Raw genomic sequence first — 502500 nt, 5'->3', positions numbered from 1 at the left:
TTTCACAGAGTTTCATCAAATATTATAGGGAATTATTTAACGTGCCTCGTCCTCTGGGGCTATGAATTTATCCACACCATGACATTAATTAGAAATGCCATTGCATTTTACTCTGCAGTCCTGTGTTTGCGCGTGGGCTTCAAAAAGGAGGACCAGATGGCGTGTTTGTGCGCGCCCCTTGGAAGGCTTCGTGCACTAATTCTTCCTCATCCTCATCCTCTCTCTGGATTGGCCCACATGTACAGAAGCGCTAAGCCGATCTAACAGCCATTTCAGCCTCATCTTAATGCCAGACAGCGGGCTTGACTGTCGAAACCTCGCTCGTACGCCTGCGAGTGCGTTAACCAGTGATGGGGGAGCCACTGGTTGCCCGTGGTAACAGGCGGGGGCGGTAGTGGAAAATCATCTGGTAGCAATAAAAGTCTCGACTCAATGACTCACATCGCGCGTGCAGTACACGCACGCGCGCGCGCACCGCACAGACACAACTTGTAGTATGTAGGTAATTGTTTTTACGTTTCTCCTTCAATCGCACGCACGCACACAAACGACTACGACACTTTTCCTACACTGATTAGCTCATGTCAAAGCAGCACAAATCCAACGCTGCAAATCCCTTCATATAAACGGGACGACTAACAAGAGTGGCAAAGTAAAACTGTCTGGCATCTTTTTGCGACGGTAAAACCATCTATGTCTGAGAAGTGACTTTTGCGAGCTGAAGTGGTTTTGAAAACCTGTCGTGTAATATTATGTGCAAATATTTTTGTCTTCAAAATAACAGGCTTTACCCTGATATCTAATGACTATAACCCCCATAATGTAGATATATTATAAAGATATAATACTGCATAAAATAGCAATGCTCACAATGCTGGAACCAGTATGCATAACATACATTTATAATACTCTTAACGATCAACATGAAACAAAATATTATTCATCAGTGTTATAGCAAAGCAATGCATCCAATACGCTCTCTAAAAGAGCTTCCCTTTTTAAACAGTGGCATTATCTTCACAGCCGATTCTGAGCATAAATAGTCAAATAAAAGGGTGCTCTGATTATGCGTTTTGCAGAATGGCGAGCATCATCAACTTTCAATTAATAATTCTTCTTGTGTTTCGCAAAATGGCGCCCTCACACTCATATCTCTCCGGTCTCTCTCGCACACCTTGCGCACCTGCGGCTTCACTGGCCCCGTTTACCGTCGGTGGGCCACCGTTCCGTGTCCCTTACCATTTTACCGGCGGTGTTTCCCTACACCGTTGAGTAATTCACGTTTTTTTTTTTTGCATAATATGAACACCGAGGACTGTGTCTCTCTATATGTAGCTATAGATGGTAATCGAACTGAAATAGTTAAAAAAACACATTTTAGATTAAGTGCTGAGCAAAAGGAAACGAATTAAATGCGTTGAAGGTTCGGCCTATCGGAGGGGATGTGCAAAAATAAACCCTTCGTGTAACGGCCATTCGCATCGTTCTTGGTGATGCTCGGTGGGTTGTGTTTTAGTTAGGTTTTATTTCTCTCCGCGTGCAAGACGTTTCGTATGGTCATTACTGTTACACACTGACCAGGCTCGTGGACCCCCGGGTTGTCGCTCATCTCCAGCACGAGCAGCTCGCGGCCCTCGAAGCTCTCGCCGATGGTGTAGATGCGCGTGATGGAAGGACACTGCAGCCACACCGACACCAGAGCTTTCCGCATCTCCTCGTAGCGGTGGTACTCGAAGGAGATGCCCCCGTCCGCTGCCGCATCCCCCACCGAGGCCATCACGAGCATCGCTGCCGCCCCGCACAACATCGCCACCGCGCGCGCCCTCATAGTTGCCGTTTGCGACTCTTTTCCGTGTTTGTGTGTCAAAAACGTTTCCTCCCGGATGATCTTCTCGCTCCTGCACGTCTCCTCTCCGTCCTCTATTGTCGCGTCGTGGCCCGTATGAAAACCAGCGGCTCTGTCATTGGATGAGCGGTGATGCGTGAGCGCGAGCTCGGGATACCTGTTATGACCGACGCGCGCGCACAGCCTCCCACAAGAAGCGGCAGCCAAAGGGTGCACGCGCACGGTGCTACCCCCGCAAGGGGCGTGGCTTGATTTTCGGTCAGCGCAAGGGATGGACAGATGGGAGAAACGGAAAAACAGGATACAGAATGCACGGATACTTGACGAATTTCGGAGGTGAGAACGTGATGCGGTTACGGTAGCGCATCCTGGAAGAACCGACTAACAGCACATTATAAACATTCGCTAGACGGCTTGAACCTGAACTCTGAAGTGTACATCTGGGTTATACCGTAAGGGACATTAACACTGACGCAAACCATCAAAATAACTTGAATTTGTAGTTATAAAAAATATTCCTTCGATTAAACCCTCGTGAGAATAAAGAGACACAAAATTATTTTCAGCCTAAAGGATCATAGAAATGCTGTCAGAGTTTTTTTAACACAATTTTTTTAATTAAAATTACTTTTCAAAATGGATTTCTTTAAGTTTTGAATATACAGACTTTTTTTCCAAAAGTGTATTTCATCTTCTGTTATATTTACTTCCAGCACAACAAACATTAAAAAGATAAAGCTTTTCATACAATATAAAGTGCTTTGTGGAATAATGTAATAATTTATCAGTGATGAATGTGTGCAGATGAATGATATCGAAAGAAAACAAACCTAACAGTTTTCTCAGATCACGAGAGGTCTATTGTACTCTGTACAACTGAGGCATAGGCACAGCATAGCTCCCAAAGTGTGTGTGTGTGTGTGTGTGTATGTGTGTGTGAGTGTGTGTGTGTGTGTGTTGGGGGGTTGATAATCTTGGCTTTTTCCTTTAAAGATTCAGCGGATGAAATTCAGGATGCTGGTATCGATTCACTATTCAGTCCACTCTGAAATGTTATAAGTGCTGTGTGTGTGTGTGCTGGTGCACACTACTGCTCCTTCTTCTGGCCTCGTTTGTGCATGTAGCTGTGGAACTGGGCGTCCGTGCGGAAGAGTCTGTCCCACCACGTGAAGGTGGAGCCATAGTTGCCCACAAAGTTCATGTGATGGAAGTCATGAAATCGAGCCCCAGCGTAGCATGGGATCAGGTGCAGGGGGTTCAGAGGGATGTCGTAGCCACTGCACAGAAAAGGCACATATTAAAAACACACACAAACATTATGGAAATGTACACAGCACATGGAAACACTGCCCTCTGGTGTTCAAGCTTCTTCACAACATTTAGAGTAGCATAGTGTTTCACTGAATAATTTATCTGAGGGTAATTGATAATGTATGTGTGTTCCTGTAATCTGGTTATAAGTACGTTAGACACGTGAGTGTATGAGTGTGGGTTTTGGGTGCAAGTGATACAATGACCCACTGGAAACACCTTAAGAAGTAAAACAGTATACAATGTTGTTTGTTTTTGTGTATATTTGTTTACCTGTGCACATCGATGGTCTCTAGCAGCCGAAGAGTGACCCAGGCCCACAGAAGCGCCATATGATTACAGAACACCATGATGCCGATGAAGAAGCCAGCCCCAAGAATCACCGTTTCCAAGGGGTGGGCATATTCAGCTTGCATCCCAAACGGAGACTACACACGGACACACACAAGTCCCTTTGTTATATGTGTATTTGTTAAAAAATGTTCTCTCATTTTGCAGTCACAAAGGTTGAATATGCAACGAAAAGGAACCAAACCCCTCTGTGTGCAAAAACAAAGACAAGTATACTATGCTGTGTGTGTGTGTGTGTGTGTGTGTGTGTGTGTGTGTGTGAGAGAGAGAGAGAGAGACTCACTGTGAAGTCATGGTGTACTTTGTGTATGTGTTTGTAGATGCTGCAGTGGTGGAGGTGTGTGTGTGTGTGTGTGTGTGTGTGTGTGTGTGTGTGAGACTCACTGTGAAGTCATGGTGTACTTTGTGTATGTGTTTGTAGATGCTGCAGTGGTGGAGGTGTGTGTGTGTGTGTGTGTGTGTGTGTGTGTGTGTGTGTGTGTGTGTGAGACTCACTGTGAAGTCATGGTGTACTTTGTGTATGTGTTTGTAGATGCTGCGGTGGTGGAGGTGTGTGTGTGTGTGTGTGTGTGTGTGTGTGTGTGTGTGTGTGTGTGAGAGACTCACTGTGAAGTCATGGTGTACTTTGTGTATGTGTTTGTAGATGCTGCGGTGGTGGAGGGCTCGGTGGAGGAAGTAGTGCCATGTGTCCTCAATCACGGCGCAGCCAAAACACTGGGCCAGCAGGTACGACCTGCCAGAGGCACACGTCACACATCACATCACATGTTCCACCCGTGGGTTGTTCACACCAGTGCCACGCTGCATCTGTACTCCAGGTACCTACCGGTGCAATCTGGGCTATTGATAAATAATTGTACTTTTAAAAAATAGTCCTTTTTAAAACACGAACAACAAAGAGTAACCAGGCAAAAACACAATAAGCCAATGCTCAGAACACAGAAAAACACATGAAATATGGGGTCAAACACCAGCAACCTCAGGAACACACACACGGCTTTACATACACACACGGCTTTACACACACGTGGCTTTATACACACACACACACACACACACACACACACACACACACACACACAACTTTACACACACACACACGTTTACATATACATGATAATGAGCAGTGAACAACAGTGAGGTGCAACAGACAAAGGGGGTGTGGCGAACACACACACACGCACGCACGCACACACGCACACACGCACACACACTCGCACACACACTCGCACACACACTCGCACACACACTCGCACACCCACCCACCCACAACGACAAACGCCATCTAGATGCTACACAGAGGAGTCAACGGTGGGGGGCTCTTATACTTCAAAAGCATCCAAGAATCTACACTGTTTTAATCTCTGCACACAGGCTGGCCAGTGCAAACCCACATGGACACAATGGAACATGACCCTCACAACCAGCTTCATCCCAACAGACACAAACCCATTAACACCAGACCTCTGCCTGCCTCTGGTGCAGCACTGCATATCTGACACAACCCCTAACATCCCAGAGTTTTAATACTTTGTGAAAAAACATTGAAGCTCAAGGGAGAGATCTGAGGAGTTCTACATCATCTGTCTTTAGTGCGTATGAACAGATTCCAACACGTTCAAACAAACAGTTCATGGCAATTGATGATTTGAAATATAACTAATGCATAATGAATGCCCTATAACAGGGGTCCTCACCAGCGGGGCATGGAGTCCCAGTCGTAAGGGATGTGGAAGTATTCAGTGAAGTAGAACGTGCCACAGATGAGAGGCAACTGGATGCAGAAGTGATTGAAGACGATGACCTTAAAACATTTCCACTGCTTCTCCCAAGTTTCTGGTTTATCCTAAAAACACACAAGACACAAATGCACATGCAAACACAAAGAGTTAATTAATGTTAATAATTATATAACAGTCCAAACCAAAGCAAGGGAAACAGAACGTTGGTAAAAACGCAAGTCAGCGTACTAAGATTCACAGGGTGAGCATGAGGTCAAACATCAGATGGAACTGTGGAACATCAAATGGAACAATAGAACATCAAATGGAACTGTGGAACATCAAATGGAACAATAGAACATCAAATGGAACTGTGGAACATCAAATGGAACAATAGAACATCAAATGGAACTGGGCCATTCCAGGTGGTTCAAGCTGTGCAAAGCAAACTTCTGCTGAATCTTGCACTACTGAAATCAGACTTCTGCTTCAGGATTGTTGAGCCTAATGGTCGGCCTAAAATCAGACTACTGAAATCAGTCTTCTGCTACAGGATTGGTCAATCAAAGGCTCCACCCACCTGCTGAATCTTGTACTTCTGCATGAACGGTAAGAACTGGAACAGGAAGCCCGGCAGACAGAACAGGAAGTAGATCGCTTCGTGGACAATAAGCGAGCCCCACGTGGCGATCTGAAACTTGCTGTAGTTCTCCAGCATGTGACCCCACGCCTGTCTCAGCGGCTCCTGCAGGGGGTTGGCGGGGAGAAGAGAGTCCACATACTCCACAGCCAGGAAGGCCGAGGTCAGGATGGTAGCGGTTCCGTTTGGCTCCATGAGGGGGCCTCCTCTGAGAACAACAGCAGATATGTTAACCCACAGAGGAATCTGACAAGGTCCGCGCAGCAGAGCTGCAGAACCAACCCAAATGCTCAACTTGGACTGGATCAAGGCTGGGTTGGTCCCCAGAGGGAGCTGTTACATCACCACAGTGCGTAAGAGCCGTGGTCATTTACAGGCTTTGGCAGACTTATGCAGAGTGACTTCATATTTGTCAGCATGGCAGTACATTGTGAATTGAAGCCGTTTATTTGGATTGCCTTCTCATTCAGGTGATTCATAGCAGTTCAATAACAAAGCAGTTCAATAGCATAGCAGTTCAATTTTTTGCCAACATCTTGTTTCATTTGAGGATGAATACAAAAAGCACAAGAAAAGTTCCACCATGAAAAGCTCTGGAATGTCTAACCGCCATTAATTCTCGAACTGAACTCGAATTGTTGCTATATGGATGTTGATTAGAATTTACATTTTATTTCAATCTTTTAATAAGTAAAATTGCAGAGAACTATATCAAATCAAACTCATAAAACCCATAAAGTCAGCAGACTCTGCGTTTTGTGCATGACATGTCTAAAGATGATCTTTTCAAACTTTTGAAAACAATTTACCGTTACAAACCAGCACAAACGTATCAGAGCTACTATGGGTGTGCGAATTCACTCTAATTTCTGGAGATAAACCCAGAAGCAAACAGCAAGTCCCATTTAAAGTGTAGAAAATAGCACAACATCTGCACATTTTTGTAAAATATAAGAAAACCTTGAGGTTTTTTAATGGTAACTTTTATAGGACTTTGTAAATAGGACTATATAGGACTTTTATCTCCTTTTAATGTTTCTTTTATTTATACTGCAAAGCACTTTGAGTTACATGTATGTATGAAAGGTGCTGTACAAATAAAGATTATTATTATTATTATTATTAAATGATCTAGTTTTCCTAGATAATATGCTCGAAGATGCTTTTGAGGGCGTTCGGTTATACAATGTTTACGGTGACAGCCGCGTCGTTGTTTTCCAGAAAATTCTCGGCAGCAGATCCTGTCAGCAAAAGTGCAGTGAGGTATTATTTGAAATATTTAGAAACTGAACTTTGTAAAAACTGGACGATGAAGTTTCTGGAGCTACACTGCAATGTACGTCAACGGTATTTCAAGCGAACAAGTCAGCAATCGAGCGCTTGAACGTTGTTCTGCTTTGCTTCTTAATATCAGCGAAAATACAAAAACCCCACGATGTTGACCCAAGGCCCGTAAATAAGGAGGAAACTGACTCTGAACACGCTCTCTACTCACTTACCTTGAAGAAGCGCTCCTGCAGCCTGCGCGAGGAGAGCAGACGTAATAAACGGTGGATAACTGGAGATATGGCCATTGGCTGACGGGGGAGAGCGACAGAGAGCAGCGCGCTGATTGGCCAGGTGCATGGAGTGATGATAGTGAGACGGGATCGACCGCGGCTCAGCCAATCAGGAGCGCGCTCGTCTTTACACGCCGCACAGGTATTCGGAGAGTGGAAGGACGGTAGGTGAGGTGGTCCAACAGAGGGACAAACGGCGTATGAGAGGTGTGTCTACACAAAACAAACATTAACAAAAGCGTCCTCTATTCTAATTTTTACACGCACGCAACAGAGTATGTGAGCGGTGCTGAGTGTGGTTTTAATCCGGCGTGAGAAACGGGTTTTTCTTAAAGTTACGTCGGTGTTTTCTCTCGTTCCTTGATCGCTCCACTGTATATTTTTACAAGCGTGGATTTCTCTATAATAATAATAATAATAATAATAATAATAATAATAATAATAATAATAATATTATTATTTATTTGTATAGCACCTTTCTTACATGTAACTCGGTGCTTGACAGAATAAACAAAAGTAAAACAAGGCAATAAAATAATAATTAAATATTATTTTAAATAATTAAATAATTAAAACTACAATAAATAATGTAATAAAATGGCAAAACAAAATATAATTATTACGTGATAAAGTAATAAAATAATTAACCATCGAAGTTTCTTAAGTAAATGCAGATCTAAACAGGAAGGTTATGAGACTCTTCTTGAAGTTGTGCAGGGATGAATTGCCTCTGAGCTCCTCAGGAAGAGAGTTCCAGTGAGTGGAGTGCAGGTGTAAAATGATCTCTCTTTCATGCAGATCTCACGCGGCAAAAGCTGAGGCTCATTATCAGGGCCAGAGTGGGCACCTTTTTCAGCCTGGGAGTTTCATGTCCAAATCCGGCCCAAAATTATTTTCCCCTCCCAATTGGCCCAAACTAGAGATTGACATGAGCCGGCCCATCGGGAATCTTCTGAATCTCCTGATTAGCCACTCCGGCTCTGCTCATTATCAAAAATGATGTTCTTAACATGTTGTTTGGCCTGCAGATTCATTTGATTGAAATAAATCTGAACATCATTCCTGTGAATCACCAAGAACAAAAACCTCCGTCTTCTCTTTATTTAACTGCAAAAAACTGTTAGACATCCATGTCTGTATATCACCTATGCCTTCAATCAGTGAGCTAATTGATAGCTACTCTAGGTACTTGTTAGAGACCACAACAATAATTGTCAATATAACTACAATATAATAACAAAATAGTGTTCAGCTCTACTTTGTATTTAAACCTATTGAGGTACATGTTATCTAGGACGCATGCCATCAGGAACCAGTAATAATTTCTTGCAGCTTAATGCTGATCATGTTTTGATTGTTGATCCAGATAAGATACCCCTTTATTAAACAAGCCTTGGGCTTCCCCTCTTCTGTATAATCCACCTTGCATAATCTAGGTGTTTAAATTTATTATTATACTCCATCCATATCGACAGATCCATTGTCTCAAATACAGACCTAGAAATGCTTATACATGCTTTTATTTAATCCAGTATTGGATCTCTAATCCCAGTGGCTCTCATCTGATTGCTTTATGAAGAACTCTCCAGTGGCTTCTTGGTGAATGTAGGATCTAGTTAAAAATTCGTACCATTACTTACAGAGTCTCGTATGGTCAGCCCGCTGTGTATATGGCTGATCCAATCCATCCTCATCGGCCGTTACGTCTTCCGCATGTTCCACATGCTCTCCTAAAGACGTGCGGAGATCAAGCATTTGAGGTTGAAGCAAGTAAATTATGAAAGGCTTTGCCCACTCTTTTGAGGTTTGCTGTTTTGTGGATTCTTTTAAAGAGCAGCTAGACATAAATATCGGTAAAGAGGTGTTTTGAGTAAATCTATTGCAATTGCATGTTTTGAAGTGTCTTGTAAAGTACTTTGTGATTTATGTCTGGGAGTCACTTATTTTCCTTCAGTTCAATAAAACATGTCACCAAGTTTTGTTTTTCGTTAAGCTAAGAGTTCCCATCTTTAATACAAATGAAGCCAGAAGCTTTTCGCTGGCTCAAGCAAGTCGCGTGGGGGGAGGAGCTGCCAGAGGAGGAGGGGCGCCATCAGTGAGGGGCGGAGCTATCTACCACTACACTCCACCCACACACTCCAGCGAGCTCATTCTCACTCACCGACAAGCAAAAACAGACTGTGCCTTAAGTACAAGAAGCATGTTTATTATTTATAATATAAAACAAGTTATGAAACAATTCAAGTACACTGCATTCCTCTTGACCAACACTTGGTTATGATATTTATTGTTGTTAAGTTAATAATAATAATAATAATAATAATAATAGAAAGATTAGAGCAGATACATACAGATTAGGAAAGTAAAAGGTAGAAATAGAAAGAAAGAATGAGAGAGAATGGAAGAAAGAAAGAAAGAACACTTGCACAAAAGAGCTTCTACACATATTTGGTCAGTGTTCCGAACAAGTGGTAGAAGGTGGGGAACGCGTCACATTCTTAACTGAACGGACCACGTCGGTAGTTAAAAAAAATATATATTTATATATATTTAACACAACAGTACTCACAAAAGCCTTGATCCATGCAAAGCACCTCCATATCCAAGCAGCCTGCAACCCCGTGCACGCCCAGACATACGCAGCATAGATTGACGCGTCACTATTACATCAATAACCGCAATTCACACGCAACCGGATCACAATTAAAAGACGAGTTCCGTAGAGAGAAACAAAATGCGTTCGGGGGTGAGGGGGCCGTTAAGACTTCACCAACGACGTTTGGCAAACAAAATCTCGCTGAATGTGCAAGGCAGCGTTCCGCCCGACGTCGCCATCGTCCACAGGCAAGCGACGCCCATTTCCAACCTTCAAGTGGGACGGCGAGACGTCGCAATTGTCCCCCATTCTGCGCAACAATGTCCGTCCTTCTGTGTAAAATCTTCTCTTCACTCCTGTCAGGCCGTGAACTTCAGAAAGGCAACAAAGTGCTGGTCCGTTTCAACACGTCCAAACTCAAAAACATCCACTAACTGGCGAAAGAGGTTCATCAAGAAGTCCTTCCTGGCCTGCAAGTTCCCACCATCGTACTTTCGATCAGACTCAAGAGCGTTAGTGTTGCAAGATGCGTTTTTGCACAAGTCGGATCTCGCGACCCAAAACAGAAGCGTTAGGGATCGGACCGCTCCGCTTGGTTAGTACTTCACTGCAAAAGTGCAATAATCTTCATCATACTGTAACTACTCTCAAATAAAAGGGGTGGAGGGAGAGGGGGGGAGAGAGAGAGAGAGTGAGAGAGAGAGAGAAAGAAATGATAAAGAACAAAAGAAAAATCGTATTACTTTTACTGGTAAATGATTGTGAGTGAGCTGGTGAAAGAGTGACAAAAGAGATGTAGGGGGAGAGGGGGAGAGAGAGAGTGAGAGACAGAGAGAGAGAGAGAATGAGAAATAGATGGAAAATAATATAAAGAGCAAAATAAACATTACATTAACTGGTAACTGATTGTGAGTGAGCTGGTGGAAGAGAGAGATAGAGATAGAGAGGGGGCAGGGAGAGAGAGAGAGAGAGAGAGAGAAAGAGAGAGAGCAGTGTTCTCCAGGCGTTCTCCGTGGTGAAGCAGCTCCATGGGTGGCTTACGCCTCGTCCAGGGATTCAGTGTGAGCTACTCGTCAGCATCACATCAGCAAGCATGTCAGCTTCCACTAGAGCAGGTTCAGCTCCTCAGACGCTCAGAGAGGTTTATCAATGACAGTCACACCTACACAAACACGGTCAAAAGGACATCACCAAGATTAGTGACAGCCAAGTAACAGATCTCAATGTTTTAAAATGGCCATTAGGTGGTGCTGTTACTCAAGCTAAGTATTTCAATGATAACTGCACTGATATCAGGTTGTCCTTGTGTGTGTGTGTGTGTGTGTGAGACCTGCGTAGCTACGTCCGGTACTCATGCAGGTAGGAAGCATGGTCCACTTATCCATGCTGGGGTTATAGAACTCCACTGATGCCAGATTGCATGAGCCATCGTCACCACCGATCACGTACAGCAGGTTACTGATTGCACACACACCTGGACATGGACACACACACACACACACACACACACACACACACACACACACACACACAAGAAATGTAAACATGGCTAAAAGCCTTGGACAAACAGATGAGCAATCTGAAGTATTATTGTGGCAGTGTCATTACTGCGGTGGTGCACTGTTACATAACAGCTTTTTCTTTTGGAGGAAGATTAATCTTGTTACACTTTTTTTTTTTTAGGTTGCTAATTGGTCAAAATTGGTCATCATAGAAATGGATGCTGTTAGCTGAGACAGAATGAACGCAGTACTATTGATGTCCAGTAGTATTTTTGTTTGGCTCGTGCATTTTTTTTTTTTAAAGACTGAAGATGTTTGGACTGCTGCTGACGTCCTTTGGGGTCTCTTTTTTATTATCGTGTGGTTTTTTTTTTTATTAGACCCCCTCACCCCTCCTATTTTAGCCATAGCTAATTCTTACCCATCAGCTTAGTGTTCCCCATTATTTTACACATGCCTGGGGAGTGCAAGGGTTCCTCTGACGCACAGGCAGCCAATCAAATGTTTGGCCAGTGTCCCTGTGATTGACAGGACAGAGAGTATGCCACGCCTCCCTCCCAAGAGCACGGCCTGCTTCAGTCTCGGACGGCTGTTTACCGACATTTCTGCAAATCTCAGACAAACGTGTTATTGAAACATCACCTGCGTTCCGGCGACACATGTTCATGTCAGCCACCTGCTTCCATGTGTTGGAGGCGGGGTCATACACCTCACAACTCTTCCTGACCAATGGGCCGTCGTGCCCGCCCACGGCGTACAGCAGGCCCTTCAGAACACCCACGCCTGGATACAGACAGACAGTCAGCCCGTACAAGGGTGTGTGTGTGTGTGTGTGTGTGTGTGTGGGGTGTGTGTGTGTGTGTGTATGGGGTGTGTGTGTGTGTAGGGTGTGTGTGTGTGTATGGGGGTGTGCGTGTGCGTGTGTATGACTTTAATGGGGACAGTGAGGGAGTAATATGTATGTGTGTGTGTGTGTGTGTGTGTGTGTGTGTGAGACCTGCTCCACTGCGACGGGTGCCCATCTCCGCCGTGTACGACCACTCGTTGGTGTTGGGGTTATATGCCTCCACTGTGCTCAAACACTGACGGGTGGCACCATCATACCCTCCCACAGCATAAAGAATACCTACACAAACACCCACACAAAATAATCCAACCGCATCTTAAAAAAAAAACAATGAGGTAATATAGATTTTGTGCATCCCAACAGTATGCAGAACGATCTCCGATTGGCCCTGCTCACCTGCGACCACGCCCACTCCCACGCTGCTACGTCGTGTGTTCATGGGGGCTACGTGGAACCACTCGTTGGTCTTAGAGTTGTACGCCTCCACAGTTGCCAGGCCTGTGGATGTAACGTCGACAAAACACCACCGTTCACACCTGCTCATTCATACCTCGTTTCAGTCGAAATAGTGCGGGCAAAATGTACAACTGAGGGAGATACCTGTGCTACCATCGAAACCTCCCACAGCATAGAGCAGCCCGTTAAGAACAGCGGCCCCTAGTGTTGACCTGCGGTCCTGCATGCTGCTCACACAGCACCACTCATCCTTCCCAGGGTCGTACGCGTCTACAGTCCTCACTCGCAGAGAGCCGTTAAAACCTCCAACCGCGTAGACCATGCCGCTCATATATACCACACCTACACACACACACACACACACACACACACACACACACACACACACACACACACACACGGAAATGAAAGTGGCATAACAGCTGCAGGAACCAAATAGTCATGTCTGCAGAACTCATGGGGAAGCATTAAAATCAGAATCTGATGACAGCCTCCTGTAATGGTGTCCATCTGGTAATGTGTTGTCTGTGAAGTTCAGTCAAAGGTGCTCTAGACAAACGTGTGTGTGTACACATGTGTGTGTATGTGTATATATGTGTGTGTGTACCTGCTCGGCATCGTCTGGATGGCAGTTCAGCCACTTGGAACCATTTCTCCTCTTCAAAGTCATAACACTCCACACTGCGAATGGCTTTGGGGGCCTGACCCCCTACAACCACCATAACCTGTATCTCGCACACACACACACACACACACACACACACACACACACACACACACACACACACACACACACACACACACACACACACACATCTATTTTTCCTAGGGAACAGCTTAATTATACTGGAATCTTCTCAGTTAGGTGCTGCATTATTGAATTCTTTCACCTGCCGTGACACACACACACACACACACACACACACACACACACACCTTGGGGTAGCTGACAGGTGTGCGCACCCTGGTGCGGATGGTCTTCATCATGGAGCGCTGGTCAGCTGGCAGCAGGTGGTACTTCATGGCTTCAATCAGGTAGTCTTTGCAGGCACTGCTGTTCTTCACCAGTGATTCCTCCTCAACCCTCTGTTGAGTAACACACATACACACACACACCTGTTACGCTACTACCATTGTTGCAATGTGGCATACACACACACACACACACACACACACACACACACCTGTACAAGGTACTCTCTGGAGAGGAGCGGTAGACGCACGTGTTCCATTAGATGAGCCATATGTTCTTGTCGCACATCTTTATCATGGTTGACCCATGCGATGACTGCCTCAAACACCTATAAACACACACACACACACACACACACACGTACGACAGCAGACTGTTAGGTCATGCAAATTTCAACTTCACAACACAGCTACTGTTTCCATGGAAATCAAAACGGCCCAGAAACCTTCAATGATTTCCTGTGCCAAGACTACGAGCCTTTGCCTGCCAACCACAGTGCCCCCCCTGCACGCCACCAGCATTCGCTAAAGAAGCTGAACTTAGTTTGTCCCAGTCAGGCTACAGTAGGAGAGGTGGATACCAGCTCAAATTTATACCGTGATATTTTCTAGTGTCCAGACAATAACGATACGATATGATACACAAAAAAGTAATAGAATGGATATTATATATGAATATTAATTTACATATGCCATTAAAAACATGTAAGGCCAAATTGAAAGTGAGAAATTAGCACTAGAATAAATTAATCTGATGGTTTAAAGAACCCAAATAACATGGAAAATTAAAATAATAGAATTTTTCCATCTGAATAAAGCATTACTCGGAAGGGATTAGCTTTCTGTACATACATTTGTAATTTATCAGAAGACGTCAGTAATGTTTATGACCAATTCACATGTGATACGAGATCCCGTACAAATATTTTCTTCTCAAGTATGGAAAGAATGTATTGCTGCCAAGGAGAATATAAACAATAATGTCATTACGAAGGGTTTATTATGTTATGTCATAATTATAAAATTAGCATAATTCTAAGAAAATTACTGCTAAATGTATCATTACGAGACAGCATTTTTGAGAAAAAAAAAAATTCATGATAAGAAAATCTCTCCTTAATACAATAGACTATGATGAAAATGTCATAGACTATATTAAGAATTCATTCTGAGTCACATGGCAAACACTTAACGTAAATGCTACATAAGTGATGGGGGAAGTCCGGTATCATGCATTGTGACCAGCAGGGAGGTTGGGGGCACATTAACCTGCCTGTGCCATCATTAGAAGTAGTTCAATATAAGGCTTCATGCAGTTTTGTTTTTGGTTATAATGTAATATAATTATAATGTGTGGTCGTGTGTGTATATGTGTGTGTATATGTGTGTGTGCGTGCGTGTGTACATGTGTGCACGCGTGCATGTGTGTGTGTATGTGTGCGCGCGTGTGTGTATATGTGTGTACGTGCATGAGTGTGTGTGAGTGTGTGTGTGTGTGTGCAGTATTCGTTACCTTCTCCTCAGATGGTATTGTTAGCTTGTCACTGGCGATTAGACTGCAAACCTGTTCCATCCCCAAGTTGAGGAACTCCTCACACTGGACCACCTCCGAAAAATGCTGCTCTGTGTGTGTGTGTGTGTGTGTGTGTGTGTGTCCAGCCAGAAAGTGAGGCAGAGGAGGATGGTGTAGTGAAAGATGAAGTCAAGAGATACAATTGAAGAAAAAACAAAAATAAAGAAAAAAACAGTCAAACAGGGTCCTACATACACCAAATGACCACAAGTAAACGGACACACCTGCTAATTACAGAGTCTTAACCCTGACAACCAACACCAGAGCATCATCTAAACACAAGACTTTACAGTCGGCCTGCGGGAAGAAGGATTCTCCCATCTGCCAGACCCACAGTCAAACAGCAGATCTAGCTAAAGACAAATCCCCAAACTCACTAGTACTCCCCAAACTCACTAGTACTCCCCAAACTCACTAGTACTCTCCTTCACCAGACCGTCATCGTTCAGTCCCACAGTGTTAGTTTTTTAAAGCATGGCCGAAACATTTAAACCCAACACAGAGGGTGAAGGAGGGTCCATATTCTTGTGGCCACATAACCCATGTTTCATTTGATAGTGTATGTCTTTACACCACACAGAGCACAGACCAGCGTAGGAGTTGGCCAGGTTGAGAAGGTCCGAGCAGGCGTGGAGGTCGGCGAAAGCCCGGATGCCGAGGCAGTTGGTCGGGTGGAGTTGGGTGGAGAGGAACTCGCAACATGCCCTCTTGACCTCCTGGAGCTGGAGAAGACCCGCGGCCGGCAACAGCACCTACACACACAGCAAAGCACACTCAGTGCCTCATCACATTATCAGTACCTCATCATATTAATCAGTACCTCATCATATTATCAGTACCGCATATACATACATGCACACACACGCTTGTTAAGAATTATGCACGTGCACACACGCATTTAACTCCTACCTTGCACCTGCACACATTAAGCACACGCTACTCTAGAAAGGTCTTGCCTTGCATTTACCCACACTGGCCACTAGGGGAATCTTATGGCTGTACCCTTCCTGTTGGCATGTAATATTACTCAGCCGCTGTTTTCCCTGTTTATTACTGCCGCAGAATACAGTGCGTTAGCATCGGACGAGACATCGTTTAGTCGCTCCTTGCCACGATATTGGCCTTTGGTGCACTGATAATGCAGAAGGCTTCAGTATGCAAATGAGCTCCCTAACAAATGACAGTTTGTTCTTTGTGCGTGCTGTGAGTGTCCTAACCAATCACAGATGTTCAAAATAAGAACTCGTTCTGCGGGTGTTTTGATGAATCACGGCACAATCCTGTGATTCAGCGAACATAAATGATTTTGGACAAATCTTTCACCATGACATATTAAAGGCTCGCTTATATGTTTTATATTGCAATAAGGTGTATAAGTCACATCACAACAGCTGTAAAATTGCAATATAGTATTTGTCAGTAATATGTGGAGTGTATATACATCATTTTGTGTGGGTGGGGGAGTTGCTTCATAAAGCAGTATTCGGTAACCTTAGCCAAAAGGGGGAATGGGCATTAGGTTTTAGGACTTCTGCTGTTGGACAGACTTAAGAACTTAAGTTCTCTGCTTGTGAGAAATCCCGCAGGGAGAAACAGCCTCCGGAGGCCCTAGAGCGAAGTGGCAAAACAGCTCCAGCATCACAAACAGTTCCAGTGTCACACGCGTCACCGGACACCATGAAGACCAGCGAGCTGCTCCTGACTGCTAGCTAGCACCCGGCCGTTGGGAACAGAGCAGATGGGAGTACTCTCGCACGCACGCACGCGCGCGCGCGCGCACACACACACACACACACACACACACACACACACACACACACACACACACACACACACACACACACAGCTTTGAGGACCCCTTCTAAGTCCCCCCCCCCCTCCCCCACACACACAGAAGATCTAAGATACACGAGCAGCACGGGTGTTCAGCTCTGAAGTTCACCACCAGCGAACACAGGCAACCGACTGTCCGGAGCGTCCAATGCCAGCTTCAAAGTCATGTCCAAATGGCAGAGGTGCCTCTGGATTTTCACAACTCGTTCCTCCTCGAGACAGAAACGTCCCACTACGAGTGTGAGAGGGCCAGCTGTCCCGCTCTGGACGTGTGAACGCACCGGTCGCCCCAGCAGGGCCGCTAGGATCTGATTTACTGTGCAGCCTCATCAACACGCACATGCTGGTTTTGGTTGATGGGGGAGGGGGGGTCACGATATATAGTGTGTTCAACGTCATCACCACACTGGCCTTTGCAATACTGATATCAGACAGCATAAGAGTTTATATTGCAGGCTGTGAGCACCTGTGAGCCAAACTTTGACAGATTATTGGTAAATTTCATCAAAATAATCCAAGTCCATCACATTAAGCATCCACCTGTGTTGCCAATAGTTACTAATTTCACAATGGCAAAATGTTGCTTCGTGTACAAAGTACATCATGATCACAGCAACAATAAAACAATGTAAAGCGGTGAAAGGAGAACACTGATCACGTCCAGTGTTGAGGAACGTCTGGGTTAACTGGTGTGTAGGTTCCTTCCTCCCTCTCTTTCTTAAACCAGTCCTTACCAGTTTAAGTACGACAAAGTTCAGTATGACGCAAAATAACAAGGGAGAAGAAAAGAAAGAACAGCAAGAAGAGTAGATGGAGAGAGAGAAGTGAGTGTGTGTGTGGACACTACCTGCACGTTCTCTTCTGTGACTTGTATTTCAGCAGTATAAACATAGTCAATCAACATGCCCAGAGTCCAGCCATCAATCTCCTTTATTCGAACCTTCTTCTGTCGGCTCTCACTCATCTCACCTACACACACACACACACACACACACACACACACACACACACACACACAGACATAATGAGGCGCACACCACCACAAACACCCACAATCATCAGCACTATGATGCACACACACCCATGCAATCATCAGCATGATAATGTATGCGTGCGCACGCACAAATGTGCACACACACACACACACAAAATGTGATGTGCACACCTCCCCATACAAACACACCTACAGTCATCAGCAGGATATGTGCTCACACATGCAAATTACACATCTCATTCATGCCCCATATACATGAGATGCCTATATATGCCTCTTTCCATCTCTCTCTCTCTCTCACACACACACACACACACACACACACACACACACACACACACACACACACGTGTTGTTACCTGTAAACATGGCGTGGAAGTAGGGGCTACCGGCAGCTAACACCACCCTGTGGGCTGCAATCTCTACGTCCTCGGCTACGATAGTCACATCACACAGCACACTTTGACTGGCGCAGAAGGAAACAAAGAACATTTAATCTCTCTCTCTCTCACACACAAGATCTCAAATTCTCTCACTTTGCACAGCTCAATTGCAAAAAAAAAAGAAAATCCCTAGACTGTCATTTATAAAACTGCAAATCAAATGGCACTGGGTTCATGAGCTAACAAAATGGGCAGTAAAGTTCGGAGCACAAGACACAGCACTTCTGACTAACACACACTTCTACTGTAGGGCTCGTTGTGTGTGTCTGTATATTACACATAAATAAAACACAATGATTCAGCTCTGTTACAAAACGTCACACACATACAAGCACGCACACACCTGCGTGCACACACACACACACACACACATACCTCCGCAGCTCGTTCATAATCCGGAAGGCTTTCTTCATGTGCCGTGGGTTAACTGTCACTGCGCTCTGTTTCTCACAGACGTCATCCTTCAGATCCACAGTTTTATGATGGCAAAGCTTAGTGCATCTGGAACACACACACACACACACACACAAGACAGGCATCAGGATTACAAATTGCACATCTACCTACAATAAAGCAAAGAGACACGAACATCCAAACAGATGCAAGAGACACACAAGTCACTGATAGAGGCCCCAGCCCTCTACACTAGTCAACCCAGACCACCAGACTCTGTGAACGGCGTGTGTTCATTGCAGACATAACCAGTCCAGACCTTCTCTCCTACTGACCAGCCTCTGATCTAAGGCTAAGGTGTGGGACCAGCACGTCGAGGCCTGCAGTCAAAATGTCTTTAGTTCCCAGTGACGCTAGACGTGAGGCCAGCCAAGACACTGACGTTCTGTCAACACTTCACCATGTGTGCCAGATTACAATACCCAATTAAACTGGACCTTTCACCCATTAAAACATTATTTGTAACCTTTTCAACCATTAAAAATGTATTCTTTTTATTAGTGAGAAGAAATCAAGGAAGAGATTGTGGATGATCACAAAAGAAACTTTAAATGTCTTGAGGTTTGGGAATAGAGCCGTTTCCTTAGCTCCTGTGAGAAAGCACCAGATTTATGTATTATCCAGTCTGTAAAGAACTGCAGCCATTAACCCATAACACTTAAGATAAGGGGCCTTCTACCTCAAACACACACACTAAATATATATATGCACACACAGTGTACAGAATTAATTGCATGCTTTGTGTCAAACATTGTGAATACAGATGGGGCAGGGCTGAGCAATATATTGTTCATCGTATATCGGTATTTGTCCTTTTGCGATGTTTATGTGCTTGGAAGCTGCAATATGCAAATGAACCTTCACAGGAAGCACAAACATGCAGCCAGCGCTCCGGCCAAGCCCAGACGGTCCGGACGACTGCTCCGTGCGCGTGACCATTAATGACCCGGTGGAAGGATTCAACAACAGTAAATAACGTCTGATGTGGAAGGACGCGAAGCAATCTTTATTCATGTCACGTCAAAACGTCCGCCTGTGTGGTTAATAATGTATGAAATAACGCACATCGCCGATTTAACACCACAATCGCAATACAACATTCTGTCCATATCGTGTAGCCCTCCAAAAAACCCATACAGAAACTGCTAAGCTGCATAGCTGGACATCGGATTGTGTGTGCAAGCCCAAATGTTCCGAGGCTGCACACTTGGCCAGTCGCGCACACCCGAGTCCCAGACTGCAAAGATGTGCGTGTTTACACTGCCATGTGCGGTGCTGAATATAAAACACACACACATCTGCGCGGTTCCGATCCGAATAACGCAGCTTTGCACAAACCCGTCCAACTGTACAGCATCCGCAAATAACCCGTGACTACCGCAAAACGCCGAGCTCAGCAAGCGAGTAGTTACCGAGAGAGAGAGAGAGAGAGAGAGAGAGAGAGAGAGAGAGAGAGAGAGAGAGAGAGAGAGAAATGCGATTACAGTGGATGTATCTCCATGTCGTTGGATCTTCTCAGGCCGTGATAGGTGTCTCCATTAACTTGCACCACTCCATCTCAACGCATCCCGGCCCGAAACGGAGGAAGACACCGCTGTGTGTGAGCCAAGAAGATCTCCGGTCCATAACCACCCACGTCGCCAACTAGGTATCAGTCAACCTCAGCTCACGGCAGGCATGTAGGCATCTAGCAAGCTTCTGTCATACAGGAACACGCCAAGGTCACGGTCACTGGAGCTTTGGTTCAGCTGCCCAGATCAGCGCGCATGTGAGAGGGCGACCATGTCCCAGGTGTTTGGAGACGACCGGCCACACCGACTCTCTGTTATTTTTCCTCAGTGGGGAAACAAGAACATCGAGCAAAGACGAGATCCTTTTGCGGGAGAGGAAATGAAACCAGGAACACGCAGCGCCATCTACCCGTGGAAGACCTCAAATGTCGTGTGGTTTTTAGCAAGCATGCGGGGCTGGTGTCCCAGTGACTGCGGCTGGGAGAGTTGTGCAGAATAAAGGATAAAGAATTTGCACAGGGGTGTGTTTTACCGGTTTGTGGCACTTGTATCTCAAATCATATCTTGTACAATTTCAAATCTTAAATGAAAAAAAATTGAGGGAGCAAACCAACAGGTAGGCTAAGACACTCTAATTAATTTAATTAATCTGATTAACTCCTATTTAATTCACCTTAAACAATGAGCAAAGGCATTGTCTGTCTTAAGAAAAGCCACAGCTATTAAAATAGATTTAGAATAGTTTGCAGTATTTAAAGCAGAACTGAAACACCCAAAAATATTACTCTCATGCCAAAATGTTCTGTACTCCATATACGCTCTTAAAAAGGGAACACAATCATCACAGTAAAACTGTTTTTTAATATTTCCAGACCGGTTATCCTCTACAGTAGAGTGTAAGACCAAGACCAAGATCAGCACAATACCCTGATCCAGGACACCATCTGCTGTCTCACGTAGCCAAAACTGTTATTGTACGTCGGATATGGAAATGTCGTATGTTTGTATCTCAAATGGAGAGTTCATCAAGTGATCAAAACACCACCTTCAGATAACATACACCTATATAATATTATTAAAACGTAATGTACATATTTTCATTTATTACTCTTTACCACCTGTATGTGTTTTTTTGTTTCAGATGTACATTTCAATTTCTAATTCATTCCAGTCTCCTGCCTGCACATTATGATGCTAATTCACAAACATTTAACCCCACCTTCATCTCTCATGCGCTGCTCCTCTTCCTCATCCTCTTCCTCCATGTTTGAGTGTAGCAGCTCCCCTCTCCCCATTCTGGGGCACTCAGCACTCAGTTACAGGTAAACCAACATCACAACAGCTGTGGCCAGCACCAATGAACCCTGCCTTCCTCCACTGTGATGAACTCATGAGCTGATATTACTCAAGTTACTTGAGTATTAAGGAGTACTACCACACACTGCAGTGTATGTGTGTGTGTGTGTTACTTCTTTGACCACTGAATTCCATCCCTTCAAACCACAGCCAGCATTACTTGTATCTAATTCACATGACATTTCTAATCACCATCACCTGTTCCCAGTCCCTCCTCTGTATATGTCTACATAGAGATCGCCCTCTGTACAGTCTTGTATGTATGTGTTCAGTCAGATTACAAGTCTGTGTTCAAAATAGCCTGTGACTTCCTACTCACACACTGACTGGGCCCCAAATGAGTTTTCTGTAGGCAGTATATGACCATTTTCAGCAAAATATAAAGGATGTTGTGCTACTCTTTGCCGAACATGGAGCTATCTTAATGTTATACTGCATCCCATCATGCCACAGTGAGGCAAAATCTTTGTCAAATGGGCGGAGCCTTCATACGTTAGTGTGAACCTATAGTATGCTTTGTGTTTGCTGCATGACGCACACCATACTGCATACTATGGGGACCAGTACGCAGTGTTACAGTATATACTGAGAGCAATATGCAGTGTGTGTAATGATTATATTAAATATTTATTGATTTTACACTTGAAAGCTGCTCTCTTCTAACACTAACAGTGGTCCCCATTTGAAATCCATCTTTATACCAGTAAAGCACTTGTGGTTATTTAATGAGATGTTTTTCTATCAGTATTGATAGAAATGTTGGTCAGTGGTCAGTGGATGCATATTATATTTCCCAGTGAGATAGGACAGGTATTGCACAACTGTCATAGTATTACAAAGAGTGATTGTGATACTACGCTAGTAGAGAAAAACACTACACACATAAAACCACGATGACAGATCCACTAATTTTGGCTTGTACTGCCCCCACCACTACCGCACAGTCCTCCTCACCAGCGTTACCTGCTTCTCCCTGAATCCAGAACCTGAAACCCACAGAACCAAAGTCAGACTCTCGGTCTTGGCGATACTTCCTGCTGTCACTCCAAGTCTTCTCTCCATCAGAGAAATAATAAACGTTGGTGTTGAATGTCTTCCATCCCAGACTGACATACACATCTGTTCATAAAATAAAACAATAATACTCCATACGTGTATTTCCATAAGCCATGTTTTGTTATAATTTGATGTTTTTACTTGACTTTAAGCTGAATGTAATATTTTATATTAGAAATAAAAATGGCTACAACAGAGTGTAATGACTCCTCTGCTCAATCCAGTCCTTATTGATTTGGCCAGAAGAGGGCGCACATGTAACGGCAGAAGGGGGTCACTAATGACTTTCAGGCCCGGTTCTACACTGCATTGGTGGGATGGTTCTCAAAGCCAGAACAATATTCAGGGCTTGATTAAATAATCATGGGGATAACTCCCCCTTCTGTAACACTCATCTCCCTTTCAGTCCCCTTTGGACTAATGTGACGTTGTTTATGTGTTGTTGACTGTAACCATGGGTATAATTTATACACTCAGTTCCCTTATTATATCAGGCATATTAGGAATTCATGGCAAACAATCATAAGCGCAGTACAGACAAGGTGGTCTGTAGCACCTCTTGTGCTCAGTCATGGTCTGGTGGTTTGGGAACCAGTCTTGTGACTGAAGGGTCGTGGGTTCCCTTTCCAGGCCTGAGGCCATGACTGAGATACCCTTGATCAAGAAACTTCTCCCCAACAGCTACTTACAGTGTTCTCCAGCAGACAGTGAAAGCGATCCTCTTGCATGGTGGATGCTGCATGAAATTAACTTTCCTCGGGTTAGTCGTTTAGCAAGAAAATACCAGCTACCAGTGCAGCGTCTGAAAGGCTTTTTAGCACAGGAGGCAATATTGTAACATGCCAGCGGTCAGCACTGAAGGCTGCTATAGTGAACATGCTGGTCTTTTTAACAAAGAACTGAATTATTTCAGAAATTAGGGTGAACATTTGCATATGTTTGTGGAAGAACGCTGGAGTGAGCAGGTAATTCTTCATCTTCCACCTTTCTCTGATCCTTGGTCTTCAGTGGTGTCTGTATCAGTTACTGGGACACAATGTCCTGCTCTTCTTTTATCTGTTGTTCTGTCTTGGTCAGTGTGTCCACCGTAAAGAAGACATGAGGATATAACGAGGATCCAGCAGTGTCACTAGTACCAAACATTTTCTCTCCTCCATCCCTGCAAACCTTTTCTGCAGCAGGTTTCCCTGAGTGTTTCCATCCTCCTTGTGTTATGACCCTCTGCCTGAAGCTCCATCTTCAGCACAGCAATGCTTGGGATGACACTGGAGATGGAGCCTCTGAACTGTTGATCTCAAGAGGAACTTCCTCAACAGGTTCCAGCATGTCAATCAAACTGGAAATTATGTCCCATTGATCAGCAGTTGGTGTAGCAAATGTTCCCTAATCTCCAGCATAGATGTTCAGTGTTTCTGCTCCAGCATCTCTGCATCATGTGGTGTGTGGAGCTCCAGCGAGTGGGTTCAGACTGAATGATGCTGTGCTGGAGGAGGCCAAGTTCTTTTACAACTGTTTTCAGATTCTGCTTTGCAAGCACAAAGTGGCTGAAATGTTTATCAATGTTATTTAGCTTGGCATTAATGTCCAAATGATGTTAAAATTCAAATAAAATGTCTGTGTGGTAGTTTTAGAAGTGAGCAAAAAACTGAAAAGTGCATTGAAAACAGAGAATTGAGCAAAAAACAAACGCGTGCTGAAGACAGTGAAGCAAACACACTTAACTGTGTGATTCTTGTTTCTCTGCTCTCACTGTCACTGGTTTTGCTCGGTTGTTTTGCTCAGTGTGTCTTACTTGCTCAATTGAACCTCATCTTTGCTCTCTTGTATTAAAGACAGTAATCTCACTCCATAGGACTGGAGTAAATTTCAGTGTTTCTCTTTAATTGACAGAATTAAGCAAATGTACATCACACCAAAACATAAAACACTAAGTTGCAATTTACATAAGTTGCAATTTAACCAGCAAAATCACACACAAAATCTGATACTTTGCCCAGTTATGATACTGTATATCAATATGTGGTTGTCTGCTACCATCTACTGGACACATACCGGAACTGCAGGAAAATTTCTGCATAAATGTAAAATACTGGATAAAACAGTAAAATGTAGAAGCAGGTTCTACACTGCACGGTTAACTACTCTGCATGTAATCACAGGACTTTATTTACCCCTAAACCTAGTGTGAAGGAAATATTGATTATATTCATGTGTGATTCATGTTAATCATGTCCATGCAGACACTATAGCATGGTCTGTGTGAAAAGTACTGCTTAGTAATTAACTGTAACCATATTGAAGATGTTTTTCTGTAAGACTGAAGTTTTCTGTGCAGCAGCAGAGTTGGTGATAATATTGCTTATCCGTTTCTAAGCACCCAAGGTTGAATCACAGGGAAACTGCTCCTGGGAAGCAGGCATCCTTAGTTTTTTCTACACACACACTTTGACTATAAGAATCTGGACTGAGAGAGACAGTTCAGAGTTACTGCATGAAGCGTAAGCTTCACATCATACTTTTATACTTTTATATTTTGTAACTCTCTTGCTATCAAATAAATACTGCTTAATATATTATAAGACCTTGAATTCTGTGCCATCAATTCCACCACACTAGAAATGCAGAGAAGACAGAAACTGTTGAGGCAAGAAAAAGAAGTGTGTGTGTGAGAGAGAGAGAGAGAGAGAGAGAGAGAGAGGTGTGAGAGAGTCTTGTTATCTAAGGGTGTGTGTGTGTGAGAGAGAGAGAGAGAGAGAGAGGGGTTTTGTTCTCCAGTTGTGTGTGTAGAGGAGTGAGTGTTTCCATGGAGACTCAGGTGTTGTTCCAGTACACAGGAGGTTATTCTAGCTCACACACACACACACACTGAGGAGTCAGAATAATAAACCCAAAACCCTGCATAGAGGGGCTCAGTGAATGTGGTGTGGAATGTGTGTAAGTGTGTGAGTGTGTGTGTGTGAGAGGAGACGCTGTAGAAGGACAGAGTGCCGGCCGGCCAGTCCAGATACACTTCTACTCTGTTGGAGCTGGAGGGGGCAGAGATGGCAGTGTAGTTATTATTGTGCAAGACAGAGTAACTGTTATTAATGCAGAGCAGCATCCAGGACTTTATATTATGTCCAAACCAACAGTCACCACTGTCTCCTTTCCTGCTGATTCCTTTATATGTCACTGCTATACCAGCATCTCCACTCCACTCAACCTCCCAGTAACAGCGTCCAGTCAGACTCTCTCTACACATCACCTGAGGCCAGTCAGCAAATCTCTCTGGATGATCAGGATACGTCTGCTGCTCCTCCACAAACATCACCTTTCTGTTCCCCTCAGACAGAGAGAGAAGTGTGTGTGCTGTGTTTGGGTCCAGTGTGAGCTCACACGCATCTGCACACAGGAAGAGACATTAGAGGAGACCACACAAATACTGTGTGTGTGTGTATCTGTATCTCTGTGCATGTGTGTGTATTAACTACATAACTGCTGCTTACATTTTCTTAGTCCTGGTTTGAGTCTGATCTTCCCTGCATGATCCACCCTAAAGAACACACACACACACACACACACACACACACACACACACACACACACACACACACACACACACACACACACACACACACACACACACACACACACACACACACACCTTGTAGTAGTATGCAGTACAGTTTCCAGTATGCGACAGTATGCATACTACAGGATCATACTACAGGATCACGTGAACGTAGCGTTGCATGATGGGATGCAGTACACCATGAAGATAGCTCTGTTTACGTACTGGAGTATTTTGAGGAAGTAGTATGTCATCCAGGGATGTTTGGCATACTGGAAAAATTTGTTTTATTTGCATACTGCATACTGGATACTGATTTGGGGCCCAAGCAGTACGCCAGTAGTATGTAGTAGGCTATTTCGAACACAGCCTGTCTGTCTCACCCACACATTCGCGTCTAGATAAAAGGACTGTCTGTCTCTCTCGCTCATACACACATGCACCTAGATAACAGGCCTGTCTGTCTTGCTCACCCACACATGCAGATAGATAACAGACCTGTCTATCTCACTAAGACACACATGCACATAGGTAGCAGGACTGTGTCTCACACACACGCGCCTAGATAACTGGACTGTCTGTCCACACACACACACACACACACACACACACACACACACACACACACACACACACACACACACACACACACACACACACACACACACAGAGACCTCTCTATGGTCTAGACTTCACCAATTACATTCACTGTCTTGTGTGTGGAATCAAAACCTTTAAAGAATATTCCAGGATCAATAATTAACAATGCTGATAGGCTACTGATAAAAGTAGGTGTGTCCGGGGTGCAGCTCTTTGTCCCACAGCAAACTTTAAGGCAATCAATTAAAGAGCTTCTCCAGATCACATGCTTGCCAAAAGTTTAAGGACCTACATAGACACCCATTAGTCCGGCGCCCCACACACAGGAAGTATACGGTACACATATAATGTCAGACATTCAGTGGATAGAATTCTTGATCTTTTTTTAAATGTACAGTAATTGTCAGTATTACTAGATTCATAATACTTTTGCAATATATAATTTACATAAGTTAATATGTCTAAGTAATATTTTTTCTCTGGATAATTTGATGAGGGCGGCACCCCAGCACCCCTACTGACGAGCTGCCACTGGTGTCATGTATGATACTGTATGTATTTTAGGAATAAGACCATGTGTGTGTCATGTGTGCTGTTTCTATGTATGACACTGTTCTTCTCACATTTGGAGTGTGTGCTCACACACAGGGTGTTTAAGGGGATTCCTACATACCTGAGTGTGTCCAGTCTGCAGTGGGGATCCTCCAGTCTAGCAGAGAGCAGCTTCACTCCTGAGTCTCCTGGGTGGTTGTAAGTCAGATCCAGTTCTTTCAGGTGGGAGGGGTTTGAACTCAGAGCTGAAGCCAGAGAAGAACAGCCTTTCTCTGTGACCAAACAACCAGACAATCTGTAGAAAGGAGGGAAAAAGAGGGAGAGAGACAGTGAGGGAGATACATTTGCAGAGCAGCCAGTATGGGGTTTATTACAAAAAATATAGGAAGGGGGGTCGGTGGTTTAAACGCGTACCATGTCTTTAGCAACACAAAGGGCACTAATCTCTTCACAGCGGGGAAGTGGGCTACTTGGTGGCTGATTTTCCTCGCAAATTTTTTCGTGGCGTTTGCCTTCCCAGTGTTAATAAGACACTTGGGGCAGAGCTGTTTTACAAGCTGTGTGTTTCAGTCAGGTCTGTGTAGGAGTGTGTCTGTTCAGCGGTGTGTAGGAGTGTGTGTTACCATAAATACCCACATACATTTGGACAAGGACTCAGCCAATTAAATGTAGTTCATGTATTTAATTTTAACAGGAAATATTTGGAATTAATAAAGAAAGAAAACCTCATAAAATAATAAAGTGTGAAATTGTCTTGCATTTCATTGTGGTAGGATTTTTTTATAGTGTAGTCAAAGGAAGTTTATTATTCTTAAAAGGAAATTGAAGTTTTAAAAGTACATACACTACCGTTCAAAAGTTTGGGGTCACTTAGAAATTTTCTTATTTTTGAAAGAAAAGCAGTTTTTTTTCAATTTAGCTAACATTAAATGCATCAAAAATACACTCTATACATTATTAATGTGGTAAATGACTATTCTAGCTGTAAACGTCTGGTTTTTAATGCAATATCTACATAGAGATATGGAGACCCATTTCCAACAACCATCACTCCAGTGTTCTAATGGTACATTGTGTTTGCTAACTGTGTAAGGAGGCTATTGGATATTTAGAAAACCCTTGTGCAAGTAGGTTAGCACAGCTGAAAACAGTTTTGCTGATTAGAGAAGCTATAAAACTGACATTCCTTTAAGCTAGTTGAGAATCTGGAGCATTACAATTGTTGGTTCGATTAAACTCATAAAATTGCCAGAAAAAGACAACTTTCAATTGAAACTCGACAGTCTATTCTTGTTCTGAGAAATGAAGGCTATTCCATGCGAGACATTTCAAAGAAACTGAAGATTTCCTACAATGGTGTGTACTACTCCCTTCAGAGCGCAGACAGGCTCTAACCAGAGAAGAAGGAGAAGTGGAAGGCCCCGCTGCACAACTGAGCAAGAAGACAAGTACATTAGAGTCTCAAGTTTGAGAAATCGACACCTCACAGGTCCTCAACTGGCAGCTTCATTAAATAGTACCCGCAAAACGCCAGTGTCGTCTACAGTGAAGAGGCGACTCCGGGATGCTGGCCTTCAGGGCAGAGTGGCAAAGAAAAAGCCATATCTGAGACTGGCTAATAAAAGAAAAAGATTAATATGGGCAAAAGAACACAGACATTGGACAGAGGAAGATTGGAAAAAAGTGTTATGGACAGACGAATCAAAGTTTGAGGTGTTTGGATCACACAGACGAACATTTGTGAGACGCAGAACAACTGAAAAGATGCTGGATGAGTGCCTGACACCATCTGTCAAACATGGTGGAGGTAATGTGATGGTCTGGGGTTGCTTTGGTGCTGGTAAAGTGGGAGATTTGTACAAGGTAAAAGGGATTTTGAATAAGGAAGGCTATCACTCCATGTTGCAACACCATGCCATACCCTGTGGACAGCGCTTGATTGGAGCGAATTTCATCCTGCAACAGGACAATGACCCAAAGCACACCTTCAAATTATGCACAAACTATTTAGAGAAGAAGCAGGCAGCTGGTGTTTTATCAGTAATGGAGTGGCCAGCGCAGTCACCAGATCTCAACCCTATTGAGCTGTTGTGGGAGCAGCTTGACCGTATGGTACGAAAAAAGTGCCCATCAACCATCAAACTTGTGGGAGCGGCTTCTGGAAGCATGGGGTGAAATTTCTCCAGATTACCTCAGTAAATTAACAGCTAGAATGCCAAAGGTCTGCAATGCTGTAATTGCTGCTAAGGGAGCATTCTTTGACGAAAGCAAAGTTTAAAGTAGAAGATTATTTCAAATAAAAAAAAAAACAATTATTTCTACCTTGTCAATACCTGGACTATATTTCTATTCATTTTGCAACTCATTTGATAAATAAAAGTATGAGATTTCAGGGAAAACACAAAATTGTCTAGGTGACCCCAAACTTTTGAACGGTAGTGTAAATATTTATCTTAAAATTTATTAAAAACCTGTAGTTTCACCACACTTTACTGTTTCCATTCCAGATTAAATTGACTCACCTGAGAATCTCCAGTTTACAGTTTGAACTCTTCAGTCCAGCACAGAGCTGCTCTACTCCTGAATCTTTTAGGTCATTATTATTAATCTCCAGCTCTTTCAGTGAATTTTCTCTTTGTAGAACTGATGTGAGAGATTTGCAAGACTCCTCAGTGAGACCACAGAGAGACAGTCTGTAAAGGAGGAGTAAATACAGTACAAAATGCAGATCAATCAGATGATGCTGGATTACAGAATCTGAACTGCTGATTAAATTATCCTCTGTATCTGTCATGCAGCTCAACCCTGGAGACTGCAACTCCCAGAATGCCCCACGTCATCTGACCAGTTCCTCCCCCCTTAGTACTAGTTCACACCTGGTTCTCATCATAGGCTATTATATATTTCAGGACACTTCTTCCTTTTTGTACATCTGACTGTTTTTTCTTGTTTTTGTGTGTATCTGACCTGGACTGCTTTTTTGACATTGACTTTGGATTACGTCTGTATTCCTCTGCCCAGTTGTTTCCTCCATTTACTTCAATAAACAAAGTGTATTTAAGTCTGTGTGTGTTTGTGACTAATATGTACCCTGCATCACAGTATCTTGTAAAATAGGATGAAATTAATTACATTAACAAATTAAAAAGTATCAAAGCAGAGGCCAGTAACTGTAGTGGAGGCTTCACCCTGTGCTTTATAATAAACTACTGACATGGTGAGGTCTCATATCCATTCCTCAACTATGATCCTACACCACCAAACACCCTCCATAATATTAAACCTAATAATCCTAACCTGCTTAGCTCTGAACGTTGATATAATGTTGTCAAATGTGTGTGCACAAGCACTGAAAAGGTGGATTTTCATCACATGTCATTTTAATAATGGGGTATTTGTCATATTTGTATATAAAATTAAAAGATATTGCCACATTTTTTTCCACAGTACTGTGGATGTGGACGTCTGAATTTGGAACATTAATAAGACACTTGGGGCAGAGCTGTTTTACAGGATGTGTGTTTCTGCAGGGTCTATGTAGGAGTGTGTGTGTGTGTGTGTGTGTTCAGCTCTGTGTAGAAGAGTGTGTGTTCAGCTCTGTGTACGAGTGTGTGTTTTTCCATTAATACCCACATTCATTTGAACAAGGACTCATCTGTGTCTATTTAGAGTGTTACATTTCTCTTCTAGGAGATTCTGGAAATCTGATAATGCATCACAAATGTTTCTTTCTCTCCACAATATGGTCATTTAATTAAATGTAGTTCATTAACAGAAAATATTTAGAATGAATAAAGAAAGAAAATCTCATAAAATAATAAAGTGTGAAATTGTCTTGCATTGTGTAACGTTCTGCGCGATGCAGAGCAGGGAGGCGGACACAAACGCTGAGGAGAGCGAGATTTATTGAACGGAATTCCAAAGACGTGGTCATTACAAAAGGCACGGGTCATATCGGGTGAGCAGGCAGAACAAAGAAATGTAGACAGGCATGACTTACGACAACACGGAGAACACACAAACCAGGCAGTAACACACGGGGGACAAAGAACACCAAAACACAGAATGAGCAACTTGAATATAACACAGACTGAATAAACAAAGCACGAACCAACTGAATGAACAAAACAACCGATACAGACATGGGAGACACAGGGACTAATATACATGGAACTAAACTAGGATCAGGTGATAACACTGACGACACGGGCGTGGCAGACAAGGGGAAACCATAGAAACAGACAAGCAGGGTGGGATCCAGGAGCAGAGAACAACACAGACACGAGGGAACATGGAAACCGGAGTGACAGCTAGGAGAGGGGGCGTAGCCCTACGTGACAGATTGCCTTGTGGTAGGATTTTTTATGGTGTACTCAAAGGAAGTTTATTATTTTTAAAAGGAAATTGAGTTTTTAAAAGGACATGAATATTTATCTTATCTTAATATTTATTAAAACTCTATAGTGTAATCACACTTTACTGTTTCCATTCAAGATTAAACTAACTCACCTGAGAATCTCCAGTTTACAGTTTGAACTCTTCAGTCCAGCACAGAGCTGCTCCACTCCTGAATCTTGTAAATCATTATTATTAATCTCCAGCTCTTTCAGTGTGTTTTCTGTTTGTAGAACTGATGTGAGAGATTTGCAAGACTCCTTAGTGAGACTACAGCCAGACAGTCTGTAAAGGAGGAGTAAATACAGTACAAAATACAGATCAATCAGATGATGCTGGATTCCAGAATCTGAACTGCTGATTAAATTATCCTCTGTATCCGTCATGCAGCTCAACCCTGGAGACTGCAACTCCCAGAATGCCCCACGTCGTCTGACCCGTTCCTCCTCCCCTCAGTAATAGTTCACACCTGGTTCTCATCATAAGCTACAATATATATCAGGACACTCATTAAACTCTTTGTGAAGTATTGCTGACATTTTGAAAGCATACCAAGAGTTTTTCCTGTATTCTATTCTCTTTGTGGTTCGACCCAGTTTGTCTGGTTCACTGCTCTCCTGGATTCTCCCTTTTTGTACCTCTGCCTGGTTTTTCTTCTTTTTGTGTATACCTGACCTGGACTGTTTTTTTGACATTGACTTTGGATTACGTCTGGATCCCTCTGCCCAGTTGTTTCCTCCATTTACTTCAATAAACAAAGTGTGTTTAAGTCTGTGTGTGTTTGTGACTAATATGAACCCTGCATCACAGTATCTTGTAAAATAGGATGAAATTAATTGCATTAACAGATAAAAAATTATCAAAGCAGAGGCCAGTAACTGTAGTGGAGGCTTCACCCTGTGCTTTATAATAAACTACTGACATGGTGAGGTCTCATATCCATTCCTCACATATGATCCTACACCACCAAACACCCTCCACAATATTAAACATAATTATCCTAACCTTATCCTAAGGTGGATTTTTCATCACATGTCATTTTAATATTGGGGTATTTGTCATATGTGTAAATGAAATTTAAAGATGTTGCCACATTTTCTTTCACAGTATTGTTGATGTGGATGTCTGGATTTGGAACATTAATAAGATACTTGGGGCAGAGCTGTTTTACAGGCTGTGTTTCTGCAAGGTACATGCAGGAGTGTGTGTGTGTGTGTGTGTGTGTGTGTGTGTGTGTGTGTGTTCATGTAGTTAATTTTAACAGAAAATATTTGGAAATAATTGAGGAAGAAACTTTATTTGTATTTTATGAAGTTACGAAATTGTCTTGCATTGCATTCTGTGGTCATATAATTGAATACATTACTCAAAGGAAGTTTATTATTTTTTAGAAGGAAATGGACTTTTTAAAAGGACATAAATCTTTGTCTTATCTTAATATTTGTCACGGCTGGCCCAGATCGATGTTCATTTTTTATATTTGGGTATTTGTCATATGTGTATATGAAATTAAAAGATATTACCACGAGAAAAGTGTCCTGATAAATAACCTTATCAAGTCGTGTCAGTATCTTGTGAAATTGTTCTTGGGTCTCTCTATGTTGGGTCTCTCTTAGGGCTGTCATGATTAGTCGACTAGTCACGATTATGTCGACTACTAAAATAGTCGACGACTAATTTATTAGTCGATGTGTCGTTTTTTTTCCTCTCCAAACTGCTGCGACAGTTTCCACTTCTGCGTCTGCGTTTCTGTCCTTGACGCACATGTGCAGCAGTGGAAACCGGGGTAGACGGTTGACGACATCCCAGTACGTTATACAGGTTGGTATCATGGCTACCCGAACTCAAAAGTGCGGGATCATTTTCCGTAGTCGGGTTCCGAAACGCGTGCAATATCTGCAAGGCAGAACTTGCCTTCCATGGCAGCACAACCACGATGTACGAGCATGTACCTGAAGCATGTTGTGGCTAATTGTGACAACGATGAATAGGGACCGTCATCTCTGTAATCTAAATTGCTAGTTAGTGCGTGAGAGTTGGCAACCCTGCTTATCGTGGTAGCTGTAAAAGTTAACATTAGTGATGGCGATTTGTTTCATTAGCCTTAGCACACATTTGTGTATTTTCTGTAACGTCAGTGAGACCAAAACTTTATTTTTGTGAATAACTCCTTAGTTTCAGGTCCCTACCTAATTTGATTTAAATGTAGCGAAGTTTGATGCCAGAGACTAATGAAAGAAAGAAAAACCTAAAAAAATTCTTTATTAATGTAGGCCTATTTATTTTTGTGTTTTTTAAGGCAGTGCCTTATCCTTATTTTAATAATTGTTTGTTGCAACAAGCTGCATATTTCATTAAAGGTTTAATGAACTATGATCTTAATTGTTTTTATTTTTAGTTATAGCTGAAATCTAATGATGGATATATAATAGCAGTTGCATTCTAGTGTGATAAGCTGTATGTTGTATATTCAATTAACGTACAATCCGACTAGTCGACTAATCGTAAAAATTAATCGGTGATTAGTTGACTATAAAAATAATCGTTTGTGGCAGCCCTAGTCTCTCTCAAATTTTCTCTTTCTCCTTAATGTAGGTTCTAAACTCTTCTCTATCAAATCTTCTTTCTCTTTTTAATGTGAGGTCTCTCTACCCTTCTCTCTCTAATGTTCTCTCACTCTCTTTCAGTTTCATAGACCTTCTGAGTCAGAACACCCAGTGCTACATCCACTGTTAATCTCTAAATGAAAATACTCACATGGCTTTTCTGGATGCTTTGACCACTGGCAGCAGTCTCAGTAGACATTCATTTAATGGAACATTCCTCAGGTCAAAGTCATCCCGCTCCTCTTCTGAGTTCAGCAACACAAACACCAGAGCTGACCACTGAGCAGGAGAGAGCCTGGCTCCACGCAGACAAGTGTCACCTCCTTTGCTCAGGTATCTTTGGACTTCCTGTACTAGAGAATGATCATTCAGTTCATTCAGACAGTGGAACAGATTGATTCTCAGATTGGGATTCTCCCTGATCTTCTTCTTGATGTACTGGACTGTTTCCTCTTTGCTGTGAGAACTGCTTCCTGTCTGTGTCAGTAGTCCTCGTAAGAGAGTCTGATTGGACTCCAGTGAGAGACCCAGAAGGAAGCGGAGGAAAAGGTCCAGGTGTCCATTATGACTCTCTAAGGCCTTGTCCACTGCACTGTTGAGGAAGTAAGACAATGTGTTTTGTCTGTCTCTGTGTTCCAGCACATTGGTGTTAGTGGAGATGAAGGTAATAAATACATATAAAGCAGCCAGAAACTCCTGAACACTCAGATGTACAAAGCTGAACACCTTCCCCAGCTGTAGACCAAACTCCTCTCTGAAGATCTGAGTGCACATTCCTGAATACACTGACATTTCTCTGACATCAATGCCACTGTTTCTCAGTTCGTCTTCATAGAAGATCAGGTTGCCTTTATCCAGCTGTTGGAAAGCCAGTTTTCCCAGTGCCAAAACATGTTTCCTAGTTTGTTGAGGGTCAGTGTCACTTTTCTGATCATACTTTTGGACCTTGTGTTTGATGTGAAAGATCAGGAAGTGTGTGAACATCTGAGTCAGAGTCTTGGGGATCTCTCCACTCTCTGCTTCACCCAACATCCTCTCTAGAACAGTGGCTGCAATCCAACAGAAGACTGGAATGTGGCACATGATGTAGAGACTTCTTGATGACTTCATGTGTGAGATGATTCTATAGGCCAGACTCTGGTCACTGATTCTCTTCCTGAAGTACTCCTCTTTCTGAGGGCCACTGAACCCTCGCACCTCTGTTACCTGGTCAACACACTCAGGAGGGATCTGATTGGCTGCTGCTGGTCGAGACGTTATCCAGAGGAGAGCAGAGGGAAGCAGATTCCCCTTGATGAGGTTTGTCAGCAGCACATCCACTGAGGTCGACTCTGTTACATCCCACACGCTGTCATTGTTCTGGAAATCTAGAGGAAGACGACACTCATCCAGACCATCAAAGATGAACAGAATTTTGTAGTATGTATAGTGAGTTGGTTTTAATTCACGTGTTTCTGGAAAAAAGCAATGAAGAAGCTGCACCAGACTGAACTTTTTCTCCTTCATCAAATTCAGCTCCCTAAAAGGAAGTGGAAATATGAAGAGAACATCCTGATTTACATTTCCTTCAGACCAGTCCAGTATTAACTTCTGCACTGAGACTGTTTTACCAATTCCAGCCACTCCTTTAGTCAGCACAGTTCTGATGGCTTTGTCTTGTCCTGGTAAGGGTCTAAAGATGTCACTGCATTTGATGGGTGTCTCCTGTGTTGCTGGTCTCCTGGATGCTGTCTCAATCTGTCTCACCTCATGTTCATTATTCACCTCTCCACTCCCTCCCTCTGTGATGTAGAGCTCTGTGTAGATCTCATTCAGAAGTGCTGTGGTTCCATGCTGTGAGATTCCTTCATTAATTTTCTGACATTTTTCCCTCAGTTTGGATTTGAGTTTTCTGTAGCAAGCAGGGGCCAGTTCTGATAAAGAGGAAGACAACAGCACAGATGTTAATGTCTTTATGATCAATCATAACAGACTCATCACAGGAAATACAAGAAAAGACACCATTATTACAGTCCCCCAGGGGGCTGTGGATTCCTGTGGAGAGTACACTTCTCGCTGGTGTGTGATTGGTTGTGTAAGACTTGTGTTAAAATTCTAAAGCGACCTTGAGTATCTTGAAAGGCGCTATATAAATTGAACATTAATTCATCACTATGAATAGATTTTTAGTCCCCATAGATTGGTCATGATACATTCAGGAAATTGAAGTACTGTAAGAGTTAAATTAGAGATAGGTTAGAGTGTCTGGGTATCAATAACACTGAATGATCAGCAGTTTGACATGGAGAACACATGGGTTGATGGAGGAAGCCATTACACCAGCTGAAGTTCCACCACACACACTGGTAACTGTCACCTGACTGAGGAGACCTACAACTAGCAGACTGGACATCTGAGAGACAATGGAGGGAAATAGAAAACACACCTGTGTATGACATCACAAGACAGTGACCTGTGGTCAAATCTGATTGGTCAAATCTCAGTTCTAAAGAATAACAATGTATCCTCAAAACTCCAACATTCTACAGTCACATGACAACAGTGATAAATGTAGGAGAGTCTTGAGTCTGCACCTGAGCAGACTACACTGAAGGGAGGTCAACTGAGGACAGACCAGTGCTGATTTAAGATCCTCATTGTGAGCTGAGATTCACCAACAGTGTCCTCCCTCTGAAGTAATAAAGTGATGTTATGATGTCATGACCCAGAGCTCTTACTGGTCTCTAGTGTGTTAGCGAGGTCTGTCTGGTTCATGTTCCTCAGGACGTGCAGTGTGATCTTCATCACCCCCTCTCTGACACTGCTCTGATCCTCCTCATCCTCCACCTGTCTCTCAGTGCATACTGGGTAATCTGGACTCAGTAGATTCTTGAATCTCTTCAGCTCATTTTTCACCAGAGAGATGATTTTGTGCTCCAGCTCCTGAATAAACAGTATCAGTAAAACTACAGTGTTACACACAGATGAGTATAACACAGGATAATCCATTAAACATAAGAGAGGACTGAACTGAGAGGGAGTGGGTGGTCCTGTGAACATTATGGTTTATTACAAAAGTTTAAGTACAAAAGTCTAATATATATAATATATTATAATTAGGGGTGGGACGCGATTAAAAAAATTAATCGAATTAATTACAAGCGTTGTAATTAATTAATCGAAATTAATTGCATTTTAATCGCATTTCAATATTTAACATGAGAAATATTCATTTAAGTTTGAATGATGAATGAATCAATGAACATAAGCATAAACTTCAACATCTTGTATATTTTTCCACCAGTCTACTACACAGACCAATAGATGAGTGCAGAAAACAAAGCAAACAGTTTTCAGAACACTGGAAATTTTGACCAAAAATGTTTAATTTTGAGAGCTTTGCTCATGATATTGGAAGAATAAGAAGAAGTGAAGTAAATCAGATGTTCTTTAATACCATTTTAGATGGTAGACTTTTTCTTTAATTTCCCAGGCCTCTGCCACAGGCATAAAGTCCTCTGCACAGGCATCTCCATAGTGCCTAGTGATCTTCTGCATGCTCAAAGCAAATGACTGGATCTTTCATTCATCATCTATAATATGAGTTGTCACACCAAGATAATTCTTGTTGCTAACAGAGGTCCAGTGATCCCCAGTCAGAGCCACATTTAGGGCACTCTTCACAATAACCAAATAATGTGATGCGTAAAGTATTGTAATGATCCTTAAGGGATTATTGGGTTACTGTTTCTTTAAGTTAAGTTGTGTGTGCGAGTGGAAAAGTGCGCGAGGAGCGAGAGTGAGAGATAGAGGATTCGGTTATTTTTCTTGAGTGAGTTTGCTTGTATTAATGTTGAAATAAAAGAGACGAGTTGTCAACAGTAAACTGTCCTGGTATTTAACCAACGTTATAGTATAAACGCCTCCGCCGCTCGTGCGAGGTGTGCGGAGTCGCGCGCGTCACTAGCGAAAGTTTAATCCAGTCTTGATTAAGTTTAATCAGTCTTAATGGTCCAATGAAGGTAATTTAAAAACCAGGACATTTCTTCACTTAAAAAAACCCGCGACGGCCGGGACAGGATGTGAAATACGGACATTTGTTCACCCTATCGTACTAGGAATACATTTATCAGCTAAGTGATCATTACTGACCTGCGCGTTAGCGCCAACATGTTTTGCGTTGAGGCGGTAACGAAGGGTGGAAGTGCTCGTGTGATAAGCGAACTCCTTCCTACATAAAATGCAAATAACACTATTTTTGTTTTTACTTCCATCTGGAAGTTTCTTATATTTAAATTTCCCATCCACCAGCGTAGCCTCTTCAGTCATCTCCATCATGTTCATCTTATTGTGCGTCCATATAATCTGTATGTCTGGAACTTATGCACTGAGAAACATTCCACGGTGCAAAAGTGTCTCATGCGTTAAAATGCGTTAATTTTTTTAGTGCGTTAATTTTCCTGTAATTAATTAATCGAAATTAACGCGTTAAAGTCCCACCACTAATTATAATACAATAAATATAAAATTTCAATTGTAGGTAGTTTTATAAATGATCTGTGATGTAAACACTAATGATAAGACCCTTCTCCCACACACACAATAAACACAATCCACATACACAGAATACAACCACAGAGCTCAAGCAAGACAGACCATAATACAATATCTCCCAATACAAGAACCACCACAGAACAAGAGAATCAACAGAGCTTAAATAGGACAGACTAACAAGAGAAGGGACAGAACTTAAATAGGACAGACTAACAAGAGAAGGGACAGAGATTAAATAGGACAGACTAACAAGAGAAGGGACAGAGATTAAATATGACAGACTAACAAGAGAAGTCAACTGTGAAGAGGTGGGACTGATAATCACAGGGTGGAGTTACTGAATGGAAGGAGGGACAGACAGACATGAAAAACACATGGGAAGTATAAACAGGGAAAGGCTGGGCGGGGCTAGAGGGACCAAACAGACAGATTGACAGGAGAGGGTGGAGCTCAGCATGACACCCTAAACACACACACACACACACACACACACACACACACACACACACACACACACACACACACACACACACACACACACACACACACACACACACACACACACACACACACACACACACCTTGAATACTGACTCCAGTTTGTCTTTAGAAATATTTACAGGTTTTTTTTGGGCACTGTGGACAAACAGAACAACAGCTTTAATGGAAAATCTACATTTTATAGACATGAATACATGTTACATTCGTGAGCACGTTACATTCATAAATACATGTTACATTAATGCTACTTATATTGTAGTTTACTCTTTTGACACTAGAGGGCACAATTCATCATCCTCCTTCTACCCCGTTCATCGCTGGTCAGTTTATGATCACAGCACCACTTATATATTTTCATATATATCAGAACACAAGACATTTAATAGAAAAGTGTTTTTTCTGTGTAATAAATAATTTACAGAAGGAGTTTGGGAGTTAGTTGGGAAACATTTTGGAACTCAGCCAAGAATATTAAAAATGAATGAAACTATTAATAATGAAAACTTGAGGAGCTCCACAAAGCTCTGTTGATAATGTACAGACTGGTGGAAAGACCTGGGGCCTCATGTACAAAGACTTGCATGGATTTCTTACAAAAAATTGGCGTACGTACAAATCCAGAAAATGTGCGTACGCCGGAATCTATGCACATTTCTTTTGTACATCCCAATCAACGTGGAATTGAGCGCACATGGTGACACGCCCCCCCCTATAAATATGCAAATTCATTTAAATTTGCCCTGCACCGGAGAAGTTTCCTCTCTGATCTATCACAAACCATGTCTAAACGGGGAAAGAAGAGGAACTTCACCGAATGTGAAAGTGGAGACGCTCCTGAATGAGGTAGAGGTGCGGACACAATGTTTGTTTGGCACGTTGTGGCATTACGGCAAAGCGCAAAAGGTCTGAGTGGGACAGTGTGTGTGAAGCTTTAAATGTTGTGGGGTCAGAACAATGCACACTGGCAGAATAATATAATGCACCTAAAAATATCAGTGATGCGCTCACTAGCATCAGCGACTCAATAAAAGAATTGGTTAAAATTTGCGCTGCGCATAAATTTGTCCTGGCTCTGGATTCGCTGGGTGCTCCACCACCTCTAACAATGGCACGGCATACCTGTGCGCAACATTGTGCAGGACCCCACATGCCCTCACAACCTCACACACCTTCTCTGGCCAATACACGAGCATCCCCCGGTCCTGTCCAGCCAGCGCCACCGGCTTTTCAGCTGCCCAATCGCCCTCTCCACAGACTGACCGGGAACGGAGATACAATTCTCTTCATTCTCGCACCCGGTCAGTCTGTGGATTACATCAGCCACGTTTTGAGTGCATAGCCGCTGTTTCATAAGTAATGTAACAATTACCCATGTTTAAAATTAATTATTCTAAGCTGGAAATGTCAAACGCTTTTATTTAAATGCTTAAAATTTGTTGCTTACCAAGAAGCCAACCGTCACACACTCTGCTAGCTTGTCATCTTATCCCAATCATGCTGTTTGTAAGGATGTACTAATCATTGGGTTGATCCAGGCCAACGTGCCACTACATTAGTAAGGCACATTTTTGCATCACAGATTATTTGCACGTTTATGGAATTATAGTGCTTTCTATTCACATAAACAAATTCCTCCTCAGATGGTGCCTTTATAGAAATGTGTGTGCAGTTGATCGCTCCCATTATATTATGGAAACCGGCTATCGCTGCAAATTGCGCTTTAATGTTTGCCTGGTCAACCGCTTCATATGGGAACTTTATATACCTAGCTGACATGCAGATGATCCCATCCAAACAGCTGGCATGGCCCGGCTCAAAGATGACTGGGACATCCCCGACCAGGCTGCCAGTTCTCTTTGTAACAAGCCAGTTGCCAGGAAGCCGAACGTTGTCGCTGGCAATGTGCGACTCCTCGCCTTTCTCTCTCCAAAACTGGACCCAACTCAACACAAGAGGACAGGAGGAAACGGCTTATAAGCCAGTCATCATCATGGGCCAAAAAATCATAATGGTCACGGAAAACGCGCTCTCGGCGAATTCAGCCATTAGCAATATCTTTCAGTAATGCCAACGCTGCCATCTCCCAAGAACACCAGCGCAACATTTCATGTATGTTTATATAATCTAGGCTAAGTGGAAACACGTTGAATGATTATTTCAGTAAGGCAATGACATTGTCTGATTAACTTACTGTTTAATTTTCTCATTAATTTACTTTATTTTACCCAATAAGGGCTTACTACAATGTGTGCGTGAAGGATATCTTAATAGTTGTAATTTCAATGCATCACCACTAAGTGTCGCTAATTGACGAAAACACATTAGAAACATGCGTACGCCTGAGGTGGGTGTACGCACTTTCTCACATTCAAATCACATTTCGTACATCTGACCGTTTGCGTGAAACATAGCGTACGCAATGTTTTTGTGCGTACGCACTGTTCGTACATGAGGCCACTGGAGAATTTAGACATAACATGAACACAGACAGATAATGCAAGGGCCTCTACATGCTGCTGGATGAACTGTGGATGTAGGATGACACTGTAAAAGGCCTCATTTGATAAAGGTCCAGATCAGGGGATCTTTAAACAGATAGAACTTTTACATTTGGACCTAATACATATATAATGAATGTGTATATGAATATGAATGACTGGGGTGTGAAGTCATGATGATTGGACATAATGGTGGAATCTAAAGTAGATATGTAAATAGAGTAGGAGGAGCAATGTGTATCTGATTAGAATATGTCACGGTAGGCCGGTCCGGCTCCTCAGGTGATCCGCCCACTTCACAACACTCCACCTCCCGTTTACACCATAGATCACAAGCCCCGCCTACTGATCAGTTCTCTTCATTCCGTGCACCTGTCACTCATTTCCAGTCGCCCTCTTTATCCGTTAAAGGCCAAGATTGAGTGACTCTCTTCAGAGTTCAGAGCGCTATCCGCTCCTCTGATACCTTGCATTTAAACTGCATTTAACAGCTTTGAGTTGTGCTGTGTCTATGATGGAAATGGACATTAAAGTCGACCCAGCACCACCTCCTGTGTCTGCTGCATCTGTCACCTCGTTACAGAATATACCGTATGAATAAACATTAGTGCTCCTCTGAGCCCTGGAGACTTTCATGTTGGGGAGAGACTTAACTGTACACCAACGTTGATCTACAATAAAGTGGGACCTGTTATTCTCATCAAGTGATCTTGGAGACTGTCTTCTTTATTTTATTACTCTGTTCCTTATTTGTTTAAGGATAATTCAGTGGTACTGGCTTTAATGTGGGACTAAGGAACCACAAATATTTACTCCCTCCACACATATGCAAGAACTGAGGAGTGAGAGAGAGAGGGAAATATGGATAATGAAGACTTAAAATACTTTCAGTCTGATTAAAGAATCTCTGTAATGTAATGTGTCACTCACTGTGGGTCAGAGGTCACAGGTCCACTACTGAAGTGAGGAGGATCACCCATGGACCTGTCACTCTTCATAGACACACAGCTGGGTACTGGAGATGATTCACTCTTCATTAACACACAGCTGGGTACTGAATATGATTCACTCTTCATAGACACACAGCTGGGTACTGGAGATGATTCACTCTTCATTAACACACAGCTGGGTACTGGAGATGCTGCTCTCTTCACCCTGATGAAGATGAGGAAAGTGTTGAGTAATTATGTTCTTCACTACATCTCATTTATCCTGAATATTCCCTCTTCCTGTTTCCTCAGATTAAGTGCTGATGTAAAGCTCCTCACTTTGGGTCAGAGGTTCCTCCTCCACTGCTGGAGTTATGAGGCTCCATCATGGAGTTGTTCCTCTTCACACACACACAGCTGGACACTGGAGATGCTGCTCTCTGCTCCCTGTCAACAGTTCATCATAAAGAGGAGGAGCGTGATACTGAAACACTGATTATAATGAACCTGATGTCACTGCAGTATGAGTCAGTACCTCATAAACATATACGACTGATACAACGGTGTGTGACATTTTCTGTCATAATATTAAACATCGTGTTTAAATGATCAATATTGTCCAATCAAAACAGAACGAAAGAGCATTTAAAAACGGTCCCTTCAGCCGCGCATGCGCGTATGTGAAATGTAACGTTGTCGAAACATTTAGACTAAATGTAGCATATCGACGAGACGTTTTACCGACGATGTACTTAGAAATGACCGTCCAGATGACCGTGAAAACAGAATAACGTTGTATTTCAGACCCAGACATTTATGTAGTTGGACCAGACACTTCCGTGATGAAACAGGGCGACCCGTAGTCCATCTACACCTGTACACTTTCGCTTTTATGTAACGAGAATAAAACTTTACACCAAACACGGTTTAAAAAGTAGCATACTCGGGAAAAGTAGTTAAGCCCAAGGTAAATGACTGTCCTTTAATGCGCACGCCAGTAAGTTATACTGAAGGATAATTAACTTACCACGAAACACTCCGTCTGCTCTTCTGTAGCGGCGGGGACTGACTTTTGGAACACATTTCACGTGTGGGAGGGTCTTAGATGAAGGCGTTCCTCTGCAATCTCCATTGGTCACTGATTCCGGACTGACACAGAGCTCTGCGACCGCCTCTGGGACCAAGCCACGCCCACCCCACCAGCTTCCCAGCGTTTTCAAACGTGGCAGAACGCGGTGGTTCTGTTTCACAGTAGCATGTAAACTAAGTTTTACCATAAAAGTTTATACAAAGGTTATAATTAATTGCTAAATTGTCTGTAGATATTGCAAATGTATATTGTATAATAACTACATTAAGCATGCTCACCAGCACGAGCTTTTAAAAATTTTAGTGAACTGGATGGAGAGAACATTGATGTGTGGAAGAAATAAGAGTATTTGCAATATCTGGTATGGCGACGGACGGGGGGTGGGGGGCAGCTGGTGTACGAGAGGTGATGCCAAATATTGTAAAATCCATAATAGTAAAACATACCAAAATTAAAGCCAAATACCAAAATTAAAGCAATACTGAAAAGTGGCCACCCTATATACAACCAGCTTTGTTCACTCACAGTTTTTCAGTGTTCTGCAGGTACCACACACAAACACACATCACATGCATCTTGTGCTGTCCATATTTTATTAAGAAGTGAACAATATTCATTGAACCATTGAACATAGAGATACTAAACATAATACCCAGCTAACAAAAAAACGTCCCGAGGACGTCCCGCGAACCAACACTGCGAACGTCCTCTGGACGTTTTTTTGTAGGGTCGCCAAAATGTTTCAGGGGACGTTCAGTGGACGTTACAAAGGACGTTTGTAGGACCACCTGGAAACATCCAGAGGACAATGAGCGGACGTTTAAGGAACGTCCTTTAAACGTCTCTTATGTGTTAAATTGTTTAGGTCTACTTCTTATGTTACTTCTAAAACAACTTAGATTTTATTGATTTAGTAAATCCGGGTATTGCATATGGAATAAAAATGAACACACAAGAAGTGATAGGCTGTAAACAAGTTATTATTTTTTATTTGAAATGCGAAAAAAGTGTCTGATGTGCGCATTTTGAACGCCGTTTCAAGCCTCCTTTTCACACGTTTCTTGGGGTGAAGCCTAAAATAGACAAAGATACACGTTTGTTAACATTTAATTTTGTGACCTCTAGTTATAATAAAGCGTTCGATAAATGAAGTAATTTGAACGTTTTGCTTGAAGAACATCAGCTACTCAAATCAATGCTAACCCAGCTAGGTAGCTATAGTTGGCATTAACTTGTTAATGTGGCTAGCTACTTATAGCGAATGCTATCGTCGGCTGTTATCTGTGGCTGAGACAATCAACATCAGTTAACGTTACTTACTATTGAAGTCTTAATGCGGTGATTCATATAACTTAGCGTAGCGTAGTGATAATTTAGCTCTAGCCATAGGCCCTTTTCACAACAAAACGGAAATACGTCACCGCCGGGTAAAACAAGTTCCGGTACTCGCAGAAGATAGTTGTTGTCAATTCACCTCAGCATGGAGCGTGTGTTTACTTCATCCCTGTCGTCGCTGCCGAGACTGAATTTTAAATACGTTTCCAGTATCGTTGGAGAACATTCAACAACGAACGGTTCCAAGTTAAATAGAGGCTACAAATTGTTTGTAGAATAATTTATTCACTTATACCAGGGTAAGCTAACACCAGCTAGGTAACTATTATTTAAGGTATAGCTGGTTCCATTAGTCATCCTACGGAGTGGTAAAACAGTCTATATTATTATGATATATATTATAATATTACAAATGATACTGACAGCTTTAGTTAACAATATCTAGCTAGGTTAAGCTGGGCGTACACTGTGCGATTTTTGGCCCATTTTTAGCCGATTTTTCACTCGTGCGACTATTTTTGCGATCGGGCTGAGTTTCGGCTCAATCGCGTGTCGTGCATCGTATAGTTTACACAGGTAAACGAGGAGCGATTCACACCTCACGACCAACTCCCGATCAGAAATCGCAGCGTCGCAAGAATATCAAACATGTTTGAAATTCAAATCGCTCCTCGTGAGAGTATCGCACTGTTGAAGCAGCTCCACGAGCGGACTCTCCCTGCGATTTAGTCGTAGTTTGAGCTGGAGCTGAGTACACGATTTAAAATATCGTACAGTGTACGCCCAGCTTTAGCAAGCCAAGGGACGTCAGCTATTGATTGTTTGGTTTACATCAGTATCAATAAAGTTCATGACACACACCAAGTTATTACGTGTTATTGTTTATTCAGTGTCCAATATAGTCGACAGCAAAGTGATGGTCAGAGCTGGATGCTACCGAGCAGAGCTGGATGCTAGCGGATCACAACTAGTTTCAGAGCCGTTTCAGTGGAACAGTTGCTGTCCGCATTTGAAAGAGCAAACTCTCGACTAGTAGATGTTCGTGGTGTACTGCCAGCCGAGAGCTTGCTCTTTTCTAGCTAGATGCTATCGGATCACGGCTAGAAGCTATCGGATCGGGGCTAGAAGCTATCGGATCACGGCTAGAAGCTATCGGATCACGGCTAGAAGCTATCGGATCACGGCTAGAAGCTATCGGATCACGGCTAGAAGCTATCGGATCACGGCTAGAAGCTATCGGATCGGGGCTAGAAGCTATCGGATCACGGCTAGAAGCTATCGGATCGGGGCTAGAAGCTATCGGATCACGGCTAGAAGCTATCGGATCGGGGCTAGAAGCTATCGGATCACGGCTAGAAGCTATCGGATCGGGGCTAGAAGCTATCGGATCACGGCTAGAAGCTAGCGAACCGGGGCTAGAAGCTAGCGAACTGGGGCTAGATGCTATCGGATCACGGCTAGAAGCTACCAAACCGGGGCTAGAAGCTAGCGAACCGGGGCTAGAAGCTATCGGATGACGGCTAGAAGCTAGCGAACCGGAGCTAAAAGCTAGCGAACCGGAGCTAAAAGCTAGCGGACCGGGGCTAGATGCTATCGGACCGGGGCTAGAAGCTAGCGAACCGGAGCTAGAAGCTAGCGAACCGGAGCTAGAAGCTAGCGGGTAACAGCTAGATGCTAGCGGACGTACGTGTACTCCCAGCCGAGAGCTTGATCTTTCAAACGCGGACAGCAACTGTTCCACTGAAACCGGCTGGGAACAGTAACAGTACTGGGGACAGTAACAGAACTGGGAACAGTAACAGTACCGGGGACAGTAACAGTACTGGGAACAGTAACAGTACTGGGAACAGTAACGGAACAGCACCAACTTTTAGCCGCGAGCTTCCTGCTATGTAGTCTGCAGCAGTGAAATGCTGGCTACACACAAAGATGCTCCGTATCACAAAGTTTTCCCCTTCATCCCTCCTAATTGCACAAACCCATTTTCTTTTCCGCTCGTCGTCAGCCGGAAAACCATAGAAACTGAGATACGACTGTTTTTGCTTCGAGATCGAGCACCCTGGTGCACTGCAAAAGCTCTTGTTATTGGACTCTGCCATTGTTTAATGTGTAACGGAAGTAACTTTACCCTGCAACGAGAGCTTCCGGAAGAAAAAATGCGGAAGTGTGAAAAGGGCCTATGACCATATAGAAATAATGTCCAGCCACAGATGGGCATCCGTTTTTGGTACAACTGTTTGATTTTGCTGATCGGGTTTTATGATTATCCAGAGGGGTTAGCTGAGGGTTTATTAAAATCACCTCATACATTAGCCGCAACTCAGAAGATAAATTTACTAAGATATGTATTTACTAGCTAACCATATTTTAATCAAATGTAGGTGACTCACCTTGAATTTAAAATAACGGCTTCTGTCAGAATATTCATGTTAGCTAACGTTCCTACGTCGCGAGAAGACGGCTCGTGCGTTTATCAGGGTTCCCACACCTCGGTTAACATCAAATTCAAGGACCTTTCAATGACTTTCCAGGACCAACTTCCTCAAATTTAAGGACTGCACCTGGCAGCATTTACCTACTGTAACCCCTGAATATGTTGTCAAAAAACAATGTTAATTCAATGCAAATTCAAAAGACCGAATGCCATTTCAAGCCATGCATCCTGAAATGTTCTGTGCATGACGTTAAGCACTGATTAAACGAAAACTTAATTCACACACAACATGTCTGGCAATTAAGTAGTGTACCTGTGAGAAGGTGACAGTAAAGTGGCTACACATACGTTAACTACATACAGGAAACACTAGCTTTCGGTGCTGAACAAAAACAAATTTCTCTACAGGAGAATTACCAAACTTTTGCAAAATAAGTCAGCATAGGCCCTGTAGAATCAATATCATTTTAAATGAACTTGTGCTGACACGTTGACAGTAGACAAATAATAATAACAATAATACACATATGCATATACACATACAGTACAGACATAAAACAGAGGAGCAAAGCCATGTAATGAGATTAGAACTATAGATTTCTAGAGAAATCTGGTGTGAGATGATTCTTGCATTCTCCAAGTTTTTTAATCTACTTAATGATTCTTAATTAATTCAATCATAAAGAGAAAAGAAGGCTTTTAACCACTCCACTTACTGTAGTGAATGTGGTATTTTGCTAAAAGTACGACTACATTTATGGCATCAGAGAAATCCGAACTTAAGTTTTCCGCATAAAGTAAAATGGTATCAAAAGAAAGAATGTTAAGTTTGAGATTAATTGAGTTTCTAGTGTCCATGCAAAAACTTTGTGAATATTGACATGAAAAAACTAATGCTCCTGGAATTCATCTTCTGACTTACAAAAGGCACATGAATCCACATCAAGTTTAAATCTTCTTTCAAGAAACATGGCTACAGGATATATCTTATTTATTATTTTGAAATGAGTCTTTTACTTTAGAATGTATGGGCCATTTGACAAACCATTGTGGTTTTATAATTTGTATTAGGATGTTTCTTGAAAGAATATCTATTATATCTTTTGTCTCATACCATCAGTGATAATCTTATTACACTTGAAGTCAAGTAAGTTACAGTCATTCACTTTTAATACGGGCATCAAAACAGTCAACTCGGAATATAAAATGACATTTTTGATTAATTTAATCAATGCTAAAGGAATCATTTTGCAGACTTTCTTAAAATCTTTATAACAACTATCATATCAGATCATATTTTTCAACAAAAGGATGAGAAATTTAAAACATCATGACAATCTTTTTCATAGCAATATTTTCTAAATATTGACTTCCTTACCAACTGTGGCCTATTATTCATTGATTGCGGTCTTCATCCATGTGAAATTTCAAACCCCCTAAAATATTCAAGGACCTTCAAGGACGGCTGTCTTTTATGCCTGTTTTCAAAAACTTTCCAGGGCCTTGAACTTATTTTTTTAGATTCACAAACTTTCAAGGATTTCAAGGACCCGTGGGAACCCTGGTTTATGTTCCCGCTTGCTCAGCTGACTGCCTTTCACGCACGCACCACGACAACGGTCGCGGGACCACGTCCGGACGTTCTCAAACGTTCTCTAAATGTAACAAAAATAACGTTATTTCAACGACTATACGGGGACGTCACCGAACGTCCTGTGAATGTATCTTTGGGAACGTTCCGCCAGGACTTCGAGGGGACCTGCTGGGAACGTCCGTTATGGCCTAGGAACGTCCTATCGCGAACGTTATAAAAAACCTCTAAAGCCTGCTTTATACCTCCGGACACGGACGAATTTCATCCGTCCGTATCAAACGTAGCCTCCGTAGGGTAGCCACTATACCTCTTTCCGGTTCCAACGTTGTTATGATTTTTTTAAATACATCCTCTAGAGGGCAGTATAGTCAAATTTCCGGCACCGGCGCACCAGCAATCTCCTCCCAGCTGTTTTTGCATCGCTGTTTATCGCAATGACCTGGCACCGTAGCAGAATGTAGCCTCTAACCAACTCGCAAAGTTTCTCTTCTAACTCGAGCGTCATTTTTTAAAGTCCAGTACTCTTCTTCATTGATTTTCCCGAATTGGTGTACGTCCGATGCTTCTGACTCTCTACTGCCCCCTGATTTCCGGTTTATATTGCTCCGTTGCTACGGATTCGTAAGCGCTCTGGCAACGGACCCACTGACGGATGAAACGACCTCCGGAACCGGACGAAAGGGTCCGTATCCGTAATTACCGTAGGGTGTGAATGGGCCTTAATAAGAACGTCCGCGAACGTCCCCGGGACGTTCACTGTTTGCTGGGTACGTGTCAGACATGACATTCAGACACTGTCCGACTCAGAGATAAAAACAAAAAGATTTTAACTTGGAGGGGTGGGAGTAAGAAGAGTAGTCCATTGAAACGCAGAGTGCGGATTAGTTTCCTTCTCACTTTAGACCCGCGGGGACGCTAGCGAATGATCCAGGAGGAGCGAGTAACTAGTCGCTACTATTGTGAATGTAGCAAAACGGTGACAGAAGCTACAGCAGCGAAAAATAAAAATAATTTAAAGGCTAGCTTTAAACACGCTCTTCCCTGTTGACTTCTCTCACGGTAATGTCGCGCTGAAAAATATTGACCTGTCTTGTCAATATATGGAGCCAGATCCGTAAACGCGAGCCGCTTTCGCCATTCCAGATGGCTCAGTCAAAACCATTACATCTTAATGAACCAATAAATAACATCAGCGGCAAAAATTAGTGTAAAAAATACCAGGGTTCATCATTTAGAACTACAAAAAAATCTTGTTTCTTATTTTACTATCTACCTATTTTTCATAAGAGTTTGTTTTACCGCAAAATATGAAAACTTCAAAACGGCGAATTTCGCCGCAAGGTGACAGATTTTCATGCCTGCATCCAGTTCACTAAAATTTTAAAAAGCTCGCGCTGGTGAAGTGTGCTAAATATTAACTGCCATGCTTAATGTAGTTATTATACAGTGTACATTTGCAATATCTACAGACCATTTACCAATTAATTATAACCTTTGTATAAACTTTTATGGTAAAACTTAGTTTACATGCTACTGTGAAACAGAACCACCGCGTTCCGCCATGTTTGAAAACGCTGGGAAGCTGGTGGGGTGGGCGTGGCTTGGTCCCAGAGGCGGTCTCAGAGCTCTGTGTCAGTCCGGAATCAGTGACCAATGGAGATTGCAGAGGAACGCCTTCATCTAAGACCCTCCCACACGTGAAATGTGTTCCAAAAGTCAGAAGCAAAAAACGAAGCAGAAGCAAAGAGAGATTCCAGAAGCAAAAGACCTTACTGGGAAAATCCAAAAAAACAAAAACAATGGAACCAAAAACTTGTCAAAATGCAAACGAAAATAAGTTTCAAATAACCAATTATATTAAAAATATATACTTTTGATATATTTTTTTCTGTTTTGCATTCATAACATATACTTTCTGCTCTTGGATTTACTTTTGCTTTTGTGGAACTATTGAAACAAAAATCACTCCATAGAGGGGCCCCCTTGAGGGGGATTCTGAGAACAGTGTCATTGCTCATGACTTTGAGAATGTAAAGGGGGGCTCACACAGTTTGTCGCTGCATTTAATTCTTAACCTGTTGTTGTCTGGGGGCCCCAGGCCAGCTTGGGGCCCCAAGCAATTGCCTGGTTTGCCTGCCCCATCGCGACGGGCCTGTCTGCGTGTCGTTATGTTGTTACGGCCTGTCTAGGCGTGAGGACCGTAACAGTGGTGTATGTGAACAGCAGTGCGAATGTTAGTGATGATGGGACAACAGGAGTGGGTGGTTAAAGGTGTATTATACAGAAACTGTAATTTACAAGATATATACATACACGTAACTGGTCTCAGCTTCAGGAGTGGCCCAGGCCAACATAAACAGAACTGAACTATAAAATAAACCAAACACTAATTACTCTAACAGAAAACAAACATACAGTACTACCCTAACTCCCTAACAAAAAAACCATACAAACAAACCCAAATCCCAAAACAAAATGGCAGCCACTCCCTACTTACCAGAACACCAACAACACGTAGAATATTTACAAAATGTACAACCGGCAGACAATCCAACAGGGGCAAAGGCAAAAAGCATAAACAAGTTCAAAGCAGTCAAAAACCAGAGTTCTAAGATGAGGTACAAAAGCAGAATACTAATTACAAACAACCAACACCACCAAGGAGCAAAAATGTCTCGCTGGGAGGCACCGGGAAGGGCCTTATATAGTGCAGGGTGAAATGGAGTCTGGAGCGGAGTCTGGAGCGGAGTCTGGAGCGGAACAGACAGCAAACACAATACACAACACTATCATAGGACATAACACCCCCCCCCCCCCATAAGTGTGAGACCTCCCACCAAATCACAGGTAACCCAACACATTCCAATTAACACCTAGAGAGGGTATCTGCCACAACATTCTCAGAGCCCCGTTTGTGTTTAATACAAATGTTAAAACCTTGGATAATAAGGGACCAGCGCATAAGGCGTTGGTTCAGATTGGACATTCGATGCAAGAAAGTCAAAGGATTGTGATCCGTGAACACAAAAATAGGTTCAGAACTACTACCCACGTAAACCTCAAAATGTTGTAAGGCCAAAAGGAGAGCTAATGCTTCCTTCTCTATGGTGCTATAGGCCAATTGGTGTCTAGCAAACTTCTTTGAGAAGTAACACACTGGGTGGTCTATTCCACATGAGTCCTCCTGTAGGAGCTCTGCGCCGGCCCCGGTACAGCTGGCATCAACCTCTAGCTTAAATGGCTTAGCAAAATCTGGTGCAGCAAGCACAGGTGAACTACACAGTAGACTCTTTACAGACACAAAAGCAGACTGACAAGCAGAAGACCACAAAAACGGAACATTGTTACGCAAGAGAGAGGTAAGCGGCAGAACAACATCTGAAAAGTTTCTACAAAAACAACGGTAATAACCAGCCAGTCCGAGGAAACGCCTAAGCTCACGTTTAGACCGGGGAGGAGGGAAGGCGTTTATCGCTTGGACTTTGGCATCAAGGGGACGCACCTGACCACGTCCTACTAACTTGCCAAGGTAAGAAATTGTGCTTTTCCCAAAGTCGCACTTTTCCAGATTAAGCACCAATGATGCACCATGCAGTCTAGAAAACACAGTTTCTAAGGACTTCATGTGTTCCTCCCAAGTGTCAGAGTACACAACCAAATCATCCAGATAGGCCTCACAGTTCGACACACCTTTTAGCACAATGTTCATGAGCCGTTGGAATGTAGCAGGAGCATTTCGCAACCCAAAAGCCATCACTGTATATTGTAGGAAGTTGTCTGGAGTAGCGAAGGCAGAAATCTCAGCAGCACGAGCAGTCAGGGGAACTTGCCAATAACCTTTTAGAAGGTCTAGTTTGCTAACAAACTTTGCAGACCCCACACGGTCTACACAATCTTCCATTCGGGGAAGAGGAAACGAGTCTGGTATGGTGACTGCATTCACTTTTCTGTTGTCAGTACAGAAGCGATAAGTACCATCAGGCTTTGGTACTAAAAGACAGGGTGAGCACCATGAACTACTGCTAGGGATTGCAAGATTGTTATTAAGCATGTAATCCGTCTCTTTCATCAGAAGGGAGCGTTTGTGAGGGTTTACACGATAAGGATGTTGTTTAATAGGCGGGTGACCTTGGACATCAATGTCGTGTTCTAGTACGGAGGTACACGTAGGGACATCAACATAAAGAGAAGGAACCCTAGCAATCAAAGATCTAAGATCAGACTGAGCAGCCAAAGGTAAATAAGTCAGCTTCTCAGACAGGTGCTTTAATGCCTCAGAGCACGGACGTAGTTTTGGGGGGGGACGGGGGGGACATGTCCCCCCCACTTTTTCAAAAGCCGGTTTTGGTCCCCCCCAGTTTTTACAGTTAAAACCAAATATTTAAGTAGCGACGAAGTCATGTCCCCCCCACTTTTTAACGGTTAAAAAACCAATATCCAAATAGCGACAAATCTAGCACTAGGATCATGCAGCACCCCCCCCCCCCCCCGCTCAACAGTTCGCCACGCCACCCCAGGTTGTGTCCCCCCCACTTATGAAATCAAAACTACGTCCATGCCTCAGAGTTAGCAAGTCTAGCACTTGGAACACAGCTCCTACCCAAGTGAAGGTCATCCTGTTCAGGGGCATACTCAAGTGATGCAGATGCTACTGGCACAGGGACTGACAACTGAGCAACAGCTGTAGCACTTACAGTTGTGGGGCGATCAATATATGGCTTGAGCATGTTAATATGACAAAGACGTGACTTACGCCGACGATCAGGGGTTGTCAACACATAGTTTGTTGAGGACAGTTTCTGCTGGACCACATAGGGTCCCGAAAAGCGAGTCTGTAGGGTAGAACCTGACATGGGTAACAGAACCAGGACCTTGTCACCAACATTAAATGAACGAGCAACAGCGTTTCTGTCAAATTTCTTCTTCATAGCTTGCTGAGCTACACACAAATTCTGCTTAGCTGTTTCACGAGCTACCTTAAGGTGTTCACGTAACTTACTGACATAGAGGTCTACAGTTTCAAAGGAACGAGTTGTAGGGGAAGCTAACCACTGCTCATAAAGCAATTTGAGTGGGCCACGGACTGAGCGTCCGAATACCAAGGCATTGGGACTGAAACCAGTGGACTCTTGCACTGTATCACGGATGGCAAACAACAGTAATGGGACACCTTCATCCCAATCGTTTCCTACTTCCAAGCAATATGATCGCAACATAGTCTTAAACGTCTGATGGAAGCGTTCGAGAGCTCCCTGGGACTCAGGATAAGCACTCGACACTTGGTGCTGTATATGCAGATCTGACATAACTTGAGCAAAGAGTTTTGACATGAAATTGGACCCTTGGTCCGATTGTACACATTTTGGCAAACCGAAGGTAGTACAAAATTTTACAAGGGCTTTTATTACAGATCTTGACTTCAACGAGCGTAATGGAATGGCCTCAGGAAACCTTGTAGCAGCACACATTATGGTCAGAAGGTAAGTATTTCCTGAACGAGACTTCGGTAAAGGTCCAACACAGTCTATCAACAACCGTTCAAATGGATCTCCTACCACAGGTATGGGACAGAGAGGAGCAGAAGGAATGGCCTGATTTGGCTTCCCAACAAGTTGACAGGTATGGCAAGACCGACAATGACTAACATCAGATTTCATTGCTGGCCAAAAGAAATGCTGCAATAGACGCTGAACTGTTTTTCGAATGCCTAAATGACCCGACAAGGGGTGGTCATGGGCTAAGGACAAAACATGCGTTCTAAATGGTTGGGGAACTACTATTTGGTGCACATCATCCCACACACCACTGGCATTTGCTGGAGACCATTTTCTCATCAGGACGCCATCCGTATAAAAATATGTCACACGAGTGTCTAGTGAGAGATGGTTTTCCGTAACTGCATTAAAGAAAGGGACCAGGCTTGGATCAGCCCTTTGTGCTCTGATTAATGTTGTTCTAGTAACAGGAGGAGGAACACTGGACTCCTCTACTTGTGATCCCAACTCACGTTTGCTAATATCCCTTGTCACATCAGGAACAGGGCTAGGGGGCACAACAGGGTTAGGATTCATAAATGTCTCTGCCAAATCTATGTCACCGAATTTACGTGCCTGTGCACGAGTCAACACACATGTAGGAAACACTGCATCAAGGTCTTTATCGAGTGAAACATCCACAGGTTCATCTACCACTTCTGGTAGAGTGAACAGTGTACCACCAGCAAGATCATTGCCCAGAATAAACGACACACCTGTGACAGGCAGTTTAGAACTGACCGCAACTTTAACATAGCCAGTAAGTGCCTCAGTACATAGATATACACGATGCAGAGGAACCCCAAGTACTCCAAGTTCTATTCCTTGGACAAGTACATCACTACCACAATAAGACTCTACAGAGAATGGCAACACACTCTCCAAAATAAATGACTGAGCAGCCCCAGTGTCCCGTAGGATGGATATGGGCTGTTTATGTGTACAATCCTCAGTTAGTGAGGTAGTCCCAGAAAACACAAATGGTTTAAACACAGGGTCTACTGTGGCTGAAACAGTGGCTCGACATCCTAGTGTCTCCTCTGTAGTGCTGGAACTAAAAGCATTGACTTTCTTCACAGTAGGGTTTTGACGATCATTTTTACGCTTCAAAGTAGGACATGCAGCAATGAGATGGCCTTGCATATGACAATAAAAACATTCCCGTTTGTCTGTGGCTGAAGTGTTTTCCCGAGACTCTGAAGAAGCAACAGGTCTGGACATAACAGGTCGACTAGGGTTTACACTTCGGGGAGTCAAATGGAATACAGTTTTGTGTGTCAGCACAAATTCGTCTGCCAATGTAGCAGCAGAAGACAAATTAACTACCTTCTGTTCATTAAGGTAGACCACCATTTTCTCAGGAAGGCAATTCTTAAACTCTTCTAGCAACACAAGCTCTCTGAGTTGATCAAGAGTTGTTACACTGCAGGCTGCACACCACTTATCAAATAGGAGAGATTTCTCTCTAGCAAACTCAACAAAGGTCTGGCTCTGGGTTTTAGCCAGACGCCTGAAGTTCTGTTGATAGGCTTCAGGTACTAACTCGTATGCTTTCAATATAGTGGATTTTACAATGTCATAATCTAAGCTCTGTTCAAGAGACAGAGAGGAACACACTTCCTGCGCTTTTCCTACAAGTTTACACTGTAGCAGCAGCGACCAAAGACTCTGTGGCCAACTAAGTGTGGTGGCTATGCGCTCAAAAATGGGGAAATAGGCATCTACCTCATTTTCCCTGAACACAGGAACTAGGCCAATATGTCTACTGACATCAAAAGCAGTACTCACAGTTGGGCTTGCTGGACTTGTAGATGTACGTGAGGAACGAGGCATAGGGACTGGTGAACTCACGTGAGAAAGGGGAACTGGTGCTGGTGAGGATACCTTCCGAGGATGAGGTATAGGTTTCTCCAAGCCCATACTCAACCTCTTCAGGGTAATCTCTTTGTCAGCCTCCACTTGCAACCCCCTGACTCTGAGTAGCTCTGCCTCGCGTTCCTGTATCTTAATTTCCAGCTCTAGCTCCTTCAGTTTCACTGCTAGCACAGGATCCACCTCATGAGAACGGTAAACACCAGGTTCCATGCTGGGCCTAGCCATGAAGTCGGTTACAGCCTCCGCTGCTTCCAGCCCCTGGGCCAAACTCGGTGCAACACCAGGCGATTTGTCTCGGTCTGGCAAGATCCCGTCCTTAACCAACTGTGCCTCCAAAATCCTCTTAATCTCTCTCTTGGGAGCCAAACGAGGCACATCCACACTAAAGAAATCAGCCACCAACAATAAGTCAACCTTGCGGCAATCATCAAACTGTTCAAGAGTCGGATAAACAGTGAACTGGGTAAGGTCAAAGTCCGGCATTTTACATACACACACACACCACCAAGGAGCAAAAATGTCTCGCTGGGAGGCACCGGGAAGGGCCTTATATAGTGCAGGGTGAAATGGAGTCTGGAGCGGAGTCTGGAGCGGAGTCTGGAGCGGAACAGACAGCAAACACAATACACAACACTATCATAGGACATAACAATGTCCATGTTTGTACTTCCTTGGGTGTGGGTTGTTTGTGAGCGTGTTCGTTAGTTTCACCTGTGCCTTGTCTCGAGGTCACGTGGGTCTGTGTAATTCACCTATTTAATGTGTGTTCGCGCAGTGTCTTGTGCTCGTCTTTGTCTAAAGTTTCGTGCCTGTGCGAGAGTGGTTACTTGCTCTTGTTCTCCGCACGGAGCTGATCGTGTTTTTGTATAATAAACATTGTGTGTTGCACCTTGAGACGCTCGTCGTGCTTCCTTCCTGCGAGCGTCACAAACATATTGTTCAGCATGTGAAGTTTAGATAAGGTATTGATCTTTCAGTACTTTTTAAAAATATTCATCCCCTTTTGGTGTTTTTTTTTATATTGTAGAATGTCATAAGTGGACAAGTGGCATCCAAGTGGATAGACAATTTCAGGAGTCCTAGAGGACAACGAGTCATGACCTATATTGATTGACTAGATTGACTCCTGACTACCTGAATGACCTACTAACTAGATGCACTGTCTTGTCTTCGCTGGATAGGATCAAATTTATCCTGGATGTACTCATGCCTGAGGTGAATTTTTAAGAATATGGTATTAGTGAAAGTCAGCAAGTATTTGTTTCTTATGCTATCTATCTTCTTTTTCTATGATAGGCCATTACTCTTGCCTTGTCAGTTTTGCACAACATTTCTTTGGATGAGGCAGAAAACAAGTTCATCTTTGGACCAGTGTATACTCAAAGGTATGGTAATGCTTAATGCTAGTTGTAAAGTCATTCCTGACTTATGCTGAAACAGTTTTTTCAGTCATTCAGTTATTTTTAACAGTGATTTCTTTAAATAGTGAGAGAGAAGAGTTTGACATGTGTATATACTGAAGAATAAAGACAAATAAAGACAAACACGGTCTCCTCCAGCTCCAGAAAGTGCGGCAAATAGTGTGAGTGAGTGAGAGAGTGAGTGAGAGAGTGAGAGTTTGAGAGATTTTGTTTGTTTAAATTTTATTTTTTTTAATTTTGGAAAACATTGAGTTTAAATAAATGTTTTTGCATTGAATAATCGTGTCTGGATATTTTGGGTACACCACACATTGCATACTGGATAAGCTTCCATTTTATTAGATATAAGAGATTAGTGTGACGATGGGGTCGTGGTGAAGGATGAGACACGGAATCCCGATTCACGACTGACGTCACGTTTAATGTTGACACAAATATTGCGCAATAGCGCACGTTGAACATTGGACATACACAGCAACGTGTAGACTGAGACAACGACGAGCACAGGACACTGCGCGAACGCACATTAAGTAGACAAACCACACAAGCCCCATGTGACGATGATACAAGCCACAGGTGCGACGACTAATCACGAGACATAACCGCAACCACGGAGATCCACAGACGTAGACTATGAGATGTAGACGACGTAAACACACGCCCAAAAGGGAGGGGCCGGGGTCCTCAACGTGACAATTAGATTTTAATAATAATATTTAGTTATATCATCAAGCATTATTATTAATAATATTAGATTTTATTTGACTTATTTATAAACTGTAAGCGATGATTTAAGCTTTACTAGACACATGTTAACTAATACTTTCAGTGATTAAATTGTGAGATGTTAAAGACAGACAGATTTAAAGTTTGATTTTCATGGGAGATGTGCACGAAGGAAACGCTCATGCTTATAATAGGGTAACATGCATACAAACCATAAACCATAAAGAATGTAACGCTATCTATTTTATTCCTGTTTGTCAGCGATGTCCATCTCACAATCTTACCCAGATGTCTAATCTTATGATTCCAAAGCAGCAGCAGCCTCTATATTATAAAGTTAATGTTAATGCCACTCTTTATCTATATTTTACTCTCAATTTTATATTTCCATAGTATGTGTTATATATATATATATATATATATATATATATATATATATATATATATATATATATATATATATATATATATGGTCTGGTGGTAGGGAACTTGTGACTGGAGGGTCGTGGGTTCGATTCCCAGGCCTGAGGCCATGACTGAGGTGCCCTTGAGCAAGGCCCCTAACGCCAAGTGCACCCTGGACGCTGGGCTAGGGCTGCTCTGGGCACGTGTGCACCACAGCCCCCTAGTAATCATTAGTGTATATGTGTGTTCTAACTGCACAGATGGGTAAAAAGCAGAGGACAAATTTTGATTGCGGTGAAAGAAAATTGACAAGCATGGCACATGGTACCAGGCAGAAACACGCTTCTTGGGGCAGTCATGGCCTAGTGGTAGGGAACTGGTCTTGTGACCGGAGGGTCGTGGGTTCAATTCCCAGACCTGAGGCCATGACTGAGGTGCCCTTGAGCAAGGCCCCTAATGCCAACTGCACCCCGAACGCTGGGCCAGGGCTGCCCACTGCTCTGGGCACGTGTGCACCACAGCCCCCTAGTAATCACTAGTGTATATGTGTGTGTTCTAACTGCACAGATGGGTAAAAAGCAGAGGACAAATTTTGATTGCGGTGAAAGAAAATTGACAAGCATGGCACATTTATTTCACTTTTACATGTGTCAGTTTGAACAGGCAAGTTGGAAGATTCACAGGGTTTTACGGGAAGAAACTCTCTCTCTCAAACACACACACATCAGTACATAACTCCTCACATTTGCTAATGGAAGATAATACAGTGTGCCTACCTTCACCCTGTAATGAAAAGTAAAATAAAGGAAAAAGGGCAAAGTAAAAAATGCGGTGATTGAATGAATGACTGAATCTAAACACATTATGAACATGGTGTTTAAAGCTTATATCATAGTCAAATGTGACACTAAGGTTTTTGATATGGTGTCAGGTTTTAACTGAAAGGGACTTCAGATAAGTTATTGCAACATTGTGCTCACAACCAACTCCAGTGATGATTACGACGTAATGGCCCATCCACATTGTGACGGGGGTAGAGAGGCAGCCAGAGGCACTGGTTGTATTTCATGTTCTTTATTTCATGAGAATGAACACAAGAGCACGAAGCAGCAACTTAGAAAAGAGCTCACACTCAAATGAGCAACAAAAATAAATGAAAGATAAGCGGTCTCTAATGTCACAACAGAAGTGGCCGGCTTCCGACGGAGACGCGTAGTCCTCAAGGAATGTCCAGCACTGAACTGCATGACCTGTGGGGTAATAAAGGGGTGCACACTGGTGTGGGACAGGTGTTAGTAATCAGGTGATTGAGACTGGGGTAGTGGCTTGGGGCTAGGAGGCGTGTGCATTGTGTGTGTGCAAGTGGGTACACGGACCCTCTGGTGGTCCACCATGACAGAGCCCCCCCCCAAGGCCGATGTATCCTTGGTCTTCCAGGACCCCGAGACGCAGGTCGGTCGGGATGAGCCTGGTGGAAGGAGGCGATAAGGGAGGGGTCCAGCACCTGGGAGACCAGAACCCAACTACGCTCCTCAGGCCCGTAGCCTACCCAGTCCACTAGATACTGGAGCCCCTTACCCCTGCGTCTGGAGTCCATCAGTTGGTACGCTGGACCGTCCAGAAGATGCAGAGGCAATAGCGGCCTAGCAGTCTCGCTGTCGCTCAGCAGCCCCTCGCGGAAGGGTTTGAGGGCCGATACATGGAAGGCCCAGGATACGCAGCGGTCTTCTGGCAGACTGATCTTGTATGCCACTGGGTTAACACGTTTAGTAATGACATAAGGGCCTGCGTATCGATCTCCCAGCTTACCTCGAAGCCCCAGACCCCCATCGCCCGTGGAGACCCAGACCCTACCACAGCCTAAAATTGTTTGCAAAATCCCTGTAGGCTACAATGAAAAGAAACTATGTCCGATTTGTTTCCTGTACACAATCTTTTAGAATGATAAAAAAAGTTGGAATATTAATATATATATATATATATATATATATATATATATATATATATATATATATATATATGAAAAAGTAAATAGAATATATATATATATATATATATATATATATATATATATATATATATATATATATATATATAGAGAGAGAGAGAGAGAGAGAGAGAGAGAGAGACGCATTTGACTGTCTTCACACGCTCACACGCCATACATCCAATTTCTCACGCTGAAAAAAAATGTAGTTTATTTATCTCTGATCTACATCTATGATTCGAAGAGTTACTAGTTGCCAACCACTGGTGATTGATCGCGATATAATACTTAATTTGTGTTAAGTATTATTAAGTTCAAACCAAGATCAAATCTCACTCCAAGTGATCTTGAAAACTTGGCAACCCTGTGGCTCTTCTAATGTTTTTATTCAGCTACTTTTGTGTAAGAGCGGCATATACTTCTGTTTAAAGAGCTTCTCCGTGCAGTTTCCGCCTTCTTTTGGCAGATCTGTTAAAATGATTGGCTGCATAAAAAAATGATTGACAGCTAACTCTGGCTGATAATTGGCTTAATAAAAATTGATTGACAACGAACGTGTTCAAACCAAGATCAAATCTCACTCCAAGTGATCTTGAAAACTTGGCAACCCTGTGGCTCTTCTAATGTTTTTATTCAGCTACTTGTGTAAGAGCGGCATATACTTCTGTTTAAAGAGCTTCTCCGTGCAGTTTCCGCCTTCTTTTGGCAGATCTGTTAAAATGATTGGCTGCATTAAAAAATGATTGACAGCTAACTCTGCCTGATAATTGGCTTAATAGAAATTGATTGACAACGAAAATCTAGTATCTGATTGGCTGCATTCGAAAATGATTGACACATGTTACGCCCTTTACTCACGCCGGCCTGCAGCATTACATATATGGTTACTTTCGATATCGACTCGTCACAGGAAGTGATGTCGTTTAGGTGATGAACTACAGACTCTTCCTGTGTGTTTATTACTGTAGTACCAAGATTTATTCCAAATTGATTTCTTTTTTGGGTGGCGATTCTCATGGATTCAACAAATAATATGATCTTATTTAGTTTTTTACAACTGCTGACATGCGTTTGTCCAATAGTCACATTTTAAAAACTCTAAACACAGTGAACACAACATCAGTCTTCAGTGGCTGTACAATTAGTACAATCCATCTTGTTTTTGCACAAAATCAGTCATTTAACATGTTTCTATAATGCTTACATTTTCTATACACACAAGGTTATCCAATAACAAAATTCTGGATCATTTTTGTCTTATTTACAAATGCTTGCACACAGCATGTCAAAAATGAAAACCTAAGGTTCAAAACCTTAAAAATTATATAAAATTTGTCGGGATTTGTCGAACGAAAGTTGTTACCGTTACCGGGGCGGTGTAAAATGGACACAATTAAGTATTATATCGCGATCAATCGATCGCCGGTAGTTGATAGATATAGATCAGAGGTAAATAGACTAGATTTTTTTTCGGCGTGAGATATCGGAAGTGTGGTGTGAGAGTGTGTGAAAACGGTCAAATGCGTGTGAACTCTACCAACAACTGGTTCCAGAAGCAGAAAGGGAACAGGTGTGAGGAAACACGAGGACATTTGTGATGGGACAATGTAGCATTTTGTCATTCTCATGTCATCACAAACTGGTTTATAGACCATCCAAGAGTGATGTCCCTTTTCCTCCCGCCCTACTCGCCTTTCCTCAACCCCACTGAGGAACTTTTTTCAGTCTGGAGGTGGAAGGTGTATGATCATCGGCCCCATGACCAAATGTCCCTCCTGGATGCAATGGATCCCGGCTGCAGAGACATTTTAGCTGAAGACTGCCAGGGGTGAATAAGGCATACCAAGCTTTTCTATCCCAGGTGCATGGCAAGGACCAACATCAGATGTGATGTGGATGAAAACATGTGGCCAACTGCTGAAGACCACTTACATTACACGTAACAATATCCTGTTTGTATCCTGTTTTTTCCCCTTTGTGTGGCTTTTTTTGTATATGTGTATTTTTACACATATGGGACCATGGCTAATTATGTTTACAATTACGGTAATAATTTTTTGGGTTAGGCTACAATTTACAGTAATGTCCCTAATACAGTAAAATATAACCTTTACTGCAAAACTGTTACTGACTCCTTTTTTGTCTAATCTACATTCCATATAGTACCTAACAGTAAATATCACTCATTGTGTAGACAGTATATTGCCAAAAATCCACACATTTGCAAAAAATGTCCAAATGAAGCGGATTACAGTAAAAATGAACTGACTAAGAAAACAACAGATTTTACATTTACTGTAAAATGTCTGTTGTTTGCTGGGAGAGAGAAAACTATTACATGTAATACTGTTTCTGTATTACCATCAGTAATTTTACAGTGGTATTTTACAGTGGTTGTGCAGTGATTGTGTGACGCGGGGACAGAGGCGGCCGAAGACGAGGGTTGCAACACATGATCTTTATTCTCCATAAATAAATAAACAAAAGAGAGACTGCAAAGCAGTCAGCTTAGCAACTTCCAAATAACAGTAAGTATATGCAGCAGAGGTGAAGAGAGGTCCAGCGACAAGCTTCCAGCGAGGCAATGTGCAGCACTGGACAGAACGACCTGTGGGAAATAAAAAGGTGCACAACCTAATGGGGAACAGGTGTTAGTACTCTGGTGAGCGGGATGGTAGGAGTGGTTTGGTGCTCGGGGGTGTGTGTTGTGAAGTAGTGCGAGAGGCTACACGTGCCCTCTGGCGGCGACCCGGCCTCCCCACCGTGACAGAGCCCCCCCGCCAAGGACCCCTCCCATCGACTACCACGTGGTCTTCCAGGTCTCCTCGCAACCGGACGATCCGGATGCTTCCTGTGGAAGTCGGCGATAAGGGAGGGGCCCAGCACCTGAGAGGCTATAACCCATGACCGCTCCTCGGGACCGTATCTGACCCAGTCCACCAGGTACTGGATCATGCCACCTCTGTGCCGGGAGTCCAACAGCTGTTCCACGAGGTAAGGCCGGTCCGTCTGACAGCTGTAGCGGGGAAGGCGGAGCCGTAGCCACCGTGTGCTCCAGGGGGCCCTCCTGGTATGGCTTCAAGGTGGACACGTGATGTTAGGGCTCTCGATGCTTGTGGACTGCGCAAACACACATACTGAGTCGTCTCCTCAACCCACATACAATACTGAGTAAAGACTCCTCAACCCACATACAATACTGAGTAAAGACTCCTCAACCCACATACAATACTGAGTCAAGTCTCCTCAACCCACTTACAATACTGAGTCAAGTCTCCTCAACCCATACAATACTGAGTCAAATCTCCTCAACACACATACAATACTGAGTCAAGACTCCTCAACCCACATACAATACTGAGTCAAGACTCCTCAACCCACATACAATACTGAGTCAAGACTCCTCAACACACATACAATACTGAGTCAAGGCTCCTCAACACACATACAATACTGAGTCAAGACTCCTCAACCTACATACAATACTGAGTCAAGACTCTTCAACCTACATACAATACTGAGTCAAGTCTCCTCAGACGCCAAATGGTTTTCTGTCATTGATTTATCAAATGCTTTTTTCAGCATTCCTGTTCATCCTGATAGTTGGTACTGGTTTAATTTAATGTTCAACAGACAGCCCTACACATTCACCAGACTGTGTCAAGGCTACTGTGAGTCACCCACTATATACAATCAAGCCATAAAACAGAGTCTTGATCACCTGGAATTGTCCCAATTTAATTTAATACAATATGTGCAGGATCTTCTTTTGTCTTCGCCAACACAGCAGCAGTGCATTGATGACAGCATCAGACTGTTGAAACACCTGGCTGACGAAGGTCACAAGGTGAAGCCTCATCAAGCTTCAGTTTGTACAACCCACATTTGGGTTCCTAGGACATGACATCTCTGCAGAAGGCAAAACTCCTGCAGCATCGAGAATGGAAGCAACTGCGAAAATCTCCAAACCACAAACTGTTAAACAGCTCATGTGTTTTTAGGAATGTGTTCTTACTGCTGCTCATTCATCTCTTGTGTTGAATCTTCTTTGCAGGTTCTGACCAGACACATCAGCTGTCCAATGGACTCCAGAGGCTCAGGACACCTCCGTGGCTTTGAGGCTTGACAGACACCCTGATCCTGTTTCCTGACCCAACACGACCTCACACACAGACCGTGGATGAGAAGAACTTCTGTTCTCTTACAGAAACACAGAGACTGACAGAGACCCTGTTGTTTATTTTTCATGTAAGCTGGACCCCGTTGTGGTGGGACTTCCAGTTTGTCTGTGCACTGTGGCCACAGCAGAGAAAGTGACGGCAGCATCCAGAGACAATGTGGGCTATTCTACACTGACCTTATTAGTCCCATTCCACTTCACTTCTACTTCTTGAGAAGAAAACATCACACTTATCTGCACAGAGATGGCTGAAATATCACACTGTGTTGCTTGACATGCCCAACATCCTCATTCAACAATGCAGAGTTCTTAATCCAGCCACACTTTACCCACAGAGGATGATGGTGAGTCACATGACTGTGTTGCTGTAACTAACATGCTGTGTTCCCCCAGGTTGGACCTCAATGAAGAACCTCTGAATCACCACGACTGCATTTTCTTTGTTGATGTGTCAGTATCCAGGGATCCAGCACAGATCAGAACAGAGTAGGTTGGGCTGTAGTCGCCCCGTGGGAGTTGTGCGCTGGGAGTTGTGCTCTCTTCCTACTTAGTAGTTTCAGTCCCTCTACCACGTCACCTCTCAGCACAGACCGCTGGACTATATGATTTAACCCAGACATGCAGATTGGCAGAAGGAACATCAGTTACTATTTACAATGACAGCAGGTGTGATTTTTGTGTAGTTAATGATTTTGGGCCCATTTGGAAACACTAGTTCAGTGATTCTGATTTCACATCTCAAGCTTGTGTTGGATCTCCTGGATGTTCTCCAACTGCTGTCCACTATTGCTGTGTGTAAATGTGCTGCCCACACTAACGGTGCTGATTCTGTTTCTAGAGGGAACCAAGCTGCAGATGCAGCTGTCATGAGACCTGCTCTGTACCCCCCCACAAGTTCCTCTGTTGACCTTGCAGTTCAGCCCCTCCCTTCCCCTCACAGATCTACAGCACACACACAGGAGGAGAGGCCGTCTGGAAGAAAGCAGGCTGTGCTTTTCAGGATGGTGTGTGGCGCTGTCCTCTGGGCCGCCATGTTTGACTATATTCATGTTTCTTTACTATGTTAAACTGACCCATGGGAAGACCTGTGTGTCCAAAGGGGAGATGATTGATCAATTAAAGACCCATTGGTTCACACACAGGTTTACTAATTATGCACAGAAATGATGTGCAGAAATTCTGTCAGGAATGCGTGATATAAGATAAGATATCTTTGTCACAAACAATGAAATTTTGTTGGAGCAATCCTCCTCCAAATGCCAACATAATTAAATAACAAATATCAAAAATATGAAGAATAAATATAAAAATATAAATATGTAAAGTGACGTAGTGCATATGGACCTGAGTACAGTGTGTTAAAGTGATGTAGTGAATGTGGGTTAAAATCTGTTGGGTTTATTGTGCTCAGTGTTCATTAGTGTAACAGCTATGTGATAGAAGCTGTTTTTTAGTCTTGTAGTCAGTGCATATAGTGTCCTGTAGCGTCTTCCAGAAGACAGTGGAGTGAAGAGACAGTGTCCAGGGTGTGTGCTGTCCTTTATTATAGCAGTGACTCACCTGATGCAGCGGGTCCTGTATATGTCCTCTAGTCTGGGGAGCTGGTGCCCGTGATCCTCTCAGCAGTCTTGATAATACGCTGGAGATCTTTCCTATTGTCTATAGTGCAGCCAGAGAACCAAACAAATACAGTATGTGAGGACGGACTCAATGGCTGACCTGTAGAATCTCACCAGCAGTTGTTGTGGGAGTTGTGCTCTCTTTAAGCACCTCAGGAAGTGTATCTTTGGAGACCTTTCTTGGCCGTCGCTGTGGTGTTGGTGGTCCAGGTCATGTCATGGGTGATGTTAACACCGAGATACTTGATACTCTTCACAGTTTCCACTCTCTCACCACTGATTGTGATTGGGTGATGGACGAGGGGTCTCAGTCTCCTGAAATCCAGGATCAATTCCTTCATCTTTGCTGCATTGAGGATCAAGTTGTTTTCTTGACTCCAGTCCTCCAGGTTCTCGACCTCTGACCTGTAGGCAGTTTCATCTGTAAATGTTATGATGGAATTAGTCTTGTGGATGGATTTGCAGTCCTGTGTATTGAGGGAGAAGAGGAAGGGACTCAAAACACAGTCCTGTGGTGCTCCAGTGTTTTGGATGATACTAGAGGACCCCCGATCTCCCATGTGCTCGTTCTGTGGTCTATTTGTAAGGAAGTCAAGGATCCATTTACTCAGGTGAGTATTGAAGCCCAGGAGGTCCAGTTTGGTGATGAGTTTGTAGGGAGAGATAATATTAAATGCGGAGCTGTAATAGCATCCACACATAGCTATCACGTTGGTCTAGATGCTCAGCACCAGTGGTGAGGGTACCTGTAGTTCTGCTGAAGTGCTCCTCAATGCGCTTCTTATGCAGTGCTTTGCATCCTTGATAACTCTCCTGAGTTTAGACCTAACTGTTCTGTAGTCCTCACCATCCCGAGCGGAAAGCAGCGTCTCGGGCCTCAATAGTCTGATAACAGTCCCGTTCATCCAAGTCTGATGGTTGGAAGTGTTCGTACTGTCTTCTGTGTGGTCACGCTGTCCAGGCAGAAGGTGATGTAATCCAGTACGGATTAAGTGTAGGTGTTGAGGTCTGTGTGGTTGTTGTGAGTGTAGGTGTTGAGGAATGTGTGGTTGTTGTGAGTGTAGGTGTTGAGGTCTGTGTGGTTGTTGTGAGTGTAGGTGTGGAGGTCTGTGTGGTTGTTGTGAGTGTAGGTGTGGAGGTCTGTGTGGTTGTTGTGAGTGTAGGTGTGGAGGTCTGTGTGGTTGTTGTGAGTGTGAGTGTAGGTGTTGAGGTCTGTGTGGTTGTTGTGAGTGTGAGTGTAGGTGTTGAGGTCTGTGTGGTTGTTGTGAGTGTTGAGGTCTGTGTGGTTGTTGTGAGTGTGAGTGTAGGTGTTGAGGTCTGTGTGGTTGTTGTGAGTGTGAGTGTAGGTGTTGAGGTCTGTGTGGTTGTTGTGAGTGTAGGTGTTGAGGTCTGTGTGGTTGTTGTGAGTGTAGGTGTTGAGGTCTGTGTGGTTGTTGTGAGTGTAGGTGTTGAGGTCTGTGTGGTTGTTGTGAGTGTGAGTGTAGGTGTTGAGGTCTGTGTGGTTGTTCTGAGTGTGAGTGTAGGTGTTGAGGTCTGTGTGGTTGTTGTGAGTGTAGGTGTTGAGGTCTGTGTGGTTGTTGTGAGTGTGAGTGTAGGTGTTGAGGTCTGTGTGGTTGTTGTGAGTGTGAGTGTAGGTGTTGAGGTCTGTGTGGTTGTTGTGAGTGTGAGTGTAGGTGTTGAGGTCTGTGTGGTTGTTGTGAGTGTGAGTGTAGGTGTTGAGGTCTGTGTGGTTGTTGTGAGTGTGAGTGTAGGTGTTGAGGTCTGTGTGGTTGTTGAGTGTGAGTGTAGGTGTTGAGGTCTGTGTGGTTGTTGAGTGTGAGTGTAGGTGTTGAGGTCTGTGTGGTTGTTGTGAGTGTGAGTGTAGGTGTTGAGGTCTGTGTGGTTGTTGTGAGTGTGAGTGTAGGTGTTGAGGTCTGTGTGGTTGTTGTGAGTGTGAGTGTAGGTGTTGAGGTCTGTGTGGTTGTTGTGAGTGTGAGTGTAGGTGTTGAGGTTTGTGTGGTTGTTGTGAGTGTGAGTGTACGTGTTGAGGTCTGTGTGGTTGGTGTGAGTGTTGAGGTCTATGTGGTTGTTGTGAGTGTGAGTGTAGGTGTTGAGGTCCGTGTGGTTGTTGAGTGGTAGTCCCTTTAAAAATCTCCCAGTCTGTGGCCTCAAAGCAGTCTTGTAATCTTTTTTTTTGCGGACTGTGGGCTTCGCTCTTGCAATGAGTGGTGTGTATGCAGTTAGAACATGGGTTAAAGCAAGAAATTTTCATTTGACTGAAAATTTTTCCTGGCAAAGGACAATGCCAGCAATTACTGAAAATGTGGTGTAGTTGGGACACGGCCTCTTTTGCCTAATTCTACACATTAAACACATTTATAAAGTATATTTATCTAAACAGCCTGTGTAAGGAGAGAAGAGAGAATCTATGAAGCGACAAAATGCAACACCTGAGCAATAAATATACATAAATGTTTATATAATGGAGTTATCTGGGGGTCCTCTTCCAGAAAATTATTATAAGTCAAATATAGTGAATCCTGGTGAGTTTTAAAAGGTATGACGGAGATAAAAAACTATGAGAAACTATGTTCACAACTGTTCACACTGTCTTCTAACTGCTTCCAAGTAAACTCACTTGACTTCTATACTGTTTTGGTGATCTCATGCTCAATAAGGTACTTCATTAGACTAAAAGATAACACTTCTGTATCAGTAACAATTTACTGTCTCATTTGGGCATGTTGCTCATTCTTTTTATAAAGACTTCAGAACTGGGGAGTTTTCAGGATTACGTGAATAACGTACTGTACGCAGGTATCCTATCCTGATGCCATCCTCCTCGGTCCCGAGCTGCATAACCGTGTATTCTTCCGCCGCACACACCAAACACCAAGTTCCGATTACGACGAACGGATCAACGTTAAACTTAATTAAGTTAAATATTTATACATATACTCGAAATAATTCGCTTTTTATCACATTATTTAATGGTTGTTTATTTTCAAAACGCCCAATCTTAACGTCTTCACATTCTCTCATGTTTCGTCCTGGAATTACAAGATGCTCGTATTTGTTAACGTAAAGAGAACTGTTCAGTCAGACAGATATTTGTTGTGAAACTAAGTAGTTACAATTTCAAGCATTTTCATGTAGGCTACTTCGCCTAAATTCCAGCACTTTTCAAACCTGGAACACAAAGCAACATTAAAATTCATCAGGTAAATGTTCATTCCCCTGTTTTGAGGGGTGTTTCTTTATACTACCAAAGAATGACGCGCCAAGTAGCCTCCGGCGTTCACGCAAGTTTGCACGAGGTGTACGGAGTCGCGCGCTACGGTCAGGCAGGAGGTATATGGAGTCAAATTAGGGTCTTTAATGGTGACGAAAAAAAAATAATATCGCAAATATAAGATTAGCATTTTACGTTCCTAATTTGTTTCTGCAATACTTTCCCTCTTTTGCGTTTCTTTCTTTTCTTTGCGTTTCACATTTTATGTTGCTGCTTTTTTTTGCAATACTTTCTCCCTTTTGCGTTTCTTTCTTTTGTTTGCGCGTCACTGCTTTTCTTTGCGTCTCGCATTTTACGTTCATAATTTTTTTTTGCGCTTCTCTCTTTTCTTTGCTCCGGTTTTACCCTCTGTGTGGGGGCCGGGAAAGAGGCGTGGTCAAGAGCGAAAGGCGTGGTGTGAAACGCAAAGAAAAGAAAGAAACGCAAAAGAGGGAAAGTATTGCAGAAACAAATTAGGAACGTAAAATGCAAAATGCTAATCTTATATTTGCGATATTTTTTTTTTTTCGTCACCATTAAAGACCCTAATTTGACTCCATAGAGGGAGGGAACTTTTCTAGTAATGTCCGAAAATCTGAAGGCGGAATGACCCGCAAGTCAATCAAACGACACTGCCGACATCCATCCAGCGCTGATGAGCGCCAGTAAGAATCATATTTCGACCACAAAACAGATAGCACACGCGTGTGTGGTTTATTATGATTTGACGGATTTTTTCCCCCAAAAAATCAAATGACGGAAATCCGTCGTAGTGACAGAGAACTTTAACCCATGAGTTAGAAGCAGGCTGATATGGTCAGACCAGCCAAGGTGGGGAGAGGGCGTCCCTTTGTAACACTTATATATTGTATACAAACTTGATCCAAAATGTAAATTGTAACACTTATATATTGTAACAAACTTGATCCAAAATGTTGCTTCCTCTGGTCTCAAAGTCAATGAACTGATGGAGTTTTGGCATCACAGTTTTCAGATTGGCGTGATTAAAGTCCCCTGCTATTATAAACACGCCATCTGGATGTTCATTTTGCAGCCCGTGAAGAGCATCATGCAGACTCGTTAACGCTAATTCCACGTCAGCATGTGGTGGTATGTAAATAGCAGTGAGGAACACTACGGTAAACTCTCGTGGCAGATAAATCAGTCTGCATTTCAATATAAAATCCAGACGTGGGGAGCAATATGTCTGTAGCCTACAATATTAGTAGAAGTGCACCATGCATTACACACACAGATACACACTCCGCCTCCTTTGTCCTTACCCAGGGTTGCCAACTCACACGCATTGAGCGTGAGACACACACATTTGACCGTCTTCACACGCTCTCACGTCACACTTCCGATTTCTCACGCCGAAAAAAAAATCTAGTTTATTTACCTTTGATCCATATCTATGATTCATTGAGTTACTAGTTCACACTGGCGCCAACCACTGGCGATCGATCGCGATATAATTAATTAAATTAAATTAAAATTTAAACTTAATTTCTGTCCATTTTACACCCCCCCCCCACTCAACAACTTACATTCGCCCCCGCTTTTGCTTCCTGTCTCGTCTCCACTTATCTGTGTGAATCTTGTCCAGCTCTTAAACGAACGAAGCTGCTGATGCCATATAACTCTCCCTTCACGTTTCTGACGGATCCATAAAAACGTCATAAAAGCTGATTCATTTCATTTTTGTTGATAATACTAAAATCGACTGCAATGTCGTTGCTCTTTAACCAGGATGTAAATACATTAAGAGCCCAGGACGTTTGTTTTACGGTATTAACTTCGTTTCTCTGCATTTCCAGCTCATCCAAATCATTGTTTGTAAGCGTGACAAACCTTGGCTCATTGGAGGAATCAGTCTGGTCATTTATAGCTTCATCCTCCAGTTTCAGATCGAAACAAATGCTTTCGAAGCCAATAGATTTAACGAACTCCCTGTAATTCATTTTGATAATGTTACTGCTTGTTTGTAGTTGCGCTGTTTGGCCTGTAAACGCTGCTGCGTTGCTAGGTTACCTGTATGTGGCGGAGTAATACATGGAAAGCTTCGGTTACAGTGCTATAACATGTAATATTGGCACTCCTAGATCGCCTCTCAGCCAATCACATTGTAGGGTCAGAACTAACTGTGGTATACTTACACATATACTCGAAATGATTCGAAATAATTAGCTTTTTATCACATTATTTAATGGTTGTTTATTTTCAAAACGTCCAATCTTAACGTCTTCACGTTCTCTCATGTTTCGTCCAGGAATTACAAGAGGCTCGTATTTGTTAATGTAATACAAGAGATCTGTTCAGTCAGACAGCTATTTGTTGTGAAACTAAGTAGTTACAATTTCAAGCATTTTCAAGTACTTTAGCCTAAATTCCAGCACTTTTCAAACCTGAAACACAAAGCAACATTAAAATTCGTCAGGTAAATGTTCATTCCCCTGTTTTGAGGGGTGTTTCTTTATACTACCAAAGAATGTGACGCGCCAAGTAGCCTCCGGCGTTCGTGCAGGTGTGCGGAGTCGCGTGCTACGGTCACTTGCGAAAGTATCATCCAGCCAGGCAGGAGGGAGGTAACTTTTCTACGTAATGTCCGAAAATCTGAAGGCGGGATGACCCACAAGTCAAACAAATGCATGGACGTAATTTTGATTTCATAGGTGGGGGGGACACGGTCGTTTTCTGCATGGTCCTAGCGCTAGATTCGTCGCTATTTAAATATTTGTTTTTTAATCGTTAAAAAGTGGTGGGGACATGGCTTCGTCGCTATTTAAATATTTGGTTTTAACTGTAAAAACTGGGGGGGACCAAAACCGGCTTTTGAAAAAGTGGGGGGGACATGTCCCCCCTGTCCCCCCCCTCCAAATTATGTCCATGATCAATGACACCGCCGTCATCCATCCAGCGCTAATGAGCGCCAGTGAGAGGATCGACCACAAAACAGATAGCACACGCGTGTGGTTTATTATGATTTGATTTGAAGGATTTTTTCCCCAAAAAAATCAAATGATGGAAATCCGTCGTAGTGACGGAGAACTTTAACCCATGCTTTAATGGGGACAGTGAGGGAGTGATGTGTGTGTGTGTGTGTGTGTGTGTGTGAGAGAGAGAGAGAGAGAGAGACCTGCTCCACTGCGACGGGTGCCCATCTCCGCCGTGTACGACCACTCGTTGGTGTTGGGGTTATACGCCTCCACTGTGCTTAAACACCGACGGGTGGCACCATCATACCCTCCCACAGCGTAAAGAATACCTACACAAACACCCACACAAAACACAAGAAATACAACAGCATCTTAAAAAAAAAACAATGAGGTAATATAGATTTTGTGCATCCCAACAGCACGCAGAACGATCTCTGATTGGCCCTGCTCACCCGCGACCACGCCCACTCCCACGCTGCTACGTCGTGTGTTCATGGGGGCTACGTGGAACCACTCATTGGTCTTAGAGTTGTACGCCTCCACGGTTGCCAGGCCTGTGGATGTAACGTTGACAAAATACGACAGTTCACACCTGCTCATTCATACCTCGTTTCGTTTCTAATGCTAAATGTACAACTGTGGGAGATACCTGTGCTGCCGTCGAACCCTCCCACAGCATAGAGCAGCCCATTGAGAACAGCGGCCCCTAGTGTTGACCTGCGGTCCTGCATGCTGCTCACACAACACCACTCATCCTTCCCAGGGTCGTACGCGTCTACGGTCCTCACGCGCAGGGAGCCGTTAAAACCTCCCACCGCGTAGACCATGCCGCTCATATACACCACACCTACACACACGCGCGCACACACACGCACACGCACACACACACACACACACACACGGAAATGAAAGTGGCATAACAACTGCAGGAACCAAACAGTCATGTCTGCAGAACTCATGGGGAAGCATTAAAATCAGAATCTGATGACAACCTCCTGTAATGGTGTCCATCTGGTAATGTGTTGTCTCTGAAGTTCAGTCACAGGTGTTCTAGCCAAACGTGTGTGTGTGTGTGTGTGTGTGTGTGTGTGTGTGTGTGTGTGTGTGTGTGTGTGTGTGTGTGTGTGTACCTGCTCGGCATCGTCTGGATGGCAGTTCAGCCACTTGGATCCATTTCTCCTCTTCAAAGTCATAACACTCCACACTGCGAATGGCTTTGGGGGCCTGACCCCCTACAACCACCATAACCTGTATCTCACACACACACACACACACACACACACACAAGGATGCCAGTCAATCTATTTTTCCTAGGGAACAGCTTAATTATACTGGAATCTTCTCATGCTGTGACACACACACACACACACACACACACACACACACACACACACACACACACACACACACACACACACACACACCTTGGGGTAGCTGACGGGCGTGCGCACCCTAGTGCGGATGGTCTTCATCATGGAGCGCTGGTCAGTTGGCAGCAGGTGGTACTTCATGGCTTCAATCAGGTAGTCTTTGCAGGCACTGCTGTTCTTCACCAGTGATTCCTCCTCAACCCTCTGTTGAGCAACACACACACACACACACACACACACACACACACACACACACACACACACACACACACACACACACACCTCCGTTACGCTACTACCATTGTTGCAATGTGGCACACACACACACACACACACACACACACACACACACACACACACACACACACACACACACACACACACACCTGTACAAGGTACTCTCTGGAGAGCAGCGGTAGACACACGTGTTCCATCAGATGAGCCATATGTTCTTGTCGCACATCTTTATCATGGTTGACCCATGCGATGACTGCCTCAAACACCTATAAACACAAACACAAACACACACACGACACCAGACTGTTAAGTCATGAAAATTTCAACTTCAAAACACAGCTACTGTTTCCATGGAAATCAAAACGTCCCAGAAACCTCCAATGCGTTCCAGTGCCAAGACAACGAGCCTTTGCCTGCCAACCATAGTGGCCCCCCTGCACGCCACCAGCATTCGCTAACGAAGCTGAACCAACTTAGTTTGTCCCAGTCAGGCTACGGTAGGAGAGGGGGATACCAGCTCAAATTTATACCGTGATATTTTCTAGTGTCCAGACAATAACGATACGATATGATATACAAAAAAGTAATAGAATGGATATTATCCATGTTATGAGAAATTTACATATGCCATTAAAACATGTAAGGCCAAATTGAGAGTGGGAAATTAGCACTAGAATATTGTGCCAATAGATTTTTGTTTTAAATTTGAGGTAGAACTGCACAAGCATGAAATACAAAGTTAAATTAATCTGATGGTTTAAAGAACCCAAATAACATGGAAAATTAAAATAATAGAATTTTTCCATCTGAATAAAGTATTACTCGGGAAGGGATTAGCTTTCTGTACATATATTTGTAATTTATCAGAAGACGTCCGTAATGTTTATAACCAATTCACATGAGATACGAGATCCCGTATAAATATTTTCTTCTCAAGTATAGAAAGGATGTATTGCTGCCAAGGAGAATATAAACAATAATGTCATTACGAAGGGTTTATTATGTTATGTCATAATTATAAAATTAGCATAATTCTAAGAAAATTACTGCTAAATGTATCATTATTAGACAGCATTTTTGAAAAAAAAAATTAATGATAAGAAAATTTCTCCTTAATACAATTGTAACGATCTAGAGTCGATTGTAACTGGAGATGGACACACATGCAAAGAGTCAGGGGTTTTATTCGTACACTCAACATCAATGGGGTTAGAATCCAGAGATATGCATCCAACAGACAAACTTGGAGACTCACGACTGACAGACAATCTGGAAGCACGACAACGAGATCGACAGGGCATCTTGTTTGCACAGCGGTTACAAAAATCACAAACGTACAATAATAAAGAAACCCATTCTGAACAAAGCAGACTAAAGATTAACGAACAATACACGCTATAACTTAAAGAAAGGATATAAGGAAAACATACTAATGGGTTAAGAAGAATCAAATAACCAAACACAGGGAACCAACCGGGGGCGGTACACTCAACCTGACACATTCACGACGAATAAAACCAAAACGCAAAAAGACAATCAATACAATAAATGCAGTCTCGCAACATACAACTACCACGCAGAGAATCAACCAAACGAACTAACCCGCTGTATATCTCAACACACACCTAATGACTCAAACTGAACTACTCACAACTAAAGGACAAAACATCACAGACAAAAACACAAGAAACAACTAAGACAACGATCGGCTACGGATGAGGGGCTGGACTTTCTAAGAAACCTTGTATCACACCAAACACAACCAACGACCAGCAAAGACGGTATCCAAACTAAGGATTTAAATAGAAGATCTAAATGAGGAAAACGAGACACAGGTGATGCACTTACAACAGGGGGCGGATCTAGACGGAGAAAGGAAAACCCACTAAAACAGAAAAACGAAAATCATTGGGGGGGGGGGGGGGGCAGGACGATGTGTTACAACAATACACTATGATGAAAATGTCATAGACTATATTAAGTATTAATTCTGAGTCACATAGCAAACGTTTAATGTAAATGCTACATAAGTGATGGGGGAAGTCCTGTATCATGCATTTTGACCAGCACGGAGGTTGCTGGAACATTAACCTGCCTGTGCCATCATTAGAAGTAGTTCAATATAAGGCTTCATGCGGTTTTGTTTTTGGTTATGATAACTACCCACAGCAAGGGGCTTTTCTATGCGTTTGCCAGTCACACTTACTAGTACACCAGTGACCAGCCTCACCAAAGACAAAAGATTTAAACAACCCATACAGGATCACTCCTCATGCCCAATACAGTAACCTTCGGTCTGTGTGTGTATATATATATATATATATATATATATATGTGTGTGTGTGTGTGTGTGTATGCGTGTGTGAGTGTGTGTGTGTATGCGTGCGTGAGTGTGTGTGAGTGTACATTTGTGCGTGTGTGTACATGTGTGTGCGCGCGTGCGTGAGTGTGCGTGTGTGTGAGTGTGTGTGTGTGTGTGTGTGTGTGTGCAGTATTCGTTACCTTCTCCTCAGATGGTATTGTTAGCTTGTCGCTGGCGATTAGACTGCAAACCTGTTCCATCCCCAAGTTGAGGAACTCCTCACACTGGACCACCTCCGAAAAATGCTGCTCTGTGTGTGTGTGTGTGTGTGTGTGTGTGTGTGTCCAGCCAGAAAGTGAGGCAGAGGAGGATGGTGTAGTGAAAGATGAGGTGAAGAGATACCATTGAAGAAAAAACAAAAAGAAAGAAAAAAAACAAGTCAAACAGGGTCCTACATACACTAAATGACCACAAGTAAGCGGACACCCATGCTAAACACCGAGTCTTAACCCTGACAACCAACACCAGAGCATCATCTAAACACAAGACTTTACAGTCGGCCTGCGGGAAGAAGGATTCTCCCATCTGCCAGACCCAGACTGCATCACAAGGCAGTGAAACGGCAGATCTAGCTAAAGACAAATCCCCAAACTCACTAGTACTCAACCTTCACCAGACCGTCATTGTTCAGTCCCACTGTGTTAGTTTTTTAAAGCATGGCTGAGACATTTAAACCCAACACTGGGGGGGGGGGGGGTCCTTATTCATTTGATAGTGTATGTCTATTAATTTGATAGTGTATGTCTTTAGACCGCACAGAGCACAGACCAGCGTAGGAGTTGGCCAGGTTGAGAAGGTCCGAGCAGGCGTGGAGGTCTGCAAAAGCCCGGATGCCGAGACAGTTGGTCGGGTGGAGTTGGATGGAGAGGAACTCGCAACACGCCCTCTTCACCTCCTGGAGCTGCAGCAGACCCGCCGCCGGCAACAGCACCTACACACACGCCAAAGTGCACTCAGTACCTCATCATATTATCAGTACCGCATATACATACATGCACACACACGCTTGTTAAGAATTATGCACGTGCACACACGCATTTAACTCCTACCTTGCACCTGCACACATTAAGCACACGCTACTCTAGAAAGGTCTTGCCTTGCATTTACCCACACTGGCCACTAGGGGAATCTTATGGCTGTACCCTTCCTGTTGGCATGTAATATTACTCAGCCGCTGTTTTCCCTGTTTATTACTGCCGCAGAATACAGTGCGTTAGCATCGGACGAGACATCGTTTAGTCGCTCCTTGCCACGATATTGGCCTTTGGTGCACTGATAACGCAGAAGGCTTCAGTATGCAAATGAGCTCCCTAACAAATGACAGTTTGTTCTTTGTGCGTGCTGTGAGCGTCCTAACCAATCACAGATGTTCAAAATAAGAACTCGTTCTGCGGGTGTTTTGATGAATCACGGCACAATCCTGTGATTCAGCGAACATAAATGATTTTGGACAAATCTTTCACCATGACACATTAAAGGCTCGCTTATATGTTTTATATTGCAATAAGGTGTATAAGTCACATCACAACAGCTGTAAAATTGCAATATAGTATTTGTCAGTAATATGTGGAGTGTATATACATCATTTTGTGTGGGGGGTGGAGTTGCTTCATAAAGCAGTATTCGGTAACCTTAGCCAAAAGGGGGAATGGGCATTAGGTTTTAGGACTTCTGCTGTTGGACAGACTTAAGAACTTAAGTTCTCTGCTTGTGAGAAATCCCGCAGGGAAAAACAGCCTCCGGAGGCCCTAGAGCGAAGTGGCAAAACAGCTCCAGCATCACAAACAGTTCCAGTGTCACACGCGTCACCGGACACCATGAAGACCAGCGAGCTGCTCCTGACTGCTAGCTAGCACCCGGCCGTTGGGAACAGAGCAGATGGGAGTACTCTCGCACGCACGCACGCACGCACACACACACACACACACACACACACACACACACACACACACACACACACACACACACACACACACACAGCTTTGACGACCCCTTCTAAGTGCCCCCCCCCTCCCCCACACACACAGAAGATCTAAGATACACGAGCAGCACGGGTGTTCAGCTCTGAAGTTCACCACCAGCGAACACAGGCAACCGACTGTCCGGAGCGTCCAACGCCAGCTTCAAAGTCATGTCCAAATGGCAGAGGTGCCTCTGGATTTTCACAACTCGTTCCTCCTCGAGACAGAAACGTCCCACTACGAGTGTGAGAGGGCCAGCTGTCCCGCTCTGGACGTGTGAACGCACCGGTCGCCCCAGCAGGGCCGCTAGGATCTGATTTACTGTGCAGCCTCATCAACACGCACATGCTGGTTTTGGTTGATGGGGGAGGGGGGGTCACGATATATAGTGTGTTCAACGTCATCACCACACTGGCCTTTGCAATACTGATATCAGACAGCATAAGAGTTTATATTGCAGGCTGTGAGCACCTGTGAGCCAAACTTTGACAGATTATTGGTAAATTTCATCAAAATAATCCAAGTCCATCACATTAAGCATCCACCTGTGTTGCCAATAGTTACTAATTTCACAATGGCAAAATGTTGCTTCGTGTACCAAGTACATCATGATCACAGCAACAATAAAACAATGTAAAGCGGTGAAAGGAGAACACTGATCACGTCCAGTGTTGAGGAACGTCTGGGTTAACTGGTGTGTAGGTTCCTTCCTCCCTTTCTTTCTTAAACCAGTCCTTACCAGTTTAAGTACGACAAAGTTCAGTATGACGCAAAATAACAAGGGAGAAGAAAAGAAAGAACAGCAAGAAGAGTAGATGGAGAGAGAGAAGTGAGTGTGTGTGTGGACACTACCTGCACGTTCTCTTCTGTGACTTGTATTTCAGCAGTATAAACATAGTCAATCAACATGCCCAGAGTCCAGCCATCAATCTCCTTTATTCGAACCTTCTTCTGTCGGCTCTCACTCATCTCACCTACACACACACACACACACACACATACACACACACACACACACACACACACACACACACACAGACATAATGAGGCGCACACCACCACAAACACCCACAATCATCAGCACTATGATGCACACACACCCATGCAATCATCAGCATGATAATGTATGCGTGCGCACGCACAAATGTGCACACACACACACACACACACACACACACACACACACACAATGTGATGTGCACACCTCCCCATACAAACACACCTACAGTCATCAGCAGGATATGTGCTCACACATGCAAATTACACATCTCATTCATGCCCCATATACATGAGATGCCTATATATGCCTCTTTCCATCTCTCTCGCTCTCTCTCTCTCTCACACACACACACACACACACACACACGTGTGTTGTTACCTGTAAACATGGCGTGGAAGTAGGGGCTACCGGCAGCTAACACCACCCTGTGGGCTGCAATCTCTACGTCCTCGGCTACGATAGTCACATCACACAGCACACTTTGACTGGCGCAGAAGGAAACAAAGAACATTTAATCTCTCTCTCTCTCTCACACACAAGATCTCAAATTCTCTCACTTTGCACAGCTCAATTGCAAAAAAAAAAGAAAATCCCTAGACTGTCATTTATAAAACTGCAAATCAAATGGCACTGGGTTCATGAGCTAACAAAATGGGCAGTAAAGTTCGGAGCACAAGACACAGCACTTCTGACTAACACACACTTCTACTGTAGGGCTCGTTGTGTGTGTCTGTATATTACACATAAATAAAACACAATGATTCAGCTCTGTTACAAAACGTCACACACGTACAAGCACGCACACACCTGCGTGCACACACACACACACACACACACACACACACACACACACACCTCCGCAGCTCGTTCATAATCCGGAAGGCTTTCTTCATGTGCCGTGGGTTAACTGTCACTGCGCTCTGTTTCTCACAGACGTCATCCTTCAGATCCACAGTTTTATGATGGCAAAGCTTAGTGCATCTGGAACACACACACAAGACAGGCATCAGGATTACAAATTGCACATCTACCTACAATAAAGCAAAGAGACGTGAACATCCAAACAGATGCAAGAGACACACAAGTCACTGATAGAGGCCCCAGCCCTCTACACTAGTCAACCCAGACCACCACTCTGTGAACGGCGTGTGTTCATTGCAGACATAACCAGTCCAGACCTTCTCTCCTACTGACCAGCCTCTGATCTAAGGCTAAGGTGTGGGACCAGCACGTCGAGGCCTGCAGTCAAAATGTCTTTAGTTCCCAGAGTGACGCTAGACGTGAGGCCAGCCAAGACACTGACGTTCTGTCAACACTTCACCATGTGTGCCAGATTACAATACCCAATTAAACTGGACCTTTCACCCATTAAAACATTATTTGTAACCTTTTCAACCATTAAAAATGTATTCTTTTTATTAGTGAGAAGAAATCAAGGAAGAGATTGTGGATGATCACAAAATAAACTTTAAATGTCTTGAGGTTTGGGAATAGAGCCGTTTCCTTAGCTCCTGTGAGAAAGCACCAGATTTATGTATTATCCAGTCTGTAAAGAACTGCAGCCATTAACCCATAACACTTAAGATAAGGGGCCTTCTACCTCAAACACACACACTAAATATATATATATATGCACACACAGTGTACAGAATTAATTGCATGCTTTGTGTCAAACATTGTGAATACAGATGGGGCAGGGCTGAGCAATATATTGTTCATCGTATATCGGTATTTGTCCTTTTGCGATGTTTATGTGCTTGGAAGCTGCAATATGCAAATGAACCTTCACAGGAAGCACAAACATGCAGCCAGCGCTCCGGCCAAGCCCAGACGGTCCGGACGAATGCTCCGTGCGCGTGACCATTAATGACCCGGTGGAAGGATTCAACAACAGTAAATAACGTCTGATGTGGAAGGACGCGAAGCAATCTTTATTCATGTCACGTCAAAACGTCCGCCTGTGTGGTTAATAATGTATGAAATAACGCACATCGCCGATTTAACACCACAATCGCAATACAACATTCTGTCCATATCGTGTAGCCCTCCAAAAAACCTGGACATCGGATTGTGTGTGCAAGCCCAAATATTCCGAGGCTGCACACTTGGCCAGTCGCGCACACCCGAGTCCCAGACTGCAAAGATGTGCGTGTTTGAATGCGTGTTTACACTGCCATGTGCGGTGCTGAATATAAAACACACACATCTGCGCGGTTCCGATCCGAATAACGCAGCTTTGCACAAACCCGTCCAACTGTACAGCATCCGCAAATAACCCGTGACTACCGCAAAACGCCGAGCTCAGCAAGCGAGTAGTTACCGAGAGAGAGAGAGAGAGAGAGAGAGAGAGAGAGAGAGAGAGAGAAATGCGATTACAGTGGATGTATCTCCATGTCTTTGGATCTTCTCAGGCCGTGATAGGTGTCTCCATTAACTTGCACCACTCCATCTCAACGCATCCCGGCCCGAAACGGAGGAAGACACCGCTGTGTGTGAGCCAAGAAGATCTCCGGTCCATAACCACCCACGTCGCCAACTAGGTATCAGTCAACCTCAGCTCACGGCAGGCATGTAGGCATCTAGCAAGCTTATGTCATACAGGAACACGCCAAGGTCACGGTCACTGGAGCTTTGGTTCAGCTGCCCAGATCAGCGCGCATGTGAGAGGGCGACCATGTCCCAGGTGTTCGGAGACGACCGGCCACACCGACTCTCTGTTATTTTTCCTCAGTGGGGAAACAAGAACATCGAGCAAAGACGAGATCCTTTTGCGGGAGAGGAAATGAAACCAGGAACACGCAGCGCCATCTACCCGTGGAAGACCTCAAATGTCGTGTGGTTTTTAGCAAGCATGCGGGGCTGGTGTCCCAGTGACTGCGGCTGGGAGAGTTGTGCAGAATAAAGGATAAAGAATTTGCACAGGGGTGTGTTTTACCGGTTTGTGGCACTTGTATCTCAAATCATATCTTTGAAATCACAATTTCAAATCTTAAATGAAAAAAAATTGAGGGAGCAAACCAACAGGTAGGCTAAGACACTCTAATTAATTTAATTAATCTGATTAACTCCTATTTAATTCACCTTAAACAATGAGCAAAGGCATCGTCTGTCTTAAGAAAAGCCACAGCTATTAAAATAGATTTAGAATAGTTTGCAGTATTTAAAGCAGTACTGAAACACCCAAAAATATTACTCTCATGCCAAAATGTTGTGTACTCCATGTACGCTCTTAAAAAGGGAACACAATCATCACAGTAAAACTGTTTTTTAATATTTCCAGACCGGTAATCCTCCACAGTAGAGTGTAAGACCAAGACCAAGATCAGCACAATACCCTGATCCAGGACACCATCTGCTGTCTCACGTAGCCAAAACTGTTATTGTACGTCGGATATGGAAATGTCGTATGTTTGTATCTCAAATGGAGAGTTCATCAAGTGATCAAAACACCACCTTCAGATAACATACACCTATATAATATTATTAAAACGTAATGTACATATTTTCATTTATTACTCTTTACCACCTGTATGTGTTTTTTTGTTTCAGATGTACATTTCAATTTCTAATTCATTCCAGTCTCCTGCCTGCACATTATGATGCTAATTCACAAACATTTAACCCCACCTTCATCTCTCATGCGCTGCTCCTCTTCCTCATCCTCTTCCTCCATGTCTGAGTGTAGCAGCTCCCCTCTCCCCATTCTGGGGCACTCAGCACTCAGTTACAGGTAAACCAACATCACAACAGCTGTGGCCAGCACCAAGGAACCCTGCCTTCCTCCACTGTGATGAACTCATGAGCTGATATTACTCAAGTTACTTAAGGAGTACTACCACACGCTGCAGTGTGTGTGTGTGTGTGTGTGTGTGTGTGTGTGTTACTTCTTTGACCACTGAATTCAATCTCTGCAAACCACGGCCAGCATTACTTGCATCTGAGCTAATTCACATGCCATTTCTAATCACCATCACCTGTTCCCAGTCCCTCCTCTGTATATGTCTACATAAAGATCCCCCTCTGTACAGTCTCGTATGTATGTGTTCAGATTCTAAGTCTGTGTTCAGAATAGACTGCGACTTCCTACTCACATACTGACTGGGCCCCAAATGAGTTTTCTGTAGGCAGTATATGACCAAAATAAAATTTTCCTTTCAGCAAAATATAAAGGATGATGTGCTACTCTGGCCGAACATGGAGCTATCTTAATGTTATACTACATCCCATCATGCCACAGTGAGGCAAAATCTTTGTCAAGTGGGCGGAGACTTCACACATTAGTGTGAACCTATAGTATGCTTTGTGTTTGCTGCATGACAGACACCATACTGCATACTACTATGGGGACCAGTACGCAGTGTTACAGTATATACTGAAAGCAGTATGCAGTGTGTAGTATGTAATGTCTATATTAAATATTTATTGATTTTACACTTGAAAACTGCTCTCTTCTAACATTAACAGTGGTCACCATTTGAAATCCATCTTTATACCAGTAAAGCACTTGCGGTTATTTAATGAGATGTTTAATTGATAGAAATGTTGGTCAGTGGTCAGTGGATGCATATTATATTTCCCAGTGAGATAGGACAGGTATTGCACAACTGTCATAGTATTACAAAGAGTGGTTGTGATACTATGCTAGTAGTGAAAAACACTACACACATAAAAACACGATGACAGATCCACTAATTTTGGCTTGTGCATGGCAGGTCATTCCAGCCCTCCTTCCTCACTGCCCCCACCACTACCGCACAGTCCTCACCAGCGTTACCTGCTTCTCTACCTGAATCCAGAACCTGAAATCCAGAGAACCAAAGTTAGACTCTCTGTCTTGGCGATACTTCCTGCTGTCACTCCAAGTCTTCTCTCCATCAGAGAAATAATAAATGTTGGCGTCGGGTGTCTTCCATCCCAGTCTAAGATACACATCTGTTCATAAAATAAAACAATAATACTCCATAAGTGTATTTACATAAGCCAAATGTTTTGTTATAATTTGATGTTTTTACTTGACTTCTTTTTTTTTGTTTATTACATTTAAATTTAAGCTGAATGTAATATGTTATATTAGAAATAAAAACGGCTACAACAAAGTGTATTGACTCCTCTGCTCAATCCAGTTCTTATTGATTTGGCCAGAAGAGGGCGCACATGTAACGGCAGAAGGGGGTCAGTAATGACTTTCAGACCCGGTTCTACACTGCTTTGGTGGGGTGGTTCTCAAAGCCAGAACAATATTCAGCGCTTGATTAAATAAGCATGGGGTTAACTCCCTATTCTGTAACACTAATCTCCCTTTCAGTCCCCTTTGGACTAATGTGATGTTGTTTATGTGTTGTTGATATTTTCACTGTAAGCATGGGTACAATTTATACACTCAGTTCCCTTATTATATCAGGCATATTAGGAATTCATGGCAGACAACCATAAGCGCAGTACAGACAAGGTGGTCTGTAGAACCTCCTGCGCTCAGTCATGGTCTGGTTTGGGAACAGTACCTGTACAGAATTAAAGGTAAAAGAAGCAGCTCTGTGCCTTGGAGCCTGTAAATGCTCACTAGCCCAGTTCACAAAACTTTCTGGCCACTCACTTTCTTTAGCTGGTCTCTCTCTGCAGTCAGGATATACTTACTGGTCTGTAACCGGTCTCTCTCTACAGTCAGGTGATTGTTGCTGAATTGTAACTGGCTCCTTTCATTGGTAAGGCTGCTCATTCTGATTCTGGTCTGTAACAGGTCTCTCTGCAGAGAGTTCGACCCACAGTACTGTGAACTTCTTCATTTACATGTAAGTTCGCACCCACCTTCATTCTTCTCTCTTCAGTAACCTAGTCAAGCTGTGAAGTGTGAATCAGTCCAGATGGACGAAGCTGTTTTAACTTTACCTCCACTCTACACTCAGAGAAGAACGTCTGGCTAAAATAAAGTCCACTATATATGTTACAGATATTCGGACTCTCACTTCCTCCTTTAGTGAAGTCAATTATATTTATATAGTGCATTTTACAACACATGTTTTCACTGCATTGCCGTGCCTGCTGACATCATCAGCACATCCACTGGTGGTACCAGCACATCCACTGGTGGTACCAGGACATCCACTGGTGGTACCAGGACATCCACTGGTGGTACCAGCACATCCACTGGTGGTACCAGGACATCCACTGGTGGTATCAGCACATCCACTGGTGGTACCAGCACATCCACTGGTGGTATCAGGACATCCACTGGTGGTACCAGGACATCCACTGGTGGTATCAGGACATCCACTGGTGGTACCAGGACATCCACTGGTGGTATCAGGACATCCACTGGTGGTACCAGCACATCCACTGGCAAACTGGATTGGAGCCGGAAGAATGTTCCATAACCAACAGCCAGTGCAATTCAGAGACAGTAGGACTAATGTGATCGAAGTCTTTTTAGAGCATCCAATTAAAAGACCATAACAGTTGTCCATACTTGGTGAGACAATAGTGTGGACCAGTTTCTCTGCATCTGCTAATGAAAGTAAATGTCTCACCTTGGCAGTATTACATAAATCACGCCCTTCCCAGTGCATGGAAACAACCTTCTCATCTACCACGGCCGCTCACAGCGTGTTGATACGAGTCTACGTGGGTCTCGTGTATTATTGTGTGTCAGTTTGCATCAGCAGGTGCAGCTCCAGCCCTTTGGGATCCAGATGTCTTCCTGGTGCATCTTCAAGCCCGTTCCTGATTTGCCACACTACATTTAAAAACCTCAAGTTGGAAACATGAAACGGGAACGCTATCTCCTGGCTTTGGTGGGTTTTGTGTGGTGGATGTTTGGCTTGTGGTGAACACTGACATGTATGTTTGGTTATTTGGATTTCGACTGTATTTCTGTCACCTAGTATTTCGATTGCGGTTAGCCTCCGCATGGTTTTGGCCACTACCCGGTCCACATTGCACCAGATCCCTACTGTTGCTCCCCGCACGGGTGGTGGACCCATGAGAGAAATGAAATGAACATCAAATGCAATGGAAAACAATAAGAAAAAAAACAGTAAGAGAGGAATCAGCTAGAGAAATTCTTTAATGCACCTTTTACAAATGTTCAGGAGAAACGATAAAGAACACACATGGCCACTCACTTTAAGAACAACTTGGTAATTATGTTATATTGTATCATCATGGTCTGCACAATAAGAAGATATGTGAAATATAATGGAAAATGACTCCAACTCCACAATTATCTCATATAGCAACTTAACACCAGAAGACAGATGCTCAATTCAACGATAATTAGCCAAGTTCCTTACAACATCAGACCTATCCAAAGTAATTTTCTTTACAGCCCTCTTTGATACAGTCCTTTGTCAGGGTTTCCACACATATTTTTCTTCCCTACCTCACTTTATTTTTTTTTCACAGATCGAAACAAAATTGAAATTACAGGGATAATCTGCCCAGTTAAACACAGGATCCACACCAAGATATCCAGTCATGGCACAGTCCTCATGACCATTACTGTTGGGCTCCCCAGTGTTCCAGAATCTGAAAGAGAGAATTAGAGCGTCACCTGTGTTTCATAAAGTAATGAACAAGAGTCATTAACTCCATCATGAGTTTAGTTCAGTGGTCTCTTACGCAGAGGTCAGTGCTGATCCATCCACCCATTTCCAAGTTCCCTCTCTCTCAACATCAGTCAAGCCAATCCAAACAGGAATATAAGTTCGACTGATGAAATCCTGTTATTGTAACACAGTATGATAGAAAGTCAAAATAGATTTTTTGTCTGGCTCCCACCCTCTCTCTCTCTCTCTTCTCTCTCTCTCTCTCTCTCTCTCTCTCTCTCTCTCTCTCTCTCTCTCTCTCTCTCACACACACACACACACACACACACACACACACACACACACACACCTGTTCCTCTCTGCTGTTTATGATCACCAGGTCTGCTCCTCTCTCTCTGCAGTCCTGTCTGCTCTCACTCCAGGTCTTCGTCCCAGTAGAGACGTAGTAGATACTGGAGCTGAACTGTCTCCATTCACCTGGTCATGGAAATATTAACAACCCAAAATCCAAAAATCTTTACACTTTGTAAACACAGAAATGTGATTTTTTTGGGTTTTTTTTTTTTCATTCACTCACCAAAGTTGTCTGGCACATGATCTTTCACTGTTAGTAAATGGTCTCTCTCTGTAATCAAGTTGTTGTAACTGGCCTCTAACTGGTCCCATTCATTGGTAAGGCTGCTGAGTCTGGTCTGTAACTGGTCTCTCTCTGCAGTGAACTTGACCCACATCACTTTGATGACAGTCAGCAGGAGAACACACAGCAGCACCAGACACACTGCAGTCATTCTGGAACATCTGCTCCCTGAAGCTAGAATTCAAAATTTTAAGACTTTTATGTAATATATACACACAAAGAACCTTATATAGTTAATTAAGAGAACGCTTATTAGTAAATTCACCTGAGTTCCTGTTTCTGGTCCTGTGAGTATTCAACCCGGCCATGTTTTCAGCTCCATTGTCATTGTCTATCAAATCAGATCTGTTAACTCTATTAACTTCTTCATTTATATGTAAGTTCTCTTTGATCTTCATTCTTCTCTCTTCGGAATCCTGGTCGAACTGTGAAGTGTGAATTTCTGGCTGACAGAAAACACCTTATATGTCTTGCAGATATTCGGACTCTCACTTCTTATATTTGATCGTGAGAACTCAAACGAAAGTCTCCAATTATGTATATGACCTCTGCATGCAACATATACACACACACACACACACACACACACACACACACACACACACACACACACACACACACACACACACTCCCAATCACATATTTGTTCATGGCTTTCACCCGTTACCACTCTCCCAAATTTTGTTTTCTACTCTAAGCATGTAAAGATAATTAAACATCATCCACTTGTTTCCTACTTTGGTTCTCACTGTAAGTATAAGTCTAATATTCCTCTTACCCTAGATAGTTTTTCAGTAACACCTAAATCTACCGCAAAAAGCTTAGGTGTCACTATTGATTCTGATCTTCCATTTCCATTTCTTTTCTTTTAAAGCTCCACAATTGTGGAATAATCTTCCTGCCTCTATTCGGGACTCAGACACAGTCTCAATGTTTAAAACTCGATTAAAGACTCATCTGTTTAGTTTGGCCTTTGATTAATCTGTTACATATTTACTACATCTCGTATCTTTTCTCCGAGGTTCACCTGGAGAGTAACATTGCAGTCGGAGCCTACAATACCAGCATCGCTGCTCCGACACGGAATGAAAGCCTGGCGTTCATCAACAGACATTTACAGTGACAATATCATAACCCAGAACTTTCATTTTTACCTTTACTTAGTCTGATTGTGTGATTTGTGTGTGACTTGTGTATTTGTCTGTATTTTGTGTAATCTGTGTGTTAACGGGCCGCCCAATGGAGGATGGGTTCCCTTTTGAGTCTTGGTTCTCCCGAGGTTTCTTCCTATTCCCCACTATCTTAGGGAGTTTTTCCTCGCCACTGTCGCCCTTGGCTTGCTCATTAGGGTTCTGGACCCGTAGTATTGTTAACCTTTTAAATCCTGTAAGGCGCTTTGTGACAACATGTGTTGTGAAAAGCGCTATACAAATAAACTTTGATTGATTGATTGATTGATTTCACACACACGTATGCAATGTCACTGTGGCCGCCTTTTTCCATTTATGTAATAGTGTTACTGTAAGCTGAAACATTTACTTTCATTATCAGATGTAGAGAAACTGGTCGATGTTGTTGTCTCATCAAGATAGAGCTACTGTAACAGTCTTTTAATTGGATGCTCTAAAAAGTTTTTGCTCTAAAAAGGATTTCTTTTAGTTCTGAAAATTAGCAAGACAGCCAAAGGCAGCGCCTTCTCCATTAAAGGCAGAAGAAGAAGAAGAAGAAGAAACCATACAGCCACAATCCTCTCCCTTAATACCCTATACCCACAACCCTCTCCCTTTATGCCCTACAGCCACAACCCTCTTCCTTAATACCCTACACTCACAACCCTCTCCCTTTATACCCTACACCCACAACCCTCTCCCTTAATACCCTACACTCACAACCCTCTCCCTTTATACCCTACACCTATAACCCTCTCCCTTTATACCCTACACCCACATTCTTCTCTCTTAATACCCTACACTCACAATCCTCTCCCTTTATACCCTACACCAGGAATGGGCAACTGGCGGCCCGCGGGCCGCACACGGCCCTCGTCCTTACTCAGTGCAGCCCGCAAATAGATCAATAATAATTTAATAATTAAAAGAAAAAAACCAGATAGAGCAGGACTTTTTTGTTGTTGTCACGTAGGGCTACGCCCCCCTCTCCCGTGTCGGTGTTGTTCCTTGCCCGGTTATCCCACCCTGCGTGTCTGTTGCGCTGGTTTCCCTCTGTCTGCCACGCCCGTGTCGTCATTGTGTTTAGTTGTGTCTAGTTTAGTCCTGTGTACTTGTATCTCTGTGTTTCGCCCGTTGTCGGTTATTTGTGGTTTGTTCGGTTTTGTGGATTATCTGTCATCGCTGTTCTGGTATTTTCCGTCTCCGTTGTGTTTCTCCGTTGTGAATGGCTCTCCTGTTACGATTCCTGCCTGTCCTGTTGACCACTTGGACGGCTCTCCCGTTGTGACCAGTGCCTGTACAAACGACTTCGCTTATGGAATACCCCTTATTAAATCTCGCTCTTCTCAGCGTTTGTGTTCACCTCCTCGCTCCGCAGCACGCTACGCATTACACTTCTTTGATATGAAGAAGTTCAAATTCCTTTTTGCACTTTTTAATTAAGCAAATGTTTTATCTTTGTTGCTTATTAAGGACATGTTAATGCATTTATATGCAGAAAATAGATGCATGTTGGTGCAATAAACATACAGATCTGAATTCATTTCAAATGTGTTCTTACTGAGAATAATTTGTAGTGTTTTTCATATCCAATTATTTGAAGTGCGTGGTCATGTGGCTCTCCAATAATAGTGCTGAAAATTTTTTGGACCTCTTTATTATGGAAGTTGCCCATCCCTGCCCTACACCCACATTCCTCTCTCTTTATACCCTACACTCACAACCCTCTCCCTTTATACCCTACACCCACAACCCTCTCCCTTTATACCCTACACCCACATTCCTCTCTCTTAATACCCTACACTCACAACCCTCTCCCTTTATACCCTACACTCACAATCCTCTCCCTTTATACCCTATAGCCACAACCCTCTCCCTTTATACCCTACACTTATAACCCTTTCCCTTTATACCCTACACCCTCATCCTTCTCCCTTTATACCCTACATCCACAATCCTCTCCCTTTATACTCTTTACACCCACAACCCTCTCCCTTTAAACCCTACACTCACAATCCTCTCCCTTTATACCCTATAGCCACAACCCTCTCCCTTTATACCCTACACTTATAACCCTCTCCCTTTATACCCTACACCCTCATCCTTCTCCCTTTATACCCTGCATCCACAATCCTCTCCCTTTATATCCTTTACACCCACAATCCTCTCCCTTTATACCCTACACCCACAACCCTCTCCCTTAATACCATACACCCACATCCCTCTCCCTTTATACCCTACACTCACAATCCTCTCCCTTAATACCCTACACCCACAATCCTCTCCTTTTATACCCTACATCCACAGTCCTCTCCCTTTATACCCTACACCCACAACCCTCTCCCTTAATACCATACACTCACAATCCTCTCCCTTTATACCCTACAACCATAACCCTCTCCGTTAATACCCTACACCCACAATACTCTCCCTTTATACCCTATAGCCCCTAGACCACTCACTCTCACTGAACCACTTCAGAGACACTAAACCACCTCATAGACATCTACACTAGCCCACTAATAGCAAAAGGTGTTCCTAAGGACCCTAGGCATCCGTTGTGTGTCTGTGTATGTGTGTGTGTGTGTGTGTGTGTGTGTGTGTGTGTGTGTGTGTGTGTGTGTGTGTGTGTGTGGTGTGTGTGTGTGTATTTGTGTGTGTGTGTGTGTGTGTGTGTGACATGCACAGGTCACATGCACAAGTAGAAACTTTTGTTGAGTTCTCAGTTAAATATCACCTTATTAGGTTAACAGTCTAATTACACACTCTCACAGGAAGTGAGAGTCCGAATATCTCCAAGACATATAAGGTGTTTTCTGTCAGCCAACCACTCTTTGAGTGTAGTGTGGAGGTAAATACAGTCAAAACAGTTTGGTCCATCTGGACTTATTCACACTTCACAGTTCGACCAGAATTCCAAAGAGAGAAGAATGAAGATGAGTGACAACTTACATATAAATGAAGACGTTAATAAAGTTAACAGATTTGATTTAATAGACAATGACGATGGAGATGAAAACATGGCTGAGCTGAATACTCACAGGACCAGAAACAGGAACTCAGGTGAATTTATTAATAAGCTTTCTCTTAATGAATTACATAAATTATATTTATGTATACCGGTATATATAAATTTTATTTTATCTCTAGCTGCAGTGAGCAGATGTTCCAGACTGACTGCAGTGTGTCTGGGGCTGCTGTGTGTTCTCCTGCTGACTGCCATCATGGTGATATGGATATGGTTCACTGCAGACACACTTCAGTTACAGACCAGAATAATCAGCATTACCAATGAAAGCGACCAGTTACAGGCCAGTTACAACACCTTGATTTCAGAGAGAGACCAGTTACTAACAGAGAGAGCTCAGCTGCTAAACAAGCATGGTGAGTGAATGAAAAAAAAAAAATCACATTTCTGTGTTTACAAAGTGTACAGATTTTGAAATGCTATTTTTTCCATGACCAGATACATGGAGACAGTTCGGCTCCAGCATTTACTACATCTCTACTGGGAGGAAGAGTTGGAGTGAGAGCAGACAGGACTGCAGAGAGAGAGGAGCAGACCTGGTGATCATAAACAGCAGAGGAGAACAGGTGAGAGAAAGAGAGAGAGAGAGGGGGGTGGGAGACAGATACAGACTCTGTTTTGACTTTCTATCATACTGTGTTACAACAGGAGTTCATCAGTCAAACTTATATTCCTGTTTGGATTGGCTTGACTGATGTTGAGAGAGAGAGAACTTGGAAATGGGTGGATGGATCAGCACTGACCTCTGGGTAAGAGACCACTGAACTAAACTCATGATGGAGTTAATGACCCTTGTTTATTACTTTATGAAACACAGGTGACGCTCTGATTCTCTCTTTCAGATTCTGGGTCACAGGGGAACCCGATAGTCAAGTATTGGATGAGGACTGTGTAATAACTGGTAATCCTGGGTTGGATCATGTGTCTACCTGGAAAGATTATCCTTGTAATTTAAATTTTTTTTGGATCTGCGAGAAAATTTTAAAGTGAGATAGGGAAGGAAATGAAATTAAAATATGTGTGGAAACCCAATAATGTTACAGGCAAAGAGGACTATAACAAAGAGGACTGGAGATCTGTTGTATTTAAACACAGTATTTTCATCATTTCGTTGCTGGTCTTATGAATCACATTTCTCTCTCTGAATTACCCGGTTTTCAACCCTGGAATGTCTTCATGATTCCAACTCTGGATTTGCCCATAAGAGATCTCACTCTTCTGTGTGTGTGTGCCTCCTCATCACATACGTGCTGTTACACTGCTACTCACATACTATAAATTCCCATAATAACAAAATCGTTTGTGTTATATTTCTTCTTATTGTGCAGACCATGATGGTGCAATATAAAATAATTACCAAGTTGTTCTTAGAGTGAGTGACCAAGAGTTTTCTTTATCATTTCGCCTGTGTGTGTGTGTGTGGCCATGTCCCTTCTGCAGCGTAGTTGGTGCAGCGTGATATACATTTTGTACATGCAGTAGCCCAGGAAACAATATTAATAAATGAGGAAGTGAGAGTCAGAATAACTGTGTGATAATATCTGCAACACATATAAGGTTTTCTTTCAGCCAGAGACTATACTATAGAGAGAGACCAGTTACATACCATTAAAAACAACCTGACTACAGAGAGAGATCAGTGAACACTGTGTCATTGCAGGATATGGCTCTGATAGTCTACAGAATTGTGTTTAAGTGACCAGTTAAGTATTTGTGAGAAAAAAAGAAATGACTAATCTATTTTACTGAATTTACTGTATTAATAGCAAACTGGAATATGCCACATATTTTCACTTTTTGAAATATGTTTAACTGGGAGTGGGGCCAGTAGGATGAGAACAGTTGTCAATAATTTTTTTAATGTCTGTATTTAGGCATTGTACTTACAACTTTGCGTTGTGTTGTGGCCCACTTCCGTTGTGTTGTGACCCACTTCTATTGTATTGTCACTGCATTTGCAGTGTTTCTGAATTTGCAGCACGTTTCCGAAATGTAGGGTATAGCCACGTTGCCATTTGGATTAATTTGCTCTGTGTATTTGCTGATCATTTTTCTTTCTTTCTTTCTGCTCATGGGTTTTCTCGGCCACCATACTATACAAATAAAAATGCCATGTAAGTCCACATAAATGTGAATTTGAACAGTGTAGTGAATCGGATTTGTTTATATCCATTCACTACTTAACCATCCATGATTCCTCTGCTGGTACTATCAGCACCATTGCTTGGAGGTTAGCATGTTTACCTCTCAGTATTAGAGATCTTTGGTTCCTGTTCTCATCTGGGTGGAGTTTCTGTTTTGTCTCAGTGTCTATGTGCATTTCCTCAAGGGTCTCTGGTTTCCTCCCACAGTGCAACACCATGGAGGTTAAATTGGCTGTTCTAATAAACTGTCCTGGTGTGTGTCAGTGATGGCTACTCTAATAAAGTTGTGTTGGATTGAATGTGTATGTTTATGATGGTGTGTTTGATTGCCATGTGTTGGATGGTGTTCTGGGTTTTTATACTCCCTCCCTGTGCTGTACTCAGTCCCCCAGGGGACTGTGGTTTCTGGTAGAGAGCACGCGGTTCACTGGCTGCTGCTTCTCACTGGTGTGTGACGATATAAAAGATGTGTGTTAATCTCAGTGTCCTTTCATTCCTTGAAAGGTGTTGTATTATTTCATTCACATGAATCTTGTTGAGGTCTAATATCTGGGTCCGTTTTCCTCATTTAAAAGGAGTTCTTGTTTTGTTCTTGCTACAATTTTGTATCCAAGAGGTCATGTGTCTGCAGTCTTGTCCACGGCACAGTTGAAATTAAAGTTAAGCCCATGACTTCAGAGTTCATACTGGCTGACACTGACACTGCAAGTTACAACATAACTCCTTTTTATATACAACATATTTGTCTTAATGCAAGCATCAATCAATATTCTTTTAAGTTGTGTGACACATGCTGGGCTATTTCAAAACCCATCATCTTTTCTCAATGTTGACTCATTGGTCTCACTTCCTGGTTCTCTGCAAAGAAACTCTAGTGGTTATTGTTGAGGAACTAGCAACTAACTTCAACTAATGCTGTGGACCCAAGTGTCATCTGGTAAACATCATTTAGTTGTCAGATAGTGGACAAAAATGAGCATTAGAATGTCTCATTCTAGAACTTTTATACATTCCATAGTGGTTTCCACAGTGACTACGGCTGTACTCAGCCCCTCTGGCATTGTTCATACATATTCAGTACAACTAGTTCTATATAGATTTTACCCACTATACCACCTAGCGTTCCCACACAGCACACCCACGCTGGCATCTCCAGTGACTAAGGCCATAAAAGTAGTTCAGTGACAGACTGCTCATCCTCAAGTGCAGAACCAACAGACTTAAAAACTTCTTTTTGTCATCAGAGTTTAAATACATGAACATGTCTCCATGCATATCATTCCTGACACAAAGTAACCTTAGATGCCAAAAAAATGTTTCAGACCTTTGGTGTCTTAGAAGGACATGATTTAGAAGGACATAGGAAGCAAATATGTAATGTGACTCACATCCATTGCCCACACCTGACACCAGGAGATTCTCTGCTTCTCTAGATTCTAACACTAGTAATCGTTCACCTTCTCAAGATTCTAACACTAGTAGTCGTTCACCTTCTCAAGATTCTAACACTAGTAGTCGTTCACCTTCTCAAGATTCTAACACTAGTAATCGTTCACCTTCTCAAGATTCTAACACTAGTAATCGTTCACCTTCTCAAGATTCTAACACTAGTAGTCGTTCACCTTCTCAAGATTCTAACACTAGTAATCGTTCACCTTCTCAAGATTCTAACACTAGTAATCGTTCACCTTCTCAAGATTCTAACACTAGTAATCGTTCACCTTCTCAAGATTCTAACACTAGTAATCGTTCACCTTCTCAAGATTCTAACACTAGTAGTCGTTCACCTTCTCAAGATTCTAACACTAGTAATCGTTCACCTTCTCAAGATTCTAACACTAGTAATCGTTCACCTTCTCAAGATTCTAACACTAGTAGTCGTTCACCTTCTCTAGATTCTAACACTAGTAATCGTTCACCTTCTCAAGATTCTAACACTAGTAATCATTCACTTCTCAAGATTCTAACACTAGTAGTCGTTCACCTTCTCAAGATTCTAACACTAGTAATTATTCACTTCTCTCTGGTGACGTGGCTTTTACTAAACACATTGTGAGAAATCATCTGACCCAAGTCCAGCTCTTCTGCTTTATCCAACCACATCTATTAATGTAATAATGTATTTTTAGCTACGTACACTGCCACTCACAAATCTCTCTCCAATTCTCCCTGATTTTCTGTCTGCACAGCCACTTTTATCACCACATCCTTAGACCCTAATACAATCGTCTTGACTTCCCCTAATTAGGGAGTCTGTGGTGACTCCAATACTCCTCTCTCACATCATGTCACAGGTCTTTCACATCACAGCACCTTGCTATGATAAGCCATCGCTGACCATCTAATATGAGGTAGTAAGCCTAACTGGAATTTCAATTTGTCAATACTGCAATTACTTCATGCAATTCTGTCTTCAGCCCCTCAGCTTCCTCTTTGGTGGTTAATGCTTAACTGACTTCTACAGTATAGAAGATATCGGTTCTCCTTTCATCCAAAAAAAATAAAATAAATAAATACTTCGCAAGGTTTATTTTACAACAGACAAACTTTCTAGGTTTAACGGTCATACCTGCCCACCAAAAATGATCATTTATCTTCTTTAAAAACCACCAGGTTCACCACACAATAGTGTTCAGCTGGTATACCCATAAATGCCCAAACTGGAGGCAGCAGACAAAACACAAAAAAGAGACAAAATTAAATACCAAACTGAGTTTGGTATGCAAATGCAGTTTCAAAATTTTACTTAACACAAACACACAAAGGAGACTCTTGAGTCCTCTTCCCACAACAGCTGTCCTCCCTGGTGACTGGCTAGTCAGGCTGATTGTATTGGTTCTCTCTTGGTGTGCAGTGATGGTAGTAGAAGTGAGATCAGGTGGCTGTATAGCAGGTGAGGTCTGTAGAAATGTGCAGTCCGGTGGGTAGAGTACTGTTAGGGGGGCTACCCCAACCCCATGACTACCCCAATCATGCACAAACGAATACTGCACAGTTCAGTGAAGATTTATTTTCCTGCTGCTTTATATTGTGAACATGGTTGAAAAACAGAAATACAGGTTTAGGGCAAGATGGTGCCAAGAGAGAAATGTTATACAAGAGCAACATTGAAACCCAGAGATGGACCAAGAACTGAAAGGGGAACATATATCTCCAGCATCAGCAAAAATGATTCATACATAGTTGTAAGGAACACAATACATATTTCAGAGCTGCCCCAGATCACAGAAGAGAACAGAATGGAGCTGAATGATTTTATGGGATCAAAATCTGGAAGTACATATGACAGACTTGAGACGCCGAAGACCAGGAATGCCAAGAACCCAGGTGTAGTACACACACACACACACACACACACACACACACACACACACACACACACACACACACACACACACACACACACACACACACACACACACACACACACACACACAATGTCTCCTCTGATTAGCATATCAGTTCACAGGGCATTAAAACATTTGTATTACTACAAGTAAAAAAAAAAAACCTCAATGTAATGGGTTCCCCCTTAATTCTGTTAGCCTTTATTATTTAAATTACATGTGTCTTTGTAACGTTGGTCAGCTAAGGGATGGACAGAAGTGCTGGGGACAGCAGGGTTTATTAACTGGGGTGCTGACATGGAGGGTATGAGAACGGTGAGACATAACTAATTCAAATAAAGATACAACAAAACAAGAAACCAATAACCAGACAGGATAACACAGATAAAAAAAGACATGGAATATTACAAATATATGAACTAGGAACTGACTGAGGAACAGATCTAGACGTGGATAAACAGAAGACATGGACAGGACAAGCTCTTACACTTTTTACTTCAAATCTCTCAAAAGATTTTTGAACTGGTGTGATCCCGTCTAGTATATTGAATAGCACATCATTTCTTTTTCCACTGTATGTAAATATTCATTATTACACTTTACAAAATGGACAGATTATTTGTTGAATTGTTGTAATGGCGAGGGTTCGACAGGATGCAGACACAAGCAAAAATTCAGAAAGTCCTTTTCTTGGCTTAGAAAAGCTGTGCAGTTAGCGGTTTATAACATTAAACACACACACAGAGTAGGACTCAACAAAGAATGGGCTCACAAAGAAGAGCACAGGAAAAGACTAACAACAAGCACAGTGAGTAACACATTAGACTAACAAGATGAGTGAACACATACACAAACAACCACACATACAGGAAGTACATATATAGCAACACATAGACACAGACTACACAAACACACGCGTGAAGGGAGGGGTCCAGGTACTGTAACGACTGTTTGTTTCTTTTTTGTGAAAAATTGTTGACTTCTTTTAAACTGTTTGGCTTCTTGACATACAAAAGTCACTGTGTCATCAGGATTTGGTAATATTTCACTGGGATGCCTGGCACAAACGAAGAAGGCAGAATATTTTCAGCTCCTCAAATGCGTGCAGCCTGTGCTCTGGCTCCGCCCATCATTCTGTGGCTCCGCCCCATGTGTGTATTTATCAATGTTTAGATGTTGGCCTATATGTCATCTCACCTGTTTCTAGTCTTGTTGCACTTGTTGTGTGTTATCACTGGGTTACTTAAGTATGTGTCTTGCCTGCATGCAACATGACATTATGGTTCCTGTACTACATACCAAACATTTCAAGGCAAAGGTTCAGGAGTTTACTGACACCCCCATAATATTGCTCCATAATCCCTCAAATTGCATCTGCTCAGGTCACGAGTGCACACACTGTTTGACAAAATGTTTTTCATTTGAAAGCAAGGTGTTGTCACGTTACAGTCCCTGACCCCTCCCCTTTGGGCGTGTGTTTATGTTGTCTACGTCTAGTCGTCTGCGTCTGTGGATCTCCGTGGGTGTGGTTGTGTCTGAGTGTGTTCATCCGTCTCACCTGTGGCTCGTCTCGTCATCACTCGGGGCTTATGTGGTTCATCTATTTAATGTGCGTTCACGCAGTGTCCCGTGCTCGTCTTTGTCAGAGTCATTTGTGTGACTTCTTGTCGATGTTTAACGTGCGCTATATGTGACTGTATGTAAACAAAAGTGTGAGCGTGTGTAAGGAAGACTGGACTCGTGCCCTGTCCTTCTTCCAGCACACAGCGTCACAGGTGTTGAAAGCAAAATACTGAGAATTTCTGTTGCAACATAATGTCTAGATGCAAATCCCAACTACTGGATATGAATGTACACATGAGACTAAAGGGAGTGTTTGTTAATTTCCCTTATAGGAGGAGACACAGCAGGGGGCAGATGTTCCAGACTGACTGCAGTGTGTCTGGGGCTGCTGTGTGTTCTCCTGCTGACTGCCATCATAGTGCTGTGGGTCAAGTTCAACCACTTGGCTACTCAGAGCGACTACCTACAGAGGAGCGTCCATAACCTTACAGTAGAGAAAGAAGGTTTAGAGGCTAGTCACAAGAACTCAGTTGGAGAGATACGGGCCAATAAGAACAAAGTGACTGCAGAGAAAGACAAACTACAGACAAGTTACAACAACCTGATTAAAGAGAAAGACCAATTACAAACCAGATATAACATATTAGCTGAAGAGAGAGACCAATTACAAGCCAATAAGAGCACTGTGACTACAGAGAAAGACCAACTACAGACAAGTTACAACAACCTGATTAAAGAGAAAGACCAATTACAAACCAGATATAACATATTAGCTGAAGAGAGAGACCAATTACAAGCCAATATGAGCACTGTGACTACAGAGAAAGACCAACTACAGACCATTTACCACAATCTTGTTAAAGAGAAAGACCAGTTACAAACCAGATATAACATATTAGCTATAGAGAGAGACCAATTACAAGCCAATAAGAGCACTGTGACTACAGAGAAAGACCAACTACAGACCGTTTACAACAATCTCAGTAAAGAGAAAGACCAGTTACAAACCAGATATAACATATTAGCTGAGGAGAGAAACCAGTTGCAGACAAGTAATATCAACCTTACGAGAGAAGTAGACTGGCTAAGGAACAATAATAAGAACCTAACTAGAGAGAAAGACCAGTTACAGACCAATAATAACAACCTGATTATAGAAAAAGAGAAATTACAGACCAGATACAACAACATGACTCTAGAGAGAGACACATTAAGGTCCAATTTCAACAACCTGAACAATTTGAACAAACAGCTCCAGACTACCTGCAAGTCAAAAGTTGTAGGTAAGAAAACCCTTTAGTTTTCAAGCTTCTGTTTTGCCAGTAGGCTACCAAAATGAATTTACAGTATGTTTAAACAGTTTGGTAACAACCCCAACTAGGCTTAAATTATGCAAATTTGACATTTAATATGCATTCGACATGAATTTGATATTGACATTTGAATGATCTGTTTAAGTTTCATTTTATGTTTTTACTGCCAGAATTAAAACCTGCTATTTAACCTCAAACCTTCCATTCTTTGCAATACCAAATGTGAACGTACACTGTATTCTTTTGAATAACAAGTGTTTGGACCTAGTTCAAAGTGATGCTACAGAATCATAAAAAAAATCAATGGTTTGATATTATGGATCTGAATCTCTAATGAAGCTTCTCAACATGTATGTAGCTCAGGTTCTCCCTGTGCATTAAGCACAACTCCTGTCCTTAATGACTTCTTACACAAAGTCCATCTGCCATCGCATGCTCGCCCCCTTGTGGCTAAATCAACCAGGACAGGATTCACTAGACACTGTTTTGCAGCTGGTGATGGTTCCTAGCAAACCTTTTCAGAATGGTCTCAGGTTTCCATTGGTTTGATTATGTACGTGGATGAGTGCATTCCATTATTGGAATTGTAAACTTCCTGTAAACTACATGGCCATATTGAAAGTAATGTGTTTGTTTCCTCTGCAAACTACTGATAATTCATTACTGTTGTACTTGCTGCAATACTTGTGCTTTTAGCTGTAAACGGCGGTATGAGGAGTAAACAACTTTAGGAGGTGATGCTAGGACAATTGACACAGATAGCTATGACATGCACACACTATAGAGCACACGGAAGTACATATATGGACATGGACGAACGGAACCACACATGGCCACGCCCAAGGGGAGGAGTCAGGGGCAGTACCGAACACTATTACATATTACATAAACCTAAAATTAAATACATTTCCAAAGGAGAGCCCAGTAAAAAAAAATATTACAGTACAACAAAACATTTGTCTTATGGAAACTGAGTATGATTGTGTTATTTCATGAACAGATATCCATGTACAGTTGGGATGGAGGTCATTTGGATCCAGCATTTATTATTTATCTGATGAAGAGAAGACTTGGAGTGACAGCAGGCACTATTGCCAAGACCGAGGTGCAGACCTGATTATCATAAACAGCAAAGAGAAACAGGTGAGTGTGTGTATTTGTGAGAGAGAGAGAGGAGAGAGAGAGAGAGAGAGAGAGAGAGAGAGAGAGAGAGAGAGAGAGAGAGAGAGAGAGAGATCAACTGTTTTTTCTGCAACCATATTTGCAGGATTTTGCAGTTAAAACAGTGGGTGGCAAACGTGCTTGGATTGGTCTGACTGACAGACACACAGAGAACGTCTGGAAATGGGTGGATGGGTCAGCATTAACCACTGGGTAAGAGAGTGTAGAGAAAACCACAGTATATTGAGGGAGCTTGCTAATATATTATAGTTTTGATGCTGTATATTGTACTTTGTTAGACAAAATTTGTTGTTTTGTGTGGTTAGAAATTGTACTGTAAACAGACCTGAGTCTGACTTTGGTTCTCTGGGTTTCAGGTACTGGCTTCCGGGCGAACCAAATAATGCTGGTGAGGAGGACTGTGCAGAAGTGATGGGGGTAGTAATGAAGGAGGGCTGGAATGACATTCCATGCACAAACAAAAATAGATGGATCTGTGAGAAAAGTATCACTGATAATTGATAATTTGTTGGACCCTACGAGTAAAATAAGCAAGCCCTCTCTCGTAACATCCACAGTGAGTCTCCATTCCTCTGAGACTGATGACAACGTAATGATCATTAATGACACCTTAATGATCCAGGCCAGTTTTATATTGCCTTTGCCTGAAACTAAACTGTTGAAGCATATTAAAAAGATTCATTTAGAGATTATTCAAGTTCTAATATTTTTTGGAAATGTATTTCATTTTACATTCATTTTACATTCTTTCCATGGAAACATGTTATTGTAACTTTTCTTTTATTGCCATCCCTTTTTTGATTACTGAAATTAAAGTGAAAAGCTCCTTTTCTCCAAGGACATTAATTAATTAAATACATATGTTTGTAAGTTACTTATTTGCTTCTTTTGATAGTAAAGTCTCATTTTAACAAAATCTACTATACTGGTATGTTTTTTTGTTTCCTGAAAGTACGAAAGTTATGGACTCATCAGCTCCCCCCCGATGAAATGTGTTTTTCACTGCTAGAATAGAACCACGGTGTGTGATTTTAAAATTTTGAGGGTTGCAAAATTCCTGTCCCATCTCACTGTGATGATGTCACTCATTATCACTCACACCTGTTCCCTGTTCCCTCTGCAACCATATTTAAACCCACAGGTCCAGACGTGCTGTGCATTGCTCTCATCCAGTGAGACTGTCAGAGAGGAGACACCCTGAGTGAGGCTGACTATGGCCGCCTCCCTCAGTGCTATGTAGACTGTCTACACTATCAGCGCTTACTTGTACCTTTCTAATATTGTACTGTGCTCCCATGCTTTTTTTGTTTGATTATTGCTATGTGGCATTATGGCCAGTAAAGAACAGTTTACAGCTAAATACAACGCTGTTGCTTCAATTAACATGTGAATGTTGAAGGGAAACCGAAAGGTAAGACTCTCCTGCAGAGCCGGAGTGGCTAATTGGGAGATTCGGGAGGATTCCCGATGGGCCAGCTCATGTCAATCTCTAGTTTGGGCCGATTGGGAGGGAAAAATAATTTTGGGCCGGATTTGGGCATGAAACTCTTGGGCTGAAAAAGGAACCCACTCTGGCCCTGCTCTCCTGCCTAAAAGAGGAAAAAATTGGATCACTGATTACTGGTCAGATGAATCTAGATGCAAACAACAACAGAACACAGTTTTCTGTTCCAGTGCTTGTCTGGGGTTGATCCAATTCAATAATAAGCACGATTCATCATCATGCTTGTTATTGTAAAACTAGGTTGGCCATGTTATGCTCAAACATGAAACTCGTGATACATGTCATCAGAACAAGGCTCAACTCACATATTTTGTGATTGACTCAAACTCACACACTACTGGCTGACTTTATTTAGAACTCTATCTGAGGCACTTGAGCCGAACCTCCTGCCTGGATATGAGCCCCATTATTGGGGTCCCGGGGACGTTGTCTCTATAACCAGTAAAACAATGGATGCCCTTGCCTTAGCACTATTACTAGCCTGAAGAAGAATTCTGTTACAATGGAAATCAAACAACCTGCCAAAAGCATCACGTTGGATGAAATGCTTGTTAAATATTCTCTCAGAGGATCAGTTAATTTTGCTGAAACCTGGAACCAGATGTTATTTTTTGAAACATCATCTGTTCTTCCCCAAAACTGAACCTGGCCCGACACCACAAAGCCTGAATTTTAACAGACAAGGTTACAACTGACAAGATTAGGGCTGTACTGTTGACATATGCATCTGTTCATTTGCTTAATCAGCTAAACGTTTTTTACACCACCATTTTATTTACGAGGAGGCAGTGCTGTTACAGTTAGTGGGTTATGGGTGTTATATAATTGAAAAATGGCTCAACTCTCTGCTTATAAAATATAAACATAATAAAATAAAATATAAAAATAAAATTAAAACAGAAAAACAGTTCTCTCCTCACGTGTTCTTCCATGCTGTTTAAGCATGGCAGGGAAGTATAAGTTCACTCAGGACTCATCTGTTCATTTCTCCTTTTTTATTTTTATGTTAAAGCTTTTTTATATTAAAGTTTCATTTCTGCCCTTTATGTCGTTTCTCCTTCCTACCTTTCCCTGTAGAACTAACCTTTCCTATGACAAATAACTTCAATGGTCTAGTGGTAGTGTTGGTTAATGGTGTGATTTTTGTGTCAGAAGTTCTACAGAAGCAAAAGTAAATATGCAGGCAAATTTCTTAGCATCAAGAGCAGAAAGTATATGTTGTGAATGCAAAACAGAAAAAAAATATATCAAAAGTACATTTTTAAAATATAATTGGTTACTTGAAACTTATTTTCGTTTGCATTTTGACAGTTTTTGGTTCCATTGTTTTTTTTTTTTTTTTTTCCCAGTAAGGTATTTTGCTTTTGGAATCTGTCTTTGCTTCTGCTTCTGAATTTTGGAACACATTTCACGTGTGGGAGGGTCTTAGATGAAGGCGTTCCTCTGCAATCTCCATTGGTCACTGATTCCGGACTGACACAGAGCTCTGAAACTGCCTCTGGGACCAAGCCACGCCCACCCCACCAGCTTCCCAGCGTTTTCAAACATGGCGGAACGCGGGGGTTCTCTTTCAAACTGAGTGCATGGTTTTATTCCCCAAACTCTGCGATTATTCTTAAGCTCCAGCATTTGGGTTCTACCCTTCCTGAAGTACTTGTGGAGGTTCACCCAGCTGACCCCCGCTGAGCCCTGTTGACCCCTGCTGCACCAGCCAAGATGGTCAGAGTTCAATCCAACTTCTGGCAAGCTGCCATGTAACATATTGTCTTTCATGTAAAGTCCATTAATATTAAAATGTCTTGCCAATGAAAATGATACATTCTTAATCCTGCACTAGGCTGAGTGTGTTTTTGTCTCTGTATTGAGCATCATCGGTAAATGTGGGAGAGGTTTTGTCCAGTCTCTGTCTGTTCTGGTACTTAAGTGGTCCAATTTGAATGTCCATATACTCCTCTACCAGAATACTGTGTAACTGCAACCCTATGAACATTCAAGCAGACTTACTGACACTGCTGTGTGCATGTCTGTGGTCTGCCTGAATGCTGCTCTGCTATTGGTCAGAGATTGTGTGAGATATACTAATGTAAAAAAAGGCATATATATTACTTTTGCAAGATTTTTGTAGAATTGTGTATGTTATGCAGATATGAAACCAGTTTTATGATGGTATGCAATAATTACAAGTGAGGGAAACTGGTTTTAAGTCAGTGTTAAACGGTAATATTTGTGTGGCACAGCGAGTATGCGCCCACAAGGAAGAAAAAAGCATGTGGGTGCTAGACAGTAGTGAAAAAGAAATTACACGACTACACACCTAGGGGAATAGGAATCTTGACATTGGTTACACTGCAGTTTAAACTAAAATCAAAAGCTGCCAGCTGAGCAGAATTAACTTTAATTTGACAGAGTGAAATGAAAATAGAATAACTTTAAAAGACTAGATGAAAAACAGCAATTTAACTAAGACAACAAGAAACAAAATGTAATTCTAAATACTTAGAAATACTAAAGAAACAAAATGTAATTCTGTTTTTTTCTGTAATTCTATGGAGGCTAGAGGTTCGAACCGGTAGCGACGTTCTGGCTTTGGTCCAACTCTGCAATTTCTTCACATGAACCACTATTTAACTCCCTCTCAAGTGAGTGATCAGAGGTGGACATTCCAGGTTCAGAAAGTAAAACTCCTTCCCATGATTTTACTCAAGCTTGCTGGATTTTCTAATTAGTGCCAGCAAGGTAAAATTAGTGGAACCAACACAATCCAGGAAGCCTGAGCAAAATCTTGGTGAGGACTTTTACTTTCTGAACCTGGAATGTCCACCTCTGGGTGTGATCGTAGTAAACTATTGATCAGTTACACTGCTGACCACTGGAATTCACTTAATGAATATTCATTACTTCTGTCTCACAAAGGTTTTTTTTCTTAACAGAAACAGAGAGAGAGAGATGAGAGAGAGAGAGAGAGGGAGAGAGAGAGAGATAAGGGGAGATTTTTGGAATTACGGGATTTCCAGTTAACGGATGATGAAAAGTTGACTAGGCAGAAAACAATAACACGGATATTTTCCCCTGACAAACAAAACCCTGTACTCTTGAAAAGATTAATGTCTATCAGTTTGTGTAACAAACCAACCAGGCAGACAAGGATCCAAATGCGGAATATAACTGCATTTATTTGATAAGTGAATACAGAGCACTCGAATGAGCGAATGACTCTGCTGAGCGTGTGTTGTGTATGGGTGTTGTAGTCGAGGTCAGTGCGGTCCAGGGTCACGCCGGGTAGACAGAGGGCTGAAAGTACATGGGGACTAGGCACTGACTGTATATATAATGGACGGTACGTCACCGTTGACTCCCATTGTGAGTTTTGGAAGCCACCAAGATGGTCGCATGGACGCTGCCATCTTAAAAATTGGAGCCAGAGCATGCGCATTAGAACCAGTAGGCAGGACAGTATCTCCGCCAGAGACCGTATCTCCGCCCCAACATTCTTTAGGATACGCCCACCAGTATAGACACTTTTGACGTTTTACAAAATAAACAAACGTAAAAGGTTTTAATACTGCTGTCGAGAGCTTTGATGTTGAGCGCGTTCACATTTGAGCGTCTGGTATTAGATGTCAACCAACGCAGCTATTAACTGTCAATCATCTTATCGCCACACCCCGTTAAATAACACTTAATAACTTCTATAAAATCTGTTTATCATAGAGAAAAACACTGGGAGAGATACTAACGCAATGGGGTGTTATAGAATTGACAACATATAATTGCTCAAAAAACTTATTTTACGTGTAATAAAAATTCAAAGTTTCTCGCCCGGCCCGTTCACTTACATGGGAATGGGCGGGGTTAAAAGTTGTACTGCAGCCAGCCACTAGACGGCAGCTGACTAACAGAGGCTTCACTTTTCACTCGCGTCGTCCAGTCCACCTATATATACAGTCAATGGGACTAAGCTGGAAACGAGGTCTGGAACGAGAGCAGAGGTCAGTACACAGGAGATCAATCACGGAGATAGAACGCTTGGTACGTGGCATGGCAACAATACTTCGCAACCCGGAAGTGAGAGGGGAAGCTTAAGTAATGGTGGAATTTGTGAGGTAAGCAGGTGTACGGAATATTCTGGGTGGTCACGTGCTGTTCCTAACAGTTTGATTTTTTTGTTATTCGAAATCCTGAGCCAACTGTACCTATACATTTAGACGATAAATGGTACATAATGCATAGACAAGCACATAAATCTGAAGTGACACACAGGAATACATGGATATGCATATGTCTGAAATAACAAAGATGAAAACATTTCCACTGATATGATATGCTAGTAGTCCTCTCTGATTACCAATTAAATCTTAGCAGTGTTTGTGCTGCAAGATGAATGTTGATGTTTTCTTTTGTTAATCGTGCTGTTGATATCCTAATAGAGTGGGGTGGGCTGATTAGTATATCTCGCACAATCTCTGACCAATAGCAGAGCAGCATTCAGGCAGACCACAGACATTCACACAGCAGTGTCAGTAAGTTTGCTTGAATGTTCATAGGAGAATGTTCATTGCAGTTACACAGTGTTCTGGAAGAGGAGGATATGGACATTCAAACTGGACCACTTAAGTACCAGAACAGACAGAGACTGGACAAAACCTCTCCCACATTTACCGATAATGCTCAATCCAGAGGTAAAGACACACTCACCTAGTGTAGGATCACTCTATCTCAACTCCTCCCACAACACACCCTTCATTAGTTTGACATCTTTACATGTAAATTAATTAACCAGCCACTGAAATAACTCACTAAAAAGGATCAATTGTTGTCACCAAATTCCTCCTCATGCATTAACACATCTAGACCATCAGAAATAGGATGTGTAATGTTCATTGGCAAGGCATTAATGATAGAATTAATTACAGTACATAATGACCATATCTGTTTGCATTTGCATTGACATTCGGAAACAAAAAGAACTGGGGTGGGTTTCCCGAAACGTTCGTAGCGCTAAGTACTTCGTAACCTCGTATGAAACGTATGAGGTTAAGAAGTACTTAGCGCTAAGAACGTTTCGGGAAACTCACCCCTGATCTACAATTTAGAAATCCATGGAATGAATATTTTGATTGAAACATTTCAATGTGTGTGTGTGTGTGTGTGTATGTGTACATATGTATATGTATATATGCATGTATATGTGTGAGTATGTGCAAATACTATAAAACAATAATTATCATTCTATTTGTATTATTTTGACAGATATTTTGCATTTCACAATTTCTTAAAAAGTACATACTTTACCTACACTGATTTTCTAAAATGAGTTCTTGATGTTCTGTTTTTTAGGAGTACTTAGACTGGCTGCAGTGTGTCTTGGTCTGATGTGTATACTTCAGGCAACCTTTAACATTGTTCTGAGACTTCAATGTAAGTTTAAAAGCTTTTATGAGTAAACTAGTAGTTTTACTCATAAAAGTTTTTTGTCTGGATTTTTGTCATGAATGAACATATACATCCCTGTGACTTTCAGTTAACCCTCAAGTTAAGACTGATCAAATAAAGGCTTGTTACAACAACTTCACTATAAACTATTCACAAAGCCTGGAACAAGCTCTTAAAGGTGAGCAAATATTGCAAAACTCTAAAAATTAAATCAGCTTGCATTTATAGTTCTGACAAAGAGACAAACTGAAGTTATGCAGTACATTTAAGTGAATGTTACATATTACTGTTAACGTAATATGGATGTGTGAATATACCAGCAAGGAACCTCACACGTCATTCATCCATTTGCTATATTATCCGCATTGACCTAATTAATTGAAGTTAAATATGTATGCTTCATACCCATATTACTTCAAAATAGTTGTTACACTTTATGGAAATATACTTGGTGTCATTGTCCTGCTGTGTAAACAGATACTCATATTATGTTGGGATGGAGGAGCTTTAGTTCAAAGCTCTATTACATGAGTTTTACGGAGAAGACCTGGATAGATGGCAGACAAGTTTGCAGACAGAGACGAGCAGACCTGGTCATCATAAACAGCAGAGAAGAACAGGTAATTGAGAGAGAGAGAGAGAGAGAGAGAGAGAGAGAGAGAGAGAGAGAGAGAGAGAGAGAGAGAGAGAGAGAGAGAGAGAGAGAGAGAGAGAAATTTTCTTTAATTATTATTATTATTATTATTATTATTTTATTAGAAAGTGCAAAACCTACTTTACATCAGAATAGAATAGTGGAGAACCTAATTATTGTAAAAACGCTGCCTCCTGGGAGTGTATAAAAATGTGACAAAGTTTAGCTGATTAAGCAAATGAACAGATGCATATGTCAACAGTACAGCCCCTTATGATCTTGTCATTTATAACCTTGTCTGTTACATTTTGTTGCTCTTAAAATTCAGGCGATTATGATGTCAGGCCAGGTTCAGTTGAGGGAGAACAGATAATGACAGATAATGGTAATAAAAATATAACAATGTCAGTTTCCAGGTTTCATCATTTTTTTTACTGATCCTCACACTGATCCTGATTTTCTTTTAATTTTCTCCATCTTAAGGAAAAGCATTAGTCCTCCCATTCAAAATCCTGCTTTTTGCAGGTTGTTTGAACAGATATCTCCTTCAGGCTAGCAATAGTGCTAAGGCAAGGGCATGCTTCGTTTTACTGGTTATGGAGACAACGTTCCCAGGACCCCAATAATGGCCAGCTAGTATCCAGGCAGGTGTTTCAGTGTCTCAGATAAAGTTTTAAATAAAGTCAGTAGTATGTGAGTTACAGTCAATCACAAAATGTGAGATATTTATCACACGTTTAATTCAAGTTAATTTCATGGCCAACCTAGATGAAATAATAGTTTTCTGTTGAGGTTTTTTCATATTTTGCACCCACATTTGTAGGAATTTCTACATAATTCTTTGGGTAGCAAATTTGCTTGGATTGGTCTGAATAACACAGAAGGAGTCTGGAAATGGGTGGACGGCACAGCACTGACCACTGGGTAAGAGAATGAGAGCAATATCACAACACTGACCACTGGGTAAGAGAATGAGAGCAGAATAACGGCACTGACCACTGGGTAAGAGAATGAGAGCAGAATCACAGCACTGACCACTGGGTAAGAGAATGAGATCAGAATCACAGCACTGACCACTGGGTAAGAGAATGAGATCAGAATCACAGCACTGACCACTGGGTAAGAGAATGAGAGCAGAAATCACAGCACTGACCACTGGGTAAGAGAATGAGAGCAGAATCACAGCACTGACCACTGGGTAAGAGAATGAGAGCAGAATCACAGCACTGACCACTAGTTGAGAGAACACGTAAAATATGACAGCTGCTATATGTGGTTTTTTCCAATACCTCAAACAAACTCAACTTAAAATGATACAATCATCAAAATTGTTAAAACTAACTCATTTGAGCATTTGTCTACTAATATATTAATTAGAAGACAACTGGTTATCATTGATAATAAATGAACACTGATCAGAGTCCAATTCTGATTCTCAGGTCCTGGAATAATGACTTAATTTCAGATCTTACGCAAAAAAATTCAACACGTGCAGATGAAGACTGTGCTGTGTTTAAGGGAGCTGCCCATACAAATGGCTGGTATGCCAAACCATGTTATAGCAAAATGAGGTACATATGTGAGAAGAGTGATTTTCAGTTATTGCCATGATGTGATAAAAATGATAAAATCGCATTAGTGAGAATCCAGACCTTTATTTACTGTTGTTTGGTGATCACCATTTAATATATTTCTTTCTGCATATTATATTCCATGTAAATTGATGTGATTTTTTTCTTTTTCTTTCTAATTCACTGTATACTTCCTCAAATGCAGATATAACATTTTAATATATTATTATACTTATTTGTATAACTTGGATCAAACAGCTGCCTTCTTTTTCTTTGTTTTATGATCTTTAAGTAACTTTCTATCTTTATTGTGATTTTAGTTTAAGTTTACTGTGTTTATTTGCATGATTTAAGTGTTGCTGAAAAATGTATGAAATTTGCTGACACATGATGACTAAAAGAAAAAAGTGATATTAATGAATATTAAATTAATACGGGTGTCATGTTTCATGTGGATTGTGTGGAGTGTCTTTCTAACCATCTTTTTCAGAACCTGTTAAAATTGATTGCAGCGTCACGTTTTCCTGGGTGGCGTCGTGACGGGATTGGAATGTAGTTAACATCTATCAAAGGCTTCCTGGTATATGGTGGTCAGGAGAGAGTGACAGGTTCTCCTCATGGTTGTTGTCTTGTGTGGGACTTTGTTAGAAAGCAATGCTATATCGCCCTTGCTCCCGGGTGTGATTTGATTTTTTCTGATTTATTTGTTGGTTTGTTCCACAGAATTGTTGATTCATAGTTTTTTTTTGTCTGGTTACCACTGGCTCTTCATAGGGTAGGCTGCTATTTAATTTGTGTTTTTTTGTGGTTAGTTTTTGTTTTCTTTTTCAGCGTGGGCCTACACGAAGACAATGTGTTGTATGTTAAATATCCCATATTTTTATTTATTCAAACATACATACTTTGTAAAAGCACAGTTATTGTTGGTTTCATTTATTTATTTGCTCTGTTTATTTCCTTATTTATTTATTTTTGTTATCTGCCTAACCCAGACCCGGTGGAAACAGGATTCTACGGTTTATTACAATTTGATAACAACATTGAATACATTGTTGTTTCTTTTTGTTTATATTTATTTTGTATATTGCTGGTGGTGATGTTCTTAACTTTAAGAATTTCAGATGTTTGTTTTTGGGAGCATGGATGCACTTGGATGGATGAATATCTAATCCAGTTATGAATTGTTTTGATATCCTGTGAACATTCTAATACTAAGAATGTAAACTGACAGGGTCCAAAGCACAGAAATGTTTTACGTATTCATTACGTTCCATGGTATCTGCCCTACAAATTTTGAGATAAAGCGTACACCAAAACTGTCCTCATTACATGTAACAATGGCTTCCATGGAACCAAGTGTTGACTATACAAATAAATGCACACAGCCATTCCTGACAAACGGCAATAACTGTGTATATACTGTGAACAACACCTGCAAGACAACATCAGGTATTAATATAATCACCTTATGTTATCAACTTATATTTTGGAAGATTTTGAAATGCAAGTTCACGCAAAACAACTTGATGTAAGGACTTACTTTTATTATGTATACTCACTGATGAACACTAATGAATTTTTATTTTTGTTATTGTTGTATTCTATCTTCAACAATAAAAGGACAAGGGCACAAACCCTCTACCTTCAATATAACATAAACTATCATCATAAAAAAAAAAAAAAACAATTGAGTATCGGAACCTAGAAAGCATATTGGGAGAATCTGAGAGAGTTGGGACACAGCTGGGAGATTCATCATTCAGACGTGACACCAGGTCAGGAGCTCATCTTCCATTTAGCATGGTTTACCTCTTTGCCTGCTTGTACATTCGTTTCTAAAAGAAAATAAAAACATACACAAAACTTGTTAATTTAGCTGTTCATACTCCTTTTCCAAGGTCAAATTCAAGCAGTTTTAAAGCACTTTCAAGGTCTATTTTCTATATTTCCCAGCATCTTACAGCTGTAGTAAATTGCATATTTATACAAATACACATACTCAAAATGATTTGTTCACTTTTCATCATATTAAAAGAGATGATATTGTGTTTGGTAATAGCAGAAAAATAAGTGTAGTACATAAACTTGTTGGCGTATTCAGCTAACTATGCTTAAAATATATGCTAGTTGGGTTGGGTTTGCTCTGGTAGCTAACCAAGCTAGCATATAGTTTAACTAAATTTGCATTTCCTGAAGGAAATACATAGTGCTTGAAAAGAGATGCAAGCATGGAAAACATGGAAAATGCAACATTAAAATTAAAGCATGTTCAATGATTTCAAGCACTCGTATGACTGTGTTCGTGCTAAAATGACAAAATGCTAGCTTTGCACCACTATGAGCCTCAACTTACACAATGAAACAAACGACAAAAGAATTTTGCCTCCATTTGTTCCTCGAGCACTCGAAAAACACTACAGTACATTGTAGATTTATTCCTGTGACTCACCAGAATCCACTGGAAAGCACTTCACACTGCCTCTGGGTAGCTTTCTAACGTTTCTAACACACAAAATGCTTCTGCTTTATATAATTTTTATTTATGCTATGATGCAAAATGTACCTTCCGTCAGATGTTGTTTGTCCTTGCATGAGGTCCTCCGTTTCCACAAGTGTCTCTGGCCTACCGAGCCCGGGAGGGGACATGGGTAAAAAATAAAAATTAAACGAGGGAATGTTTTACCATTCGAGTTAGGTCCTTGGTCACTATGGATTCTTTCTGGAAATCCAAAGACACAGAAGTACTTATTCCACAAAACATTGGCGACTTGCTTTGCTGTTTGGTCTTTACAGGGAAAGGCCTGCGCCATTCTTGTAAAATGGTTTGTGATAACAAGCACGTCGATTGACTTATTACGGGAGTCCTCAGCAGACCAAAAATCAATGCAGACCAGCTCAAGCGGTTTAGATGTTACAATATTCTCTAGAGGTGCTCTCCCCTCAGGTTCAGCTGTCTTGCTCACAACACATCGCTGGCACTGCCGGACATAGTCCCTCACGTCTCTGTCAAGTGTCAGCCAGAAGAACCTTTGTCTAGTTAAGCCCAAACTCCGTGACTGGGCTTGATGACCTGCCTCGTCATGCACACCACACAGGACCTTAGCTATAAGTGTGTCAGGAACCACAAATTGGTGACGCTTGGCTCTTGTTCTTTGATCTCTCGAGACTGTACAGAACACCATTGATTACAGAGAGCTTCTCCCAGTGTTTCAAATATTTCATCACTAGCATTGGCTCTTTAGCTCTATCTCTCCTTGTAGGCCTTTGACGCCTCTCAACATAAAATAGGACATGGGAAAGGGTACTATCTCCCAACTGGCTGTCACTCAGATCCTTTTCAGTGTAAGCTGGCAAAGGATCTGACCCTTGACTGACCAGTTGTGGAAAAGCTGCCATGGCACGAACAGAAGGACCAGTATCCCAGCGTACATGTGACTGCAGGACTGCGGACACCACCTCCCGTTCCATAATTTGGGAGTGAGCTTGGAGAGGGCCATGTATGCCTGGTGACAATTGTGTTGTACTTGGTCTGGATCACATGATGTGCGAAAGGCCTGCTGGATATAGGTAGTCGACATACTCACTGAGAAGACTCTGATAGGGCTCTGTGAAAAATCTTCGGCCCACTGGGTCCTTGATGATAGGGACACAGCTCAAAGCATCTGCCACAATGTTCTGGCGGCCAGGAACATATTTAATGTCGAAGTCATAGCTGGCAAGTTTGGCTACCCAACGTTGTTCACAGCAATCGAGCTTTGGTTTGGTCAGAATGTGAGTCAGCGGGTTATTGTCCGTCCAGACTGAAAACTTGAGGCCCTTCAGCCAATGACACATACGGCCCATTTCAATGCCAAAAACTCGAGTCTGTGGGCTGGATAGTTCTTTTGCGACTGAGTGAGCGACTTGCTAGCAAAAGCTATGGGTCTGGCATGGAGCTCACCGTCCTTGACCTGAGACAACACTGCACCTATCCCATCCAGAGATGCATCTGTGGAAAGCACAAAGGGATGAGAAAAGTCAGGGTGGACTAAGACTACCGCTTGCATTAAACTCTCCTTTAGGCTCTCAAAGGCTTGAACATGCGCAGCTGTCCAGTCAGCAGCAGACAACTTTCTGTACTGGAGCTTTGACTTATTGTTTTTCCCTTTTCTCTTCTCACCCTTCAGGAGCTCGAACAAGGGCTTCGCTATGGCAGAAAACTTCGGTACAAAGTGCTGATAGTAATTTATCATCCCTAGGAATGATCTGAGCCGTTTTTGGGAAGGTGTTACACCATCGGGCTCCATAAGGTTGGCACAGCACATGTTGGTGATAGCCTCAACTTTGCTGGGGTCTGTAGAAACACCACACTCATCAATGACATGGCCTAAGAATTTCACAGACCTGCGCAGGAAAATGCACTTCTTAGGTGCTAGTTTCAGGTTGTGGCCACACAATCTCTCAAACACTATCTCAAGGCCCTAAAGCCAGTGTCCTCATCAGGCGCATAGACCAAGAGGTCATCTAAGTAGCACAGCAAGCTCAGATAGTTTTGATCTCCGACAATGCTGGTCATCATCCTCATAAAACTTCCCAGACTGTTACAGAGGCCCTGTGGCAGACGATTGTACTCATAGAGGCCCATGGGAGTAGTGAAGGCTGTGTACTTCTTATCCTCTTCATGGAGCAGCATGTTGTAAAAGCCGGATGTCAAATCCATGGTGCTGAAGAGACAGTTGCCTCCAAGGGCTGCCAAGCAGTCTGCTTGATGGGGAAGTGGATGAGCGTCTTTCAGGGTTCTTTTGTTTAGCCAGTGGAAATCAGTACAAATACGGAGATCGCCGTTTTTCTTCTATACTAGCACTAGTGGCGACGCATACTTACTAGTCGATATTTCTTTTTCTTCCATCTCGTTCAACACTTGGCGCAACTTATGATACTGGCTAGGCGGAACACGCCGGTAAGGAAGCCTGAAAGGTCTGTTGTCAGAAAGGTGTATTCGGTGCACAAAGCCCTTCGCTTCACCGCTGTCCAGATGGTGGCGTGAGAAGACATCTTGGTGCAATACAAGGTTCACCAATCTCTGCTTGTAAACATCTGAAACCTCACATGAGTCAACATCGACATTAGAGAGTCCCAAGGAGCCAAGTTGTTCCTTCACACACTCAAGGTCGACTGTAGATGGCATTGCAGACATGGCATGATTGGATAGTAATGTGTTAGGCTGCTCAGCCCCGTCAATGTCCTCAAGAGCAACACATGTATACACGTCTGCCAGCTTTGCATTATGTCTAACATTCACCGGTTTATTAGAGGTATTGATGAGCTTCAGGGGAACCCACCTATCGCCCCACAGATGAGTCACAAGCTTGGCGACAATGACACCTCTAGGTGCTGAGCGGGATGAAGCGGGCTCGGTCAGCACTGTGCTACAAGCAGCCGAGTTTGACCTTACTGTGCCGACTCTGTCTGGGACGGAAACACCTTGCCAGGGGTTTAGGCCAGAAAGCATGGACAGAAACCGCACTGAATCATGGTCTTGTGAAGAGCAAGGACTGGACAGTGTTTGCCAATACAACTCACACTTTTTAGATTTTTTCAATATGTGCTTAATAACATTTGCACCGAGGATGATGTCATCATGTTGGCCCTGGACAACAAGTGTAGGAACTAAAACGTTGCAGCCATAAACCTCCATCTCTAGCTCATAAGCACAGGCTTAGGCTTAACATGGAGTCCGCCACAACCAACCAGAACCACATCCACTTTCAACAGTCTCATATTCGTTAGCATGCCGGCTTGACTCAGCTTTTCCTCCTCATCCTCACTCATGCTACAGACCATGGATCCACTGTCCAGCATCCCACCCATCTTGACTGAGCCACCAATTGTCACATGCGTGTAGAAAAGGCTGTCACTGCTACCGACTTTGTGAATATTTTGATACACTACAACTTCATGACTTGGACAAGAGACCACAGCAGAATAATATACGGATTCAACATTAGACAGCACACCACATTGGGAGTTAGTCTCCAGACCCATACTGCCTCCCTCCAAATACGGGTCACTCAGTTTCCCTGAGGTGGGGAAGGAGAAGGCTTAGAAGTGTTGGCAGGACACTGTAATCTGGTGTGGCCGGGGCAAGACACTCAAAATAGAGTCTCTCTGACATGCAGTGTGAGACAGTAGTGTGGCTCAAGTCACCACAAACTTTGCAAGCAGACTCTTAAGGGCGCCTCTGATGAGTGCGAGATGGGCCACTGCCTCCAGCAGGACGGGAACCATGAAGCTGAACTCTATTCATCACCTCCTGGAACATTTCAACCATACGACTGAGAATCCTCTCCTCCGATTGCTGCGTGTTCTGAGCCACCACCAGAACTGAAGCGCAACCAGGGGTGTTTGGAGTGTGACTGGGCGAAACTGAACTGCAGAAGGAGGAGACCTGGGGAAGTGCATAGAGTGGAGCAGAACATCAGGATAGTAAGGGTGACCACAGACTTGGGGGCACTGCACTGGAGGCGGCGGGGTCGTTGACAGAAGACAGGCCTGATCTTGAACAACTGTAGCAGCATGAACTTTAAATTGTGATGCACTGGTAGTTGTCCGACTCGCTCGCGATTCCCTTTGATAGTCATCAATTCTTAGCTGAACGTCGCTCAATGACCACTCATGTATAGGCTTCCACTTAAAGGTGGACGACAGATCTGGGTCCGGACAGTGCTTCACAAACATTAGAGCGACCTCACTATTCAAATTACTCAACTCAGTCCCATGTCTCTGCAGACCCTCCCTTGCACGATCGGCGGCCTTGTTCAGTCTTATCCAGTAGTCTACTGGGTTCTCTCTGGCCATGGGCAGGGTGGTGTAAAAGTCTGCAAGGGGAAGGCATGAGGAGGCATCACTGTAATAACTGAGAAGAACATCATATATTAGGGCAGGCTTTTTGGAAGCAACAACATCAGGGTCCCCACGTAGTGCAATCTTCACAACGTCCCTGGCTTTGCCCATCAAGTGACTAGTGATTTCTTCTGCTTGCTCATGTACTGGAGTACCTCTTTTCCTGAGGAAAGTCTTAGTCATGTCAATCCAGTCCTGAACTGAGAATTTCTCAGTACCATCACCTTTAAATGAAGGGAGGTCTCTGTCAGGGGCAACATGTACAGTCACGTGAGAGGAATCACAATTGGCAGAATTAAACTGAGTAGACTGGGTGGCAGGGGATGTCCGCGTATCACTGGACACATTGACAACACCAGCAGACATTAGCTTAGCAACAATAGATTCACCAATCTGGGCACCTAATTGTCCCATCATGTCTGTGAGCTGGTGAATAGCATTAACATCACTCATGGGAGTAGAGGTTAGCATGTTTTCTCCTTGAAGTCCACCAACACGAGAAAATCCATGACCCACACCTAGTCCAGTAACGTCATTGTCAGTTGTGACATTCGGTTGTCCGACATTACCATCATTAGCATCCCGTCTTAGCCACCAACCTCTACCCTTAGACAAAACAGGAGTTGTAAACTCATCCATTGTACTCAATAATTATACTTATAATAAATAATAATACTTGCGTTGTGAGAGAAAAAAAAAATATATATATATATAAAACAGTATGAGATGTCCAAAACAGAGAAAGCAGAAAACAACTGTACACCAGCACCTCCCTAAATGTCCTTACTACAACATCAGCCACTGAGGTGAACCAACTGAAGCACGGACGAGACGAAGGGAGTACAGGAGAGCAACCACGGTGATCATCGTAGAGCTGATTAGAAGATCCGACAGGTCACGGCACCAGTGTAACGGATGTGAATTCTTCAACAATCCGTGTACAAATAACAGGACGCAGGAGTTCACCACGTTTACTGTGACAGACAGAAAATTCACAATTTTTGTCTTCACACGTCGCGCACACTCTGGCTCCCCTCATCAGTGTAAAACACCACTGTCAGAGGGAGGAAGCCTTAACATTGCATAAATACATGCTGGCCATGATATTACATGTTAAGCAGTGAGGAACCGTCAGGGCCCTCTACGCCCTCTCAGAGGGCCTAAAATATTCTTAAAACATAAATACATATAATTTTATTTATCCAATTTTATTTTATCTACTTACAGTTTGACCATCGACATCTAAACAATTACAAAAATATAAGCAAATAAATTATTCACCCGTGTCTGTTCAATCTGTGTTGGAAGGTGAGGGGTTAAGTGGAAACCTGTGAGCCTGTGTCTCCCCCTATCAGAACTGTGATGCCCGCTGTTCGTTTACAGAGGGCCAGGCAGTTATAATTCAGCGCAATACCAGTTTCAAATGACAGTAAAATTGACCAATCATATCTTCCCTCTTAGTGAGTGGGCTTAACTGTATGATAATTTCCGCCCGCTGTGGCGACGCTAGCTGTCATTAGCGTAGCACCGCTAGCTAGTTTCGATTCATTCCTTTGATGCCCTCATGCGCGTTGTTTACATATTCCGCTTCCAGTTACATAATCCGCTTGCAGTTAATTAGGAGAGGAAACAATTTTTTTTCCGGGGGGGGGGGGGGGGGGGGGGGTTCGCTACTGATATTAAGACATGGTATGAATTATGCTAACTCGTTCTATGTAATCAATGAAGCATGTATGAACTTGTAATAATAAATATTTCCATACAAAATTCCCTTGTTTGGAGGTGTCATTTCTCAGAAGAAAATACAATACACAAATAAATTTTCACCTTCAAAATCAAATGAACATACCTGAGACAGACAGAAAATACACAATTATTGTCTTCACACGTCGCGCACACTCTGGCTCCCTATGAAATAAAACTTTCATAAGATGGCTGCCCTATTAGCTTGCAGTTAGCTAGCTAAAACAAAAATGAGGCTGATTAAAAACGTCTTTCCTTTTTTTAAACTCTCATCAACCGAACAGAATTAGTATGTTAACTGAATAAAATAAATGTAACATTACGAAGGCGACCTTACCCTCATCAGTGTAAAACGCCACTGTGAGGGGGGAAGGGGAGACAGCCCAATATAACTTTTGCGGGTGCGCAGAGTGTTTCTGGTCTTTAAAAATAAAAGATCAAAATAATGATAAAATTCACATTAAATTATAAAATAAAACACAGACATTGAGCAGGAATTCAAGTAGTATATTATTGTATTTTTAACTCCGTTACATAGACCAAAGCAGTTCTAGTGTTAACGTGCGTTCGCACAGTGTCCTGTGCTCGTTGTTGTTTGAGTCGTTCATGTTTATTGTGAACACGTTGTATGTGCGCTGTCTGCACTGTTATTTGTATTAAAAGTAACGTCTGCAAAACAGAGAGAGAGGACTTCTGTCTTGTTCTTCCTTGTGCCGCCGGACGTCACAGTACCTACAAATATCTGAAAAATGGATGTCAAGTATATGAACCTCTTCCTATAAAACTATATTTACTTTAGAAATAAAAATAGTGCAAATAAATCATTGTCAACCTTTTATTTGTATTCAGCCTTCATATATGAACACGATGCATGACATCACCATCAAATAAACAAACTCGTTGGCTTTGTCAATATTAATATCTTTGATAGCCAAACCACTTCCATACCACAGAATTAGTCTTTCCCCTTTTATCAACTATTTCATCTGCTTTATTATGGTTTGTCGAAGCTCATTCATTCACATTTGTATTACGGTCAGCGGTACTCATTTTGCAGCTAGTATGTGTCATGTTGGAGCAAAATCAAAACTAGCATAGGCTGCTGTTGTTGAGCACTGGCTGTGTGCACGTGGTGTACGTCATCAATCACTGAATGCAATGAACTGCAGTGCCATGTTATGAACATTGTAGTGTTCTAAATAGCATTTATCAAAATATTGAAAATGTGTTTAAAAACAGAAGGAGATACAGGACGAGCAGTGCCAGAGCCCTGCAAGATGACCTCCAGCAGGCCACTAATATCCATGTTTCTGCTCAAACTGTCAGAAACAGACTACATGAGGGTGGAATGAGGGCTTGACATCCACAAGTGGGGCTTGCGGATCTGAGTCCTTTTGATCCCACTACCTCCCGCATGCTAAGCGAGCACTCTACCACTTGAGCTAATCCCCCTCAGAGGGGTGTGTCCCTTTGATTGGAGTTTGAAGAAAAGCTCATGGATCAGCTCTACCTAACGATTCTGGGTTTTGGCTTAAAGTTGACCTTGCTAGGTGGAAAGCCTCTGATTTTGGGTAACCTCTGCATTCTGTTGAAAAGTTATAAACAGACGTAACCTATTTTATGTTTTCTTGTGAGATTTCACAGTGGGATTGTCGCATGCAAAGCGAGCGCTCTACCACTTGAGCTAATCCCCCTCTCAAGAGTTTATTCTTTTGATTGGAGTTTTAAGGAAAGCTTACGGATCAGCTCAGCCCGACTAGGAAATAATACCGAATCCAGCATTGACCCACAAGGTTTTCTCATGTTGGCATCATGATAAACATTGCCAAATTAGGTCTTGCTGTACCTGTCCGTGAATTTCACTGTGCCGAAACCGTTACGCTGTGAAAGCATGTTGCAAGAACCTAAGGAAAGGTAACAGTCATTGATAAAGTTTCGTTTGCATCTCGACGTGGTTCATCTGCAGCTTGCCGCAATAGCTCTACCTGCAAGCCACCCGTCTGTAAAAAACATCCAATGCCTGAGCCCCATTCCATTTTTCCTCGGCCAATGGCGCGCGAACCATTCCATTTTCTTCGTTTTTCTCGGCCAATGCTTGGCCACCATTCCATTTTTCCTCGGCCAATGCCTGCCCACCATTCCATTTTTCCTCGGCCAATGCCTGCCCACCATTCCATTTTTCCTCGGCCAATGCCTGGCCACCATTCCATTTTTCCTCGGCCAATGCCTGCCCACCATTCCATTTTTCCTCGGCCAATGTCTGCCCACCATTCCATTTTTCCTCGGCCAATGACACGACGAAGGCGATCTTGCCCCGGTCACTTCAAAGTATATAAACTTTACACCGCGTAGAAGAAAGAAACACCGTCTCGGATTTGGGATTTCTCAACAAGACACAGGTATGCCTTATTTTTGCTAGCATATTTATTTATACGCAGGGTTGTTTTATGCCTGTTTGTATAAGGAACCAATAAATAAATGCTGTAGATATATTTTGCGATCATCGGAAAGGTAGTCAGCTAAGAAATACTGTATATACATTATCTCCTGTGGTGACGCTCATGGACGTAGTTCGTTAGCAAGCTATCGGATAACTTCTAACTAGCCTAAATTGGAGGAATAATTTATGTAATTCTAATCATGACGAATAATCTAATTAATGTTTCTCTGTGTTAGCCATCTATCCTGTTTTTCGATTTTCAACGGACAATCGCCGAAATTGTGAGGTAATTTAACGGTATATAAACGCTTTATTTAACTGTTTTTAAACGTCTTAGAAAATACGTGCCCCTGCCTAACACGTTATTATTTTGTTATTACTAAGTATCTACGTAGAAACGAACATTATAAAGTATATGGTTAAGTGAGTAATACGAATCCTTGTAGTATTAAAAAGGTTAAAAACACATTAGTAACTAGTGAGTTGGTACCAACTGCTCACATTCATTCTTAGTTGCCATGGATTTACTTATTTGTTAATTTATGTTTGTTTTAATTATAAAGTATATCATACACTTTCGTTATTTACAATGTCTTGTTTCAGATCATGTCAGCATCAAAAAAATCTCACAAGGCCATGGCTGACACAGACTGGCTTGCCCGGCTGCAAGCATTTGCCAACACAGGGGTTTGGCCATCGAGCGAGGGCAACAGGCCTGCTCCAAGACAGAAAAAGTGGCACGAACTCTATAATAAGGTAAAATAATATGATTTCTCTCATTTTCAAATAACTTAAGCCTTATTATTCCATATTTATTTATTGTTGCTTGACTCTTTAAATAGTTCTAATTGGAGTTGTGAAGGACAGGTGAGAATTGCAGAAAATTACAATTACAAAAGAGAAGACATCTTGCCTGAATGTGGATTTTTTTTTGCAGATTGAAAAATGCCCCCAGCATCTGAAGGGACAGTCAACCCTTGTGGGAGGATTGCCCAAGTGTGTTTGTAGCTTTCATAAGGTAACTTAAATTAATTAAACCTGCAATCTGCAAATACAGAATAATGTATTACTAAGGTTGACTGTTTATGATGAGTTTTAGTAACTATATATATTTTCTCCCTATATATAAATGTATTTCTGCTACATTTTCAGGAACATTCCAAGAATCCACTGGCTCCTCAACCATCAACAAGTACTGCCAGCCTGAGCACTTCTCCCTCCACCAGTCCTGCAAAGAGGCCTAAATTGACTTTATCCATGGTAACATACATTGTACTATAAAGATATGAACATTATGTGATGTTGCTGTGCTGAATATTCTTCATGGTTTCCAACAAATATTGTGATCTTCTTTTTGTACTAGTTTGAACGATCAAGGTATGGTGGAACCCATGTGGCTACAGCAAAACCAAACCTGAATGTCACAAGGAAGCATGTACAGGTAAAAAAAATACTATATATTAATGTTTTTTCTTCTATTTGTTCTATTCTAACTGAATAACAAACTATTAATTCCACAGCCACAGGAGATCCTAGGAGCAGGTTCAACGTCTTGCCAGTCTCCTGATCCTCAGCCTTCAACATCCTTCCATCCTCACAGGCCTCTCCAACAGTCCCCATGTTTTCTTGCTCCACCACCACCACCAAAACCACAACCTGCAGAACAAGGGCAACATTCTGCAGAGTCTTCTGTTGTGATGAGCATGGTACGGTAATGTGTCATTAATAAATCACAAGTACATTCATGATTCATTCACAAGTCATTCATGATTACACATAACATCTGTGTATACTTGTGCTATTTTTTCATCATAGCCAATCCATCAGCCAGAAAATACAGCAGAGCTCCCACTATTGTGGCCGCAGACATTGCCACGGCAGGACCAGAAATGGGTGTCTGAAGCTCTCTTCAGACTTGGGCCGAAGGGAAAGCTGGAGCTACGCGACAACCTGCAACTATGGTATCATGCACCACCTCCAGCTCTTTTGTATCACCAGTCTCCCACTCCTGATCGTTTCTTCTCGCAGTCTCTGTTGTTGTGGATGCCTTACAGGTTGTGGAAGGTGCGGCTTTACTGTACGAATCCTGACTGTAAACATTGGCTGAGTGGAGGTGGTCTGCACAGGAGGGTTCGGCAGGTCCTCGACATCGATAGGTACTACAACCTGGTGACGGAGACACTGATCTGCAGCAGATGTAGATCCAGCTACGTATCGTGGAGCCAGACAATCCTTCACCAACTGGACCTAGCACATCGCTCTGAGTTTAGAGTGATCCTTACTCGCAGGTGAATGAAACACTAAATTACTTTGCCATCATGGACATATCTTTTTGCAAATCTGACACTTATTTCCCTAAATAACAGAATAATAAAGATTTTTTTTCCCCCCAAGATATGCCTGTGACATTCGGGTGATCCACCTGCTGCGTGAGCGAGGACTGGGAAACGGCCCTGTCCGGATCATCGGCCAGCTGAAGGAGAACCACAGCGAGCAGTGGCTCCAGAGGGCCGCACGATATGTATCGGAGTGTGCTGCCTTCATGGAAAATGCAAGTGTGCTTCCACCACAGTTTCAGGAGCCCCCAGAACCTGCCACAGTGCCCAACTACAAGTGGCTCCTCACTGTGTACAGCCAAGACATCCTCAACAGACTGGAGGAAATCAAGGCTGGAATCACTTCAACTTATGGAGCCATTTTAAAAATGGATTCTACCAAAAAGGTTAGATGTTATTTATTATATTAGTTATCATTTGGCTAACTTTTTTCTCAGGTTATTTCTTAATTATATACACACTAAATAGAAATTTTAAAACACCACCACCCAGCTATTCTCTCAGGAAGGATCTGATCTGTTGTGTGTGATTATGGTTATTGCAGTTAACACTCAGTTTGAATGTACTTTAATGAAGGAATGAATGTCTAGGCCACTTATTTTGTTTTGTTGATAGAAGGCCATTGATCACTTACTTTCAAAATCCCCTTTAAATCACCTCTCTTTGTCTGGCAAGAAGAACCATTATGGCCCATGATGGTTTGTTTTTGTATATGCTAAATAAGTCATATAGTCTGTTTGTCCTGAAGGAGACATCCTCGTTTGGATCCTTTGTTATGATAAGCTAGGTATGATGGGTAAGCCATTGGGTTTGTTTCTTAAATTGTTCCTCTCTTATTGACAGATCACCAAGAAGTTGACTGGACCTGCCAAGGGCACTGCACAATGGCTCACATCTGTGGGGAATGAAAAGGGCCAGGTGTTGATGAGTGTACTTACCACAAATGAAGGTGCTGGGTTGGACCTCATGATAGCAGGTCTAGTAGACCGGTACTGCAAGGCTGGTGTTGATCCCCCTGTTGCCCTTTATGTGGACTGTGGCTGTTGTAAGGAAGTGGGAGAGACAAAGCTGAAGACCAGATTCAGTGGGTGGCCAGATGTGATTGTGCGTCTAGACATCTGGCATTTTATGCGACGACTGGCAACAGGGTGCACCACCGATGCCCATCAGCTTTATCCGACTTTCATGTCACGCTTGTCGGCCTGTATATTTGAGTGGGATGCAGGTGACGTTAGTCTGCTGAGGAGGGCCAAAAGGGAGCAGCTGAGGAAGCAAGACTGGCCAGTGTTGACCGACAAAGATGTTGATCGACACATCACAAAAGATGAGCTGGCACTGCACTGCAGGAGGAGAACACGTGGACAAGAGACAACCATCCACCTGCTCGATCAGCTACTCACAGAGCTAATGAGTGGCAAGGGGAACGATGCCCTTGGTGTTCCTCTTCTTGACACTGTGCGAATGCAGCACATCTGGCGTGTACAGAAGCGGCATGTGGCATGCATTCAAGACCCTCCTGGTGTGGCATTGTACACGGAGACCGGAGACATCACCAAGGGAGGAGTAGTTTTAAAAACATACCGGTGTGCAAGAGGCTCCACATCCCTGGAATCGTTTCACTGCCATTTGAATCGCTTCATTCCAGGTATGTGATAACTGTTAACTTTAGTAAATATTTTCTGCAATATATCATGTTTGATTATATTAAAAATCACATAACTATCAATGAATTTAGCTTGCTTTGCTTTGTTTGTAACAGATGGTTCTTGTATTAATTGTGGTACACATTCTTTCAGGAAACAGTGCCAATAGTCTGAACTTTCAGATATATCTACTGGAAGGGCTGAATCGCTGGAACAAAGACCGTGCTGCTTCTGCTCTTGCAAAGGAACCTACAACCCTGCGCAGTTACACTGGGGAGTTGGTTCACTTTGTCAACGACAACTACCAGAAGGTTTTTAAAAGGAAATTGATGCCGGCATTTACACCACCTGCAAAATACACTGGTAAGCATATTGTGATACGGCATTTAATATTTTAGAATACTTTATACGTCACAAAAATGTTTATTTTTCTTTTTTTATTTAATGCATTTTCAGGGGAGCTCATTGGTGTGCAGTACCTGCTAAGGCAGAATAATGAGCCACTTGAGGATATGCACCCAAATTCTGACAGAACCACCCAGCTGCTGGAGGACTTAGAAGTGCATGACCAAGATGAAGATGATGAGGGGTTCAACGAATCCAGTCTGCAGGATGAAGCAATGGTGGCAGACCTGGTGGTTGCTGATGAGACATTAGAATTTGTGTTCCCTCACCCACCTCTCCACCCTTCACCAATGCCCTCGGTCCAGCCTTCATCGTCATTACCTTCAGTTCAACAAATGGTAAATGATAGAGTCTTACTTTGTCTTTTTATAGTAAAATTTATCTGTTAAAACCACTAATCCAAACTACACCTATACTCCTTCAGCAGCCTCCACCAGTGCCCTCGGCCCAGCCTCCACCAGTGCCCTCGGCCCAGCCTCCACCAGTGACCTCGGCCCAGCCTCCACCAGTGCCCTCGGCCCAGCCTCCACCAGTGCCCTCGGCCCAGCCTCCACCAGTGACCTCGGCCCAGCCTCCACCAGTGACCTCGGCCCAGCCTCCACCAGTGCCCTCGGCCCAGCCTCCACCAGTGACCTCGGCCCAGCCTCCACCAGTGCCCTCGGCCCAGCCTCCACCAGTGCCCTCGGCCCAGCCTCCACCAGTGACCTCGGCCCAGCCTCCACCAGTGCCTAGTCAGTCTCCATCAGAGCCTTCAGCTCAACAAATGGTAAGTGATAGTACCTTACTTTCATTGTTAAACATCTTCATTGTTAAATTCTCTAATAAACAGCACACAAATAAGAACGCGACACACAAATGCTTTATTTTCTCATGCTTTATTGTAATTAAACCTTTATTGTAAATAGAAAATGCACATTTCTACAGACATTATAACGTTTCATATTATTTATTTATTTTTTTCTAGGCTGTGGATGTCCATAACATTCCTGGAATGGAAAGGGTGGATGAATTATCAGAGTATCTGGTTGAGCTTCGCACTCAAACACGCCTCACCCTGACAAACCAGCAGACCACCACGATTGTTAGTTTGTGGCAAAACCTAAACCAGTTTGATAAAAACAGACTGGTGTATGCAGCTCGGCATCAGGATAGGCTGCTGACTGGCCGCTTTCGATCCCCCAAAAAGAAGGCAGTTTTCACCCCTGGTGTTGAGAGCACAAAAAGGTGTGTTCTGGGATCAAGTGGCTCCCCTGCTCAGTGGCCTGACTGCTGTCGGCTGATTGAATCCATCTTTATAAGACTGGCCAACATCCACAGAAGCCCCAAAACTCTGGGCAAAGTAAGTGTGTCAAGGTGGGCACTGATGTTGGAGGACTACAGGAAAATCAGGCAGCTTGTTTTGAACAATGGGACAGTGATGGAGCAGACCACCCTTCAGCTGGTAGAGGTGAACCAGAAAACTCTTATGCAGTGGTACAAAGAGCGCCTCAAATCTCAGGAGGTCTCTGTGCTACTTCAAGGGGTGCGCCTCCCTGATGCACGGCCAGTGGCAGCTCAACCTCTACTGCCAGCAAATGTACAACCTGATGAGCCTCCACAGTACCCTCATCAGGTTCATATTTACCACATGCCGCCAAACACAGCAGGTCAGGCTAAAACTAAGTTTAGAAAAATTCTGCCCAGTGCCACACCACCATTAGCCCCTAGTCAACGACATCAGGACACTTCCATTCAGCCTCCCGTTGCTTCCATGGAGTCTGGTTCACAGGAGGCCTCTTTGAGGATGATACAGCCAAGACCTTCACCTGTACTGATGATGTTACCCGAAGGACCAGCTGTGTCTGTCATGCCTCAGGTGTTGTTGCCCAGTTCTGTCCCTCAGCCTGCTACCCCCACTGAGCGACATTACAAGCGGACAGTCCCATATAATACCTGTAGGAAGTGTGGACAGTCACGCAAAACAGCAACTGGCCATAGCCAGTACAAGGGGAAGATCTTCTGTCCTATGACAGAGACTCTTACCAAGGAACAGTGGCTGGAAAAGATGAGAAAACTGTGATTAATGTGTATACTTTATTTTCATACATTACTATTGTATTTTTATATTACTAAAATATAATTATTATTATCTTTAATGGTTTAAAATGTTGTAAATGTTTTGCTGTAGTTTATTGGAATTTTTTATAGTTCAGCTGCTGTGGCATTAATATGTGTATATATGTATTAGTGTAGATTTAATATTTTATTTTTATGTAAATTGTAGTATAATTTTGTTAATTGTATTAGAATATCATTTTGTTAATTTTATTCATGTTTATTATATATATATACATAAAGTGTATAAAGTATATAAAGTGTGAATAAATATATAAAGTGTGAATACAAATACAGAGTGTGAATTTATTAAATCAAGCAATAAGCCTAATATGATGAAACAACTCATATGTATGTGTATGAAATGCACATATATATTACAATATATAAATTGTGACACGGGTGCCCCGTAATTGTAGGCACTGCTGACAGCCATAAAATAAAATTTTGCAATATATTTCTTAGAATATTATCACACAAAATATCCACGGCAAGATTCTCAGTTACAAATATTTATATCCAGGCTGGATTCGAACCTGCGACCTCCCGATCTTTTCTCAATTTTTTTTTCCTTTTTCTTCCTTTTTCTTCCCCTTCTTCCCCCCCTCATACAGATGATTGTTCCCCAGCTTTGGCTCAGTTGGGAGAGTGTTAGACTGAAGATCTAAAGGTCCCTGGTTCGATCCCGGGTTTCGGCATGAACTCGACCTAGCTAGGCGGAAAGCCTCAGCTTTTGAATGACCTGTGCATTCTGTTGAAAAATTATAAACAGACATAAACTGTTTGATGTTTTGTTGTGAGATTTCACAGTGGGATTGTCAGAACTCGAGACTCTAGATGTTCAATTCATCTGCTGATAAAGCATTTGGAGAAGGAAATGTGTAGGTGTCAACTTGCATGTACGCGTTGTCCAAAAGCATAGGTGTACCACTTCACGACATGCTTAAGTTTTGACTGAATTGGACTTTCCTCTGCTTCCTTCGGCTTATGGACAGCCTTTGTCCAAAAGTAAAAAAAGATGTGGCAAAGATGTCAACTGTTTGCTGGAGGAATCCAAAGTGACCATGTTCTAAGAGACCTTTGAAGGTCATGAAATGATTCCCTTAAGACTAAAGCTGGCTGCTTCATGCTTATCGTAAGCAAGCAAGGAGTCAGTAAGAGAGCTTTGGAGAATGTGGGCATCGATCCCACTACCTCTCGCATGCAAAGCGAGCGCTCTACCACTTGAGCTAATCCCCCTCTCAAGAGTTTATTCTTTTGATTGGAGTTTTAAGGAAAGCTTACGGCTCAGCTCAGCCCGACTAGGAAATAATACCGAATCCAGCATTGACCCACAAGGTTTTCTCATGTTGGCATCATGATAAACATTGCCAAATTAGGTCTTGCTGTACCTGTCCATGAATTTCACTGTGCCGAAACCGTTACGCTGTGAAAGCATGTTGCAAGAACCTAAGGAAAGGTAACAGTCGTTGATAAAGTTTCGTTTGCATCTCAACGTGGTTTATCTGCAGCTTGCCGGAATAGCTCAGTTGGGAGAGCGTTAGACTGAAGATCTAAAGGTCCCTGGTTCGATCCCGGGTTTCGGCATGAACTCGACCTATCTAGGCGGAAAGCCTCAGCTTTTGAATGACCTGTGCATTCTGTTGAAAAATTATAAACAGACATAAACTGTTTGATGTTTTGTTGTGAGATTTCACAGTGGGATTGTCAGAACTCGAGACTCTAGATGTTCAATTCATCTGCTGATAAAGCATTTGGAGAAGGAAATGTGTAGGTGTCAACTTGCATGTACGCGTTGTCCAAAAGCATAGGTGTACCACTTCACGACATGCTTAAGTTTTGACTGAATTGGACTTTCCTCTGCTTCCTTCGGCTTATGGACAGCCTTTGTCCAAAAGTAAAAAGAGATGTGGCAAAGATGTCAACTGTTTGCTGGAGGAATCCAAAGTGACCATGTTCTAAGAGACCTTTGAAGGTCATGAAATGATTCCCTTAAGACTAAAGCTGACTGCTTCATGCTTATCGTAAGCAAGCAAGGAGTCAGTAAGAGAGCTTTGGAGAATGTGGGCATCGATCCCACTACCTCTCGCATGCAAAGCGAGCGCTCTACCACTTGAGCAAATCCCCCTCTCAAGAGTTTATTCTTTTGATTGGAGTTTTAAGGAAAACTTACGGATCAGCTCAGCCCGACTAGGAAATAAAACCGAATCCAGCATTGACCCACAAGGTTTTCTCATGTTGGCATCATGATAAACATTGCCAAATTAGGTCTTGCTGTACCTGTCCGTGAATTTCACTGTGCCGAAACCGTTACGCTGTGAAAGCATGTTGCAAGAACCTAAGGAAAGGTAACAGTCGTTGATAAAGTTTCGTTTGCATCTCGACGTGGTTTATCTGCAGCTTGCCGAAATAGCTCAGTTGGGAGAGCGTTAGACTGAAGATCTAAAGGTCCCTGGTTCGATCCCGGGTTTCGGCATGAACTCGACCTAGCTAGGCGGAAAGCCTCAGCTTTTGAATGACCTGTGCATTCTGTTGAAAAATTATAAACAGACATAAACTGTTTGATGTTTTGTTGTGAGATTTCACAGTGGGATTGTCAGAACTCGAGACTCTAGATGTTCAATTCATCTGCTGATAAAGCATTTGGAGAAGGAAATGTGTAGGTGTCAACTTGCATGTACGCGTTGTCCAAAAGCATAGGTGTACCACTTCACGACATGCTTAAGTTTTGACTGAATTGGACTTTCCTCTGCTTCCTTCGGCTTATGGACAGCCTTTGTCCAAAAGTAAAAAGAGATGTGGCAAAGATGTCAACTGTTTGCTGGAGGAATCCAAAGTGACCATGTTCTAAGAGACCTTTGAAGGTCATGAAATTATTCCCTTAAGACTAAAGCTGGCTGCTTCATGCTTATCGTAAGCAAGCAAGGAGTCAGTAAGAGAGCTTTGGAGAATGTGGGCATCGATCCCACTACCTCTCGCATGCAAAGCGAGCGCTCTACCACTTGAGCTAATCCCCCTCTCAAGAGTTTATTCTTTTGATTGGAGTTTTAAGGAAAGCTTACGGATCAGCTCAGCCCGACTAGGAAATAATACCGAATCCAGCATTGACCCACAAGGTTTTCTCATGTTGGCATCATGATAAACATTGCCAAATTAGGTCTTGCTGTACCTGTCCATGAATTTCACTGTGCCGAAACCGTTACGCTGTGAAAGCATGTTGCAAGAACCTAAGGAAAGGTAACAGTCGTTGATAAAGTTTCGTTTGCATCTCAACATGGTTTATCTGCAGCTTGCCGGAATAGCTCAGTTGGGAGAGCGTTAGACTGAAGATCTAAAGGTCCCTGGTTCGATCCCGGGTTTCGGCATGAACTCGGCCTAGCTAGGCGGAAAGCCTCAGCTTTTGAATGACCTGTGCATTCTGTTGAAAAATTATAAACAGACATAAACTGTTTGATGTTTTGTTGTGAGATTTCACAGTGGGATTGTCAGAACTCGAGACTCTAGATGTTCAATTCATCTGCTGATAAAGCATTTGGAGAAGGAAATGTGTAGGTGTCAACTTGCATGTACGCGTTGTCCAATAGCATAGGTGTACCACTTCACGACATGCTTAAGTTTTGACTGAATTGGACTTTCCTCTGCTTCCTTCGGCTTATGGACAGTCTTTGTCCAAAAGTAAAAAGAGATGTGGCAAAGATGTCAACTGTTTGCTGGAGGAATCCAAAGTGACCATGTTCTAAGAGACCTTTGAAGGTCATGAAATGATTCCCTTAAGACTAAAGCTGGCTGCTTCATGCTTATCGTAAGCAAGCAAGGAGTCAGTAAGAGAGCTTTGGAGAATGTGGGCATCGACCCCACTACCTCTCGCATGCAAAGCTAGCGCTCTACCACTTGAGCTAATCCCCCTCTCAAGAGTTTATCCTTTTGATTGGAGTTTTAAGGAAAGCTTACGGATCAGCTCAGCCCGACTAGGAAATAATACCGAATCCAGCATTGACCCACAAGGTTTTCTCATGTTGGCATCATGATAAACATTGCCAAATTAGGTCTTGCCATACCTGTCCGTGAATTTCACTGTGCCGAAACCGTTACGCTGTGAAAGCATGTTGCAAGAACCTAAGGAAAGGTAACAGTCGTTGATAAATTTTCGTTTGCATCTCGACGTGGTTTATCTGCAGCTTGCCGAAATAGCTCAGTTGGGAGAGCGTTAGACTGAAGATCTAAAGGTCCCTGGTTCGATCCCGGGTTTCGGCATGAATTCGACCTAGCTAGGTGGAAAGCCTCAGCGTTTGAATGACCTGTGCATTCTGTTGAAAAATTATAAACAGACATAAACTGTTTGATGTTTTGTTGTGAGAGTTCACAGTGGGATTGTCAGAACTCGAGACTCTAGATGTTCAATTCATCTGCTGATAAAGCATTTGGAGAAGGAAATGTGTAGGTGTCAACTTGCATGTACGCGTTGTCCAAAAGCATAGGTGTACCACTTCACGACATGCTTAAGTTTTGACTGAATTGGACTTTCCTCTGCTTCCTTCGGCTTATGGACAGCCTTTGTCCAAAAGTAAAAAGAGATGTGGCAAAGATGTCAACTGTTTGCTGGAGGAATCCAAAGTGACCATGTTCTAAGAGACCTTTGAAGGTCATGAAATGATTCCCTTAAGACTAAAGCTGACTGCTTCATGCTTATCGTAAGCAAGCAAGGAGTCAGTAAGAGAGCTTTGGAGAATGTGGGCATCGATCCCACTACCTCTCGCATGCAAAGCGAGCGCTCTACCACTTGAGCAAATCCCCCTCTCAAGAGTTTATTCTTTTGATTGGAGTTTTAAGGAAAACTTACGGATCAGCTCAGCCCGACTAGGAAATAAAACCGAATCCAGCATTGACCCACAAGGTTTTCTCATGTTGGCATCATGATAAACATTGCCAAATTAGGTCTTGCTGTACCTGTCCGTGAATTTCACTGTGCCGAAACCGTTACGCTGTGAAAGCATGTTGCAAGAACCTAAGGAAAGGTAACAGTCGTTGATAAAGTTTCGTTTGCATCTCGACGTGGTTTATCTGCAGCTTGCCGAAATAGCTCAGTTGGGAGAGCGTTAGACTGAAGATCTAAAGGTCCCTGGTTCGATCCCGGGTTTCGGCATGAACTCGACCTAGCTAGGCGGAAAGCCTCAGCTTTTGAATGACCTGTGCATTCTGTTGAAAAATTATAAACAGACATAAACTGTTTGATGTTTTGTTGTGAGATTTCACAGTGGGATTGTCAGAACTCGAGACTCTAGATGTTCAATTCATCTGCTGATAAAGCATTTGGAGAAGGAAATGTGTAGGTGTCAACTTGCATGTACGCGTTGTCCAAAAGCATAGGTGTACCACTTCACGACATGCTTAAGTTTTGACTGAATTGGACTTTCCTCTGCTTCCTTCGGCTTATGGACAGCCTTTGTCCAAAAGTAAAAAGAGATGTGGCAAAGATGTCAACTGTTTGCTGGAGGAATCCAAAGTGACCATGTTCTAAGAGACCTTTGAAGGTCATGAAATTATTCCCTTAAGACTAAAGCTGGCTGCTTCATGCTTATCGTAAGCAAGCAAGGAGTCAGTAAGAGAGCTTTGGAGAATGTGGGCATCGATCCCACTACCTCTCGCATGCAAAGCGAGCGCTCTACCACTTGAGCTAATCCCCCTCTCAAGAGTTTATTCTTTTGATTGGAGTTTTAAGGAAAGCTTACGGATCAGCTCAGCCCGACTAGGAAATAATACCGAATCCAGCATTGACCCACAAGGTTTTCTCATGTTGGCATCATGATAAACATTGCCAAATTAGGTCTTGCTGTACCTGTCCATGAATTTCACTGTGCCGAAACCGTTACGCTGTGAAAGCATGTTGCAAGAACCTAAGGAAAGGTAACAGTCGTTGATAAAGTTTCGTTTGCATCTCAACATGGTTTATCTGCAGCTTGCCGGAATAGCTCAGTTGGGAGAGCGTTAGACTGAAGATCTAAAGGTCCCTGGTTCGATCCCGGGTTTCGGCATGAACTCGGCCTAGCTAGGCGGAAAGCCTCAGCTTTTGAATGACCTGTGCATTCTGTTGAAAAATTATAAACAGACATAAACTGTTTGATGTTTTGTTGTGAGATTTCACAGTGGGATTGTCAGAACTCGAGACTCTAGATGTTCAATTCATCTGCTGATAAAGCATTTGGAGAAGGAAATGTGTAGGTGTCAACTTGCATGTACGCGTTGTCCAATAGCATAGGTGTACCACTTCACGACATGCTTAAGTTTTGACTGAATTGGACTTTCCTCTGCTTCCTTCGGCTTATGGACAGTCTTTGTCCAAAAGTAAAAAGAGATGTGGCAAAGATGTCAACTGTTTGCTGGAGGAATCCAAAGTGACCATGTTCTAAGAGACCTTTGAAGGTCATGAAATGATTCCCTTAAGACTAAAGCTGGCTGCTTCATGCTTATCGTAAGCAAGCAAGGAGTCAGTAAGAGAGCTTTGGAGAATGTGGGCATCGACCCCACTACCTCTCGCATGCAAAGCTAGCGCTCTACCACTTGAGCTAATCCCCCTCTCAAGAGTTTATCCTTTTGATTGGAGTTTTAAGGAAAGCTTACGGATCAGCTCAGCCCGACTAGGAAATAATACCGAATCCAGCATTGACCCACAAGGTTTTCTCATGTTGGCATCATGATAAACATTGCCAAATTAGGTCTTGCCATACCTGTCCGTGAATTTCACTGTGCCGAAACCGTTACGCTGTGAAAGCATGTTGCAAGAACCTAAGGAAAGGTAACAGTCGTTGATAAATTTTCGTTTGCATCTCGACGTGGTTTATCTGCAGCTTGCCGAAATAGCTCAGTTGGGAGAGCGTTAGACTGAAGATCTAAAGGTCCCTGGTTCGATCCCGGGTTTCGGCATGAATTCGACCTAGCTAGGTGGAAAGCCTCAGCGTTTGAATGACCTGTGCATTCTGTTGAAAAATTATAAACAGACATAAACTGTTTGATGTTTTGTTGTGAGAGTTCACAGTGGGATTGTCAGAACTCGAGACTCTAGATGTTCAATTCATCTGCTGATAAAGCATTTGGAGAAGGAAATGTGTAGGTGTCAACTTGCATGTACGCGTTGTCCAAAAGCATAGGTGTACCACTTCACGACATGCTTAAGTTTTGACTGAATTGGACTTTCCTCTGCTTCCTTCGGCTTATGGACAGCCTTTGTCCAAAAGTAAAAAGAGATGTGGCAAAGATGTCAACTGTTTGCTGGAGGAATCCAAAGTGACCATGTTCTAAGAGACCTTTGAAGGTCATGAAATTATTCCCTTAAGACTAAAGCTGGCTGCTTCATGCTTATCGTAAGCAAGCAAGGAGTCAGTAAGAGAGCTTTGGAGAATGTGGGCATCGATCCCACTACCTCTCGCATGCAAAGCGAGCGCTCTACCACTTGAGCTAATCCCCCTCTCAAGAGTTTATTCTTTTGATTGGAGTTTTAAGGAAAGCTTACGGATCAGCTCAGCCCGACTAGGAAATAATACCGAATCCAGCATTGACCCACAAGGTTTTCTCATGTTGGCATCATGATAAACATTGCCAAATTAGGTCTTGCTGTACCTGTCCGTGAATTTCACTGTGCCGAAACCGTTACGCTGTGAAAGCATGTTGCAAGAACCTAAGGAAAGGTAACAGTCGTTGATAAAGTTTCGTTTGCATCTCGACGTGGTTTATCTGCAGCTTGCCGAAATAGCTCAGTTGGGAGAGCGTTAGACTGAAGATCTAAAGGTCCCTGGTTCGATCCCGGGTTTCGGCATGAACTCGACCTAGCTAGGCGGAAAGCCTCAGCTTTTGAATGACCTGTGCATTCTGTTGAAAAATTATAAACAGACATAAACTGTTTGATGTTTTGTTGTGAGATTTCACAGTGGGATTGTCAGAACTCGAGACTCTAGATGTTCAATTCATCTGCTGATAAAGCATTTGGAGAAGGAAATGTGTAGGTGTCAACTTGCATGTACGCGTTGTCCAAAAGCATAGGTGTACCACTTCACGACATGCTTAAGTTTTGACTGAATTGGACTTTCCTCTGCTTCCTTCGGCTTATGGACAGTCTTTGTCCAAAAGTAAAAAGAGATGTGGCAAAGATGTCAACTGTTTGCTGGAGGAATCCAAAGTGACCATGTTCTAAGAGACCTTTGAAGGTCATGAAATGATTCCCTTAAGACTAGAGCTGGCTGCTTCATGCTTATCGTAAGCAAGCAAGGAGTCAGTAAGAGAGCTTTGGAGAATGTGGGCATCGATCCCACTACCTCTCGCATGCAAAGCTAGCGCTCTACCACTTGAGCCAATCCCCCTCTCAAGAGTTTATCCTTTTGATTGGAGTTTTAAGGAAAGCTTACGGATCAGCTCAGCCCGACTAGGAAATAATACCAAATCCAGCATTGACCCACAAGGTTTTCTCATGTTGGCATCATGATAAACATTGCTAAATTAGGTCTTGCCATACCTGTCCGTGAATTTCACTGTGCCGAAACCGTTACGCTGTGAAAGCATGTTGCAAGAACCTAAGGAAAGGTAACAGTCGTTGATAAATTTTCGTTTGCATCTCGACGTGGTTTATCTGCAGCTTGCCGAAATAGCTCAGTTGGGAGAGCGTTAGACTGAAGATCTAAAGGTCCCTGGTTCGATCCCGGGTTTCGGCATGAATTCGACCTAGCTAGGTGGAAAGCCTCAGCTTTTGAATGACCTGTGCATTCTGTTGAAAAATTATAAACAGACATAAACTGTTTGATGTTTTGTTGTGAGATTTCACAGTGGGATTGTCAGAACTCGAGACTCTAGATGTTCAATTCATCTGCTGATAAAGCATTTGGAGAAGGAAATGTGTAGGTGTCAACTTGCATGTACGCGTTGTCCAAAAGCATAGGTGTACCACTTCACGACATGCTTAAGTTTTGACTGAATTGGACTTTCCTCTGCTTCCTTCGGCTTATGGACAGTCTTTGTCCAAAAGTAAAAAGAGATGTGGCAAAGATGTCAACTGTTTGCTGGAGGAATCCAAAGTGACCATGTTCTAAGAGATCTTTGAAGGTCATGAAATGATTCCCTTAAGACTAGAGCTGGCTGCTTCATGCTTATCGTAAGCAAGCAAGGAGTCAGTAAGAGAGCTTTGGAGAATGTGGGCATCGATCCCACTACCTCTCGCATGCAAAGCTAGCGCTCTACCACTTGAGCTAATCCCCCTCTCAAGAGTTTATCCTTTTGATTGGAGTTTTAAGGAAAGCTTACGGATCAGCTCAGCCCGACTAGGAAATAATACCGAATCCAGCATTGACCCACAAGGTTTTCTCATGTTGGCATCATGATAAACATTGCCAAATTAGGTCTTGCCATACCTGTCCGTGAATTTCACTGTGCCGAAACCGTTACGCTGTGAAAGCATGTTGCAAGAACCTAAGGAAAGGTAACAGTCGTTGATAAATTTTCGTTTGCATCTCGACGTGGTTTATCTGCAGCTTGCCGAAATAGCTCAGTTGGGAGAGCGTTAGACTGAAGATCTAAAGGTCCCTGGTTCGATCCCGGGTTTCGGCATGAATTCGACCTAGCTAGGTGGAAAGCCTCAGCTTTTGAATGACCTGTGCATTCTGTTGAAAAATTATAAACAGACATAAACTGTTTGATGTTTTGTTGTGAGATTTCACAGTGGGATTGTCAGAACTCGAGACTCTAGATGTTCAATTCATCTGCTGATAAAGCATTTGGAGAAGGAAATGTGTAGGTGTCAACTTGCATGTACGCGTTGTCCAAAAGCATAGGTGTACCACTTCACGACATGCTTAAGTTTTGACTGAATTGGACTTTCCTCTGCTTCCTTCGGCTTATGGACAGTCTTTGTCCAAAAGTAAAAAGAGATGTGGCAAAGATGTCAACTGTTTGCTGGAGGAATCCAAAGTGACCATGTTCTAAGAGACCTTTGAAGGTCATGAAATGATTCCCTTAAGACTAGAGCTGGCTGCTTCATGCTTATCGTAAGCAAGCAAGGAGTCAGTAAGAGAGCTTTGGAGAATGTGGGCATCAATCCCACTACCTCTCGCATGCAAAGCTAGCGCTCTACCACTTGAGCTAATCCCCCTCTCAAGAGTTTATCCTTTTGATTGGAGTTTTAAGGAAAGCTTACGGATCAGCTCAGCCCGACTAGGAAATAATACCGAATCCAGCATTGACCCACAAGGTTTTCTCATGTTGGCATCATGATAAACATTGCCAAATTAGGTCTTGCTGTACCTGTCCGTGAATTTCACTGTGCCGAAACCGTTACGCTGTGAAAGCATGTTGCAAGAACCTAAGGAAAGGTAACAGTCGTTGATAAAGTTTCGTTTGCATCTCGACGTGGTTTATCTGCAGTTTGCCGAAATAGCTCAGTTGGGAGAGCGTTAGACTGAAGATCTAAAGGTCCCTGGTTTGATCCTGGGTTTCGGCATGAATTCGACCTAGCTAGGTGGAAAGCCTCAGCTTTTGAATGACCTGTGCATTCTGTTGAAAAATTATAAACAGACATAAACTGTTTGATGTTTTGTTGTGAGATTTCACAGTGGGATTGTCAGAACTCGAGACTCTAGATGTTCAATTCATCTGCTGATAAAGCATTTGGAGAAGGAAATGTGTAGGTGTCAACTTGCATGTACGCGTTGTCCAAAAGCATAGGTGTACCACTTCACGACATGCTTAAGTTTTGACTGAATTGGACTTTCCTCTGCTTCCTTCGGCTTATGGACAGTCTTTGTCCAAAAGTAAAAAGAGATGTGGCAAAGATGTCAACTGTTTGCTGGAGGAATCCAAAGTGACCATGTTCTAAGAGACCTTTGAAGGTCATGAAATGATTCCCTTAAGACTAGAGCTGGCTGCTTCATGCTTATCGTAAGCAAGCAAGGAGTCAGTAAGAGAGCTTTGGAGAATGTGGGCATCGATCCCACTACCTCTCGCATGCAAAGCTAGCGCTCTACCACTTGAGCTAATCCCCCTCTCAAGAGTTTATCCTTTTGATTGGAGTTTTAAGGAAAGCTTACGGATCAGCTCAGCCCGACTAGGAAATAATACCGAATCCAGCATTGACCCACAAGGTTTTCTCATGTTGGCATCATGATAAACATTGCCAAATTAGGTCTTGCCATACCTGTCCGTGAATTTCACTGTGCCGAAACCGTTACGCTGTGAAAGCATGTTGCAAGAACCTAAGGATAGGTAACAGTCGCTGATAAATTTTCGTTTGCATCTCGACGTGGTTTATCTGCAGCTTGCCGAAATAGCTCAGTTGGGAGAGCGTTAGACTGAAGATCTAAAGGTCCCTGGTTCGATCCCGGGTTTTGGCATGAATTCGACCTAGCTAGGTGGAAAGCCTCAGCGTTTGAATGACCTGTGCATTCTGTTGAAAAATTATAAACAGACATAAACTGTTTGATGTTTTGTTGTGAGATTTCACAGTGGGATTGTCAGAACTCGAGACTCTAGATGTTCAATTCATCTGCTGATAAAGCATTTGGAGAAGGAAATGTGTAGGTGTCAACTTGCATGTACGCGTTGTCCAAAAGCATAGGTGTACCACTTCACGACATGCTTAAGTTTTGACTGAATTGGACTTTCCTCTGCTTCCTTCGGCTTATGGACAGCCTTTGTCCAAAAGTAAAAAGAGATGTGGCAAAGATGTCAACTGTTTGCTGGAGGAATCCAAAGTGACCATGTTCTAAGAGACCTTTGAAGGTCATGAAATTATTCCCTTAAGACTAAAGCTGGCTGCTTCATGCTTATCGTAAGCAAGCAAGGAGTCAGTAAGAGAGCTTTGGAGAATGTGGGCATCGATCCCACTACCTCTCGCATGCAAAGCGAGCGCTCTACCACTTGAGCTAATCCCCCTCTCAAGAGTTTATTCTTTTGATTGGAGTTTTAAGGAAAGCTTACGGATCAGCTCAGCCCGACTAGGAAATAATACCGAATCCAGCATTGACCCACAAGGTTTTCTCATGTTGGCATCATGATAAACATTGCCAAATTAGGTCTTGCTGTACCTGTCCGTGAATTTCACTGTGCCGAAACCGTTACGCTGTGAAAGCATGTTGCAAGAACCTAAGGAAAGGTAACAGTCGTTGATAAAGTTTCGTTTGCATCTCGACGTGGTTTATCTGCAGCTTGCAGGAATAGCTCAGTTGGGAGAGCGTTAGACTGAAGATCTAAAGGTCCCTGGTTCTATCCCGGGTTTCGGCATGAACTCGACCTAGCTAGGCTGAAAGCCTCAGCTTTTGAATGACCTGTGCATTCTGTTGAAAAATTATAAACAGACATAAACTGTTTGATGTTTTGTTGTGAGATTTCACAGTGGGATTGTCAGAACTCGAGACTCTAGATGTTCAATTCATCTGCTGATAAAGCATTTGGAGAAGGAAATGTGTAGGTGTCAACTTGCATGTACGCGTTGTCCAAAAGCATAGGTGTACCACTTCACGACATGCTTAAGTTTTGACTGAATTGGACTTTCCTCTGCTACCTTCGGCTTATGGACAGTCTTTGTCCAAAAGTAAAAAGAGATGTGGCAAAGATGTCAACTGTTTGCTGGAGGAATCCAAAGTGACCATGTTCTAAGAGACCTTTGAAGGTCATGAAATGATTCCCTTAAGACTAGAGCTGGCTGCTTCATGCTTATCGTAAGCAAGCAAGGAGTCAGTAAGAGAGCTTTGGAGAATGTGGGCATCGATCCCACTACCTCTCGCATGCAAAGCTAGCGCTCTACCACTTGAGCTAATCCCCCTCTCAAGAGTTTATCCTTTTGATTGGAGTTTTAAGGAAAGCTTACGGATCAGCTCAGCCCGACTAGGAAATAATACCGAATCCAGCATTGACCCACAAGGTTTTCTCATGTTGGCATCATGATAAACATTGCCAAATTAGGTCTTGCCGTACCTGTCCGTGAATTTCACTGTGCCGAAACCGTTACGCTGTGAAAGCATGTTGCAAGAACCTAAGGAAAGGTAACAGTCGTTGATAAAGTTTCGTTTGCATCTCGACGTGGTTTATCTGCAGCTTGCCGAAATAGCTCAGTTGGGAGAGCGTTAGACTGAAGATCTAAAGGTCCCTGGTTCGATCCCGGGTTTCGGCATGAACTCGACCTAGCTAGGCGGAAAGCCTCAGCTTTTGAATGACCTGTGCATTCTGTTGAAAAATTATAAACAGACATAAACTGTTTGATGTTTTGTTGTGAGATTTCACAGTGGGATTGTCAGAACTCGAGACTCTAGATGTTCAATTCATCTGCTGATAAAGCATTTGGAGAAGGAAATGTGTAGGTGTCAACTTGCATGTACGCGTTGTCTAAAAGCATAGGTGTACCACTTCACGACATGCTTAAGTTTTGACTGAATTGGACTTTCCTCTGCTTCCTTCGGCTTATGGACAGTCTTTGTCCAAAAGTAAAAAGAGATGTGGCAAAGATGTCAACTGTTTGCTGGAGGAATCCAAAGTGACCATGTTCTAAGAGACCTTTGAAGGTCATGAAATGATTCCCTTAAGACTAGAGCTGGCTGCTTCATGCTTATCGTAAGCAAGCAAGGAGTCAGTAAGAGAGCTTTGGAGAATGTGGGCATCGATCCCACTACCTCTCGCATGCAAAGCTAGCACTCTACCACTTGAGCTAATCCCCCTCTCAAGAGTTTATTCTTTTGATTGGAGTTTTAAGGAAAGCTTACGGATCAGCTCAGCCCGACTAGGAAATAATACCGAATCCAGCATTGACCCACAAGGTTTTCTCATGTTGGCATCATGATAAACATTGCCAAATTAGGTCTTGCTGTACCTGTCCGTGAATTTCACTGTGCCGAAACCGTTACGCTGTGAAAGCATGTTGCAAGAACCTAAGGAAAGGTAACAGTCGTTGATAAAGTTTCGTTTGCATCTCGACGTGGTTTATCTGCAGCTTGCAGGAATAGCTCAGTTGGGAGAGCGTTAGACTGAAGATCTAAAGGTCCCTGGTTCTATCCCGGGTTTCGGCATGAACTCGACCTAGCTAGGCTGAAAGCCTCAGCTTTTGAATGACCTGTGCATTCTGTTGAAAAATTATAAACAGACATAAACTGTTTGATGTTTTGTTGTGAGATTTCACAGTGGGATTGTCAGAACTCGAGACTCTAGATGTTCAATTCATCTGCTGATAAAGCATTTGGAGAAGGAAATGTGTAGGTGTCAACTTGCATGTACGCGTTGTCCAAAAGCATAGGTGTACCACTTCACGACATGCTTAAGTTTTGACTGAATTGGACTTTCCTCTGCTACCTTCGGCTTATGGACAGTCTTTGTCCAAAAGTAAAAAGAGATGTGGCAAAGATGTCAACTGTTTGCTGGAGGAATCCAAAGTGACCATGTTCTAAGAGACCTTTGAAGGTCATGAAATGATTCCCTTAAGACTAGAGCTGGCTGCTTCATGCTTATCGTAAGCAAGCAAGGAGTCAGTAAGAGAGCTTTGGAGAATGTGGGCATCGATCCCACTACCTCTCGCATGCAAAGCTAGCGCTCTACCACTTGAGCTAATCCCCCTCTCAAGAGTTTATCCTTTTGATTGGAGTTTTAAGGAAAGCTTACGGATCAGCTCAGCCCGACTAGGAAATAATACCGAATCCAGCATTGACCCACAAGGTTTTCTCATGTTGGCATCATGATAAACATTGCCAAATTAGGTCTTGCCATACCTGTCCGTGAATTTCACTGTGCCGAAACCGTTACGCTGTGAAAGCATGTTGCAAGAACCTAAGGAAAGGTAACAGTCGTTGATAAATTTTCGTTTGCATCTCGACGTGGTTTATCTGCAGCTTGCCGAAATAGCTCAGTTGGGAGAGCGTTAGACTGAAGATCTAAAGGTCCCTGGTGCGATCCCGGGTTTCGGCATGAATTCGACCTAGCTAGGTGGAAAGCCTCAGCTTTTGAATGACCTGTGCATTCTGTTGAAAAATTATAAACAGACATAAACTGTTTGATGTTTTGTTGTGAGATTTCACAGTGGGATTGTCAGAACTCGAGACTCTAGATGTTCAATTCATCTGCTGATAAAGCATTTGGAGAAGGAAATGTGTAGGTGTCAACTTGCATGTACGCGTTGTCCAAAAGCATAGGTGTACCACTTCACGACATGCTTAAGTTTTGACTGAATTGGACTTTCCTCTGCTACCTTCGGCTTATGGACAGTCTTTGTCCAAAAGTAAAAAGAGATGTGGCAAAGATGTCAACTGTTTGCTGGAGGAATCCAAAGTAACCATGTTCTAAGAGACCTTTGAAGGTCATGAAATGATTCCCTTAAGACTAGAGCTGGCTGCTTCATGCTTATCGTAAGCAAGCAAGGAGTCAGTAAGAGAGCTTTGGAGAATGTGGGCATCGATCCCACTAACTCTCGCATGCAAAGCTAGCGCTCTACCACTTGAGCTAATCCCCCTCTCAAGAGTTTATCCTTTTGATTGGAGTTTTAAGGAAAGCTTACGGATCAGCTCAGCCCGCATAGGAAATAATACCGAATCCAGCATTGACCCACAAGGTTTTCTCATGTTGGCATCATGATAAACATTGCCAAATTAGGTCTTGCCGTACCTGTCCGTGAATTTCACTGTGCCGAAACCGTTACGCTGTGAAAGCATGTTGCAAGAACCTAAGGAAAGGTAACAGTCGTTGATAAAGTTTCGTTTGCATCTCGACGTGGTTTATCTGCAGCTTGCCGAAATAGCTCAGTTGGGAGAGCGTTAGACTGAAGATCTAAAGGTCCCTGGTTCGATCCCGGGTTTCGGCATGAACTCGACCTAGCTAGGCGGAAAGCCTCAGCTTTTGAATGACCTGTGCATTCTGTTGAAAAATTATAAACAGACATAAACTGTTTGATGTTTTGTTGTGAGATTTCACAGTGGGATTGTCAGAACTCGAGACTCTAGATGTTCAATTCATCTGCTGATAAAGCATTTGGAGAAGGAAATGTGTAGGTGTCAACTTGCATGTACGCGTTGTCCAAAAGCATAGGTGTACCACTTCACGACATGCTTAAGTTTTGACTGAATTGGACTTTCCTCTGCTTCCTTCGGCTTATGGACAGTCTTTGTCCAAAAGTAAAAAGAGATGTGGCAAAGATGTCAACTGTTTGCTGGAGGAATCCAAAGTGACCATGTTCTAAGAGACCTTTGAAGGTCATGAAATGATTCCCTTAAGACTAGAGCTGGCTGATTCATGCTTATCGTAAGCAAGCAAGGAGTCAGTAAGAGAGCTTTGGAGAATGTGGGCATCGATCCCACTACCTCTCGCATGCAAAGCTAGCGCTCTACCACTTGAGCCAATCCCCCTCTCAAGAGTTTATCCTTTTGATTGGAGTTTTAAGGAAAGCTTACGGATCAGCTCAGCCCGACTAGGAAATAATACCAAATCCAGCATTGACCCACAAGGTTTTCTCATGTTGGCATCATGATAAACATTGCTAAATTAGGTCTTGCCATACCTGTCCGTGAATTTCACTGTGCCGAAACCGTTACGCTGTGAAAGCATGTTGCAAGAACCTAAGGAAAGGTAACAGTCGTTGATAAATTTTCGTTTGCATCTCGACGTGGTTTATCTGCAGCTTGCCGAAATAGCTCAGTTGGGAGAGCGTTAGACTGAAGATCTAAAGGTCCCTGGTTCGATCCCGGGTTTCGGCATGAATTCGACCTAGCTAGGTGGAAAGCCTCAGCTTTTGAATGACCTGTGCATTCTGTTGAAAAATTATAAACAGACATAAACTGTTTGATGTTTTGTTGTGAGATTTCACAGTGGGATTGTCAGAACTCGAGACTCTAGATGTTCAATTCATCTGCTGATAAAGCATTTGGAGAAGGAAATGTGTAGGTGTCAACTTGCATGTACGCGTTGTCCAAAAGCATAGGTGTACCACTTCACGACATGCTTAAGTTTTGACTGAATTGGACTTTCCTCTGCTTCCTTCGGCTTATGGACAGTCTTTGTCCAAAAGTAAAAAGAGATGTGGCAAAGATGTCAACTGTTTGCTGGAGGAATCCAAAGTGACCATGTTCTAAGAGACCTTTGAAGGTCATGAAATGATTCCCTTAAGACTAGAGCTGGCTGCTTCATGCTTATCGTAAGCAAGCAAGGAGTCAGTAAGAGAGCTTTGGAGAATGTGGGCATCGATCCCACTACCTCTCGCATGCAAAGCTAGCGCTCTACCACTTGAGCTAATCCCCCTCTCAAGAGTTTATCCTTTTGATTGGAGTTTTAAGGAAAGCTTACGGATCAGCTCAGCCCGACTAGGAAATAATACCGAATCCAGCATTGACCCACAAGGTTTTCTCATGTTGGCATCATGATAAACATTGCCAAATTAGGTCCTGCCATACCTGTCCGTGAATTTCACTGTGCCGAAACCGTTACGCTGTGAAAGCATGTTGCAAGAACCTAAGGAAAGGTAACAGTCGTTGATAAATTTTCGTTTGCATCTCGACGTGGTTTATCTGCAGCTTGCCGAAATAGCTCAGTTGGGAGAGCGTTAGACTGAAGATCTAAAGGTCCCTGGTTCGATCCTGGGTTTCGGCATGAATTCGACCTAGCTAGGTGGAAAGCCTCAGCGTTTGAATGACCTGGGCATTCTGTTGAAAAATTATAAACAGACATAAACTGTTTGATGTTTTGTTGTGAGATTTCACAGTGGGATTGTCAGAACTCGAGACTCTAGATGTTCATTTCATCTGCTGATAAAGCATTTGGAGAAGGAAATGTGTAGGTGTCAACTTGCATGTACGCGTTGTCCAAAAGCATAGGTGTACCACTTCACGACATGCTTAAGTTTTGACTGAATTGGACTTTCCTCTGCTTCCTTCGGCTTATGGACAGCCTTTGTCCAAAAGTAAAAAGAGATGTGGCAAAGATGTCAACTGTTTGCTGGAGGAATCCAAAGTGACCATGTTCTAAGAGACCTTTGAAGGTCATGAAATGATTCCCTTAAGACTAGAGCTGGCTGCTTCATGCTTATCGTAAGCAAGCAAGGAGTCAGTAAGAGAGCTTTGGAGAATGTGGGCATCGATCCCACTACCTCTCGCATGCAAAGCTAGCGCTCTACCACTTGAGCTAATCCCCCTCTCAAGAGTTTATCCTTTTGATTGGAGTTTTAAGGAAAGCTTACGGATCAGCTCAGCCCGACTAGGAAATAATACCGAATCCAGCATTGACCCACAAGGTTTTCTCATGTTGGCATCATGATAAACATTGCCAAATTAGGTCTTGCCATACCTGTCCGTGAATTTCACTGTGCCGAAACCGTTACGCTGTGAAAGCATGTTGCAAGAACCTAAGGAAAGGTAACAGTCGTTGATAAATTTTCGTTTGCATCTCGACGTGGTTTATCTGCAGCTTGCCGAAATAGCTCAGTTGGGAGAGCGTTAGACTGAAGATCTAAAGGTCCCTGGTTCGATCCCGGGTTTCGGCATGAATTCGACCTAGCTAGGTGGAAAGCCTCAGCTTTTGAATGACCTGTGCATTCTGTTGAAAAATTATAAACAGACATAAACTGTTTGATGTTTTGTTGTGAGATTTCACAGTGGGATTGTCAGAACTCGAGACTCTAGATGTTCAATTCATCTGCTGATAAAGCATTTGGAGAAGGAAATGTGTAGGTGTCAACTTGCATGTACGCGTTGTCCAAAAGCATAGGTGTACCACTTCACGACATGCTTAAGTTTTGACTGAATTGGACTTTCCTCTGCTTCCTTCGGCTTATGGACAGTCTTTGTCCAAAAGTAAAAAGAGATGTGGCAAAGATGTCAACTGTTTGCTGGAGGAATCCAAAGTGACCATGTTCTAAGAGACCTTTGAAGGTCATGAAATGATTCCCTTAAGACTAGAGCTGGCTGCTTCATGCTTATCGTAAGCAAGCAAGGAGTCAGTAAGAGAGCTTTGGAGAATGTGGGCATCGATCCCACTACCTCTCGCATGCAAAGCTAGCGCTCTACCACTTGAGCTAATCCCCCTCTCAAGAGTTTATCCTTTTGATTGGAGTTTTAAGGAAAGCTTACGGATCAGCTCAGCCCGAATAGGAAATAATACCGAATCCAGCATTGACCCACAAGGTTTTCTCATGTTGGCATCATGATAAACATTGCCAAATTAGGTCCTGCCATACCTGTCCGTGAATTTCACTGTGCCGAAACCGTTACGCTGTGAAAGCATGTTGCAAGAACCTAAGGAAAGGTAACAGTCGTTGATAAATTTTCGTTTGCATCTCGACGTGGTTTATCTGCAGCTTGCCGAAATAGCTCAGTTGGGAGAGCGTTAGACTGAAGATCTAAAGGTCCCTGGTTCGATCCCGGGTTTCGGCATGAATTCGACCTAGCTAGGTGGAAAGCCTCAGCGTTTGAATGACCTGTGCATTCTGTTGAAAAATTATAAACAGACATAAACTGTTTGATGTTTTGTTGTGAGATTTCACAGTGGGATTGTCAGAACTCGAGACTCTAGATGTTCATTTCATCTGCTGATAAAGCATTTGGAGAAGGAAATGTGTAGGTGTCAACTTGCATGTACGCGTTGTCCAAAAGCATAGGTGTACCACTTCACGACATGCTTAAGTTTTGACTGAATTGGACTTTCCTCTGCTTCCTTCGGCTTATGGACAGCCTTTGTCCAAAAGTAAAAAGAGATGTGGCAAAGATGTCAACTGTTTGCTGGAGGAATCCAAAGTGACCATGTTCTAAGAGACCTTTGAAGGTCATGAAATTATTCCCTTAAGACTAAAGCTGGCTGCTTCATGCTTATCGTAAGCAAGCAAGGAGTCAGTAAGAGAGCTTTGGAGAATGTGGGCATCGATCCCACTACCTCTCGCATGCAAAGCGAGCGCTCTACCACTTGAGCTAATCCCCCTCTCAAGAGTTTATTCTTTTGATTGGAGTTTTAAGGAAAGCTTACGGATCAGCTCAGCCCGACTAGGAAATAATACCGAATCCAGCATTGACCCACAAGGTTTTCTCATGTTGGCATCATGATAAACATTGCCAAATTAGGTCTTGCCGTACCTGTCCGTGAATTTCACTGTGCCGAAACCGTTACGCTGTGAAAGCATGTTGCAAGAACCTAAGGAAAGGTAACAGTCGTTGATAAAGTTTCGTTTGCATCTCGACGTGGTTTATCTGCAGCTTGCCGAAATAGCTCAGTTGGGAGAGCGTTAGACTGAAGATCTAAAGGTCCCTGGTTCGATCCCGGGTTTCGGCATGAACTCGACCTAGCTAGGCGGAAAGCCTCAGCTTTTGAATGACCTGTGCATTCTGTTGAAAAATTATAAACAGACATAAACTGTTTGATGTTTTGTTGTGAGATTTCACAGTGGGATTGTCAGAACTCGAGACTCTAGATGTTCAATTCATCTGCTGATAAAGCATTTGGAGAAGGAAATGTGTAGGTGTCAACTTGCATGTACGCGTTGTCCAAAAGCATAGGTGTACCACTTCACGACATGCTTAAGTTTTGACTGAATTGGACTTTCCTCTGCTTCCTTCGGCTTATGGACAGTCTTTGTCCAAAAGTAAAAAGAGATGTGGCAAAGATGTCAACTGTTTGCTGGAGGAATCCAAAGTGACCATGTTCTAAGAGACCTTTGAAGGTCATGAAATGATTCCCTTAAGACTAGAGCTGGCTGCTTCATGCTTATCGTAAGCAAGCAAGGAGTCAGTAAGAGAGCTTTGGAGAATGTGGGCATCGATCCCACTACCTCTCGCATGCAAAGCTAGCGCTCTACCACTTGAGCTAATCCCCCTCTCAAGAGTTTATCCTTTTGATTGGAGTTTTAAGGAAAGCTTACGGATCAGCTCAGCCCGACTAGGAAATAATACCGAATCCAGCATTGACCCACAAGGTTTTCTCATGTTGGCATCATGATAAACATTGCCAAATTAGGTCTTGCCATACCTGTCCGTGAATTTCACTGTGCCGAAACCGTTACGCTGTGAAAGCATGTTGCAAGAACCTAAGGAAAGGTAACAGTCGTTGATAAATTTTCGTTTGCATCTCGACGTGGTTTATCTGCAGCTTGCCGAAATAGCTCAGTTGGGAGAGCGTTAGACTGAAGATCTAAAGGTCCCTGGTTCAATCCCGGGTTTCGGCATGAATTCGACCTAGCTAGGTGGAAAGCCTCAGCTTTTGAATGACCTGTGCATTCTGTTGAAAAATTATAAACAGACATAAACTGTTTGATGTTTTGTTGTGAGATTTCACAGTGGGATTGTCAGAACTCGAGACTCTAGATGTTCAATTCATCTGCTGATAAAGCATTTGGAGAAGGAAATGTGTAGGTGTCAACTTGCATGTACGCGTTGTCCAAAAGCATAGGTGTACCACTTCACGACATGCTTAAGTTTTGACTGAATTGGACTTTCCTCTGCTTCCTTCGGCTTATGGACAGCCTTTGTCCAAAAGTAAAAAGAGATGTGGCAAAGATGTCAACTGTTTGCTGGAGGAATCCAAAGTGACCATGTTCTAAGAGACCTTTGAAGGTCATGAAATTATTCCCTTAAGACTAAAGCTGGCTGCTTCATGCTTATCGTAAGCAAGCAAGGAGTCAGTAAGAGAGCTTTGGAGAATGTGGGCATCGATCCCACTACCTCTCGCATGCAAAGCGAGCGCTCTACCACTTGAGCTAATCCCCCTCTCAAGAGTTTATTCTTTTGATTGGAGTTTTAAGGAAAGCTTACGGATCAGCTCAGCCCGACTAGGAAATAATACCGAATCCAGCATTGACCCACAAGGTTTTCTCATGTTGGCATCATGATAAACATTGCCAAATTAGGTCTTGCCGTACCTGTCCGTGAATTTCACTGTGCCGAAACCGTTACGCTGTGAAAGCATGTTGCAAGAACCTAAGGAAAGGTAACAGTCGTTGATAAATTTTCGTTTGCATCTCGACGTGGTTTATCTGCAGCTTGCCGAAATAGCTCAGTTGGGAGAGCGTTAGACTGAAGATCTAAAGGTCCCTGGTTCGATCCCGGGTTTCGGCATGAACTCGACCTAGCTAGGCGGAAAGCCTCAGCTTTTGAATGACCTGTGCATTCTGTTGAAAAATTATAAACAGACATAAACTGTTTGATGTTTTGTTGTGAGATTTCACAGTGGGATTGTCAGAACTCGAGACTCTAGATGTTCAATTCATCTGCTGATAAAGCATTTGGAGAAGGAAATGTGTAGGTGTCAACTTGCATGTACGCGTTGTCCAAAAGCATAGGTGTACCACTTCACGACATGCTTAAGTTTTGACTGAATTGGACTTTCCTCTGCTTCCTTCGGCTTATGGACAGTCTTTGTCCAAAAGTAAAAAGAGATGTGGCAAAGATGTCAACTGTTTGCTGGAGGAATCCAAAGTGACCATGTTCTAAGAGACCTTTGAAGGTCATGAAATGATTCCCTTAAGACTAGAGCTGGCTGCTTCATGCTTATCGTAAGCAAGCAAGGAGTCAGTAAGAGAGCTTTGGAGAATGTGGGCATCGATCCCACTACCTCTCGCATGCAAAGCTAGCGCTCTACCACTTGAGCTAATCCCCCTCTCAAGAGTTTATCCTTTTGATTGGAGTTTTAAGGAAAGCTTACGGATCAGCTCAGCCCGACTAGGAAATAATACCGAATCCAGCATTGACCCACAAGGTTTTCCCATGTTGGCATCATGATAAACATTGCCAAATTAGGTCCTGCCATACCTGTCCGTGAATTTCACTGTGCCGAAACCGTTACGCTGTGAAAGCATGTTGCAAGAACCTAAGGAAAGGTAACAGTCGTTGATAAATTTTCGTTTGCATCTCGACGTGGTTTATCTGCAGCTTGCCGAAATAGCTCAGTTGGGAGAGCGTTAGACTGAAGATCTAAAGGTCCCTGGTTCGATCCCGGGTTTCGGCATGAATTCGACCTAGCTAGGTGGAAAGCCTCAGCGTTTGAATGACCTGTGCATTCTGTTGAAAAATTATAAACAGACATAAACTGTTTGATGTTTTGTTGTGAGATTTCACAGTGGGATTGTCAGAACTCGAGACTCTAGATGTTCATTTCATCTGCTGATAAAGCATTTGGAGAAGGAAATGTGTAGGTGTCAACTTGCATGTACGCGTTGTCCAAAAGCATAGGTGTACCACTTCACGACATGCTTAAGTTTTGACTGAATTGGACTTTCCTCTGCTTCCTTCGGCTTATGGACAGCCTTTGTCCAAAAGTAAAAAGAGATGTGGCAAAGATGTCAACTGTTTGCTGGAGGAATCCAAAGTGACCATGTTCTAAGAGACCTTTGAAGGTCATGAAATTATTCCCTTAAGACTAAAGCTGGCTGCTTCATGCTTATCGTAAGCAAGCAAGGAGTCAGTAAGAGAGCTTTGGAGAATGTGGGCATCGATCCCACTACCTCTCGCATGCAAAGCGAGCGCTCTACCACTTGAGCTAATCCCCCTCTCAAGAGTTTATTCTTTTGATTGGAGTTTTAAGGAAAGCTTACGGATCAGCTCAGCCCGACTAGGAAATAATACCGAATCCAGCATTGACCCACAAGGTTTTCTCATGTTGGCATCATGATAAACATTGCCAAATTAGGTCTTGCCGTACCTGTCCGTGAATTTCACTGTGCCGAAACCGTTACGCTGTGAAAGCATGTTGCAAGAACCTAAGGAAAGGTAACAGTCGTTGATAAAGTTTCGTTTGCATCTCGACGTGGTTTATCTGCAGCTTGCCGAAATAGCTCAGTTGGGAGAGCGTTAGACTGAAGATCTAAAGGTCCCTGGTTCGATCCCGGGTTTCGGCATGAACTCGACCTAGCTAGGCGGAAAGCCTCAGCTTTTGAATGACCTGTGCATTCTGTTGAAAAATTATAAACAGACATAAACTGTTTGATGTTTTGTTGTGAGATTTCACAGTGGGATTGTCAGAACTCGAGACTCTAGATGTTCAATTCATCTGCTGATAAAGCATTTGGAGAAGGAAATGTGTAGGTGTCAACTTGCATGTACGCGTTGTCCAAAAGCATAGGTGTACCACTTCACGACATGCTTAAGTTTTGACTGAATTGGACTTTCCTCTGCTTCCTTCGGCTTATGGACAGTCTTTGTCCAAAAGTAAAAAGAGATGTGGCAAAGATGTCAACTGTTTGCTGGAGGAATCCAAAGTGACCATGTTCTAAGAGACCTTTGAAGGTCATGAAATGATTCCCTTAAGACTAGAGCTGGCTGCTTCATGCTTATCGTAAGCAAGCAAGGAGTCAGTAAGAGAGCTTTGGAGAATGTGGGCATCGATCCCACTACCTCTCGCATGCAAAGCTAGCGCTCTACCACTTGAGCTAATCCCCCTCTCAAGAGTTTATCCTTTTGATTGGAGTTTTAAGGAAAGCTTACGGATCAGCTCAGCCCGACTAGGAAATAATACCGAATCCAGCATTGACCCACAAGGTTTTCTCATGTTGGCATCATGATAAACATTGCCAAATTAGGTCTTGCCATACCTGTCCGTGAATTTCACTGTGCCGAAACCGTTACGCTGTGAAAGCATGTTGCAAGAACCTAAGGAAAGGTAACAGTCGTTGATAAATTTTCGTTTGCATCTCGACGTGGTTTATCTGCAGCTTGCCGAAATAGCTCAGTTGGGAGAGCGTTAGACTGAAGATCTAAAGGTCCCTGGTTCAATCCCGGGTTTCGGCATGAATTCGACCTAGCTAGGTGGAAAGCCTCAGCTTTTGAATGACCTGTGCATTCTGTTGAAAAATTATAAACAGACATAAACTGTTTGATGTTTTGTTGTGAGATTTCACAGTGGGATTGTCAGAACTCGAGACTCTAGATGTTCAATTCATCTGCTGATAAAGCATTTGGAGAAGGAAATGTGTAGGTGTCAACTTGCATGTACGCGTTGTCCAAAAGCATAGGTGTACCACTTCACGACATGCTTAAGTTTTGACTGAATTGGACTTTCCTCTGCTTCCTTCGGCTTATGGACAGTCTTTGTCCAAAAGTAAAAAGAGATGTGGCAAAGATGTCAACTGTTTGCTGGAGGAATCCAAAGTGACCATGTTCTAAGAGACCTTTGAAGGTCATGAAATGATTCCCTTAAGACTAGAGCTGGCTGCTTCATGCTTATCGTAAGCAAGCAAGGAGTCAGTAAGAGAGCTTTGGAGAATGTGGGCATCGATCCCACTACCTCTCGCATGCAAAGCAAGCGCTCTACCACTTGAGCTAATCCCCCTCTCTAGAGTTTATACTTTTGATTGGAGTTTTAAGGAAAGCTTACGGATCAGCTCAGCCCGACTAGGAAATAATACCGAATCCAGCATTGACCCACAAGGTTTTCTCATGTTGGCATCATGATAAACATTGCCAAATTAGGTCTTGCCGTACCTGTCCGTGAATTTCACTGTGCCGAAACCGTTACGCTGTGAAAGCATGTTGCAAGAACCTAAGGAAAGGTAACAGTCGTTGATAAAGTTTCGTTTGCATCTCGACGTGGTTTATCTGCAGCTTGCCGAAATAGCTCAGTTGGGAGAGCGTTAGACTGAAGATCTAAAGGTCCCTGGTTCGATCCCGGGTTTCGGCATGAACTCGACCTAGCTAGGCGGAAAGCCTCAGCTTTTGAATGACCTGTGCATTCTGTTGAAAAATTATAAACAGACATAAACTGTTTGATGTTTTGTTGTGAGATTTCACAGTGGGATTGTCAGAACTCGAGACTCTAGATGTTCAATTCATCTGCTGATAAAGCATTTGGAGAAGGAAATGTGTAGGTGTCAACTTGCATGTACGCGTTGTCCAAAAGCATAGGTGTACCACTTCACGACATGCTTAAGTTTTGACTGAATTGGACTTTCCTCTGCTTCCTTCGGCTTATGGACAGCCTTTGTCCAAAAGTAAAAAGAGATGTGGCAAAGATGTCAACTGTTTGCTGGAGGAATCCAAAGTGACCATGTTCTAAGAGACCTTTGAAGGTCATGAAATTATTCCCTTAAGACTAAAGCTGGCTGCTTCATGCTTATCATAAGCAAGCAAGGAATCAGTATGAGAGCTTTGGAGAATGTGGGCATCGATCCCACTACCTCTCGCATGCAAAGCGAGCGCTCTACCACTTGAGCTAATCCCCCTCTCAAGAGTTTATTCTTTTGATTGGAGTTTTAAGGAAAGCTTACGGATCAGCTCAGCCCGACTAGGAAATAATACCGAATCCAGCATTGACCCACAAGGTTTTCTCATGTTGGCATCATGATAAACATTGCCAAATTAGGTCTTGCCGTACCTGTCCGTGAATTTCACTGTGCCGAAACCGTTACGCTGTGAAAGCATGTTGCAAGAACCTAAGGAAAGGTAACAGTCGTTGATAAAGTTTCGTTTGCATCTCGACGTGGTTTATCTGCAGCTTGCCGAAATAGCTCAGTTGGGAGAGCGTTAGACTGAAGATCTAAAGGTCCCTGGTTCGATCCTGGGTTTCGGCATGAACTCGACCTAGCTAGGCGGAAAGCCTCAGCTTTTGAATGACCTGTGCATTCTGTTGAAAAAATATAAACAGACATAAACTGTTTGATGTTTTGTTGTGAGATTTCACAGTGGGATTGTCAGAACTCGAGACTCTAGATGTTCAATTCATCTGCTGATAAAGCATTTGGAGAAGGAAATGTGTAGGTGTCAACTTGCATGTACGCGTTGTCCAAAAGCATAGGTGTACCACTTCACGACATGCTTAAGTTTTGACTGAATTGGACTTTCCTCTGCTTCCTTCGGCTTATGGACAGTCTTTGTCCAAAAGTAAAAAGAGATGTGGCAAAGATGTCAACTGTTTGCTGGAGGAATCCAAAGTGACCATGTTCTAAGAGACCTTTGAAGGTCATGAAATGATTCCCTTAAGACTAGAGCTGGCTGCTTCATGCTTATCGTAAGCAAGCAAGGAGTCAGTAAGAGAGCTTTGGAGAATGTGGGCATCGATCCCACTACCTCTCGCATGCAAAGCTAGCGCTCTACCACTTGAGCTAATCCCCCTCTCAAGAGTTTATCCTTTTGATTGGAGTTTTAAGGAAAGCTTACGGATCAGCTCAGCCCGACTAGGAAATAATACCAAATCCAGCATTGACCCACAAGGTTTTCTCATGTTGGCATCATGATAAACATTGCTAAATTAGGTCTTGCCATACCTGTCCGTGAATTTCACTGTGCCGAAACCGTTACGCTGTGAAAGCATGTTGCAAGAACCTAAGGAAAGGTAACAGTCGTTGATAAATTTTCGTTTGCATCTCGAAGTGGTTTATCTGCAGCTTGCCGAAATAGCTCAGTTGGGAGAGCGTTAGACTGAAGATCTAAAGGTCCCTGGTTCGATCCCGGGTTTCGGCATGAATTCGACCTAGCTAGGTGGAAAGCCTCAGCTTTTGAATGACCTGTGCATTCTGTTGAAAAATTATAAACAGACATAAACTGTTTGATGTTTTGTTGTGAGATTTCACAGTGGGATTGTCAGAACTCGAGACTCTAGATGTTCAATTCATCTGCTGATAAAGCATTTGGAGAAGGAAATGTGTAGGTGTCAACTTGCATGTACGCGTTGTCCAAAAGCATAGGTGTACCACTTCACGACATGCTTAAGTTTTGACTGAATTGGACTTTCCTCTGCTTCCTTCGGCTTATGGACAGTCTTTGTCCAAAAGTAAAAAGAGATGTGGCAAAGATGTCAACTGTTTGCTGGAGGAATCCAAAGTGACCATGTTCTAAGAGACCTTTGAAGGTCATGAAATGATTCCCTTAAGACTAGAGCTGGCTGCTTCATGCTTATCGTAAGCAAGCAAGGAGTCAGTAAGAGAGCTTTGGAGAATGTGGGCATCGATCCCACTACCTCTCGCATGCAAAGCAAGCGCTCTACCACTTGAGCTAATCCCCCTCTCAAGAGTTTATACTTTTGATTGGAGTTTTAAGGAAAGCTTACGGATCAGCTCAGCCCGACTAGGAAATAATACCGAATCCAGCATTGACCCACAAGGTTTTCTCATGTTGGCATCATGATAAACATTGCCAAATTAGGTCTTGCCGTACCTGTCCGTGAATTTCACTGTGCCGAAACCGTTACGCTGTGAAAGCATGTTGCAAGAACCTAAGGAAAGGTAACAGTCGTTGATAAAGTTTCGTTTGCATCTCGACGTGGTTTATCTGCAGCTTGCCGAAATAGCTCAGTTGGGAGAGCGTTAGACTGAAGATCTAAAGGTCCCTGGTTCGATCCCGGGTTTCGGCATGAACTCGACCTAGCTAGGCGGAAAGCCTCAGCTTTTGAATGACCTGTGCATTCTGTTGAAAAATTATAAACAGACATAAACTGTTTGATGTTTTGTTGTGAGATTTCACAGTGGGATTGTCAGAACTCGAGACTCTAGATGTTCAATTCATCTGCTGATAAAGCATTTGGAGAAGGAAATGTGTAGGTGTCAACTTGCATGTACGCGTTGTCCAAAAGCATAGGTGTACCACTTCACGACATGCTTAAGTTTTGACTGAATTGGACTTTCCTCTGCTTCCTTCGGCTTATGGACAGTCTTTGTCCAAAAGTAAAAAGAGATGTGGCAAAGATGTCAACTGTTTGCTGGAGGAATCCAAAGTGACCATGTTCTAAGAGACCTTTGAAGGTCATGAAATGATTCCCTTAAGACTAGAGCTGGCTGCTTCATGCTTATCGTAAGCAAGCAAGGAGTCAGTAAGAGAGCTTTGGAGAATGTGGGCATCGATCCCACTACCTCTCGCATGCAAAGCAAGCGCTCTACCACTTGAGCTAATCCCCCTCTCAAGAGTTTATACTTTTGATTGGAGTTTTAAGGAAAGCTTACGGATCAGCTCAGCCCGACTAGGAAATAATACCGAATCCAGCATTGACCCACAAGGTTTTCTCATGTTGGCATCATGATAAACATTGCCAAATTAGGTCTTGCCGTACCTGTCCGTGAATTTCACTGTGCCGAAACCGTTACGCTGTGAAAGCATGTTGCAAGAACCTAAGGAAAGGTAACAGTCGTTGATAAAGTTTCGTTTGCATCTCGACGTGGTTTATCTGCAGCTTGCCGAAATAGCTCAGTTGGGAGAGCGTTAGACTGAAGATCTAAAGGTCCCTGGTTCGATCCCGGGTTTCGGCATGAACTCGACCTAGCTAGGCGGAAAGCCTCAGCTTTTGAATGACCTGTGCATTCTGTTGAAAAATTATAAACAGACATAAACTGTTTGATGTTTTGTTGTGAGATTTCACAGTGGGATTGTCAGAACTCGAGACTCTAGATGTTCAATTCATCTGCTGATAAAGCATTTGGAGAAGGAAATGTGTAGGTGTCAACTTGCATGTACGCGTTGTCCAAAAGCATAGGTGTACCACTTCACGACATGCTTAAGTTTTGACTGAATTGGACTTTCCTCTGCTTCCTTCGGCTTATGGACAGTCTTTGTCCAAAAGTAAAAAGAGATGTGGCAAAGATGTCAACTGTTTGCTGGAGGAATCCAAAGTGACCATGTTCTAAGAGACCTTTGAAGGTCATGAAATGATTCCCTTAAGACTAGAGCTGGCTGCTTCATGCTTATCGTAAGCAAGCAAGGAGTCAGTAAGAGAGCTTTGGAGAATGTGGGCATCGATCCCACTACCTCTCGCATGCAAAGCAAGCGCTCTACCACTTGAGCTAATCCCCCTCTCAAGAGTTTATACTTTTGATTGGAGTTTTAAGGAAAGCTTACGGATCAGCTCAGCCCGACTAGGAAATAATACCGAATCCAGCATTGACCCACAAGGTTTTCTCATGTTGGCATCATGATAAACATTGCCAAATTAGGTCTTGCCGTACCTGTCCGTGAATTTCACTGTGCCGAAACCGTTACGCTGTGAAAGCATGTTGCAAGAACCTAAGGAAAGGTAACAGTCGTTGATAAAGTTTCGTTTGCATCTCGACGTGGTTTATCTGCAGCTTGCCGAAATAGCTCAGTTGGGAGAGCGTTAGACTGAAGATCTAAAGGTCCCTGGTTCGATCCCGGGTTTCGGCATGAACTCGACCTAGCTAGGCGGAAAGCCTCAGCTTTTGAATGACCTGTGCATTCTGTTGAAAAATTATAAACAGACATAAACTGTTTGATGTTTTGTTGTGAGATTTCACAGTGGGATTGTCAGAACTCGAGACTCTAGATGTTCAATTCATCTGCTGATAAAGCATTTGGAGAAGGAAATGTGTAGGTGTCAACTTGCATGTACGCGTTGTCCAAAAGCATAGGTGTACCACTTCACGACATGCTTAAGTTTTGACTGAATTGGACTTTCCTCTGCTTCCTTCGGCTTATGGACAGCCTTTGTCCAAAAGTAAAAAGAGATGTGGCAAAGATGTCAACTGTTTGCTGGAGGAATCCAAAGTGACCATGTTCTAAGAGACCTTTGAAGGTCATGAAATTATTCCCTTAAGACTAAAGCTGGCTGCTTCATGCTTATCATAAGCAAGCAAGGAATCAGTAAGAGAGCTTTGGAGAATGTGGGCATCGATCCCACTACCTCTCGCATGCAAAGCGAGCGCTCTACCACTTGAGCTAATCCCCCTCTCAAGAGTTTATTCTTTTGATTGGAGTTTTAAGGAAAGCTTACGGATCAGCTCAGCCCGACTAGGAAATAATACCGAATCCAGCATTGACCCACAAGGTTTTCTCATGTTGGCATCATGATAAACATTGCCAAATTAGGTCTTGCCGTACCTGTCCGTGAATTTCACTGTGCCGAAACCGTTACGCTGTGAAAGCATGTTGCAAGAACCTAAGGAAAGGTAACAGTCGTTGATAAAGTTTCGTTTGCATCTCGACGTGGTTTATCTGCAGCTTGCCGAAATAGCTCAGTTGGGAGAGCGTTAGACTGAAGATCTAAAGGTCCCTGGTTTGATCCCGGGTTTCGGCATGAACTCGACCTAGCTAGGCGGAAAGCCTCAGCTTTTGAATGACCTGTGCATTCTGTTGAAAAATTATAAACAGACATAAACTGTTTGATGTTTTGTTGTGAGATTTCACAGTGGGATTGTCAGAACTCGAGACTCTAGATGTTCAATTCATCTGCTGATAAAGCATTTGGAGAAGGAAATGTGTAGGTGTCAACTTGCATGTACGCGTTGTCCAAAAGCATAGGTGTACCACTTCACGACATGCTTAAGTTTTGACTGAATTGGACTTTCCTCTGCTTCCTTCGGCTTATGGACAGTCTTTGTCCAAAAGTAAAAAGAGATGTGGCAAAGATGTCAACTGTTTGCTGGAGGAATCCAAAGTGACCATGTTCTAAGAGACCTTTGAAGGTCATGAAATGATTCCCTTAAGACTAGAGCTGGCTGCTTCATGCTTATCGTAAGCAAGCAAGGAGTCAGTAAGAGAGCTTTGGAGAATGTGGGCATCGATCCCACTACCTCTCGCATGCAAAGCTAGCGCTCTACCACTTGAGCTAATCCCCCTCTCAAGAGTTTATCCTTTTGATTGGAGTTTTAAGGAAAGCTTATGGATCAGCTCAGCCCGACTAGGAAATAATACCGAATCCAGCATTGACCCACAAGGTTTTCTCATGTTGGCATCATGATAAACATTGCCAAATTAGGTCTTGCCATACCTGTCCGTGAATTTCACTGTGCCGAAACCGTTACGCTGTGAAAGCATGTTGCAAGAACCTAAGGAAAGGTAACAGTCGTTGATAAATTTTCGTTTGCATCTCGACGTGGTTTATCTGCAGCTTGCCGAAATAGCTCAGTTGGGAGAGCGTTAGACTGAAGATCTAAAGGTCCCTGGTTCGATCCCGGGTTTCGGCATGAATTCGACCTAGCTAGGTGGAAAGCCTCAGCTTTTGAATGACCTGTGCATTCTGTTGAAAAATTATAAACAGACATAAACTGTTTGATGTTTTGTTGTGAGATTTCACAGTGGGATTGTCAGAACTCGAGACTCTAGATGTTCAATTCATCTGCTGATAAAGCATTTGGAGAAGGAAATGTGTAGGTGTCAACTTGCATGTACGCGTTGTCCAAAAGCATAGGTGTACCACTTCACGACATGCTTAAGTTTTGACTGAATTGGACTTTCCTCTGCTTCCTTCGGCTTATGGACAGCCTTTGTCCAAAAGTAAAAAGAGATGTGGCAAAGATGTCAACTGTTTGCTGGAGGAATCCAAAGTGACCATTTTCTAAGAGACCTTTGAAGGTCATGAAATTATTCCCTTAAGACTAGAGCTGGCTGCTTCATGCTTATCGTAAGCAAGCAAGGAGTCAGTAAGAGAGCTTTGGAGAATGTGGGCATCGATCCCACTACCTCTCGCATGCAAAGCTAGCGCTCTACCACTTGAGCTAATCTCCCTCTCAAGAGTTTATCCTTTTGATTGGAGTTTTAAGGAAAGCTTACGGATCAGCTCAGCCCGACTAGGAAATAATACCGAATCCAGCATTGACCCACAAGGTTTTCTCATGTTGGCATCATGATAAACATTGCCAAATTAGGTCTTGCCATACCTGTCCGTGAATTTCACTGTGCCGAAACCGTTACGCTGTGAAAGCATGTTGCAAGAACCTAAGGAAAGGTAACAGTCGTTGATAAAGTTTCGTTTGCATCTCGACGTGGTTTATCTGCAGCTTGCCGAAATAGCTCAGTTGGGAGAGCGTTAGACTGAAGATCTAAAGGTCCCTGGTTCGATCCCGGGTTTCGGCATGAATTCGACCTAGCTAGGTGGAAAGCCTCAGCTTTTGAATGACCTGTGCATTCTGTTGAAAAATTATAAACAGACATAAACTGTTTGATGTTTTGTTGTGAGATTTCACAGTGGGATTGTCAGAACTCGAGACTCTAGATGTTCAATTCATCTGCTGATAAAGCATTTGGAGAAGGAAATGTGTAGGTGTCAACTTGCATGTACGCGTTGTCCAAAAGCATAGGTGTACCACTTCACGACATGCTTAAGTTTTGACTGAATTGGACTTTCCTCTGCTTCCTTCGGCTTATGGACAGCCTTTGTCCAAAAGTAAAAAGAGATGTGGCAAAGATGTCAACTGTTTGCTGGAGGAATCCAAAGTGACCATGTTCTAAGAGACCTTTGAAGGTCATGAAATTATTCCCTTAAGACTAAAGCTGGCTGCTTCATGCTTATCGTAAGCAAGCAAGGAGTCAGTAAGAGAGCTTTGGAGAATGTGGGCATCGATCCCACTACCTCTCGCATGCAAAGCGAGCGCTCTACCACTTGAGCTAATCCCCCTCTCAAGAGTTTATTCTTTTGATTGGAGTTTTAAGGAAAGCTTACGGATCAGCTCAGCCCGACTAGGAAATAATACCGAATCCAGCATTGACCCACAAGGTTTTCTCATGTTGGCATCATGATAAACATTGCCAAATTAGGTCTTGCCATACCTGTCCGTGAATTTCACTGTGCCGAAACCGTTACGCTGTGAAAGCATGTTGCAAGAACCTAAGGAAAGGTAACAGTCGTTGATAAATTTTCGTTTGCATCTCGACGTGGTTTATCTGCAGCTTGCCGAAATAGCTCAGTTGGGAGAGCGTTAGACTGAAGATCTAAAGGTCCCTGGTTCGATCCCGGGTTTCGGCATGAATTCGACCTAGCTAGGTGGAAAGCCTCAGCTTTTGAATGACCTGTGCATTCTGTTGAAAAATTATAAACAGACATAAACTGTTTGATGTTTTGTTGTGAGATTTCACAGTGGGATTGTCAGAACTCGAGACTCTAGATGTTCAATTCATCTGCTGATAAAGCATTTGGAGAAGGAAATGTGTAGGTGTCAACTTGCATGTACGCGTTGTCCAAAAGCATAGGTGTACCACTTCACGACATGCTTAAGTTTTGACTGAATTGGACTTTCCTCTGCTTCCTTCGGCTTATGGACAGCCTTTGTCCAAAAGTAAAAAGAGATGTGGCAAAGATGTCAACTGTTTGCTGGAGGAATCCAAAGTGACCATTTTCTAAGAGACCTTTGAAGGTCATGAAATTATTCCCTTAAGACTAGAGCTGGCTGCTTCATGCTTATCGTAAGCAAGCAAGGAGTCAGTAAGAGAGCTTTGGAGAATGTGGGCATCGATCCCACTACCTCTCGCATGCAAAGCTAGCGCTCTACCACTTGAGCTAATCTCCCACTCAAGAGTTTATCCTTTTGATTGGAGTTTAAAGGAAAGCTTACGGATCAGCTCAGCCCGACTAGGAAGTAATACCGAATCAAGCATTGACCCACAAGGTTTTCTCATGTTGGCATCATGATAAACATTGCCAAATTAGGTCTTGCCATACCTGTCCGTGAATTTCACTGTGCCGAAACCGTTACGCTGTGAAAGCATGTTGCAAGAACCTAAGGAAAGGTAACAGTCGTTGATAAAGTTTCGTTTGCATCTCGACGTGGTTTATCTGCAGCTTGCCGAAATAGCTCAGTTGGGAGAGCGTTACACTGAAGATCTAAAGGTCCCTGGTTCGATCCCGGGTTTCGGCATGAATTCGACCTAGCTAGGTGGAAAGCCTCAGCTTTTGAATGACCTGTGCATTCTGTTGAAAAATTATAAACAGACATAAACTGTTTGATGTTTTGTTGTGAGATTTCACAGTGGGATTGTCAGAACTCGAGACTCTAGATGTTCAATTCATCTGCTGATAAAGCATTTGGAGAAGGAAATGTGTAGGTGTCAACTTGCATGTACGCGTTGTCCAAAAGCATAGGTGTACCACTTCACGACATGCTTAAGTTTTGACTGAATTGGACTTTCCTCTGCTTCCTTCGGCTTATGGACAGCCTTTGTCCAAAAGTAAAAAGAGATGTGGCAAAGATGTCAACTGTTTGCTGGAGGAATCCAAAGTGACCATGTTCTAAGAGACCTTTGAAGGTCATGAAATTATTCCCTTAAGACTAAAGCTGGCTGCTTCATGCTTATCGTAAGCAAGCAGTCAGTAAGAGAGCTTTGGAGAATGTGGGCATCGATCCCACTACCTCTCGCATGCAAAGCGAGCGCTCTACCACTTGAGCTAATCCCCCTCTCAAGAGTTTATTCTTTTGATTGGAGTTTTAAGGAAAGCTTACGGATCAGCTCAGCCCGACTAGGAAATAATACCGAATCCAGCATTGACCCACAAGGTTTTCTCATGTTGGCATCATGATAAACATTGCCAAATTAGGTCTTGCCATACCTGTCCGTGAATTTCACTGTGCCGAAACCGTTACGCTGTGAAAGCATGTTGCAAGAACCTAAGGAAAGGTAACAGTCGTTGATAAATTTTCGTTTGCATCTCGACGTGGTTTATCTGCAGCTTGCCGAAATAGCTCAGTTGGGAGAGCGTTAGACTGAAGATCTAAAGGTCCCTGGTTCGATCCCGGGTTTCGGCATGAATTCGACCTAGCTAGGTGGAAAGCCTCAGCTTTTGAATGACCTGTGCATTCTGTTGAAAAATTATAAACAGACATAAACTGTTTGATGTTTTGTTGTGAGATTTCACAGTGGGATTGTCAGAACTCGAGACTCTAGATGTTCAATTCATCTGCTGATAAAGCATTTGGAGAAGGAAATGTGTAGGTGTCAACTTGCATGTACGCGTTGTCCAAAAGCATAGGTGTACCACTTCACGACATGCTTAAGTTTTGACTGAATTGGACTTTCCTCTGCTTCCTTCGGCTTATGGACAGTCTTTGTCCAAAAGTAAAAAGAGATGTGGCAAAGATGTCAACTGTTTGCTGGAGGAATCCAAAGTGACCATGTTCTAAGAGACCTTTGAAGGTCATGAAATGATTCCCTTAAGACTAGAGCTGGCTGCTTCATGCTTATCGTAAGCAAGCAAGGAGTCAGTAAGAGAGCTTTGGAGAATGTGGGCATCGATCCCACTACCTCTCGCATGCAAAGCTAGCGCTCTACCACTTGAGCTAATCCCCCTCTCAAGAGTTTATCCTTTTGATTGGAGTTTTAAGGAAAGCTTACGGATCAGCTCAGCCCGACTAGGAAATAATACCGAATCCAGCATTGACCCACAAGGTTTTCTCATGTTGGCATCATGATAAACATTGCCAAATTAGGTCTTGCCATACCTGTCCGTGAATTTCACTGTGCCGAAACCGTTACGCTGTGAAAGCATGTTGCAAGAACCTAAGGAAAGGTAACAGTCGTTGATAAATTTTCGTTTGCATCTCGACGTGGTTTATCTGCAGCTTGCCGAAATGGCGGTACCTGCAAGCCACCCGTCTGTAAAAAACATCCAATGCCTGAGCCCCATTCCATTTTTCCTCGGCCAATGGCGCGCGAACCATTCCATTTTCTTCGTTTTTCTCGGCCAATGCCTGGCCACCATTCCATTTTTCCTCGGCCAATGCCTGCCCACCATTCCATTTTTCCTCGGCCAATGCCTGCCCACCATTCCATTTTTCCTCGGCCAATGTCTGCCCACCATTCCATTTTTCCTCGGCCAATGCCTGGCCACCATTCCATTTTTCCTCGGCCAATGACACGACGAAGGCGATCTTGCCCCGGTCACTTCAAAGTATATAAACTTTACACCGCGTAGAAGAAAGAAACACCGTCTCGGATTTGGGATTTCTCAACAAGACACAGGTATGCCTTATTTTTGCTAGCATATTTATTTATACGCAGGGCTGTTTTATGCCTGTTTGTATAAGGAACCAATAAATAAATGCTGTAGATATATTTTGCGATCATTGGAAAGGTAGTCAGCTAAGAAATACTGTATATACATTATCTCCTGTGGTGACGCTCATGGACGTAGTTCGTTAGCAAGCTATCGGATAACTTCTAACTAGCCTAAATTGGAGGAATCATTTATGTAATTCTAATCATGACGAATAATCTAATTAATGTTTCTCTGTGTTAGCCATCTATCCTGTTTTTCGATTTTCAACGGACAATCGCCGAAATTGTGAGGTAATTTAACGGTATATAAACGCTTTATTTAACTGTTTTTAAACGTCTTAGAAAATACGTGCCCCTGCCTAACACGTTATTATTTTGTTATTACTAAGTATCTACGTAGAAACGAACATTATAAAGTATATGGTTAAGTGAGTAATACGAATCCTTGTAGTATTAAAAAGGTTAAAAACACATTAGTAACTAGTGAGTTGGTACCAACTGCTCACATTCATTCTTAGTTGCCATGGATTTACTTATTTGTTAATTTATGTTTGTTTTAATTATAAAGTATATCATACACTTTCGTTATTTACAATGTCTTGTTTCAGATCATGTCAGCATCAAAAAAATCTCACAAGGCCATGGCTGACACAGACTGGCTTGCCCGGCTGCAAGCATTTGCCAACACAGGGGTTTGGCCATCGAGCGAGGGCAACAGGCCTGCTCCAAGACAGAAAAAGTGGCACGAACTCTATAATAAGGTAAAATAATATGATTTCTCTCATTTAAAAATAACTTAAGCCTTATTATTCCATATTTATTTATTGTTGCTTGACTCTTTAAATGGTTCTAATTGGAGTTGTGAAGGACAGGTGAGAATTGCAGAAAATTACAATTACAAAAGAGAAGACATCTTGCCTGAATGTGGATTTTTTTTGCAGATTGAAAAATGCCCCCAGCATCTGAAGGGACAGTCAACCCTTGTGGGAGGATTGCCCAAGTGTGTTTGTAGCTTTCATAAGGTAACTTAAATTAATTAAACCTGCAATCTGCAAATACAGAATAATGTATTACTAAGGTTGACTGTTTATGATGAGTTTTAGTAACTATATATATTTTCTCCCTATATATAAATGTATTTCTGTTACTTTTTCAGGAACGTTCCAAGAATCCACTGGCTCCTCAACCATCAACAAGTACTGCCAGCCTGAGCACTTCTCCCTCCACCAGTCCTGCAAAGAGGCCTAAATTGACTTTATCCATGGTAACATACATTGTACTATAAAGATATGAACATTATGTGATGTTGCTGTGCTGAATATTCTTCATGGTTTCCAACAAATATTGTGATCTTCTTTTTGTACTAGTTTGAACGATCAAGGTATGGTGGAACCCATGTGGCTACAGCAAAACCAAACCTGAATGTCACAAGGAAGCATGTACAGGTAAAAAAAATACTATATATTAATGTTTTTTCTTCTATTTGTTCTATTCTAACTGAATAACAAACTATTAATTCCACAGCCACAGGAGATCCTAGGAGCAGGTTCAACGTCTTGCCAGTCTCCTGGTCCTCAGCCTTCAACATCCTTCCATCCTCACAGGCCTCTCCTACAGTCCCCATGTTTTCTTGCTCCACCACCACCACCAAAACCACAACCTGCAGAACAAGGGCAACATTCTGCAGAGTCTTCTGTTGTGATGAGCATGGTACGGTAATGTGTCATTAATAAATCACAAGTACATTCATGATTCATTCACAAGTCATTCATGATTACACATAACATCTGTGTATACTTGTGCTATTTTTTCATCATAGCCAATCCATCAGCCAGAAAATACAGTAGAGCTCCCACTATTGTGGCCGCAGACATTGCCACGGCAGGACCAGAAATGGGTGTCTGAAGCTCTCTTCAGACTTGGGCCGAAGGGAAAGCTGGAGCTACGCGACAACCTGCAACTATGGTATCATGCACCACCTCCAGCTCTTTTGTATCACCAGTCTCCCACTCCTGATCGTTTCTTCTCGCAGTCTCTGTTGTTGTGGATGCCTTACAGGTTGTGGAAGGTGCGGCTTTACTGTACGAATCCTGACTGTAAACATCGGCTGAGTGGAGGTGGTCTGCACAGGAGGGTTCGGCAGGTCCTCGACATCGATAGGTACTACAACCTGGTGACGGAGACACTGATTTGCAGCAGATGTAGATCCAGCTACGTATCGTGGAGCCAGACAATCCTTCACCAACTGGACCTAGCACATCGCTCTGAGTTTAGAGTGATCCTTACTCGCAGGTGAATGAAACACTAAATTACTTTGCCATCATGGACATATCTTTTTGCAAATCTGACACTTATTTCCCTAAATAACAGAATAATAAAGATTTTTTCCCCCCCCAAGATATGCCTGTGACATTCGGGTGATCCGCCTGCTGCGTGAGCGAGGACTGGGAAACGGCCCTGTCCGGATCATCGGCCAGCTGAAGGAGAACCACAGCGAGCAGTGGCTCCAGAGGGCCGCACGATATGTATCGGAGTGTGCTGCCTTCATGGAAAATGCAAGTGTGCTTCCACCACAGTTTCAGGAGCCCCCAGAACCTGCCACAGTGCCCAACTACAAGTGGCTCCTCACTGTGTACAGCCAAGACATCCTCAACAGACTGGAGGAAATCAAGGCTGGAATCACTTCAACCTATGGAGCCATTTTAAAAATGGATTCTACCAAAAAGGTTAGATGTTATTTATTATATTAGTTATCATTTGGCAAACTTTTTTCTCAGGTTATTTCTCAACTATATACACACTATATATAAATTTTAAAACACCACCACCCAGCTATTCTCTCAGGAAGGATCTGATCTGTTGTGTGTGATTATGGTTATTGCAGTTAACACTCAGTTTGAATGTACTTTAATGAAGGAATGAATGTCTAGGCCACTTATTTTGTTTTGTTGATAGAAGGCCATTGATCACTTACTTTCAAAATCCCCTTTAAGTCACCTCTCTTTGTCTGGCAAGAAGAACCATTATGGCCCATGATGGTTTGTTTTTGTATATGCTAAATAAGTCATATAGTCTGTTTGTCCTGAAGGAGACATCCTCGTTTGGATCCTTTGTTATGATAAGCTAGGTATGATGGGTAAGCCATTGGGTTTGTTTCTTACATTGTTCCTCTCTTATTGCCAGATCACCAAGAAGTTGACTGGACCTGCCAAGGGTACTGCACAATGGCTCACATCTGTGGGGAATGAAAAGGGCCAGGTGTTGATGAGTGTACTTACAACAAATGAAGGTGCTGGGTTGGACCTCATGATAGCAGGTCTAGTAGACCGGTACTGCAAGGCTGGTGTTGATCCCCCTGTTGCCCTTTATGTGGACTGTGGCTGTTGTAAGGAAGTGGGAGAGACAAAGCTGAAGACCAGATTCAGTGGGTGGCCAGATGTGATTGTGCGTCTAGACATCTGGCATTTTATGCGACGACTGGCAACAGGGTGCACCACTGATGCCCATCAGCTTTATCCGACTTTCATGTCACGCTTGTCGGCCTGTATATTTGAGTGGGATGCAGGTGACGTTAGTCTGCTGAGGAGGGCCAAAAGGGAGCAGCTGAGGAAGCAAGACTGGCCAGTGTTGACCGACAAAGATGTTGATCGACACATCACAAAAGATGAGCTGGCACTGCACTGCAGGAGGAGAACACGTGGACAAGAGACAACCATCCACCTGCTCGATCAGCTACTCACAGAGCTAATGAGTGGCAAGGGGAACGATGCCCTTGGTGTTCCTCTTCTTGACACTGTGCGAATGCAGCACATCTGGCGTGTACAGAAGCGGCATGTGGCATGCATTCAAGACCCTCCTGGTGTGGCATTGTACACGGAGACCGGAGACATCACCAAGGGAGGAGTAGTTTTAAAAACATACCGGTGTGCAAGAGGCTCCACATCCCTGGAATCGTTTCACTGCCATTTGAATCGCTTCATTCCAGGTATGTGATAACTGTTAACTTTAGTAAATATTTTCTGCAATATATCATGTTTGATTATATTAAAAATCACATAACTATCAATGAATTTAGCTTGCTTTGCTTTGTTTGTAACAGATGGTTCTTGTATTAATTGTGGTACACATTCTTTCAGGAAACAGTGCCAATAGTCTGAACTTTCAGATATATCTACTGGAAGGGCTGAATCGCTGGAACAAAGACCGTGCTGCTTCTGCTCTTGCAAAGGAACCTACAACCCTGCGCAGTTACACTGGGGAGTTGGTTCACTTTGTCAACGACAACTACCAGAAGGTTTTTAAAAGGAAATTGATGCCGGCATTTACACCACCTGCAAAATACACTGGTAAGCATATTGTGATACGGCATTTAATATTTTAGAATACTTTATACGTCACAAAAATGTTTATTTTTCTTTTTTTATTTAATGCATTTTCAGGGGAGCTCATTGGTGTGCAGTACCTGCTAAGGCAGAATAATGAGCCACTGGAGGATATGCACCCAAATTCTGACAGAACCACCCAGCTGCTGGAGGACTTAGAAGTGCATGACCAAGATGAAGATGATGAGGGGTTCAACGAATCCAGTCTGCAGGATGAAGCAATGGTGGCAGACCTGGTGGTTGCTGATGAGACATTAGAATTTGTGTTCCCTCACCCACCTCTCCACCCTTCACCAATGCCCTTGGTCCAGCCTTCATCGTCATTACCTTCAGTTCAACAAATGGTAAATGATACAGTCTTACTTTGTCTTTTTATAGTAAAATTTATCTGTTAAAACCACTAATCCAAACTACACCTATACTCCTTCAGCAGCCTCCACCAGTGCCCTCGGCCCAGCCTCCACCAGTGACCTCGGCCCAGCCTCCACCAGTGCCCTCGGCCCAGCCTCCACCAGTGACCTCGGCCCAGCCTCCACCAGTGCCCTCGGCCCAGCCTCCACCAGTGCCCTCGGCCCAGCCTCCACCAGTGCCCTCGGCCCAGCCTCCACCAGTGACCTCGGCCCAGCCTCCACCAGTGACCTCGGCCCAGCCTCCACCAGTGACCTCGGCCCAGCCTCCACCAGTGACCTCGGCCCAGCCTCCACCAGTGCCTAGTCAGTCTCCATCAGAGCCTTCAGCTCAACAAATGGTAAGTGATAGTACCTTACTTTCATTGTTAAACATCTTCATTGTTAAATTCTCTAATAAACAGCACACAAATAAGAACGCGACACACAAATGCTTTATTTTCTCATGCTTTATTGTAATTAAACCTTTATTGTAAATAGAAAATGCACATTTCTACAGACATTATAACGTTTCATATTATTATTATTTTTATTTCTAGGCTGTGGATGTCCATAACATTCCTGGAATGGAAAGGGTGGATGAATTAGCAGAGTATCTGGTTGAGCTTCGCACTCAAACAAGCCTGACCCTGACAAACCAGCAGACCACCACGATTGTTAGTTTGTGGCAAAACCTAAACCAGTTTGATAAAAACAGACTGGTGTATGCAGCTCGGCATCAGGATAGGCTGCTGACTGGCCGCTTTCGATCCCCCAAAAAGAAGGCAGTTTTCACCCCTGGTGTTGAGAGCACAAAAAGGTGTGTTCTGGGATCAAGTGGCTCCCCTGCTCAGTGGCCTGACTGCTGTCGGCTGATTGAATCCATCTTTATAAGACTGGCCAACATCCACAGAAGCCCCAAAACTCTGGGCAAAGTAAGTGTGTCAAGGTGGGCACTGATGTTGGAGGACTACAGGAAAATCAGGCAGCTTGTTTTGAACAATGGGACAGTGATGGAGCAGACCACCCTTCAGCTGGTAGAGGTGAACCAGAAAACTCTTATGCAGTGGTACAAAGAGCGCCTCAAATCTCAGGAGGTCTCTGTGCTACTTCAAGGGGTGCGCCTCCCTGATGCACGGCCAGTGGCAGCTCAACCTCTACTGCCAGCAAATGTACAACCTGATGAGCCTCCACAGTACCCTCATCAGGTTCATATTTACCACATGCCGCCAAACACAGCAGGTCAGGCTAAAACAAAGTTTCGAAAAATTCTGCCCAGTGCCACACCACCATTAGCCCCTAGTCAACGACATCAGGACACTTCCATTCAGCCTCCCGTTGCTTCTATGGAGTCTGGTTCACAGGAGGCCTCTTTGAGGATGATACAGCCAAGACCTTCACCTGTACTGATGATGTTACCCGAAGGACCAGCTGTGTCTGTCATGCCTCAGGTGTTGTTGCCCAGTTCTGTCCCTCAGCCTGCTACCCCCACTGAGCGACATTACAAGCGGACAGTCCCATATAATACCTGTAGGAAGTGTGGACAGTCACGCAAAACAGCAACTGGCCATAGCCAGTACAAGGGGAAGATCTTCTGTCCTATGACAGAGACTCTTACCAAGGAACAGTGGCTGGAAAAGATGAGAAAACTGTGATTAATGTGTATACTTTATTTTCATACATTACTATTGTATTTTTATATTACTAAAATATAATTATTATTATCTTTAATGGTTTAAAATGTTGTAAATGTTTTGCTGTAGTTTATTGGAATTTTTTATAGTTCAGCTGCTGTGGCATTAATATGTGTATATATGTATTAGTGTAGATTTAATATTTTATTTTTATGTAAATTGTAGTATAATTTTGTTAATTGTATTAGAATATCATTTTGTTAATTTTATTCATGTTTATTATATATATATATACATAAAGTGTATAAAGTATATAAAGTGTGAATAAATATATAAAGTGTGAATACAAATACAGAGTGTGAATTTATTAAATCAAGCAATAAGCCTAATATGATGAAACAACTCATATGTATGTGTATGAAATGCACATATATATTACAATATATAAATTACAATATATAAATTGTGACACGGGTGCCCCGTAATTGTAGGCACTGCTGACAGCCATAAAATAAAATTTTGCAATATATTTCTTAGAATATTATCACACAAAATATCCACGGCAAGATTCTCAGTTACAAATATTTATATCCAGGCTGGATTCGAACCTGCGACCTCCCGATCTTTTCTCAATTTTTTTTTCCTTTTTCTTCCTTTTTCTTCCCCTTCTTCCCCCCCTCATACAGACGATTGTTCCCCAGCTTTGGCGGAGTTGGGAGAGCGTTAGACTGAAGATCTAAAGGTCCCTGGTTCGATCCCGGGTTTCGGCATGAATTCGACCTAGCTAGGTGGAAAGCCTCAGCTTTTGAATGACCTGTGCATTCTGTTGAAAAATTATAAACAGACATAAACTGTTTGATGTTTTGTTGTGAGATTTCACAGTGGGATTGTCAGAACTCGAGACTCTAGATGTTCAATTCATCTGCTGATAAAGCATTTGGAGAAGGAAATGTGTAGGTGTCAACTTGCATGTACGCGTTGTCCAAAAGCATAGGTGTACCACTTCACGACATGCTTAAGTTTTGACTGAATTGGACTTTCCTCTGCTTCCTTCGGCTTATGGACAGCCTTTGTCCAAAAGTAAAAAGAGATGTGGCAAAGATGTCAACTGTTTGCTGGAGGAATCCAAAGTGACCATGTTCTAAGAGACCTTTGAAGGTCATGAAATGATTCCCTTAAGACTAGAGCTGGCTGCTTCATGCTTATCGTAAGCAAGCAAGGAGTCAGTAAGAGAGCTTTGGAGAATGTGGGCATCGATCCCACTACCTCTCGCATGCAAAGCTAGCGCTCTACCACTTGAGCTAATCCCCCTCTCAAGAGTTTATCCTTTTGATTGGAGTTTTAAGGAAAGCTTACGGATCAGCTCAGCCCGACTAGGAAATAATACCGAATCCAGCATTGACCCACAAGGTTTTCTCATGTTGGCATCATGATAAACATTGCCAAATTAGGTCCTGCCATACCTGTCCATGAATTTCACTGTGCCGAAACCGTTACGCTGTGAAAGCATGTTGCAAGAACCTAAGGAAAGGTAACAGTCGTTGATAAATTTTCGTTTGCATCTCGACGTGGTTTATCTGCAGCTTGCCGAAATAGCTCAGTTGGGAGAGCGTTAGACTGAAGATCTAAAGGTCCCTGGTTCGATCCCGGGTTTCGGCATGAATTCGACCTAGCTAGGTGGAAAGCCTCAGCGTTTGAATGACCTGTGCATTCTGTTGAAAAATTATAAACAGACATAAACTGTTTGATGTTTTGTTGTGAGATTTCACAGTGGGATTGTCAGAACTCGAGACTCTAGATGTTCATTTCATCTGCTGATAAAGCATTTGGAGAAGGAAATGTGTAGGTGTCAACTTGCATGTACGCGTTGTCCAAAAGCATAGGTGTACCACTTCACGACATGCTTAAGTTTTGACTGAATTGGACTTTCCTCTGCTTCCTTCGGCTTATGGACAGCCTTTGTCCAAAAGTAAAAAGAGATGTGGCAAAGATGTCAACTGTTTGCTGGAGGAATCCAAAGTGACCATGTTCTAAGAGACCTTTGAAGGTCATGAAATTATTCCCTTAAGACTAAAGCTGGCTGCTTCATGCTTATCGTAAGCAAGCAAGGAGTCAGTAAGAGAGCTTTGGAGAATGTGGGCATCGATCCCACTACCTCTCGCATGCAAAGCGAGCGCTCTACCACTTGAGCTAATCCCCCTCTCAAGAGTTTATTCTTTTGATTGGAGTTTTAAGGAAAGCTTACGGATCAGCTCAGCCCGACTAGGAAATAATACCGAATCCAGCATTGACCCACAAGGTTTTCTCATGTTGGCATCATGATAAACATTGCCAAATTAGGTCTTGCCGTACCTGTCCGTGAATTTCACTGTGCCGAAACCGTTACGCTGTGAAAGCATGTTGCAAGAACCTAAGGAAAGGTAACAGTCGTTGATAAAGTTTCGTTTGCATCTCGACGTGGTTTATCTGCAGCTTGCCGAAATAGCTCAGTTGGGAGAGCGTTAGACTGAAGATCTAAAGGTCCCTGGTTCGATCCCGGGTTTCGGCATGAACTCGACCTAGCTAGGCGGAAAGCCTCAGCTTTTGAATGACCTGTGCATTCTGTTGAAAAATTATAAACAGACATAAACTGTTTGATGTTTTGTTGTGAGATTTCACAGTGGGATTGTCAGAACTCGAGACTCTAGATGTTCAATTCATCTGCTGATAAAGCATTTGGAGAAGGAAATGTGTAGGTGTCAACTTGCATGTACGCGTTGTCCAAAAGCATAGGTGTACCACTTCACGACATGCTTAAGTTTTGACTGAATTGGACTTTCCTCTGCTTCCTTCGGCTTATGGACAGTCTTTGTCCAAAAGTAAAAAGAGATGTGGCAAAGATGTCAACTGTTTGCTGGAGGAATCCAAAGTGACCATGTTCTAAGAGACCTTTGAAGGTCATGAAATGATTCCCTTAAGACTAGAGCTGGCTGCTTCATGCTTATCGTAAGCAAGCAAGGAGTCAGTAAGAGAGCTTTGGAGAATGTGGGCATCGATCCCACTACCTCTCGCATGCAAAGCTAGCGCTCTACCACTTGAGCTAATCCCCCTCTCAAGAGTTTATCCTTTTGATTGGAGTTTTAAGGAAAGCTTACGGATCAGCTCAGCCCGACTAGGAAATAATACCGAATCCAGCATTGACCCACAAGGTTTTCTCATGTTGGCATCATGATAAACATTGCCAAATTAGGTCTTGCCATACCTGTCCGTGAATTTCACTGTGCCGAAACCGTTACGCTGTGAAAGCATGTTGCAAGAACCTAAGGAAAGGTAACAGTCGTTGATAAATTTTCGTTTGCATCTCGACGTGGTTTATCTGCAGCTTGCCGAAATAGCTCAGTTGGGAGAGCGTTAGACTGAAGATCTAAAGGTCCCTGGTTCGATCCCGGGTTTCGGCATGAATTCGACCTAGCTAGGTGGAAAGCCTCAGCTTTTGAATGACCTGTGCATTCTGTTGAAAAATTATAAACAGACATAAACTGTTTGATGTTTTGTTGTGAGATTTCACAGTGGGATTGTCAGAACTCGAGACTCTAGATGTTCAATTCATCTGCTGATAAAGCATTTGGAGAAGGAAATGTGTAGGTGTCAACTTGCATGTACGCGTTGTCCAAAAGCATAGGTGTACCACTTCACGACATGCTTAAGTTTTGACTGAATTGGACTTTCCTCTGCTACCTTCGGCTTATGGACAGTCTTTGTCCAAAAGTAAAAAGAGATGTGGCAAAGACGTCAACTGTTTGCTGGAGGAATCCAAAGTAACCATGTTCTAAGAGACCTTTGAAGGTCATGAAATGATTCCCTTAAGACTAGAGCTGGCTGCTTCATGCTTATCGTAAGCAAGCAAGGAGTCAGTAAGAGAGCTTTGGAGAATGTGGGCATCGATCCCACTACCTCTCGCATGCAAAGCTAGCACTCTACCACTTGAGCTAATCCCCCTCTCAAGAGTTTATCCTTTTGATTGGAGTTTTAAGGAAAGCTTACGGATCAGCTCAGCCCGACTAGGAAATAATACCGAATCCAGCATTGACCCACAAGGTTTTCTCATGTTGGCATCATGATAAACATTGCCAAATTAGGTCTTGCCATACCTGTCCGTGAATTTCACTGTGCCGAAACCGTTACGCTGTGAAAGCATGTTGCAAGAACCTAAGGAAAGGTAACAGTCGTTGATAAAGTTTCGTTTGCATCTCGACGTGGTTTATCTGCAGCTTGCCGAAATAGCTCAGTTGGGAGAGCGTTAGACTGAAGATCTAAAGGTCCCTGGTTCGATCCCGGGTTTCGGCATGAATTCGACCTAGCTAGGTGGAAAGCCTCAGCTTTTGAATGACCTGTGCATTCTGTTGAAAAATTATAAACAGACATAAACTGTTTGATGTTTTGTTGTGAGATTTCACAGTGGGATTGTCAGAACTCGAGACTCTAGATGTTCAATTCATCTGCTGATAAAGCATTTGGAGAAGGAAATGTGTAGGTGTCAACTTGCATGTACGCGTTGTCCAAAAGCATAGGTGTACCACTTCACGACATGCTTAAGTTTTGACTGAATTGGACTTTCCTCTGCTTCCTTCGGCTTATGGACAGCCTTTGTCCAAAAGTAAAAAGAGATGTGGCAAAGATGTCAACTGTTTGCTGGAGGAATCCAAAGTGACCATGTTCTAAGAGACCTTTGAAGGTCATGAAATTATTCCCTTAAGACTAAAGCTGGCTGCTTCATGCTTATCGTAAGCAAGCAAGGAGTCAGTAAGAGAGCTTTGGAGAATGTGGGCATCGATCCCACTACCTCTCGCATGCAAAGCGAGCGCTCTACCACTTGAGCTAATCCCCCTCTCAAGAGTTTATTCTTTTGATTGGAGTTTTAAGGAAAGCTTACGGATCAGCTCAGCCCGACTAGGAAATAATACCAAATCCAGCATTGACCCACAAGGTTTTCTCATGTTGGCATCATGATAAACATTGCCAAATTAGGTCTTGCCATACCTGTCCGTGAATTTCACTGTGCCGAAACCGTTACGCTGTGAAAGCATGTTGCAAGAACCTAAGGAAAGGTAACAGTCGTTGATAAATTTTCGTTTGCATCTCGACGTGGTTTATCTGCAGCTTGCCGAAATAGCTCAGTTGGGAGAGCGTTAGACTGAAGATCTAAAGGTCCCTGGTTCGATCCCGGGTTTCGGCATGAATTCGACCTAGCTAGGTGGAAAGCCTCAGCGTTTGAATGACCTGTGCATTCTGTTGAAAAATTATAAACAGACATAAACTGTTTGATGTTTTGTTGTGAGATTTCACAGTGGGATTGTCAGAACTCGAGACTCTAGATGTTCATTTCATCTGCTGATAAAGCATTTGGAGAAGGAAATGTGTAGGTGTCAACTTGCATGTACGCGTTGTCCAAAAGCATAGGTGTACCACTTCACGACATGCTTAAGTTTTGACTGAATTGGACTTTCCTCTGCTTCCTTCGGCTTATGGACAGCCTTTGTCCAAAAGTAAAAAGAGATGTGGCAAAGATGTCAACTGTTTGCTGGAGGAATCCAAAGTGACCATGTTCTAAGAGACCTTTGAAGGTCATGAAATTATTCCCTTAAGACTAAAGCTGGCTGCTTCATGCTTATCGTAAGCAAGCAAGGAGTCAGTAAGAGAGCTTTGGAGAATGTGGGCATCGATCCCACTACCTCTCGCATGCAAAGCGAGCGCTCTACCACTTGAGCTAATCCCCCTCTCAAGAGTTTATTCTTTTGATTGGAGTTTTAAAGAAAGCTTACGGATCAGCTCAGCCCGACTAGGAAATAATACCGAATCCAGCATTGACCCACAAGGTTTTCTCATGTTGGCATCATGATAAACATTGCCAAATTAGGTCTTGCCGTACCTGTCCGTGAATTTCACTGTGCCGAAACCGTTACGCTGTGAAAGCATGTTGCAAGAACCTAAGGAAAGGTAACAGTCGTTGATAAAGTTTCGTTTGCATCTCGACGTGGTTTATCTGCAGCTTGCCGAAATAGCTCAGTTGGGAGAGCGTTAGACTGAAGATCTAAAGGTCCCTGGTTCGATCCCGGGTTTCGGCATGAACTCGACCTAGCTAGGCGGAAAGCCTCAGCTTTTGAATGACCTGTGCATTCTGTTGAAAAATTATAAACAGACATAAACTGTTTGATGTTTTGTTGTGAGATTTCACAGTGGGATTGTCAGAACTCGAGACTCTAGATGTTCAATTCATCTGCTGATAAAGCATTTGGAGAAGGAAATGTGTAGGTGTCAACTTGCATGTACGCGTTGTCCAAAAGCATAGGTGTACCACTTCACGACATGCTTAAGTTTTGACTGAATTGGACTTTCCTCTGCTTCCTTCGGCTTATGGACAGTCTTTGTCCAAAAGTAAAAAGAGATGTGGCAAAGATGTCAACTGTTTGCTGGAGGAATCCAAAGTGACCATGTTCTAAGAGACCTTTGAAGGTCATGAAATGATTCCCTTAAGACTAGAGCTGGCTGCTTCATGCTTATCGTAAGCAAGCAAGGAGTCAGTAAGAGAGCTTTGGAGAATGTGGGCATCGATCCCACTACCTCTCGCATGCAAAGCTAGCGCTCTACCACATGAGCTAATCCCCCTCTCAAGAGTTTATCCTTTTGATTGGAGTTTTAAGGAAAGCTTACGGATCAGCTCAGCCCGACTAGGAAATAATACCGAATCCAGCATTGACCCACAAGGTTTTCTCATGTTGGCATCATGATAAACATTGCCAAATTAGGTCTTGCCATACCTGTCCGTGAATTTCACTGTGCCGAAACCGTTACGCTGTGAAAGCATGTTGCAAGAACCTAAGGAAAGGTAACAGTCGTTGATAAATTTTCGTTTGCATCTCGACGTGGTTTATCTGCAGCTTGCCGAAATAGCTCAGTTGGGAGAGCGTTAGACTGAAGATCTAAAGGTCCCTGGTTCGATCCCGGGTTTCGGCATGAATTCGACCTAGCTAGGTGGAAAGCCTCAGCTTTTGAATGACCTGTGCATTCTGTTGAAAAATTATAAACAGACATAAACTGTTTGATGTTTTGTTGTGAGATTTCACAGTGGGATTGTCAGAACTCGAGACTCTAGATGTTCAATTCATCTGCTGATAAAGCATTTGGAGAAGGAAATGTGTAGGTGTCAACTTGCATGTACGCGTTGTCCAAAAGCATAGGTGTACCACTTCACGACATGCTTAAGTTTTGACTGAATTGGACTTTCCTCTGCTACCTTCGGCTTATGGACAGTCTTTGTCCAAAAGTAAAAAGAGATGTGGCAAAGACGTCAACTGTTTGCTGGAGGAATCCAAAGTAACCATGTTCTAAGAGACCTTTGAAGGTCATGAAATGATTCCCTTAAGACTAGAGCTGGCTGCTTCATGCTTATCGTAAGCAAGCAAGGAGTCAGTAAGAGAGCTTTGGAGAATGTGGGCATCGATCCCACTACCTCTCGCATGCAAAGCTAGCACTCTACCACTTGAGCTAATCCCCCTCTCAAGAGTTTATCCTTTTGATTGGAGTTTTAAGGAAAGCTTACGGATCAGCTCAGCCCGACTAGGAAATAATACCGAATCCAGCATTGACCCACAAGGTTTTCTCATGTTGGCATCATGATAAACATTGCCAAATTAGGTCTTGCCATACCTGTCCGTGAATTTCACTGTGCCGAAACCGTTACGCTGTGAAAGCATGTTGCAAGAACCTAAGGAAAGGTAACAGTCGTTGATAAAGTTTCGTTTGCATCTCGACGTGGTTTATCTGCAGCTTGCCGAAATAGCTCAGTTGGGAGAGCGTTAGACTGAAGATCTAAAGGTCCCTGGTTCGATCCCGGGTTTCGGCATGAATTCGACCTAGCTAGGTGGAAAGCCTCAGCTTTTGAATGACCTGTGCATTCTGTTGAAAAATTATAAACAGACATAAACTGTTTGATGTTTTGTTGTGAGATTTCACAGTGGGATTGTCAGAACTCGAGACTCTAGATGTTCAATTCATCTGCTGATAAAGCATTTGGAGAAGGAAATGTGTAGGTGTCAACTTGCATGTACGCGTTGTCCAAAAGCATAGGTGTACCACTTCACGACATGCTTAAGTTTTGACTGAATTGGACTTTCCTCTGCTTCCTTCGGCTTATGGACAGCCTTTGTCCAAAAGTAAAAAGAGATGTGGCAAAGATGTCAACTGTTTGCTGGAGGAATCCAAAGTGACCATGTTCTAAGAGACCTTTGAAGGTCATGAAATTATTCCCTTAAGACTAAAGCTGGCTGCTTCATGCTTATCGTAAGCAAGCAAGGAGTCAGTAAGAGAGCTTTGGAGAATGTGGGCATCGATCCCACTACCTCTCGCATGCAAAGCGAGCGCTCTACCACTTGAGCTAATCCCCCTCTCAAGAGTTTATTCTTTTGATTGGAGTTTTAAGGAAAGCTTACGGATCAGCTCAGCCCGACTAGGAAATAATACCGAATCCAGCATTGACCCACAAGGTTTTCTCATGTTGGCATCATGATAAACATTGCCAAATTAGGTCTTGCCATACCTGTCCGTGAATTTCACTGTGCCGAAACCGTTACGCTGTGAAAGCATGTTGCAAGAACCTAAGGAAAGGTAACAGTCGTTGATAAAGTTTCGTTTGCATCTCGACGTGGTTTATCTGCAGCTTGCCGAAATAGCTCAGTTGGGAGAGCGTTAGACTGAAGATCTAAAGGTCCCTGGTTCGATCCCGGGTTTCGGCATGAACTCGACCTAGCTAGGCGGAAAGCCTCAGCTTTTGAATGACCTGTGCATTCTGTTGAAAAATTATAAACAGACATAAACTGTTTGATGTTTTGTTGTGAGATTTCACAGTGGGATTGTCAGAACTCGAGACTCTAGATGTTCAATTCATCTGCTGATAAAGCATTTGGAGAAGGAAATGTGTAGGTGTCAACTTGCATGTACGCGTTGTCCAAAAGCATAGGTGTACCACTTCACGACATGCTTAAGTTTTGACTGAATTGGACTTTCCTCTGCTTCCTTCGGCTTATGGACAGTCTTTGTCCAAAAGTAAAAAGAGATGTGGCAAAGATGTCAACTGTTTGCTGGAGGAATCTAAAGTGAGCATGTTCTAAGAGACCTTTGAAGGTCATGAAATGATTCCCTTAAGACTAGAGCTGGCTGCTTCATGCTTATCGTAAGCAAGCAAGGAGTCAGTAAGAGAGCTTTGGAGAATGTGGGCATCGATCCCACTACCTCTCGCATGCAAAGCTAGCGCTCTACCACTTGAGCTAATCCCCCTCGCAAGAGTTTATCCTTTTGATTGGAGTTTTAAGGAAAGCTTACGGATCAGCTCAGCCCGACTAGGAAATAATACCGAATCCAGCATTGACCCACAAGGTTTTCTCATGTTGGCATCATGATAAACATTGCCAAATTAGGTCTTGCCATACCTGTCCGTGAATTTCACTGTGCCGAAACCGTTACGCTGTGAAAGCATGTTGCAAGAACCTAAGGAAAGGTAACAGTCGTTGATAAATTTTCGTTTGCATCTCGACGTGGTTTATCTGCAGCTTGCCGAAATAGCTCAGTTGGGAGAGCGTTAGACTGAAGATCTAAAGGTCCCTGGTTCAATCCCGGGTTTCGGCATGAATTCGACCTAGCTAGGTGGAAAGCCTCAGCTTTTGAATGACCTGTGCATTCTGTTGAAAAATTATAAACAGACATAAACTGTTTGATGTTTTGTTGTGAGATTTCACAGTGGGATTGTCAGAACTCGAGACTCTAGATGTTCAATTCATCTGCTGATAAAGCATTTGGAGAAGGAAATGTGTAGGTGTCAACTTGCATGTACGCGTTGTCCAAAAGCATAGGTGTACCACTTCACGACATGCTTAAGTTTTGACTGAATTGGACTTTCCTCTGCTTCCTTCGGCTTATGGACAGCCTTTGTCCAAAAGTAAAAAGAGATGTGGCAAAGATGTCAACTGTTTGCTGGAGGAATCCAAAGTGACCATGTTCTAAGAGACCTTTGAAGGTCATGAAATTATTCCCTTAAGACTAAAGCTGGCTGCTTCATGCTTATCATAAGCAAGCAAGGAATCAGTAAGAGAGCTTTGGAGAATGTGGGCATCGATCCCACTACCTCTCGCATGCAAAGCGAGCGCTCTACCACTTGAGCTAATCCCCCTCTCAAGAGTTTATTCTTTTGATTGGAGTTTTAAGGAAAGCTTACGGATCAGCTCAGCCCGACTAGGAAATAATACCGAATCCAGCATTGACCCACAAGGTTTTCTCATGTTGGCATCATGATAAACATTGCCAAATTAGGTCTTGCCGTACCTGTCCGTGAATTTCACTGTGCCGAAACCGTTACGCTGTGAAAGCATGTTGCAAGAACCTAAGGAAAGGTAACAGTCGTTGATAAAGTTTCGTTTGCATCTCGACGTGGTTTATCTGCAGCTTGCCGAAATAGCTCAGTTGGGAGAGCGTTAGACTGAAGATCTAAAGGTCCCTGGTTCGATCCCGGGTTTCGGCATGAATTCGACCTAGCTAGGTGGAAAGCCTCAGCTTTTGAATGACCTGTGCATTCTGTTGAAAAATTATAAACAGACATAAACTGTTTGATGTTTTGTTGTGAGATTTCACAGTGGGATTGTCAGAACTCGAGACTCTAGATGTTCAATTCATCTGCTGATAAAGCATTTGGAGAAGGAAATGTGTAGGTGTCAACTTGCATGTACGCGTTGTCCAAAAGCATAGGTGTACCACTTCACGACATGCTTAAGTTTTGACTGAATTGGACTTTCCTCTGCTTCCTTCGGCTTATGGACAGCCTTTGTCCAAAAGTAAAAAGAGATGTGGCAAAGATGTCAACTGTTTGCTGGAGGAATCCAAAGTGACCATGTTCTAAGAGACCTTTGAAGGTCATGAAATTATTCCCTTAAGACTAAAGCTGGCTGCTTCATGCTTATCATAAGCAAGCAAGGAATCAGTAAGAGAGCTTTGGAGAATGTGGGCATCGATCCCACTACCTCTCGCATGCAAAGCGAGCGCTCTACCACTTGAGCTAATCCCCCTCTCAAGAGTTTATTCTTTTGATTGGAGTTTTAAGGAAAGCTTACGGATCAGCTCAGCCCGACTAGGAAATAATACCGAATCCAGCATTGACCCACAAGGTTTTCTCATGTTGGCATCATGATAAACATTGCCAAATTAGGTCTTGCCGTACCTGTCCGTGAATTTCACTGTGCCGAAACCGTTACGCTGTGAAAGCATGTTGCAAGAACCTAAGGAAAGGTAACAGTCGTTGATAAAGTTTCGTTTGCATCTCGACGTGGTTTATCTGCAGCTTGCCGAAATAGCTCAGTTGGGAGAGCGTTAGACTGAAGATCTAAAGGTCCCTGGTTCGATCCCGGGTTTCGGCATGAACTCGACCTAGCTAGGCGGAAAGCCTCAGCTTTTGAATGACCTGTGCATTCTGTTGAAAAATTATAAACAGACATAAACTGTTTGATGTTTTGTTGTGAGATTTCACAGTGGGATTGTCAGAACTCGAGACTCTAGATGTTCAATTCATCTGCTGATAAAGCATTTGGAGAAGGAAATGTGTAGGTGTCAACTTGCATGTACGCGTTGTCCAAAAGCATAGGTGTACCACTTCACGACATGCTTAAGTTTTGACTGAATTGGACTTTCCTCTGCTTCCTTCGGCTTATGGACAGTCTTTGTCCAAAAGTAAAAAGAGATGTGGCAAAGATGTCAACTGTTTGCTGGAGGAATCCAAAGTGACCATGTTCTAAGAGACCTTTGAAGGTCATGAAATGATTCCCTTAAGACTAGAGCTGGCTGCTTCATGCTTATCGTAAGCAAGCAAGGAGTCAGTAAGAGAGCTTTGGAGAATGTGGGCATCGATCCCACTACCTCTCGCATGCAAAGCTAGCGCTCTACCACTTGAGCTAATCCCCCTCTCAAGAGTTTATCCTTTTGATTGGAGTTTTAAGGAAAGCTTACGGATCAGCTCAGCCCGACTAGGAAATAATACCGAATCCAGCATTGACCCACAAGGTTTTCTCATGTTGGCATCATGATAAACATTGCCAAATTAGGTCTTGCCATACCTGTCCGTGAATTTCACTGTGCCGAAACCGTTACGCTGTGAAAGCATGTTGCAAGAACCTAAGGAAAGGTAACAGTCGTTGATAAATTTTCGTTTGCATCTCGACGTGGTTTATCTGCAGCTTGCCGAAATAGCTCAGTTGGGAGAGCGTTAGACTGAAGATCTAAAGGTCCCTGGTTCGATCCCGGGTTTCGGCATGAATTCGACCTAGCTAGGTGGAAAGCCTCAGCTTTTGAATGACCTGTGCATTCTGTTGAAAAATTATAAACAGACATAAACTGTTTGATGTTTTGTTGTGAGATTTCACAGTGGGATTGTCAGAACTCGAGACTCTAGATGTTCAATTCATCTGCTGATAAAGCATTTGGAGAAGGAAATGTGTAGGTGTCAACTTGCATGTACGCGTTGTCCAAAAGCATAGGTGTACCACTTCACGACATGCTTAAGTTTTGACTGAATTGGACTTTCCTCTGCTACCTTCGGCTTATGGACAGTCTTTGTCCAAAAGTAAAAAGAGATGTGGCAAAGACGTCAACTGTTTGCTGGAGGAATCCAAAGTAACCATGTTCTAAGAGACCTTTGAAGGTCATGAAATGATTCCCTTAAGACTAGAGCTGGCTGCTTCATGCTTATCGTAAGCAAGCAAGGAGTCAGTAAGAGAGCTTTGGAGAATGTGGGCATCGATCCCACTACCTCTCGCATGCAAAGCTAGCACTCTACCACTTGAGCTAATCCCCCTCTCAAGAGTTTATCCTTTTGATTGGAGTTTTAAGGAAAGCTTACGGATCAGCTCAGCCCGACTAGGAAATAATACCGAATCCAGCATTGACCCACAAGGTTTTCTCATGTTGGCATCATGATAAACATTGCCAAATTAGGTCTTGCCATACCTGTCCGTGAATTTCACTGTGCCGAAACCGTTACGCTGTGAAAGCATGTTGCAAGAACCTAAGGAAAGGTAACAGTCGTTGATAAAGTTTCGTTTGCATCTCGACGTGGTTTATCTGCAGCTTGCCGAAATAGCTCAGTTGGGAGAGCGTTAGACTGAAGATCTAAAGGTCCCTGGTTCGATCCCGGGTTTCGGCATGAATTCGACCTAGCTAGGTGGAAAGCCTCAGCTTTTGAATGACCTGTGCATTCTGTTGAAAAATTATAAACAGACATAAACTGTTTGATGTTTTGTTGTGAGATTTCACAGTGGGATTGTCAGAACTCGAGACTCTAGATGTTCAATTCATCTGCTGATAAAGCATTTGGAGAAGGAAATGTGTAGGTGTCAACTTGCATGTACGCGTTGTCCAAAAGCATAGGTGTACCACTTCACGACATGCTTAAGTTTTGACTGAATTGGACTTTCCTCTGCTTCCTTCGGCTTATGGACAGCCTTTGTCCAAAAGTAAAAAGAGATGTGGCAAAGATGTCAACTGTTTGCTGGAGGAATCCAAAGTGACCATGTTCTAAGAGACCTTTGAAGGTCATGAAATTATTCCCTTAAGACTAAAGCTGGCTGCTTCATGCTTATCGTAAGCAAGCAAGGAGTCAGTAAGAGAGCTTTGGAGAATGTGGGCATCGATCCCACTACCTCTCGCATGCAAAGCGAGCCCTCTACCACTTGAGCTAATCCCCCTCTCAAGAGTTTATTCTTTTGATTGGAGTTTTAAGGAAAGCTTACGGATCAGCTCAGCCCGACTAGGAAATAATACCGAATCCAGCATTGACCCACAAGGTTTTCTCATGTTGGCATCATGATAAACATTGCCAAATTAGGTCTTGCCATACCTGTCCGTGAATTTCACTGTGCCGAAACCGTTACGCTGTGAAAGCATGTTGCAAGAACCTAAGGAAAGGTAACAGTCGTTGATAAAGTTTCGTTTGCATCTCGACGTGGTTTATCTGCAGCTTGCCGAAATAGCTCAGTTGGGAGAGCGTTAGACTGAAGATCTAAAGGTCCCTGGTTCGATCCCGGGTTTCGGCATGAACTCGACCTAGCTAGGCGGAAAGCCTCAGCTTTTGAATGACCTGTGCATTCTGTTGAAAAATTATAAACAGACATAAACTGTTTGATGTTTTGTTGTGAGATTTCACAGTGGGATTGTCAGAACTCGAGACTCTAGATGTTCAATTCATCTGCTGATAAAGCATTTGGAGAAGGAAATGTGTAGGTGTCAACTTGCATGTACGCGTTGTCCAAAAGCATAGGTGTACCACTTCACGACATGCTTAAGTTTTGACTGAATTGGACTTTCCTCTGCTTCCTTCGGCTTATGGACAGTCTTTGTCCAAAAGTAAAAAGAGATGTGGCAAAGATGTCAACTGTTTGCTGGAGGAATCTAAAGTGACCATGTTCTAAGAGACCTTTGAAGGTCATGAAATGATTCCCTTAAGACTAGAGCTGGCTGCTTCATGCTTATCGTAAGCAAGCAAGGAGTCAGTAAGAGAGCTTTGGAGAATGTGGGCATCGATCCCACTACCTCTCGCATGCAAAGCTAGCGCTCTACCACTTGAGCTAATCCCCCTCGCAAGAGTTTATCCTTTTGATTGGAGTTTTAAGGAAAGCTTACGGATCAGCTCAGCCCGACTAGGAAATAATACCGAATCCAGCATTGACCCACAAGGTTTTCTCATGTTGGCATCATGATAAACATTGCCAAATTAGGTCTTGCCATACCTGTCCGTGAATTTCACTGTGCCGAAACCGTTACGCTGTGAAAGCATGTTGCAAGAACCTAAGGAAAGGTAACAGTCGTTGATAAATTTTCGTTTGCATCTCGACGTGGTTTATCTGCAGCTTGCCGAAATAGCTCAGTTGGGAGAGCGTTAGACTGAAGATCTAAAGGTCCCTGGTTCAATCCCGGGTTTCGGCATGAATTCGACCTAGCTAGGTGGAAAGCCTCAGCTTTTGAATGACCTGTGCATTCTGTTGAAAAATTATAAACAGACATAAACTGTTTGATGTTTTGTTGTGAGATTTCACAGTGGGATTGTCAGAACTCGAGACTCTAGATGTTCAATTCATCTGCTGATAAAGCATTTGGAGAAGGAAATGTGTAGGTGTCAACTTGCATGTACGCGTTGTCCAAAAGCATAGGTGTACCACTTCACGACATGCTTAAGTTTTGACTGAATTGGACTTTCCTCTGCTTCCTTCGGCTTATGGACAGCCTTTGTCCAAAAGTAAAAAGAGATGTGGCAAAGATGTCAACTGTTTGCTGGAGGAATCCAAAGTGACCATGTTCTAAGAGACCTTTGAAGGTCATGAAATTATTCCCTTAAGACTAAAGCTGGCTGCTTCATGCTTATCATAAGCAAGCAAGGAATCAGTAAGAGAGCTTTGGAGAATGTGGGCATCGATCCCACTACCTCTCGCATGCAAAGCGAGCGCTCTACCACTTGAGCTAATCCCCCTCTCAAGAGTTTATTCTTTTGATTGGAGTTTTAAGGAAAGCTTACGGATCAGCTCAGCCCGACTAGGAAATAATACCGAATCCAGCATTGACCCACAAGGTTTTCTCATGTTGGCATCATGATAAACATTGCCAAATTAGGTCTTGCCGTACCTGTCCGTGAATTTCACTGTGCCGAAACCGTTACGCTGTGAAAGCATGTTGCAAGAACCTAAGGAAAGGTAACAGTCGTTGATAAAGTTTCGTTTGCATCTCGACGTGGTTTATCTGCAGCTTGCCGAAATAGCTCAGTTGGGAGAGCGTTAGACTGAAGATCTAAAGGTCCCTGGTTCGATCCCGGGTTTCGGCATGAATTCGACCTAGCTAGGTGGAAAGCCTCAGCTTTTGAATGACCTGTGCATTCTGTTGAAAAATTATAAACAGACATAAACTGTTTGATGTTTTGTTGTGAGATTTCACAGTGGGATTGTCAGAACTCGAGACTCTAGATGTTCAATTCATCTGCTGATAAAGCATTTGGAGAAGGAAATGTGTAGGTGTCAACTTGCATGTACGCGTTGTCCAAAAGCATAGGTGTACCACTTCACGACATGCTTAAGTTTTGACTGAATTGGACTTTCCTCTGCTTCCTTCGGCTTATGGACAGCCTTTGTCCAAAAGTAAAAAGAGATGTGGCAAAGATGTCAACTGTTTGCTGGAGGAATCCAAAGTGACCATGTTCTAAGAGACCTTTGAAGGTCATGAAATTATTCCCTTAAGACTAAAGCTGGCTGCTTCATGCTTATCATAAGCAAGCAAGGAATCAGTAAGAGAGCTTTGGAGAATGTGGGCATCGATCCCACTACCTCTCGCATGCAAAGCGAGCGCTCTACCACTTGAGCTAATCCCCCTCTCAAGAGTTTATTCTTTTGATTGGAGTTTTAAGGAAAGCTTACGGATCAGCTCAGCCCGACTAGGAAATAATACCGAATCCAGCATTGACCCACAAGGTTTTCTCATGTTGGCATCATGATAAACATTGCCAAATTAGGTCTTGCCGTACCTGTCCGTGAATTTCACTGTGCCGAAACCGTTACGCTGTGAAAGCATGTTGCAAGAACCTAAGGAAAGGTAACAGTCGTTGATAAAGTTTCGTTTGCATCTCGACGTGGTTTATCTGCAGCTTGCCGAAATAGCTCAGTTGGGAGAGCGTTAGACTGAAGATCTAAAGGTCCCTGGTTCGATCCCGGGTTTCGGCATGAACTCGACCTAGCTAGGCGGAAAGCCTCAGCTTTTGAATGACCTGTGCATTCTGTTGAAAAATTATAAACAGACATAAACTGTTTGATGTTTTGTTGTGAGATTTCACAGTGGGATTGTCAGAACTCGAGACTCTAGATGTTCAATTCATCTGCTGATAAAGCATTTGGAGAAGGAAATGTGTAGGTGTCAACTTGCATGTACGCGTTGTCCAAAAGCATAGGTGTACCACTTCACGACATGCTTAAGTTTTGACTGAATTGGACTTTCCTCTGCTTCCTTCGGCTTATGGACAGTCTTTGTCCAAAAGTAAAAAGAGATGTGGCAAAGATGTCAACTGTTTGCTGGAGGAATCCAAAGTGACCATGTTCTAAGAGACCTTTGAAGGTCATGAAATGATTCCCTTAAGACTAGAGCTGGCTGCTTCATGCTTATCGTAAGCAAGCAAGGAGTCAGTAAGAGAGCTTTGGAGAATGTGGGCATCGATCCCACTACCTCTCGCATGCAAAGCTAGCGCTCTACCACTTGAGCTAATCCCCCTCTCAAGAGTTTATCCTTTTGATTGGAGTTTTAAGGAAAGCTTACGGATCAGCTCAGCCCGACTAGGAAATAATACCGAATCCAGCATTGACCCACAAGGTTTTCTCATGTTGGCATCATGATAAACATTGCCAAATTAGGTCTTGCCATACCTGTCCGTGAATTTCACTGTGCCGAAACCGTTACGCTGTGAAAGCATGTTGCAAGAACCTAAGGAAAGGTAACAGTCGTTGATAAATTTTCGTTTGCATCTCGACGTGGTTTATCTGCAGCTTGCCGAAATAGCTCAGTTGGGAGAGCGTTAGACTGAAGATCTAAAGGTCCCTGGTTCGATCCCGGGTTTCGGCATGAATTCGACCTAGCTAGGTGGAAAGCCTCAGCTTTTGAATGACCTGTGCATTCTGTTGAAAAATTATAAACAGACATAAACTGTTTGATGTTTTGTTGTGAGATTTCACAGTGGGATTGTCAGAACTCGAGACTCTAGATGTTCAATTCATCTGCTGATAAAGCATTTGGAGAAGGAAATGTGTAGGTGTCAACTTGCATGTACGCGTTGTCCAAAAGCATAGGTGTACCACTTCACGACATGCTTAAGTTTTGACTGAATTGGACTTTCCTCTGCTTCCTTCGGCTTATGGACAGCCTTTGTCCAAAAGTAAAAAGAGATGTGGCAAAGATGTCAACTGTTTGCTGGAGGAATCCAAAGTGACCATGTTCTAAGAGACCTTTGAAGGTCATGAAATTATTCCCTTAAGACTAAAGCTGGCTGCTTCATGCTTATCATAAGCAAGCAAGGAATCAGTAAGAGAGCTTTGGAGAATGTGGGCATCGATCCCACTACCTCTCGCATGCAAAGCGAGCGCTCTACCACTTGAGCTAATCCCCCTCTCAAGAGTTTATTCTTTTGATTGGAGTTTTAAGGAAAGCTTACGGATCAGCTCAGCCCGACTAGGAAATAATACCGAATCCAGCATTGACCCACAAGGTTTTCTCATGTTGGCATCATGATAAACATTGCCAAATTAGGTCTTGCCGTACCTGTCCGTGAATTTCACTGTGCCGAAACCGTTACGCTGTGAAAGCATGTTGCAAGAACCTAAGGAAAGGTAACAGTCGTTGATAAAGTTTCGTTTGCATCTCGACGTGGTTTATCTGCAGCTTGCCGAAATAGCTCAGTTGGGAGAGCGTTAGACTGAAGATCTAAAGGTCCCTGGTTCGATCCCGGGTTTCGGCATGAACTCGACCTAGCTAGGCGGAAAGCCTCAGCTTTTGAATGACCTGTGCATTCTGTTGAAAAATTATAAACAGACATAAACTGTTTGATGTTTTGTTGTGAGATTTCACAGTGGGATTGTCAGAACTCGAGACTCTAGATGTTCAATTCATCTGCTGATAAAGCATTTGGAGAAGGAAATGTGTAGGTGTCAACTTGCATGTACGCGTTGTCCAAAAGCATAGGTGTACCACTTCACGACATGCTTAAGTTTTGACTGAATTGGACTTTCCTCTGCTTCCTTCGGCTTATGGACAGTCTTTGTCCAAAAGTAAAAAGAGATGTGGCAAAGATGTCAACTGTTTGCTGGAGGAATCTAAAGTGACCATGTTCTAAGAGACCTTTGAAGGTCATGAAATGATTCCCTTAAGACTAGAGCTGGCTGCTTCATGCTTATCGTAAGCAAGCAAGGAGTCAGTAAGAGAGCTTTGGAGAATGTGGGCATCGATCCCACTACCTCTCGCATGCAAAGCTAGCGCTCTACCACTTGAGCTAATCCCCCTCGCAAGAGTTTATCCTTTTGATTGGAGTTTTAAGGAAAGCTTACGGATCAGCTCAGCCCGACTAGGAAATAATACCGAATCCAGCATTGACCCACAAGGTTTTCTCATGTTGGCATCATGATAAACATTGCCAAATTAGGTCTTGCCATACCTGTCCGTGAATTTCACTGTGCCGAAACCGTTACGCTGTGAAAGCATGTTGCAAGAACCTAAGGAAAGGTAACAGTCGTTGATAAATTTTCGTTTGCATCTCGACGTGGTTTATCTGCAGCTTGCCGAAATAGCTCAGTTGGGAGAGCGTTAGACTGAAGATCTAAAGGTCCCTGGTTCAATCCCGGGTTTCGGCATGAATTCGACCTAGCTAGGTGGAAAGCCTCAGCTTTTGAATGACCTGTGCATTCTGTTGAAAAATTATAAACAGACATAAACTGTTTGATGTTTTGTTGTGAGATTTCACAGTGGGATTGTCAGAACTCGAGACTCTAGATGTTCAATTCATCTGCTGATAAAGCATTTGGAGAAGGAAATGTGTAGGTGTCAACTTGCATGTACGCGTTGTCCAAAAGCATAGGTGTACCACTTCACGACATGCTTAAGTTTTGACTGAATTGGACTTTCCTCTGCTTCCTTCGGCTTATGGACAGCCTTTGTCCAAAAGTAAAAAGAGATGTGGCAAAGATGTCAACTGTTTGCTGGAGGAATCCAAAGTGACCATGTTCTAAGAGACCTTTGAAGGTCATGAAATTATTCCCTTAAGACTAAAGCTGGCTGCTTCATGCTTATCATAAGCAAGCAAGGAATCAGTAAGAGAGCTTTGGAGAATGTGGGCATCGATCCCACTACCTCTCGCATGCAAAGCGAGCGCTCTACCACTTGAGCTAATCCCCCTCTCAAGAGTTTATTCTTTTGATTGGAGTTTTAAGGAAAGCTTACGGATCAGCTCAGCCCGACTAGGAAATAATACCGAATCCAGCATTGACCCACAAGGTTTTCTCATGTTGGCATCATGATAAACATTGCCAAATTAGGTCTTGCCGTACCTGTCCGTGAATTTCACTGTGCCGAAACCGTTACGCTGTGAAAGCATGTTGCAAGAACCTAAGGAAAGGTAACAGTCGTTGATAAAGTTTCGTTTGCATCTCGACGTGGTTTATCTGCAGCTTGCCGAAATAGCTCAGTTGGGAGAGCGTTAGACTGAAGATCTAAAGGTCCCTGGTTCGATCCCGGGTTTCGGCATGAATTCGACCTAGCTAGGTGGAAAGCCTCAGCTTTTGAATGACCTGTGCATTCTGTTGAAAAATTATAAACAGACATAAACTGTTTGATGTTTTGTTGTGAGATTTCACAGTGGGATTGTCAGAACTCGAGACTCTAGATGTTCAATTCATCTGCTGATAAAGCATTTGGAGAAGGAAATGTGTAGGTGTCAACTTGCATGTACGCGTTGTCCAAAAGCATAGGTGTACCACTTCACGACATGCTTAAGTTTTGACTGAATTGGACTTTCCTCTGCTTCCTTCGGCTTATGGACAGCCTTTGTCCAAAAGTAAAAAGAGATGTGGCAAAGATGTCAACTGTTTGCTGGAGGAATCCAAAGTGACCATGTTCTAAGAGACCTTTGAAGGTCATGAAATTATTCCCTTAAGACTAAAGCTGGCTGCTTCATGCTTATCATAAGCAAGCAAGGAATCAGTAAGAGAGCTTTGGAGAATGTGGGCATCGATCCCACTACCTCTCGCATGCAAAGCGAGCGCTCTACCACTTGAGCTAATCCCCCTCTCAAGAGTTTATTCTTTTGATTGGAGTTTTAAGGAAAGCTTACGGATCAGCTCAGCCCGACTAGGAAATAATACCGAATCCAGCATTGACCCACAAGGTTTTCTCATGTTGGCATCATGATAAACATTGCCAAATTAGGTCTTGCCGTACCTGTCCGTGAATTTCACTGTGCCGAAACCGTTACGCTGTGAAAGCATGTTGCAAGAACCTAAGGAAAGGTAACAGTCGTTGATAAAGTTTCGTTTGCATCTCGACGTGGTTTATCTGCAGCTTGCCGAAATAGCTCAGTTGGGAGAGCGTTAGACTGAAGATCTAAAGGTCCCTGGTTCGATCCCGGGTTTCGGCATGAACTCGACCTAGCTAGGCGGAAAGCCTCAGCTTTTGAATGACCTGTGCATTCTGTTGAAAAATTATAAACAGACATAAACTGTTTGATGTTTTGTTGTGAGATTTCACAGTGGGATTGTCAGAACTCGAGACTCTAGATGTTCAATTCATCTGCTGATAAAGCATTTGGAGAAGGAAATGTGTAGGTGTCAACTTGCATGTACGCGTTGTCCAAAAGCATAGGTGTACCACTTCACGACATGCTTAAGTTTTGACTGAATTGGACTTTCCTCTGCTTCCTTCGGCTTATGGACAGTCTTTGTCCAAAAGTAAAAAGAGATGTGGCAAAGATGTCAACTGTTTGCTGGAGGAATCCAAAGTGACCATGTTCTAAGAGACCTTTGAAGGTCATGAAATGATTCCCTTAAGACTAGAGCTGGCTGCTTCATGCTTATCGTAAGCAAGCAAGGAGTCAGTAAGAGAGCTTTGGAGAATGTGGGCATCGATCCCACTACCTCTCGCATGCAAAGCTAGCGCTCTACCACTTGAGCTAATCCCCCTCGCAAGAGTTTATCCTTTTGATTGGAGTTTTAAGGAAAGCTTACGGATCAGCTCAGCCCGACTAGGAAATAATACCGAATCCAGCATTGACCCACAAGGTTTTCTCATGTTGGCATCATGATAAACATTGCCAAATTAGGTCTTGCCATACCTGTCCGTGAATTTCACTGTGCCGAAACCGTTACGCTGTGAAAGCATGTTGCAAGAACCTAAGGAAAGGTAACAGTCGTTGATAAATTTTCGTTTGCATCTCGACGTGGTTTATCTGCAGCTTGCCGAAATAGCTCAGTTGGGAGAGCGTTAGACTGAAGATCTAAAGGTCCCTGGTTCAATCCCGGGTTTCGGCATGAATTCGACCTAGCTAGGTGGAAAGCCTCAGCTTTTGAATGACCTGTGCATTCTGTTGAAAAATTATAAACAGACATAAACTGTTTGATGTTTTGTTGTGAGATTTCACAGTGGGATTGTCAGAACTCGAGACTCTAGATGTTCAATTCATCTGCTGATAAAGCATTTGGAGAAGGAAATGTGTAGGTGTCAACTTGCATGTACGCGTTGTCCAAAAGCATAGGTGTACCACTTCACGACATGCTTAAGTTTTGACTGAATTGGACTTTCCTCTGCTTCCTTCGGCTTATGGACAGCCTTTGTCCAAAAGTAAAAAGAGATGTGGCAAAGATGTCAACTGTTTGCTGGAGGAATCCAAAGTGACCATGTTCTAAGAGACCTTTGAAGGTCATGAAATTATTCCCTTAAGACTAAAGCTGGCTGCTTCATGCTTATCATAAGCAAGCAAGGAATCAGTAAGAGAGCTTTGGAGAATGTGGGCATCGATCCCACTACCTCTCGCATGCAAAGCGAGCGCTCTACCACTTGAGCTAATCCCCCTCTCAAGAGTTTATTCTTTTGATTGGAGTTTTAAGGAAAGCTTACGGATCAGCTCAGCCCGACTAGGAAATAATACCGAATCCAGCATTGACCCACAAGGTTTTCTCATGTTGGCATCATGATAAACATTGCCAAATTAGGTCTTGCCGTACCTGTCCGTGAATTTCACTGTGCCGAAACCGTTACGCTGTGAAAGCATGTTGCAAGAACCTAAGGAAAGGTAACAGTCGTTGATAAAGTTTCGTTTGCATCTCGACGTGGTTTATCTGCAGCTTGCCGAAATAGCTCAGTTGGGAGAGCGTTAGACTGAAGATCTAAAGGTCCCTGGTTCGATCCCGGGTTTCGGCATGAATTCGACCTAGCTAGGTGGAAAGCCTCAGCTTTTGAATGACCTGTGCATTCTGTTGAAAAATTATAAACAGACATAAACTGTTTGATGTTTTGTTGTGAGATTTCACAGTGGGATTGTCAGAACTCGAGACTCTAGATGTTCAATTCATCTGCTGATAAAGCATTTGGAGAAGGAAATGTGTAGGTGTCAACTTGCATGTACGCGTTGTCCAAAAGCATAGGTGTACCACTTCACGACATGCTTAAGTTTTGACTGAATTGGACTTTCCTCTGCTTCGTTCGGCTTATGGACAGCCTTTGTCCAAAAGTAAAAAGAGATGTGGCAAAGATGTCAACTGTTTGCTGGAGGAATCCAAAGTGACCATGTTCTAAGAGACCTTTGAAGGTCATGAAATTATTCCCTTAAGACTAAAGCTGGCTGCTTCATGCTTATCATAAGCAAGCAAGGAATCAGTAAGAGAGCTTTGGAGAATGTGGGCATCGATCCCACTACCTCTCGCATGCAAAGCGAGCGCTCTACCACTTGAGCTAATCCCCCTCTCAAGAGTTTATTCTTTTGATTGGAGTTTTAAGGAAAGCTTACGGATCAGCTCAGCCCGACTAGGAAATAATACCGAATCCAGCATTGACCCACAAGGTTTTCTCATGTTGGCATCATGATAAACATTGCCAAATTAGGTCTTGCCGTACCTGTCCGTGAATTTCACTGTGCCGAAACCGTTACGCTGTGAAAGCATGTTGCAAGAACCTAAGGAAAGGTAACAGTCGTTGATAAAGTTTCGTTTGCATCTCGACGTGGTTTATCTGCAGCTTGCCGAAATAGCTCAGTTGGGAGAGCGTTAGACTGAAGATCTAAAGGTCCCTGGTTCGATCCCGGGTTTCGGCATGAACTCGACCTAGCTAGGCGGAAAGCCTCAGCTTTTGAATGACCTGTGCATTCTGTTGAAAAATTATAAACAGACATAAACTGTTTGATGTTTTGTTGTGAGATTTCACAGTGGGATTGTCAGAACTCGAGACTCTAGATGTTCAATTCATCTGCTGATAAAGCATTTGGAGAAGGAAATGTGTAGGTGTCAACTTGCATGTACGCGTTGTCCAAAAGCATAGGTGTACCACTTCACGACATGCTTAAGTTTTGACTGAATTGGACTTTCCTCTGCTTCCTTCGGCTTATGGACAGTCTTTGTCCAAAAGTAAAAAGAGATGTGGCAAAGATGTCAACTGTTTGCTGGAGGAATCCAAAGTGACCATGTTCTAAGAGACCTTTGAAGGTCATGAAATGATTCCCTTAAGACTAGAGCTGGCTGCTTCATGCTTATCGTAAGCAAGCAAGGAGTCAGTAAGAGAGCTTTGGAGAATGTGGGCATCGATCCCACTACCTCTCGCATGCAAAGCTAGCGCTCTACCACTTGAGCTAATCCCCCTCTCAAGAGTTTATCCTTTTGATTGGAGTTTTAAGGAAAGCTTACGGATCAGCTCAGCCCGACTAGGAAATAATACCGAATCCAGCATTGACCCACAAGGTTTTCTCATGTTGGCATCATGATAAACATTGCCAAATTAGGTCTTGCCATACCTGTCCGTGAATTTCACTGTGCCGAAACCGTTACGCTGTGAAAGCATGTTGCAAGAACCTAAGGAAAGGTAACAGTCGTTGATAAATTTTCGTTTGCATCTCGACGTGGTTTATCTGCAGCTTGCCGAAATAGCTCAGTTGGGAGAGCGTTAGACTGAAGATCTAAAGGTCCCTGGTTCGATCCCGGGTTTCGGCATGAATTCGACCTAGCTAGGTGGAAAGCCTCAGCTTTTGAATGACCTGTGCATTCTGTTGAAAAATTATAAACAGACATAAACTGTTTGATGTTTTGTTGTGAGATTTCACAGTGGGATTGTCAGAACTCGAGACTCTAGATGTTCAATTCATCTGCTGATAAAGCATTTGGAGAAGGAAATGTGTAGGTGTCAACTTGCATGTACGCGTTGTCCAAAAGCATAGGTGTACCACTTCACGACATGCTTAAGTTTTGACTGAATTGGACTTTCCTCTGCTTCCTTCGGCTTATGGACAGCCTTTGTCCAAAAGTAAAAAGAGATGTGGCAAAGATGTCAACTGTTTGCTGGAGGAATCCAAAGTGACCATGTTCTAAGAGACCTTTGAAGGTCATGAAATTATTCCCTTAAGACTAAAGCTGGCTGCTTCATGCTTATCATAAGCAAGCAAGGAATCAGTAAGAGAGCTTTGGAGAATGTGGGCATCGATCCCACTACCTCTCGCATGCAAAGCGAGCGCTCTACCACTTGAGCTAATCCCCCTCTCAAGAGTTTATTCTTTTGATTGGAGTTTTAAGGAAAGCTTACGGATCAGCTCAGCCCGACTAGGAAATAATACCGAATCCAGCATTGACCCACAAGGTTTTCTCATGTTGGCATCATGATAAACATTGCCAAATTAGGTCTTGCCGTACCTGTCCGTGAATTTCACTGTGCCGAAACCGTTACGCTGTGAAAGCATGTTGCAAGAACCTAAGGAAAGGTAACAGTCGTTGATAAAGTTTCGTTTGCATCTCGACGTGGTTTATCTGCAGCTTGCCGAAATAGCTCAGTTGGGAGAGCGTTAGACTGAAGATCTAAAGGTCCCTGGTTCGATCCCGGGTTTCGGCATGAACTCGACCTAGCTAGGCGGAAAGCCTCAGCTTTTGAATGACCTGTGCATTCTGTTGAAAAATTATAAACAGACATAAACTGTTTGATGTTTTGTTGTGAGATTTCACAGTGGGATTGTCAGAACTCGAGACTCTAGATGTTCAATTCATCTGCTGATAAAGCATTTGGAGAAGGAAATGTGTAGGTGTCAACTTGCATGTACGCGTTGTCCAAAAGCATAGGTGTACCACTTCACGACATGCTTAAGTTTTGACTGAATTGGACTTTCCTCTGCTTCCTTCGGCTTATGGACAGTCTTTGTCCAAAAGTAAAAAGAGATGTGGCAAAGATGTCAACTGTTTGCTGGAGGAATCTAAAGTGACCATGTTCTAAGAGACCTTTGAAGGTCATGAAATGATTCCCTTAAGACTAGAGCTGGCTGCTTCATGCTTATCGTAAGCAAGCAAGGAGTCAGTAAGAGAGCTTTGGAGAATGTGGGCATCGATCCCACTACCTCTCGCATGCAAAGCTAGCGCTCTACCACTTGAGCTAATCCCCCTCGCAAGAGTTTATCCTTTTGATTGGAGTTTTAAGGAAAGCTTACGGATCAGCTCAGCCCGACTAGGAAATAATACCGAATCCAGCATTGACCCACAAGGTTTTCTCATGTTGGCATCATGATAAACATTGCCAAATTAGGTCTTGCCATACCTGTCCGTGAATTTCACTGTGCCGAAACCGTTACGCTGTGAAAGCATGTTGCAAGAACCTAAGGAAAGGTAACAGTCGTTGATAAATTTTCGTTTGCATCTCGACGTGGTTTATCTGCAGCTTGCCGAAATAGCTCAGTTGGGAGAGCGTTAGACTGAAGATCTAAAGGTCCCTGGTTCAATCCCGGGTTTCGGCATGAATTCGACCTAGCTAGGTGGAAAGCCTCAGCTTTTGAATGACCTGTGCATTCTGTTGAAAAATTATAAACAGACATAAACTGTTTGATGTTTTGTTGTGAGATTTCACAGTGGGATTGTCAGAACTCGAGACTCTAGATGTTCAATTCATCTGCTGATAAAGCATTTGGAGAAGGAAATGTGTAGGTGTCAACTTGCATGTACGCGTTGTCCAAAAGCATAGGTGTACCACTTCACGACATGCTTAAGTTTTGACTGAATTGGACTTTCCTCTGCTTCCTTCGGCTTATGGACAGCCTTTGTCCAAAAGTAAAAAGAGATGTGGCAAAGATGTCAACTGTTTGCTGGAGGAATCCAAAATGACCATGTTCTAAGAGACCTTTGAAGGTCATGAAATTATTCCCTTAAGACTAAAGCTGGCTGCTTCATGCTTATCATAAGCAAGCAAGGAATCAGTAAGAGAGCTTTGGAGAATGTGGGCATCGATCCCACTACCTCTCGCATGCAAAGCGAGCGCTCTACCACTTGAGCTAATCCCCCTCTCAAGAGTTTATTCTTTTGATTGGAGTTTTAAGGAAAGCTTACGGATCAGCTCAGCCCGACTAGGAAATAATACCGAATCCAGCATTGACCCACAAGGTTTTCTCATGTTGGCATCATGATAAACATTGCCAAATTAGGTCTTGCCGTACCTGTCCGTGAATTTCACTGTGCCGAAACCGTTACGCTGTGAAAGCATGTTGCAAGAACCTAAGGAAAGGTAACAGTCGTTGATAAAGTTTCGTTTGCATCTCGACGTGGTTTATCTGCAGCTTGCCGAAATAGCTCAGTTGGGAGAGCGTTAGACTGAAGATCTAAAGGTCCCTGGTTCGATCCCGGGTTTCGGCATGAATTCGACCTAGCTAGGTGGAAAGCCTCAGCTTTTGAATGACCTGTGCATTCTGTTGAAAAATTATAAACAGACATAAACTGTTTGATGTTTTGTTGTGAGATTTCACAGTGGGATTGTCAGAACTCGAGACTCTAGATGTTCAATTCATCTGCTGATAAAGCATTTGGAGAAGGAAATGTGTAGGTGTCAACTTGCATGTACGCGTTGTCCAAAAGCATAGGTGTACCACTTCACGACATGCTTAAGTTTTGACTGAATTGGACTTTCCTCTGCTTCCTTCGGCTTATGGACAGCCTTTGTCCAAAAGTAAAAAGAGATGTGGCAAAGATGTCAACTGTTTGCTGGAGGAATCCAAAGTGACCATGTTCTAAGAGACCTTTGAAGGTCATGAAATTATTCCCTTAAGACTAAAGCTGGCTGCTTCATGCTTATCATAAGCAAGCAAGGAATCAGTAAGAGAGCTTTGGAGAATGTGGGCATCGATCCCACTACCTCTCGCATGCAAAGCGAGCGCTCTACCACTTGAGCTAATCCCCCTCTCAAGAGTTTATTCTTTTGATTGGAGTTTTAAGGAAAGCTTACGGATCAGCTCAGCCCGACTAGGAAATAATACCGAATCCAGCATTGACCCACAAGGTTTTCTCATGTTGGCATCATGATAAACATTGCCAAATTAGGTCTTGCCGTACCTGTCCGTGAATTTCACTGTGCCGAAACCGTTACGCTGTGAAAGCATGTTGCAAGAACCTAAGGAAAGGTAACAGTCGTTGATAAAGTTTCGTTTGCATCTCGACGTGGTTTATCTGCAGCTTGCCGAAATAGCTCAGTTGGGAGAGCGTTAGACTGAAGATCTAAAGGTCCCTGGTTCGATCCCGGGTTTCGGCATGAACTCGACCTAGCTAGGCGGAAAGCCTCAGCTTTTGAATGACCTGTGCATTCTGTTGAAAAATTATAAACAGACATAAACTGTTTGATGTTTTGTTGTGAGATTTCACAGTGGGATTGTCAGAACTCGAGACTCTAGATGTTCAATTCATCTGCTGATAAAGCATTTGGAGAAGGAAATGTGTAGGTGTCAACTTGCATGTACGCGTTGTCCAAAAGCATAGGTGTACCACTTCACGACATGCTTAAGTTTTGACTGAATTGGACTTTCCTCTGCTTCCTTCGGCTTATGGACAGTCTTTGTCCAAAAGTAAAAAGAGATGTGGCAAAGATGTCAACTGTTTGCTGGAGGAATCCAAAGTGACCATGTTCTAAGAGACCTTTGAAGGTCATGAAATGATTCCCTTAAGACTAGAGCTGGCTGCTTCATGCTTATCGTAAGCAAGCAAGGAGTCAGTAAGAGAGCTTTGGAGAATGTGGGCATCGATCCCACTACCTCTCGCATGCAAAGCTAGCGCTCTACCACTTGAGCTAATCCCCCTCTCAAGAGTTTATCCTTTTGATTGGAGTTTTAAGGAAAGCTTACGGATCAGCTCAGCCCGACTAGGAAATAATACCGAATCCAGCATTGACCCACAAGGTTTTCTCATGTTGGCATCATGATAAACATTGCCAAATTAGGTCTTGCCATACCTGTCCGTGAATTTCACTGTGCCGAAACCGTTACGCTGTGAAAGCATGTTGCAAGAACCTAAGGAAAGGTAACAGTCGTTGATAAATTTTCGTTTGCATCTCGACGTGGTTTATCTGCAGCTTGCCGAAATAGCTCAGTTGGGAGAGCGTTAGACTGAAGATCTAAAGGTCCCTGGTTCGATCCCGGGTTTCGGCATGAATTCGACCTAGCTAGGTGGAAAGCCTCAGCTTTTGAATGACCTGTGCATTCTGTTGAAAAATTATAAACAGACATAAACTGTTTGATGTTTTGTTGTGAGATTTCACAGTGGGATTGTCAGAACTCGAGACTCTAGATGTTCAATTCATCTGCTGATAAAGCATTTGGAGAAGGAAATGTGTAGGTGTCAACTTGCATGTACGCGTTGTCCAAAAGCATAGGTGTACCACTTCACGACATGCTTAAGTTTTGACTGAATTGGACTTTCCTCTGCTTCCTTCGGCTTATGGACAGTCTTTGTCCAAAAGTAAAAAGAGATGTGGCAAAGATGTCAACTGTTTGCTGGAGGAATCCAAAGTGACCATGTTCTAAGAGACCTTTGAAGGTCATGAAATGATTCCCTTAAGACTAGAGCTGGCTGCTTCATGCTTATCGTAAGCAAGCAAGGAGTCAGTAAGAGAGCTTTGGAGAATGTGGGCATCGATCCCACTACCTCTCGCATGCAAAGCAAGCGCTCTACCACTTGAGCTAATCCCCCTCTCAAGAGTTTATACTTTTGATTGGAGTTTTAAGGAAAGCTTACGGATCAGCTCAGCCCGACTAGGAAATAATACCGAATCCAGCATTGACCCACAAGGTTTTCTCATGTTGGCATCATGATAAACATTGCCAAATTAGGTCTTGCCGTACCTGTCCGTGAATTTCACTGTGCCGAAACCGTTACGCTGTGAAAGCATGTTGCAAGAACCTAAGGAAAGGTAACAGTCGTTGATAAAGTTTCGTTTGCATCTCGACGTGGTTCATCTGCAGCTTGCCGAAATAGCTCAGTTGGGAGAGCGTTAGACTGAAGATCTAAAGGTCCCTGGTTCGATCCCGGGTTTCGGCATGAACTCGACCTAGCTAGGCGGAAAGCCTCAGCTTTTGAATGACCTGTGCATTCTGTTGAAAAATTATAAACAGACATAAACTGTTTGATGTTTTGTTGTGAGATTTCACAGTGGGATTGTCAGAACTCGAGACTCTAGATGTTCAATTCATCTGCTGATAAAGCATTTGGAGAAGGAAATGTGTAGGTGTCAACTTGCATGTACGCGTTGTCCAAAAGCATAGGTGTACCACTTCACGACATGCTTAAGTTTTGACTGAATTGGACTTTCCTCTGCTTCCTTCGGCTTATGGACAGTCTTTGTCCAAAAGTAAAAAGAGATGTGGCAAAGATGTCAACTGTTTGCTGGAGGAATCCAAAGTGACCATGTTCTAAGAGACCTTTGAAGGTCATGAAATGATTCCCTTAAGACTAGAGCTGGCTGCTTCATGCTTATCGTAAGCAAGCAAGGAGTCAGTAAGAGAGCTTTGGAGAATGTGGGCATCGATCCCACTACCTCTCGCATGCAAAGCAAGCGCTCTACCACTTGAGCTAATCCCCCTCTCAAGAGTTTATACTTTTGATTGGAGTTTTAAGGAAAGCTTACGGATCAGCTCAGCCCGACTAGGAAATAATACCGAATCCAGCATTGACCCACAAGGTTTTCTCATGTTGGCATCATGATAAACATTGCCAAATTAGGTCTTGCCGTACCTGTCCGTGAATTTCACTGTGCCGAAACCGTTACGCTGTGAAAGCATGTTGCAAGAACCTAAGGAAAGGTAACAGTCGTTGATAAAGTTTCGTTTGCATCTCGACGTGGTTCATCTGCAGCTTGCCGAAATAGCTCAGTTGGGAGAGCGTTAGACTGAAGATCTAAAGGTCCCTGGTTCGATCCCGGGTTTCGGCATGAACTCGACCTAGCTAGGCGGAAAGCCTCAGCTTTTGAATGACCTGTGCATTCTGTTGAAAAATTATAAACAGACATAAACTGTTTGATGTTTTGTTGTGAGATTTCACAGTGGGATTGTCAGAACTCGAGACTCTAGATGTTCAATTCATCTGCTGATAAAGCATTTGGAGAAGGAAATGTGTAGGTGTCAACTTGCATGTACGCGTTGTCCAAAAGCATAGGTGTACCACTTCACGACATGCTTAAGTTTTGACTGAATTGGACTTTCCTCTGCTTCCTTCGGCTTATGGACAGCCTTTGTCCAAAAGTAAAAAGAGATGTGGCAAAGATGTCAACTGTTTGCTGGAGGAATCCAAAGTGACCATGTTCTAAGAGACCTTTGAAGGTCATGAAATTATTCCCTTAAGACTAAAGCTGGCTGCTTCATGCTTATCATAAGCAAGCAAGGAATCAGTAAGAGAGCTTTGGAGAATGTGGGCATCGATCCCACTACCTCTCGCATGCAAAGCGAGCGCTCTACCACTTGAGCTAATCCCCCTCTCAAGAGTTTATTCTTTTGATTGGAGTTTTAAGGAAAGCTTACGGATCAGCTCAGCCCGACTAGGAAATAATACCGAATCCAGCATTGACCCACAAGGTTTTCTCATGTTGGCATCATGATAAACATTGCCAAATTAGGTCTTGCCGTACCTGTCCGTGAATTTCACTGTGCCGAAACCGTTACGCTGTGAAAGCATGTTGCAAGAACCTAAGGAAAGGTAACAGTCGTTGATAAAGTTTCGTTTGCATCTCGACGTGGTTTATCTGCAGCTTGCCGAAATAGCTCAGTTGGGAGAGCGTTAGACTGAAGATCTAAAGGTCCCTGGTTCGATCCCGGGTTTCGGCATGAACTCGACCTAGCTAGGCGGAAAGCCTCAGCTTTTGAATGACCTGTGCATTCTGTTGAAAAATTATAAACAGACATAAACTGTTTGATGTTTTGTTGTGAGATTTCACAGTGGGATTGTCAGAACTCGAGACTCTAGATGTTCAATTCATCTGCTGATAAAGCATTTGGAGAAGGAAATGTGTAGGTGTCAACTTGCATGTACGCGTTGTCCAAAAGCATAGGTGTACCACTTCACGACATGCTTAAGTTTTGACTGAATTGGACTTTCCTCTGCTTCCTTCGGCTTATGGACAGTCTTTGTCCAAAAGTAAAAAGAGATGTGGCAAAGATGTCAACTGTTTGCTGGAGGAATCCAAAGTGACCATGTTCTAAGAGACCTTTGAAGGTCATGAAATGATTCCCTTAAGACTAGAGCTGGCTGCTTCATGCTTATCGTAAGCAAGCAAGGAGTCAGTAAGAGAGCTTTGGAGAATGTGGGCATCGATCCCACTACCTCTCGCATGCAAAGCTAGCGCTCTACCACTTGAGCTAATCCCCCTCTCAAGAGTTTATCCTTTTGATTGGAGTTTTAAGGAAAGCTTACGGATCAGCTCAGCCCGACTAGGAAATAATACCGAATCCAGCATTGACCCACAAGGTTTTCTCATGTTGGCATCATGATAAACATTGCCAAATTAGGTCTTGCCATACCTGTCCGTGAATTTCACTGTGCCGAAACCGTTACGCTGTGAAAGCATGTTGCAAGAACCTAAGGAAAGGTAACAGTCGTTGATAAATTTTCGTTTGCATCTCGACGTGGTTTATCTGCAGCTTGCCGAAATAGCTCAGTTGGGAGAGCGTTAGACTGAAGATCTAAAGGTCCCTGGTTCGATCCCGGGTTTCGGCATGAATTCGACCTAGCTAGGTGGAAAGCCTCAGCTTTTGAATGACCTGTGCATTCTGTTGAAAAATTATAAACAGACATAAACTGTTTGATGTTTTGTTGTGAGATTTCACAGTGGGATTGTCAGAACTCGAGACTCTAGATGTTCAATTCATCTGCTGATAAAGCATTTGGAGAAGGAAATGTGTAGGTGTCAACTTGCATGTACGCGTTGTCCAAAAGCATAGGTGTACCACTTCACGACATGCTTAAGTTTTGACTGAATTGGACTTTCCTCTGCTTCCTTCGGCTTATGGACAGCCTTTGTCCAAAAGTAAAAAGAGATGTGGCAAAGATGTCAACTGTTTGCTGGAGGAATCCAAAGTGACCATGTTCTAAGAGACCTTTGAAGGTCATGAAATTATTCCCTTAAGACTAAAGCTGGCTGCTTCATGCTTATCATAAGCAAGCAAGGAATCAGTAAGAGAGCTTTGGAGAATGTGGGCATCGATCCCACTACCTCTCGCATGCAAAGCGAGCGCTCTACCACTTGAGCTAATCCCCCTCCCAAGAGTTTATTCTTTTGATTGGAGTTTTAAGGAAAGCTTACGGATCAGCTCAGCCCGACTAGGAAATAATACCGAATCCAGCATTGACCCACAAGGTTTTCTCATGTTGGCATCATGATAAACATTGCCAAATTAGGTCTTGCCGTACCTGTCCGTGAATTTCACTGTGCCGAAACCGTTACGCTGTGAAAGCATGTTGCAAGAACCTAAGGAAAGGTAACAGTCGTTGATAAAGTTTCGTTTGCATCTCGACGTGGTTTATCTGCAGCTTGCCGAAATAGCTCAGTTGGGAGAGCGTTAGACTGAAGATCTAAAGGTCCCTGGTTCGATCCCGGGTTTCGGCATGAACTCGACCTAGCTAGGCGGAAAGCCTCAGCTTTTGAATGACCTGTGCATTCTGTTGAAAAATTATAAACAGACATAAACTGTTTGATGTTTTGTTGTGAGATTTCACAGTGGGATTGTCAGAACTCGAGACTCTAGATGTTCAATTCATCTGCTGATAAAGCATTTGGAGAAGGAAATGTGTAGGTGTCAACTTGCATGTACGCGTTGTCCAAAAGCATAGGTGTACCACTTCACGACATGCTTAAGTTTTGACTGAATTGGACTTTCCTCTGCTTCCTTCGGCTTATGGACAGTCTTTGTCCAAAAGTAAAAAGAGATGTGGCAAAGATGTCAACTGTTTGCTGGAGGAATCTAAAGTGACCATGTTCTAAGAGACCTTTGAAGGTCATGAAATGATTCCCTTAAGACTAGAGCTGGCTGCTTCATGCTTATCGTAAGCAAGCAAGGAGTCAGTAAGAGAGCTTTGGAGAATGTGGGCATCGATCCCACTACCTCTCGCATGCAAAGCTAGCGCTCTACCACTTGAGCTAATCCCCCTCGCAAGAGTTTATCCTTTTGATTGGAGTTTTAAGGAAAGCTTACGGATCAGCTCAGCCCGACTAGGAAATAATACCGAATCCAGCATTGACCCACAAGGTTTTCTCATGTTGGCATCATGATAAACATTGCCAAATTAGGTCTTGCCATACCTGTCCGTGAATTTCACTGTGCCGAAACCGTTACGCTGTGAAAGCATGTTGCAAGAACCTAAGGAAAGGTAACAGTCGTTGATAAATTTTCGTTTGCATCTCGACGTGGTTTATCTGCAGCTTGCCGAAATAGCTCAGTTGGGAGAGCGTTAGACTGAAGATCTAAAGGTCCCTGGTTCAATCCCGGGTTTCGGCATGAATTCGACCTAGCTAGGTGGAAAGCCTCAGCTTTTGAATGACCTGTGCATTCTGTTGAAAAATTATAAACAGACATAAACTGTTTGATGTTTTGTTGTGAGATTTCACAGTGGGATTGTCAGAACTCGAGACTCTAGATGTTCAATTCATCTGCTGATAAAGCATTTGGAGAAGGAAATGTGTAGGTGTCAACTTGCATGTACGCGTTGTCCAAAAGCATAGGTGTACCACTTCACGACATGCTTAAGTTTTGACTGAATTGGACTTTCCTCTGCTTCCTTCGGCTTATGGACAGTCTTTGTCCAAAAGTAAAAAGAGATGTGGCAAAGATGTCAACTGTTTGCTGGAGGAATCCAAAGTGACCATGTTCTAAGAGACCTTTGAAGGTCATGAAATGATTCCCTTAAGACTAGAGCTGGCTGCTTCATGCTTATCGTAAGCAAGCAAGGAGTCAGTAAGAGAGCTTTGGAGAATGTGGGCATCGATCCCACTACCTCTCGCATGCAAAGCTAGCGCTCTACCACTTGAGCTAATCCCCCTCTCAAGAGTTTATCCTTTTGATTGGAGTTTTAAGGAAAGCTTACGGATCAGCTCAGCCCGACTAGGAAATAATACCGAATCCAGCATTGACCCACAAGGTTTTCTCATGTTGGCATCATGATAAACATTGCCAAATTAGGTCTTGCCATACCTGTCCGTGAATTTCACTGTGCCGAAACCGTTACGCTGTGAAAGCATGTTGCAAGAACCTAAGGAAAGGTAACAGTCGTTGATAAATTTTCGTTTGCATCTCGACGTGGTTTATCTGCAGCTTGCCGAAATAGCTCAGTTGGGAGAGCGTTAGACTGAAGATCTAAAGGTCCCTGGTTCGATCCCGGGTTTCGGCATGAATTCGACCTAGCTAGGTGGAAAGCCTCAGCTTTTGAATGACCTGTGCATTCTGTTGAAAAATTATAAACAGACATAAACTGTTTGATGTTTTGTTGTGAGATTTCACAGTGGGATTGTCAGAACTCGAGACTCTAGATGTTCAATTCATCTGCTGATAAAGCATTTGGAGAAGGAAATGTGTAGGTGTCAACTTGCATGTACGCGTTGTCCAAAAGCATAGGTGTACCACTTCACGACATGCTTAAGTTTTGACTGAATTGGACTTTCCTCTGCTTCCTTCGGCTTATGGACAGCCTTTGTCCAAAAGTAAAAAGAGATGTGGCAAAGATGTCAACTGTTTGCTGGAGGAATCCAAAGTGACCATGTTCTAAGAGACCTTTGAAGGTCATGAAATTATTCCCTTAAGACTAAAGCTGGCTGCTTCATGCTTATCATAAGCAAGCAAGGAATCAGTAAGAGAGCTTTGGAGAATGTGGGCATCGATCCCACTACCTCTCGCATGCAAAGCGAGCGCTCTACCACTTGAGCTAATCCCCCTCCCAAGAGTTTATTCTTTTGATTGGAGTTTTAAGGAAAGCTTACGGATCAGCTCAGCCCGACTAGGAAATAATACCGAATCCAGCATTGACCCACAAGGTTTTCTCATGTTGGCATCATGATAAACATTGCCAAATTAGGTCTTGCCGTACCTGTCCGTGAATTTCACTGTGCCGAAACCGTTACGCTGTGAAAGCATGTTGCAAGAACCTAAGGAAAGGTAACAGTCGTTGATAAAGTTTCGTTTGCATCTCGACGTGGTTTATCTGCAGCTTGCCGAAATAGCTCAGTTGGGAGAGCGTTAGACTGAAGATCTAAAGGTCCCTGGTTCGATCCCGGGTTTCGGCATGAACTCGACCTAGCTAGGCGGAAAGCCTCAGCTTTTGAATGACCTGTGCATTCTGTTGAAAAATTATAAACAGACATAAACTGTTTGATGTTTTGTTGTGAGATTTCACAGTGGGATTGTCAGAACTCGAGACTCTAGATGTTCAATTCATCTGCTGATAAAGCATTTGGAGAAGGAAATGTGTAGGTGTCAACTTGCATGTACGCGTTGTCCAAAAGCATAGGTGTACCACTTCACGACATGCTTAAGTTTTGACTGAATTGGACTTTCCTCTGCTTCCTTCGGCTTATGGACAGTCTTTGTCCAAAAGTAAAAAGAGATGTGGCAAAGATGTCAACTGTTTGCTGGAGGAATCTAAAGTGACCATGTTCTAAGAGACCTTTGAAGGTCATGAAATGATTCCCTTAAGACTAGAGCTGGCTGCTTCATGCTTATCGTAAGCAAGCAAGGAGTCAGTAAGAGAGCTTTGGAGAATGTGGGCATCGATCCCACTACCTCTCGCATGCAAAGCTAGCGCTCTACCACTTGAGCTAATCCCCCTCGCAAGAGTTTATCCTTTTGATTGGAGTTTTAAGGAAAGCTTACGGATCAGCTCAGCCCGACTAGGAAATAATACCGAATCCAGCATTGACCCACAAGGTTTTCTCATGTTGGCATCATGATAAACATTGCCAAATTAGGTCTTGCCATACCTGTCCGTGAATTTCACTGTGCCGAAACCGTTACGCTGTGAAAGCATGTTGCAAGAACCTAAGGAAAGGTAACAGTCGTTGATAAATTTTCGTTTGCATCTCGACGTGGTTTATCTGCAGCTTGCCGAAATAGCTCAGTTGGGAGAGCGTTAGACTGAAGATCTAAAGGTCCCTGGTTCAATCCCGGGTTTCGGCATGAATTCGACCTAGCTAGGTGGAAAGCCTCAGCTTTTGAATGACCTGTGCATTCTGTTGAAAAATTATAAACAGACATAAACTGTTTGATGTTTTGTTGTGAGATTTCACAGTGGGATTGTCAGAACTCGAGACTCTAGATGTTCAATTCATCTGCTGATAAAGCATTTGGAGAAGGAAATGTGTAGGTGTCAACTTGCATGTACGCGTTGTCCAAAAGCATAGGTGTACCACTTCACGACATGCTTAAGTTTTGACTGAATTGGACTTTCCTCTGCTTCCTTCGGCTTATGGACAGCCTTTGTCCAAAAGTAAAAAGAGATGTGGCAAAGATGTCAACTGTTTGCTGGAGGAATCCAAAGTGACCATGTTCTAAGAGACCTTTGAAGGTCATGAAATTATTCCCTTAAGACTAAAGCTGGCTGCTTCATGCTTATCATAAGCAAGCAAGGAATCAGTAAGAGAGCTTTGGAGAATGTGGGCATCGATCCCACTACCTCTCGCATGCAAAGCGAGCGCTCTACCACTTGAGCTAATCCCCCTCTCAAGAGTTTATTCTTTTGATTGGAGTTTTAAGGAAAGCTTACGGATCAGCTCAGCCCGACTAGGAAATAATACCGAATCCAGCATTGACCCACAAGGTTTTCTCATGTTGGCATCATGATAAACATTGCCAAATTAGGTCTTGCCGTACCTGTCCGTGAATTTCACTGTGCCGAAACCGTTACGCTGTGAAAGCATGTTGCAAGAACCTAAGGAAAGGTAACAGTCGTTGATAAAGTTTCGTTTGCATCTCGACGTGGTTTATCTGCAGCTTGCCGAAATAGCTCAGTTGGGAGAGCGTTAGACTGAAGATCTAAAGGTCCCTGGTTCGATCCCGGGTTTCGGCATGAATTCGACCTAGCTAGGTGGAAAGCCTCAGCTTTTGAATGACCTGTGCATTCTGTTGAAAAATTATAAACAGACATAAACTGTTTGATGTTTTGTTGTGAGATTTCACAGTGGGATTGTCAGAACTCGAGACTCTAGATGTTCAATTCATCTGCTGATAAAGCATTTGGAGAAGGAAATGTGTAGGTGTCAACTTGCATGTACGCGTTGTCCAAAAGCATAGGTGTACCACTTCACGACATGCTTAAGTTTTGACTGAATTGGACTTTCCTCTGCTTCCTTCGGCTTATGGACAGCCTTTGTCCAAAAGTAAAAAGAGATGTGGCAAAGATGTCAACTGTTTGCTGGAGGAATCCAAAGTGACCATGTTCTAAGAGACCTTTGAAGGTCATGAAATTATTCCCTTAAGACTAAAGCTGGCTGCTTCATGCTTATCATAAGCAAGCAAGGAATCAGTAAGAGAGCTTTGGAGAATGTGGGCATCGATCCCACTACCTCTCGCATGCAAAGCGAGCGCTCTACCACTTGAGCTAATCCCCCTCTCAAGAGTTTATTCTTTTGATTGGAGTTTTAAGGAAAGCTTACGGATCAGCTCAGCCCGACTAGGAAATAATACCGAATCCAGCATTGACCCACAAGGTTTTCTCATGTTGGCATCATGATAAACATTGCCAAATTAGGTCTTGCCGTACCTGTCCGTGAATTTCACTGTGCCGAAACCGTTACGCTGTGAAAGCATGTTGCAAGAACCTAAGGAAAGGTAACAGTCGTTGATAAAGTTTCGTTTGCATCTCGACGTGGTTTATCTGCAGCTTGCCGAAATAGCTCAGTTGGGAGAGCGTTAGACTGAAGATCTAAAGGTCCCTGGTTCGATCCCGGGTTTCGGCATGAACTCGACCTAGCTAGGCGGAAAGCCTCAGCTTTTGAATGACCTGTGCATTCTGTTGAAAAATTATAAACAGACATAAACTGTTTGATGTTTTGTTGTGAGATTTCACAGTGGGATTGTCAGAACTCGAGACTCTAGATGTTCAATTCATCTGCTGATAAAGCATTTGGAGAAGGAAATGTGTAGGTGTCAACTTGCATGTACGCGTTGTCCAAAAGCATAGGTGTACCACTTCACGACATGCTTAAGTTTTGACTGAATTGGACTTTCCTCTGCTTCCTTCGGCTTATGGACAGTCTTTGTCCAAAAGTAAAAAGAGATGTGGCAAAGATGTCAACTGTTTGCTGGAGGAATCCAAAGTGACCATGTTCTAAGAGACCTTTGAAGGTCATGAAATGATTCCCTTAAGACTAGAGCTGGCTGCTTCATGCTTATCGTAAGCAAGCAAGGAGTCAGTAAGAGAGCTTTGGAGAATGTGGGCATCGATCCCACTACCTCTCGCATGCAAAGCTAGCGCTCTACCACTTGAGCTAATCCCCCTCTCAAGAGTTTATCCTTTTGATTGGAGTTTTAAGGAAAGCTTACGGATCAGCTCAGCCCGACTAGGAAATAATACCGAATCCAGCATTGACCCACAAGGTTTTCTCATGTTGGCATCATGATAAACATTGCCAAATTAGGTCTTGCCATACCTGTCCGTGAATTTCACTGTGCCGAAACCGTTACGCTGTGAAAGCATGTTGCAAGAACCTAAGGAAAGGTAACAGTCGTTGATAAATTTTCGTTTGCATCTCGACGTGGTTTATCTGCAGCTTGCCGAAATAGCTCAGTTGGGAGAGCGTTAGACTGAAGATCTAAAGGTCCCTGGTTCGATCCCGGGTTTCGGCATGAATTCGACCTAGCTAGGTGGAAAGCCTCAGCTTTTGAATGACCTGTGCATTCTGTTGAAAAATTATAAACAGACATAAACTGTTTGATGTTTTGTTGTGAGATTTCACAGTGGGATTGTCAGAACTCGAGACTCTAGATGTTCAATTCATCTGCTGATAAAGCATTTGGAGAAGGAAATGTGTAGGTGTCAACTTGCATGTACGCGTTGTCCAAAAGCATAGGTGTACCACTTCACGACATGCTTAAGTTTTGACTGAATTGGACTTTCCTCTGCTTCCTTCGGCTTATGGACAGTCTTTGTCCAAAAGTAAAAAGAGATGTGGCAAAGATGTCAACTGTTTGCTGGAGGAATCCAAAGTGACCATGTTCTAAGAGACCTTTGAAGGTCATGAAATGATTCCCTTAAGACTAGAGCTGGCTGCTTCATGCTTATCGTAAGCAAGCAAGGAGTCAGTAAGAGAGCTTTGGAGAATGTGGGCATCGATCCCACTACCTCTCGCATGCAAAGCAAGCGCTCTACCACTTGAGCTAATCCCCCTCTCAAGAGTTTATACTTTTGATTGGAGTTTTAAGGAAAGCTTACGGATCAGCTCAGCCCGACTAGGAAATAATACCGAATCCAGCATTGACCCACAAGGTTTTCTCATGTTGGCATCATGATAAACATTGCCAAATTAGGTCTTGCCGTACCTGTCCGTGAATTTCACTGTGCCGAAACCGTTACGCTGTGAAAGCATGTTGCAAGAACCTAAGGAAAGGTAACAGTCGTTGATAAAGTTTCGTTTGCATCTCGACGTGGTTCATCTGCAGCTTGCCGAAATAGCTCAGTTGGGAGAGCGTTAGACTGAAGATCTAAAGGTCCCTGGTTCGATCCCGGGTTTCGGCATGAACTCGACCTAGCTAGGCGGAAAGCCTCAGCTTTTGAATGACCTGTGCATTCTGTTGAAAAATTATAAACAGACATAAACTGTTTGATGTTTTGTTGTGAGATTTCACAGTGGGATTGTCAGAACTCGAGACTCTAGATGTTCAATTCATCTGCTGATAAAGCATTTGGAGAAGGAAATGTGTAGGTGTCAACTTGCATGTACGCGTTGTCCAAAAGCATAGGTGTACCACTTCACGACATGCTTAAGTTTTGACTGAATTGGACTTTCCTCTGCTTCCTTCGGCTTATGGACAGCCTTTGTCCAAAAGTAAAAAGAGATGTGGCAAAGATGTCAACTGTTTGCTGGAGGAATCCAAAGTGACCATGTTCTAAGAGACCTTTGAAGGTCATGAAATTATTCCCTTAAGACTAAAGCTGGCTGCTTCATGCTTATCATAAGCAAGCAAGGAATCAGTAAGAGAGCTTTGGAGAATGTGGGCATCGATCCCACTACCTCTCGCATGCAAAGCGAGCGCTCTACCACTTGAGCTAATCCCCCTCTCAAGAGTTTATTCTTTTGATTGGAGTTTTAAGGAAAGCTTACGGATCAGCTCAGCCCGACTAGGAAATAATACCGAATCCAGCATTGACCCACAAGGTTTTCTCATGTTGGCATCATGATAAACATTGCCAAATTAGGTCTTGCCGTACCTGTCCGTGAATTTCACTGTGCCGAAACCGTTACGCTGTGAAAGCATGTTGCAAGAACCTAAGGAAAGGTAACAGTCGTTGATAAAGTTTCGTTTGCATCTCGACGTGGTTTATCTGCAGCTTGCCGAAATAGCTCAGTTGGGAGAGCGTTAGACTGAAGATCTAAAGGTCCCTGGTTTGATCCCGGGTTTCGGCATGAACTCGACCTAGCTAGGCGGAAAGCCTCAGCTTTTGAATGACCTGTGCATTCTGTTGAAAAATTATAAACAGACATAAACTGTTTGATGTTTTGTTGTGAGATTTCACAGTGGGATTGTCAGAACTCGAGACTCTAGATGTTCAATTCATCTGCTGATAAAGCATTTGGAGAAGGAAATGTGTAGGTGTCAACTTGCATGTACGCGTTGTCCAAAAGCATAGGTGTACCACTTCACGACATGCTTAAGTTTTGACTGAATTGGACTTTCCTCTGCTTCCTTCGGCTCATGGACAGTCTTTGTCCAAAAGTAAAAAGAGATGTGGCAAAGATGTCAACTGTTTGCTGGAGGAATCCAAAGTGACCATGTTCTAAGAGACCTTTGAAGGTCATGAAATGATTCCCTTAAGACTAGAGCTGGCTGCTTCATGCTTATCGTAAGCAAGCAAGGAGTCAGTAAGAGAGCTTTGGAGAATGTGGGCATCGATCCCACTACCTCTCGCATGCAAAGCTAGCGCTCTACCACTTGAGCTAATCCCCCTCTCAAGAGTTTATTCTTTTGATTGGAGTTTTAAGGAAAGCTTACGGATCAGCTCAGCCCGACTAGGAAATAATACCGAATCCAGCATGGACCCACAAGGTTTTCTCATGTTGGCATCATGATAAACATTGCCAAATTAGGTCTTGCCATACCTGTCCGTGAATTTCACTGTGCCGAAACCATTACGCTGTGAAAGCATGTTGCAAGAACCTAAGGAAAGGTAACAGTCGTTGATAAAGTTTCGTTTGCATCTCGACGTGGTTTATCTGCAGCTTGCCGAAATAGCTCATTTGGGAGAGCGTTAGACTGAAGATCTAAAGGTCCCTGGTTCGATCCTGGGTTTCGGCATGAATTTGACCTAGCTAGGCGGAAAGCCTCAGCTTTTGAATGACCTGTGCATTCTGTTGAAAAATTATAAACAGACATAAACTGTTTGATGTTTTGTTGTGAGATTTCACAGTGGGATTGTCAGAACTCGAGACTCTAGATGTTCAATTCATCTGCTGATAAAGCATTTGGAGAAGGAAATGTGTAGGTGTCAACTTGCATGTACGCGTTGTCCAAAAGCATAGGTGTACCACTTCACGACATGCTTAAGTTTTGACTGAATTGGACTTTCCTCTGCTTCCTTCGGCTCATGGACAGTCTTTGTCCAAAAGTAAAAAGAGATGTGGCAAAGATGTCAACTGTTTGCTGGAGGAATCCAAAGTGACCATGTTCTAAGAGACCTTTGAAGGTCATGAAATGATTCCCTTAAGACTAGAGCTGGCTGCTTCATGCTTATCGTAAGCAAGCAAGGAGTCAGTAAGAGAGCTTTGGAGAATGTGGGCATCGATCCCACTACCTCTCGCATGCAAAGCTAGCGCTCTACCACTTGAGCTAATCCCCCTCTCAAGAGTTTATTCTTTTGATTGGAGTTTTAAGGAAAGCTTACGGATCAGCTCAGCCCGACTAGGAAATAATACCGAATCCAGCATGGACCCACAAGGTTTTCTCATGTTGGCATCATGATAAACATTGCCAAATTAGGTCTTGCCATACCTGTCCGTGAATTTCACTGTGCCGAAACCATTACGCTGTGAAAGCATGTTGCAAGAACCTAAGGAAAGGTAACAGTCGTTGATAAAGTTTCGTTTGCATCTCGACGTGGTTTATCTGCAGCTTGCCGAAATAGCTCATTTGGGAGAGCGTTAGACTGAAGATCTAAAGGTCCCTGGTTCGATCCCGGGTTTCGGCATGAATTTGACCTAGCTAGGCGGAAAGCCTCAGCTTTTGAATGACCTGTGCATTCTGTTGAAAAATTATAAACAGACATAAACTGTTTGATGTTTTGTTGTGAGATTTCACAGTGGGATTGTCAGAACTCGAGACTCTAGATGTTCAATTCATCTGCTGATAAAGCATTTGGAGAAGGAAATGTGTAGGTGTCAACTTGCATGTACGCGTTGTCCAAAAGCATAGGTGTACCACTTCACGACATGCTTAAGTTTTGACTGAATTGGACTTTCCTCTGCTTCCTTCGGCTTATGGACAGCCTTTGTCCAAAAGTAAAAAGAGATGTGGCAAAGATGTCAACTGTTTGCTGGAGGAATCCAAAGTGACCATGTTCTAAGAGACCTTTGAAGGTCATGAAATTATTCCCTTAAGACTAAAGCTGGCTGCTTCATGCTTATCGTAAGCAAGCAAGGAGTCAGTAAGAGAGCTTTGGAGAATGTGGGCATCGATCCCACTACCTCTCGCATGCAAAGCTAGCGCTCTACCACTTGAGCTAATCCCCCTCTCAAGAGTTTATCCTTTTGATTGGAGTTTTAGGGAAAGCTTACGGATCAGCTCAGCCCGACTAGGAAATAATACCGAATCCAGCATGGACCCACAAGGTTTTCTCATGTTGGCATCATGATAAACATTGCCAAATTAGGTCTTGCCATACCTGTCCGTGAATTTCACTGTGCCGAAACCGTTACGCTGTGAAAGCATGTTGCAAGAACCTAAGGAAAGGTAACAGTCGTTGATAAAGTTTCGTTTGCATCTCGACGTGGTTTATCTGCAGCTTGCCGAAATAGCTCATTTGGGAGAGCGTTAGACTGAAGATCTAAAGGTCCCTGGTTCGATCCCGGGTTTCGGCATGAATTCGACCTAGCTAGGTGGAAAGCCTCAGCTTTTGAATGACCTGTGCATTCTGTTGAAAAATTATAAACAGACATAAACTGTTTGATGTTTTGTTGTGAGATTTCACAGTGGGATTGTCAGAACTCGAGACTCTAGATGTTCAATTCATCTGCTGATAAAGCATTTGGAGAAGGAAATGTGTAGGTGTCAACTTGCATGTACGCGTTGTCCAAAAGCATAGGTGTACCACTTCACGACATGCTTAAGTTTTGACTGAATTGGACTTTCCTCTGCTTCCTTCGGCTTATGGACAGCCTTTGTCCAAAAGTAAAAAGAGATGTGGCAAAGATGTCAACTGTTTGCTGGAGGAATCCAAAGTGACCATGTTCTAAGAGACCTTTGAAGGTCATGAAATTATTCCCTTAAGACTAAAGCTGGCTGCTTCATGCTTATCGTAAGCAAGCAAGGAGTCAGTAAGAGAGCTTTGGAGAATGTGGGCATCGATCCCACTACCTCTCGCATGCAAAGCGAGCGCTCTACCACTTGAGCTAATCCCCCTCTCAAGAGTTTATTCTTTTGATTGGAGTTTTAAGGAAAGCTTACGGATCAGCTCAGCCCGACTAGGAAATAATACCGAATCCAGCATTGACCCACAAGGTTTTCTCATGTTGGCATCATGATAAACATTGCCAAATTAGGTCTTGCCGTACCTGTCCGTGAATTTCACTGTGCCGAAACCGTTACGCTGTGAAAGCATGTTGCAAGAACCTAAGGAAAGGTAACAGTCGTTGATAAAGTTTTGTTTGCATCTCGACGTGGTTTATCTGCAGCTTGCCGAAATAGCTCAGTTGGGAGAGCGTTAGACTGAAGATCTAAAGGTCCCTGGTTCGATCCCGGGTTTCGCCATAAACTCGACCTAGCTAGGCGGAAAGCCTCAGCTTTTGAATGACCTGTGCATTCTGTTGAAAAATTATAAACAGACATAAACTGTTTGATGTTTTGTTGTGAGATTTCACAGTGGGATTGTCAGAACTCGAGACTCTAGATGTTCAATTCATCTGCTGATAAAGCATTTGGAGAAGGAAATGTGTAGGTGTCAACTTGCATGTACGCGTTGTCCAAAAGCATAGGTGTACCACTTCACGACATGCTTAAGTTTTGACTGAATTGGACTTTCCTCTGCTTCCTTCGGCTTATGGACAGTCTTTGTCCAAAAGTAAAAAGAGATGTGGCAAAGATGTCAACTGTTTGCTGGAGGAATCCAAAGTGACCATGTTCTAAGAGACCTTTGAAGGTCATGAAATGATTCCCTTAAGACTAGAGCTGGCTGCTTCATGCTTATCGTAAGCAAGCAAGGAGTCAGTAAGAGAGCTTTGGAGAATGTGGGCATCGATCCCACTACCTCTCGCATGCAAAGCTAGCGCTCTACCACTTGAGCTAATCCCCCTCTCAAGAGTTTATCCTTTTGATTGGAGTTTTAAGGAAAGCTTACGGATCAGCTCAGCCCGACTAGGAAATATTACCGAATCCAGCATGGACCCACAAGGTTTTCTCATGTTGGCATCATGATAAACATTGCCAAATTAGGTCTTGCCATACCTGTCCGTGAATTTCACTGTGCCGAAACCGTTACGCTGTGAAAGCATGTTGCAAGAACCTAAGGAAAGGTAACAGTCGTTGATAAAGTTTCGTTTGCATCTCGACGTGGTTTATCTGCAGCTTGCCGAAATAGCTCAGTTGGGAGAGCGTTAGACTGAAGATCTAAAGGTCCCTGGTTCGATCCCGGGTTTCGGCATGAATTCGACCTAGCTAGGTGGAAAGCCTCAGCTTTTGAATGACCTGTGCATTCTGTTGAAAAATTATAAACAGACATAAACTGTTTGATGTTTTGTTGTGAGATTTCACAGTGGGATTGTCAGAACTCGAGACTCTAGATGTTCAATTCATCTGCTGATAAAGCATTTGGAGAAGGAAATGTGTAGGTGTCAACTTGCATGTACGCGTTGTCCAAAAGCATAGGTGTACCACTTCACGACATGCTTAAGTTTTGACTGAATTGGACTTTCCTCTGCTTCCTTCGGCTTATGGACAGCCTTTGTCCAAAAGTAAAAAGAGATGTGGCAAAGATGTCAACTGTTTGCTGGAGGAATCCAAAGTGACCATGTTCTAAGAGACCTTTGAAGGTCATGAAATTATTCCCTTAAGACTAAAGCTGGCTGCTTCATGCTTATCGTAAGTAAGCAAGGAGTCAGTAAGAGAGCTTTGGAGAATGTGGGCATCGATCCCACTACCTCTCGCATGCAAAGCGAGCGCTCTACCACTTGAGCTAATCCCCCTCTCAAGAGTTTATTCTTTTGATTGGAGTTTTAAGGAAAGCTTACGGATCAGCTCAGCCCGACTAGGAAATAATACCGAATCCAGCATTGACCCACAAGGTTTTCTCATGTTGGCATCATGATAAACATTGCCAAATTAGGTCTTGCCATACCTGTCCGTGAATTTCACTGTGCCGAAACCGTTACGCTGTGAAAGCATGTTGCAAGAACCTAAGGAAAGGTAACAGTCGTTGATAAATTTTCGTTTGCATCTCGACGTGGTTTATCTGCAGCTTGCCGAAATAGCTCAGTTGGGAGAGCGTTAGACTGAAGATCTAAAGGTCCCTTGTTCGATCCCGGGTTTCGGCATGAACTCGACCTAGCTAGGCGGAAAGCCTCAGCTTTTGAATGACCTGTGCATTCTGTTGAAAAATTATAAACAGACATAAACTGTTTGATGTTTTGTTGTGAGATTTCACAGTGGGATTGTCAGAACTCGAGACTCTAGATGTTCAATTCATCTGCTGATAAAGCATTTGGAGAAGGAAATGTGTAGGTGTCAACTTGCATGTACGCGTTGTCCAAAAGCATAGGTGTACCACTTCACGACATGCTTAAGTTTTGACTGAATTGGACTTTCCTCTGCTTCCTTCGGCTTATGGACAGTCTTTGTCCAAAAGTAAAAAGAGATGTGGCAAAGATGTCAACTGTTTGCTGGAGGAATCCAAAGTGACCATGTTCTAAGAGACCTTTGAAGGTCATGAAATGATTCCCTTAAGACTAGAGCTGGCTGCTTCATGCTTATCGTAAGCAAGCAAGGAGTCAGTAAGAGAGCTTTGGAGAATGTGGGCATCGATCCCACTACCTCTCGCATGCAAAGCTAGCGCTCTACCACTTGAGCTAATCCCCCTCTCAAGAGTTTATCCTTTTGATTGGAGTTTTAAGGAAAGCTTACGGATCAGCTCAGCCCGACTAGGAAATATTACCGAATCCAGCATGGACCCACAAGGTTTTCTCATGTTGGCATCATGATAAACATTGCCAAATTAGGTCTTGCCATACCTGTCCGTGAATTTCACTGTGCCGAAACCGTTACGCTGTGAAAGCATGTTGCAAGAACCTAAGGAAAGGTAACAGTCGTTGATAAAGTTTCGTTTGCATCTCGACGTGGTTTATCTGCAGCTTGCCGAAATAGCTCAGTTGGGAGAGCGTTAGACTGAAGATCTAAAGGTCCCTGGTTCGATCCCGGGTTTCGGCATGAATTCGACCTAGCTAGGTGGAAAGCCTCAGCTTTTGAATGACCTGTGCATTCTGTTGAAAAATTATAAACAGACATAAACTGTTTGATGTTTTGTTGTGAGATTTCACAGTGGGATTGTCAGAACTCGAGACTCTAGATGTTCAATTCATCTGCTGATAAAGCATTTGGAGAAGGAAATGTGTAGGTGTCAACTTGCATGTACGCGTTGTCCAAAAGCATAGGTGTACCACTTCACGACATGCTTAAGTTTTGACTGAATTGGACTTTCCTCTGCTTCCTTCGGCTTATGGACAGCCTTTGTCCAAAAGTAAAAAGAGATGTGGCAAAGATGTCAACTGTTTGCTGGAGGAATCCAAAGTGACCATGTTCTAAGAGACCTTTGAAGGTCATGAAATTATTCCCTTAAGACTAAAGCTGGCTGCTTCATGCTTATCGTAAGTAAGCAAGGAGTCAGTAAGAGAGCTTTGGAGAATGTGGGCATCGATCCCACTACCTCTCGCATGCAAAGCGAGCGCTCTACCACTTGAGCTAATCCCCCTCTCAAGAGTTTATTCTTTTGATTGGAGTTTTAAGGAAAGCTTACGGATCAGCTCAGCCCGACTAGGAAATAATACCGAATCCAGCATTGACCCACAAGGTTTTCTCATGTTGGCATCATGATAAACATTGCCAAATTAGGTCTTGCCATACCTGTCCGTGAATTTCACTGTGCCGAAACCGTTACGCTGTGAAAGCATGTTGCAAGAACCTAAGGAAAGGTAACAGTCGTTGATAAATTTTCGTTTGCATCTCGACGTGGTTTATCTGCAGCTTGCCGAAATAGCTCAGTTGGGAGAGCGTTAGACTGAAGATCTAAAGGTCCCTTGTTCGATCCCGGGTTTCGGCATGAACTCGACCTAGCTAGGCGGAAAGCCTCAGCTTTTGAATGACCTGTGCATTCTGTTGAAAAATTATAAACAGACATAAACTGTTTGATGTTTTGTTGTGAGATTTCACAGTGGGATTGTCAGAACTCGAGACTCTAGATGTTCAATTCATCTGCTGATAAAGCATTTGGAGAAGGAAATGTGTAGGTGTCAACTTGCATGTACGCGTTGTCCAAAAGCATAGGTGTACCACTTCACGACATGCTTAAGTTTTGACTGAATTGGACTTTCCTCTGCTTCCTTCGGCTTATGGACAGCCTTTGTCCAAAAGTAAAAAGAGATGTGGCAAAGATGTCAACTGTTTGCTGGAGGAATCCAAAGTGACCATGTTCTAAGAGACCTTTGAAGGTCATGAAATTATTCCCTTAAGACTAAAGCTGGCTGCTTCATGCTTATCGTAAGCAAGCAAGGAGTCAGTAAGAGAGCTTTGGAGAATGTGGGCATCGATCCCACTACCTCTCGCATGCAAAGCGAGCGCTCTACCACTTGAGCTAATCCCCCTCTCAAGAGTTTATTCTTTTGATTGGAGTTTTAAGGAAAGCTTACGGATCAGCTCAGCCCGACTAGGAAATAATACCGAATCCAGCATTGACCCACAAGGTTTTCTCATGTTGGCATCATGATAAACATTGCCAAATTAGGTCTTGCCGTACCTGTCCGTGAATTTCACTGTGCCGAAACCGTTACGCTGTGAAAGCATGTTGCAAGAACCTAAGGAAAGGTAACAGTCGTTGATAAAGTTTCGTTTGCATCTCGACGTGGTTTATCTGCAGCTTGCCGAAATAGCTCAGTTGGGAGAGCGTTAGACTGAAGATCTAAAGGTCCCTGGTTCGATCCCGGGTTTCGGCATGAACTCGACCTAGCTAGGCGGAAAGCCTCAGCTTTTGAATGACCTGTGCATTCTGTTGAAAAATTATAAACAGACATAAACTGTTTGATGTTTTGTTGTGAGATTTCACAGTGGGATTGTCAGAACTCGAGACTCTAGATGTTCAATTCATCTGCTGATAAAGCATTTGGAGAAGGAAATGTGTAGGTGTCAACTTGCATGTACGCGTTGTCCAAAAGCATAGGTGTACCACTTCACGACATGCTTAAGTTTTGACTGAATTGGACTTTCCTCTGCTTCCTTCGGCTTATGGACAGCCTTTGTCCAAAAGTAAAAAGAGATGTGGCAAAGATGTCAACTGTTTGCTGGAGGAATCCAAAGTGACCATGTTCTAAGAGACCTTTGAAGGTCATGAAATTATTCCCTTAAGACTAAAGCTGGCTGCTTCATGCTTATCGTAAGCAAGCAAGGAGTCAGTAAGAGAGCTTTGGAGAATGTGGGCATCGATCCCACTACCTCTCGCATGCAAAGCGAGCGCTCTACCACTTGAGCTAATCCCCCTCTCAAGAGTTTATTCTTTTGATTGGAGTTTTAAGGAAAGCTTACGGATCAGCTCAGCCCGACTAGGAAATAATACCGAATCCAGCATTGACCCACAAGGTTTTCTCATGTTGGCATCATGATAAACATTGCCAAATTAGGTCTTGCCGTACCTGTCCGTGAATTTCACTGTGCCGAAACCGTTACGCTGTGAAAGCATGTTGCAAGAACCTAAGGAAAGGTAACAGTCGTTGATAAAGTTTCGTTTGCATCTCGACGTGGTTTATCTGCAGCTTGCCGAAATAGCTCAGTTGGGCGAGCGTTAGACTGAAGATCTAAAGGTCCCTGGTTCGATCCCGGGTTTCGGCATGAACTCGACCTAGCTAGGCGGAAAGCCTCAGCTTTTGAATGACCTGTGCATTCTGTTGAAAAATTATAAACAGACATAAACTGTTTGATGTTTTGTTGTGAGATTTCACAGTGGGATTGTCAGAACTCGAGACTCTAGATGTTCAATTCATCTGCTGATAAAGCATTTGGAGAAGGAAATGTGTAGGTGTCAACTTGCATGTACGCGTTGTCCAAAAGCATAGGTGTACCACTTCACGACATGCTTAAGTTTTGACTGAATTGGACTTTCCTCTGCTTCCTTCGGCTTATGGACAGTCTTTGTCCAAAAGTAAAAAGAGATGTGGCAAAGATGTCAACTGTTTGCTGGAGGAATCCAAAGTGACCATGTTCTAAGAGACCTTTGAAGGTCATGAAATGATTCCCTTAAGACTAGAGCTGGCTGCTTCATGCTTATCGTAAGCAAGCAAGGAGTCAGTAAGAGAGCTTTGGAGAATGTGGGCATCGATCCCACTACCTGTCGCATGCAAAGCTAGCGCTCTACCACTTGAGCTGATCCCCCTCTCAAGAGTTTATCCTTTTGATTGGAGTTTTAAGGAAAGCTTACGGATCAGCTCAGCCCGACTAGGAAATATTACCGAATCCAGCATGGACCCACAAGGTTTTCTCATGTTGGCATCATGATAAACATTGCCAAATTAGGTCTTGCCATACCTGTCCGTGAATTTCACTGTGCCGAAACCGTTACGCTGTGAAAGCATGTTGCAAGAACCTAAGGAAAGGTAACAGTCGTTGATAAAGTTTCGTTTGCATCTCGACGTGGTTTATCTGCAGCTTGCCGAAATAGCTCAGTTGGGAGAGCGTTAGACTGAAGATCTAAAGGTCCCTGGTTCGATCCCGGGTTTCGGCATGAATTCGACCTAGCTAGGTGGAAAGCCTCAGCTTTTGAATGACCTGTGCATTCTGTTGAAAAATTATAAACAGACATAAACTGTTTGATGTTTTGTTGTGAGATTTCACAGTGGGATTGTCAGAACTCGAGACTCTAGATGTTCAATTCATCTGCTGATAAAGCATTTGGAGAAGGAAATGTGTAGGTGTCAACTTGCATGTACGCGTTGTCCAAAAGCATAGGTGTACCACTTCACGACATGCTTAAGTTTTGACTGAATTGGACTTTCCTCTGCTTCCTTCGGCTTATGGACAGCCTTTGTCCAAAAGTAAAAAGAGATGTGGCAAAGATGTCAACTGTTTGCTGGAGGAATCCAAAGTGACCATGTTCTAAGAGACCTTTGAAGGTCATGAAATTATTCCCTTAAGACTAAAGCTGGCTGCTTCATGCTTATCGTAAGCAAGCAAGGAGTCAGTAAGAGAGCTTTGGAGAATGTGGGCATCGATCCCACTACCTCTCGCATGCAAAGCGAGCGCTCTACCACTTGAGCTAATCCCCCTCTCGAGAGTTTATTCTTTTGATTGGAGTTTTAAGGAAAGCTTACGGATCAGCTCAGCCCGACTAGGAAATAATACCGAATCCAGCATTGACCCACAAGGTTTTCTCATGTTGGCATCATGATAAACATTGCCAAATTAGGTCTTGCCATACCTGTCCGTGAATTTCACTGTGCCGAAACCGTTACGCTGTGAAAGCATGTTGCAAGAACCTAAGGAAAGGTAACAGTCGTTGATAAAGTTTCGTTTGCATCTCGACATGGTTTATCTGCAGCTTGCCGGAATAGCTCAGTTGGGAGAGCGTTAGACTGAAGATCTAAAGGTCCCTGGTTCGATCCCGGGTTTCGGCATGAACTCGACCTAGCTAGGCGGAAAGCCTCAGCTTTTGAATGACCTGTGCATTCTGTTGAAAAATTATAAACAGACATAAACTGTTTGATGTTTTGTTGTGAGATTTCACAGTGGGATTGTCAGAACTCGAGACTCTAGATGTTCAATTCATCTGCTGATAAAGCATTTGGAGAAGGAAATGTGTAGGTGTCAACTTGCATGTACGCGTTGTCCAAAAGCATAGGTGTACCACTTCACGACATGCTTAAGTTTTGACTGAATTGGACTTTCCTCTGCTTCCTTCGGCTTATGGACAGTCTTTGTCCAAAAGTAAAAAGAGATGTGGCAAAGATGTCAACTGTTTGCTGGAGGAATCCAAAGTGACCATGTTCTAAGAGACCTTTGAAGGTCATGAAATTATTCCCTTAAGACTAGAGCTGGCTGCTTCATGCTTATCGTAAGCAAGCAAGGAGTCAGTAAGAGAGCTTTGGAGAATGTGGGCATCGATCCCACTACCTCTCGCATGCAAAGCTAGCGCTCTACCACTTGAGCTAATCCCCCTCTCAAGAGTTTATCCTTTTGATTGGAGTTTTAAGGAAAGCTTACGGATCAGCTCAGCCCGACTAGGAAATATTACCGAATCCAGCATGGACCCACAAGGTTTTCTCATGTTGGCATCATGATAAACATTGCCAAATTAGGTCTTGCCATACCTGTCCGTGAATTTCACTGTGCCGAAACCGTTACGCTGTGAAAGCATGTTGCAAGAACCTAAGGAAAGGTAACAGTCGTTGATAAAGTTTCGTTTGCATCTCGACGTGGTTTATCTGCAGCTTGCCGAAATAGCTCAGTTGGGAGAGCGTTAGACTGAAGATCTAAAGGTCCCTGGTTCGATCCCGGGTTTCGGCATGAATTCGACCTAGCTAGGTGGAAAGCCTCAGCTTTTGAATGACCTGTGCATTCTGTTGAAAAATTATAAACAGACATAAACTGTTTGATGTTTTGTTGTGAGATTTCACAGTGGGATTGTCAGAACTCGAGACTCTAGATGTTCAATTCATCTGCTGATAAAGCATTTGGAGAAGGAAATGTGTAGGTGTCAACTTGCATGTACGCGTTGTCCAAAAGCATAGGTGTACCACTTCACGACATGCTTAAGTTTTGACTGAATTGGACTTTCCTCTGCTTCCTTCGGCTTATGGACAGCCTTTGTCCAAAAGTAAAAAGAGATGTGGCAAAGATGTCAACTGTTTGCTGGAGGAATCCAAAGTGACCATGTTCTAAGAGACCTTTGAAGGTCATGAAATTATTCCCTTAAGACTAGAGCTGGCTGCTTCATGCTTATCGTAAGCAAGCAAGGAGTCAGTAAGAGAGCTTTGGAGAATGTGGGCATCGATCCCACTACCTCTCGCATGCAAAGCGAGCGCTCTACCACTTGAGCTAATCCCCCTCTCAAGAGTTTATTCTTTTGATTGGAGTTTTAAGGAAAGCTTACGGATCAGCTCAGCCCGACTAGGAAATAATACCGAATCCAGCATTGACCCACAAGGTTTTCTCATGTTGGCATCATGATAAACATTGCCAAATTAGGTCTTGCCGTACCTGTCCGTGAATTTCACTGTGCCGAAACCGTTACGCTGTGAAAGCATGTTGCAAGAACCTAAGGAAAGGTAACAGTCGTTGATAAAGTTTCGTTTGCATCTCGACGTGGTTTATCTGCAGCTTGCCGAAATAGCTCAGTTGGGCGAGCGTTAGACTGAAGATCTAAAGGTCCCTGGTTCGATCCCGGGTTTCGGCATGAACTCGACCTAGCTAGGCGGAAAGCCTCAGCTTTTGAATGACCTGTGCATTCTGTTGAAAAATTATAAACAGACATAAACTGTTTGATGTTTTGTTGTGAGATTTCACAGTGGGATTGTCAGAACTCGAGACTCTAGATGTTCAATTCATCTGCTGATAAAGCATTTGGAGAAGGAAATGTGTAGGTGTCAACTTGCATGTACGCGTTGTCCAAAAGCATAGGTGTACCACTTCACGACATGCTTAAGTTTTGACTGAATTGGACTTTCCTCTGCTTCCTTCGGCTTATGGACAGTCTTTGTCCAAAAGTAAAAAGAGATGTGGCAAAGATCTCAACTGTTTGCTGGAGGAATCCAAAGTGACCATGTTCTAAGAGACCTTTGAAGGTCATGAAATGATTCCCTTAAGACTAGAGCTGGCTGCTTCATGCTTATCGTAAGCAAGCAAGGAGTCAGTAAGAGAGCTTTGGAGAATGTGGGCATCGATCCCACTACCTGTCGCATGCAAAGCTAGCGCTCTACCACTTGAGCTGATCCCCCTCTCAAGAGTTTATCCTTTTGATTGGAGTTTTAAGGAAAGCTTACGGATCAGCTCAGCCCGACTAGGAAATATTACCGAATCCAGCATGGACCCACAAGGTTTTCTCATGTTGGCATCATGATAAACATTGCCAAATTAGGTCTTGCCATACCTGTCCGTGAATTTCACTGTGCCGAAACCGTTACGCTGTGAAAGCATGTTGCAAGAACCTAAGGAAAGGTAACAGTCGTTGATAAAGTTTCGTTTGCATCTCGACGTGGTTTATCTGCAGCTTGCCGAAATAGCTCAGTTGGGAGAGCGTTAGACTGAAGATCTAAAGGTCCCTGGTTCGATCCCGGGTTTCGGCATGAATTCGACCTAGCTAGGTGGAAAGCCTCAGCTTTTGAATGACCTGTGCATTCTGTTGAAAAATTATAAACAGACATAAACTGTTTGATGTTTTGTTGTGAGATTTCACAGTGGGATTGTCAGAACTCGAGACTCTAGATGTTCAATTCATCTGCTGATAAAGCATTTGGAGAAGGAAATGTGTAGGTGTCAACTTGCATGTACGCGTTGTCCAAAAGCATAGGTGTACCACTTCACGACATGCTTAAGTTTTGACTGAATTGGACTTTCCTCTGCTTCCTTCGGCTTATGGACAGCCTTTGTCCAAAAGTAAAAAGAGATGTGGCAAAGATGTCAACTGTTTGCTGGAGGAATCCAAAGTGACCATGTTCTAAGAGACCTTTGAAGGTCATGAAATTATTCCCTTAAGACTAAAGCTGGCTGCTTCATGCTTATCGTAAGCAAGCAAGGAGTCAGTAAGAGAGCTTTGGAGAATGTGGGCATCGATCCCACTACCTCTCGCATGCAAAGCGAGCGCTCTACCACTTGAGCTAATCCCCCTCTCAAGAGTTTATTCTTTTGATTGGAGTTTTAAGGAAAGCTTACGGATCAGCTCAGCCCGACTAGGAAATAATACCGAATCCAGCATTGACCCACAAGGTTTTCTCATGTTGGCATCATGATAAACATTGCCAAATTAGGTCTTGCCATACCTGTCCGTGAATTTCACTGTGCCGAAACCGTTACGCTGTGAAAGCATGTTGCAAGAACCTAAGGAAAGGTAACAGTCGTTGATAAAGTTTCGTTTGCATCTCGACATGGTTTATCTGCAGCTTGCCGGAATAGCTCAGTTGGGAGAGCGTTAGACTGAAGATCTAAAGGTCCCTGGTTCGATCCCGGGTTTCGGCATGAACTCGACCTAGCTAGGCGGAAAGCCTCAGCTTTTGAATGACCTGTGCATTCTGTTGAAAAATTATAAACAGACATAAACTGTTTGATGTTTTGTTGTGAGATTTCACAGTGGGATTGTCAGAACTCGAGACTCTAGATGTTCAATTCATCTGCTGATAAAGCATTTGGAGAAGGAAATGTGTAGGTGTCAACTTGCATGTACGCGTTGTCCAAAAGCATAGGTGTACCACTTCACGACATGCTTAAGTTTTGACTGAATTGGACTTTCCTCTGCTTCCTTCGGCTTATGGACAGTCTTTGTCCAAAAGTAAAAAGAGATGTGGCAAAGATGTCAACTGTTTGCTGGAGGAATCCAAAGTGACCATGTTCTAAGAGACCTTTGAAGGTCATGAAATTATTCCCTTAAGACTAGAGCTGGCTGCTTCATGCTTATCGTAAGCAAGCAAGGAGTCAGTAAGAGAGCTTTGGAGAATGTGGGCATCGATCCCACTACCTCTCGCATGCAAAGCTAGCGCTCTACCACTTGAGCTAATCCCCCTCTCAAGAGTTTATCCTTTTGATTGGAGTTTTAAGGAAAGCTTACGGATCAGCTCAGCCCGACTAGGAAATATTACCGAATCCAGCATGGACCCACAAGGTTTTCTCATGTTGGCATCATGATAAACATTGCCAAATTAGGTCTTGCCATACCTGTCCGTGAATTTCACTGTGCCGAAACCGTTACGCTGTGAAAGCATGTTGCAAGAACCTAAGGAAAGGTAACAGTCGTTGATAAAGTTTCGTTTGCATCTCGACGTGGTTTATCTGCAGCTTGCCGAAATAGCTCAGTTGGGAGAGCGTTAGACTGAAGATCTAAAGGTCCCTGGTTCGATCCCGGGTTTCGGCATGAATTCGACCTAGCTAGGTGGAAAGCCTCAGCTTTTGAATGACCTGTGCATTCTGTTGAAAAATTATAAACAGACATAAACTGTTTGATGTTTTGTTGTGAGATTTCACAGTGGGATTGTCAGAACTCGAGACTCTAGATGTTCAATTCATCTGCTGATAAAGCATTTGGAGAAGGAAATGTGTAGGTGTCAACTTGCATGTACGCGTTGTCCAAAAGCATAGGTGTACCACTTCACGACATGCTTAAGTTTTGACTGAATTGGACTTTCCTCTGCTTCCTTCGGCTTATGGACAGCCTTTGTCCAAAAGTAAAAAGAGATGTGGCAAAGATGTCAACTGTTTGCTGGAGGAATCCAAAGTGACCATGTTCTAAGAGACCTTTGAAGGTCATGAAATTATTCCCTTAAGACTAGAGCTGGCTGCTTCATGCTTATCGTAAGCAAGCAAGGAGTCAGTAAGAGAGCTTTGGAGAATGTGGGCATCGATCCCACTACCTCTCGCATGCAAAGCTAGCGCTCTACCACTTGAGCTAATCCCCCTCTCAAGAGTTTATCCTTTTGATTGGAGTTTTAAGGAAAGCTTACGGATCAGCTCAGCCCGACTAGGAAATAATACCGAATCCAGCATTGACCCACAAGGTTTTCTCATGTTGGCATCATGATAAACATTGCCAAATTAGGTCTTGCCATACCTGTCCGTGAATTTCACTGTGCCGAAACCGTTACGCTGTGAAAGCATGTTGCAAGAACCTAAGGAAAGGTAACAGTCGTTGATAAAGTTTCGTTTGCATCTCGACGTGGTTTATCTGCAGCTTGCCGAAATAGCTCAGTTGGGAGAGCGTTAGACTGAAGATCTAAAAGTCCCTGGTTCGATCCCGGGTTTCGGCATGAACTCGACCTAGCTAGGCGGAAAGCCTCAGCTTTTGAATGACCTGTGCATTCTGTTGAAAAATTATAAACAGACATAAACTGTTTGATGTTTTGTTGTGAGATTTCACAGTGGGATTGTCAGAACTCGAGACTCTAGATGTTCAATTCATCTGCTGATAAAGCATTTGGAGAAGGAAATGTGTAGGTGTCAACTTGCATGTACGCGTTGTCCAAAAGCATAGGTGTACCACTTCACGACATGCTTAAGTTTTGACTGAATTGGACTTTCCTCTGCTTCCTTCGGCTTATGGACAGCCTTTGTCCAAAAGTAAAAAGAGATGTGGCAAAGATGTCAACTGTTTGCTGGAGGAATCCAAAGTGACCATGTTCTAAGAGACCTTTGAAGGTCATGAAATTATTCCCTTAAGACTAAAGCTGGCTGCTTCATGCTTATCGTAAGCAAGCAAGGAGTCAGTAAGAGAGCTTTGGAGAATGTGGGCATCGATCCCACTACCTCTCGCATGCAAAGCGAGCGCTCTACCACTTGAGCTAATCCCCCTCTCAAGAGTTTATTCTTTTGATTGGAGTTTTAAGGAAAGCTTACGGATCAGCTCAGCCCGACTAGGAAATAATACCGAATCCAGCATTGACCCACAAGGTTTTCTCATGTTGGCATCATGATAAACATTGCCAAATTAGGTCTTGCCATACCTGTCCGTGAATTTCACTGTGCCGAAACCGTTACGCTGTGAAAGCATGTTGCAAGAACCTAAGGAAAGGTAACAGTCGTTGATAAATTTTCGTTTGCATCTCGACGTGGTTTATCTGCAGCTTGCCGAAATAGCTCAGTTGGGAGAGCGTTAGACTGAAGATCTAAAGGTCCCTGGTTCGATCCCGGGTTTCGGCATGAACTCGACCTAGCTAGGCGGAAAGCCTCAGCTTTTGAATGACCTGTGCATTCTGTTGAAAAATTATAAACAGACATAAACTGTTTGATGTTTTGTTGTGAGATTTCACAGTGGGATTGTCAGAACTCGAGACTCTAGATGTTCAATTCATCTGCTGATAAAGCATTTGGAGAAGGAAATGTGTAGGTGTCAACTTGCATGTACGCGTTGTCCAAAAGCATAGGTGTACCACTTCACGACATGCTTAAGTTTTGACTGAATTGGACTTTCCTCTGCTTCCTTCGGCTTATGGACAGTCTTTGTCCAAAAGTAAAAAGAGATGTGGCAAAGATGTCAACTGTTTGCTGGAGGAATCCAAAGTGACCATGTTCTAAGAGACCTTTGAAGGTCATGAAATGATTCCCTTAAGACTAGAGCTGGCTGCTTCATGCTTATCGTAAGCAAGCAAGGAGTCAGTAAGAGAGCTTTGGAGAATGTGGGCATCGATCCCACTACCTCTCGCATGCAAAGCTAGCGCTCTACCACTTGAGCTAATCCCCCTCTCAAGAGTTTATCCTTTTGATTGGAGTTTTAAGGAAAGCTTACGGATCAGCTCAGCCCGACTAGGAAATATTACCGAATCCAGCATGGACCCACAAGGTTTTCTCATGTTGGCATCATGATAAACATTGCCAAATTAGGTCTTGCCATACCTGTCCGTGAATTTCACTGTGCCGAAACCGTTACGCTGTGAAAGCATGTTGCAAGAACCTAAGGAAAGGTAACAGTCGTTGATAAAGTTTCGTTTGCATCTCGACGTGGTTTATCTGCAGCTTGCCGAAATAGCTCAGTTGGGAGAGCGTTAGACTGAAGATCTAAAGGTCCCTGGTTCGATCCCGGGTTTCGGCATGAATTCGACCTAGCTAGGTGGAAAGCCTCAGCTTTTGAATGACCTGTGCATTCTGTTGAAAAATTATAAACAGACATAAACTGTTTGATGTTTTGTTGTGAGATTTCACAGTGGGATTGTCAGAACTCGAGACTCTAGATGTTCAATTCATCTGCTGATAAAGCATTTGGAGAAGGAAATGTGTAGGTGTCAACTTGCATGTACGCGTTGTCCAAAAGCATAGGTGTACCACTTCACGACATGCTTAAGTTTTGACTGAATTGGACTTTCCTCTGCTTCCTTCGGCTTATGGACAGCCTTTGTCCAAAAGTAAAAAGAGATGTGGCAAAGATGTCAACTGTTTGCTGGAGGAATCCAAAGTGACCATGTTCTAAGAGACCTTTGAAGGTCATGAAATTATTCCCTTAAGACTAAAGCTGGCTGCTTCATGCTTATCGTAAGTAAGCAAGGAGTCAGTAAGAGAGCTTTGGAGAATGTGGGCATCGATCCCACTACCTCTCGCATGCAAAGCGAGCGCTCTACCACTTGAGCTAATCCCCCTCTCAAGAGTTTATTCTTTTGATTGGAGTTTTAAGGAAAGCTTACGGATCAGCTCAGCCCGACTAGGAAATAATACCGAATCCAGCATTGGCCCACAAGGTTTTCTCATGTTGGCATCATGATAAACATTGCCAAATTAGGTCTTGCCATACCTGTCCGTGAATTTCACTGTGCCGAAACCGTTACGCTGTGAAAGCATGTTGCAAGAACCTAAGGAAAGGTAACAGTCGTTGATAAATTTTCGTTTGCATCTCGACGTGGTTTATCTGCAGCTTGCCGAAATAGCTCAGTTGGGAGAGCGTTAGACTGAAGATCTAAAGGTCCCTTGTTCGATCCCGGGTTTCGGCATGAACTCGACCTAGCTAGGCGGAAAGCCTCAGCTTTTGAATGACCTGTGCATTCTGTTGAAAAATTATAAACAGACATAAACTGTTTGATGTTTTGTTGTGAGATTTCACAGTGGGATTGTCAGAACTCGAGACTCTAGATGTTCAATTCATCTGCTGATAAAGCATTTGGAGAAGGAAATGTGTAGGTGTCAACTTGCATGTACGCGTTGTCCAAAAGCATAGGTGTACCACTTCACGACATGCTTAAGTTTTGACTGAATTGGACTTTCCTCTGCTTCCTTCGGCTTATGGACAGCCTTTGTCCAAAAGTAAAAAGAGATGTGGCAAAGATGTCAACTGTTTGCTGGAGGAATCCAAAGTGACCATGTTCTAAGAGACCTTTGAAGGTCATGAAATTATTCCCTTAAGACTAAAGCTGGCTGCTTCATGCTTATCGTAAGCAAGCAAGGAGTCAGTAAGAGAGCTTTGGAGAATGTGGGCATCGATCCCACTACCTCTCGCATGCAAAGCGAGCGCTCTACCACTTGAGCTAATCCCCCTCTCAAGAGTTTATTCTTTTGATTGGAGTTTTAAGGAAAGCTTACGGATCAGCTCAGCCCGACTAGGAAATAATACCGAATCCAGCATTGACCCACAAGGTTTTCTCATGTTGGCATCATGATAAACATTGCCAAATTAGGTCTTGCCGTACCTGTCCGTGAATTTCACTGTGCCGAAACCGTTACGCTGTGAAAGCATGTTGCAAGAACCTAAGGAAAGGTAACAGTCGTTGATAAAGTTTCGTTTGCATCTCGACGTGGTTTATCTGCAGCTTGCCGAAATAGCTCAGTTGGGAGAGCGTTAGACTGAAGATCTAAAGGTCCCTGGTTCGATCCCGGGTTTCGGCATGAACTCGACCTAGCTAGGCGGAAAGCCTCAGCTTTTGAATGACCTGTGCATTCTGTTGAAAAATTATAAACAGACATAAACTGTTTGATGTTTTGTTGTGAGATTTCACAGTGGGATTGTCAGAACTCGAGACTCTAGATGTTCAATTCATCTGCTGATAAAGCATTTGGAGAAGGAAATGTGTAGGTGTCAACTTGCATGTACGCGTTGTCCAAAAGCATAGGTGTACCACTTCACGACATGCTTAAGTTTTGACTGAATTGGACTTTCCTCTGCTTCCTTCGGCTTATGGACAGCCTTTGTCCAAAAGTAAAAAGAGATGTGGCAAAGATGTCAACTGTTTGCTGGAGGAATCCAAAGTGACCATGTTCTAAGAGACCTTTGAAGGTCATGAAATTATTCCCTTAAGACTAAAGCTGGCTGCTTCATGCTTATCGTAAGCAAGCAAGGAGTCAGTAAGAGAGCTTTGGAGAATGTGGGCATCGATCCCACTACCTCTCGCATGCAAAGCGAGTGCTCTACCACTTGAGCTAATCCCCCTCTCAAGAGTTTATTCTTTTGATTGGAGTTTTAAGGAAAGCTTACGGATCAGCTCAGCCCGACTAGGAAATAATACCGAATCCAGCATTGACCCACAAGGTTTTCTCATGTTGGCATCATGATAAACATTGCCAAATTAGGTCTTGCCGTACCTGTCCGTGAATTTCACTGTGCCGAAACCGTTACGCTGTGAAAGCATGTTGCAAGAACCTAAGGAAAGGTAACAGTCGTTGATAAAGTTTCGTTTGCATCTCGACGTGGTTTATCTGCAGCTTGCCGAAATAGCTCAGTTGGGAGAGCGTTAGACTGAAGATCTAAAGGTCCCTGGTTCGATCCCGGGTTTCGGCATGAACTCGACCTAGCTAGGCGGAAAGCCTCAGCTTTTGAATGACCTGTGCATTCTGTTGAAAAATTATAAACAGACATAAACTGTTTGATGTTTTGTTGTGAGATTTCACAGTGGGATTGTCAGAACTCGAGACTCTAGATGTTCAATTCATCTGCTGATAAAGCATTTGGAGAAGGAAATGTGTAGGTGTCAACTTGCATGTACGCGTTGTCCAAAAGCATAGGTGTACCACTTCACGACATGCTTAAGTTTTGACTGAATTGGACTTTCCTCTGCTTCCTTCGGCTTATGGACAGTCTTTGTCCAAAAGTAAAAAGAGATGTGGCAAAGATGTCAACTGTTTGCTGGAGGAATCCAAAGTGACCATGTTCTAAGAGACCTTTGAAGGTCATAAAATGATTCCCTTAAGACTAGAGCTGGCTGCTTCATGCTTATCGTAAGCAAGCAAGGAGTCAGTAAGAGAGCTTTGGAGAATGTGGGCATCGATCCCACTACCTCTCGCATGCAAAGCTAGCGCTCTACCACTTGAGCTAATCCCCCTCTCAAGAGTTTATCCTTTTGATTGGAGTTTTAAGGAAAGCTTACGGATCAGCTCAGCCCGACTAGGAAATATTACCGAATCCAGCATGGACCCACAAGGTTTTCTCATGTTGGCATCATGATAAACATTGCCAAATTAGGTCTTGCCATACCTGTCCGTGAATTTCACTGTGCCGAAACCGTTACGCTGTGAAAGCATGTTGCAAGAACCTAAGGAAAGGTAACAGTCGTTGATAAAGTTTCGTTTGCATCTCGACGTGGTTTATCTGCAGCTTGCCGAAATAGCTCAGTTGGGAGAGCGTTAGACTGAAGATCTAAAGGTCCCTGGTTCGATCCCGGGTTTCGGCATGAATTCGACCTAGCTAGGTGGAAAGCCTCAGCTTTTGAATGACCTGTGCATTCTGTTGAAAAATTATAAACAGACATAAACTGTTTGATGTTTTGTTGTGAGATTTCACAGTGGGATTGTCAGAACTCGAGACTCTAGATGTTCAATTCATCTGCTGATAAAGCATTTGGAGAAGGAAATGTGTAGGTGTCAACTTGCATGTACGCGTTGTCCAAAAGCATAGGTGTACCACTTCACGACATGCTTAAGTTTTGACTGAATTGGACTTTCCTCTGCTTCCTTCGGCTTATGGACAGTCTTTGTCCAAAAGTAAAAAGAGATGTGGCAAAGATGTCAACTGTTTGCTGGAGGAATCCAAAGTGACCATGTTCTAAGAGACCTTTGAAGGTCATGAAATGATTCCCTTAAGACTAGAGCTGGCTGCTTCATGCTTATCGTAAGCAAGCAAGGAGTCAGTAAGAGAGCTTTGGAGAATGTGGGCATCGATCCCACTACCTCTCGCATGCAAAGCTAGCGCTCTACCACTTGAGCTAATCCCCCTCTCAAGAGTTTATCCTTTTGATTGGAGTTTTAAGGAAAGCTTACGGATCAGCTCAGCCCGACTAGGAAATATTACCGAATCCAGCATGGACCCACAAGGTTTTCTCATGTTGGCATCATGATAAACATTGCCAAATTAGGTCTTGCCATACCTGTCCGTGAATTTCACTGTGCCGAAACCGTTACGCTGTGAAAGCATGTTGCAAGAACCTAAGGAAAGGTAACAGTCGTTGATAAAGTTTCGTTTGCATCTCGACGTGGTTTATCTGCAGCTTGCCGAAATAGCTCAGTTGGGAGAGCGTTAGACTGAAGATCTAAAGGTCCCTGGTTCGATCCCGGGTTTCGGCATGAATTCGACCTAGCTAGGTGGAAAGCCTCAGCTTTTGAATGACCTGTGCATTCTGTTGAAAAATTATAAACAGACATAAACTGTTTGATGTTTTGTTGTGAGATTTCACAGTGGGATTGTCAGAACTCGAGACTCTAGATGTTCAATTCATCTGCTGATAAAGCATTTGGAGAAGGAAATGTGTAGGTGTCAACTTGCATGTACGCGTTGTCCAAAAGCATAGGTGTACCACTTCACGACATGCTTAAGTTTTGACTGAATTGGACTTTCCTCTGCTTCCTTCGGCTTATGGACAGCCTTTGTCCAAAAGTAAAAAGAGATGTGGCAAAGATGTCAACTGTTTGCTGGAGGAATCCAAAGTGACCATGTTCTAAGAGACCTTTGAAGGTCATGAAATTATTCCCTTAAGACTAAAGCTGGCTGCTTCATGCTTATCGTAAGCAAGCAAGGAGTCAGTAAGAGAGCTTTGGAGAATGTGGGCATCGATCCCACTACCTCTCGCATGCAAAGCAAGCGCTCTACCACTTGAGCTAATCCCCCTCTCAAGAGTTTTTTCTTTTGATTGGAGTTTTAAGGAAAGCTTACGGATCAGCTCAGCCCGACTAGGAAATAATACCGAATCCAGCATTGACCCACAAGGTTTTCTCATGTTGGCATCATGATAAACATTGCCAAATTAGGTCTTGCCATACCTGTCCGTGAATTTCACTGTGCCGAAACCGTTACGCTGTGAAAGCATGTTGCAAGAACCTAAGGAAAGGTAACAGTCGTTGATAAATTTTCGTTTGCATCTCGACGTGGTTTATCTGCAGCTTGCCGAAATAGCTCAGTTGGGAGAGCGTTAGACTGAAGATCTAAAGGTCCCTTGTTCGATCCCGGGTTTCGGCATGAACTCGACCTAGCTAGGCGGAAAGCCTCAGCTTTTGAATGACCTGTGCATTCTGTTGAAAAATTATAAACAGACATAAACTGTTTGATGTTTTGTTGTGAGATTTCACAGTGGGATTGTCAGAACTCGAGACTCTAGATGTTCAATTCATCTGCTGATAAAGCATTTGGAGAAGGAAATGTGTAGGTGTCAACTTGCATGTACGCGTTGTCCAAAAGCATAGGTGTACCACTTCACGACATGCTTAAGTTTTGACTGAATTGGACTTTCCTCTGCTTCCTTCGGCTTATGGACAGCCTTTGTCCAAAAGTAAAAAGAGATGTGGCAAAGATGTCAACTGTTTGCTGGAGGAATCCAAAGTGACCATGTTCTAAGAGACCTTTGAAGGTCATGAAATTATTCCCTTAAGACTAAAGCTGGCTGCTTCATGCTTATCGTAAGCAAGCAAGGAGTCAGTAAGAGAGCTTTGGAGAATGTGGGCATCGATCCCACTACCTCTCGCATGCAAAGCGAGCGCTCTACCACTTGAGCTAATCCCCCTCTCAAGAGTTTATTCTTTTGATTGGAGTTTTAAGGAAAGCTTACGGATCAGCTCAGCCCGACTAGGAAATAATACCGAATCCAGCATTGACCCACAAGGTTTTCTCATGTTGGCATCATGATAAACATTGCCAAATTAGGTCTTGCCGTACCTGTCCGTGAATTTCACTGTGCCGAAACCGTTACGCTGTGAAAGCATGTTGCAAGAACCTAAGGAAAGGTAACAGTCGTTGATAAAGTTTCGTTTGCATCTCGACGTGGTTTATCTGCAGCTTGCCGAAATAGCTCAGTTGGGAGAGCGTTAGACTGAAGATCTAAAGGTCCCTGGTTCGATCCCGGGTTTCGGCATGAACTCGACCTAGCTAGGCGGAAAGCCTCAGCTTTTGAATGACCTGTGCATTCTGTTGAAAAATTATAAACAGACATAAACTGTTTGATGTTTTGTTGTGAGATTTCACAGTGGGATTGTCAGAACTCGAGACTCTAGATGTTCAATTCATCTGCTGATAAAGCATTTGGAGAAGGAAATGTGTAGGTGTCAACTTGCATGTACGCGTTGTCCAAAAGCATAGGTGTACCACTTCACGACATGCTTAAGTTTTGACTGAATTGGACTTTCCTCTGCTTCCTTCGGCTTATGGACAGTCTTTGTCCAAAAGTAAAAAGAGATGTGGCAAAGATGTCAACTGTTTGCTGGAGGAATCCAAAGTGACCATGTTCTAAGAGACCTTTGAAGGTCATGAAATTATTCCCTTAAGACTAGAGCTGGCTGCTTCATGCTTATCGTAAGCAAGCAAGGAGTCAGTAAGAGAGCTTTGGAGAATGTGGGCATCGATCCCACTACCTCTCGCATGCAAAGCTAGCGCTCTACCACTTGAGCTAATCCCCCTCTCAAGAGTTTATCCTTTTGATTGGAGTTTTAAGGAAAGCTTACGGATCAGCTCAGCCCGACTAGGAAATATTACCGAATCCAGCATGGACCCACAAGGTTTTCTCATGTTGGCATCATGATAAACATTGCCAAATTAGGTCTTGCCATACCTGTCCGTGAATTTCACTGTGCCGAAACCGTTACGCTGTGAAAGCATGTTGCAAGAACCTAAGGAAAGGTAACAGTCGTTGATAAAGTTTCGTTTGCATCTCGACGTGGTTTATCTGCAGCTTGCCGAAATAGCTCAGTTGGGAGAGCGTTAGACTGAAGATCTAAAGGTCCCTGGTTCGATCCCGGGTTTCGGCATGAATTCGACCTAGCTAGGTGGAAAGCCTCAGCTTTTGAATGACCTGTGCATTCTGTTGAAAAATTATAAACAGACATAAACTGTTTGATGTTTTGTTGTGAGATTTCACAGTGGGATTGTCAGAACTCGAGACTCTAGATGTTCAATTCATCTGCTGATAAAGCATTTGGAGAAGGAAATGTGTAGGTGTCAACTTGCATGTACGCGTTGTCCAAAAGCATAGGTGTACCACTTCACGACATGCTTAAGTTTTGACTGAATTGGACTTTCCTCTGCTTCCTTCGGCTTATGGACAGCCTTTGTCCAAAAGTAAAAAGAGATGTGGCAAAGATGTCAACTGTTTGCTGGAGGAATCCAAAGTGACCATGTTCTAAGAGACCTTTGAAGGTCATGAAATTATTCCCTTAAGACTAAAGCTGGCTGCTTCATGCTTATCGTAAGCAAGCAAGGAGTCAGTAAGAGAGCTTTGGAGAATGTGGGCATCGATCCCACTACCTCTCGCATGCAAAGCGAGCGCTCTACCACTTGAGCTAATCCCCCTCTCAAGAGTTTATTCTTTTGATTGGAGTTTTAAGGAAAGCTTACGGATCAGCTCAGCCCGACTAGGAAATAATACCGAATCCAGCATTGACCCACAAGGTTTTCTCATGTTGGCATCATGATAAACATTGCCAAATTAGGTCTTGCCATACCTGTCCGTGAATTTCACTGTGCCGAAACCGTTACGCTGTGAAAGCATGTTGCAAGAACCTAAGGAAAGGTAACAGTCGTTGATAAATTTTCGTTTGCATCTCGACGTGGTTTATCTGCAGCTTGCCGAAATAGCTCAGTTGGGAGAGCGTTAGACTGAAGATCTAAAGGTCCCTGGTTCGATCCCGGGTTTCGGCATGAACTCGACCTAGCTAGGCGGAAAGCCTCAGCTTTTGAATGACCTGTGCATTCTGTTGAAAAATTATAAACAGACATAAACTGTTTGATGTTTTGTTGTGAGATTTCACAGTGGGATTGTCAGAACTCGAGACTCTAGATGTTCAATTCATCTGCTGATAAAGCATTTGGAGAAGGAAATGTGTAGGTGTCAACTTGCATGTACGTGTTGTCCAAAAGCATAGGTGTACCACTTCACGACATGCTTAAGTTTTGACTGAATTGGACTTTCCTCTGCTTCCTTCGGCTTATGGACAGTCTTTGTCCAAAAGTAAAAAGAGATGTGGCAAAGATGTCAACTGTTTGCTGGAGGAATCCAAAGTGACCATGTTCTAAGAGACCTTTGAAGGTCATGAAATTATTCCCTTAAGACTAGAGCTGGCTGCTTCATGCTTATCGTAAGCAAGCAAGGAGTCAGTAAGAGAGCTTTGGAGAATGTGGGCATCGATCCCACTACCTCTCGCATGCAAAGCTAGCGCTCTACCACTTGAGCTAATCCCCCTCTCAAGAGTTTATCCTTTTGATTGGAGTTTTAAGGAAAGCTTACGGATCAGCTCAGCCCGACTAGGAAATATTACCGAATCCAGCATGGACCCACAAGGTTTTCTCATGTTGGCATCATGATAAACATTGCCAAATTAGGTCTTGCCATACCTGTCCGTGAATTTCACTGTGCCGAAACCGTTACGCTGTGAAAGCATGTTGCAAGAACCTAAGGAAAGGTAACAGTCGTTGATAAAGTTTCGTTTGCATCTCGACGTGGTTTATCTGCAGCTTGCCGAAATAGCTCAGTTGGGAGAGCGTTAGACTGAAGATCTAAAGGTCCCTGGTTCGATCCCGGGTTTCGGCATGAATTCGACCTAGCTAGGTGGAAAGCCTCAGCTTTTGAATGACCTGTGCATTCTGTTGAAAAATTATAAACAGACATAAACTGTTTGATGTTTTGTTGTGAGATTTCACAGTGGGATTGTCAGAACTCGAGACTCTAGATGTTCAATTCATCTGCTGATAAAGCATTTGGAGAAGGAAATGTGTAGGTGTCAACTTGCATGTACGCGTTGTCCAAAAGCATAGGTGTACCACTTCACGACATGCTTAAGTTTTGACTGAATTGGACTTTCCTCTGCTTCCTTCGGCTTATGGACAGCCTTTGTCCAAAAGTAAAAAGAGATGTGGCAAAGATGTCAACTGTTTGCTGGAGGAATCCAAAGTGACCATGTTCTAAGAGACCTTTGAAGGTCATGAAATTATTCCCTTAAGACTAAAGCTGGCTGCTTCATGCTTATCGTAAGCAAGCAAGGAGTCAGTAAGAGAGCTTTGGAGAATGTGGGCATCGATCCCACTACCTCTCGCATGCAAAGCGAGCGCTCTACCACTTGAGCTAATCCCCCTCTCAAGAGTTTATTCTTTTGATTGGAGTTTTAAGGAAAGCTTACGGATCAGCTCAGCCCGACTAGGAAATAATACAGAATCCAGCATTGACCCACAAGGTTTTCTCATGTTGGCATCATGATAAACATTGCCAAATTAGGTCTTGCCATACCTGTCCGTGAATTTCACTGTGCCGAAACCGTTACGCTGTGAAAGCATGTTGCAAGAACCTAAGGAAAGGTAACAGTCGTTGATAAATTTTCGTTTGCATCTCGACGTGGTTTATCTGCAGCTTGCCGAAATAGCTCAGTTGGGAGAGCGTTAGACTGAAGATCTAAAGGTCCCTTGTTCGATCCCGGGTTTCGGCATGAACTCGACCTAGCTAGGCGGATATCCTCAGCTTTTGAATGACCTGTGCATTCTGTTGAAAAATTATAAACAGACATAAACTGTTTGATGTTTTGTTGTGAGATTTCACAGTGGGATTGTCAGAACTCGAGACTCTAGATGTTCAATTCATCTGCTGATAAAGCATTTGGAGAAGGAAATGTGTAGGTGTCAACTTGCATGTACGCGTTGTCCAAAAGCATAGGTGTACCACTTCACGACATGCTTAAGTTTTGACTGAATTGGACTTTCCTCTGCTTCCTTCGGCTTATGGACAGCCTTTGTCCAAAAGTAAAAAGAGATGTGGCAAAGATGTCAACTGTTTGCTGGAGGAATCCAAAGTGACCATGTTCTAAGAGACCTTTGAAGGTCATGAAATTATTCCCTTAAGACTAAAGCTGGCTGCTTCATGCTTATCGTAAGCAAGCAAGGAGTCAGTAAGAGAGCTTTGGAGAATGTGGGCATCGATCCCACTACCTCTCGCATGCAAAGCGAGCGCTCTACCACTTGAGCTAATCCCCCTCTCAAGAGTTTATTCTTTTGATTGGAGTTTTAAGGAAAGCTTACGGATCAGCTCAGCCCGACTAGGAAATAATACCGAATCCAGCATTGACCCACAAGGTTTTCTCATGTTGGCATCATGATAAACATTGCCAAATTAGGTCTTGCCGTACCTGTCCGTGAATTTCACTGTGCCGAAACCGTTACGCTGTGAAAGCATGTTGCAAGAACCTAAGGAAAGGTAACAGTCGTTGATAAAGTTTCGTTTGCATCTCGACGTGGTTTATCTGCAGCTTGCCGAAATAGCTCAGTTGGGAGAGCGTTAGACTGAAGATCTAAAGGTCCCTGGTTCGATCCCGGGTTTCGGCATGAACTCGACCTAGCTAGGCGGAAAGCCTCAGCTTTTGAATGACCTGTGCATTCTGTTGAAAAATTATAAACAGACATAAACTGTTTGATGTTTTGTTGTGAGATTTCACAGTGGGATTGTCAGAACTCGAGACTCTAGATGTTCAATTCATCTGCTGATAAAGCATTTGGAGAAGGAAATGTGTAGGTGTCAACTTGCATGTACGCGTTGTCCAAAAGCATAGGTGTACCACTTCACGACATGCTTAAGTTTTGACTGAATTGGACTTTCCTCTGCTTCCTTCGGCTTATGGACAGTCTTTGTCCAAAAGTAAAAAGAGATGTGGCAAAGATGTCAACTGTTTGCTGGAGGAATCCAAAGTGACCATGTTCTAAGAGACCTTTGAAGGTCATGAAATTATTCCCTTAAGACTAGAGCTGGCTGCTTCATGCTTATCGTAAGCAAGCAAGGAGTCAGTAAGAGAGCTTTGGAGAATGTGGGCATCGATCCCACTACCTCTCGCATGCAAAGCTAGCGCTCTACCACTTGAGCTAATCCCCCTCTCAAGAGTTTATCCTTTTGATTGGAGTTTTAAGGAAAGCTTACGGATCAGCTCAGCCCGACTAGGAAATATTACCGAATCCAGCATGGACCCACAAGGTTTTCTCATGTTGGCATCATGATAAACATTGCCAAATTAGGTCTTGCCATACCTGTCCGTGAATTTCACTGTGCCGAAACCGTTACGCTGTGAAAGCATGTTGCAAGAACCTAAGGAAAGGTAACAGTCGTTGATAAAGTTTCGTTTGCATCTCGACGTGGTTTATCTGCAGCTTGCCGAAATAGCTCAGTTGGGAGAGCGTTAGACTGAAGATCTAAAGGTCCCTGGTTCGATCCCGGGTTTCGGCATGAATTCGACCTAGCTAGGTGGAAAGCCTCAGCTTTTGAATGACCTGTGCATTCTGTTGAAAAATTATAAACAGACATAAACTGTTTGATGTTTTGTTGTGAGATTTCACAGTGGGATTGTCAGAACTCGAGACTCTAGATGTTCAATTCATCTGCTGATAAAGCATTTGGAGAAGGAAATGTGTAGGTGTCAACTTGCATGTACGCGTTGTCCAAAAGCATAGGTGTACCACTTCACGACATGCTTAAGTTTTGACTGAATTGGACTTTCCTCTGCTTCCTTCGGCTTATGGACAGCCTTTGTCCAAAAGTAAAAAGAGATGTGGCAAAGATGTCAACTGTTTGCTGGAGGAATCCAAAGTGACCATGTTCTAAGAGACCTTTGAAGGTCATGAAATTATTCCCTTAGAACTAGAGCTGGCTGCTTCATGCTTATCGTAAGCAAGCAAGGAGTCAGTAAGAGAGCTTTGGAGAATGTGGGCATCGATCCCACTACCTCTCGCATGCAAAGCTAGCGCTCTACCACTTGAGCTAATCCCCCTCTCAAGGGTTTATCCTTTTGATTGGAGTTTTAAGGAAAGCTTACGGATCAGCTCAGCCCGACTAGGAAATAATACCGAATCCAGCATTGACCCACAAGGTTTTCTCATGTTGGCATCATGATAAACATTGCCAAATTAGGTCTTGCCATACCTGTCCGTGAATTTCACTGTGCCGAAACCGTTACGCTGTGAAAGCATGTTGCAAGAACCTAAGGAAAGGTAACAGTCGTTGATAAAGTTTCGTTTGCATCTCGACGTGGTTTATCTGCAGCTTGCCGAAATAGCTCAGTTGGGAGAGCGTTAGACTGAAGATCTAAAGGTCCCTGGTTCGATCCTGGGTTTCGGCATGAATTCGACCTAGCTAGGTGGAAAGCCTCAGCTTTTGAATGACCTGTGCATTCTGTTGAAAAATTATAAACAGACATAAACTGTTTGATGTTTTGTTGTGAGATTTCACAGTGGGATTGTCAGAACTCGAGACTCTAGATCTTCAATTCATCTGCTGATAAAGCATTTGGAGAAGGAAATGTGTAGGTGTCAACTTGCATGTACGCGTTGTCCAAAAGCATAGGTGTACCACTTCACGACATGCTTAAGTTTTGACTGAATTGGACTTTCCTCTGCTTCCTTCGGCTTATGGACAGCCTTTGTCCAAAAGTAAAAAGAGATGTGGCAAAGATGTCAACTGTTTGCTGGAGGAATCCAAAGTGACCATGTTCTAAGAGACCTTTGAAGGTCATGAAATTATTCCCTTAAGACTAGAGCTGGCTGCTTCATGCTTATCGTAAGCAAGCAAGGAGTCAGTAAGAGAGCTTTGGAGAATGTGGGCATCGATCCCACTACCTCTCGCATGCAAAGCTAGCGCTCTACCACTTGAGCTAATCCCCCTCTCAAGAGTTTATCCTTTTGATTGGAGTTTTAAGGAAAGCTTACGGATCAGCTCAGCCCGACTAGGAAATAATACCGAATCCAGCATTGACCCACAAGGTTTTCTCATGTTGGCATCATGATAAACATTGCCAAATTAGGTCTTGCCATACCTGTCCGTGAATTTCACTGTGCCGAAACCGTTACGCTGTGAAAGCATGTTGCAAGAACCTAAGGAAAGGTAACAGTCGTTGATAAAGTTTCGTTTGCATCTCGACGTGGTTTATCTGCAGCTTGCCGAAATAGCTCAGTTGGGAGAGCGTTAGACTGAAGATCTAAAGGTCCCTGGTTCGATCCCGGGTTTCGGCATGAACTCGACCTAGCTAGGCGGAAAGCCTCAGCTTTTGAATGACCTGTGCATTCTGTTGAAAAATTATAAACAGACATAAACTGTTTGATGTTTTGTTGTGAGATTTCACAGTGGGATTGTCAGAACTCGAGACTCTAGATGTTCAATTCATCTGCTGATAAAGCATTTGGAGAAGGAAATGTGTAGGTGTCAACTTGCATGTACGCGTTGTCCAAAAGCATAGGTGTACCACTTCACGACATGCTTAAGTTTTGACTGAATTGGACTTTCCTCTGCTTCCTTCGGCTTATGGACAGTCTTTGTCCAAAAGTAAAAAGAGATGTGGCAAAGATGTCAACTGTTTGCTGGAGGAATCCAAAGTGACCATGTTCTAAGAGACCTTTGAAGGTCATGAAATGATTCCCTTAAGACTAGAGCTGGCTGCTTCATGCTTATCGTAAGCAAGCAAGGAGTCAGTAAGAGAGCTTTGGAGAATGTGGGCATCGATCCCACTACCTCTCGCATGCAAAGCTAGCGCTCTACCACTTGAGCTAATCCCCCTCTCAAGAGTTTATCCTTTTGATTGGAGTTTTAAGGAAAGCTTACGGATCAGCTCAGCCCGACTAGGAAATATTACCGAATCCAGCATGGACCCACAAGGTTTTCTCATGTTGGCATCATGATAAACATTGCCAAATTAGGTCTTGCCATACCTGTCCGTGAATTTCACTGTGCCGAAACCGTTACGCTGTGAAAGCATGTTGCAAGAACCTAAGGAAAGGTAACAGTCGTTGATAAAGTTTCGTTTGCATCTCGACGTGGTTTATCTGCAGCTTGCCGAAATAGCTCAGTTGGGAGAGCGTTAGACTGAAGATCTAAAGGTCCCTGGTTCGATCCCGGGTTTCGGCATGAATTCGACCTAGCTAGGTGGAAAGCCTCAGCTTTTGAATGACCTGTGCATTCTGTTGAAAAATTATAAACAGACATAAACTGTTTGATGTTTTGTTGTGAGATTTCACAGTGGGATTGTCAGAACTCGAGACTCTAGATCTTCAATTCATCTGCTGATAAAGCATTTGGAGAAGGAAATGTGTAGGTGTCAACTTGCATGTACGCGTTGTCCAAAAGCATAGGTGTACCACTTCACGACATGCTTAAGTTTTGACTGAATTGGACTTTCCTCTGCTTCCTTCGGCTTATGGACAGCCTTTGTCCAAAAGTAAAAAGAGATGTGGCAAAGATGTCAACTGTTTGCTGGAGGAATCCAAAGTGACCATGTTCTAAGAGACCTTTGAAGGTCATGAAATTATTCCCTTAAGACTAAAGCTGGCTGCTTCATGCTTATCGCAAGCAAGCAAGGAGTCAGTAAGAGAGCTTTGGAGAATGTGGGCATCGATCCCACTACCTCTCGCATGCAAAGCGAGCGCTCTACCACTTGAGCTAATCCCCCTCTCAAGAGTTTATTCTTTTGATTGGAGTTTTAAGGAAAGCTTACGGATCAGCTCAGCCCGACTAGGAAATAATACCGAATCCAGCATTGACCCACAAGGTTTTCTCATGTTGGCATCATGATAAACATTGCCAAATTAGGTCTTGCCATACCTGTCCGTGAATTTCACTGTGCCGAAACCGTTACGCTGTGAAAGCATGTTGCAAGAACCTAAGGAAAGGTAACAGTCGTTGATAAATTTTCGTTTGCATCTCGACGTGGTTTATCTGCAGCTTGCCGAAATAGCTCAGTTGGGAGAGCGTTAGACTGAAGATCTAAAGGTCCCTTGTTCGATCCCGGGTTTCGGCATGAACTCGACCTAGCTAGGCGGAAAGCCTCAGCTTTTGAATGACCTGTGCATTCTGTTGAAAAATTATAAACAGACATAAACTGTTTGATGTTTTGTTGTGAGATTTCACAGTGGGATTGTCAGAACTCGAGACTCTAGATGTTCAATTCATCTGCTGATAAAGCATTTGGAGAAGGAAATGTGTAGGTGTCAACTTGCATGTACGCGTTGTCCAAAAGCATAGGTGTACCACTTCACGACATGCTTAAGTTTTGACTGAATTGGACTTTCCTCTGCTTCCTTCGGCTTATGGACAGCCTTTGTCCAAAAGTAAAAAGAGATGTGGCAAAGATGTCAACTGTTTGCTGGAGGAATCCAAAGTGACCATGTTCTAAGAGACCTTTGAAGGTCATGAAATTATTCCCTTAAGACTAGAGCTGGCTGCTTCATGCTTATCGTAAGCAAGCAAGGAGTCAGTAAGAGAGCTTTGGAGAATGTGGGCATCGATCCCACTACCTCTCGCATGCAAAGCTAGCGCTCTACCACTTGAGCTAATCCCCCTCTCAAGAGTTTATCCTTTTGATTGGAGTTTTAAGGAAAGCTTACGGATCAGCTCAGCCCGACTAGGAAATATTACCGAATCCAGCATGGACCCACAAGGTTTTCTCATGTTGGCATCATGATAAACATTGCCAAATTAGGTCTTGCCATACCTGTCCGTGAATTTCACTGTGCCGAAACCGTTACGCTGTGAAAGCATGTTGCAAGAACCTAAGGAAAGGTAACAGTCGTTGATAAAGTTTCGTTTGCATCTCGACGTGGTTTATCTGCAGCTTGCCGAAATAGCTCAGTTGGGAGAGCGTTAGACTGAAGATCTAAAGGTCCCTGGTTCGATCCCGGGTTTCGGCATGAATTCGACCTAGCTAGGTGGAAAGCCTCAGCTTTTGAATGACCTGTGCATTCTGTTGAAAAATTATAAACAGACATAAACTGTTTGATGTTTTGTTGTGAGATTTCACAGTGGGATTGTCAGAACTCGAGACTCTAGATGTTCAATTCATCTGCTGATAAAGCATTTGGAGAAGGAAATGTGTAGGTGTCAACTTGCATGTACGCGTTGTCCAAAAGCATAGGTGTACCACTTCACGACATGCTTAAGTTTTGACTGAATTGGACTTTCCTCTGCTTCCTTCGGCTTATGGACAGCCTTTGTCCAAAAGTAAAAAGAGATGTGGCAAAGATGTCAACTGTTTGCTGGAGGAATCCAAAGTGACCATGTTCTAAGAGACCTTTGAAGGTCATGAAATGATTCCCTTAAGACTAGAGCTGGCTGCTTCATGCTTATCGTAAGCAAGCAAGGAGTCAGTAAGAGAGCTTTGGAGAATGTGGGCATCGATCCCACTACCTCTCGCATGCAAAGCTAGCGCTCTACCACTTGAGCTAATCCCCCTCTCAAGAGTTTATCCTTTTGATTGGAGTTTTAAGGAAAGCTTACGGATCAGCTCAGCCCGACTAGGAAATAATACCGAATCCAGCATTGACCCACAAGGTTTTCTCATGTTGGCATCATGATAAACATTGCCAAATTAGGTCTTGCCATACCTGTCCGTGAATTTCACTGTGCCGAAACCGTTACGCTGTGAAAGCATGTTGCAAGAACCTAAGGAAAGGTAACAGTCGTTGATAAAGTTTCGTTTGCATCTCGACGTGGTTTATCTGCAGCTTGCCGAAATAGCTCAGTTGGGAGAGCGTTAGACTGAAGATCTAAAGGTCCCTGGTTCGATCCCGGGTTTCGGCATGAACTCGACCTAGCTAGGCGGAAAGCCTCAGCTTTTGAATGACCTGTGCATTCTGTTGAAAAATTATAAACAGACATAAACTGTTTGATGTTTTGTTGTGAGATTTCACAGTGGGATTGTCAGAACTCGAGACTCTAGATGTTCAATTCATCTGCTGATAAAGCATTTGGAGAAGGAAATGTGTAGGTGTCAACTTGCATGTACGCGTTGTCCAAAAGCATAGGTGTACCACTTCACGACATGCTTAAGTTTTGACTGAATTGGACTTTCCTCTGCTTCCTTCGGCTTATGGACAGTCTTTGTCCAAAAGTAAAAAGAGATGTGGCAAAGATGTCAACTGTTTGCTGGAGGAATCCAAAGTGACCATGTTCTAAGAGACCTTTGAAGGTCATGAAATGATTCCCTTAAGACTAGAGCTGGCTGCTTCATGCTTATCGTAAGCAAGCAAGGAGTCAGTAAGAGAGCTTTGGAGAATGTGGGCATCGATCCCACTACCTCTCGCATGCAAAGCTAGCGCTCTACCACTTGAGCTAATCCCCCTCTCAAGAGTTTATCCTTTTGATTGGAGTTTTAAGGAAAGCTTACGGATCAGCTCAGCCCGACTAGGAAATATTACCGAATCCAGCATGGACCCACAAGGTTTTCTCATGTTGGCATCATGATAAACATTGCCAAATTAGGTCTTGCCATACCTGTCCGTGAATTTCACTGTGCCGAAACCGTTACGCTGTGAAAGCATGTTGCAAGAACCTAAGGAAAGGTAACAGTCGTTGATAAAGTTTCGTTTGCATCTCGACGTGGTTTATCTGCAGCTTGCCGAAATAGCTCAGTTGGGAGAGCGTTAGACTGAAGATCTAAAGGTCCCTGGTTCGATCCCGGGTTTCGGCATGAATTCGACCTAGCTAGGTGGAAAGCCTCAGCTTTTGAATGACCTGTGCATTCTGTTGAAAAATTATAAACAGACATAAACTGTTTGATGTTTTGTTGTGAGATTTCACAGTGGGATTGTCAGAACTCGAGACTCTAGATCTTCAATTCATCTGCTGATAAAGCATTTGGAGAAGGAAATGTGTAGGTGTCAACTTGCATGTACGCGTTGTCCAAAAGCATAGGTGTACCACTTCACGACATGCTTAAGTTTTGACTGAATTGGACTTTCCTCTGCTTCCTTCGGCTTATGGACAGCCTTTGTCCAAAAGTAAAAAGAGATGTGGCAAAGATGTCAACTGTTTGCTGGAGGAATCCAAAGTGACCATGTTCTAAGAGACCTTTGAAGGTCATGAAATTATTCCCTTAAGACTAAAGCTGGCTGCTTCATGCTTATCGCAAGCAAGCAAGGAATCAGTATGAGAGCTTTGGAGAATGTGGGCATCGATCCCACTACCTCTCGCATGCAAAGCGAGCGCTCTACCACTTGAGCTAATCCCCCTCTCAAGAGTTTATTCTTTTGATTGGAGTTTTAAGGAAAGCTTACGGATCAGCTCAGCCCGACTAGGAAATAATACCGAATCCAGCATTGACCCACAAGGTTTTCTCATGTTGGCATCATGATAAACATTGCCAAATTAGGTCTTGCCATACCTGTCCGTGAATTTCACTGTGCCGAAACCGTTACGCTGTGAAAGCATGTTGCAAGAACCTAAGGAAAGGTAACAGTCGTTGATAAATTTTCGTTTGCATCTCGACGTGGTTTATCTGCAGCTTGCCGAAATAGCTCAGTTGGGAGAGCGTTAGACTGAAGATCTAAAGGTCCCTTGTTCGATCCCGGGTTTCGGCATGAACTCGACCTAGCTAGGCGGAAAGCCTCAGCTTTTGAATGACCTGTGCATTCTGTTGAAAAATTATAAACAGACATAAACTGTTTGATGTTTTGTTGTGAGATTTCACAGTGGGATTGTCAGAACTCGAGACTCTAGATGTTCAATTCATCTGCTGATAAAGCATTTGGAGAAGGAAATGTGTAGGTGTCAACTTGCATGTACGCGTTGTCCAAAAGCATAGGTGTACCACTTCACGACATGCTTAAGTTTTGACTGAATTGGACTTTCCTCTGCTTCCTTCGGCTTATGGACAGCCTTTGTCCAAAAGTAAAAAGAGATGTGGCAAAGATGTCAACTGTTTGCTGGAGGAATCCAAAGTGACCATGTTCTAAGAGACCTTTGAAGGTCATGAAATTATTCCCTTAAGACTAAAGCTGGCTGCTTCATGCTTATCGTAAGCAAGCAAGGAGTCAGTAAGAGAGCTTTGGAGAATGTGGGCATCGATCCCACTACCTCTCGCATGCAAAGCGAGCGCTCTACCACTTGAGCTAATCCCCCTCTCAAGAGTTTATTCTTTTGATTGGAGTTTTAAGGAAAGCTTACGGATCAGCTCAGCCCGACTAGGAAATAATACCGAATCCAGCATTGACCCACAAGGTTTTCTCATGTTGGCATCATGATAAACATTGCCAAATTAGGTCTTGCCATACCTGTCCGTGAATTTCACTGTGCCGAAACCGTTACGCTGTGAAAGCATGTTGCAAGAACCTAAGGAAAGGTAACAGTCGTTGATAAATTTTCGTTTGCATCTCGACGTGGTTTATCTGCAGCTTGCCGAAATAGCTCAGTTGGGAGAGCGTTAGACTGAAGATCTAAAGGTCCCTTGTTCGATCCCGGGTTTCGGCATGAACTCGACCTAGCTAGGCGGAAAGCCTCAGCTTTTGAATGACCTGTGCATTCTGTTGAAAAATTATAAACAGACATAAACTGTTTGATGTTTTGTTGTGAGATTTCACAGTGGGATTGTCAGAACTCGAGACTCTAGATGTTCAATTCATCTGCTGATAAAGCATTTGGAGAAGGAAATGTGTAGGTGTCAACTTGCATGTACGCGTTGTCCAAAAGCATAGGTGTACCACTTCACGACATGCTTAAGTTTTGACTGAATTGGACTTTCCTCTGCTTCCTTCGGCTTATGGACAGCCTTTGTCCAAAAGTAAAAAGAGATGTGGCAAAGATGTCAACTGTTTGCTGGAGGAATCCAAAGTGACCATGTTCTAAGAGACCTTTGAAGGTCATGAAATTATTCCCTTAAGACTAAAGCTGGCTGCTTCATGCTTATCGTAAGCAAGCAAGGAGTCAGTAAGAGAGCTTTGGAGAATGTGGGCATCGATCCCACTACCTCTCGCATGCAAAGCGAGCGCTCTACCACTTGAGCTAATCCCCCTCTCAAGAGTTTATTCTTTTGATTGGAGTTTTAAGGAAAGCTTACGGATCAGCTCAGCCCGACTAGGAAATAATACCGAATCCAGCATTGACCCACAAGGTTTTCTCATGTTGGCATCATGATAAACATTGCCAAATTAGGTCTTGCCGTACCTGTCCGTGAATTTCACTGTGCCGAAACCGTTACGCTGTGAAAGCATGTTGCAAGAACCTAAGGAAAGGTAACAGTCGTTGATAAAGTTTCGTTTGCATCTCGACGTGGTTTATCTGCAGCTTGCCGAAATAGCTCAGTTGGGAGAGCGTTAGACTGAAGATCTAAAGGTCCCTGGTTCTATCCCGGGTTTCGGCATGAACTCGACCTAGCTAGGCGGAAAGCCTCAGCTTTTGAATGACCTGTGCATTCTGTTGAAAAATTATAAACAGACATAAACTGTTTGATGTTTTGTTGTGAGATTTTACAGTGGGATTGTCAGAACTCGAGACTCTAGATGTTCAATTCATCTGCTGATAAAGCATTTGGAGAAGGAAATGTGTAGGTGTCAACTTGCATGTACGCGTTGTCCAAAAGCATAGGTGTACCACTTCACGACATGCTTAAGTTTTGACTGAATTGGACTTTCCTCTGCTTCCTTCGGCTTATGGACAGTCTTTGTCCAAAAGTAAAAAGAGATGTGGCAAAGATGTCAACTGTTTGCTGGAGGAATCCAAAGTGACCATGTTCTAAGAGACCTTTGAAGGTCATGAAATTATTCCCTTAAGACTAGAGCTGGCTGCTTCATGCTTATCGTAAGCAAGCAAGGAGTCAGTAAGAGAGCTTTGGAGAATGTGGGCATCGATCCCACTACCTCTCGCATGCAAAGCTAGCGCTCTACCACTTGAGCTAATCCCCCTCTCAAGAGTTTATCCTTTTGATTGGAGTTTTAAGGAAAGCTTACGGATCAGCTCAGCCCGACTAGGAAATATTACCGAATCCAGCATGGACCCACAAGGTTTTCTCATGTTGGCATCATGATAAACATTGCCAAATTAGGTCTTGCCATACCTGTCCGTGAATTTCACTGTGCCGAAACCGTTACGCTGTGAAAGCATGTTGCAAGAACCTAAGGAAAGGTAACAGTCGTTGATAAAGTTTCGTTTGCATCTCGACGTGGTTTATCTGCAGCTTGCCGAAATAGCTCAGTTGGGAGAGCGTTAGACTGAAGATCTAAAGGTCCCTGGTTCGATCCCGGGTTTCGGCATGAATTCGACCTAGCTAGGTGGAAAGCCTCAGCTTTTGAATGACCTGTGCATTCTGTTGAAAAATTATAAACAGACATAAACTGTTTGATGTTTTGTTGTGAGATTTCACAGTGGGATTGTCAGAACTCGAGACTCTAGATGTTCAATTCATCTGCTGATAAAGCATTTGGAGAAGGAAATGTGTAGGTGTCAACTTGCATGTACGCGTTGTCCAAAAGCATAGGTGTACCACTTCACGACATGCTTAAGTTTTGACTGAATTGGACTTTCCTCTGCTTCCTTCGGCTTATGGACAGCCTTTGTCCAAAAGTAAAAAGAGATGTGGCAAAGATGTCAACTGTTTGCTGGAGGAATCCAAAGTGACCATGTTCTAAGAGACCTTTGAAGGTCATGAAATTATTCCCTTAAGACTAGAGCTGGCTGCTTCATGCTTATCGTAAGCAAGCAAGGAGTCAGTAAGAGAGCTTTGGAGAATGTGGGCATCGATCCCACTACCTCTCGCATGCAAAGCTAGCGCTCTACCACTTGAGCTAATCCCCCTCTCAAGAGTTTATCCTTTTGATTGGAGTTTTAAGGAAAGCTTACGGATCAGCTCAGCCCGACTAGGAAATAATACCGAATCCAGCATTGACCCACAAGGTTTTCTCATGTTGGCATCATGATAAACATTGCCAAATTAGGTCTTGCCATACCTGTCCGTGAATTTCACTGTGCCGAAACCGTTACGCTGTGAAAGCATGTTGCAAGAACCTAAGGAAAGGTAACAGTCGTTGATAAAGTTTCGTTTGCATCTCGACGTGGTTTATCTGCAGCTTGCCGAAATAGCTCAGTTGGGAGAGCGTTAGACTGAAGATCTAAAGGTCCCTGGTTCGATCCCGGGTTTCGGCATGAACTCGACCTAGCTAGGCGGAAAGCCTCAGCTTTTGAATGACCTGTGCATTCTGTTGAAAAATTATAAACAGACATAAACTGTTTGATGTTTTGTTGTGAGATTTCACAGTGGGATTGTCAGAACTCGAGACTCTAGATGTTCAATTCATCTGCTGATAAAGCATTTGGAGAAGGAAATGTGTAGGTGTCAACTTGCATGTACGCGTTGTCCAAAAGCATAGGTGTACCACTTCACGACATGCTTAAGTTTTGACTGAATTGGACTTTCCTCTGCTTCCTTCGGCTTATGGACAGCCTTTGTCCAAAAGTAAAAAGAGATGTGGCAAAGATGTCAACTGTTTGCTGGAGGAATCCAAAGTGACCATGTTCTAAGAGACCTTTGAAGGTCATGAAATTATTCCCTTAAGACTAAAGCTGGCTGCTTCATGCTTATCATAAGCAAGCAAGGAGTCAGTAAGAGAGCTTTGGAGAATGTGGGCATCGATCCCACTACCTCTCGCATGCATAGCGAGCGCTCTACCACTTGAGCTAATCCCCCTCTCAAGAGTTTATTCTTTTGATTGGAGTTTTAAGGAAAGCTTACGGATCAGCTCAGCCCGACTAGGAAATAATACCGAATCCAGCATTGACCCACAAGGTTTTCTCATGTTGGCATCATGATAAACATTGCCAAATTAGGTCTTGCCGTACCTGTCCGTGAATTTCACTGTGCCGAAACCGTTACGCTGTGAAAGCATGTTGCAAGAACCTAAGGAAAGGTAACAGTCGTTGATAAAGTTTCGTTTGCATCTCGACGTGGTTTATCTGCAGCTTGCCGAAATAGCTCAGTTGGGAGAGCGTTAGACTGAAGATCTAAAGGTCCCTGGTTCGATCCCGGGTTTCGGCATGAACTCGACCTAGCTAGGCGGAAAGCCTCAGCTTTTGAATGACCTGTGCATTCTGTTGAAAAATTATAAACAGACATAAACTGTTTGATGTTTTGTTGTGAGATTTCACAGTGGGATTGTCAGAACTCGAGACTCTAGATGTTCAATTCATCTGCTGATAAAGCATTTGGAGAAGGAAATGTGTAGGTGTCAACTTGCATGTACGCGTTGTCCAAAAGCATAGGTGTACCACTTCACGACATGCTTAAGTTTTGACTGAATTGGACTTTCCTCTGCTTCCTTCGGCTTATGGACAGTCTTTGTCCAAAAGTAAAAAGAGATGTGGCAAAGATGTCAACTGTTTGCTGGAGGAATCCAAAGTGACCATGTTCTAAGAGACCTTTGAAGGTCATGAAATGATTCCCTTAAGACTAGAGCTGGCTGCTTCATGCTTATCGTAAGCAAGCAAGGAGTCAGTAAGAGAGCTTTGGAGAATGTGGGCATCGATCCCACTACCTCTCGCATGCAAAGCTAGCGCTCTACCACTTGAGCTAATCCCCCTCTCAAGAGTTTATCCTTTTGATTGGAGTTTTAAGGAAAGCTTACGGATCAGCTCAGCCCGACTAGGAAATAATACCGAATCCAGCATTGACCCACAAGGTTTTCTCATGTTGGCATCATGATAAACATTGCCAAATTAGGTCTTGCCATACCTGTCCGTGAATTTCACTGTGCCGAAACCGTTACGCTGTGAAAGCATGTTGCAAGAACCTAAGGAAAGGTAACAGTCGTTGATAAAGTTTCGTTTGCATCTCGACGTGGTTTATCTGCAGCTTGCTGAAATAGCTCAGTTGGGAGAGCGTTAGACTGAAGATCTAAAGGTCCCTGGTTCGATCCCGGGTTTCGGCATGAACTCGACCTAGCTAGGCGGAAAGCCTCAGCTTTTGAATGACCTGTGCATTCTGTTGAAAAATTATAAACATACATAAACTGTTTGATGTTTTGTTGTGAGATTTCACAGTGGGATTGTCAGAACTCGAGACTCTAGATGTTCAATTCATCTGCTGATAAAGCATTTGGAGAAGGAAATGTGTAGGTGTCAACTTGCATGTACGCGTTGTCCAAAAGCATAGGTGTACCACTTCACGACATGCTTAAGTTTTGACTGAATTGGACTTTCCTCTGCTTCCTTCGGCTTATGGACAGCCTTTGTCCAAAAGTAAAAAGAGATGTGGCAAAGATGTCAACTGTTTGCTGGAGGAATCCAAAGTGACCATGTTCTAAGAGACCTTTGAAGGTCATGAAATTATTCCCTTAAGACTAGAGCTGGCTGCTTCATGCTTATCGTAAGCAAGCAAGGAGTCAGTAAGAGAGCTTTGGAGAATGTGGGCATCGATCCCACTACCTCTCGCATGCAAAGATAGCGCTCTACCACTTGAGCTAATCCCCCTCTCAAGAGTTTATCCTTTTGATTGGAGTTTTAAGGAAAGCTTACGGATCAGCTCAGCCCGACTAGGAAATATTACCGAATCCAGCATGGACCCACAAGGTTTTCTCATGTTGGCATCATGATAAACATTGCCAAATTAGGTCTTGCCATACCTGTCCGTGAATTTCACTGTGCCGAAACCGTTACGCTGTGAAAGCATGTTGCAAGAACCTAAGGAAAGGTAACAGTCGTTGATAAAGTTTCGTTTGCATCTCGACGTGGTTTATCTGCAGCTTGCCGAAATAGCTCAGTTGGGAGAGCGTTAGACTGAAGATCTAAAGGTCCCTGGTTCGATCCCGGGTTTCGGCATGAATTCGACCTAGCTAGGTGGAAAGCCTCAGCTTTTGAATGACCTGTGCATTCTGTTGAAAAATTATAAACAGACATAAACTGTTTGATGTTTTGTTGTGAGATTTCACAGTGGGATTGTCAGAACTCGAGACTCTAGATGTTCAATTCATCTGCTGATAAAGCATTTGGAGAAGGAAATGTGTAGGTGTCAACTTGCATGTACGCGTTGTCCAAAAGCATAGGTGTACCACTTCACGACATGCTTAAGTTTTGACTGAATTGGACTTTCCTCTGCTTCCTTCGGCTTATGGACAGCCTTTGTCCAAAAGTAAAAAGAGATGTGGCAAAGATGTCAACTGTTTGCTGGAGGAATCCAAAGTGACCATGTTCTAAGAGACCTTTGAAGGTCATGAAATGATTCCCTTAAGACTAGAGCTGGCTGCTTCATGCTTATCGTAAGCAAGCAAGGAGTCAGTAAGAGAGCTTTGGAGAATGTGGGCATCGATCCCACTACCTCTCGCATGCAAAGCTAGCGCTCTACCACTTGAGCTAATCCCCCTCTCAAGAGTTTATCCTTTTGATTGGAGTTTTAAGGAAAGCTTACGGATCAGCTCAGCCCGACTAGGAAATAATACCGAATCCAGCATTGACCCACAAGGTTTTCTCATGTTGGCATCATGATAAACATTGCCAAATTAGGTCTTGCCATACCTGTCCGTGAATTTCACTGTGCCGAAACCGTTACGCTGTGAAAGCATGTTGCAAGAACCTAAGGAAAGGTAACAGTCGTTGATAAAGTTTCGTTTGCATCTCGACGTGGTTTATCTGCAGCTTGCCGAAATAGCTCAGTTGGGAGAGCGTTAGACTGAAGATCTAAAGGTCCCTGGTTCGATCCCGGGTTTCGGCATGAACTCGACCTAGCTAGGCGGAAAGCCTCAGCTTTTGAATGACCTGTGCATTCTGTTGAAAAATTATAAACAGACATAAACTGTTTGATGTTTTGTTGTGAGATTTCACAGTGGGATTGTCAGAACTCGAGACTCTAGATGTTCAATTCATCTGCTGATAAAGCATTTGGAGAAGGAAATGTGTAGGTGTCAACTTGCATGTACGCGTTGTCCAAAAGCATAGGTGTACCACTTCACGACATGCTTAAGTTTTGACTGAATTGGACTTTCCTCTGCTTCCTTCGGCTTATGGACAGCCTTTGTCCAAAAGTAAAAAGAGATGTGGCAAAGATGTCAACTGTTTGCTGGAGGAATCCAAAGTGACCATGTTCTAAGAGACCTTTGAAGGTCATGAAATGATTCCCTTAAGACTAGAGCTGGCTGCTTCATGCTTATCGTAAGCAAGCAAGGAGTCAGTAAGAGAGCTTTGGAGAATGTGGGCATCGATCCCACTACCTCTCGCATGCAAAGCTAGCGCTCTACCACTTGAGCTAATCCCCCTCTCAAGAGTTTATCCTTTTGATTGGAGTTTTAAGGAAAGCTTACGGATCAGCTCAGCCCGACTAGGAAATAATACCGAATCCAGCATTGACCCACAAGGTTTTCTCATGTTGGCATCATGATAAACATTGCCAAATTAGGTCTTGCCATACCTGTCCGTGAATTTCACTGTGCCGAAACCGTTACGCTGTGAAAGCATGTTGCAAGAACCTAAGGAAAGGTAACAGTCGTTGATAAATTTTCGTTTGCATCTCGACGTGGTTTATCTGCAGCTTGCCGAAATAGCTCAGTTGGGAGAGCGTTAGACTGAAGATCTAAAGGTCCCTGGTTCGATCCCGGGTTTCGGCATGAATTCGACCTAGCTAGGTGGAAAGCCTCAGCTTTTGAATGACCTGTGCATTCTGTTGAAAAATTATAAACAGACATAAACTGTTTGATGTTTTGTTGTGAGATTTCACAGTGGGATTGTCAGAACTCGAGACTCTAGATGTTCAATTCATCTGCTGATAAAGCATTTGGAGAAGGAAATGTGTAGGTGTCAACTTGCATGTACGCGTTGTCCAAAAGCATAGGTGTACCACTTCACGACATGCTTAAGTTTTGACTGAATTGGACTTTCCTCTGCTTCCTTCGGCTTATGGACAGCCTTTGTCCAAAAGTAAAAAGAGATGTGGCAAAGATGTCAACTGTTTGCTGGAGGAATCCAAAGTGACCATGTTCTAAGAGACCTTTGAAGGTCATGAAATTATTCCCTTAAGGCTAGAGCTGGCTGCTTCATGCTTATCGTAAGCAAGCAAGGAGTCAGTAAGAGAGCTTTGGAGAATGTGGGCATCGATCCCACTACCTCTCGCATGCAAAGCTAGCGCTCTACCACTTGAGCTAATCTCCCTCTCAAGAGTTTATCCTTTTGATTGGAGTTTTAAGGAAAGCTTACGGATCAGCTCAGCCCGACTAGGAAATAATACCGAATCCAGCATTGACCCACAAGGTTTTCTCATGTTGGCATCATGATAAACATTGCCAAATTAGGTCTTGCCATACCTGTCCGTGAATTTCACTGTGCCGAAACCGTTACGCTGTGAAAGCATGTTGCAAGAACCTAAGGAAAGGTAACAGTCGTTGATAAAGTTTCGTTTGCATCTCGACGTGGTTTATCTGCAGCTTGCCGAAATAGCTCAGTTGGGAGAGCGTTAGACTGAAGATCTAAAGGTCCCTGGTTCGATCCCGGGTTTCGGCATGAATTCGACCTAGCTAGGTGGAAAGCCTCAGCTTTTGAATGACCTGTGCATTCTGTTGAAAAATTATAAACAGACATAAACTGTTTGATGTTTTGTTGTGAGATTTCACAGTGGGATTGTCAGAACTCGAGACTCTAGATGTTCAATTCATCTGCTGATAAAGCATTTGGAGAAGGAAATGTGTAGGTGTCAACTTGCATGTACGCGTTGTCCAAAAGCATAGGTGTACCACTTCACGACATGCTTAAGTTTTGACTGAATTGGACTTTCCTCTGCTTCCTTCGGCTTATGGACAGCCTTTGTCCAAAAGTAAAAAGAGATGTGGCAAAGATGTCAACTGTTTGCTGGAGGAATCCAAAGTGACCATGTTCTAAGAGACCTTTGAAGGTCATGAAATTATTCCCTTAAGACTAAAGCTGGCTGCTTCATGCTTATCATAAGCAAGCAAGGAGTCAGTAAGAGAGCTTTGGAGAATGTGGGCATCGATCCCACTACCTCTCGCATGCATAGCGAGCGCTCTACCACTTGAGCTAATCCCCCTCTCAAGAGTTTATTCTTTTGATTGGAGTTTTAAGGAAAGCTTACGGATCAGCTCAGCCCGACTAGGAAATAATACCGATCCCAGCATTGACCCACAAGGTTTTCTCATGTTGGCATCATGATAAACATTGCCAAATTAGGTCTTGCCGTACCTGTCCGTGAATTTCACTGTGCCGAAACCGTTACGCTGTGAAAGCATGTTGCAAGAACCTAAGGAAAGGTAACAGTCGTTGATAAAGTTTCGTTTGCATCTCGACGTGGTTTATCTGCAGCTTGCCGAAATAGCTCAGTTGGGAGAGCATTAGACTGAAGATCTAAAGGTCCCTTGTTCGATCCCGGGTTTCGGCATGAACTCGACCTAGCTAGGCGGAAAGCCTCAGCTTTTGAATGACCTGTGCATTCTGTTGAAAAATTATAAACAGACATAAACTGTTTGATGTTTTGTTGTGAGATTTCACAGTGGGATTGTCAGAACTCGAGACTCTAGATGTTCAATTCATCTGCTGATAAAGCATTTGGAGAAGGAAATGTGTAGGTGTCAACTTGCATGTACGCGTTGTCCAAAAGCATAGGTGTACCACTTCACGACATGCTTAAGTTTTGACTGAATTGGACTTTCCTCTGCTTCCTTCGGCTTATGGACAGTCTTTGTCCAAAAGTAAAAAGAGATGTGGCAAAGATGTCAACTGTTTGCTGGAGGAATCCAAAGTGACCATGTTCTAAGAGACCTTTGAAGGTCATGAAATGATTCCCTTAAGACTAGAGCTGGCTGCTTCATGCTTATCGTAAGCAAGCAAGGAGTCAGTAAGAGAGCTTTGGAGAATGTGGGCATCGATCCCACTACCTCTCGCATGCAAAGCTAGCGCTCTACCACTTGAGCTAATCCCCCTCTCAAGAGTTTATCCTTTTGATTGGAGTTTTAAGGAAAGCTTACGGATCAGCTCAGCCCGACTAGGAAATAATACCGAATCCAGCATTGACCCACAAGGTTTTCTCATGTTGGCATCATGATAAACATTGCCAAATTAGGTCTTGCCATACCTGTCCGTGAATTTCACTGTGCCGAAACCGTTACGCTGTGAAAGCATGTTGCAAGAACCTAAGGAAAGGTAACAGTCGTTGATAAATTTTCGTTTGCATCTCGACGTGGTTTATCTGCAGCTTGCCGAAATAGCTCAGTTGGGAGAGCGTTAGACTGAAGATCTAAAGGTCCCTGGTTCGATCCCGGGTTTCGGCATGAATTCGACCTAGCTAGGTGGAAAGCCTCAGCTTTTGAATGACCTGTGCATTCTGTTGAAAAATTATAAACAGACATAAACTGTTTGATGTTTTGTTGTGAGATTTCACAGTGGGATTGTCAGAACTCGAGACTCTAGATGTTCAATTCATCTGCTGATAAAGCATTTGGAGAAGGAAATGTGTAGGTGTCAACTTGCATGTACGCGTTGTCCAAAAGCATAGGTGTACCACTTCACGACATGCTTAAGTTTTGACTGAATTGGACTTTCCTCTGCTTCCTTCGGCTTATGGACAGCCTTTGTCCAAAAGTAAAAAGAGATGTGGCAAAGATGTCAACTGTTTGCTGGAGGAATCCAAAGTGACCATGTTCTAAGAGACCTTTGAAGGTCATGAAATTATTCCCTTAAGGCTAGAGCTGGCTGCTTCATGCTTATCGTAAGCAAGCAAGGAGTCAGTAAGAGAGCTTTGGAGAATGTGGGCATCGATCCCACTACCTCTCGCATGCAAAGCGAGCGCTCTACCACTTGAGCTAATCCCCCTCTCAAGAGTTTATTCTTTTGATTGGAGTTTTAAGGAAAGCTTACGGATCAGCTCAGCCCGACTAGGAAATAATACCGAATCCAGCATTGACCCACAAGGTTTTCTCATGTTGGCATCATGATAAACATTGCCAAATTAGGTCTTGCCATACCTGTCCGTGAATTTCACTGTGCCGAAACCGTTACGCTGTGAAAGCATGTTGCAAGAACCTAAGGAAAGGTAACAGTCGTTGATAAATTTTCGTTTGCATCTCGACGTGGTTTATCTGCAGCTTGCCGAAATAGCTCAGTTGGGAGAGAGTTAGACTGAAGATCTAAAGGTCCCTGGTTCGATCCCGGGTTTCGGCATGAACTCGACCTAGCTAGGCGGAAAGCCTCAGCTTTTGAATGACCTGTGCATTCTGTTGAAAAATTATAAACAGACATAAACTGTTTGATGTTTTGTTGTGAGATTTCACAGTGGGATTGTCAGAACTCGAGACTCTAGATGTTCAATTCATCTGCTGATAAAGCATTTGGAGAAGGAAATGTGTAGGTGTCAACTTGCATGTACGCGTTGTCCAAAAGCATAGGTGTACCACTTCACGACATGCTTAAGTTTTGACTGAATTGGACTTTCCTCTGCTTCCTTCGGCTTATGGACAGCCTTTGTCCAAAAGTAAAAAGAGATGTGGCAAAGATGTCAACTGTTTGCTGGAGGAATCCAAAGTGACCATGTTCTAAGAGACCTTTGAAGGTCATGAAATTATTCCCTTAAGACTAAAGCTGGCTGCTTCATGCTTATCGTAAGCAAGCAAGGAGTCAGTAAGAGAGCTTTGGAGAATGTGGGCATCGATCCCACTACCTCTCGCATGCAAAGCGAGCGCTCTACCACTTGAGCTAATCCCCCTCTCAAGAGTTTATTCTTTTGATTGGAGTTTTAAGGAAAGCTTACGGATCAGCTCAGCCCGACTAGGAAATAATACCGAATCCAGCATTGACCCACAAGGTTTTCTCATGTTGGCATCATGATAAACATTGCCAAATTAGGTCTTGCCGTACCTGTCCGTGAATTTCACTGTGCCGAAACCGTTACGCTGTGAAAGCATGTTGCAAGAACCTAAGGAAAGGTAACAGTCGTTGATAAAGTTTCGTTTGCATCTCGACGTGGTTTATCTGCAGCTTGCTGAAATAGCTCAGTTGGGAGAGCGTTAGACTGAAGATCTAAAGGTCCCTGGTTCGATCCCGGGTTTCGGCATGAACTCGACCTAGCTAGGCGGAAAGCCTCAGCTTTTGAATGACCTGTGCATTCTGTTGAAAAATTATAAACAGACATAAACTGTTTGATGTTTTGTTGTGAGATTTCACAGTGGGATTGTCAGAACTCGAGACTCTAGATGTTCAATTCATCTGCTGATAAAGCATTTGGAGAAGGAAATGTGTAGGTGTCAACTTGCATGTACGCGTTGTCCAAAAGCATAGGTGTACCACTTCACGACATGCTTAAGTTTTGACTGAATTGGACTTTCCTCTGCTTCCTTCGGCTTATGGACAGCCTTTGTCCAAAAGTAAAAAGAGATGTGGCAAAGATGTCAACTGTTTGCTGGAGGAATCCAAAGTGACCATGTTCTAAGAGACCTTTGAAGGTCATGAAATTATTCCCTTAAGACTAAAGCTGGCTGCTTCATGCTTATCATAAGCAAGCAAGGAGTCAGTAAGAGAGCTTTGGAGAATGTGGGCATCGATCCCACTACCTCTCGCATGCATAGCGAGCGCTCTACCACTTGAGCTAATCCCCCTCTCAAGAGTTTATTCTTTTGATTGGAGTTTTAAGGAAAGCTTACGGATCAGCTCAGCCCGACTAGGAAATAATACCGATCGCAGCATTGACCCACAAGGTTTTCTCATGTTGGCATCATGATAAACATTGCCAAATTAGGTCTTGCCGTACCTGTCCGTGAATTTCACTGTGCCGAAACCGTTACGCTGTGAAAGCATGTTGCAAGAACCTAAGGAAAGGTAACAGTCGTTGATAAAGTTTCGTTTGCATCTCGACGTGGTTTATCTGCAGCTTGCCGAAATGGCGGTACCTGCAAGCCACCCGTCTGTAAAATACATCCAATGCCTGAGCCCCATTCCATTTTTGCTCGGCCAATGGCGCGCGAACCATTCCATTTTCTTCGTTTTCCTCGGCCTATCCCTGGCCACCATTCCATTTTTCCTCGACCAATGCCTGGCCACCATTCCATTTTTCCTCTGGCCAATGCCTGACCATCATTCCATTTTTCCTCGGCCAATGACACGACGAAGGTGAACTTGCCCCGGTCACGTCATAGTTTATAAACTTACACCGCGTAGAAGAAACACCGTCTCGGATTTGGGATTTCTCAACAAGCCACAGGTATGCCTTATTTGTTTGTGTAAGGAACCAATAAATTAATACTGTAGATATATTTTGCGATCATCAGAAAGGTAGTCAGCTAAAAAATACTCTGTAGTAGTCTCCTGCGGTGACTGTCATGAACGTAGCTCGTTAGCAAACTATCATATAACTTCTAACTAGCCTAAATTAATTCTAATCTTGAAGAATAATTTAATTAATGTTTTTCTGTGTTAGCCATCTATCCTCTTTTTCGATTTTCAACGGACAATTGCAGAAATCGTGAGGTAATTTACCGGTATATAAACGCGTTATTTATCGGTTTTTAAACGCCTTAGAAAATACGTGACCCTGCTTAACATGTTATTGTTTTGTTATTACTAAGTATCTACGTAGAAACGAACATTATAAAGTATATGGTTAAGTGAGTAATACGAATCCTTGGACTATTAAAAGGGTTAAAAACACATTAGTAACTAGTGAGTTGGTACCAACTGCTCACATGCATTCTTAGTTGCCATGGATTGACTTATTTGTTAATTTATGTTTGTTTTAATTATAAAGTATATGTGTTTGTGGATTTCATAAGGTAACTTTAATTAAACCTGCAATCTGCAAATACAGAATAATGTATTACTAGGGTTGACTGTTTATGATGAGTTTTAGTAACTATATTTATTTGCTCCCTATATTTAAAAAGTATTTCTGCTACATTTTCAGGCACGTTCCATGACTCGGTCCAGCCTTCACCAGTGACCTCGGCCCAGCCTCCACCAGTGACCTCGGTCCAGCCTTCACCAGTGACCTCGGCCCAGCCTCCACCAGTGACCTCGGCCCAGCCTCCACCAGTGACCTCGGCCCAGCCTCCACCAGTGACCTCGGCCCAGCCTCCACCAGTGACCTCGGTCCAGCCTCCACCAGTGCCTATTCAGTCTCCATCAGAGCCTTCAGCTCAACAAATGGTAAGTGATAGTACCTTACTTTCATTGTTAAACATGCTCATTGTTAAATTCTCCAATAAACAGCACACAAATAAGAATGCTACACACAAATGTTTTATTTTCTCATGCTTTATTGTAATTAAAACTTTATTGTATATAGAAAATGCACATTTATACAGACATTATAACATTTCATATTATTATTATTTTTATTTCTAGGCTGTGGATGTCCATAACATTCCTGGAATGGAAAGGGTGGATGAATTAGCAGAGTATCTGGTTGAGCTTCGCACTCAAACACGCCTCACCCTGACAAACCAGCAGACCACCACGATTGTTAGTTTGTGGCAAAACCTAAACCAGTTTGATAAAAACAGACTGGTGTATGCAGCTCGGCATCAGGATAGGCTGCTGACTGCCCGCTTTAGATCCCCCAAAAAGAAGGCAGTTTTCACCCCTGGTGTTGAGAGCACAAAAAGGTGTGTTCTGGGATCAAGTGGCTCCCCTGCTCAGTGGCCTGACTGCTGTCGGCTCATTAAAACCATCTTTGTAAGACTGGCCAACATCCACAGAAGCCCCACAACTCAGGTCAAGTAAGTCTGTCAAGGTGGGCACTGATGTTGGAGGACTACAGGAACATTAGGCAGCTTGTTTTAAACAATGGGACAGTGATGGAGCAGGCCATCCTTCAGCTGGTAGAGGTGCCACCAAACACAGCAGGTCAGGCAAAAACTAAGTTTAGAAAAATTCTGCCCAGTGCCACACCACCATTAGCCCCTAGTCAACGACATCAGGACACTTCCATTCAGCCTCCTGTTGCTTCCATGGAGTCTGGTTCACAGGCCTCTTTGAGAATGATACAGCCAAGACCTTCACCTGTACTGATGATGTTACCCGCAGGACCAGCTATGTCTGTCATGCCTCAGGTGTTGTTGCCCAGTTCTGTCCCTCAGCCTGCTACCCCCACTGAGCGACATTACAAGCAGACAGTCCCATATAATACCTGTAGGAAGTGTGGACAGTCACGCAAAACAGCAACTGGCCATAGCCAGTACAAGGGGAAGATCTTCTGTCCTATGACAGAGACTAATACCAAGGAACAGTGGCTGGAAAAGATGAGAAAACTGTGATTAATGTGTATACTTTATTTTCATACATTACTATTGTATTTTTATAATACTAAAATATAATTATTATTATCTTTAATGGTTTAAAATGTTTTGCTGTAGTTTATTGGAATTTTTTATAGTTCAGCTGCTGTGGCATTAATATGTGTATATATGTATTAGTGTAGATTTAATATTTTATTTTTATGTAAATTGTAGTATAATTTTGTTAATTGTATTAGAATATCATTTTGTTAATTTTATTCATGTTTATTATATATATATATATATACATAAAGTGTATAAAGTATATAAAGTGTGAATAAATATATAAAGTGTGAATACAAATACAGAGTGTGAATTTATTAAATCAAGCAATAAGCCTAATATGATGAAACAACTCATATGTATGTGTATGAAATGCACATATATATTACAATATATAAATTGTGACACGGGTGCCCCGTAATTGTAGGCACTGCTGACAGCCATAAAATAAAATTTTGCAAAATATTTCTTAGAATATTATCACACAAAATATCCACGGCAAGATTCTCAGTTACAAATATTTATATCCAGGCTGGATTCGAACCTGCGACCTCCCGATCTTTTCTCAATTTTTTTTTCCTTTTTCTTCCTTTTTCTTCCCCTTCTTCCCCCCCTCATACAGACGATTGTTCCCCAGCTTTGGCGGAGTTGGGAGAGCGTTAGACTGAAGATCTAAAGGTCCCTGGTTCGATCCCGGGTTTCGGCATGAACTCGACCTAGCTAGGCGGAAAGCCTCAGCTTTTGAATGACCTGTGCATTCTGTTGAAAAATTATAAACAGACATAAACTGTTTGATGTTTTGTTGTGAGATTTCACAGTGGGATTGTCAGAACTCGAGACTCTAGATGTTCAATTCATCTGCTGATAAAGCATTTGGAGAAGGAAATGTGTAGGTGTCAACTTGCATGTACGCGTTGTCCAAAAGCATAGGTGTACCACTTCACGACATGCTTAAGTTTTGACTGAATTGGACTTTCCTCTGCTTCCTTCGGCTTATGGACAGTCTTTGTCCAAAAGTAAAAAGAGATGTGGCAAAGATGTCAACTGTTTGCTGGAGGAATCCAAAGTGACCATGTTCTAAGAGACCTTTGAAGGTCATGAAATGATTCCCTTAAGACTAGAGCTGGCTGCTTCATGCTTATCGTAAGCAAGCAAGGAGTCAGTAAGAGAGCTTTGGAGAATGTGGGCATCGATCCCACTACCTCTCGCATGCAAAGCTAGCGCTCTACCACTTGAGCTAATCCCCCTCTCAAGAGTTTATCCTTTTGATTGGAGTTTTAAGGAAAGCTTACGGATCAGCTCAGCCCGACTAGGAAATAATACCGAATCCAGCATTGACCCACAAGGTTTTCTCATGTTGGCATCATGATAAACATTGCCAAATTAGGTCTTGCCATACCTGTCCGTGAATTTCACTGTGCCGAAACCGTTACGCTGTGAAAGCATGTTGCAAGAACCTAAGGAAAGGTAACAGTCGTTGATAAATTTTCGTTTGCATCTCGACGTGGTTTATCTGCAGCTTGCCGAAATGGCGGTACCTGCAAGCCACCCGTCTGTAAAATACATCCAATGCCTGAGCCCCATTCCATTTTTCCTCGGCCAATGGCGCGAACCATTCCATTTTCTTCGTTTTCCTCGGCCAATGCCTGGCCACCATTCCATTTTTCCTCGGCCAATGCCTGCCCACCATTCCATTTTTCCTCGGCCAATGCCTGCCCACCATTCCATTTTTCCTCGGCCAATGACACGACGAAGGCGATCTTGCCCCGGTCACTTCAAAGTATATAAACTTCACACCGCGTAGAAGAAAGAAACACCGTCTCGGATTTGGGATTTCTCAACAAGACACAGGTATGCCTTATTTTTGCTAGCATATTGATTTAAACGCAGGGCTGTTTTATGCCTGTTTGTATAAGGAACCAATAAATAAATGCTGTAGATATATTTTGCGATCATCGGAAAGGTAGTCAGCTAAGAAATACTGTATATACATTATTTCCTGCGGTGACGCTCATGGACGTAGTTCGTTAGCAAGCTATCGGATAACTTCTAACTAGCCTAAATTGGAGGAATAATTTATGTAATTCTAATCATGACGAATAATCTAATTAATGTTTCTCTGTGTTAGCCATCTATCCTGTTTTTCGATCTTCAACGGACAATCGCCGAAATTGTGAGGTAATTTAACGGTATATATACGCTTTATTTAACGGTTTTTAAACGTCTTAGAAAATACGTGCCCCTGCCTAACATGTTATTATTTTGTTATTACTAAGTATCTACGTAGAAACGAACATTATAAAGTATATGGTTAAGTGAGTAATACGAATCCTTGTAGTATTAAAAGGGTTAAAAACACATTAGTAACTAGTGAGTTGGTACCAACTGCTCACATTCATTCTTAGTTGCCATGGATTTACTTATTTGTTAATTTATGTTTGTTTTAATTATAAAGTATATCATACACTTTCGTTATTTACAATGTCTTGTTTCAGATCATGTCAGCATCAAAAAAATCTCACAAAGCCATGGCTGACACTGACTGGCTTGCCCGGCTGCAAGCATTTGCCAACACAGGGGTTTGGCCATCGAGCGAGGGCAACAGACCTGCTCCAAGACAAAAAAAGTGGCACGAACTCTATAATAAGGTAAAATAATATGATTTCTCTCATTTTAAAATAACTTAAGCCTTATTATTCCATATTTATTTATTGTTGCCTGACTCTTTAAATAGTTCTAATTGGAGTTGTGAAGGACAGGTGAGAATTGCAGAAAATTACAATTACAAAAGAGAAGATTCTTGCCTGAATGTGGATTTTTTTTGCAGATTCAAAAATGCCCCCAGCACCTGAAGGGACAGTCAACCCTTGTGGGAGGATTGCCCAAGTGTGTTTGTAGCTTTCATAAGGTAACTTAAATTAATTAAACCTGCAATCTGCAAATACAGAATAATGTATTACTAAGGTTGACTGTTTATGATGAGTTTTAGTAACTATATATATTTTCTCCCTATATATAAATGTATTTCTGCTACATTTTCAGGAACGTTCCAAGAATCCACTGGCTCCTCAACCATCAACAAGTACTGCCAGCCTGAGCACTTCTCCCTCCACCAGTCCTGCAAAGAGGCCTAAATTGACTTTATCCATGGTAACATACATTGTACTATAAAGATATGAACATTATGTGATGTTGCTGTGCTGAATATTCTTCATGGTTTCCAACAAATATTGTGATCTTCTTTTTGTACTAGTTTGAACGATCAAGGTATGGTGGAACCCATGTGGCTACAGCAAAACCAAACCTGAATGTCACAAGGAAGCATGTACAGGTAAAAAAAATATTATATATTAATGTTTTTTCTTCTATTTGTTCTATTCTAACTGAATAACAAACTATTAATTCCACAGCCACAGGAGATCCTAGGAGCAGGTTCAACGTCTTGCCAGTCTCCTGATCCTCAGCCTTCAACATCCTTCCATCCTCACAGGCCTCTCCTACAGTCCCCATGTTTTCTTGCTCCACCACCACCACCAAAACCACAACCTGCAGAACAAGGGCAACATTCTGCAGAGTCTTCTGTTGTGATGAGCATGGTACGGTAATGTGTCATTAATAAATCACAAGTACATTCATGATTCATTCACAAGTCATTCATGATTACACATAACATCTGTGTATACTTGTGCTATTTTTTCATCATAGCCAATCCATCAGCCAGAAAATACAGCAGAGCTCCCACTATTGTGGCCGCAGACATTGCCACGGCAGGACCAGAAATGGGTGTCTGAAGCTCTCTTCAGACTTGGGCCGAAGGGAAAGCTGGAGCTACGCGACAACCTGCAACTATGGTATCATGCACCACCTCCAGCTCTTTTGTATCACCAGTCTCCCACTCCTGATCGTTTCTTCTCGCAGTCTCTGTTGTTGTGGATGCCTTACAGGTTGTGGAAGGTGCGGCTTTACTGTACGAATCCTGACTGTAAACATCGGCTGAGTGGAGGTGGTCTGCACAGGAGGGTTCGGCAGGTCCTCGACATCGATAGGTACTACAACCTGGTGACGGAGACACTGATCTGCAGCAGATGTAGATCCAGCTACGTATCGTGGAGCCAGACAATCCTTCACCAACTGGACCTAGCACATCGCTCTGAGTTTAGAGTGATCCTTACTCGCAGGTGAATGAAACACTAAATTACTTTGCCATCATGGACATATCTTTTTGCAAATCTGACACTTATTTTCCTAAATAACAGAATAATAAAGATTTTTTTCCCCCAAAGATATGCCTGTGACATTCGGGTGATCCGCCTGTTGCGTGAGCGAGGACTGGGAAACGGCCCTGTCCGGATCATCGGCCAGCTGAAGGAGAACCACAGCGAGCAGTGGCTCCAGAAGGCCGCACGATATGTATCGGAGTGTGCTGCCTTCATGGAAAATGCAAGTGTGCTTCCACCACAGTTTCAGGAGCCCCCAGAACCTGCCACAGTGCCCAGCTACAAGTGGCTCCTCACTGTGTACAGCCAAGACATCCTCAACAGACTGGAGGAAATCAAGGCTGGAATCACTTCAACCTATGGAGCCATTTTAAAAATGGATTCTACCAAAAAGGTTAGATGTTATTTATTATATTAGTTATCAATTGGCAAACTTTTTTCTCAGGTTATTTCTCAACTATATACACACTATATATAAATTTTAAAACACCACCACCCAGCTATTCTCTCAGGAAGGATCTGATCTGTTGTGTGTGATTATGGTTATTGCAGTTAACACTCAGTTTGAATCTACTTTAATGAAGGAATGAATGTCTAGGCCACTTATTTTGTTTTGTTGATAGAAGGCCATTGATCACTTACTTTCAAAATCCCCTTTAAGTCACCTCTCTTTGTCTGGCAAGAAGAACCATTATGGCCCATGATGGTTTGTTTTTGTATATGCTAAATAAGTCATATAGTCTGTTTGTCCTGAAGGAGACATCCTCGTTTGGATCCTTTGTTATGATAAGCTAGGTATGATGGGTAAGCCATTGGGTTTGTTTCTTACATTGTTCCTCTCTTATTGCCAGATCACCAAGAAGTTGACTGGACCTGCCAAGGGCACTGCACAATGGCTCACATCTGTGGGGAATGAAAAGGGCCAGGTGTTGATGAGTGTACTTACCACAAATGAAGGTGCTGGGTTGGACCTCATGATAGCAGGTCTAGTAGACCGGTACTGCAAGGCTGGTGTTGATCCCCCTGTTGCCCTTTATGTGGACTGTGGCTGTTGTAAGGAAGTGGGAGAGACAAAGCTGAAGACCAGATTCAGTGGGTGGCCAGATGTGATTGTGCGTCTAGACATCTGGCATTTTATGCGACGACTGGCAACAGGGTGCACCACCGATGCCCATCAGCTTTATCCGACTTTCATGTCACGCTTGTCGGCCTGTATATTTGAGTGGGATGCAGGTGACGTTAGTCTGCTGAGGAGGGCCAAAAGGGAGCAGCTGAGGAAGCAAGACTGGCCAGTGTTGACCGACAAAGATGTTGATCGACACATCACAAAAGATGAGCTGGCACTGCACTGCAGGAGGAGAACACGTGGACAAGAGACAACCATCCACCTGCTCGATCAGCTACTCACAGAGCTAATGAGTGGCAAGGGGAACGATGCCCTTGGTGTTCCTCTTCTTGACACTGTGCGAATGCAGCACATCTGGCGTGTACAGAAGCGGCATGTGGCATGCATTCAAGACCCTCCTGGTGTGGCATTGTACACGGAGACCGGAGACATCACCAAGGGAGGAGTAGTTTTAAAAACATACCGGTGTGCAAGAGGCTCCACATCCCTGGAATCGTTTCATTGCCATTTGAATCGCTTCATTCCAGGTATGTAATAACTGTTAACTTTAGTAAATATTTTCTGCAATATATCATGTTTGATTATATTAAAAATCACATAACTATCAATGAATTTAGCTTGCTTTGCTTTGTTTGTAACAGATGGTTCTTGTATTAATTGTGGTACACATTCTTTCAGGAAACAGTGCCAATAGTCTGAACTTTCAGATATATCTACTGGAAGGGCTGAATCGCTGGAACAAAGACCGTGCTGCTTCTGCTCTTGCAAAGGAACCTACAACCCTGCGCAGTTACACTGGGGAGTTGGTTCACTTTGTCAATGACAACTACCAGAAGGTTTTTAAAAGGAAATTGATGCCGGCATTTACACCACCTGCAAAATACACTGGTAAGCATATTGTGATACAGCATTTAATATATTAGAATACTTTATACGTCACAAAAATGTTTATTTTTCTTTTTTTATTTAATGCATTTTCAGGGGAGCTCATTGGTGTGCAGTACCTGCTAAGGCAGAATAATGAGCCACTGGAGGATATGCACCCAAATTCTGACAGAACCACCCAGCTGCTTGAGGACTTAGAAGTGCATGACCAAGATGAAGATGATGAGGGGTTCAACGAATCCAGTCTGCAGGATGAAGCAATGGTGGCAGACCTGGTGGTTGCTGATGAGACATTAGAATTTGTGTTCCCTCACCCACCTCTCCACCCTTCACCAATGCCCTTGGTCCAGCCTTCATCGTCATTACCTTCAGTTCAACAAATGGTAAATGATAGAGTCTTACTTTGTCTTTTTATAGTAAAATTTATCTGTTAAAACCACTAATCCAAACTACACCTATACTCCTTCAGCAGCCTCCACCAGTGCCCTCGGCCCAGCCTCCACCAGTGACCTCGGCCCAGCCTCCACCAGTGCCCTCGGCCCAGCCTCCACCAGTGCCCTCGGCCCAGCCTCCACCAGTGACCTCGACCCAGCCTCCACCAGTGCCCTCGGCCCAGCCTCCACCAGTGCCCTCGGCCCAGCCTCCACCAGTGCCCTCGGCCCAGCCTCCACCAGTGCCCTCGGCCCAGCCTCCACCAGTGACCTCGGCCCAGCCTCCACCAGTGCCCTCGGCCCAGCCTCCACCAGTGCCCTCGGCCCAGCCTCCACCAGTGCCCTCGGCCCAGCCTCCACCAGTGACCTCGGCCCAGCCTCCACCAGTGACCTCGGCCCAGCCTCCACCAGTGACCTCGGCCCAGCCTCCACCAGTGACCTCGGCCCAGCCTCCACCAGTGACCTCGGCCCAGCCTCCACCAGTGCCTAGTCAGTCTCCATCAGAGCCTTCAGCTCAACAAATGGTAAGTGATAGTACCTTACTTTCATTGTTAAACATCTTCATTGTTAAATTCTCTAATAAACAGCACACAAATAAGAACGCGACACACAAATGCTTTATTTTCTCATGCTTTATTGTAATTAAACCTTTATTGTAAATAGAAAATGCACATTTCTACAGACATTATAACGTTTCATATTATTATTTTTTTTTTCTAGGCTGTGGATGTCCATAACATTCCTGGAATGGAAAGGGTGGATGAATTAGCAGAGTATCTGGTTGAGCTTCGCACTCAAACAAGCCTGACCCTGACAAACCAGCAGACCACCACGATTGTTAGTTTGTGGCAAAACCTAAACCAGTTTGATAAAAACAGACTGGTGTATGCAGCTCGGCATCAGGATAGGCTGCTGACTGGCCGCTTTCGATCCCCCAAAAAGAAGGCAGTTTTCACCCCTGGTGTTGAGAGCACAAAAAGGTGTGTTCTGGGATCAAGTGGCTCCCCTGCTCAGTGGCCTGACTGCTGTCGGCTGATTGAATCCATCTTTATAAGACTGGCCAACATCCACAGAAGCCCCAAAACTCTGGGCAAAGTAAGTGTGTCAAGGTGGGCACTGATGTTGGAGGACTACAGGAAAATCAGGCAGCTTGTTTTGAACAATGGGACAGTGATGGAGCAGACCACCCTTCAGCTGGTAGAGGTGAACCAGAAAACTCTTATGCAGTGGTACAAAGAGCGCCTCAAATCTCAGGAGGTCTCTGTGCTACTTCAAGGGGTGCGCCTCCCTGATGCACGGCCAGTGGCAGCTCAACCTCTACTGCCAGCAAATGTACAACCTGATGAGCCTCCACAGTACCCTCATCAGGTTCATATTTACCACATGCCGCCAAACACAGCAGGTCAGGCTAAAACTAAGTTTAGAAAAATTCTGCCCAGTGCCACACCACCATTAGCCCCTAGTCAACGACATCAGGACACTTCCATTCAGCCTCCCGTTGCTTCCATGGAGTCTGGTTCACAGGCCTCTTTGAGGATGATACAGCCAAGACCTTCACCTGTACTGATGATGTTACCCGCAGGACCAGCTGTGTCTGTCATGCCTCAGGTGTTGTTGCCCAGTTCTGTCCCTCAGCCTGCTACCCCCACTGAGCGACATTACAAGCGGACAGTCCCATATAATACCTGTAGGAAGTGTGGACAGTCACGCAAAACAGCAACTGGCCATAGCCAGTACAAGGGGAAGATCTTCTGTCCTATGACAGAGACTCTTACCAAGGAACAGTGGCTAGAAAAGATGAGAAAACTGTGATTAATGTGTATACTTTATTTTCATACATTACTATTGTATTTTTATATTACTAAAATATAATTATTATTATCTTTAATGGTTTAAAATGTTGTAAATGTTTTGCTGTAGTTTATTGGAATTTTTTATAGTTCAGCTGCTGTGGCATTAATATGTGTATATATGTATTAGTGTAGATTTAATATTTTATTTTTATGTAAATTGTAGTATAATTTTGTTAATTGTATTAGAATATCATTTTGTTAATTTTATTCATGTTTATTATATATATATATACATAAAGTGTATAAAGTATATAAAGTGTGAATAAATATATAAAGTGTGAATACAAATACAGAGTGTGAATTTATTAAATCAAGCAATAAGCCTAATATGATGAAACAACTCGTATGTATGTGTATGAAATGCACATATATATTACAATATATAAATTGTGACACGGGTGCCCCGTAATTGTAGGCACTGCTGACAGCCATAAAATAAAATTTTGCAATATATTTCTTAGAATATTATCACACAAAATATCCACGGCAAGATTCTCAGTTACAAATATTTATATCCAGGCTGGATTCGAACCTGCGACCTCCCGATCTTTTCTCAATTTTTTTTTCCTTTTTCTTCCTTTTTCTTCCCCTTCTTCCCCCCCTCATACAGACGATTGTTCCCCAGCTTTGGCGGAGTTGGGAGAGCGTTAGACTGAAGATCTAAAGGTCCCTGGTTCGATCCCGGGTTTCGGCATGAATTCGACCTAGCTAGGTGGAAAGCCTCAGCTTTTGAATGACCTGTGCATTCTGTTGAAAAATTATAAACAGACATAAACTGTTTGATGTTTTGTTGTGAGATTTCACAGTGGGATTGTCAGAACTCGAGACTCTAGATGTTCAATTCATCTGCTGATAAAGCATTTGGAGAAGGAAATGTGTAGGTGTCAACTTGCATGTACGCGTTGTCCAAAAGCATAGGTGTACCACTTCACGACATGCTTAAGTTTTGACTGAATTGGACTTTCCTCTGCTTCCTTCGGCTTATGGACAGCCTTTGTCCAAAAGTAAAAAGAGATGTGGCAAAGATGTCAACTGTTTGCTGGAGGAATCCAAAGTGACCATGTTCTAAGAGACCTTTGAAGGTCATGAAATTATTCCCTTAAGGCTAGAGCTGGCTGCTTCATGCTTATCGTAAGCAAGCAAGGAGTCAGTAAGAGAGCTTTGGAGAATGTGGGCATCGATCCCACTACCTCTCGCATGCAAAGCTAGCGCTCTACCACTTGAGCTAATCTCCCTCTCAAGAGTTTATCCTTTTGATTGGAGTTTTAAGGAAAGCTTACGGATCAGCTCAGCCCGACTAGGAAATAATACCGAATCCAGCATTGACCCACAAGGTTTTCTCATGTTGGCATCATGATAAACATTGCCAAATTAGGTCTTGCCATACCTGTCCGTGAATTTCACTGTGCCGAAACCGTTACGCTGTGAAAGCATGTTGCAAGAACCTAAGGAAAGGTAACAGTCGTTGATAAAGTTTCGTTTGCATCTCGACGTGGTTTATCTGCAGCTTGCCGAAATAGCTCAGTTGGGAGAGCGTTAGACTGAAGATCTAAAGGTCCCTGGTTCGATCCCGGGTTTCGGCATGAATTCGACCTAGCTAGGTGGAAAGCCTCAGCTTTTGAATGACCTGTGCATTCTGTTGAAAAATTATAAACAGACATAAACTGTTTGATGTTTTGTTGTGAGATTTCACAGTGGGATTGTCAGAACTCGAGACTCTAGATGTTCAATTCATCTGCTGATAAAGCATTTGGAGAAGGAAATGTGTAGGTGTCAACTTGCATGTACGCGTTGTCCAAAAGCATAGGTGTACCACTTCACGACATGCTTAAGTTTTGACTGAATTGGACTTTCCTCTGCTTCCTTCGGCTTATGGACAGCCTTTGTCCAAAAGTAAAAAGAGATGTGGCAAAGATGTCAACTGTTTGCTGGAGGAATCCAAAGTGACCATGTTCTAAGAGACCTTTGAAGGTCATGAAATTATTCCCTTAAGACTAAAGCTGGCTGCTTCATGCTTATCGTAAGCAAGCAAGGAGTCAGTAAGAGAGCTTTGGAGAATGTGGGCATCGATCCCACTACCTCTCGCATGCAAAGCGAGCGCTCTACCACTTGAGCTAATCCCCCTCTCAAGAGTTTATTCTTTTGATTGGAGTTTTAAGGAAAGCTTACGGATCAGCTCAGCCCGACTAGGAAATAATACCGAATCCAGCATTGACCCACAAGGTTTTCTCATGTTGGCATCATGATAAACATTGCCAAATTAGGTCTTGCCATACCTGTCCGTGAATTTCACTGTGCCGAAACCGTTACGCTGTGAAAGCATGTTGCAAGAACCTAAGGAAAGGTAACAGTCGTTGATAAATTTTCGTTTGCATCTCGACGTGGTTTATCTGCAGCTTGCCGAAATAGCTCAGTTGGGAGAGAGTTAGACTGAAGATCTAAAGGTCCCTGGTTCGATCCCGGGTTTCGGCATGAACTCGACCTAGCTAGGCGGAAAGCCTCAGCTTTTGAATGACCTGTGCATTCTGTTGAAAAATTATAAACAGACATAAACTGTTTGATGTTTTGTTGTGAGATTTCACAGTGGGATTGTCAGAACTCGAGACTCTAGATGTTCAATTCATCTGCTGATAAAGCATTTGGAGAAGGAAATGTGTAGGTGTCAACTTGCCTGTACGCGTTGTCCAAAAGCATAGGTGTACCACTTCACGACATGCTTAAGTTTTGACTGAATTGGACTTTCCTCTGCTTCCTTCGGCTTATGGACAGCCTTTGTCCAAAAGTAAAAAGAGATGTGGCAAAGATGTCAACTGTTTGCTGGAGGAATCCAAAGTGACCATGTTCTAAGAGACCTTTGAAGGTCATGAAATTATTCCCTTAAGGCTAGAGCTGGCTGCTTCATGCTTATCGTAAGCAAGCAAGGAGTCAGTAAGAGAGCTTTGGAGAATGTGGGCATCGATCCCACTACCTCTCGCATGCAAAGCTAGCGCTCTACCACTTGAGCTAATCTCCCTCTCAAGAGTTTATCCTTTTGATTGGAGTTTTAAGGAAAGCTTACGGATCAGCTCAGCCCGACTAGGAAATAATACCGAATCCAGCATTGACCCACAAGGTTTTCTCATGTTGGCATCATGATAAACATTGCCAAATTAGGTCTTGCCATACCTGTCCGTGAATTTCACTGTGCCGAAACCGTTACGCTGTGAAAGCATGTTGCAAGAACCTAAGGAAAGGTAACAGTCGTTGATAAAGTTTCGTTTGCATCTCGACGTGGTTTATCTGCAGCTTGCCGAAATAGCTCAGTTGGGAGAGCGTTAGACTGAAGATCTAAAGGTCCCTGGTTCGATCCCGGGTTTCGGCATGAATTCGACCTAGCTAGGTGGAAAGCCTCAGCTTTTGAATGACCTGTGCATTCTGTTGAAAAATTATAAACAGACATAAACTGTTTGATGTTTTGTTGTGAGATTTCACAGTGGGATTGTCAGAACTCGAGACTCTAGATGTTCAATTCATCTGCTGATAAAGCATTTGGAGAAGGAAATGTGTAGGTGTCAACTTGCATGTACGCGTTGTCCAAAAGCATAGGTGTACCACTTCACGACATGCTTAAGTTTTGACTGAATTGGACTTTCCTCTGCTTCCTTCGGCTTATGGACAGCCTTTGTCCAAAAGTAAAAAGAGATGTGGCAAAGATGTCAACTGTTTGCTGGAGGAATCCAAAGTGACCATGTTCTAAGAGACCTTTGAAGGTCATGAAATGATTCCCTTAAGACTAAAGCTGGCTGCTTCATGCTTATCGTAAGCAAGCAAGGAGTCAGTAAGAGAGCTTTGGAGAATGTGGGCATCGATCCCACTACCTCTCGCATGCAAAGCGAGCGCTCTACCACTTGAGCTAATCCCCCTCTCAAGAGTTTATTCTTTTGATTGGAGTTTTAAGGAAAGCTTACGGATCAGCTCAGCCCGACTAGGAAATAATACCGAATCCAGCATTGACCCACAAGGTTTTCTCATGTTGGCATCATGATAAACATTGCCAAATTAGGTCTTGCCATACCTGTCCGTGAATTTCACTGTGCCGAAACCGTTACGCTGTGAAAGCATGTTGCAAGAACCTAAGGAAAGGTAACAGTCGTTGATAAATTTTCGTTTGCATCTCGACGTGGTTTATCTGCAGCTTGCCGAAATAGCTCAGTTGGGAGAGCGTTAGACTGAAGATCTAAAGGTCCCTGGTTCGATCCCGGGTTTCGGCATGAACTCGACCTAGCTAGGCGGAAAGCCTCAGCTTTTGAATGACCTGTGCATTCTGTTGAAAAATTATAAACAGACATAAACTGTTTGATGTTTTGTTGTGAGATTTCACAGTGGGATTGTCAGAACTCGAGACTCTAGATGTTCAATTCATCTGCTGATAAAGCATTTGGAGAAGGAAATGTGTAGGTGTCAACTTGCATGTACGCGTTGTCCAAAAGCATAGGTGTACCACTTCACGACATGCTTAAGTTTTGACTGAATTGGACTTTCCTCTGCTTCCTTCGGCTTATGGACAGCCTTTGTCCAAAAGTAAAAAGAGATGTGGCAAAGATGTCAACTGTTTGCTGGAGGAATCCAAAGTGACCATGTTCTAAGAGACCTTTGAAGGTCATGAAATTATTCCCTTAAGACTAAAGCTGGCTGCTTCATGCTTATCGTAAGCAAGCAAGGAGTCAGTAAGAGAGCTTTGGAGAATGTGGGCATCGATCCCACTACCTCTCGCATGCAAAGCGAGCGCTCTACCACTTGAGCTAATCCCCCTCTCAAGAGTTTATTCTTTTGATTGGAGTTTTAAGGAAAGCTTACGGATCAGCTCAGCCCGACTAGGAAATAATACCGAATCCAGCATTGACCCACAAGGTTTTCTCATGTTGGCATCATGATAAACATTGCCAAATTAGGTCTTGCCATACCTGTCCGTGAATTTCACTGTGCCGAAACCGTTACGCTGTGAAAGCATGTTGCAAGAACCTAAGGAAAGGTAACAGTCGTTGATAAAGTTTCGTTTGCATCTCGACGTGGTTTATCTGCAGCTTGCCGAAATAGCTCAGTTGGGAGAGCGTTAGACTGAAGATCTAAAGGTCCCTGGTTCGATCCCGGGTTTCGGCATGAATTCGACCTAGCTAGGTGGAAAGCCTCAGCTTTTGAATGACCTGTGCATTCTGTTGAAAAATTATAAACAGACATAAACTGTTTGATGTTTTGTTGTGAGATTTCACAGTGGGATTGTCAGAACTCAAGACTCTAGATGTTCAATTCATCTGCTGATAAAGCATTTGGAGAAGGAAATGTGTACGTGTCAACTTGCATGTACGCGTTGTCCAAAAGCATAGGTGTACCACTTCACGACATGCTTAAGTTTTGACTGAATTGGACTTTCCTCTGCTTCCTTCGGCTTATGGACAGTCTTTGTCCAAAAGTAAAAAGAGATGTGGCAAAGATGTCAACTGTTTGCTGGAGGAATCCAAAGTGACCATGTTCTAAGAGACCTTTGAAGGTCATGAAATGATTCCCTTAAGACTAGAGCTGGCTGCTTCATGCTTATCGTAAGCAAGCAAGGAGTCAGTAAGAGAGCTTTGGAGAATGTGGGCATCGATCCCACTACCTCTCGCATGCAAAGCGAGCGCTCTACCACTTGAGCTAATCCCCCTCTCAAGAGTTTATACTTTTGATTGGAGTTTTAAGGAAAGCTTACGGATCAGCTCAGCCCGACTAGGAAATAATACCGAATCCAGCATTGACCCACAAGGTTTTCTCATGTTGGCATCATGATAAACATTGCCAAATTAGGTCTTGCCGTACCTGTCCGTGAATTTCACTGTGCCGAAACCGTTACGCTGTGAAAGCATGTTGCAAGAACCTAAGGAAAGGTAACAGTCGTTGATAAAGTTTCGTTTGCATCTCGACGTGGTTTATCTGCAGCTTGCCGAAATAGCTCAGTTGTGAGAGCGTTAGACTGAAGGTCCCTGGTTCGATCCCGGGTTTCGGCATGAACTCGACCTAGCTAGGCGGAAAGCCTCAGCTTTTGAATGACCTGTGCATTCTGTTGAAAAATTATAAACAGACATAAACTGTTTGATGTTTTGTTGTGAGATTTCACAGTGGGATTGTCAGAACTCGAGACTCTAGATGTTCAATTCATCTGCTGATAAAGCATTTGGAGAAGGAAATGTGTAGGTGTCAACTTGCATGTACGCGTTGTCCAAAAGCATAGGTGTACCACTTCACGACATGCTTAAGTTTTGACTGAATTGGACTTTCCTCTGCTTCCTTCGGCTTATGGACAGCCTTTGTCCAAAAGTAAAAAGAGATGTGGCAAAGATGTCAACTGTTTGCTGGAGGAATCCAAAGTGACCATGTTCTAAGAGACCTTTGAAGGTCATGAAATTATTCCCTTAAGACTAGAGCTGGCTGCTTCATGCTTATCGTAAGCAAGCAAGGAGTCAGTAAGAGAGCTTTGGAGAATGTGGGCATCGATCCCACTACCTCTCGCATGCAAAGCTAGCGCTCTACCACTTGAGCTAATCCTCCTCTCAAGAGTTTATGCTTTTGATTGGAGTTTTAAGGAAAGCTTACGGATCAGCTCAGCCCGACTAGGAAATAATACCGAATCCAGCATTGACCCACAAGGTTTTCTCATGTTGGCATCATGATAAACATTGCCAAATTAGGTCTTGCCATACCTGTCCGTGAATTTCACTGTGCCGAAACCGTTACGCTGTGAAAGCATGTTGCAAGAACCTAAGGAAAGGTAACAGTCGTTGATAAAGTTTCGTTTGCATCTCGACGTGGTTTATCTGCAGCTTGCCGAAATAGCTCAGTTGGGAGAGCGTTAGACTGAAGATCTAAAGGTCCCTGGTTCGATCCCGGGTTTCGGCATGAATTCGACCTAGCTAGGTGGAAAGCCTCAGCTTTTGAACGACCTGTGCATTCTGTTGAAAAATTATAAACAGACATAAACTGTTTGATGTTTTGTTGTGAGATTTCACAGTGGGATTGTCAGAACTCGAGACTCTAGATGTTCAATTCATCTGCTGATAAAGCATTTGGAGAAGGAAATGTGTAGGTGTCAACTTGCATGTACGCGTTGTCCAAAAGCATAGGTGTACCACTTCACGACATGCTTAAGTTTTGACTGAATTGGACTTTCCTCTGCTTCCTTCGGCTTATGGACAGCCTTTGTCCAAAAGTAAAAAGAGATGTGGCAAAGATGTCAACTGTTTGCTGGAGGAATCCAAAGTGACCATGTTCTAAGAGACCTTTGAAGGTCATGAAATTATTCCCTTAAGACTAAAGCTGGCTGCTTCATGCTTATCGTAAGCAAGCAAGGAGTCAGTAAGAGAGCTTTGGAGAATGTGGGCATCGATCCCACTACCTCTCGCATGCAAAGCGAGCGCTCTACCACTTGAGCTAATCCCCCTCTCAAGAGTTTATACTTTTGATTGGAGTTTTAAGGAAAGCTTACGGATCAGCTCAGCCCGACTAGGAAATAATACCGAATCCAGCATTGACCCACAAGGTTTTCTCATGTTGGCATCATGATAAACATTGCCAAATTAGGTCTTGCCGTACCTGTCCGTGAATTTCACTGTGCCGAAACCGTTACGCTGTGAAAGCATGTTGCAAGAACCTAAGGAAAGGTAACAGTCGTTGATAAAGTTTCGTTTGCATCTCGACGTGGTTTATCTGCAGCTTGCCGAAATAGCTCAGTTGGGAGAGCGTTAGACTGAAGATCTAAAGGTCCCTGGTTCGATCCCGGGTTTCGGCATGAACTCGACCTAGCTAGGCGGAAAGCCTCAGCTTTTGAATGACCTGTGCATTCTGTTGAAAAATTATAAACAGACATAAACTGTTTGATGTTTTGTTGTGAGATTTCACAGTGGGATTGTCAGAACTCGAGACTCTAGATGTTCAATTCATCTGCTGATAAAGCATTTGGAGAAGGAAATGTGTAGGTGTCAACTTGCATGTACGCGTTGTCCAAAAGCATAGGTGTACCACTTCACGACATGCTTAAGTTTTGACTGAATTGGACTTTCCTCTGCTTCCTTCGGCTTATGGACAGCCTTTGTCCAAAAGTAAAAAGAGATGTGGCAAAGATGTCAACTGTTTGCTGGAGGAATCCAAAGTGACCATGTTCTAAGAGACCTTTGAAGGTCATGAAATTATTCCCTTAAGACTAGAGCTGGCTGCTTCATGCTTATCGTAAGCAAGCAAGGAGTCAGTAAGAGAGCTTTGGAGAATGTGGGCATCGATCCCACTACCTCTCGCATGCAAAGCTAGCACTCTACCACTTGAGCTAATCCCCCTCTCAAGAGTTTATTCTTTTGATTGGAGTTTTAAGGAAAGCTTACGGATCAGCTCAGCCCGACTAGGAAATAATACCGAATCCAGCATTGACCCACAAGGTTTTCTCATGTTGGCATCATGATAAACATTGCCAAATTAGGTCTTGCTGTACCTGTCCGTGAATTTCACTGTGCCGAAACTGTTACGCTGTGAAAGCATGTTGCAAGAACCTAAGGAAAGGTAACAGTCGTTGGTAAAGTTTCGTTTGCATCTCGACGTGGTTTATCTGCAGCTTGCCGAAATAGCTCAGTTGGGAGAGCGTTAGACTGAAGATCTAAAGGTCCCTGGTTCGATCCTGGGTTTCGGCATGAATTCGACCTAGCTAGGCGGAAAGCCTCAGCTTTTGAATGACCTGTGCATTCTGTTGAAAAATTATAAACAGACATAAACTGTTTGATGTTTTGTTGTGAGATTTCACAGTGGGATTGTCAGAATTCAAGACTCTAGATGTTCAATTCATCTGCTGATAAAGCATTTGGAGAAGGAAATGTGTAGGTGTCAACTTGCATGTACGCGTTGTCCAAAAGCATAGGTGTACCACTTCACGACATGCTTAAGTTTTGACTGAATTGGACTTTCCTCTGCTTCCTTCGGCTTATGGACAGTCTTTGTCCAAAAGTAAAAAGAGATGTGGCAAAGATGTCAACTGTTTGCTGGAGGAATCCAAAGTGACCATGTTCTAAGAGACCTTTGAAGGTCATGAAATGATTCCCTTAAGACTAGAGCTGGCTGCTTCATGCTTATCGTAAGCAAGCAAGGAGTCAGTAAGAGAGCTTTGGAGAATGTGGGCATCGATCCCACTACCTCTCGCATGCAAAGCGAGCGCTCTACCACTTGAGCTAATCCCCCTCTCAAGAGTTTATACTTTTGATTGGAGTTTTAAGGAAAGCTTACGGATCAGCTCAGCCCGACTAGGAAATAATACCGAATCCAGCATTGACCCACAAGGTTTTCTCATGTTGGCATCATGATAAACATTGCCAAATTAGGTCTTGCCGTACCTGTCCGTGAATTTCACTGTGCCGAAACCGTTACGCTGTGAAAGCATGTTGCAAGAACCTAAGGAAAGGTAACAGTCGTTGATAAAGTTTCGTTTGCATCTCGACGTGGTTTATCTGCAGCTTGCCGAAATAGCTCAGTTGGGAGAGCGTTAGACTGAAGGTCCCTGGTTCGATCCCGGGTTTCGGCATGAACTCGACCTAGCTAGGCGGAAAGCCTCAGCTTTTGAATGACCTGTGCATTCTGTTGAAAAATTATAAACAGACATAAACTGTTTGACGTTTTGTTGTGAGATTTCACAGTGGGATTGTCAGAACTCGAGACTCTAGATGTTCAATTCATCTGCTGATAAAGCATTTGGAGAAGGAAATGTGTAGGTGTCAACTTGCATGTACGCGTTGTCCAAAAGCATAGGTGTACCACTTCACGACATGCTTAAGTTTTGACTGAATTGGACTTTCCTCTGCTTCCTTCGGCTTATGGACAGCCTTTGTCCAAAAGTAAAAAGAGATGTGGCAAAGATGTCAACTGTTTGCTGGAGGAATCCAAAGTGACCATGTTCTAAGAGACCTTTGAAGGTCATGAAATTATTCCCTTAAGACTAGAGCTGGCTGCTTCATGCTTATCGTAAGCAAGCAAGGAGTCAGTAAGAGAGCTTTGGAGAATGTGGGCATCGATCCCACTACCTCTCGCATGCAAAGCTAGCGCTCTACCACTTGAGATAATCCTCCTCTCAAGAGTTTATCCTTTTGATTGGAGTTTTAAGGAAAGCTTACGGATCAGCTCAGCCCGACTAGGAAATAATACCGAATCCAGCATTGACCCACAAGGTTTTCTCATGTTGGCATCATGATAAACATTGCCAAATTAGGTCTTGCCATACCTGTCCGTGAATTTCACTGTGCCGAAACCGTTACGCTGTGAAAGCATGTTGCAAGAACCTAAGGAAAGGTAACAGTCGTTGATAAAGTTTCGTTTGCATCTCGACGTGGTTTATCTGCAGCTTGCCGAAATAGCTCAGTTGGGAGAGCGTTAGACTGAAGATCTAAAGGTCCCTGGTTCGATCCCGGGTTTCTGCATGAATTCGACCTAGCTAGGTGGAAAGCCTCAGCTTTTGAATGACCTGTGCATTCTGTTGAAAAATTATAAACAGACATAAACTGTTTGATGTTTTGTTGTGAGATTTCACAGTGGGATTGTCAGAACTCGAGACTCTAGATGTTCAATTCATCTGCTGATAAAGCATTTGGAGAAGGAAATGTGTAGGTGTCAACTTGCATGTACGCGTTGTCCAAAAGCATAGGTGTACCACTTCACGACATGCTTAAGTTTTGACTGAATTGGACTTTCCTCTGCTTCCTTCGGCTTATGGACAGCCTTTGTCCAAAAGTAAAAAGAGATGTGGCAAAGATGTCAACTGTTTGCTGGAGGAATCCAAAGTGACCATGTTCTAAGAGACCTTTGAAGGTCATGAAATTATTCCCTTAAGACTAAAGCTGGCTGCTTCATGCTTATCGTAAGCAAGCAAGGAGTCAGTAAGAGAGCTTTGTAGAATGTGGGCATCGATCCCACTACCTCTCGCATGCAAAGCTAGCGCTCTACCACTTGAGCTAATCCTCCTCTCGAGAGTTTATCCTTTTGATTGGAGTTTTAAGGAAAGCTTACGGATCAGCTCAGCCCGACTAGGAAATAATACCGAATCCAGCATTGACCCACAAGGTTTTCTCATGTTGGCATCATGATAAACATTGCCAAATTAGGTCTTGCCATACCTGTCCGTGAATTTCACTGTGCCGAAACCGTTACGCTGTGAAAGCATGTTGCAAGAACCTAAGGAAAGGTAACAGTCGTTGATAAAGTTTAGTTTGCATCTCGACGTGGTTTATCTGCAGCTTGCCGAAATAGCTCAGTTGGGAGAGCGTTAGACTGAAGATCTAAAGGTCCCTGTTTCGATCCCGGGTTTCGGCATGAATTCGACCTAGCTAGGTGGAAAGCCTCAGCTTTTGAATGACCTGTGCATTCTGTTGAAAAATTATAAACAGACATAAACTGTTTGATGTTTTGTTGTGAGATTTCACAGTGGGATTGTCAGAACTCGAGACTCTAGATGTTCAATTCATCTGCTGATAAAGCATTTGGAGAAGGAAATGTGTAGGTGTCAACTTGCATGTACGCGTTGTCCAAAAGCATAGGTGTACCACTTCACGACATGCTTAAGTTTTGACTGAATTGGACTTTCCTCTGCTTCCTTCGGCTTATGGACAGCCTTTGTCCAAAAGTAAAAAGAGATGTGGCAAAGATGTCAACTGTTTGCTGGAGGAATCCAAAGTGACCATGTTCTAAGAGACCTTTGAAGGTCATGAAATTATTCCCTTAAGACTAAAGCTGGCTGCTTCATGCTTATCGTAAGCAAGCAAGGAGTCAGTAAGAGAGCTTTTGAGAACGTGGGCATCGATCCCACTACCTCTCGCATGCAAAGCGAGCGCTCTACCACTTGAGCTAATCCCCCTCTCAAGAGTTTATTCTTTTGATTGGAGTTTTAAGGAAAGCTTACGGATCAGCTCAGCCCGACTAGGAAATAATACCGAATCCAGCATTGACCCACAAGGTTTTCTCATGTTGGCATCATGATAAACATTGCCAAATTAGGTCTTGCCATACCTGTCCGTGAATTTCACTGTGCCGAAACCGTTACGCTGTGAAAGCATGTTGCAAGAACCTAAGGAAAGGTAACAGTCGTTGATAAAGTTTCGTTTGCATCTCGACGTGGTTTATCTGCAGCTTGCCGAAATAGCTCAGTTGGGAGAGCGTTAGACTGAAGATCTAAAGGTCCCTGGTTCGATCCCGGGTTTCGGCATGAATTCGACCTAGCTAGGTGGAAAGCCTCAGCTTTTGAATGACCTGTGCATTCTGTTGAAAAATTATAAACAGACATAAACTGTTTGATGTTTTGTTGTGAGATTTCACAGTGGGATTGTCAGAACTCGAGACTCTAGATGTTCAATTCATCTGCTGATAAAGCATTTGGAGAAGGAAATGTGTAGGTGTCAACTTGCATGTACGCGTTGTCCAAAAGCATAGGTGTACCACTTCACGACATGCTTAAGTTTTGACTGAATTGGACTTTCCTCTGCTTCCTTCGGCTTATGGACAGCCTTTGTCCAAAAGTAAAAAGAGATGTGGCAAAGATGTCAACTGTTTGCTGGAGGAATCCAAAGTGACCATGTTCTAAGAGACCTTTGAAGGTCATGAAATTATTCCCTTAAGACTAGAGCTGGCTGCTTCATGCTTATCGTAAGCAAGCAAGGAGTCAGTAAGAGAGCTTTGGAGAATGTGGGCATCGATCCCACTACCTCTCGCATGCAAAGCGAGCGCTCTACCACTTGAGCTAATCCCCCTCTCAAGAGTTTATTCTTTTGATTGGAGTTTTAAGGAAAGCTTACGGATCAGCTCAGCCCGACTAGGAAATAATACCGAATCCAGCATTGACCCACAAGGTTTTCTCATGTTGGCATCATGATAAACATTGCCAAATTAGGTCTTGCTGTACCTGTCCGTGAATTTCACTGTGCCGAAACCGTTACGCTGTGAAAGCATGTTGCAAGAACCTAAGGAAAGGTAACAGTCGTTGATAAAGTTTCGATTGCATCTCGACGTGGTTTATCTGCAGCTTGCCGAAATAGCTCAGTTGGGAGAGCGTTAGACTGAAGATCTAAAGGTCCCTGGTTCGATCCCGGGTTTTGGCATGAACTCGACCTAGCTAGGTGGAAAGCCTCAGCTTTTGAATGACCTGTGCATTCTGTTGAAAAAATTATAAACAGACATAAACTGTTTGATGTTTTGTTGTGAGATTTCACAGTGGGATTGTCAGAACTCGAGACTCTAGATGTTCAATTCATCTGCTGATAAAGCATTTGGAGAAGGAAATGTGTAGGTGTCAACTTGCATGTACGCGTTGTCCAAAAGCATAGGTGTACCACTTCACGACATGCTTAAGTTTTGACTGAATTGGACTTTCCTCTGCTTCCTTCGGCTTATGGACAGCCTTTGTCCAAAAGTAAAAAGAGATGTGGCAAAGATGTCAACTGTTTGCTGGAGGAATCCAAAGTGACCATGTTCTAAGAGACCTTTGAAGGTCATGAAATTATTCCCTTAAGACTAAAGCTGGCTGCTTCATGCTTATCGTAAGCAAGCAAGGAGTCAGTAAGAGAGCTTTGGAGAATGTGGGCATCGATCCCACTACCTCTCGCATGCAAAGCGAGCGCTCTACCACTTGAGCTAATCCCCCTCTCAAGAGTTTATTCTTTTGATTGGAGTTTTAAGGAAAGCTTACGGATCAGCTCAGCCCGACTAGGAAATAATACCGAATCCAGCATTGACCCACAAGGTTTTCTCATGTTGGCATCATGATAAACATTGCCAAATTAGGTCTTGCCGTACCTGTCCGTGAATTTCACTGTGCCGAAACCGTTACGCTGTGAAAGCATGTTGCAAGAACCTAAGGAAAGGTAACAGTCGTTGATAAAGTTTCGATTGCATCTCGACGTGGTTTATCTGCAGCTTGCCGAAATAGCTCAGTTGGGAGAGCGTTAGACTGAAGATCTAAAGGTCCCTGGTTCGATCCCGGGTTTCGGCATGAACTCGACCTAGCTAGGTGGAAAGCCTCAGCTTTTGAATGACCTGTGCATTCTGTTGAAAAAATTATAAACAGACATAAACTGTTTGATGTTTTGTTGTGAGATTTCACAGTGGGATTGTCAGAACTCGAGACTCTAGATGTTCAATTCATCTGCTGATAAAGCATTTGGAGAAGGAAATGTGTAGGTGTCAACTTGCATGTACGCGTTGTCCAAAAGCATAGGTGTACCACTTCACGACATGCTTAAGTTTTGACTGAATTGGACTTTCCTCTGCTTCCTTCGGCTTATGGACAGCCTTTGTCCAAAAGTAAAAAGAGATGTGGCAAAGATGTCAACTGTTTGCTGGAGGAATCCAAAGTGACCATGTTCTAAGAGACCTTTGAAGGTCATGAAATTATTCCCTTAAGACTAAAGCTGGCTGCTTCATGCTTATCGTAAGCAAGCAAGGAGTCAGTAAGAGAGCTTCGGAGAATGTAGGCATCGATCCCACTACCTCTCGCATGCAAAGCGAGCGCTCTACCACTTGAGCTAATCCCCCTCTCAAGAGTTTATTCTTTTGATTGGAGTTTTAAGGAAAGCTTACGGATCAGCTCAGCCCGACTAGGAAATAATACCGAATCCAGCATTGACCCACAAGGTTTTCTCATGTCGGCATCATGATAAACATTGCCAAATTAGGTCTTGCTGTACCTGTCCGTGAATTTCACTGTGCCGAAACCGTTACGCTGTGAAAGCATGTTGCAAGAACCTAAGGAAAGGTAACAGTCGTTGATAAAGTTTCGTTTGCATCTCGACGTGGTTTATCTGCAGCATGCCGAAATAGCTCAGTTGGGAGAGTGTTAGACTGAAGATCTAAAGGTCCCTGGTTCGATCCCGGGTTTCGGCATGAATTCGACCTAGCTAGGTGGAAAGCCTCAGCTTTTGAATGACCTGTGCATTCTGTTGAAAAATTATAAACAGACATAAACTGTTTGATGTTTTGTTGTGAGATTTCACAGTGGGATTGTCAGAACTCAAGACTCTAGATGTTCAATTCATCTGCTGATAAAGCATTTGGAGAAGGAAATGTGTAGGTGTCAACTTGCATGTACGCGTTGTCCAAAAGCATAGGTGTACCACTTCACGACATGCTTAAGTTTTGACTGAATTGGACTTTCCTCTGCTTCCTTCGGCTTATGGACAGTCTTTGTCCAAAAGTAAAAAGAGATGTGGCAAAGATGTCAACTGTTTGCTGGAGGAATCCAAAGTGACCATGTTCTAAGAGACCTTTGAAGGTCATGAAATGATTCCCTTAAGACTAGAGCTGGCTGCTTCATGCTTATCGTAAGCAAGCAAGGAGTCAGTAAGAGAGCTTTGGAGAATGTGGGCATCGATCTCACTACCTCTCGCATGCAAAGCGAGCGCTCTACCACTTGAGCTAATCCCCCTCTCAAGAGTTTATACTTTTGATTGGAGTTTTAAGGAAAGCTTACGGATCAGCTCAGCCCGACTAGGAAATAATACCGAATCCAGCATTGACCCACAAGGTTTTCTCATGTTGGCATCATGATAAACATTGCCAAATTAGGTCTTGCCGTACCTGTCCGTGAATTTCACTGTGCCGAAACCGTTACGCTGTGAAAGCATGTTGCAAGAACCTAAGGACAGGTAACAGTCGTTGATAAAGTTTCGTTTGCATCTCGACGTGGTTTATCTGCAGCTTGCCGAAATAGCTCAGTTGGGAGAGCGTTAGACTGAAGATCTAAAGGTCCCTGGTTCGATCCCGGGTTTCGGCATGAACTCGACCTAGCTAGGCGGAAAGCCTCAGCTTTTGAATGACCTGTGCATTCTGTTGAAAAATTATAAACAGACATAAACTGTTTGATGTTTTGTTGTGAGATTTCACAGTGGGATTGTCAGAACTCGAGACTCTAGATGTTCAATTCATCTGCTGATAAAGCATTTGGAGAAGGAAATGTGTAGGTGTCAACTTGCATGTACGCGTTGTCCAAAAGCATAGGTGTACCACTTCACGACATGCTTAAGTTTTGACTGAATTGGACTTTCCTCTGCTTCCTTCGGCTTATGGACAGCCTTTGTCCAAAAGTAAAAAGAGATGTGGCAAAGATGTCAACTGTTTGCTGGAGGAATCCAAAGTGACCATGTTCTAAGAGACCTTTGAAGGTCATGAAATTATTCCCTTAAGACTAGAGCTGGCTGCTTCATGCTTATCGTAAGCAAGCAAGGAGTCAGTAAGAGAGCTTTGGAGAATGTGGGCATCGATCCCACTACCTCTCGCATGCAAAGCGAGCGCTCTACCACTTGAGCTAATCCCCCTCTCAAGAGTTTATTCTTTTGATTGGAGTTTTAAGGAAAGCTTACGGATCAGCTCAGCCCGACTAGGAAATAATACCGAATCCAGCATTGACCCACAAGGTTTTCTCATGTTGGCATCATGATAAACATTGCCAAATTAGGTCTTGCCGTACCTGTCCGTGAATTTCACTGTGCCGAAACCGTTACGCTGTGAAAGCATGTTGCAAGAACATAAGGAAAGGTAACAGTCGTTGATAAAGTTTCGATTGCATCTCGACGTGGTTTATCTGCAGCTTGCCGAAATAGCTCAGTTGGGAGAGCGTTAGACTGAAGATCTAAAGGTCCCTGGTTCGATCCCGGGTTTCGGCATGAACTCGACCTAGCTAGGTGGAAAGCCTCAGCTTTTGAATGACCTGTGCATTCTGTTGAAAAAATTATAAACAGACATAAACTGTTTGATGTTTTGTTGTGAGATTTCACAGTGGGATTGTCAGAACTCGAGACTCTAGATGTTCAATTCATCTGCTGATAAAGCATTTGGAGAAGGAAATGTGTAGGTGTCAACTTGCATGTACGCGTTGTCCAAAAGCATAGGTGTACCACTTCACGACATGCTTAAGTTTTGACTGAATTGGACTTTCCTCTGCTTCCTTCGGCTTATGGACAGCCTTTGTCCAAAAGTAAAAAGAGATGTGGCAAAGATGTCAACTGTTTGCTGGAGGAATCCAAAGTGACCATGTTCTAAGAGACCTTTGAAGGTCATGAAATTATTCCCTTAAGACTAAAGCTGGCTGCTTCATGCTTATCGTAAGCAAGCAAGGAGTCAGTAAGAGAGCTTCGGAGAATGTGGGCATCGATCCCACTACCTCTCGCATGCAAAGCGAGCGCTCTACCACTTGAGCTAATCCCCCTCTCAAGAGTTTATTCTTTTGATTGGAGTTTTAAGGAAAGCTTACGGATCAGCTCAGCCCGACTAGGAAATAATACCGAATCCAGCATTGACCCACAAGGTTTTCTCATGTCGGCATCATGATAAACATTGCCAAATTAGGTCTTGCTGTACCTGTCCGTGAATTTCACTGTGCCGAAACCGTTACGCTGTGAAAGCATGTTGCAAGAACCTAAGGAAAGGTAACAGTCGTTGATAAAGTTTCGTTTGCATCTCGACGTGGTTTATCTGCAGCATGCCGAAATAGCTCAGTTGGGAGAGTGTTAGACTGAAGATCTAAAGGTCCCTGGTTCGATCCCGGGTTTCGGCATGAATTCGACCTAGCTAGGTGGAAAGCCTCAGCTTTTGAATGACCTGTGCATTCTGTTGAAAAATTATAAACAGACATAAACTGTTTGATGTTTTGTTGTGAGATTTCACAGTGGGATTGTCAGAACTCAAGACTCTAGATGTTCAATTCATCTGCTGATAAAGCATTTGGAGAAGGAAATGTGTAGGTGTCAACTTGCATGTACGCGTTGTCCAAAAGCATAGGTGTACCACTTCACGACATGCTTAAGTTTTGACTGAATTGGACTTTCCTCTGCTTCCTTCGGCTTATGGACAGTCTTTGTCCAAAAGTAAAAAGAGATGTGGCAAAGATGTCAACTGTTTGCTGGAGGAATCCAAAGTGACCATGTTCTAAGAGACCTTTGAAGGTCATGAAATGATTCCCTTAAGACTAGAGCTGGCTGCTTCATGCTTATCGTAAGCAAGCAAGGAGTCAGTAAGAGAGCTTTGGAGAATGTGGGCATCGATCCCACTACCTCTCGCATGCAAAGCGAGCGCTCTACCACTTGAGCTAATCCCCCTCTCAAGAGTTTATTCTTTTGATTGGAGTTTTAAGGAAAGCTTACGGATCAGCTCAGCCCGACTAGGAAATAATACCGAATCCAGCATTGACCCACAAGGTTTTCTCATGTTGGCATCATGATAAACATTGCCAAATTAGGTCTTGCCGTACCTGTCCGTGAATTTCACTGTGCCGAAACCGTTACGCTGTGAAAGCATGTTGCAAGAACCTAAGGAAAGGTAACAGTCGTTGATAAAGTTTCGATTGCATCTCGACGTGGTTTATCTGCAGCTTGCCGAAATAGCACAGTTGGGAGAGCGTTAGACTGAAGATCTAAAGGTCCCTGGTTCGATCCCGGGTTTCGGCATGAACTCGACCTAGCTAGGTGGAAAGCCTCAGCTTTTGAATGACCTGTGCATTCTGTTGAAAAAATTATAAACAGACATAAACTGTTTGATGTTTTGTTGTGAGATTTCACAGTGGGATTGTCAGAACTCGAGACTCTAGATGTTCAATTCATCTGCTGATAAAGCATTTGGAGAAGGAAATGTGTAGGTGTCAACTTGCATGTACGCGTTGTCCAAAAGCATAGGTGTACCACTTCACGACATGCTTAAGTTTTGACTGAATTGGACTTTCCTCTGCTTCCTTCGGCTTATGGACAGCCTTTGTCCAAAAGTAAAAAGAGATGTGGCAAAGATGTCAACTGTTTGCTGGAGGAATCCAAAGTGACCATGTTCTAAGAGACCTTTGAAGGTCATGAAATTATTCCCTTAAGACTAAAGCTGGCTGCTTCATGCTTATCGTAAGCAAGCAAGGAGTCAGTAAGAGAGCTTCGGAGAATGTGGGCATCGATCCCACTACCTCTCCCATGCAAAGCGAGCGCTCTACCACTTGAGCTAATCCCCCTCTCAAGAGTTTATTCTTTTGATTGGAGTTTTAAGGAAAGCTTACGGATCAGCTCAGCCCGACTAGGAAATAATACCGAATCCAGCATTGACCCACAAGGTTTTCTCATGTCGGCATCATGATAAACATTGCCAAATTAGGTCTTGCTGTACCTGTCCGTGAATTTCACTGTGCCGAAACCGTTACGCTGTGAAAGCATGTTGCAAGAACCTAAGGAAAGGTAACAGTCGTTGATAAAGTTTCGTTTGCATCTCGACGTGGTTTATCTGCAGCATGCCGAAATAGCTCAGTTGGGAGAGTGTTAGACTGAAGATCTAAAGGTCCCTGGTTCGATCCCGGGTTTCGGCATGAATTCGACCTAGCTAGGTGGAAAGCCTCAGCTTTTGAATGACCTGTGCATTCTGTTGAAAAATTATAAACAGACATAAACTGTTTGATGTTTTGTTGTGAGATTTCACAGTGGGATTGTCAGAACTCAAGACTCTAGATGTTCAATTCATCTGCTGATAAAGCATTTGGAGAAGGAAATGTGTAGGTGTCAACTTGCATGTACGCGTTGTCCAAAAGCATAGGTGTACCACTTCACGACATGCTTAAGTTTTGACTGAATTGGACTTTCCTCTGCTTCCTTCGGCTTATGGACAGTCTTTGTCCAAAAGTAAAAAGAGATGTGGCAAAGATGTCAACTGTTTGCTGGAGGAATCCAAAGTGACCATGTTCTAAGAGACCTTTGAAGGTCATGAAATGATTCCCTTAAGACTAGAGCTGGCTGCTTCATGCTTATCGTAAGCAAGCAAGGAGTCAGTAAGAGAGCTTTGGAGAATGTGGGCATCGATCCCACTACCTCTCGCATGCAAAGCGAGCGCTCTACCACTTGAGCTAATCCCCCTCTCAAGAGTTTATACTTTTGATTGGAGTTTTAAGGAAAGCTTACGGATCAGCTCAGCCCGACTAGGAAATAATACCGAATCCAGCATTGACCCACAAGGTTTTCTCATGTTGGCATCATGATAAACATTGCCAAATTAGGTCTTGCCGTACCTGTCCGTGAATTTCACTGTGCCGAAACCGTTACGCTGTGAAAGCATGTTGCAAGAACCTAAGGAAAGGTAACAGTCGTTGATAAAGTTTCGTTTGCATCTCGACGTGGTTTATCTGCAGCTTGCCGAAATAGCTCAGTTGGGAGAGCGTTAGACTGAAGATCTAAAGGTCCCTGGTTCGATCCCGGGTTTCGGCATGAACTCGACCTAGCTAGGCGGAAAGCCTCAGCTTTTGAATGACCTGTGCATTCTGTTGAAAAATTATAAACAGACATAAACTGTTTGATGTTTTGTTGTGAGATTTCACAGTGGGATTGTCAGAACTCGAGACTCTAGATGTTCAATTCATCTGCTGATAAAGCATTTGGAGAAGGAAATGTGTAGGTGTCAACTTGCATGTACGCGTTGTCCAAAAGCATAGGTGTACCACTTCACGACATGCTTAAGTTTTGACTGAATTGGACTTTCCTCTGCTTCCTTCGGCTTATGGACAGCCTTTGTCCAAAAGTAAAAAGAGATGTGGCAAAGATGTCAACTGTTTGCTGGAGGAATCCAAAGTGACCATGTTCTAAGAGACCTTTGAAGGTCATGAAATTATTCCCTTAAGACTAGAGCTGGCTGCTTCATGCTTATCGTAAGCAAGCAAGGAGTCAGTAAGAGAGCTTTGGAGAATGTGGGCATCGATCCCACTACCTCTCGCATGCAAAGCTAGCGCTCTACCACTTGAGCTAATCCCCCTCTCAAGAGTTTATCCTTTTGATTGGAGTTTTAAGGAAAGCTTACGGATCAGCTCAGCCCGACTAGGAAATAATACCGAATCCAGCATTGACCCACAAGGTTTTCTCATGTTGGCATCATGATAAACATTGCCAAATTAGGTCTTGCCATACCTGTCCGTGAATTTCACTGTGCCGAAACCGTTACGCTGTGAAAGCATGTTGCAAGAACCTAAGGAAAGGTAACAGTCGTTGATAAAGTTTCGTTTGCATCTCGACGTGGTTTATCTGCAGCTTGCCGAAATAGCTCAGTTGGGAGAGTGTTAGACTGGAGATCTAAAGGTCCCTGGTTCGATCCCGGGTTTCGGCATGAATTCGACCTAGCTAGGTGGAAAGCCTCAGCTTTTGAATGACCTGTGCATTCTGTTGAAAAATTATAAACAGACATAAACTGTTTGATGTTTTGTTGTGAGATTTCACAGTGGGATTGTCAGAACTCGAGACTCTAGATGTTCAATTCATCTGCTGATAAAGCATTTGGAGAAGGAAATGTGTAGGTGTCAACTTGCATGTACGCGTTGTCCAAAAGCATAGGTGTACCACTTCACGACATGCTTAAGTTTTGACTGAATTGGACTTTCCTCTGCTTCCTTCGGCTTATGGACAGCCTTTGTCCAAAAGTAAAAAGAGATGTGGCAAAGATGTCAACTGTTTGCTGGAGGAATCCAAAGTGACCATGTTCTAAGAGACCTTTGAAGGTCATGAAATTATTCCCTTAAGACTAAAGCTGGCTGCTTCATGCTTATCGTAAGCAAGCAAGGAGTAAGTAAGAGAGCTTTGGAGAATGTGGGCATCGATCCCACTACCTCTCGCATGCAAAGCGAGCGCTCTACCACTTGAGCTAATCCCCCTCTCAAGAGTTTATTCTTTTGATTGGAGTTTTAAGGAAAGCTTACGGATCAGCTCAGCCCGACTAGGAAATAATACCGAATCCAGCATTGACCCACAAGGTTTTCTCATGTTGGCATCATGATAAACATTGCCAAATTAGGTCTTGCTGTACCTGTCCGTGAATTTCACTGTGCCGAAACCGTTACGCTGTGAAAGCATGTTGCAAGAACCTAAGGAAAGGTAACAGTCGTTGATAAAGTTTCGTTTGCATCTCGACGTGGTTTATCCGCAGCTTGCAGGAATAGCTCAGTTGGGAGAGCGTTAGACTGAAGATCTAAAGGTCCCTGGTTCGATCCCGGGTTTCGGCATGAACTCGACCTAGCTAGGCGGAAAGGCTCAGCTTTTGAATGACCTGTGCATTCTGTTGAAAAATTATAAACAGACATAAACTGTTTGATGTTTTGTTGTGAGATTTCACAGTGGGATTGTCAGAACTCGAGACTCTAGATGTTCAATTCATCTGCTGATAAAGCATTTGGAGAAGGAAATGTGTAGGTGTCAACTTGCATGTACGCGTTGTCCAAAAGCATAGGTGTACCACTTCACGACATGCTTAAGTTTTGACTGAATTGGACTTTCCTCTGCTTCCTTCGGCTTATGGACAGCCTTTGTCCAAAAGTAAAAAGAGATGTGGCAAAGATGTCAACTGTTTGCTGGAGGAATCCAAAGTGACCATGTTCTAAGAGACCTTTGAAGGTCATGAAATTATTCCCTTAAGACTAAAGCTGGCTGCTTCATGCTTATCGTAAGCAAGCAAGGAGTAAGTAAGAGAGCTTTGGAGAATGTGGGCATCGATCCCACTACCTCTCGCATGCAAAGTGAGCGCTCTACCACTTGAGCTAATCCCCCTCTCAAGAGTTTATTCTTTTGATTGGAGTTTTAAGGAAAGCTTACGGATCAGCTCAGCCCGACTAGGAAATAATACCGAATCCAGCATTGACCCACAAGGTTTTCTCATGTTGGCATCATGATAAACATTGCCAAATTAGGTCTTGCTGTACCTGTCCGTGAATTTCACTGTGCCGAAACCGTTACGCTGTGAAAGCATGTTGCAAGAACCTAAGGAAAGGTAACAGTCGTTGATAAAGTTTCGTTTGCATCTCGACGTGGTTTATCTGCAGTTTGCAGGAATAGCTCAGTTGGGAGAGCGTTAGACTGAAGATCTAAAGGTCCCTGGTTCGATCCCGGGTTTCGGCATGAACTCGACCTAGCTAGGCGGAAAGGCTCAGCTTTTGAATGACCTGTGCATTCTGTTGAAAAATTATAAACAGACATAAACTGTTTGATGTTTTGTTGTGAGATTTCACAGTGGGATTGTCAGAACTCGAGACTCTAGATGTTCAATTCATCTGCTGATAAAGCATTTGGAGAAGGAAATGTGTAGGTGTCAACTTGCATGTACGCGTTGTCCAAAAGCATAGGTGTACCACTTCACGACATGCTTAAGTTTTGACTGAATTGGACTTTCCTCTGCTTCCTTCGGCTTATGGACAGCCTTTGTCCAAAAGTAAAAAGAGATGTGGCAAAGATGTCAACTGTTTGCTGGAGGAATCCAAAGTGACCATGTTCTAAGAGACCTTTGAAGGTCATGAAATTATTCCCTTAAGACTAAAGCTGGCTGCTTCATGCTTATCGTAAGCAAGCAAGGAGTCAGTAAGAGAGCTTTGGAGAATGTGAACATCGATCCCACTACCTCTCGCATGCAAAGCGAGCGCTCTACCACTTGAGCTAATCCCCCTCTCAAGAGTTTATTCTTTTGATTGGAGTTTTAAGGAAAGCTTACGGATCAGCTCAGCCCGACTAGGAAATAATACCGAATCCAGCATTGACCCACAAGGTTTTCTCATGTCGGCATCATGATAAACATTGCCAAATTAGGTCTTGCTGTACCTGTCCGTGAATTTCACTGTGCCGAAACCGTTACGCTGTGAAAGCATGTTGCAAGAACCTAAGGAAAGGTAAAAGTCGTTGATAAAGTTTCGTTTGCATCTCGACGTGGTTTATCTGCAGCTTGCCGAAATAGCTCAGTTGGGAGAGCGTTAGACTGAAGATCTAAAGGTCCCTGCTTCGATCCCGGGTTTCGGCATGAATTCGACCTAGCTAGGTGGAAAGCCTCAGCTTTTGAATGACCTGTGCATTCTGTTGAAAAATTATAAACAGACATAAACTGTTTGATGTTTTGTTGTGAGATTTCACAGTGGGATTGTCAGAACTCAAGACTCTAGATGTTCAATTCATCTGCTGATAAAGCATTTGGAGAAGGAAATGTGTAGGTGTCAACTTGCATGTACGCGTTGTCCAAAAGCATAGGTGTACCACTTCACGACATGCTTAAGTTTTGACTGAATTGGACTTTCCTCTGCTTCCTTCGGCTTATGGACAGCCTTTGTCCAAAAGTAAAAAGAGATGTGGCAAAGATGTCAACTGTTTGCTGGAGGAATCCAAAGTGACCATGTTCTAAGAGACCTTTGAAGGTCATGAAATGATTCCCTTAAGACTAGAGCTGGCTGCTTCATGCTTATCGTAAGCAAGCAAGGAGTCAGTAAGAGAGCTTTGGAGAATGTGGGCATCGATCCCACTACCTCTCGCATGCAAAGCGAGCGCTCTACCACTTGAGCTAATCCCCCTCTCAAGAGTTTATACTTTTGATTGGAGTTTTAAGGAAAGCTTACGGATCAGCTCAGCCCGACTAGGAAATAATACCGAATCCAGCATTGACCCACAAGGTTTTCTCATGTTGGCATCATGATAAACATTGCCAAATTAGGTCTTGCCGTACCTGTCCGTGAATTTCACTGTGCCGAAACCGTTACGCTGTGAAAGCATGTTGCAAGAACCTAAGGAAAGGTAACAGTCGTTGATAAAGTTTCGTTTGCATCTCGACGTGGTTTATCTGCAGCTTGCCGAAATAGCTCAGTTGGGAGAGCGTTAGACTGAAGATCTAAAGGTCCCTGGTTCGATCCCGGGTTTCGGCATGAACTCGACCTAGCTAGGCGGAAAGCCTCAGCTTTTGAATGACCTGTGCATTCTGTTGAAAAATTATAAACAGACATAAACTGTTTGATGTTTTGTTGTGAGATTTCACAGTGGGATTGTCAGAACTCGAGACTCTAGATGTTCAATTCATCTGCTGATAAAGCATTTGGAGAAGGAAATGTGTAGGTGTCAACTTGCATGTACGCGTTGTCCAAAAGCATAGGTGTACCACTTCACGACATGCTTAAGTTTTGACTGAATTGGACTTTCCTCTGCTTCCTTCGGCTTATGGACAGCCTTTGTCCAAAAGTAAAAAGAGATGTGGCAAAGATGTCAACTGTTTGCTGGAGGAATCCAAAGTGACCATGTTCTAAGAGACCTTTGAAGGTCATGAAATTATTCCCTTAAGACTAGAGCTGGCTGCTTCATGCTTATCGTAAGCAAGCAAGGAGTCAGTAAGAGAGCTTTGGAGAATGTGGGCATCGATCCCACTACCTCTCGCATGCAAAGCGAGCGCTCTACCACTTGAGCTAATCCCCCTCTCAAGAGTTTATTCTTTTGATTGGAGTTTTAAGGAAAGCTTACGGATCAGCTCAGCCCGACTAGGAAATAATACCGAATCCAGCATTGACCCACAAGGTTTTCTCATGTTGGCATCATGATAAACATTGCCAAATTAGGTCTTGCCGTACCTGTCCGTGAATTTCACTGTGCCGAAACCGTTACGCTGTGAAAGCATGTTGCAAGAACCTAAGGAAAGGTAACAGTCGTTGATAAAGTTTCGATTGCATCTCGACGTGGTTTATCTGCAGCTTGCCGAAATAGCTCAGTTGGGAGAGCGTTAGACTGAAGATCTAAAGGTCCCTGGTTCGATCCCGGGTTTCGGCATGAACTCGACCTAGCTAGGTGGAAAGCCTCAGCTTTTGAATGACCTGTGCATTCTGTTGAAAAAATTATAAACAGACATAAACTGTTTGATGTTTTGTTGTGAGATTTCACAGTGGGATTGTCAGAACTCGAGACTCTAGATGTTCAATTCATCTGCTGATAAAGCATTTGGAGAAGGAAATGTGTAGGTGTCAACTTGCATGTACGCGTTGTCCAAAAGCATAGGTGTACCACTTCACGACATGCTTAAGTTTTGACTGAATTGGACTTTCCTCTGCTTCCTTCGGCTTATGGACAGCCTTTGTCCAAAAGTAAAAAGAGATGTGGCAAAGATGTCAACTGTTTGCTGGAGGAATCCAAAGTGACCATGTTCTAAGAGACCTTTGAAGGTCATGAAATTATTCCCTTAAGACTAAAGCTGGCTGCTTCATGCTTATCGTAAGCAAGCAAGGAGTCAGTAAGAGAGCTTTGGAGAATGTGGGCATCGATCCCACTACCTCTCGCATGCAAAGCGAGCGCTCTACCACTTGAGCTAATCCCCCTCTCAAGAGTTTATTCTTTTGATTGGAGTTTTAAGGAAAGCTTACGGATCAGCTCAGCCCGACTAGGAAATAATACCGAATCCAGCATTGACCCACAAGGTTTTCTCATGTTGGCATCATGATAAACATTGCCAAATTAGGTCTTGCTGTACCTGTCCGTGAATTTCACTGTGCCGAAACCGTTACGCTGTGAAAGCATGTTGCAAGAACCTAAGGAAAGGTAACAGTCGTTGATAAAGTTTCGTTTGCATCTCGACGTGGTTTATCTGCAGTTTGCCGGAATAGCTCAGTTGGGAGAGCGTTAGACTGAAGATCTAAAGGTCCCTGGTTCGATCCCGGGTTTCAGCATGAACTCGACCTAGCTAGGCGGAAAGCCTCAGCTTTTGAATGACCTGTGCATTCAGTTGAAAAATTATAAACAGACATAAACTGTTTGATGTTTTGTTGTGAGATTTCACAGTGCGATTGTCAGAACTCGAGACTCTAGATGTTCAATTCATCTGCTGATAAAGCATTTGGAGAAGGAAATGTGTAGGTGTCAACTTGCATGTACGCGTTGTCCAAAAGCATAGGTGTACCACTTCACGACATGCTTAAGTTTTGACTGAATTGGACTTTCCTCTGCTTCCTTCGGCTTATGGACAGCCTTTGTCCAAAAGTAAAAAGAGATGTGGCAAAGATGTCAACTGTTTGCTGGAGGAATCCAAAGTGACCATGTTCTAAGAGACCTTTGAAGGTCATGAAATTATTCCCTTAAGACTAAAGCTGGCTGCTTCATGCTTATCGTAAGCAAGCAAGGAGTCAGTAAGAGAGCTTTGGAGAATGTGGGCATCGATCCCACTACCTCTCGCATGCAAAGCGAGCGCTCTACCACTTGAGCTAATACCCCTCTCAAGAGTTTATTCTTTTGATTGGAGTTTTAAGGAAAGCTTACGGATCAGCTCAGCCCGACTAGGAAATAATACCGAATCCAGCATTGACCCACAAGGTTTTCTCATGTTGGCATCATGATAAACATTGCCAAATTAGGTCTTGCCGTACCTGTCCGTGAATTTCACTGTGCCGAAACCGTTACGCTGTGAAAGCATGTTGCAAGAACCTAAGGAAAGGTAACAGTCGTTGATAAAGTTTCGATTGCATCTCGACGTGGTTTATCTGCAGCTTGCCGAAATAGCTCAGTTGGGAGAGCGTTAGACTGAAGATCTAAAGGTCCCTGGTTCGATCCCGGGTTTCGGCATGAACTCGACCTAGCTAGGTGGAAAGCCTCAGCTTTTGAATGACCTGTGCATTCTGTTGAAAAAATTATAAACAGACATAAACTGTTTGATGTTTTGTTGTGAGATTTCACAGTGGGATTGTCAGAACTCGAGACTCTAGATGTTCAATTCATCTGCTGATAAAGCATTTGGAGAAGGAAATGTGTAGGTGTCAACTTGCATGTACGCGTTGTCCAAAAGCATAGGTGTACCACTTCACGACATGCTTAAGTTTTGACTGAATTGGACTTTCCTCTGCTTCCTTCGGCTTATGGACAGCCTTTGTCCAAAAGTAAAAAGAGATGTGGCAAAGATGTCAACTGTTTGCTGGAGGAATCCAAAGTGACCATGTTCTAAGAGACCTTTGAAGGTCATGAAATTATTCCCTTAAGACTAAAGCTGGCTGCTTCATGCTTATCGTAAGCAAGCAAGGAGTCAGTAAGAGAGCTTTGGAGAATGTGGGCATCGATCCCACTACCTCTCACATGCAAAGCAAGCGCTCTACCACTTGAGCTAATCCCCCTCTCAAGAGTTTATTCTTTTGATTGGAGTTTTAAGGAAAGCTTACGGATCAGCTCAGCCCGACTAGGAAATAATACCGAATCCAGCATTGACCCACAAGGTTTTCTCATGTTGGCATCATGATAAACATTGCCAAATTAGGTCTTGCTGTACCTGTCCGTGAATTTCACTGTGCCGAAACCGTTACGCTGTGAAAGCATGTTGCAAGAACCTAAGGAAAGGTAACAGTCGTTGATAAAGTTTCGTTTGCATCTCGACGTGGTTTATCTGCAGCTTGCCGAAATAGCTCAGTTGGGAGAGCGTTAGACTGAAGATCTAAAGGTCCCTGGTTCGATCCCGGGTTTCGGCATGAATTCGACCTAGCTAGGTGGAAAGCCTCAGCTTTTGAATGACCTGTGCATTCTGTTGAAAAATTATAAACAGACATAAACTGTTTGATGTTTTGTTGTGAGATTTCACAGTGGGATTGTCAGAACTCAAGACTCTAGATGTTCAATTCATCTGCTGATAAAGCATTTGGAGAAGGAAATGTGTAGGTGTCAACTTGCATGTACGCGTTGTCCAAAAGCATAGGTGTACCACTTCACGACATGCTTAAGTTTTGACTGAATTGGACTTTCCTCTGCTTCCTTCGGCTTATGGACAGCCTTTGTCCAAAAGTAAAAAGAGATGTGGCAAAGATGTCAACTGTTTGCTGGAGGAATCCAAAGTGACCATGTTCTAAGAGACCTTTGAAGGTCATGAAATTATTCCCTTAAGACTAAAGCTGGCTGCTTCATGCTTATCGTAAGCAAGCAAGGAGTCAGTAAGAGAGCTTTGGAGAATGTGGGCATCGATCCCACTACCTCTCGCATGCAAAGCGAGCGCTCTACCACTTGAGCTAATCCCCCTCTCAAGAGTTTATTCTTTTGATTGGAGTTTTAAGGAAAGCTTACGGATCAGCTCAGCCCGACTAGGAAATAATACCGAATCCAGCATTGACCCACAAGGTTTTCTCATGTCGGCATCATGATAAACATTGCCAAATTAGGTCTTGCTGTACCTGTCCGTGAATTTCACTGTGCCGAAACCGTTACGCTGTGAAAGCATGTTGCAAGAACCTAAGGAAAGGTAACAGTCGTTGATAAAGTTTCGTTTGCATCTCGACGTGGTTTATCTGCAGTTTGCCGGAATAGCTCAGTTGGGAGAGCGTTAGACTGAAGATCTAAAGGTCCCTGGTTCGATCCCGGGTTTCGGCATGAACTCGACCTAGCTAGGCGGAAAGCCTCAGCTTTTGAATGACCTGTGCATTCAGTTGAAAAATTATAAACAGACATAAACTGTTTGATGTTTTGTTGTGAGATTTCACAGTGGGATTGTCAGAACTCGAGACTCTAGATGTTCAATTCATCTGCTGATAAAGCATTTGGAGAAGGAAATGTGTAGGTGTCAACTTGCATGTACGCGTTGTCCAAAAGCATAGGTGTACCACTTCACGACATGCTTAAGTTTTGACTGAACTGGACTTTCCTCTGCTTCCTTCGGCTTATGGACAGCCTTTGTCCAAAAGTAAAAAGAGATGTGGCAAAGATGTCAACTGTTTGCTGGAGGAATCCAAAGTGACCATGTTCTAAGAGACCTTTGAAGGTCATGAAATTATTCCCTTAAGACTAAAGCTGGCTGCTTCATGCTTATCGAAAGCAAGCAAGGAGTCAGTAAGAGAGCTTTGGAGAATGTGGGCATCGATCCCACTACCTCTCGCATGCAAAGCGAGCGCTCTACCACTTGAGCTAATCCCCCTCTCAAGAGTTTATTCTTTTGATTGGAGTTTTAAGGAAAGCTTACGGATCAGCTCAGCCCGACTAGGAAATAATACCGAATCCAGCATTGACCCACAAGGTTTTCTCATGTTGGCATCATGATAAACATTGCCAAATTAGGTCTTGCCGTACCTGTCCGTGAATTTCACTGTGCCGAAACCGTTACGCTGTGAAAGCATGTTGCAAGAACCTAAGGAAAGGTAACAGTCGTTGATAAAGTTTCGATTGCATCTCGACGTGGTTTATCTGCAGCTTGCCGAAATAGCTCAGTTGGGAGAGCGTTAGACTGAAGATCTAAAGGTCCCTGGTTCGATCCCGGGTTTCGGCATGAACTCGACCTAGCTAGGTGGAAAGCCTCAGCTTTTGAATGACCTGTGCATTCTGTTGAAAAAATTATAAACAGACATAAACTGTTTGATGTTTTGTTGTGAGATTTCACAGTGGGATTGTCAGAACTCGAGACTCTAGATGTTCAATTCATCTGCTGATAAAGCATTTGGAGAAGGAAATGTGTAGGTGTCAACTTGCATGTACGCGTTGTCCAAAAGCATAGGTGTACCACTTCACGACATGCTTAAGTTTTGACTGAATTGGACTTTCCTCTGCTTCCTTCGGCTTATGGACAGCCTTTGTCCAAAAGTAAAAAGAGATGTGGCAAAGATGTCAACTGTTTGCTGGAGGAATCCAAAGTGACCATGTTCTAAGAGACCTTTGAAGGTCATGAAATTATTCCCTTAAGACTAAAGCTGGCTGCTTCATGCTTATCGTAAGCAAGCAAGGAGTCAGTAAGAGAGCTTTGGAGAATGTGGGCATCGATCCCACTACCTCTCGCATGCAAAGCGAGCGCTCTACCACTTGAGCTAATCCCCCTCTCAAGAGTTTATTCTTTTGATTGGAGTTTTAAGGAAAGCTTACGGATCAGCTCAGCCCGACTAGGAAATAATACCGAATCCAGCATTGACCCACAAGGTTTTCTCATGTTGGCATCATGATAAACATTGCCAAATTAGGTCTTGCTGTACCTGTCCGTGAATTTCACTGTGCCGAAACCGTTACGCTGTGAAAGCATGTTGCAAGAACCTAAGGAAAGGTAACAGTCGTTGATAAAGTTTCGTTTGCATCTCGACGTGGTTTATCTGCAGTTTGCCGGAATAGCTCAGTTGGGAGAGCGTTAGACTGAAGATCTAAAGGTCCCTGGTTCGATCCCGGGATTCAGCATGAACTCGACCTAGCTAGGCGGAAAGCCTCAGCTTTTGAATGACCTGTGCATTCAGTTGAAAAATTATAAACAGACATAAACTGTTTGATGTTTTGTTGTGAGATTTCACAGTGCGATTGTCAGAACTCGAGACTCTAGATGTTCAATTCATCTGCTGATAAAGCATTTGGAGAAGGAAATGTGTAGGTGTCAACTTGCATGTACGCGTTGTCCAAAAGCATAGGTGTACCACTTCACGACATGCTTAAGTTTTGACTGAATTGGACTTTCCTCTGCTTCCTTCGGCTTATGGACAGCCTTTGTCCAAAAGTAAAAAGAGATGTGGCAAAGATGTCAACTGTTTGCTGGAGGAATCCAAAGTGACCATGTTCTAAGAGACCTTTGAAGGTCATGAAATTATTCCCTTAAGACTAAAGCTGGCTGCTTCATGCTTATCGTAAGCAAGCAAGGAGTCAGTAAGAGAGCTTTGGAGAATGTGGGCATCGATCCCACTACCTCTCGCATGCAAAGCGAGCGCTCTACCACTTGAGCTAATCCCCCTCTCAAGAGTTTATTCTTTTGATTGGAGTTTTAAGGAAAGCTTACGGATCAGCTCAGCCCGACTAGGAAATAATACCGAATCCAGCATTGACCCACAAGGTTTTCTCATGTTGGCATCATGATAAACATTGCCAAATTAGGTCTTGCCGTACCTGTCCGTGAATTTCACTGTGCCGAAACCGTTACGCTGTGAAAGCATGTTGCAAGAACCTAAGGAAAGGTAACAGTCGTTGATAAAGTTTCGATTGCATCTCGACGTGGTTTATCTGCAGCTTGCCGAAATAGCTCAGTTGGGAGAGCGTTAGACTGAAGATCTAAAGGTCCCTGGTTCGATCCCGGGTTTCGGCATGAACTCGACCTAGCTAGGTGGAAAGCCTCAGCTTTTGAATGACCTGTGCATTCTGTTGAAAAAATTATAAACAGACATAAACTGTTTGATGTTTTGTTGTGAGATTTCACAGTGGGATTGTCAGAACTCGAGACTCTAGATGTTCAATTCATCTGCTGATAAAGCATTTGGAGAAGGAAATGTGTAGGTGTCAACTTGCATGTACGCGTTGTCCAAAAGCATAGGTGTACCACTTCACGACATGCTTAAGTTTTGACTGAATTGGACTTTCCTCTGCTTCCTTCGGCTTATGGACAGCCTTTGTCCAAAAGTAAAAAGAGATGTGGCAAAGATGTCAACTGTTTGCTGGAGGAATCCAAAGTGACCATGTTCTAAGAGACCTTTGAAGGTCATGAAATTATTCCCTTAAGACTAAAGCTGGCTGCTTCATGCTTATCGTAAGCAAGCAAGGAGTCAGTAAGAGAGCTTTGGAGAATGTGGGCATCGATCCCACTACCTCTCGCATGCAAAGCGAGCGCTCTACCACTTGAGCTAATCCCCCTCTCAAGAGTTTATTCTTTTGATTGGAGTTTTAAGGAAAGCTTACGGATCAGCTCAGCCCGACTAGGAAATAATACCGAATCCAGCATTGACCCACAAGGTTTTCTCATGTTGGCATCATGATAAACATTGCCAAATTAGGTCTTGCCGTACCTGTCCGTGAATTTCACTGTGCCGAAACCGTTACGCTGTGAAAGCATGTTGCAAGAACCTAAGGAAAGGTAACAGTCGTTGATAAAGTTTCGATTGCATCTCGACGTGGTTTATCTGCAGCTTGCCGAAATAGCTCAGTTGGGAGAGCGTTAGACTGAAGATCTAAAGGTCCCTGGTTCGATCCCGGGTTTCGGCATGAACTCGACCTAGCTAGGTGGAAAGCCTCAGCTTTTGAATGACCTGTGCATTCTGTTGAAAAAATTATAAACAGACATAAACTGTTTGATGTTTTGTTGTGAGATTTCACAGTGGGATTGTCAGAACTCGAGACTCTAGATGTTCAATTCATCTGCTGATAAAGCATTTGGAGAAGGAAATGTGTAGGTGTCAACTTGCATGTACGCGTTGTCCAAAAGCATAGGTGTACCACTTCACGACATGCTTAAGTTTTGACTGAATTGGACTTTCCTCTGCTTCCTTCGGCTTATGGACAGCCTTTGTCCAAAAGTAAAAAGAGATGTGGCAAAGATGTCAACTGTTTGCTGGAGGAATCCAAAGTGACCATGTTCTAAGAGACCTTTGAAGGTCATGAAATTATTCCCTTAAGACTAAAGCTGGCTGCTTCATGCTTATCGTAAGCAAGCAAGGAGTCAGTAAGAGAGCTTTGGAGAATGTGGGCATCGATCCCACTACCTCTCGCATGCAAAGCGAGCGCTCTACCACTTGAGCTAATCCCCCTCTCAAGAGTTTATTCTTTTGATTGGAGTTTTAAGGAAAGCTTACGGATCAGCTCAGCCCGACTAGGAAATAATACCGAATCCAGCATTGACCCACAAGGTTTTCTCATGTTGGCATCATGATAAACATTGCCAAATTAGGTCTTGCTGTACCTGTCCGTGAATTTCACTGTGCCGAAACCGTTACGCTGTGAAAGCATGTTGCAAGAACCTAAGGAAAGGTAACAGTCGTTGATAAAGTTTCGTTTGCATCTCGACGTGGTTTATCTGCAGTTTGCCGGAATAGCTCAGTTGGGAGAGCGTTAGACTGAAGATCTAAAGGTCCCTGGTTCGATCCCGGGTTTCAGCATGAACTCGACCTAGCTAGGCGGAAAGCCTCAGCTTTTGAATGACCTGTGCATTCAGTTGAAAAATTATAAACAGACATAAACTGTTTGATGTTTTGTTGTGAGATTTCACAGTGGGATTGTCAGAACTCAAGACTCTAGATGTTCAATTCATCTGCTGATAAAGCATTTGGAGAAGGAAATGTGTAGGTGTCAACTTGCATGTACGCGTTGTCCAAAAGCATAGGTGTACCACTTCACGACATGCTTAAGTTTTGACTGAATTGGACTTTCCTCTGCTTCCTTCGGCTTATGGACAGCCTTTGTCCAAAAGTAAAAAGAGATGTGGCAAAGATGTCAACTGTTTGCTGGAGGAATCCAAAGTGACCATGTTCTAAGAGACCTTTGAAGGTCATGAAATTATTCCCTTAAGACTAAAGCTGGCTGCTTCATGCTTATCGTAAGCAAGCAAGGAGTCAGTAAGAGAGCTTTGGAGAATGTGGGCATCGATCCCACTACCTCTCGCATGCAAAGCGAGCGCTCTACCACTTGAGCTAATCCCCCTCTCGAGAGTTTATTCTTTTGATTGGAGTTTTAAGGAAAGCTTACGGATCAGCTCAGCCCGACTAGGAAATAATACCGAATCCAGCATTGACCCACAAGGTTTTCTCATGTCGGCATCATGATAAACATTGCCAAATTAGGTCTTGCTGTACCTGTCCGTGAATTTCACTGTGCCGAAACCGTTACGCTGTGAAAGCATGTTGCAAGAACCTAAGGAAAGGTAACAGTCGTTGATAAAGTTTCGTTTGCATCTCGACGTGGTTTATCTGCAGTTTGCCGGAATAGCTCAGTTGGGAGAGCGTTAGACTGAAGATCTAAAGGTCCCTGGTTCGATCCCGGGTTTCGGCATGAACTCGACCTAGCTAGGCGGAAAGCCTCAGCTTTTGAATGACCTGTGCATTCAGTTGAAAAATTATAAACAGACATAAACTGTTTGATGTTTTGTTGTGAGATTTCACAGTGGGATTGTCAGAACTTGAGACTCTAGATGTTCAATTTATCTGCTGATAAAGCATTTGGAGAAGGAAATGTGTAGGTGTCAACTTGCATGTACGCGTTGTCCAAAAGCATAGGTGTACCACTTCACGACATGCTTAAGTTTTGACTGAACTGGACTTTCCTCTGCTTCCTTCGGCTTATGGACAGCCTTTGTCCAAAAGTAAAAAGAGATGTGGCAAAGATGTCAACTGTTTGCTGGAGGAATCCAAAGTGACCATGTTCTAAGAGACCTTTGAAGGTCATGAAATTATTCCCTTAAGACTAAAGCTGGCTGCTTCATGCTTATCGTAAGCAAGCAAGGAGTCAGTAAGAGAGCTTTGGAGAATGTGGGCATCGATCCCACTACCTCTCGCATGCAAAGCGAGCGCTCTACCACTTGAGCTAATCTCCCTCTCAAGAGTTTATTCTTTTGATTGGAGTTTTAAGGAAAGCTTACGGATCAGCTCAGCCCGACTAGGAAATAATACCGAATCCAGCATTGACCCACAAGGTTTTCTCATGTTGGCATCATGATAAACATTGCCAAATTAGGTCTTGCCGTATCTGTCCGTGAATTTCACTGTGCCGAAACCGTTACGCTGTGAAAGCATGTTGCAAGAACCTAAGGAAAGGTAACAGTCGTTGATAAAGTTTCGATTGCATCTCGACGTGGTTTATCTGCAGCTTGCCGAAATAGCTCAGTTGGGAGAGCGTTAGACTGAAGATCTAAAGGTCCCTGGTTCGATCCCGGGTTTCGGCATGAACTCGACCTAGCTAGGTGGAAAGCCTCAGCTTTTGAATGACCTGTGCATTCTGTTGAAAAAATTATAAACAGACATAAACTGTTTGATGTTTTGTTGTGAGATTTCACAGTGGGATTGTCAGAACTCGAGACTCTAGATGTTCAATTCATCTGCTGATAAAGCATTTGGAGAAGGAAATGTGTAGGTGTCAACTTGCATGTACGCGTTGTCCAAAAGCATAGGTGTACCACTTCACGACATGCTTAAGTTTTGACTGAATTGGACTTTCCTCTGCTTCCTTCGGCTTATGGACAGCCTTTGTCCAAAAGTAAAAAGAGATGTGGCAAAGATGTCAACTGTTTGCTGGAGGAATCCAAAGTGACCATGTTCTAAGAGACCTTTGAAGGTCATGAAATTATTCCCTTAAGACTAAAGCTGGCTGCTTCATGCTTATCGTAAGCAAGCAAGGAGTCAGTAAGAGAGCTTTGGAGAATGTGGGCATCGATCCCACGACCTCTCGCATGCAAAGCAAGCGCTCTACCACTTGAGCTAATCCCCCTCTCAAGAGTTTATTCTTTTGATTGGAGTTTTAAGGAAAGCTTACGGATCAGCTCAGCCCGACTAGGAAATAATACCGAATCCAGCATTGACCCACAAGGTTTTCTCATGTTGGCATCATGATAAACATTGCCAAATTAGGTCTTGCTGTACCTGTCCGTGAATTTCACTGTGCCGAAACCGTTACGCTGTGAAAGCATGTTGCAAGAACCTAAGGAAAGGTAACAGTCGTTGATAAAGTTTCGTTTGCATCTCGACGTGGTTTATCTGCAGCTTGCCGAAATAGCTCAGTTGGGAGAGCGTTAGACTGAAGATCTAAAGGTCCCTGGTTCGATCCCGGGTTTCGGCATGAATTCGACCTAGCTAGGTGGAAAGCCTCAGCTTTTGAATGACCTGTGCATTCTGTTGAAAAATTATAAACAGACATAAACTGTTTGATGTTTTGTTGTGAGATTTCACAGTGGGATTGTCAGAACTCAAGACTCTAGATGTTCAATTCATCTGCTGATAAAGCATTTGGAGAAGGAAATGTGTAGGTGTCAACTTGCATGTACGCGTTGTCCAAAAGCATAGGTGTACCACTTCACGACATGCTTAAGTTTTGACTGAATTGGACTTTCCTCTGCTTCCTTCGGCTTATGGACAGCCTTTGTCCAAAAGTAAAAAGAGATGTGGCAAAGATGTCAACTGTTTGCTGGAGGAATCCAAAGTGACCATGTTCTAAGAGACCTTTGAAGGTCATGAAATTATTCCCTTAAGATTTAAGCTGGCTGCTTCATGCTTATCGTAAGCAAGCAAGGAGTCAGTAAGAGAGCTTTGGAGAATGTGGGCATCGATCCCACTACCTCTCGCATGCAAAGCGAGCGCTCTACCACTTGAGCTAATCCCCCTCTCAAGAGTTTATTCTTTTGATTGGAGTTTTAAGGAAAGCTTACGGATCAGCTCAGCCCGACTAGGAAATAATACCGAATCCAGCATTGACCCACAAGGTTTTCTCATGTTGGCATCATGATAAACATTGCCAAATTAGGTCTTGCTGTACCTGTCCGTGAATTTCACTGTGCCGAAACCGTTACGCTGTGAAAGCATGTTGCAAGAACCTAAGGAAAGGTAACAGTCGTTGATAAAGTTTCGTTTGCATCTCGACGTGGTTTATCTGCAGCTTGCCGAAATAGCTCAGTTGGGAGAGCGTTAGACTGAAGATCTAAAGGTCCCTGGTTCGATCCCGGGTTTCGGCATGAATTCGACCTAGCTAGGTGGAAAGCCTCAGCTTTTGAATGACCTGTGCATTCTGTTGAAAAATTATAAACAGACATAAACTGTTTGATGTTTTGTTGTGAGATTTCACAGTGGGATTGTCAGAACTCAAGACTCTAGATGTTCAATTCATCTGCTGATAAAGCATTTGGAGAAGGAAATGTGTAGGTGTCAACTTGCATGTACGCGTTGTCCAAAAGCATAGGTGTACCACTTCACGACATGCTTAAGTTTTGACTGAATTGGACTTTCCTCTGCTTCCTTCGGCTTATGGACAGCCTTTGTCCAAAAGTAAAAAGAGATGTGGCAAAGATGTCAACTGTTTGCTGGAGGAATCCAAAGTGACCATGTTCTAAGAGACCTTTGAAGGTCATGAAATTATTCCCTTAAGACTAAAGCTGGCTGCTTCATGCTTATCGTAAGCAAGCAAGGAGTCAGTAAGAGAGCTTTGGAGAATGTGGGCATCGATCCCACTACCTCTCGCATGCAAAGCGAGCGCTCTACCACTTGAGCTAATCCCCCTCTCGAGAGTTTATTCTTTTGATTGGAGTTTTAAGGAAAGCTTACGGATCAGCTCAGCCCGACTAGGAAATAATACCGAATCCAGCATTGACCCACAAGGTTTTCTCATGTCGGCATCATGATAAACATTGCCAAATTAGGTCTTGCTGTACCTGTCCGTGAATTTCACTGTGCCGAAACCGTTACGCTGTGAAAGCATGTTGCAAGAACCTAAGGAAAGGTAACAGTCGTTGATAAAGTTTCGTTTGCATCTCGACGTGGTTTATCTGCAGTTTGCCGGAATAGCTCAGTTGGGAGAGCGTTAGACTGAAGATCTAAAGGTCCCTGGTTCGATCCCGGGTTTCGGCATGAACTCGACCTAGCTAGGCGGAAAGCCTCAGCTTTTGAATGACCTGTGCATTCAGTTGAAAAATTATAAACAGACATAAACTGTTTGATGTTTTGTTGTGAGATTTCACAGTGGGATTGTCAGAACTCGAGACTCTAGATGTTCAATTCATCTGCTGATAAAGCATTTGGAGAAGGAAATGTGTAGGTGTCAACTTGCATGTACGCGTTGTCCAAAAGCATAGGTGTACCACTTCACGACATGCTTAAGTTTTGACTGAACTGGACTTTCCTCTGCTTCCTTCGGCTTATGGACAGCCTTTGTCCAAAAGTAAAAAGAGATGTGGCAAAGATGTCAACTGTTTGCTGGAGGAATCCAAAGTGACCATGTTCTAAGAAGACCTTTGAAGGTCATGAAATTATTCCCTTAAGACTAAAGCTGGCTGCTTCATGCTTATCGTAAGCAAGCAAGGAGTCAGTAAGAGAGCTTTGGAGAATGTGGGCATCGATCCCACTACCTCTCGCATGCAAAGCGAGCGCTCTACCACTTGAGCTAATCCCCCTCTCGAGAGTTTATTCTTTTGATTGGAGTTTTAAGGAAAGCTTACGGATCAGCTCAGCCCGACTAGAAAATAATACCGAATCCAGCATTGACCCACAAGGTTTTCTCATGTCAGCATCATGATAAACATTGCCAAATTAGGTCTTGCTGTACCTGTCCGTGAATTTCACTGTGCCGAAACCGTTACGCTGTGAAAGCATGTTGCAAGAACCTAAGGAAAGGTAACAGTCGTTGATAAAGTTTCGTTTGCATCTCGACGTGGTTTATCTGCAGTTTGCCGGAATAGCTCAGTTGGGAGAGCGTTAGACTGAAGATCTAAAGGTCCCTGGTTCGATCCCGGGTTTCGGCATGAACTCGACCTAGCTAGGCGGAAAGCCTCAGCTTTTGAATGACCTGTGCATTCAGTTGAAAAATTATAAACAGACATAAACTGTTTGATGTTTTGTTGTGAGATTTCACAGTGGGATTGTCAGAACTCGAGACTCTAGATGTTCAATTCATCTGCTGATAAAGCATTTGGAGAAGGAAATGTGTAGGTGTCAACTTGCATGTACGCGTTGTCCAAAAGCATAGGTGTACCACTTCACGACATGCTTAAGTTTTGACTGAACTGGACTTTCCTCTGCTTCCTTCGGCTTATGGACAGCCTTTGTCCAAAAGTAAAAAGAGATGTGGCAAAGATGTCAACTGTTTGCTGGAGGAATCCAAAGTGACCATGTTCTAAGAGACCTTTGAAGGTCATGAAATTATTCCCTTAAGACTAAAGCTGGCTGCTTCATGCTTATCGTAAGCAAGCAAGGAGTCAGTAAGAGAGCTTTGGAGAATGTGGGCATCGATCCCACTACCTCTCGCATGCAAAGCGAGCGCTCTACCACTTGAGCTAATCCCCCTCTCGAGAGTTTATTCTTTTGATTGGAGTTTTAAGGAAAGCTTACGGATCAGCTCAGCCCGACTAGAAAATAATACCGAATCCAGCATTGACCCACAAGGTTTTCTCATGTCAGCATCATGATAAACATTGCCAAATTAGGTCTTGCTGTACCTGTCCGTGAATTTCACTGTGCCGAAACCGTTACGCTGTGAAAGCATGTTGCAAGAACCTAAGGAAAGGTAACAGTCGTTGATAAAGTTTCGTTTGCATCTCGACGTGGTTTATCTGCAGTTTGCCGGAATAGCTCAGTTGGGAGAGCGTTAGACTGAAGATCTAAAGGTCCCTGGTTCGATCCCGGGTTTCGGCATGAACTCGACCTAGCTAGGTGGAAAGCCTCAGCTTTTGAATGACCTGTGCATTCTGTTGAAAAATTATAAACAGACATAAACTGTTTGATGTTTTGTTGTGAGATTTCACAGTGGGATTGTCAGAACTCAAGACTCTAGATGTTCAATTCATCTGCTGATAAAGCATTTGGAGAAGGAAATGTGTAGGTGTCAACTTGCATGTACGCGTTGTCCAAAAGCATAGGTGTACCACTTCACGACATGCTTAAGTTTTGACTGAATTGGACTTTCCTCTGCTTCCTTCGGCTTATGGACAGCCTTTGTCCAAAAGTAAAAAGAGATGTGGCAAAGATGTCAACTGTTTGCTGGAGGAATCCAAAGTGACCATGTTCTAAGAGACCTTTGAAGGTCATGAAATTATTCCCTTAAGACTAAAGCTGGCTGCTTCATGCTTATCGTAAGCAAGCAAGGAGTCAGTAAGAGAGCTTTGGAGAATGTGGGCATCGATCCCACTACCTCTCGCATGCAAAGCGAGCGCTCTACCACTTGAGCTAATCCCCCTCTCAAGAGTTTATTCTTTTGATTGGAGTTTTAAGGAAAGCTTACGGATCAGCTCAGCCCGACTAGGAAATAATACCGAATCCAGCATTGACCCACAAGGTTTTCTCATGTTGGCATCATGATAAACATTGCCAAATTAGGTCTTGCTGTACCTGTCCGTGAATTTCACTGTGCCGAAACCGTTACGCTGTGAAAGCATGTTGCAAGAACCTAAGGAAAGGTAACAGTCGTTGATAAAGTTTCGTTTGCATCTCGACGTGGTTTATCTGCAGTTTGCCGGAATAGCTCAGTTGGGAGAGCGTTAGACTGAAGATCTAAAGGTCCCTGGTTCGATCCCGGGTTTCGGCATGAACTCGACCTAGCTAGGCGGAAAGCCTCAGCTTTTGAATGACCTGTGCATTCAGTTGAAAAATTATAAACAGACATAAACTGTTTGATGTTTTGTTGTGAGATTTCACAGTGGGATTGTCAGAACTCGAGACTCTAGATGTTCAATTCATCTGCTGATAAAGCATTTGGAGAAGGAAATGTGTAGGTGTCAACTTGCATGTACGCGTTGTCCAAAAGCATAGGTGTACCACTTCACGACATGCTTAAGTTTTGACTGAACTGGACTTTCCTCTGCTTCCTTCGGCTTATGGACAGCCTTTGTCCAAAAGTAAAAAGAGATGTGGCAAAGATGTCAACTGTTTGCTGGAGGAATCCAAAGTGACCATGTTCTAAGAGACCTTTGAAGGTCATGAAATTATTCCCTTAAGACTAAAGCTGGCTGCTTCATGCTTATCGTAAGCAAGCAAGGAGTCAGTAAGAGAGCTTTGGAGAATGTGGGCATCGATCCCACTACCTCTCGCATGCAAAGCGAGCGCTCTACCACTTGAGCTAATCCCCCTCTCGAGAGTTTATTCTTTTGATTGGAGTTTTAAGGAAAGCTTACGGATCAGCTCAGCCCGACTAGAAAATAATACCGAATCCAGCATTGACCCACAAGGTTTTCTCATGTCAGCATCATGATAAACATTGCCAAATTAGGTCTTGCTGTACCTGTCCGTGAATTTCACTGTGCCGAAACCGTTACGCTGTGAAAGCATGTTGCAAGAACCTAAGGAAAGGTAACAGTCGTTGATAAAGTTTCGTTTGCATCTCGACGTGGTTTATCTGCAGTTTGCCGGAATAGCTCAGTTGGGAGAGCGTTAGACTGAAGATCTAAAGGTCCCTGGTTCGATCCCGGGTTTCGGCATGAACTCGACCTAGCTAGGCGGAAAGCCTCAGCTTTTGAATGACCTGTGCATTCAGTTGAAAAATTATAAACAGACATAAACTGTTTGATGTTTTGTTGTGAGATTTCACAGTGGGATTGTCAGAACTCGAGACTCTAGATGTTCAATTCATCTGCTGATAAAGCATTTGGAGAAGGAAATGTGTAGGTGTCAACTTGCATGTACGCGTTGTCCAAAAGCATAGGTGTACCACTTCACGACATGCTTAAGTTTTGACTGAACTGGACTTTCCTCTGCTTCCTTCGGCTTATGGACAGCCTTTGTCCAAAAGTAAAAAGAGATGTGGCAAAGATGTCAACTGTTTGCTGGAGGAATCCAAAGTGACCATGTTCTAAGAGACCTTTGAAGGTCATGAAATTATTCCCTTAAGACTAAAGCTGGCTGCTTCATGCTTATCGTAAGCAAGCAAGGAGTCAGTAAGAGAGCTTTGGAGAATGTGGGCATCGATCCCACTACCTCTCGCATGCAAAGCGAGCGCTCTACCACTTGAGCTAATCCCCCTCTCGAGAGTTTATTCTTTTGATTGGAGTTTTAAGGAAAGCTTACGGATCAGCTCAGCCCGACTAGAAAATAATACCGAATCCAGCATTGACCCACAAGGTTTTCTCATGTCAGCATCATGATAAACATTGCCAAATTAGGTCTTGCTGTACCTGTCCGTGAATTTCACTGTGCCGAAACCGTTACGCTGTGAAAGCATGTTGCAAGAACCTAAGGAAAGGTAACAGTCGTTGATAAAGTTTCGTTTGCATCTCGACGTGGTTTATCTGCAGTTTGCCGGAATAGCTCAGTTGGGAGAGCGTTAGACTGAAGATCTAAAGGTCCCTGGTTCGATCCCGGGTTTCGGCATGAACTCGACCTAGCTAGGTGGAAAGCCTCAGCTTTTGAATGACCTGTGCATTCTGTTGAAAAATTATAAACAGACATAAACTGTTTGATGTTTTGTTGTGAGATTTCACAGTGGGATTGTCAGAACTCAAGACTCTAGATGTTCAATTCATCTGCTGATAAAGCATTTGGAGAAGGAAATGTGTAGGTGTCAACTTGCATGTACGCGTTGTCCAAAAGCATAGGTGTACCACTTCACGACATGCTTAAGTTTTGACTGAATTGGACTTTCCTCTGCTTCCTTCGGCTTATGGACAGCCTTTGTCCAAAAGTAAAAAGAGATGTGGCAAAGATGTCAACTGTTTGCTGGAGGAATCCAAAGTGACCATGTTCTAAGAGACCTTTGAAGGTCATGAAATTATTCCCTTAAGACTAAAGCTGGCTGCTTCATGCTTATCGTAAGCAAGCAAGGAGTCAGTAAGAGAGCTTTGGAGAATGTGGGCATCGATCCCACTACCTCTCGCATGCAAAGCGATCGCTCTACCACTTGAGCTAATCCCCCTCTCAAGAGTTTATTCTTTTGATTGGAGTTTTAAGGAAAGCTTACGGATCAGCTCAGCCCGACTAGGAAATAATACCGAATCCAGCATTGACCCACAAGGTTTTCTCATGTTGGCATCATGATAAACATTGCCAAATTAGGTCTTGCTGTACCTGTCCGTGAATTTCACTGTGCCGAAACCGTTACGCTGTGAAAGCATGTTGCAAGAACCTAAGGAAAGGTAACAGTCGTTGATAAAGTTTCGTTTGCATCTCGACGTGGTTTATCTGCAGTTTGCCGGAATAGCTCAGTTGGGAGAGCGTTAGACTGAAGGTCTAAAGGTCCCTGGTTCGATCCCGGGTTTCGGCATGAACTCGACCTAGCTAGGCGGAAAGCCTCAGCTTTTGAATGACCTGTGCATTCAGTTGAAAAATTATAAACAGACATAAACTGTTTGATGTTTTGTTGTGAGATTTCACAGTGGGATTGTCAGAACTCGAGACTCTAGATGTTCAATTCATCTGCTGATAAAGCATTTGGAGAAGGAAATGTGTAGGTGTCAACTTGCATGTACGCGTTGTCCAAAAGCATAGGTGTACCACTTCACGACATGCTTAAGTTTTGACTGAACTGGACTTTCCTCTGCTTCCTTCGGCTTATGGACAGCCTTTGTCCAAAAGTAAAAAGAGATGTGGCAAAGATGTCAACTGTTTGCTGGAGGAATCCAAAGTGACCATGTTCTAAGAGACCTTTGAAGGTCATGAAATTATTCCCTTAAGACTAAAGCTGGCTGCTTCATGCTTATCGTAAGCAAGCAAGGAGTCAGTAAGAGAGCTTTGGAGAATGTGGGCATCGATCCCACTACCTCTCGCATGCAAAGCGAGCGCTCTACCACTTGAGCTAATCCCCCTCTCGAGAGTTTATTCTTTTGATTGGAGTTTTAAGGAAAGCTTACGGATCAGCTCAGCCCGACTAGAAAATAATACCGAATCCAGCATTGACCCACAAGGTTTTCTCATGTCAGCATCATGATAAACATTGCCAAATTAGGTCTTGCTGTACCTGTCCGTGAATTTCACTGTGCCGAAACCGTTACGCTGTGAAAGCATGTTGCAAGAACCTAAGGAAAGGTAACAGTCGTTGATAAAGTTTCGTTTGCATCTCGACGTGGTTTATCTGCAGTTTGCCGGAATAGCTCAGTTGGGAGAGCGTTAGACTGAAGATCTAAAGGTCCCTGGTTCGATCCCGGGTTTCGGCATGAACTCGACCTAGCTAGGCGGAAAGCCTCAGCTTTTGAATGACCTGTGCATTCAGTTGAAAAATTATAAACAGACATAAACTGTTTGATGTTTTGTTGTGAGATTTCACAGTGGGATTGTCAGAACTCGAGACTCTAGATGTTCAATTCATCTGCTGATAAAGCATTTGGAGAAGGAAATGTGTAGGTGTCAACTTGCATGTACGCGTTGTCCAAAAGCATAGGTGTACCACTTCACGACATGCTTAAGTTTTGACTGAACTGGACTTTCCTCTGCTTCCTTCGGCTTATGGACAGCCTTTGTCCAAAAGTAAAAAGAGATGTGGCAAAGATGTCAACTGTTTGCTGGAGGAATCCAAAGTGACCATGTTCTAAGAGACCTTTGAAGGTCATGAAATTATTCCCTTAAGACTAAAGCTGGCTGCTTCATGCTTATCGTAAGCAAGCAAGGAGTCAGTAAGAGAGCTTTGGAGAATGTGGGCATCGATCCCACTACCTCTCGCATGCAAAGCGAGCGCTCTACCACTTGAGCTAATCCCCCTCTCGAGAGTTTATTCTTTTGATTGGAGTTTTAAGGAAAGCTTACGGATCAGCTCAGCCCGACTAGAAAATAATACCGAATCCAGCATTGACCCACAAGGTTTTCTCATGTCAGCATCATGATAAACATTGCCAAATTAGGTCTTGCTGTACCTGTCCGTGAATTTCACTGTGCCGAAACCGTTACGCTGTGAAAGCATGTTGCAAGAACCTAAGGAAAGGTAACAGTCGTTGATAAAGTTTCGTTTGCATCTCGACGTGGTTTATCTGCAGTTTGCCGGAATAGCTCAGTTGGGAGAGCGTTAGACTGAAGATCTAAAGGTCCCTGGTTCGATCCCGGGTTTCGGCATGAACTCGACCTAGCTAGGTGGAAAGCCTCAGCTTTTGAATGACCTGTGCATTCTGTTGAAAAATTATAAACAGACATAAACTGTTTGATGTTTTGTTGTGAGATTTCACAGTGGGATTGTCAGAACTCAAGACTCTAGATGTTCAATTCATCTGCTGATAAAGCATTTGGAGAAGGAAATGTGTAGGTGTCAACTTGCATGTACGCGTTGTCCAAAAGCATAGGTGTACCACTTCACGACATGCTTAAGTTTTGACTGAATTGGACTTTCCTCTGCTTCCTTCGGCTTATGGACAGCCTTTGTCCAAAAGTAAAAAGAGATGTGGCAAAGATGTCAACTGTTTGCTGGAGGAATCCAAAGTGACCATGTTCTAAGAGACCTTTGAAGGTCATGAAATTATTCCCTTAAGACTAAAGCTGGCTGCTTCATGCTTATCGTAAGCAAGCAAGGAGTCAGTAAGAGAGCTTTGGAGAATGTGGGCATCGATCCCACTACCTCTCGCATGCAAAGCGAGCGCTCTACCACTTGAGCTAATCCCCCTCTCAAGAGTTTATTCTTTTGATTGGAGTTTTAAGGAAAGCTTACGGATCAGCTCAGCCCGACTAGGAAATAATACCGAATCCAGCATTGACCCACAAGGTTTTCTCATGTTGGCATCATGATAAACATTGCCAAATTAGGTCTTGCTGTACCTGTCCGTGAATTTCACTGTGCCGAAACCGTTACGCTGTGAAAGCATGTTGCAAGAACCTAAGGAAAGGTAACAGTCGTTGATAAAGTTTCGTTTGCATCTCGACGTGGTTTATCTGCAGTTTGCCGGAATAGCTCAGTTGGGAGAGCGTTAGACTGAAGATCTAAAGGTCCCTGGTTCGATCCCGGGTTTCGGCATGAACTCGACCTAGCTAGGCGGAAAGCCTCAGCTTTTGAATGACCTGTGCATTCAGTTGAAAAATTATAAACAGACATAAACTGTTTGATGTTTTGTTGTGAGATTTCACAGTGGGATTGTCAGAACTCGAGACTCTAGATGTTCAATTCATCTGCTGATAAAGCATTTGGAGAAGGAAATGTGTAGGTGTCAACTTGCATGTACGCGTTGTCCAAAAGCATAGGTGTACCACTTCACGACATGCTTAAGTTTTGACTGAACTGGACTTTCCTCTGCTTCCTTCGGCTTATGGACAGCCTTTGTCCAAAAGTAAAAAGAGATGTGGCAAAGATGTCAACTGTTTGCTGGAGGAATCCAAAGTGACCATGTTCTAAGAGACCTTTGAAGGTCATGAAATTATTCCCTTAAGACTAAAGCTGGCTGCTTCATGCTTATCGTAAGCAAGCAAGGAGTCAGTAAGAGAGCTTTGGAGAATGTGGGCATCGATCCCACTACCTCTCGCATGCAAAGCGAGCGCTCTACCACTTGAGCTAATCCCCCTCTCGAGAGTTTATTCTTTTGATTGGAGTTTTAAGGAAAGCTTACGGATCAGCTCAGCCCGACTAGAAAATAATACCGAATCCAGCATTGACCCACAAGGTTTTCTCATGTTGGCATCATGATAAACATTGCCAAATTAGGTCTTGCTGTACCTGTCCGTGAATTTCACTGTGCCGAAACCGTTACGCTGTGAAAGCATGTTGCAAGAACCTAAGGAAAGGTAACAGTCGTTGATAAAGTTTCGTTTGCATCTCGACGTGGTTTATCTGCAGTTTGCCGGAATAGCTCAGTTGGGAGAGCGTTAGACTGAAGATCTAAAGGTCCCTGGTTCGATCCCGGGTTTCGGCATGAACTCGACCTAGCTAGGCGGAAAGCCTCAGCTTTTGAATGACCTGTGCATTCAGTTGAAAAATTATAAACAGACATAAACTGTTTGATGTTTTGTTGTGAGATTTCACAGTGGGATTGTCAGAACTCGAGACTCTAGATGTTCAATTCATCTGCTGATAAAGCATTTGGAGAAGGAAATGTGTAGGTGTCAACTTGCATGTACGCGTTGTCCAAAAGCATAGGTGTACCACTTCACGACATGCTTAAGTTTTGACTGAACTGGACTTTCCTCTGCTTCCTTCGGCTTATGGACAGCCTTTGTCCAAAAGTAAAAAGAGATGTGGCAAAGATGTCAACTGTTTGCTGGAGGAATCCAAAGTGACCATGTTCTAAGAGACCTTTGAAGGTCATGAAATTATTCCCTTAAGACTAAAGCTGGCTGCTTCATGCTTATCGTAAGCAAGCAAGGAGTCAGTAAGAGAGCTTTGGAGAATGTGGGCATCGATCCCACTACCTCTCGCATGCAAAGCGAGCGCTCTACCACTTGAGCTAATCCCCCTCTCGAGAGTTTATTCTTTTGATTGGAGTTTTAAGGAAAGCTTACGGATCAGCTCAGCCCGACTAGAAAATAATACCGAATCCAGCATTGACCCACAAGGTTTTCTCATGTCAGCATCATGATAAACATTGCCAAATTAGGTCTTGCTGTACCTGTCCGTGAATTTCACTGTGCCGAAACCGTTACGCTGTGAAAGCATGTTGCAAGAACCTAAGGAAAGGTAACAGTCGTTGATAAAGTTTCGTTTGCATCTCGACGTGGTTTATCTGCAGTTTGCCGGAATAGCTCAGTTGGGAGAGCGTTAGACTGAAGATCTAAAGGTCCCTGGTTCGATCCCGGGTTTCGGCATGAACTCGACCTAGCTAGGCGGAAAGCCTCAGCTTTTGAATGACCTGTGCATTCAGTTGAAAAATTATAAACAGACATAAACTGTTTGATGTTTTGTTGTGAGATTTCACAGTGGGATTGTCAGAACTCGAGACTCTAGATGTTCAATTCATCTGCTGATAAAGCATTTGGAGAAGGAAATGTGTAGGTGTCAACTTGCATGTACGCGTTGTCCAAAAGCATAGGTGTACCACTTCACGACATGCTTAAGTTTTGACTGAACTGGACTTTCCTCTGCTTCCTTCGGCTTATGGACAGCCTTTGTCCAAAAGTAAAAAGAGATGTGGCAAAGATGTCAACTGTTTGCTGGAGGAATCCAAAGTGACCATGTTCTAAGAGACCTTTGAAGGTCATGAAATTATTCCCTTAAGACTAAAGCTGGCTGCTTCATGCTTATCGTAAGCAAGCAAGGAGTCAGTAAGAGAGCTTTGGAGAATGTGGGCATCGATCCCACTACCTCTCGCATGCAAAGCGAGCGCTCTACCACTTGAGCTAATCCCCCTCTCGAGAGTTTATTCTTTTGATTGGAGTTTTAAGGAAAGCTTACGGATCAGCTCAGCCCGACTAGAAAATAATACCGAATCCAGCATTGACCCACAAGGTTTTCTCATGTCAGCATCATGATAAACATTGCCAAATTAGGTCTTGCTGTACCTGTCCGTGAATTTCACTGTGCCGAAACCGTTACGCTGTGAAAGCATGTTGCAAGAACCTAAGGAAAGGTAACAGTCGTTGATAAAGTTTCGTTTGCATCTCGACGTGGTTTATCTGCAGTTTGCCGGAATAGCTCATTTGGGAGAGCGTTAGACTGAAGATCTAAAGGTCCCTGGTTCGATCCCGGGTTTCGGCATGAACTCGACCTAGCTAGGCGGAAAGCCTCAGCTTTTGAATGACCTGTGCATTCTGTTGAAAAATTATAAACAGACATAAACTGTTTGATGTTTTGTTGTGAGATTTCACAGTGGGATTGTCAGAACTCAAGACTCTAGATGTTCAATTCATCTGCTGATAAAGCATTTGGAGAAGGAAATGTGTAGGTGTCAACTTGCATGTACGCGTTGTCCAAAAGCATAGGTGTACCACTTCACGACATGCTTAAGTTTTGACTGAATTGGACTTTCCTCTGCTTCCTTCGGCTTATGGACAGCCTTTGTCCAAAAGTAAAAAGAGATGTGGCAAAGATGTCAACTGTTTGCTGGAGGAATCCAAAGTGACCATGTTCTAAGAGACCTTTGAAGGTCATGAAATTATTCCCTTAAGACTAAAGCTGGCTGCTTCATGCTTATCGTAAGCAAGCAAGGAGTCAGTAAGAGAGCTTTGGAGAATGTGGGCATCGATCCCACTACCTCTCGCATGCAAAGCGAGCGCTCTACCACTTGAGCTAATCCCCCTCTCAAGAGTTTATTCTTTTGATTGGAGTTTTAAGGAAAGCTTACGGATCAGCTCAGCCCGACTAGGAAATAATACCGAATCCAGCATTGACCCACAAGGTTTTCTCATGTTGGCATCATGATAAACATTGCCAAATTAGGTCTTGCTGTACCTGTCCGTGAATTTCACTGTGCCGAAACCGTTACGCTGTGAAAGCATGTTGCAAGAACCTAAGGAAAGGTAACAGTCGTTGATAAAGTTTCGTTTGCATCTCGACGTGGTTTATCTGCAGTTTGCCGGAATAGCTCAGTTGGGAGAGCGTTAGACTGAAGATCTAAAGGTCCCTGGTTCGATCCCGGGTTTCGGCATGAACTCGACCTAGCTAGGCGGAAAGCCTCAGCTTTTGAATGACCTGTGCATTCAGTTGAAAAATTATAAACAGACATAAACTGTTTGATGTTTTGTTGTGAGATTTCACAGTGGGATTGTCAGAACTCGAGACTCTAGATGTTCAATTCATCTGCTGATAAAGCATTTGGAGAAGGAAATGTGTAGGTGTCAACTTGCATGTACGCGTTGTCCAAAAGCATAGGTGTACCACTTCACGACATGCTTAAGTTTTGACTGAACTGGACTTTCCTCTGCTTCCTTCGGCTTATGGACAGCCTTTGTCCAAAAGTAAAAAGAGATGTGGCAAAGATGTCAACTGTTTGCTGGAGGAATCCAAAGTGACCATGTTCTAAGAGACCTTTGAAGGTCATGAAATTATTCCCTTAAGACTAAAGCTGGCTGCTTCATGCTTATCGTAAGCAAGCAAGGAGTCAGTAAGAGAGCTTTGGAGAATGTGGGCATCGATCCCACTACCTCTCGCATGCAAAGCGAGCGCTCTACCACTTGAGCTAATCCCCCTCTCGAGAGTTTATTCTTTTGATTGGAGTTTTAAGGAAAGCTTACGGATCAGCTCAGCCCGACTAGAAAATAATACCGAATCCAGCATTGACCCACAAGGTTTTCTCATGTTGGCATCATGATAAACATTGCCAAATTAGGTCTTGCTGTACCTGTCCGTGAATTTCACTGTGCCGAAACCGTTACGCTGTGAAAGCATGTTGCAAGAACCTAAGGAAAGGTAACAGTCGTTGATAAAGTTTCGTTTGCATCTCGACGTGGTTTATCTGCAGCTTGCCGAAATAGCTCAGTTGGGAGAGCGTTAGACTGAAGATCTAAAGGTCCCTGGTTCGATCCCGGGTTTCGGCATGAATTCGACCTAGCTAGGTGGAAAGCCTCAGCTTTTGAATGTCCTGTGCATTCTGTTGAAAAATTATAAACAGACATAAACTGTTTGATGTTTTGTTGTGAGATTTCACAGTGGGATTGTCAGAACTCAATACTCTAGATGTTCAATTCATCTGCTGATAAAGCATTTGGAGAAGGAAATGTGTAGGTGTCAACTTGCATGTACGCGTTGTCCAAAAGCATAGGTGTACCACTTCACGACATGCTTAAGTTTTGACTGAATTGGACTTTCCTCTGCTTCCTTCGGCTTATGGACAGCCTTTGTCCAAAAGTAAAAAGAGATGTGGCAAAGATGTCAACTGTTTGCTGGAGGAATCCAAAGTGACCATGTTCTAAGAGACCTTTGAAGGTCATGAAATTATTCCCTTAAGACTAAAGCTGGCTGCTTCATGCTTATCGTAAGCAAGCAAGGAGTCAGTAAGAGAGCTTTGGAGAATGTGGGCATCGATCCCACTACCTCTCGCATGCAAAGCGAGCGCTCTACCACTTGAGCTAATCCCCCTCTCGAGAGTTTATTCTTTTGATTGGAGTTTTAAGGAAAGCTTACGGATCAGCTCAGCCCGACTAGGAAATAATACCGAATCCAGCATTGACCCACAAGGTTTTCTCATGTCGGCATCATGATAAACATTGCCAAATTAGGTCTTGCTGTACCTGTCCGTGAATTTCACTGTGCCGAAACCGTTACGCTGTGAAAGCATGTTGCAAGAACCTAAGGAAAGGTAACAGTCGTTGATAAAGTTTCGTTTGCATCTCGACGTGGTTTATCTGCAGTTTGCCGGAATAGCTCAGTTGGGACAGCGTTAGACTGAAGATCTAAAGGTCCCTGGTTCGATCCCGGGTTTCGGCATGAACTCGACCTAGCTAGGCGGAAAGCCTCAGCTTTTGAATGACCTGTGCATTCAGTTGAAAAATTATAAACAGACATAAACTGTTTGATGTTTTGTTGTGAGATTTCACAGTGGGATTGTCAGAACTCGAGACTCTAGATGTTCAATTCATCTGCTGATAAAGCATTTGGAGAAGGAAATGTGTAGGTGTCAACTTGCATGTACGCGTTGTCCAAAAGCATAGGTGTACCACTTCACGACATGCTTAAGTTTTGACTGAATTGGACTTTCCTCTGCTTCCTTCGGCTTATGGACAGCCTTTGTCCAAAAGTAAAAAGAGATGTGGCAAAGATGTCAACTGTTTGCTGGAGGAATCCAAAGTGACCATGTTCTAAGAGACCTTTGAAGGTCATGAAATTATTCCCTTAAGACTAAAGCTGGCTGCTTCATGCTTATCGTAAGCAAGCAAGGAGTCAGTAAGAGAGCTTTGGAGAATGTGGGCATCGATCCCACTACCTCTCGCATGCAAAGCGAGCGCTCTACCACTTGAGCTAATCCCCCTCTCGAGAGTTTATTCTTTTGATTGGAGTTTTAAGGAAAGCTTACGGATCAGCTCAGCCCGACTAGGAAATAATACCGAATCCAGCATTGACCCACAAGGTTTTCTCATGTCAGCATCATGATAAACATTGCCAAATTAGGTCTTGCTGTACCTGTCCGTGAATTTCACTGTGCCGAAACCGTTACGCTGTGAAAGCATGTTGCAAGAACCTAAGGAAAGGTAACAGTCGTTGATAAAGTTTCGTTTGCATCTCGACGTGGTTTATCTGCAGTTTGCCGGAATAGCTCAGTTGGGAGAGCGTTAGACTGAAGATCTAAAGGTCCCTGGTTCGATCCTGGGTTTCGGCATGAACTCGACCTAGCTAGGCGGAAAGCCTCAGCTTTTGAATGACCTGTGCATTCAGTTGAAAAATTATAAACAGACATAAACTGTTTGATGTTTTGTTGTGAGATTTCACAGTGGGATTGTCAGAACTCGAGACTCTAGATGTTCAATTCATCTGCTGATAAAGCATTTGGAGAAGGAAATGTGTAGGTGTCAACTTGCATGTACGCGTTGTCCAAAAGCATAGGTGTACCACTTCACGACATGCTTAAGTTTTGACTGAATTGGACTTTCCTCTGCTTCCTTCGGCTTATGGACAGCCTTTGTCCAAAAGTAAAAAGAGATGTGGCAAAGATGTCAACTGTTTGCTGGAGGAATCCAAAGTGACCATGTTCTAAGAGACCTTTGAAGGTCATGAAATTATTCCCTTAAGACTAAAGCTGGCTGCTTCATGCTTATCGTAAGCAAGCAAGGAGTCAGTAAGAGAGCTTTGGAGAATGTGGGCATCGATCCCACTACCTCTCGCATGCAAAGCGAGCGCTCTACCACTTGAGCTAATCCCCCTCTCAAGAGTTTATTCTTTTGATTGGAGTTTTAAGGAAAGCTTACGGATCAGCTCAGCCCGACTAGGAAATAATACCGAATCCAGCATTGACCCACAAGGTTTTCTCATGTTGGCATCATGATAAACATTGCCAAATTAGGTCTTGCTGTACCTGTCCGTGAATTTCACTGTGCCGAAACCGTTACGCTGTGAAAGCATGTTGCAAGAACCTAAGGAAAGGTAACAGTCGTTGATAAAGTTTCGTTTGCATCTCGACGTGGTTTATCTGCAGTTTGCTGGCGGTACCTGCAAGCCACCCGTCTGTAAAAAACATCCAATGCCTGAGCCCCATTCCATTTTTGCTCGGCCAATGGCGCGCGAACCATTCCATTTTCTTCGTTTTCCTCGGCCTATCCCTGGCCACCATTCCATTTTTCCTCGACCAATGCCTGGCCACCATTCCATTTTTCCTCTGGCCAATGCCTGACCATCATTCCATTTTTCCTCGGCCAATGACACGACGAAGGTGAACTTGCCCCGGTCACGTCATAGTTTATAAACTTACACCGCGTAGAAGAAACACCGTCTCGGATTTGGGATTTCTCAACAAGACACAGGTATGCCTTATTTGTTTGTGTAAGGAACCAATAAATTAATACTGTAGATATATTTTGCGATCATCAGAAAGGTAGTCAGCTAAAAAATACTCTGTAGTAGTCTCCTGCGGTGACTGTCATGAACGTAGCTCGTTAGCAAACTATCATATAACTTCTAACTAGCCTAAATTAATTCTAATCTTGAAGAATAATTTAATTAATGTTTTTCTGTGTTAGCCATCTATCCTCTTTTTCGATTTTCAACGGACAATTGCAGAAATCGTGAGGTAATTTACCGGTATATAAACGCGTTATTTATCGGTTTTTAAACGCCTTAGAAAATACGTGCCCCTGCTTAACATGTTATTGTTTTGTTATTACTAAGTATCTACGTAGAAACGAACATTATAAAGTATATGGTTAAGTGAGTAATACGAATCCTTGGGCTATTAAAAGGGTTAAAAACACATTAGTAACTAGTGAGTTGGTACCAACTGCTCACATGCATTCTTAGTTGCCATGGATTGACTTATTTGTTAATTTATGTTTGTTTTAATTATAAAGTATATGTGTTTGTGGATTTCATAAGGTAACTTTAATTAAACCTGCAATCTGCAAATACAGAATAATGTATTACTAGGGTTGACTGTTTATGATGAGTTTTAGTAACTATATTTATTTGCTCCCTATATTTAAAAAGTATTTCTGCTACATTTTCAGGCACGTTCCATGACTCGGTCCAGCCTTCACCAGTGACCTCGGCCCAGCCTCCACCAGTGACCTCGGCCCAGCCTCCACCAGTGCCTATTCAGTCTCCATCAGAGCCTTCAGCTCAACAAATGGTAAGTGATAGTACCTTACTTTCATTGTTAAACATGCTCATTGTTAAATTCTCCAATAAACAGCACACAAATAAGAATGCTACACACAAATGTTTTATTTTCTCATGCTTTATTGTAATTAAACCTTTATTGTAAATAGAAAATGCACATTTATACAGACATTATAACGTTTCATATTATTATTATTTTTATTTCTAGGCTGTGGATGTCCATAACATTCCTGGAATGGAAAGGGTGGATGAATTATCAGAGTATCTGGTTGAGCTTCGCACTCAAACACGCCTGACCCTGACAAACCAGCAGACCACCACGATTGTTAGTTTGTGGCAAAACCTAAACCAGTTTGATAAAAACAGACTGGTGTATGCAGCTCGGCATCAGGATAGGCTGCTGACTGCCCGCTTTAGATCCCCCAAAAAGAAGGCAGTTTTCACCCCTGGTGTTGAGAGCACAAAAAGGTGTGTTCTGGGATCAAGTGGCTCCCCTGCTCAGTGGCCTGACTGCTGTCGGCTCATTAAAACCATCTTTGTAAGACTGGCCAACATCCACAGAAGCCCCACAACTCAGGTCAAGTAAGTCTGTCAAGGTGGGCACTGATGTTGGAGGACTACAGGAACATTAGGCAGCTTGTTTTAAACAATGGGACAGTGATGGAGCAGGCCATCCTTCAGCTGGTAGAGGTGCCACCAAACACAGCAGGTCAGGCAAAAACTAAGTTTAGAAAAATTCTGCCCAGTGCCACACCACCATTAGCCCCTACTCAACGACATCAGGACACTTCCATTCAGCCTCCTGTTGCTTCCATGGAGTCTGGTTCACAGGCCTCTTTGAGAATGATACAGATGACCTTCACCTGTACTGATGATGTTACCCGCAGGACCAGCTGTGTCTGTCATGCCTCAGGTGTTGTTGCCCAGTTCTGTCCCTCAGCCTGCTACCCCCACTGAGCGACATTACAAGCAGACAGTCCCATATAATACCTGTAGGAAGTGTGGACAGTCACGCAAAACAGCAACTGGCCATAGCCAGTACAAGGGGAAGATCTTCTGTCCTATGACAGAGACTCTTACCAAGGAACAGTGGCTGGAAAAGATGAGAAAACTGTGATTAATGTGTATACTTTATTTTCATACATTACTATTGTATTTTTATAATACTAAAATATAATTATTATTATCTTTAATGGTTTAAAATGTTTTGCTGTAGTTTATTGGAATTTTTTATAGTTCAGCTGCTGTGGCATTAATATGTGTATATATGTATTAGTGTAGATTTAATATTTTATTTTTATGTAAATTGTAGTATAATTTTGTTAATTGTATTAGAATATCATTTTGTTAATTTTATTCATGTTTATTATATATATATATATATACATAAAGTGTATAAAGTATATAAAGTGTGAATAAATATATAAAGTGTGAATACAAATACAGAGTGTGAATTTATTAAATCAAGCAATAAGCCTAATATGATGAAACAACTCATATGTATGTGTATGAAATGCACATATATATTACAATATATAAATTGTGACACGGGTGCCCCGTAATTGTAGGCACTGCTGACAGCCATAAAATAAAATTTTGCAATATATTTCTTAGAATATTATCACACAAAATATCCACGGCAAGATTCTCAGTTACAAATATTTATATCCAGGCTGGATTCGAACCTGCGACCTCCCGATCTTTTCTCAATTTTTTTTTCCTTTTTCTTCCCCTTCTTCCCCCCCTCATACAGACGATTGTTCCCCAGCTTTGGCGGAGTTGGGAGAGCGTTAGACTGAAGATCTAAAGGTCCCTGGTTCGATCCCGGGTTTCGGCATGAACTCGACCTAGCTAGGCGGAAAGCCTCAGCTTTTGAATGACCTGTGCATTCAGTTGAAAAATTATAAACAGACATAAACTGTTTGATGTTTTGTTGTGAGATTTCACAGTGGGATTGTCAGAACTCGAGACTCTAGATGTTCAATTCATCTGCTGATAAAGCATTTGGAGAAGGAAATGTGTAGGTGTCAACTTGCATGTACGCGTTGTCCAAAAGCATAGGTGTACCACTTCACGACATGCTTAAGTTTTGACTGAATTGGACTTTCCTCTGCTTCCTTCGGCTTATGGACAGCCTTTGTCCAAAAGTAAAAAGAGATGTGGCAAAGATGTCAACTGTTTGCTGGAGGAATCCAAAGTGACCATGTTCTAAGAGACCTTTGAAGGTCATGAAATTATTCCCTTAAGACTAAAGCTGGCTGCTTCATGCTTATCGTAAGCAAGCAAGGAGTCAGTAAGAGAGCTTTGGAGAATGTGGGCATCGATCCCACTACCTCTCGCATGCAAAGCGAGCGCTCTACCACTTGAGCTAATCCCCCTCTCAAGAGTTTATTCTTTTGATTGGAGTTTTAAGGAAAGCTTACGGATCAGCTCAGCCCGACTAGGAAATAATACCGAATCCAGCATTGACCCACAAGGTTTTCTCATGTCAGCGTCATGATAAACATTGCCAAATTAGGTCTTGCTGTACCTGTCCGTGAATTTCACTGTGCCGAAACCGTTACGCTGTGAAAGCATGTTGCAAGAACCTAAGGAAAGGTAAGTCGTTGATAAAGTTTCGTTTGCATCTCGACGTGGTTTATCTGCAGTTTGCCGGAATAGCTCAGTTGGGAGAGCGTTAGACTGAAGATCTAAAGGTCCCTGGTTCGATCCCGGGTTTCGGCATGAACTCGACCTAGCTAGGCGGAAAGCCTCAGCTTTTGAATGACCTGTGCATTCAGTTGAAAAATTATAAACAGACATAAACTGTTTGATGTTTTGTTGTGAGATTTCACAGTGGGATTGTCAGAACTCGAGACTCTAGATGTTCAATTCATCTGCTGATAAAGCATTTGGAGAAGGAAATGTGTAGGTGTCAACTTGCATGTACGCGTTGTCCAAAAGCATAGGTGTACCACTTCACGACATGCTTAAGTTTTGACTGAATTGGACTTTCCTCTGCTTCCTTCGGCTTATGGACAGCCTTTGTCCAAAAGTAAAAAGAGATGTGGCAAAGATGTCAACTGTTTGCTGGAGGAATCCAAAGTGACCATGTTCTAAGAGACCTTTGAAGGTCATGAAATTATTCCCTTAAGACTAAAGCTGGCTGCTTCATGCTTATCGTAAGCAAGCAAGGAGTCAGTAAGAGAGCTTTGGAGAATGTGGGCATCGATCCCACTACCTCTCGCATGCAAAGCGAGCGCTCTACCACTTGAGCTAATCCCCCTCTCAAGAGTTTATTCTTTTGATTGGAGTTTTAAGGAAAGCTTACGGATCAGCTCAGCCCGACTAGGAAATAATACCGAATCCAGCATTGACCCACAAGGTTTTCTCATGTTGGCATCATGATAAACATTGCCAAATTAGGTCTTGCCGTACCTGTCCGTGAATTTCACTGTGCCGAAACCGTTACGCTGTGAAAGCATGTTGCAAGAACCTAAGGAAAGGTAACAGTCGTTGATAAAGTTTCGATTGCATCTCGACGTGGTTTATCTGCAGCTTGCCGAAATAGCTCAGTTGGGAGAGCGTTAGACTGAAGATCTAAAGGTCCCTGGTTCGATCCCGGGTTTCGGCATGAACTCGACCTAGCTAGGTGGAAAGCCTCAGCTTTTGAATGACCTGTGCATTCTGTTGAAAAAATTATAAACAGACATAAACTGTTTGATGTTTTGTTGTGAGATTTCACAGTGGGATTGTCAGAACTCGAGACTCTAGATGTTCAATTCATCTGCTGATAAAGCATTTGGAGAAGGAAATGTGTAGGTGTCAACTTGCATGTACGCGTTGTCCAAAAGCATAGGTGTACCACTTCACGACATGCTTAAGTTTTGACTGAATTGGACTTTCCTCTGCTTCCTTCGGCTTATGGACAGCCTTTGTCCAAAAGTAAAAAGAGATGTGGCAAAGATGTCAACTGTTTGCTGGAGGAATCCAAAGTGACCATGTTCTAAGAGACCTTTGAAGGTCATGAAATTATTCCCTTAAGACTAAAGCTGGCTGCTTCATGCTTATCGTAAGCAAGCAAGGAGTCAGTAAGAGAGCTTTGGAGAATGTGGGCATCGATCCCACTACCTCTCGCATGCAAAGCGAGCGCTCTACCACTTGAGCTAATCCCCCTCTCAAGAGTTTATTCTTTTGATTGGAGTTTTAAGGAAAGCTTACGGATCAGCTCAGCCCGACTAGGAAATAATACCGAATCCAGCATTGACCCACAAGGTTTTCTCATGTCAGCGTCATGATAAACATTGCCAAATTAGGTCTTGCTGTACCTGTCCGTGAATTTCACTGTGCCGAAACCGTTACGCTGTGAAAGCATGTTGCAAGAACCTAAGGAAAGGTAAGTCGTTGATAAAGTTTCGTTTGCATCTCGACGTGGTTTATCTGCAGTTTGCCGGAATAGCTCAGTTGGGAGAGCGTTAGACTGAAGATCTAAAGGTCCCTGGTTCGATCCCGGGTTTCGGCATGAACTCGACCTAGCTAGGCGGAAAGCCTCAGCTTTTGAATGACCTGTGCATTCAGTTGAAAAATTATAAACAGACATAAACTGTTTGATGTTTTGTTGTGAGATTTCACAGTGGGATTGTCAGAACTCGAGACTCTAGATGTTCAATTCATCTGCTGATAAAGCATTTGGAGAAGGAAATGTGTAGGTGTCAACTTGCATGTACGCGTTGTCCAAAAGCATAGGTGTACCACTTCACGACATGCTTAAGTTTTGACTGAATTGGACTTTCCTCTGCTTCCTTCGGCTTATGGACAGCCTTTGTCCAAAAGTAAAAAGAGATGTGGCAAAGATGTCAACTGTTTGCTGGAGGAATCCAAAGTGACCATGTTCTAAGAGACCTTTGAAGGTCATGAAATTATTCCCTTAAGACTAAAGCTGGCTGCTTCATGCTTATCGTAAGCAAGCAAGGAGTCAGTAAGAGAGCTTTGGAGAATGTGGGCATCGATCCCACTACCTCTCGCATGCAAAGCGAGCGCTCTACCACTTGAGCTAATCCCCCTCTCAAGAGTTTATTCTTTTGATTGGAGTTTTAAGGAAAGCTTACGGATCAGCTCAGCCCGACTAGGAAATAATACCGAATCCAGCATTGACCCACAAGGTTTTCTCATGTCAGCGTCATGATAAACATTGCCAAATTAGGTCTTGCTGTACCTGTCCGTGAATTTCACTGTGCCGAAACCGTTACGCTGTGAAAGCATGTTGCAAGAACCTAAGGAAAGGTAAGTCGTTGATAAAGTTTCGTTTGCATCTCGACGTGGTTTATCTGCAGTTTGCCGGAATAGCTCAGTTGGGAGAGCGTTAGACTGAAGATCTAAAGGTCCCTGGTTCGATCCCGGGTTTCGGCATGAACTCGACCTAGCTAGGCGGAAAGCCTCAGCTTTTGAATGACCTGTGCATTCAGTTGAAAAATTATAAACAGACATAAACTGTTTGATGTTTTGTTGTGAGATTTCACAGTGGGATTGTCAGAACTCGAGACTCTAGATGTTCAATTCATCTGCTGATAAAGCATTTGGAGAAGGAAATGTGTAGGTGTCAACTTGCATGTACGCGTTGTCCAAAAGCATAGGTGTACCACTTCACGACATGCTTAAGTTTTGACTGAATTGGACTTTCCTCTGCTTCCTTCGGCTTATGGACAGCCTTTGTCCAAAAGTAAAAAGAGATGTGGCAAAGATGTCAACTGTTTGCTGGAGGAATCCAAAGTGACCATGTTCTAAGAGACCTTTGAAGGTCATGAAATTATTCCCTTAAGACTAAAGCTGGCTGCTTCATGCTTATCGTAAGCAAGCAAGGAGTCAGTAAGAGAGCTTTGGAGAATGTGGGCATCGATCCCACTACCTCTCGCATGCAAAGCGAGCGCTCTACCACTTGAGCTAATCCCCCTCTCAAGAGTTTATTCTTTTGATTGGAGTTTTAAGGAAAGCTTACGGATCAGCTCAGCCCGACTAGGAAATAATACCGAATCCAGCATTGACCCACAAGGTTTTCTCATGTTGGCATCATGATAAACATTGCCAAATTAGGTCTTGCCGTACCTGTCCGTGAATTTCACTGTGCCGAAACCGTTACGCTGTGAAAGCATGTTGCAAGAACCTAAGGAAAGGTAACAGTCGTTGATAAAGTTTCGATTGCATCTCGACGTGGTTTATCTGCAGCTTGCCGAAATAGCTCAGTTGGGAGAGCGTTAGACTGAAGATCTAAAGGTCCCTGGTTCGATCCCGGGTTTCGGCATGAACTCGACCTAGCTAGGTGGAAAGCCTCAGCTTTTGAATGACCTGTGCATTCTGTTGAAAAAATTATAAACAGACATAAACTGTTTGATGTTTTGTTGTGAGATTTCACAGTGGGATTGTCAGAACTCGAGACTCTAGATGTTCAATTCATCTGCTGATAAAGCATTTGGAGAAGGAAATGTGTAGGTGTCAACTTGCATGTACGCGTTGTCCAAAAGCATAGGTGTACCACTTCACGACATGCTTAAGTTTTGACTGAATTGGACTTTCCTCTGCTTCCTTCGGCTTATGGACAGCCTTTGTCCAAAAGTAAAAAGAGATGTGGCAAAGATGTCAACTGTTTGCTGGAGGAATCCAAAGTGACCATGTTCTAAGAGACCTTTGAAGGTCATGAAATTATTCCCTTAAGACTAAAGCTGGCTGCTTCATGCTTATCGTAAGCAAGCAAGGAGTCAGTAAGAGAGCTTTGGAGAATGTGGGCATCGATCCCACTACCTCTCGCATGCAAAGCGAGCGCTCTACCACTTGAGCTAATCCCCCTCTCAAGAGTTTATTCTTTTGATTGGAGTTTTAAGGAAAGCTTACGGATCAGCTCAGCCCGACTAGGAAATAATACCGAATCCAGCATTGACCCACAAGGTTTTCTCATGTTGGCATCATGATAAACATTGCCAAATTAGGTCTTGCTGTACCTGTCCGTGAATTTCACTGTGCCGAAACCGTTACGCTGTGAAAGCATGTTGCAAGAACCTAAGGAAAGGTAACAGTCGTTGATAAAGTTTCGTTTGCATCTCGACGTGGTTTATCTGCAGCTTGCCGAAATAGCTCAGTTGGGAGAGCGTTAGACTGAAGATCTAAAGGTCCCTGGTTCGATCCCGGGTTTCGGCATGAATTCGACCTAGCTAGGTGGAAAGCCTCAGCTTTTGAATGACCTGTGCATTCTGTTGAAAAATTATAAACAGACATAAACTGTTTGATGTTTTGTTGTGAGATTTCACAGTGGGATTGTCAGAACTCAAGACTCTAGATGTTCAATTCATCTGCTGATAAAGCATTTGGAGAAGGAAATGTGTAGGTGTCAACTTGCATGTACGCGTTGTCCAAAAGCATAGGTGTACCACTTCACGACATGCTTAAGTTTTGACTGAATTGGACTTTCCTCTGCTTCCTTCGGCTTATGGACAGCCTTTGTCCAAAAGTAAAAAGAGATGTGGCAAAGATGTCAACTGTTTGCTGGAGGAATCCAAAGTGACCATGTTCTAAGAGACCTTTGAAGGTCATGAAATTATTCCCTTAAGACTAAAGCTGGCTGCTTCATGCTTATCGTAAGCAAGCAAGGAGTCAGTAAGAGAGCTTTGGAGAATGTGGGCATCGATCCCACTACCTCTCGCATGCAAAGCGAGCGCTCTACCACTTGAGCTAATCCCCCTCTCAAGAGTTTATTCTTTTGATTGGAGTTTTAAGGAAAGCTTACGGATCAGCTCAGCCCGACTAGGAAATAATACCGAATCCAGCATTGACCCACAAGGTTTTCTCATGTCAGCGTCATGATAAACATTGCCAAATTAGGTCTTGCTGTACCTGTCCGTGAATTTCACTGTGCCGAAACCGTTACGCTGTGAAAGCATGTTGCAAGAACCTAAGGAAAGGTAAGTCGTTGATAAAGTTTCGTTTGCATCTCGACGTGGTTTATCTGCAGTTTGCCGGAATAGCTCAGTTGGGAGAGCGTTAGACTGAAGATCTAAAGGTCCCTGGTTCGATCCCGGGTTTCGGCATGAACTCGACCTAGCTAGGCGGAAAGCCTCAGCTTTTGAATGACCTGTGCATTCAGTTGAAAAATTATAAACAGACATAAACTGTTTGATGTTTTGTTGTGAGATTTCACAGTGGGATTGTCAGAACTCGAGACTCTAGATGTTCAATTCATCTGCTGATAAAGCATTTGGAGAAGGAAATGTGTAGGTGTCAACTTGCATGTACGCGTTGTCCAAAAGCATAGGTGTACCACTTCACGACATGCTTAAGTTTTGACTGAATTGGACTTTCCTCTGCTTCCTTCGGCTTATGGACAGCCTTTGTCCAAAAGTAAAAAGAGATGTGGCAAAGTTGTCAACTGTTTGCTGGAGGAATCCAAAGTGACCATGTTCTAAGAGACCTTTGAAGGTCATGAAATTATTCCCTTAAGACTAAAGCTGGCTGCTTCATGCTTATCGTAAGCAAGCAAGGAGTCAGTAAGAGAGCTTTGGAGAATGTGGGCATCGATCCCACTACCTCTCGCATGCAAAGCGAGCGCTCTACCACTTGAGCTAATCCCCCTCTCAAGAGTTTATTCTTTTGATTGGAGTTTTAAGGAAAGCTTACGGATCAGCTCAGCCCGACTAGGAAATAATACCGAATCCAGCATTGACCCACAAGGTTTTCTCATGTTGGCATCATGATAAACATTGCCAAATTAGGTCTTGCCGTACCTGTCCGTGAATTTCACTGTGCCGAAACCGTTACGCTGTGAAAGCATGTTGCAAGAACCTAAGGAAAGGTAACAGTCGTTGATAAAGTTTCGATTGCATCTCGACGTGGTTTATCTGCAGCTTGCCGAAATAGCTCAGTTGGGAGAGCGTTAGACTGAAGATCTAAAGGTCCCTGGTTCGATCCCGGGTTTCGGCATGAACTCGACCTAGCTAGGTGGAAAGCCTCAGCTTTTGAATGACCTGTGCATTCTGTTGAAAAAATTATAAACAGACATAAACTGTTTGATGTTTTGTTGTGAGATTTCACAGTGGGATTGTCAGAACTCGAGACTCTAGATGTTCAATTCATCTGCTGATAAAGCATTTGGAGAAGGAAATGTGTAGGTGTCAACTTGCATGTACGCGTTGTCCAAAAGCATAGGTGTACCACTTCACGACATGCTTAAGTTTTGACTGAATTGGACTTTCCTCTGCTTCCTTCGGCTTATGGACAGCCTTTGTCCAAAAGTAAAAAGAGATGTGGCAAAGATGTCAACTGTTTGCTGGAGGAATCCAAAGTGACCATGTTCTAAGAGACCTTTGAAGGTCATGAAATTATTCCCTTAAGACTAAAGCTGGCTGCTTCATGCTTATCGTAAGCAAGCAAGGAGTCAGTAAGAGAGCTTTGGAGAATGTGGGCATCGATCCCAGTACCTCTCGCATGCAAAGCGAGCGCTCTACCACTTGAGCTAATCCCCCTCTCAAGAGTTTATTCTTTTGATTGGAGTTTTAAGGAAAGCTTACGGATCAGCTCAGCCCGACTAGGAAATAATACCGAATCCAGCATTGACCCACAAGGTTTTCTCATGTCAGCGTCATGATAAACATTGCCAAATTAGGTCTTGCTGTACCTGTCCGTGAATTTCACTGTGCCGAAACCGTTACGCTGTGAAAGCATGTTGCAAGAACCTAAGGAAAGGTAAGTCGTTGATAAAGTTTCGTTTGCATCTCGACGTGGTTTATCTGCAGTTTGCCGGAATAGCTCAGTTGGGAGAGCGTTAGACTGAAGATCTAAAGGTCCCTGGTTCGATCCCGGGTTTCGGCATGAACTCGACCTAGCTAGGCGGAAAGCCTCAGCTTTTGAATGACCTGTGCATTCAGTTGAAAAATTATAAACAGACATAAACTGTTTGATGTTTTGTTGTGAGATTTCACAGTGGGATTGTCAGAACTCGAGACTCTAGATGTTCAATTCATCTGCTGATAAAGCATTTGGAGAAGGAAATGTGTAGGTGTCAACTTGCATGTACGCGTTGTCCAAAAGCATAGGTGTACCACTTCACGACATGCTTAAGTTTTGACTGAATTGGACTTTCCTCTGCTTCCTTCGGCTTATGGACAGCCTTTGTCCAAAAGTAAAAAGAGATGTGGCAAAGATGTCAACTGTTTGCTGGAGGAATCCAAAGTGACCATGTTCTAAGAGACCTTTGAAGGTCATGAAATTATTCCCTTAAGACTAAAGCTGGCTGCTTCATGCTTATCGTAAGCAAGCAAGGAGTCAGTAAGAGAGCTTTGGAGAATGTGGGCATCGATCCCACTACCTCTCGCATGCAAAGCGAGCGCTCTACCACTTGAGCTAATCCCCCTCTCAAGAGTTTATTCTTTTGATTGGAGTTTTAAGGAAAGCTTACGGATCAGCTCAGCCCGACTAGGAAATAATACCGAATCCAGCATTGACCCACAAGGTTTTCTCATGTCAGCGTCATGATAAACATTGCCAAATTAGGTCTTGCTGTACCTGTCCGTGAATTTCACTGTGCCGAAACCGTTACGCTGTGAAAGCATGTTGCAAGAACCTAAGGAAAGGTAAGTCGTTGATAAAGTTTCGTTTGCATCTCGACGTGGTTTATCTGCAGTTTGCCGGAATAGCTCAGTTGGGAGAGCGTTAGACTGAAGATCTAAAGGTCCCTGGTTCGTTCCCGGGTTTCGGCATGAACTCGACCTAGCTAGGTGGAAAGCCTCAGCTTTTGAATGACCTGTGCATTCTGTTGAAAAAATTATAAACAGACATAAACTGTTTGATGTTTTGTTGTGAGATTTCACAGTGGGATTGTCAGAACTCGAGACTCTAGATGTTCAATTCATCTGCTGATAAAGCATTTGGAGAAGGAAATGTGTAGGTGTCAACTTGCATGTACGCGTTGTCCAAAAGCATAGGTGTACCACTTCACGACATGCTTAAGTTTTGACTGAATTGGACTTTCCTCTGCTTCCTTCGGCTTATGGACAGCCTTTGTCCAAAAGTAAAAAGAGATGTGGCAAAGATGTCAACTGTTTGCTGGAGGAATCCAAAGTGACCATGTTCTAAGAGACCTTTGAAGGTCATGAAATTATTCCCTTAAGACTAAAGCTGGCTGCTTCATGCTTATCGTAAGCAAGCAAGGAGTCAGTAAGAGAGCTTTGGAGAATGTGGGCATCGATCCCACTACCTCTCGCATGCAAAGCGAGCGCTCTACCACTTGAGCTAATCCCCCTCTCAAGAGTTTATTCTTTTGATTGGAGTTTTAAGGAAAGCTTACGGATCAGCTCAGCCCGACTAGGAAATAATACCGAATCCAGCATTGACCCACAAGGTTTTCTCATGTTGGCATCATGATAAACATTGCCAAATTAGGTCTTGCTGTACCTGTCCGTGAATTTCACTGTGCCGAAACCGTTACGCTGTGAAAGCATGTTGCAAGAACCTAAGGAAAGGTAACAGTCGTTGATAAAGTTTCGTTTGCATCTCGACGTGGTTTATCTGCAGTTTGCCGGAATAGCTCAGTTGGGAGAGCGTTAGACTGAAGATCTAAAGGTCCCTGGTTCGATCCCGGGTTTCGGCATGAACTCGACCTAGCTAGGCGGAAAGCCTCAGCTTTTGAATGACCTGTGCATTCAGTTGAAAAATTATAAACAGACATAAACTGTTTGATGTTTTGTTGTGAGATTTCACAGTGGGATTGTCAGAACTCGAGACTCTAGATGTTCAATTCATCTGCTGATAAAGCATTTGGAGAAGGAAATGTGTAGGTGTCAACTTGCATGTACGCGTTGTCCAAAAGCATAGGTGTACCACTTCACGACATGCTTAAGTTTTGACTGAATTGGACTTTCCTCTGCTTCCTTCGGCTTATGGACAGCCTTTGTCCAAAAGTAAAAAGAGATGTGGCAAAGATGTCAACTGTTTGCTGGAGGAATCCAAAGTGACCATGTTCTAAGAGACCTTTGAAGGTCATGAAATTATTCCCTTAAGACTAAAGCTGGCTGCTTCATGCTTATCGTAAGCAAGCAAGGAGTCAGTAAGAGAGCTTTGGAGAATGTGGGCATCGATCCCACTACCTCTCGCATGCAAAGCGAGCGCTCTACCACTTGAGCTAATCCCCCTCTCAAGAGTTTATTCTTTTGATTGGAGTTTTAAGGAAAGCTTACGGATCAGCTCAGCCCGACTAGGAAATAATACCGAATCCAGCATTGACCCACAAGGTTTTCTCATGTTGGCATCATGATAAACATTGCCAAATTAGGTCTTGCCGTACCTGTCCGTGAATTTCACTGTGCCGAAACCGTTACGCTGTGAAAGCATGTTGCAAGAACCTAAGGAAAGGTAACAGTCGTTGATAAAGTTTCGATTGCATCTCGACGTGGTTTATCTGCAGCTTGCCGAAATAGCTCAGTTGGGAGAGCGTTAGACTGAAGATCTAAAGGTCCCTGGTTCGATCCCGGGTTTCGGCATGAACTCGACCTAGCTAGGTGGAAAGCCTCAGCTTTTGAATGACCTGTGCATTCTGTTGAAAAAATTATAAACAGACATAAACTGTTTGATGTTTTGTTGTGAGATTTCACAGTGGGATTGTCAGAACTCGAGACTCTAGATGTTCAATTCATCTGCTGATAAAGCATTTGGAGAAGGAAATGTGTAGGTGTCAACTTGCATGTACGCGTTGTCCAAAAGCATAGGTGTACCACTTCACGACATGCTTAAGTTTTGACTGAATTGGACTTTCCTCTGCTTCCTTCGGCTTATGGACAGCCTTTGTCCAAAAGTAAAAAGAGATGTGGCAAAGATGTCAACTGTTTGCTGGAGGAATCCAAAGTGACCATGTTCTAAGAGACCTTTGAAGGTCATGAAATTATTCCCTTAAGACTAAAGCTGGCTGCTTCATGCTTATCGTAAGCAAGCAAGGAGTCAGTAAGAGAGCTTTGGAGAATGTGGGCATCGATCCCACTACCTCTCGCATGCAAAGCGAGCGCTCTACCACTTGAGCTAATCCCCCTCTCAAGAGTTTATTCTTTTGATTGGAGTTTTAAGGAAAGCTTACGGATCAGCTCAGCCCGACTAGGAAATAATACCGAATCCAGCATTGACCCACAAGGTTTTCTCATGTTGGCATCATGATAAACATTGCCAAATTAGGTCTTGCTGTACCTGTCCGTGAATTTCACTGTGCCGAAACCGTTACGCTGTGAAAGCATGTTGCAAGAACCTAAGGAAAGGTAACAGTCGTTGATAAAGTTTCGTTTGCATCTCGACGTGGTTTATCTGCAGCTTGCCGAAATAGCTCAGTTGGGAGAGCGTTAGACTGAAGATCTAAAGGTCCCTGGTTCGATCCCGGGTTTCGGCATGAATTCGACCTAGCTAGGTGGAAAGCCTCAGCTTTTGAATGACCTGTGCATTCTGTTGAAAAATTATAAACAGACATAAACTGTTTGATGTTTTGTTGTGAGATTTCACAGTGGGATTGTCAGAACTCAAGACTCTAGATGTTCAATTCATCTGCTGATAAAGCATTTGGAGAAGGAAATGTGTAGGTGTCAACTTGCATGTACGCGTTGTCCAAAAGCATAGGTGTACCACTTCACGACATGCTTAAGTTTTGACTGAATTGGACTTTCCTCTGCTTCCTTCGGCTTATGGACAGCCTTTGTCCAAAAGTAAAAAGAGATGTGGCAAAGATGTCAACTGTTTGCTGGAGGAATCCAAAGTGACCATGTTCTAAGAGACCTTTGAAGGTCATGAAATTATTCCCTTAAGACTAAAGCTGGCTGCTTCATGCTTATCGTAAGCAAGCAAGGAGTCAGTAAGAGAGCTTTGGAGAATGTGGGCATCGATCCCACTACCTCTCGCATGCAAAGCGAGCGCTCTACCACTTGAGCTAATCCCCCTCTCAAGAGTTTATTCTTTTGATTGGAGTTTTAAGGAAAGCTTACGGATCAGCTCAGCCCGACTAGGAAATAATACCGAATCCAGCATTGACCCACAAGGTTTTCTCATGTCAGCGTCATGATAAACATTGCCAAATTAGGTCTTGCTGTACCTGTCCGTGAATTTCACTGTGCCGAAACCGTTACGCTGTGAAAGCATGTTGCAAGAACCTAAGGAAAGGTAAGTCGTTGATAAAGTTTCGTTTGCATCTCGACGTGGTTTATCTGCAGTTTGCCGGAATAGCTCAGTTGGGAGAGCGTTAGACTGAAGATCTAAAGGTCCCTGGTTCGATCCCGGGTTTCGGCATGAACTCGACCTAGCTAGGCGGAAAGCCTCAGCTTTTGAATGACCTGTGCATTCAGTTGAAAAATTATAAACAGACATAAACTGTTTGATGTTTTGTTGTGAGATTTCACAGTGGGATTGTCAGAACTCGAGACTCTAGATGTTCAATTCATCTGCTGATAAAGCATTTGGAGAAGGAAATGTGTAGGTGTCAACTTGCATGTACGCGTTGTCCAAAAGCATAGGTGTACCACTTCACGACATGCTTAAGTTTTGACTGAATTGGACTTTCCTCTGCTTCCTTCGGCTTATGGACAGCCTTTGTCCAAAAGTAAAAAGAGATGTGGCAAAGATGTCAACTGTTTGCTGGAGGAATCCAAAGTGACCATGTTCTAAGAGACCTTTGAAGGTCATGAAATTATTCCCTTAAGACTAAAGCTGGCTGCTTCATGCTTATCGTAAGCAAGCAAGGAGTCAGTAAGAGAGCTTTGGAGAATGTGGGCATCGATCCCACTACCTCTCGCATGCAAAGCGAGCGCTCTACCACTTGAGCTAATCCCCCTCTCAAGAGTTTATTCTTTTGATTGGAGTTTTAAGGAAAGCTTACGGATCAGCTCAGCCCGACTAGGAAATAATACCGAATCCAGCATTGACCCACAAGGTTTTCTCATGTTGGCATCATGATAAACATTGCCAAATTAGGTCTTGCCGTACCTGTCCGTGAATTTCACTGTGCCGAAACCGTTACGCTGTGAAAGCATGTTGCAAGAACCTAAGGAAAGGTAACAGTCGTTGATAAAGTTTCGATTGCATCTCGACGTGGTTTATCTGCAGCTTGCCGAAATAGCTCAGTTGGGAGAGCGTTAGACTGAAGATCTAAAGGTCCCTGGTTCGATCCCGGGTTTCGGCATGAACTCGACCTAGCTAGGTGGAAAGCCTCAGCTTTTGAATGACCTGTGCATTCTGTTGAAAAAATTATAAACAGACATAAACTGTTTGATGTTTTGTTGTGAGATTTCACAGTGGGATTGTCAGAACTCGAGACTCTAGATGTTCAATTCATCTGCTGATAAAGCATTTGGAGAAGGAAATGTGTAGGTGTCAACTTGCATGTACGCGTTGTCCAAAAGCATAGGTGTACCACTTCACGACATGCTTAAGTTTTGACTGAATTGGTCTTTCCTCTGCTTCCTTCGGCTTATGGACAGCCTTTGTCCAAAAGTAAAAAGAGATGTGGCAAAGATGTCAACTGTTTGCTGGAGGAATCCAAAGTGACCATGTTCTAAGAGACCTTTGAAGGTCATGAAATTATTCCCTTAAGACTAAAGCTGGCTGCTTCATGCTTATCGTAAGCAAGCAAGGAGTCAGTAAGAGAGCTTTGGAGAATGTGGGCATCGATCCCACTACCTCTCGCATGCAAAGCGAGCGCTCTACCACTTGAGCTAATCCCCCTCTCAAGAGTTTATTCTTTTGATTGGAGTTTTAAGGAAAGCTTACGGATCAGCTCAGCCCGACTAGGAAATAATACCGAATCCAGCATTGACCCACAAGGTTTTCTCATGTTGGCATCATGATAAACATTGCCAAATTAGGTCTTGCTGTACCTGTCCGTGAATTTCACTGTGCCGAAACCGTTACGCTGTGAAAGCATGTTGCAAGAACCTAAGGAAAGGTAACAGTCGTTGATAAAGTTTCGTTTGCATCTCGACGTGGTTTATCTGCAGCTTGCCGAAATAGCTCAGTTGGGAGAGCGTTAGACTGAAGATCTAAAGGTCCCTGGTTCGATCCTGGGTTTCGGCATGAATTCGACCTAGCTAGGTGGAAAGCCTCAGCTTTTGAATGACCTGTGCATTCTGTTGAAAAATTATAAACAGACATAAACTGTTTGATGTTTTGTTGTGAGATTTCACAGTGGGATTGTCAGAACTCAAGACTCTAGATGTTCAATTCATCTGCAGATAAAGCATTTGGAGAAGGAAATGTGTAGGTGTCAACTTGCATGTACGCGTTGTCCAAAAGCATAGGTGTACCACTTCACGACATGCTTAAGTTTTGACTGAATTGGACTTTCCTCTGCTTCCTTCGGCTTATGGACAGTCTTTGTCCAAAAGTAAAAAGAGATGTGGCAAAGATGTCAACTGTTTGCTGGAGGAATCCAAAGTGACCATGTTCTAAGAGACCTTTGAAGGTCATGAAATGATTCCCTTAAGACTAGAGCTGGCTGCTTCATGCTTATCGTAAGCAAGCAAGGAGTCAGTAAGAGAGCTTTGGAGAATGTGGGCATCGATCCCACTACCTCTCGCATGCAAAGCGAGCGCTCTACCACTTGAGCTAATCCCCCTCTCAAGAGTTTATTCTTTTGATTGGAGTTTTAAGGAAAGCTTACGGATCAGCTCAGCCCGACTAGGAAATAATACCGAATCCAGCATTGACCCACAAGGTTTTCTCATGTTGGCATCATGATAAACATTGCCAAATTAGGTCTTGCCGTACCTGTCCGTGAATTTCACTGTGCCGAAACCGTTACGCTGTGAAAGCATGTTGCAAGAACCTAAGGAAAGGTAACAGTCGTTGATAAAGTTTCGATTGCATCTCGACGTGGTTTATCTGCAGCTTGCCGAAATAGCTCAGTTGGGAGAGCGTTAGACTGAAGATCTAAAGGTCCCTGGTTCGATCCCGGTTTTCGGCATGAACTCGACCTAGCTAGGTGGAAAGCCTCAGCTTTTGAATGACCTGTGCATTCTGTTGAAAAAATTATAAACAGACATAAACTGTTTGATGTTTTGTTGTGAGATTTCACAGTGGGATTGTCAGAACTCGAGACTCTAGATGTTCAATTCATCTGCTGATAAAGCATTTGGAGAAGGAAATGTGTAGGTGTCAACTTGCATGTACGCGTTGTCCAAAAGCATAGGTGTACCACTTCACGACATGCTTAAGTTTTGACTGAATTGGACTTTCCTCTGCTTCCTTCGGCTTATGGACAGCCTTTGTCCAAAAGTAAAAAGAGATGTGGCAAAGATGTCAACTGTTTGCTGGAGGAATCCAAAGTGACCATGTTCTAAGAGACCTTTGAAGGTCATGAAATTATTCCCTTAAGACTAAAGCTGGCTGCTTCATGCTTATCGTAAGCAAGCAAGGAGTCAGTAAGAGAGCTTTGGAGAATGTGGGCATCGATCCCACTACCTCTCGCATGCAAAGCGAGCGCTCTACCACTTGAGCTAATCCCCCTCTCAAGAGTTTATTCTTTTGATTGGAGTTTTAAGGAAAGCTTACGGATCAGCTCAGCCCGACTAGGAAATAATACCGAATCCAGCATTGACCCACAAGGTTTTCTCATGTCAGCGTCATGATAAACATTGCCAAATTAGGTCTTGCTATACCTGTCCGTGAATTTCACTGTGCCGAAACCGTTATGCTGTGAAAGCATGTTGCAAGAACCTAAGGAAAGGTAAGTCGTTGATAAAGTTTCGTTTGCATCTCGACGTGGTTTATCTGCAGTTTGCCGGAATAGCTCAGTTGGGAGAGCGTTAGACTGAAGATCTAAAGGTCCCTGGTTCGATCCCGGGTTTCGGCATGAACTCGACCTAGCTAGGCGGAAAGCCTCAGCTTTTGAATGACCTGTGCATTCAGTTGAAAAATTATAAACAGACATAAACTGTTTGATGTTTTGTTGTGAGATTTCACAGTGGGATTGTCAGAACTCGAGACTCTAGATGTTCAATTCATCTGCTGATAAAGCATTTGGAGAAGGAAATGTGTAGGTGTCAACTTGCATGTACGCGTTGTCCAAAAGCATAGGTGTACCACTTCACGACATGCTTAAGTTTTGACTGAATTGGACTTTCCTCTGCTTCCTTCGGCTTATGGACAGCCTTTGTCCAAAAGTAAAAAGAGATGTGGCAAAGATGTCAACTGTTTGCTGGAGGAATCCAAAGTGACCATGTTCTAAGAGACCTTTGAAGGTCATGAAATTATTCCCTTAAGACTAAAGCTGGCTGCTTCATGCTTATCGTAAGCAAGCAAGGAGTCAGTAAGAGAGCTTTGGAGAATGTGGGCATCGATCCCACTACCTCTCGCATGCAAAGCGAGCGCTCTACCACTTGAGCTAATCCCCCTCTCAAGAGTTTATTCTTTTGATTGGAGTTTTAAGGAAAGCTTACGGATCAGCTCAGCCCGACTAGGAAATAATACCGAATCCAGCATTGACCCACAAGGTTTTCTCATGTTGGCATCATGATAAACATTGCCAAATTAGGTCTTGCCGTACCTGTCCGTGAATTTCACTGTGCCGAAACCGTTACGCTGTGAAAGCATGTTGCAAGAACCTAAGGAAAGGTAACAGTCGTTGATAAAGTTTCGATTGCATCTCGACGTGGTTTATCTGCAGCTTGCCGAAATAGCTCAGTTGGGAGAGCGTTAGACTGAAGATCTAAAGGTCCCTGGTTCGATCCCGGGTTTCGGCATGAACTCGACCTAGCTAGGTGGAAAGCCTCAGCTTTTGAATGACCTGTGCATTCTGTTGAAAAAATTATAAACAGACATAAACTGTTTGATGTTTTGTTGTGAGATTTCACAGTGGGATTGTCAGAACTCGAGACTCTAGATGTTCAATTCATCTGCTGATAAAGCATTTGGAGAAGGAAATGTGTAGGTGTCAACTTGCATGTACGCGTTGTCCAAAAGCATAGGTGTACCACTTCACGACATGCTTAAGTTTTGACTGAATTGGACTTTCCTCTGCTTCCTTCGGCTTATGGACAGCCTTTGTCCAAAAGTAAAAAGAGATGTGGCAAAGATGTCAACTGTTTGCTGGAGGAATCCAAAGTGACCATGTTCTAAGAGACCTTTGAAGGTCATGAAATTATTCCCTTAAGACTAAAGCTGGCTGCTTCATGCTTATCGTAAGCAAGCAAGGAGTCAGTAAGAGAGCTTTGGAGAATGTGGGCATCGATCCCACTACCTCTCGCATGCAAAGCGAGCGCTCTACCACTTGAGCTAATCCCCCTCTCAAGAGTTTATCCTTTTGATTGGAGTTTTAAGGAAAGCTTACGGATCAGCTCAGCCCGACTAGGAAATAATACCGAATCCAGCATTGACCCACAAGGTTTTCTCATGTTGGCATCATGATAAACATTGCCAAATTAGGTCTTGCTGTACCTGTCCGTGAATTTCACTGTGCCGAAACCGTTACGCTGTGAAAGCATGTTGCAAGAACCTAAGGAAAGGTAACAGTCGTTGATAAAGTTTCGTTTGCATCTCAACGTGGTTTATCTGCAGCTTGCCGAAATAGCTCAGTTGGGAGAGCGTTAGACTGAAGATCTAAAGGTCCCTGGTTCGATCCCGGGTTTCGGCATGAATTCGACCTAGCTAGGTGGAAAGCCTCAGCTTTTGAATGACCTGTGCATTCAGTTGAAAAATTATAAACAGACATAAACTGTTTGATGTTTTGTTGTGAGATTTCACAGTGGGATTGTCAGAACTCGAGACTCTAGATGTTCAATTCATCTGCTGATAAAGCATTTGGAGAAGGAAATGTGTAGGTGTCAACTTGCATGTACGCGTTGTCCAAAAGCATAGGTGTACCACTTCACGACATGCTTAAGTTTTGACTGAATTGGACTTTCCTCTGCTTCCTTCGGCTTATGGACAGTCTTTGTCCAAAAGTAAAAAGAGATGTGGCAAAGATGTCAACTGTTTGCTGGAGGAATCCAAAGTGACCATGTTCTAAGAGACCTTTGAAGGTCATGAAATGATTCCCTTAAGATTAGAGCTGGCTGCTTCATGCTTATCGTAAGCAAGCAAGGAGTCAGTAAGAGAGCTTTGGAGAATGTGGGCATCGATCCCACTACCTCTCGCATGCAAAGCGAGCGCTCTACCACTTGAGCTAATCCCCCTCTCAAGAGTTTATACTTTTGATTGGAGTTTTAAGGAAAGCTTACGGATCAGCTCAGCCCGACTAGGAAATAATACCGAATCCAGCATTGACCCACAAGGTTTTCTCATGTTGGCATCATGATAAACATTGCCAAATTAGGTCTTGCCGTACCTGTCCGTGAATTTCACTGTGCCGAAACCGTTACGCTGTGAAAGCATGTTGCAAGAACCTAAGGAAAGGTAACAGTCGTTGATAAAGTTTCGTTTGCATCTCGACGTGGTTTATCTGCAGCTTGCCGAAATAGCTCAGTTGGGAGAGCTTTAGACTGAAGATCTAAAGCTCCCTGGTTCGATCCTGGGTTTCGGCATGAACTCGACCTAGCTAGGTGCAAAGCCTCAGCTTTTGAATGACCTGTGCATTCAGTTGAAAAATTATAAACAGACATAAACTGTTTGATGTTTTGTTGTGAGATTTCACAGTGGGATTGTCAGAACTCGAGACTCTAGATGTTCAATTCATCTGCTGATAAAGCATTTGGAGAAGGAAATGTGTAGGTGTCAACTTGCATGTACGCGTTGTCCAAAAGCATAGGTGTACCACTTCACGACATGCTTAAGTTTTGACTGAATTGGACTTTCCTCTGCTTCCTTCGGCTTATGGACAGCCTTTGTCCAAAAGTAAAAAGAGATGTGGCAAAGATGTCAACTGTTTGCTGGAGGAATCCAAAGTGACCATGTTCTAAGAGACCTTTGAAGGTCATGAAATTATTCCCTTAAGACTAGAGCTGGCTGCTTCATGCTTATCGTAAGCAAGCAAGGAGTCAGTAAGAGAGCTTTGGAGAATGTGGGCATCGATCCCACTACCTCTCGCATGCAAAGCTAGCGCTCTACCACTTGAGCTAATCCCCCTCTCAAGAGTTTATCCTTTTGATTGGAGTTTTAAGGAAAGCTTACGGATCAGCTCAGCCCGACTAGGAAATAATACCGAATCCAGCATTGACCCACAAGGTTTTCTCATGTTGGCATCATGATAAACATTGCCAAATTAGGTCTTGCCATACCTGTCCGTGAATTTCACTGTGCCGAAACCGTTACGCTGTGAAAGCATGTTGCAAGAACCTAAGGAAAGGTAACAGTCGTTGATAAAGTTTCGTTTGCATCTCGACGTGGTTTATCTGCAGCTTGCCGAAATAGCTCAGTTGGGAGAGCGTTAGACTGAAGATCTAAAGGTCCCTGGTTCGATCCCGGGTTTCGGCATGAATTCGACCTAGCTAGGTGGAAAGCCTCAGCTTTTGAATGACCTGTGCATTCAGTTGAAAAATTATAAACAGACATAAACTGTTTGATGTTTTGTTGTGAGATTTCACAGTGGGATTGTCAGAACTCGAGACTCTAGATGTTCAATTCATCTGCTGATAAAGCATTTGGAGAAGGAAATGTGTAGGTGTCAACTTGCATGTACGCGTTGTCCAAAAGCATAGGTGTACCACTTCACGACATGCTTAAGTTTTGACTGAATTGGACTTTCCTCTGCTTCCTTCGGCTTATGGACAGCCTTTGTCCAAAAGTAAAAAGAGATGTGGCAAAGATGTCAACTGTTTGCTGGAGGAATCCAAAGTGACCATGTTCTAAGAGACCTTTGAAGGTCATGAAATTATTCCCTTAAGACTAAAGCTGGCTGCTTCATGCTTATCGTAAGCAAGCAAGGAGTCAGTAAGAGAGCTTTGGAGAATGTGGGCATCGATCCCACTACCTCTCGCATGCAAAGCGAGCGCTCTACCACTTGAGCTAATCCCCCTCTCAAGAGTTTATTCTTTTGATTGGAGTTTTAAGGAAAGCTTACGGATCAGCTCAGCCCGACTAGGAAATAATACCGAATCCAGCATTGACCCACAAGGTTTTCTCATGTTGGCATCATGATAAACATTGCCAAATTAGGTCTTGCTGTACCTGTCCGTGAATTTCACTGTGCCGAAACCGTTACGCTGTGAAAGCATGTTGCAAGAACCTAAGGAAAGGTAACAGTCGTTGATAAAGTTTCGTTTGCATCTCGACGTGGTTTATCTGCAGCTTGCCGAAATAGCTCAGTTGGGAGAGCGTTAGACTGAAGATCTAAAGGTCCCTGGTTCGATCCCGGGTTTCGGCATGAACTCGACCTAGCTAGGCGGAAAGCCTCAGCTTTTGAATGACCTGTGCATTCTGTTGAAAAATTATAAACAGACATAAACTGTTTGATGTTTTGTTGTGAGATTTCACAGTGGGATTGTCAGAACTCGAGACTCTAGATGTTCAATTCATCTGCTGATAAAGCATTTGGAGAAGGAAATGTGTAGGTGTCAACTTGCATGTACGCGTTGTCCAAAAGCATAGGTGTACCACTTCACGACATGCTTAAGTTTTGACTGAATTGGACTTTCCTCTGCTTCCTTCGGCTTATGGACAGCCTTTGTCCAAAAGTAAAAAGAGATGTGGCAAAGATGTCAACTGTTTGCTGGAGGAATCCAAAGTGACCATGTTCTAAGAGACCTTTGAAGGTCATGAAATTATTCCCTTAAGACTAGAGATGGCTGCTTCATGCTTATCGTAAGCAAGCAAGGAGTCAGTAAGAGAGCTTTGGAGAATGTGGGCATCGATCCCACTACCTCTCGCATGCAAAGCTAGCGCTCTACCACTTGAGCTAATCCCCCTCTCAAGAGTTTATCCTTTTGATTGGAGTTTTAAGGAAAGCTTACGGATCAGCTCAGCCCGACTAGGAAATAATACCGAATCCAGCATTGACCCACAAGGTTTTCTCATGTTGGCATCATGATAAACATTGCCAAATTAGGTCTTGCCATACCTGTCCGTGAATTTCACTGTGCCGAAACCGTTACGCTGTGAAAGCATGTTGCAAGAACCTAAGGAAAGGTAACAGTCGTTGATAAAGTTTCGTTTGCATCTCGACGTGGTTTATCTGCAGCTTGCCGAAATAGCTCAGTTGGGAGAGCGTTAGACTGAAGATCTAAAGGTCCCTGGTTCGATCCCGGGTTTCGGCATGAATTCGACCTAGCTAGGTGGAAAGCCTCAGCTTTTGAATGACCTGTGCATTCAGTTGAAAAATTATAAACAGACATAAACTGTTTGATGTTTTGTTGTGAGATTTCACAGTGGGATTGTCAGAACTCGAGACTCTAGATGTTCAATTCATCTGCTGATAAAGCATTTGGAGAAGGAAATGTGTAGGTGTCAACTTGCATGTACGCGTTGTCCAAAAGCATAGGTGTACCACTTCACGACATGCTTAAGTTTTGACTGAATTGGACTTTCCTCTGCTTCCTTCGGCTTATGGACAGCCTTTGTCCAAAAGTAAAAAGAGATGTGGCAAAGATGTCAACTGTTTGCTGGAGGAATCCAAAGTGACCATGTTCTAAGAGACCTTTGAAGGTCATGAAATTATTCCCTTAAGACTAAAGCTGGCTGCTTCATGCTTATCGTAAGCGAGCAAGGAGTCAGTAAGAGAGCTTTGGAGAATGTGGGCATCGATCCCACTACCTCTCGCATGCAAAGCGAGCGCTCTACCACTTGAGCTAATCCCCCTCTCAAGAGTTTATTCTTTTGATTGGAGTTTTAAGGAAAGCTTACGGATCAGCTCAGCCCGACTAGGAAATAATACCGAATCCAGCATTGACCCACAAGGTTTTCTCATGTTGGCATCATGATAAACATTGCCAAATTAGGTCTTGCTGTACCTGTCCGTGAATTTCACTGTGCCGAAACCGTTACGCTGTGAAAGCATGTTGCAAGAACCTAAGGAAAGGTAACAGTCGTTGATAAAGTTTCGTTTGCATCTCGACGTGGTTTATCTGCAGCTTGCCGAAATAGCTCAGTTGGGAGAGCGTTAGACTGAAGATCTAAAGGTCCCTGGTTCGATCCCGGGTTTCGGCATGAACTCGACCTAGCTAGGCGGAAAGCCTCAGCTTTTGAATGACCTGTGCATTCTGTTGAAAAATTATAAACAGACATAAACTGTTTGATGTTTTGTTGTGAGATTTCACAGTGGGATTGTCAGAACTCGAGACTCTAGATGTTCAATTCATCTGCTGATAAAGCATTTGGAGAAGGAAATGTGTAGGTGTCAACTTGCATGTACGCGTTGTCCAAAAGCATAGGTGTACCACTTCACGACATGCTTAAGTTTTGACTGAATTGGACTTTCCTCTGCTTCCTTCGGCTTATGGACAGCCTTTGTCCAAAAGTAAAAAGAGATGTGGCAAAGATGTCAACTGTTTGCTGGAGGAATCCAAAGTGACCATGTTCTAAGAGACCTTTGAAGGTCATGAAATTATTCCCTTAAGACTAGAGCTGGCTGCTTCATGCTTATCGTAAGCAAGCAAGGAGTCAGTAAGAGAGCTTTGGAGAATGTGGGCATCGATCCCACTACCTCTCGCATGCAAAGCTAGCGCTCTACCACTTGAGCTAATCCCCCTCTCAAGAGTTTATCCTTTTGATTGGAGTTTTAAGGAAAGCTTACGGATCAGCTCAGCCCGACTAGGAAATAATACCGAATCCAGCATTGACCCACAAGGTTTTCTCATGTTGGCATCATGATAAACATTGCCAAATTAGGTCTTGCCATACCTGTCCGTGAATTTCACTGTGCCGAAACCGTTACGCTGTGAAAGCATGTTGCAAGAACCTAAGGAAAGGTAACAGTCGTTGATAAAGTTTCGTTTGAATCTCGACGTGGTTTATCTGCAGCTTGCCGAAATAGCTCAGTTGGGAGAGCGTTAGACTGAAGATCTAAAGGTCCCTGGTTCGATCCCGGGTTTTGGCATGAATTCGACCTAGCTAGGTGGAAAGCCTCAGCTTTTGAATGACCTGTGCATTCAGTTGAAAAATTATAAACAGACATAAACTGTTTGATGTTTTGTTGTGAGATTTCACAGTGGGATTGTCAGAACTCGAGACTCTAGATGTTCAATTCATCTGCTGATAAAGCATTTGGAGAAGGAAATGTGTAGGTGTCAACTTGCATGTACGCGTTGTCCAAAAGCATAGGTGTACCACTTCACGACATGCTTAAGTTTTGACTGAATTGGACTTTCCTCTGCTTCCTTCGGCTTATGGACAGCCTTTGTCCAAAAGTAAAAAGAGATGTGGCAAAGATGTCAACTGTTTGCTGGAGGAATCCAAAGTGACCATGTTCTAAGAGACCTTTGAAGGTCATGAAATTATTCCTTTAAGACTAAAGCTGGCTGCTTCATGCTTATCGTAAGCAAGCAAGGAGTCAGTAAGAGAGCTTTGGAGAATGTGGGCATCGATCCCACTACCTCTCGCATGCAAAGCGAGCGCTCTACCACTTGAGCTAATCCCCCTCTCAAGAGTTTATTCTTTTGATTGGAGTTTTAAGGAAAGCTTACGGATCAGCTCAGCCCGACTAGGAAATAATACCGAATCCAGCATTGACCCACAAGGTTTTCTCATGTTGGCATCATGATAAACATTGCCAAATTAGGTCTTGCTGTACCTGTCCGTGAATTTCACTGTGCCGAAACCGTTACGCTGTGAAAGCATGTTGCAAGAACCTAAGGAAAGGTAACAGTCGTTGATAAAGTTTCGTTTGCATCTCGACGTGGTTTATCTGCAGCTTGCCGAAATAGCTCAGTTGGGAGAGCGTTAGACTGAAGATCTAAAGGTCCCTGGTTCGATCCCGGGTTTCGGCATGAACTCGACCTAGCTAGGCGGAAAGCCTCAGCTTTTGAATGACCTGTGCATTCTGTTGAAAAATTATAAACAGACATAAACTGTTTGATGTTTTGTTGTGAGATTTCACAGTGGGATTGTCAGAACTCGAGACTCTAGATGTTCAATTCATCTGCTGATAAAGCATTTGGAGAAGGAAATGTGTAGGTGTCAACTTGCATGTACGCGTTGTCCAAAAGCATAGGTGTACCACTTCACGACATGCTTAAGTTTTGACTGAATTGGACTTTCCTCTGCTTCCTTCGGCTTATGGACAGCCTTTGTCCAAAAGTAAAAAGAGATGTGGCAAAGATGTCAACTGTTTGCTGGAGGAATCCAAAGTGACCATGTTCTAAGAGACCTTTGAAGGTCATGAAATTATTCCCTTAAGACTAGAGCTGGCTGCTTCATGCTTATCGTAAGCAAGCAAGGAGTCAGTAAGAGAGCTTTGGAGAATGTGGGCATCGATCCCACTACCTCTCGCATGCAAAGCTAGCGCTCTACCACTTGAGCTAATCCCCCTCTCAAGAGTTTATCCTTTTGATTGGAGTTTTAAGGAAAGCTTACGGATCAGCTCAGCCCGACTAGGAAATAATACCGAATCCAGCATTGACCCACAAGGTTTTCTCATGTTGGCATCATGATAAACATTGCCAAATTAGGTCTTGCCATACCTGTCCGTGAATTTCACTGTGCCGAAACCGTTACGCTGTGAAAGCATGTTGCAAGAACCTAAGGAAAGGTAACAGTCGTTGATAAAGTTTCGTTTGCATCTCGACGTGGTTTATCTGCAGCTTGCCGAAATAGCTCAGTTGGGAGAGCGTTAGACTGAAGATCTAAAGGTCCCTGGTTCGATCCTGGGTTTCGGCATGAATTCGACCTAGCTAGGTGGAAAGCCTCAGCTTTTGAATGACCTGTGCATTCTGTTGAAAAATTATAAACAGACATAAACTGTTTGATGTTTCGTTGTGAGATTTCACAGTGGGATTGTCAGAACTCGAGACTCTAGATGTTCAATTCATCTGCTGATAAAGCATTTGGAGAAGGAAATGTGTAGGTGTCAACTTGCATGTATGCGTTGTCCAAAAGCATAGGTGTACCACTTCACGACATGCTTAAGTTTTGACTGAATTGGACTTTCCTCTGCTTCCTTCGGCTTATGGACAGCCTTTGTCCAAAAGTAAAAAGAGATGTGGCAAAGATGTCAACTGTTTGCTGGAGGAATCCAAAGTGACCATGTTCTAAGAGACCTTTGAAGGTCATGAAATTATTCCCTTAAGACTAAAGCTGGCTGCTTCATGCTTATCGTAAGCAAGCAAGGAGTAAGTAAGAGAGCTTTGGAGAATGTGGGCATCGATCCCACTACCTCTCGCATGCAAAGCGAGCGCTCTACCACTTGAGCTAATCCCCCTCTCAAGAGTTTATTCTTTTGATTGGAGTTTTAAGGAAAGCTTACGGATCAGCTCAGCCCGACTAGGAAATAATACCGAATCCAGCATTGACCCACAAGGTTTTCTCATGTTGGCATCATGATAAACATTGCCAAATTAGGTCTTGCCGTACCTGTCCGTGAATTTCACTGTGCCGAAACCGTTACGCTGTGAAAGCATGTTGCAAGAACCTAAGGAAAGGTAACAGTCGTTGATAAAGTTTCGTTTGCATCTCGACGTGGTTTACCTGCAGTTTGCCGGAATAGCTCAGTTGGGAGAGCGTTAGACTGAAGATCTAAAGGTCCCTGGTTCGATCCTGGGTTTCGGCATGAATTCGACCTAGCTAGGTGGAAAGCCTCAGCTTTTGAATGACCTGTGCATTCTGTTGAAAAATTATAAACAGACATAAACTGTTTGATGTTTCGTTGTGAGATTTCACAGTGGGATTGTCAGAACTCGAGACTCTAGATGTTCAATTCATCTGCTGATAAAGCATTTGGAGAAGGAAATGTGTAGGTGTCAACTTGCATGTATGCGTTGTCCAAAAGCATAGGTGTACCACTTCACGACATGCTTAAGTTTTGACTGAATTGGACTTTCCTCTGCTTCCTTCGGCTTATGGACAGCCTTTGTCCAAAAGTAAAAAGAGATGTGGCAAAGATGTCAACTGTTTGCTGGAGGAATCCAAAGTGACCATGTTCTAAGAGACCTTTGAAGGTCATGAAATTATTCCCTTAAGACTAAAGCTGGCTGCTTCATGCTTATCGTAAGCAAGCAAGGAGTAAGTAAGAGAGCTTTGGAGAATGTGGGCATCGATCCCACTACCTCTCGCATGCAAAGCGAGCGCTCTACCACTTGAGCTAATCCCCCTCTCAAGAGTTTATTCTTTTGATTGGAGTTTTAAGGAAAGCTTACGGATCAGCTCAGCCCGACTAGGAAATAATACCGAATCCAGCATTGACCCACAAGGTTTTCTCATGTTGGCATCATGATAAACATTGCCAAATTAGGTCTTGCCGTACCTGTCCGTGAATTTCACTGTGCCGAAACCGTTACGCTGTGAAAGCATGTTGCAAGAACCTAAGGAAAGGTAACAGTCGTTGATAAAGTTTCGTTTGCATCTCGACGTGGTTTACCTGCAGTTTGCCGGAATAGCTCAGTTGGGAGAGCGTTAGACTGAAGATCTAAAGGTCCCTGGTTCGATCCTGGGTTTCGGCATGAACTCGACCTAGCTAGGCGGAAAGCCTCAGCTTTTGAATGACCTGTGCATTCAGTTGAAAAATTATAAACAGACATAAACTGTTTGATGTTTTGTTGTGAGATTTCACAGTGGGATTGTCAGAACTCGAGACTCTAGATGTTCAATTCATCTGCTGATAAAGCATTTGGAGAAGGAAATGTGTAGGTGTCAACTTGCATGTACGCGTTGTCCAAAAGCATAGGTGTACCACTTCACGACATGCTTAAGTTTTGACTGAATTGGACTTTCCTCTGCTTCCTTCGGCTTATGGACAGCCTTTGTCCAAAAGTAAAAAGAGATGTGGCAAAGATGTCAACTGTTTGCTGGAGGAATCCAAAGTGACCATGTTCTAAGAGACCTTTGAAGGTCATGAAATTATTCCCTTAAGACTAAAGCTGGCTGCTTCATGCTTATCGTAAGCAAGCAAGGAGTCAGTAAGAGAGCTTTGGAGAATGTGGGCATCGATCCCACTACCTCTCGCATGCAAAGCGAGCGCTCTACCACTTGAGCTAATCCCCCTCTCAAGAGTTTATTCTTTTGATTGGAGTTTTAAGGAAAGCTTACGGATCAGCTCAGCCCGACTAGGAAATAATACCGAATCCAGCATTGACCCACAAGGTTTTCTCATGTTGGCATCATGATAAACATTGCCAAATTAGGTCTTGCCGTACCTGTCCGTGAATTTCACTGTGCCGAAACCGTTACGCTGTGAAAGCATGTTGCAAGAACCTAAGGAAAGGTAACAGTCGTTGATAAAGTTTCGATTGCATCTCGACGTGGTTTATCTGCAGCTTGCCGAAATAGCTCAGTTGGGAAAGCGTTAGACTGAAGATCTAAAGGTCCCTGGTTCGATCCCGGGTTTCGGCATGAACTCGACCTAGCTAGGTGGAAAGCCTCAGCTTTTGAATGACCTGTGCATTCTGTTGAAAAAATTATAAACAGACATAAACTGTTTGATGTTTTGTTGTGAGATTTCACAGTGGGATTGTCAGAACTCGAGACTCTAGATGTTCAATTCATCTGCTGATAAAGCATTTGGAGAAGGAAATGTGTAGGTGTCAACTTGCATGTACGCGTTGTCCAAAAGCATAGGTGTACCACTTCACGACATGCTTAAGTTTTGACTGAAATGGACTTTCCTCTGCTTCCTTCGGCTTATGGACAGCCTTTGTCCAAAAGTAAAAAGAGATGTGGCAAAGATATCAACTGTTTGCTGGAGGAATCCAAAGTGACCATGTTCTAAGAGACCTTTGAAGGTCATGAAATTATTCCCTTAAGACTAAAGCTGGCTGCTTCATGCTTATCGTAAGCAAGCAAGGAGTCAGTAAGAGCTTTGGAGAATGTGGGCATCGATCCCACTACCTCTCGCATGCAAAGCGAGCGCTCTACCACTTGAGCTAATCCCCCTCTCAAGAGTTTATTCTTTTGATTGGAGTTTTAAGGAAAGCTTACGGATCAGCTCAGCCCGACTAGGAAATAATACCGAATCCAGCATTGACCCACAAGGTTTTCTCATGTTGGCATCATGATAAACATTGCCAAATTAGGTCTTGCTGTACCTGTCCGTGAATTTCACTGTGCCGAAACCGTTACGCTGTGAAAGCATGTTGCAAGAACCTAAGGAAAGGTAACAGTCGTTGATAAAGTTTCGTTTGCATCTCGACGTGGTTTATCTGCAGCTTGCCGAAATAGCTCAGTTGGGAGAGCGTTAGACTGAAGATCTAAAGGTCCCTGGTTCGGTCCCGGGTTTCGGCATGAACTCGACCTAGCTAGGTGGAAAGCCTCAGCTTTTGAATGACCTGTGCATTCTGTTGAAAAATTATAAACAGACATAAACTGTTTGATGTTTTGTTGTGAGATTTCACAGTGGGATTGTCAGAACTCGAGACTCTAGATCAGGGGTGTCAAACATACGGCCCGCGGGCCGGAACCGGCCCCCAAGGAGGTTCGATCAGGCCCGCAGGATAATTTGAAAGTGGAACAAATGCATAAAAGACATGGAATTAATATTTTTTATTCGTTGCAATTCATGGATTATCCGCTAAGGGGCGCACTCTTTCCATCAGAGTAGAAGACAAGCCGCATCACTGAGACAGACTGAATACAGCAGACGGTATCAATGCGCCATCCGCTGGTTGTTACGACGTTGTTAATACCTTGGTCTCTACCTCTCCGCTACACCCTCATTAGCCAAAATGTATGTATGAAGTTTACAGATTTACAGGACAGGCGAACACTTTCTTCATTACACATTTAAAATCACTCTCCTTAGTTTGTAAGGTGTACGCAGGGATTACATTTAGATTTTATATGCGTATGTGTAAGTGGTTTAAAAATTCCTTTCTTTAAAAGTCTCATTTAATCTTAAAGTGCATTACTATATTTTTCAGTACCAATTAAAGTTTTGTGCCTTTGTACAATCAGTGGGATCAGTTGCAATGCATATTTGTGAATGATAAAAGTAAATTGCACATTTGTCTAAGCCTAAGGAAATATGAGGTGTTTCATGTAATGTTTTGTAAAAGGATAGTTCATTAAATTTCAATATTTTCCTAATGTTCTTGTGCTTCTTTACACCAAAGCAAAGGAAAGACATGATATTTTGGTTATTTATAGCAGAGTATGGTATAATTTTAATGGTCCGGCCCACTTGACATCTCCCTAGGCCGTATGTGGCCCACAATGCGAAATGAGTTTGACACCCCTGCTCTAGATGTTCAATTCATCTGCTGATAAAGCATTTGGAGAAGGAAATGTGTAGGTGTCAACTTGCATGTACGCGTTGTCCAAAAGCATAGGTGTACCACTTCACGACATGCTTAAGTTTTGACTGAATTGGACTTTCCTCTGCTTCCTTCGGCTTATGGACAGCCTTTGTCCAAAAGTAAAAAGAGATGTGGCAAAGATGTCAACTGTTTGCTGGAGGAATCCAAAGTGACCATGTTCTAAGAGACCTTTGAAGGTCATGAAATTATTCCCTTAAGACTAAAGCTGGCTGCTTCATGCTTATCGTAAGCAAGCAAGGAGTCAGTAAGAGAGCTTTGGAGAATGTGGGCATCGATCCCACTACCTCTCGCATGCAAAGCGAGCGCTCTACCACTTGAGCTAATCCCCCTCTCAAGAGTTTATTCTTTTGATTGGAGTTTTAAGGAAAGCTTACGGATCAGCTCAGCCCGACTAGGAAATAATACCGAATCCAGCATTGACCCACAAGGTTTTCTCATGTTGGCATCATGATAAACATTGCCAAATTAGGTCTTGCTGTACCTGTCCGTGAATTTCACTGTGCCGAAACCGTTACGCTGTGAAAGCATGTTGCAAGAACCTAAGGAAAGGTAACAGTCGTTGATAAAGTTTCGTTTGCATCTCGACGTGGTTTATCTGCAGCTTGCCGAAATAGCTCAGTTGGGAGAGCGTTAGACTGAAGATCTAAAGGTCCCTGGTTCGATCCCGGGTTTCGGCATGAACTCGACCTAGCTAGGCGGAAAGCCTCAGCTTTTGAATGACCTGTGCATTCTGTTGAAAAATTATAAACAGACATAAACTGTTTGATGTTTTGTTGTGAGATTTCACAGTGGGATTGTCAGAACTCGAGACTCTAGATGTTCAATTCATCTGCTGATAAAGCATTTGGAGAAGGAAATGTGTAGGTGTCAACTTGCATGTACGCGTTGTCCAAAAGCATAGGTGTACCACTTCACGACATGCTTAAGTTTTGACTGAATTGGACTTTCCTCTGCTTCCTTCGGCTTATGGACAGCCTTTGTCCAAAAGTAAAAAGAGATGTGGCAAAGATGTCAACTGTTTGCTGGAGGAATCCAAAGTGACCATGTTCTAAGAGACCTTTGAAGGTCATGAAATTATTCCCTTAAGACTAGAGCTGGCTGCTTCATGCTTATCGTAAGCAAGCAAGGAGTCAGTAAGAGAGCTTTGGAGAATGTGGGCATCGATCCCACTACCTCTCGCATGCAAAGCTAGCGCTCTACCACTTGAGCTAATCCCCCTCTCAAGAGTTTATCCTTTTGATTGGAGTTTTAAGGAAAGCTTACGGATCAGCTCAGCCCGACTAGGAAATAATACCGAATCCAGCATTGACCCACAAGGTTTTCTCATGTTGGCATCATGATAAACATTGCCAAATTAGGTCTTGCCATACCTGTCCGTGAATTTCACTGTGCCGAAACCGTTACGCTGTGAAAGCATGTTGCAAGAACCTAAGGAAAGGTAACAGTCGTTGATAAAGTTTCGTTTGAATCTCGACGTGGTTTATCTGCAGCTTGCCGAAATAGCTCAGTTGGGAGAGCGTTAGACTGAAGATCTAAAGGTCCCTGGTTCGATCCCGGGTTTTGGCATGAATTCGACCTAGCTAGGTGGAAAGCCTCAGCTTTTGAATGACCTGTGCATTCAGTTGAAAAATTATAAACAGACATAAACTGTTTGATGTTTTGTTGTGAGATTTCACAGTGGGATTGTCAGAACTCGAGACTCTAGATGTTCAATTCATCTGCTGATAAAGCATTTGGAGAAGGAAATGTGTAGGTGTCAACTTGCATGTACGCGTTGTCCAAAAGCATAGGTGTACCACTTCACGACATGCTTAAGTTTTGACTGAATTGGACTTTCCTCTGCTTCCTTCGGCTTATGGACAGCCTTTGTCCAAAAGTAAAAAGAGATGTGGCAAAGATGTCAACTGTTTGCTGGAGGAATCCAAAGTGACCATGTTCTAAGAGACCTTTGAAGGTCATGAAATTATTCCTTTAAGACTAAAGCTGGCTGCTTCATGCTTATCGTAAGCAAGCAAGGAGTCAGTAAGAGAGCTTTGGAGAATGTGGGCATCGATCCCACTACCTCTCGCATGCAAAGCGAGCGCTCTACCACTTGAGCTAATCCCCCTCTCAAGAGTTTATTCTTTTGATTGGAGTTTTAAGGAAAGCTTACGGATCAGCTCAGCCCGACTAGGAAATAATACCGAATCCAGCATTGACCCACAAGGTTTTCTCATGTTGGCATCATGATAAACATTGCCAAATTAGGTCTTGCTGTACCTGTCCGTGAATTTCACTGTGCCGAAACCGTTACGCTGTGAAAGCATGTTGCAAGAACCTAAGGAAAGGTAACAGTCGTTGATAAAGTTTCGTTTGCATCTCGACGTGGTTTATCTGCAGCTTGCCGAAATGGCGGTACCTGCAAGCCACCCGTCTGTAAAAAACATCCAATGCCTGAGCCCCATTCCATTTTTGCTCGGCCAATGGCGCGCGAACCATTCCATTTTCTTCGTTTTCCTCGGCCTATCCCTGGCCACCATTCCATTTTTCCTCGGCCAATGCCTGGCCACCATTCCATTTTTCCTCTGGCCAATGCCTGACCATCATTCCATTTTTCCTCGGCCAATGACACGACGAAGGTGAACTTGCCCCGGTCACGTCATAGTTTATAAACTTACACCGCGTAGAAGAAACACCGTCTCGGATTTGGGATTTCTCAACAAGACACAGGTATGCCTTATTTGTTTGTGTAAGGAACCAATAAATTAATACTGTAGATATATTTTGCGATCATCAGAAAGGTAGTCAGCTAAAAAATACTCTGTAGTAGTCTCCTGCGGTGACTGTCATGAACGTAGCTCGTTAGCAAACTATCATATAACTTCTAACTAGCCTAAATTAATTCTAATCTTGAAGAATAATTTAATTAATGTTTTTCTGTGTTAGCCATCTATCCTCTTTTTCGATTTTCAACGGACAATTGCAGAAATCGTGAGGTAATTTACCGGTATATAAACGCGTTATTTATCGGTTTTTAAACGCCTTAGAAAATACGTGCCCCTGCTTAACATGTTATTGTTTTGTTATTACTAAGTATCTACGTAGAAACGAACATTATAAAGTATATGGTTAAGTGAGTAATACGAATCCTTGGACTATTAAAAGGGTTAAAAACACATTAGTAACTAGTGAGTTGGTACCAACTGCTCACATGCATTCTTAGTTGCCATGGATTGACTTATTTGTTAATTTATGTTTGTTTTAATTATAAAGTATATGTGTTTGTGGATTTCATAAGGTAACTTTAATTAAACCTGCAATCTGCAAATACAGAATAATGTATTACTAGGGTTGACTGTTTATGATGAGTTTTAGTAACTATATTTATTTGCTCCCTATATTTAAAAAGTATTTCTGCTACATTTTCAGGCACGTTCCATGACTCGGTCCAGCCTTCACCAGTGACCTCGGCCCAGCCTCCACCAGTGACCTCGGTCCAGCCTTCACCAGTGACCTCGGCCCAGCCTCCACCAGTGACCTCGGCCCAGCCTCCACCAGTGACCTCGGCCCAGCCTCCACCAGTGACCTCGGCCCAGCCTCCACCAGTGACCTCGGCCCAGCCTCCACCAGTGCCTATTCAGTCTCCATCAGAGCCTTCAGCTCAACAAATGGTAAGTGATAGTACCTTACTTTCATTGTTAAACATGCTCATTGTTAAATTCTCCAATAAACAGCACACAAATAAGAATGCTACACACAAATGTTTTATTTTCTCATGCTTTATTGTAATTAAAACTTTATTGTATATAGAAAATGCACATTTATACAGACATTATAACATTTCATATTATTATTTTTTTTATTTCTAGGCTGTGGATGTCCATAACATTCCTGGAATGGAAAGGGTGGATGAATTATCAGAGTATCTGGTTGAGCTTCGCACTCAAACACGCCTCACCCTGACAAACCAGCAGACCACCACGATTGTTAGTTTGTGGCAAAACCTAAACCAGTTTGATAAAAACAGACTGGTGTATGCAGCTCGGCATCAGGATAGGCTGCTGACTGCCCGCTTTAGATCCCCCAAAAAGAAGGCAGTTTTCACCCCTGGTGTTGAGAGCACAAAAAGGTGTGTTCTGGGATCAAGTGGCTCCCCTGCTCAGTGGCCTGACTGCTGTCGGCTCATTAAAACCATCTTTGTAAGACTGGCCAACATCCACAGAAGCCCCACAACTCAGGTCAAGTAAGTCTGTCAAGGTGGGCACTGATGTTGGAGGACTACAGGAACATTAGGCAGCTTGTTTTAAACAATGGGACAGTGTTGGAGCAGGCCATCCTTCAGCTGGTAGAGGTGCCACCAAACACAGCAGGTCAGGCAAAAACTAAGTTTAGAAAAATTCTGCCCAGTGCCACACCACCATTAGCCCCTACTCAACGACATCAGGACACTTCCATTCAGCCTCCTGTTGCTTCCATGGAGTCTGGTTCACAGGCCTCTTTGAGAATGATACAGATGACCTTCACCTGTACTGATGATGTTACCCGCAGGACCAGCTATGTCTGTCATGCCTCAGGTGTTGTTGCCCAGTTCTGTCCCTCAGCCTGCTACCCCCACTGAGCGACATTACAAGCAGACAGTCCCATATAATACCTGTAGGAAGTGTGGACAGTCACGCAAAACAGCAACTGGCCATAGCCAGTACAAGGGGAAGATCTTCTGTCCTATGACAGAGACTAATACCAAGGAACAGTGGCTGGAAAAGATGAGAAAACTGTGATTAATGTGTATACTTTATTTTCATACATTACTATTGTATTTTTATAATACTAAAATATAATTATTATTATCTTTAATGGTTTAAAATGTTGTAAATGTTTTGCTGTAGTTTATTGGAATTTTTTATAGTTCAGCTGCTGTGGCATTAATATGTGTATATATGTATTAGTGTAGATTTAATATTTTATTTTTATGTAAATTGTAGTATAATTTTGTTAATTGTATTAGAATATCATTTTGTTAATTTTATTCATGTTTATTATATATATATATATATATATATATACATAAAGTGTATAAAGTATATAAAGTGTGAATAAATATATAAAGTGTGAATACAAATACAGAGTGTGAATTTATTAAATCAAGCAATAAGCCTAATATGATGAAACAACTCATATGTATGTGTATGAAATGCACATATATATTACAATATATAAATTGTGACACGGGTGCCCCGTAATTGTAGGCACTGCTGACAGCCATAAAATAAAATTTTGCAATATATTTCTTAGAATATTATCACACAAAATATCCACGGCAAGATTCTCAGTTACAAATATTTATATCCAGGCTGGATTCGAACCTGCGACCTCCCGATCTTTTCTCAATTTTTTTTTCCTTTTTCTTCCCCTTCTTCCCCCCCTCATACAGACGATTGTTCCCCAGCTTTGGCGGAGTTGGGAGAGCGTTAGACTGAAGATCTAAAGGTCCCTGGTTCGATCCCGGGTTTCGGCATGAACTCGACCTAGCTAGGCGGAAAGCCTCAGCTTTTGAATGACCTGTGCATTCTGTTGAAAAATTATAAACAGACATAAACTGTTTGATGTTTTGTTGTGAGATTTCACAGTGGGATTGTCAGAACTCGAGACTCTAGATGTTCAATTCATCTGCTGATAAAGCATTTGGAGAAGGAAATGTGTAGGTGTCAACTTGCATGTACGCGTTGTCCAAAAGCATAGGTGTACCACTTCACGACATGCTTAAGTTTTGACTGAATTGGACTTTCCTCTGCTTCCTTCGGCTTATGGACAGCCTTTGTCCAAAAGTAAAAAGAGATGTGGCAAAGATGTCAACTGTTTGCTGGAGGAATCCAAAGTGACCATGTTCTAAGAGACCTTTGAAGGTCATGAAATTATTCCCTTAAGACTAGAGCTGGCTGCTTCATGCTTATCGTAAGCAAGCAAGGAGTCAGTAAGAGAGCTTTGGAGAATGTGGGCATCGATCCCACTACCTCTCGCATGCAAAGCTAGCGCTCTACCACTTGAGCTAATCCCCCTCTCAAGAGTTTATCCTTTTGATTGGAGTTTTAAGGAAAGCTTACGGATCAGCTCAGCCCGACTAGGAAATAATACCGAATCCAGCATTGACCCACAAGGTTTTCTCATGTTGGCATCATGATAAACATTGCCAAATTAGGTCTTGCCATACCTGTCCGTGAATTTCACTGTGCCGAAACCGTTACGCTGTGAAAGCATGTTGCAAGAACCTAAGGAAAGGTAACAGTCGTTGATAAAGTTTCGTTTGCATCTCGACGTGGTTTATCTGCAGCTTGCCGAAATAGCTCAGTTGGGAGAGCGTTAGACTGAAGATCTAAAGGTCCCTGGTTCGATCCTGGGTTTCGGCATGAATTCGACCTAGCTAGGTGGAAAGCCTCAGCTTTTGAATGACCTGTGCATTCTGTTGAAAAATTATAAACAGACATAAACTGTTTGATGTTTCGTTGTGAGATTTCACAGTGGGATTGTCAGAACTCGAGACTCTAGATGTTCAATTCATCTGCTGATAAAGCATTTGGAGAAGGAAATGTGTAGGTGTCAACTTGCATGTATGCGTTGTCCAAAAGCATAGGTGTACCACTTCACGACATGCTTAAGTTTTGACTGAATTGGACTTTCCTCTGCTTCCTTCGGCTTATGGACAGCCTTTGTCCAAAAGTAAAAAGAGATGTGGCAAAGATGTCAACTGTTTGCTGGAGGAATCCAAAGTGACCATGTTCTAAGAGACCTTTGAAGGTCATGAAATTATTCCCTTAAGACTAAAGCTGGCTGCTTCATGCTTATCGTAAGCAAGCAAGGAGTAAGTAAGAGAGCTTTGGAGAATGTGGGCATCGATCCCACTACCTCTCGCATGCAAAGCGAGCGCTCTACCACTTGAGCTAATCCCCCTCTCAAGAGTTTATTCTTTTGATTGGAGTTTTAAGGAAAGCTTACGGATCAGCTCAGCCCGACTAGGAAATAATACCGAATCCAGCATTGACCCACAAGGTTTTCTCATGTTGGCATCATGATAAACATTGCCAAATTAGGTCTTGCCGTACCTGTCCGTGAATTTCACTGTGCCGAAACCGTTACGCTGTGAAAGCATGTTGCAAGAACCTAAGGAAAGGTAACAGTCGTTGATAAAGTTTCGTTTGCATCTCGACGTGGTTTACCTGCAGTTTGCCGGAATAGCTCAGTTGGGAGAGCGTTAGACTGAAGATCTAAAGGTCCCTGGTTCGATCCTGGGTTTCGGCATGAATTCGACCTAGCTAGGTGGAAAGCCTCAGCTTTTGAATGACCTGTGCATTCTGTTGAAAAATTATAAACAGACATAAACTGTTTGATGTTTCGTTGTGAGATTTCACAGTGGGATTGTCAGAACTCGAGACTCTAGATGTTCAATTCATCTGCTGATAAAGCATTTGGAGAAGGAAATGTGTAGGTGTCAACTTGCATGTATGCGTTGTCCAAAAGCATAGGTGTACCACTTCACGACATGCTTAAGTTTTGACTGAATTGGACTTTCCTCTGCTTCCTTCGGCTTATGGACAGCCTTTGTCCAAAAGTAAAAAGAGATGTGGCAAAGATGTCAACTGTTTGCTGGAGGAATCCAAAGTGACCATGTTCTAAGAGACCTTTGAAGGTCATGAAATTATTCCCTTAAGACTAAAGCTGGCTGCTTCATGCTTATCGTAAGCAAGCAAGGAGTAAGTAAGAGAGCTTTGGAGAATGTGGGCATCGATCCCACTACCTCTCGCATGCAAAGCGAGCGCTCTACCACTTGAGCTAATCCCCCTCTCAAGAGTTTATTCTTTTGATTGGAGTTTTAAGGAAAGCTTACGGATCAGCTCAGCCCGACTAGGAAATAATACCGAATCCAGCATTGACCCACAAGGTTTTCTCATGTTGGCATCATGATAAACATTGCCAAATTAGGTCTTGCCGTACCTGTCCGTGAATTTCACTGTGCCGAAACCGTTACGCTGTGAAAGCATGTTGCAAGAACCTAAGGAAAGGTAACAGTCGTTGATAAAGTTTCGTTTGCATCTCGACGTGGTTTACCTGCAGTTTGCCGGAATAGCTCAGTTGGGAGAGCGTTAGACTGAAGATCTAAAGGTCCCTGGTTCGATCCTGGGTTTCGGCATGAACTCGACCTAGCTAGGCGGAAAGCCTCAGCTTTTGAATGACCTGTGCATTCAGTTGAAAAATTATAAACAGACATAAACTGTTTGATGTTTTGTTGTGAGATTTCACAGTGGGATTGTCAGAACTCGAGACTCTAGATGTTCAATTCATCTGCTGATAAAGCATTTGGAGAAGGAAATGTGTAGGTGTCAACTTGCATGTACGCGTTGTCCAAAAGCATAGGTGTACCACTTCACGACATGCTTAAGTTTTGACTGAATTGGACTTTCCTCTGCTTCCTTCGGCTTATGGACAGCCTTTGTCCAAAAGTAAAAAGAGATGTGGCAAAGATGTCAACTGTTTGCTGGAGGAATCCAAAGTGACCATGTTCTAAGAGACCTTTGAAGGTCATGAAATTATTCCCTTAAGACTAAAGCTGGCTGCTTCATGCTTATCGTAAGCAAGCAAGGAGTCAGTAAGAGAGCTTTGGAGAATGTGGGCATCGATCCCACTACCTCTCGCATGCAAAGCGAGCGCTCTACCACTTGAGCTAATCCCCCTCTCAAGAGTTTATTCTTTTGATTGGAGTTTTAAGGAAAGCTTACGGATCAGCTCAGCCCGACTAGGAAATAATACCGAATCCAGCATTGACCCACAAGGTTTTCTCATGTTGGCATCATGATAAACATTGCCAAATTAGGTCTTGCCGTACCTGTCCGTGAATTTCACTGTGCCGAAACCGTTACGCTGTGAAAGCATGTTGCAAGAACCTAAGGAAAGGTAACAGTCGTTGATAAAGTTTCGATTGCATCTCGACGTGGTTTATCTGCAGCTTGCCGAAATAGCTCAGTTGGGAAAGCGTTAGACTGAAGATCTAAAGGTCCCTGGTTCGATCCCGGGTTTCGGCATGAACTCGACCTAGCTAGGTGGAAAGCCTCAGCTTTTGAATGACCTGTGCATTCTGTTGAAAAAATTATAAACAGACATAAACTGTTTGATGTTTTGTTGTGAGATTTCACAGTGGGATTGTCAGAACTCGAGACTCTAGATGTTCAATTCATCTGCTGATAAAGCATTTGGAGAAGGAAATGTGTAGGTGTCAACTTGCATGTACGCGTTGTCCAAAAGCATAGGTGTACCACTTCACGACATGCTTAAGTTTTGACTGAAATGGACTTTCCTCTGCTTCCTTCGGCTTATGGACAGCCTTTGTCCAAAAGTAAAAAGAGATGTGGCAAAGATATCAACTGTTTGCTGGAGGAATCCAAAGTGACCATGTTCTAAGAGACCTTTGAAGGTCATGAAATTATTCCCTTAAGACTAAAGCTGGCTGCTTCATGCTTATCGTAAGCAAGCAAGGAGTCAGTAAGAGCTTTGGAGAATGTGGGCATCGATCCCACTACCTCTCGCATGCAAAGCGAGCGCTCTACCACTTGAGCTAATCCCCCTCTCAAGAGTTTATTCTTTTGATTGGAGTTTTAAGGAAAGCTTACGGATCAGCTCAGCCCGACTAGGAAATAATACCGAATCCAGCATTGACCCACAAGGTTTTCTCATGTTGGCATCATGATAAACATTGCCAAATTAGGTCTTGCTGTACCTGTCCGTGAATTTCACTGTGCCGAAACCGTTACGCTGTGAAAGCATGTTGCAAGAACCTAAGGAAAGGTAACAGTCGTTGATAAAGTTTCGTTTGCATCTCGACGTGGTTTATCTGCAGCTTGCCGAAATAGCTCAGTTGGGAGAGCGTTAGACTGAAGATCTAAAGGTCCCTGGTTCGGTCCCGGGTTTCGGCATGAACTCGACCTAGCTAGGTGGAAAGCCTCAGCTTTTGAATGACCTGTGCATTCTGTTGAAAAATTATAAACAGACATAAACTGTTTGATGTTTTGTTGTGAGATTTCACAGTGGGATTGTCAGAACTCGAGACTCTAGATCAGGGGTGTCAAACATACGGCCCGCGGGCCGGAACCGGCCCCCAAGGAGGTTCGATCAGGCCCGCAGGATAATTTGAAAGTGGAACAAATGCATAAAAGACATGGAATTAATATTTTTTATTCGTTGCAATTCATGGATTATCCGCTAAGGGGCGCACTCTTTCCATCAGAGTAGAAGACAAGCCGCATCACTGAGACAGACTGAATACAGCAGACGGTATCAATGCGCCATCCGCTGGTTGTTACGACGTTGTTAATACCTTGGTCTCTACCTCTCCGCTACACCCTCATTAGCCAAAATGTATGTATGAAGTTTACAGATTTACAGGACAGGCGAACACTTTCTTCATTACACATTTAAAATCACTCTCCTTAGTTTGTAAGGTGTACGCAGGGATTACATTTAGATTTTATATGCGTATGTGTAAGTGGTTTAAAAATTCCTTTCTTTAAAAGTCTCATTTAATCTTAAAGTGCATTACTATATTTTTCAGTACCAATTAAAGTTTTGTGCCTTTGTACAATCAGTGGGATCAGTTGCAATGCATATTTGTGAATGATAAAAGTAAATTGCACATTTGTCTAAGCCTAAGGAAATATGAGGTGTTTCATGTAATGTTTTGTAAAAGGATAGTTCATTAAATTTCAATATTTTCCTAATGTTCTTGTGCTTCTTTACACCAAAGCAAAGGAAAGACATGATATTTTGGTTATTTATAGCAGAGTATGGTATAATTTTAATGGTCCGGCCCACTTGACATCTCCCTAGGCCGTATGTGGCCCACAATGCGAAATGAGTTTGACACCCCTGCTCTAGATGTTCAATTCATCTGCTGATAAAGCATTTGGAGAAGGAAATGTGTAGGTGTCAACTTGCATGTACGCGTTGTCCAAAAGCATAGGTGTACCACTTCACGACATGCTTAAGTTTTGACTGAATTGGACTTTCCTCTGCTTCCTTCGGCTTATGGACAGCCTTTGTCCAAAAGTAAAAAGAGATGTGGCAAAGATGTCAACTGTTTGCTGGAGGAATCCAAAGTGACCATGTTCTAAGAGACCTTTGAAGGTCATGAAATTATTCCCTTAAGACTAAAGCTGGCTGCTTCATGCTTATCGTAAGCAAGCAAGGAGTCAGTAAGAGAGCTTTGGAGAATGTGGGCATCGATCCCACTACCTCTCGCATGCAAAGCGAGCGCTCTACCACTTGAGCTAATCCCCCTCTCAAGAGTTTATTCTTTTGATTGGAGTTTTAAGGAAAGCTTACGGATCAGCTCAGCCCGACTAGGAAATAATACCGAATCCAGCATTGACCCACAAGGTTTTCTCATGTTGGCATCATGATAAGCATTGCCAAATTAGGTCTTGCTGTACCTGTCCGTGAATTTCACTGTGCCGAAACCGTTACGCTGTGAAAGCATGTTGCAAGAACCTAAGGAAAGGTAACAGTCGTTGATAAAGTTTCGTTTGCATCTCGACGTGGTTTATCTGCAGCTTGCCGAAATAGCTCAGTTGGGAGAGCGTTAGACTGAAGATCTAAAGGTCCCTGGTTCGATCCCGTGTTTCGGCATGAACTCGACCTAGCTAGGTGGAAAGCCTCAGCTTTTGAATGACCTGTGCATTCTGTTGAAAAATTATAAACAGACATAAACTGTTTGATGTTTTGTTGTGAGATTTCACAGTGGGATTGTCAGAACTCGAGACTCTAGATGTTCAATTCATCTGCTGATAAAGCATTTGGAGAAGGAAATGTGTAGGTGTCAACTTGCATGTACGCGTTGTCCAAAAGCATAGGTGTACCACTTCACGACATGCTTAAGTTTTGACTGAATTGGACTTTCCTCTGCTTCCTTCGGCTTATGGACAGCCTTTGTCCAAAAGTAAAAAGAGATGTGGCAAAGATGTCAACTGTTTGCTGGAGGAATCCAAAGTGACCATGTTCTAAGAGACCTTTGAAGGTCATGAAATTATTCCCTTAAGACAAAAGCTGGCTGCTTCATGCTTATCGTAAGCAAGCAAGGAGTTAGTAAGAGAGCTTTGGAGAATGTGGGCATCGATCCCACTACCTCTCGCATGCAAAGCGAGCGCTCTACCACTTGAGCTAATCCCCCTCTCAAGAGTTTATTCTTTTGATTGGAGTTTTAAGGAAAGCTTACGGATCAGCTCAGCCCGACTAGGAAATAATACCGAATCCAGCATTGACCCACAAGGTTTTCTCATGTTGGCATCATGATAAACATTGCCAAATTAGGTCTTGCCGTACCTGTCCGTGAATTTCACTGTGCCGAAACCGTTACGCTGTGAAAGCATGTTGCAAGAACCTAAGGAAAGGTAACAGTCGTTGATAAAGTTTCGATTGCATCTCGACGTGGTTTATCTGCAGCTTGCCGAAATAGCTCAGTTGGGAGAGCGTTAGACTGAAGATCTAAAGGTCCCTGGTTCGATCCCGGGTTTCGGCATGAACTCGACCTAGCTAGGTGGAAAGCCTCAGCTTTTGAATGACCTGTGCATTCTGTTGAAAAATTATAAACAGACATAAACTGTTTGATGTTTTGTTGTGAGATTTCACAGTGGGATTGTCAGAACTCAAGACTCTAGATGTTCAATTCATCTGCTGATAAAGCATTTGGAGAAGGAAATGTGTAGGTGTCAACTTGCATGTACGCGTTGTCCAAAAGCATAGGTGTACCACTTCACGACATGCTTAAGTTTTGACTGAATTGGACTTTCCTCTGCTTCCTTCGGCTTATGGACAGCCTTTGTCCAAAAGTAAAAAGAGATGTGGCAAAGATGTCAACTGTTTGCTGGAGGAATCCAAAGTGACCATGTTCTAAGAGACCTTTGAAGGTCATGAAATTATTCCCTTAAGACTAAAGCTGGCTGCTTCATGCTTATCGTAAGCAAGCAAGGAGTCAGTAAGAGAGCTTTGGAGAATGTGGGCATCGATCCCACTACCTCTCGCATGCAAAGCGAGCGCTCTACCACTTGAGCTAATCCCCCTCTCAAGAGTTTATAGTTTTGATTGGAGTTTTAAGGAAAGCTTACGGATCAGCTCAGCCCGACTAGGAAATAATACCGAATCCAGCATTGACCCACAAGGTTTTCTCATGTTGGCATCATGATAAACATTGCCAAATTAGGTCTTGCCGTACCTGTCCGTGAATTTCACTGTGCCGAAACCGTTACGCTGTGAAAGCATGTTGCAAGAACCTAAGGAAAGGTAACAGTCGTTGATAAAGTTTCGTTTGCATCTCGACGTGGTTTATCTGCAGCTTGCCGAAATAGCTCAGTTGGGAGAGCGTTAGACTGAAGATCTAAAGGTCCCTGGTTCGATCCCGGGTTTCGGCATGAACTCGACCTAGCTAGGTGGAAAGCCTCAGCTTTTGAATGACCTGTGCATTCTGTTGAAAAATTATAAACAGACATAAACTGTTTGATGTTTTGTTGTGAGATTTCACAGTGGGATTGTCAGAACTCGAGACTCTAGATGTTCAATTCATCTGCTGATAAAGCATTTGGAGAAGGAAATGTGTAGGTGTCAACTTGCATGTACGCGTTGTCCAAAAGCATAGGTGTACCACTTCACGACATGCTTAAGTTTTGACTGAATTGGACTTTCCTCTGCTTCCTTCGGCTTATGGACAGCCTTTGTCCAAAAGTAAAAAGAGATGTGGCAAAGATGTCAACTGTTTGCTGGAGGAATCCAAAGTGACCATGTTCTAAGAGACCTTTGAAGGTCATGAAATTATTCCCTTAAGACTAAAGCTGGCTGCTTCATGCTTATCGTAAGCAAGCAAGGAGTCAGTAAGAGAGCTTTGGAGAATGTGGGCATCGATCCCACTACCTCTCGCATGCAAAGCGAGCGCTCTACCACTTGAGCTAATCCCCCTCTCAAGAGTTTATTCTTTTGATTGGAGTTTTAAGGAAAGCTTACGGATCAGCTCAGCCCGACTAGGAAATAATACCGAATCCAGCATTGACCCACAAGGTTTTCTCATGTTGGCATCATGATAAACATTGCCAAATTAGGTCTTGCTGTACCTGTCCGTGAATTTCACTGTGCCGAAACCGTTACGCTGTGAAAGCATGTTGCAAGAACCTAAGGAAAGGTAACAGTCGTTGATAAAGTTTCGTTTGCATCTCGACGTGGTTTATCTGCAGCTTGCCGAAATAGCTCAGTTGGGAGAGCGTTAGACTGAAGATCTAAAGGTCCCTGGTTCGATCCCGGGTTTCGGCATGAACTCGACCTAGCTAGGTGGAAAGCCTCAGCTTTTGAATGACCTGTGCATTCTGTTGAAAAATTATAAACAGACATAAACTGTTTGATGTTTTGTTGTGAGATTTCACAGTGGGATTGTCAGAACTCGAGACTCTAGATGTTCAATTCATCTGCTGATAAAGCATTTGGAGAAGGAAATGTGTAGGTGTCAACTTGCATGTACGCGTTGTCCAAAAGCATAGGTGTACCACTTCACGACATGCTTAAGTTTTGACTGAATTGGACTTTCCTCTGCTTCCTTCGGCTTATGGACAGCCTTTGTCCAAAAGTAAAAAGAGATGTGGCAAAGATGTCAACTGTTTGCTGGAGGAATCCAAAGTGACCATGTTCTAAGAGACCTTTGAAGGTCATGAAATTATTCCCTTAAGACTAAAGCTGGCTGCTTCATGCTTATCGTAAGCAAGCAAGGAGTCAGTAAGAGAGCTTTGGAGAATGTGGGCATCGATCCCACTACCTCTCGCATGCAAAGCGAGCGCTCTACCACTTGAGCTAATCCCCCTCTCAAGAGTTTATTCTTTTGATTGGAGTTTTAAGGAAAGCTTACGGATCAGCTCAGCCCGACTAGGAAATAATACCGAATCCAGCATTGACCCACAAGGTTTTCTCATGTTGGCATCATGATAAACATTGCCAAATTAGGTCTTGCTGTACCTGTCCGTGAATTTCACTGTGCCGAAACCGTTACGCTGTGAAAGCATGTTGCAAGAACCTAAGGAAAGGTAACAGTCGTTGATAAAGTTTCGTTTGCATCTCGACGTGGTTTATCTGCAGCTTGCCGAAATAGCTCAGTTGGGAGAGCGTTAGACTGAAGATCTAAAGGTCCCTGGTTCGATCCCGGGTTTCGGCATGAACTCGACCTAGCTAGGTGGAAAGCCTCAGCTTTTGAATGACCTGTGCATTCTGTTGAAAAATTATAAACAGACATAAACTGTTTGATGTTTTGTTGTGAGATTTCACAGTGGGATTGTCAGAACTCGAGACTCTAGATGTTCAATTCATCTGCTGATAAAGCATTTGGAGAAGGAAATGTGTAGGTGTCAACTTGCATGTACGCGTTGTCCAAAAGCATAGGTGTACCACTTCACGACATGCTTAAGTTTTGACTGAATTGGACTTTCCTCTGCTTCCTTCGGCTTATGGACAGCCTTTGTCCAAAAGTAAAAAGAGATGTGGCAAAGATGTCAACTGTTTGCTGGAGGAATCCAAAGTGACCATGTTCTAATGGCGCATTTCCACTAGGGCCTGCTTGGCACGGTACGGTTCGATTCGCGACGGTTTGTGAGTGTTTCCATTAGTACCAGGACCCGTTTAGCCGGCCCCTTTGGGTACTTTTTTCGTACCGACTCGCTTGAGGTTCTAACCGTTCCGAAGCGGTACAGTTCTGTGACGTGGAAGAACAGCATGACACTGATTGGCCAGGGAGTGTCGTCACAGGTTGCGTCAGGAGAGCGACTCCTCCGCTATGCGATGGACTCCTCAGCCATTTTTAAAACCCAAGGAGCGAAGTCTGTTCCCTGGTCAAACGCCAAGGTACAAACCTTTCTGTTAATAATCAGCGATCAAAAAATCCAGGGCGAACTGGACGGGGCCACTAGAAATGTAAAGGTTTTTAGCGAGGTTTCCGCGCTAATGGCCACTCATGGCTACCAGCGGTCCGTTCAGCAGTGCCGGTCGGTCCAAGCTAAAAAAGCTTAACGCGATTACCGGGCGGTGAAGGACCATAACGGACGCAGCGGAGCAAAACCGCAAAGACTGGAAATGGTTCCAGCAAATGGATGTCATATACGGTCACCGGCCAGCCAGTAACGGAAGAGAAAACGTGCTGGACACGGCGATGTCGGTGCTGGAGGCCACGGAGAATGGTGAGTGTATTGTGATTTCACAGTTTTACTACTAGGCTCGTAAAAGATGTAATATGAACGTAATATGAACGCATCTATTGTAAACGCAGGAATTTAGAGCTGTGTTTGTAGTTAATGTTACCACCACAGTCACTACTGTACAATAGCTAGCTCTTAGCCTTGCTAGTTGCTAGTTAGCTGTAGCCATAGCAGCGATGACGTGCTACACATTTTGTGCAGTTACACTATATCGTTGTTGCTTTCACGGGAATGCTTGTGTTTAATATTTGTTATTTTTTACGTTCAAGATTCCCCTTCCACTGACGAGGCGAGCGGAGTTGGCGGAAAATGTTTCCTTCAACCGGGCTTTCCTCGGGGTGCTTGGCGAACTTGTGAACACCATGCGAGACAGACGCCAGTAAAAGCACACAAAATGTTGCTTGTAGTACTATAAATATTTATTTCATATAAAGCTATACGTATATATTTGCTTTTTGCACTTTTTAAAACTATAACTATATTATTTACATATGTTGTACTTTAAATATCTATATTTCATAATAAAGTTTGATTTCATTTGATTGTATGACTGATGCTTTTTATGCAGGGTGTGTTCAGCCTGTTTGAGTAATACCAAATTATTATCAATAATTAGAGCAACCACATACAATAATGAAGATAAAGATAAATAAGATACAATAATGCTATTTGTTAAGGGGTGTTGTGCCGGTGTTGTGGTCGCATACAAATGATGTCACGACACTAAAACCCGCGCGCCAACAGCGACTCCACCCACATTGGGGTGGTTCACCATTGTAATGGAAACACAACGCGACCGTACCGTTCCGTTGCGAAGCGACCCGTATCGAACCGTACCGCGCCAAGCAGGCCCTAGTGGAAATGCGCCATAAGAGACCTTTGAAGGTCATGAAATTATTCCCTTAAGACAAAAGCTGGCTGCTTCATGCTTATCGTAAGCAAGCAAGGAGTCAGTAAGAGAGCTTTGGAGAATGTGGGCATCGATCCCACTACCTCTCGCATGCAAAGCGAGCGCTCTACCACTTGAGCTAATCCCCCTCTCAAGAGTTTATTCTTTTGATTGGAGTTTTAAGGAAAGCTTACGGATCAGCTCAGCCCGACTAGGAAATAATACCGAATCCAGCATTGACCCACAAGGTTTTCTCATGTTGGCATCATGATAAACATTGCCAAATTAGGTCTTGCCGTACCTGTCCGTGAATTTCACTGTGCCGAAACCGTTACGCTGTGAAAGCATGTTGCAAGAACCTAAGGAAAGGTAACAGTCGTTGATAAAGTTTCGATTGCATCTCGACGTGGTTTATCTGCAGCTTGCCGAAATAGCTCAGTTGGGAGAGCGTTAGACTGAAGATCTAAAGGTCCCTGGTTCGATCCCGGGTTTCGGCATGAACTCGACCTAGCTAGGTGGAAAGCCTCAGCTTTTGAATGACCTGTGCATTCTGTTGAAAAATTATAAACAGACATAAACTGTTTGATGTTTTGTTGTGAGATTTCACAGTGGGATTGTCAGAACTCGAGACTCTAGATGTTCAATTCATCTGCTGATAAAGCATTTGGAGAAGGAAATGTGTAGGTGTCAACTTGCATGTACGCGTTGTCCAAAAGCATAGGTGTACCACTTCACGACATGCTTAAGTTTTGACTGAATTGGACTTTCCTCTGCTTCCTTCGGCTTATGGACAGCCTTTGTCCAAAAGTAAAAAGAGATGTGGCAAAGATGTCAACTGTTTGCTGGAGGAATCCAAAGTGACCATGTTCTAAGAGACCTTTGAAGGTCATGAAATTATTCCCTTAAGACTAAAGCTGGCTGCTTCATGCTTATCGTAAGCAAGCAAGGAGTCAGTAAGAGAGCTTTGGAGAATGTGGGCATCGATCCCACTACCTCTCGCATGCAAAGCGAGCGCTCTACCACTTGAGCTAATCCCCCTCTCAAGAGTTTATTCTTTTGATTGGAGTTTTAAGGAAAGCTTACGGATCAGCTCAGCCCGACTAGGAAATAATACCGAATCCAGCATTGACCCACAAGGTTTTCTCATGTTGGCATCATGATAAACATTGCCAAATTAGGTCTTGCTGTACCTGTCCGTGAATTTCACTGTGCCGAAACCGTTACGCTGTGAAAGCATGTTGCAAGAACCTAAGGAAAGGTAACAGTCGTTGATAAAGTTTCGTTTGCATCTCGACGTGGTTTATCTGCAGCTTGCCGAAATAGCTCAGTTGGGAGAGCGTTAGACTGAAGATCTAAAGGTCCCTGGTTCAATCCCGGGTTTCGGCATGAACTCGACCTAGCTAGGTGGAAAGCCTCAGCTTTTGAATGACCTGTGCATTCTGTTGAAAAATTATAAACAGACATAAACTGTTTGATGTTTTGTTGTGAGATTTCACAGTGGGATTGTCAGAACTCGAGACTCTAGATGTTCAATTCATCTGCTGATAAAGCATTTGGAGAAGGAAATGTGTAGGTGTCAACTTGCATGTACGCGTTGTCCAAAAGCATAGGTGTACCACTTCACGACATGCTTAAGTTTTGACTGAATTGGACTTTCCTCTGCTTCCTTCGGCTTATGGACAGCCTTTGTCCAAAAGTAAAAAAAGATGTGGCAAAGATGTCAACTGTTTGCTGGAGGAATCCAAAGTGACCATGTTCTAAGAGACCTTTGAAGGTCATGAAATGATTCCCTTAAGACTAAAGCTGGCTGCTTCATGCTTATCGTAAGCAAGCAAGGAGTCAGTAAGAGAGCTTTGGAGAATGTGGGCATCGATCCCACTACCTCTCGCATGCAAAGCGAGCGCTCTACCACTTGAGCTAATCCCCCTCTCAAGAGTTTATTCTTTTGATTGGAGTTTTAAGGAAAGCTTACGGATCAGCTCAGCCCGACTAGGAAATAATACCGAATCCAGCATTGACCCACAAGGTTTTCTCATGTTGGCATCATGATAAACATTGCCATATTAGGTCTTGCTGTACCTGTCCGTGAATTTCACTGTGCCGAAACCGTTACGCTGTGAAAGCATGTTGCAAGAACCTAAGGAAAGGTAACAGTCGTTGATAAAGTTTCGTTTGCATCTCGACGTGGTTTATCTGCAGCTTGCCGAAATAGCTCAGTTGGGAGAGCGTTAGACTGAAGATCTAAAGGTCCCTGGTTCGATCCCGGGTTTCGGCATGAACTCGACCTAGCTAGGTGGAAAGCCTCAGCTTTTGAATGACCTGTGCATTCTGTTGAAAAATTATAAACAGACATAAACTGTTTGATGTTTTGTTGTGAGATTTCACAGTGGGATTGTCAGAACTCGAGACTCTAGATGTTCAATTCATCTGCTGATAAAGCATTTGGAGAAGGAAATGTGTAGGTGTCAACTTGCATGTACGCGTTGTCCAAAAGCATAGGTGTACCACTTCACGACATGCTTAAGTTTTGACTGAATTGGACTTTCCTCTGCTTCCTTCGGCTTATGGACAGCCTTTGTCCAAAAGTAAAAAGAGATGTGGCAAAGATGTCAACTGTTTGCTGGAGGAATCCAAAGTGACCATGTTCTAAGAGACCTTTGAAGGTCATGAAATTATTCCCTTAAGACAAAAGCTGGCTGCTTCATGCTTATCGTAAGCAAGCAAGGAGTCAGTAAGAGAGCTTTGGAGAATGTGGGCATCGATCCCACTACCTCTCGCATGCAAAGCGAGCGCTCTACCACTTGAGCTAATCCCCCTCTCAAGAGTTTATTCTTTTGATTGGAGTTTTAAGGAAAGCTTACGGATCAGCTCAGCCCGACTAGGAAATAATACCGAATCCAGCATTGACCCACAAGGTTTTCTCATGTTGGCATCATGATAAACATTGCCAAATTAGGTCTTGCTGTACCTGTCCGTGAATTTCACTGTGCCGAAACCGTTACGCTGTGAAAGCATGTTGCAAGAACCTAAGGAAAGGTAACAGTCGTTGATAAAGTTTCGTTTGCATCTCGACGTGGTTTATCTGCAGCTTGCCGAAATAGCTCAGTTGGGAGAGCGTTAGACTGAAGATCTAAAGGTCCCTGGTTCGATCCCGGGTTTCGGCATGAACTCGACCTAGCTAGGTGGAAAGCCTCAGCTTTTGAATGACCTGTGCATTCTGTTGAAAAATTATAAACAGACATAAACTGTTTGATGTTTTGTTGTGAGATTTCACAGTGGGATTGTCAGAACTCGAGACTCTAGATGTTCAATTCATCTGCTGATAAAGCATTTGGAGAAGGAAATGTGTAGGTGTCAACTTGCATGTACGCGTTGTCCAAAAGCATAGGTGTACCACTTCACGACATGCTTAAGTTTTGACTGAATTGGACTTTCCTCTGCTTCCTTCGGCTTATGGACAGCCTTTGTCCAAAAGTAAAAAGAGATGTGGCAAAGATGTCAACTGTTTGCTGGAGGAATCCAAAGTGACCATGTTCTAAGAGACCTTTGAAGGTCATGAAATTATTCCCTTAAGACAAAAGCTGGCTGCTTCATGCTTATCGTAAGCAAGCAAGGAGTCAGTAAGAGAGCTTTGGAGAATGTGGGCATCGATCCCACTACCTCTCGCATGCAAAGCGAGCGCTCTACCACTTGAGCTAATCCCCCTCTCAAGAGTTTATTCTTTTGATTGGAGTTTTAAGGAAAGCTTACGGATCAGCTCAGCCCGACTAGGAAATAATACCGAATCCAGCATTGACCCACAAGGTTTTCTCATGTTGGCATCATGATAAACATTGCCAAATTAGGTCTTGCCGTACCTGTCCGTGAATTTCACTGTGCCGAAACCGTTACGCTGTGAAAGCATGTTGCAAGAACCTAAGGAAAGGTAACAGTAGTTGATAAAGTTTCGATTGCATCTCGACGTGGTTTATTTGCAGCTTGCCGAAATAGCTCAGTTGGGAGAGCGTTAGACTGAAGATCTAAAGGTCCCTGGTTCGATCCCGGGTTTCGGCATGAACTCGACCTAGCTAGGTGGAAAGCCTCAGCTTTTGAATGACCTGTGCATTCTGTTGAAAAATTATAAACAGACATAAACTGTTTGATGTTTTGTTGTGAGATTTCACAGTGGGATTGTCAGAACTCGAGACTCTAGATGTTCAATTCATCTGCTGATAAAGCATTTGGAGAAGGAAATGTGTAGGTGTCAACTTGCATGTACGCGTTGTCCAAAAGCATAGGTGTACCACTTCAGGACATGCTTAAGTTTTGACTGAATTGGACTTTCCTCTGCTTCCTTCGGCTTATGGACAGCCTTTGTCCAAAAGTAAAAAGAGATGTGGCAAAGATGTCAACTGTTTGCTGGAGGAATCCAAAGTGACCATGTTCTAAGAGACCTTTGAAGGTCATGAAATTATTCCCTTAAGACAAAAGCTGGCTGCTTCATGCTTATCGTAAGCAAGCAAGGAGTCAGTAAGAGAGCTTTGGAGAATGTGGGCATCGATCCCACTACCTCTCGCATGCAAAGCGAGTGCTCTACCACTTGAGCTAATCCCCCTCTCAAGAGTTTATTCTTTTGATTGGAGTTTTAAGGAAAGCTTACGGATCAGCTCAGCCCGACTAGGAAATAATACCGAATCCAGCATTGACCCACAAGGTTTTCTCATGTTGGCATCATGATAAACATTGCCAAATTAGGTCTTGCCGTACCTGTCCGTGAATTTCACTGTGCCGAAACCGTTACGCTGTGAAAGCATGTTGCAAGAACCTAAGGAAAGGTAACAGTCGTTGATAAAGTTTCGATTGCATCTCGACGTGGTTTATCTGCAGCTTGCCGAAATAGCTCAGTTGGGAGAGCGTTAGACTGAAGATCTAAAGGTCCCTGGTTCGATCCCGGGTTTCGGCATGAACTCGACCTAGCTAGGTGGAAAGCCTCAGCTTTTGAATGACCTGTGCATTCTGTTGAAAAAATTATAAACAGACATAAACTGTTTGGTGTTTTGTTGTGAGATTTCACAGTGGGATTGTCAGAACTCGAGACTCTAGATGTTCAATTCATCTGCTGATAAAGCATTTGGAGAAGGAAATGTGTAGGTGTCAACTTGCATGTACGCGTTGTCCAAAAGCATAGGTGTACCACTTCACGACATGCTTAAGTTTTGACTGAATTGGACTTTCCTCTGCTTCCTTCGGCTTATGGACAGCCTTTGTCCAAAAGTAAAAAGAGATGTGGCAAAGATGTCAACTGTTTGCTGGAGGAATCCAAAGTGACCATGTTCTAAGAGACCTTTGAAGGTCATGAAATTATTCCCTTAAGACAAAAGCTGGCTGCTTCATGCTTATCGTAAGCAAGCAAGGAGTCAGTAAGAGAGCTTTGGAGAATGTGGGCATCGATCCCACTACCTCTCGCATGCAAAGCGAGTGCTCTACCACTTGAGCTAATCCCCCTCTCAAGAGTTTATTCTTTTGATTGGAGTTTTAAGGAAAGCTTACGGATCAGCTCAGCCCGACTAGGAAATAATACCGAATCCAGCATTGACCCACAAGGTTTTCTCATGTTGGCATCATGATAAACATTGCCAAATTAGGTCTTGCCGTACCTGTCCGTGAATTTCACTGTGCCGAAACCGTTACGCTGTGAAAGCATGTTGCAAGAACCTAAGGAAAGGTAACAGTCGTTGATAAAGTTTCGATTGCATCTCGACGTGGTTTATCTGCAGCTTGCCGAAATAGCTCAGTTGGGAGAGCGTTAGACTGAAGATCTAAAGGTCCCTGGTTCGATCCTGGGTTTCGGCATGAACTCGACCTAGCTAGGTGGAAAGCCTCAGCTTTTGAATGACCTGTGCATTCTGTTGAAAAAATTATAAACAGACATAAACTGTTTGGTGTTTTGTTGTGAGATTTCACAGTGGGATTGTCAGAACTCGAGACTCTAGATGTTCAATTCATCTGCTGATAAAGCATTTGGAGAAGGAAATGTGTAGGTGTCAACTTGCATGTACGCGTTGTCCAAAAGCATAGGTGTACCACTTCACGACATGCTTAAGTTTTGACTGAATTGGACTTTCCTCTGCTTCCTTCGGCTTATGGACAGCCTTTGTCCAAAAGTAAAAAGAGATGTGGCAAAGATGTCAACTGTTTGCTGGAGGAATCCAAAGTGACCATGTTCTAAGAGACCTTTGAAGGTCATGAAATTATTCCCTTAAGACTAAAGCTGGCAGCTTCATGCTTATCGTAAGCAAGCAAGGAGTCAGTAAGAGAGCTTTGGAGAATGTGGGCATCGATCCCACTACCTCTCGCATGCAAAGCGAGCGCTCTACCACTTGAGCTAATCCCCCTCTCAAGAGTTTATTCTTTTGATTGGAGTTTTAAGGAAAGCTTACGGATCAGCTCAGCCCGACTAGGAAATAATACCGAATCCAGCATTGACCCACAAGGTTTTCTCATGTTGGCATCATGATAAACATTGCCAAATAAGGTCTTGCTGTACCTGTCCGTGAATTTCACTGTGCCGAAACCGTTACGCTGTGAAAGCATGTTGCAAGAACCTAAGGAAAGGTAACAGTCGTTGATAAAGTTTCATTTGCATCTCGACGTGGTTTATCTGCAGCTTGCAGAAATAGCTCAGTTGGGAGAGCGTTAGACTGAAGATCTAAAGGTCCCTGGTTCGATCCCGGGTTTCGGCATGAACTCGACCTAGCTAGGTGGAAAGCCTCAGCTTTTGAATGACCTGTGCATTCTGTTGAAAAATTATAAACAGACATAAACTGTTTGATGTTTTGTTGTGAGATTTCACAGTGGGATTGTCAGAACTCGAGACTCTAGATGTTCAATTCATCTGCTGATAAAGCATTTGGAGAAGGAAATGTGTAGGTGTCAACTTGCATGTACGCGTTGTCCAAAAGCATAGGTGTACCACTTCACGACATGCTTAAGTTTTGACTGAATTGGACTTTCCTCTGCTTCCTTCGGCTTATGGACAGCCTTTGTCCAAAAGTAAAAAGAGATGTGGCAAAGATGTCAACTGTTTGCTGGAGGAATCCAAAGTGACCATGTTCTAAGAGACCTTTGAAGGTCATGAAATGATTCCCTTAAGACTAGAGCTGGCTGCTTCATGCTTATCGTAAGCAAGCAAGGAGTCAGTAAGAGAGCTTTGGAGAATGTGGGCATCGACCCCACTACCTCTCGCATGCAAAGCGAGCGCTCTACCACTTGAGCTAATCCCCCTCTCAAGAGTTTATAGTTTTGATTGGAGTTTTAAGGAAAGCTTACGGATCAGCTCAGCCCGACTAGGAAATAATACCGAATCCAGCATTGACCCACAAGGTTTTCTCATGTTGGCATCATGATAAACATTGCCAAATTAGGTCTTGCCGTACCTGTCCGTGAATTTCACTGTGCCGAAACCGTTACGCTGTGAAAGCATGTTGCAAGAACCTAAGGAAAGGTAACAGTCGTTGATAAAGTTTCGTTTGCATCTCGACGTGGTTTATCTGCAGCTTGCCGAAATAGCTCAGTTGGGAGAGCGTTAGACTGAAAATCTAAAGGTCCCTGGTTCGATCCCGGGTTTCGGCATGAACTCGACCTAGCTAGGTGGAAAGCCTCAGCTTTTGAATGACCTGTGCATTCTGTTGAAAAAATTATAAACAGACATAAACTGTTTGATGTTTTGTTGTGAGATTTCACAGTGGGATTGTCAGAACTCGAGACTCTAGATGTTCAATTCATCTGCTGATAAAGCATTTGGAGAAGGAAATGTGTAGGTGTCAACTTGCATGTACGCGTTGTCCAAAAGCATAGGTGTACCACTTCACGACATGCTTAAGTTTTGACTGAATTGGACTTTCCTCTGCTTCCTTCGGCTTATGGACAGCCTTTGTCCAAAAGTAAAAAGAGATGTGGCAAAGATGTCAACTGTTTGCTGGAGGAATCCAAAGTGACCATGTTCTAAGAGACCTTTGAAGGTCATGAAATTATTCCCTTAAGACTAAAGCTGGCTGCTTCATGCTTATCGTAAGCAAGCAAGGAGTCAGTAAGAGAGCTTTGGAGAATGTGGGCATCGATCCCACTACCTCTCGCATGCAAAGCGAGCGCTCTACCACTTGAGCTAATCCCCCTCTCAAGAGTTTATTCTTTTGATTGGAGTTTTAAGGAAAGCTTACGGATCAGCTCAGCCCGACTAGGAAATAATACCGAATCCAGCATTGACCCACAAGGTTTTCTCATGTTGGCATCATGATAAACATTGCCAAATTAGGTCTTGCTGTACCTGTCCGTGAATTTCACTGTGCCGAAACCGTTACGCTGTGAAAGCATGTTGCAAGAACCTAAGGAAAGGTAACAGTCGTTGATAAAGTTTCGTTTGCATCTCGACGTGGTTTATCTGCAGCTTGCCGAAATAGCTCAGTTGGGAGAGCGTTAGACTGAAGATCTAAAGGTCCCTGATTCGATCCCGGGTTTTGGCATGAACTCGACCTAGCTAGGTGGAAAGCCTCAGCTTTTGAATGACCTGTGCATTCTGTTGAAAAATTATAAACAGACATAAACTGTTTGATGTTTTGTTGTGAGATTTCACAGTGGGATTGTCAGAACTCGAGACTCTAGATGTTCAATTCATCTGCTGATAAAGCATTTGGAGAAGGAAATGTGTAGGTGTCAACTTGCATGTACGCGTTGTCCAAAAGCATAGGTGTACCACTTCACGACATGCTTAAGTTTTGACTGAATTGGACTTTCCTCTGCTTCCTTCGGCTTATGGACAGCCTTTGTCCAAAAGTAAAAAGAGATGTGGCAAAGATGTCAACTGTTTGCTGGAGGAATCCAAAGTGACCATGTTCTAAGAGACCTTTGAAGGTCATGAAATGATTCCCTTAAGACTAGAGCTGGCTGCTTCATGCTTATCGTAAGCAAGCAAGGAGTCAGTAAGAGAGCTTTGGAGAATGTGGGCATCGACCCCACTACCTCTCGCATGCAAAGCGAGCGCTCTACCACTTGAGCTAATCCCCCTCTCAAGAGTTTATAGTTTTGATTGGAGTTTTAAGGAAAGCTTACGGATCAGCTCAGCCCGACTAGGAAATAATACCGAATCCAGCATTGACCCACAAGGTTTTCTCATGTTGGCATCATGATAAACATTGCCAAATTAGGTCTTGCCGTACCTGTCCGTGAATTTCACTGTGCCGAAACCGTTACGCTGTGAAAGCATGTTGCAAGAACCTAAGGAAAGGTAACAGTCGTTGATAAAGTTTCGTTTGCATCTCGACGTGGTTTATCTGCAGCTTGCCGAAATGGCGGTACCTGCAAGCCACCCGTCTGTAAAAAACATCCAATGCCTGAGCCCCATTCCATTTTTCCTCGGCCAATGGCGCGCGAACCATTCCATTTTCTTCGTTTTTCTCGGCCAATGCCTGGCCACCATTCCATTTTTCCTCGGCCAATGCCTGCCCACCATTCCATTTTTCATCGGCCAATGCCTGCCCACCATTCCATTTTTCCTCGGCCAATGCCTGGCCACCATTCCATTTTTCCTCGGCCAATGTCTGCCCACCATTCCATTTTTCCTCGGCCAATGTCTGCCCACCATTCCATTTTTCCTCGGCCAATGACACGACGAAGGCGATCTTGCCCCGGTCACTTCAAAGTATATAAACTTTACACCGCGTAGAAGAAAGAAACACCGTCTCGGATTTGGGATTTCTCAACAAGACACAGGTATGCCTTATTTTTGCTAGCATATTTATTTATACTCAGGGTTGTTTTATGCCTGTTTGTATAAGGAACCAATAAATAAATGCTGTAGATATATTTTGCGATCATCGGAAAGGTAGTCAGCTAAGAAATACTGTATATACATTATCTCCTGTGGTGACGCTCATGGACGTAGTTCGTTAGCAAGCTATCGGAAACTTCTAACTAGCCTAAATTGGAGGAATAATTTATGTAATTCTAATCATGACGAATAATCTAATTAATGTTTCTCTGTGTTAGCCATCTATCCTGTTTTTCGATTTTCAACGGACAATCGCCGAAATTGTGAGGTAATTTAACGGTATATAAACGCTTTATTTAACTGTTTTTAAACGTCTTAGAAAATACGTGCCCCTGCCTAACACGTTATTATTTTGTTATTACTAAGTATCTACGTAGAAACGAACATTATAAAGTATATGGTTAAGTGAGTAATACGAATCCTTGTAGTATTAAAAAGGTTAAAAACACATTAGTAACTAGTGAGTTGGTACCAACTGCTCACATTCATTCTTAGTTGCCATGGATTTACTTATTTGTTAATTTATGTTTGTTTTAATTATAAAGTATATCATACACTTTCGTTATTTACAATGTCTTGTTTCAGATCATGTCGGCATCAAAAAAATCTCACAAGGCCATGGCTGACACAGACTGGCTTGCCCGGCTGCAAGCATTTGCCAACACAGGGGTTTGGCCATCGAGCGAGGGCAACAGGCCTGCTCCAAGACAGAAAAAGTGGCACGAACTCTATAATAAGGTAAAATAATATGATTTCTCTCATTTTAAAATAACTTAAGCCTTATTATTCCATATTTATTTATTGTTCCTTGACTCTTTAAATAGTTCTAATTGGAGTTGTGAAGGACAGGTGAGAATTGCAGAAAATTACAATTACAAAAGAGAAGACATCTTGCCTGAATGTGGATTTTTTTTTGCAGATTGAAAAATGCCCCCAGCATCTGAAGGGACAGTCAACCCTTGTGGGAGGATTGCCCAAGTGTGTTTGTAGCTTTCATAAGGTAACTTAAATTAATTAAACCTGCAATCTGCAAATACAGAATAATGTATTACTAAGGTTGACTGTTTATGATGAGTTTTAGTAACTATATATATTTTCTCCCTATATATAAATGTATTTCTGCTACATTTTCAGGAACGTTCCAAGAATCCACTGGCTCCTCAACCATCAACAAGTACTGCCAGCCTGAGCACTTCTCCCTCCACCAGTCCTGCAAAGAGGCCTAAATTGACTTTATCCATGGTAACATACATTGTACTATAAAGATATGAACATTATGTGATGTTGCTGTGCTGAATATTCTTCATGGTTTCCAACAAATATTGTGATCTTCTTTTTGTACTAGTTTGAACGATCAAGGTATGGTGGAACCCATGTGGCTACAGCAAAACCAAACCTGAATGTCACAAGGAAGCATGTACAGGTAAAAAAATACTATATATTAATGTTTTTTCTTCTATTTGTTCTATTCTAACTGAATAACAAACTATTAATTCCACAGCCACAGGAGATCCTAGGAGCAGGTTCAACGTCTTGCCAGTCTCCTGATCCTCAGCCTTCAACATCCTTCCATCCTCACAGGCCTCTCCTACAGTCCCCATGTTTTCTTGCTCCACCACCACCACCAAAACCACAACCTGCAGAACAAGGGCAACATTCTGCAGAGTCTTCTGTTGTGATGAGCATGGTACGGTAATGTGTCATTAATAAATCACAAGTACATTCATGATTCATTCACAAGTCATTAATGATTACACATAACATCTGTGTATACTTGTGCTATTTTTTCATCATAGCCAATCCATCAGCCAGAAAATACAGCAGAGCTCCCACTATTGTGGCCGCAGACATTGCCACGGCAGGACCAGAAATGGGTGTCTGAAGCTCTCTTCAGACTTGGGCCGAAGGGAAAGCTGGAGCTACGCGACAACCTGCAACTATGGTATCATGCACCACCTCCAGCTCTTTTGTATCACCAGTCTCCCACTCCTGATCGTTTCTTCTCGCAGTCTCTGTTGTTGTGGATGCCTTACAGGTTGTGGAAGGTGCGGCTTTACTGTACGAATCCTGACTGTAAACATCGGCTGAGTGGAGGTGGTCTGCACAGGAGGGTTCGGCAGGTCCTCGACATCGATAGGTACTACAACCTGGTGACGGAGACACTGATCTGCAGCAGATGTAGATCCAGCTACGTATCGTGGAGCCAGACAATCCTTCACCAACTGGACCTAGCACATCGCTCTGAGTTTAGAGTGATCCTTACTCGCAGGTGAATGAAACACTAAATTACTTTGCCATCATGGACATATCTTTTTGCAAATCTGACACTTATTTCCCTAAATAACAGAATAATAAAGATTTTTTTCCCCCCAAGATATGCCTGTGACATTCGGGTGATCCGCCTGCTGCGTGAGCGAGGACTGGGAAACGGCCCTGTCCGGATCATCGGCCAGCTGAAGGAGAACCACAGCGAGCAGTGGCTCCAGAGGGCCGCACGATATGTATCGGAGTGTGCTGTCTTCATGGAAAATGCAAGTGTGCTTCCACCACAGTTTCAGGAGCCCCCAGAACCTGCCACAGTGCCCAACTACAAGTGGCTCCTCACTGTGTACAGCCAAGACATCCTCAACAGACTGGAGGAAATCAAGGCTGGAATCACTTCAACCTATGGAGCCATTTTAAAAATGGATTCTACCAAAAAGGTTAGATGTTATTTATTATATTAGTTATCATTTGGCAAACTTTTTTCTCAGGTTATTTCTCAACTATATACACACTATATATAAATTTTAAAACACCACCACCCAGCTATTCTCTCAGGAAGGATCTGATCTGTTGTGTGTGATTATGGTTATTGCAGTTAACACTCAGTTTGAATGTACTTTAATGAAGGAATGAATGTCTAGGCCACTTATTTTGTTTTGTTGATAGAAGGCCATTGATCACTTACTTTCAAAATCCCCTTTAAGTCACCTCTCTTTGTCTGGCAAGAAGAACCATTATGGCCCATGATGGTTTGTTTTTGTATATGCTAAATAAGTCATATAGTCTGTTTGTCCTGAAGGAGACATCCTCGTTTGGATCCTTTGTTATGATAAGCTAGGTATGATGGGTAAGCCATTGGGTTTGTTTCTTACATTGTTCCTCTCTTATTGCCAGATCACCAAGAAGTTGACTGGACCTGCCAAGGGCACTGCACAATGGCTCACATCTGTGGGGAATGAAAAGGGCCAGGTGTTGATGAGTGTACTTACAACAAATGAAGGTGCTGGGTTGGACCTCATGATAGCAGGTCTAGTAGACCGGTACTGCAAGGCTGGTGTTGCTCCCCCTGTTGCCCTTTATGTGGACTGTGGCTGTTGTAAGGAAGTGGGAGAGACAAAGCTGAAGACCAGATTCAGTGGGTGGCCAGATGTGATTGTGCGTCTAGACATCTGGCATTTTATGCGACGACTGGCAACAGGGTGCACCACCGATGCCCATCAGCTTTATCCGACTTTCATGTCACGCTTGTCTGCCTGTATATTTGAGTGGGATGCAGGTGACGTTAGTCTGCTGAGGAGGGCCAAAAGGGAGCAGCTGAGGAAGCAAGACTGGCCAGTGTTGACCGACAAAGATGTTGATCGACACATCACAAAAGATGAGCTGGCACTGCACTGCAGGAGGAGAACACGTGGACAAGAGACAACCATCCACCTGCTCGATCAGCTACTCACAGAGCTAATGAGTGGCAAGGGGAACGATGCCCTTGGTGTTCCTCTTCTTGACACTGTGCGAATGCAGCACATCTGGCGTGTACAGAAGCGGCATGTGGCATGCATTCAAGACCCTCCTGGTGTGGCATTGTACACGGAGACCGGAGACATCACCAAGGGAGGAGTAGTTTTAAAAACATACCGGTGTGCAAGAGGCTCCACATCCCTGGAATCGTTTCACTGCCATTTGAATCGCTTCATTCCAGGTATGTGATAACTGTTAACTTTAGTAAATATTTTCTGCAATATATCATGTTTGATTATATTAAAAATCACATAACTATCAATGAATTTAGCTTGCTTTGCTTTGTTTGTAACAGATGGTTCTTGTATTAATTGTGGTACACATTCTTTCAGGAAACAGTGCCAATAGTCTGAACTTTCAGATATATCTACTGGAAGGGCTGAATCGCTGGAACCAAGACCGTGCTGCTTCTGCTCTTGCAAAGGAACCTACAACCCTGCGCAGTTACACTGGGGAGTTGGTTCACTTTGTCAACGACAACTACCAGAAGGTTTTTAAAAGGAAATTGATGCCGGCATTTACACCACCTGCAAAATACACTGGTAAGCATATTGTGATACGGCATTTAATATTTTAGAATACTTTATACGTCACAAAAATGTTTATTTTTCTTTTTTTATTTAATGCATTTTCAGGGGAGCTCATTGGTGTGCAGTACCTGCTAAGGCAGAATAATGAGCCACTGGAGGATATGCACCCAAATTCTGACAGAACCACCCAGCTGCTGGAGGACTTAGAAGTGCATGACCAAGATGAAGATGATGAGGGGTTCAACGAATCCAGTCTGCAGGATGAAGCAATGGTGGCAGACCTGGTGGTTGCTGATGAGACATTAGAATTTGTGTTCCCTCACCCACCTCTCCACCCTTCACCAATGCCCTTGGTCCAGCCTTCATCGTCATTACCTTCAGTTCAACAAATGGTAAATGATAGAGTCTTACTTTGTCTTTTTATAGTAAAATTTATCTGTTAAAACCACTAATCCAAACTACACCTATACTCCTTCAGCAGCCTCCACCAGTGCCCTCGGCCCAGCCTCCACCAGTGCCCTCGGCCCAGCCTCCACCAGTGCCCTCGGCCCAGCCTCCACCAGTGCCCTCGGCCCAGCCTCCACCAGTGCCCTCGGCCCAGCCTCCACCAGTGACCTCGGCCCAGCCTCCACCAGTGACCTCGGCCCAGCCTCCACCAGTGCCCTCGGCCCAGCCTCCACCAGTGACCTCGGCCCAGCCTCCACCAGTGACCTCGGCCCAGCCTCCACCAGTGACCTCGGCCCAGCCTCCACCAGTGACCTCGGCCCAGCCTCCACCAGTGCCTAGTCAGTCTCCATCAGAGCCTTCAGCTCAACAAATTGTAAGTGATAGTACCTTACTTTCATTGTTAAACATCTTCATTGTTAAATTCTCTAATAAACAGCACACAAATAAGAACGCGACACACAAATGCTTTATTTTCTCATGCTTTATTGTAATTAAACCTTTATTGTAAATAGAAAATGCACATTTCTACAGACATTATAACATTTCATATTATTATTATTTTTTTTTTCTAGGCTGTGGATGTCCATAACATTCCTGGAATGGAAAGGGTGGATGAATTAGCAGAGTATCTGGTTGAGCTTCGCACTCAAACACGCCTCACCCTGACAAACCAGCAGACCACCACGATTGTTAGTTTGTGGCAAAACCTAAACCAGTTTGATAAAAACAGACTGGTGTATGCAGCTCGGCATCAGGATAGGCTGCTGACTGGCCGCTTTCGATCCCCCAAAAAGAAGGCAGTTTTCACCCCTGGTGTTGAGAGCACAAAAAGGTGTGTTCTGGGATCAAGTGGCTCCCCTGCTCAGTGGCCTGACTGCTGTCGGCTCATTAAAACCATCTTTGTAAGACTGGCCAACATCCACAGAAGCCCCAAAACTCTGGGCAAAGTAAGTGTGTCAAGGTGGGCACTGATGTTGGAGGACTACAGGAAAATCAGGCAGCTTGTTTTGAACAATGGGACAGTGATGGAGCAGACCACCCTTCAGCTGGTAGAGGTGAACCAGAAAACTCTTATGCAGTGGTACAAAGAGCGCCTCAAATCTCAGGAGGTCTCTGTGCTACTTCAAGGGGTGCGCCTCCCTGATGCACGGCCAGTGGCAGCTCAACCTCTACTGCCAGCAAATGTACAACCTGATGAGCCTCCACAGTACCCTCATCAGGTTCATATTTACCACATGCCGCCAAACACAGCAGGTCAGGCTAAAACTAAGTTTAGAAAAATTCTGCCCAGTGCCACACCACCATTAGCCCCTAGTCAACGACATCAGGACACTTCCATTCAGCCTCCCATTGCTTCCATGGAGTCTGGTTCACAGGAGGCCTCTTTGAGGATGATACAGCCAAGACCTTCACCTGTACTGATGATGTTACCCGAAGGACCAGCTGTGTCTGTCATGCCTCAGGTGTTGTTGCCCAGTTCTGTCCCTCAGCCTGCTACCCCCACTGAGCGACATTACAAGCGGACAGTCCCATATAATACCTGTAGGAAGTGTGGACAGTCACGCAAAACAGCAACTGGCCATAGCCAGTACAAGGGGAAGATCTTCTGTCCTATGACAGAGACTCTTACCAAGGAACAGTGGCTGGAAAAGATGAGAAAACTGTGATTAATGTGTATACTTTATTTTCATACATTACTATTGTATTTTTATATTACAAAAATATAATTATTATTATCTTTAATGGTTTAAAATGTTGTAAATGTTTTGCTGTAGTTTATTGGAATTTTTTTTAGTTCAGCTGCTGTGGCATTAATATGTGTATATATGTATTAGTGTAGATTTAATATTTTATTTTTATGTAAATTGTAGTATAATTTTGTTAATTGTATTAGAATATCATTTTGTTAATTTTATTCATGTTTATTATATATATATATATATACATAAAGTGTATAAAGTATATAAAGTGTGAATAAATATATAAAGTGTGAATACAAATACAGAGTGTCAATTTATTAAATCAAGCAATAAGCCTAATATGATGAAACAACTCATATGTATGTGTATGAAATGCACATATATATTACAATATATAAATTGTGACACGGGTGCCCCGTAATTGTAGGCACTGCTGACAGCCATAAAATAAAATTTTGCAATATATTTCTTAGAATATTATTACACAAAATATCCACGGCAAGATTCTCAGTTACAAATATTTATATCCAGGCTGGATTCGAACCTGCGACCTCCCGATCTTTTCTCAACTTTTTTTTCCTTTTTCTTCCTTTTTCTTCCCCTTCTTCCCCCCCTCATACAGACGATTGTTCCCCAGCTTTAGCTCAGTTGGGAGAGCGTTAGACTGAAGATCTAAAGGTCCCTGGTTCGATCCCGGGTTTCGGCATGAACTCGACCTAGCTAGGTGGAAAGCCTCAGCTTTTGAATGACCTGTGCATTCTGTTGAAAAATTATAAACAGACATAAACTGTTTGATGTTTTGTTGTGAGATTTCACAGTGGGATTGTCAGAACTCGAGACTCTAGATGTTCAATTCATCTGCTGATAAAGCATTTGGAGAAGGAAATGTGTAGGTGTCAACTTGCATGTACGCGTTGTCCAAAAGCATAGGTGTACCACTTCACGACATGCTTAAGTTTTGACTGAATTGGACTTTCCTCTGCTTCCTTCGGCTTATGGACAGCCTTTGTCCAAAAGTAAAAAGAGATGTGGCAAAGATGTCAACTGTTTGCTGGAGGAATCCAAAGTGACCATGTTCTAAGAGACCTTTGAAGGTCATGAAATTATTCCCTTAAGACTAAAACTGGCTGCTTCATGCTTATCGTAAGCAAGCAAGGAGTCAGTAAGAGAGCTTTGGAGAATGTGGGCATCGATCCCACTACCTCTCGCATGCAAAGCGAGCGCTCTACCACTTGAGCTAATCCCCCTCTCAAGAGTTTATTCTTTTGATTGGAGTTTTAAGGAAAGCTTACGGATCAGCTCAGCCCGACTAGGAAATAATACCGAATCCAGCATTGACCCACAAGGTTTTCTCATGTTGGCATCATGATAAACATTGCCAAATTAGGTCTTGCCGTACCTGTCCGTGAATTTCACTGTGCCGAAACCGTTACGCTGTGAAAGCATGTTGCAAGAACCTAAGGAAAGGTAACAGTCGTTGATAAAGTTTCGATTGCATCTCGACGTGGTTTACCTGCAGCTTGCCGAAATAGCTCAGTTGGGAGAGCGTTAGACTGAAGATCTAAAGGTCCCTGGTTCGATCCCGGGTTTCGGCATGAACTCGACCTAGCTAGGTGGAAAGCCTCAGCTTTTGAATGACCTGTGCATTCTGTTGAAAAATTATAAACAGACATAAACTGTTTGATGTTTTGTTGTGAGATTTCACAGTGGGATTGTCAGAACTCGAGACTCTAGATGTTCAATTCATCTGCTGATAAAGCATTTGGAGAAGGAAATGTGTAGGTGTCAACTTGCATGTACGCGTTGTCCAAAAGCATAGGTGTACCACTTCACGACATGCTTAAGTTTTGACTGAATTGGACTTTCCTCTGCTTCCTTCGGCTTATGGACAGCCTTTGTCCAAAAGTAAAAAGAGATGTGGCAAAGATGTCAACTGTTTGCTGGAGGAATCCAAAGTGACCATGTTCTAAGAGACCTTTGAAGGTCATGAAATTATTCCCTTAAGACAAAAGCTGGCTGCTTCATGCTTATCGTAAGCAAGCAAGGAGTCAGTAAGAGAGCTTTGGAGAATGTGGGCATCGATCCCACTACCTCTCGCATGCAAAGCGAGCGCTCTACCACTTGAGCTAATCCCCCTCTCAAGAGTTTATTCTTTTGATTGGAGTTTTAAGGAAAGCTTACGGATCAGCTCAGCCCGACTAGGAAATAATACCGAATCCAGCATTGACCCACAAGGTTTTCTCATGTTGGCATCATGATAAACATTGCCAAATTAGGTCTTGCCGTACCTGTCCGTGAATTTCACTGTGCCGAAACCGTTACGCTGTGAAAGCATGTTGCAAGAACCTAAGGAAAGGTAACAGTCGTTGATAAAGTTTCGATTGCATCTCGACGTGGTTTATCTGCAGCTTGCCGAAATAGCTCAGTTGGGAGAGCGTTAGACTGAAGATCTAAAGGTCCCTGGTTCGATCCCGGGTTTCGGCATGAACTCGACCTAGCTAGGTGGAAAGCCTCAGCTTTTGAATGACCTGTGCATTCTGTTGAAAAATTATACACAGACATAAACTGTTTGATGTTTTGTTGTGAGATTTCACAGTGGGATTGTCAGAACTCAAGACTCTAGATGTTCAATTCATCTGCTGATAAAGCATTTGGAGAAGGAAATGTGTAGGTGTCAACTTGCATGTACGCGTTGTCCAAAAGCATAGGTGTACCACTTCACGACATGCTTAAGTTTTGACTGAATTGGACTTTCCTCTGCTTCCTTCGGCTTATGGACAGCCTTTGTCCAAAAGTAAAAAGAGATGTGGCAAAGATGTCAACTGTTTGCTGGAGGAATCCAAAGTGACCATGTTCTAAGAGACCTTTGAAGGTCATGAAATTATTCCCTTAAGACTAAAGCTGGCTGCTTCATGCTTATCGTAAGCAAGCAAGGAGTCAGTAAGAGAGCTTTGGAGAATGTGGGCATCGATCCCACTACCTCTCGCATGCAAAGCGAGCGCTCTACCACTTGAGCTAATCCCCCTCTCAAGAGTTTATTCTTTTGATTGGAGTTTTAAGGAAAGCTTACGGATCAGCTCAGCCCGACTAGGAAATAATACCGAATCCAGCATTGACCCACAAGGTTTTCTCATGTTGGCATCATGATAAACATTGCCAAATTAGGTCTTGCTGTACCTGTCCGTGAATTTCACTGTGCCGAAACCGTTACGCTGTGAAAGCATGTTGCAAGAACCTAAGGAAAGGTAACAGTCGTTGATAAAGTTTCGTTTGCATCTCGACGTGGTTTATCTGCAGCTTGCCGAAATAGCTCAGTTGGGAGAGCGTTAGACTGAAGATCTAAAGGTCCCTGGTTCGATCCCGGGTTTCGGCATGAACTCGACCTAGCTAGGTGGAAAGCCTCAGCTTTTGAATGACCTGTGCATTCTGTTGAAAAATTATAAACAGACATAAACTGTTTGATGTTTTGTTGTGAGATTTCACAGTGGGATTGTCAGAACTCGAGACTCTAGATGTTCAATTCATCTGCTGATAAAGCATTTGGAGAAGGAAATGTGTAGGTGTCAACTTGCATGTACGCGTTGTCCAAAAGCATAGGTGTACCACTTCACGACATGCTTAAGTTTTGACTGAATTGGACTTTCCTCTGCTTCCTTCGGCTTATGGACAGCCTTTGTCCAAAAGTAAAAAGAGATGTGGCAAAGATGTCAACTGTTTGCTGGAGGAATCCAAAGTGACCATGTTCTAAGAGACCTTTGAAGGTCATGAAATTATTCCCTTAAGACAAAAGCTGGCTGCTTCATGCTTATCGTAAGCAAGCAAGGAGTCAGTAAGAGAGCTTTGGAGAATGTGGGCATCGATCCCACTACGTCTCGCATGCAAAGCGAGCGCTCTACCACTTGAGCTAATCCCCCTCTCAAGAGTTTATTCTTTTGATTGGAGTTTTAAGGAAAGCTTACGGATCAGCTCAGCCCGACTAGGAAATAATACCGAATCCAGCATTGACCCACAAGGTTTTCTCATGTTGGCATCATGATAAACATTGCCAAATTAGGTCTTGCCGTACCTGTCCGTGAATTTCACTGTGCCGAAACCGTTACGCTGTGAAAGCATGTTGCAAGAACCTAAGGAAAGGTAACAGTCGTTGATAAAGTTTCGATTGCATCTCGACGTGGTTTATCTGCAGCTTGCCGAAATAGCTCTACCTGCAAGCCACCCGTCTGTAAAAAACATCCAATGCCTGAGCCCCATTCCATTTTTCCTCGGCCAATGGCGCGCGAACCATTCCATTTTCTTCGTTTTTCTCGGCCAATGCCTGGCCACCATTCCATTTTTCCTCGGCCAATGCCTGCCCACCATTCCATTTTTCCTCGGCCAATGCCTGGCCACCATTCCATTTTTCCTCGGCCAATGTCTGCCCACCATTCCATTTTTCCTCGGCCAATGTCTGCCCACCATTCCATTTTTCCTCGGCCAATGCCTGCCCACCATTCCATTTTTCCTCGGCCAATGACACGACGAAGGCGATCTTGACCCGGTCACTTCAAAGTATATAAACTTTACACCGCGTAGAAGAAAGAAACACCGTCTCGGATTTGGGATTTCTCAACAAGACACAGGTATGCCTTATTTTTGCTAGCATATTTATTTATACGCAGGGTTGTTTTATGCCTGTTTGTATAAGGAACCAATAAATAAATGCTGTAGATATATTTTGCGATCATTGGAAAGGTAGTCAGCTAAGAAATACTGTATATACATTATCTCCTGTGGTGACGCTCATGGACGTAGTTCGTTAGCAAGCTATCGGATAACTTCTAACTAGCCTAAATTGGAGGAATAATTTATGTAATTCTAATCATGACGAATAATCTAATTAATGTTTCTCTGTGTTAGCCATCTATCCTGTTTTTCGATTTTCAACGGACAATCGCCGAAATTGTGAGGTAATTTAACGGTATATAAACGCTTTATTTAACTGTTTTTAAACGTCTTAGAAAATACGTGCCCCTGCCTAACACGTTATTATTTTGTTATTACTAAGTATCTACGTAGAAACGAACATTATAAAGTATATGGTTAAGTGAGTAATACGAATCCTTGTAGTATTAAAAAGGTTAAAAACACATTAGTAACTAGTGAGTTGGTACCAACTGCTCACATTCATTCTTAGTTGCCATGGATTTACTTATTTGTTAATTTATGTTTGTTTTAATTATAAAGTATATCATACACTTTCGTTATTTACAATGTCTTGTTTCAGATCATGTCAGCATCAAAAAAATCTCACAAGGCCATGGCTGACACAGACTGGCTTGCCCGGCTGCAAGCATTTGCCAACACAGGGGTTTGGCCATCGAGCGAGGGCAACAGGCCTGCTCCAAGACAGAAAAAGTGGCACGAACTCTATAATAAGGTAAAATAATATGATTTCTCTCATTTTAAAATAACTTAAGCCTTATTATTCCATATTTATTTATTGTTGCTTGACTCTTTAAATAGTTCTAATTGGAGTTGTGAAGGACAGGTGAGAATTGCAGAAAATTACAATTACAAAAGAGAAGACATCTTGCCTGAATGTGGATTTTTTTTTGCAGATTGAAAAATGCCCCCAGCATCTGAAGGGACAGTCAACCCTTGTGGGAGGATTGCCCAAGTGTGTTTGTAGCTTTCATAAGGTAACTTAAATTAATTAAACCTGCAATCTGCAAATACAGAATAATGTATTACTAAGGTTGACTGTTTATGATGAGTTTTAGTAACTATATATATTTTCTCCCTATATATAAATGTATTTCTGCTACATTTTCAGGAACGTTCCAAGAATCCACTGGCTCCTCAACCATCAACAAGTACTGCCAGCCTGAGCACTTCTCCCTCCACCAGTCCTGCAAAGAGGCCTAAATTGACTTTATCCATGGTAACATACATTGTACTATAAAGATATGAACATTATGTGATGTTGCTGTGCTGAATATTCTTCATGGTTTCCAACAAATATTGTGATCTTCTTTTTGTACTAGTTTGAACGATCAAGGTATGGTGGAACCCATGTGGCTACAGCAAAACCAAACCTGAATGTCACAAGGAAGCATGTACAGGTAAAAAAAATACTATATATTAATGTTTTTTCTTCTATTTGTTCTATTCTAACTGAATAACAAACTATTAATTCCACAGCCACAGGAGATCCTAGGAGCAGGTTCAACGTCTTGCCAGTCTCCTGATCCTCAGCCTTCAACATCCTTCCATCCTTACAGGCCTCTCCTACAGTCCCCATGTTTTCTTGCTCCACCACCAAAACCACAACCTGCAGAACAAGGGCAACATTCTGCAGAGTCTTCTGTTGTGATGAGCATGGTACGGTAATGTGTCATTAATAAATCACATGTACATTCATGATTCATTCACAAGTCATTCATGATTACACATAACATCTGTGTATACTTGTGCTATTTTTTCATCATAGCCAATCCATCAGCCAGAAAATACAGCAGAGCTCCCACTATTGTGGCCGCAGACATTGCCACGGCATGACCAGAAATGGGTGTCTGAAGCTCTCTTCAGACTTGGGCCGAAGGGAAAGCTGGAGCTACGCGACAACCTGCAACTATGGTATCATGCACCACCTCCAGCTCTTTTGTATCACCAGTCTCCCACTCCTGATCGTTTCTTCTCGCAGTCTCTGTTGTTGTGGATGCCTTACAGGTTGTGGAAGGTGCGGCTTTACTGTACGAATCCTGACTGTAAACATCGGCTGAGTGGAGGTGGTCTGCACAGGAGGGTTCGGCAGGTCCTCGACATCGATAGGTACTACAACCTGGTGACGGAGACACTGATCTGCAGCAGATGTAGATCCAGCTACGTATCGTGGAGCCAGACAATCCTTCACCAACTGGACCTAGCACATCGCTCTGAGTTTAGAGTGATCCTTACTCGCAGGTGAATGAAACACTAAATTACTTTGCCATCATGGACATATCTTTTTGCAAATCTGACACTTATTTCCCTAAATAACAGAATAATAAAGATTTTTTTCCCCCAAGATATGCCTGTGACATTCGGGTGATCCGCCTGTTGCGTGAGCGAGGACTGGGAAACGGCCCTGTCCGGATCATCGGCCAGCTGAAGGAGAACCACAGCGAGCAGTGGCTCCAGAGGGCCGCACGATATGTATCGGAGTGTGCTGCCTTCATGGAAAATGCAAGTGTGCTTCCACCACAGTTTCAGGAGCCCCCAGAACCTGCCACAGTGCCCAACTACAAGTGGCTCCTCACTGTGTACAGCCAAGACATCCTCAACAGACTGGAGGAAATCAAGGCTGGAATCACTTCAACCTATGGAGCCATTTTAAAAATGGATTCTACCAAAAAGGTTAGATGTTATTTATTATATTAGTTATCATTTGGCAAACTTTTTTCTCAGGTTATTTCTCAACTATATACACACTATATATAAATTTTAAAACACCACCACCCAGCTATTCTCTCAGGAAGGATCTGATCTGTTGTGTGTGATTATGGTTATTGCAGTTAACACTCAGTTTGAATGTACTTTAATGAAGGAATGAATGTCTAGGCCACTTATTTTGTTTTGTTGATAGAAGGCCATTGATCACTTACTTTCAAAATCCCCTTTAAGTCACCTCTCTTTGTCTGGCAAGAAGAACCATTATGGCCCATGATGGTTTGTTTTTGTATATGCTAAATAAGTCATATAGTCTGTTTGTCCTGAAGGAGACATCCTCGTTTGGATCCTTTGTTATGATAAGCTCGGTATGATGGGTAAGCCATTGGGTTTGTTTCTTACATTGTTCCTCTCTTATTGCCAGATCACCAAGAAGTTGACTGGACCTGCCAAGGGCACTGCACAATGGCTCACTTCTGTGGGGAATGAAAAGGGCCAGGTGTTGATGAGTGTACTTACCACAAATGAAGGTGCTGGGTTGGACCTCATGATAGCAGGTCTAGTAGACCGGTACTGCAAGGCTGGTGTTGCTCCCCCTGTTGCCCTTTATGTGGACTGTGGCTGTTGTAAGGAAGTGGGAGAGACAAAGCTGAAGACCAGATTCAGTGGGTGGCCAGATGTGATTGTGCGTCTAGACATCTGGCATTTTATGCGACGACTGGCAACAGGGTGCACCACCGATGCCCATCAGCTTTATCCAACGTTCATGTCACGTTTGTCGGCCTGTATATTTGAGTGGGATGCAGGTGACGTTAGTCTGCTGAGGAGGGCCAAAAGGGAGCAGCTGAGGAAGCAAGACTGGCCAGTGTTGACCGACAAAGATGTTGATCGACACATCACAAAAGATGAGCTGGCACTGCACTGCAGGAGGAGAACACGAGGACAAGAGACAACCATCCACCTGCTTAATCAGCTACTCACAGAGCTAATGAGTGGCAAGGGGAACGATGCCCTTGGTGTTCCTCTTCTTGACACTGTGCGAATGCAGCACATCTGGCGTGTACAGAAGCGGCATGTGGCATGCATTCAAGACCCTCCTGGTGTGGCATTGTACACGGAGACCGGAGACATCACCAAGGGAGGAGTAGTTTTAAAAACATACCGGTGTGCAAGAGGCTCCACATCCCTGGAATCGTTTCACTGCCATTTGAATCGCTTCATTCCAGGTATGTGATAACTGTTAACTTTAGTAAATATTTTCTGCAATATATCATGTTTGATTATATTAAAAATCACATAACTATCAATGAATTTAGCTTGCTTTGCTTTGTTTGTAACAGATGGTTCTTGTATTAATTGTGGTACACATTCTTTCAGGAAACAGTGCCAATAGTCTGAACTTTCAGATATATCTACTGGAAGGGCTGAATCGCTGGAACAAAGACCGTGCTCTTGCAAAGGAACCTACAACCCTGCGCAGTTACACTGGGGAGTTGGTTCACTTTGTCAACGACAACTACCAGAAGGTTTTTAAAAGGAAATTGATGCCGGCATTTACACCACCTGCAAAATACACTGGTAAGCATATTGTGATACGGCATTTAATATTTTAGAATACTTTATACGTCACAAAAATGTTTATTTTTCTTTTTTTATTTAATGCATTTTCAGGGGAGCTCATTGGTGTGCAGTACCTGCTAAGGCAGAATAATGAGCCACTGGAGGATATGCACCCAAATTCTGACAGAACCACCCAGCTGCTGGAGGACTTAGAAGTGCATGACCAAGATGAAGATGATGAGGGGTTCAACGAATCCAGTCTGCAGGATGAAGCAATGGTGGCAGACCTGGTGGTTGCTGATGAGACATTAGAATTTGTGTTCCCTCACCCACCTCTCCACCCTTCACCAATGCCCTTGGTCCAGCCTTCATCGTCATTACCTTCAGTTCAACAAATGGTAAATGATAGAGTCTTACTTTGTCTTTTTATAGTAAAATTTATCTGTTAAAACCACTAATCCAAACTACACCTATACTCCTTCAGCAGCCTCCACCAGTGACCTCGGCCCAGCCTCCACCAGTGACCTTCCAGTCTCCACCAGTGACCTCGGCCCAGCCTCCACCAGTGCCCTCGGCCCAGCCTCCACCAGTGACCTCGGCCCAGCCTCCACCAGTGACCTCGGCCCAGCCTCCACCAGTGCCCTCGGCCCAGCCTCCACCAGTGCCCTCGGCCCAGCCTCCACCAGTGACCTCGGCCCAGCCTCCACCAGTGACCTCGGCCCAGCCTCCACCAGTGCCCTCGGCCCAGCCTCCACCAGTGCCCTCGGCCCAGCCTCCACCAGTGCCTAGTCAGTCTCCATCAGAGCCTTCAGCTCAACAAATGGTAAGTGATAGTACCTTACTTTCATTGTTAAACATCTTCATTGTTAAATTCTCTAATAAACAGCACACAAATAAGAACGCGACACACAAATGCTTTATTTTCTCATGCTTTATTGTAATTAAACCTTTATTGTAAATAGAAAATGCACATTTCTACAGACATTATAACATTTCATATTATTATTATTTTTATTTCTAGGCTGTGGATGTCCACAACATTCCTGGAATGGAAAGGGTGGATGAATTATCAGAGTATCTGGTTGAGCTTCGCACTCAAACAAGCCTGACCCTGACAAACCAGCAGACCACCTTGATTGTTAGTTTGTGGCAAAACCTAAACCAGTTTGATAAAAACAGACTGGTGTATGCAGCTCGGCATCAGGATAGGCTGCTGACTGGCCGCTTTCGATCCCCCAAAAAGAAGGCAGTTTTCACCCCTGGTGTTGAGAGCACAAAAAGGTGTGTTCTGGGATCAAGTGGCTCCCCTGCTCAGTGGCCTGACTGCTGTCGGCTGATTGAATCCATCTTTATAAGACTGGCCAACATCCACAGAAGCCCCAAAACTCTGGGCAAAGTAAGTGTGTCAAGGTGGGCACTGATGTTGGAGGACTACAGGAAAATCAGGCAGCTTGTTTTGAACAATGGGACAGTGATGGAGCAGACCACCCTTCAGCTGGTAGAGGTGAACCAGAAAACTCTTATGCAGTGGTACAAAGAGCGCCTCAAATCTCAGGAGGTCTCTGTGCTACTTCAAGGGGTGCGCCTCCCTGATGCACGGCCAGTGGCAGCTCAACCTCTACTGCCAGCAAATGTACAACCTGATGAGCCTCCACAGTACCCTCATCAGGTTCATATTTACCACATGCCGCCAAACACAGCAGGTCAGGCTAAAACTAAGTTTAGAAAAATTCTGCCCAGTGCCACACCACCATTAGCCCCTAGTCAACGACATCAGGACACTTCCATTCAGCCTCCCGTTGCTTCCATGGAGTCTGGTTCACAGGAGGCCTCTTTGAGGATGATACAGCCAAGACCTTCACCTGTACTGATGATGTTACCCGAAGGACCAGCTGTGTCTGTCATGCCTCAGGTGTTGTTGCCCAGTTCTGTCCCTCAGCCTGCTACCCCCACTGAGCGACATTACAAGCGGACAGTCCCATATAATACCTGTAGGAAGTGTGGACAGTCACGCAAAACAGCAACTGGCCATAGCCAGTACAAGGGGAAGATCTTCTGTCCTATGACAGAGACTCTTACCAAGGAACAGTGGCTGGAAAAGATGAGAAAACTGTGATTAATGTGTATACTTTATTTTCATACATTACTATTGTATTTTTATATTACAAAAATATAATTATTATTATCTTTAATGGTTTAAAATGTTGTAAATGTTTTGCTGTAGTTTATTGGAATTTTTTATAGTTCAGCTGCTGTGGCATTAATATGTGTATATATGTATTAGTGTAGATTTAATATTTTATTTTTATGTAAATTGTAGTATAATTTTGTTAATTGTATTAGAATATCATTTTGTTAATTTTATTCATGTTTATTATATATATATATACATAAAGTGTATAAAGTATATAAAGTGTGAATAAATATATAAAGTGTGAATACAAATACAGAGTGTCAATTTATTAAATCAAGCAATAAGCCTAATATGATGAAACAACTCATATGTATGTGTATGAAATGCACATATATATTACAATATATAAATTGTGACACGGGTGCCCCGTAATTGTAGGCACTGCTGACAGCCATAAAATAAAATTTTGCAATATATTTCTTAGAATATTATTACACAAAATATCCACGGCAAGATTCTCAGTTACAAATATTTATATCCAGGCTGGATTCGAACCTGCGACCTCCCGATCTTTTCTCAACTTTTTTTTCCTTTTTCTTCCTTTTTCTTCCCCTTCTTCCCCCCCTCATACAGACGATTGTTCCCCAGCTTTGGCTCAGTTGGGAGAGCGTTAGACTGAAGATCTAAAGGTCCCTGGTTCGATCCCGGGTTTCGGCATGAACTCGACCTAGCTAGGTGGAAAGCCTCAGCTTTTGAATGACCTGTGCATTCTGTTGAAAAATTATAAACAGACATAAACTGTTTGATGTTTTGTTGTGAGATTTCACAGTGGGATTGTCAGAACTCAAGACTCTAGATGTTCAATTCATCTGCTGATAAAGCATTTGGAGAAGGAAATGTGTAGGTGTCAACTTGCATGTACGCGTTGTCCAAAAGCATAGGTGTACCACTTCACGACATGCTTAAGTTTTGACTGAATTGGACTTTCCTCTGCTTCCTTCGGCTTATGGACAGCCTTTGTCCAAAAGTAAAAAGAGATGTGGCAAAGATGTCAACTGTTTGCTGGAGGAATCCAAAGTGACCATGTTCTAAGAGACCTTTGAAGGTCATGAAATTATTCCCTTAAGACTAAAGCTGGCTGCTTCATGCTTATCGTAAGCAAGCAAGGAGTCAGTAAGAGAGCTTTGGAGAATGTGGGCATCGATCCCACTACCTCTCGCATGCAAAGCGAGCGCTCTACCACTTGGGCTAATCCCCCTCTCAAGAGTTTATTCTTTTGATTGGAGTTTTAAGGAAAGCTTACGGATCAGCTCAGCCCGACTAGGAAATAATACCGAATCCAGCATTGACCCACAAGGTTTTCTCATGTTGGCATCATGATAAACATTGCCAAATTAGGTCTTGCTGTACCTGTCCGTGAATTTCACTGTGCCGAAACCGTTACGCTGTGAAAGCATGTTGCAAGAACCTAAGGAAAGGTGACAGTCGTTGATAAAATTTCGTTTGCATCTCGACGTGGTTTATCTGCAGCTTGCCGAAATAGCTCAGTTGGGAGAGCGTTAGACTGAAGATCTAAAGGTCCCTGGTTCGATCCCGGGTTTCGGCATGAACTCGACCTAGCTAGGTGGAAAGCCTCAGCTTTTGAATGACCTGTGCATTCTGTTGAAAAATTATAAACAGACATAAACTGTTTGATGTTTTGTTGTGAGATTTCACAGTGGGATTGTCAGAACTCGAGACTCTAGATGTTCAATTCATCTGCTGATAAAGCATTTGGAGAAGGAAATGTGTAGGTGTCAACTTGCATGTACGCGTTGTCCAAAAGCATAGGTGTACCACTTCACGACATGCTTAAGTTTTGACTGAATTGGACTTTCCTCTGCTTCCTTCGGCTTATGGACAGCCTTTGTCCAAAAGTAAAAAGAGATGTGGCAAAGATGTCAACTGTTTGCTGGAGGAATCCAAAGTGACCATGTTCTAAGAGACCTTTGAAGGTCATGAAATTATTCCCTTAAGACTAGAGCTGGCTGCTTCATGCTTATCGTAAGCAAGCAAGGAGTCAGTAAGAGAGCTTTGGAGAATGTGGGCATCGACCCCACTACCTCTCGCATGCAAAGCGAGCGCTCTACCACTTGAGCTAATCCCCCTCTCAAGAGTTTATAGTTTTGATTGGAGTTTTAAGGAAAGCTTACGGATCAGCTCAGCCCGACTAGGAAATAATACCGAATCCAGCATTGACCCACAAGGTTTTCTCATGTTGGCATCATGATAAACATTGCCAAATTAGGTCTTGCCGTACCTGTCCGTGAATTTCACTGTGCCGAAACCGTTACGCTGTGAAAGCATGTTGCAAGAACCTAAGGAAAGGTAACAGTCGTTGATAAAGTTTCGTTTGCATCTCGACGTGGTTTATCTGCAGCTTGCCGAAATAGCTCAGTTGGGAGAGCGTTAGACTGAAGATCTAAAGGTCCCTGGTTCGATCCCGGGTTTCGGCATGAATTCGACCTAGCTAGGTGGAAAGCCTCAGCTTTTGAATGACCTGTGCATTCTGTTGAAAAATTATAAACAGACATAAACTGTTTGATGTTTTGTTGTGAGATTTCACAGTGGGATTGTCAGAACTCGAGACTCTAGATGTTCAATTCATCTGCTGATAAAGCATTTGGAGAAGGAAATGTGTAGGTGTCAACTTGCATGTACGCGTTGTCCAAAAGCATAGGTGTACCACTTCACGACATGCTTAAGTTTTGACTGAATTGGACTTTCCTCTGCTTCCTTCGGCTTATGGACAGCCTTTGTCCAAAAGTAAAAAGAGATGTGGCAAAGATGTCAACTGTTTGCTGGAGGAATCCAAAGTGACCATGTTCTAAGAGACCTTTGAAGGTCATGAAATTATTCCCTTAAGACTAGAGCTGGCTGCTTCATGCTTATCGTAAGCAAGCAAGGAGTCAGTAAGAGAGCTTTGGAGAATGTGGGCATCGACCCCACTACCTCTCGCATGCAAAGCGAGCGCTCTACCACTTGAGCTAATCCCCCTCTCAAGAGTTTATAGTTTTGATTGGAGTTTTAAGGAAAGCTTACGGATCAGCTCAGCCCGACTAGGAAATAATACCGAATCCAGCATTGACCCACAAGGTTTTCTCATGTTGGCATCATGATAAACATTGCCAAATTAGGTCTTGCCGTACCTGTCCGTGAATTTCACTGTGCCGAAACCGTTACGCTGTGAAAGCATGTTGCAAGAACCTAAGGAAAGGTGACAGTCGTTGATAAAGTTTCGTTTGCATCTCGACGTGGTTTATCTGCAGCTTGCCGAAATAGCTCAGTTGGGAGAGCGTTAGACTGAAGATCTAAAGGTCCCTGGTTCGATCCCGGGTTTCGGCATGAATTCGACCTAGCTAGGTGGAAAGCCTCAGCTTTTGAATGACCTGTGCATTCTGTTGAAAAATTATAAACAGACATAAACTGTTTGATGTTTTGTTGTGAGATTTCACAGTGGGATTGTCAGAACTCGAGACTCTAGATGTTCAATTCATCTGCTGATAAAGCATTTGGAGAAGGAAATGTGTAGGTGTCAACTTGCATGTACGCGTTGTCCAAAAGCATAGGTGTACCACTTCACGACATGCTTAAGTTTTGACTGAATTGGACTTTCCTCTGCTTCCTTCGGCTTATGGACAGCCTTTGTCCAAAAGTAAAAAGAGATGTGGCAAAGATGTCAACTGTTTGCTGGAGGAATCCAAAGTGACCATGTTCTAAGAGACCTTTGAAGGTCATGAAATTATTCCCTTAAGACTAGAGCTGGCTGCTTCATGCTTATCGTAAGCAAGCAAGGAGTCAGTAAGAGAGCTTTGGAGAATGTGGGCATCGACCCCACTACCTCTCGCATGCAAAGCGAGCGCTCTACCACTTGAGCTAATCCCCCTCTCAAGAGTTTATAGTTTTGATTGGAGTTTTAAGGAAAGCTTACGGATCAGCTCAGCCCGACTAGGAAATAATACCGAATCCAGCATTGACCCACAAGGTTTTCTCATGTTGGCATCATGATAAACATTGCCAAATTAGGTCTTGCCGTACCTGTCCGTGAATTTCACTGTGCCGAAACCGTTACGCTGTGAAAGCATGTTGCAAGAACCTAAGGAAAGGTGACAGTCGTTGATAAAGTTTCGTTTGCATCTCGACGTGGTTTATCTGCAGCTTGCCGAAATAGCTCAGTTGGGAGAGCGTTAGACTGAAGATCTAAAGGTCCCTGGTTCGATCCCGGGTTTCGGCATGAACTCGACCTAGCTAGGTGGAAAGCCTCAGCTTTTGAATGACCTGTGCATTCTGTTGAAAAATTATAAACAGACATAAACTGTTTGATGTTTTGTTGTGAGATTTCACAGTGGGATTGTCAGAACTCGAGACTCTAGATGTTCAATTCATCTGCTGATAAAGCATTTGGAGAAGGAAATGTGTAGGTGTCAACTTGCATGTACGCGTTGTCCAAAAGCATAGGTGTACCACTTCACGACATGCTTAAGTTTTGACTGAATTGGACTTTCCTCTGCTTCCTTCGGCTTATGGACAGCCTTTGTCCAAAAGTAAAAAGAGATGTGGCAAAGATGTCAACTGTTTGCTGGAGGAATCCAAAGTGACCATGTTCTAAGAGACCTTTGAAGGTCATGAAATTATTCCCTTAAGACTAGAGCTGGCTGCTTCATGCTTATCGTAAGCAAGCAAGGAGTCAGTAAGAGAGCTTTGGAGAATGTGGGCATCGACCCCACTACCTCTCGCATGCAAAGCGAGCGCTCTACCACTTGAGCTAATCCCCCTCTCAAGAGTTTATAGTTTTGATTGGAGTTTTAAGGAAAGCTTACGGATCAGCTCAGCCCGACTAGGAAATAATACCGAATCCAGCATTGACCCACAAGGTTTTCTCATGTTGGCATCATGATAAACATTGCCAAATTAGGTCTTGCCGTACCTGTCCGTGAATTTCACTGTGCCGAAACCGTTACGCTGTGAAAGCATGTTGCAAGAACCTAAGGAAAGGTAACAGTCGTTGATAAAGTTTCGTTTGCATCTCGACGTGGTTTATCTGCAGCTTGCCGAAATAGCTCAGTTGGGAGAGCGTTAGACTGAAGATCTAAAGGTCCCTGGTTCGATCCCGGGTTTCGGCATGAATTCGACCTAGCTAGGTGGAAAGCCTCAGCTTTTGAATGACCTGTGCATTCTGTTGAAAAATTATAAACAGACATAAACTGTTTGATGTTTTGTTGTGAGATTTCACAGTGGGATTGTCAGAACTCGAGACTCTAGATGTTCAATTCATCTGCTGATAAAGCATTTGGAGAAGGAAATGTGTAGGTGTCAACTTGCATGTACGCGTTGTCCAAAAGCATAGGTGTACCACTTCACGACATGCTTAAGTTTTGACTGAATTGGACTTTCCTCTGCTTCCTTCGGCTTATGGACAGCCTTTGTCCAAAAGTAAAAAGAGATGTGGCAAAGATGTCAACTGTTTGCTGGAGGAATCCAAAGTGACCATGTTCTAAGAGACCTTTGAAGGTCATGAAATTATTCCCTTAAGACTAGAGCTGGCTGCTTCATGCTTATCGTAAGCAAGCAAGGAGTCAGTAAGAGAGCTTTGGAGAATGTGGGCATCGACCCCACTACCTCTCGCATGCAAAGCGAGCGCTCTACCACTTGAGCTAATCCCCCTCTCAAGAGTTTATAGTTTTGATTGGAGTTTTAAGGAAAGCTTACGGATCAGCTCAGCCCGACTAGGAAATAATACCGAATCCAGCATTGACCCACAAGGTTTTCTCATGTTGGCATCATGATAAACATTGCCAAATTAGGTCTTGCCGTACCTGTCCGTGAATTTCACTGTGCCGAAACCGTTACGCTGTGAAAGCATGTTGCAAGAACCTAAGGAAAGGTAACAGTCGTTGATAAAGTTTCGTTTGCATCTCGACGTGGTTTATCTGCAGCTTGCCGAAATAGCTCAGTTGGGAGAGCGTTAGACTGAAGATCTAAAGGTCCCTGGTTCGATCCCGGGTTTCGGCATGAATTCGACCTAGCTAGGTGGAAAGCCTCAGCTTTTGAATGACCTGTGCATTCTGTTGAAAAATTATAAACAGACATAAACTGTTTGATGTTTTGTTGTGAGATTTCACAGTGGGATTGTCAGAACTCGAGACTCTAGATGTTCAATTCATCTGCTGATAAAGCATTTGGAGAAGGAAATGTGTAGGTGTCAACTTGCATGTACGCGTTGTCCAAAAGCATAGGTGTACCACTTCACGACATGCTTAAGTTTTGACTGAATTGGACTTTCCTCTGCTTCCTTCGGCTTATGGACAGCCTTTGTCCAAAAGTAAAAAGAGATGTGGCAAAGATGTCAACTGTTTGCTGGAGGAATCCAAAGTGACCATGTTCTAAGAGACCTTTGAAGGTCATGAAATTATTCCCTTAAGACTAGAGCTGGCTGCTTCATGCTTATCGTAAGCAAGCAAGGAGTCAGTAAGAGAGCTTTGGAGAATGTGGGCATCGACCCCACTACCTCTCGCATGCAAAGCGAGCGCTCTACCACTTGAGCTAATCCCCCTCTCAAGAGTTTATAGTTTTGATTGGAGTTTTAAGGAAAGCTTACGGATCAGCTCAGCCCGACTAGGAAATAATACCGAATCCAGCATTGACCCACAAGGTTTTCTCATGTTGGCATCATGATAAACATTGCCAAATTAGGTCTTGCTGTACCTGTCCGTGAATTTCACTGTGCCGAAACCGTTACGCTGTGAAAGCATGTTGCAAGAACCTAAGGAAAGGTAACAGTCGTTGATAAAGTTTCGTTTGCATCTCGACGTGGTTTATCTGCAGCTTGCCGAAATAGCTCAGTTGGGAGAGCGTTAGACTGAAGATCTAAAGGTCCCTGGTTCGATCCCGGGTTTCGGCATGAATTCGACCTAGCTAGGTGGAAAGCCTCAGCTTTTGAATGACCTGTGCATTCTGTTGAAAAATTATAAACAGACATAAACTGTTTGATGTTTTGTTGTGAGATTTCACAGTGGGATTGTCAGAACTCGAGACTCTAGATGTTCAATTCATCTGCTGATAAAGCATTTGGAGAAGGAAATGTGTAGGTGTCAACTTGCATGTACGCGTTGTCCAAAAGCATAGGTGTACCACTTCACGACATGCTTAAGTTTTGACTGAATTGGACTTTCCTCTGCTTCCTTCGGCTTATGGACAGCCTTTGTCCAAAAGTAAAAAGAGATGTGGCAAAGATGTCAACTGTTTGCTGGAGGAATCCAAAGTGACCATGTTCTAAGAGACCTTTGAAGGTCATGAAATTATTCCCTTAAGACTAGAGCTGGCTGCTTCATGCTTATCGTAAGCAAGCAAGGAGTCAGTAAGAGAGCTTTGGAGAATGTGGGCATCGACCCCACTACCTCTCGCATGCAAAGCGAGCGCTCTACCACTTGAGCTAATCCCCCTCTCAAGAGTTTATAGTTTTGATTGGAGTTTTAAGGAAAGCTTACGGATCAGCTCAGCCCGACTAGGAAATAATACCGAATCCAGCATTGACCCACAAGGTTTTCTCATGTTGGCATCATGATAAACATTGCCAAATTAGGTCTTGCCGTACCTGTCCGTGAATTTCACTGTGCCGAAACCGTTACGCTGTGAAAGCATGTTGCAAGAACCTAAGGAAAGGTAACAGTCGTTGATAAAGTTTCGTTTGCATCTCGACGTGGTTTATCTGCAGCTTGCCGAAATAGCTCAGTTGGGAGAGCGTTAGACTGAAGATCTAAAGGTCCCTGGTTCGATCCCGGGTTTTGGCATGAATTCGACCTAGCTAGGTGGAAAGCCTCAGCTTTTGAATGACCTGTGCATTCTGTTGAAAAATTATAAACAGACATAAACTGTTTGATGTTTTGTTGTGAGATTTCACAGTGGGATTGTCAGAACTCGAGACTCTAGATGTTCAATTCATCTGCTGATAAAGCATTTGGAGAAGGAAATGTGTAGGTGTCAACTTGCATGTACGCGTTGTCCAAAAGCATAGGTGTACCACTTCACGACATGCTTAAGTTTTGACTGAATTGGACTTTCCTCTGCTTCCTTCGGCTTATGGACAGCCTTTGTCCAAAAGTAAAAAGAGATGTGGCAAAGATGTCAACTGTTTGCTGGAGGAATCCAAAGTGACCATGTTCTAAGAGACCTTTGAAGGTCATGAAATTATTCCCTTAAGACTAGAGCTGGCTGCTTCATGCTTATCGTAAGCAAGCAAGGAGTCAGTAAGAGAGCTTTGGAGAATGTGGGCATCGACCCCACTACCTCTCGCATGCAAAGCGAGCGCTCTACCACTTGAGCTAATCCCCCTCTCAAGAGTTTATAGTTTTGATTGGAGTTTTAAGGAAAGCTTACGGATCAGCTCAGCCCGACTAGGAAATAATACCGAATCCAGCATTGACCCACAAGGTTTTCTCATGTTGGCATCATGATAAACATTGCCAAATTAGGTCTTGCCGTACCTGTCCGTGAATTTCACTGTGCCGAAACCGTTACGCTGTGAAAGCATGTTGCAAGAACCTAAGGAAAGGTAACAGTCGTTGATAAAGTTTCGTTTGCATCTCGACGTGGTTTATCTGCAGCTTGCCGAAATAGCTCAGTTGGGAGAGCGTTAGACTGAAGATCTAAAGGTCCCTGGTTCGATCCCGGGTTTCGGCATGAATTCGACCTAGCTAGGTGGAAAGCCTCAGCTTTTGAATGACCTGTGCATTCTGTTGAAAAATTATAAACAGACATAAACTGTTTGATGTTTTGTTGTGAGATTTCACAGTGGGATTGTCAGAACTCGAGACTCTAGATGTTCAATTCATCTGCTGATAAAGCATTTGGAGAAGGAAATGTGTAGGTGTCAACTTGCATGTACGCGTTGTCCAAAAGCATAGGTGTACCACTTCACGACATGCTTAAGTTTTGACTGAATTGGACTTTCCTCTGCTTCCTTCGGCTTATGGACAGCCTTTGTCCAAAAGTAAAAAGAGATGTGGCAAAGATGTCAACTGTTTGCTGGAGGAATCCAAAGTGACCATGTTCTAAGAGACCTTTGAAGGTCATGAAATTATTCCCTTAAGACTAGAGCTGGCTGCTTCATGCTTATCGTAAGCAAGCAAGGAGTCAGTAAGAGAGCTTTGGAGAATGTGGGCATCTATCCCACTACCTCTCGCATGCAAAGCGAGCGCTCTACCACTTGAGCTAATCCCCCTCTCAAGAGTTTATTCTTTTGATTGGAGTTTTAAGGAAAGCTTACGGATCAGCTCAGCCCGACTAGGTAATAATACCGAATCCAGCATTGACCCACAAGGTTTTCTCATGTTGGCATCATGATAAACATTGCCAAATTAGGTCTTGCTGTACCTGTCCGTGAATTTCACTGTGCCGAAACCGTTACGCTGTGAAAGCATGTTGCAAGAACCTAAGAAAAGGTAACAGTCGTTGATAAAGTTTCGTTTGCATCTCGACGTGGTTTATCTGCAGCTTGCCGAAATAGCTCAGTTGGGAGAGCGTTAGACTGAAGATCTAAAGGTCCCTGGTTCGATCCCGGGTTTCGGCATGAATTCGACCTAGCTAGGTGGAAAGCCTCAGCTTTTGAATGACCTGTGCATTCTGTTGAAAAATTATAAACAGACATAAACTGTTTGATGTTTTGTTGTGAGATTTCACAGTGGGATTGTCAGAACTCGAGACTCTAGATGTTCAATTCATCTGCTGATAAAGCATTTGGAGAAGGAAATGTGTAGGTGTCAACTTGCATGTACGCGTTGTCCAAAAGCATAGGTGTACCACTTCACGACATGCTTAAGTTTTGACTGAATTGGACTTTCCTCTGCTTCCTTCGGCTTATGGACAGCCTTTGTCCAAAAGTAAAAAGAGATGTGGCAAAGATGTCAACTGTTTGCTGGAGGAATCCAAAGTGACCATGTTCTAAGAGACCTTTGAAGGTCATGAAATTATTCCCTTAAGACTAGAGCTGGCTGCTTCATGCTTATCGTAAGCAAGCAAGGAGTCAGTAAGAGAGCTTTGGAGAATGTGGGCATCTATCCCACTACCTCTCGCATGCAAAGCGAGCGCTCTACCACTTGAGCTAATCCCCCTCTCAAGAGTTTATTCTTTTGATTGGAGTTTTAAGGAAAGCTTACGGATCAGCTCAGCCCGACTAGGTAATAATACCGAATCCAGCATTGACCCACAAGGTTTTCTCATGTTGGCATCATGATAAACATTGCCAAATTAGGTCTTGCTGTACCTGTCCGTGAATTTCACTGTGCCGAAACCGTTACGCTGTGAAAGCATGTTGCAAGAACCTAAGGAAAGGTAACAGTCGTTGATAAAGTTTCGTTTGCATCTCGACGTGGTTTATCTGCAGCTTGCCGAAATAGCTCAGTTGGGAGAGCGTTAGACTGAAGATCTAAAGCTCCCTGGTTCGATCCCGGGTTTCTGCATGAACTCGACCTAGCTAGGCGGAAAGCCTCAGCTTTTGAATGACCTGTGCATTCTGTTGAAAAATTATAAACAGACATAAACTGTTTGATGTTTTGTTGTGAGATTTCACAGTGGGATTGTCAGAACTCGAGACTCTAGATGTTCAATTCATCTGCTGATAAAGCATTTGGAGAAGGAAATGTGTAGGTGTCAACTTGCATGTACGCGTTGTCCAAAAGCATAGGTGTACCACTTCACGACATGCTTAAGTTTTGACTGAATTGGACTTTCCTCTGCTTCCTTCGGCTTATGGACAGCCTTTGTCCAAAAGTAAAAAGAGATGTGGCAAAGATGTCAACTGTTTGCTGGAGGAATCCAAAGTGACCATGTTCTAAGAGACCTTTGAAGGTCATGAAATTATTCCCTTAAGACTAGAGCTGGCTGCTTCATGCTTATCGTAAGCAAGCAAGGAGTCAGTAAGAGAGCTTTGGAGAATGTGGGCATCGACCCCACTACCTCTCGCATGCAAAGCGAGCGCTCTACCACTTGAGCTAATCCCCCTCTCAAGAGTTTATAGTTTTGATTGGAGTTTTAAGGAAAGCTTACGGATCAGCTCAGCCCGACTAGGAAATAATACCGAATCCAGCATTGACCCACAAGGTTTTCTCATGTTGGCATCATGATAAACATTGCCAAATTAGGTCTTGCTGTACCTGTCCGTGAATTTCACTGTGCCGAAACCGTTACGCTGTGAAAGCATGTTGCAAGAACCTAAGGAAAGGTAACAGTCGTTGATAAAGTTTCGTTTGCATCTCGACGTGGTTTATCTGCAGCTTGCCGAAATAGCTCAGTTGGGAGAGCGTTAGACTGAAGATCTAAAGGTCCCTGGTTCGATCCCGGGTTTCGGCATGAATTCGACCTAGCTAGGTGGAAAGCCTCAGCTTTTGAATGACCTGTGCATTCTGTTGAAAAATTATAAACAGACATAAACTGTTTGATGTTTTGTTGTGAGATTTCACAGTGGGATTGTCAGAACTCGAGACTCTAGATGTTCAATTCATCTGCTGATAAAGCATTTGGAGAAGGAAATGTGTAGGTGTCAACTTGCATGTACGCGTTGTCCAAAAGCATAGGTGTACCACTTCACGACATGCTTAAGTTTTGACTGAATTGGACTTTCCTCTGCTTCCTTCGGCTTATGGACAGCCTTTGTCCAAAAGTAAAAAGAGATGTGGCAAAGATGTCAACTGTTTGCTGGAGGAATCCAAAGTGACCATGTTCTAAGAGACCTTTGAAGGTCATGAAATTATTCCCTTAAGACTAGAGCTGGCTGCTTCATGCTTATCGTAAGCAAGCAAGGAGTCAGTAAGAGAGCTTTGGAGAATGTGGGCATCGACCCCACTACCTCTCGCATGCAAAGCGAGCGCTCTACCACTTGAGCTAATCCCCCTCTCAAGAGTTTATAGTTTTGATTGGAGTTTTAAGGAAAGCTTACGGATCAGCTCAGCCCGACTAGGAAATAATACCGAATCCAGCATTGACCCACAAGGTTTTCTCATGTTGGCATCATGATAAACATTGCCAAATTAGGTCTTGCCGTACCTGTCCGTGAATTTCACTGTGCCGAAACCGTTACGCTGTGAAAGCATGTTGCAAGAACCTAAGGAAAGGTAACAGTCGTTGATAAAGTTTCGTTTGCATCTCGACGTGGTTTATCTGCAGCTTGCCGAAATAGCTCAGTTGGGAGAGCGTTAGACTGAAGATCTAAAGGTCCCTGGTTCGATCCCGGGTTTTGGCATGAATTCGACCTAGCTAGGTGGAAAGCCTCAGCTTTTGAATGACCTGTGCATTCTGTTGAAAAATTATAAACAGACATAAACTGTTTGATGTTTTGTTGTGAGATTTCACAGTGGGATTGTCAGAACTCGAGACTCTAGATGTTCAATTCATCTGCTGATAAAGCATTTGGAGAAGGAAATGTGTAGGTGTCAACTTGCATGTACGCGTTGTCCAAAAGCATAGGTGTACCACTTCACGACATGCTTAAGTTTTGACTGAATTGGACTTTCCTCTGCTTCCTTCGGCTTATGGACAGCCTTTGTCCAAAAGTAAAAAGAGATGTGGCAAAGATGTCAACTGTTTGCTGGAGGAATCCAAAGTGACCATGTTCTAAGAGACCTTTGAAGGTCATGAAATTATTCCCTTAAGACTAGAGCTGGCTGCTTCATGCTTATCGTAAGCAAGCAAGGAGTCAGTAAGAGAGCTTTGGAGAATGTGGGCATCGACCCCACTACCTCTCGCATGCAAAGCGAGCGCTCTACCACTTGAGCTAATCCCCCTCTCAAGAGTTTATAGTTTTGATTGGAGTTTTAAGGAAAGCTTACGGATCAGCTCAGCCCGACTAGGAAATAATACCGAATCCAGCATTGACCCACAAGGTTTTCTCATGTTGGCATCATGATAAACATTGCCAAATTAGGTCTTGCCGTACCTGTCCGTGAATTTCACTGTGCCGAAACCGTTACGCTGTGAAAGCATGTTGCAAGAACCTAAGGAAAGGTAACAGTCGTTGATAAAGTTTCGTTTGCATCTCGACGTGGTTTATCTGCAGCTTGCCGAAATAGCTCAGTTGGGAGAGCGTTAGACTGAAGATCTAAAGGTCCCTGGTTCGATCCCGGGTTTCGGCATGAATTCGACCTAGCTAGGTGGAAAGCCTCAGCTTTTGAATGACCTGTGCATTCTGTTGAAAAATTATAAACAGACATAAACTGTTTGATGTTTTGTTGTGAGATTTCACAGTGGGATTGTCAGAACTCGAGACTCTAGATGTTCAATTCATCTGCTGATAAAGCATTTGGAGAAGGAAATGTGTAGGTGTCAACTTGCATGTACGCGTTGTCCAAAAGCATAGGTGTACCACTTCACGACATGCTTAAGTTTTGACTGAATTGGACTTTCCTCTGCTTCCTTCGGCTTATGGACAGCCTTTGTCCAAAAGTAAAAAGAGATGTGGCAAAGATGTCAACTGTTTGCTGGAGGAATCCAAAGTGACCATGTTCTAAGAGACCTTTGAAGGTCATGAAATTATTCCCTTAAGACTAGAGCTGGCTGCTTCATGCTTATCGTAAGCAAGCAAGGAGTCAGTAAGAGAGCTTTGGAGAATGTGGGCATCGACCCCACTACCTCTCGCATGCAAAGCGAGCGCTCTACCACTTGAGCTAATCCCCCTCTCAAGAGTTTATAGTTTTGATTGGAGTTTTAAGGAAAGCTTACGGATCAGCTCAGCCCGACTAGGAAATAATACCGAATCCAGCATTGACCCACAAGGTTTTCTCATGTTGGCATCATGATAAACATTGCCAAATTAGGTCTTGCCGTACCTGTCCGTGAATTTCACTGTGCCGAAACCGTTACGCTGTGAAAGCATGTTGCAAGAACCTAAGGAAAGGTAACAGTCGTTGATAAAGTTTCGTTTGCATCTCGACGTGGTTTATCTGCAGCTTGCCGAAATAGCTCAGTTGGGAGAGCGTTAGACTGAAGATCTAAAGGTCCCTGGTTCGATCCCGGGTTTCGGCATGAATTCGACCTAGCTAGGTGGAAAGCCTCAGCTTTTGAATGACCTGTGCATTCTGTTGAAAAATTATAAACAGACATAAACTGTTTGATGTTTTGTTGTGAGATTTCACAGTGGGATTGTCAGAACTCGAGACTCTAGATGTTCAATTCATCTGCTGATAAAGCATTTGGAGAAGGAAATGTGTAGGTGTCAACTTGCATGTACGCGTTGTCCAAAAGCATAGGTGTACCACTTCACGACATGCTTAAGTTTTGACTGAATTGGACTTTCCTCTGCTTCCTTCGGCTTATGGACAGCCTTTGTCCAAAAGTAAAAAGAGATGTGGCAAAGATGTCAACTGTTTGCTGGAGGAATCCAAAGTGACCATGTTCTAAGAGACCTTTGAAGGTCATGAAATTATTCCCTTAAGACTAGAGCTGGCTGCTTCATGCTTATCGTAAGCAAGCAAGGAGTCAGTAAGAGAGCTTTGGAGAATGTGGGCATCTATCCCACTACCTCTCGCATGCAAAGCGAGCGCTCTACCACTTGAGCTAATCCCCCTCTCAAGAGTTTATTCTTTTGATTGGAGTTTTAAGGAAAGCTTACGGATCAGCTCAGCCCGACTAGGTAATAATACCGAATCCAGCATTGACCCACAAGGTTTTCTCATGTTGGCATCATGATAAACATTGCCAAATTAGGTCTTGCTGTACCTGTCCGTGAATTTCACTGTGCCGAAACCGTTACGCTGTGAAAGCATGTTGCAAGAACCTAAGGAAAGGTAACAGTCGTTGATAAAGTTTCGTTTGCATCTCGACGTGGTTTATCTGCAGCTTGCCGAAATAGCTCAGTTGGGAGAGCGTTAGACTGAAGATCTAAAGGTCCCTGGTTCGATCCCGGGTTTCGGCATGAATTCGACCTAGCTAGGTGGAAAGCCTCAGCTTTTGAATGACCTGTGCATTCTGTTGAAAAATTATAAACAGACATAAACTGTTTGATGTTTTGTTGTGAGATTTCACAGTGGGATTGTCAGAACTCGAGACTCTAGATGTTCAATTCATCTGCTGATAAAGCATTTGGAGAAGGAAATGTGTAGGTGTCAACTTGCATGTACGCGTTGTCCAAAAGCATAGGTGTACCACTTCACGACATGCTTAAGTTTTGACTGAATTGGACTTTCCTCTGCTTCCTTCGGCTTATGGACAGCCTTTGTCCAAAAGTAAAAAGAGATGTGGCAAAGATGTCAACTGTTTGCTGGAGGAATCCAAAGTGACCATGTTCTAAGAGACCTTTGAAGGTCATGAAATTATTCCCTTAAGACTAGAGCTGGCTGCTTCATGCTTATCGTAAGCAAGCAAGGAGTCAGTAAGAGAGCTTTGGAGAATGTGGGCATCTATCCCACTACCTCTCGCATGCAAAGCGAGCGCTCTACCACTTGAGCTAATCCCCCTCTCAAGAGTTTATTCTTTTGATTGGAGTTTTAAGGAAAGCTTACGGATCAGCTCAGCCCGACTAGGTAATAATACCGAATCCAGCATTGACCCACAAGGTTTTCTCATGTTGGCATCATGATAAACATTGCCAAATTAGGTCTTGCTGTACCTGTCCGTGAATTTCACTGTGCCGAAACCGTTACGCTGTGAAAGCATGTTGCAAGAACCTAAGGAAAGGTAACAGTCGTTGATAAAGTTTCGTTTGCATCTCGACGTGGTTTATCTGCAGCTTGCCGAAATAGCTCAGTTGGGAGAGCGTTAGACTGAAGATCTAAAGCTCCCTGGTTCGATCCCGGGTTTCTGCATGAACTCGACCTAGCTAGGCGGAAAGCCTCAGCTTTTGAATGACCTGTGCATTCTGTTGAAAAATTATAAACAGACATAAACTGTTTGATGTTTTGTTGTGAGATTTCACAGTGGGATTGTCAGAACTCAAGACTCTAGATGTTCAATTCATCTGCTGATAAAGCATTTGGAGAAGGAAATGTGTAGGTGTCAACTTGCATGTACGCGTTGTCCAAAAGCATAGGTGTACCACTTCACGACATGCTTAAGTTTTGACTGAATTGGACTTTCCTCTGCTTCTTTCGGCTTATGGACAGTCTTTGTCCAAAAGTAAAAAGAGATGTGGCAAAGATGTCAACTGTTTGCTGGAGGAATCCAAAGTGACCATGTTCTAAGAGACCTTTGAAGGTCATGAAATTATTCCCTTAAGACTAGAGCTGGCTGCTTCATGCTTATCGTAAGCAAGCAAGGAGTCAGTAAGAGAGCTTTGGAGAATGTGGGCATCGACCCCACTACCTCTCGCATGCAAAGCGAGCGCTCTACCACTTGAGCTAATCCCCCTCTCAAGAGTTTATAGTTTTGATTGGAGTTTTAAGGAAAGCTTACGGATCAGCTCAGCCCGACTAGGAAATAATACCGAATCCAGCATTGACCCACAAGGTTTTCTCATGTTGGCATCATGATAAACATTGCCAAATTAGGTCTTGCCGTACCTGTCCGTGAATTTCACTGTGCCGAAACCGTTACGCTGTGAAAGCATGTTGCAAGAACCTAAGGAAAGGTAACAGTCGTTGATAAAGTTTCGTTTGCATCTCGACGTGGTTTATCTGCAGCTTGCCGAAATAGCTCAGTTGGGAGAGCGTTAGACTGAAGATCTAAAGGTCCCTGGTTCGATCCCGGGTTTCGGCATGAATTCGACCTAGCTAGGTGGAAAGCCTCAGCTTTTGAATGACCTGTGCATTCTGTTGAAAAATTATAAACAGACATAAACTGTTTGATGTTTTGTTGTGAGATTTCACAGTGGGATTGTCAGAACTCGAGACTCTAGATGTTCAATTCATCTGCTGATAAAGCATTTGGAGAAGGAAATGTGTAGGTGTCAACTTGCATGTACGCGTTGTCCAAAAGCATAGGTGTACCACTTCACGACATGCTTAAGTTTTGACTGAATTGGACTTTCCTCTGCTTCCTTCGGCTTATGGACAGCCTTTGTCCAAAAGTAAAAAGAGATGTGGCAAAGATGTCAACTGTTTGCTGGAGGAATCCAAAGTGACCATGTTCTAAGAGACCTTTGAAGGTCATGAAATTATTCCCTTAAGACTAGAGCTGGCTGCTTCATGCTTATCGTAAGCAAGCAAGGAGTCAGTAAGGGAGCTTTGGAGAATGTGGGCATCGACCCCACTACCTCTCGCATGCAAAGCGAGCGCTCTACCACTTGAGCTAATCCCCCTCTCAAGAGTTTATAGTTTTGATTGGAGTTTTAAGGAAAGCTTACGGATCAGCTCAGCCCGACTAGGAAATAATACCGAATCCAGCATTGACCCACAAGGTTTTCTCATGTTGGCATCATGATAAACATTGCCAAATTAGGTCTTGCTGTACCTGTCCGTGAATTTCACTGTGCCGAAACCGTTACGCTGTGAAAGCATGTTGCAAGAACCTAAGGAAAGGTAACAGTCGTTGATAAAGTTTCGTTTGCATCTCGACGTGGTTTATCTGCAGCTTGCCGAAATAGCTCAGTTGGGAGAGCGTTAGACTGAAGATCTAAAGGTCCCTGGTTCGATCCCGGGTTTCGGCATGAATTCGACCTAGCTAGGTGGAAAGCCTCAGCTTTTGAATGACCTGTGCATTCTGTTGAAAAATTATAAACAGACATAAACTGTTTGATGTTTTGTTGTGAGATTTCACAGTGGGATTGTCAGAACTCGAGACTCTAGATGTTCAATTCATCTGCTGATAAAGCATTTGGAGAAGGAAATGTGTAGGTGTCAACTTGCATGTACGCGTTGTCCAAAAGCATAGGTGTACCACTTCACGACATGCTTAAGTTTTGACTGAATTGGACTTTCCTCTGCTTCCTTCGGCTTATGGACAGCCTTTGTCCAAAAGTAAAAAGAGATGTGGCAAAGATGTCAACTGTTTGCTGGAGGAATCCAAAGTGACCATGTTCTAAGAGACCTTTGAAGGTCATGAAATTACTCCCTTAAGACTAGAGCTGGCTGCTTCATGCTTATCGTAAGCAAGCAAGGAGTCAGTAAGAGAGCTTTGGAGAATGTGGGCATCGACCCCACTACCTCTCGCATGCAAAGCGAGCGCTCTACCACTTGAGCTAATCCCCCTCTCAAGAGTTTATAGTTTTGATTGGAGTTTTAAGGAAAGCTTACGGATCAGCTCAGCCCGACTAGGAAATAATACCGAATCCAGCATTGACCCACAAGGTTTTCTCATGTTGGCATCATGATAAACATTGCCAAATTAGGTCTTGCCGTACCTGTCCGTGAATTTCACTGTGCCGAAACCGTTACGCTGTGAAAGCATGTTGCAAGAACCTAAGGAAAGGTAACAGTCGTTGATAAAGTTTCGTTTGCATCTCGACGTGGTTTATCTGCAGCTTGCCGAAATAGCTCAGTTGGGAGAGCGTTAGACTGAAGATCTAAAGGTCCCTGGTTCGATCCCGGGTTTTGGCATGAATTCGACCTAGCTAGGTGGAAAGCCTCAGCTTTTGAATGACCTGTGCATTCTGTTGAAAAATTATAAACAGACATAAACTGTTTGATGTTTTGTTGTGAGATTTCACAGTGGGATTGTCAGAACTCGAGACTCTAGATGTTCAATTCATCTGCTGATAAAGCATTTGGAGAAGGAAATGTGTAGGTGTCAACTTGCATGTACGCGTTGTCCAAAAGCATAGGTGTACCACTTCACGACATGCTTAAGTTTTGACTGAATTGGACTTTCCTCTGCTTCCTTCGGCTTATGGACAGCCTTTGTCCAAAAGTAAAAAGAGATGTGGCAAAGATGTCAACTGTTTGCTGGAGGAATCCAAAGTGACCATGTTCTAAGAGACCTTTGAAGGTCATGAAATTATTCCCTTAAGACTAGAGCTGGCTGCTTCATGCTTATCGTAAGCAAGCAAGGAGTCAGTAAGAGAGCTTTGGAGAATGTGGGCATCGACCCCACTACCTCTCGCATGCAAAGCGAGCGCTCTACCACTTGAGCTAATCCCCCTCTCAAGAGTTTATAGTTTTGATTGGAGTTTTAAGGAAAGCTTACGGATCAGCTCAGCCCGACTAGGAAATAATACCGAATCCAGCATTGACCCACAAGGTTTTCTCATGTTGGCATCATGATAAACATTGCCAAATTAGGTCTTGCCGTACCTGTCCGTGAATTTCACTGTGCCGAAACCGTTACGCTGTGAAAGCATGTTGCAAGAACCTAAGGAAAGGTAACAGTCGTTGATAAAGTTTCGTTTGCATCTCGACGTGGTTTATCTGCAGCTTGCCGAAATAGCTCAGTTGGGAGAGCGTTAGACTGAAGATCTAAAGGTCCCTGGTTCGATCCCGGGTTTCGGCATGAATTCGACCTAGCTAGGTGGAAAGCCTCAGCTTTTGAATGACCTGTGCATTCTGTTGAAAAATTATAAACAGACATAAACTGTTTGATGTTTTGTTGTGAGATTTCACAGTGGGATTGTCAGAACTCGAGACTCTAGATGTTCAATTCATCTGCTGATAAAGCATTTGGAGAAGGAAATGTGTAGGTGTCAACTTGCATGTACGCGTTGTCCAAAAGCATAGGTGTACCACTTCACGACATGCTTAAGTTTTGACTGAATTGGACTTTCCTCTGCTTCCTTCGGCTTATGGACAGCCTTTGTCCAAAAGTAAAAAGAGATGTGGCAAAGATGTCAACTGTTTGCTGGAGGAATCCAAAGTGACCATGTTCTAAGAGACCTTTGAAGGTCATGAAATTATTCCCTTAAGACTAGAGCTGGCTGCTTCATGCTTATCGTAAGCAAGCAAGGAGTCAGTAAGAGAGCTTTGGAGAATGTGGGCATCTATCCCACTACCTCTCGCATGCAAAGCGAGCGCTCTACCACTTGAGCTAATCCCCCTCTCAAGAGTTTATTCTTTTGATTGGAGTTTTAAGGAAAGCTTACGGATCAGCTCAGCCCGACTAGGTAATAATACCGAATCCAGCATTGACCCACAAGGTTTTCTCATGTTGGCATCATGATAAACATTGCCAAATTAGGTCTTGCTGTACCTGTCCGTGAATTTCACTGTGCCGAAACCGTTACGCTGTGAAAGCATGTTGCAAGAACCTAAGGAAAGGTAACAGTCGTTGATAAAGTTTCGTTTGCATCTCGACGTGGTTTGTCTGCAGCTTGCCGAAATAGCTCAGTTGGGAGAGCGTTAGACTGAAGATCTAAAGGTCCCTGGTTCGATCCCGGGTTTCGGCATGAATTCGACCTAGCTAGGTGGAAAGCCTCAGCTTTTGAATGACCTGTGCATTCTGTTGAAAAATTATAAACAGACATAAACTGTTTGATGTTTTGTTGTGAGATTTCACAGTGGGATTGTCAGAACTCGAGACTCTAGATGTTCAATTCATCTGCTGATAAAGCATTTGGAGAAGGAAATGTGTAGGTGTCAACTTGCATGTACGCGTTGTCCAAAAGCATAGGTGTACCACTTCACGACATGCTTAAGTTTTGACTGAATTGGACTTTCCTCTGCTTCCTTCGGCTTATGGACAGCCTTTGTCCAAAAGTAAAAAGAGATGTGGCAAAGATGTCAACTGTTTGCTGGAGGAATCCAAAGTGACCATGTTCTAAGAGACCTTTGAAGGTCATGAAATTATTCCCTTAAGACTAGAGCTGGCTGCTTCATGCTTATCGTAAGCAAGCAAGGAGTCAGTAAGAGAGCTTTGGAGAATGTGGGCATCTATCCCACTACCTCTCGCATGCAAAGCGAGCGCTCTACCACTTGAGCTAATCCCCCTCTCAAGAGTTTATTCTTTTGATTGGAGTTTTAAGGAAAGCTTACGGATCAGCTCAGCCCGACTAGGTAATAATACCGAATCCAGCATTGACCCACAAGGTTTTCTCATGTTGGCATCATGATAAACATTGCCAAATTAGGTCTTGCTGTACCTGTCCGTGAATTTCACTGTGCCGAAACCGTTACGCTGTGAAAGCATGTTGCAAGAACCTAAGGAAAGGTAACAGTCGTTGATAAAGTTTCGTTTGCATCTCGACGTGGTTTATCTGCAGCTTGCCGAAATAGCTCAGTTGGGAGAGCGTTAGACTGAAGATCTAAAGCTCCCTGGTTCGATCCCGGGTTTCTGCATGAACTCGACCTAGCTAGGCGGAAAGCCTCAGCTTTTGAATGACCTGTGCATTCTGTTGAAAAATTATAAACAGACATAAACTGTTTGATGTTTTGTTGTGAGATTTCACAGTGGGATTGTCAGAACTCAAGACTCTAGATGTTCAATTCATCTGCTGATAAAGCATTTGGAGAAGGAAATGTGTAGGTGTCAACTTGCATGTACGCGTTGTCCAAAAGCATAGGTGTACCACTTCACGACATGCTTAAGTTTTGACTGAATTGGACTTTCCTCTGCTTCTTTCGGCTTATGGACAGTCTTTGTCCAAAAGTAAAAAGAGATGTGGCAAAGATGTCAACTGTTTGCTGGAGGAATCCAAAGTGACCATGTTCTAAGAGACCTTTGAAGGTCATGAAATTATTCCCTTAAGACTAGAGCTGGCTGCTTCATGCTTATCGTAAGCAAGCAAGGAGTCAGTAAGAGAGCTTTGGAGAATGTGGGCATCGACCCCACTACCTCTCGCATGCAAAGCGAGCGCTCTACCACTTGAGCTAATCCCCCTCTCAAGAGTTTATAGTTTTGATTGGAGTTTTAAGGAAAGCTTACGGATCAGCTCAGCCCGACTAGGAAATAATACCGAATCCAGCATTGACCCACAAGGTTTTCTCATGTTGGCATCATGATAAACATTGCCAAATTAGGTCTTGCCGTACCTGTCCGTGAATTTCACTGTGCCGAAACCGTTACGCTGTGAAAGCATGTTGCAAGAACCTAAGGAAAGGTAACAGTCGTTGATAAAGTTTCGTTTGCATCTCGACGTGGTTTATCTGCAGCTTGCCGAAATAGCTCAGTTGGGAGAGCGTTAGACTGAAGCTCTAAAGGTCCCTGGTTCGATCCCGGGTTTCGGCATGAATTCGACCTAGCTAGGTGGAAAGCCTCAGCTTTTGAATGACCTGTGCATTCTGTTGAAAAATTATAAACAGACATAAACTGTTTGATGTTTTGTTGTGAGATTTCACAGTGGGATTGTCAGAACTCGAGACTCTAGATGTTCAATTCATCTGCTGATAAAGCATTTGGAGAAGGAAATGTGTAGGTGTCAACTTGCATGTACGCGTTGTCCAAAAGCATAGGTGTACCACTTCACGACATGCTTAAGTTTTGACTGAATTGGACTTTCCTCTGCTTCCTTCGGCTTATGGACAGCCTTTGTCCAAAAGTAAAAAGAGATGTGGCAAAGATGTCAACTGTTTGCTGGAGGAATCCAAAGTGACCATGTTCTAAGAGACCTTTGAAGGTCATGAAATTATTCCCTTAAGACTAGAGCTGGCTGCTTCATGCTTATCGTAAGCAAGCAAGGAGTCAGTAAGAGAGCTTTGGAGAATGTGTGCATCTATCCCACTACCTCTCGCATGCAAAGCGAGCGCTCTACCACTTGAGCTAATCCCCCTCTCAAGAGTTTATTCTTTTGATTGGAGTTTTAAGGAAAGCTTACGGATCAGCTCAGCCCGACTAGGAAATAATACCGAATCCAGCATTGACCCACAAGGTTTTCTCATGTTGGCATCATGATAAACATTGCCAAATTAGGTCTTGCTGTACCTGTCCGTGAATTTCACTGTGCCGAAACCGTTACGCTGTGAAAGCATGTTGCAAGAACCTAAGGAAAGGTAACAGTCGTTGATAAAGTTTCGTTTGCATCTCGACGTGGTTTATCTGAAGCTTGCCGAAATAGCTCAGTTGGGAGAGCGTTAGACTGAAGATATAAAGGTCCCTGGTTCGATCCCGGGTTTCGGCATGAACTCGACCTAGCTAGGCGGAAAGCCTCAGCTTTTGAATGACCTGTGCATTCTGTTGAAAAATTATAAACAGACATAAACTGTTTGATGTTTTGTTGTGAGATTTCACAGTGGGATTGTCAGAACTCGAGACTCTAGATGTTCAATTCATCTGCTGATAAAGCATTTGGAGAAGGAAATGTGTAGGTGTCAACTTGCATGTACGCGTTGTCCAAAAGCATAGGTGTACCACTTCACGACATGCTTAAGTTTTGACTGAATTGGACTTTCCTCTGCTTCCTTCGGCTTATGGACAGCCTTTGTCCAAAAGTAAAAAGAGATGTGGCAAAGATGTCAACTGTTTGCTGGAGGAATCCAAAGTGACCATGTTCTAAGAGACCTTTGAAGGACATGAAATTATTCCCTTAAGACTAGAGCTGGCTGCTTCATGCTTATCGTAAGCAAGCAAGGAGTCAGTAAGAGAGCTTTGGAGAATGTGGGCATCTATCCCACTACCTCTCGCATGCAAAGCGAGCGCTCTACCACTTGAGCTAATCCCCCTCTCAAGAGTTTATTCTTTTGATTGGAGTTTTAAGGAAAGCTTACGGATCAGCTCAGCCCGACTAGGAAATAATACCGAATCCAGCATTGACCCACAAGGTTTTCTCATGTTGGCATCATGATAAACATTGCCAAATTAGGTCTTGCTGTACCTGTCCGTGAATTTCACTGTGCCGAAACCGTTACGCTGTGAAAGCATGTTGCAAGAACCTAAGGAAAGGTAACAGTCGTTGATAAAGTTTCGTTTGCATCTCGACGTGGTTTATCTGCAGCTTGCCGAAATAGCTCAGTTGGGAGAGCGTTAGACTGAAGATCTAAAGCTCCCTGGTTCGATCCCGGGTTTCAGCATGAACTCGACCTAGCTAGGCGGAAAGCCTCAGCTTTTGAATGACCTGTGCATTCTGTTGAAAAATTATAAACAGACATAAACTGTTTGATGTTTTGTTGTGAGATTTCACAGTGGGATTGTCAGAACTCAAGACTCTAGATGTTCAATTCATCTGCTGATAAAGCATTTGGAGAAGGAAATGTGTAGGTGTCAACTTGCATGTACGCGTTGTCCAAAAGCATAGGTGTACCACTTCACGACATGCTTAAGTTTTGACTGAATTGGACTTTCCTCTGCTTCTTTCGGCTTATGGACAGTCTTTGTCCAAAAGTAAAAAGAGATGTGGCAAAGATGTCAACTGTTTGCTGGAGGAATCCAAAGTGACCATGTTCTAAGAGACCTTTGAAGGTCATGAAATGATTCCCTTAAGACTAGAGCTGGCTGCTTCATGCTTATCGTAAGCAAGCAAGGAGTCAGTAAGAGAGCTTTGGAGAATGTGGGCATCGACCCCACTACCTCTCGCATGCAAAGCGAGCGCTCTACCACTTGAGCTAATCCCCCTCTCAAGAGTTTATAGTTTTGATTGGAGTTTTAAGGAAAGCTTACGGATCAGCTCAGCCCGACTAGGAAATAATACCGAATCCAGCATTGACCCACAAGGTTTTCTCATGTTGGCATCATGATAAACATTGCCAAATTAGGTCTTGCCGTACCTGTCCGTGAATTTCACTGTGCCGAAACCGTTACGCTGTGAAAGCATGTTGCAAGAACCTAAGGAAAGGTAACAGTCGTTGATAAAGTTTCGTTTGCATCTCGACGTGGTTTATCTGCAGCTTGCCGAAATAGCTCAGTTGGGAGAGCGTTAGACTGAAGATCTAAAGGTCCTTGGTTCGATCCCGGGTTTCGGCATGAATTCGACCTAGCTAGGTGGAAAGCCTCAGCTTTTGAATGACCTGTGCATTCTGTTGAAAAATTATAAACAGACATAAACTGTTTGATGTTTTGTTGTGAGATTTCACAGTGGGATTGTCAGAACTCGAGACTCTAGATGTTCAATTCATCTGCTGATAAAGCATTTGGAGAAGGAAATGTGTAGGTGTCAACTTGCATGTACGCGTTGTCCAAAAGCATAGGTGTACCACTTCACGACATGCTTAAGTTTTGACTGAATTGGACTTTCCTCTGCTTCCTTCGGCTTATGGACAGCCTTTGTCCAAAAGTAAAAAGAGATGTGGCAAAGATGTCAACTGTTTGCTGGAGGAATCCAAAGTGACCATGTTCTAAGAGACCTTTGAAGGTCATGAAATTATTCCCTTAAGACTAGAGCTGGCTGCTTCATGCTTATCGTAAGCAAGCAAGGAGTCAGTAAGAGAGCTTTGGAGAATGTGGGCATCTATCCCACTACCTCTCGCATGCAAAGCGAGCGCTCTACCACTTGAGCTAATCCCCCTCTCAAGAGTTTATTCTTTTGATTGGAGTTTTAAGGAAAGCTTACGGATCAGCTCAGCCCGACTAGGAAATAATACCGAATCCAGCATTGACCCACAAGGTTTTCTCATGTTGGCATCATGATAAACATTGCCAAATTAGGTCTTGCTGTACCTGTCCGTGAATTTCACTGTGCCGAAACCGTTACGCTGTGAAAGCATGTTGCAAGAACCTAAGGAAAGGTAACAGTCGTTGATAAAGTTTCGTTTGCATCTCGACGTGGTTTATCTGCAGCTTGCCGAAATAGCTCAGTTGGGAGAGCGTTAGACTGAAGATCTAAAGGTCCCTGGTTCGATCCCGGGTTTCGGCATGAACTCGACCTAGCTAGGCGGAAAGCCTCAGCTTTTGAATTACCTGTGCATTCTGTTGAAAAATTATAAACTGTTTGATGTTTTGTTGTGAGATTTCACAGTGGGATTGTCAGAACTCGAGACTCTAGATGTTCAATTCATCTGCTGATAAAGCATTTGGAGAAGGAAATGTGTAGGTGTCAACTTGCATGTACGCGTTGTCCAAAAGCATAGGTGTACCACTTCACGACATGCTTAAGTTTTGACTGAATTGGACTTTCCTCTGCTTCCTTCGGCTTATGGACAGCCTTTGTCCAAAAGTAAAAAGAGATGTGGCAAAGATGTCAACTGTTTGCTGGAGGAATCCAAAGTGACCATGTTCTAAGAGACCTTTGAAGGTCATGAAATTATTCCCTTAAGACTAGAGCTGGCTGCTTCATGCTTATCGTAAGCAAGCAAGGAGTCAGTAAGAGAGCTTTGGAGAATGTGGGCATCGACCCCACTACCTCTCGCATGCAAAGCGAGCGCTCTACCACTTGAGCTAATCCCCCTCTCAAGAGTTTATAGTTTTGATTGGAGTTTTAAGGAAAGCTTACGGATCAGCTCAGCCCGACTAGGAAATAATACCGAATCCAGCATTGACCCACAAGGTTTTCTCATGTTGGCATCATGATAAACATTGCCAAATTAGGTCTTGCCGTACCTGTCCGTGAATTTCACTGTGCCGAAACCGTTACGCTGTGAAAGCATGTTGCAAGAACCTAAGGAAAGGTAACAGTCGTTGATAAAGTTTCGTTTGCATCTCGACGTGGTTTATCTGCAGCTTGCCGAAATAGCTCAGTTGGGAGAGCGTTAGACTGAAGATCTAAAGGTCCCTGGTTCGATCCCGGGTTTCGGCATGAATTCGACCTAGCTAGGTGGAAAGCCTCAGCTTTTGAATGACCTGTGCATTCTGTTGAAAAATTATAAACAGACATAAACTGTTTGATGTTTTGTTGTGAGATTTCACAGTGGGATTGTCAGAACTCGAGACTCTAGATGTTCAATTCATCTGCTGATAAAGCATTTGGAGAAGGAAATGTGTAGGTGTCAACTTGCATGTACGCGTTGTCCAAAAGCATAGGTGTACCACTTCACGACATGCTTAAGTTTTGACTGAATTGGACTTTCCTCTGCTTCCTTCGGCTTATGGACAGCCTTTGTCCAAAAGTAAAAAGAGATGTGGCAAAGATGTCAACTGTTTGCTGGAGGAATCCAAAGTGACCATGTTCTAAGAGACCTTTGAAGGTCATGAAATTATTCCCTTAAGACTAGAGCTGGCTGCTTCATGCTTATCGTAAGCAAGCAAGGAGTCAGTAAGAGAGCTTTGGAGAATGTGGGCATCGACCCCACTACCTCTCGCATGCAAAGCGAGCGCTCTACCACTTGAGCTAATCCCCCTCTCAAGAGTTTATAGTTTTGATTGGAGTTTTAAGGAAAGCTTACGGATCAGCTCAGCCCGACTAGGAAATAATACCGAATCCAGCATTGACCCACAAGGTTTTCTCATGTTGGCATCATGATAAACATTGCCAAATTAGGTCTTGCCGTACCTGTCCGTGAATTTCACTGTGCCGAAACCGTTACGCTGTGAAAGCATGTTGCAAGAACCTAAGGAAAGGTAACAGTCGTTGATAAAGTTTCGTTTGCATCTCGACGTGGTTTATCTGCAGCTTGCCGAAATGGCGGTACCTGCAAGCCACCCGTCTGTAAAAAACATCCAATGCCTGAGCCCCATTCCATTTTTGCTCGGCCAATGGCGCGCGAACCATTCCATTTTCTTCGTTTTCCTCGGCCTATCCCTGGCCACCATTCCATTTTTCCTCGGCCAATGCCTGGCCACCATTCCATTTTTCCTCTGGCCAATGCCTGACCATCATTCCATTTTTCCTCGGCCAATGACACGACGAAGGTGAACTTGCCCCGGTCACGTCATAGTTTATAAACTTACACCGCGTAGAAGAAACACCGTCTCGGATTTGGGATTTCTCAACAAGACACAGGTATGCCTTATTTGTTTGTGTAAGGAACCAATAAATTAATACTGTAGATATATTTTGCGATCATCAGAAAGGTAGTCAGCTAAAAAATACTCTGTAGTAGTCTCCTGCGGTGACTGTCATGAACGTAGCTCGTTAGCAAACTATCATATAACTTCTAACTAGCCTAAATTAATTCTAATCTTGAAGAATAATTTAATTAATGTTTTTCTGTGTTAGCCATCTATCCTCTTTTTCGATTTTCAACGGACAATTGCAGAAATCGTGAGGTAATTTACCGGTATATAAACGCGTTATTTATCGGTTTTTAAACGCCTTAGAAAATACGTGCCCCTGCTTAACATGTTATTGTTTTGTTATTACTAAGTATCTACGTAGAAACGAACATTATAAAGTATATGGTTAAGTGAGTAATACGAATCCTTGGACTATTAAAAGGGTTAAAAACACATTAGTAACTAGTGAGTTGGTACCAACTGCTCACATGCATTCTTAGTTGCCATGGATTGACTTATTTGTTAATTTATGTTTGTTTTAATTATAAAGTATATGTGTTTGTGGATTTCATAAGGTAACTTTAATTAAACCTGCAATCTGCAAATACAGAATAATGTATTACTAGGGTTGACTGTTTATGATGAGTTTTAGTAACTATATTTATTTGCTCCCTATATTTAAAAAGTATTTCTGCTACATTTTCAGGCACGTTCCATGACTCGGTCCAGCCTTCACCAGTGACCTCGGCCCAGCCTCCACCAGTGACCTCGGTCCAGCCTTCACCAGTGACCTCGGCCCAGCCTCCACCAGTGACCTCGGCCCAGCCTCCACCAGTGACCTCGGCCCAGCCTCCACCAGTGACCTCGGCCCAGCCTCCACCAGTGACCTCGGCCCAGCCTCCACCAGTGCCTATTCAGTCTCCATCAGAGCCTTCAGCTCAACAAATGGTAAGTGATAGTACCTTACTTTCATTGTTAAACATGCTCATTGTTAAATTCTCCAATAAACAGCACACAAATAAGAATGCTACACACAAATGTTTTATTTTCTCATGCTTTATTGTAATTAAAACTTTATTGTATATAGAAAATGCACATTTATACAGACATTATAACATTTCATATTATTATTTTTTTTATTTCTAGGCTGTGGATGTCCATAACATTCCTGGAATGGAAAGGGTGGATGAATTATCAGAGTATCTGGTTGAGCTTCGCACTCAAACACGCCTCACCCTGACAAACCAGCAGACCACCACGATTGTTAGTTTGTGGCAAAACCTAAACCAGTTTGATAAAAACAGACTGGTGTATGCAGCTCGGCATCAGGATAGGCTGCTGACTGCCCGCTTTAGATCCCCCAAAAAGAAGGCAGTTTTCACCCCTGGTGTTGAGAGCACAAAAAGGTGTGTTCTGGGATCAAGTGGCTCCCCTGCTCAGTGGCCTGACTGCTGTCGGCTCATTAAAACCATCTTTGTAAGACTGGCCAACATCCACAGAAGCCCCACAACTCAGGTCAAGTAAGTCTGTCAAGGTGGGCACTGATGTTGGAGGACTACAGGAACATTAGGCAGCTTGTTTTAAACAATGGGACAGTGTTGGAGCAGGCCATCCTTCAGCTGGTAGAGGTGCCACCAAACACAGCAGGTCAGGCAAAAACTAAGTTTAGAAAAATTCTGCCCAGTGCCACACCACCATTAGCCCCTACTCAACGACATCAGGACACTTCCATTCAGCCTCCTGTTGCTTCCATGGAGTCTGGTTCACAGGCCTCTTTGAGAATGATACAGATGACCTTCACCTGTACTGATGATGTTACCCGCAGGACCAGCTATGTCTGTCATGCCTCAGGTGTTGTTGCCCAGTTCTGTCCCTCAGCCTGCTACCCCCACTGAGCGACATTACAAGCAGACAGTCCCATATAATACCTGTAGGAAGTGTGGACAGTCACGCAAAACAGCAACTGGCCATAGCCAGTACAAGGGGAAGATCTTCTGTCCTATGACAGAGACTAATACCAAGGAACAGTGGCTGGAAAAGATGAGAAAACTGTGATTAATGTGTATACTTTATTTTCATACATTACTATTGTATTTTTATAATACTAAAATATAATTATTATTATCTTTAATGGTTTAAAATGTTGTAAATGTTTTGCTGTAGTTTATTGGAATTTTTTATAGTTCAGCTGCTGTGGCATTAATATGTGTATATATGTATTAGTGTAGATTTAATATTTTATTTTTATGTAAATTGTAGTATAATTTTGTTAATTGTATTAGAATATCATTTTGTTAATTTTATTCATGTTTATTATATATATATATATATATATATATATATATACATAAAGTGTATAAAGTATATAAAGTGTGAATAAATATATAAAGTGTGAATACAAATACAGAGTGTGAATTTATTAAATCAAGCAATAAGCCTAATATGATGAAACAACTCATATGTATGTGTATGAAATGCACATATATATTACAATATATAAATTGTGACACGGGTGCCCCGTAATTGTAGGCACTGCTGACAGCCATAAAATAAAATTTTGCAATATATTTCTTAGAATATTATCACACAAAATATCCACGGCAAGATTCTCAGTTACAAATATTTATATCCAGGCTGGATTCGAACCTGCGACCTCCCGATCTTTTCTCAATTTTTTTTTCCTTTTTCTTCCCCTTCTTCCCCCCCTCATACAGACGATTGTTCCCCAGCTTTGGCGGAGTTGGGAGAGCGTTAGACTGAAGATCTAAAGGTCCCTGGTTCGATCCCGGGTTTCGGCATGAATTCGACCTAGCTAGGTGGAAAGCCTCAGCTTTTGAATGACCTGTGCATTCTGTTGAAAAATTATAAACAGACATAAACTGTTTGATGTTTTGTTGTGAGATTTCACAGTGGGATTGTCAGAACTCGAGACTCTAGATGTTCAATTCATCTGCTGATAAAGCATTTGGAGAAGGAAATGTGTAGGTGTCAACTTGCATGTACGCGTTGTCCAAAAGCATAGGTGTACCACTTCACGACATGCTTAAGTTTTGACTGAATTGGACTTTCCTCTGCTTCCTTCGGCTTATGGACAGCCTTTGTCCAAAAGTAAAAAGAGATGTGGCAAAGATGTCAACTGTTTGCTGGAGGAATCCAAAGTGACCATGTTCTAAGAGACCTTTGAAGGTCATGAAATTATTCCCTTAAGACTAGAGCTGGCTGCTTCATGCTTATCGTAAGCAAGCAAGGAGTCAGTAAGAGAGCTTTGGAGAATGTGGGCATCGACCCCACTACCTCTCGCATGCAAAGCGAGCGCTCTACCACTTGAGCTAATCCCCCTCTCAAGAGTTTATAGTTTTGATTGGAGTTTTAAGGAAAGCTTACGGATCAGCTCAGCCCGACTAGGAAATAATACCGAATCCAGCATTGACCCACAAGGTTTTCTCATGTTGGCATCATGATAAACATTGCCAAATTAGGTCTTGCCGTACCTGTCCGTGAATTTCACTGTGCCGAAACCGTTACGCTGTGAAAGCATGTTGCAAGAACCTAAGGAAAGGTAACAGTCGTTGATAAAGTTTCGTTTGCATCTCGACGTGGTTTATCTGCAGCTTGCCGAAATAGCTCAGTTGGGAGAGCGTTAGACTGAAGATCTAAAGGTCCCTGGTTCGATCCCGGGTTTTGGCATGAATTCGACCTAGCTAGGTGGAAAGCCTCAGCTTTTGAATGACCTGTGCATTCTGTTGAAAAATTATAAACAGACATAAACTGTTTGATGTTTTGTTGTGAGATTTCACAGTGGGATTGTCAGAACTCGAGACTCTAGATGTTCAATTCATCTGCTGATAAAGCATTTGGAGAAGGAAATGTGTAGGTGTCAACTTGCATGTACGCGTTGTCCAAAAGCATAGGTGTACCACTTCACGACATGCTTAAGTTTTGACTGAATTGGACTTTCCTCTGCTTCCTTCGGCTTATGGACAGCCTTTGTCCAAAAGTAAAAAGAGATGTGGCAAAGATGTCAACTGTTTGCTGGAGGAATCCAAAGTGACCATGTTCTAAGAGACCTTTGAAGGTCATGAAATTATTCCCTTAAGACTAGAGCTGGCTGCTTCATGCTTATCGTAAGCAAGCAAGGAGTCAGTAAGAGAGCTTTGGAGAATGTGGGCATCGACCCCACTACCTCTCGCATGCAAAGCGAGCGCTCTACCACTTGAGCTAATCCCCCTCTCAAGAGTTTATAGTTTTGATTGGAGTTTTAAGGAAAGCTTACGGATCAGCTCAGCCCGACTAGGAAATAATACCGAATCCAGCATTGACCCACAAGGTTTTCTCATGTTGGCATCATGATAAACATTGCCAAATTAGGTCTTGCCGTACCTGTCCGTGAATTTCACTGTGCCGAAACCATTACGCTGTGAAAGCATGTTGCAAGAACCTAAGGAAAGGTAACAGTCGTTGATAAAGTTTCGTTTGCATCTCGACGTGGTTTATCTGCAGCTTGCCGAAATAGCTCAGTTGGGAGAGCGTTAGACTGAAGATCTAAAGGTCCCTGGTTCGATCCCGGGTTTCGGCATGAATTCGACCTAGCTAGGTGGAAAGCCTCAGCTTTTGAATGACCTGTGCATTCTGTTGAAAAATTATAAACAGACATAAACTGTTTGATGTTTTGTTGTGAGATTTCACAGTGGGATTGTCAGAACTCGAGACTCTAGATGTTCAATTCATCTGCTGATAAAGCATTTGGAGAAGGAAATGTGTAGGTGTCAACTTGCATGTACGCGTTGTCCAAAAGCATAGGTGTACCACTTCACGACATGCTTAAGTTTTGACTGAATTGGACTTTCCTCTGCTTCCTTCGGCTTATGGACAGCCTTTGTCCAAAAGTAAAAAGAGATGTGGCAAAGATGTCAACTGTTTGCTGGAGGAATCCAAAGTGACCATGTTCTAAGAGACCTTTGAAGGTCATGAAATTATTCCCTTAAGACTAGAGCTGGCTGCTTCATGCTTATCGTAAGCAAGCAAGGAGTCAGTAAGAGAGCTTTGGAGAATGTGGGCATCTATCCCACTACCTCTCGCATGCAAAGCGAGCGCTCTACCACTTGAGCTAATCCCCCTCTCAAGAGTTTATTCTTTTGATTGGAGTTTTAAGGAAAGCTTACGGATCAGCTCAGCCCGACTAGGTAATAATACCGAATCCAGCATTGACCCACAAGGTTTTCTCATGTTGGCATCATGATAAACATTGCCAAATTAGGTCTTGCTGTACCTGTCCGTGAATTTCACTGTGCCGAAACCGTTACGCTGTGAAAGCATGTTGCAAGAACCTAAGGAAAGGTAACAGTCGTTGATAAAGTTTCGTTTGCATCTCGACGTGGTTTATCTGCAGCTTGCCGAAATAGCTCAGTTGGGAGAGCGTTAGACTGAAGATCTAAAGGTCCCTGGTTCGATCCCGGGTTTCGGCATGAATTCGACCTAGCTAGGTGGAAAGCCTCAGCTTTTGAATGACCTGTGCATTCTGTTGAAAAATTATAAACAGACATAAACTGTTTGATGTTTTGTTGTGAGATTTCACAGTGGGATTGTCAGAACTCGAGACTCTAGATGTTCAATTCATCTGCTGATAAAGCATTTGGAGAAGGAAATGTGTAGGTGTCAACTTGCATGTACGCGTTGTCCAAAAGCATAGGTGTACCACTTCACGACATGCTTAAGTTTTGACTGAATTGGACTTTCCTCTGCTTCCTTCGGCTTATGGACAGCCTTTGTCCAAAAGTAAAAAGAGATGTGGCAAAGATGTCAACTGTTTGCTGGAGGAATCCAAAGTGACCATGTTCTAAGAGACCTTTGAAGGTCATGAAATTATTCCCTTAAGACTAGAGCTGGCTGCTTCATGCTTATCGTAAGCAAGCAAGGAGTCAGTAAGAGAGCTTTGGAGAATGTGGGCATCTATCCCACTACCTCTCGCATGCAAAGCGAGCGCTCTACCACTTGAGCTAATCCCCCTCTCAAGAGTTTATTCTTTTGATTGGAGTTTTAAGGAAAGCTTACGGATCAGCTCAGCCCGACTAGGTAATAATACCGAATCCAGCATTGACCCACAAGGTTTTCTCATGTTGGCATCATGATAAACATTGCCAAATTAGGTCTTGCTGTACCTGTCCGTGAATTTCACTGTGCCGAAACCGTTACGCTGTGAAAGCATGTTGCAAGAACCTAAGGAAAGGTAACAGTCGTTGATAAAGTTTCGTTTGCATCTCGACGTGGTTTATCTGCAGCTTGCCGAAATAGCTCAGTTGGGAGAGCGTTAGACTGAAGATCTAAAGCTCCCTGGTTCGATCCCGGGTTTCTGCATGAACTCGACCTAGCTAGGCGGAAAGCCTCAGCTTTTGAATGACCTGTGCATTCTGTTGAAAAATTATAAACAGACATAAACTGTTTGATGTTTTGTTGTGAGATTTCACAGTGGGATTGTCAGAACTCAAGACTCTAGATGTTCAATTCATCTGCTGATAAAGCATTTGGAGAAGGAAATGTGTAGGTGTCAACTTGCATGTACGCGTTGTCCAAAAGCATAGGTGTACCACTTCACGACATGCTTAAGTTTTGACTGAATTGGACTTTCCTCTGCTTCTTTCGGCTTATGGACAGTCTTTGTCCAAAAGTAAAAAGAGATGTGGCAAAGATGTCAACTGTTTGCTGGAGGAATCCAAAGTGACCATGTTCTAAGAGACCTTTGAAGGTCATGAAATTATTCCCTTAAGACTAGAGCTGGCTGCTTCATGCTTATCGTAAGCAAGCAAGGAGTCAGTAAGAGAGCTTTGGAGAATGTGTGCATCGACCCCACTACCTCTCGCATGCAAAGCGAGCGCTCTACCACTTGAGCTAATCCCCCTCTCAAGAGTTTATAGTTTTGATTGGAGTTTTAAGGAAAGCTTACGGATCAGCTCAGCCCGACTAGGAAATAATACCGAATCCAGCATTGACCCACAAGGTTTTCTCATGTTGGCATCATGATAAACATTGCCAAATTAGGTCTTGCCGTACCTGTCCGTGAATTTCACTGTGCCGAAACCGTTACGCTGTGAAAGCATGTTGCAAGAACCTAAGGAAAGGTAACAGTCGTTGATAAAGTTTCGTTTGCATCTCGACGTGGTTTATCTGCAGCTTGCCGAAATAGCTCAGTTGGGAGAGCGTTAGACTGAAGATCTAAAGGTCCCTGGTTCGATCCCGGGTTTTGGCATGAATTCGACCTAGCTAGGTGGAAAGCCTCAGCTTTTGAATGACCTGTGCATTCTGTTGAAAAATTATAAACAGACATAAACTGTTTGATGTTTTGTTGTGAGATTTCACAGTGGGATTGTCAGAACTCGAGACTCTAGATGTTCAATTCATCTGCTGATAAAGCATTTGGAGAAGGAAATGTGTAGGTGTCAACTTGCATGTACGCGTTGTCCAAAAGCATAGGTGTACCACTTCACGACATGCTTAAGTTTTGACTGAATTGGACTTTCCTCTGCTTCCTTCGGCTTATGGACAGCCTTTGTCCAAAAGTAAAAAGAGATGTGGCAAAGATGTCAACTGTTTGCTGGAGGAATCCAAAGTGACCATGTTCTAAGAGACCTTTGAAGGTCATGAAATTATTCCCTTAAGACTAGAGCTGGCTGCTTCATGCTTATCGTAAGCAAGCAAGGAGTCAGTAAGAGAGCTTTGGAGAATGTGGGCATCGACCCCACTACCTCTCGCATGCAAAGCGAGCGCTCTACCACTTGAGCTAATCCCCCTCTCAAGAGTTTATAGTTTTGATTGGAGTTTTAAGGAAAGCTTACGGATCAGCTCAGCCCGACTAGGAAATAATACCGAATCCAGCATTGACCCACAAGGTTTTCTCATGTTGGCATCATGATAAACATTGCCAAATTAGGTCTTGCCGTACCTGTCCGTGAATTTCACTGTGCCGAAACCATTACGCTGTGAAAGCATGTTGCAAGAACCTAAGGAAAGGTAACAGTCGTTGATAAAGTTTCGTTTGCATCTCGACGTGGTTTATCTGCAGCTTGCCGAAATAGCTCAGTTGGGAGAGCGTTAGACTGAAGATCTAAAGGTCCCTGGTTCGATCCCGGGTTTCGGCATGAATTCGACCTAGCTAGGTGGAAAGCCTCAGCTTTTGAATGACCTGTGCATTCTGTTGAAAAATTATAAACAGACATAAACTGTTTGATGTTTTGTTGTGAGATTTCACAGTGGGATTGTCAGAACTCGAGACTCTAGATGTTCAATTCATCTGCTGATAAAGCATTTGGAGAAGGAAATGTGTAGGTGTCAACTTGCATGTACGCGTTGTCCAAAAGCATAGGTGTACCACTTCACGACATGCTTAAGTTTTGACTGAATTGGACTTTCCTCTGCTTCCTTCGGCTTATGGACAGCCTTTGTCCAAAAGTAAAAAGAGATGTGGCAAAGATGTCAACTGTTTGCTGGAGGAATCCAAAGTGACCATGTTCTAAGAGACCTTTGAAGGTCATGAAATTATTCCCTTAAGACTAGAGCTGGCTGCTTCATGCTTATCGTAAGCAAGCAAGGAGTCAGTAAGAGAGCTTTGGAGAATGTGGGCATCTATCCCACTACCTCTCGCATGCAAAGCGAGCGCTCTACCACTTGAGCTAATCCCCCTCTCAAGAGTTTATTCTTTTGATTGGAGTTTTAAGGAAAGCTTACGGATCAGCTCAGCCCGACTAGGTAATAATACCGAATCCAGCATTGACCCACAAGGTTTTCTCATGTTGGCATCATGATAAACATTGCCAAATTAGGTCTTGCTGTACCTGTCCGTGAATTTCACTGTGCCGAAACCGTTACGCTGTGAAAGCATGTTGCAAGAACCTAAGGAAAGGTAACAGTCGTTGATAAAGTTTCGTTTGCATCTCGACGTGGTTTATCTGCAGCTTGCCGAAATAGCTCAGTTGGGAGAGCGTTAGACTGAAGATCTAAAGGTCCCTGGTTCGATCCCGGGTTTCGGCATGAATTCGACCTAGCTAGGTGGAAAGCCTCAGCTTTTGAATGACCTGTGCATTCTGTTGAAAAATTATAAACAGACATAAACTGTTTGATGTTTTGTTGTGAGATTTCACAGTGGGATTGTCAGAACTCGAGACTCTAGATGTTCAATTCATCTGCTGATAAAGCATTTGGAGAAGGAAATGTGTAGGTGTCAACTTGCATGTACGCGTTGTCCAAAAGCATAGGTGTACCACTTCACGACATGCTTAAGTTTTGACTGAATTGGACTTTCCTCTGCTTCCTTCGGCTTATGGACAGCCTTTGTCCAAAAGTAAAAAGAGATGTGGCAAAGATGTCAACTGTTTGCTGGAGGAATCCAAAGTGACCATGTTCTAAGAGACCTTTGAAGGTCATGAAATTATTCCCTTAAGACTAGAGCTGGCTGCTTCATGCTTATCGTAAGCAAGCAAGGAGTCAGTAAGAGAGCTTTGGAGAATGTGGGCATCTATCCCACTACCTCTCGCATGCAAAGCGAGCGCTCTACCACTTGAGCTAATCCCCCTCTCAAGAGTTTATTCTTTTGATTGGAGTTTTAAGGAAAGCTTACGGATCAGCTCAGCCCGACTAGGTAATAATACCGAATCCAGCATTGACCCACAAGGTTTTCTCATGTTGGCATCATGATAAACATTGCCAAATTAGGTCTTGCTGTACCTGTCCGTGAATTTCACTGTGCCGAAACCGTTACGCTGTGAAAGCATGTTGCAAGAACCTAAGGAAAGGTAACAGTCGTTGATAAAGTTTCGTTTGCATCTCGACGTGGTTTATCTGCAGCTTGCCGAAATAGCTCAGTTGGGAGAGCGTTAGACTGAAGATCTAAAGCTCCCTGGTTCGATCCCGGGTTTCTGCATGAACTCGACCTAGCTAGGCGGAAAGCCTCAGCTTTTGAATGACCTGTGCATTCTGTTGAAAAATTATAAACAGACATAAACTGTTTGATGTTTTGTTGTGAGATTTCACAGTGGGATTGTCAGAACTCAAGACTCTAGATGTTCAATTCATCTGCTGATAAAGCATTTGGAGAAGGAAATGTGTAGGTGTCAACTTGCATGTACGCGTTGTCCAAAAGCATAGGTGTACCACTTCACGACATGCTTAAGTTTTGACTGAATTGGACTTTCCTCTGCTTCTTTCGGCTTATGGACAGTCTTTGTCCAAAAGTAAAAAGAGATGTGGCAAAGATGTCAACTGTTTGCTGGAGGAATCCAAAGTGACCATGTTCTAAGAGACCTTTGAAGGTCATGAAATTATTCCCTTAAGACTAGAGCTGGCTGCTTCATGCTTATCGTAAGCAAGCAAGGAGTCAGTAAGAGAGCTTTGGAGAATGTGGGCATCGACCCCACTACCTCTCGCATGCAAAGCGAGCGCTCTACCACTTGAGCTAATCCCCCTCTCAAGAGTTTATAGTTTTGATTGGAGTTTTAAGGAAAGCTTACGGATCAGCTCAGCCCGACTAGGAAATAATACCGAATCCAGCATTGACCCACAAGGTTTTCTCATGTTGGCATCATGATAAACATTGCCAAATTAGGTCTTGCCGTACCTGTCCGTGAATTTCACTGTGCCGAAACCGTTACGCTGTGAAAGCATGTTGCAAGAACCTAAGGAAAGGTAACAGTCGTTGATAAAGTTTCGTTTGCATCTCGACGTGGTTTATCTGCAGCTTGCCGAAATAGCTCAGTTGGGAGAGCGTTAGACTGAAGATCTAAAGGTCCCTGGTTCGATCCCGGGTTTCGGCATGAATTCGACCTAGCTAGGTGGAAAGCCTCAGCTTTTGAATGACCTGTGCATTCTGTTGAAAAATTATAAACAGACATAAACTGTTTGATGTTTTGTTGTGAGATTTCACAGTGGGATTGTCAGAACTCGAGACTCTAGATGTTCAATTCATCTGCTGATAAAGCATTTGGAGAAGGAAATGTGTAGGTGTCAACTTGCATGTACGCGTTGTCCAAAAGCATAGGTGTACCACTTCACGACATGCTTAAGTTTTGACTGAATTGGACTTTCCTCTGCTTCCTTCGGCTTATGGACAGCCTTTGTCCAAAAGTAAAAAGAGATGTGGCAAAGATGTCAACTGTTTGCTGGAGGAATCCAAAGTGACCATGTTCTAAGAGACCTTTGAAGGTCATGAAATTATTCCCTTAAGACTAGAGCTGGCTGCTTCATGCTTATCGTAAGCAAGCAAGGAGTCAGTAAGAGAGCTTTGGAGAATGTGTGCATCTATCCCACTACCTCTCGCATGCAAAGCGAGCGCTCTACCACTTGAGCTAATCCCCCTCTCAAGAGTTTATTCTTTTGATTGGAGTTTTAAGGAAAGCTTACGGATCAGCTCAGCCCGACTAGGAAATAATACCGAATCCAGCATTGACCCACAAGGTTTTCTCATGTTGGCATCATGATAAACATTGCCAAATTAGGTCTTGCTGTACCTGTCCGTGAATTTCACTGTGCCGAAACCGTTACGCTGTGAAAGCATGTTGCAAGAACCTAAGGAAAGGTAACAGTCGTTGATAAAGTTTCGTTTGCATCTCGACGTGGTTTATCTGAAGCTTGCCGAAATAGCTCAGTTGGGAGAGCGTTAGACTGAAGATATAAAGGTCCCTGGTTCGATCCCGGGTTTCGGCATGAACTCGACCTAGCTAGGCGGAAAGCCTCAGCTTTTGAATGACCTGTGCATTCTGTTGAAAAATTATAAACAGACATAAACTGTTTGATGTTTTGTTGTGAGATTTCACAGTGGGATTGTCAGAACTCGAGACTCTAGATGTTCAATTCATCTGCTGATAAAGCATTTGGAGAAGGAAATGTGTAGGTGTCAACTTGCATGTACGCGTTGTCCAAAAGCATAGGTGTACCACTTCACGACATGCTTAAGTTTTGACTGAATTGGACTTTCCTCTGCTTCCTTCGGCTTATGGACAGCCTTTGTCCAAAAGTAAAAAGAGATGTGGCAAAGATGTCAACTGTTTGCTGGAGGAATCCAAAGTGACCATGTTCTAAGAGACCTTTGAAGGACATGAAATTATTCCCTTAAGACTAGAGCTGGCTGCTTCATGCTTATCGTAAGCAAGCAAGGAGTCAGTAAGAGAGCTTTGGAGAATGTGGGCATCTATCCCACTACCTCTCGCATGCAAAGCGAGCGCTCTACCACTTGAGCTAATCCCCCTCTCAAGAGTTTATTCTTTTGATTGGAGTTTTAAGGAAAGCTTACGGATCAGCTCAGCCCGACTAGGAAATAATACCGAATCCAGCATTGACCCACAAGGTTTTCTCATGTTGGCATCATGATAAACATTGCCAAATTAGGTCTTGCCGTACCTGTCCGTGAATTTCACTGTGCCGAAACCGTTACGCTGTGAAAGCATGTTGCAAGAACCTAAGGAAAGGTAACAGTCGTTGATAAAGTTTCGTTTGCATCTCGACGTGGTTTATCTGCAGCTTGCCGAAATAGCTCAGTTGGGAGAGCGTTAGACTGAAGATCTAAAGGTCCTTGGTTCGATCCCGGGTTTCGGCATGAATTCGACCTAGCTAGGTGGAAAGCCTCAGCTTTTGAATGACCTGTGCATTCTGTTGAAAAATTATAAACAGACATAAACTGTTTGATGTTTTGTTGTGAGATTTCACAGTGGGATTGTCAGAACTCGAGACTCTAGATGTTCAATTCATCTGCTGATAAAGCATTTGGAGAAGGAAATGTGTAGGTGTCAACTTGCATGTACGCGTTGTCCAAAAGCATAGGTGTACCACTTCACGACATGCTTAAGTTTTGACTGAATTGGACTTTCCTCTGCTTCCTTCGGCTTATGGACAGCCTTTGTCCAAAAGTAAAAAGAGATGTGGCAAAGATGTCAACTGTTTGCTGGAGGAATCCAAAGTGACCATGTTCTAAGAGACCTTTGAAGGTCATGAAATTATTCCCTTAAGACTAGAGCTGGCTGCTTCATGCTTATCGTAAGCAAGCAAGGAGTCAGTAAGAGAGCTTTGGAGAATGTGGGCATCTATCCCACTACCTCTCGCATGCAAAGCGAGCGCTCTACCACTTGAGCTAATCCCCCTCTCAAGAGTTTATTCTTTTGATTGGAGTTTTAAGGAAAGCTTACGGATCAGCTCAGCCCGACTAGGAAATAATACCGAATCCAGCATTGACCCACAAGGTTTTCTCATGTTGGCATCATGATAAACATTGCCAAATTAGGTCTTGCTGTACCTGTCCGTGAATTTCACTGTGCCGAAACCGTTACGCTGTGAAAGCATGTTGCAAGAACCTAAGGAAAGGTAACAGTCGTTGATAAAGTTTCGTTTGCATCTCGACGTGGTTTATCTGCAGCTTGCCGAAATAGCTCAGTTGGGAGAGCGTTAGACTGAAGATATAAAGGTCCCTGGTTCGATCCCGGGTTTCGGCATGAACTCGACCTAGCTAGGCGGAAAGCCTCAGCTTTTGAATGACCTGTGCATTCTGTTGAAAAATTATAAACTGTTTGATGTTTTGTTGTGAGATTTCACAGTGGGATTGTCAGAACTCGAGACTCTAGATGTTCAATTCATCTGCTGATAAAGCATTTGGAGAAGGAAATGTGTAGGTGTCAACTTGCATGTACGCGTTGTCCAAAAGCATAGGTGTACCACTTCACGACATGCTTAAGTTTTGACTGAATTGGACTTTCCTCTGCTTCCTTCGGCTTATGGACAGTCTTTGTCCAAAAGTAAAAAGAGATGTGGCAAAGATGTCAACTGTTTGCTGGAGGAATCCAAAGTGACCATGTTCTAAGAGACCTTTGAAGGTCATGAAATGATTCCCTTAAGACTAGAGCTGGCTGCTTCATGCTTATCGTAAGCATGCAAGGAGTGAGTAAGAGAGCTTTGGAGAATGTGGGCATCGATCCCACTACCTCTCGCATGCAAAGCGAGCGCTCTACCACTTGAGCTAATCCCCCTCTCAAGAGTTTATTCTTTTGATTGGAGTTTTAAGGAAAGCTTACGGATCAGCTCAGCCCGACTAGGAAATAATACCGAATCCAGCATTGACCCACAAGGTTTTCTCATGTTGGCATCATGATAAACATTGCCAAATTAGGTCTTGCCGTACCTGTCCGTGAATTTCACTGTGCCGAAACCGTTACGCTGTGAAAGCATGTTGCAAGAACCTAAGGAAAGGTAACAGTCGTTGATAAAGTTTCGATTGCATCTCGACGTGGTTTATCTGCAGCTTGCTGAAATAGCTCAGGTGGGCGAGCGTTAGACTGAAGATCTAAAGGTCCCTGGTTCGATCCCGGGTTTCGGCTTGAATTCGACCTAGCTAGGTGGAAAGCCTCAGCTTTTGAATGACCTGTGCATTCTGTTGAAAAATTATAAACAGACATAAACTGTTTGATGTTTTGTTGTGAGATTTCACAGTGGGATTGTCAGAACTCGAGACTCTAGATGTTCAATTCATCTGCTGATAAAGCATTTGGAGAAGGAAATGTGTAGGTGTCAACTTTGCATGTACGCGTTGTCCAAAAGCATAGGTGTACCACTTCACGACATGCTTAAGTTTTGACTGAATTGGACTTTCCTCTGCTTCCTTCGGCTTATGGACAGTCTTTGTCAAAAAGTAAAAAGAGATGTGGCAAAGATGTCAACTGTTTGCTGGAGGAATCCAAAGTGACCATGTTCTAAGAGACCTTTGAAGGTCATGAAATGATTCCCTTAAGACTAGAGCTGGCTGCTTCATGCTTATCGTAAGCAAGCAAGGAGTGAGTAAGAGAGCTTTGGAGAATGTGGGCATCGATCCCACTACCTCTCGCATGCAAAGCGAGCGCTCTACCACTTGAGCTAATCCCCCTCTCAAGAGTTTATTCTTTTGATTGGAGTTTTAAGGAAAGCTTACGGATCAGCTCAGCCCGACTAGGAAATAATACCGAATCCAGCATTGACCCACAAGGTTTTCTCATGTTGGCATCATGATAAACATTGCCAAATTAGGTCTTGCCGTACCTGTCCGTGAATTTCACTGTGCCGAAACCGTTACGCTGTGAAAGCATGTTGCAAGAACCTAAGGAAAGGTAACAGTCGTTGATAAAGTTTCGATTGCATCTCGACGTGGTTTATCTGCAGCTTGCTGAAATAGCTCAGGTGGGCGAGCGTTAGACTGAAGATCTAAAGGTCCCTGGTTCGATCCCGGGTTTCGGCATGAATTCGACCTAGCTAGGTGGAAAGCCTCAGCTTTTGAATGACCTGTGCATTCTGTTGAAAAATTATAAACAGACATAAACTGTTTGATGTTTTGTTGTGAGATTTCACAGTGGGATTGTCAGAACTCGAGACTCTAGATGTTCAATTCATCTGCTGATAAAGCATTTGGAGAAGGAAATGTGTAGGTGTCAACTTTGCATGTACGCGTTGTCCAAAAGCATAGGTGTACCACTTCACGACATGCTTAAGTTTTGATTGAATTGGACTTTCCTCTGCTTCCTTCGGCTTATGGACAGTCTTTGTCAAAAAGTAAAAAGAGATGTGGCAAAGATGTCAACTGTTTGCTGGAGGAATCCAAAGTGACCATGTTCTAAGAGACCTTTGAAGGTCATGAAATGATTCCCTTAAGACTAGAGCTGGCTGCTTCATGCTTATAGTAAGCAAGCAAGGAGTCAGTAAGAGAGCTTTGGAGAATGTGGGCATTGATCCCACTACCTCTCACATGCAAAGCGAGCGCTCTACCACTTGAGCTAATCCTCCTCTCAAGAGTTTATTCTTTTGATTGGAGTTTTAAGGAAAGCTTACGGATCAGCTCAGCCCGACTAGGAAATAATACCGAATCCAGCATTGACCCACAAGGTTTTCTCATGTTGGCATCATGATAAACATTGCCAAAATAGGTCTTGCCGTACCTGTCCGTGAATTTCACTGTGCCGTTACGCTGTGAAAGCATGTTGCAAGAACCTAAGGAAAGGTAACAGTCGTTGATAAAGTTTCGTTTGCATCTCGACGTGGTTTATCTGCAGCTTGCCGAAATAGCTCAGTTGGGAGAGTGTTAGACTGAAGATCTAAAGGTCCCTGGTTCGATCCCGGGTTTCGGCATGAATTCGACCTATCTAGGTGGAAAGCCTCAGCTTTTGAATGACCTGTGCATTCTGTTGAAAAATTATAAACAGACATAAACTGTTTGATGTTTTGTTGTGAGATTTCACAGTGGGATTGTCAGAACTCGAGACTCTAGATGTTCAATTCATCTGCTGATAAAGCATTTGGAGAAGGAAATGTGTAGGTGTCAACTTGCATGTACGCGTTGTCCAAAAGCATAGGTGTACCACTTCACGACATGCTTAAGTTTTGACTGAATTGGACTTTCCTCTGCTTCTTTCGGCTTATGGACAGTCTTTGTCCAGAAGTAAAAAGAGATGTGGCAAAGATGTCAACTGTTTGCTGGAGGAATCCAAAGTGACCATGTTCTAAGAGACCTTTGAAGGTCATGAAATGATTCCCTTAAGACTAGAGCTGGCTGCTTCATGCTTATCGTAAGCAAGCAAGGAGTCAGTAAGAGAGCTTTGGAGAATGTGGGCATCGACCCCACTACCTCTCGCATGCAAAGCGAGCGCTCTACCACTTGAGCTAATCCCCCTCTCAAGAGTTTATAGTTTTGATTGGAGTTTTAAGGAAAGCTTATGGATCAGCTCAGCCCGACTAGGAAATAATACCGAATCCAGCATTGACCCACAAGGTTTTCTCATGTTGGCATCATGATAAACATTGCCAAATTAGGTCTTGCCGTACCTGTCCGTGAATTTCACTGTGCCGAAACCGTTACGCTGTGAAAGCATGTTGCAAGAACCTAAGGAAAGGTAACAGTCGTTGATAAAGTTTCGTTTGCATCTCGACGTGGTTTATCTGCAGCTTGCCGAAATAGCTCAGTTGGGAGAGCGTTAGACTGAAGATCTAAAGGTCCCTTGTTCGATCCCGGGTTTCGGCATGAATTCGACCTAGCTAGGTGGAAAGCCTCAGCTTTTGAATGACCTGTGCATTCTGTTGAAAAATTATAAACAGACATAAACTGTTTGATGTTTTGTTGTGAGATTTCACAGTGGGATTGTGAGAACTCGAGACTCTAGATGTTCAATTCATCTGCTGATAAAGCATTTGGAGAAGGAAATGTGTAGGTGTCAACTTGCATGTACGCGTTGTCCAAAAGCATAGGTGTACCACTTCACGACATGCTTAAGTTTTGACTGAATTGGACTTTCCTCTGCTTCCTTCGGCTTATGGACAGCCTTTGTCCAAAAGTAAAAAGAGATGTGGCAAAGATGTCAACTGTTTGCTGGAGGAATCCAAAGTGACCATGTTCTAAGAGACCTTTGAAGGTCATGAAATGATTCCCTTAAGACTAGAGCTGGCTGCTTCATGCTTATAGTAAGCATGCAAGGAGTCAGTAAGAGAGCTTTGGAGAATGTGGGCATTGATCCCACTACCTCTCGCATGCAAAGTGAGCGCTCTACCACTTGAGCTAATCCTCCTCTCAAGAGTTTATCCTTTTGATTGGAGTTTTAAGGAAAGCTTACGGATCAGCTCAGCCCGACTAGGAAATAATACCGAATCCAGCATTGACCCACAAGGTTTTCTCATGTTGACATCATGTTAAACATTGCCAAAATAGGTCTTGCCGTACCTGTCCGTGAATTTCACTGTGCCGTTACACTGTGAAAGCATGTTGCAAGAACCTAAGGAAAGGTAACAGTCGTTGATAAAGTTTCGTTTGCATCTCGACGTGGTTTATCTGCAGCTTGCCGAAATAGCTCAGTTGGGAGAGCGTTAGACTGAAGATCTGAAGGTCCCTGGTTCGATCCCGGGTTTCGGCATGAATTCAACCTAGCTAGGTGGAAAGCCTCAGCTTTTGAATGACCTGTGCATTCTGTTGAAAAATTATAAACAGACATAAACTGTTTCATGTTTTGTTGTGAGATTTCACAGTGGGATTGTCAGAACTCGAGACTCTAGATGTTCAATTCATCTGCTGATAAAGCATTTGGAGAAGGAAATGTGTAGGTGTCAACTTGCATGTACGCGTTGTCCAAAAGCATAGGTGTACCACTTCACGACATGCTTAAGTTTTGACTGAATTGGACTTTCCTCTGCTTCCTTCGGCTTATGGACAGCCTTTGTCCAAAAGTAAAAAGAGATGTGGCAAAGATGTCAACTGTTTGCTGGAGGAATCCAAAGTGACCATGTTCTAAGAGACCTTTGAAGGTCATGAAATTATTCCCTTAAGACTAAAGCTGGCTGCTTCATGCTTATCGTAAGCAAGCAAGGAGTCAGTAAGAGAGCTTTGGAGAATGTGGGCATCGATCCCACTACCTCTCGCATGCAAAGCGAGCGCTCTACCACTTGAGCTAATCCCCCTCTCAAGAGTTTATTCTTTTGATTGGAGTTTTAAGGAAAGCTTACGGATCAGCTCAGCCCGACTAGGAAATAATACCGAATCCAGCATTGACCCACAAGGTTTTCTCATGTCGGCATCATGATAAACATTGCCAAATTAGGTCTTGCTGTACCTGTCCGTGAATTTCACTGTGCCGAAACCGTTACGCTGTGAAAGCATGTTGCAAGAACCTAAGGAAAGGTAACAGTCGTTGATAAAGTTTCGTTTGCATCTCGACGTGGTTTATCTGCAGCTTGCCGAAATAGCTCAGTTGGGAGAGCTTTAGACTGAAGATCTAAAGGTCCCTGGTTCGATCCCGGGTTTCGGCATGAACTCGACCTAGCTAGGTGGAAAGCCTCAGCTTTTGAATGACCTGTGCATTCTGTTGAAAAATTATAAACAGACATAAACTGTTTGATGTTTTGTTGTGAGATTTCACAGTGGGATTGTCAGAACTCAAGACTCTAGATGTTCAATTCATCTGCTGATAAAGCATTTGGAGAAGGAAATGTGTAGGTGTCAACTTGCATGTACGCGTTGTCCAAAAGCATAGGTGTACCACTTCACGACATGCTTAAGTTTTGACTGAATTGGACTTTCCTCTGCTTCCTTTGGCTTATGGACAGCCTTTGTCCAAAAGTAAAAAGAGATGTGGCAAAGATGTCAACTGTTTGCTGGAGGAATCCAAAGTGACCATGTTCTAAGAGACCTTTGAAGGTCATGAAATGATTCCCTTAAGACTAGAGCTGGCTGCTTCATGCTTATCGTAAGCAAGCAAGGAGTCAGTAAGAGAGCTTTGGAGAATGTGGGCATCGATCCCACTACCTCTCGCATGCAAAGCTAGCGCTCTACCACTTGAGCTAATCCCCCTCTCAAGAGTTTATCCTTTTGATTGGAGTTTTAAGGAAAGCTTACGGATCAGCTCAGCCCGACTAGGAAATAATACCGAATCCAGCATTGACCCACAAGGTTTTCTCATGTTGGCATCATGATAAACATTGCCAAATTAGGTCTTGCCATACCTGTCCGTGAATTTCACTGTGCCGAAACCGTTACGCTGTGAAAGCATGTTGCAAGAACCTAAGGAAAGGTAACAGTCGTTGATAAAGTTTCGTTTGCATCTCGACGTGGTTTATCTGCAGCTTGCCGAAATAGCTCAGTTGGGAGAGTGTTAGACTGAAGATCTAAAGGTCCCTGGTTCGATCCCGGGTTTCGGCATGAATTCGACCTAGCTAGGTGGAAAGCCTCAGCTTTTGAATGACCTGTGCATTCTGTTGAAAAATTATAAACAGACATAAACTGTTTGATGTTTTGTTGTGAGATTTCACAGTGGGATTGTCAGAACTCGAGACTCTAGATATTCAATTCATCTGCTGATAAAGCATTTGGAGAAGGAAATGTGTAGGTGTCAACTTGCATGTACGCGTTGTCCAAAAGCATAGGTGTACCACTTCACGACATGCTTAAGTTTTGACTGAATTGGACTTTCCTCTGCTTCCTTCGGCTTATGGACAGCCTTTGTCCAAAAGTAAAAAGAGATGTGGCAAAGATGTCAACTGTTTGCTGGAGGAATCCAAAGTGACCATGTTCTAAGAGACCTTTGAAGGTCATGAAATTATTCCCTTAAGACTAAAGCTGGCTGCTTCATGCTTATCGTAAGCAAGCAAGGAGTAAGTAAGAGAGCTTTGGAGAATGTGGGCATCGATCCCACTACCTCTCGCATGCAAAGCGAGCGCTCTACCACTTGAGCTAATCCCCCTCTCAAGAGTTTATTCTTTTGATTGGAGTTTTAAGGAAAGCTTACGGATCAGCTCAGCCCGACTAGGAAATAATACCGAATCCAGCATTGACCCACAAGGTTTTCTCATGTTGGCATCATGATAAACATTGCCAAATTAGGTCTTGCTGTACCTGTCCGTGAATTTCACTGTGCCGAAACCGTTACGCTGTGAAAGCATGTTGCAAGAACCTAAGGAAAGGTAACAGTCGTTGATAAAGTTTCGTTTGCATCTCGACGTGGCTTATCTGCAGTTTGCCGGAATAGCTCAGTTGGGAGAGCGTTAGACTGAAGATCTAAAGGTCCCTGGTTCGATCCCGGGTTTCGGCATGAACTCGACCTAGCTAGGCGGAAAGCCTCAGCTTTTGAATGACCTGTGCATTCAGTTGAAAAATTATAAACAGACATAAACTGTTTGATGTTTTGTTGTGAGATTTCACAGTGGGATTGTCAGAACTCGAGACTCTAGATGTTCAATTCATCTGCTGATAAAGCATTTGGAGAAGGAAATGTGTAGGTGTCAACTTGCATGTACGCGTTGTCCAAAAGCATAGGTGTACCACTTCACGACATGCTTAAGTTTTGACTGAATTGGACTTTCCTCTGCTTCCTTCGGCTTATGGACAGCCTTTGTCCAAAAGTAAAAAGAGATGTGGCAAAGATGTCAACTGTTTGCTGGAGGAATCCAAAGTGACCATGTTCTAAGAGACCTTTGAAGGTCATGAAATTATTCCCTTAAGACTAAAGCTGGCTGCTTCATGCTTATCGTAAGCAAGCAAGGAGTAAGTAAGAGAGCTTTGGAGAATGTGGGCATCGATCCCACTACCTCTTGCATGCAAAGCGAGCGCTCTACCACTTGAGCTAATCCCCCTCTCAAGAGTTTATTCTTTTGATTGGAGTTTTAAGGAAAGCTTACGGATCAGCTCAGCCCGACTAGGAAATAATACCGAATCCAGCATTGACCCACAAGGTTTTCTCATGTTGGCATCATGATAAACATTGCCAAATTAGGTCTTGCTGTACCTGTCCGTGAATTTCACTGTGCCGAAACCGTTACGCTGTGAAAGCATGTTGCAAGAACCTAAGGAAAGGTAACAGTCGTTGATAAAGTTTCGTTTGCATCTCGACGTGGTTTATCTGCAGTTTGCCGGAATAGCTCAGTTGGGAGAGCGTTAGACTGAAGATCTAAAGGTCCCTGGTTCGATCCCGGGTTTCGGCATGAACTCGACCTAGCTAGGCGGAAAGCCTCAGCTTTTGAATGACCTGTGCATTCAGTTGAAAAATTATAAACAGACATAAACTGTTTGATGTTTTGTTGTGAGATTTCACAGTGGGATTGTCAGAACTCGAGACTCTAGATGTTCAATTCATCTGCTGATAAAGCATTTGGAGAAGGAAATGTGTAGGTGTCAACTTGCATGTACGCGTTGTCCAAAAGCATAGGTGTACCACTTCACGACATGCTTAAGTTTTGACTGAATTGGACTTTCCTCTGCTTCCTTCGGCTTATGGACAGCCTTTGTCCAAAAGTAAAAAGAGATGTGGCAAAGATGTCAACTGTTTGCTGGAGGAATCCAAAGTGACCATGTTCTAAGAGACCTTTGAAGGTCATGAAATTATTCCCTTAAGACTAAAACTGGCTGCTTCATGCTTATCGTAAGCAAGCAAGGAGTCAGTAAGAGAGCTTTGGAGAATGTGGGCATCGATCCCACTACCTCTCACATGCAAAGCGAGCGCTCTACCACTTGAGCTAATCCCCCTCTCAAGAGTTTATTCTTTTGATTGGAGTTTTAAGGAAAGCTTATGGATCAGCTCAGCCCGACTAGGAAATAATACCGAATCCAGCATTGACCCACAAGGTTTTCTCATGTTGGCATCATGATAAACATTGCCAAATTAGGTCTTGCCGTACCTGTCCGTGAATTTCACTGTGCCGAAACCGTTACGCTGTGAAAGCATGTTGCAAGAACCTAAGGAAAGGTAACAGTCGTTGATAAAGTTTCGATTGCATCTCGACGTGGTTTACCTGCAGCTTGCCGAAATAGCTCAGTTGGGAGAGCGTTAGACTGAAGATCTAAAGGTCCCTGGTTCGATCCCGGGTTTCGGCATGAACTCGACCTAGCTAGGTGGAAAGCCTCAGCTTTTGAATGACCTGTGCATTCTGTTGAAAAAATTATAAACAGACATAAACTGTTTGATGTTTTGTTGTGAGATTTCACAGTGGGATTGTCAGAACTCGAGACTCTAGATGTTCAATTCATCTGCTGATAAAGCATTTGGAGAAGGAAATGTGTAGGTGTCAACTTGCATGTACGCGTTGTCCAAAAGCATAGGTGTACCACTTCACGACATGCTTAAGTTTTGACTGAATTGGACTTTCCTCTGCTTCCTTCGGCTTATGGACAGCCTTTGTCCAAAAGTAAAAAGAGATGTGGCAAAGATGTCAACTGTTTGCTGGAGGAATCCAAAGTGACCATGTTCTAAGAGACCTTTGAAGGTCATGAAATTATTCCCTTAAGACTAAAGCTGGCTGCTTCATGCTTATCGTAAGCAAGCAAGGAGTAAGTAAGAGAGCTTTGGAGAATGTGGGCATCGATCCCACTACCTCTCGCATGCAAAGCGAGCGCTCTACCACTTGAGCTAATCCCCCTCTCAAGAGTTTATTCTTTTGATTGGAGTTTTAAGGAAAGCTTACGGATCAGCTCAGCCCGACTAGGAAATAATACCGAATCCAGCATTGACCCACAAGGTTTTCTCATGTTGGCATCATGATAAACATTGCCAAATTAGGTCTTGCTGTACCTGTCCGTGAATTTCACTGTGCCGAAACCGTTACGCTGTGAAAGCATGTTGCAAGAACCTAAGGAAAGGTAACAGTCGTTGATAAAGTTTCGTTTGCATCTCGACGTGGTTTATCTGAAGCTTGCCGAAATAGCTCAGTTGGGAGAGCGTTAGACTGAAGATATAAAGGTCCCTGGTTCGATCCCGGGTTTCGGCATGAACTCGACCTAGCTAGGCGGAAAGCCTCAGCTTTTGAATGACCTGTGCATTCAGTTGAAAAATTATAAACAGACATAAACTGTTTGATGTTTTGTTGTGAGATTTCACAGTGGGATTGTCAGAACTCGAGACTCTAGATGTTCAATTCATCTGCTGATAAAGCATTTGGAGAAGGAAATGTGTAGGTGTCAACTTGCATGTACGCGTTGTCCAAAAGCATAGGTGTACCACTTCACGACATGCTTAAGTTTTGACTGAATTGGACTTTCCTCTGCTTCCTTCGGCTTATGGACAGCCTTTGTCCAAAAGTAAAAAGAGATGTGGCAAAGATGTCAACTGTTTGCTGGAGGAATCCAAAGTGACCATGTTCTAAGAGACCTTTGAAGGTCATGAAATTATTCCCTTAAGACTAAAGCTGGCTGCTTCATGCTTATCGTAAGCAAGCAAGGAGTAAGTAAGAGAGCTTTGGAGAATGTGGGCATCGATCCCACTACCTCTCGCATGCAAAGCGAGCGCTCTACCACTTGAGCTAATCCCCCTCTCAAGAGTTTATTCTTTTGATTGGAGTTTTAAGGAAAGCTTACGGATCAGCTCAGCCCGACTAGGAAATAATACCGAATCCAGCATTGACCCACAAGGTTTTCTCATGTTGGCATCATGATAAACATTGCCAAATTAGGTCTTGCTGTACCTGTCCGTGAATTTCACTGTGCCGAAACCGTTACGCTGTGAAAGCATGTTGCAAGAACCTAAGGAAAGGTAACAGTCGTTGATAAAGTTTCGTTTGCATCTCGACGTGGTTTATCTGCAGTTTGCCGGAATAGCTCAGTTGGGAGAGCGTTAGACTGAAGATCTAAAGGTCCCTGGTTCGATCCCGGGTTTCGGCATGAACTCGACCTAGCTAGGCGGAAAGCCTCAGCTTTTGAATGACCTGTGCATTCAGTTGAAAAATTATAAACAGACATAAACTGTTTGATGTTTTGTTGTGAGATTTCACAGTGGGATTGTCAGAACTCGAGACTCTAGATGTTCAATTCATCTGCTGATAAAGCATTTGGAGAAGGAAATGTGTAGGTGTCAACTTGCATGTACGCGTTGTCCAAAAGCATAGGTGTACCACTTCACGACATGCTTAAGTTTTGACTGAATTGGACTTTCCTCTGCTTCCTTCGGCTTATGGACAGCCTTTGTCCAAAAGTAAAAAGAGATGTGGCAAAGATGTCAACTGTTTGCTGGAGGAATCCAAAGTGACCATGTTCTAAGAGACCTTTGAAGGTCATGAAATTATTCCCTTAAGACTAAAGCTGGCTGCTTCATGCTTATCGTAAGCAAGCAAGGAGTAAGTAAGAGAGCTTTGGAGAATGTGGGCATCGATCCCACTACCTCTCGCATGCAAAGCGAGCGCTCTACCACTTGAGCTAATCCCCCTCTCAAGAGTTTATTCTTTTGATTGGAGTTTTAAGGAAAGCTTACGGATCAGCTCAGCCCGACTAGGAAATAATACCGAATCCAGCATTGACCCACAAGGTTTTCTCATGTTGGCATCATGATAAACAATGCCAAATTAGGTCTTGCCGTACCTGTCCGTGAATTTCACTGTGCCGAAACCGTTACGCTGTGAAAGCATGTTGCAAGAACCTAAGGAAAGGTAACAGTCGTTGATAAAGTTTCGATTGCATCTCGACGTGGTTTACCTACAGCTTGCCGAAATAGCTCAGTTGGGAGAGCGTTAGACTGAAGATCTAAAGGTCCCTGGTTCGATCCCGGGTTTCGGCATGAACTCGACCTAGCTAGGTGGAAAGCCTCAGCTTTTGAATGACCTGTGCATTCTGTTGAAAAAATTATAAACAGACATAAACTGTTTGATGTTTTGTTGTGAGATTTCACAGTGGGATTGTCAGAACTCGAGACTCTAGATGTTCAATTCATCTGCTGATAAAGCATTTGGAGAAGGAAATGTGTAGGTGTCAACTTGCATGTACGCGTTGTCCAAAAGCATAGGTGTACCACTTCACGACATGCTTAAGTTTTGACTGAATTGGACTTTCCTCTGCTTCCTTCGGCTTATGGACAGCCTTTGTCCAAAAGTAAAAAGAGATGTGGCAAAGATGTCAACTGTTTGCTGGAGGAATCCAAAGTGACCATGTTCTAAGAGACCTTTGAAGGTCATGAAATTATTCCCTTAAGACTAAAGCTGGCTGCTTCATGCTTATCGTAAGCAAGCAAGGAGTCAGTAAGAGAGCTTTGGAGAATGTGGGCATCGATCCCACTACCTCTCGCATGCAAAGCGAGCGCTCTACCACTTGAGCTAATCCCCCTCTCAAGAGTTTATTCTTTTGATTGGAGTTTTAAGGAAAGCTTACGGATCAGCTCAGCCCGACTAGGAAATAATACCGAATCCAGCATTGACCCACAAGGTTTTCTCATGTTGGCATCATGATAAACATTGCCAAATTAGGTCTTGCTGTACCTGTCCGTGAATTTCACTGTGCCGAAACCGTTACGCTGTGAAAGCATGTTGCAAGAACCTAAGGAAAGGTAACAGTCGTTGATAAAGTTTCGTTTGCATCTCGACGTGGTTTATCTGCAGCTTGCCGAAATAGCTCAGTTGGGAGAGCGTTAGACTGAAGATCTAAAGGTCCCTGGTTCGATCCTGGGTTTCGGCATGAACTCGACCTAGCTAGGTGGAAAGCCTCAGCTTTTGAATGACCTGTGCATTCTGTTGAAAAATTATAAACAGACATAAACTGTTTGATGTTTTGTTGTGAGATTTCACAGTGGGATTGTCAGAACTCGAGACTCTAGATGTTCAATTCATCTGCTGATAAAGCATTTGGAGAAGGAAATGTGTAGGTGTCAACTTGCATGTACGCGTTGTCCAAAAGCATAGGTGTACCACTTCACGACATGCTTAAGTTTTGACTGAATTGGACTTTCCTCTGCTTCTTTCGGCTTATGGACAGTCTTTGTCCAGAAGTAAAAAGAGATGTGGCAAAGATGTCAACTGTTTGCTGGAGGAATCCAAAGTGACCATGTTCTAAGAGACCTTTGAAGGTCATGAAATGATTCCCTTAAGACTAGAGCTGGCTGCTTCATGCTTATCGTAAGCAAGCAAGGAGTCAGTAAGAGAGCTTTGGAGAATGTGGGCATCGACCCCACTACCTCTCGCATGCAAAGCGAGCGCTCTACCACTTGAGCTAATCCCCCTCTCAAGAGTTTATAGTTTTGATTGGAGTTTTAAGGAAAGCTTATGGATCAGCTCAGCCCGACTAGGAAATAATACCGAATCCAGCATTGACCCACAAGGTTTTCTCATGTTGGCATCATGATAAACATTGCCAAATTAGGTCTTGCCGTACCTGTCCGTGAATTTCACTGTGCCGAAACCGTTACGCTGTGAAAGCATGTTGCAAGAACCTAAGGAAAGGTAACAGTCGTTGATAAAGTTTCGTTTGCATCTCGACGTGGTTTATCTGCAGCTTGCCGAAATAGCTCAGTTGGGAGAGCGTTAGACTGAAGATCTAAAGGTCCCTGGTTCGATCCCGGGTTTCGGCATGAATTCGACCTAGCTAGGTGGAAAGCCTCAGCTTTTGAATGACCTGTGCATTCTGTTGAAAAATTATAAACAGACATAAACTGTTTGATGTTTTGTTGTGAGATTTCACAGTGGGATTGTGAGAACTCGAGACTCTAGATGTTCAATTCATCTGCTGATAAAGCATTTGGAGAAGGAAATGTGTAGGTGTCAACTTGCATGTACGCGTTGTCCAAAAGCATAGGTGTACCACTTCACGACATGCTTAAGTTTTGACTGAATTGGACTTTCCTCTGCTTCCTTCGGCTTATGGACAGCCTTTGTCCAAAAGTAAAAAGAGATGTGGCAAAGATGTCAACTGTTTGCTGGAGGAATCCAAAGTGACCATGTTCTAAGAGACCTTTGAAGGTCATGAAATTATTCCCTTAAGACTAAAGCTGGCTGCTTCATGCTTATCGTAAGCAAGCAAGGAGTCAGTAAGAGAGCTTTGGAGAATGTGGGCATCGATCCCACTACCTCTCGCATGCAAAGCGAGCGCTCTACCACTTGAGCTAATCCCCCTCTCAAGAGTTTATTCTTTTGATTGGAGTTTTAAGGAAAGCTTACGGATCAGCTCAGCCCGACTAGGAAATAATACCGAATCCAGCATTGACCCACAAGGTTTTCTCATGTTGGCATCATGATAAACATTGCCAAATTAGGTCTTGCTGTACCTGTCCGTGAATTTCACTGTGCCGAAACCGTTACGCTGTGAAAGCATGTTGCAAGAACCTAAGGAAATGTAACAGTCGTTGATAAAGTTTCGTTTGCATCTCGACGTGGTTTATCTGCAGCTTGCCGAAATAGCTCAGTTGGGAGAGCGTTAGACTGAAGATCTAAAGGTCCCTGGTTCGATCCCGGGTTTCGGCATGAACTCGACCTAGCTAGGTGGAAAGCCTCAGCTTTTGAATGACCTGTGCATTCTGTTGAAAAATTATAAACAGACATAAACTGTTTGATGTTTTGTTGTGAGATTTCACAGTGGGATTGTCAGAACTCGAGACTCTAGATGTTCAATTCATCTGCTGATAAAGCATTTGGAGAAGGAAATGTGTAGGTGTCAACTTGCATGTACGCGTTGTCCAAAAGCATAGGTGTACCACTTCACGACATGCTTAAGTTTTGACTGAATTGGACTTTCCTCTGCTTCCTTCGGCTTATGGACAGCCTTTGTCCAAAAGTAAAAAGAGATGTGGCAAAGATGTCAACTGTTTGCTGGAGGAATCCAAAGTGACCATGTTCTAAGAGACCTTTGAAGGTCATGAAATTATTCCCTTAAGACAAAAGCTGGCTGCTTCATGCTTATCGTAAGCAAGCAAGGAGTCAGTAAGAGAGCTTTGGAGAATGTGGGCATCGATCCCACTACCTCTCGCATGCAAAGCGAGCGCTCTACCACTTGAGCTAATCCCCCTCTCAAGAGTTTATTCTTTTGATTGGAGTTTTAAGGAAAGCTTACGGATCAGCTCAGCCCGACTAGGAAATAATACCGAATCCAGCATTGACCCACAAGGTTTTCTCATGTTGGCATCATGATAAACATTGCCAAATTAGGTCTTGCTGTACCTGTCCGTGAATTTCACTGTGCCGAAACCGTTACGCTGTGAAAGCATGTTGCAAGAACCTAAGGAAAGGTAACAGTCGTTGATAAAGTTTCGTTTGCATCTCGACGTGGTTTATCTGCAGCTTGCTGAAATAGCTCAGTTGGGAGAGCGTTAGACTGAAGATCTAAAGGTCCCTGGTTCGATCCCGGGTTTCGGCATGAACTCGACCTAGCTAGGTGGAAAGCCTCAGCTTTTGAATGACCTGTGCATTCTGTTGAAAAATTATAAACAGACATAAACTGTTTGATGTTTTGTTGTGAGATTTCACAGTGGGATTGTCAGAACTCAAGACTCTAGATGTTCAATTCATCTGCTGATAAAGCATTTGGAGAAGGAAATGTGTAGGTGTCAACTTGCATGTACGCGTTGTCCAAAAGCATAGGTGTACCACTTCACGACATGCTTAAGTTTTGACTGAATTGGACTTTCCTCTGCTTCTTTCGGCTTATGGACAGTCTTTGTCCAAAAGTAAAAAGAGATGTGGCAAAGATGTCAACTGTTTGCTGGAGGAATCCAAAGTGACCATGTTCTAAGAGACCTTTGAAGGTCATGAAATGATTCCCTTAAGACTAGAGCTGGCTGCTTCATGCTTATCGTAAGCAAGCAAGGAGTCAGTAAGAGAGCTTTGGAGAATGTGGGCATCGATCCCACTACCTCTCGCATGCAAAGCGAGCGCTCTACCACTTGAGCTAATCCCCCTCTCAAGAGTTTATTCTTTTGATTGGAGTTTTAAGGAAAGCTTACGGATCAGCTCAGCCCGACTAGGAAATAATACCGAATCCAGCATTGACCCACAAGGTTTTCTCATGTTGGCATCATGATAAACATTGCCAAATTAGGTCTTGCTGTACCTGTCCGTGAATTTCACTGTGCCGAAACCGTTACGCTGTGAAAGCATGTTGCAAGAACCTAAGGAAAGGTAACAGTCGTTGATAAAGTTTCGTTTGCATCTCGACGTGGTTTATCTGCAGTTTGCCGGAATAGCTCAGTTGGGAGAGCGTTAGACTGAAGATCTAAAGGTCCCTGGTTCGATCCCGGGTTTCGGCATGAACTCGACCTAGCTAGGCGGAAAGCCTCAGCTTTTGAATGACCTGTGCATTCAGTTGAAAAATTATAAACAGACATAAACTGTTTGATGTTTTGTTGTGAGATTTCACAGTGGGATTGTCAGAACTCGAGACTCTAGATGTTCAATTCATCTGCTGATAAAGCATTTGGAGAAGGAAATGTGTAGGTGTCAACTTGCATGTACGCGTTGTCCAAAAGCATAGGTGTACCACTTCACGACATGCTTAAGTTTTGACTGAATTGGACTTTCCTCTGCTTCCTTCGGCTTATGGACAGCCTTTGTCCAAAAGTAAAAAGAGATGTGGCAAAGATGTCAACTGTTTGCTGGAGGAATCCAAAGTGACCATGTTCTAAGAGACCTTTGAAGGTCATGAAATTATTCCCTTAAGACTAAAACTGGCTGCTTCATGCTTATCGTAAGCAAGCAAGGAGTCAGTAAGAGAGCTTTGGAGAATGTGGGCATCGATCCCACTACCTCTCACATGCAAAGCGAGCGCTCTACCACTTGAGCTAATCCCCCTCTCAAGAGTTTATTCTTTTGATTGGAGTTTTAAGGAAAGCTTACGGATCAGCTCAGCCCGACTAGGAAATAATACCGAATCCAGCATTGACCCACAAGGTTTTCTCATGTTGGCATCATGATAAACATTGCCAAATTAGGTCTTGCTGTACCTGTCCGTGAATTTCACTGTGCCGAAACCGTTACGCTGTGAAAGCATGTTGCAAGAACCTAAGGAAAGGTAACAGTCGTTGATAAAGTTTCGTTTGCATCTCGACGTGGTTTATCTGCAGCTTGCTGAAATAGCTCAGTTGGGAGAGCGTTAGACTGAAGATCTAAAGGTCCCTGGTTCGATCCCGGGTTTCGGCATGAACTCGACCTAGCTAGGTGGAAAGCCTCAGCTTTTGAATGACCTGTGCATTCTGTTGAAAAATTATAAACAGACATAAACTGTTTGATGTTTTGTTGTGAGATTTCACAGTGGGATTGTCAGAACTCAAGACTCTAGATGTTCAATTCATCTGCTGATAAAGCATTTGGAGAAGGAAATGTGTAGGTGTCAACTTGCATGTACGCGTTGTCCAAAAGCATAGGTGTACCACTTCACGACATGCTTAAGTTTTGACTGAATTGGACTTTCCTCTGCTTCTTTCGGCTTATGGACAGTCTTTGTCCAGAAGTAAAAAGAGATGTGGCAAAGATGTCAACTGTTTGCTGGAGGAATCCAAAGTGACCATGTTCTAAGAGACCTTTGAAGGTCATGAAATGATTCCCTTAAGACTAGAGCTGGCTGCTTCATGCTTATCGTAAGCAAGCAAGGAGTCAGTAAGAGAGCTTTGGAGAATGTGGGCATCGACCCCACTACCTCTCGCATGCAAAGCGAGCGCTCTACCACTTGAGCTAATCCCCCTCTCAAGAGTTTATAGTTTTGATTGGAGTTTTAAGGAAAGCTTACGGATCAGCTCAGCCCGACTAGGAAATAATACCGAATCCAGCATTGACCCACAAGGTTTTCTCATGTTGGCATCATGATAAACATTGCCAAATTAGGTCTTGCTGTACCTGTCCGTGAATTTCACTGTGCCGAAACCGTTACGCTGTGAAAGCATGTTGCAAGAACCTAAGGAAAGGTAACAGTCGTTGATAAAGTTTCGTTTGCATCTCGACGTGGTTTATCTGCAGCTTGCCGAAATAGCTCAGTTGGGAGAGCGTTAGACTGAAGATCTAAAGGTCCCTGGTTCGATCCTGGGTTTCGGCATGAACTCGACCTAGCTAGGTGGAAAGCCTCAGCTTTTGAATGACCTGTGCATTCTGTTGAAAAATTATAAACAGACATAAACTGTTTGATGTTTTGTTGTGAGATTTCACAGTGGGATTGTCAGAACTCGAGACTCTAGATGTTCAATTCATCTGCTGATAAAGCATTTGGAGAAGGAAATGTGTAGGTGTCAACTTGCATGTACGCGTTGTCCAAAAGCATAGGTGTACCACTTCACGACATGCTTAAGTTTTGACTGAATTGGACTTTCCTCTGCTTCCTTCGGCTTATGGACAGCCTTTGTCCAAAAGTAAAAAGAGATGTGGCAAAGATGTCAACTGTTTGCTGGAGGAATCCAAAGTGACCATGTTCTAAGAGACCTTTGAAGGTCATGAAATTATTCCCTTAAGACAAAAGCTGGCTGCTTCATGCTTATCGTAAGCAAGCAAGGAGTCAGTAAGAGAGCTTTGGAGAATGTGGGCATCGATCCCACTACCTCTCGCATGCAAAGCGAGCGCTCTACCACTTGAGCTAATCCCCCTCTCAAGAGTTTAATCTTTTGATTGGAGTTTTAAGGAAAGCTTACGGATCAGCTCAGCCCGACTAGGAAATAATACCGAATCCAGCATTGACCCACAAGGTTTTCTCATGTTGGCATCATGATAAACATTGCCAAATTAGGTCTTGCTGTACCTGTCCGTGAATTTCACTGTGCCGAAACCGTTACGCTGTGAAAGCATGTTGCAAGAACCTAAGGAAAGGTAACAGTCGTTGATAAAGTTTCGTTTGCATCTCGACGTGGTTTATCTGCAGCTTGCTGAAATAGCTCAGTTGGGAGAGCGTTAGACTGAAGATCTAAAGGTCCCTGGTTCGATCCCGGGTTTCGGCATGAACTCGACCTAGCTAGGTGGAAAGCCTCAGCTTTTGAATGACCTGTGCATTCTGTTGAAAAATTATAAACAGACATAAACTGTTTGATGTTTTGTTGTGAGATTTCACAGTGGGATTGTCAGAACTCAAGACTCTAGATGTTCAATTCATCTGCTGATAAAGCATTTGGAGAAGGAAATGTGTAGGTGTCAACTTGCATGTACGCGTTGTCCAAAAGCATAGGTGTACCACTTCACGACATGCTTAAGTTTTGACTGAATTGGACTTTCCTCTGCTTCTTTCGGCTTATGGACAGTCTTTGTCCAGAAGTAAAAAGAGATGTGGCAAAGATGTCAACTGTTTGCTGGAGGAATCCAAAGTGACCATGTTCTAAGAGACCTTTGAAGGTCATGAAATGATTCCCTTAAGACTAGAGCTGGCTGCTTCATGCTTATCGTAAGCAAGCAAGGAGTCAGTAAGAGAGCTTTGGAGAATGTGGGCATCGACCCCACTACCTCTCGCATGCAAAGCGAGCGCTCTACCACTTGAGCTAATCCCCCTCTCAAGAGTTTATAGTTTTGATTGGAGTTTTAAGGAAAGCTTATGGATCAGCTCAGCCCGATTAGGAAATAATACCGAATCCAGCATTGACCCACAAGGTTTTCTCATGTTGGCATCATGATAAACATTGCCAAATTAGGTCTTGCCGTACCTGTCCGTGAATTTCACTGTGCCGAAACCGTTACGCTGTGAAAGCATGTTGCAAGAACCTAAGGAAAGGTAACAGTCGTTGATAAAGTTTCGTTTGCATCTCGACGTGGTTTATCTGCAGCTTGCCGAAATAGCTCAGTTGGGAGAGCGTTAGACTGAAGATCTAAAGGTCCCTGGTTCGATCCCGGGTTTCGGCATGAATTCGACCTAGCTAGGTGGAAAGCCTCAGCTTTTGAATGACCTGTGCATTCTGTTGAAAAATTATAAACAGACATAAACTGTTTGATGTTTTGTTGTGAGATTTCACAGTGGGATTGTGAGAACTCGAGACTCTAGATGTTCAATTCATCTGCTGATAAAGCATTTGGAGAAGGAAATGTGTAGGTGTCAACTTGCATGTACGCGTTGTCCAAAAGCATAGGTGTACCACTTCACGACATGCTTAAGTTTTGACTGAATTGGACTTTCCTCTGCTTCCTTCGGCTTATGGACAGCCTTTGTCCAAAAGTAAAAAGAGATGTGGCAAAGATGTCAACTGTTTGCTGGAGGAATCCAAAGTGACCATGTTCTAAGAGACCTTTGAAGGTCATGAAATTATTCCCTTAAGACTAAAGCTGGCTGCTTCATGCTTATCGTAAGCAAGCAAGGAGTCAGTAAGAGAGCTTTGGAGAATGTGGGCATCGATCCCACTACCTCTCGCATGCAAAGCGAGCGCTCTACCACTTGAGCTAATCCCCCTCTCAAGAGTTTATTCTTTTGATTGGAGTTTTAAGGAAAGCTTACGGATCAGCTCAGCCCGACTAGGAAATAATACCGAATCCAGCATTGACCCACAAGGTTTTCTCATGTTGGCATCATGATAAACATTGCCAAATTAGGTCTTGCTGTACCTGTCCGTGAATTTCACTGTGCCGAAACCGTTACGCTGTGAAAGCATGTTGCAAGAACCTAAGGAAATGTAACAGTCGTTGATAAAGTTTCGTTTGCATCTCGACGTGGTTTATCTGCAGCTTGCCGAAATAGCTCAGTTGGGAGAGCGTTAGACTGAAGATCTAAAGGTCCCTGGTTCGATCCCGGGTTTCGGCATGAACTCGACCTAGCTAGGTGGAAAGCCTCAGCTTTTGAATGACCTGTGCATTCTGTTGAAAAATTATAAACAGACATAAACTGTTTGATGTTTTGTTGTGAGATTTCACAGTGGGATTGTCAGAACTCGAGACTCTAGATGTTCAATTCATCTGCTGATAAAGCATTTGGAGAAGGAAATGTGTAGGTGTCAACTTGCATGTACGCGTTGTCCAAAAGCATAGGTGTACCACTTCACGACATGCTTAAGTTTTGACTGAATTGGACTTTCCTCTGCTTCCTTCGGCTTATGGACAGCCTTTGTCCAAAAGTAAAAAGAGATGTGGCAAAGATGTCAACTGTTTGCTGGAGGAATCCAAAGTGACCATGTTCTAAGAGACCTTTGAAGGTCATGAAATTATTCCCTTAAGACAAAAGCTGGCTGCTTCATGCTTATCGTAAGCAAGCAAGGAGTCAGTAAGAGAGCTTTGGAGAATGTGGGCATCGATCCCACTACCTCTCGCATGCAAAGCGAGCGCTCTACCACTTGAGCTAATCCCCCTCTCAAGAGTTTAATCTTTTGATTGGAGTTTTAAGGAAAGCTTACGGATCAGCTCAGCCCGACTAGGAAATAATACCGAATCCAGCATTGACCCACAAGGTTTTCTCATGTTGGCATCATGATAAACATTGCCAAATTAGGTCTTGCTGTACCTGTCCGTGAATTTCACTGTGCCGAAACCGTTACGCTGTGAAAGCATGTTGCAAGAACCTAAGGAAAGGTAACAGTCGTTGATAAAGTTTCGTTTGCATCTCGACGTGGTTTATCTGCAGCTTGCTGAAATAGCTCAGTTGGGAGAGCGTTAGACTGAAGATCTAAAGGTCCCTGGTTCGATCCCGGGTTTCGGCATGAACTCGACCTAGCTAGGTGGAAAGCCTCAGCTTTTGAATGACCTGTGCATTCTGTTGAAAAATTATAAACAGACATAAACTGTTTGATGTTTTGTTGTGAGATTTCACAGTGGGATTGTCAGAACTCAAGACTCTAGATGTTCAATTCATCTGCTGATAAAGCATTTGGAGAAGGAAATGTGTAGGTGTCAACTTGCATGTACGCGTTGTCCAAAAGCATAGGTGTACCACTTCACGACATGCTTAAGTTTTGACTGAATTGGACTTTCCTCTGCTTCTTTCGGCTTATGGACAGTCTTTGTCCAGAAGTAAAAAGAGATGTGGCAAAGATGTCAACTGTTTGCTGGAGGAATCCAAAGTGACCATGTTCTAAGAGACCTTTGAAGGTCATGAAATGATTCCCTTAAGACTAGAGCTGGCTGCTTCATGCTTATCGTAAGCAAGCAAGGAGTCAGTAAGAGAGCTTTGGAGAATGTGGGCATCGACCCCACTACCTCTCGCATGCAAAGCGAGCGCTCTACCACTTGAGCTAATCCCCCTCTCAAGAGTTTATAGTTTTGATTGGAGTTTTAAGGAAAGCTTATGGATCAGCTCAGCCCGACTAGGAAATAATACCGAATCCAGCATTGACCCACAAGGTTTTCTCATGTTGGCATCATGATAAACATTGCCAAATTAGGTCTTGCCGTACCTGTCCGTGAATTTCACTGTGCCGAAACCGTTACGCTGTGAAAGCATGTTGCAAGAACCTAAGGAAAGGTAACAGTCGTTGATAAAGTTTCGTTTGCATCTCGACGTGGTTTATCTGCAGCTTGCCGAAATAGCTCAGTTGGGAGAGCGTTAGACTGAAGATCTAAAGGTCCCTGGTTCGATCCCGGGTTTCGGCATGAATTCGACCTAGCTAGGTGGAAAGCCTCAGCTTTTGAATGACCTGTGCATTCTGTTGAAAAATTATAAACAGACATAAACTGTTTGATGTTTTGTTGTGAGATTTCACAGTGGGATTGTGAGAACTCGAGACTCTAGATGTTCAATTCATCTGCTGATAAAGCATTTGGAGAAGGAAATGTGTAGGTGTCAACTTGCATGTACGCGTTGTCCAAAAGCATAGGTGTACCACTTCACGACATGCTTAAGTTTTGACTGAATTGGACTTTCCTCTGCTTCCTTTGGCTTATGGACAGTCTTTGTCCAAAAGTAAAAAGAGATGTGGCAAAGATGTCAACTGTTTGCTGGAGGAATCCAAAGTGACCATGTTCTAAGAGACCTTTGAAGGTCATGAAATGATTCCCTAAAGACTAGAGCTGGCTGCTTCATGCTTATCGTAAGCAAGCAAGGAGTCAGTAAGAGAGCTTTGGAGAATGTGGGCATCGATCCCACTACCTCTCGCATGCAAAGCGAGCGCTCTACCACTTGAGCTAATCCCCCTCTCAAGAGTTTATCCTTTTGATTGGAGTATTAAGGAAAGCTTACGGATCAGCTCAGCCCGACTAGGAAATAATACCGAATCCAGCATTGACCCACAAGGTTTTCTCATGTTGGCATCATGATAAACATTGCCAAATTAGGTCTTGCCGTACCTGTCCATGAATTTCACTGTGCCGAAACCGTTACGCTGTGAAAGCATGTTGCAAGAACCTAAGGAAAGGTAACAGTCGTTGATAAAGTTTTGTTTGCATCTCGACGTGGTTTATCTGCAGCTTGCCGAAATAGCTCAGTTGGGAGAGCGTTAGACTGAAGATCTGAAGGTCCCTATGGAGGACGAAAGGTGACAAATAAATAAATAAATAAATAAATAAATAAATATACAGCATAAAAGTAAAAAATCAATAAATAAATGCATAAATGTTCGACTTAAAACAGTATTTATTTATTTATGGATTTAAGAATTTATTTATTTCTGGATTTAAGGATTTATTTTTTGTATGGATTTATTGATTTAAGAATTTATTTATTTCTGGATTTAAGGATTTATTTATTTATGGATTTCCTTCTCCAATATGCTAATGAAGTAGACTAAATCAATACGCTATTGGGTAATCTTGGTGAAAGCTGTGTGTTCGATTACTCCTGCCTTGTTTTTGAATCTGGTGAGTAATACTTAACTACCTCAAGAAGTAGTCATGGCAGAAATGAGGAGAAGAGTTGCTGCGGAAATAAGATTAATAGCCGAAGAGTTGGACAGTGGGCACTTTGATGACTGTTCATTTAGGATTGAAGGAATAGTTTTAGAGTTGTCGGAACTCGGGGAAGAGATTGATATTGACCTTTCAATTTTGGACAACCTGCAGCAAGTTGCTCACCAAATTCAACACGAGTCCGTGTCTGCGACAGGTAACGTGGGTGGTCCAGGTCGCCCTGCTTTTTTGCTCCCATTGCAGACAATAGAGGCATATGTCCATATGGGCCTTACAGCGGGTCAAATAGCGTCTGTGTTTGGGGTCTCTGAAAGAACCATTCGTCGCAGGATGGCACAGAATGGATTAAGGTAATTGGCTAACTAGCTTATTACATTGTCTAGATAACTAGGCTACGTGTTCTGCTTTAAACGCACCCATAGTAGAAGCTCTTCGATTCAACTATCGTGTTTAGGGATGCATGCTAGGATAAACGTGCTTATAATTTGTACAGAGTCGGTGATCTGTACTCGTCGGTGGATGACAATGACCTTGATGCCATGGTGAGAGACATTCTTCTTCATCATCCAAATTCAGGATACAAACTCATGGTTGGACATCTTAATGCCCGAGGGATCTACATACAGAGTAAGTAACTACTACTATTTCATTTGTTTTGACAAATATATAAATATAAAATGTTTATAAAATAGAATAGAATAGAATAGAATAAAACTTTATTGTTCTGCTGAAGCAGAAAATATATAATATAATATAATATATAATATATATATAATATATATATAATATAAAATGTTTAAAACATCTGTCGTATTTCAGCTGAAATGAACATCAACTTTAGACCAGTCAGATAATTTTCAACCTCTCAAGTACAATTTGGCCCAGAGTATTAGAAATAGTATTTAACATCAGCTTGTATGGCCTAATCTGATGGCCTAACTCACCTGACTTCACCCTTTTTTATTATTTCAAATGATTTTGATTTTATATGGGTATGACTGCACTTGTTCAAAGTTGTTTTTTATTGTTCTTCCTTTGTAGGACAGCGAGTTCAAGATGCAATGCGGCGTGTAGATGAGCACGGAGTGGCTTTCCGCACCCTCCGCCTTAATCCACGGAGGCGCAGAAGATATAATGTGCCAGGACCTAACAGTCTATGGCATATAGATGGAAATCATAAGTTGATTCGGTAAGTCTGTGTCATAATACATTTCACAATTAACTGCTATGAAAATTCAATAGATAAGTATTACATGAAGGTTTCTCAGTGGAGACTGACGGTACATAAACAGTGTTGTTCAGTGAAAAGCTCAATAAAAAAAGGTACAGTAAAAGTTACGGTTATATTTTGTGTACAACAATAATGGCTTGTACAACTACATTTGGATTAAGACAAAGTATTAACATTCAGTTTTTTTATTTTAGATGGCGTATTGTTGTTCATGGTGGTGTAGATGGCTACAGCAGGCTCATAGTGTACCTGAAGGCAGCTACTAACAACAGAGCCTCCACAGTCTTGACCAGCTTTTTAGAAGCTGTAAGCGTCTATGGTGTGCCATCTCGTGTGAGGTCAGACAAAGGAGGGGAGAATGTTGATGTGGCACATTTCATGATTGCCAACAGAGGACAAAACCGGAATTCATTTATTACTGGTAGAAGTGTCCACAATCAAAGGTGTTAGTATTTGCTCATTCATGAACACTGTACTTGAGCTCTGATACATAACGGAGACCTCTATGCCATAACCATGTCTTAAAAATCACAGGAATTAATGCATTAGTATCTTCACAATCTACACTAGAGCTCAAAAACTTTCTGGAGGAATCTAATATTTCATTGTATCTTTTGCTCTTTTTTTCTTGTTTAAGAATTGAGAGGTTGTGGAGGGACGTTTATTCTGGAGTGTTGGATCTGTTTTACACGATCTTCACAAACCTTGAGAGAGAAGGTCTTCTGAATCCAGATGAGGATGTTCATCTTTTTGCACTGCACTGGTGCTTTCTCCCACTAATTCAGAGACATCTTCAGTTTTTTAAGGACTCCTGGAATCACCATAGACTGCGCACAGAGCAGAACCAATCTCCTTTGCAGCTCTGGGCACTTCATAAGCATGTGGAAGTACAAGACCCTGCACAGGTTAATATTAAAATACGTTTGTCTTCATCATTGTCCTAAATGCACATTTATTACTAAGAATTGTTGAGTTGAATTCAATGTTGTATAATTCACAGCTGTATAAATTACATAGATTAATGCATGATATTGGCTCTACCTACATATTAATTGCTTTATTAATATTTCAGTGGAAACTAATTTGATTAGGTTGTATGGTTCTTTTAACAGCTTGTTCTATAATTACCACATATATTGGTCCTTCAACTTGAACAACTTCATCAATTTTAGGTTAACAGCACGGAGTATGGAGTTGACTGGACAGGGTCTTACAGTCACCATCAACCAGGGCTTGAGATTCCAGAGGTTCAGCTCCAACGGCCACTTACTGAGCAGGAACTTCAAAGACTGCCAACTCCAGAAGGCCCATTGTCATGTGCACTTGACATTTATTTAGAAACAGTCAATTTAATAGAGGAAATACAATCCTAATTTGTTCCCAACATTTTCTGACACGACGTACCTAATGAGCTCCTGCACTCACTTTTAGTTGTTTGGATTCTCATCAGTCTAACATTGTATTTCAGCAGAATTTTTATTGAATGTTACATTTAAGAACAACTTCACTGTAAAAATAATACTGCATGTTTGAGTTTTTCCAGACACGCTGCAATAAACAAATGTACTGCACAATCTGACTTGTCCATAAAGAGTAACAAAAGAATATTATTATTATTAACGTTCTAGCTGGTAAGTGCAATTCTTGTCCAAATGCATAAATGTTAACGAACATGACACTTTATTTGGATTAATCAGATATTAATTAATGATGAATATCTCATAACTCCTATTGATTTTAATTAAAAGTCTCAGATCAAGCCAAATCCACTGTCCGTGCTCCAGACTGCTGCGAGCAAGTCCTTTTCAAAGGCCAGGTATTCTTTATAGTGGCCGGGTAGTTTTAGCAGATGAAAGCATGTGTTGGACTTGGGGAAGGTACATTCCACCACTTCCACATCAAGGTATCTTGGCAGCAGGCTCCAGCCCACCCAGAATCGCAGAAGAACATGCAGGATGTTTGAGGAGCCTGCATATAAAAACTCTTCAAATGAATAACAATGAAAATCATAAAATGTGAATCTATAATCAACTTCCCTAATTCAATAATCAATACACAAAATTCACGTACTATTCTCAATGAATCTGCGAAGAAATTCAGTAAGCCTACACTGGTCCTCCAGGTTAACCTCGCTGTCTTCATTGTGTACTGGCCAATTGACTTTTTCTAGAATCATCTAATAGAACAGGTTAATGAACTTTAAAACATCCATCTATAAACAGGTTTATTCTACAGACCCACATTTACCTCAGGAGTGAACTGCATGTCAGAGGACCGTGGAAAAAGAAAAGGGATTGTATCCTTTCGCTCAGTCAGCAAGGGCCAGATCAGAGTTTCTTTTAAGCCACGCCTTAACTGCTTCACTTGCTTCCATGTCCTCCCAATGACCTGCAAAAATTGAGTATTGATAACAATAAGGAGACTCATGTGTCTTACTTGCCTCTACCACCTAGACACACAATAAGAGGACAGACAACTCACTGCATGATAGAGAAGTTTGTCATGTAGCCACATTCTGTTTTGTGATGTCAACGCCGGTAAGTCCCAGGACACTGCTAGCTCAGTGATTTTTGTTTTGTCTTCTGCTGCAAGTTCCTTTGAACTCTCAAGCTAAAATATAATGTTATAATTTGTTCATACATAAATATGCAAGTGGAATTGTACAATCATCCTTGTAAAACAGTATCTAAAAGGAACATACCATACTGATTAGGTCACGGACATCAGTGTCAGCACAGTCTGCAATCTCAATTGTGGTCGTTTCTGGCGACCCACCAAACAACACATGCATAATTGCTGGGCTTAGTCCAGCAAAGGTTGGCCCTTCATGGAGGAATGAGTGACCCATCATTCGGCCAGCAACAAGAAAGAAATCGCTCTCAAAAAGAAGTTGAGATGTTGATGGAATCAGATGGTCTTTTTCACCTTCAAATAGAAGTGTTCCTCCTGGCACTTCAAAGAAGATTGCTTTGTTAATCAAAAACACATTTTAAAACATTTGACTAACATTCTCTTTCCCTGTTAAATGATCACTGCATTAAGGCAAAAAGCTGATTGATAGCCTGTTATGTATATTAATATATATTAGCATTTACTTTAGGGACATTAAAACAGCAATAACATTTCCTTTAAACAGCACAGTAATTAAAAACTAAGAAGCAAAATATGCTGGCCGAAAAGAACACTGCTTTTTGAGATGCCCTCAGATTGTCAAATCATTTAAAAAGACAGGAGAGAGGTTGCAACAATGTGCACTGATTCGCTCTATACATTTCCCTTTAAAGTGCATACAAAGATACCATGACTTACTAAAGTTTATTTCAAAACCATGTTGAATTTTAGACATAATGGTTTCAAAGAAATGGCGCATCACCCCATCTCCAATAGCTGGATCACCTAAAAAGCATAAAAAAAACATTTCATACATAACCAGATATATAAGAAAGCATTTTTATGTCCATCAAGTACACTTATTCCGAAGTCTTTGTCAACATTACCCTTGAGTGTGCAAGACAATGGGCAAGCCCAATCAATATTAGCCATCTTATAAAAAGACAGGATTGCCCTCTCCCTGTCTGCTGGAGTATCTCTGAGATCCATTTGAAGATGTAGTGGTTTTCCAGTTTCGTGTTTTTGTAACAGGCTGTCTCTGAATTTCTTTGCAGCATATGCTGGATTTGGCTCATTTTTCCAATCTGTAAATAATAAAGATTATTTGTTACAGGCTCCAACTACCGACATAAAAATAAGTATATTATGCAGGTGTACAGACCATCCGGTTCCCTCTCCTCAATGCTGTCCAAATCAATAATGTGTGAATATAGTTCATTGCCCTGAGATGGCACCAAGTTGATACTGTTGTCAGTTTCAGGCTGTCCTGAGCTTCTCAGGGGTCTCCCCTCACTGGTACTGGAGCTGGACTGTCTGGGTCTCCCCTCACTGGTACTGGAGCTGGACTGTCTGGGTCTCCCCTCACTGGTGCTGGAGCAGGGACTTTCTGGGCCTCCCTCACACACTACCTGCTCACTATCCTGTGACTTCCTTACATGCAAATATTTAAATTAAACTGACTGTTAGGCTAAAAAGAAAACCCTCATAAATTATATTCAGCCACTATGAAGGTGCAGAAGTTTCCTCTAAAGGAATAACAAGTAGTGGAGTTCATTTCAAATAACCAGAGCACAAACCAATCACACTAACTACAACCAATATCTAAAACTCAAAAGGTTTCCGTTCTCATTTTCTAAAGATGTAAATGGTGTATCCAGCTTTTCACAATGTATTTTAAATTCCACTGTAAATTACCTTAGGCACTCATCACTGTGAAACTTGATTGTTGCAAAGGGAAATTCAGCACCACATGTCATGCATTCTTGAGGTGGTCCAGCTACCTCTTCACAAATCTCTGCCTCAGGTTCCTAAGGATCAACATACATTGTTTAAAACAATAGAAAAAAGTAAAGACAAATTTCTGTCGAACTGAGTTACTTACATTGTCCATATCAAGATTCCTCTGTAGTGGGCGAATGAATACTGTAGCGTGACCTATTTGAGTCTGTGGATCCTTTAAATAATTCACATCATATCCTTCCCTGGGACAAGGTATGATACTCAGTTGCCTACTTTTAGTTGTACCAGCAATTCTCAAGAGCTCAAATCCACCACCCTGTCTCAGTTTGGGATACGCCTCCAAAAGGAACCTTTTGAATTCATCTGGACTTTTATGGTTGCCTTATAAAAAACAATTATTAATAATTAGAAAGTTTCTCAAAACTGCAATGTTATCAAAAATAATTATTTAAGATTCTTAACACACTAAAGAACGAACTATTTAAATTTTCTGTATCATAAACACAGGTCACTCACCTCGATAGGTAACGCGCTTCTCCCCTAAACCAAATGTGCTCAGTCGCCGTTTCAGCTGACGAGTAGGAACAGATTCTGCATTTTTGTCCGACAGACAGCAGAACGTATGAGTATATGAACAGGGCTGTCTTAATTGTCCAAACGTTTGACGCCTGGACAGCGGTCTTCCTTTATATGGCCGAAACAGTCTGGCAACTTCCGCTATAGTGGCACAACAAATGTATTTGTGAGTTTTTGTCATTCCAATCACGTAAATGTGCTTTCTAGCTAGTGATGTCGTTGCTAACTTAATCTGCAATTAGCTAGGCTAAGAACTAGCGGCTACAGCTGAATACTATTGGGACACGTTTCGCATTAACTTCGGCTCCTGGATGCTTGTGGGTTCTTTGACCCAAATAAGCCACATACCATCTACAGGGTGTATATGTTGAGCTGAACCTGTGCTTGACTGAGCCGCTGCAGACGAGGTTGCTGCAAGGAGAAGGATGAGGCCATTATTTAACTAAACAACAGTACAACTATGGCGTTCCTGGGTAAAACTGCATTTTAATAATCTATAGAAAAGAATGAAAACGCTAAACCTACACTGGTTCAGATCGACTGCGACTGAGGTTGCTGCAGATGTTGACGCTGCAAGGAGAGGGGCAGTTAGAACACGAGGACATTATTTCATTAAAGAGTATAACGGTGGCGTTCTTCGGTATAAATACATTTTGATAATCAGCAAAAATAATTAAAAACACGAAACTTACGCTTATCCAGCTCATCTGCGATTTCTCGCAGGACCTGGGACAACTTTCCACGTGCCATTTTGTAAGGATTAAGGATCACTAGTTATGTCTTGTCCGCCTTGCAGCTCATCCACACCTCCCTCGACCAATAGCTCGTTAGAACTGCAATAGTCCCCGCCCACTTCATTAACATGGACTTGAGGAATAAATCCATAAATAAATAAATCTTTAAATCCATAAATCCACAAATAAATTAATTCTTAAATCCATAAATAAATAAATCCACAAAAAAAACATTTAAATACATAAAAAATAAATAAAAACTATTTTATGTCGAATATTTATGTATTTGTTCATGAATTTCTACTTTTAGGCTGTACATTTATTTATTTATTTATTTATTTATTTGTCACCTTTCGTCCTCCATAGGTCCCTGGTTCGATCCCGGGTTTCGGCATGAACTCGACCTAGCTAGGCGGAAAGCCTCAGCTTTTGAATTACCTGTGCATTCTGTTGAAAAATTATAAACAGACATAAACTGTTTGATGTTTTGTTGTGAGATTTCACAGTGGGATTGTCAGAACTCGAGACTCTAGATGTTCAATTCATCTGCTGATAAAGCATTTGGAGAAGGAAATGTGTAGGTGTCAACTTGCATGTACGCGTTGTCCAAAAGCATAGGTGTACCACTTCACGACATGCTTAAGTTTTGACTGAATTGGACTTTCCTCTGCTTCCTTCGGCTTATGGACAGTCTTTGTCCAAAAGTAAAAAGAGATGTGGCAAAGATGTCAACTGTTTGCTGGAGGAATCCAAAGTGACCATGTTCTAAGAGACCTTTGAAGGTCAAGAAATGATTCCCTTAAGACTAGAGCTGGCTGCTTCATGCTTATCGTAAGCAAGCAAGAAGTCAGTAAGAGAGCTTTGGAGAATGTGGGCATCGATCCCACTACCTCTCGCATGCAAAGCGAGCGCTCTACCACTTGAGCTAATCCCCCTCTCAAGAGTTTATCCTTTTGATTGGAGTATTAAGGAAAGCTTACGGATCAGCTCAGCCCGACTAGGAAATAATACCGAATCCAGCATTGACCCACAAGGTTTTCTCATGTTGGCATCATGATAAACATTGCCAAATTAGGTCTTGCCGTACCTGTCCGTGAATTTCACTGTGCCAAAACCGTTACGCTGTGAAAGCATGTTGCAAGAACCTAAGGAAAGGTAACAGTCGTTGAAAAAGTTTCGTTTGCATCTCGACGTGGTTTATCTGCAGCTTGCCGAAATAGCTCAGTTGGGAGAGCGTTAGACTGAAGATCTAAAGGTCCCTGGTTCGATCCCGGGTTTCGGCTTGAACTCGACCTAGCTAGGCGGTAAGCCTCAGCTTTTGAATGACCTGTGCATTCTGTTGAAAAATTATAAACAGACATAAACTGTTTGATGTTTTGTTGTGAGATTTCACAGTGGGATTGTCAGAACTCGAGACTCTAGATGTTCAATTCATCTGCTGATAAAGCATTTGGAGAAGGAAATGTGTAGGTGTCAACTTGCATGTACGCGTTGTCCAAAAGCATAGGTGTACCACTTCACGACATGCTTAAGTTTTGACTGAATTGGACTTTCCTCTGCTTCCTTTGGCTTATGGACAGTCTTTGTCCAAAAGTAAAAAGAGATGTGGCAAAGATGTCAACTGTTTGCTGGAGGAATCCAAAGTGACCATGTTCTAAGAGACCTTTGAAGGTCATGAAATGATTCCCTAAAGACTAGAGCTGGCTGCTTCATGCTTATCGTAAGCAAGCAAGGAGTCAGTAAGAGAGCTTTGGAGAATGTGGGCATCGATCCCACTACCTCTCGCATGCAAAGCGAGCACTCTACCACTTGAGCTAATCCCCCTCTCAAGAGTTTATCCTTTTGATTGGAGTATTAAGGAAAGCTTACGGATCAGCTCAGCCCGACTAGGAAATAATACCGAATCCAGCATTGACCCACAAGGTTTTCTCATGTTGGCATCATGATAAACATTGCCAAATTAGGTCTTGCCGTACCTGTCCGTGAATTTCACTGTGCCGAAACCGTTACGCTGTGAAAGCATGTTGCAAGAACCTAAGGAAAGGTAACAGTCGTTGATAAAGTTTCGTTTGCATCTCGACGTGGTTTATCTGCAGCTTGCCGAAATAGCTCAGTTGGGAGAGCGTTAGACTGAAGATCTAAAGGTCCCTGGTTCGATCCCGGGTTTCGGCATGAACTCGACCTAGCTAGGCGGAAAGCCTCAGCTTTTGAATTACCTGTGCATTCTGTTGAAAAATTATAAACAGACATAAACTGTTTGATGTTTTGTTGTGAGATTTCACAGTGGGATTGTCAGAACTCGAGACTCTAGATGTTCAATTCATCTGCTGATAAAGCATTTGGAGAAGGAAATGTGTAGGTGTCAACTTGCATGTACGCGTTGTCCAAAAGCATAGGTGTACCACTTCACGACATGCTTAAGTTTTGACTGAATTGGACTTTCCTCTGCTTCCTTCGGCTTATGGACAGTCTTTGTCCAAAAGTAAAAAGAGATGTGGCAAAGATGTCAACTGTTTGCTGGAGGAATCCAAAGTGACCATGTTCTAAGAGACCTTTGAAGGTCATGAAATGATTCCCTTAAGACTATTGCTGGCTGTTTCATGCTTATCGTAAGCAAGCAAGGAGTCAGTAAGAAAGCTTTGGAGAATGTGGGCATCGATCCCATTACCTCTCGCATGCAAAGCGAGCGCTCTACCACTTGAGCTAATCCCCCTCTCAAGAGTTTATTCTTTTGATTGGAGTTTTAAGGAAAGCTTACGGATCAGCTCAGCCCGACTAGGAAATAATACCGAATCCAGCATTGACCCACAAGGTTTTCTCATGTTGGCATCATGATAAACATTGCCAAATTAGGTCTTGCCGTACCTGTCCGTGAATTTCACTGTGCCAAAACCGTTACGCTGTGAAAGCATGTTGCAAGAACCTAAGGAAAGGTAACAGTCGTTGATAAAGTTTCGTTTGCATCTCGACGTGGTTTATCTGCAGCTTGCCGAAATAGCTCAGTTGGGAGAGCGTTAGACTGAAGATCTAAAGGTCCCTGGTTCGATCCCGGGTTTCGGCATGAACTCTACCTAGCTAGGTGGAAAGCCTCAGCTTTTGAATGACCTGTGCATTCTGTTGAAAAATTATAAACAGACATAAACTGTTTGATGTTTTGTTGTGAGATTTCACAGTGGGATTGTCAGAACTCGAGACTCTAGATGTTCAATTCATCTGCTGATAAAGCATTTGGAGAAGGAAATGTGTAGGTGTCAACTTGCATGTACGCGTTGTCCAAAAGCATAGGTGTACCACTTCACGACATGCTTAAGTTTTGACTGAATTGGACTTTCCTCTGCTTCCTTCGGCTTATGGACATTCTTTGTCCAAAAGTAAAAAGAGATGTGGCAAAGATGTCAACTGTTTGCTGGAGGAATCCAAAGTGACCATGTTCTAAGAGACCTTTGAAGGTCATGAAATGATTCCCTTAAGACTAGTGCTGGCTGCTTATCGTAAGCAAGCAAGGAGTCAGTAAGAGAGCTTTGGAGAATGTGGGCATCGATCCCACTACCTCTCGCATGCAAAGCGAGCGCTCTACCACTTGAGCTAATCCCCCTCTCAAGAGTTTATTCTTTTGATTGGAGTTTTAAGGAAAGCTTACGGATCAGCTCAGCCCGACTAGGAAATAATACCGAATCCAGCATTGACCCACAAGGTTTTCTCATGTTGGCATCATGATAAACATTGCCAAATTAGGTCTTGCCGTACCTGTCCGTGAATTTCACTGTGCCAAAACCGTTACGCTGTGAAAGCATGTTGCAAGAACCTAAGGAAAGGTAACAGTCGTTGATAAAGTTTCGTTTGCATCTCGACGTGGTTTATCTGCAGCTTGCCGAAATAGCTCAGTTGGGAGACCGTTAGACTGAAGATCTAAAGGTCCCTGGTTCGATCCCGGGTTTCGGCATGAACTCTACCTAGCTAGGCGGAAAGCCTCAGCTTTTGAATGACCTGTGCATTCTGTTGAAAAATTATAAACAGACATAAACTGTTTGATGTTTTGTTGTGAGATTTCACAGTGGGATTGTCAGAACTCGAGACTCTAGATGTTCAATTCATCTGCTGATAAAGCATTTGGAGAAGGAAATGTGTAGGTGTCAACTTGCATGTACGCGTTGTCCAAAAGCATAGGTGTACCACTTCACGACATGCTTAAGTTTTGACTGAATTGGACTTTCCTCTGCTTCCTTCGGCTTATGGACATTCTTTGTCCAAAAGTAAAAAGAGATGTGGCAAAGATGTCAACTGTTTGCTGGAGGAATCCAAAGTGACCATGTTCTAAGAGACCTTTGAAGGTCATGAAATGATTCCCTTAAGACTAGAGCTGGCTGCTTCATGCTTATCGTAAGCAAGAAAGGAGTCAGTAAGAGAGCTTTGGAGAATGTGGGCATCGATCCTACTACCTCTCGCATGCAAAGCGAGCGCTCTACAACTTGAGCTAATCCCCCTGTCAAGAGTTTATCCTTTTGATTGGAGTTTTAAGGAAAGCTTACGGATCAGCTCAGCCCGACTAGGAAATAATACCGAATCCAGCATTGACCCACAAGGTTTTCTCATGTTGGCATCATGATAAACATTGCCAAATTAGGTCTTGCCGTACCTGTCCGTGAATTTCACTGTGCCGAAACCGTTACGCTGTGAAAGCATGTTGCAAGAACCTAAGGAAAGGTAACAGTCGTTGATAAAGTTTCGTTTGCATCTCGACGTGCTTTATCTGCAGCTTGCCGAAATAGCTCAGTTGGGAGAGCGTTAGACTGAAGATCTAAAGGTCCCTTGTTCGATCCCGGGTTTCTGCATGAACTCGACCTAGCTAGGCGGAAAGCCTCAGCTTTTGAATGACCTGTGCATTCTGTTGAAAAATTATAAACAGACATAAACTGTTTGATGTTTTGTTGTGAGATTTCACAGTGGGATTGTCAGAACTCGAGACTCTAGATGTTCAATTCATCTGCTGATAAAGCATTTGGAGAAGGAAATGTGTAGGTGTCAACTTGCATGTACGCGTTGTCCAAAAGCATAGGTGTACCACTTCACGACATGCTTAAGTTTTGACTGAATTGGACTTTCCTCTGCTTCCTTTGGCTTATGGACAGTCTTTGTCCAAAAGTAAAAAGAGATGTGGCAAAGATGTCAACTGTTTGCTGGAGGAATCCAAAGTGACCATGTTCTAAGAGACCTTTGAAGGTCATGAAATGATTCCCTTAAGACTAGAGCTGGCTGCTTACCGTAAGCAAGCAAGGAGTCAGTAAGAGAGCTTTGGAGAATGTGGGCATCGATCCCACTACCTCTCGCATGCAAAGCGAGCGCTCTACCACTTGAGCTAATCCCCCTCTCAAGAGTTTATTCTTTTGATTGGAGTTTTAAGGAAAGCTTACGGATCAGCTCAGCCCGACTAGGAAATAATACCGAATCCAGCATTGACCCACAAGGTTTTCTCATGTTGGCATCATGATAAACATTGCCAAATTAGGTCTTGCCGTACCTGTCCGTGAATTTCACTGTGCCAAAACCGTTACGCTGTGAAAGCATGTTGCAAGAACCTAAGGAAAGGTAACAGTCGTTGATAAAGTTTCGTTTGCATCTCGACGTGGTTTATCTGCAGCTTGCCGAAATAGCTCAGTTGGGAGAGCGTTAGACTGAAGATCTAAAGGTCCCTGGTTCGATCCCGGGTTTCGGCATGAACTCTACCTAGCTAGGCGGAAAGCCTCAGCTTTTGAATGACCTGTGCATTCTGTTGAAAAATTATAAACAGACATAAACTGTTTGATGTTTTGTTGTGAGATTTCACAGTGGGATTGTCAGAACTCGAGACTCTAGATGTTCAATTCATCTGCTGATAAAGCATTTGGAGAAGGAAATGTGTAGGTGTCAACTTGCATGTACGCGTTGTCCAAAAGCATAGGTGTACCACTTCACGACATGCTTAAGTTTTGACTGAATTGGACTTTCCTCTGCTTCCTTCGGCTTATGGACATTCTTTGTCCAAAAGTAAAAAGAGATGTGGCAAAGATGTCAACTGTTTGCTGGAGGAATCCAAAGTGACCATGTTCTAAGAGACCTTTGAAGGTCATGAAATGATTCCCTTAAGACTAGAGCTGGCTGCTTCATGCTTATCGTAAGCAAGAAAGGAGTCAGTAAGAGAGCTTTGGAGAATGTGGGCATCGATCCTACTACCTCTCGCATGCAAAGCGAGCGCTCTACCACTTGAGCTAATCCCCCTGTCAAGAGTTTATCCTTTTGATTGGAGTTTTAAGGAAAGCTTACGGATCAGCTCAGCCCGACTAGGAAATAATACCGAATCCAGCATTGACCCACAAGGTTTTCTCATGTTGGCATCATGATAAACATTGCCAAATTAGGTCTTGCCGTACCTGTCCGTGAATTTCACTGTGCCGAAACCGTTACGCTGTGAAAGCATGTTGCAAGAACCTAAGGAAAGGTAACAGTCGTTGATAAAGTTTCGTTTGCATCTCGACGTGGTTTATCTGCAGCTTGCCGAAATAGCTCAGTTGGGAGAGCGTTAGACTGAAGATCTAAAGGTCCCTGGTTCGATCCCGGGTTTCGGCATGAACTCGACCTAGCTAGGCGGAAAGCCTCAGCTTTTGAATGACCTGTGCATTCTGTTGAAAAATTATAAACAGACATAAACTGTTTGATGTTTTGTTGTGAGATTTCACAGTGGGATTGTCAGAACTCGAGACTCTAGATGTTCAATTCATCTGCTGATAAAGCATTTGGAGAAGGAAATGTGTAGGTGTCAACTTGCATGTACGCGTTGTCCAAAAGCATAGGTGTACCACTTCACGACATGCTTAAGTTTTGACTGAATTGGACTTTCCTCTGCTTCCTTTGGCTTATGGACAGTCTTTGTCCAAAAGTAAAAAGAGATGTGGCAAAGATGTCAACTGTTTGCTGGAGGAATCCAAAGTGACCATGTTCTAAGAGACCTTTGAAGGTCATGAAATGATTCCCTTAAGACTAGAGCTGGCTGCTTCATGCTTATCGTAAGCAAGCAAGGAGTCAGTAAGAGAGCTTTGGAGAATGTGGGCATCGGTCCCACTACCTCTCGCATGCAAAGCGAGCGCTCTACCACTTGAGCTAATCCCCCTCTCAAGAGTTTATCCTTTTGATTGGAGTATTAAGGAAAGCTTACGGATCAGCTCAGCCCGACTAGGAAATAATACCGAATCCAGCATCGACCCACAAGGTTTTCTCATGTTGGCATCATGATAAACATTGCCAAATTAGGTCTTGCCGTACCTGTCCGTGAATTTCACTGTGCCGAAACCGTTACGCTGTGAAAGCATGTTGCAAGAACCTAAGGAAAGGTAACAGTCGTTGATAAAGTTTCGTTTGCATCTCGACGTGGTTTATCTGCAGCTTGCCGAAATAGCTCAGTTGGGAGAGCGTTAGACTGAAGATCTAAAGGTCCCTGGTTCGATCCCGGGTTTCGGCATGAACTCGACCTAGCTAGGCGGAAAGCCTCAGCTTTTGAATTACCTGTGCATTCTGTTGAAAAATTATAAACAGACATAAACTGTTTGATGTTTTGTTGTGAGATTTCACAGTGGGATTGTCAGAACTCGAGACTCTAGATGTTCAATTCATCTGCTGATAAAGCATTTGGAGAAGGAAATGTGTAGGTGTCAACTTGCATGTACGCGTTGTCCAAAAGCATAGGTGTACCACTTCACGACATGCTTAAGTTTTGACTGAATTGGACTTTCCTCTGCTTCCTTCGGCTTATGGACAGTCTTTGTCCAAAAGTAAAAAGAGATGTGGCAAAGATGTCAACTGTTTGCTGGAGGAATCCAAAGTGACCATGTTCTAAGAGACCTTTGAAGGTCATGAAATGATTCCCTTAAGACTAGAGCTGGCTGCTTCATGCTTATCGTAAGCAAGAAAGGAGTCAGTAAGAGAGCTTTGGAGAATGTGGGCATCGATCCTACTACCTCTCGCATGCAAAGCGAGCGCTCTACCACTTGAGCTAATCCCCCTCTCAAGAGTTTATCCTTTTGATTGGAGTTTTAAGGAAAGCTTACGGGTCAGCTCAGCCCGACTAGGAAATAATACCGAATCCAGCATTGACCCACAAGGTTTTCTCATGTTGGCATCATGATAAACATTGCCAAATTAGGTCTTGCCGTACCTGTCCGTGAATTTCACTGTGCCAAAACCGTTACGCTGTGAAAGCATGTTGCAAGAACCTAAGGAAAGGTAACAGTCGTTGATAAAGTTTCGTTTGCATCTCGACGTGGTTTATCTGCAGCTTGCCGAAATAGCTCAGTTGGGAGAGCGTTAGACTGAAGATTTAAAGGTCCCTGGTTCGATCCCGGGTTTCCGCATGAACTCGACCTAGCTAGGCGGAAAGCCTCAGCTTTTGAATGACCTGTGCATTCTGTTGAAAAATTATAAACAGACATAAACTGTTTGATGTTTTGTTGTGAGATTTCACAGTGGGATTGTCAGAACTCGAGACTCTAGATGTTCAATTCATCTGCTGATAAAGCATTTGGAGAAGGAAATGTGTAGGTGTCAACATGCATGTACGCGTTGTCCAAAAGCATAGGTGTACCACTTCACAACATGCTTAAGTTTTGACTGAATTGGACTTTCCTCTGCTTCCTTCGGCTTATGGACAGTCTTTGTCCAAAAGTAAAAAGAGATGTGGCAAAGATGTCAACTGTTTGCTGGAGGAATCCAAAGTGACCATGTTCTAAGAGACCTTTGAAGGTCATGAAATGATTCCCTTAAGACTAGAGCTGGCTGCTTCATGCTTATCGTAAGCAAGCAAGGAGTCAGTAAGAGAGCTTTGGAGAATGTGGGCATCGATCCCACTACCTCTCGCATGCAAAGCGAGCGCTCTACCACTTGAGCTAATCCCCCTCTCAAGAGTTTATCCTTTTGATTGGAGTATTAAGGAAAGCTTACGGATCAGCTCAGCCCGACTAGGAAATAATACCGAATCCAGCATTGACCCACAAGGTTTTCTCATGTTGGCATCATGATAAACATTGCCAAATTAGGTCTTGCCGTACCTGTCCGTGAATTTCACTGTGCCGAAACCGTTACGCTGTGAAAGCATGTTGCAAGAACCTAAGGAAAGGTAACAGTCGTTGAAAAAGTTTCGTTTGCATCTCGACGTGGTTTATCTGCAGCTTGCCGAAATAGCTCAGTTGGGAGAGCGTTAGACTGAAGATCTAAAGGTCCCTGGTTCGATCCCGGGTTTCGGCATGAACTCGACCTAGCTAGGCGGTAAGCCTCAGCTTTTGAATGACCTGTGCATTCTGTTGAAAAATTATAAACAGACATAAACTGTTTGATGTTTTGTTGTGAGATTTCACAGTGGGATTGTCAGAACTCGAGACTCTAGATGTTCAATTCATCTGCTGATAAAGCATTTGGAGAAGGAAATGTGTAGGTGTCAACTTGCATGTACGCGTTGTCCAAAAGCATAGGTGTACCACTTCACGACATGCTTAAGTTTTGACTGAATTGGACTTTCCTCTGCTTCCTTTGGCTTATGGACAGTCTTTGTCCAAAAGTAAAAAGAGATGTGGCAAAGATGTCAACTGTTTGCTGGAGGAATCCAAAGTGACCATGTTCTAAGAGACCTTTGAAGGTCATGAAATGATTCCCTTAAGACTAGAGCTGGCTGCTTCATGCTTATCGTAAGCAAGAAAGGAGTCAGTAAGAGAGCTTTGGAGAATGTGGGCATCGATCCTACCACCTCTCGCATGCAAAGCGAGCTCTCTACCACTTGAGCTAATCCCCCTCTCAAGAGTTTATCCTTTTGATTGGAGTTTTAAGGAAAGCTTACGGATCAGCTCAGCCCGACTAGGAAATAATACCGAATCCAGCATTGACCCACAAGGTTTTCTCATGTTGGCATCATGATAAACATTGCCAAATTAGGTCTTGCCGTACCTGTCCGTGAATTTCACTGTGCCAAAACCGTTACGCTGTGAAAGCATGTTGCAAGAACCTAAGGAAAGGTAACAGTCGTTGATAAAGTTTCGTTTGCATCTCGACGTGGTTTATCTGCAGCTTGCCGAAATAGCTCAGTTGGGAGAGCGTTAGACTGAAGATTTAAAGGTCCCTGGTTCGATCCCGGGTTTCCGCATGAACTCGACCTAGCTAGGCGGAAAGCCTCAGCTTTTGAATGACCTGTGCATTCTGTTGAAAAATTATAAACAGACATAAACTGTTTGATGTTTTGTTGTGAGATTTCACAGTGGGATTGTCAGAACTCGAGACTCTAGATGTTCAATTCATCTGCTGATAAAGCATTTGGAGAAGGAAATGTGTAGGTGTCAACTTGCATGTACGCGTTGTCCAAAAGCATAGGTGTACCACTTCACAACATGCTTAAGTTTTGACTGAATTGGACTTTCCTCTGCTTCCTTCGGCTTATGGACAGTCTTTGTCCAAAAGTAAAAAGAGATGTGGCAAAGATGTCAACTGTTTGCTGGAGGAATCCAAAGTGACCATGTTCTAAGAGACCTTTGAAGGTCATGAAATGATTCCCTTAAGACTATTGCTGGCTGTTTCATGCTTATCGTAAGCAAGCAAGGAGTCAGTAAGAAAGCTTTGGAGAATGTGGGCATCGATCCCATTACCTCTCGCATGCAAAGCGAGCGCTCTACTACTTGAGCTAATCCCCCTCTCAAGAGTTTATTCTTTTGATTGGAGTTTTAAGGAAAGCTTACGGATCAGCTCAGCCCGACTAGGAAATAATACCGAATCCAGCATTGACCCACAAGGTTTTCTCATGTTGGCATCATGATAAACATTGCCAAATTAGGTCTTGCCGTACCTGTCCGTGAATTTCACTGTGCCAAAACCGTTACGCTGTGAAAGCATGTTGCAAGAACCTAAGGAAAGGTAACAGTCGTTGATAAAGTTTCGTTTGCATCTCGACGTGGTTTATCTGCAGCTTGCCGAAATAGCTCAGTTGGGAGAGCGTTAGACTGAAGATCTAAAGGTCCCTGGTTCGATCCCGGGTTTCGGCATGAACTCGACCTAGCTAGGCGGAAAGCCTCAGCTTTTGAATTACCTGTGCATTCTGTTGAAAAATTATAAACAGACATAAACTGTTTGATGTTTTGTTGTGAGATTTCACAGTGGGATTGTCAGAACTCGAGACTCTAGATGTTCAATTCATCTGCTGATAAAGCATTTGGAGAAGGAAATGTGTAGGTGTCAACTTGCATGTACGCGTTGTCCAAAAGCATAGGTGTACCACTTCACGACATGCTTAAGTTTTGACTGAATTGGACTTTCCTCTGCTTCCTTCGGCTTATGGACAGTCTTTGTCCAAAAGTAAAAAGAGATGTGGCAAAGATGTCAACTGTTTGTTGGAGGAATCCAAAGTGACCATGTTCTAAGAGACCTTTGAAGGTCATGAAATGATTCCCTTAAGACTAGAGCTGGCTGCTTCATGCTTATCGTAAGCAAGCAAGGAGTCAGTAAGAGAGCTATGGAGAATGTGGGCATTGATCCCACTACCTCTCGCATGCAAAGCAAGCGCTCTACCACTTGAGCTAATCCCCCTCTCAAGAGTTTATCCTTTTGATTGGAGTATTAAGGAAAGCTTACGGATCAGCTCAGCCCGACTAGGAAATAATACCGAATCCAGCATTGACCCACAAGGTTTTCTCATGTTGGCATCATGATAAACATTGCCAAATTAGGTCTTGCCGTACCTGTCCGTGAATTTCACTGTGCCGAAACCGTTACGCTGTGAAAGCATGTTGCAAGAACCTAAGGAAAGGTAACAGTCGTTGAAAAAGTTTCGTTTGCATCTCGACGTGGTTTATCTGCAGCTTGCCGAAATAGCTCAGTTGGGAGAGCGTTAGACTGAAGATCTAAAGGTCCCTGGTTCGATCCCGGGTTTTGGCATGAACTCGACCTAGCTAGGCGGTAAGCCTCAGCTTTTGAATGACCTGTGCATTCTGTTGAAAAATTATAAACAGACATAAACTGTTTGATGTTTTGTTGTGAGATTTCACAGTGGGATTGTCAGAACTCGAGACTCTAGATGTTCAATTCATCTGCTGATAAAGCATTTGGAGAAGGAAATGTGTAGGTGTCAACTTGCATGTACGCGTTGTCCAAAAGCATAGGTGTACCACTTCACGACATGCTTAAGTTTTGACTGAATTGGACTTTCCTCTGCTTCCTTTGGCTTATGGACAGTCTTTGTCCAAAAGTAAAAAGAGATGTGGCAAAGATGTCAACTGTTTGCTGGAGGAATCCAAAGTGACCATGTTCTAAGAGACCTTTGAAGGTCATGAAATGATTCCCTTAAGACTAGAGCTGGCTGCTTCATGCTTATCGTAAGCAAGCAAGGAGTCAGTAAGAGAGCTTTGGAGAATGTGGGCATCGATCCCACTACCTCTCGCATGCAAAGCGAGCGCTCTACCACTTGAGCTAATGCCCCTCTCAAGAGTTTATCCTTTTGATTGGAGTATTAAGAAAAGCTTACGGATCAGCTCAGCCCGACTAGGAAATAATACCGAATCCAGCATTGACCCACAAGGTTTTCTCATGTTGGCATCATGATAAACATTGCCAAATTAGGTCTTGCTGTACCTGTCCGTGAATTTCACTGTGCCAAAACCGTTACGCTGTGAAAGCATGTTGCAAGAACCTAAGGAAAGGTAACAGTCGTTGATAAAGTTTCGTTTGCATCTCGACGTGGTTTATCTGCAGCTTGCCGGAATAGCTCAGTTGGGAGAGCGTTAGACTGAAGGTCTAAAGGTCCCTGGTTTGATCCCGGGTTTCCGCATGAATTCGACCTAGCTAGGTGGAAAGCCTCAGCTTTTGAATGACCTTTGCATTCTGTTGAAAAATTATAAACAGACATAAACTGTTTGATGTTTTGTTGTGAGATTTCACAGTGGGATTGTCAGAACTCGAGACTCTAGATGTTCAATTCATCTGCTGATAAAGCATTTGGAGAAGGAAATGTGTAGGTGTCAACTTGCATGTACGCGTTGTCCAAAAGCATAGGTGTACCACTTCACGACATGCTTAAGTTTTGACTGAATTGGACTTTCCTCTGCTTCCTTCGGCTTATGGACAGCCTTTGTCCAAAAGTAAAAAGAGATGTGGCAAAGATGTTAACTGTTTGCTGGAGGAATCCAAAGTGACCATGTTCTAAGAGACCTTTGAAGGTCATGAAATGATTCCCTTAAGACTAGAGCTGGCTGCTTCATGCTTATCGTAAGCAAGCAAGGAGTCAGTAAGAGAGCTTTGGAGAATGTGGGCATCGATCCCACTACCTCTCGCATGCAAAGCGAGCGCTCTACCACTTGAGCTAATCCCCCTCTCAAGAGTTTATTCTTTTGATTGGAGTTTTAAGGAAAGCTTACGGATCAGCTCAGCCCGACTAGGAAATAATACCGAATCCAGCATTGACCCACAAGGTTTTCTCATGTTGGCATCATGATAAACATTGCCAAATTAGGTCTTGCTGTACCTGTCCGTGAATTTCACTGTGCCAAAACCGTTACGCTGTGAAAGCATGTTGCAAGAACCTAAGGAAAGGTAACAGTCGTTGATAAAGTTTCGTTTGCATCTCGACGTGGTTTATCTGCAGCTTGCCGAAATAGCTCAGTTGGGAGAGCGTTAGACTGAAGATCTAAAGGTCCCTGGTTCGATCCCGGGTTTCGGCATGAACTCGACCTAGCTAGGCGGAAAGCCTCAGCTTTTGAATTACCTGTGCATTCTGTTGAAAAATTATAAACAGACATAAACTGTTTGATGTTTTGTTGTGAGATTTCACAGTGGGATTGTCAGAACTCGAGACTCTAGATGTTCAATTCATCTGCTGATAAAGCATTTGGAGAAGGAAATGTGTAGGTGTCAACTTGCATGTACGCGTTGTCCAAAAGCATAGGTGTACCACTTCACGACATGCTTAAGTTTTGACTGAATTGGACTTTCCTCTGCTTCCTTCGGCTTATGGACAGTCTTTGTCCAAAAGTAAAAAGAGATGTGGCAAAGATGTCAACTGTTTGTTGGAGGAATCCAAAGTGACCATGTTCTAAGAGACCTTTGAAGGTCATGAAATGATTCCCTTAAGACTAGAGCTGGCTGCTTCATGCTTATCGTAAGCAAGCAAGGAGTCAGTAAGAGAGCTATGGAGAATGTGGGCATTGATCCCACTACCTCTCGCATGCAAAGCAAGCGCTCTACCACTTGAGCTAATCCCCCTCTCAAGAGTTTATCCTTTTGATTGGAGTATTAAGGAAAGCTTACGGATCAGCTCAGCCCGACTAGGAAATAATACCGAATCCAGCATTGACCCACAAGGTTTTCTCATGTTGGCATCATGATAAACATTGCCAAATTAGGTCTTGCCGTACCTGTCCGTGAATTTCACTGTGCCGAAACCGTTACGCTGTGAAAGCATGTTGCAAGAACCTAAGGAAAGGTAACAGTCGTTGAAAAAGTTTCGTTTGCATCTCGACGTGGTTTATCTGCAGCTTGCCGAAATAGCTCAGTTGGGAGAGCGTTAGACTGAAGATCTAAAGGTCCCTGGTTCGATCCCGGGTTTCGGCATGAACTCGACCTAGCTAGGCGGTAAGCCTCAGCTTTTGAATGACCTGTGCATTCTGTTGAAAAATTATAAACAGACATAAACTGTTTGATGTTTTGTTGTGAGATTTCACAGTGGGATTGTCAGAACTCGAGACTCTAGATGTTCAATTCATCTGCTGATAAAGCATTTGGAGAAGGAAATGTGTAGGTGTCAACTTGCATGTACGCGTTGTCCAAAAGCATAGGTGTACCACTTCACGACATGCTTAAGTTTTGACTGAATTGGACTTTCCTCTGCTTCCTTTGGCTTATGGACAGTCTTTGTCCAAAAGTAAAAAGAGATGTGGCAAAGATGTCAACTGTTTGCTGGAGGAATCCAAAGTGACCATGTTCTAAGAGACCTTTGAAGGTCATGAAATGATTCCCTTAAGACTAGAGCTGGCTGCTTCATGCTTATCGTAAGCAAGCAAGGAGTCAGTAAGAGAGCTTTGGAGAATGTGGGCATCGATCCCACTACCTCTCGCATGCAAAGCGAGCGCTCTACCACTTGAGCTAATGCCCCTCTCAAGAGTTTATCCTTTTGATTGGAGTATTAAGGAAAGCTTACGGATCAGCTCAGCCCGACTAGGAAATAATACCGAATCCAGCATTGACCCACAAGGTTTTCTCATGTTGGCATCATGATAAACATTGCCAAATTAGGTCTTGCTGTACCTGTTCGTGAATTTCACTGTGCCAAAACCGTTACGCTGTGAAAGCATGTTGCAAGAACCTAAGGAAAGGTAACAGTCGTTGATAAAGTTTCGTTTGCATCTCGACGTGGTTTATCTGCAGCTTGCCGGAATAGCTCAGTTGGGAGAGCGTTAGACTGAAGGTCTAAAGGTCCCTGGTTTGATCCCGGGTTTCCGCATGAATTCGACCTAGCTAGGTGGAAAGCCTCAGCTTTTGAATGACCTTTGCATTCTGTTGAAAAATTATAAACAGACATAAACTGTTTGATGTTTTGTTGTGAGATTTCACAGTGGGATTGTCAGAACTCGAGACTCTAGATGTTCAATTCATCTGCTGATAAAGCATTTGGAGAAGGAAATGTGTAGGTGTCAACTTGCATGTACGCGTTGTCCAAAAGCATAGGTGTACCACTTCACGACATGCTTAAGTTTTGACTGAATTGGACTTTCCTCTGCTTCCTTCGGCTTATGGACAGCCTTTGTCCAAAAGTAAAAAGAGATGTGGCAAAGATGTTAACTGTTTGCTGGAGGAATCCAAAGTGACCATGTTCTAAGAGACCTTTGAAGGTCATGAAATGATTCCCTTAAGACTAGAGCTGGCTGCTTCATGCTTATCGTAAGCAAGCAAGGAGTCAGTAAGAGAGCTTTGGAGAATGTGGGCATCGATCCCACTACCTCTCGCATGCAAAGCGAGCGCTCTACCACTTGAGCTAATCCCCCTCTCAAGAGTTTATCCTTTTGATTGGAGTTTTAAGGAAAGCTTACGGATCAGCTCAGCCCGACTAGGAAATAATACCGAATCCAGCATTGACCCACAAGGTTTTCTCATGTTGGCATCATGATAAACATTGCCAAATTAGGTCTTGCTGTACCTGTCCGTGAATTTCACTGTGCCGAAACCGTTACGCTGTGAAAGCATGTTGCAAGAACCTAAGGAAAGGTAACAGTCGTTGATAAAGTTTCGTTTGCATCTCGACGTGGTTTATCTGCAGCTTGCCGAAATAGCTCAGTTGGGAGAGCGTTAGACTGAAGATCTAAAGGTCCCTGGTTCGATCCCGGGTTTCGGCATGAATTCGACCTAGCTAGGTGGAAAGCCTCAGCTTTTGAATGACCTGTGCATTCTGTTGAAAAATTATAAACAGACATAAACTGTTTGATGTTTTGTTGTGAGATTTCACAGTGGGATTGTCAGAACTCGAGACTCTAGATGTTCAATTCATCTGCTGATAAAGCATTTGGAGAAGGAAATGTGTAGGTGTCAACTTGCATGTACGCGTTGTCCAAAAGCATAGGTGTACCACTTCACGACATGCTTAAGTTTTGACTGAATTGGACTTTCCTCTGCTTCCTTCGGCTTATGGACAGCCTTTGTCCAAAAGTAAAAAGAGATGTGGCAAAGATGTCAACTGTTTGCTGGAGGAATCCAAAGTGACCATGTTCTAAGAGACCTTTGAAGGTCATGAAATTATTCCCTTAAGACTAGAGCTGGCTGCTTCATGCTTATCGTAAGCAAGCAAGGAGTCAGTAAGAGAGCTTTGGAGAATGTGGGCATCGATCCCACTACCTCTCGCATGCAAAGCGAGCGCTCTACCACTTGAGCTAATCCCTCTCTCAAGAGTTTATCCTTTTGATTGGAGTTTTAAGGAAAGCTTACGGATCAGCTCAGCCCGACTAGGAAATAATACCGAATCCAGCATTGACCCACAAGGTTTTCTCATGTTGGCATCATGATAAACATTGCCAAATTAGGTCTTGCCGTACCTGTCCGTGAATTTCACTGTGCCGAAACCGTTACGCTGTGAAAGCATGTTGCAAGAACCTAAGGAAAGGTAACAGTCGTTGATAAAGTTTCGTTTGCATCTCGACGTGGTCTATCTGCAGCTTGCCGAAATAGCTCAGTTGGGAGAGCGTTAGACTGAAGATCTAAAGGTCCCTGGTTCGATCCCGGGTTTCGGCATGAACTCGACCTAGCTAGGCGGAAAGCCTCAGCTTTTGAATGACCTGTGCATTCTGTTGAAAAATTATAAACAGACATAAACTGTTTGATGTTTTGTTGTGAGATTTCACAGTGGGATTGTCAGAACTCGAGACTCTAGATGTTCAATTCATCTGCTGATAAAGCATTTGGAGAAGGAAATGTGTAGGTGTCAACTTGCATGTACGCGTTGTCCAAAAGCATAGGTGTACCACTTCACGACATGCTTAAGTTTTGACTGAATTGGACTTTCCTCTGCTTCCTTCGGCTTATGGACAGCCTTTGTCCAAAAGTAAAAAGAGATGTGGCAAAGATGTCAACTGTTTGCTGGAGGAATCCAAAGTGACCATGTTCTAAGAGACCTTTGAAGGTCATGAAATTATTCCCTTAAGACTAGAGCTGGCTGCTTCATGCTTATCGTAAGCAAGCAAGGAGTCAGTAAGAGAGCTTTGGAGAATGTGGGCATCGATCCCACTACCTCTCGCATGCAAAGCGAGCGCTCTACCACTTGAGCTAATGCCCCTCTCAAGAGTTTATCCTTTTGATTGGAGTATTAAGGAAAGCTTACGGATCAGCTCAGCCCGACTAGGAAATAATACCGAATCCAGCATTGACCCACAAGGTTTTCTCATGTTGGCATCATGATAAACATTGCCAAATTAGGTCTTGCCGTACCTGTCCGTGAATTTCACTGTGCCGAAACCGTTACGCTGTGAAAGCATGTTGCAAGAACCTAAGGAAAGGTAACAGTCGTTGAAAAAGTTTCGTTTGCATCTCGACGTGGTTTATCTGCAGCTTGCCGAAATAGCTCAGTTGGGAGAGCGTTAGACTGAAGATCTAAAGGTCCCTGGTTCGATCCCGGGTTTCGGCATGAACTCGACCTAGCTAGGCGGTAAGCCTCAGCTTTTGAATGACCTGTGCATTCTGTTGAAAAATTATAAACAGACATAAACTGTTTGATGTTTTGTTGTGAGATTTCACAGTGGGATTGTCAGAACTCGAGACTCTAGATGTTCAATTCATCTGCTGATAAAGCATTTGGAGAAGGAAATGTGTAGGTGTCAACTTGCATGTACGCGTTGTCCAAAAGCATAGGTGTACCACTTCACGACATGCTTAAGTTTTGACTGAATTGGACTTTCCTCTGCTTCCTTCGGCTTATGGACAGCCTTTGTCCAAAAGTAAAAAGAGATGTGGCAAATATGTCAACTGTTTGCTGGAGGAATCCAAAGTGACCATGTTCTAAGAGACCTTTGAAGGTCATGAAATGATTCCCTTAAGACTAGAGCTGGCTGCTTCATGCTTATCGTAAGCAAGCAAGGAGTCAGTAAGAGAGCTTTGGAGAATGTGGGCATCGATCCCACTACCTCTCGCATGCAAAGCGAGCGCTCTACCACTTGAGCTAATGCCCCTCTCAAGAGTTTATCCTTTTGATTGGAGTATTAAGGAAAGCTTACGGATCAGCTCAGCCCGACTAGGAAATAATACCGAATCCAGCATTGACCCACAAGGTTTTCTCATGTTGGCATCATGATAAACATTGCCAAATTAGGTCTTGCCGTACCTGTCCGTGAATTTCACTGTGCCTAAACCGTTACGCTGTGAAAGCATGTTGCAAGAACCTAAGGAAAGGTAACAGTCGTTGAAAAAGTTTCGTTTGCATCTCGACGTGGTTTATCTGCAGCTTGCCGAAATAGCTCAGTTGGGAGAGCGTTAGACTGAAGATCTAAAGGTCCCTGGTTCGATCCCGGGTTTCGGCATGAACTCGACCTAGCTAGGCGGTAAGCCTCAGCTTTTGAATGACCTGTGCATTCTGTTGAAAAATTATAAACAGACATAAACTGTTTGATGTTTTGTTGTGAGATTTCACAGTGGGATTGTCAGAACTCGAGACTCTAGATGTTCAATTCATCTGCTGATAAAGCATTTGGAGAAGGAAATGTGTAGGTGTCAACTTGCATGTACGCGTTGTCCAAAAGCATAGGTGTACCACTTCACGACATGCTTAAGTTTTGACTGAATTGGACTTTCCTCTGCTTCCTTTGGCTTATGGACAGTCTTTGTCCAAAAGTAAAAAGAGATGTGGCAAAGATGTCAACTGTTTGCTGGAGGAATCCAAAGTGACCATGTTCTAAGAGACCTTTGAAGGTCATGAAATGATTCCCTTAAGACTAGAGCTGGCTGCTTCATGCTTATCGTAAGCAAGCAAGGAGTCAGTAAGAGAGCTTTGGAGAATGTGGGCATCGATCCCACTACCTCTCGCATGCAAAGCGAGCGCTCTACCACTTGAGCTAATGCCCCTCTCAAGAGTTTATCCTTTTGATTGGAGTATTAAGGAAAGCTTACGGATCAGCTCAGCCCGACTAGGAAATAATACCGAATCCAGCATTGACCCACAAGGTTTTCTCATGTTGGCATCATGATAAACATTGCCAAATTAGGTCTTGCTGTACCTGTCCGTGAATTTCACTGTGCCAAAACCGTTACGCTGTGAAAGCATGTTGCAAGAACCTAAGGAAAGGTAACAGTCGTTGATAAAGTTTCGTTTGCATCTCGACGTGGTTTATCTGCAGCTTGCCGGAATAGCTCAGTTGGGAGAGCGTTAGACTGAAGGTCTAAAGGTCCCTGGTTTGATCCCGGGTTTCCGCATGAATTCGACCTAGCTAGGTGGAAAGCCTCAGCTTTTGAATGACCTTTGCATTCTGTTGAAAAATTATAAACAGACATAAACTGTTTGATGTTTTGTTGTGAGATTTCACAGTGGGATTGTCAGAACTCGAGACTCTAGATGTTCAATTCATCTGCTGATAAAGCATTTGGAGAAGGAAATGTGTAGGTGTCAACTTGCATGTACGCGTTGTCCAAAAGCATAGGTGTACCACTTCACGACATGCTTAAGTTTTGACTGAATTGGACTTTCCTCTGCTTCCTTTGGCTTATGGACAGTCTTTGTCCAAAAGTAAAAAGAGATGTGGCAAAGATGTCAACTGTTTGCTGGAGGAATCCAAAGTGACCATGTTCTAAGAGACCTTTGAAGGTCATGAAATGATTCCCTTAAGACTAGAGCTGGCTGCTTCATGCTTATCGTAAGCAAGCAAGGAGTCAGTAAGAGAGCTTTGGAGAATGTGGGCATCGGTCCCACTACCTCTCGCATGCAAAGCGAGCGCTCTACCACTTGAGCTAATCCCCCTCTCAAGAGTTTATCCTTTTGATTGGAGTATTAAGGAAAGCTTACGGATCAGCTCAGCCCGACTAGGAAATAATACCGAATCCAGCATCGACCCACAAGGTTTTCTCATGTTGGCATCATGATAAACATTGCCAAATTAGGTCTTGCCGTACCTGTCCGTGAATTTCACTGTGCCGAAACCGTTACGCTGTGAAAGCATGTTGCAAGAACCTAAGGAAAGGTAACAGTCGTTGATAAAGTTTCGTTTGCATCTCGACGTGGTTTATCTGCAGCTTGCCGAAATAGCTCAGTTGGGAGAGCGTTAGACTGAAGATCTAAAGGTCCCTGGTTCGATCCCGGGTTTCGGCATGAACTCGACCTAGCTAGGCGGAAAGCCTCAGCTTTTGAATTACCTGTGCATTCTGTTGAAAAATTATAAACAGACATAAACTGTTTGATGTTTTGTTGTGAGATTTCACAGTGGGATTGTCAGAACTCGAGACTCTAGATGTTCAATTCATCTGCTGATAAAGCATTTGGAGAAGGAAATGTGTAGGTGTCAACTTGCATGTACGCGTTGTCCAAAAGCATAGGTGTACCACTTCACGACATGCTTAAGTTTTGACTGAATTGGACTTTCCTCTGCTTCCTTCGGCTTATGGACAGTCTTTGTCCAAAAGTAAAAAGAGATGTGGCAAAGATGTCAACTGTTTGCTGGAGGAATCCAAAGTGACCATGTTCTAAGAGACCTTTGAAGGTCATGAAATGATTCCCTTAAGACTAGAGCTGGCTGCTTCATGCTTATCGTAAGCAAGAAAGGAGTCAGTAAGAGAGCTTTGGAGAATGTGGGCATCGATCCTACTACCTCTCGCATGCAAAGCGAGCGCTCTACCACTTGAGCTAATCCCCCTCTCAAGAGTTTATCCTTTTGATTGGAGTTTTAAGGAAAGCTTACGGGTCAGCTCAGCCCGACTAGGAAATAATACCGAATCCAGCATTGACCCACAAGGTTTTCTCATGTTGGCATCATGATAAACATTGCCAAATTAGGTCTTGCCGTACCTGTCCGTGAATTTCACTGTGCCAAAACCGTTACGCTGTGAAAGCATGTTGCAAGAACCTAAGGAAAGGTAACAGTCGTTGATAAAGTTTCGTTTGCATCTCGACGTGGTTTATCTGCAGCTTGCCGAAATAGCTCAGTTGGGAGAGCGTTAGACTGAAGATTTAAAGGTCCCTGGTTCGATCCCGGGTTTCCGCATGAACTCGACCTAGCTAGGCGGAAAGCCTCAGCTTTTGAATGACCTGTGCATTCTGTTGAAAAATTATAAACAGACATAAACTGTTTGATGTTTTGTTGTGAGATTTCACAGTGGGATTGTCAGAACTCGAGACTCTAGATGTTCAATTCATCTGCTGATAAAGCATTTGGAGAAGGAAATGTGTAGGTGTCAACATGCATGTACGCGTTGTCCAAAAGCATAGGTGTACCACTTCACAACATGCTTAAGTTTTGACTGAATTGGACTTTCCTCTGCTTCCTTCGGCTTATGGACAGTCTTTGTCCAAAAGTAAAAAGAGATGTGGCAAAGATGTCAACTGTTTGCTGGAGGAATCCAAAGTGACCATGTTCTAAGAGACCTTTGAAGGTCATGAAATGATTCCCTTAAGACTAGAGCTGGCTGCTTCATGCTTATCGTAAGCAAGCAAGGAGTCAGTAAGAGAGCTTTGGAGAATGTGGGCATCGATCCCACTACCTCTCGCATGCAAAGCGAGCGCTCTACCACTTGAGCTAATCCCCCTCTCAAGAGTTTATCCTTTTGATTGGAGTATTAAGGAAAGCTTACGGATCAGCTCAGCCCGACTAGGAAATAATACCGAATCCAGCATTGACCCACAAGGTTTTCTCATGTTGGCATCATGATAAACATTGCCAAATTAGGTCTTGCCGTACCTGTCCGTGAATTTCACTGTGCCGAAACCGTTACGCTGTGAAAGCATGTTGCAAGAACCTAAGGAAAGGTAACAGTCGTTGAAAAAGTTTCGTTTGCATCTCGACGTGGTTTATCTGCAGCTTGCCGAAATAGCTCAGTTGGGAGAGCGTTAGACTGAAGATCTAAAGGTCCCTGGTTCGATCCCGGGTTTCGGCATGAACTCGACCTAGCTAGGCGGTAAGCCTCAGCTTTTGAATGACCTGTGCATTCTGTTGAAAAATTATAAACAGACATAAACTGTTTGATGTTTTGTTGTGAGATTTCACAGTGGGATTGTCAGAACTCGAGACTCTAGATGTTCAATTCATCTGCTGATAAAGCATTTGGAGAAGGAAATGTGTAGGTGTCAACTTGCATGTACGCGTTGTCCAAAAGCATAGGTGTACCACTTCACGACATGCTTAAGTTTTGACTGAATTGGACTTTCCTCTGCTTCCTTTGGCTTATGGACAGTCTTTGTCCAAAAGTAAAAAGAGATGTGGCAAAGATGTCAACTGTTTGCTGGAGGAATCCAAAGTGACCATGTTCTAAGAGACCTTTGAAGGTCATGAAATGATTCCCTTAAGACTAGAGCTGGCTGCTTCATGCTTATCGTAAGCAAGAAAGGAGTCAGTAAGAGAGCTTTGGAGAATGTGGGCATCGATCCTACCACCTCTCGCATGCAAAGCGAGCTCTCTACCACTTGAGCTAATCCCCCTCTCAAGAGTTTATCCTTTTGATTGGAGTTTTAAGGAAAGCTTACGGATCAGCTCAGCCCGACTAGGAAATAATACCGAATCCAGCATTGACCCACAAGGTTTTCTCATGTTGGCATCATGATAAACATTGCCAAATTAGGTCTTGCCGTACCTGTCCGTGAATTTCACTGTGCCAAAACCGTTACGCTGTGAAAGCATGTTGCAAGAACCTAAGGAAAGGTAACAGTCGTTGATAAAGTTTCGTTTGCATCTCGACGTGGTTTATCTGCAGCTTGCCGAAATAGCTCAGTTGGGAGAGCGTTAGACTGAAGATTTAAAGGTCCCTGGTTCGATCCCGGGTTTCCGCATGAACTCGACCTAGCTAGGCGGAAAGCCTCAGCTTTTGAATGACCTGTGCATTCTGTTGAAAAATTATAAACAGACATAAACTGTTTGATGTTTTGTTGTGAGATTTCACAGTGGGATTGTCAGAACTCGAGACTCTAGATGTTCAATTCATCTGCTGATAAAGCATTTGGAGAAGGAAATGTGTAGGTGTCAACTTGCATGTACGTGTTGTCCAAAAGCATAGGTGTACCACTTCACAACATGCTTAAGTTTTGACTGAATTGGACTTTCCTCTGCTTCCTTCGGCTTATGGACAGTCTTTGTCCAAAAGTAAAAAGAGATGTGGCAAAGATGTCAACTGTTTGCTGGAGGAATCCAAAGTGACCATGTTCTAAGAGACCTTTGAAGGTCATGAAATGATTCCCTTAAGACTATTGCTGGCTGTTTCATGCTTATCGTAAGCAAGCAAGGAGTCAGTAAGAAAGCTTTGGAGAATGTGGGCATCGATCCCATTACCTCTCGCATGCAAAGCGAGCGCTCTACCACTTGAGCTAATCCCCCTCTCAAGAGTTTATTCTTTTGATTGGAGTTTTAAGGAAAGCTTACGGATCAGCTCAGCCCGACTAGGAAATAATACCGAATCCAGCATTGACCCACAAGGTTTTCTCATGTTGGCATCATGATAAACATTGCCAAATTAGGTCTTGCCGTACCTGTCCGTGAATTTCACTGTGCCAAAACCGTTACGCTGTGAAAGCATGTTGCAAGAACCTAAGGAAAGGTAACAGTCGTTGATAAAGTTTCGTTTGCATCTCGACGTGGTTTATCTGCAGCTTGCCGAAATGGCGGTACCTGCAAGCCACCCGTCTGTAAAATACATCCAATGCCTGAGCCCCATTCCATTTTTGCTCGGCCAATGGCGCGCGAACCATTCCATTTTCTTCGTTTTCCTCGGCCTATCCCTGGCCACCATTCCATTTTTCCTCGACCAATGCCTGGCCACCATTCCATTTTTCCTCTGGCCAATGCCTGACCATCATTCCATTTTTCCTCGGCCAATGACACGACGAAGGTGAACTTGCCCCGGTCACGTCATAGTTTATAAACTTACACCGCGTAGAAGAAACACCGTCTCGGATTTGGGATTTCTCAACAAGCCACAGGTATGCCTTATTTGTTTGTGTAAGGAACCAATAAATTAATACTGTAGATATATTTTGCGATCATCAGAAAGGTAGTCAGCTAAAAAATACTCTGTAGTAGTCTCCTGCGGTGACTGTCATGAACGTAGCTCGTTAGCAAACTATCATATAACTTCTAACTAGCCTAAATTAATTCTAATCTTGAAGAATAATTTAATTAATGTTTTTCTGTGTTAGCCATCTATCCTCTTTTTCGATTTTCAACGGACAATTGCAGAAATCGTGAGGTAATTTACCGGTATATAAACGCGTTATTTATCGGTTTTTAAACGCCTTAGAAAATACGTGACCCTGCTTAACATGTTATTGTTTTGTTATTACTAAGTATCTACGTAGAAACGAACATTATAAAGTATATGGTTAAGTGAGTAATACGAATCCTTGGACTATTAAAAGGGTTAAAAACACATTAGTAACTAGTGAGTTGGTACCAACTGCTCACATGCATTCTTAGTTGCCATGGATTGACTTATTTGTTAATTTATGTTTGTTTTAATTATAAAGTATATGTGTTTGTGGATTTCATAAGGTAACTTTAATTAAACCTGCAATCTGCAAATACAGAATAATGTATTACTAGGGTTGACTGTTTATGATGAGTTTTAGTAACTATATTTATTTGCTCCCTATATTTAAAAAGTATTTCTGCTACATTTTCAGGCACGTTCCATGACTCGGTCCAGCCTTCACCAGTGACCTCGGCCCAGCCTCCACCAGTGACCTCGGTCCAGCCTTCACCAGTGACCTCGGCCCAGCCTCCACCAGTGACCTCGGCCCAGCCTCCACCAGTGACCTCGGCCCAGCCTCCACCAGTGACCTCGGCCCAGCCTCCACCAGTGACCTCGGTCCAGCCTCCACCAGTGCCTATTCAGTCTCCATCAGAGCCTTCAGCTCAACAAATGGTAAGTGATAGTACCTTACTTTCATTGTTAAACATGCTCATTGTTAAATTCTCCAATAAACAGCACACAAATAAGAATGCTACACACAAATGTTTTATTTTCTCATGCTTTATTGTAATTAAAACTTTATTGTATATAGAAAATGCACATTTATACAGACATTATAACATTTCATATTATTATTATTTTTATTTCTAGGCTGTGGATGTCCATAACATTCCTGGAATGGAAAGGGTGGATGAATTAGCAGAGTATCTGGTTGAGCTTCGCACTCAAACACGCCTCACCCTGACAAACCAGCAGACCACCACGATTGTTAGTTTGTGGCAAAACCTAAACCAGTTTGATAAAAACAGACTGGTGTATGCAGCTCGGCATCAGGATAGGCTGCTGACTGCCCGCTTTAGATCCCCCAAAAAGAAGGCAGTTTTCACCCCTGGTGTTGAGAGCACAAAAAGGTGTGTTCTGGGATCAAGTGGCTCCCCTGCTCAGTGGCCTGACTGCTGTCGGCTCATTAAAACCATCTTTGTAAGACTGGCCAACATCCACAGAAGCCCCACAACTCAGGTCAAGTAAGTCTGTCAAGGTGGGCACTGATGTTGGAGGACTACAGGAACATTAGGCAGCTTGTTTTAAACAATGGGACAGTGATGGAGCAGGCCATCCTTCAGCTGGTAGAGGTGCCACCAAACACAGCAGGTCAGGCAAAAACTAAGTTTAGAAAAATTCTGCCCAGTGCCACACCACCATTAGCCCCTAGTCAACGACATCAGGACACTTCCATTCAGCCTCCTGTTGCTTCCATGGAGTCTGGTTCACAGGCCTCTTTGAGAATGATACAGCCAAGACCTTCACCTGTACTGATGATGTTACCCGCAGGACCAGCTATGTCTGTCATGCCTCAGGTGTTGTTGCCCAGTTCTGTCCCTCAGCCTGCTACCCCCACTGAGCGACATTACAAGCAGACAGTCCCATATAATACCTGTAGGAAGTGTGGACAGTCACGCAAAACAGCAACTGGCCATAGCCAGTACAAGGGGAAGATCTTCTGTCCTATGACAGAGACTAATACCAAG

At 43.1% G+C, this 502500-nt stretch overlaps 14 protein-coding genes, 6 long non-coding RNA genes and 472 other non-coding genes across 505 annotated transcripts in view; 361 read left to right on the top strand and 131 right to left on the bottom strand.

Moving 5' to 3' along the window:
* cpe (carboxypeptidase E) overlaps positions 1–2047 on the bottom strand; it is a 20912-nt gene extending 18865 nt beyond the window's left edge. The window contains exon 1 of the mRNA XM_076992179.1: positions 1579–2047. Within this exon, the coding sequence (XP_076848294.1) occupies positions 1579–1828 (250 nt within the window). The 5' untranslated portion in view covers positions 1829–2047. The remainder of the gene's footprint in view (positions 1–1578) is intronic.
* A 444-nt stretch (positions 2048–2491) lies between these two features.
* msmo1 (methylsterol monooxygenase 1) lies at positions 2492–6064 on the bottom strand. The gene is made up of 5 exons (XM_076992185.1): positions 5810–6064; positions 5206–5354; positions 4115–4241; positions 3431–3585; positions 2492–3123 (listed from the first exon to the last, which is right to left on the bottom strand). The coding sequence occupies exons 1-5, from the start codon at positions 6062–6064 to the stop codon at positions 2934–2936; spliced, it is 876 nt and encodes a 291-aa protein (XP_076848300.1). The 3' UTR covers positions 2492–2933.
* A 3549-nt stretch (positions 6065–9613) lies between these two features.
* On the bottom strand, positions 9614–20969 carry LOC143493630 (kelch-like protein 2). Its single transcript, XM_076992168.1, has 15 exons — positions 20582–20969; positions 19020–19145; positions 18561–18667; positions 18055–18176; positions 15964–16126; positions 15315–15424; positions 14014–14130; positions 13766–13915; positions 13437–13554; positions 12974–13171; positions 12770–12871; positions 12524–12652; positions 12169–12309; positions 11355–11498; positions 9614–11186 (listed from the first exon to the last, which is right to left on the bottom strand). Exons 1-15 carry the CDS (start codon positions 20596–20598, stop codon positions 11158–11160), a joined length of 1773 nt encoding a protein of 590 aa, XP_076848283.1. The 5' UTR covers positions 20599–20969; the 3' UTR covers positions 9614–11157.
* A 3911-nt stretch (positions 20970–24880) lies between these two features.
* On the bottom strand, positions 24881–44180 carry LOC143493620 (NACHT, LRR and PYD domains-containing protein 3-like). Of its 5 annotated transcripts, XM_076992146.1 has the most exons (12): positions 43524–44180; positions 43186–43410; positions 41523–41699; positions 39838–39892; positions 37441–37645; positions 34875–36636; positions 32232–32402; positions 30245–30415; positions 27844–28017; positions 26506–26552; positions 26265–26401; positions 24881–26046 (listed from the first exon to the last, which is right to left on the bottom strand). In XM_076992146.1, the coding sequence occupies exons 1-12, from the start codon at positions 43571–43573 to the stop codon at positions 25930–25932; spliced, it is 3291 nt and encodes a 1096-aa protein (XP_076848261.1). In that variant the 5' UTR covers positions 43574–44180; the 3' UTR covers positions 24881–25929. The 5 variants fall into 5 exon arrangements, with proteins under 5 accessions (XP_076848261.1, XP_076848259.1, XP_076848260.1 ...); XM_076992144.1 differs by lacking the exon at positions 30245–30415 and having other exon boundaries at positions 24881–26401; XM_076992145.1 differs by lacking the exon at positions 41523–41699 and having other exon boundaries at positions 24881–26401; positions 43524–44179.
* A 13996-nt stretch (positions 44181–58176) lies between these two features.
* On the top strand, positions 58177–58546 carry LOC143493643 (uncharacterized). The gene is made up of 3 exons (XR_013125548.1): positions 58177–58261; positions 58343–58431; positions 58533–58546. It is a non-coding gene; the product is annotated as an uncharacterized LOC143493643 (long non-coding RNA).
* A 1793-nt stretch (positions 58547–60339) lies between these two features.
* On the bottom strand, positions 60340–83259 carry LOC143493631 (kelch-like protein 2). Of its 7 annotated transcripts, XR_013125542.1 has the most exons (15): positions 82877–83259; positions 81356–81481; positions 80879–80985; positions 80353–80474; positions 78308–78470; positions 77680–77789; positions 75327–75443; positions 74995–75144; positions 74701–74818; positions 74220–74417; positions 74023–74124; positions 73771–73899; positions 67536–67805; positions 67326–67424; positions 63062–66850 (listed from the first exon to the last, which is right to left on the bottom strand). XR_013125542.1 is itself a non-coding variant. In XM_076992169.1 (14 exons), exons 1-13 carry the CDS (start codon positions 82891–82893, stop codon positions 67537–67539), a joined length of 1728 nt encoding a protein of 575 aa, XP_076848284.1. In that variant the 5' UTR covers positions 82894–83259; the 3' UTR covers positions 63062–67424; position 67536. The 7 variants fall into 7 exon arrangements, 6 of the variants coding, with proteins under 6 accessions (XP_076848285.1, XP_076848284.1, XP_076848288.1 ...); XM_076992169.1 differs by having other exon boundaries at positions 63062–67424; XM_076992173.1 differs by lacking the exon at positions 67536–67805.
* A 5133-nt stretch (positions 83260–88392) lies between these two features.
* On the bottom strand, positions 88393–89083 carry LOC143493599 (uncharacterized). The gene is made up of 3 exons (XR_013125533.1): positions 88944–89083; positions 88619–88852; positions 88393–88518 (listed from the first exon to the last, which is right to left on the bottom strand). It is a non-coding gene; the product is annotated as an uncharacterized LOC143493599 (long non-coding RNA).
* A 3630-nt stretch (positions 89084–92713) lies between these two features.
* Positions 92714–94207, top strand: LOC143493615 (hepatic lectin-like). The gene is made up of 5 exons (XM_076992137.1): positions 92714–92910; positions 92998–93231; positions 93314–93441; positions 93524–93624; positions 93718–94207. The coding sequence occupies exons 1-5, from the start codon at positions 92778–92780 to the stop codon at positions 93863–93865; spliced, it is 744 nt and encodes a 247-aa protein (XP_076848252.1). The 5' UTR covers positions 92714–92777; the 3' UTR covers positions 93866–94207.
* A 3989-nt stretch (positions 94208–98196) lies between these two features.
* On the top strand, positions 98197–103298 carry LOC143493614 (uncharacterized). The gene is made up of 5 exons (XM_076992136.1): positions 98197–98346; positions 100262–101212; positions 102243–102385; positions 102510–102616; positions 102781–103298. The coding sequence occupies exons 1-5, from the start codon at positions 98259–98261 to the stop codon at positions 102923–102925; spliced, it is 1434 nt and encodes a 477-aa protein (XP_076848251.1). The 5' UTR covers positions 98197–98258; the 3' UTR covers positions 102926–103298.
* A 5176-nt stretch (positions 103299–108474) lies between these two features.
* On the top strand, positions 108475–111699 carry LOC143493601 (uncharacterized). The gene is made up of 6 exons (XR_013125534.1): positions 108475–108607; positions 109266–109346; positions 109450–109539; positions 109839–109981; positions 110819–110919; positions 111435–111699. It is a non-coding gene; the product is annotated as an uncharacterized LOC143493601 (long non-coding RNA).
* A 10754-nt stretch (positions 111700–122453) lies between these two features.
* On the top strand, positions 122454–123650 carry LOC143493603 (uncharacterized). Its single transcript, XR_013125535.1, has 4 exons — positions 122454–122590; positions 122868–122917; positions 123235–123387; positions 123569–123650. It is a non-coding gene; the product is annotated as an uncharacterized LOC143493603 (long non-coding RNA).
* Positions 123651–123797: 147 nt separating this feature from the next.
* Positions 123798–129074, top strand: LOC143493609 (uncharacterized). The gene is made up of 10 exons (XM_076992129.1): positions 123798–123891; positions 123995–124072; positions 124152–124337; positions 124447–124919; positions 125026–125353; positions 125811–126612; positions 126764–126973; positions 127067–127353; positions 127659–127781; positions 127980–129074. Exons 1-10 carry the CDS (start codon positions 123889–123891, stop codon positions 129072–129074), a joined length of 3585 nt encoding a protein of 1194 aa, XP_076848244.1. The 5' UTR covers positions 123798–123888.
* Positions 129075–129737: 663 nt separating this feature from the next.
* trnaf-gaa (transfer RNA phenylalanine (anticodon GAA)) lies at positions 129738–129807 on the top strand. The gene has a single exon. It is a non-coding gene; the product is annotated as a tRNA-Phe (tRNA).
* Positions 129808–130275: 468 nt separating this feature from the next.
* Positions 130276–130348, bottom strand: trnaa-ugc (transfer RNA alanine (anticodon UGC)). The gene has a single exon. It is a non-coding gene; the product is annotated as a tRNA-Ala (tRNA).
* Positions 130349–130623: 275 nt separating this feature from the next.
* Positions 130624–130696, top strand: trnaf-gaa (transfer RNA phenylalanine (anticodon GAA)). The gene has a single exon. It is a non-coding gene; the product is annotated as a tRNA-Phe (tRNA).
* Positions 130697–131512: 816 nt separating this feature from the next.
* Positions 131513–131585, top strand: trnaf-gaa (transfer RNA phenylalanine (anticodon GAA)). The gene has a single exon. It is a non-coding gene; the product is annotated as a tRNA-Phe (tRNA).
* Positions 131586–132053: 468 nt separating this feature from the next.
* Positions 132054–132126, bottom strand: trnaa-ugc (transfer RNA alanine (anticodon UGC)). The gene has a single exon. It is a non-coding gene; the product is annotated as a tRNA-Ala (tRNA).
* A 275-nt stretch (positions 132127–132401) lies between these two features.
* Positions 132402–132474, top strand: trnaf-gaa (transfer RNA phenylalanine (anticodon GAA)). The gene has a single exon. It is a non-coding gene; the product is annotated as a tRNA-Phe (tRNA).
* An 816-nt stretch (positions 132475–133290) lies between these two features.
* Positions 133291–133363, top strand: trnaf-gaa (transfer RNA phenylalanine (anticodon GAA)). Its single transcript has one exon. It is a non-coding gene; the product is annotated as a tRNA-Phe (tRNA).
* Positions 133364–134179: 816 nt separating this feature from the next.
* On the top strand, positions 134180–134252 carry trnaf-gaa (transfer RNA phenylalanine (anticodon GAA)). Its single transcript has one exon. It is a non-coding gene; the product is annotated as a tRNA-Phe (tRNA).
* Positions 134253–134720: 468 nt separating this feature from the next.
* On the bottom strand, positions 134721–134793 carry trnaa-ugc (transfer RNA alanine (anticodon UGC)). The gene has a single exon. It is a non-coding gene; the product is annotated as a tRNA-Ala (tRNA).
* A 275-nt stretch (positions 134794–135068) lies between these two features.
* On the top strand, positions 135069–135141 carry trnaf-gaa (transfer RNA phenylalanine (anticodon GAA)). Its single transcript has one exon. It is a non-coding gene; the product is annotated as a tRNA-Phe (tRNA).
* An 816-nt stretch (positions 135142–135957) lies between these two features.
* trnaf-gaa (transfer RNA phenylalanine (anticodon GAA)) lies at positions 135958–136030 on the top strand. The gene has a single exon. It is a non-coding gene; the product is annotated as a tRNA-Phe (tRNA).
* Positions 136031–136498: 468 nt separating this feature from the next.
* Positions 136499–136571, bottom strand: trnaa-ugc (transfer RNA alanine (anticodon UGC)). Its single transcript has one exon. It is a non-coding gene; the product is annotated as a tRNA-Ala (tRNA).
* Positions 136572–136846: 275 nt separating this feature from the next.
* trnaf-gaa (transfer RNA phenylalanine (anticodon GAA)) lies at positions 136847–136919 on the top strand. The gene has a single exon. It is a non-coding gene; the product is annotated as a tRNA-Phe (tRNA).
* Positions 136920–137735: 816 nt separating this feature from the next.
* Positions 137736–137808, top strand: trnaf-gaa (transfer RNA phenylalanine (anticodon GAA)). Its single transcript has one exon. It is a non-coding gene; the product is annotated as a tRNA-Phe (tRNA).
* An 816-nt stretch (positions 137809–138624) lies between these two features.
* Positions 138625–138697, top strand: trnaf-gaa (transfer RNA phenylalanine (anticodon GAA)). The gene has a single exon. It is a non-coding gene; the product is annotated as a tRNA-Phe (tRNA).
* An 816-nt stretch (positions 138698–139513) lies between these two features.
* Positions 139514–139586, top strand: trnaf-gaa (transfer RNA phenylalanine (anticodon GAA)). Its single transcript has one exon. It is a non-coding gene; the product is annotated as a tRNA-Phe (tRNA).
* An 816-nt stretch (positions 139587–140402) lies between these two features.
* Positions 140403–140475, top strand: trnaf-gaa (transfer RNA phenylalanine (anticodon GAA)). The gene has a single exon. It is a non-coding gene; the product is annotated as a tRNA-Phe (tRNA).
* Positions 140476–140943: 468 nt separating this feature from the next.
* Positions 140944–141016, bottom strand: trnaa-ugc (transfer RNA alanine (anticodon UGC)). Its single transcript has one exon. It is a non-coding gene; the product is annotated as a tRNA-Ala (tRNA).
* Positions 141017–141291: 275 nt separating this feature from the next.
* On the top strand, positions 141292–141364 carry trnaf-gaa (transfer RNA phenylalanine (anticodon GAA)). The gene has a single exon. It is a non-coding gene; the product is annotated as a tRNA-Phe (tRNA).
* Positions 141365–142180: 816 nt separating this feature from the next.
* trnaf-gaa (transfer RNA phenylalanine (anticodon GAA)) lies at positions 142181–142253 on the top strand. Its single transcript has one exon. It is a non-coding gene; the product is annotated as a tRNA-Phe (tRNA).
* Positions 142254–143069: 816 nt separating this feature from the next.
* Positions 143070–143142, top strand: trnaf-gaa (transfer RNA phenylalanine (anticodon GAA)). The gene has a single exon. It is a non-coding gene; the product is annotated as a tRNA-Phe (tRNA).
* Positions 143143–143958: 816 nt separating this feature from the next.
* Positions 143959–144031, top strand: trnaf-gaa (transfer RNA phenylalanine (anticodon GAA)). The gene has a single exon. It is a non-coding gene; the product is annotated as a tRNA-Phe (tRNA).
* Positions 144032–144847: 816 nt separating this feature from the next.
* On the top strand, positions 144848–144920 carry trnaf-gaa (transfer RNA phenylalanine (anticodon GAA)). Its single transcript has one exon. It is a non-coding gene; the product is annotated as a tRNA-Phe (tRNA).
* An 816-nt stretch (positions 144921–145736) lies between these two features.
* Positions 145737–145809, top strand: trnaf-gaa (transfer RNA phenylalanine (anticodon GAA)). The gene has a single exon. It is a non-coding gene; the product is annotated as a tRNA-Phe (tRNA).
* An 816-nt stretch (positions 145810–146625) lies between these two features.
* On the top strand, positions 146626–146698 carry trnaf-gaa (transfer RNA phenylalanine (anticodon GAA)). Its single transcript has one exon. It is a non-coding gene; the product is annotated as a tRNA-Phe (tRNA).
* An 816-nt stretch (positions 146699–147514) lies between these two features.
* trnaf-gaa (transfer RNA phenylalanine (anticodon GAA)) lies at positions 147515–147587 on the top strand. Its single transcript has one exon. It is a non-coding gene; the product is annotated as a tRNA-Phe (tRNA).
* An 816-nt stretch (positions 147588–148403) lies between these two features.
* Positions 148404–148476, top strand: trnaf-gaa (transfer RNA phenylalanine (anticodon GAA)). The gene has a single exon. It is a non-coding gene; the product is annotated as a tRNA-Phe (tRNA).
* A 468-nt stretch (positions 148477–148944) lies between these two features.
* trnaa-ugc (transfer RNA alanine (anticodon UGC)) lies at positions 148945–149017 on the bottom strand. The gene has a single exon. It is a non-coding gene; the product is annotated as a tRNA-Ala (tRNA).
* A 275-nt stretch (positions 149018–149292) lies between these two features.
* Positions 149293–149365, top strand: trnaf-gaa (transfer RNA phenylalanine (anticodon GAA)). Its single transcript has one exon. It is a non-coding gene; the product is annotated as a tRNA-Phe (tRNA).
* An 816-nt stretch (positions 149366–150181) lies between these two features.
* trnaf-gaa (transfer RNA phenylalanine (anticodon GAA)) lies at positions 150182–150254 on the top strand. The gene has a single exon. It is a non-coding gene; the product is annotated as a tRNA-Phe (tRNA).
* Positions 150255–150722: 468 nt separating this feature from the next.
* Positions 150723–150795, bottom strand: trnaa-ugc (transfer RNA alanine (anticodon UGC)). Its single transcript has one exon. It is a non-coding gene; the product is annotated as a tRNA-Ala (tRNA).
* A 275-nt stretch (positions 150796–151070) lies between these two features.
* On the top strand, positions 151071–151143 carry trnaf-gaa (transfer RNA phenylalanine (anticodon GAA)). Its single transcript has one exon. It is a non-coding gene; the product is annotated as a tRNA-Phe (tRNA).
* Positions 151144–151959: 816 nt separating this feature from the next.
* trnaf-gaa (transfer RNA phenylalanine (anticodon GAA)) lies at positions 151960–152032 on the top strand. The gene has a single exon. It is a non-coding gene; the product is annotated as a tRNA-Phe (tRNA).
* Positions 152033–152500: 468 nt separating this feature from the next.
* On the bottom strand, positions 152501–152573 carry trnaa-ugc (transfer RNA alanine (anticodon UGC)). The gene has a single exon. It is a non-coding gene; the product is annotated as a tRNA-Ala (tRNA).
* Positions 152574–152848: 275 nt separating this feature from the next.
* Positions 152849–152921, top strand: trnaf-gaa (transfer RNA phenylalanine (anticodon GAA)). The gene has a single exon. It is a non-coding gene; the product is annotated as a tRNA-Phe (tRNA).
* Positions 152922–153737: 816 nt separating this feature from the next.
* trnaf-gaa (transfer RNA phenylalanine (anticodon GAA)) lies at positions 153738–153810 on the top strand. The gene has a single exon. It is a non-coding gene; the product is annotated as a tRNA-Phe (tRNA).
* Positions 153811–154626: 816 nt separating this feature from the next.
* trnaf-gaa (transfer RNA phenylalanine (anticodon GAA)) lies at positions 154627–154699 on the top strand. Its single transcript has one exon. It is a non-coding gene; the product is annotated as a tRNA-Phe (tRNA).
* A 468-nt stretch (positions 154700–155167) lies between these two features.
* trnaa-ugc (transfer RNA alanine (anticodon UGC)) lies at positions 155168–155240 on the bottom strand. The gene has a single exon. It is a non-coding gene; the product is annotated as a tRNA-Ala (tRNA).
* A 275-nt stretch (positions 155241–155515) lies between these two features.
* trnaf-gaa (transfer RNA phenylalanine (anticodon GAA)) lies at positions 155516–155588 on the top strand. Its single transcript has one exon. It is a non-coding gene; the product is annotated as a tRNA-Phe (tRNA).
* An 816-nt stretch (positions 155589–156404) lies between these two features.
* trnaf-gaa (transfer RNA phenylalanine (anticodon GAA)) lies at positions 156405–156477 on the top strand. The gene has a single exon. It is a non-coding gene; the product is annotated as a tRNA-Phe (tRNA).
* Positions 156478–157293: 816 nt separating this feature from the next.
* Positions 157294–157366, top strand: trnaf-gaa (transfer RNA phenylalanine (anticodon GAA)). Its single transcript has one exon. It is a non-coding gene; the product is annotated as a tRNA-Phe (tRNA).
* Positions 157367–158182: 816 nt separating this feature from the next.
* Positions 158183–158255, top strand: trnaf-gaa (transfer RNA phenylalanine (anticodon GAA)). Its single transcript has one exon. It is a non-coding gene; the product is annotated as a tRNA-Phe (tRNA).
* An 816-nt stretch (positions 158256–159071) lies between these two features.
* On the top strand, positions 159072–159144 carry trnaf-gaa (transfer RNA phenylalanine (anticodon GAA)). The gene has a single exon. It is a non-coding gene; the product is annotated as a tRNA-Phe (tRNA).
* A 468-nt stretch (positions 159145–159612) lies between these two features.
* On the bottom strand, positions 159613–159685 carry trnaa-ugc (transfer RNA alanine (anticodon UGC)). The gene has a single exon. It is a non-coding gene; the product is annotated as a tRNA-Ala (tRNA).
* A 275-nt stretch (positions 159686–159960) lies between these two features.
* Positions 159961–160033, top strand: trnaf-gaa (transfer RNA phenylalanine (anticodon GAA)). The gene has a single exon. It is a non-coding gene; the product is annotated as a tRNA-Phe (tRNA).
* Positions 160034–160849: 816 nt separating this feature from the next.
* On the top strand, positions 160850–160922 carry trnaf-gaa (transfer RNA phenylalanine (anticodon GAA)). The gene has a single exon. It is a non-coding gene; the product is annotated as a tRNA-Phe (tRNA).
* An 816-nt stretch (positions 160923–161738) lies between these two features.
* trnaf-gaa (transfer RNA phenylalanine (anticodon GAA)) lies at positions 161739–161811 on the top strand. The gene has a single exon. It is a non-coding gene; the product is annotated as a tRNA-Phe (tRNA).
* Positions 161812–162279: 468 nt separating this feature from the next.
* Positions 162280–162352, bottom strand: trnaa-ugc (transfer RNA alanine (anticodon UGC)). The gene has a single exon. It is a non-coding gene; the product is annotated as a tRNA-Ala (tRNA).
* Positions 162353–162627: 275 nt separating this feature from the next.
* trnaf-gaa (transfer RNA phenylalanine (anticodon GAA)) lies at positions 162628–162700 on the top strand. Its single transcript has one exon. It is a non-coding gene; the product is annotated as a tRNA-Phe (tRNA).
* An 816-nt stretch (positions 162701–163516) lies between these two features.
* On the top strand, positions 163517–163589 carry trnaf-gaa (transfer RNA phenylalanine (anticodon GAA)). Its single transcript has one exon. It is a non-coding gene; the product is annotated as a tRNA-Phe (tRNA).
* A 464-nt stretch (positions 163590–164053) lies between these two features.
* trnaa-ugc (transfer RNA alanine (anticodon UGC)) lies at positions 164054–164126 on the bottom strand. Its single transcript has one exon. It is a non-coding gene; the product is annotated as a tRNA-Ala (tRNA).
* Positions 164127–164401: 275 nt separating this feature from the next.
* Positions 164402–164474, top strand: trnaf-gaa (transfer RNA phenylalanine (anticodon GAA)). The gene has a single exon. It is a non-coding gene; the product is annotated as a tRNA-Phe (tRNA).
* Positions 164475–165625: 1151 nt separating this feature from the next.
* LOC143493607 (uncharacterized) lies at positions 165626–167570 on the top strand. The gene is made up of 8 exons (XM_076992128.1): positions 165626–165687; positions 165965–166014; positions 166332–166484; positions 166665–166745; positions 166880–166987; positions 167091–167168; positions 167248–167438; positions 167543–167570. The coding sequence occupies exons 3-8, from the start codon at positions 166335–166337 to the stop codon at positions 167568–167570; spliced, it is 636 nt and encodes a 211-aa protein (XP_076848243.1). The 5' UTR covers positions 165626–165687; positions 165965–166014; positions 166332–166334.
* Positions 167571–169248: 1678 nt separating this feature from the next.
* Positions 169249–170500, top strand: LOC143493606 (uncharacterized). Its single transcript, XM_076992127.1, has 3 exons — positions 169249–169708; positions 169860–170069; positions 170163–170500. Exons 1-3 carry the CDS (start codon positions 169249–169251, stop codon positions 170498–170500), a joined length of 1008 nt encoding a protein of 335 aa, XP_076848242.1.
* Positions 170501–173711: 3211 nt separating this feature from the next.
* Positions 173712–173784, top strand: trnaf-gaa (transfer RNA phenylalanine (anticodon GAA)). The gene has a single exon. It is a non-coding gene; the product is annotated as a tRNA-Phe (tRNA).
* Positions 173785–174252: 468 nt separating this feature from the next.
* Positions 174253–174325, bottom strand: trnaa-ugc (transfer RNA alanine (anticodon UGC)). Its single transcript has one exon. It is a non-coding gene; the product is annotated as a tRNA-Ala (tRNA).
* Positions 174326–174600: 275 nt separating this feature from the next.
* trnaf-gaa (transfer RNA phenylalanine (anticodon GAA)) lies at positions 174601–174673 on the top strand. The gene has a single exon. It is a non-coding gene; the product is annotated as a tRNA-Phe (tRNA).
* Positions 174674–175489: 816 nt separating this feature from the next.
* Positions 175490–175562, top strand: trnaf-gaa (transfer RNA phenylalanine (anticodon GAA)). Its single transcript has one exon. It is a non-coding gene; the product is annotated as a tRNA-Phe (tRNA).
* Positions 175563–176378: 816 nt separating this feature from the next.
* trnaf-gaa (transfer RNA phenylalanine (anticodon GAA)) lies at positions 176379–176451 on the top strand. The gene has a single exon. It is a non-coding gene; the product is annotated as a tRNA-Phe (tRNA).
* Positions 176452–176919: 468 nt separating this feature from the next.
* Positions 176920–176992, bottom strand: trnaa-ugc (transfer RNA alanine (anticodon UGC)). The gene has a single exon. It is a non-coding gene; the product is annotated as a tRNA-Ala (tRNA).
* A 275-nt stretch (positions 176993–177267) lies between these two features.
* Positions 177268–177340, top strand: trnaf-gaa (transfer RNA phenylalanine (anticodon GAA)). The gene has a single exon. It is a non-coding gene; the product is annotated as a tRNA-Phe (tRNA).
* Positions 177341–177808: 468 nt separating this feature from the next.
* On the bottom strand, positions 177809–177881 carry trnaa-ugc (transfer RNA alanine (anticodon UGC)). Its single transcript has one exon. It is a non-coding gene; the product is annotated as a tRNA-Ala (tRNA).
* A 275-nt stretch (positions 177882–178156) lies between these two features.
* On the top strand, positions 178157–178229 carry trnaf-gaa (transfer RNA phenylalanine (anticodon GAA)). Its single transcript has one exon. It is a non-coding gene; the product is annotated as a tRNA-Phe (tRNA).
* Positions 178230–179045: 816 nt separating this feature from the next.
* On the top strand, positions 179046–179118 carry trnaf-gaa (transfer RNA phenylalanine (anticodon GAA)). Its single transcript has one exon. It is a non-coding gene; the product is annotated as a tRNA-Phe (tRNA).
* An 816-nt stretch (positions 179119–179934) lies between these two features.
* trnaf-gaa (transfer RNA phenylalanine (anticodon GAA)) lies at positions 179935–180007 on the top strand. Its single transcript has one exon. It is a non-coding gene; the product is annotated as a tRNA-Phe (tRNA).
* Positions 180008–180475: 468 nt separating this feature from the next.
* On the bottom strand, positions 180476–180548 carry trnaa-ugc (transfer RNA alanine (anticodon UGC)). Its single transcript has one exon. It is a non-coding gene; the product is annotated as a tRNA-Ala (tRNA).
* Positions 180549–180823: 275 nt separating this feature from the next.
* Positions 180824–180896, top strand: trnaf-gaa (transfer RNA phenylalanine (anticodon GAA)). Its single transcript has one exon. It is a non-coding gene; the product is annotated as a tRNA-Phe (tRNA).
* An 816-nt stretch (positions 180897–181712) lies between these two features.
* Positions 181713–181785, top strand: trnaf-gaa (transfer RNA phenylalanine (anticodon GAA)). The gene has a single exon. It is a non-coding gene; the product is annotated as a tRNA-Phe (tRNA).
* A 468-nt stretch (positions 181786–182253) lies between these two features.
* On the bottom strand, positions 182254–182326 carry trnaa-ugc (transfer RNA alanine (anticodon UGC)). Its single transcript has one exon. It is a non-coding gene; the product is annotated as a tRNA-Ala (tRNA).
* A 275-nt stretch (positions 182327–182601) lies between these two features.
* trnaf-gaa (transfer RNA phenylalanine (anticodon GAA)) lies at positions 182602–182674 on the top strand. The gene has a single exon. It is a non-coding gene; the product is annotated as a tRNA-Phe (tRNA).
* Positions 182675–183142: 468 nt separating this feature from the next.
* On the bottom strand, positions 183143–183215 carry trnaa-ugc (transfer RNA alanine (anticodon UGC)). The gene has a single exon. It is a non-coding gene; the product is annotated as a tRNA-Ala (tRNA).
* A 275-nt stretch (positions 183216–183490) lies between these two features.
* trnaf-gaa (transfer RNA phenylalanine (anticodon GAA)) lies at positions 183491–183563 on the top strand. Its single transcript has one exon. It is a non-coding gene; the product is annotated as a tRNA-Phe (tRNA).
* An 816-nt stretch (positions 183564–184379) lies between these two features.
* Positions 184380–184452, top strand: trnaf-gaa (transfer RNA phenylalanine (anticodon GAA)). Its single transcript has one exon. It is a non-coding gene; the product is annotated as a tRNA-Phe (tRNA).
* An 816-nt stretch (positions 184453–185268) lies between these two features.
* On the top strand, positions 185269–185341 carry trnaf-gaa (transfer RNA phenylalanine (anticodon GAA)). The gene has a single exon. It is a non-coding gene; the product is annotated as a tRNA-Phe (tRNA).
* Positions 185342–186157: 816 nt separating this feature from the next.
* Positions 186158–186230, top strand: trnaf-gaa (transfer RNA phenylalanine (anticodon GAA)). The gene has a single exon. It is a non-coding gene; the product is annotated as a tRNA-Phe (tRNA).
* An 816-nt stretch (positions 186231–187046) lies between these two features.
* trnaf-gaa (transfer RNA phenylalanine (anticodon GAA)) lies at positions 187047–187119 on the top strand. The gene has a single exon. It is a non-coding gene; the product is annotated as a tRNA-Phe (tRNA).
* Positions 187120–187587: 468 nt separating this feature from the next.
* trnaa-ugc (transfer RNA alanine (anticodon UGC)) lies at positions 187588–187660 on the bottom strand. The gene has a single exon. It is a non-coding gene; the product is annotated as a tRNA-Ala (tRNA).
* A 275-nt stretch (positions 187661–187935) lies between these two features.
* On the top strand, positions 187936–188008 carry trnaf-gaa (transfer RNA phenylalanine (anticodon GAA)). Its single transcript has one exon. It is a non-coding gene; the product is annotated as a tRNA-Phe (tRNA).
* Positions 188009–188476: 468 nt separating this feature from the next.
* Positions 188477–188549, bottom strand: trnaa-ugc (transfer RNA alanine (anticodon UGC)). The gene has a single exon. It is a non-coding gene; the product is annotated as a tRNA-Ala (tRNA).
* Positions 188550–188824: 275 nt separating this feature from the next.
* Positions 188825–188897, top strand: trnaf-gaa (transfer RNA phenylalanine (anticodon GAA)). The gene has a single exon. It is a non-coding gene; the product is annotated as a tRNA-Phe (tRNA).
* An 816-nt stretch (positions 188898–189713) lies between these two features.
* Positions 189714–189786, top strand: trnaf-gaa (transfer RNA phenylalanine (anticodon GAA)). The gene has a single exon. It is a non-coding gene; the product is annotated as a tRNA-Phe (tRNA).
* Positions 189787–190254: 468 nt separating this feature from the next.
* Positions 190255–190327, bottom strand: trnaa-ugc (transfer RNA alanine (anticodon UGC)). Its single transcript has one exon. It is a non-coding gene; the product is annotated as a tRNA-Ala (tRNA).
* A 275-nt stretch (positions 190328–190602) lies between these two features.
* trnaf-gaa (transfer RNA phenylalanine (anticodon GAA)) lies at positions 190603–190675 on the top strand. The gene has a single exon. It is a non-coding gene; the product is annotated as a tRNA-Phe (tRNA).
* Positions 190676–191491: 816 nt separating this feature from the next.
* Positions 191492–191564, top strand: trnaf-gaa (transfer RNA phenylalanine (anticodon GAA)). Its single transcript has one exon. It is a non-coding gene; the product is annotated as a tRNA-Phe (tRNA).
* Positions 191565–192032: 468 nt separating this feature from the next.
* Positions 192033–192105, bottom strand: trnaa-ugc (transfer RNA alanine (anticodon UGC)). Its single transcript has one exon. It is a non-coding gene; the product is annotated as a tRNA-Ala (tRNA).
* A 275-nt stretch (positions 192106–192380) lies between these two features.
* Positions 192381–192453, top strand: trnaf-gaa (transfer RNA phenylalanine (anticodon GAA)). Its single transcript has one exon. It is a non-coding gene; the product is annotated as a tRNA-Phe (tRNA).
* A 468-nt stretch (positions 192454–192921) lies between these two features.
* On the bottom strand, positions 192922–192994 carry trnaa-ugc (transfer RNA alanine (anticodon UGC)). The gene has a single exon. It is a non-coding gene; the product is annotated as a tRNA-Ala (tRNA).
* Positions 192995–193269: 275 nt separating this feature from the next.
* Positions 193270–193342, top strand: trnaf-gaa (transfer RNA phenylalanine (anticodon GAA)). The gene has a single exon. It is a non-coding gene; the product is annotated as a tRNA-Phe (tRNA).
* Positions 193343–194158: 816 nt separating this feature from the next.
* trnaf-gaa (transfer RNA phenylalanine (anticodon GAA)) lies at positions 194159–194231 on the top strand. Its single transcript has one exon. It is a non-coding gene; the product is annotated as a tRNA-Phe (tRNA).
* Positions 194232–194699: 468 nt separating this feature from the next.
* trnaa-ugc (transfer RNA alanine (anticodon UGC)) lies at positions 194700–194772 on the bottom strand. Its single transcript has one exon. It is a non-coding gene; the product is annotated as a tRNA-Ala (tRNA).
* A 275-nt stretch (positions 194773–195047) lies between these two features.
* trnaf-gaa (transfer RNA phenylalanine (anticodon GAA)) lies at positions 195048–195120 on the top strand. The gene has a single exon. It is a non-coding gene; the product is annotated as a tRNA-Phe (tRNA).
* A 468-nt stretch (positions 195121–195588) lies between these two features.
* On the bottom strand, positions 195589–195661 carry trnaa-ugc (transfer RNA alanine (anticodon UGC)). Its single transcript has one exon. It is a non-coding gene; the product is annotated as a tRNA-Ala (tRNA).
* Positions 195662–195936: 275 nt separating this feature from the next.
* On the top strand, positions 195937–196009 carry trnaf-gaa (transfer RNA phenylalanine (anticodon GAA)). Its single transcript has one exon. It is a non-coding gene; the product is annotated as a tRNA-Phe (tRNA).
* An 816-nt stretch (positions 196010–196825) lies between these two features.
* Positions 196826–196898, top strand: trnaf-gaa (transfer RNA phenylalanine (anticodon GAA)). The gene has a single exon. It is a non-coding gene; the product is annotated as a tRNA-Phe (tRNA).
* Positions 196899–197366: 468 nt separating this feature from the next.
* Positions 197367–197439, bottom strand: trnaa-ugc (transfer RNA alanine (anticodon UGC)). The gene has a single exon. It is a non-coding gene; the product is annotated as a tRNA-Ala (tRNA).
* A 275-nt stretch (positions 197440–197714) lies between these two features.
* trnaf-gaa (transfer RNA phenylalanine (anticodon GAA)) lies at positions 197715–197787 on the top strand. The gene has a single exon. It is a non-coding gene; the product is annotated as a tRNA-Phe (tRNA).
* Positions 197788–198603: 816 nt separating this feature from the next.
* trnaf-gaa (transfer RNA phenylalanine (anticodon GAA)) lies at positions 198604–198676 on the top strand. Its single transcript has one exon. It is a non-coding gene; the product is annotated as a tRNA-Phe (tRNA).
* A 468-nt stretch (positions 198677–199144) lies between these two features.
* Positions 199145–199217, bottom strand: trnaa-ugc (transfer RNA alanine (anticodon UGC)). The gene has a single exon. It is a non-coding gene; the product is annotated as a tRNA-Ala (tRNA).
* A 275-nt stretch (positions 199218–199492) lies between these two features.
* Positions 199493–199565, top strand: trnaf-gaa (transfer RNA phenylalanine (anticodon GAA)). The gene has a single exon. It is a non-coding gene; the product is annotated as a tRNA-Phe (tRNA).
* A 468-nt stretch (positions 199566–200033) lies between these two features.
* trnaa-ugc (transfer RNA alanine (anticodon UGC)) lies at positions 200034–200106 on the bottom strand. The gene has a single exon. It is a non-coding gene; the product is annotated as a tRNA-Ala (tRNA).
* A 275-nt stretch (positions 200107–200381) lies between these two features.
* On the top strand, positions 200382–200454 carry trnaf-gaa (transfer RNA phenylalanine (anticodon GAA)). The gene has a single exon. It is a non-coding gene; the product is annotated as a tRNA-Phe (tRNA).
* Positions 200455–201270: 816 nt separating this feature from the next.
* trnaf-gaa (transfer RNA phenylalanine (anticodon GAA)) lies at positions 201271–201343 on the top strand. Its single transcript has one exon. It is a non-coding gene; the product is annotated as a tRNA-Phe (tRNA).
* An 816-nt stretch (positions 201344–202159) lies between these two features.
* On the top strand, positions 202160–202232 carry trnaf-gaa (transfer RNA phenylalanine (anticodon GAA)). Its single transcript has one exon. It is a non-coding gene; the product is annotated as a tRNA-Phe (tRNA).
* An 816-nt stretch (positions 202233–203048) lies between these two features.
* trnaf-gaa (transfer RNA phenylalanine (anticodon GAA)) lies at positions 203049–203121 on the top strand. Its single transcript has one exon. It is a non-coding gene; the product is annotated as a tRNA-Phe (tRNA).
* Positions 203122–203589: 468 nt separating this feature from the next.
* Positions 203590–203662, bottom strand: trnaa-ugc (transfer RNA alanine (anticodon UGC)). The gene has a single exon. It is a non-coding gene; the product is annotated as a tRNA-Ala (tRNA).
* Positions 203663–203937: 275 nt separating this feature from the next.
* trnaf-gaa (transfer RNA phenylalanine (anticodon GAA)) lies at positions 203938–204010 on the top strand. The gene has a single exon. It is a non-coding gene; the product is annotated as a tRNA-Phe (tRNA).
* Positions 204011–204826: 816 nt separating this feature from the next.
* Positions 204827–204899, top strand: trnaf-gaa (transfer RNA phenylalanine (anticodon GAA)). The gene has a single exon. It is a non-coding gene; the product is annotated as a tRNA-Phe (tRNA).
* Positions 204900–205367: 468 nt separating this feature from the next.
* Positions 205368–205440, bottom strand: trnaa-ugc (transfer RNA alanine (anticodon UGC)). The gene has a single exon. It is a non-coding gene; the product is annotated as a tRNA-Ala (tRNA).
* A 275-nt stretch (positions 205441–205715) lies between these two features.
* trnaf-gaa (transfer RNA phenylalanine (anticodon GAA)) lies at positions 205716–205788 on the top strand. Its single transcript has one exon. It is a non-coding gene; the product is annotated as a tRNA-Phe (tRNA).
* Positions 205789–206604: 816 nt separating this feature from the next.
* Positions 206605–206677, top strand: trnaf-gaa (transfer RNA phenylalanine (anticodon GAA)). Its single transcript has one exon. It is a non-coding gene; the product is annotated as a tRNA-Phe (tRNA).
* Positions 206678–207493: 816 nt separating this feature from the next.
* Positions 207494–207566, top strand: trnaf-gaa (transfer RNA phenylalanine (anticodon GAA)). The gene has a single exon. It is a non-coding gene; the product is annotated as a tRNA-Phe (tRNA).
* A 468-nt stretch (positions 207567–208034) lies between these two features.
* trnaa-ugc (transfer RNA alanine (anticodon UGC)) lies at positions 208035–208107 on the bottom strand. Its single transcript has one exon. It is a non-coding gene; the product is annotated as a tRNA-Ala (tRNA).
* A 275-nt stretch (positions 208108–208382) lies between these two features.
* On the top strand, positions 208383–208455 carry trnaf-gaa (transfer RNA phenylalanine (anticodon GAA)). Its single transcript has one exon. It is a non-coding gene; the product is annotated as a tRNA-Phe (tRNA).
* Positions 208456–209271: 816 nt separating this feature from the next.
* On the top strand, positions 209272–209344 carry trnaf-gaa (transfer RNA phenylalanine (anticodon GAA)). Its single transcript has one exon. It is a non-coding gene; the product is annotated as a tRNA-Phe (tRNA).
* Positions 209345–209812: 468 nt separating this feature from the next.
* trnaa-ugc (transfer RNA alanine (anticodon UGC)) lies at positions 209813–209885 on the bottom strand. Its single transcript has one exon. It is a non-coding gene; the product is annotated as a tRNA-Ala (tRNA).
* Positions 209886–210160: 275 nt separating this feature from the next.
* On the top strand, positions 210161–210233 carry trnaf-gaa (transfer RNA phenylalanine (anticodon GAA)). Its single transcript has one exon. It is a non-coding gene; the product is annotated as a tRNA-Phe (tRNA).
* Positions 210234–210701: 468 nt separating this feature from the next.
* On the bottom strand, positions 210702–210774 carry trnaa-ugc (transfer RNA alanine (anticodon UGC)). Its single transcript has one exon. It is a non-coding gene; the product is annotated as a tRNA-Ala (tRNA).
* A 275-nt stretch (positions 210775–211049) lies between these two features.
* trnaf-gaa (transfer RNA phenylalanine (anticodon GAA)) lies at positions 211050–211122 on the top strand. Its single transcript has one exon. It is a non-coding gene; the product is annotated as a tRNA-Phe (tRNA).
* An 816-nt stretch (positions 211123–211938) lies between these two features.
* On the top strand, positions 211939–212011 carry trnaf-gaa (transfer RNA phenylalanine (anticodon GAA)). Its single transcript has one exon. It is a non-coding gene; the product is annotated as a tRNA-Phe (tRNA).
* Positions 212012–212827: 816 nt separating this feature from the next.
* trnaf-gaa (transfer RNA phenylalanine (anticodon GAA)) lies at positions 212828–212900 on the top strand. Its single transcript has one exon. It is a non-coding gene; the product is annotated as a tRNA-Phe (tRNA).
* Positions 212901–213368: 468 nt separating this feature from the next.
* On the bottom strand, positions 213369–213441 carry trnaa-ugc (transfer RNA alanine (anticodon UGC)). The gene has a single exon. It is a non-coding gene; the product is annotated as a tRNA-Ala (tRNA).
* Positions 213442–213716: 275 nt separating this feature from the next.
* trnaf-gaa (transfer RNA phenylalanine (anticodon GAA)) lies at positions 213717–213789 on the top strand. The gene has a single exon. It is a non-coding gene; the product is annotated as a tRNA-Phe (tRNA).
* An 816-nt stretch (positions 213790–214605) lies between these two features.
* On the top strand, positions 214606–214678 carry trnaf-gaa (transfer RNA phenylalanine (anticodon GAA)). Its single transcript has one exon. It is a non-coding gene; the product is annotated as a tRNA-Phe (tRNA).
* An 816-nt stretch (positions 214679–215494) lies between these two features.
* Positions 215495–215567, top strand: trnaf-gaa (transfer RNA phenylalanine (anticodon GAA)). Its single transcript has one exon. It is a non-coding gene; the product is annotated as a tRNA-Phe (tRNA).
* Positions 215568–216383: 816 nt separating this feature from the next.
* On the top strand, positions 216384–216456 carry trnaf-gaa (transfer RNA phenylalanine (anticodon GAA)). The gene has a single exon. It is a non-coding gene; the product is annotated as a tRNA-Phe (tRNA).
* Positions 216457–216924: 468 nt separating this feature from the next.
* On the bottom strand, positions 216925–216997 carry trnaa-ugc (transfer RNA alanine (anticodon UGC)). The gene has a single exon. It is a non-coding gene; the product is annotated as a tRNA-Ala (tRNA).
* A 275-nt stretch (positions 216998–217272) lies between these two features.
* On the top strand, positions 217273–217345 carry trnaf-gaa (transfer RNA phenylalanine (anticodon GAA)). The gene has a single exon. It is a non-coding gene; the product is annotated as a tRNA-Phe (tRNA).
* An 816-nt stretch (positions 217346–218161) lies between these two features.
* trnaf-gaa (transfer RNA phenylalanine (anticodon GAA)) lies at positions 218162–218234 on the top strand. The gene has a single exon. It is a non-coding gene; the product is annotated as a tRNA-Phe (tRNA).
* A 468-nt stretch (positions 218235–218702) lies between these two features.
* trnaa-ugc (transfer RNA alanine (anticodon UGC)) lies at positions 218703–218775 on the bottom strand. Its single transcript has one exon. It is a non-coding gene; the product is annotated as a tRNA-Ala (tRNA).
* Positions 218776–219050: 275 nt separating this feature from the next.
* On the top strand, positions 219051–219123 carry trnaf-gaa (transfer RNA phenylalanine (anticodon GAA)). The gene has a single exon. It is a non-coding gene; the product is annotated as a tRNA-Phe (tRNA).
* An 816-nt stretch (positions 219124–219939) lies between these two features.
* trnaf-gaa (transfer RNA phenylalanine (anticodon GAA)) lies at positions 219940–220012 on the top strand. Its single transcript has one exon. It is a non-coding gene; the product is annotated as a tRNA-Phe (tRNA).
* A 468-nt stretch (positions 220013–220480) lies between these two features.
* Positions 220481–220553, bottom strand: trnaa-ugc (transfer RNA alanine (anticodon UGC)). Its single transcript has one exon. It is a non-coding gene; the product is annotated as a tRNA-Ala (tRNA).
* Positions 220554–220828: 275 nt separating this feature from the next.
* trnaf-gaa (transfer RNA phenylalanine (anticodon GAA)) lies at positions 220829–220901 on the top strand. The gene has a single exon. It is a non-coding gene; the product is annotated as a tRNA-Phe (tRNA).
* A 468-nt stretch (positions 220902–221369) lies between these two features.
* On the bottom strand, positions 221370–221442 carry trnaa-ugc (transfer RNA alanine (anticodon UGC)). The gene has a single exon. It is a non-coding gene; the product is annotated as a tRNA-Ala (tRNA).
* Positions 221443–221717: 275 nt separating this feature from the next.
* On the top strand, positions 221718–221790 carry trnaf-gaa (transfer RNA phenylalanine (anticodon GAA)). Its single transcript has one exon. It is a non-coding gene; the product is annotated as a tRNA-Phe (tRNA).
* A 468-nt stretch (positions 221791–222258) lies between these two features.
* trnaa-ugc (transfer RNA alanine (anticodon UGC)) lies at positions 222259–222331 on the bottom strand. The gene has a single exon. It is a non-coding gene; the product is annotated as a tRNA-Ala (tRNA).
* A 275-nt stretch (positions 222332–222606) lies between these two features.
* trnaf-gaa (transfer RNA phenylalanine (anticodon GAA)) lies at positions 222607–222679 on the top strand. Its single transcript has one exon. It is a non-coding gene; the product is annotated as a tRNA-Phe (tRNA).
* Positions 222680–223495: 816 nt separating this feature from the next.
* trnaf-gaa (transfer RNA phenylalanine (anticodon GAA)) lies at positions 223496–223568 on the top strand. The gene has a single exon. It is a non-coding gene; the product is annotated as a tRNA-Phe (tRNA).
* A 468-nt stretch (positions 223569–224036) lies between these two features.
* trnaa-ugc (transfer RNA alanine (anticodon UGC)) lies at positions 224037–224109 on the bottom strand. The gene has a single exon. It is a non-coding gene; the product is annotated as a tRNA-Ala (tRNA).
* A 275-nt stretch (positions 224110–224384) lies between these two features.
* trnaf-gaa (transfer RNA phenylalanine (anticodon GAA)) lies at positions 224385–224457 on the top strand. Its single transcript has one exon. It is a non-coding gene; the product is annotated as a tRNA-Phe (tRNA).
* Positions 224458–225273: 816 nt separating this feature from the next.
* On the top strand, positions 225274–225346 carry trnaf-gaa (transfer RNA phenylalanine (anticodon GAA)). Its single transcript has one exon. It is a non-coding gene; the product is annotated as a tRNA-Phe (tRNA).
* Positions 225347–225814: 468 nt separating this feature from the next.
* On the bottom strand, positions 225815–225887 carry trnaa-ugc (transfer RNA alanine (anticodon UGC)). The gene has a single exon. It is a non-coding gene; the product is annotated as a tRNA-Ala (tRNA).
* A 275-nt stretch (positions 225888–226162) lies between these two features.
* trnaf-gaa (transfer RNA phenylalanine (anticodon GAA)) lies at positions 226163–226235 on the top strand. The gene has a single exon. It is a non-coding gene; the product is annotated as a tRNA-Phe (tRNA).
* Positions 226236–227051: 816 nt separating this feature from the next.
* Positions 227052–227124, top strand: trnaf-gaa (transfer RNA phenylalanine (anticodon GAA)). The gene has a single exon. It is a non-coding gene; the product is annotated as a tRNA-Phe (tRNA).
* Positions 227125–227592: 468 nt separating this feature from the next.
* Positions 227593–227665, bottom strand: trnaa-ugc (transfer RNA alanine (anticodon UGC)). Its single transcript has one exon. It is a non-coding gene; the product is annotated as a tRNA-Ala (tRNA).
* Positions 227666–227940: 275 nt separating this feature from the next.
* On the top strand, positions 227941–228013 carry trnaf-gaa (transfer RNA phenylalanine (anticodon GAA)). The gene has a single exon. It is a non-coding gene; the product is annotated as a tRNA-Phe (tRNA).
* Positions 228014–228829: 816 nt separating this feature from the next.
* trnaf-gaa (transfer RNA phenylalanine (anticodon GAA)) lies at positions 228830–228902 on the top strand. The gene has a single exon. It is a non-coding gene; the product is annotated as a tRNA-Phe (tRNA).
* Positions 228903–229718: 816 nt separating this feature from the next.
* trnaf-gaa (transfer RNA phenylalanine (anticodon GAA)) lies at positions 229719–229791 on the top strand. The gene has a single exon. It is a non-coding gene; the product is annotated as a tRNA-Phe (tRNA).
* Positions 229792–230259: 468 nt separating this feature from the next.
* Positions 230260–230332, bottom strand: trnaa-ugc (transfer RNA alanine (anticodon UGC)). Its single transcript has one exon. It is a non-coding gene; the product is annotated as a tRNA-Ala (tRNA).
* A 275-nt stretch (positions 230333–230607) lies between these two features.
* Positions 230608–230680, top strand: trnaf-gaa (transfer RNA phenylalanine (anticodon GAA)). Its single transcript has one exon. It is a non-coding gene; the product is annotated as a tRNA-Phe (tRNA).
* An 816-nt stretch (positions 230681–231496) lies between these two features.
* Positions 231497–231569, top strand: trnaf-gaa (transfer RNA phenylalanine (anticodon GAA)). Its single transcript has one exon. It is a non-coding gene; the product is annotated as a tRNA-Phe (tRNA).
* Positions 231570–232037: 468 nt separating this feature from the next.
* On the bottom strand, positions 232038–232110 carry trnaa-ugc (transfer RNA alanine (anticodon UGC)). The gene has a single exon. It is a non-coding gene; the product is annotated as a tRNA-Ala (tRNA).
* A 275-nt stretch (positions 232111–232385) lies between these two features.
* On the top strand, positions 232386–232458 carry trnaf-gaa (transfer RNA phenylalanine (anticodon GAA)). The gene has a single exon. It is a non-coding gene; the product is annotated as a tRNA-Phe (tRNA).
* Positions 232459–232926: 468 nt separating this feature from the next.
* trnaa-ugc (transfer RNA alanine (anticodon UGC)) lies at positions 232927–232999 on the bottom strand. The gene has a single exon. It is a non-coding gene; the product is annotated as a tRNA-Ala (tRNA).
* Positions 233000–233274: 275 nt separating this feature from the next.
* trnaf-gaa (transfer RNA phenylalanine (anticodon GAA)) lies at positions 233275–233347 on the top strand. The gene has a single exon. It is a non-coding gene; the product is annotated as a tRNA-Phe (tRNA).
* An 816-nt stretch (positions 233348–234163) lies between these two features.
* On the top strand, positions 234164–234236 carry trnaf-gaa (transfer RNA phenylalanine (anticodon GAA)). Its single transcript has one exon. It is a non-coding gene; the product is annotated as a tRNA-Phe (tRNA).
* Positions 234237–235052: 816 nt separating this feature from the next.
* Positions 235053–235125, top strand: trnaf-gaa (transfer RNA phenylalanine (anticodon GAA)). The gene has a single exon. It is a non-coding gene; the product is annotated as a tRNA-Phe (tRNA).
* Positions 235126–235941: 816 nt separating this feature from the next.
* Positions 235942–236014, top strand: trnaf-gaa (transfer RNA phenylalanine (anticodon GAA)). The gene has a single exon. It is a non-coding gene; the product is annotated as a tRNA-Phe (tRNA).
* Positions 236015–236830: 816 nt separating this feature from the next.
* On the top strand, positions 236831–236903 carry trnaf-gaa (transfer RNA phenylalanine (anticodon GAA)). Its single transcript has one exon. It is a non-coding gene; the product is annotated as a tRNA-Phe (tRNA).
* Positions 236904–237371: 468 nt separating this feature from the next.
* Positions 237372–237444, bottom strand: trnaa-ugc (transfer RNA alanine (anticodon UGC)). The gene has a single exon. It is a non-coding gene; the product is annotated as a tRNA-Ala (tRNA).
* A 275-nt stretch (positions 237445–237719) lies between these two features.
* Positions 237720–237792, top strand: trnaf-gaa (transfer RNA phenylalanine (anticodon GAA)). The gene has a single exon. It is a non-coding gene; the product is annotated as a tRNA-Phe (tRNA).
* An 816-nt stretch (positions 237793–238608) lies between these two features.
* Positions 238609–238681, top strand: trnaf-gaa (transfer RNA phenylalanine (anticodon GAA)). Its single transcript has one exon. It is a non-coding gene; the product is annotated as a tRNA-Phe (tRNA).
* A 468-nt stretch (positions 238682–239149) lies between these two features.
* Positions 239150–239222, bottom strand: trnaa-ugc (transfer RNA alanine (anticodon UGC)). Its single transcript has one exon. It is a non-coding gene; the product is annotated as a tRNA-Ala (tRNA).
* A 275-nt stretch (positions 239223–239497) lies between these two features.
* On the top strand, positions 239498–239570 carry trnaf-gaa (transfer RNA phenylalanine (anticodon GAA)). The gene has a single exon. It is a non-coding gene; the product is annotated as a tRNA-Phe (tRNA).
* Positions 239571–240386: 816 nt separating this feature from the next.
* trnaf-gaa (transfer RNA phenylalanine (anticodon GAA)) lies at positions 240387–240459 on the top strand. The gene has a single exon. It is a non-coding gene; the product is annotated as a tRNA-Phe (tRNA).
* A 468-nt stretch (positions 240460–240927) lies between these two features.
* On the bottom strand, positions 240928–241000 carry trnaa-ugc (transfer RNA alanine (anticodon UGC)). Its single transcript has one exon. It is a non-coding gene; the product is annotated as a tRNA-Ala (tRNA).
* Positions 241001–241275: 275 nt separating this feature from the next.
* On the top strand, positions 241276–241348 carry trnaf-gaa (transfer RNA phenylalanine (anticodon GAA)). Its single transcript has one exon. It is a non-coding gene; the product is annotated as a tRNA-Phe (tRNA).
* Positions 241349–241816: 468 nt separating this feature from the next.
* On the bottom strand, positions 241817–241889 carry trnaa-ugc (transfer RNA alanine (anticodon UGC)). Its single transcript has one exon. It is a non-coding gene; the product is annotated as a tRNA-Ala (tRNA).
* Positions 241890–242164: 275 nt separating this feature from the next.
* Positions 242165–242237, top strand: trnaf-gaa (transfer RNA phenylalanine (anticodon GAA)). Its single transcript has one exon. It is a non-coding gene; the product is annotated as a tRNA-Phe (tRNA).
* Positions 242238–243053: 816 nt separating this feature from the next.
* Positions 243054–243126, top strand: trnaf-gaa (transfer RNA phenylalanine (anticodon GAA)). Its single transcript has one exon. It is a non-coding gene; the product is annotated as a tRNA-Phe (tRNA).
* An 816-nt stretch (positions 243127–243942) lies between these two features.
* trnaf-gaa (transfer RNA phenylalanine (anticodon GAA)) lies at positions 243943–244015 on the top strand. Its single transcript has one exon. It is a non-coding gene; the product is annotated as a tRNA-Phe (tRNA).
* An 816-nt stretch (positions 244016–244831) lies between these two features.
* Positions 244832–244904, top strand: trnaf-gaa (transfer RNA phenylalanine (anticodon GAA)). The gene has a single exon. It is a non-coding gene; the product is annotated as a tRNA-Phe (tRNA).
* Positions 244905–245720: 816 nt separating this feature from the next.
* On the top strand, positions 245721–245793 carry trnaf-gaa (transfer RNA phenylalanine (anticodon GAA)). The gene has a single exon. It is a non-coding gene; the product is annotated as a tRNA-Phe (tRNA).
* A 468-nt stretch (positions 245794–246261) lies between these two features.
* Positions 246262–246334, bottom strand: trnaa-ugc (transfer RNA alanine (anticodon UGC)). The gene has a single exon. It is a non-coding gene; the product is annotated as a tRNA-Ala (tRNA).
* Positions 246335–246609: 275 nt separating this feature from the next.
* On the top strand, positions 246610–246682 carry trnaf-gaa (transfer RNA phenylalanine (anticodon GAA)). The gene has a single exon. It is a non-coding gene; the product is annotated as a tRNA-Phe (tRNA).
* An 816-nt stretch (positions 246683–247498) lies between these two features.
* trnaf-gaa (transfer RNA phenylalanine (anticodon GAA)) lies at positions 247499–247571 on the top strand. Its single transcript has one exon. It is a non-coding gene; the product is annotated as a tRNA-Phe (tRNA).
* An 816-nt stretch (positions 247572–248387) lies between these two features.
* Positions 248388–248460, top strand: trnaf-gaa (transfer RNA phenylalanine (anticodon GAA)). Its single transcript has one exon. It is a non-coding gene; the product is annotated as a tRNA-Phe (tRNA).
* An 816-nt stretch (positions 248461–249276) lies between these two features.
* On the top strand, positions 249277–249349 carry trnaf-gaa (transfer RNA phenylalanine (anticodon GAA)). The gene has a single exon. It is a non-coding gene; the product is annotated as a tRNA-Phe (tRNA).
* Positions 249350–249817: 468 nt separating this feature from the next.
* On the bottom strand, positions 249818–249890 carry trnaa-ugc (transfer RNA alanine (anticodon UGC)). The gene has a single exon. It is a non-coding gene; the product is annotated as a tRNA-Ala (tRNA).
* A 275-nt stretch (positions 249891–250165) lies between these two features.
* Positions 250166–250238, top strand: trnaf-gaa (transfer RNA phenylalanine (anticodon GAA)). Its single transcript has one exon. It is a non-coding gene; the product is annotated as a tRNA-Phe (tRNA).
* Positions 250239–250706: 468 nt separating this feature from the next.
* On the bottom strand, positions 250707–250779 carry trnaa-ugc (transfer RNA alanine (anticodon UGC)). Its single transcript has one exon. It is a non-coding gene; the product is annotated as a tRNA-Ala (tRNA).
* A 275-nt stretch (positions 250780–251054) lies between these two features.
* On the top strand, positions 251055–251127 carry trnaf-gaa (transfer RNA phenylalanine (anticodon GAA)). Its single transcript has one exon. It is a non-coding gene; the product is annotated as a tRNA-Phe (tRNA).
* A 468-nt stretch (positions 251128–251595) lies between these two features.
* trnaa-ugc (transfer RNA alanine (anticodon UGC)) lies at positions 251596–251668 on the bottom strand. The gene has a single exon. It is a non-coding gene; the product is annotated as a tRNA-Ala (tRNA).
* A 275-nt stretch (positions 251669–251943) lies between these two features.
* Positions 251944–252016, top strand: trnaf-gaa (transfer RNA phenylalanine (anticodon GAA)). Its single transcript has one exon. It is a non-coding gene; the product is annotated as a tRNA-Phe (tRNA).
* An 816-nt stretch (positions 252017–252832) lies between these two features.
* Positions 252833–252905, top strand: trnaf-gaa (transfer RNA phenylalanine (anticodon GAA)). The gene has a single exon. It is a non-coding gene; the product is annotated as a tRNA-Phe (tRNA).
* Positions 252906–253721: 816 nt separating this feature from the next.
* Positions 253722–253794, top strand: trnaf-gaa (transfer RNA phenylalanine (anticodon GAA)). Its single transcript has one exon. It is a non-coding gene; the product is annotated as a tRNA-Phe (tRNA).
* An 816-nt stretch (positions 253795–254610) lies between these two features.
* Positions 254611–254683, top strand: trnaf-gaa (transfer RNA phenylalanine (anticodon GAA)). The gene has a single exon. It is a non-coding gene; the product is annotated as a tRNA-Phe (tRNA).
* An 816-nt stretch (positions 254684–255499) lies between these two features.
* Positions 255500–255572, top strand: trnaf-gaa (transfer RNA phenylalanine (anticodon GAA)). Its single transcript has one exon. It is a non-coding gene; the product is annotated as a tRNA-Phe (tRNA).
* Positions 255573–256388: 816 nt separating this feature from the next.
* On the top strand, positions 256389–256461 carry trnaf-gaa (transfer RNA phenylalanine (anticodon GAA)). The gene has a single exon. It is a non-coding gene; the product is annotated as a tRNA-Phe (tRNA).
* An 816-nt stretch (positions 256462–257277) lies between these two features.
* On the top strand, positions 257278–257350 carry trnaf-gaa (transfer RNA phenylalanine (anticodon GAA)). Its single transcript has one exon. It is a non-coding gene; the product is annotated as a tRNA-Phe (tRNA).
* Positions 257351–258166: 816 nt separating this feature from the next.
* Positions 258167–258239, top strand: trnaf-gaa (transfer RNA phenylalanine (anticodon GAA)). The gene has a single exon. It is a non-coding gene; the product is annotated as a tRNA-Phe (tRNA).
* Positions 258240–259055: 816 nt separating this feature from the next.
* On the top strand, positions 259056–259128 carry trnaf-gaa (transfer RNA phenylalanine (anticodon GAA)). Its single transcript has one exon. It is a non-coding gene; the product is annotated as a tRNA-Phe (tRNA).
* An 816-nt stretch (positions 259129–259944) lies between these two features.
* trnaf-gaa (transfer RNA phenylalanine (anticodon GAA)) lies at positions 259945–260017 on the top strand. Its single transcript has one exon. It is a non-coding gene; the product is annotated as a tRNA-Phe (tRNA).
* An 816-nt stretch (positions 260018–260833) lies between these two features.
* trnaf-gaa (transfer RNA phenylalanine (anticodon GAA)) lies at positions 260834–260906 on the top strand. Its single transcript has one exon. It is a non-coding gene; the product is annotated as a tRNA-Phe (tRNA).
* Positions 260907–261374: 468 nt separating this feature from the next.
* On the bottom strand, positions 261375–261447 carry trnaa-ugc (transfer RNA alanine (anticodon UGC)). Its single transcript has one exon. It is a non-coding gene; the product is annotated as a tRNA-Ala (tRNA).
* Positions 261448–261722: 275 nt separating this feature from the next.
* On the top strand, positions 261723–261795 carry trnaf-gaa (transfer RNA phenylalanine (anticodon GAA)). The gene has a single exon. It is a non-coding gene; the product is annotated as a tRNA-Phe (tRNA).
* A 468-nt stretch (positions 261796–262263) lies between these two features.
* On the bottom strand, positions 262264–262336 carry trnaa-ugc (transfer RNA alanine (anticodon UGC)). Its single transcript has one exon. It is a non-coding gene; the product is annotated as a tRNA-Ala (tRNA).
* Positions 262337–262611: 275 nt separating this feature from the next.
* On the top strand, positions 262612–262684 carry trnaf-gaa (transfer RNA phenylalanine (anticodon GAA)). The gene has a single exon. It is a non-coding gene; the product is annotated as a tRNA-Phe (tRNA).
* A 10356-nt stretch (positions 262685–273040) lies between these two features.
* On the top strand, positions 273041–274372 carry LOC143493605 (uncharacterized). The gene is made up of 2 exons (XM_076992126.1): positions 273041–273084; positions 273281–274372. Exons 1-2 carry the CDS (start codon positions 273082–273084, stop codon positions 274370–274372), a joined length of 1095 nt encoding a protein of 364 aa, XP_076848241.1. The 5' UTR covers positions 273041–273081.
* A 1551-nt stretch (positions 274373–275923) lies between these two features.
* trnaf-gaa (transfer RNA phenylalanine (anticodon GAA)) lies at positions 275924–275996 on the top strand. Its single transcript has one exon. It is a non-coding gene; the product is annotated as a tRNA-Phe (tRNA).
* Positions 275997–276464: 468 nt separating this feature from the next.
* Positions 276465–276537, bottom strand: trnaa-ugc (transfer RNA alanine (anticodon UGC)). The gene has a single exon. It is a non-coding gene; the product is annotated as a tRNA-Ala (tRNA).
* Positions 276538–276812: 275 nt separating this feature from the next.
* On the top strand, positions 276813–276885 carry trnaf-gaa (transfer RNA phenylalanine (anticodon GAA)). The gene has a single exon. It is a non-coding gene; the product is annotated as a tRNA-Phe (tRNA).
* Positions 276886–277701: 816 nt separating this feature from the next.
* Positions 277702–277774, top strand: trnaf-gaa (transfer RNA phenylalanine (anticodon GAA)). The gene has a single exon. It is a non-coding gene; the product is annotated as a tRNA-Phe (tRNA).
* Positions 277775–278242: 468 nt separating this feature from the next.
* On the bottom strand, positions 278243–278315 carry trnaa-ugc (transfer RNA alanine (anticodon UGC)). Its single transcript has one exon. It is a non-coding gene; the product is annotated as a tRNA-Ala (tRNA).
* A 275-nt stretch (positions 278316–278590) lies between these two features.
* On the top strand, positions 278591–278663 carry trnaf-gaa (transfer RNA phenylalanine (anticodon GAA)). Its single transcript has one exon. It is a non-coding gene; the product is annotated as a tRNA-Phe (tRNA).
* Positions 278664–279131: 468 nt separating this feature from the next.
* On the bottom strand, positions 279132–279204 carry trnaa-ugc (transfer RNA alanine (anticodon UGC)). Its single transcript has one exon. It is a non-coding gene; the product is annotated as a tRNA-Ala (tRNA).
* Positions 279205–279479: 275 nt separating this feature from the next.
* Positions 279480–279552, top strand: trnaf-gaa (transfer RNA phenylalanine (anticodon GAA)). Its single transcript has one exon. It is a non-coding gene; the product is annotated as a tRNA-Phe (tRNA).
* A 468-nt stretch (positions 279553–280020) lies between these two features.
* Positions 280021–280093, bottom strand: trnaa-ugc (transfer RNA alanine (anticodon UGC)). The gene has a single exon. It is a non-coding gene; the product is annotated as a tRNA-Ala (tRNA).
* Positions 280094–281249: 1156 nt separating this feature from the next.
* Positions 281250–281322, top strand: trnaf-gaa (transfer RNA phenylalanine (anticodon GAA)). Its single transcript has one exon. It is a non-coding gene; the product is annotated as a tRNA-Phe (tRNA).
* A 468-nt stretch (positions 281323–281790) lies between these two features.
* Positions 281791–281863, bottom strand: trnaa-ugc (transfer RNA alanine (anticodon UGC)). The gene has a single exon. It is a non-coding gene; the product is annotated as a tRNA-Ala (tRNA).
* A 275-nt stretch (positions 281864–282138) lies between these two features.
* On the top strand, positions 282139–282211 carry trnaf-gaa (transfer RNA phenylalanine (anticodon GAA)). Its single transcript has one exon. It is a non-coding gene; the product is annotated as a tRNA-Phe (tRNA).
* An 816-nt stretch (positions 282212–283027) lies between these two features.
* trnaf-gaa (transfer RNA phenylalanine (anticodon GAA)) lies at positions 283028–283100 on the top strand. The gene has a single exon. It is a non-coding gene; the product is annotated as a tRNA-Phe (tRNA).
* A 468-nt stretch (positions 283101–283568) lies between these two features.
* On the bottom strand, positions 283569–283641 carry trnaa-ugc (transfer RNA alanine (anticodon UGC)). The gene has a single exon. It is a non-coding gene; the product is annotated as a tRNA-Ala (tRNA).
* A 1156-nt stretch (positions 283642–284797) lies between these two features.
* Positions 284798–284870, top strand: trnaf-gaa (transfer RNA phenylalanine (anticodon GAA)). The gene has a single exon. It is a non-coding gene; the product is annotated as a tRNA-Phe (tRNA).
* Positions 284871–285686: 816 nt separating this feature from the next.
* On the top strand, positions 285687–285759 carry trnaf-gaa (transfer RNA phenylalanine (anticodon GAA)). Its single transcript has one exon. It is a non-coding gene; the product is annotated as a tRNA-Phe (tRNA).
* An 816-nt stretch (positions 285760–286575) lies between these two features.
* trnaf-gaa (transfer RNA phenylalanine (anticodon GAA)) lies at positions 286576–286648 on the top strand. The gene has a single exon. It is a non-coding gene; the product is annotated as a tRNA-Phe (tRNA).
* A 468-nt stretch (positions 286649–287116) lies between these two features.
* trnaa-ugc (transfer RNA alanine (anticodon UGC)) lies at positions 287117–287189 on the bottom strand. Its single transcript has one exon. It is a non-coding gene; the product is annotated as a tRNA-Ala (tRNA).
* A 275-nt stretch (positions 287190–287464) lies between these two features.
* Positions 287465–287537, top strand: trnaf-gaa (transfer RNA phenylalanine (anticodon GAA)). The gene has a single exon. It is a non-coding gene; the product is annotated as a tRNA-Phe (tRNA).
* A 469-nt stretch (positions 287538–288006) lies between these two features.
* trnaa-ugc (transfer RNA alanine (anticodon UGC)) lies at positions 288007–288079 on the bottom strand. Its single transcript has one exon. It is a non-coding gene; the product is annotated as a tRNA-Ala (tRNA).
* A 275-nt stretch (positions 288080–288354) lies between these two features.
* trnaf-gaa (transfer RNA phenylalanine (anticodon GAA)) lies at positions 288355–288427 on the top strand. The gene has a single exon. It is a non-coding gene; the product is annotated as a tRNA-Phe (tRNA).
* Positions 288428–289244: 817 nt separating this feature from the next.
* On the top strand, positions 289245–289317 carry trnaf-gaa (transfer RNA phenylalanine (anticodon GAA)). Its single transcript has one exon. It is a non-coding gene; the product is annotated as a tRNA-Phe (tRNA).
* Positions 289318–290133: 816 nt separating this feature from the next.
* On the top strand, positions 290134–290206 carry trnaf-gaa (transfer RNA phenylalanine (anticodon GAA)). The gene has a single exon. It is a non-coding gene; the product is annotated as a tRNA-Phe (tRNA).
* A 468-nt stretch (positions 290207–290674) lies between these two features.
* On the bottom strand, positions 290675–290747 carry trnaa-ugc (transfer RNA alanine (anticodon UGC)). The gene has a single exon. It is a non-coding gene; the product is annotated as a tRNA-Ala (tRNA).
* A 275-nt stretch (positions 290748–291022) lies between these two features.
* trnaf-gaa (transfer RNA phenylalanine (anticodon GAA)) lies at positions 291023–291095 on the top strand. Its single transcript has one exon. It is a non-coding gene; the product is annotated as a tRNA-Phe (tRNA).
* An 817-nt stretch (positions 291096–291912) lies between these two features.
* On the top strand, positions 291913–291985 carry trnaf-gaa (transfer RNA phenylalanine (anticodon GAA)). Its single transcript has one exon. It is a non-coding gene; the product is annotated as a tRNA-Phe (tRNA).
* A 468-nt stretch (positions 291986–292453) lies between these two features.
* On the bottom strand, positions 292454–292526 carry trnaa-ugc (transfer RNA alanine (anticodon UGC)). Its single transcript has one exon. It is a non-coding gene; the product is annotated as a tRNA-Ala (tRNA).
* Positions 292527–292801: 275 nt separating this feature from the next.
* Positions 292802–292874, top strand: trnaf-gaa (transfer RNA phenylalanine (anticodon GAA)). The gene has a single exon. It is a non-coding gene; the product is annotated as a tRNA-Phe (tRNA).
* An 817-nt stretch (positions 292875–293691) lies between these two features.
* On the top strand, positions 293692–293764 carry trnaf-gaa (transfer RNA phenylalanine (anticodon GAA)). The gene has a single exon. It is a non-coding gene; the product is annotated as a tRNA-Phe (tRNA).
* Positions 293765–294232: 468 nt separating this feature from the next.
* Positions 294233–294305, bottom strand: trnaa-ugc (transfer RNA alanine (anticodon UGC)). Its single transcript has one exon. It is a non-coding gene; the product is annotated as a tRNA-Ala (tRNA).
* Positions 294306–294580: 275 nt separating this feature from the next.
* On the top strand, positions 294581–294653 carry trnaf-gaa (transfer RNA phenylalanine (anticodon GAA)). Its single transcript has one exon. It is a non-coding gene; the product is annotated as a tRNA-Phe (tRNA).
* Positions 294654–295469: 816 nt separating this feature from the next.
* Positions 295470–295542, top strand: trnas-gga (transfer RNA serine (anticodon GGA)). The gene has a single exon. It is a non-coding gene; the product is annotated as a tRNA-Ser (tRNA).
* Positions 295543–296010: 468 nt separating this feature from the next.
* trnaa-ugc (transfer RNA alanine (anticodon UGC)) lies at positions 296011–296083 on the bottom strand. The gene has a single exon. It is a non-coding gene; the product is annotated as a tRNA-Ala (tRNA).
* Positions 296084–296358: 275 nt separating this feature from the next.
* Positions 296359–296431, top strand: trnaf-gaa (transfer RNA phenylalanine (anticodon GAA)). Its single transcript has one exon. It is a non-coding gene; the product is annotated as a tRNA-Phe (tRNA).
* Positions 296432–297247: 816 nt separating this feature from the next.
* trnaf-gaa (transfer RNA phenylalanine (anticodon GAA)) lies at positions 297248–297320 on the top strand. Its single transcript has one exon. It is a non-coding gene; the product is annotated as a tRNA-Phe (tRNA).
* Positions 297321–298136: 816 nt separating this feature from the next.
* trnaf-gaa (transfer RNA phenylalanine (anticodon GAA)) lies at positions 298137–298209 on the top strand. The gene has a single exon. It is a non-coding gene; the product is annotated as a tRNA-Phe (tRNA).
* Positions 298210–298677: 468 nt separating this feature from the next.
* trnaa-ugc (transfer RNA alanine (anticodon UGC)) lies at positions 298678–298750 on the bottom strand. Its single transcript has one exon. It is a non-coding gene; the product is annotated as a tRNA-Ala (tRNA).
* A 275-nt stretch (positions 298751–299025) lies between these two features.
* On the top strand, positions 299026–299098 carry trnaf-gaa (transfer RNA phenylalanine (anticodon GAA)). The gene has a single exon. It is a non-coding gene; the product is annotated as a tRNA-Phe (tRNA).
* Positions 299099–299566: 468 nt separating this feature from the next.
* trnaa-ugc (transfer RNA alanine (anticodon UGC)) lies at positions 299567–299639 on the bottom strand. Its single transcript has one exon. It is a non-coding gene; the product is annotated as a tRNA-Ala (tRNA).
* Positions 299640–299914: 275 nt separating this feature from the next.
* On the top strand, positions 299915–299987 carry trnaf-gaa (transfer RNA phenylalanine (anticodon GAA)). The gene has a single exon. It is a non-coding gene; the product is annotated as a tRNA-Phe (tRNA).
* A 469-nt stretch (positions 299988–300456) lies between these two features.
* Positions 300457–300529, bottom strand: trnaa-ugc (transfer RNA alanine (anticodon UGC)). Its single transcript has one exon. It is a non-coding gene; the product is annotated as a tRNA-Ala (tRNA).
* A 275-nt stretch (positions 300530–300804) lies between these two features.
* trnaf-gaa (transfer RNA phenylalanine (anticodon GAA)) lies at positions 300805–300877 on the top strand. The gene has a single exon. It is a non-coding gene; the product is annotated as a tRNA-Phe (tRNA).
* An 816-nt stretch (positions 300878–301693) lies between these two features.
* Positions 301694–301766, top strand: trnaf-gaa (transfer RNA phenylalanine (anticodon GAA)). Its single transcript has one exon. It is a non-coding gene; the product is annotated as a tRNA-Phe (tRNA).
* An 817-nt stretch (positions 301767–302583) lies between these two features.
* trnaf-gaa (transfer RNA phenylalanine (anticodon GAA)) lies at positions 302584–302656 on the top strand. The gene has a single exon. It is a non-coding gene; the product is annotated as a tRNA-Phe (tRNA).
* A 468-nt stretch (positions 302657–303124) lies between these two features.
* trnaa-ugc (transfer RNA alanine (anticodon UGC)) lies at positions 303125–303197 on the bottom strand. Its single transcript has one exon. It is a non-coding gene; the product is annotated as a tRNA-Ala (tRNA).
* Positions 303198–303472: 275 nt separating this feature from the next.
* On the top strand, positions 303473–303545 carry trnaf-gaa (transfer RNA phenylalanine (anticodon GAA)). Its single transcript has one exon. It is a non-coding gene; the product is annotated as a tRNA-Phe (tRNA).
* A 468-nt stretch (positions 303546–304013) lies between these two features.
* Positions 304014–304086, bottom strand: trnaa-ugc (transfer RNA alanine (anticodon UGC)). Its single transcript has one exon. It is a non-coding gene; the product is annotated as a tRNA-Ala (tRNA).
* A 275-nt stretch (positions 304087–304361) lies between these two features.
* Positions 304362–304434, top strand: trnaf-gaa (transfer RNA phenylalanine (anticodon GAA)). Its single transcript has one exon. It is a non-coding gene; the product is annotated as a tRNA-Phe (tRNA).
* A 469-nt stretch (positions 304435–304903) lies between these two features.
* Positions 304904–304976, bottom strand: trnaa-ugc (transfer RNA alanine (anticodon UGC)). The gene has a single exon. It is a non-coding gene; the product is annotated as a tRNA-Ala (tRNA).
* Positions 304977–305251: 275 nt separating this feature from the next.
* trnaf-gaa (transfer RNA phenylalanine (anticodon GAA)) lies at positions 305252–305324 on the top strand. The gene has a single exon. It is a non-coding gene; the product is annotated as a tRNA-Phe (tRNA).
* Positions 305325–305792: 468 nt separating this feature from the next.
* On the bottom strand, positions 305793–305865 carry trnaa-ugc (transfer RNA alanine (anticodon UGC)). The gene has a single exon. It is a non-coding gene; the product is annotated as a tRNA-Ala (tRNA).
* A 275-nt stretch (positions 305866–306140) lies between these two features.
* On the top strand, positions 306141–306213 carry trnaf-gaa (transfer RNA phenylalanine (anticodon GAA)). The gene has a single exon. It is a non-coding gene; the product is annotated as a tRNA-Phe (tRNA).
* A 469-nt stretch (positions 306214–306682) lies between these two features.
* On the bottom strand, positions 306683–306755 carry trnaa-ugc (transfer RNA alanine (anticodon UGC)). The gene has a single exon. It is a non-coding gene; the product is annotated as a tRNA-Ala (tRNA).
* Positions 306756–307030: 275 nt separating this feature from the next.
* trnaf-gaa (transfer RNA phenylalanine (anticodon GAA)) lies at positions 307031–307103 on the top strand. The gene has a single exon. It is a non-coding gene; the product is annotated as a tRNA-Phe (tRNA).
* A 469-nt stretch (positions 307104–307572) lies between these two features.
* Positions 307573–307645, bottom strand: trnaa-ugc (transfer RNA alanine (anticodon UGC)). Its single transcript has one exon. It is a non-coding gene; the product is annotated as a tRNA-Ala (tRNA).
* Positions 307646–307920: 275 nt separating this feature from the next.
* Positions 307921–307993, top strand: trnaf-gaa (transfer RNA phenylalanine (anticodon GAA)). The gene has a single exon. It is a non-coding gene; the product is annotated as a tRNA-Phe (tRNA).
* A 468-nt stretch (positions 307994–308461) lies between these two features.
* Positions 308462–308534, bottom strand: trnaa-ugc (transfer RNA alanine (anticodon UGC)). Its single transcript has one exon. It is a non-coding gene; the product is annotated as a tRNA-Ala (tRNA).
* Positions 308535–308809: 275 nt separating this feature from the next.
* Positions 308810–308882, top strand: trnaf-gaa (transfer RNA phenylalanine (anticodon GAA)). The gene has a single exon. It is a non-coding gene; the product is annotated as a tRNA-Phe (tRNA).
* An 816-nt stretch (positions 308883–309698) lies between these two features.
* Positions 309699–309771, top strand: trnaf-gaa (transfer RNA phenylalanine (anticodon GAA)). The gene has a single exon. It is a non-coding gene; the product is annotated as a tRNA-Phe (tRNA).
* A 469-nt stretch (positions 309772–310240) lies between these two features.
* trnaa-ugc (transfer RNA alanine (anticodon UGC)) lies at positions 310241–310313 on the bottom strand. Its single transcript has one exon. It is a non-coding gene; the product is annotated as a tRNA-Ala (tRNA).
* Positions 310314–310588: 275 nt separating this feature from the next.
* trnaf-gaa (transfer RNA phenylalanine (anticodon GAA)) lies at positions 310589–310661 on the top strand. The gene has a single exon. It is a non-coding gene; the product is annotated as a tRNA-Phe (tRNA).
* Positions 310662–311129: 468 nt separating this feature from the next.
* Positions 311130–311202, bottom strand: trnaa-ugc (transfer RNA alanine (anticodon UGC)). Its single transcript has one exon. It is a non-coding gene; the product is annotated as a tRNA-Ala (tRNA).
* A 275-nt stretch (positions 311203–311477) lies between these two features.
* trnaf-gaa (transfer RNA phenylalanine (anticodon GAA)) lies at positions 311478–311550 on the top strand. Its single transcript has one exon. It is a non-coding gene; the product is annotated as a tRNA-Phe (tRNA).
* A 468-nt stretch (positions 311551–312018) lies between these two features.
* trnaa-ugc (transfer RNA alanine (anticodon UGC)) lies at positions 312019–312091 on the bottom strand. Its single transcript has one exon. It is a non-coding gene; the product is annotated as a tRNA-Ala (tRNA).
* A 275-nt stretch (positions 312092–312366) lies between these two features.
* On the top strand, positions 312367–312439 carry trnaf-gaa (transfer RNA phenylalanine (anticodon GAA)). The gene has a single exon. It is a non-coding gene; the product is annotated as a tRNA-Phe (tRNA).
* A 469-nt stretch (positions 312440–312908) lies between these two features.
* Positions 312909–312981, bottom strand: trnaa-ugc (transfer RNA alanine (anticodon UGC)). The gene has a single exon. It is a non-coding gene; the product is annotated as a tRNA-Ala (tRNA).
* A 275-nt stretch (positions 312982–313256) lies between these two features.
* trnaf-gaa (transfer RNA phenylalanine (anticodon GAA)) lies at positions 313257–313329 on the top strand. The gene has a single exon. It is a non-coding gene; the product is annotated as a tRNA-Phe (tRNA).
* A 468-nt stretch (positions 313330–313797) lies between these two features.
* trnaa-ugc (transfer RNA alanine (anticodon UGC)) lies at positions 313798–313870 on the bottom strand. Its single transcript has one exon. It is a non-coding gene; the product is annotated as a tRNA-Ala (tRNA).
* Positions 313871–314145: 275 nt separating this feature from the next.
* On the top strand, positions 314146–314218 carry trnaf-gaa (transfer RNA phenylalanine (anticodon GAA)). Its single transcript has one exon. It is a non-coding gene; the product is annotated as a tRNA-Phe (tRNA).
* A 468-nt stretch (positions 314219–314686) lies between these two features.
* trnaa-ugc (transfer RNA alanine (anticodon UGC)) lies at positions 314687–314759 on the bottom strand. Its single transcript has one exon. It is a non-coding gene; the product is annotated as a tRNA-Ala (tRNA).
* A 275-nt stretch (positions 314760–315034) lies between these two features.
* trnaf-gaa (transfer RNA phenylalanine (anticodon GAA)) lies at positions 315035–315107 on the top strand. The gene has a single exon. It is a non-coding gene; the product is annotated as a tRNA-Phe (tRNA).
* Positions 315108–315575: 468 nt separating this feature from the next.
* Positions 315576–315648, bottom strand: trnaa-ugc (transfer RNA alanine (anticodon UGC)). The gene has a single exon. It is a non-coding gene; the product is annotated as a tRNA-Ala (tRNA).
* A 275-nt stretch (positions 315649–315923) lies between these two features.
* trnaf-gaa (transfer RNA phenylalanine (anticodon GAA)) lies at positions 315924–315996 on the top strand. The gene has a single exon. It is a non-coding gene; the product is annotated as a tRNA-Phe (tRNA).
* A 468-nt stretch (positions 315997–316464) lies between these two features.
* Positions 316465–316537, bottom strand: trnaa-ugc (transfer RNA alanine (anticodon UGC)). The gene has a single exon. It is a non-coding gene; the product is annotated as a tRNA-Ala (tRNA).
* Positions 316538–316812: 275 nt separating this feature from the next.
* On the top strand, positions 316813–316885 carry trnaf-gaa (transfer RNA phenylalanine (anticodon GAA)). Its single transcript has one exon. It is a non-coding gene; the product is annotated as a tRNA-Phe (tRNA).
* Positions 316886–317701: 816 nt separating this feature from the next.
* trnaf-gaa (transfer RNA phenylalanine (anticodon GAA)) lies at positions 317702–317774 on the top strand. The gene has a single exon. It is a non-coding gene; the product is annotated as a tRNA-Phe (tRNA).
* Positions 317775–318242: 468 nt separating this feature from the next.
* Positions 318243–318315, bottom strand: trnaa-ugc (transfer RNA alanine (anticodon UGC)). The gene has a single exon. It is a non-coding gene; the product is annotated as a tRNA-Ala (tRNA).
* Positions 318316–318590: 275 nt separating this feature from the next.
* trnaf-gaa (transfer RNA phenylalanine (anticodon GAA)) lies at positions 318591–318663 on the top strand. The gene has a single exon. It is a non-coding gene; the product is annotated as a tRNA-Phe (tRNA).
* Positions 318664–319131: 468 nt separating this feature from the next.
* trnaa-ugc (transfer RNA alanine (anticodon UGC)) lies at positions 319132–319204 on the bottom strand. Its single transcript has one exon. It is a non-coding gene; the product is annotated as a tRNA-Ala (tRNA).
* Positions 319205–319479: 275 nt separating this feature from the next.
* On the top strand, positions 319480–319552 carry trnaf-gaa (transfer RNA phenylalanine (anticodon GAA)). Its single transcript has one exon. It is a non-coding gene; the product is annotated as a tRNA-Phe (tRNA).
* A 468-nt stretch (positions 319553–320020) lies between these two features.
* On the bottom strand, positions 320021–320093 carry trnaa-ugc (transfer RNA alanine (anticodon UGC)). The gene has a single exon. It is a non-coding gene; the product is annotated as a tRNA-Ala (tRNA).
* A 275-nt stretch (positions 320094–320368) lies between these two features.
* Positions 320369–320441, top strand: trnaf-gaa (transfer RNA phenylalanine (anticodon GAA)). The gene has a single exon. It is a non-coding gene; the product is annotated as a tRNA-Phe (tRNA).
* Positions 320442–320909: 468 nt separating this feature from the next.
* trnaa-ugc (transfer RNA alanine (anticodon UGC)) lies at positions 320910–320982 on the bottom strand. Its single transcript has one exon. It is a non-coding gene; the product is annotated as a tRNA-Ala (tRNA).
* A 275-nt stretch (positions 320983–321257) lies between these two features.
* trnaf-gaa (transfer RNA phenylalanine (anticodon GAA)) lies at positions 321258–321330 on the top strand. Its single transcript has one exon. It is a non-coding gene; the product is annotated as a tRNA-Phe (tRNA).
* A 468-nt stretch (positions 321331–321798) lies between these two features.
* Positions 321799–321871, bottom strand: trnaa-ugc (transfer RNA alanine (anticodon UGC)). The gene has a single exon. It is a non-coding gene; the product is annotated as a tRNA-Ala (tRNA).
* Positions 321872–322146: 275 nt separating this feature from the next.
* Positions 322147–322219, top strand: trnaf-gaa (transfer RNA phenylalanine (anticodon GAA)). The gene has a single exon. It is a non-coding gene; the product is annotated as a tRNA-Phe (tRNA).
* Positions 322220–322687: 468 nt separating this feature from the next.
* trnaa-ugc (transfer RNA alanine (anticodon UGC)) lies at positions 322688–322760 on the bottom strand. The gene has a single exon. It is a non-coding gene; the product is annotated as a tRNA-Ala (tRNA).
* A 275-nt stretch (positions 322761–323035) lies between these two features.
* trnaf-gaa (transfer RNA phenylalanine (anticodon GAA)) lies at positions 323036–323108 on the top strand. Its single transcript has one exon. It is a non-coding gene; the product is annotated as a tRNA-Phe (tRNA).
* Positions 323109–323576: 468 nt separating this feature from the next.
* trnaa-ugc (transfer RNA alanine (anticodon UGC)) lies at positions 323577–323649 on the bottom strand. The gene has a single exon. It is a non-coding gene; the product is annotated as a tRNA-Ala (tRNA).
* Positions 323650–323924: 275 nt separating this feature from the next.
* Positions 323925–323997, top strand: trnaf-gaa (transfer RNA phenylalanine (anticodon GAA)). The gene has a single exon. It is a non-coding gene; the product is annotated as a tRNA-Phe (tRNA).
* A 468-nt stretch (positions 323998–324465) lies between these two features.
* Positions 324466–324538, bottom strand: trnaa-ugc (transfer RNA alanine (anticodon UGC)). The gene has a single exon. It is a non-coding gene; the product is annotated as a tRNA-Ala (tRNA).
* A 275-nt stretch (positions 324539–324813) lies between these two features.
* trnaf-gaa (transfer RNA phenylalanine (anticodon GAA)) lies at positions 324814–324886 on the top strand. The gene has a single exon. It is a non-coding gene; the product is annotated as a tRNA-Phe (tRNA).
* A 468-nt stretch (positions 324887–325354) lies between these two features.
* Positions 325355–325427, bottom strand: trnaa-ugc (transfer RNA alanine (anticodon UGC)). The gene has a single exon. It is a non-coding gene; the product is annotated as a tRNA-Ala (tRNA).
* A 275-nt stretch (positions 325428–325702) lies between these two features.
* Positions 325703–325775, top strand: trnaf-gaa (transfer RNA phenylalanine (anticodon GAA)). The gene has a single exon. It is a non-coding gene; the product is annotated as a tRNA-Phe (tRNA).
* Positions 325776–326243: 468 nt separating this feature from the next.
* Positions 326244–326316, bottom strand: trnaa-ugc (transfer RNA alanine (anticodon UGC)). The gene has a single exon. It is a non-coding gene; the product is annotated as a tRNA-Ala (tRNA).
* Positions 326317–326591: 275 nt separating this feature from the next.
* Positions 326592–326664, top strand: trnaf-gaa (transfer RNA phenylalanine (anticodon GAA)). The gene has a single exon. It is a non-coding gene; the product is annotated as a tRNA-Phe (tRNA).
* A 468-nt stretch (positions 326665–327132) lies between these two features.
* On the bottom strand, positions 327133–327205 carry trnaa-ugc (transfer RNA alanine (anticodon UGC)). Its single transcript has one exon. It is a non-coding gene; the product is annotated as a tRNA-Ala (tRNA).
* Positions 327206–330918: 3713 nt separating this feature from the next.
* On the bottom strand, positions 330919–330991 carry trnaa-ugc (transfer RNA alanine (anticodon UGC)). The gene has a single exon. It is a non-coding gene; the product is annotated as a tRNA-Ala (tRNA).
* Positions 330992–331264: 273 nt separating this feature from the next.
* trnaf-gaa (transfer RNA phenylalanine (anticodon GAA)) lies at positions 331265–331337 on the top strand. Its single transcript has one exon. It is a non-coding gene; the product is annotated as a tRNA-Phe (tRNA).
* Positions 331338–331805: 468 nt separating this feature from the next.
* Positions 331806–331878, bottom strand: trnaa-ugc (transfer RNA alanine (anticodon UGC)). The gene has a single exon. It is a non-coding gene; the product is annotated as a tRNA-Ala (tRNA).
* A 275-nt stretch (positions 331879–332153) lies between these two features.
* On the top strand, positions 332154–332226 carry trnaf-gaa (transfer RNA phenylalanine (anticodon GAA)). The gene has a single exon. It is a non-coding gene; the product is annotated as a tRNA-Phe (tRNA).
* Positions 332227–332695: 469 nt separating this feature from the next.
* trnaa-ugc (transfer RNA alanine (anticodon UGC)) lies at positions 332696–332768 on the bottom strand. Its single transcript has one exon. It is a non-coding gene; the product is annotated as a tRNA-Ala (tRNA).
* A 273-nt stretch (positions 332769–333041) lies between these two features.
* On the top strand, positions 333042–333114 carry trnaf-gaa (transfer RNA phenylalanine (anticodon GAA)). The gene has a single exon. It is a non-coding gene; the product is annotated as a tRNA-Phe (tRNA).
* A 468-nt stretch (positions 333115–333582) lies between these two features.
* Positions 333583–333655, bottom strand: trnaa-ugc (transfer RNA alanine (anticodon UGC)). The gene has a single exon. It is a non-coding gene; the product is annotated as a tRNA-Ala (tRNA).
* A 273-nt stretch (positions 333656–333928) lies between these two features.
* Positions 333929–334001, top strand: trnaf-gaa (transfer RNA phenylalanine (anticodon GAA)). The gene has a single exon. It is a non-coding gene; the product is annotated as a tRNA-Phe (tRNA).
* A 468-nt stretch (positions 334002–334469) lies between these two features.
* Positions 334470–334542, bottom strand: trnaa-ugc (transfer RNA alanine (anticodon UGC)). The gene has a single exon. It is a non-coding gene; the product is annotated as a tRNA-Ala (tRNA).
* Positions 334543–334817: 275 nt separating this feature from the next.
* On the top strand, positions 334818–334890 carry trnaf-gaa (transfer RNA phenylalanine (anticodon GAA)). The gene has a single exon. It is a non-coding gene; the product is annotated as a tRNA-Phe (tRNA).
* A 469-nt stretch (positions 334891–335359) lies between these two features.
* On the bottom strand, positions 335360–335432 carry trnaa-ugc (transfer RNA alanine (anticodon UGC)). Its single transcript has one exon. It is a non-coding gene; the product is annotated as a tRNA-Ala (tRNA).
* Positions 335433–335707: 275 nt separating this feature from the next.
* Positions 335708–335780, top strand: trnaf-gaa (transfer RNA phenylalanine (anticodon GAA)). The gene has a single exon. It is a non-coding gene; the product is annotated as a tRNA-Phe (tRNA).
* A 468-nt stretch (positions 335781–336248) lies between these two features.
* trnaa-ugc (transfer RNA alanine (anticodon UGC)) lies at positions 336249–336321 on the bottom strand. The gene has a single exon. It is a non-coding gene; the product is annotated as a tRNA-Ala (tRNA).
* Positions 336322–336594: 273 nt separating this feature from the next.
* trnaf-gaa (transfer RNA phenylalanine (anticodon GAA)) lies at positions 336595–336667 on the top strand. The gene has a single exon. It is a non-coding gene; the product is annotated as a tRNA-Phe (tRNA).
* A 468-nt stretch (positions 336668–337135) lies between these two features.
* trnaa-ugc (transfer RNA alanine (anticodon UGC)) lies at positions 337136–337208 on the bottom strand. Its single transcript has one exon. It is a non-coding gene; the product is annotated as a tRNA-Ala (tRNA).
* Positions 337209–337483: 275 nt separating this feature from the next.
* trnaf-gaa (transfer RNA phenylalanine (anticodon GAA)) lies at positions 337484–337556 on the top strand. Its single transcript has one exon. It is a non-coding gene; the product is annotated as a tRNA-Phe (tRNA).
* An 815-nt stretch (positions 337557–338371) lies between these two features.
* On the top strand, positions 338372–338444 carry trnaf-gaa (transfer RNA phenylalanine (anticodon GAA)). The gene has a single exon. It is a non-coding gene; the product is annotated as a tRNA-Phe (tRNA).
* A 468-nt stretch (positions 338445–338912) lies between these two features.
* Positions 338913–338985, bottom strand: trnaa-ugc (transfer RNA alanine (anticodon UGC)). The gene has a single exon. It is a non-coding gene; the product is annotated as a tRNA-Ala (tRNA).
* Positions 338986–339258: 273 nt separating this feature from the next.
* On the top strand, positions 339259–339331 carry trnaf-gaa (transfer RNA phenylalanine (anticodon GAA)). Its single transcript has one exon. It is a non-coding gene; the product is annotated as a tRNA-Phe (tRNA).
* Positions 339332–339800: 469 nt separating this feature from the next.
* Positions 339801–339873, bottom strand: trnaa-ugc (transfer RNA alanine (anticodon UGC)). Its single transcript has one exon. It is a non-coding gene; the product is annotated as a tRNA-Ala (tRNA).
* A 275-nt stretch (positions 339874–340148) lies between these two features.
* On the top strand, positions 340149–340221 carry trnaf-gaa (transfer RNA phenylalanine (anticodon GAA)). The gene has a single exon. It is a non-coding gene; the product is annotated as a tRNA-Phe (tRNA).
* A 468-nt stretch (positions 340222–340689) lies between these two features.
* trnaa-ugc (transfer RNA alanine (anticodon UGC)) lies at positions 340690–340762 on the bottom strand. Its single transcript has one exon. It is a non-coding gene; the product is annotated as a tRNA-Ala (tRNA).
* Positions 340763–341037: 275 nt separating this feature from the next.
* trnaf-gaa (transfer RNA phenylalanine (anticodon GAA)) lies at positions 341038–341110 on the top strand. Its single transcript has one exon. It is a non-coding gene; the product is annotated as a tRNA-Phe (tRNA).
* A 469-nt stretch (positions 341111–341579) lies between these two features.
* Positions 341580–341652, bottom strand: trnaa-ugc (transfer RNA alanine (anticodon UGC)). The gene has a single exon. It is a non-coding gene; the product is annotated as a tRNA-Ala (tRNA).
* A 275-nt stretch (positions 341653–341927) lies between these two features.
* trnaf-gaa (transfer RNA phenylalanine (anticodon GAA)) lies at positions 341928–342000 on the top strand. Its single transcript has one exon. It is a non-coding gene; the product is annotated as a tRNA-Phe (tRNA).
* A 468-nt stretch (positions 342001–342468) lies between these two features.
* Positions 342469–342541, bottom strand: trnaa-ugc (transfer RNA alanine (anticodon UGC)). Its single transcript has one exon. It is a non-coding gene; the product is annotated as a tRNA-Ala (tRNA).
* Positions 342542–342814: 273 nt separating this feature from the next.
* On the top strand, positions 342815–342887 carry trnaf-gaa (transfer RNA phenylalanine (anticodon GAA)). Its single transcript has one exon. It is a non-coding gene; the product is annotated as a tRNA-Phe (tRNA).
* A 468-nt stretch (positions 342888–343355) lies between these two features.
* On the bottom strand, positions 343356–343428 carry trnaa-ugc (transfer RNA alanine (anticodon UGC)). The gene has a single exon. It is a non-coding gene; the product is annotated as a tRNA-Ala (tRNA).
* A 275-nt stretch (positions 343429–343703) lies between these two features.
* Positions 343704–343776, top strand: trnaf-gaa (transfer RNA phenylalanine (anticodon GAA)). Its single transcript has one exon. It is a non-coding gene; the product is annotated as a tRNA-Phe (tRNA).
* Positions 343777–344245: 469 nt separating this feature from the next.
* Positions 344246–344318, bottom strand: trnaa-ugc (transfer RNA alanine (anticodon UGC)). Its single transcript has one exon. It is a non-coding gene; the product is annotated as a tRNA-Ala (tRNA).
* Positions 344319–344593: 275 nt separating this feature from the next.
* trnaf-gaa (transfer RNA phenylalanine (anticodon GAA)) lies at positions 344594–344666 on the top strand. Its single transcript has one exon. It is a non-coding gene; the product is annotated as a tRNA-Phe (tRNA).
* Positions 344667–345134: 468 nt separating this feature from the next.
* trnaa-ugc (transfer RNA alanine (anticodon UGC)) lies at positions 345135–345207 on the bottom strand. The gene has a single exon. It is a non-coding gene; the product is annotated as a tRNA-Ala (tRNA).
* A 275-nt stretch (positions 345208–345482) lies between these two features.
* On the top strand, positions 345483–345555 carry trnaf-gaa (transfer RNA phenylalanine (anticodon GAA)). Its single transcript has one exon. It is a non-coding gene; the product is annotated as a tRNA-Phe (tRNA).
* Positions 345556–346024: 469 nt separating this feature from the next.
* Positions 346025–346097, bottom strand: trnaa-ugc (transfer RNA alanine (anticodon UGC)). The gene has a single exon. It is a non-coding gene; the product is annotated as a tRNA-Ala (tRNA).
* A 273-nt stretch (positions 346098–346370) lies between these two features.
* Positions 346371–346443, top strand: trnaf-gaa (transfer RNA phenylalanine (anticodon GAA)). Its single transcript has one exon. It is a non-coding gene; the product is annotated as a tRNA-Phe (tRNA).
* A 468-nt stretch (positions 346444–346911) lies between these two features.
* On the bottom strand, positions 346912–346984 carry trnaa-ugc (transfer RNA alanine (anticodon UGC)). Its single transcript has one exon. It is a non-coding gene; the product is annotated as a tRNA-Ala (tRNA).
* Positions 346985–347259: 275 nt separating this feature from the next.
* Positions 347260–347332, top strand: trnaf-gaa (transfer RNA phenylalanine (anticodon GAA)). Its single transcript has one exon. It is a non-coding gene; the product is annotated as a tRNA-Phe (tRNA).
* Positions 347333–347801: 469 nt separating this feature from the next.
* trnaa-ugc (transfer RNA alanine (anticodon UGC)) lies at positions 347802–347874 on the bottom strand. Its single transcript has one exon. It is a non-coding gene; the product is annotated as a tRNA-Ala (tRNA).
* Positions 347875–348149: 275 nt separating this feature from the next.
* On the top strand, positions 348150–348222 carry trnaf-gaa (transfer RNA phenylalanine (anticodon GAA)). Its single transcript has one exon. It is a non-coding gene; the product is annotated as a tRNA-Phe (tRNA).
* A 468-nt stretch (positions 348223–348690) lies between these two features.
* Positions 348691–348763, bottom strand: trnaa-ugc (transfer RNA alanine (anticodon UGC)). Its single transcript has one exon. It is a non-coding gene; the product is annotated as a tRNA-Ala (tRNA).
* A 275-nt stretch (positions 348764–349038) lies between these two features.
* Positions 349039–349111, top strand: trnaf-gaa (transfer RNA phenylalanine (anticodon GAA)). The gene has a single exon. It is a non-coding gene; the product is annotated as a tRNA-Phe (tRNA).
* Positions 349112–349927: 816 nt separating this feature from the next.
* On the top strand, positions 349928–350000 carry trnaf-gaa (transfer RNA phenylalanine (anticodon GAA)). The gene has a single exon. It is a non-coding gene; the product is annotated as a tRNA-Phe (tRNA).
* A 468-nt stretch (positions 350001–350468) lies between these two features.
* On the bottom strand, positions 350469–350541 carry trnaa-ugc (transfer RNA alanine (anticodon UGC)). Its single transcript has one exon. It is a non-coding gene; the product is annotated as a tRNA-Ala (tRNA).
* A 275-nt stretch (positions 350542–350816) lies between these two features.
* Positions 350817–350889, top strand: trnaf-gaa (transfer RNA phenylalanine (anticodon GAA)). The gene has a single exon. It is a non-coding gene; the product is annotated as a tRNA-Phe (tRNA).
* Positions 350890–351705: 816 nt separating this feature from the next.
* Positions 351706–351778, top strand: trnaf-gaa (transfer RNA phenylalanine (anticodon GAA)). Its single transcript has one exon. It is a non-coding gene; the product is annotated as a tRNA-Phe (tRNA).
* A 468-nt stretch (positions 351779–352246) lies between these two features.
* trnaa-ugc (transfer RNA alanine (anticodon UGC)) lies at positions 352247–352319 on the bottom strand. Its single transcript has one exon. It is a non-coding gene; the product is annotated as a tRNA-Ala (tRNA).
* Positions 352320–352594: 275 nt separating this feature from the next.
* On the top strand, positions 352595–352667 carry trnaf-gaa (transfer RNA phenylalanine (anticodon GAA)). Its single transcript has one exon. It is a non-coding gene; the product is annotated as a tRNA-Phe (tRNA).
* An 816-nt stretch (positions 352668–353483) lies between these two features.
* Positions 353484–353556, top strand: trnaf-gaa (transfer RNA phenylalanine (anticodon GAA)). Its single transcript has one exon. It is a non-coding gene; the product is annotated as a tRNA-Phe (tRNA).
* Positions 353557–354024: 468 nt separating this feature from the next.
* trnaa-ugc (transfer RNA alanine (anticodon UGC)) lies at positions 354025–354097 on the bottom strand. The gene has a single exon. It is a non-coding gene; the product is annotated as a tRNA-Ala (tRNA).
* A 275-nt stretch (positions 354098–354372) lies between these two features.
* On the top strand, positions 354373–354445 carry trnaf-gaa (transfer RNA phenylalanine (anticodon GAA)). Its single transcript has one exon. It is a non-coding gene; the product is annotated as a tRNA-Phe (tRNA).
* An 816-nt stretch (positions 354446–355261) lies between these two features.
* On the top strand, positions 355262–355334 carry trnaf-gaa (transfer RNA phenylalanine (anticodon GAA)). The gene has a single exon. It is a non-coding gene; the product is annotated as a tRNA-Phe (tRNA).
* Positions 355335–355802: 468 nt separating this feature from the next.
* On the bottom strand, positions 355803–355875 carry trnaa-ugc (transfer RNA alanine (anticodon UGC)). Its single transcript has one exon. It is a non-coding gene; the product is annotated as a tRNA-Ala (tRNA).
* A 275-nt stretch (positions 355876–356150) lies between these two features.
* Positions 356151–356223, top strand: trnaf-gaa (transfer RNA phenylalanine (anticodon GAA)). Its single transcript has one exon. It is a non-coding gene; the product is annotated as a tRNA-Phe (tRNA).
* A 468-nt stretch (positions 356224–356691) lies between these two features.
* On the bottom strand, positions 356692–356764 carry trnaa-ugc (transfer RNA alanine (anticodon UGC)). The gene has a single exon. It is a non-coding gene; the product is annotated as a tRNA-Ala (tRNA).
* Positions 356765–357039: 275 nt separating this feature from the next.
* On the top strand, positions 357040–357112 carry trnaf-gaa (transfer RNA phenylalanine (anticodon GAA)). Its single transcript has one exon. It is a non-coding gene; the product is annotated as a tRNA-Phe (tRNA).
* A 468-nt stretch (positions 357113–357580) lies between these two features.
* On the bottom strand, positions 357581–357653 carry trnaa-ugc (transfer RNA alanine (anticodon UGC)). Its single transcript has one exon. It is a non-coding gene; the product is annotated as a tRNA-Ala (tRNA).
* A 275-nt stretch (positions 357654–357928) lies between these two features.
* trnaf-gaa (transfer RNA phenylalanine (anticodon GAA)) lies at positions 357929–358001 on the top strand. Its single transcript has one exon. It is a non-coding gene; the product is annotated as a tRNA-Phe (tRNA).
* A 467-nt stretch (positions 358002–358468) lies between these two features.
* Positions 358469–358541, bottom strand: trnaa-ugc (transfer RNA alanine (anticodon UGC)). Its single transcript has one exon. It is a non-coding gene; the product is annotated as a tRNA-Ala (tRNA).
* A 275-nt stretch (positions 358542–358816) lies between these two features.
* On the top strand, positions 358817–358889 carry trnaf-gaa (transfer RNA phenylalanine (anticodon GAA)). Its single transcript has one exon. It is a non-coding gene; the product is annotated as a tRNA-Phe (tRNA).
* Positions 358890–360176: 1287 nt separating this feature from the next.
* On the bottom strand, positions 360177–360249 carry trnaa-ugc (transfer RNA alanine (anticodon UGC)). The gene has a single exon. It is a non-coding gene; the product is annotated as a tRNA-Ala (tRNA).
* Positions 360250–360524: 275 nt separating this feature from the next.
* trnaf-gaa (transfer RNA phenylalanine (anticodon GAA)) lies at positions 360525–360597 on the top strand. The gene has a single exon. It is a non-coding gene; the product is annotated as a tRNA-Phe (tRNA).
* An 816-nt stretch (positions 360598–361413) lies between these two features.
* trnaf-gaa (transfer RNA phenylalanine (anticodon GAA)) lies at positions 361414–361486 on the top strand. The gene has a single exon. It is a non-coding gene; the product is annotated as a tRNA-Phe (tRNA).
* A 1086-nt stretch (positions 361487–362572) lies between these two features.
* Positions 362573–364188, top strand: LOC143493598 (uncharacterized). Its single transcript, XR_013125532.1, has 3 exons — positions 362573–362629; positions 363329–363570; positions 363769–364188. It is a non-coding gene; the product is annotated as an uncharacterized LOC143493598 (long non-coding RNA).
* Positions 364189–366230: 2042 nt separating this feature from the next.
* Positions 366231–366303, top strand: trnaf-gaa (transfer RNA phenylalanine (anticodon GAA)). Its single transcript has one exon. It is a non-coding gene; the product is annotated as a tRNA-Phe (tRNA).
* An 816-nt stretch (positions 366304–367119) lies between these two features.
* Positions 367120–367192, top strand: trnaf-gaa (transfer RNA phenylalanine (anticodon GAA)). Its single transcript has one exon. It is a non-coding gene; the product is annotated as a tRNA-Phe (tRNA).
* An 816-nt stretch (positions 367193–368008) lies between these two features.
* trnaf-gaa (transfer RNA phenylalanine (anticodon GAA)) lies at positions 368009–368081 on the top strand. The gene has a single exon. It is a non-coding gene; the product is annotated as a tRNA-Phe (tRNA).
* Positions 368082–368897: 816 nt separating this feature from the next.
* On the top strand, positions 368898–368970 carry trnaf-gaa (transfer RNA phenylalanine (anticodon GAA)). Its single transcript has one exon. It is a non-coding gene; the product is annotated as a tRNA-Phe (tRNA).
* Positions 368971–369785: 815 nt separating this feature from the next.
* On the top strand, positions 369786–369858 carry trnaf-gaa (transfer RNA phenylalanine (anticodon GAA)). The gene has a single exon. It is a non-coding gene; the product is annotated as a tRNA-Phe (tRNA).
* A 1635-nt stretch (positions 369859–371493) lies between these two features.
* On the top strand, positions 371494–371566 carry trnaf-gaa (transfer RNA phenylalanine (anticodon GAA)). Its single transcript has one exon. It is a non-coding gene; the product is annotated as a tRNA-Phe (tRNA).
* Positions 371567–372382: 816 nt separating this feature from the next.
* Positions 372383–372455, top strand: trnaf-gaa (transfer RNA phenylalanine (anticodon GAA)). The gene has a single exon. It is a non-coding gene; the product is annotated as a tRNA-Phe (tRNA).
* Positions 372456–373271: 816 nt separating this feature from the next.
* trnaf-gaa (transfer RNA phenylalanine (anticodon GAA)) lies at positions 373272–373344 on the top strand. The gene has a single exon. It is a non-coding gene; the product is annotated as a tRNA-Phe (tRNA).
* Positions 373345–374160: 816 nt separating this feature from the next.
* Positions 374161–374233, top strand: trnaf-gaa (transfer RNA phenylalanine (anticodon GAA)). Its single transcript has one exon. It is a non-coding gene; the product is annotated as a tRNA-Phe (tRNA).
* Positions 374234–375049: 816 nt separating this feature from the next.
* Positions 375050–375122, top strand: trnaf-gaa (transfer RNA phenylalanine (anticodon GAA)). Its single transcript has one exon. It is a non-coding gene; the product is annotated as a tRNA-Phe (tRNA).
* Positions 375123–377468: 2346 nt separating this feature from the next.
* On the top strand, positions 377469–377541 carry trnaf-gaa (transfer RNA phenylalanine (anticodon GAA)). The gene has a single exon. It is a non-coding gene; the product is annotated as a tRNA-Phe (tRNA).
* An 816-nt stretch (positions 377542–378357) lies between these two features.
* On the top strand, positions 378358–378430 carry trnaf-gaa (transfer RNA phenylalanine (anticodon GAA)). The gene has a single exon. It is a non-coding gene; the product is annotated as a tRNA-Phe (tRNA).
* Positions 378431–379246: 816 nt separating this feature from the next.
* trnaf-gaa (transfer RNA phenylalanine (anticodon GAA)) lies at positions 379247–379319 on the top strand. Its single transcript has one exon. It is a non-coding gene; the product is annotated as a tRNA-Phe (tRNA).
* An 816-nt stretch (positions 379320–380135) lies between these two features.
* trnaf-gaa (transfer RNA phenylalanine (anticodon GAA)) lies at positions 380136–380208 on the top strand. The gene has a single exon. It is a non-coding gene; the product is annotated as a tRNA-Phe (tRNA).
* An 816-nt stretch (positions 380209–381024) lies between these two features.
* trnaf-gaa (transfer RNA phenylalanine (anticodon GAA)) lies at positions 381025–381097 on the top strand. Its single transcript has one exon. It is a non-coding gene; the product is annotated as a tRNA-Phe (tRNA).
* An 816-nt stretch (positions 381098–381913) lies between these two features.
* trnaf-gaa (transfer RNA phenylalanine (anticodon GAA)) lies at positions 381914–381986 on the top strand. Its single transcript has one exon. It is a non-coding gene; the product is annotated as a tRNA-Phe (tRNA).
* Positions 381987–382803: 817 nt separating this feature from the next.
* On the top strand, positions 382804–382876 carry trnaf-gaa (transfer RNA phenylalanine (anticodon GAA)). The gene has a single exon. It is a non-coding gene; the product is annotated as a tRNA-Phe (tRNA).
* An 817-nt stretch (positions 382877–383693) lies between these two features.
* Positions 383694–383766, top strand: trnaf-gaa (transfer RNA phenylalanine (anticodon GAA)). The gene has a single exon. It is a non-coding gene; the product is annotated as a tRNA-Phe (tRNA).
* Positions 383767–384582: 816 nt separating this feature from the next.
* On the top strand, positions 384583–384655 carry trnaf-gaa (transfer RNA phenylalanine (anticodon GAA)). Its single transcript has one exon. It is a non-coding gene; the product is annotated as a tRNA-Phe (tRNA).
* Positions 384656–385472: 817 nt separating this feature from the next.
* On the top strand, positions 385473–385545 carry trnaf-gaa (transfer RNA phenylalanine (anticodon GAA)). Its single transcript has one exon. It is a non-coding gene; the product is annotated as a tRNA-Phe (tRNA).
* Positions 385546–393942: 8397 nt separating this feature from the next.
* On the top strand, positions 393943–394012 carry trnaf-gaa (transfer RNA phenylalanine (anticodon GAA)). Its single transcript has one exon. It is a non-coding gene; the product is annotated as a tRNA-Phe (tRNA).
* An 816-nt stretch (positions 394013–394828) lies between these two features.
* Positions 394829–394901, top strand: trnaf-gaa (transfer RNA phenylalanine (anticodon GAA)). The gene has a single exon. It is a non-coding gene; the product is annotated as a tRNA-Phe (tRNA).
* An 816-nt stretch (positions 394902–395717) lies between these two features.
* trnaf-gaa (transfer RNA phenylalanine (anticodon GAA)) lies at positions 395718–395790 on the top strand. The gene has a single exon. It is a non-coding gene; the product is annotated as a tRNA-Phe (tRNA).
* An 816-nt stretch (positions 395791–396606) lies between these two features.
* trnaf-gaa (transfer RNA phenylalanine (anticodon GAA)) lies at positions 396607–396679 on the top strand. Its single transcript has one exon. It is a non-coding gene; the product is annotated as a tRNA-Phe (tRNA).
* A 1169-nt stretch (positions 396680–397848) lies between these two features.
* On the top strand, positions 397849–401366 carry LOC143493604 (uncharacterized). The gene is made up of 11 exons (XM_076992125.1): positions 397849–397925; positions 398203–398252; positions 398570–398722; positions 398904–398984; positions 399119–399226; positions 399330–399407; positions 399487–399666; positions 399776–400248; positions 400353–400680; positions 401138–401283; positions 401345–401366. Exons 3-11 carry the CDS (start codon positions 398573–398575, stop codon positions 401364–401366), a joined length of 1566 nt encoding a protein of 521 aa, XP_076848240.1. The 5' UTR covers positions 397849–397925; positions 398203–398252; positions 398570–398572.
* Positions 401367–405054: 3688 nt separating this feature from the next.
* trnaf-gaa (transfer RNA phenylalanine (anticodon GAA)) lies at positions 405055–405124 on the top strand. Its single transcript has one exon. It is a non-coding gene; the product is annotated as a tRNA-Phe (tRNA).
* Positions 405125–405940: 816 nt separating this feature from the next.
* On the top strand, positions 405941–406013 carry trnaf-gaa (transfer RNA phenylalanine (anticodon GAA)). The gene has a single exon. It is a non-coding gene; the product is annotated as a tRNA-Phe (tRNA).
* Positions 406014–406829: 816 nt separating this feature from the next.
* On the top strand, positions 406830–406902 carry trnaf-gaa (transfer RNA phenylalanine (anticodon GAA)). Its single transcript has one exon. It is a non-coding gene; the product is annotated as a tRNA-Phe (tRNA).
* An 816-nt stretch (positions 406903–407718) lies between these two features.
* trnaf-gaa (transfer RNA phenylalanine (anticodon GAA)) lies at positions 407719–407791 on the top strand. The gene has a single exon. It is a non-coding gene; the product is annotated as a tRNA-Phe (tRNA).
* An 816-nt stretch (positions 407792–408607) lies between these two features.
* Positions 408608–408680, top strand: trnaf-gaa (transfer RNA phenylalanine (anticodon GAA)). The gene has a single exon. It is a non-coding gene; the product is annotated as a tRNA-Phe (tRNA).
* Positions 408681–409496: 816 nt separating this feature from the next.
* Positions 409497–409569, top strand: trnaf-gaa (transfer RNA phenylalanine (anticodon GAA)). The gene has a single exon. It is a non-coding gene; the product is annotated as a tRNA-Phe (tRNA).
* An 816-nt stretch (positions 409570–410385) lies between these two features.
* Positions 410386–410458, top strand: trnaf-gaa (transfer RNA phenylalanine (anticodon GAA)). Its single transcript has one exon. It is a non-coding gene; the product is annotated as a tRNA-Phe (tRNA).
* Positions 410459–411274: 816 nt separating this feature from the next.
* Positions 411275–411347, top strand: trnaf-gaa (transfer RNA phenylalanine (anticodon GAA)). Its single transcript has one exon. It is a non-coding gene; the product is annotated as a tRNA-Phe (tRNA).
* Positions 411348–412163: 816 nt separating this feature from the next.
* Positions 412164–412236, top strand: trnaf-gaa (transfer RNA phenylalanine (anticodon GAA)). Its single transcript has one exon. It is a non-coding gene; the product is annotated as a tRNA-Phe (tRNA).
* Positions 412237–413052: 816 nt separating this feature from the next.
* On the top strand, positions 413053–413125 carry trnaf-gaa (transfer RNA phenylalanine (anticodon GAA)). The gene has a single exon. It is a non-coding gene; the product is annotated as a tRNA-Phe (tRNA).
* Positions 413126–413941: 816 nt separating this feature from the next.
* Positions 413942–414014, top strand: trnaf-gaa (transfer RNA phenylalanine (anticodon GAA)). The gene has a single exon. It is a non-coding gene; the product is annotated as a tRNA-Phe (tRNA).
* An 816-nt stretch (positions 414015–414830) lies between these two features.
* On the top strand, positions 414831–414903 carry trnaf-gaa (transfer RNA phenylalanine (anticodon GAA)). Its single transcript has one exon. It is a non-coding gene; the product is annotated as a tRNA-Phe (tRNA).
* Positions 414904–415719: 816 nt separating this feature from the next.
* trnaf-gaa (transfer RNA phenylalanine (anticodon GAA)) lies at positions 415720–415792 on the top strand. Its single transcript has one exon. It is a non-coding gene; the product is annotated as a tRNA-Phe (tRNA).
* An 816-nt stretch (positions 415793–416608) lies between these two features.
* trnaf-gaa (transfer RNA phenylalanine (anticodon GAA)) lies at positions 416609–416681 on the top strand. Its single transcript has one exon. It is a non-coding gene; the product is annotated as a tRNA-Phe (tRNA).
* Positions 416682–417497: 816 nt separating this feature from the next.
* On the top strand, positions 417498–417570 carry trnaf-gaa (transfer RNA phenylalanine (anticodon GAA)). Its single transcript has one exon. It is a non-coding gene; the product is annotated as a tRNA-Phe (tRNA).
* An 816-nt stretch (positions 417571–418386) lies between these two features.
* Positions 418387–418459, top strand: trnaf-gaa (transfer RNA phenylalanine (anticodon GAA)). Its single transcript has one exon. It is a non-coding gene; the product is annotated as a tRNA-Phe (tRNA).
* Positions 418460–419275: 816 nt separating this feature from the next.
* Positions 419276–419348, top strand: trnaf-gaa (transfer RNA phenylalanine (anticodon GAA)). The gene has a single exon. It is a non-coding gene; the product is annotated as a tRNA-Phe (tRNA).
* Positions 419349–420164: 816 nt separating this feature from the next.
* Positions 420165–420237, top strand: trnaf-gaa (transfer RNA phenylalanine (anticodon GAA)). The gene has a single exon. It is a non-coding gene; the product is annotated as a tRNA-Phe (tRNA).
* Positions 420238–421053: 816 nt separating this feature from the next.
* Positions 421054–421126, top strand: trnaf-gaa (transfer RNA phenylalanine (anticodon GAA)). Its single transcript has one exon. It is a non-coding gene; the product is annotated as a tRNA-Phe (tRNA).
* Positions 421127–421942: 816 nt separating this feature from the next.
* On the top strand, positions 421943–422015 carry trnaf-gaa (transfer RNA phenylalanine (anticodon GAA)). Its single transcript has one exon. It is a non-coding gene; the product is annotated as a tRNA-Phe (tRNA).
* An 816-nt stretch (positions 422016–422831) lies between these two features.
* Positions 422832–422904, top strand: trnaf-gaa (transfer RNA phenylalanine (anticodon GAA)). The gene has a single exon. It is a non-coding gene; the product is annotated as a tRNA-Phe (tRNA).
* An 816-nt stretch (positions 422905–423720) lies between these two features.
* trnaf-gaa (transfer RNA phenylalanine (anticodon GAA)) lies at positions 423721–423793 on the top strand. Its single transcript has one exon. It is a non-coding gene; the product is annotated as a tRNA-Phe (tRNA).
* Positions 423794–424609: 816 nt separating this feature from the next.
* trnaf-gaa (transfer RNA phenylalanine (anticodon GAA)) lies at positions 424610–424682 on the top strand. Its single transcript has one exon. It is a non-coding gene; the product is annotated as a tRNA-Phe (tRNA).
* An 816-nt stretch (positions 424683–425498) lies between these two features.
* Positions 425499–425571, top strand: trnaf-gaa (transfer RNA phenylalanine (anticodon GAA)). Its single transcript has one exon. It is a non-coding gene; the product is annotated as a tRNA-Phe (tRNA).
* Positions 425572–426387: 816 nt separating this feature from the next.
* trnaf-gaa (transfer RNA phenylalanine (anticodon GAA)) lies at positions 426388–426460 on the top strand. Its single transcript has one exon. It is a non-coding gene; the product is annotated as a tRNA-Phe (tRNA).
* Positions 426461–427276: 816 nt separating this feature from the next.
* Positions 427277–427349, top strand: trnaf-gaa (transfer RNA phenylalanine (anticodon GAA)). The gene has a single exon. It is a non-coding gene; the product is annotated as a tRNA-Phe (tRNA).
* An 816-nt stretch (positions 427350–428165) lies between these two features.
* On the top strand, positions 428166–428238 carry trnaf-gaa (transfer RNA phenylalanine (anticodon GAA)). Its single transcript has one exon. It is a non-coding gene; the product is annotated as a tRNA-Phe (tRNA).
* An 816-nt stretch (positions 428239–429054) lies between these two features.
* trnaf-gaa (transfer RNA phenylalanine (anticodon GAA)) lies at positions 429055–429127 on the top strand. The gene has a single exon. It is a non-coding gene; the product is annotated as a tRNA-Phe (tRNA).
* Positions 429128–429943: 816 nt separating this feature from the next.
* Positions 429944–430016, top strand: trnaf-gaa (transfer RNA phenylalanine (anticodon GAA)). Its single transcript has one exon. It is a non-coding gene; the product is annotated as a tRNA-Phe (tRNA).
* Positions 430017–430822: 806 nt separating this feature from the next.
* Positions 430823–430895, top strand: trnaf-gaa (transfer RNA phenylalanine (anticodon GAA)). The gene has a single exon. It is a non-coding gene; the product is annotated as a tRNA-Phe (tRNA).
* Positions 430896–431981: 1086 nt separating this feature from the next.
* LOC143493647 (uncharacterized) lies at positions 431982–433597 on the top strand. The gene is made up of 3 exons (XR_013125552.1): positions 431982–432038; positions 432738–432979; positions 433178–433597. It is a non-coding gene; the product is annotated as an uncharacterized LOC143493647 (long non-coding RNA).
* A 2048-nt stretch (positions 433598–435645) lies between these two features.
* Positions 435646–435718, top strand: trnaf-gaa (transfer RNA phenylalanine (anticodon GAA)). Its single transcript has one exon. It is a non-coding gene; the product is annotated as a tRNA-Phe (tRNA).
* An 816-nt stretch (positions 435719–436534) lies between these two features.
* On the top strand, positions 436535–436607 carry trnaf-gaa (transfer RNA phenylalanine (anticodon GAA)). Its single transcript has one exon. It is a non-coding gene; the product is annotated as a tRNA-Phe (tRNA).
* An 816-nt stretch (positions 436608–437423) lies between these two features.
* Positions 437424–437496, top strand: trnaf-gaa (transfer RNA phenylalanine (anticodon GAA)). The gene has a single exon. It is a non-coding gene; the product is annotated as a tRNA-Phe (tRNA).
* Positions 437497–438312: 816 nt separating this feature from the next.
* trnaf-gaa (transfer RNA phenylalanine (anticodon GAA)) lies at positions 438313–438385 on the top strand. The gene has a single exon. It is a non-coding gene; the product is annotated as a tRNA-Phe (tRNA).
* An 816-nt stretch (positions 438386–439201) lies between these two features.
* Positions 439202–439274, top strand: trnaf-gaa (transfer RNA phenylalanine (anticodon GAA)). The gene has a single exon. It is a non-coding gene; the product is annotated as a tRNA-Phe (tRNA).
* Positions 439275–440090: 816 nt separating this feature from the next.
* trnaf-gaa (transfer RNA phenylalanine (anticodon GAA)) lies at positions 440091–440163 on the top strand. The gene has a single exon. It is a non-coding gene; the product is annotated as a tRNA-Phe (tRNA).
* An 816-nt stretch (positions 440164–440979) lies between these two features.
* On the top strand, positions 440980–441052 carry trnaf-gaa (transfer RNA phenylalanine (anticodon GAA)). The gene has a single exon. It is a non-coding gene; the product is annotated as a tRNA-Phe (tRNA).
* Positions 441053–441868: 816 nt separating this feature from the next.
* trnaf-gaa (transfer RNA phenylalanine (anticodon GAA)) lies at positions 441869–441941 on the top strand. Its single transcript has one exon. It is a non-coding gene; the product is annotated as a tRNA-Phe (tRNA).
* An 816-nt stretch (positions 441942–442757) lies between these two features.
* Positions 442758–442830, top strand: trnaf-gaa (transfer RNA phenylalanine (anticodon GAA)). The gene has a single exon. It is a non-coding gene; the product is annotated as a tRNA-Phe (tRNA).
* An 816-nt stretch (positions 442831–443646) lies between these two features.
* trnaf-gaa (transfer RNA phenylalanine (anticodon GAA)) lies at positions 443647–443719 on the top strand. Its single transcript has one exon. It is a non-coding gene; the product is annotated as a tRNA-Phe (tRNA).
* Positions 443720–444535: 816 nt separating this feature from the next.
* trnaf-gaa (transfer RNA phenylalanine (anticodon GAA)) lies at positions 444536–444608 on the top strand. The gene has a single exon. It is a non-coding gene; the product is annotated as a tRNA-Phe (tRNA).
* Positions 444609–445424: 816 nt separating this feature from the next.
* trnaf-gaa (transfer RNA phenylalanine (anticodon GAA)) lies at positions 445425–445497 on the top strand. The gene has a single exon. It is a non-coding gene; the product is annotated as a tRNA-Phe (tRNA).
* Positions 445498–446303: 806 nt separating this feature from the next.
* trnaf-gaa (transfer RNA phenylalanine (anticodon GAA)) lies at positions 446304–446376 on the top strand. The gene has a single exon. It is a non-coding gene; the product is annotated as a tRNA-Phe (tRNA).
* An 817-nt stretch (positions 446377–447193) lies between these two features.
* trnaf-gaa (transfer RNA phenylalanine (anticodon GAA)) lies at positions 447194–447266 on the top strand. The gene has a single exon. It is a non-coding gene; the product is annotated as a tRNA-Phe (tRNA).
* Positions 447267–448077: 811 nt separating this feature from the next.
* Positions 448078–448150, top strand: trnaf-gaa (transfer RNA phenylalanine (anticodon GAA)). The gene has a single exon. It is a non-coding gene; the product is annotated as a tRNA-Phe (tRNA).
* Positions 448151–448966: 816 nt separating this feature from the next.
* On the top strand, positions 448967–449039 carry trnaf-gaa (transfer RNA phenylalanine (anticodon GAA)). Its single transcript has one exon. It is a non-coding gene; the product is annotated as a tRNA-Phe (tRNA).
* An 810-nt stretch (positions 449040–449849) lies between these two features.
* trnaf-gaa (transfer RNA phenylalanine (anticodon GAA)) lies at positions 449850–449922 on the top strand. Its single transcript has one exon. It is a non-coding gene; the product is annotated as a tRNA-Phe (tRNA).
* An 816-nt stretch (positions 449923–450738) lies between these two features.
* On the top strand, positions 450739–450811 carry trnaf-gaa (transfer RNA phenylalanine (anticodon GAA)). The gene has a single exon. It is a non-coding gene; the product is annotated as a tRNA-Phe (tRNA).
* An 816-nt stretch (positions 450812–451627) lies between these two features.
* trnaf-gaa (transfer RNA phenylalanine (anticodon GAA)) lies at positions 451628–451700 on the top strand. Its single transcript has one exon. It is a non-coding gene; the product is annotated as a tRNA-Phe (tRNA).
* An 816-nt stretch (positions 451701–452516) lies between these two features.
* trnaf-gaa (transfer RNA phenylalanine (anticodon GAA)) lies at positions 452517–452589 on the top strand. The gene has a single exon. It is a non-coding gene; the product is annotated as a tRNA-Phe (tRNA).
* Positions 452590–453405: 816 nt separating this feature from the next.
* trnaf-gaa (transfer RNA phenylalanine (anticodon GAA)) lies at positions 453406–453478 on the top strand. Its single transcript has one exon. It is a non-coding gene; the product is annotated as a tRNA-Phe (tRNA).
* Positions 453479–454294: 816 nt separating this feature from the next.
* On the top strand, positions 454295–454367 carry trnaf-gaa (transfer RNA phenylalanine (anticodon GAA)). The gene has a single exon. It is a non-coding gene; the product is annotated as a tRNA-Phe (tRNA).
* An 817-nt stretch (positions 454368–455184) lies between these two features.
* Positions 455185–455257, top strand: trnaf-gaa (transfer RNA phenylalanine (anticodon GAA)). The gene has a single exon. It is a non-coding gene; the product is annotated as a tRNA-Phe (tRNA).
* Positions 455258–456073: 816 nt separating this feature from the next.
* On the top strand, positions 456074–456146 carry trnaf-gaa (transfer RNA phenylalanine (anticodon GAA)). Its single transcript has one exon. It is a non-coding gene; the product is annotated as a tRNA-Phe (tRNA).
* An 816-nt stretch (positions 456147–456962) lies between these two features.
* trnaf-gaa (transfer RNA phenylalanine (anticodon GAA)) lies at positions 456963–457035 on the top strand. Its single transcript has one exon. It is a non-coding gene; the product is annotated as a tRNA-Phe (tRNA).
* Positions 457036–457852: 817 nt separating this feature from the next.
* Positions 457853–457925, top strand: trnaf-gaa (transfer RNA phenylalanine (anticodon GAA)). Its single transcript has one exon. It is a non-coding gene; the product is annotated as a tRNA-Phe (tRNA).
* Positions 457926–458741: 816 nt separating this feature from the next.
* trnaf-gaa (transfer RNA phenylalanine (anticodon GAA)) lies at positions 458742–458814 on the top strand. The gene has a single exon. It is a non-coding gene; the product is annotated as a tRNA-Phe (tRNA).
* Positions 458815–459630: 816 nt separating this feature from the next.
* trnaf-gaa (transfer RNA phenylalanine (anticodon GAA)) lies at positions 459631–459703 on the top strand. The gene has a single exon. It is a non-coding gene; the product is annotated as a tRNA-Phe (tRNA).
* An 816-nt stretch (positions 459704–460519) lies between these two features.
* On the top strand, positions 460520–460592 carry trnaf-gaa (transfer RNA phenylalanine (anticodon GAA)). The gene has a single exon. It is a non-coding gene; the product is annotated as a tRNA-Phe (tRNA).
* Positions 460593–461408: 816 nt separating this feature from the next.
* On the top strand, positions 461409–461481 carry trnaf-gaa (transfer RNA phenylalanine (anticodon GAA)). Its single transcript has one exon. It is a non-coding gene; the product is annotated as a tRNA-Phe (tRNA).
* Positions 461482–462297: 816 nt separating this feature from the next.
* Positions 462298–462370, top strand: trnaf-gaa (transfer RNA phenylalanine (anticodon GAA)). Its single transcript has one exon. It is a non-coding gene; the product is annotated as a tRNA-Phe (tRNA).
* An 816-nt stretch (positions 462371–463186) lies between these two features.
* Positions 463187–463259, top strand: trnaf-gaa (transfer RNA phenylalanine (anticodon GAA)). The gene has a single exon. It is a non-coding gene; the product is annotated as a tRNA-Phe (tRNA).
* Positions 463260–464075: 816 nt separating this feature from the next.
* trnaf-gaa (transfer RNA phenylalanine (anticodon GAA)) lies at positions 464076–464148 on the top strand. Its single transcript has one exon. It is a non-coding gene; the product is annotated as a tRNA-Phe (tRNA).
* Positions 464149–464964: 816 nt separating this feature from the next.
* On the top strand, positions 464965–465037 carry trnaf-gaa (transfer RNA phenylalanine (anticodon GAA)). The gene has a single exon. It is a non-coding gene; the product is annotated as a tRNA-Phe (tRNA).
* Positions 465038–465853: 816 nt separating this feature from the next.
* On the top strand, positions 465854–465926 carry trnaf-gaa (transfer RNA phenylalanine (anticodon GAA)). The gene has a single exon. It is a non-coding gene; the product is annotated as a tRNA-Phe (tRNA).
* An 816-nt stretch (positions 465927–466742) lies between these two features.
* On the top strand, positions 466743–466815 carry trnaf-gaa (transfer RNA phenylalanine (anticodon GAA)). Its single transcript has one exon. It is a non-coding gene; the product is annotated as a tRNA-Phe (tRNA).
* An 816-nt stretch (positions 466816–467631) lies between these two features.
* Positions 467632–467704, top strand: trnaf-gaa (transfer RNA phenylalanine (anticodon GAA)). Its single transcript has one exon. It is a non-coding gene; the product is annotated as a tRNA-Phe (tRNA).
* Positions 467705–469100: 1396 nt separating this feature from the next.
* LOC143493617 (uncharacterized) lies at positions 469101–471618 on the top strand. The gene is made up of 6 exons (XM_076992138.1): positions 469101–469305; positions 469449–469582; positions 469997–470144; positions 470381–470629; positions 470824–471091; positions 471359–471618. Exons 1-6 carry the CDS (start codon positions 469220–469222, stop codon positions 471557–471559), a joined length of 1086 nt encoding a protein of 361 aa, XP_076848253.1. The 5' UTR covers positions 469101–469219; the 3' UTR covers positions 471560–471618.
* A 76-nt stretch (positions 471619–471694) lies between these two features.
* LOC143493618 (G2/M phase-specific E3 ubiquitin-protein ligase-like) lies at positions 471695–476111 on the bottom strand. 4 transcript variants are annotated; one of them, XM_076992139.1, is made up of 13 exons: positions 475805–476111; positions 475638–475682; positions 475461–475523; positions 475053–475253; positions 474679–474917; positions 474492–474604; positions 473684–473881; positions 473496–473582; positions 472888–473138; positions 472668–472796; positions 472434–472574; positions 472257–472362; positions 471695–472154 (listed from the first exon to the last, which is right to left on the bottom strand). In XM_076992139.1, exons 7-13 carry the CDS (start codon positions 473784–473786, stop codon positions 471937–471939), a joined length of 1035 nt encoding a protein of 344 aa, XP_076848254.1. In that variant the 5' UTR covers positions 473787–473881; positions 474492–474604; positions 474679–474917; positions 475053–475253; positions 475461–475523; positions 475638–475682; positions 475805–476111; the 3' UTR covers positions 471695–471936. The 4 variants fall into 4 exon arrangements, with proteins under 4 accessions (XP_076848254.1, XP_076848258.1, XP_076848257.1 ...); XM_076992143.1 differs by having other exon boundaries at positions 475805–476110; XM_076992142.1 differs by lacking the exons at positions 474492–474604; positions 474679–474917; positions 475053–475253; ... (1 more) ...; positions 475638–475682; positions 475805–476111 and adding an exon at positions 473959–474441.
* A 945-nt stretch (positions 476112–477056) lies between these two features.
* trnaf-gaa (transfer RNA phenylalanine (anticodon GAA)) lies at positions 477057–477129 on the top strand. The gene has a single exon. It is a non-coding gene; the product is annotated as a tRNA-Phe (tRNA).
* An 816-nt stretch (positions 477130–477945) lies between these two features.
* Positions 477946–478018, top strand: trnaf-gaa (transfer RNA phenylalanine (anticodon GAA)). The gene has a single exon. It is a non-coding gene; the product is annotated as a tRNA-Phe (tRNA).
* Positions 478019–478834: 816 nt separating this feature from the next.
* On the top strand, positions 478835–478907 carry trnaf-gaa (transfer RNA phenylalanine (anticodon GAA)). The gene has a single exon. It is a non-coding gene; the product is annotated as a tRNA-Phe (tRNA).
* Positions 478908–479716: 809 nt separating this feature from the next.
* Positions 479717–479789, top strand: trnaf-gaa (transfer RNA phenylalanine (anticodon GAA)). The gene has a single exon. It is a non-coding gene; the product is annotated as a tRNA-Phe (tRNA).
* An 816-nt stretch (positions 479790–480605) lies between these two features.
* Positions 480606–480678, top strand: trnaf-gaa (transfer RNA phenylalanine (anticodon GAA)). The gene has a single exon. It is a non-coding gene; the product is annotated as a tRNA-Phe (tRNA).
* Positions 480679–481487: 809 nt separating this feature from the next.
* Positions 481488–481560, top strand: trnaf-gaa (transfer RNA phenylalanine (anticodon GAA)). The gene has a single exon. It is a non-coding gene; the product is annotated as a tRNA-Phe (tRNA).
* An 816-nt stretch (positions 481561–482376) lies between these two features.
* On the top strand, positions 482377–482449 carry trnaf-gaa (transfer RNA phenylalanine (anticodon GAA)). Its single transcript has one exon. It is a non-coding gene; the product is annotated as a tRNA-Phe (tRNA).
* Positions 482450–483265: 816 nt separating this feature from the next.
* On the top strand, positions 483266–483338 carry trnaf-gaa (transfer RNA phenylalanine (anticodon GAA)). Its single transcript has one exon. It is a non-coding gene; the product is annotated as a tRNA-Phe (tRNA).
* Positions 483339–484154: 816 nt separating this feature from the next.
* trnaf-gaa (transfer RNA phenylalanine (anticodon GAA)) lies at positions 484155–484227 on the top strand. Its single transcript has one exon. It is a non-coding gene; the product is annotated as a tRNA-Phe (tRNA).
* An 816-nt stretch (positions 484228–485043) lies between these two features.
* On the top strand, positions 485044–485116 carry trnaf-gaa (transfer RNA phenylalanine (anticodon GAA)). Its single transcript has one exon. It is a non-coding gene; the product is annotated as a tRNA-Phe (tRNA).
* Positions 485117–485932: 816 nt separating this feature from the next.
* trnaf-gaa (transfer RNA phenylalanine (anticodon GAA)) lies at positions 485933–486005 on the top strand. The gene has a single exon. It is a non-coding gene; the product is annotated as a tRNA-Phe (tRNA).
* An 816-nt stretch (positions 486006–486821) lies between these two features.
* Positions 486822–486894, top strand: trnaf-gaa (transfer RNA phenylalanine (anticodon GAA)). Its single transcript has one exon. It is a non-coding gene; the product is annotated as a tRNA-Phe (tRNA).
* An 816-nt stretch (positions 486895–487710) lies between these two features.
* On the top strand, positions 487711–487783 carry trnaf-gaa (transfer RNA phenylalanine (anticodon GAA)). The gene has a single exon. It is a non-coding gene; the product is annotated as a tRNA-Phe (tRNA).
* An 816-nt stretch (positions 487784–488599) lies between these two features.
* trnaf-gaa (transfer RNA phenylalanine (anticodon GAA)) lies at positions 488600–488672 on the top strand. The gene has a single exon. It is a non-coding gene; the product is annotated as a tRNA-Phe (tRNA).
* An 816-nt stretch (positions 488673–489488) lies between these two features.
* Positions 489489–489561, top strand: trnaf-gaa (transfer RNA phenylalanine (anticodon GAA)). The gene has a single exon. It is a non-coding gene; the product is annotated as a tRNA-Phe (tRNA).
* An 816-nt stretch (positions 489562–490377) lies between these two features.
* Positions 490378–490450, top strand: trnaf-gaa (transfer RNA phenylalanine (anticodon GAA)). Its single transcript has one exon. It is a non-coding gene; the product is annotated as a tRNA-Phe (tRNA).
* Positions 490451–491266: 816 nt separating this feature from the next.
* trnaf-gaa (transfer RNA phenylalanine (anticodon GAA)) lies at positions 491267–491339 on the top strand. Its single transcript has one exon. It is a non-coding gene; the product is annotated as a tRNA-Phe (tRNA).
* Positions 491340–492155: 816 nt separating this feature from the next.
* trnaf-gaa (transfer RNA phenylalanine (anticodon GAA)) lies at positions 492156–492228 on the top strand. Its single transcript has one exon. It is a non-coding gene; the product is annotated as a tRNA-Phe (tRNA).
* Positions 492229–493044: 816 nt separating this feature from the next.
* On the top strand, positions 493045–493117 carry trnaf-gaa (transfer RNA phenylalanine (anticodon GAA)). Its single transcript has one exon. It is a non-coding gene; the product is annotated as a tRNA-Phe (tRNA).
* Positions 493118–493933: 816 nt separating this feature from the next.
* trnaf-gaa (transfer RNA phenylalanine (anticodon GAA)) lies at positions 493934–494006 on the top strand. The gene has a single exon. It is a non-coding gene; the product is annotated as a tRNA-Phe (tRNA).
* Positions 494007–494822: 816 nt separating this feature from the next.
* On the top strand, positions 494823–494895 carry trnaf-gaa (transfer RNA phenylalanine (anticodon GAA)). The gene has a single exon. It is a non-coding gene; the product is annotated as a tRNA-Phe (tRNA).
* An 816-nt stretch (positions 494896–495711) lies between these two features.
* Positions 495712–495784, top strand: trnaf-gaa (transfer RNA phenylalanine (anticodon GAA)). The gene has a single exon. It is a non-coding gene; the product is annotated as a tRNA-Phe (tRNA).
* Positions 495785–496600: 816 nt separating this feature from the next.
* Positions 496601–496673, top strand: trnaf-gaa (transfer RNA phenylalanine (anticodon GAA)). The gene has a single exon. It is a non-coding gene; the product is annotated as a tRNA-Phe (tRNA).
* An 816-nt stretch (positions 496674–497489) lies between these two features.
* trnaf-gaa (transfer RNA phenylalanine (anticodon GAA)) lies at positions 497490–497562 on the top strand. Its single transcript has one exon. It is a non-coding gene; the product is annotated as a tRNA-Phe (tRNA).
* An 816-nt stretch (positions 497563–498378) lies between these two features.
* trnaf-gaa (transfer RNA phenylalanine (anticodon GAA)) lies at positions 498379–498451 on the top strand. Its single transcript has one exon. It is a non-coding gene; the product is annotated as a tRNA-Phe (tRNA).
* An 816-nt stretch (positions 498452–499267) lies between these two features.
* Positions 499268–499340, top strand: trnaf-gaa (transfer RNA phenylalanine (anticodon GAA)). The gene has a single exon. It is a non-coding gene; the product is annotated as a tRNA-Phe (tRNA).
* The last annotated feature ends 3160 nt before the right edge of the window (positions 499341–502500 follow it).

This window comes from Brachyhypopomus gauderio, unplaced genomic scaffold (assembly GCF_052324685.1).
Source record: "Brachyhypopomus gauderio isolate BG-103 unplaced genomic scaffold, BGAUD_0.2 sc90, whole genome shotgun sequence".
Taxonomy (NCBI): domain Eukaryota; kingdom Metazoa; phylum Chordata; class Actinopteri; order Gymnotiformes; family Hypopomidae; genus Brachyhypopomus; species Brachyhypopomus gauderio.
The sequence above is the reverse complement of the archived record's forward strand: the minus strand, read 5'-3'. Positions and strand labels throughout refer to the sequence as shown.

Excerpts from the sequence above, each read along its gene's own strand:
- LOC143493615 (XM_076992137.1), top strand. The coding sequence starts at position 92,778 with ATGAAGATGAGTGACAACTTACATATAAATGAAGACGTTAATAAAGTT. Across the intron at positions 93,232-93,313 it reads TCAGCTGCTAAACAAGCATG|ATACATGGAGACAGTTCGGC; the intron begins GTGAGTGAATGA and ends TTCCATGACCAG. Across the intron at positions 93,442-93,523 it reads TAAACAGCAGAGGAGAACAG|GAGTTCATCAGTCAAACTTA; the intron begins GTGAGAGAAAGA and ends GTGTTACAACAG.
- LOC143493620 (XM_076992144.1), bottom strand. The coding sequence starts at position 43,573 with ATGATGGAGCCTCATAACTCCAGCAGTGGAGGAGGAACCTCTGACCCA. Across the intron at positions 43,411-43,523 it reads GGAGGAACCTCTGACCCAAA|GGTGAAGAGAGCAGCATCTC; the intron begins GTGAGGAGCTTT and ends CATCTTCATCAG. Across the intron at positions 41,700-43,185 it reads CCTGTGACCTCTGACCCACA|TTGGGTCCAGTTTTGGAGAG; the intron begins GTGAGTGACACA and ends TCTTGTGTTGAG.
- LOC143493614 (XM_076992136.1), top strand. The coding sequence starts at position 98,259 with ATGGAGCTGAATGATTTTATGGGATCAAAATCTGGAAGTACATATGAC. Across the intron at positions 98,347-100,261 it reads CAGGAATGCCAAGAACCCAG|GAGGAGACACAGCAGGGGGC; the intron begins GTGTAGTACACA and ends TTTCCCTTATAG. Across the intron at positions 101,213-102,242 it reads CTGCAAGTCAAAAGTTGTAG|ATATCCATGTACAGTTGGGA; the intron begins GTAAGAAAACCC and ends TTTCATGAACAG.
- LOC143493618 (XM_076992139.1), bottom strand. The coding sequence starts at position 473,786 with ATGGATCTCAGAGATACTCCAGCAGACAGGGAGAGGGCAATCCTGTCT. Across the intron at positions 473,139-473,495 it reads TGGTTTTGAAATAAACTTTA|TGCCAGGAGGAACACTTCTA; the intron begins GTAAGTCATGGT and ends TCTTCTTTGAAG. Across the intron at positions 472,575-472,667 it reads ACAAACTTCTCTATCATGCA|GTCATTGGGAGGACATGGAA; the intron begins GTGAGTTGTCTG and ends CAATTTTTGCAG.
- LOC143493630 (XM_076992168.1), bottom strand. Across the intron at positions 15,425-15,963 it reads CCTGGCCAACTCCTACGCTG|AGCAGCATTTTTCGGAGGTG; the intron begins GTCTGTGCTCTG and ends ACACACACACAG. Across the intron at positions 14,131-15,314 it reads CAATACCATCTGAGGAGAAG|GTGTTTGAGGCAGTCATCGC; the intron begins GTAACGAATACT and ends GTGTGTTTATAG.
- LOC143493607 (XM_076992128.1), top strand. The coding sequence starts at position 166,335 with ATGTCAGCATCAAAAAAATCTCACAAGGCCATGGCTGACACAGACTGG. Across the intron at positions 166,988-167,090 it reads CTAAATTGACTTTATCCATG|TTTGAACGATCAAGGTATGG; the intron begins GTAACATACATT and ends TTTTTGTACTAG. Across the intron at positions 167,169-167,247 it reads TCACAAGGAAGCATGTACAG|CCACAGGAGATCCTAGGAGC; the intron begins GTAAAAAAAATA and ends TTAATTCCACAG.
- LOC143493609 (XM_076992129.1), top strand. Across the intron at positions 124,920-125,025 it reads AGAGTGATCCTTACTCGCAG|ATATGCCTGTGACATTCGGG; the intron begins GTGAATGAAACA and ends TTTCCCCCCAAG. Across the intron at positions 125,354-125,810 it reads AAATGGATTCTACCAAAAAG|ATCACCAAGAAGTTGACTGG; the intron begins GTTAGATGTTAT and ends TCTTATTGACAG.
- LOC143493617 (XM_076992138.1), top strand. The coding sequence starts at position 469,220 with ATGGGCCTTACAGCGGGTCAAATAGCGTCTGTGTTTGGGGTCTCTGAA. Across the intron at positions 469,306-469,448 it reads ATGGCACAGAATGGATTAAG|AGTCGGTGATCTGTACTCGT; the intron begins GTAATTGGCTAA and ends TAATTTGTACAG. Across the intron at positions 470,145-470,380 it reads GGAAATCATAAGTTGATTCG|ATGGCGTATTGTTGTTCATG; the intron begins GTAAGTCTGTGT and ends TTTTTATTTTAG.
- LOC143493606 (XM_076992127.1), top strand. The coding sequence starts at position 169,249 with ATGTCACGCTTGTCGGCCTGTATATTTGAGTGGGATGCAGGTGACGTT. Across the intron at positions 169,709-169,859 it reads TTTGAATCGCTTCATTCCAG|GAAACAGTGCCAATAGTCTG; the intron begins GTATGTGATAAC and ends ACATTCTTTCAG. Across the intron at positions 170,070-170,162 it reads ACCACCTGCAAAATACACTG|GGGAGCTCATTGGTGTGCAG; the intron begins GTAAGCATATTG and ends ATGCATTTTCAG.
- LOC143493631 (XM_076992169.1), bottom strand. Across the intron at positions 80,475-80,878 it reads CTTCCACGCCATGTTTACAG|GTGAGATGAGTGAGAGCCGA; the intron begins GTAACAACACAC and ends GTGTGTGTGTAG. Across the intron at positions 77,790-78,307 it reads CCTGGCCAACTCCTACGCTG|AGCAGCATTTTTCGGAGGTG; the intron begins GTCTGTGCTCTG and ends ACACACACACAG.
- msmo1 (XM_076992185.1), bottom strand. The coding sequence starts at position 6,064 with ATGGAGCCAAACGGAACCGCTACCATCCTGACCTCGGCCTTCCTGGCT. Across the intron at positions 5,355-5,809 it reads AGAAGTACAAGATTCAGCAG|GATAAACCAGAAACTTGGGA; the intron begins GTGGGTGGAGCC and ends GTGTGTTTTTAG. Across the intron at positions 3,586-4,114 it reads AAGTACACCATGACTTCACA|TCTCCGTTTGGGATGCAAGC; the intron begins GTGAGTCTCTCA and ends GTCCGTGTGTAG.
- LOC143493604 (XM_076992125.1), top strand. The coding sequence starts at position 398,573 with ATGTCAGCATCAAAAAAATCTCACAAGGCCATGGCTGACACAGACTGG. Across the intron at positions 399,408-399,486 it reads TCACAAGGAAGCATGTACAG|CCACAGGAGATCCTAGGAGC; the intron begins GTAAAAAAAATA and ends TTAATTCCACAG. Across the intron at positions 400,249-400,352 it reads AGAGTGATCCTTACTCGCAG|ATATGCCTGTGACATTCGGG; the intron begins GTGAATGAAACA and ends TTTTCCCCCAAG.